General features: G+C 42.4%; 3 protein-coding genes, 2 long non-coding RNA genes, 1 other non-coding gene and 1 pseudogene across 15 annotated transcripts; 6 read left to right on the top strand and 1 right to left on the bottom strand.

Annotated features, from left to right (window-relative positions):
• The first annotated feature begins 10,265 nt into the window (after positions 1-10,265).
• FHDC1 (FH2 domain containing 1) lies at positions 10,266-49,552 on the top strand. 2 transcript variants are annotated; one of them, XM_064489409.1, is made up of 12 exons: positions 10,266-10,329; positions 16,272-16,896; positions 26,330-26,391; positions 27,056-27,158; positions 32,651-32,736; positions 32,824-32,924; positions 35,297-35,367; positions 35,469-35,576; positions 37,369-37,439; positions 39,468-39,585; positions 43,068-43,232; positions 45,291-49,552. In XM_064489409.1, exons 2-12 carry the CDS (start codon positions 16,408-16,410, stop codon positions 47,295-47,297), a joined length of 3,381 nt encoding a protein of 1,126 aa, XP_064345479.1. In that variant the 5' UTR covers positions 10,266-10,329; positions 16,272-16,407; the 3' UTR covers positions 47,298-49,552. The 2 variants fall into 2 exon arrangements, with proteins under 2 accessions (XP_064345479.1, XP_064345444.1); XM_064489374.1 differs by lacking the exon at positions 10,266-10,329 and adding an exon at positions 11,385-11,712.
• A 90,950-nt stretch (positions 49,553-140,502) lies between these two features.
• Positions 140,503-140,680, top strand: LOC116156417 (ATP synthase membrane subunit K, mitochondrial-like; annotated as a pseudogene).
• A 42,368-nt stretch (positions 140,681-183,048) lies between these two features.
• TRIM2 (tripartite motif containing 2) lies at positions 183,049-344,889 on the top strand. 9 transcript variants are annotated; one of them, XM_064489100.1, is made up of 12 exons: positions 183,049-183,144; positions 293,121-293,305; positions 298,252-298,489; positions 309,595-309,746; positions 310,957-311,137; positions 311,955-312,678; positions 324,718-324,821; positions 325,060-325,227; positions 331,658-331,826; positions 332,922-332,992; positions 337,128-337,268; positions 340,365-344,889. In XM_064489100.1, exons 1-12 carry the CDS (start codon positions 183,100-183,102, stop codon positions 340,515-340,517), a joined length of 2,331 nt encoding a protein of 776 aa, XP_064345170.1. In that variant the 5' UTR covers positions 183,049-183,099; the 3' UTR covers positions 340,518-344,889. The 9 variants fall into 9 exon arrangements, with proteins under 9 accessions (XP_064345170.1, XP_031320347.1, XP_064345403.1 ...); XM_031464487.2 differs by lacking the exon at positions 183,049-183,144 and adding an exon at positions 183,969-184,096 and having other exon boundaries at positions 293,124-293,305; XM_064489333.1 differs by lacking the exon at positions 183,049-183,144 and adding an exon at positions 183,994-184,096.
• Positions 208,867-215,020, top strand: LOC135322031 (uncharacterized). Its single transcript, XR_010382283.1, has 2 exons — positions 208,867-209,105; positions 214,127-215,020. It is a non-coding gene; the product is annotated as an uncharacterized LOC135322031 (long non-coding RNA).
• TRNAF-AAA (transfer RNA phenylalanine (anticodon AAA)) lies at positions 274,613-274,685 on the bottom strand. Its single transcript has one exon. It is a non-coding gene; the product is annotated as a tRNA-Phe (tRNA).
• A 10,812-nt stretch (positions 344,890-355,701) lies between the features above and the next one.
• MND1 (meiotic nuclear divisions 1) lies at positions 355,702-415,774 on the top strand. The gene is made up of 8 exons (XM_031464463.2): positions 355,702-355,781; positions 360,199-360,264; positions 363,598-363,655; positions 366,891-367,039; positions 395,803-395,877; positions 398,584-398,698; positions 410,592-410,636; positions 415,525-415,774. Exons 1-8 carry the CDS (start codon positions 355,779-355,781, stop codon positions 415,629-415,631), a joined length of 618 nt encoding a protein of 205 aa, XP_031320323.1. The 5' UTR covers positions 355,702-355,778; the 3' UTR covers positions 415,632-415,774.
• Positions 415,775-418,743: 2,969 nt separating this feature from the next.
• On the top strand, positions 418,744-432,611 carry LOC135322075 (uncharacterized). The gene is made up of 3 exons (XR_010382387.1): positions 418,744-418,763; positions 429,336-429,386; positions 432,352-432,611. It is a non-coding gene; the product is annotated as an uncharacterized LOC135322075 (long non-coding RNA).
• Positions 432,612-445,284: the final 12,673 nt, after the last annotated feature.

The following is a 445,284-nucleotide window of genomic DNA, read 5'->3' as shown; positions in this document are numbered from 1 at the left end:
ATAGCTGTATAAAAATTTTGGGAAACAACTGAGTAATTTGTGTATTTGATACAACTAGGGGCTTCTCGTTAATTTTTTTAGGTGTGATTGTGGTATTGTAGAGGAATAGCCTAGGAGATGCATGCTTAAAAAATATTTAAAAGTGAAGTGGTGTGATGTCTGCAGTTTACTTTTAAATGGTTCAGCAAAAAATATATACATTCATATATTTGCTCACATGTTTGGAGAGAAAGCTGGGGGCAAGAGAAAAGGAAGGAGAGAGGGATCTTCAGGTAAACATGGCCATATGTTAGCAATTCAAATAGGTAGTGGATGCGTGGGGTTTCATTGTGCAAGTCTTTTAACTTTTCCTTTTTTGAAATTTTTCATAATAAAAATGAGAAAGGAAATAACTAGGATATTTGGTCCAGAAATGCAGGTAGGATCCTGCTGTCTTCCCTCTTGCACAGGGTGGCAATCAGGGACTGCTTTTGTTTACGGTGACATCACCTGCTTCAGCCCTGCAGCTATCAGAACCCCTCCACCAGCATGTGAAAGAATCTGCTTTGCACTTGGAAGCACAGAAATTCAAGAAAGTGTAAAGTTGAACAGTTTTCTGTTTGTCAGTGAAGATCACAGAAACAGGACATTTGAAGAAGCAGAAATAACTGGTCTCAGGATATGAGACCAGTTAGAAAAAGTCATGTAGGAAAACATACATCCACTAAGCTAGATTTTTCTTTCTCCTTTTTCTCCTCAACTTTCTAAATGGCTATTTGAAACTATACAGGAAGTTAAAACCCCAAATCAAACTCTAACTTTGTGTTAGCGTACTACCAATTATTCTTGTCTCAATTTTTTCTCCTTTTCATTTAGTCATAAATAAGCATACGTGCTACTCTGTACTACTTCCTAGATTTCTTAAAACTTAGCTGCTTATAGCTTCACTTACTATAACAACTTAGACTGTTTAAAATAAGTTATATTTGTACACTGGTAATTTTTAATAACTTACTTTCAATCTGAAAAGATATTTTAAGAACTGGACAAATTGTCCCTAATTCACACTTGTAAAATTGATAAAATAACTTAACTCTTTAAAGAACTCCCCAAATAAATAATGGATGTTTACATTGTTCTCCAAGTCTCTATTTCCAGTTCCCTCACCCCTACCTTAGGTCAGAACAAGGAAAATCCTGTGGATTAAAATTTTCCAAATAGTTTACATCAGTCATAGAAGCAGGGAAAGAAAAAAAAAAAAAAAAGCCCAGATGATGTTTTGAGAATTGAGTTTTTACCATGGCAACGGTTACTATATAATCACTGGTAATACTAGGTGAGTTGGAAAAAAAACAAATCTGTGTAGGTTTGAAAGGTCATGAGTATTTGCTGAACACACCGGTCAACATGCCTTTCTTCACCTGACTCCACTAACACCCTCAAGAGGGTCAGAGAGTCCCTGAAGTGGCTCCAGCAATTCCTCCTTGGGCTGGTGTTGGCTACCAGAGAAGGCCTGGCCTTTAATTTGTCATTTAAATTTTCCCCATGGTATGTATGGCCTTTTGGAAAAAAAAAAAAAATCTGTCTTCGGATTCTCTAAACTTTGAAACAGCTCACTACATTGTCTTTGTGAAGTTCAGCATTTTCCTCCCATTAAGCCAACCATAAAAGAAGAGAAATCAGTTAGAAATTGCACACCAAGAGCTGTAAGTCTAATGATAAAACTTTTATATATGTATACGGAGGACCTTGCCTAAACTGACAAGGGAAAGTAAGATATTAAAGCTTTACAGCAGGCTGTGGTCCTAACTTGCCTCTTTGTCCTTAAAAAAAAAAAAAGAAGTGACATAATAAGAGTCTGTTGTTCCTCTTCGGGTTTTCAAGCTTTGGAGCCCCCATTTATGCTCAAGGCTAGAGCAGTGAAAACAAGCCTTTTTCCCCGAGACACAGTAGCTTCAGTCCAAGCCACCCCCGACTTCCTTGCCAGTGACCTCGACACTGACCTTGACCTCTTCGAGGAAGAACTCTGCCTGTTTAGTCCGTTTAGCTCAATTTTATGTGAATTTCTGTTCCCAAGTGGTGAGCTGGGCCCGCCCAACTCATTAGGAAAAATTTCCTTCATGAATTGACTTAATTTCTAGTGTGCCGACTTTTCGTTATTATAATATCTTATTTCCTCGCAGTAGCCTCTTTGGAATCTTGTGCACCTCACCTGCGGGAGCAGTTTGCCTGAGCAGACAGTCTCTCCAAGGGTGGGCTTGTCTCTCCTCGTTTGAAATCAGGAATCCCTGTCTCTTTGGTGCAGCCCTAAAGAAGAGGATCCAAGCTGCATACTTCAATTCTCAATCCTCTGTATCAAATTTCAGAAGGAAGAACTCAGTTCCAATCACTCTTCTTCCCAAGCTGTGTCCAAGCTGGAGGTGTTTTCAGTCCAGCGCCAGGTGGCGTGGCTCTGGCTTGGATAGCAGTATGTCTTCTGAAATGTTTCATGTGACTGGCCTGTGCATGCCTGCATTTCTTCAGCATTTATATGTACACTTTTTCTGCCTTTTAATGTTTTTTTAATCATTAAGATTGTCTTAAAATGGGAGGGCAGGGGATAGCTCAGTGGTAGAGTGTGTGCCTAGCATGCATGAGGTCCTGGATTCAATCCCTAATACCTCTATTTAAATAAATGGATAAATAAATAAACAAATAAGTAACCTAATCTCCACCCTAAAATAAAATAAAATAAAATAAAATAAAATAAATTTTTTTATTTTAATTAAAAAAAAATTTTAAACCATAAAATATTTTCTTTGTGTGCTTTTATATCCTACCTCAAAGAGCTTGAGTCTCCTCTGGTGAATTCCCTGCTGGATTATAGATGCCTCTTGAGGACAGAACTGTTCTGAATATTTGTGTAGCCCTCCCTGGGCCTTGCACACCAAAGGCACTCAGTTCTGTCAATGACGATGATTTTAAAAATAACAATAATGGTTGAATTTCCTGGAGCCGTGCAAATCCTGGGAGTGTATGGTGTGGGGAATACATGCTATTAGTGGTTGAACATGGAAGCAGCCAGCCTTCAGCTCCAAATTGGAATGTTTTGTGCAAACGTGTGTGTTGGGTGCAGAAGGGTGATTTTACCCTCCTACCATGGCGGCTCCGTCCATTGAAACAGTTCTATCCACGTGGTCAAATGAAAACTCACATAAATCAAATCTCATAGTATAGTCTTATTTCTTAGTAGGCTTTGAATCTTAACACTTTTCCCCCCAATACCATTCAGTCCAACAGAATGTTTGATTCCTTTTTACCAAGTAGCACTAGAGTATTTGGACAAAGAGACAGAATTTGTCTGTAGCTTCTAGGTTTTGAGGGGAGAATTGTTGGCCCAAATATATGACTTAGTTTCCATCTGGAGGTTAACCTGAGCTCTCCGATTTTTGAGAAGGAAAAGAAACTAACTAGTTGCCTAGCTGCTCACATGTGTGTATTAAACGAGGCATACGAGGACTGGGGTACCTAGAGTTTCAAGGTTCCCCAGGTAAGGCTTAGCATCTGCAAAAATGGCTTTTGGGAATTTGAAGACAATTCTGGTAGAAGTCTTTTACTGTGAGTTCGATGATTGTAGCCTAATGCAGAATCAATCAGCTTACTCTGACAGGGAAGACACATGCAAACAATGTCATTGGTGGTTATCTCCAGAGCTCTGGCCAAAGTAGAGAAACATGTGACTTGTGTTAACAATCTGGATGCTAATAAAAATTAGGGGGTGAGTCATTATCTGCATGGCTCCCCTGCTCCCACTTATGCCCCTGTTCCCCCCAGTTAGCCCCTCTGATTTCTTTATGGTGCCTCAACCCAGCCTGTCACACAGGACAAAGGTCTTTGAACCATCAAGTGACTTCTGTAGACTCTGTACCATGGACCTGGGATCACAAGGGCCCCCTTTTTTATGAGCTCCTGTGCAGTGGAGCTGCCAGGAAAATTCCTTCCTCTGACCTCCCTCTCTGCCCCAGGAGACAAAGTTTAACCTGATTCTGCCCAGCAGGCAAGCAGGGCTCTTGGATATTAGTCTCCTTATTGAGATCAACCATGAAGACGGCACGCTTATAAAGGAAAAAATGCAAAACTAGAAAATACGTTCCAATCTTTGATAATGGGGAGGAGGAAGAGGGAAATGAGCTGTGGGAACATTTAGCATTTTCTGTGCTTTTCTGGCGCAGGGAGAGTATAGCTCAGTGGCAGAGTGCATGCTTAGCGCACAGGAGGTCCCAGGTTCGATCCCCAGTACCTCCATTAAATAAATAATTAAATAAACCTGATTACTTCCCCCTAAAAAGGAAATTACAAGTCTGATGTATCTCTGTGACCTCAAATATTAAAGTAAATAAGAATCCACAGTGAGAGTGTATTCAGTTTCCCTGGGAAGAGAAGTTACCTTTTTGTTGTTGTTGTTGAAGCTATTGACAACAGTAAAAAAAAAAAAAAAAAAAAAAAAAAAATTCCACCGTGCAGTGTAAATTCAAGTCCTGTGTTTAACTGTGTGTTTGCCTCCAGCATCCCCTGCCCCCCTGCCTCATACAAACCAGACACCTGGAGCAACACTCCCCATCAATTATCCCACAGAAAGCACAACACAGTTCAAAAGTCAAAAATTCAGAAATCCGTCCACCTGTGCCTTTAACAGAGGGATGCAGTGGGCGGTGAGTCCAGAGTTTTCTTTAGAAAACCAAACAAGAAAAATGAAAAATAAAGTCATTTGCTCTTTTCCCTAGCCTCATCCTGAGAAATCACCACCAACAGAGAAATACTTTGTGTAGGTCAACTTTGCTCTTATTTTATGAAATGACATACAATTTAACTCACAAAAGTTGATCAGAGGCACAAAAACACTAGATAAAACAAACTTAGAAATGTGAGGGGAAATTTTTTCATCCATTTAAAACTACAAATGACTGAACGTGTAGCACCACACAGATTAAATCGAGGAGCCTCTTGGGTCAGGAGGAAACCAGCAAGCTAGGAGTAAAGTGTTTCAAGGTTCCCAAGGGAAGTCCTAGGTTCCACTCCAATGCACCCTCTTCAGTTTTAGCCTGGTCAGCCCACTGACGATACATATGTGACCTAATGTTGATGCTGAGTGTTTTGATAGGGGTCCTCTTTGTGGCCAAAGTTGGTCAAACCCTGAATCATGGTGTTCCCACCGGAAAGCTCACTCTCTTCACTTTCTCCAAAAATGCTCCTTTTTCATTATTTTTATAAATCTGGCTTGAGGAATATTAAGATACTAATTGCTGTGGACTGGCTTTATTCTTTGCTATCATATCCAGAGTATTTACCTTCTGATTAAAATGGAAGCTTAGTGCAGAGAGATTGTTTATAACTGGTCCACTAGACTTAAGTACAGACTCAGTTTCCAAGGTGAGTAAAAATGGCTTTATAAATTGCTAAGTCACCAGCATGTCCTTTCTCCCACCTTCATATGCCCTACCAAGTCTTGCACCGGACATGCACATAGTATTTCCCCAGGGACACACACACACACACACACACACACACACACACCATCACATCTCAATATTGTTTGTTCGTTGGGTTTCTGTTTGTGGACAGCTTCTACTGTGTGTGTTATGGTTTCAAATTACTGTTTGCCTTTCTAACTTCTTAGAAGGTAAACAACTTGGAAACAGTTGGAACCTGTAGCGGAAGAAATTGGCATCTGACATATACTCTTTAATTCCTTTTAGTGAAACTCACAGACTTGTTTTTGATGATGGATAATGGAAAAAAGTGATACGCTTTCATGTTACATTTTAAAGCTCTTTTTCTCCTCAAAAATTGAATGTCATAACAGCCAGATGTTACGTTTATAATTAATACCAACCAGGTTTCTAACCACTGTACCAACTGTAAGCTAAGAAAAAGCCCAGCTAAAGGTTTTCTGGGTGAAAACTCAGTGGTACAGACACCTTTTCTCTTACTTTAGTCTCCTCTTCCATCCCTGTCTACACACACACACACATACACACCCCTTAAAAAGGAGAAAACGGACCATTTGCTCTAAAAAAAAACAGACAGATGGGGAAAGGGTCATGGGAACCAGGGTCATAATTACCTCAGTCCTATACATTGGGCAAGGATTGTCTGTAATCCCTCCTATCCTCAAACAAACCAGGCATTGTTATTGACAAACTACCTGTATTTATTTCCAGCAAAGGAAATGCCGTAACTGCCTCCACGGATATCAGCACCGCGTGTGGAAACATTTTCTATTTCAAACTTTCAGAAATCACTACTTAGCATCCAGACACAAAGTGTCTACCTCTTAACAATCAGAACCTAGTCATTATTTACTATATTTAAAGGCCACTTGCTATTTAAATTTCTTAGCCTACAAAAATAAAGCATTGTTTTCTCAGCTCAAAGCTGTTTGAAAAATTCTAGTAATGCAGTCAGCATTTGGCCAATAAGATACTGGCTGCAAATTTGCATTCACAGTGACAGTAAAAATTCTACTGATTTTATTTGTTTTACACTTTCCATCCTCTGAAGTAAACAAGGCCTAGCAATTTCTCTTTGAAATGGCTGGTGCTGGAAGTGTTTTTGAGTCTTTGCATTTGTCTGCAAGTCTGTCCAACTACAGAGTTGGTAGCATTTGTTTGTTTCTTTTGCAGTTTCCAGTTTTAAGAGCAAAGACATAGCCTATAATCTACTGAACAGCTGATCTCATCAGATATCTGTTTTAAGAAGAGTAAAAATTAAATAAAGCTCAGTCTGTATCAGAGAGAGAGAGGTTTAAAAATCAGTGTAATGTCTCAACCCTTTGCCCGAGGGGACTCATTTCTTTGTGTCCATTCTGGCCCCATGGCTCCAAGAAGTCAGCTGATGGATTAGACTTACTCCTTGAGCAAACGAGCCTTTTTTAGAGCTGTAAGGTATTCTTTAGAACGGATCCTGACATTTGTTTCATTTTAGTTGGAAGGCTTTGTCTAGTGGCTCCTAATGACAGATTCAAGTCTGATGACAGAGAAAATGAAAACCTCTCAGGGCTGAGGAGGAGAAGATAGAAGAAAGAAAATGAACTGGGTAATGGAAATGGAGCAATCCGGAAGGAACAGCCTGGGAGAGGGAAGGAAAGGCTGCAAACAGAATTCTATAGTAGGGCTTAGAGCTGGCACCTGGGAGGCCACTCTAAGCACCTGCCATGCATCCTGAGAGGTCTGGCCACACTGCCCCCTGCTTAAGAGCCTGGCAGTGGCAGCAATAAACTCCAAGCCACAAATTCCAGGGGCTGCTTGGACTTTGGGCAGCCTGACTCCAGGCATCTTTCCAGCCTTCCTTGCAGATAGAGGGGCAGGCATATTTCTGGGATACAACTGAATGGCAGATCTTAACTCCCGAGCACAAACTTAGCTGAGATGAAGGCGTGGCTAACAATTAATAAATGAAGAATAAATTATCCGCTAGATTGGCAGTCTCAGATCCAATCAATGGGAAATTAACTGTATTTGAGAGTTGCACTCTGCTCTATTCAAGTATTTTTGCCACCTAATATGCACAACACAGAAAATAAGAGTCAAAATGAGTGCATCACATTCCAGGGAAGCACACAATGCTGCTTGAGCAAAATGGGATGCTTCAGATTGTGGAAGCAAGGTGGAGGCAGGGTGCTACCCAAGTGTCAGACTGAAGACTGCCGCCTCTTCCCTGGAGGCAACTATGTGGACCTATATGGAGGTTTGGAACAGGTAAGTAACATGATGCCATCAGATTTTAAAAGCACTGACCTGAAAGCAGAGTCAGGAGAAGAGAAGAGGGGCAGAAGGAATGCTCAGGCAGTGGGAAGGCAGGAGTCCAGTTTAACTTGTCTAAGCTGGAAAAGACAGAAAGTGGGGTTTTTAAGATGGTTGTGAGAAGCAAGTGCGATGCCTGACACATAGCAAAAAAATCTTGGTTCCCCCTTCCTCTGATCGGGGCTAGTGTAGTGGCTGTGGACATAAAGCACAGATGCAAGAGATCTTACTTGAGAAAGAGCAACAATTGGGTGTAATTAGATATAAGGAATTTAAAACAGAAAAAGAACCCAGAGGAAAGCTGGGATTTTGAATTTTAAAAATCAGGTCTTAAGAAAGGGGTGCAGGCAGGAAGAATACTAGTTTTGAGAGACAGCTGAGTTGACTTTTCGACAATTAACTTGGACTTGAGCTTTGACAGGGGCAATATGGATTCAAGAATCTCTGATATAGAGGTAAAATTGGAAATGGGTTTACCTTGGAGCTCAAGTTCTCATGCCCCTCGCTTTTCCCAGACACTTCCAAGGACATATCGCTGGTGTTGTGTTTGTAAGATTTGTTTTGTTTTTGTTTTTGTTTTTTGGGGAGGGGTAATTAGGTTTTATTTAATTTTTTTTTTTAAATTGAGGGACTGGAGATTGAACCCAGGACCTCCTGCATGATAAACACACACTCTACCATTGAGCTATACCCTCCCCTGTGTTTGTAAGTTTTTATTGTTTTTCTTTTAAAATCTCCCTCATGAGTTATACAAGCAAATTCTGGACCCCTCCAGGTTGAAGTCGGAAGGCAGTCCCCATGGGATAATGGGAAAGAAAAAGTTGGAAAGATTCAATCACTGTCCTCAAAGGAAGAAGGGCCAGCAGAGGATGCCGGAGAGGCAGAGAGAGGCTGATGGGCCAGGATGCTGTGGAAAGATCAAAGGGCCCAGGGGCTGAGGATGGGTCACTGGACTTGACCCTTCAAAAAAGTAACTGGTTTGAGAGTGCACACTCACTACCCGATGGGGAGGCCCAGGTTGGAGGGGGGCTGGAAGAGCAGGAAGTGTGCAGGGGGTATCGACTCCTCATCTGGCCAGGGTGACTGAAAATGCGAGGGTGCCATTAGCTCCTCACTTTCCATGTTCTTTGATCTGACCTTTGCCTGCACGGTCACTATTCCTTTGGGGTCAATGTCAACTTCCTGAGCAGAGGGCCTTCTCTTTTATTACCCTTCCCACTTTGTGAGATTTTCTGTGGTCTAACTTGGATCTACTTCCTTCATGTTTTGTTTTAAGGCTGGTTCACGGCTAAGAAATGGGCTACTGATGGGCACGATTTTGTTTTTTGTTTTTTCATTTGTTTGCGGTTTTACCCTAATCGCTTCTCTTTCTTCTATCCCTGTGGAGATTGGGAATTCTAACCTGGGAGTTCAGGGGCTGAGGACCAGGGTGGGGAAAGGGGAAGTCATCAGGCACCAGAAGCTGGCAAAGCCCTGGTCTGTTATCTGGGATCACAGAGCCAAAGGTAGCTATGACTTCATCCCCGCAGAGGGCGCCTCCCCACCCCTGCAGCTGACTTCCGACCAGCCGGTTTGCCTGGGATAGGTTTTCTTTGATTACTCGTTTCTCACTGCCTAGCGTCGCAAGTCACTTTGAAAAAAAAGATGCGATTAAACCATCCCCCCGTTTCCTCCTTTGAGGAGCTTTTCCCAGACAGCGTCTGTTCAAGCGATCAGGCCTGGAGTGGACTTTTTCTTCTCTTCTTTTCTCTTCTTTTCTCTCTCTCTTCTCTCTCTCTTTTGCTTAAATATAACTGAAAGGCTTCTGTTACCATCATCACTGAATCACTGAGGAAATTAAAAAGGAAAAAAAAAAACAGATTTACATTTGGCAGGTACCAGGGAGGAGCTGACCTTTGGGAAGCTCAAGTCCGACTGGGAGTCGGCCACGCGGTTGGGGAGGTGGGGGCAGAGGGTGGCCCGGCCCGCGTTTGTGTATGCGCACTCGGGGTTTGAGCGTGCATGAATGTGCGTGTGCGCACATGTGTGTGCGCGCGCGTGTGCGCAGGGGAGGGTGTCCGGGAGGCTGCCGCAGAGGCTCCTTTGTGGAAGGTACTTGCCGGTGAAGAGCCAGCTTGGCGCCTTCCCTTGCAGGTTCCACGAGGACACCTGGCCTTACTTCGCGGTCCGTATATCTCTGTCCCCTGCCTCCCCTACTTTCCTCAGTGGCGGGCCGTCCCGCCCCGCGCCAGGCTTCGGGTACCGTCAGCCGCTTGCCGGGTGGCGGCTTCCAGGCCCCCGGGGTCCCACGCAGGTGGAGGTGAGAGCCGCAGCGCCGACGTTGGTGCTCGAGGGTGGGAGGGAGGAAGGGCTGAGCAGAAAAGCGCGTGCTGCCCTTTGCAGCTGGCACTAGGAGCAGCCCCGTCTGCAGCATTGTTACCTGAAGCAGCGGCTGCGCCCCGCCCCGCGCCGCCCTGCCCCCTTGTGGTCCCGGGCAGCCCAGGCTGCAGTGACCCGGGAGGAGGTGGCGGCGCTGGGAGACTGCGGGCGGCGGGCAGAGAGGAGCGCGCACGGGGAGCGCCGGCTGCGGGTGAGTGTGAGCCGCGCGGCCCAGGCAGGGTCATCGCCGCTCAGGGGCACCGTGAAACCGAGACGCCTCGGCTCTAGAGGGCCGGGGGCGAGGATCTGCCAGGACCTGGGCTGCGACGCTCAGTCTCGGCTGCCTTTCAGCCTCACTGGGAAGGCTGGGGAGGGTTGGGCTCCTCCAACTTTGGCGGCTGCACTCCCCGGGCCGCAGAGGACAGTGATCGGTCTCTTGAGGCGAAGACGCGCGGATCTGGACGGAGAACGAGCTAGGTCGCGGGCCGCCTCCGTGTTAAACCCGGGCCGGCTGATTTAGCTTTGGCTGCCAGGACTTTTGGATAAACTGAGCCTCTACTTGATCCCCGCCCGTCCAAGAACGCGCTACTGGGGGTGCCGCGCCGGGTCCCTGGCCAGCAGGGAGCCACGACTTGCCCCTCCTGGCAGTGGGTGCGGGGCTGGCCAGGACCGCGTCCGGGTGATGCAGACCGAGGACAAGGTGGCTCTCGCTCGGGCACGCTCGCTCTGGCTATGCGAAGTTCAGGTTAGAAGTTGAGCCCTGCGCTTGTGGAAGTTTAGGGAAGGAAGCAGGTAGGCTGGCGGGTCACCTCCAGCCGCTGCGGTGCCCCAGCTCGGGGACAGCGAGCTCTCGGTTTAATCCTACGACCAAACAGCAGGAGTCTCCCCTCTGTGTTCTCGCTGGCTCTTCCCTTTGGCTGATCCGCACTGCGGCCATGAGGCTGTCTCCCCCGCGCCCTGGACCCCGACCCCGAACCTTGGGAGGTGTCGCCGCGGAGGTTCGAGGAGGAGGAGGAACGCGCAAACCAGGAGACCCCACTTTTGCTTCAAGCACAGTGGCACCTTCCCTAGTGAATCCCCCACTCCGCTTGGGGGAGCCTGGTACGGCCCCACCACCCCCACGGAGGGGGCGGGCCCCGGGGATCGGCGAGTGAGGAGGCGGGGCTCTAAGGCGGGGGCCCTCGGGGCGAGGGGCGGGGCCAGCGACCTCCGCGGGGGCCGGGGTGGGGCGAGCTGGTGCGGCGGACTCACCAGTCGCTTCTGCTCGAAGACGCGCGCACGCTCGGCGCTCCCGGGAGGCGGAGGGTCCGACGGTGCGCCGCCGTGGGCCAGCGTGTCCCCGCGAGGCGGGCTGCGGCCTCTCCCCCGTGCTCGCCCCGGCCCCACCGCAGAGCCTGCGCTGTGCGTGTGGGCGTCTACCTGGGCCGCGCACCGCGGCCGCCGTCCAGATAAGGACGTGCTAAGGCTGGCACGGGCCGCGGGGACCGCCACTCGCGTCCCTCTGCTGCCACCGCATGCGGACCGAGGCTCCCCGGGGATTCGGCGGGCGCGGTGCCCTCAGAACCTTTTGTGCGGCCGAGCCGGTGGCGCTTTGGTAAGTGGCGGTGCGGAACGGGGACCAGGGGTTGGGGGCAGGAGGACGCAGTGGCCCGCTCGCCAGTGCAGAGCCTTAGGAGACTGCTGGGCGTCCAGACTTTGTGAAAGAGATCATGATCCTGGCGTCCCCCACGCCGAATTTCTTCAGGACCTAGGAGTCCGTTTTCAAACGTCTGTTAGCACAGAGACCGCCCCTAGTGTTCCGCCGTCTGTGACCCCCTCCACGGACCCACTGTTGTCTTCCTGGAATGAGAAGCGAGCGCTTCCTTCCCTCTCTCTAGAGCATCCTTTGGCGCTCGTTTGCACCCCCCCTCCCCGGGTTTGGGGATACTGAAAGAAACTGAAAATGCACATTCAGAAACGGGCGTTCTTCCTCTGCTCACAGGGAGTTGCGCTCGCTCAGGGGCATCTGTGAACTGTTTATGTTGTGCTGCAGATTAAACGCGCTGACTGGAAACAGGCTTGGGTTCTTTCACTGCCGGCAGGAGTGCCATGGTGAGGAGTTGGATGTTGTCAGCTCTAGTGCGACTGTGCGGTTGACATTCTGTGTTTGAAAATCAGGAAAGGTTTTGAAAATAGGCGGTGGGGGGGAGGAGCCTGTTCCCAGTGAGTTGGTGGAGAGCAGAAATTCCGTATTTTCGAATCGCCTGTCTTTTCTTTCCCCACCTTCCCTTCTCCCTCAAATAAAATAAGGCCGTGTGATCCTCCTGTCTCTTCTCTTCACACCCGGCTTGCTCTGCCCCCGTTTGTCAGCAAAAGGGTGTGGGCCAGCCGTTCCTGCTCCCACCTCATCGGTGACACACGTCAGGAATCAAGGGGAAAGGTTTTTCTGGCAGGTTTTCCTTTGCGTTTACTTTTGATTATTATTGACCTAGGGGGTGGGTGACCAGCTGAGCAACAAGGCCCCACTAACCTTCTTTCAGGAAAGCTCTCAGCTCTGAATAGCCTTTCAGGAATGTGTTTTCCTCCTAAATACACCGTGAAATGAAGCATGCAGTCTCTTTTCTTCCTTCCCACCCACTCCCTTCAAGAGAATGGAGCTTCAGCAATGTTTCTGACACTAAGAGCAGAGTAATGCTGGCTAATTTAGACAGGAGAGTTTAGGAGGGGCCAGAGGGCTTCTTTGACAACCCTTATAAACATTCTCACTCTAAGATTTTTGCTGGCTGATCAGCTAAACGCTGGGGACGTGGTCACAGCATCCCCTTATTAAAAGTTGTTCACGTAGTTGCCAGATGCTCAGCTGAGCTACAGCCTTCCCTGCCCCCAGGAAGGTCCTTCACTGAGACTCATATCTGATGGGTTATGATTAGCACCTAGAGGACTTGAAGAGGAAGTTCCCATCTTCAACGACTTGTGGCAGCTCTACAATTTACTCCAAGGCCAGGCATTTGTCAACCTTAGCACCCATCCTCCTTGCCGCTGAGGTCCCCAACCTGTAGGTGAGATGTTAAATACTAGCCTGTCTCCTTTTGCCCTGGGGAGACTGATGGGACCCTTGACATTTTGCAGATAGAGCCTAAGGCTAATTCCATTGTCCTTGCCGGCAGCTGCCCACGCGCGGTGAGAAACAGCCATCTCTAGGGCTGCTGCATCACCTGTGTTCTCCCAGCAGACTCGGGGAGTTTGCATCTTTATTGTGGACAGTACCATAGTAAATCAAATGCTCTTTGTGTATCCCCTGTTTTAATATCTCATGAGACTGGAAAGGGTTTAGAAGGTCTGTCTGCACTCTCTTTTTCTTGCCATCTCTTTGACATTGGAAATCCTGGCCCAAGGGGGAAGCCCTGTCAAAGCCCTATTGAGGCTTGTAGTAAAAGCATTAGCATCTTAGCTAATCATTGCTGGAGAACTTATTCATTAGAATCTGTGGGGGGCCTAGGATTCTTGTATGTTGCCCTGGGAAAAAAAATTAGCCAGACAACATACCAGGAACAATGTTGTAAATTTTCTTTTGTTCCTTTAACTTTCTAAAATAACATTCTTTCTCAAGATGGGGCAGTGGTTAGAATCCTACGGATGCACAGCTAACGCGTGTTACTGTTTCCTTTGACAAGCTTTAATCTGGTACTTCCTCTGTGAAACAGACTATACTCAAAAGGACTTATTTGCTTTGGGGCTCTGGTGTTAGAAGGTGGTGGTGTTGCAGGACCTCCAAGGGGATAGACTTTCTCACTCTTTGTTAGCGTCTCTACATTTGTTATGTGAGAGTTAACGGCCCAGCTGTGTCATTAAACTTACACAGCACTGAATGAGTTATTGCCTTCTAAAATGGAGACTTTTTTAGCTTATCACCATTCTTAACAGGGATAATCTATAAACAAGTCAGCATATCTGGAATTGGAGGTGAATTGGAGGATTAGCAATTCTTCTATACATGAGATGTTTTATGTACAGAAATATTTTAAAATATGTAAGGATAAACTGCCAAGACTACCTGTACAGTCTTGAGAAAAGAAGAGTTCAAATATAACTATAAACTGTAATTGACAGTGAGTCATTTGCTTTAGGGGTGCCAACTATGAAAACAGCCTAGTTATGCTCCTAATGATAATTATGAAAACTCCTTTTAAAAGCTGGTTGCATCTAAAGTGAGCTGTAAGTTGGCTTGAGTAAATATTTTCAGTTTTACTTTCTAAAATACTATCCCATGGTGATAACAGCACAACACGGTGAATGTACTTAATGCCACTGATGTACACATAAAAATGGTTAAAATGGTAAAAATAAAACAAGTTATCCAGTTAACAGTAATCATAATACTAGGTATCCAGTTGATTGGAAATGCTGTTTTCTCCCTATATATAATTTTCAGAACTTAAGTATTTATGTTTCATGAAAACGTTTGTTCTTGTAATATAGAGATAATTTAATATACAATGTTAAATATTGAAATAGGACAAAACTCACAAACCTGGTGACTTAGAAAGCAGAGAGTGGAAATATTAAAGGTGTGTTTCTAGTAGCCAGGGGGACTTAGCGTTTTCTCTATAAACCCAATACATATTTTAAAGCAAATGTAGTGTCTGTGAAAAAAAAGAGAAATCATTTTCACATATGATACCAGTTGTTAATGATGGCTAACCACACACCAGGTGTCTTGGTAAGGGCTGTATGTGTACCAGCTCATTTATTCTTATACAAACCGATGAGATGGTATGTCCTTATATTATAGATGCAGATGCTGAGATGAAGGTTAAAAAGCCTACCTCCCCTCAGGTTGCACATCTAGAGAAGTAGCAGAACAGATCTGAGGAAAAGCAGCCTCTTTTTTGGAGTCTCTACTCTCATTCCCAAGGCAATTAGTGATATCAGACCATTTACTCCTGTAGAATCCTGTACTGCTTGATGAATGTAAGTGTGAGCTTTGAACAATAACGCTGTAAAGGGATAATTACCCTCAGAAATCCAGTCTAAAAAACCCCTCCCTGTGACCCTTAATGACCTGGAGGACAAGTCCCCACAGAGTCGGGGTGCTCACTCCACAGCCTGCATGGGTCCTGTCTTCTCTGTCCCTACTTACCTGCCCTCAGATCAGATCTGAAGAAATGCAGTTGTTTTGCCCCTGTTTTCACATCAGGTCCGCAGGAACCCAACTACCAAAACCAAACATTTAAAAGTGAATAAAAACACAAGCCACCAGGATAAGTCAGCGACTGAGTGGGTGAGGGCAGACGTGTGGCAGGGTGATTCGGGCAGCATACCCTCGTGTACCTGTGCCTTCTCCACTAGTAGTGCCACCGAAGAAGCAGAAGAGGCAGTGAGAAGTTCTGATGGTCTCCAGAGAGTGACTTAACTAGAAATCCAAAATGATCGTGTTGGAAGCCATGGTGGAGGTCAGTCCCAACCTCCTAATTTTACAAATGAGAAAGCCGGTCTAGTGAGGTGAAGGGACTTCTCTAAAACCGTGAGCAGTAAAGCTTGATTTAGAGTCGTAACCTTCTGCCTTCATGCCTGCTGTTCTCTTCTCTGTTTGTCGGGAAGTGGCGTGGCATCCTCAAGTGTGGGGGGACCCCAGGTGGCCCTGACCCCAGCAGAGTGGGTTTGGCCATGACTTTATCGTCCCCAAATGCCCTGCCTATTATGTGCAAGGTGGAGGATGCCCTTTGACCCACTGATTTGTAGGGGACATGTCCGAACTGGAGAAAGGCAGAGTCACTAACGCCTTAGCCATTTGGGTAATTTCCCTAGGGGTTGGTGGCAGGGGGCGGTCCACTGCCCAGAGAAAATGAGCCAGTTAGTGAACAAGTAGCTTATTCATTAAGTGAGCAATACTTGCTGAACCTATTGCAGGTTCTCAATAAATATGTGTTTTATTGATGAATGGAAGGTTTCCAAGTTGAATTTATTGCTGCTGCTCTGGCAGCATTTCCAGGTAGTAAAATCTGGTTCACATTTAGAGTATTATCAGTCCCTTTGAAAGCTCTCGTGGATGTGTGGCCCCTCATTGAGTTTAAGCTCCAGCTGCTCTGGGGGGACTGGCACTGGCCTTGGAAGGGAAGAGCTAGGATTGCAATGTTTTCCTGCACTGTTTTTAAAGCTGTTTTCTCTTTGTAGGTTTTGAAGATGACACACCACCCAGTTGCTTTTCCTCTGGCGGCAGACTAGCGGGTGGCAGAGTATGACACAAGTTTGATGTTTGTGTCTGCTTCCCCAAGGTCGAGAAATTATCTCCTTAGAAGGCAACAGTACTATGCATGTTATGAATTGTGTCTCCTTGGTCGGTGATAAAGAAAATGGGACTCTTGCCCCGGCAGCTGGATTCATGATCGGGCAAACACCACCACCACCCCCTCCACCTCCACCCCCTCCGCCTCCACCATGTCCATTCTTGGGGGAAGGGTTTCCTCCCTCTCCTCCTCCTCCCCCTCCCCCTCCACTGCCTGGGGGGCCTCCGGTCCCCCCTCCCCCCCCAGGACTACCCCCCACTAATCACCTGAATGGCTTCAGCCACCTTGGTAAGAAAAAACGGATGAGAAGCTTTTTTTGGAAAACCATCCCAGAGGAACAAGTTCGTGGCAAAACCAACATCTGGACCCTGGCAGCCAGGCAGCAGCATCACTACCAAATCGATACAAAGACCATCGAGGAGTTATTTGGGCAGCAAGAAGATACCACCAAGTCTCCCCTTTCTAAGAGAGGGGGGACTTCAAATGCATCCTTCAGGGAGGCGAGAGAAGAGGTAAGAATGGACTGCAGAGGGATAACCCTCTGGGGGCTGCATGGTTTTGTGTTTGGGGATGTGTCTACGTTTCCAAACCTGCTAGAATCACTAAGAAAGAAGACAGTGCAAGTGAATGTGCTCTGGAAGTGGTAGAAAGGGCTTTCTATGATGAGCTCGAGCTGAGTAGCCAAAAAGTGTAAGGCTGCATCCTCCCAGACATCCCAGAGGATTATGACCTCATGCGGAGAGCATGCTATCTGGGGGCCTTGCTCTCCGGCCTCCCAGCACCGCCCTGCCTCCAGCACATCTGCTGTTCCCCGTGGCGGAGCAGTTCTGCTGAAGTCCAGCATTATCAGTCTCCACTGAAACAAAAAATTGGGTTTCTGAACTCCATTATCTGAGATTAACTAGAGCTTCCAGAGACAAAATGTTCTTTATTAAATAACATCATTAAATCATGCACATCCTTAGAATTTTCTCTTGATTTTTCCCTCCAGTTTTCCTTCCACAAATGTTTGGAGGTGTGGCCTGCATTCCTCAGATCTCTGAATTAAATTTTGGCCTGTGTGGAGCAGAGGTTTCCAGAGGGCCAAAGCATAAAGCTGTTTTCAGATAGACTTTCTAGGAAGCACATCTCCAATTAACGCTAAATGTGTTACTTTGAAGAAAATATAAAGCTTGCGAATTGTAAGCAGTTAGATGAAAGTGTGGCCTCAGAGCGACAGGTCACCATACATGATAGAAACTGAGTCAAAAATTGCATTTTTTAAGTACTCTCTGTTTAGAAACATGCAAGTAAATTAAGAAACCTCTACTTGCTAGAAGAGATCATTGGGAAGCCAGGGGTTAAAAAAAAAGAATTCTGCCCACTTAAAAAAAAAAACATCACTTTTTTAATCTGTTGTAAAGTAGCAGAGAAACTGGGTCAAAGATGGAGCGTTGTAGATAAGAGAGCGGGCAGGGCTCTGGAGTGAAGTAGCAGCCTTCTGCATTATTGAGTTCTGGAGCTGACAGTATTGACCTCTTTTCCCTGTTTGGCTCAGGAACGTGTTAACATCTCTCTGTGAATTCACCTGGGGGCCCTTGGACCTGGCGGTGTGGTCCCCTGTTGAAATAGCCAGGAGTCTATTTATGATGAAGAGCAGAGAACCTCAGACTAGAACCAGGCCTAAGGTGTGTGGTGCTTTGAGAGGCAGTCTTCAGGACATCCTTCGTGCCCTGCTGTGCTGAACAGGGCCTTCCCCGCGCTTTCCTTTATGCAAAGACCTTTTACTTCTTAGCACATCCTTTCAGTATTGGAAGGAGCCAGAAATCACTTCCTGAGTACCCTGGCCTCTGCCCCAGCTTCCAGCAGAGGCTCCCGGCTGTACAGGAGGCCGTTTCTCACCATTGTCGCCCAGCTCTGCTTACTGGCCTTCAAGCACTTTGAAGGGAAGCGTGGATGGGCACGTGGAAGCGGAGCACGTATCTTAGGAAAGCTGCATAACAGACAGAAGGGGGTCTGGCTCCCCCGGCTCCAGGGGGTGCGGGGCGGGGGCAGCTGGCCAGATTAGAGTGGGTAGTGTCCTTTGTCAACTGGGACATTTATTTTGCCAGTGATAGTTAAAGGGGCTATGTGGAGCTTGCTGCTTTGTGCTCGTGACTTCCAGAGAGGTTAAGAGCCACTCAGGGAGGAAGTGGCAGGAAGTGTGGCATCTTTTCCCGACAGAAATGTCCATCTCTATGCCAGATCGAAAATTCAGGAAGGAAGAGCCTTTGTCCCCGCCTCCCTCCACCTCTATGCCCTAGGCACATCTCTGCTTTTCTTTTTTCTTTAACTTAAAAAAAGACCTGAGGTTGAATATTTAAAAAAATTTTTTAATGTATTTATTTTTATTTTGGGGGGAGGAAATTCGGTTTATTTATTCATTTATTTTAATGGAGGCACTGGGTATTGAACCCAGGACCTCTTGCATGCTAAGCACACACTCTACCATTGAGCTATACCCTCCCCACCTTGAATAATTATTTTTTTAAATTGTGGTAAAATGTACGTAACACAACATTTACCCTCTTACCCGTTTTTAAGTATCCAGTTCAGTGCACAAGACCATTCACATTGTTGTACAACCACCATCACCGTCCATCCACAGAAGTCTTTGCATCTTGCAAAACTGAAACTCTGTTCTCATTTTTTTCTTTTTCTTTTCTTAAAATTTTTAAATGTTTTTTTTATTGAGTTATAGTCATTTTACAGTGTTATGTCAAATTCCAGGGTAGAGCACAATTTTTCAGTTATGCATGAACATACACATATTCATTGTCAATGCTTTTTTTTTTTGGTGTGAGCTACCACAAGATCTTGAAACTGTGTTCTCATTAAACAAGCACTCCTCACTCCTCCCCTCCCTCTGGCCCCAGGCAGCCCCCCCTTCTTTCTACCTCTATGAACCTGACTACTCCAGGGACCTCACACAGTATTTGCCTTTTTGTGACTGGACTGTTTCACTTCACATAATATACTCAAGGTTCGTCCGTGTTGTAGCATGTGCCAGAATTTTAAGGCTGAATAATATTCCCTTGAATGTATAGACCACAATTCGTTTATCCGGTCATCTGTTGATGGACACTTAGGTTGCTTCCACCTTTTGGCTCCTGTGGATACAGCTGCTATGAATGTGAGTGTGCAGATATCTTTACTTTTAACACATGTGGGTCCTAATCTGAGAGACAGCATAACTAGAAAGGAAAATTAAACCATCATGACTGTGTAACATAAGATAATCTAGCTCTTCATCTCTTTAGTACTCAGGTAGGGCAAGTATTATAAGCAGAGAGTTATCCAGAATTAGGTTCCATTTTTCATGCCATCTCCAACAGGGCTAGAAGTATTATATATGCTTTTTATCAGTGAAAGAATACAGTCCATGCTGTTTTCTTCCCTTATTAGATTTTCTTCTAAAGAAGTCACAGCCCAGTAGAGTGACAGTCTAACACAGACTGAAATTTACAAGTGGCTGAATTTAGGAAGAACGACACTTAAAATAGTAAATTAGAACATTTAGTAAGGGGAGAAAAGGTTACAAAATACTACTGTCCTTGTATCTTTGCTGGCTTAAAGTTAACTTGAAGAGGCTACAGATGTTACAGTAGTAACTAAACTGTAATAAAGTAATTAGAAATAACAAAGAATATTGCCTGGGATAATAGTAAAGAGATTGAACTCAACCTCCACCTCCTTTTCTGAGTTCACTGCTCTCAGCTCTGAGGAGTTCCCCACCCATCTGTTACCACTGCCCCCCCAGCCTGCAGAGCTCGTTGGCTGGGGCTACACTTTACTCCCTATAGAATCTGAGCCGCTCTTTAGGGGAGGACGGTCTTAGCCGTTTGGTGTCCTCCAAGGAAATTAAAGGTCACTGAGAGGATGGAACTAAACTGAGAGAATGAAGGGACTATCTTACAAGGCATCAACATGATAAATAAAAATTGAAGTCCACAGTGGAAATACAGTAAGATGAATAAGGTCTGAGGATGGAATGTGAAACATGGTGACTGTAGTTGACAACATTGTATTCTATAATTGAAATTTGCCAAGAGAGTAGAACTTCACTGTTCTCACCAAAAAAAAAAAAAAAAAGAAAAAAAAAGTTAAATAAGTGAGGTGATGAGCTAGGTGGGGGGAGTCCTTTCACAATGTATACATAGATCAGATCACCATGCTGTGCACCTTAAATATCTTAATAGTTTCAATTAACTTATAGCCCCATAAAACTAAAATTAAAAAATGAAAAAGAAAACATAAATGTTGAAACACTTGAGGTCATGCACTATGCTGTCTGTAGTAATATTACAATTAACGTTGATTAACTAACCACATAAGAAATAATTAAAATTGTTTATGAGAAAAAGAGAGGAAAGGAAAGAGGAAGGAAAAATGGAAGGAAGACTGGTTTTTCTAAACTTATGGGAAGTAATGTTATTCTCCCATACTGTAATTCAGGTATCAGTCATTCTTTCTCAACTTTTGTAATGACTCCAGGATGTTCAGAATTCTGAGACATGCTCAATCCAGAACTCTAGAACTAGGTAGAGTGTTTGCAATATGTTTGGGGAAAAGAAAAAAAAGCTTCAACTGGGTTTTCATTTTTTATCCCTCAGAGCAGGGGGATGAACATTTCCAAATGCATAGCCAACCAAAAAAAAAAAAAAAAAAAAAAGAATGGAAATCCATCAAAACCCAAAAGCTAGTAAGTCTATATTAGAGGATACAGGATGATTTTTTAAATTTTGCTTTTTAGATTTGACATAGGAATGAAATAACTACTATTTAGTGTTGCTTAAGTAGATAAGGAAGCCTTCTTTGACAAATTGAAACAAAAGTGGTTTAAAAATCTCTTCTGTCACTTGGAGGATATTACGCTACATGAAATAAACCAGTCACAAAAGGACAAATCCTGTAGGATTTCACTTACATGAGGTACCCAGAGTAGTCACATTCACTGGGACTGAAAGTAGAATGGTGGCTGCTCGGGGTGGAGAGGGGACATGGGGAGTTAGTGTTCAACAGGGACAGAGTTGCAGTTTTGCAAGATGAAGGGTTCTGGGGGTGGATGGTGGTGATGGTTACACAACAATGTGAATGTACTTAACATCCCCAAACTGTATATTTAAACGGTTAAGATGCAAAATGTTATTTTACTACAACTAAAATAGAAAAGTTTCTTCTTCCTTAATGAAGATGGCAGACAGACTTTGCAGTGGATTGATGGTAGATGAATTGTAGAAGAAAGTAGGAGAGCTTATTTGGAGGTTTTGGTGGGGGGAGGGGTAGCCATTCACACCCTTCTTCAGGGGGTCAGAACAACCCACCCTGGCAGCCTGGGGGGGACTGTCACTGTAGCAGGTAGGACCTCTCTGGAGGTGCTGAGGGGAGCTCCCTGCCTTCCGTTTTCACTCCCCTGTTCTCCAGGGATGGCATAACCCCTCTGTGGGCCTTTAATGAGAAAGGTCAAGAGCTCTGTACATGCCAAGTGTACTTGCCTCGGCAGGCCTGCCGTCCCGCGCGGTAGATGTGGACTGATTGAACTTATGGGGAGGGCGGGGGCCAGGTCAGCTCATCCCTGTTCTTGGGGCCGTTTGTCTCAGCCTGTGCAGCCAGCGAGTCCCTGCGGAGTCCGTCGCTGGGAGTGACTCAAAGCATCACCAGTCCCACACGCTTGGGTTTCTGAACTGCTGGTCCTGAACCGGCGGCAAGCCTTTGGGAAGTAAGATAAGCTAATTTACACGCGTAGCGATAACCCTCTTTCAAGGACTGTTTTGTAACAGTGCTTTAGAAGGTTCAGGCGGGATGACCTATGAGGAGGAGACGGTCCGCGCACCTGGCAGAGTGGAGGATGCCAGAGAGGAGGGCACTGTCCCCGCTGCCTTATCAGCGGTCTCACTTTCCTGCTGTTCACAGGAGGCGCTGGGATTTGTCCTGCCCTTCAGGTGCTCAGCGATGGCCAGCCTGGGTTCTTCCTTAGGAGTACTGCTGGATTCTCTTAAATTAGTGAGCAGTTTCTGAAGCCTTGCTTCAGGCTGCGGAGACAGCGGCTGCCCCAAGTGTGGCGCCCCCACCCTCCTGGGGCTGAGCGTGGAGGGCTGTCCCTGGTGGCCCAAAGCTGCACGGCTGGTGGCCGTCTGAGCTGGAGGGAACGTGCGTTCTGCCCTTCGTCTCAGAGATACAGCTCTGGGGTCCCCAGGGGACTTGGCCAGGCCCTGCGGATGGCTCCCTACAGATCTGCCCCAGTTCCTGGAGAAATGCCCCAGTGTGAATCCTGGGCTGGGGGATTCACAGCTTGTCTGTGTTCCTATATCCTCAGCGATGTTGGAAGCCACAAGAGCTAGAGTGAACAGGAACCAGAGAGACCCAGGAGACTTTCAGTTCTAGTACTGCTTTGGGGAAGGTATAAAATGACACCTCTGAGGCTCAGTGTCCTTATCTGTCAAATAGGGACAATACAAGTAACTTCTCCATCACTTTTTCGGCAACAATAGCGGTGGGTCTAGGCTGTGTGTACAGAGTCCCAGAGGGTGAGGGGTGAAGAGGGTGAAGGTGGGGCTTGGGGTGTAGGGGCGGGGAGGAGAGTGCTGCCATCAAGGGCTAACTACAGCAGGAAGTGGTAATTTAGTGAAAGCAATATAAAAAAAGTTTCTTTTTTTTTTTCCATTCCAAGTAGAAGGGAGGGCAGAGAAAGCTCTTCGGATGTGTATATAGCCAGGTCAATATACAAGCTCTTACTTGTGGCTTTTAATTTGTGGATTATGATAAGCACATCGTTTTCTGTCTTAAATTTAGATTCCTCTTTTTGGTATGAGCTTTCTTCTTAAAGGATGTTGAGTTTGACAGGTTTTATTCTCACCCTTTCTTTCCCCCCTCCTCTCCCCTCCCTTCACACCGAACTTGAACTGTAATCCAAGAAGGAGCCTGTTCTTTTAGCTTGGGAGTTTATTTTATGGCTGGCAGGTGATTGTGTTAACATGAAATAAACCCCTAGGATAGTAAATAATGTGATTGTTTAAGATTAGTCTTCAAAAGAAGGCAACCATACTCTTGCAAAAATTTAACCTTGTAGCCAGGAAGTCCCATTAACTTTGGTTAACAGTCTTTGCTGCTTCTTATAAACTTAGAAGCAGGCCCAGAGATCAGGAATTTAATCTGAAACCTGATTCTTTTTTGCTCACAATGAATCACATACTTTTGGAAGGGAAGAACATTATGACAACATCCCCATTTTAGCTAGGCTCCCTTTTCCAAAAAACAAATGGGAAAAATTGCAGGCTTTTAAAGTTATCTTTCCTCCATGTATCTTGGATATTTACTTTCAAAGAAATGACTTCTGTATGTAACACCACCCACCTCCCCAAAGAAAGTTTCTGTCTTATTTCTAGTCTGATAAAGCCCTTCCAGGTTATCACAGTGGTTTTCCCTTATCTGTGGGGGGCTACGTTCCAAGACCCCCAGTGGATGCCTAAAACCGTGGATAGTACCAAACCCTGTATCTACAGACTGTCCCGTGATGGTTCGACTTGAGATTTTTCAACTTTACGATGGTGTGAAAGCAGCAGGCATTCAGTAGAAACTGTGCTTGGAATTTTGAGTTTTGATCCTTTCCCAGGCTAACCATAGGCAGTCCAGTCCGCTGTCGTGATGCTGGGCAGGGGCAGCCCGGCAGCTCCCAAGCAGCCACGTGATCATGAGGATAAACAGCCAATTCACTGGCAACCTGTTTTCCACTTTCAGTACAGTATTCAGTCGATTACATGAGCCATTCAACACTTTGTTATACAGTATGCTTTATGTTAGATGGTTCTGCCCAACAGCAGGCTAATGTAAACATTCTGAGTTGGCTGGGCCAAGCTGTGACGTTAGGTGTCTTAAGTCCATTTTCCACATTTTCAATTTATGATGGGTTTATCAGGACATAAATTGAGGAGGATCTGTACTGTGTTCTTTCCTATAGATATGTAACTATGATAAAGCTTAATTTATCACTTGGGCACAGTAGGAGATTAACAACAATAAGGAATAGTAAAATAGAACAGTTATAATGTCGATGACCAGACATTAATCAGTCCATCTAAGAAAGAAATTGAAAATTTTATTCGAGCCAAACTGAGGACTATCACCCGGAAACAGCCTTTCAGAAAGCTCTGAGAACTGTTTTGCCCATTTGAGATGAAAGCACAGTTATATAAATTTTGAGACAGAGGGCTGTGCATTAAATGACATGTTGACAGTTTACAGAATCCAGATCTGCCCATACCAAGCGAGAGTGGGTCATCGGTCATGGTGGCCTCTTACAAGATTAAGAAGAAGGTTATCTCCTAAGAAGTTATCTTGTTGATGACAGGAAAATGTTGCTCTTAATGGCTGAGCAGGTATTTCTGCCGATGGGGAGGTTTGGTTGATGCACAAGGCAGATACATGGTGCTTAGGAAAGGGAAGAGAGGAGGCCAAAGGTCAGAGAATGTTTAAATTTTCCTTGATTTGCCTTAGAATGTGAATTTTTATTTCATCAATAACAATATACTGCAATGAAAGTTAAATGAATGTGGTCTCTCTCTCAAAATACCTTATTGTACAAACTGAATGCCTGTTCCATCTTAACGAAGCACTCATCATGCACGGTGGCTGTAACTTTTGCAGTTTGAGGTTCACCTGCAAAACTAGCATGAATTTCTTTTTCCTTCCTCACAATTTCATGGATAGAGGATTTGTTCTTACTGTAGATCTTGGCAGCCTCAGCATACAATTTTTTTCCTTTCCTAATTAAGTCGAGAACTCCAACCTTTTCACTTAAAGGAAGCGCTTTACAGCCTCTCTTTGGCACATCTGAATTGCCGGCATCACTGTTCTCATGCTTTGTGGCCATTATTAGTAAAATAAGGGTCATTTGAACACAAGCACTGTGATACCACGACAATAGCCCAATAACCAGGATGGCCAATAAGTGACTAAGGGACACCATATGCAGGATACACTCTCATCACGAAACGTGAGCTTTCATCACTCCACTCAAAAGGCACACAATTTAAAAGTTAGGAAGTGTTTATTTCTGGAATTTTCCATTTCATGTTTTTGGACTTCAGCTGACCGGGGTAAATAAACTGTTTCACTCACGTGAAACTGTGGAAACGGTGGAACTACTGTAATTTTAAACAGCCCAAATCTATTGCAGCAAAAACCTGGGTTTAGCGGGTACCTTAGACTAGCCACCATATTTCATTAAATCAAAGATGATGCATGTATTGCAAGACGCATCCTGATTGCAGAGATGTTCACATGCCAAAAAAAAAAAAATGCTTCTTAGACTTGGGGAAATACAGCACAAGAGTTTTCCTTTTTAAATTCTGAGTAAATAAAGTGTAGGGCACTGTCTTACCTCCTCCTAAAAGGGCTGTAGGACATACATATTCTTTTTCAATGAAAATAAAATTTTCCTTTAGAAAAATATCAAGAATGTTATTACATCTTTAAAAGTAACAGTGTTGGTCCTTTTACATTCCTAAATCAGGGTTGGGATTCATTCTGCAACATCTTCAGAGTTCAAATCTCATATGATTCTTGCTATGCTGAGACATCGATTTCCAAATTGGAGTGTTTAATTGTGGGGTGTATAATTCTAAGAGGAAATTGCAAAATTTAGAAAATTTTAATATAATTTATGTAAACTATACAATATTAAATTAGATATGTGTAAGTATTACAGTTAACAAAATATGTCATTGCAGAAAGTTGGGTAGATGATAATATTTTGATGTTCATAAAACTATATTAGGTATATCAGTTAATCTCTAGATATACATAGTGGGAATTATTCTCTTATACATTAAAATCAGTGTTGTATTTTGATAAATTTTAATTCTCTTCTTCCCTCCAACTCTTTTTATTTGTGTTTTAATAATCTTACGTGTCTCTATTTTTTTCCAGATTACCATCTTGGATGCAAAACGGAACATGAACATTGGGATATTTCTTAAGCAGTTTAAGAAGTAAGATTTTTGCACACATTTGAAACTTTTGTCACGTCCTTGCTGTCAGCATCAGAGGCTGTGGGTGTGAGCTGAAATGCAGATTCTAACGAGTGAAAGTCATTCCTCATACCTTCAAGCTGTTTTTAGACGCATGGCTTGATGAGTCCCCAAGTGTGTGGCACTTTCTGCTGTTTACTGTCATAAAAACACAATCTTGTGGCTTGGAGTCCAGGGAGAATTGCCCTGGGGTGTCTACTCAAGTCCAGTATGTCAGGGAATTTATAAATTCATCTGTGGCGTTGTCCCGTGAGTGGAGGCTGGACCGCTGAGTCAAACAGTGGTTAAATTCAGGTGTTCTAAAGCGGAAAAGAGCAGGCCCTGGCTCCAGGGGTTCCACAGAGCTGCTTTTCTTCTCCCAAAGAAGCCTCCAGGGGCGGTTACCACCTGGACCTCTCTAGGAGGCCCAAGGATGGTTTTCTAGGGGAAGGGACCTCTGGTATACCAGGGTTCTCGCTTTCCCTGGCAGTGAGGCTGTTACGATCGCTGACACAAGACCGCCCATCAGACTGGGGAGGAGGCGGGATGGGAAGGAGGGTGGAGGTGATTTGTTTTAATTTCCACTGGCTTGTGTTTCTGGCACTCCAGCACATGTGACCTGGAATCTGATCACTGTCTTTTCAAGGTCTCCTCCGTCCATTGTAGAAGATATTCATCAAGGAAAGAGTGAGCATTATGGATCAGAGACATTGCGGGAGTTTCTGAAGCTTTTGCCAGAGTCAGAGGAGGTAAGGAATTTGGGGCATGAGTTTCAGATGTTAGGAGTGATGATGAAAGTTTAATAGTTTTAGGAATGCCAGAACTCACATGGGAAGGGCACTCTCCTATTCAGAGCCAGAGTTTTCTCTCATAACAGCAAACAGTTACCCAGTAGAAAGAGTATGGGTTATGGAATTAGAGAACCTAGGTTTAAAGTGGAGCTCTTCCCTTACTTGAGAAAGTTGGGCAAGATTCTTAAGTCCTGTGAACTTTAATTTCCTCACCTGTAAAGTGAGGCTAATGATGCTTACCTCATTGGATTGTCGAGGTGATTAAACCCTAGTCATGCATCCAACCTGGTACTTGGCACATGGGAGCTCAATAAATTTTAGTTCCCTTTTCTGTCATCTAAGGATGATCTTTGCCTAGGGTGTACCCAGGCTTGTTTCATAACATGTAAACTTTAAGAAAAGAAAAGAAAAAGCAACCACTTTGGAATAAAGATGCTCTAAAAACTGGAGAGGTAGGTAAACTTTTAATAAATGTTGTCTATATAATTGACTAAAAGGTGGAGAATGCTGTGATAACAATAGAGTACCACAATATAAATAAATAGAGTTATGGATTTTGGTGGGGGGCTGATTTAACTGAGTTTCTGAATGATTAGTAGTATGACAGAATGAAAAATAGAAAAACAGTTCTGTAAAAGCTTCCAGAAATGTGATACTGTCTATTTATGAAGAAGTGACCTGTGGAAAAATTCAGTAAGAAGTTACGTGAACACATAGGCTCGTACATAGGCTTGTAAACATTTGAATAATGCAGAATCTTATAAAGTAAAATGCATAAGTGACCCTTTTACACGTACTGCTGGTTCTTCCCTCCCTGCTCCTCTTCCCAGACATAATTTATGGATCTTGCCTTTAGTGTCATTAATAACAACAAGAGAAATATATTTCTGCTTTTTCTTTCCCATCACTGATAAACGCACAATGTCAGATTGAGGATCTTAGTGGGTAACTGGATATTCCGGGTACATCTAATAACCTGAGCTGCTCTCTCCACCTCGGGTTTTCTGTTTGCAAATTAATTGTAAGTTACCAAAGCCCAGATTAATTAATGGTGTGTATTAATGTCAGTAAAGGGTCTTAAAGAGTTGAGGGAAAGGTACATTAGATCATAATTTACCCTGGATCCTATATACAGAACACTCTTTAATCTTTTATGTGAAGAATGGGTGTTCCAAACATTTTTTCTTAATTGAAGTATAGTTGATTTACAATATTGTGCTTGTTTCAGGTGTACTCAGAGTCTTTTATTAGGATGGGTAGGGTTTAATGAACTGAGTTGCTCTAGAAACCTTATTCCTGCTTGGGTGCTTTCATGCCTCCTCCTGGTACCCAGTCCTAACAGAGCCCTCAATTTCCAATTATAAGTGGAAGTCAGGCATGAGGGAGGCTGCCGGCTTCCTGCCATGAGAGGGAGGAGGCTAAATGTGGTTTCCTTTATATCTTCATTTCTAACTTAAAAATCAGAGGCAATTAGAGAATGCAAAGGCAGTGGAAGGCTCACAGGTCTTTCAGAGAAGCCAGTTAGCTGTCACATTGCTCCTGTTTTAAAGACCCCCATTTTCTGAGTTGTGTGTGGGGTGTAATTCAAAGGGAAGACACGGTTAAGGGAATGATGACTATAACCCACCCCAGCACTGCCCAGGACCCTGGGGCTCTTTCTGCCCCAGACAGTTAGCTGAGCCCGGACACGGTGTCCTACAGAGATGGAACCCTGCCCTGGGACCCTGCACTGCTTTCCTGGCCCCTGGAGCAGTCCATCAGCCTCCTGCTGCAGGGCCATCCTCGTCTGACTGTCTAACCAGCTGGGTCACACTCCTGCTGGTTTACATCACTGACGCCTGGCTCTGGCTCACCACACCCTCCAAACTCCACTGGGAGCTTCCCTCGGCAGAAACACCCTGACAGTCCCCAGGGCCGCTTGGCGCCCCTCCCTACACCACCCTGGGGTGTGTGTGCTGGCAGAGGGAGCCACCTCATGACCACAGCCACTGCCGGCACGGACTGGCTTTGCTGCGAGTGCAGGGCGCCCACTGGCCCCACCCGGAACCAAGGCTGACCCTGCAGTCCTGGGTGGAGAGTAGAGGCTGGAGATGAGGCCAAGGAGGAGGTAGGGCCAAGTGAGAGAGTTTTAGGAATGTGGCAGAAATACGCTGCTAAATGCAGCAATGTCCGTGTAACTGCACGTTGCTACACCTGTAGGGTAACGTTCTGCGCTCATTTTTAGCACACGGAGGGACTGAACATTGCTTGAGTGCCCCGTGTTCCAGACTCTGGACTGAGCTGGAGGCCAGCAAGTGCTTGGCCCAGTGCCTGGCCCACACAAAGTCAATAAATAAGAAACAGAGGCTCATCCAGGTTAGCCAACGCTTGTCTAGTGTCATGTGATTCGAGAGGCCTGGAGGACGGTGGTTTTGAACCCTGGGCTGTCCGACTCCAGAGCTGTTCCTTGGGCTGCAGTCCACTGCTCCCTTCAAGGAAGGAAGGCCAAGGGTTCTCAGAGCCCCGCCCCCGTGGCCTCCCCGCCCCGCATCCCCTCCCACGTGCACAGCGCACTGGCGAGGAGAGTGTCACTCAGGATTGCAGCGTCATCTCATCAGCACGCTGGAATTACGATTGGAAATGGTCCTTTCTCTCCTGCTGGCTCAGCTGGCAGGCTCACCCCATGGGAAATTGTTTTCAGGATTTCTCTGCCCTTCACCACAAAGCTTTTATGTGGTGTCTTTGTTCATCTTGCTTCAAACTCGCAGAGGGAGAAGGTGAACCCAGAAATCAAAGCACCAGGGCCGGAGAGGGGGCTTGACAGGGAGCAGGCGGTCGTGGGAAGGAGCCCTTCCCTCCATTGGCGCTGGTCCACTGTCGCAGGCTCAGTGTCTGTTGGGGACACAGGGCTGGAAGGTGGAACTTCTGTTCTCTGGAAGCAGGTTGCGTTGCCTCCTCTGGCATGTCTCTCACCTCACTCTTCCCTTCCTTGTCTGCCCTGTTCCTGGGAGAGGAGGAAGCCCCAGAGTCTCCTCTTGGCTGGGTCTGTCGGCGGGAATGCCTGCTGTTTCAAGGCCATGTGAGTGGAATTAGACTGCATGACGGAGGCCTGCCCTTTGGAATGTGTGAGTCTTAAGAAGCGTGCCATTTGCTGTTAGGACAGAAACCGGGCACAGCCAGGTTGTAATGAGAGTCGGCTGGCCCAGCCAAGAAAATGATGCCTGACATCGTTTGATAAATGCTTTTTGATGATGATGAGAATGCATAATAATTACAGGGTTTGTCCACCTCTCTTTTTTACCTCCCTCACTGTGAAGGCACAGTAATCCCTCTTAATGAACATAAATCTCATTTTGAAATGGAATTAAGAACCGTATACACGGCATTGAAGTCACAGACTATCTTTAGTATCACCGTCCTCTTGAACTCCATAAACATTTTTCACTCTTTATATAAGTGAAGGCGATTAATCATTGTTCATTTACAGTTCAGCACATGTTTAATAGAAATATCTACCAAGTGTACTTAACATGACCTGTTGTTACGCTTCAGACAGGAAACCGTGCCGCGGTTCTCAGAAGTCCTGCCCGTGCTACATATGTGGTCTTCTGCAAGGCACAGCCCTTCTCTCCCCCTGCCCATATATGGTGAATCGTTCAACTCTGGTTCAGAAAGGATCAGACTTCATTCTGTGGCTTTCTCAGTCCAGCAACTAGGCACTGATTTGGGTTTAGCTAATCCAGAAGTTCCATCTGCCCTTAAATGTAGTAAGGCTGAAACCAGAAAATTCACTTCGGGGCCCTACAGGGAGAGGAAATAGTGCATTTCTATAAATGGCTGTTTTCTGCTGACGTGGGGGGAAATGTCATCGTAAGGCCCAGACTTACTACCAGGCTGTGCGTCTGCACGCTCACATGGCGGTATTTTCAGATAACCGATGCAGATATGTCAGTTTGTGGATCTTTGCAAATACCCCGTCCTCCTTGTTTTTGCACTGTTATCTCCTATTTTTCAAGAGGTTTAAAAATCATGTTATTTGTAAGGGCACCTAACATAATCCAGGGCATGGGAGAGAGAAAGCTTTATTAAAAATAACAGAAAATGTAAGTGTGAGGGTAGGCTGTCAGCTTTACGCGGGTAGTCTGAAGATGCTGCTTACCATACAGGGTTTTTGTTGGAAGACTGTACTACAGTGAACAGGAGATGTGTTTTTGCCATCAGGTTGGTCCCAGCTTCTGTGTGGGGAAGTCACATCTTGCTCTCTGATGCAGTTTGAGAACTTTCTCTTTGCCTCCATCCCTACCTGCTGGCTGTTTGGCTAGATTCCTATGTCAGAACTCTTTTCTTTCCCTTTACTACAGCTGAAAGAATATTTGTGAGTTTAAGAACTTTAGTGTCATTTTTTTACAATAGTAGTACCTATTCACTGGGGAAAATTTGGGAAATAAAAAGGAGCTGCAGAAGCAAATGATCATAACTGTGCTCCAACAGCTTGTGTAGACACCTGGCTCGTCTTGTTCCTGTGTTTGAAGAGTGATTTATTTATTTAGGCTTTTTTTTTTGGTGGGGGAGGGAGGTAATTGGGTTTATTTACTTCTTTATTTTTAGAAGAGGCACTGGGGATTGAATCCAGGACCTCATGCATGCTAAGTATGCGCTCTCCCACTTGAGCTATACCCTCCCCCCTTGTTCCTGGGTTTGCAGAGGGTACGTGGAGGGTCGGGGCATAGCAGACACCTCTTTTCTGAATTTGTAGGTGTGGGAGCCTATTGTACACGGTGTTTTATTCCCTGATTTTTTTCTTAGGGGAAAATCTTGACATTGATCTTTGAATTATTTAAGCGGTTTTCCTTTTTATCTTCCTGCTGGAGAGCCGCTGTGTCCTCACCTCAGCACAAGTGGCCCCTTCCTGTAAAGCTGCTGCATGGGAAGCGGGACTTGACCTCAGAGAATTAAGGTCTCTGTTAGACAGCCCAGCATCCACCCCTGTCTAAGTCTCGTATCCAAAATACTCCAAATAATAAGATTGTTCATTTATGACTCAGACTTTGCTGTAGTGACTGTCCAGTTGCTTCTTTTTCCAAACAGGAATCTCCCTTCCAGATTGTAACTCAGAAAAAATTTCCATCCTTAGAACCGACCCTTTTTCAGCCTGCCGTTAGTGCCTGCCCCGAGGAGTCCAGTGGCTCCAGCTCTCTGGCTTGTTTGCGATTGTTTTATCCCCACATAAGTGACACAGCTCTCCTCTCCCTAACTTGCTTGTTTAGTTTTTTTTTTTTTCTTTTAAAAAACAAAGTAGTGGATGTAATGATTCCCTTTTCCGTCTTTTCTTAGGTCCACTCTCATATCAACTTGAACTTAGCACTGAAATCCTTATTTTCTTAAAGGAATTCGAAGATGAAGTTTAGAGTTCTGTTACATTTTAATTATTTGTCCTTTTTCACTTGACCCTCTTTCCCTCTGTCTTTTAGATCAAGAAACTAAAAGCATTTAGTGGCGACGTCGCCAAGCTGTCCCTGGCAGACTCCTTTCTGCACTGCTTAATTCAGGTGCCAAAGTAAGGATCATTGATTACTGTTCTTTGCAGAATAAGGTTTTTAAATTGGTGACATCAAATTCGACAATTTTACTTTTTATTTTTCAGCTATTCACTTCGAATTGAAGCCATGGTGCTAAAGAAAGAATTTTTACCTTCCTGTTCCACTCTATACACAGATATAACTATTCTTAGAACTGCTATACAAGGTCAGTAAATATATGATGCGTCATGTGATTTGTTTTTATTTTAGGGGCAGTTTATTTTTTTCTTTTTTAAAATTAATTTTTATTTTTTTATTTTTGGGGGAAGTAGTTAGGTTTATTTATTTGTTTGTTTTTCAACGGAGGTACTGGGGATTGAACCCAGGACCTCATGTATGCTAAGCACATGCTCTACCACTGAGCTAGACCCTTCCCGCAAGCAATTTATTTTTTAAAAAATTATTCAGTTGAAAAATTAGATATGGAAAGTTCTGTTTCTGATATAAAGGGAAATGAGATATTACCAGGGATAGCATTTAAGGTTTATATCCGTTTGCTTCCTCCTCCCCTGATTAATTAGTTTAATTAATTGACCAATCAATCAATTAATTAGCATATTATCTTCCCATAAAAGGTTTCTTTCAACTGAAGCTTAGGAGTAAACCTTGCTGGAGCTCGCTCTTGTTCCTCTCCTGGATTAGCTTTCTGTGTGTGTGTCTGGTGTGTGTCTGGTGTGTGATGTGTCTGTAGTTGTGTGTGTGGTGTGTGTGCATGGAGGTGCATGCTCCAGACAGGGCCCCTGGGCCAGCTGCATGTCTCTGCCCCTGCTCTGGCCTCTGTTGGTGGCTGGGACCCTGCTTTAGGGAAAGCCGATCTCATTCCCCCTTGACTTCTCCCCGGGCACCTCAGTGACTCTTCTGCGCGGGGTTCCTGATGTTTCTGTCCAGTGGTGTCTTCTCCCACCGCTGCCCCTCCAGACTCTAATATCTGGTGGACTAGTTAACATTTGAGAGGGGCGAGTCCGCCATTTCCGGTTCTTTGAACAACTGGCCAAATTTCTGCTTGCCCCCTTGGGTGGACTGCTCAGCCTGCCCAGTGTCTCATGGTGTGCGCTGGGACCTTGCGTTCTGGCGTCCGTGGCACTGAGAATGCCCGCCCAGTGCCTTCACCTCCTTCTGTCTCCGAGGCAGAGTCTCTGGCACTCCCTGACCCTCAGATTTTTAGCATTCATCAGTTGGAATCACCGGCCTGATTTCTTCTTTGTCATTTTCTGTCATTGTGGTAGAATGTTTATTCCTATTTGGTTTTCCTGTTGAGTTGCTCTGACCTGTGTTGAAATTAAGTATTTTTTTCTTCAGCTCATCATATTTTCTTTAAGAGACCAAGAATTAAGAAACATTTTCTTCTTTCAGTGTAGAGGCCTTTATAAATTTCTTCCTATACCAAGCCTGAAGCAACAGCTTTGAAAGGACTGTTTCTCCTGTTCAAATAAAGGTGGAAGAATATGTTTTCATACTGAGCAATACAAATTTGTGGGCATGGTGGAAACATTTCTTATCTGGTTACCCTTCAAAACCTGGCCTTCTTAGATAGCACCTATCAGCAGTGATCCAAGTATAATTTTTTTAAAGTAATACCAGACTTAATGGAGAATATTAACTTAAAAATACCATAGGGGACATTTTATTATCTGTATATACTGTAATTTTAATAATTAAAAAAATTTTTTTAGCTTTTCAAATATATTAACAATTTTCAGTATTGTTTATTTGCATAGGAGTATGTACAAAAGATTTTTTGTTTAAAGAACTAGTTTACCAATATATGACAATAATAAGTTCCTTTTTAAACCTTTAGGTCAATCCAAATGAAATGCAGTTTTGAATAAAATGGAAAGAGTCTCTGGGTACCTGCCTCTAAGGGTTGGGGTTTTGCAAGTTATTTACATGTCATCCCAGCCTGTTTTTTGTTTTTTGTTTTTGTGTTTGGTTTTTTTTTGTTTTTTTTGTTTGTTTGTTTTGTTTTGTTTTTGGTGGGGGAGGTAATTAGGCTTACTTACTTATTTATTAGAGGAAGTACTGGGGATTGAACCCAGGACCTCATGCCTGCTAAGAATGCGCTCTACAACTTGAACTATACCCTCCCCCCACCCCCAGCCTGTTAATTTTTTATCTCCTCATAGCTCATTGGCTAAGCAAAATGTCTCTCACTATTCATTTTCATAGTTCATAAATAAAGCCTCAAAGGATATAAAGGAAAAAATTAAAAAATAACTGCTGAGAAATTATTCCTGTTAACACAGTGTGCTGCTTTTCATAAGGCTTTTGTAGTTGCCACTACTTGAAAATTTTCGTTATCAGAGTACTTTGTGATTCTTAAGTGTCACACGTATTTGATTCCCCATTAAACGCTAGGGCATGCCTCAGCCAGTAGCCAGGGGTACGCTAGGTATACTATAGAATATGCTACTTTGTGTCAATCTCTTACACAGTTTAGGGTCAGAGCTAGTGTCAGACACACTAGAATTTGGGTGTGGTCACTGTCTTTTGTGTGTTTAAGCTGAAGGCTTCTCTGAGGTGGTGTGTTCTTTCTGACAGAGCTGCTGTCATGTGAAGAGCTACATTCGATCTTACACTTGGTGCTGCAGGCAGGAAACATCATGAATGCAGTAAGTAAAGTTCAAAGCGTTGAAAAATGTTGAATTTCCAACTCTATTTGTCTGTCTAAAGGTATATGCCTATTTTTTTTCTTCCGATTTGTCTTCTTCAGGGAGGGTACGCTGGCAATGCGGTAGGATTTAAACTGTCTTCTTTGCTCAAATTGGCAGACACAAAAGCAAACAAACCCGGGATGAATCTCCTGCACTTTGTCGCGCAGGTATGTGGAAGGGAGTCGTACAGAGAGAGAACAGATGTGAGATCCCCTGGAGGCAGTGAGGGCTTTCGCAGGGGGAAGGCGGCATCAGACAGAGTCAGGGAAGGGCATCAGTAGGAAGGTTTCTATTCGCAGATTCCTGAGCTGAGCTGCCCCTGGCGTTACAGGCCTGGAGGGGCATGGAGCGGGGGCTCAGGGAAGGGAGGCAGAGTGGTTGGTGAAGCCAGGTTATGAAGGATTCAAATCCTAAAGCTGGGGAATTTGGATTTCATGCTTTAGCAGTGGGGAGCCAACAGAAGTTTGTATATAGCATCGTGGCAGGACCAGGTGGGTTTTTGCTTCTAGGAAAATGAGGCAACGTGGAGGACGGCTAAGAGTGGGGAGAGAACAACAGGGCTACCTCCTGGTGGAAGTTGGTGCAAATTGCTGGGTGAGATTAAGTATTTTTTTCAGAGTAATGGCCACCGGGATGGAGCATAGAGCCCAAAGGTTGACACATCCCTGGTGTTGAACTGGGTAGATTTCTGACCAGTTATATGTAAAGGGTGACGGAGTCAGGGCCAGGAGAGGCTCACTTCCACTCTTGCCTCTGTGAACTGTGGGTTAGGGTGCCCTGCTGTTCACATGGGTTTGGGTTCATCACTTCCACCTTTGACTGGGTCTGCGTGACACCAAAATAACTAGTGACAAAGTGAAAGATCAGCCGAGGACAGTTCTCTCTCTCTTGTTAAATTGTCTCACATAGAGAGTCGTGCTGATTTGTTTTTCCCTTCCCTGAATCTCCTGGCTGTTTTGACAGCGATCACGTAGCCAGAACTTAACCTGGGAAGAAAGTCGTGTTGCCTGCGTGTTTCAGGTGTGAGCTTCAGAATGGATCAGAACAGGGAGATTTTGACTTGTCCTTTACAGGCTGTACTTCCTCAGACACGTTACTTAATCCTTAAGATCCTCAATTTCTCCATCTAATGATGAGGGCTAGTGAGACCTCAAAACTAGGTAATTAAGAGGGCGGAGGGAGATAAATCCATAAAGTGCTCATTAGCTCAGTGTTCAGAATCTAGTAAGCACTCCATAAATAATCCACACTGTTATCACTGGATTCTTCAGAAAACAGAGGGCACATTGAACTCAGTGCAAGTTTAAGAGTTAGTTTTCAGGATGTTAAAACCAGAAAATGTGTTGCTCACTGCGCATGGCCTGCACCACCTCCCAGCTGCCCCTTTAGGTCCCTGCATCACAGTGCTCTGTGTAACTTGGTCTCTGCCTGTGTGGGGAGGTTTCCCAAGTTCGTAATTGCTCCCTTCATACCTGCCTTCCTTGCACCCTCTGAACCAGCGAAGAATTCCAGCACCTCTGTGGCCTGTGTACCTTCTGATTAAACTCACTTTGCAAACTGGTTTAACAGCTGAAGGGATCTTGGTCACAGGAGAGCGTACTCGTAGGTATGGGTGGTGTCTAAGCAGGATATATTGGTTTCTCTTAGGAACCCAGGGCCCTGCTGAGCCCCACCTCCTTCCACTGAGTTTTCTTGCACATGAATAGTATTTCATGTCAGGATCAGTTGCTCAGTGTTTCTTCAGAGTAGAAGAGTTCAGGTAAATCTGGTAAATCTTACTAAGAATATGAGAATAAGAGTCCATGCCTCCAGGAATTGCTTTGAATGTATCAAGCGTAAGCATGGGAACAGTGATTTCATGGTTCCTTTAAGCCCTGAGGAAATTTTATTATCTGTAATAGTGGATGAAATTCCAGTTCTATCCCCACATAGTGAGAGAAAATTCTGTTTTTGTTCCAGGAAGCCCAAAAGAAAGATGCTGTTCTTCTAAACTTTTCTAAAAAATTGTATCACGTTCAGGAGGCTGCTAGGTAAGCAAGAGAATTGTGAAATCAAGGGTTTTGTTTGTTTGTTTTTTAAACTGCCTTCTTCTGAAAACTGATGAATATTTTACAACTTCTGGACTCAAGTTTGAACTTTAAAAAGTGTTGTCTTGTTGAACTCTCAGACCTTCCTTTCAGTTGCTTACAGAGGTGTGTATGCACCTTTGGAGTTTGGGAGTTTTGAAAAATTAATCTTTATTTTTAATCTAAAAAACCCTATTGTAGTCTATTCTAATAAATATCATCCCTGAAAAAAATATATATATGGATTAAGAACTTCAAATACTGCCACACCCAAAGATAGAGCTCAAAGAACACAGCCTGTTACCTTGGGAGTTGGTGTCTATCAGTCAGACTTCAGGGCCATACATCACTGATGCCTTTCAAAGAGAACATGGTTCGTTTATTTTCTATAGCATTAAAAGAAGTTGGAACCATACCAAGGGCTGTGGGAGGATTTTGGTTTAAGTTAGTCACTCAACTTTGCAGAGAAAGCATCTCCCAAACATAAAGCTCTATTTACATCACTTTAATTTGCTTATCCTAATATAAATGTGTATTTTGATGTAGCTATAATCTGTGTATATGTGCTGTTTTGAGTTCTGTGTTCTTAATATCCAGGCATCAGTGGTAAATGTTCAGTAACTAGCTTTTCAAAGCAAAAAGTCCTGATTCACAGCAGCTGTTGATTTCCGTGGCGTAAATACCGTTGCCATGGCTGATCTCAAGCTCCCACGTGACGTGGCATTACTGATGAGGAGCTGGGGAGAGATACCCACACCCACAGCCACCTCCCGTGAGCTGGCTCCAGCGCCCACGTCACGTATCAGCCCAGCTCATGTCATCCACTCGTTATCTGAGGGACTCTATCCAGTAGGGCCAGCTGTGAACCATATGCATAAACACATGGACTGTAGCTTTTCGAGCCAAGCCCCGTCATCAGCCAGTGTCTCAGTGTTACTGACTGTAAACATCTAACCACAGAAAACATGTCTTTCCCAAAGTGAGGTTATCAGTGCAAAGGTATGAACAGTTCATAGTTCATATTTACAGATTACCCGTTCGCCCCCGAAAGAATGAGCCTCTTATAAGATGTAAACCGTGTTGGTTTTGCATTACTAGAAGAAACGTGTGGGAATATATTTTCCTCTTTGTAGGATGGAAATGTTTCTAAGCTATGGACACAGAAATAACACTTTCCATTTCTGATCAGAGTTAGACAGGTCACTTTAGCTAGATTTTGTCTTAGCAAAAAACTTCTTTAGTGAAGTTTATTTGTTTGAAAGGAAAAGAGGTATAAAGAGATCATAGATGGATGCCAGTGACCAGTGAAGGTGGAAGACTTTACTGCATAAAGAAAAGTTAGAATCAACAATGGAAGCGTGAAAGCATCTTGACTTATGAATTTGCTAATTGAATGCCACCTGGACTTAGGTTTCACCTCTTCGCTTTACCAGGCGACAGAAAATCATTCATGCCCTATTAATCTTGGCTTGACGTATGTAACAAAAGCCTGGCCGTCAGTCCTACCGTTTCTCAGAAGAATTGGGAGCTGTGTGTCAGTTCTCTCTAAGACACAGCGCACTGACTCTGGTTGTCTGAGCCATGTCTCCGTGTTGATGTCACGGTTATCAGCACGCGCTGCCTTGCTTTCGTGAGTTAGAGCTTTTGCGTTTGCGTTTAGTGGCCCGAGGAAAGCATCAGCGTCCGAGTGCTGCCGGACTTCAGTGCTGATGGCACACAGGTGTTCAGACCTAGTTTATGACAAGCTTTACAGGTCCCCTGCTTTTAGTTATCTCACCAGCAAGACCAAAATTACAGCCTGCCTTCTATGGACCAGCGTGGGTCTTAAGGAAGGAATCGCCTCTTGAAAAAACATAGGAAGAGGCTCTAAACACAGAAGTGGGTAAACGTCACTGCAGGAGCTCTCTCCTGTTTTTCGGGTCTCCTTTGATGTACTTGCAGGACACATGGCCACCCTGTGCCAGCTGCGCACTCTCCCCTTTCTTCTTGCAGATTATCTCTGGATAACACCGAGGCGGAGCTGCACTCGCTCTTTGTCAGGACGCGATCTCTCAAGGACAACATCCAGCCAGACGGGGAGCTTTGTCAGCAGATGGAAGAATTCCTCCAGGTGTGTGTGTGTGTCAGGGCCATCCCTGTGATCTCCAGCAGCCTGGCCGAGGCTGGTTCTGCTCGCAGGGGTGTGTTCGTGGGAGCAGCAAGCTCCCAGGCGTAGTTTCCCCCTCGGTCAGTAAAAGGAGCTTGATATTTCAGTGCCCATTCTTTGCTGGATCAGTTTTTGGCAGGATGTTGAATATGGTCTATCCCCGAGGCTTTGGTTAGGACCTGGGTCTCTCTTTATCACTGCTCTGTCTGCCTGATGGCGCTGGTAGCGAACTGGTATCACGGATGGTGCATACACTTGGCAGCTTACTCCTGGCCACTCGGGTTTTGGTTCTCAAGCCCAGTTTAGGAGTTCCTGGCTCCCAGTCAAACTTTTGGACACCAGAACGAAGTTCCATCGAAATCCTGAAAGACACCTGAGTACTTGGGTGGTTGTTCCTTCCCCCGTTTTGCTGAAGACACAAGCTACGTTGTGGCATGTTTTAGAGCGAGAGCAGGAGGACACGCGAGAGCTGGGGCCTGTCACCACCCAAAGTGCATCAGCCCCGCAGGGCGTGTCAGGAGCTATTCCCAATAACATCAACAAACCCAGCAGCGTGGACGTGTTTGTGACAGCTCATTATGACTCACTAGTCACAGAGCCTGACATATATCTTTTATCTTCCTTGTTTAAAAAAAAAAAAGTGGCACCTTTTCGTGCTTCCAGTCTTCAGTGAAATGGTGTGCCGTTACCTGCCAGTGCTTTGAGACTGGTGAGCTGGAACTCATGAGGCCAGGCGCCCTCGGTGGCAGGAAGGGACGGTGCTCAGAAGGCCGGTCCAAAACCTAAGCCTGTCCTCGCTGCCTTGTAATGAAGCCTCATCAAATACCGTGAGCTTCAGGTCCCTTCAGCGAACTTTGATTTTGTTTGGCTCTGCTGGGAGTTTATTTTTCTTGTTAAACACGAGTTCTGTATTTTCTTTCAAATATTGCCAGCCTCTCACTTTCCCTTAAAAGTGCACAGATTTTTCTTTTTTTTTCCTCAAAGGGACACAAATCAAATGCCATTACAGAAACACCTAACAGGATCTAGGAAAACACTCAGCAGTAAGTAAGCACCTTGAGACAAATGGAGCAAATCCAGAAAATCAGGAAGGCTCATCCTACGGCAAGAGGCGGATTCTGAGTGTCTCATTTTCCAGTTCTTATATGAAATGTTAGTACCTTACGCTCAACAGTCGTACAGAAAGGCTCATGATGCAAAGCAGCTCTGTCTTAGCCACACCCCTAGACCGCTCTTCACAGACAATCTTGTTTTCACTCTCAGCTCGTCTTGCTGGTAGTCATTTTTGTCATGAAAGTAAAATGCTCCACACAGCTATTTAGTTTTCTCTTTGGAATTCGCTTTCTTTTTAAATAGGGAAGATACAATTTTTTAAGGTAAGTTAGACTTCTTTTTTTTATATTATTTTTTTTTAGTGGAGGTCCTCGGAATTGAACCTAGGGTGCTAGGAGGTACTAGGAACTGACGTCATGCATGCTAAGCACACACGCTACCACTGAGCTCTACCCACCCCCTCCACCTTACCCTACCCCCCCGTAGGGTCAGGCCCTGAAGGGCTGTGAATACCAGGGGGAAGCCTTCGTGCTCCAAGCCGTGGGTAACTGCCGTGGGTTTCCCAGCGGAACAATGACAGGAACACATTTTACAGCCCTGTTTCGGTATTTTGTCCCTTTGGGGAGAAGAACCAAGTGAATTGGTTTGGAACTTCAGTCTGGGGCAGACAGGTGTGAGAGGGAAAGTTGAATCTGCTGCCACAACTAGCGATCTGTGATTCAGGCTTTGCCACTGTAGCTTTGGGCTTCTTCGCCTGTGGCCCTAATCGTGAAAGAAGGGTTCAGAAACTAACTCCGGGCAAATAACTCCGGGTGCAGTGGTCTTTTTCAGACCCTATTCAGAATATTTCCCTTTCCCAAGTCCTCAGGTGACTGCAAAGCGCACATGTGGGCACCGTCTCTGTCCCCACGGCGTCCAGCGATGAGACACAGAGGTGGAGCGAGCTCCCATGAAGATTCTTGTCAAAGTCCTGTTTTTCTGCAGTTGAGCTGTTCTTGGCTGGGATCCACCTTTCCCCCCGAGCAGGAATGACAGGCAGAGATTTATCCTGTAGTTAATGCCCTTCTCTCCATAAAGAAAAACACAGCGTGAACGCAAACGCTGCCTTGGGCCTCTGACTCAGATGGTTACTTTCTTTGGTATTTGATTTCCCAAATAGTTTTGGTTTCCTGCTACCTCTCAAATGTGTTTGGTGTAAGAAAGGGGCTTTTAAGGGGGATAGTGTGTGGAGTGGGTGGGAGGGGACGCGGTTTCTCGGAATTTCTCTGTAGCTCTGTGGTGGGTTCCCGCAGCCGCTCCTCTCGGCCAGGGTGGGCCGCCTGCAGCTTCACTGTGGCCCAGGCACATCCCCCACCCAAAGAGAAGTTTCTCAAATATAAGCCTTTTAAAAATTATCATCATGTGATTTCGTAGGGGCACATACTCCATACATTCTTTCTTCATATAAGCCCGTTATCCAGTGTAAAGAAAGCATCCCGAGACTTCAGTGTGACCCCAAAGACTGTCTCTACAGGGCTGAGACTCCTCCAGCCCGTGGCTTCCTCACTTCAGCTCGACACTCCTGTCACTGAGCTGCCGTCAGGGGCGTGTGCCTGTGCCCCTGGGCCTGGGTACCCCACCCCCAAAGGGTTTGAAAGAGCAGGCCTCTTCCAGCCCCACTGTGTTGCCCCAGTCATTGAGTCTGCAGTGGCCTGGGAAGCTGTGTCATAGAAGAATTAGGAGAAAACCAGGATGTTGAGAGGATGGATTTGTATAAGGCAGGAGTTCCAAACCGTGGGTACCCACCAGAATCTCCCAGGGAGTTTTAATAGAAAAGTGGCGGGTCCACCCCAGACTACTGAAGGGCCTGGGTGGGGGGCAGGCATGGGCTGGAGACTGCACTGACTCGGACAAGAAGCCCTGGCTGGGCATTTGCCCAGCATGAGGGCTTCAGGCCTGTGAGGGAGAGAGGACGACCCGGACAGAGCTCGTTTGGGGTTAAGTTTAGACTCCCTCTCAACGAGGCAGACCTCGGAATCAGACAACTCATCAATCCAAGTGGCTTCCGGGACCCTGAAGTAGGCTCTTGGCCAGTGTAAGACTTGGTTGTGAGAGAAGGAAGAACGGGGCAGACAAGGTTTCCTTACTGAGACCAACTGCACGCCTGTGTCTCGCTTCCAGTGACATTACAGGGGAACGTTAGGTTGGTGGTCTTCTCCAGGTCTCCTGTGGCTCCCAGGCCTCACCCAGGAGTTCACCTCACTTCCTTGAGGTTTTGTTTGGGGTGAATTATTCTCCTTTTAGCCCTGAGGGATCGGATGTGCAGGGAGCCTTCCCTTTTCTGAGACCTGAGATTGACCCCGGGCAGCAGGTGGCCGACCGTTCACACCTGCCGTCTGTGTCCTCTCCCGCAGTTCGCCCTGGAAAAGCTGACAGAGCTGCAGCGCTGGAAGCAGGAGCTCCAGGACGAGGCCCACACCCTCATCGACTTTTTCTGTGAAGACAAGGAGACCATGAAACTGGACGAGTGCCTTCAGATTTTCAGAGACTTCTGTGTCAAATTCAACAAAGCAGTTAAGGTACGGCTGATGGCAGCTCTGCGTCTTCTGTGTTTTGGGGATTTTTCTTTTTCTTCTTCCTGACCCAGCCCCCTGCCCGCGGTGGAAAGGTGGTTCAGCAGCTGCGCGGGGTCAGGGAGTCTGGCCCCGGCGGCACGGCTGGCTGGAGGTCGGGATGGCGGGAAGGCGCTCTGCCAGCTCAGCCCCGAGAGTCCCGTCCCATCAGGGGTCTAGCACTTGGCTGCCTCTGCTACTTTGCCACTCGGTCTGATGTCCTGAAAGCATTCTGTTTGTCGAGTTTATTTATGATGGCAGTCACGACATTAAGACATCTCTTTGAGGATCCTTCCCTGCTCCCAGCAGACAGTTTCCTCCTTTTTTGGGAGGCCTTTTTTGCAGTGGGGTGATCGGAAGGCCCACTCTCACCTGTTTTGAGCACCGTGGCCACTGCCAAGGGTTGGCAGCCTGGGCCCCTTGCTGTCCTCAGCCCATGCAGGCTCGAAATGCCCAAATAGTGAGGGAGCTGCTGCCGTCTGAGCACAGCAGCTACATTTCCTGCCCCTCAGCTTCCAATTCCAATTATTCCTGAGTTCACACAGAAGCCGGAAAACTCTCTGGGTGGCTTGGCTTTGCAAACAAAACTTTCATCTGTCAATTAAAAACAGAACAGCATCCCTTCATTTCAGGTGCTCACAGGGAACCAAATACCTGTGTATCTTAAGTGCTCATTTGTCCATAGCAGACTTTCCTGGAGAGGCTGGTCAAATGCCTCTCCAGCCCTGAGTGAGGAGCCCACAGTCAGTTGAATTCTCAAGCCTCCTTTCTCTGTCCAGTGAAGAGAAGGGGGCCTAGCCCGTGGCCACGTTTCATCTCGCTTGTCCAAGCAGTGAGGTCAGCAGGGGGAGGCGCAGTGGGTGGTAGAGGCCAAATTGGCTCTTTCTGAGGCTTTCACTCCCAGTCAGAGTTCTGTAGGCCCGTGAGGCCACCTGTGTGATGCTCTCAGCCCAGCTGTCCTGAGAGCCAGGAGCTGGCCCCACGCCCTCTGCAGGCAGCCATGAAAGGAGACGACCCAGGGTCCTTGGGGAGGCTGAGGCCAGAGCTGCAGGAGGGGCCCAGAGTTCTCTGCCAGATCCAGAGCCTCACAGAAACTTGGAAGGGAAAGTCCACTGTTTGAGGAAATTGATTTTCAAGCAAAAAGTGCTAATGATAACAGATGTGGGTTGTGCAATCCACACATTTATGTGTCACATGTATATTTATAGTGCAGGCAGCAAAATGTGCTTTGGTGTGTGCATTTTTTCTAGCTGGATTTTGTTGGGGGAGGCTGGGTTCTTGGAGCTGGGTGAAAGTCAGGAGGATTTGTAAAGCAAATCCTCTTCTCCAATTGTGGGAAGTGGATAGGGCACAAGGGACAGAGCCACCGTGGCATTTCTGGTGTTTACCAGGGAGCATTCAAAGAACACAAATTTGAAAGGCATCTCTTAATATCCCGAGTCTTTGCTGGTGCATCCAAATCATTGCTAAGTAGAATGTGCCGCATATGAGTGTGTGTGTGTGTGTGTGTGTGTGTGTGTGTGTGTGTGTGTGTGTGTAGATGTATCCATGCAACACAGATTCAGGCTCCCTCTTTTAACACCCATAGTATTTTTCCCTCTGCTGCTGCCCCAATAGCACTTTCCTGGAAGTCCTTTCTGTCTTGCCCTGCTTAAAAACCAAGTTGGGTTCCTCGGAGTTGAGGTTCCAAGCATGTGTGGAATCACAGCCCACACTGAGGGCACAATGCCTTACTGGACAGCTGGAAGGTGGGCTCAGGGATCTGATGACAACCTTAGGCAGACAGTTGGGGCCAGGCCTAGGGAGCACCACCGGTCATCCCCACCTAGTTTTTGGGAGAATTGCACCCTGCAGAGCTCTGCACCACCCGCATGGATAAACACATATGGTCTCAGTGAAGATCGTGACCCAGGTCTCTCCTCCAGGCATGTATCTCAGTGGGGTCTTAGGGAAGCTGGCTCTGGACCTGCACTTGGGTCCCATGTGTCTCATGCCTTTTCCGGCCTCTCTCTACCCCTCCTTCAGGACAACCAGGAACGCCAGGTGCAGGAGCTGAGGCAGCTGCAGCGTCGGAAGGAGCTGGAGCAGAAGCGGCGTAGCTGGGCAGCTGGGGATCTTGGGTTTGGCCGGAGCAGCAGTGAGAATGATGTGGAGCTGCTGACCAAGAGGGGCGCCGAGGACCTGCCCCCTTTCCTGCACCCGAGGCCCATCAGCCCCTCTTACCGACCCCCCAACACACGCCGCTCCCGCCTCTCCCTGGGCATCTCTGCTGACAGGGAGCTGCTGACTTTCTTGGAGAACTCCACTGGCAGCCCCGAGGAGCTCAAGTTCAACAGCTTGCTCGGGAGCTGCCCCTGGCAGGCCCCGTCCCCAGCAGCCTGGATGGAGCCTGGAGAACTGAGGGACCAGGACTCCAGCCAAGCACACAGACCTCTGGCCTCGGAGGGTGAGGAGGTAGCCCGCGACCCACCTTCGGCTTGGCAGAACCAGATCCTGCCCTCCCGGCCTGAGGCAGCTGCCTTCGCCTTACCACGAGTTCGACACAGCGTCCTCCGAAAGAGGAACAGTGAGCCGGTGGGCCTGGGTCCGAAGCGGTCCCCTCCACTCTCGCCATTGGCTCTAGGGATTAAGGAGCATGAGCTGGTGACGGGGCTGGCCCAGTTCGACCTCCAGGCTCCCAAGGGCCCGGAGGAGACGCCTCGGCTGACAGTGAATGACTTGAGCCCAATGGAGCTGGCACCTCTAAGGTTTGGAAGCCCGCAGTCTCTGGGTGACGGCAATGGCAGCCTGATGCCCGTGGACAGAGGTGCCCAGGAGGGTCCCAGTCCAGCCCTGGAGGTTGGCGGGGCTGCCTCTGATGAGCCCAGCAGTGCGGCTCAGGTGTCTGTGGGCAGCAGCGATCCTGAGAACAAAGATCCTGTGCCTCTGCTCTACATCTCGGACACCACCGACTGCTCCCTGACCCTGGACTGCTCCGAGGGCACTGACTCCAGGCCGGAAGTGGGGGACCCGGGGGAGGGGGCCGACGGGGAGGGTTCTGTGTCCTCTGGGGCTGGGGAGGCGGGCGGCAGCCAGGTCTCCTCTAACCCCACTTGCAGCCCGCCCGGGGTGGCCCCGGCTCCCTGCTCCCTCTCTGGGAAGAGCGAGCCCGGCTGCAAGGGGGGCCTTGCCAGGGACAGGCCCGCCAGAGGGAAGGATGTGATGGCACCGAAGAGGAACTCGCTCAAAGGGGCGTCGGCGTCCCCGTCCTCAGGAGCCTCCAAGGCCGGGGCTGCCCCGCGGGGTGCCGGGGCGATCAAGCCGGTGCGGGTGCTGACGGCCTCGGAGAACGAGAGCATGCGCAAGGTCGTGCCCATCTCGCGGGCCAGCCGCGCCCCCAGCTCTGGGAAGCAAGCCCCTCGCGAGACCCCCGGCGGCCTGGACGCACCTGCGCCCTTGTCGCGGCGCAGCGCCTCCAGGGGCACCTCGGACGCTTCGCCTGGGAGGCCCTCTACGGGGGCCCGGCCTGGGAGGGAGCCCTCCTTGCTGCACAGGAGCTCCCTCAGGAAGCCCAGCGCCAAGCCTCTCCGCAGCGTCCTCCGGCCGAAGCCCGAGGAGGACAAGATCTGCCGCTCGAGCTCGCAGGTCCCCGAGAGCCCCGAAGAAGGGCCCCGGTCCCCGCCTGCCCCCAGGGTGCCCCGCAGCCCGGCCAGGGTCCCCAGCTTCGCCCGGAACACTGTCGCCTCCTCGTCTAGGTGCCTGAGGACTGGTTCCCCCACTGTGGCCAGAGCCCCTGGCCTCACCCGGACGATGTCGCAGCGGCAGCTGAGGGTGAAGAGTGGCCCTGAGGATGCCACCCCCAAGGACAGTAGCACCTTGCGGCGGGCCGGCAGCGCCCGCGGCCCCCGGAAGGGTCCAGAGTCAGACGAGGGCCCCGCGGCCAGCACCGAGGCCCGGCTGAAGGGCCGGGGGGCCGGGGAACGGGCCTCCCTCCGGCTCAAGGACGCCAACCGGGCAGCCCTGGGGAAAGTGCTCCATCCTGCAAGGAAGTGATGGGCATCTGTCCTCCCCTCTTGCTTCCTGGGGTTCAGATGACGAAGACTGAGTTCTGTGAAAGGCCAACACCGAATGTCTGTTCCACATGTCATCCACTGGGACCACCTGCAAATGCTGTGTCACCAAAGGTGCAGCCCTAGAGGCCAGGGCCCAACGCCCGTGGCACTGACTCCTGCTGCACCGACGTTCCCCAAGATGATGGACTGGCATGTCTGCACCCGGCCCACAGGTGGACCCAGAGAGCCCCGTCCCCTAAACAGACCACAGAGACCCATGAACGACTCAGACGAGGAAGATGACATGCCTATGTAACGAGTGAAGATTTTGGGCCAGTTTTTATACATCAAAGACATTTTTTATATTATAAAATCAAATGTTTTGTTTTAGTTGGTTCTTTTTGCGGCGTGAAATGCCTCCCAGGGGAAAAATGATGAAGGTGTTTTTATCTTCTTGTGTTCCCTGGCCTCAGGGTTCCACCTGCCCACACACCGTCCATTGCTGGCAGCTGGACTTCTGCAAGCCCTTGGGTGTTCTGAGGTTGGCTCCATCTTATTGAAGTCTCTCTGCCTTGCTCGCCTCTCCCTGCTGACTTTGGTGAAGGTTTGCGTGTGAACAGGAGGGAGAATGAGACTGGTGGACAGAAATGGGGTGCTCCCGTGTTTTAGAGAGGCTCCCTGGGCAGTGGGACAGGCCTCCTCTGCAGATGAGTGGCAGCCCCTGGGAGAATGCTGGAGCTTCCAGAATTTAGAGGTGCCATGTTTTGATGGAAGATCATCAGACTGTTCAGCTGAGCACATCTTTCCGGTTCTGTGTTTTCTCACTTGAGTGTCTGTTGTGAAACTGAGTGAAGGCTGCTATGACTTGTGTTCACTCTAGTTAAGGGAATAACAAGCCCTTCAATCTCCCAGTCTTTCTCCTTTACTAATGTGACCTGGAGCCTGGAGACAGTCTCTCTCTCTTTCTCAATAATACTGTTTAATGTTGATGCCTGTTCTTTGGTACAGTGGTTTTAAATCCTGAGAAAACCAGATCAAGTTTTCAAAAACAGACAGAGAAGAAAAGAAAAAGAAGTTGCTTTCAGAAGATTTTATATTCTCAGGAAAATTTTGAAAAGCAGTTAGGCTTCATTCAAAAGAAAGGGGAAAACGTGCCATTTCTACCCAGTGCTGATTTCACTATTTCCCTCTGACTAATTGGGAAGTGGGGGAATTCTTGGCACTTTTTTGTTATTAAAAAATTTCTCCTCCCCCACTTTTCTTTTTCCACTTTTGGTCACTTATCAGTGAAACTTTGTTTCAGATCTGATAGTGATAGATGGATTTCGGCAAATATAATGTATTTGTGATGAATCCATACGGTTGATGTTACAGTCTCCCTCCTGTAGAGTGTTTGTTGCCTTCCATCCCAATTAATTGGAAACTCTGAGCTTCCATAAATCTGCTCAAGTGAAAAGATAAACTTTATGGTTGAAGAAGTAAGGCACCTAACCACAAAACCTCTTGTAAAAATAGCCCTGAGAGGTATTTCCAGGGCTTCACAAAGCTGGTTATGAGAATCCTGAGCCATTTTTCATCATCTCAAAAAGCCTAAAATATCGTGTATTTAATCATACAGACAACAACATTAAAAACATAGGGCCTGCAAAAAAAAAAAAAGGTCAAAATGTGTGGATTTGTGGGTAGTGCCAGGGTTGAGACCCCTTGATGGGACCCTAGAAACCAGGGTCCTAGTCCCTGTTCCATCACTGATGCTGTGTGGCTTTGGCAAGTCACTCCCTCTCCTTTAATCCTGTTTCCTAGTCTGCAGAGGTGGGGGCATGGCCCTGATGATGGCCTTCAAGAGTCCTGCTGACTCCAGGAATCCAAGTCATCATAAACACCCGAGGACCCATCTCTGCCTGGGATCAGCTTCCAGAACTAACCTCCAGCATCTCCACGGTAGAGGTCTCACACAAAGGCCTGCTTAGAAGAAAGCACCTTCAGAATGAGTTGTTGCTTTGAAATCTAATAAGCTGAGGTTCCTGAGAAGTGGTGTTTTGCTTAGCCCTGTGGACAACTTGTATGCATCTGTGTGAGCAGGTGATCATTCTATTACCTTTTATTGGTAGTAAGCTTGGAAAAATAATTTAAGTGTATAATGCAGAAATGTAAATAAGTTTCTATATAAATTTAAGATGAACTGAATGTATTTAAAGGTCCATTTATATGTTCTTTTATGTAACGTGTAGTTTAATAAAGTTCCTGTTTATGGGATTGGTGTCTTATCCTCGCTGCTTCTGTTGGGGTGTGCGCGTGATCCTGGCGGGTGAGGATGTCATCTCCTGCACAGCGAGAAGGCGGGATGCAGGAGTTGCCATTGGGTTGGGACAGAGCAGTCCTATCGTCAAAAGGCTCACGAGCCAAAATTAGGCTGTTGATGTGTGTCTTCTTGGTAGCGCAGTACCTGCAGTTAACTGAGGGCCTGGGGAGCTGGCCTCGCGCCAGACCTGCGGGGATGCGGGCATGCACCAGGCACGCAGGCCGCGGATGGAATGTTCAGCACCCGTACTCGCTCACGTTATTCCATGTTGTGGGCCAAGCTTTGCGTAATCTCCGTGGGGCCGGCAAGTCTGGATCTGCTCCTGGGTGTCCTCATGTGTTTTGGCTCAGGACACTGTTGGGAAATCACAGCTCACCTCTGTGGTTGCCTCAGGAATGAGCAGAGAGGGAGGGAGGCAGGCTCTGATTTGAAACCCACTGTTGGTGCTTCTTTGAAAAGAAAGACCTCATATCCTGGGGTTTCTTATCAAGTTTTAGTCCTAGCTGCTCTCTCAATCTGTCTGACAGTAGATTAGAGGAAGATCCTGGGCTCAGGCACCCACGGATGAGAGAGTAGATGGTGTTGTGAGTTGCTGCCCTGGGGACATTTGTAGCCTGGTTTTGCCTGGGTTGTAAGCAGTTTGGGATGCTGGACCCCCTCCCTATGTCGTCAACTCTGTAGTACTAGGGGTTACAGACATAAACCAAAGCAAGGCTTTTTATTTTCACACTGGGTCTCAAGGAGTTTTATTTTTACCCTCTTATTTTATGGCTTTCACAAGGAGCCTGTGTTCTAGTCTTCCTCCTGAAAATACACGTTGGATTTAAAAGGGCCACAGTTTCTTAATTGTTCATTCAAGAGCCTGCAAATTTATGTATTCCAGAAAGAGGCTCCAGAATGGTTCAGTGAAACTATTCATTCAGGCTTCCAAGGTGCACAGGTTCACCAACTTCTGCCTCTACCTCTTCTTATCTGGCAATGATGATATTTTGCAATTTCACAGAATTTTCTATTGAAACTTAAACTTTATTCTTAATTCTTCATTGTACCTTTGCTTCATGCTTCAGTCCTACTAAAAAAAAATGTTTTCAGTATGTGTTCTTGAACACATACAAGCATTAAACATATAAACCAAATTTGAATGAGACATTGCATCTGGTCACTCGCTGAGTACTTCTTAAAATTCTCTGGGCTGTGAGCACAAACAAAATGGGTGACTGTGGGTCTGCAGTCATCCTACTCAGCATCCAAGGAGCAACTGTGCATAGCTTAGACCGAATCCGGGACAGACTTGAAAACATAACCCAGAGCAAGCTCTCCAGGGGGTGTTTTCATCTGCAGATACCTTCCAGTAAAATGTCCTATGGCTCACTGGGTTGCCTCAATGAAGATAAAGGTAACATTACTATGGTTTAAGAAAGTGGCTTTTCTTCTAGGCCAGAGCCCGCAATCAGGTTTTGGCTCCCTGGCTGACAGCTGGGAGAATTGGACCCCACTGCAGTGGGGGTCACTGCCCCAAGCAGCACTCACAATCTCCTTATTCACGATTCCTTGACCGAGAGCCCACCAGGAGTCTGGCACGACCTGACCATCAGCCTATGGACTGAAGGTGGCTCAGCCTGTCGATGGGACGCTGCTTGAGGGACTCTGAAGTGCATTCATACCAGGCCTCTGGAATCAGGGCTTGGGCTTTGTCCACAGCCTCTTTGGAAACATTCAAAGGCTGAGTCATACAGGCAGTCCCTACCTCATAAGCAGGTGATGCGCCCCATGTTTGCTCACAGCTATATTCGAGGAATTCAGAATACACATCCCCAGAGCAGCCATGTCATGCATTGTAGCTAGGTTTCTAGGACAGCCCGTTAGAAACCTCTTTAACCCTTCTATGTGCAGACTGTGGCACTGACATTTCTATAGAAGAGAACCTCACCTGTAGCAGTGCTCCGCAAGGAAAACACCAGGGTGCCAAGAACATGCCTCCCCTACTTCGTGGCATCGAGTAGAAGTTAAGGCACCACCACTGAGGTCAGGGGTCGTGTTCACTCTACACTGCCAGCGAGGAGAAATCCTCTCCACTCTTGGGTCAGACACAGGAGCTCCATCTCCTAGGCCAACACCAGTAAATATGATATGGGCCCTTTCTCTTTGGGAGACGACCTTATCTTCCTGACAGCACACTGGCCCAGAAAGGTGAGAGCCCTGCGCTTTCAAGGCTGGATTCAGCCACACTCCCCTTCATCCTGATAGCCAGTGAAAGGGGGGCGGGGCTAGTGGGGAGGCCAACTGCATGGCCAGGGCCAGGTCTTCTGAGGCAAGGGCAGCCAGCAGTGGGGCCAGTGGGCCACTTCCGTGATAGCCCAGTGTTTGCTGTGGGTGGTGAGCTCTCCATGACAGTGACAGTGTCAGAGCACCAGTGGCACCCACTTTCCATGGGGTTGAGTGCTTCAGTATGCAACAGGACACCCAGGGCTGGTGGGGGATGCTGGGTCCCACCCCAGACCTACAAGTCGGAATCTTTCTGCTGGGACCCCCAGATTTGCATGAAACAACTCCCCAGTGATTCATTTTTCACCCTGCTGTTGAGAACCAGTGGGCTGGAGAGAGGGCAGAGGCTAGGTTCTGATGCAGGGCTCATGAGTTGTCTTCTGGGCTGGCCTCCTCTCCGAGCCTCCACCAGCCAATGCAGGTATTTCTCCCCCAGGCAGATGATGCAGAAGCATTCACTCTGAGCTCAGTGCCTGGCTGGGGGGAGAGCTGCCTCTGGGCCCGAGGAAGTGGTCAAATTTGGATCTTGCTACAGAAGCACCTCCACTGGCATGCTTGGCTCCTCCTTTGAGTCTGGAGCTCTCAGTAACGCAGCACCCAAGCATCTGGAACAGTGGCTCCAGGGGAAAAGAGGCTGTGACACTTCACTCAAGTCTCGCAATGGCTACCTTTCAGGTCAGTGAAGTAATTCGCGAGAAGTGCTGAGCAATGCCACACCCATCTGAGTGCCCGGGGTGATTTTTGTCAGCAAAACTGCTCTTTGGAGCCCTGCTCCCTGGGCCTCTTGGGTTCTGGAGTTTTCCACCGGCTTCACGAGCGTCACTTCAACTCTGTTCTTGGGAGCTTTGCCTAGTGGCCGCCGCGGTTCCCTCTCCCGCTGAGCGCTGGGGCCGGGCGGGCGCGTCTGCGCTGACCTCACCGGTTAGAAAGGGGGTGGGGCAGCTCTCCAGGGTGCTGACTCAGTGCGGGCGGGAGCCGGCGCCCTCACGCGAGGCCTGCAGAGCTCCGGCACTCAGCCCCCTTCATCCTGTTTTAGGATGTAGAAGCCCTCCCTGGAAGGAGCACTGCGCCTGGGGTTCTTTCCAAACCTGTCAGCCCAGAATAATTTACTTTTCACCACTCAGTGATGTAAACAGCTTCCCATCGGACCGGGGAAACTGCTGAGGATCTGGACAGTCTGACCACTTCCAGGGGCACCATTCTGCCAGGTGGAGGAGTGCAGGAGAGGGGACTGAACTATATTTGGATTAAAATGATGGTTCAGCTTTGGAAAGAACAGTGCCTCTATTCAGCTGTGGCTGAGTGGAGACGTCAGCCTCACTGGTCAGCTGTATTTTCTTCTTTCCCAAGGCACCAGCGGTTCCCACCAGCTGATTCATCTCCAGGGAGGAGAGGGAAGAGGTGGGCTGCCTGCAGGGCAGGCTTCTTGCCACTGCTGAGAGACAGCAGAACAGCCTCTCCACCCCCACAGGGCCTCCTACTCCCAGTTAAGGTTTGAATACAATAGAAATAGGAGTCACCAGATAGGCACCTGGATAAGGTGTCTGCAGCTCTCAGCCCTTTCCCGAGCTTTTCATAACCAGATCATAACGGGCTGAACTCTGACTGGTGCTTTTCTCCCAAGAACCTTGCAGCTTTGCAGACAGTTACTCACTACACACCCACTGTCCCAGCGACCCAGTGGGAGAAGAAATTTGTCATTTCCACTCTTTGGTGGAAGAATTCCTTCTGGGAGAGAGGTAGAAGGAGAGCCCATGAGCAGTAGTGCCACACGGCTACCCAAGGCACCATCTTTGGCCACATTCATGGGGTAACAATACGCGACGTGATATCCAGCTGGTTGGTCCACATTTGAACACTGCTGCCAGCCCTGGGACACCTTTCAGGAGGAAACTTGATGAGCTGGAGTATGATGGAGGAGAATGACAGAGACAGCTGAGGTTTTGGGTGCCAGGCTTGAGGATGAGGACATCCAGACTTTAAACTGAAAAAAAGCAACACTAAGAACCTGGTGGTGGAATCAATCTTATTCTGTGTCATTTCAAAGCAAAATGAAGATGAGTCTTCATTCAAGTACAGGAGGAGCTCACACTGAAGCTGCTTGTCCCCCTTCCTGGGCTGGAGGCCCCTCAAGTCCCTTCCACCTGGAAGACTCCAAGCATGTGAAATGGCTTCCCCAGATTCAGTTGCTGAGTTGACCCAGTAACCCCTGAAAGCCACTTTTCCCTCAAAGGTGTCACCTCCTGGGAGGACCAGCTGTACCTTAATAGGTTACAAGAAGAAGCTTCATGACAGTCATCCTTGTCCTTGAACCAAAAACCACTTGTGGAGGGTCTTCTGGGGGTGGGGTCTCCTGGGGATGGGGCCCTCTGTTGCCATGGGCAGCCTCTGCTCTTTCCTCTTGGATTTGTCCGTAGGGCAGCTCTCAGAAATGCAAGGACAGTCACCTTATGACAGATGCTCAGTGAGAGTTCAAGGAAAGCTTGTGATTCTGGAAAGTTCTGAGTCTTGCAGGGATTCTAAAACAGAGCACTCAAGCCTTTGTCGTCCAGTGGCTCCTCAGAAGCCCAGCCACCTCCAAGTCCAGATCACATACTTCTCTCCTCCTCTGATCCTTTTCTTAGGAAATCGATCGTTCCCTCCCCTGAACTCTCAGAGCACTTGGAGCTAGAACACTGATCCCCACCTGCCTTGTAGAACAGTTGGTTGTGTTTGACTCCTGAACTAGGGGTGAGTGCATGTCAAGTGGAGATTAGGGTGAGTCTTCACCCGTGGAGCCCTCCGGGACCTGGCTTGGGCCGGCACTAAGTATGTGCTCAGTGCGCATGCGTGGGTAGATGAACTCGAATGGGTGATGGGAAGACTCATGGTCCCGCGATTAAGGACCACTGCCGGGATCGCTCCCTCACTGGGAAGGTCTTTGCTTTTGCCTGGTAAGGCACCCAGGACCCCCAGCTGAAGGACCCATGGAGGGAGCAAAGGGCTTCTGGGAGAGGAGGGCCATGAGAGGCCAGAGAAGGGACAAGAACAAAGATAAAGACAGTGCTGGGTGCCCCAGGCACTGGGTCTACGCTTCACATTAAGAGCAAGGGAACCTCGTGGCCACCTCACAAACCCTCAGGCCTGTTGGAAGAAGCTGGACACCCCTCAGCCACCGGGCATTTCACATATGACCCTCACATCCTTGATTTGCGCAGGTGCTGGCACATTTCCAGGGATGCTGGGGAGATAGACACAGCTAGGAGCCTGCCCTCCACCAGCAACTAGGCTATTGCCACTGGGTCATTTTATTAGCTGTGTGACTTTGGGCAAATGGCTTAACACCTCTGCTTGGAAATCACAGCCCTATGTAACTTAAGAGCAGTTAAGAGAGTTAAATGACTGAATATGTTGGACCGTATAAGTGTTTACCATCATCACTGTTCTGGGTCAGAGCCCACACCTGGCAGCTTCTCGGGGGCCCAGTGATGGGAGATAGCTCACTTGAAGGCCTAGAGACCTACGGGCCTCAGGCAGGGGGTCCAGCAGGTTCCACGGCTACCTGCTGTCTTGGTGCACTGGGTCCTCCCCTGGACTCTGTCCCTATCTGGCTGTGTGACCTTCGGCAGGTCTATGAACCCAGCTTTGCATCTACTCCTGCTTCCTCCTGCAGCAGAGTAGGCAGGGCAGGGCTCCATGACACATGCTTGCACATAACTAGGCAGGTTCCGTCTAATTTATTGGATCTATAAAATGCATCTGCTTCCAAGACCCATGATCTCATCCTCCAGGCCAAAGTCTTCAGGGGATTCCCTCCAACCCAGGACTCCTGGTGTCCTTCTTCCGGGAAAATGTTCACCCAACATGTATATGGAGGGAAGATGCTCTTGACAGCAGGAGGCTCCTTGTTGCTTCAGGGAGAAGCCAGGGGAACACACTGTGCCTGGAGTCTCCCTCAAGGTCAATGAAACTCAGCAGGAACATGAGGAATGGCAGGCTCTGTCTCCAAGGCCCAGCACACCCCTTCCTTCCTGACTCTGCTGTGGGACCACCTGAGACCCCGTCTGCCTAAGAGGGTGTGTCCTTTGCCCACTGACACCTGCCACCCTGGCTGCAAGGAGAACAGTCAGACAAAGGAGGTCACCCAGTTCTGGGGAAAGAGCAGAGGCCTGGACTTCCTGAGTCCTCCTCGTCCTGCCTTAGGTGACCCAGCTTACACATCCTCTCTATATGTCTGTTTCCTCATTCCTCCAGGGAAGCAGGGGGGTCATGCCCTCCCACTTCCCATCAAGGTTGATGTTCGTTCTATGTTTATAATGGTAGGGTTCTTGGCAAGTGTGTGAGGGATGCTGAGGCCACACTGTAGCCCAGCCCTTCTGCTCCACTCACATCTTGCACTAGGGGCCTCACCCATCCTCCCAGAAGGGGCTCAAAGAGCACACCCATTGCTGGCCTTTCTGGGGACCTGTGACAGTGTGGGTTATGAAGATGAACAGACCTGGTTCAAATCCCAACTCTGCTAACTGATCACCATGGGGAAATCAAGTTACCATCTGGGTCTCAGTTTCTCATCTGTAAAAGGGAGAAATCATGCCCACTTCTTGAGGTTGTTATTAAAATGGGTGATATATTCTGGTGCATAAAAGGGGCTTAAAAAATAGTAATCAGGATTACTAGGGAAGTCTGTTCTGTGAATGTTTTCCTGTTTGCTTAATGACAGTTGGCCTGGGCCCTATTTTCTGATGGGCACTCGTGTGACAAAAACAATGGGTGGTCCCATAGGCTTTTAACCATCTTTCATCACAAACATACAACCACAAGGTAAAAGAACTGCACCTTATCATCTGGCTCCAAAGGAATTTCTAAAAGAGGAATTCTAAGAGTGAATGGAGCATACCAGACCACTGTTTCTCAGGTGTGGCTCCAGAATTCGATTGTTTCCCACAATCCCATTCATCTTTAAGGCTCAGAGGTTTGTCACCACTGGGACCTCTTAGAGGAAAATGCCGGCATCTCATCCCAGGTGCCTCAAACCTGGGTCATCCCAACAGGGCACAGGTGACTCAGCAAAGAGCCGCAGCCCGTTGCATGAGGCCTGTGGATGTCAGATGGTGCGGGACAAGCCGGGAGCCAGCCGGGGCCCTGGACGAGCAGCCGGGTTTCTGCTGACACTCTGTGAGACTCCAAGACAAAGCAATTGCTTAGTTCTCTTGGTGCCTCAGTAGCCCCCAGGCTGGGAATATTGCCTGTCACCCGCCTCTCTCTCTAGAGAACAGTGAGGGTAAACACACTAATATTTTAAAGGGGCTATCTTTAAAAAAAAAAAGGTGGGGGAAGCGGGTATAGCTCAGTGGTAGAGTGGGTTCAATACCCAGTACCTCCTGGAATCAATATCCAGTACCTCCGTTAAAAAAGTAAATATAAATACATAGAATTTTTTAAAAGTAAATAAATAAAAATAAACCTAATTACTCCCCCCCAAAAGACAATGTAAAGTGAAAAAAATAACTTAAAAAATAAAATAAAGGGGTTTAATCAACTAGCACATGGTTTCTTGCCTGCTGACACTTGACCCTGACACTGACGAGGAGGACACGGGCTGCACACTCATCTATGCTGTTAGAAGTCAGCTGAGTGCTGACCCCCTAGGAGGTGGGCGGGGACCCGAAAGGGACACGCCTAGCTTCTGCAGTCTGAGAATGTTCTGAAATTTGATCAGGGTGTTGACCATATGGGTACGTGGAGTTCGTGAATATTCATCCTTACGATATATGCAGTTTTCCTTGTGTATGTATATGGTGCTTTGATCATAAAAAGCCGGGCTACACAGGATTTGGGGGCATTAATGGTATACGCCCACCTCGAAGGCGGCTCCTTGGAGAAGCTCCCCGACAGTCAGCGTTCATCCCCCTCTCTCAGGACAGTTATCATCAGAAACCTCCACCAACCACCCACGTTAATACCCTGTTCAGTTTTCCTGTCAGCAGGTTTACGGGTCTGTGGGTTCCAGCAAATTTGTTAATATCAACACAGTGTACCCATACTGTGTGGGGCTTCTAGCCGTGCCATGGGCAAGGTGAAGGCTGAACGGGCTGTGGGAGAGGCAGGTCCTTTAAAGGCTCGCTCCTCCCGCCTTCAGCACTACGATGATATCATTTCCTCCAAACAGGATTCACTCCTATTAAAACCCTGTCCAGGTTCTGCACTTACCTGCCCAGGTGAGTCGATGAGCTCATCTGCGCTTTGAGACAGTTGTCCTGGAAAGAGGAAAACAACACTAAACAACAAAGATAAAGCAGTACATGAGCCTCCCATCTCCCTAGGAGGTTTTCACCTTGAACTCCACACAGGGAGGCCCATTCACGCCAGGGCATTACTTCAGACTGGGCGCCCCTGTGCTAAGACAAACACAGCCAAGCCCTTTAAACAAACACTCTGGGAGGCTGGGTTGAGCGGTCAGAACATGGAATTGGACAGAGTGGGACACGGGGTGCCAGCCAGGGGCTAGAACCTGCTTCAAATCTTTCTCTTGCCATCTAAGTGCTGTGCAGCTGGGGCAGCTCCAATGCCCTCTCTGGGCCTTGGATCCCTCAACCCTGAAGTGGGAAATTGAATTGGGATTAATTCCTATGGCCCCTGGAAAAAATGAAATGAAATCACCCCGCCCATGTGAAGCATCCTTAGTCAGGGTTTTTACTGGTTGGTTGGTTGGTTTTATACTGACTTGCTCTGTGTTGGACCTCAGGAGCGGAGGATAAAGCTGACCATACTCAGTCTTGGAGCACAATTATCATCAGTCTGCAAAGCCCTTTCATGCTGGATACTATTTTGGCCCCTCAACTGTAATCTCCACTCCCACTCTGTCTTCTCAGTAGCCCACCCCATGATGTATTTGACGTCTGTTCTTAGATGTGTGTGTTTATGTGTGTGTTTATGTGTGTGTGTGTATCTATATGTCTGTCTACACATAGATTCCATGGCTTTGGACATGTATTTTTAATTGACATAAGTGACTTTGAATCTCATCCTGTTTTTACTCTGCTCTCTGTTTTTATTTTCCTTCCACGTTGCCATGTGTACATCTAGGTTGCTAATTCTTACTGATGCACGGAAGTCCCTAGGATGTGGCTGCCTCATTGTTCTGGTCCGGCCCCCTACTGATGGACACCCATGTCACCGCAAGCAGCACCACAGTGAACATTTCCACAAACAGCCCCTTAAAGCCCTAGGAGAGCATTTCTCGGGACTGCCCTGCACAGAGTCGGTGTATAGTCACTGCCGTAGGTCCTGCCAGATTGCTCTGGGGTGGGACAGGAGGCAGCTGCACAGGGCTGGCGGGGGAGGGTGGGGGTGGCCTGGAGAAGGGCCTGTGAACAAGGGCGTCGTTCTGCTGAGTTGTCTGGTGCTGACTCTGGATTCCCGTCTCTGGGGAAGGCGCATCTTTCATTGATTGACTCCGATTTTCAGAGCCACGTGTCCCTTCCCTTCACAGCCCGCACCATGGTTTGTAATTCAATATGATTTGATTTACAGTTTGATTGTCTCCTCTCTTCCTACACTGCAGTTCTCCAAGGGAAGGCACCCGTCGGTCTGGGGTGAGGGGAGAGAGGCGTCTAGGGCACAAAAGTTAAGGAGGCCTCACCCTCTGGTGCTGGCCTGCACGTGTCTGACCTGAGACCGGGTCTTCCTTACCTTATCCTAGACCCTGCCCTGACCATAGTTACTTTTGCCTTAGAAAAGCTTTTGACTTCAAGTTTAGCAACTAACCTGGTCTCTTCCTGGCTCTTCTCCCCACCCCTCCTTTCCTTTCACTGGGTGCCCGACCCTGTGTTAGGACCTGGCTGGGAGAAGCTAGCAAGGTCACTGTCCACCGGGGAGGGGACAGGAAAATAACCATTATGATGCATGGAGGTAAGTTTAAGAAAGCAAGAACAAGTCAGCACCCAGGACGTCAGAGGCAGGGAAGAGTGGCGGGTTAACTCCCACAGGGTGGAGGAGGCGACGGCTGGGCTTGAATTTTGTCGAGAAGGCGGTGGGTAGAGGGGGTCTGAGCATGAGCGCTGGGTCAGAGGCTGGGTCCGAACTACACTTGTGGTCAGGGCTGGTGGGGCTTTGTTCCTGGAGCCTGAGGTCCAAGGCGGGGAGGCGGGTGCCAGGTCTGGGGAGCAGGGAGGCGACACTGGAGGAGGAGGGGGCTATGAGGGAGACTGGAGGGGTAAAAGTGGGGTGCAGCTCAGAGGGCCCGCAGGGACTGTATCTGGGGACAACGATTTATGGAAGGATTGTAAGCAGGGCAGCAGCAGGAACAAATGTGCCCTTTAGAAGATGACACATTTGTGTAAAAGAGTGTAAATTCATGGCCCTGGGTGTCCAGAAGGGAAACAAGGCAGCTGGGGAGCCAGTGGGTAGGGTCTCACCAGGTTAAATAGAAAGGGAACCTCGTAAAGCAAACAACCGTTGGCAAAATGGTTTTCCAGAAGCAAGGCCACTGGGCAAACGGTCAGCCTTGCCCGGAAGATGAAGGCCCTGCCAGCCCCTCAGTCTAGGTCGTGTAGGCCTGGCTGGCTGTCACCACTCTCAGAAGCGAGGGGGCCGGGCTGGGTCCCCAGGGGGGCGTCTCCCCCACCTGGAGGGGACTTCAGTTTCCACTTGAGCTCACAGGCCCCAAGGCTGGGACTGTCCCTTTTCTCTGCTGAGACTGAACCCTAAAAAGTTTAAATGAGGAGGACCCTCTGGCCGAGGCCATTCTGAGGCAGCCTCCCGACTGGAGGGAGAAGTCATGATCTATCTGCCGACTTCACAGGGCGCTTTGCTGAAGAGAAACCCTCTCCACCCCTTTACCAAACTGGACTTTCAGGCTGGGCTGCTCTCCGGGAAAGCGTTTGGGGGTTCCCGAGCCTTCAGGCCTTTCTTCTGCTCCTCCCATTTGCCCCTTCCCTGCCACTGCCACCCGCCCCGGGCCTCGCTCAGTTGGTTTGCTTCCTTTGAATCTCTCCATTGTCCCCTGACCTCAGATCTCTTGCCAGGTGGCCAAGCAGCCTCTGCTGTCCTCCTTTCCCTCAGCCGTCCCAGCTTCCGGAAGTAGCGGCAGGTAGTGCCCTGCCAGGCCCCTCAAAGTCCTGTGCAATCTGCTGTCGGCACAGCCCTGTCCGACCAGGAAAACCCCAGGCTACAGCCAGCGTCCTGGCAGAAGTGAGCTCCCCACGCTTAGAAACGGTGCCAAAAATTGGGCTCTAATGTCTTTTCATCGTTGGTGACACTCGCTTCCTGGCTGCAGCCCTCTGTCCAAGGAGGCGCCAAGCTTTCAGTCTCATCGTGGAAGCAGGATTTGGGGGTATGTTTCAGCCCAGCCCGGTTAGAGTGGCACAGAGCTGCGGGCCTCCCTTTAGGGAGATTCCAAGTCCCCTGGGAGCTTTTTTTTTTTTAATTAAAAAAAATAAATTTAGTTGCAATTTTTTTTTTAAAGATGTATAACCTGTGACAGCTATGCTGTCCCCACTCCTCTCCTCACCTCCTTCTTCCCTTCTCTCACTTCCTACCCTCCCTGGGCTGTAGGTGGACCTCAGGAGTGTCAGCAGAATACAAATCCTTGCAAAATTCCCCCGGGGGATTCCATGCAACCCTAAGTTTGGAAAGTGCTGTTCGCATATTATTAGGAGACTGCACTAGGAGAGGAGGGGTCATTTAGATGCTAAATCCAGATCCGTGTCTCCGTGTCTCCAGGAGTGAAGGTCTGGGAAAGTGGGTAGAGAAAAGGAGGTGGTTGCTGGGGGTCAGAGGGGCAATTTGTGTCCAGGGAACTCAGTGAGGTATTTGGCCCCTTGGTCAATGAAACCTTTGACCTCAGTCATCAGGGGTCTCCACATTTGAAGCCTAGACCTTCTCCTGTATGTCTGAATTTGACTATTTTGCAATGGTTTTGGCCAGGTTTCTGAGTCCCCAGGTCTGCCTACGGCCCGGGTTGGATAGGAAGAGAGGAGGAGGTGAGAAAGTAGGAACACAGCTAAATTCTTAGACAGAATTTATTTCATTTGAATTATTCCTAGTTGTTTATTTCAAACACTTATGCTCTACAAATATACATGCACGAGATGAGGGTCGCCCTCCTGGAACACCGCGCCCCCGCCCATCCTCTCCTCTGGCGCCCCCTGTGGATGCTCCTCGGAATCCGTGCGTCTCTCAGGCTTCCTCCCCTCCACACGCATGCGCACACTGTGCACACGGGGTCCCGCTCCACCGACCTGCTCAACGCCGCCTTGTGCACGTTCAGGGAGAGCTTGCAGCCGGCTCCGAGCTCGCCCGCAGGTGAGTAATCCAGCAGTCCGTCCTGCCTGGCGGTGGGTGAGGTCACCTCTCTGGTGCCAAAGCAGGAGCGAAGAGAGTGACTCACAGCTGTTCTCCTGATTTGTCCAGTTCACCACCAGTCCTGTCCGCTCAGTAAAGGGTCTAGTGAGGACAAGGCGTTCTATTCACCTGAGTCTCTGCTCTGAGGTCTCTTCTTAAATACCTGGTTCACAGGGCTACTGAAGGCAGATCAGAGCTGTGGAAAGGGCTCCGAACCCATCAGTCAGTCAACAGCTATTGACTGAGATCTTGTTACATAACACTGTTTAGACACCAGGGTGTAGTAGGGATGAGAAACCAAGTCTCAAGGATCATGCAGTGCTGGCAGATGTGCAGGTGGAGGAGACAGGAAATACTTATGGGAAGGCATTTAGACGCTGGTCACCATCATCTATACGACGAGCTGATGGACCCTGAAGTGGGGACTGAGAATCAGCCAACTTTGGCGGCTCTGGTCCAGCCAAGAAGCCACTGTGTGACCCAAGATAAGGCATAACTTTCCTCCACTGCACAGTGACCATGATGGCCCAGGTCACCTCAGGTCTCCTTCTGTCCACAGAGAGAGAGCACACAGGAGGTGCCAGCACCTCCTGTTCTGTGACTGGTTCTTCCTGGAGTCTGTTTTCTGTGGTCGCAGCCTCTAGGAAGGGAGATCTTTGTTAACATCCTTTATCCAACAATGGCCAAAGCTCTAGAGAACACAGAACACAGCAAGAGGGACCCAGCCTTGAAACTAATACATCCTTTATGAGTTCAAAGTGGCTGTGTGCCCTCAGGGGAGAGCCCGGGTGGGAGGAAGTGAGAGCACTGGGCAGCTGGGCTCCAGCAGCCGGAATCCTCCAGGGCAGGGCAGGGCAGGGGCCAGACACCTGGGAAGGGAGGCGGGTGGCTCTGAAATGGACGGTGGCAGAAGCTTCAAGGGCCCAGAGCCCTCAGCTGCCCCACACCTGCTGGCTGAGGAGCCTCCCAATCCACTTGTCATATCCCAGCTCTACCGACGAGGCCTCCTTGGCCTGGCTCTGCTGCAAACAGGGCCAGCAGATCGCTGTGCTGAGTGCCCCCAGGCCCAGCCCCAAAGGGGACCGGGGTTCAGGCACCACCAAGAAAATCCTGCTTTGCAGAGAGGACCAGTTTGGCCCTTGAGAACCAGAGGTGGTAAGAAGCAGTGGAGAGGACCTCTCCCTTCTCCTCCCTCTAAGTGCAGTGACTCACGATTTCCCTCTTTTTTAATGTACAAGTTCCTGTGTCACTTAGGAAGGGGGCACAGCGTCCTGGGGTTAGGGACCCTGGGCTCTCTGGACTCCAACGGGCGTAGGACTGCGCACTTCAGTCAGTGCCGGGCTTTCCCATCTCAGCCCGCGGGAATGACACACACCTGAAAGGATGGCAGCGCAGAGCTTTTCCTTCCGGGCGTGGGAATGTCCTCTCCCCTCTGATTCACGCTCACTGAGAACGCAGCGGGCTGCGGAACCGTGAATGACATATGAGTGCAAGAAAGCAAGGCGGCCAAGCAGACTCGTATATCACTGCTCCTGTGACACGCGATTATTCACGCCGCTGGGCTTGTCACTTCCCAGGGAGCCAGGACAGCCAGCAACAGAGGCAGCTTGGGGGTGGGTTGAAATGAAGGAAGAGGTTGAAAGCTCCATGCTGCACCACGTTCGGTCTCTGAAACTTGGACGTGCCCTTGGAGAAATATTCCAGACCAGGTGGGTCTGCATACAAAGAGTGGGGCACCTGCTCAGCAGCCATGGGTGAAACGTCCTGGTTTTGTACTTTTCTAAGGAGTAGCAGGTGGGAAAAGTGGGAAGGGAGGTGGGGGCTGGGGGGCAGAAGGGGCAGTGGTGATGTCCAGACTTCTGAGGTTCTCCTGCCAGACCAGGAATCTTGGGAACTTGCCTGACCTATAAATGGCAGGTTTGACTGCCCAGCCAAACTTGCCCCCACAGAGGCTGGACCACAGTTTTTGCCCCTTGGGTTCTGCCAGATCCTGTCTCCTTCCAATGGCCAGTTCAGTGGTGGTGGCGGTACCAAGAGATGCTCTTGTACTCTGGGAGCTTGATTGTAGTTTCCAGGGACAGGAGAGAGGTGGCCCTCTTGACGCCCCCCTCTGCCTGCCATCCATTCAAACCCTCCCACTTACGGTGGTAAGATGTGTGGTGGGTGATGTTCAGTGACACAGCTCAGCTGCCTGCAGACTTACAAGGATTGGAGGTGATCTCAGAGCGGTGGGTGGTGGGCTCGGGACGCCCAGCACTTCCGTTCTGCCTCCGCTGAGTGCAGAGGCCCTGGCAGAGAGGGAAGAGGTTTACCTGTGATGCAGAGCTGCAGGTTTGATCCTTCCGGATTTCACCCTAAACCTCTGCCCCATGCCTCATCCTTGCAGTCATGCCACTTTGCGACTCTGGCTAAACCCCTTCCTGAAACTGGGGAGGGAGGGACCTGTGCCGGGGCAAAGTGCTGGGGAGGGGGGAGGAGCAGGAAGGCCCCTTCCATTTCCGTCAATAACTGCTCCCCCGTCCCCCAACCCAGGCTCCAGGCAAACCAAGTCGCCCTCCCCGCACCTCCCCACTTCCCCAGCTGCCTGCAGATCTGTCACCTTTTGGGACCCAGTTCAAGAGTCATTTGCTCTGGGAAACCTGACCTCAGACCGAAGGAGAAGTGACCCCGCCCTCTTTTGTGCTCCCCTTCCTGCAGGTGAAAACAGCTCCACATTCGCTGTCACTCAGAGACTAGACCTCTTGTACCCTGTTGGTATCTTGTACGCCTTTGTGTCCCTGCACTCAGCTCAACGGGCATCCAATGTGTACCTGCTGTGTGAGGACAGGGCTCACCTGTGAAAACAAGTCGTGGGGGAAGGAGCCTGGGCTTAGAGAGGGGGTGGGGCGCCGGCATGCAGGGTCACCTTCTGGTTGTGCGACCCTGGGCCAGTCAGTGAACCCCCAGAGCCTCACCTGTCAAGTTGAGAGATGCCCATCTCAGGGTTATGGGGAAAGGTAAGTGACATAATGTTCAGGACACCCTTACTGTGTGCCCACCACATGACCTGCAATGTGCCCAGCCTGAGGAATCAAACAGCAGATTAAATAAAAGACTGGCATGGATGGGCCTCCAGGAACACATTTGCATGGGAAGGCCCCAGGCAGGTGCTTGGTACACAGTACCGTGTTCAGCAAATGCAAGTTAACAGCCTGGGGCCTGGAGGCCAATGCTGACACAGGGCACCAGTGGGGATATATGGCTGGTGAGGGTTCCAGGTGGAAAGTTTTAAGACAATAGCAAGCCAGCAAGAGGCTCTCTCCTTTTTCTCCTCCCAACAGTACAAGGAAGTACTTCCTTGGAATGATAGAAAAAACTAGAGACTTCTCCATTTAATGACCAAAAGAAATAAAACAGTATTAAAGAAATACTTCCCTGGACTTGTAGAAAAGATTGGAGGTGTATTCACTTTGCAGCTAGAAGAGATTAAAAGATATTGTTGGGAAATTTGGGCCAGAGGTCCTGAACCATCTAGCAATGCCCTCAGTCTCTGCTGGTGACACATGTGCTCCAACCTCCCCTAAAAATTCCTACCTCAGCCAAGCACAGATGGATTCACAAAGAGAGAAAAACAGTGCTTGGCTGGGGGCACTAAGGCCTTTACTGTGACTTTCAAAGGCTCACAGGGATTTCTTACGGTCCTCAGGCTTGCTTTACTTTCAAGGGGGACCCGTTCCAGCTGCTTCCAGAGAAAAGCCTGGCTGCACAGCATGGGGCTTCTGAAAAGGTTACAAACAGCTGCCTCTGAAACATGCCACCTTCCCGGCCTGACCCCTCCCTAGGGAGGAGGTACATGAAGTGAAGTGTCGCTGGAGGAATGTTCTGAGACTTCTAGGTCTCCAAATTCAAATGAATTTGCAGAAGCTCCAGAGTGTCTTTTTCCCATTGAAGAGCCAGGCCTTCCCCAGAGGTCCTCAGCAGGGCCTGTGGGGAAGCAGGGATGTGTCAGAACCGCGTGGAGAGTGTTTTAACCCTGGCTGAGCCACCTCTCCCACTCATTCTAATTCTCTAGGCGGAGGGGGAGGGCTGGGGGGGGCAGGGAACATTCTGAAATGGCAGGGCCTGGCTGAACTGGGATTCTCAGGCCTCATTCTCCATCCCCTCCCAGACCCCACACATCCCTTTTTGATTTCTTATTTTTCAGGAAACGGGCTTTCTGGGAGTCTGCCAGACCTGGGTTTCCACCCAGATCCACCACTTGCTTGTGGCTCATTTTTCTCATTTTTTCCCGTTTGCAGTCTGGGTGGGAGGACCCTGTGAGATAACATATGTGTCTGGTATGTAACAGGCCCCAGTGAAACACGCTGCCGGGATCAGCGAGACTGTCTGCCTGAGAAGGAGTCGTGGCCTGGGTTTCCCAGGAGCTCTCTGCAGTGGTGAGGGAGCACTGAGCAAGCCCCCAGAGGGGAATCCAGTGTGACAGCCTCGGACCCCATAGATGCCTAGGGGCACCCACAGAAAAACCACGAAGCTGCTCTAACCCCTAAGGAAGCTTTAGGGTGACCAGGGACTGAGGAGTTTCCTGGGACTTTCAGTGCTCAAAACAAGACAGTCCCAGGCAGTCCGTACAAGCTGGTCACCTAGCAGCTTTCATCTTGCTGGGACAGTGGCTACAGGAGGGTCACCGTCCCATTACCACAGGGAGTGGGTCTGGGAACAGAGCAACTCAACAGTGGGATGAAGCTAAATTTGAAGGAACCTCCTCCATCTAGCCAGCCTCTGTGCTTTGTCTGTCCTGCCTCAGGAAAAGCTATTTTCTCCTCTAGAATCCTGAGAGGGGAGAAGGGAGGATTGCTAATTTAATTGAGCCCCTACCACGTGCCAAGCACTTTACATAAATTATCTCACTGATTCACAAGAATCTAGTTTGATGATATTACCTTTTTTGCACAGAATGAAATTCAATAATTCACCTAAATTCACCCCCTTGAGAAGTAAAACCAGGAGTGAACCCACCCTCTGGTCCTTAAGCCTGCGACTCTCTTTCCATTACACTATGCTGTGTGGTTGCAGGTATAGAGAAGATAAAAGAAGTCAAAGTAGAAGAGGGGAATGAGCTCTTAAAATTAGAAGGAGGTTTGTAAATATGGCTTTGCACTGGGCTTTGGGCTCAAAGCTGGCTTGTGAGATTTTAGAGCAGTTTCCACTGAACATTTTGAATTTCAGCTATCCCTCACAGCGTAATTTATATTTCATGATGGAATTGATTGATGTACACACTTCAGACCTACTTGTAATATCATCAGCCTCTATTATATCTTTGGCTAATGAATTTTTCTGTTTGTTTTTGCTTTTATTTTTCCTCCAGCTGCTTTTCCTAAGTTTCAAGGAAGTATTTGTTCATTCAAGTATTTCAAAATGTCCTCCTTCTCTGAGATGTCCATGAACTCTTCAATTTTGAGCACATTCTCTCTTACACTGTCATCTTCTGAACCAGAGGTTCCCTCCTTCTTGTCTGGCCGAGCTGATTCTCTGGACTCATCTAAATGTCACCCATCAAGTCCCCTTCAATGTGACTTTTTGTGCCAATAATATCTCAAGACAGTCTCCCTGGCATTCTGAGTGAGCCTCTGGTTAATAAAATGCTCATGTCAGCTTTGATGATTTGTTGAAGGCCAGCTGGGCATAGTTTTAATGAAAAGCCTTCTATTCCTCCTCTGTTAATCACAGGATAATCAGAAGAGAGAGCTCTAACAGGGCTGTTCTTCCTTAAAAAGCCTTGATCCTTCTCCAGAGTGTGTGAGGAAGAGGGAAGCCTCTCAGTGAGGCCTGTCCCCTGCTCAGGGATGTCAGCCCCACCAGGCAGTGCCACATTCATGCCCCAGACAAATGACAAATTCCTACCTGTCCCAGAACTTCAGATCTCCTTGAAGACTGGAAACCGTGAACACCCAGGGGCTGCTGAATAACCAAAGAGAATGGATTTTTCTTCCTTCAGTCTGGAGGACAGGTACTGTGGCTTAGCACCTCCTGCCAACAGCCAGCGCTGGGATGAGGAACAAGCAAGTCTGGATGGTTCTGTGTCTCCCCTGGGCTGGGGTGTGGACTGCCCCATCATGGAGCCCTCAGAGACTCCTCTCATCCGAGCTGACCCAGTCGCCCTTGGCAGGAGTTGCAGCCTGATGTGTAGAGTGGGGATCCCAAGGGAGTGGCGGATTCTCCAGTGACACCCAAGTTTGGGGAAGGTTCCAAGGTAGGGGCTGGTCTTTCCCACCTGGGAGTGTGTGTTCTGGTTCCCTGAAGCTATGTTGTCAACCTCTTTCCAGAACCAAGGAGTCTCAACTAGATTTGGGAAATTCTAGGGTTGTGGGTTGAGCTGTCCCCACCTCCAATGTATCTGTTGAAGTTCTAACCCACAGGACCTCAGAATGAGACCTCAGGGAAACAGGGTTGGTGCAGAGGTCGTTCACAGGAGATCATGCTGGAGTAGGGTGGGCCCCTAGTCAGATATAACTGATGCCCTTATAAAAAGGAGGAATCTGGACACAGACACACACAGGGAGACCACCATGTGAAAATGAGGCAGAGATCGGGGTGATGCTTCTGCAGGCCAGGACGGCCAAAGATGGCCAGCAAGCCACCAGGAGCCGGGACAGAGGCCTGGTATGGACTCTCCCCTTAGTCCTGAGAAGGAACCAGCCCTGCTGATGCTTTGATCTCCAATTCTCATCTCCAGAACTGGGAGAAAGTAGATTTCTATTCTTTAAGCCCCGTCCCCCCCAGTTTGTGGTGCTTTGTGACCACTGCCCTAGCAAACCAGTGTACCTGGGCTAGACCATTTTTTCTTGACTTCTGAATATCTCATTCTTTAATATAGATTAAATTTGTGTGCAGTGATTCCCCAGTTTGACCTTAGGACACTTTTTTCTGCTGGGCATCTGGGAAGGACAGTGCTAACAGGCACACGCTCTGGGAAACTCTCTTCAGACCGCTTCTTATGAGTGTGGTCTAGGTTCATCAAACTTACCCACTAGAATGAGAAGATGCTGTTTCAAAACCACCTTATCTCTTGGGTCGTGGCACCCGAATCACTTAACTTCTCTGTGGCTCTGTTTCACACACCGGGCAGCAAGGCTAGGCGGGCTGCTTAGAGCCTGGCCTTGGCAGGTGCTCTGCAGGTATCAGGGGAACATCTCTAGTGCTGTTTTCAGAAAGGGCACCGTAACCGCTGCCTAGTGAGAGGTCTGAGACCTCCCATCAGTTCTGCTGTGGAGCCCGGAACCCAGACACCGGGGTCCATGGTGTGGGAAGAAGCAGCCCTTGCAATCTGGCTTGACTCCAATAACAGCAGCGAGGGCCATGCCTCTTTCTGAGAGGCCCCGGGGTCAGCCTGAGACAGGAGTCTCCAGAAAGTGGATTCCCATGGTCCTGAGGGCTGGCCATCGGAGGTCAGCCTCCATCACCGCCCCTCAGCTTTCCAGCAGCCGGAACTGCTCACTCTTCACCCGGGGCTGTCCACTATCTGTGCTGTCCACGGCTTCCAGACAGAATCCTGGGCCAGGGAGCTCTAGGAAGGGGCCGGGGCAGGCAGCATGGAAAACGGTGGCTGGGAGCTGAAAATAACACACATACACAGCCAGGGAGGGTCACTTCCTAATTCCTACCTCAGGATGGATGTGGCAGATAAGTGGGAGGAGCAGGAGATGTGAGGGCACAAGGGTGAGGGCCACCAATTGTTATGCTGCAAATACCCCGCCTCCAAAAGCACCCAGCTGCTGGCGGGGCCCCTGAGTTCACCTCGCAAGAGTTGTGAAACTGACTTAGAGCAGTTCACATCCAGTGCAGGAGGAGAGAGGGTGGATGGCAGGGTTTGGCAGCAAATATACCCATGAGATAAGTGCAGTGACCTCAGGTTAATCATCTCCTCCCACCCTAAAGCCCCTGACAGGCACCAGGGACAGCAAAGGAAGAAATAGCAGTTTCTGGCTGGGGCCGGGTGTGCGTGAGGAGGCTGAGGAAAATCAAGCTGGAAAGGCAGGCAGAGGCCAGACTGGAAGGGTCTTCAAAGTCCCGATTTGTTTATTTGTAAAGGATTTCAGGATATTCCTAGGGCTATGGGAAGGGAGGTTCTTTGCACAAATGAGTGACATATCAGAGCAAGGCTTCTGATGCTCCAAGGGTCTGAGACTGGACCCTGAGAGTGATCAAACCCCGAGGTGCCTCGCTGAGCAGTGGGTGGGCACCACAGAAATATTATAAAGCCCAGAGCATGAGAGGCTGGCAGGTGGAAGCCAATGATCCTTGGCCCTCCTGGCACCTGCCGGAATAGCTAGACTTCAAAGGGCTGACGATACCAAGCGCTGGTGAGAACATGGAGCCACCAGAACGTTCCATTTCGGCTGGTGAGGGAAGGGGGAAGCCCTCTCCTGTCTGCTTCTATAAGATGCAAATTCAAAACTCTGATCAAGGTCTTTCTAAGAAATTGCCAGACCCTGTGGCTGTAAAACTGCTTTGGAAAGCTATCTGATAATTTCTGATAAAGTTTAATATACTTACCCTATCATTCAGCATTCCTGCTTCTAGGTATGTACAGGAAAAATAAAATATAAAATATATATGTGTGTGTGTGTGTGTGTGTGTGTGTGTGTGTGTGTGTGTGTGTATTCTCAGTAGCCAAAATGTTCACAGTAGCTTTATTCACAATAGTCAAGGTCTCCATCCACAAGAGAAGGAATAAACTGGGTAATTAATTGAGTACAGTCATACAACAAAAACTACTTAGAAATAAAAAGGAACCAGCTACTGACATACAGTACATGGAGGAATGTCACAGATGTGCACAAGGCCGGATGTAAGTGAGGACTTACTGTATGAGCCTATTTATATGAAGTTCAAGAACAGGCAAAATTAATCTAGTGTGATAGAAATCAGAGCAGCGATTGTCTCTGGGAGTAGGGGGTTCATTGGAAAAGGGCAGGAGGGAACTCACTGGCACAACGGAATTCTTCCATATTTTATTTGGGATGGTCATACCAGAGGGCCATAGAGCACTTTTTGTTTTTAATTCAGCAACTGGCAAGAATGGCATCTGTCAGAGCATCCTCTGGGAAACTTTATTCAGACCCCTTCTCCTATGTCTGGTCTAGGTTCATCAAACTTATGTACCAGAAAGAGAAGAGGACGCTGTTTCTAAACCACAGCCCAAGCCTTATGTTATGGATGCTGGAATCCAAGTCATTTAGCTTCTCCCTGACTCAGTTCCCACATCTTTACAGCCAGAATAGGGTCTAGCAAACAGTAACTTTTCTCTATAAAGAGAAGTTAATTCAAAATGTAAGCAAGATTCAACTTCCAGTTTCTGGTCCAGCGTGTAAGAAACTTGGAAGTTGCCATTTCATCCTAACAACAAGTAAAATGCTGAACAAACTGAAAGACTAAATGATACAGAGGAACTGATCAGTGAGCTAGAAGACAGGGTAGTGGAAATCATATTTAAAAAGTTGTATTTACTGAGAGCAGGCACTAAGTATATGATATTCATTTATAATTCTTTTATTTTCCCTATAAGGTAAAATGTATAATTTTTCATTTCAGATAAGAAAATTGACATTCACACATATTCAATGTGTGCTTAATTTTGACTCATTTGTTTATTTGCCCACTTGACAAACTTTGTGTGCAACTTCTTGAATGTTAAGAACAAAATCCTAGACTTTGAAATTAGGCAAAATGTGGATGGTATATTTTTCAGTATATACAGATATAGATATAGGTCACCCAGTATTAATGCATTTTAACTCACTTTATTATAAAATATAGTTAAAAAATCAACTCTTCTTAGATCCAGAAGAGAAGTGAGGTCACAGAGCAAAATGTTGCCCCAAAATTGGAGACCAGCAGGTGGACACAGAGGATCACAACTTGCTAGAGCAGAAACCCACCAGCTGAAACCTCCTTGGGAACCAGAGCCCGGGGTGGGCAAATCTGAACTGTAATTGATGAAGAGCTGGAGGCTCCGTGTGGACAACTCTGAGGGTTCAACACTCCAGGGGGACCCAGTCCTGAGGGTGGAGGCCCCCACACTTTTGTGAGACTTACCTCCTGGAGCTCTACTGGGTTCTGACAGAGACTACTGGGGGAAAAATCTCCCCTTGTGCATCCGTCAAGGGAAGGGGAACAGGAACCATTTGAAATATGCCAAAGAACTCCGTTCTTAACAAGGCCTCCTCTCAGGAGAAGCTAGTTAACGAGAGCCTAACCTGCTGGGGTTTTATCAGAGCTTAACCATCCTGGAGGAAGGGAAACACACACAACTCTAGTCATCTCTAGCCTCCCTGTCTCACCCAAAGAGGGGGACATTGAAAAGCACAGTCCAGAGGCATAGGCTATCTAAGAGACTGAGACTTAACTGCAAGACAACAGACACCTCCAGCCCCGCTCCTCATCACCACATCACTAATGACCTATTTACAGCTGTTCCTTTTACCCAGCGCATTATGCTCAGCTATTAAGAAAAACCAACAATATATACTGAAAAACACAGTTGGAACTATTTGGGGACAGAAAGACTAAGCCCAAGGGAAAGATCTGACCAAGGGCATCCAGCGATGTGTCCCAGCTCAGCCTACGACCTTGTCTTTAGATCCTCAACCTCATACCAGGAAAAGCGCCTCTCTAACATTCTGGTCTTCCCTGTTTAGTCTGTCTACTCATAGACCTTGTCAATGCCATAACATTTTAAGTTATTTATCATTACATAGCAAACAGGCTAAGATCATGCCAATATATGAAGTATTATCTAGACCAGGGGTGGGCAAATACTTTCTATAAAAGGACACCTAGTAAATATTTTTTTGGTTTGTGGGTCACAAGTCTCTGCAGCTCTGTCACTGTAGCATGAAGACGGCCATACAGGTAAGTAAGTGAGTAAGTGTGGCTGCCTTCCAGTAAAATTTTATTTATGGGCACAGACATGTGAATTTCATATGATTTTCCTATGTCACAAAATAGAATTATTCTTTTGATTTTTTTAACCATTAAAAACGAAAAACAGACTCGTTTTTGTCAACTACTAAAAAGTGAAGAACATTGGTTGAAAAAATATTCATTGACTGAAAAACATCCTTACATTTGCAAATCATACAAAAAACATGGTAGGCTGGATCTGGCTCCTGGGCTCCTTGCCAACCCCTGGGCTAGATGGTTCCGGCCTCTCAAGAGTCACCATCTCCCCAGCACAGTGTCTTTCTACAACTGAAACCAGTGTAGAGGTGGTCTCTCTGTCTCACCTCCTCTACATCCCACCTACGTGAGTAAGCCCGTAAGAACCCTTGAATTCCAGAAATCCACATAGGGGTGCCCGGGAGGCTGCAGGTGTACAAGGGAGCTGGCCCACTCTGGGGGCCGTGTGTGCAAGACTGCCAGGGAATCGGGGCTTGCTGAAACCACACCACGGGCTCCCCACGCCCAGGAACACCCCCCACGCCCAGGAACACCCCCCAGCCGCAGCCCCTCACCTGGTAATTATCCTGTCTCGGCTCTCTCTGTACTTAGTTGGGAAGGGGCTTGTCAAGAGAGAGCATTTAGACTCCTTCCTAATCTTCACCATCATGTTATTCTGAGAAGTTATATAACAAAATAAGTGAGTGCATGTGCTCTGGTCTGCCTGGGTTTGAAACCCAGCTCTGGTACTGTAAGTGCCCTTGGTTAGTTAGTGATCCTCTCTGTGCCGACTTCCTCAACTGCATTTTTTTTTCTGGGGGGGGGGGTAATTTGGATAATTAATTAATTTACTTATTTTTTAACAGAGGTACTGGGGATTGAACCCAGGACCTCGTGCATGCTAAGCACGGGCTCTGCCACTGAGCTACACCCTCGCCCCCCCGCCCCCAGCTGTACTGTGACACAGAGTGATTGAGTCAATATGCAGAAAGGATTTATAAACTAACAGCTATTAATATTCCTGTTTTGCTTCTCTCCTGTCTCTCACCTGAATCTGTCCATCTAATGTGTATGAAGTGCCTGACTGTGTGCGGGGAGGGGGATGCAGAGCCAGGGGACACTTCAGTCTATTCAAGATGAGAGTTGTTTCAGCTAGCTATTGCTAGGTAACAAAACACCCCAAAACTTAGCAACTGAGAACAACAAGAAGCATTTATTTGCTTACAAGTCTGCAATTTGAGTGGGGTTCAGTGTTGACAGCTCATCTCTGCTCCACATAGTCTTGGCTGAGTGGCTCTGCTGGGGCTGGAGGTGACAGGATAGCATCACTCACATGTCTGGCACCTCAGCTGTGGTGGCTGGACGAGCCAGGGGCTGGCTGAGCTGAACCCTTTTTCCTCCAGCACCTCTCTCTCTATGTGGCCTCTCTCTAGTCAGATAGTTGGATTTGTTTACAAGGCAGCAGGCTTCCATGAGGACAAAAACCCAAGCGGGAAGACTCTTAAGTCCCCAGATCAGAAATCACACTGGGTGATCTTCACCATATCCTATGGCAAAGCAAGTCCCAGGGCCAGCCCTGATTTAAGGGGCGATGAACCGGTCTCCATGTCTTGATGGGCGCAGCATGCACAGGAGTGAAAGAACTGTGGGCTGTCATCTTTGTAGGCAATCTAGCCCAAGGATGGAGACAGACAGTGTGAACAACTCCAGAGTAGACATCTCCAGGCGGTCACCTTTTATACACCAGAACCGAGAACAATGTTGCCGAAGACCCTCAAGAAATATTTCTTTCTTTGCTGGTTTGGAAGAATCCTCTTAATTTGGAAATTTATTGTCTTTTAAAAGCTTTGTTCATCTTACTAAAAAGAACCCTAAAATACTGCTATCAAAAAATAAAAATTTTTAGGGGGGTGGAGGGTGGGAAGGGATAGACTGGGATTTCAAAATTGTAGAATAGATAAACAAGATTACACTGTATAGCACAGGGAAATATACACAAAATGTTATGATAACTCACAGAGAAAAAAATGTGACAATGAGTGTGTATATGTCCATGAATGACTGAAAAATTGTGCTGAACACTGGAATTTGACACAACATTGTAAAATTATTATAAATCAATAAAAAATGTTAAAAAAAAAGAAATAGAAAAAAAATTTTAATCACTCATTGCATTGCAATTCAAAACATTTTGTATGTCACTTTCTACTTGTATACATTCCATTTTTATAATGATAAAAGTTATATCACATCATAGAAATGAGAGAGAAACCTTTATATAGTCTGTTCACATGTATAATTCCATATTCAGCTATTTTTATTTATCACCATATTTAACATTTTTTCCATGTCCCCTACATGGTCTTTGTAATTAATCTCTTTTAATAGCCACTATAATGTTCCATTGTGTTAATCTGTCACAGCCCATTAAATCTTTCCCCTTATGGCTATCTAGGCTGTTTCTGCTGTGAAACACTTTTTCATATTTTGACACAGCCTTCCTGACTTTTTTAAATAGCTGAATGATATTTCATTGTGTTTATCTATCGTAGTCTAGGAATACATGTTCCCTTCATGATGGCCATTGTGGCCGGGTGTACAGACTGGGTCAGAGCAAAGCTGGTCACAGAGCCACATGCTGGGACCAGGACAGGCTGAAGCCATCACTCAGAGGGAGAGGCAATGGGTGAGTCTGGGGGAACCAGGGCTTCGAGAGGTTCTGTCACAGCAGTCACCTCTACTCCTGTTTATCCATCACTCACGCCTGCCCAACTTTTGTCCTAGGATGTCTCAAAATGCCTCTTGCCTCCTCTCAGCTTCCTATTATTGTTACTTTAAAAAAATTTTTTTTATTGAAGTGTAGTTGATTTACAATGTTAGTTTCAGGTGTGCAGCAAAGTGATTCAGCTATACATATACATACCTACATATTTTTTCTTTTCAGATTCTTTTCTATTTTATGCTATTAAAAGAAACTGAATATAGTTCCCTGTGCTATACAGTAGGTCCTTGTTGTTTATATATTTTATATATAGTAATGTGTGTCTGCTAATCCCCAACCCCTAATTTATTCCTATCCCCCTTCCCCTTTATTGTTACTTTTTCAATGTTACAATAAACCTAGAGTATCTTGGTTCTTTTTTCTTCTTTTGAATGATTTTATTAAGATAACTTCCCAGGAGTGAATTACTAGGTCAAAATGCTTGAATACCTTTTTGGCTGCTGCTAGGAAATGCAAAATTGCTGTCCAAAGTTGGCACTACATCCTGGTGTTACCATTGGATGTTAACATTTAAATTCAGCCTGAATACAAATAGACATCTCCAACAGGTGTCTCTGTGGTTCTCCTCTGTGTGCTCTGATCATAACACTTATCACAGTCTTTGATTGATGGTGCATTTGTCTACCTGCTCCCCTAACTTCCGGATAACTCAAGAAAAGAAAGGAGTCTTGTTCATCTTTAAATCTCCAATCTTAGTGCCATGCCTAGTCCTACAGAGTAGAAGTAAGATAAATACTAACTTAATACGTGAATGAACGATTACCTGCAATGATAATTATTTTCTCAGACTTAGGTTCAAATTCTAACTCCCTAAGCACTGTCCATCCTCCCTTGGCCTCAGTTTACTCATCTCTAAAATGGAGATAATAACATCTACCTTTCAGGTTTGTGTAGGCATTTGAGACAGTCACAACAGGCAACTGTTTTTATTTTGACGGGACGAGCTCGTTCACTGAATTTCCCATTGTGAGGACCATTTATGTATTCCCTCCACTTACATGTTAAGGTCTAGCTATTTTTCTAATAAATTTGAATAAAGTCTTCATATATTTCAGTTTTATAGTCTTGTCACATCCGTTTAAAACATTTCAGTTTTACCATTTTTATCATAGAGGTTTTACAACTGAATATACCTAAAAAATTTTTTGGAGACTTTTTGTATGTTTTTTCAGTTAAGAGTATTATTATCTTCCTACAAATCTGACATATTTTTCATCTGTCTACTGGCTTTTCCACTTTCATTTTCTTTCAAATGTAATTCTTTAATCCCTCAGTGTATATAGTGTAAGATGTGCCTCTAACGTAATACTATCAGTTTGCTGCTGTAACCAAGCACCACAAACTAGGTGGCTTAAAACAACATACATTCATTCTGTCCCAGTTCTGGAAGCCAGAAGTCCCCAATCAAAGTGCTGGCAGGGCCATCTCCCTCTGAAGGCTCCAGGGGAGCATCTGTTCCTTTGCTCTCCCAGCTTCTGGGCCTCCAGGGGTCCCTTGGCTGTGGCCGTATCACTCCGTTCTCTGCCTGTGGCCACACTGCCTCCTCTTCTTTTTCTGTGTCTCTCAGAACTACATTTGTGATGGCTTTTGGGGCCTATGTAGGTAATCCAGGGTAATTTCATTGCAGACTCCTAATTTAATTGCATCTGCAAAGACCCTTTTTCCAAATAAGGTAACATTTCTAAGTTCCAGGGATAAAGACTTGATATCTTTGGGTAGCCACGGTTAAATCTACTACAAGTCCTTAAAAAACAAACAAATAAAACAAACCTCATTCCGTATTCTTCAGGAAAAAGGACCATATGTATCTAAGTGACTTCACTACAAGGGGGTATAGGCAGAGGACAGTTGAGGGTGGGCTCTGTTGTGTGGGTGGGGTGGGGGACAGCCAGCCTCTGAGTGCTGATTTAGACCATCAATGCCACCTGTGGGGAAGTGGCCCCATTTAAAATTCTGTTCCATTAGTGTTGAACAGAAGTTCATGCTCTCAGGGTCTGGAATGGAAGTATGCTTTGCCCTTGATGGAAGAGATGACTAGTTAGCTACCTTAGAGATAATGTCTCCAGCTAAAAGACTCTCCCTCCCTGGCATCTTGCTGTGGCCATGAGACTAAGTTCTGGTCAGAGATCTGCAAGTGGGATTTCTAGAAAATTTCCTTCAAAGTGAGACTCCCACTGCCCCTTTCCCTTTCTCTTCTTCCTGCCTGGAATACAGGTGTAATGGCTGGGGCTCTAGCAGCCATCTGGAGCCATGATGTCACCATAAAGCTAGAAGTCAGGCCTTAGAAATGGTAAAACAGGACAGAAATAGCTAGGCCCCTGAAGAGCTACCTTACTGGCCCAGGGATGCCTATCTCTGGACTTATTTTATGAGAAAGAAATAAACCTCTCACTTGTTAAGCCACTTTAGTTAGTTCTCATTAGTAACAGTTTATCTCAGTTTTTAATAGATACATTTCAAAACTTCACTTCTTATTCTTTCTTTATTGACGTTTGGCATGAGTTTATTTCACTTGTAGCTTTCAGCTCAAATGTCACTTCTTCGGTGCTGCTTTCTCTGACTGATCACCTTACCTAAGTTGCCCCTCACCCCTCACCTTGTCACTATCTACCACGTCACTTCGCTGGATGTTCCTTATTGTGCCTGGCAGACCAGCAATGATCTTATTTACTGATTTCATTACTTGCTTGTTGTCTGTTTTCCTTGATGGAGAAAGTACACTCCATGATCGCAGGGATCATGCCTGTCTTGCTCTCTGCCGTTGCCAGGAGCACGTGGTGGATACTCAGTAAGGATGTGTGGAACGGGTGAGTCTGCGTGGGCATCAAGATGAGACACTGGGAGTAAGTAGGTGGTGCTATTGACAAGTCTTCTTAGGGGAAATCCAAGAAGCTCAAGTAGAAAGCCTGTCGGTGCAAGTGGATAGGATGCCAGGGTACTGAGTGGGAGGGAGATGCTGACTTGCCCTAATCCTTCTCCTTCGGAGCGTAAAACACACCCACCCACCCACTCAGGGCCCCACTGCCTGAGCAGAAGATGAGTTGGCATTCATTGTTGTACCCTCTACCACACAGCCTCTACCTGCTGGTCTGTGCTGCAGAGACTCAAACTCCTAAACGGCATGTCAGGATCCAGCTTGGTCCCACAGGACAATAATCACCTTGAACCATCAGGATGACGGTGGTTAATTGACTGAACCCCCGACATCCTTACTGGTACAGGCCTTTTTCTCCCCAGAAGATTTTCGACAGAAATAGCTCTGGTTTCTCCCTGTGTTACTTGGTTAAGCCCCACTCAGCCTTAGCTGCCTGGCCCAGGTCTCACTCCTCCATGGAGCCTTCCCTGATTGCTCTGGTTCACCTGGGTCCTTCCTGTTCTTATTGCCGTGAGTGTCATTTTGATGTGTCATTCATTTCTCTACTCACTTGTTCATCCACCTAGGAACTCCTCTTTAGGGTCTCCCCCGAGCGGGGTACTATGTCAGCCCCTGGCTTACAATGAGAGTAAAAATAGACATGTCCCTATTGAGCGCATATTAATTATTGAACCAATGTTTCTAGTTTTCAAGGCTTTGATGATAATCAAAGAGGATAAATAAGAGCCCCCAGAGTGAAGGGACAGACACAAAGCAGATGCAAAGCAGTTTCCAGCCACCACTGCAAGTACTCAGCTCGTGACCAGCATCGTGATGGCTGCAAAAACAAAAACCTTTCCTGTAAGGAACACCTGCTTAACCCTCTGAAGTCAGCAGATCTGTACATACACATCTGTGGCCTGCCGCTTTGTAGGGCCTCCTTGGGGGCTGGAGCTAAGAGCCGACCTGCCAGGAGGTTGCCGCGGTACCCTCGGAGGGGGAGCGCAAATGCAGGAAAAAGAGAAACTCTGTTACTTCCCCCTCCCTGATCCCAACCACCCCCCAGGCAGGCGAGACTTAAGGTCTGGGCAACTAAAGAGGCAGAAGGGGTGGAAGTTTGATTCTTTCAGGGAAAGCCCAAGAGTCTGCAGCAGGGTGGTCCAAAGGCCAGTCAAAAAGTCACAGAAGAACCTTAATGGCGCCGTCAGAGGGGCAGAGGGGATGCCCTCACCCTGTGGGTGAGCAGTGGGGTCTGAGTCAGCACCGATCCTGCCTTTCCTTGTTCAGCAAGATCAAATATGCTCTAATCACAACTGGTCAATCAGTGAACTGGTGCCAGGTCCTCGAACACAAATACAATCAGATGCCCATTAGGACTCTGCGTCTTACTCTGGAAGCTAAACAACTGCAAGCTCACATAACCAGATTCTTTTCTATCCTGGACTCGAGTGACCAGGAGGCAGCTTGTCCACCATATCACAGGGCCAGCAAGATGTAGCCAGGCCCCCGCATCCTTCAAAGCACAGCACTATATCCTTGGATCGTTCACAGTCAAAATGACGTCCCTGGGGCACTGCGGTTTCCGAGGGGGTGACTGAATCAGCACGGATGAAGCATGTAGGATAGCATTTTCAAACTGGAACGTGACTTTTTGAAAATGGCACAGCCTCTTTGGCGTTTGGTTAATTAGAAGGTGGAAGCAACTAGGCCAGCCCGTGACTGACCTTGCCGGGCAGTTACTGAATGTACGTGGGCCGCCCATCCTGTGATGATCCGCCTGTTTTTCATCCCAGCCTGGCTTCTTCCTGCCACTTAGAACTCTGCGGGCTGCTCCTGCCCCTGGCGGTGTGCTCGGCAAACAAATACATTTCGAAGATTAAACAAAACGTAATTAAGAGGGCAAATTTTATAGAGGAACGAAAACTATAAACAGGGGCGCCCCCCATCCTGAATTACCGGTCGCTTCACTCGCCTGTGGCTCCGCCCCTCTCGCCGAGCCCAGTGAGCGCCGGGAAGTCGCCGAGGGGGCGCTGCGGCTGCGGGGGCGCCGGCGCGGTGGTTTGTGGGTAGATCTTCCTCCGCGGCCCTTCCCCGGGCTGTGAGCCCTCAGCGCCCGGCGGCGGTGTGCTCGCTGCGGGCGCAGGCTTCACGCACTCTCACCGGGACCGCAGGGTGGTTCTAAAGAGACCCGGAGTAGAGCTGCAGCAGCAGGGCTCAGACCCTCGGGTGTCTGGGGAGGCCCTGTCTTCTGCAGGCGGCCCGGGGAAGGAGTAGGAAGGAGTTCCCGCCCAGAGAGCCCAGTGGAGCAGCCACCGGGATGCCCCGACCCAAAGGTTCCAGAATGGCTCCAGCTGCTTCTTCAGTGTCACTACTGCTCCCCTTCCCCACCGTCTGCTACTGGTTGAACTGTGTCCCCCCAAAAGATATGTTGAAGTCCCAATCCTCAGTACCTTGGCATGTGACCTTATTTGGAAATAGGGTCACAGCAGATGTAATTGGTCATGAGTCATACTAGAGTAGAGTGGGTCCCGAATCTAACAGAACTGCTGTCCTTAGAAGGCCGGGTGAAGACAGAGACGTACAAGAAAAGTGCCACTTGACAACGAAGGCCAACGGCAAACCGAGGACCATCCAGATGGTCAGAAACTAGGGAGGAGCAGCAAGGATTCTCTGACCGGTTTCAGAGACAGCGGGGCCCGCGACACCTAGATTCTAGACTTCCAGCTTCCAGGACTGTGAGACTATACGTTTCTGTGGTTCTAACCCATCCAGTTTCTTAGGGCAGCTCTAGGGCACAAATTCCCAGCCCCTCCTCCTTATGAGGTTGTGCCAGAGGTGAATTTGTTGTGAAACTGACAAAGCATAAGGTTCAGGCCCCTTCCTGGTGTGGGTTCCTTCCAAAGCCTTGTGCCTCGTGGTGTGTTTGTAAATTTAGATTGTTTCTCTTAAAAGAGTGTCCCCCAAGTTGTATAAGAGTCAGACTCCCGGAGCCCTGGCTCTGCGCCGGCTGCTGTCACCCCACCCCACCCCCGTGTCTCTCACCCTCCCTCTGGCTCCGAGGGCAGCATCACCAGCCCAGGAGGCTTTGGAAAGAGAGGCCAATGCCATGTTGCTTTATCCATTTGTCGGGGCAGAAGGCTGAATTAGGGGACTTCTCAGAGCTTCTTCAGGCCTAGCATCTCCTGGATAACAGCAGAGAATCGCTTTCCATCAGGACCCTGGGGAGTAGAAGCTAACGTTTCCAACAGACAGCCTGGGTGTGAGCAGAGCCCAGTAGCCTGATGGACAGTCGAGCCCTGGGAGATGGAGAGCCTTGCGGCGTGGCTTCCCCACCTCCACCCAAACCTGTCTTCATTCTCCACATCCATTGGTAGAGGTGGCTGGAGATGCCCCCTCCAGCCCTACAGACACATGCCCATGGGCAACGTTCCTGATCTCATATGACTTCTTCCTCATCCTGTAGCCCCACTTCCAAGCCAACCCCAGTTCAAACCAATATCACAAATTGTCCATGGCCCTGAGTCTGTGCCAGGCGTGGGGGGAACCCTGGGTGAATGGCACGTGGGCCCTGAGATGGGGGAGACAGAACCCAAAATACGGAGAGATATTGCAGATTCAGTTCCAGATGCAGGCAATAAGGTGACTGGAGTGGCTCTTCCGGGTTTCCCAGTGCATATAAAAGTCTTGTTTACCCGATACTGCAGCCTATTAAATGTGTAATAGCATTATGTCTACAAAAGGATGAACATACCTTAATTTTAAAATACTGCTAATAGGTGCTAACCACCACCTGACAACACAGGATTGCCATACCTTCAATGTATAAAAAATAACAATATCTACAAAGGGCAATAAAACAAGGTATGCCTGTAAATGACCACGCAACACAGAAATAACACTAAGGAATGTGGTGAATGCCCAACAGTGTAAGCCACATGCTATCTGACTTCTCAAGAGGGTAATTAATTTCAATTTGGGTGGAGGGTGCATGGGGGTAGGTTTTATGAAGGAGATGCTGTGAGGTTGTGATTAAAACTATGCAACAGTTGATTCTTATTTTGTGGTTGGCTTTATACCTTTGATAACTATGTATGTATGTATGTAAGTTTAAAAAGCTGAAGCTCTACTCTGTTCTTAGAAACAATGATCAATACATATATATAAACTAAAAATATGTGCAGTACATTGTATGTATGTATTTACATGCAATATAATGCTGTATGTGCAGTCAAACTGTAATCATTCTACCTAATAAAACTGAAAAAGGAAAAAAAAATATGCAACAGTCTGAACTGACGGCACTGACCAGTGGGAGAATTCCTGGAGGGCCAGGTGGGAATCCTAGCAGCTGGGGCCTGGGCAGGGCTGGGACAGCCCGGGTACCACTCACAGCCGTGGCATTCCGAGGCTTCAACAACAGGCTGGGCCGTGCCTGAGTGCGCCAGCTGCTGTCAGCCCTGGGCTGGGTCTATCCAGGCACCAGATCAGCCCCTTCCCTCTGGAAACATATTTCTTTCCATTTCTAGAACAGCCTCTCGCGGCTGGGCCTGCCTCTTCTCACTCGATGTTGCAACCGAACCACCTGCTTCCCGTGAAAGAGGGTATTGTTTCCACCTGGGCCGCCCCCAGCTGGGTGGGGAGAAGAGCGGTACCCACTCGGGGAGCCTGCCCCGTCGGGCATCCTGCCTCTTGCTGGAGCAGGGAGGCGTCCGCCGGGGTGGGGGCTCCTGGACGCCAGAGAACCAAACAGTGGGAGCAGTTCCCATAAAATAAACAGCTTCTGGGCACTGCAGACTCAGACACAGTGCTGCCCGCTTTCCTCAGGATGTAATTATGGTTGGGAAAACGGCTCTCCTGAGAGCTCACCAACCCTGGAGGGTAGAATGTTTACAAGAGGAAAACCCGTAAAGAGATTTTGCTTTGTTTGGTTTTGTTTTGCTTTAGACACTTGAAGCCGCCCACCATCGCAGTTACGTAAAATAAAAAGTTCTCTAACTACAGGCCCCGTGGAAGGAGCAGAGGTGGGCGTCCTGAGTGTGGCAGGGGCAGGCCCAGACCCGCGGGGAGGGACTGAAGGGCTGGAAACCCAGCCTGCTTCCACCAGGGCTGATGCTGCCAGGGGAGTGGCCTCGTCTTAAAAAGGCCTATTAAGATGCGAATTATTTAGCTGAGATCTTCGCACAGGGAGGGGGTGCAGGAGTATTAGTTTTGAAGTGAGGGCAGTGTGTGTGTGTCTAGGTATGTCTGTGTGTGTGCATGTGTGTGTGCGTTTATTGGGGGGAAAGCACTAGCTACGGGCTGGTTCGTGGCGGTGGGCCCTGGGGGCACCGGCCCCCCATCTCGGCCTCAGGCCCACCCTGGCTGCCTCAGCCCCGCCAGACATGTGTGTTCTCAGTCACCTCAATGTTTCCACTCTGGCGGCAGTGAAGGGACGGCAAGCTTTATGCTCGAGGTTGTTTACTTGTGGAAGTTCTAGAAAAGCAAACACTCGGGTGCTGGGCCCATGAAGCATCCTGCCTACGTGGTGGAAACCTCCTCAGGGCCCAGGGCTGCTCCCACACTGACTGACTGTCTGACCGGTGTGGCCCCGGCAGTGCTGGCAGGTGACCTGGCTCCTCCTTCCCTTCCTTTCCTCACAGTCTCCCCTCCCCTCTTTCTCCTTCCTTGTCATTTTTAATCATCTCACTTTCCTCTCCACCTTCTCACCCTGTCTTCCTCAAGAGAGAAGCCAACTGCAGGTCAAAGGGCAGAGCTGGCCACTCACAGGAAGTTTCTGAATTCTACGTATGGTGGGAACAGATTTTACCTCAAAGCCCCTTAAAGGAGCAGCCCCTGGGACAGAACAGGAGGCCGGGGAGGGTAGAGAGCTAGGGGGCACTGTCTGAGCACCCCAGCCTGGCCCTCAGCCACTGCAGGCCAAGAGGAGCCCTTCACGCCACACTGTCCCCTCAAGGCCTGCCCAGCCACTGCCACCGGTCAGTGTCACCTTAGCCAATCAGGCCTCAGCAATCAGGAACCTGTCAATACCGGGAGTATCCCACCAAGTTGGCTGCCGTAGACCAAGAGGACTTCATGCAGTGTTTTTGGAAAACGATCCTGTAGTCCCAGGAACACCCCTTGAGGGACAGCCCAGCCAGAGCCCTGGACGCCATGCAGCTGACCCAGGGATCCTCCAACAACCTGCCAACCCAGGTACTCTTAGCGGTCATAGTCCAAGAGTTCCACTTAGTTCCACTTTCCCATTAAGTCATCAAAGTTTGTCATTTGGTTGTGGTTAAATGTATCTACCCTAGGAAACTGCACAGGGTGTGAGCACACAACAGTCATATGATTGTCACATGAAAACCTTTCCTTCAATGTTCAAGGGCGTGAGAGTAACAGATTTGGAGTCATACACGTCTTGTTTCATGGGTGTGTACCTGTGTATGAAATTTCAGTGGAAAAGCAGCAAGAGAAAGGAAGGAGCAGGGACAGCTGTGTGACCATGCCTTCCTGTCTACAAGACTGCCTCTGGGAACCTGCCAATTGGTCAATATTTTTTATGTGCTTTAGAGGACCCATTATGTGCATAACATGTGTTCCAGATGGTTTGAGATGATAAGTCATGGTCCTTCTCCTCAAGAAGCATATGGTCTTTGGGGAAAAACAGAAAATGTACAGGCATGATTCATTACAGAGCCCACTTCTCCCTGAAGGAAAAAGCTGATGTGTGAGGGGCTCGGACAGGTGTGCTGCAGGGAAGACCGGCGGGGGCTGAGGTCCCTGGGGAAGGCTCTGTGCTGGGTGCTCTCCATCATTTGGGGACTAGCAGGTGCTGGGGCACAGAGAGGCGGGAGGAACAAGCAAGGTGTGTAGGGCGGCCTCAGTGAGGCCCTGTCACTGTCTACCTATTGGTTCAGAAAAGGTCTGGGAAAGACCCAGAGAGGTTCCCAAAGTCCCTGATTGGAGATCATGAGCAGGTCACTTGTTCTCGGAGCCTGCGGTCAAAGCATTTGGCAATGGAGTGGCTTGGGCACCGTCCGGTGAGATCTGACACCAGCAGGATCCCATCTTGGCCCAGCATTCACCTTTCAGGTGCATGAACATAAGGAGGTGGGGGACAGGTGGCAGAGGATACTTGGGGGGGGGGGTCAAGGCAGCAGCTTTCACAGAAGTATTTTATTATTTTAGCAGCTGGTACAACTGTATGGGTGTGTGCCTGCTAAATGCCAGCTCTGGTCATGCTAATACTAGTTTGGCTGACCTTATATGGCTGCTGGGAGGATCACATGTCATCACGTACATGAGAGCGCTCTGTAAACTGGCTGTGCCAGTGCAAACTGATGCTCTCAGTCGTTACGGCATGGGGTGGCGCAGGGCGTGGGGAACAGGAAAGTGAGCCCCTGCAGCACTAAGATAACCAGAAGAAGATTGTATTTTACCATTTATAACTGGTGATAGCTTATTTTATTAAAAAAGTATACAGCTGAATGCAAACAGCTATATGTTAAAAACCTCAAATGGGTCACACTCACAGCAAGATTATAAACTCGAGAGCAAGGATCTATGGTTTACACATTTCATATCCTCTTAAAACAGTGGTTCACAAACTCAGGATCCTTCATGCTCTTAAATTATTGAGATTTCTGTTCCGGAAGATGGGTTAGATAAAGTTTTCCCTGTTCTTCCCACTAAGTATAACTAAAACCCCTAGACATTACATATAAACCAAACATAAGAAAGTTCTGGACTTAGCTTTTGCCTCAAATATCCCAGATTTGAAGCTGAAGAAGACAGCAACCTAGAAAACAGCTGTGGGCACAGACAAGAAAAACTCCAACAAATCTCCTCTCTTTAGATAAAGGACCAGGAAAGGGCCACCTTAACAAGACAAAACACTTTTAGACAATAACCACTCTTCTTCATCCAAAAACCATGGCCTCACTCAAGCCCATGCTGACAAAGACCAAGTGGGGAGCCTTGACTTCTACCCTCACAAGGCTATAATGAGGCACCCCAACACCCCTGCCAGGATGGCATCAGAGAAGGCCAAGAAGGAAGCTGGAATTTTTATCCCTGCCAGCTGATAATGAACACACACACACCATGTCAATGGGGACTAGGCTGGGCACCTGGGTACCTAGCCCCACCTGGCAGGAGCATCCCCTCCTGCCTCATGGGGTGATGTCAGAGGAAGCCTCATGGGAACTCAGGACTTTCACCATTTCCCAGATGGAGGGAGGCCACCTCAGAGGAGACCACATGGGGAGCTGGAACTCGCACTCCTTTCCAGGATTAATGAGGATTCCTGACCTTGGCTGCCACTAGGGGCTGAGTAGGGAACCCAGGCTTCTACTTCCTCTTGGCAGTAATGAGACAGTGCTCCCTCTTCTTTCATGCCAGAGTTGTATCAGGGAAAGCCAGTTTAAATAAAGTCTAGAGTTTCATACCACAATAAAAATGTCCAAGTTTGGTTTTCCTAATTTTTTTTTTTCTAAAACCTTAGCTCCTGTCCTTTTGAGTAGGGGAGGAGAGCTTATAGCTAGGGTAAGGCCCCACAAATCTAAATTTGCATTCATTCCTACATCTATCCACTGGTTTATCTGTTCTTTTGTTTACTTGATAAATATTTTGGGCCAAGCCCTGGACTAAATGCTGAGGAGAAAGAGCTTCAAGCATTATGTGCAGATTTGTGGGGAGGTAGGGGCAAAATGTTTAATGTTAAAACTAAAAATAAAAGGATTTTTAAAATTAGACAATTAAAAAGTCCAAGTTCAATTTAAAAAATCACTTGTCATACTAAGAACCAAGAAGATCTCAAACTGAATGAAAAACAACAATAACAACAGTCAATAGATGCCAACATCAAGAGAACAAAGATGGTAGAATTATCTGACAAAGATTTTATAGCAGCCATGATGAAAATGCTTTGGTAAGCCTTATGATTATGCTTAAAACACAGGGAAAAAATGCCTCAGCATGGAAATACAAGATATAAGGAAGAACCAAATAGAAATTTTAGAATTGAAAAATATAGTAACAGAAATAAAAAGCTCAGTAAATGATCTCAATGGAAGAATGGAGGGGACAGAGGAAAGCATCAATGAACTGGAGGACAGAAAAATAGAAATTACCCAATGTGAACAAAAGAGAGAAAATAGACTGGAAAAAAAAAAAAGGACAGATCCTCAGGGACCAATGAGGCTATAACAAAAGATTCAACATTCATATCATGGAGTTCTGAAAGGAGATAAGAGAGGGTGGCTGAAAAAGAAGCTGAAAAATAATAGCTGAAAAGGTCCCAAATCTGGTAACATACACAAACCTATAAATTTAAGAAGTTGAACAAACTCCAAATATGATAAACCCAAATAAGTCCATGCCAAGACACTCATAATTAAACTCCTGAAGACTAAAGAAAAATAATCTCAAAGTCAGCCAGAGGAAAACAACATCTTACCGACAGGGGAAAAACAATTTGAATAATAGCAGATTTCTCCTCATTAACCATGGAGGCCAGAAGGAAGTGCATAATATTTTTCAGCACTGAAAGAAACTGTCAATCCAGAGTTCTATATCCAGCAAAAGTATCTTTCAGGAATGAAAGGGAAATAGTGACATTGTCATCAACCGACCTACACTCAAAGAATGGCTAAAGGAAGTTCTCTAAAAAATAAATGACAAAACCTTGGAACATCAAGAAGAAAGAACACAGTTAACAAAAATATGGGTAAATACAATAAGCTTTCCTTCTCCCATTAAGCTTTCTAAATAATGTGTAATGATTGAAGCAAAAATCACAACACTTATAATGTGGTTCTATGTATTCAGAGGAAATATTTAAGATAATTATATTTTATAAACAGGAGAGAGTGAAGGGACATTAAAAGACATAGGATTTTTTAATTTTATTAATTTTATGAAAGTTTTTTTTAATGGAGATACTGGGGATTAAATCCAGGACCTTGCATATGCTAAGCATGTGCTCTACCACTGAGCTATACCTACCCTCTAAAGAGACTGGTAAATCACTCAAACTGGTAAGATGAAGACACAGGATTCTGTGATAAGTTTTGTATATATAATGTAATGCCTAGGGCAACCAGTTAAAAAGCTATAGAAAGAGATACAATAAAAAAACACCAGAGGTAAATAAAAATGAAATTCTAGGTGTTCAAGTACACACAGGGAGGCAGGGAAAATAAATGGAAAATACAGAGAATAAACAGGAAATAATGGTAGACTTAATAAGCACTAACATATCAATTAGTACATTAATGTAAACAGTCTAAACAACAATTAAAAGACAAAAATTGTTAGAGTGGTTTAAAAAAACATGACTCAACCATATGATGTCTGCAAGAAACTCATTTCAAATATAACAATATAGGCAGGATGGGAAAATATATGTCATGCAAACATTAGCAACAAAAAAACCCACAATGAGATATTACTATCAGACAGAGTAAACTTCAGAGCAAACAAAATCAGCAAAAATACAGAGGAATATTGTATAACAATAAAAGGATCAATTCATCAAGTAGACGTAGTAGTCCTAAACGTGGGTGCACCAACCACCAGAGCTGCAAAATATGTGAAGAAAAAACAGATATACTTGAAAAGAGAAAGAGACAAATCCCCAATTACAGCTGTAGACTTCAACATCCCTTTCTCAACAACTGGTACCAACTAGACATAAATTCAACAAGGATATAGAAGAACTCAACAATGCTATCAACCCAGAGAACTGAATCAATATTTATAGAACCCTCCACCCAACAACACAGAATACACATGTTTTTCACACACCCACGGAACATAGGCCAAGATAGACCATACCCTGGGCCATAAAAAAAGAGTGTAAGAAATTTAAATCCTATAAAGTGTATTCTCTGACCACAATGGAAACAAACTAGAAATCAATAACAGAAAGATAATATGAAAATCGCCAAACACTTGGAAACTGAACAACAAAATTTTAAAAAATAATCCATGGGTCAAAGAGGTGGTCATAGAAGAAATTGTATAAAATACAGTGAAATGAATGAAAATAAAAATACAGCATATCACAATTTGTGGGATACACATAAAGCAGTGTTGAGAAGGAAATCTGTAGCACTAAATACATATATTAGAAAAGAGGGAACATCTCAAAACAATAATTTAAAGTCTCACTTCAAGAACTTAAATAAACCCGAAGCAAGCAAAAGAAAGAAAGTAATAATGTAAGAGCAAAGATTAATAAAATTGAAACAGAGAAATGCCTGTTTCCAAATAAAGAAAATTAATTTTTAAAAAAAGAGCTGATTCTTTGAAAAGATCATAAAATTGATAAACTTCTAGTAAGACAAAAAGAGAGAAGACACAAATTACCAACATCAGGAATGAACGAAAGGATATCACTAAAGACCCTGCAGACATCAAAAGGATAAGGGAATATTACAAGCAACTGTACATTCATAACTGTGACAGCTTTGATGAAATGGACCACAACTGCCAAAACTCGCCCAAAATGAAATAAATCATTTGAAAAGTACTGTAACTATTAAGGAAATTGAATTCGTAATTTAATAACTCACAAAAAAAAAAATCTCTAGGCTTAATTTCACTGGAGAATTCCACCACTCATTTAAAAAAGAATTAATACGAATTCTAAACAATCTAGTCCAGAAAATAGAAGAGAGAGAACACTTTGCAATTTATTTCATGAAACTAGTGCTACCTTGGTAACCACAACTAACCAAAGAGAGGATAAAAAAAATTCAGACCAATGTCCGTCCTGAGTGTAGGTGCAAAAATTCTTCACAAAATATTTTCAAATAGAACTAAATAATATCTAAAAAAATTGTACACCATGACCAAGTAAGGTTTATTATTTATGCATTATTATTTATTATTATTATTAAGATTCAACATTTGAAAATCAATTAATGTAATCCATCATATTAACAGGCTAAAGAAGTACATGATCATATCAATTAATGCAGCAAAAGCATTTGACAAAATTCAACACTCATTCATGATAAAAAAAACTCTTGAAAAAATAGGCATAGAAGGGAACTTCCTCAACTTGATAAAGAGTACGTACAAAAAACCTACAGCCAATGTTATACTTAATGGTGAAAGACTGAATGTTTTCCTTCTGACATCAGGAACAAGGCAAGAACGTGTACTCTCACCACGCTCATTAAGCATACTGCTGGAAGTTCCAGCTAGTGTGACAAGGAAAGAATAGGAAATACCTGGCATACGGAATGCTCTGAGAAAGACTGCATTGAAAGGATACAACAGACCAGCTACCAAATGGGAGAAAATATTTGCAAACCACATATCCAACAAAGCATGATTATCTAGAACATATAAAGAACTCTCAAAACTCAACACTAAAAGAGCAAACAATCCAATTAGCACATGAGCCAAAGCTACGAAGAGACCTTTCACCAAGAAATATATAAAGATAGCAAACAAGCACACCCACGATTGTTCCACATCATTAACCACCAGGGAAATGCAAACCTAAACCACCATGAGGCATCACTACAAACACAACAATGCCTGAATAAAAAAATGTAACTACAACAAATGCTGGTGGTGCACAGTCAGAGAAGCTGGATCACTCATACATGGCTGGTGGGAATGTATCATGGTGCTGCCACTCTAGAAGACAATCCGGCAGTTTCTTTAAAAACCAAACATACAACTACTATATAACCCAGCAGTTATACTCCTGGGCATCTATCCCAGAGAAACAAAGACTTAAGTTCACAGAAAAACCTGTACCACAATGTGTATGGCAGATTTATTTGTCATAGCCCCAAACTGAAAGCAACCCAGATGCCCTTCAGTGAGTGAATGGCTAAACAAACTATGGTATAGGAATAAACAAAGAATGAACTATTAATACATGCAAAAACCTGGATTAATCTCCAGAGAATTATGCTGAGTGAAAAAAAACCAATTCAAAAGGTTACGTATGCTATGATTCTATTTATTATAACATCCTTGCAATGATAAAATTATAGAAATGGAGAAGAGACTAGTGGTGGCCAACGGTTAAGGAAAGGGCAGAGCATGGAAAAGCGAGGTTGTCCTAGGACAACATGAGGGATCCTAGTGGTGACGGAAACGTTCTGCATCTTAACTGTACCAACGTCAACATCCTGGCTGTGATATCGTCCTAGAGTTTTGCAGGATATTGAGTAAAAGGTACCTGATATCGCTCTGTATTACCTCTTACAACTTTATATGAGTCTCAGTCTAAAAAGTTTAATTTAAAAAGTATTAAAGATAACAAAGAACTTGCTTATATTGGTTATATCTATCGATGTTTACCATATTAAAAATGAAAACAGAGATATTTAAAAATAATTAATTCATTGAAAACAACAATATAACCAAACATGTTAATAGAAATAGCATATTTTAGGAAACATAATTATATTCTTCAAAACAAAGGAAAGTTAGTGAGAAGGTGGTATTGTTTTGCATTCTTCAGATCTCTGTAATGTTTAGCTTATTCAAAACAAAGAGTCTTTTTTTTATTACTAATAAATAATTTTTTTTAGATTTTTTCTCCTTTTTCAGTTTTATTACAAAACAGCTAGATTCTTATATATGCTTCTGCATTCCATCACTTGCAATGTTGTTTTAGTTGAAGTAAATGAAGACAAGCCAGCCCCACTTTGATATGTAGTTACAAAAGAGAAGAATATTTTAATGGCCTTTTCAAATAATGGTAGATATCCTTTTTTGATACTACACAAAAACTTGATGAGTGATAACTTTTAAAAAGTTAGTTGTGGCGGTGGGAGGGTACAGCTCAGTGGTAGAGCGCAGGCTTAGCATGCACGAGGTCTGGGGTTCAACCCCGGTACGTCCATTTTAAAATAAAAATTAGTTGTAATGTGGAATCTGAAACTATATCAATGAACTTTTTTATTCTCTGTTACTTCAAAATCCATTTATCTATCTTACACTTTGAAGGGATCCATGCTTGAATTCTTGGCCTCCTGCAGCCCTGAAAGGTGTCTAGGACCACCAGGGGCTCCTAGACCACACTTTGAGAAACATTGCTCTAGAGTTCTTAGCCTGAGACCTGCTATAAGTGCCCAATAAATGCATTAATTTGATGATGGAATATTGAAACCCTTAGTTCAAAGCCTGCCTGCAGACTGGGCAGCTGAAATGATTAGAGATGGAAGTCTTGTCTGGGAGAAATCAGATAGCAAATACACATATTACAGATCACATGGTCCTTGTCTCTGGCGCTTCCCCAAGGTGGCCCCGTGTCCATCTGTGTGCCTTGACCCGGTAGTGTGTCCTCAGAGAGGAAGGGGTCCTCTACGGTACACCAGTTGGATGGGTGATGTTTCAAGCACTTTTTAAAAGACGTTTTATTCTCTTTTTATAGATGAAGATGCTGAGTGATTGAAATGGCTTGTACAGAGAAGCGGACTGGGGACCAGGTGCCAGAACTCCTGACCCTCTTCCCTGTCCATAGCCCCAGCAGAGCCATGAATGGCCCCTTTCAGCAGCTGTTAACCAGCTTATACTTTTCAAGTAGCATAATAGTTCCCCCATGAATCTAAACCAATGAAACAAGCAGTCCTTTCCCTTTCACAGTGAATAGTAACCCAGGAGAACTCACTGCCACAAGTTATTATTATAGCAAATAACTAAACAAGGATACAAACAAGATCAGACGCTCATCCAAATAGGGAAAACCATGGCAGGCTTTTAAGTCTGCTTTGAAGCAGCCTGTGGTCACCAACTCAAATCTGGGAAGACATCTCAGTGAGAGATGATTAGGTGTGGGTTTTTTGTGTGGTTCTGTTTTTCAAGGGAAAGGTTTGCATCTTATTTTGAAACACTCTGGGAAAGTCTGAGAAGAGATTAGCTATGAAACTCTTATGAAGGCCCTGATGGATTTATAGTTACAACGACAGACAATAGGGACCTCTTTGTACGCTACAGTTTGTCCCTGAGGGACGCGGCAGTGTGTTGCAGGGGACTGTTTCCCTCAGGGAACTCCTGGGAGGGAGGGGCTGTGCCTTACTCACTGTGGCATCCGCACTGCCAGCCCCGGAAGTCGGACAGAGTTAGTGGTCAGTAAGTTGTTGAATTAACAAATCACGTTTAGCCAGCATGACGTCGAGCCCTTGTGAAGCAATTACATACAAGTCAGTCATTCCAGGCTGTTCTAGAATTCTATGGAAAATGTCCTGGGATTCCATACAGAGAAAAATTTAGTTGCATATGATGTTGCTTTTTCTGAATTTTCTAAATTATTTTAGCTAATTTACTTTCATTTATCAAGCAACAGGACTTCTGGGATCCCAATCATGTTTATAAATGCCTCTCCTCTCTCTTCCCTGAGGTCCTGGCTTCAGGCACAAGCCTGATGTGCTGCAGAGTCAGAAATAATTTGGAAGTACAGTTTCTAAAAGCAGAAATTGTCTTCTTGGTGTCATGCCATGCTAGAAGCCAAAGTTTCCAGTCCCTCGAGGCATCTTGGAAATTGCCGCATGTTCTTTGATAGAAAAACAATGACAAGAGATTATTGTCGTCTACATTTTCTTTAAATTCTCATGGGTTTTGTGAGTATATGCATGCTTTTGAAGAGCTCTAAGTTAAATTTAATTACAACACATGTAACAACAACAATAAAAACTCTCTACAATAAAGCATTCCAAGCCCCAGCCAGTGGCCTACTTACAATGGCAATGACACAGTCCTCAGGTTTGTTATAATGAGATTTGATTTATGTCTGGGAATCCCTGAATATATGAATAGAGGATATCACTATGATTTGTGGCTCTTACTGGGAGATAGATAGATAGATAGATAGATAGATAGATAATAGCAACTAATTTTTAGCTCAAGTTGACCTCATTCATTCATTTCACTAATTCGATAGTTAGCTATTATAAAATAGGTTACCAAAATAATTTTTTTCTTTTTTTTAAAGTGCAGTGTTTTATCCTTTTTTTTTTTTTTTTTTTTTGCCGGGGGGTGGGGTGGGAGGGAGGTAATTAGGTTATTTATTTATTTATTTATTTATTTATTTATTTATTTATTTATTATTATTTTAATGGAGGTACCGCGGATTGAACCCAGGATCTCATGCATGCTAAGCACACAATCTACCACTGAGCTATAGCCTCCCCACAAAGCTATAGATTGTGACTATTATTTCTTTTTTTATAATTAAATTTTTTTTGAGGGGAAGTAATTAAGTCTATTTATTAAATTATTTTTTTAAATGGAGGTACTGGGGATTGAACCCAGGACTTCCCGCATGCTAAGCATGCACTCTACCACTTGCCTTATGCCTTATTGTATGCTAGACACTATTCTAGATCCTTTACTATGTTACATCATTTAATTTCTAACAACCTTACACTGTAGATATTTTATGTGTCCCTGCTGAGAGTTTATAGTCTTCTGAGGGAAATAAACACTTAAAACAGATAAGTCTAGAACATGGTAGATGTGGTGATGGAGCCATTCCAGAGGAATTATGGGGACACAAGAGAGAGACATGACTTGATTTCCCCAAAACACCAGAGATGAGTGACAGTAAACAATACTTAAGCTAAGTCATTATTTCTTCTTTCATGTACAATTACTTAAACTTTTATGGTTTGAAAACATTCTTTAATATTTTATAAGAGATAACCATATACACACACACACACACACACTGAACCCTCTGTGTTCAGTATATTTCTAAATATTCAAGCACTAGGCTCTAAAATATATCAATTTTCTTCTAAAAATGTTTTTAGATTTGACATCTGCTATTTTGAGCAATCTGGTGGTAAATCTGTATGGAGAGCCATGAGCTTTACTCCTTGAGAAGTAAGACTATATGATGATTAGGTGAATTATTAAAAAGCAAATCTGGATAACTTAGTGTGGAACACCTTGACCAAATTTTACAAAATGGCACTCATGGTCCAAATTGACTCTCTACATGTTTGCAAAAATTTGAGTCACTGTTGAAACATTCGGGAAATTTCATGTAAAACAGGGTGGATTCCTCATTAAGACTGAGATTTCTGATTTCCCTTTGGAAAAATTGAAATAGCTGGTAACCTGGGCCGATATTTTGGCTTGGACAACAATCTGCTGGCCCTGAGAAGCAGCTGTTTCCTCAGGCTATAATGAGATGATCTTAAAAGGATGAGTAACTGAGGTTGGGAGGCTGGCATGAAAGACAGAGAAAATGGTATCAGAAAAGAGGGTTTGTGTGTGTGTGTGTGTGTGTGTGTGGTGAACTACAAGTGGTTCCCTGAGGCAGGAGTGTAAAATTTAAGTCAAAAGAAGTAAAGATGAGGTTTGAGAGGTTGCAGTGGGCTAGATTTTGGCAGGCTCTGCATGTGATGCTAAGAGCTTGAACTTGATCCCGTAGACAGTAAGCAGATATTTGGGTTTTAAGTAGGTGGGTTACATTCTCAGATTTCCACTCTAACCAGATCATTCTAATGGCAAGTGGAGGGAGAAGTTGAGGGCACCCAGCCTGAAGCCTGGGAGACTAGTTAAGAAGCTATTACAGTGATTCAGAAAGATAAGGAAAGGCTTGAACTCTGGTAGTGAAAGTGGGGATGGGGAAAAATACACAAAATACCTGTGAGATATAAAGGAGCATAGAAAAAGTTCATGGTTTTATACTGTATGGAGCAAAAGGATGAGGAAGGAGATGAGAATACCTGCTAGGATTCTAACCACTGGGTGGGTGGTGGTGCCATTTAGGATGAGAAGAGACCACAGAAGAAGGAGCAGTGCAGAGGGGAAGAGAATGCTTGTTCCCAGGCCTGTGAGTTTCGGCGTGTGGATGGCCAAGCAGAGATGTCCGAGAAGCACTTAGCTATAGGAGCTGTCTTAGTCCATTTGGACAGCTAGAGCAAGGAAGTCCAAGATCAAGGTGCTGGCAGATTCTGTCTGGTGAGGACCCACTTCCTGGTTCATAGAAGGCTGTCTTCTTACTGTGTCCTCACATGGCAGAAGGGGTGAGGGAGCTCTCTGGGGTCTCTTTTATAAAGGGCACTAACCCCATTCATGAGGGCTCCACCCTCATGCCCTAATTACCTCCCCAAGGCCCTACCTCCTAATACCATCGCATTGAGGAGTGGTTTCAACATAGAATTTGGGGGGCATATAAACATTCATTCTGTAGCAAGAGTCTAAGGCTTGATGAAAATGACTTACTTAGAGGTCAAATTTTGGTCACCATTAGCAAATCAGTGGTTGTCAAACCAGGAGGGTGCTTCAATCAAGTCAGGGAGAGTGTACAGCTGGGAAGGGCAGTAGTAGAGGATGAACCCCGGGAACACCATCTTCTAATGCAACAGTGTGCAGACTCTAACAACTACAGGGTGTGTTTTTGCAGCTCAAAGTTTGATTCCTACCTTTTCACCAGAATGGCTTTTTTCTCTCCATCTGTCCTCACATTTATTCCTCCTCTTCTGTTCCTTCCTTGTCTTCTTTGCTATCTCATCTTCTTCCTCCCTTCAATTTTTTATTATAGAATATATCACATATAAAAAGAGGGCATGTAACACATAGGTATGGTTTCAAGACGGGTAATGAAATAAACACAGTACCACCTTAAGAAATAGTACATTCCAGATGTAACCCTCACTGATTGCTTCTCTCCTTCTCCCTCCTCCCAGAAGTAATAACCATTATCCTGAATTCTGTGGTTTTCACATAGTTTTGTCATATAGGGTTATCACTAAACAGTATTTTTCTTTTGAGGGGAGTGTTTATATAAATAAAATAAAACTGTCTTTTTCCGTGATGGCCTGTTATTGGTGTTGTTTCTCAGTATTATGCTTGGGAGGTCCATCTTTGCCCACACGTGTGGCTGTAGTTCGTTCTTTCACTGCTCTTTGGTCCTTTGCATGCAGCAGTTTATCAATTCTCTCCCAAATAGTCATTTGGGGCATTTTCTGGGTTGTGGCTGTAACGAATGGTGTCTTTAGGAACATTCTCAACAATGTGTTTGGTGAACATCTACACCGACGGTTGCACCTAAATTTGGAATTGCTGTATTGAACCCTGTGGGGAACTCAACTCTTTTCTGAAGTGGTTATACCAATTCATAATCCGATCTGAAGTCATCATGCTTTTTTAAAATTAAGAATGTTTATTTTGTTGTAAAGAAACATATGTTCGTGAAATAACTTTTCAAATAGAAAAAATTTGCCCATTGTTCTAATACTCAATGACCAAAAAAACCACTTTTTTTCTAGCATTCTTTCTTCACTTGCATTTTAACTTTTCTGTTCCACCTTCTTTCTCCCTTTGTTTTCCACTTTTCCTTCACAGATTCATTCTGGAGGCGTTACCCTTGGTAGCCCTGTTTTCTTTTTCTGTTCTTTTTACTCACTTCCCCACCCAGAGTCCATGCCCCGAAATTCCCTGTGGATTCACAGGCTGGAGCAAAATCCCCGCCTTTGGAAAAGCAGAAGAGGGCAAGGTGCTGGTGGCCTCTGGAAAATCCCCCCGGGGCTCCCCGTCCGACTGCCTGCAGCCTGTTTTGTTTTTTGGCTTTCTCTTTTTAATATGTGTCATCTGTACAGTTAGCCTTTGGGGACTAGCGGATATCGGGTCTGTTGAACTCCCTGTCTGTTTCCTGAGCGGAAAGGTAAACAGCACTGGGACCTACTCAGTATTTCCCACGGGTTATGAATGCAGCGTGACGCTCTGAAAATAGAAACATCGGCTCAGTGGGGTGTCCCGAGGTGAGCGGGGCTGGGCCTGCTTGCTCCTCGCCAGAAACAGCCACTTACGGCCTCAGCAGATAGGGCAGATCAGAGCCCGGGTCCCCGCCAGGGCAGAGGGACCCTCAGCCACTTCCATTCGTCTGGAAAGTCAGGGAGGAACTGGGGCCCCTTTCCAGAGGGAATGCTCTCGTTGGCTTCCAGCTGCCTGGCATGTGGGCATTGGGGCTCAGGGCTGTGTGATGCGCCCCTGTAATTAGTCCCGGGGAGATTCTCGGAGGTGAGGGGGCTGCTCTTTGAGTATCTGCGCTGCAGGGAGCTAAGAAGCTGGCCCCGGGGGTCGGAGGGCGGGGTCTCACTCAGCTTCACTTCCGGTGCTTCCTCCCCTTGCCCCAAACTGGAATTACTGGGCAGCTTTTAAAAAGACCAATACCTGAGTCCCACCCCCAGAGATTCTGATGGAATGAGGCCGGGGTAAGGTCTGGATGTCAGGAGTTTTCAAAGCCCTCCAGATAATTCTAACATGCAGCCAAAGCTGAGAAACACCACATAAGCTCAAAGCTGAATGGTCCAGGGATACCAAGGAACCAACCGTTGCTTTCAATTTTGCTTTAATAACCACCATTCATTGAAGCCCATTAAGTGCCAGCGAGGTGCTGAGCTCTGAACACACATCAGCTCATAATAATTAGCCCTGGGTCAATGGTAAGGAAACAAAGGCTCAGAGAGGTTAAGGGATTTTCCAGAGTTTACACAGCAAGTTTGGATTTAAATCCTGATCTTTCTGACTGTCTGTGCTCTGACCACTTTCCCATGCTGCCCCAGGTGACCTCTCCTTTGGAGAAATATCAAGGATGGTTTGGAGAATGAGAGAGCCCTTTCATTCAAGGTAGCAAGTTAGCATGATTTAAAACATGAATGAGGGAGAGACAGAAGAATGCAAGGGAGTGAGGAAAGAGGAGGGAGTTGCCTAATTTGAATTTGGGATCAAAATCCTTCTACAATGAAGTCTTTCTTTCAGCAGCTCAGAGGAGCCATAGTCATCCGCTACAATCTGGGGGCCCAGCTTGCGGTGGGGAGAGGCAGGCCTGGGCAAGGCTCTGACTCAGTTTTGATGACAGACAGAGGCGCTCTCTCGCCCGCAGCATCCGTCTGCCAGACCCCTTGGTTTGGGGCCTCGGAGATCAGCACACACATCTCTGGAGACCGGGGCATCCCTGCAGGGCACAGCCAGGTCAGCCAAGGAGCAGGACACAGCTAAGGAATGGCGATGTGTTTTTAATTTTCTTATTATCCAGTTCCTTGTGTACTTTTTTTTTTATGGTGAGTAATCACTGAAAATAGTGACTGTTATATGAGCACTTATTCCACAATCTGTTCTTGAATTTACACTCTCTCCGAAGGTGCTTACTGTAGACTGAAAATCTATTTTAAAGATCAAAACTATAGGGCCTAAGGCTGTATCAGCGATGGCATCAGATGCCTGCAGGCTTTCTCTGCAGCGGCCGCAGGGTGGCCAAGCTGCTATCCCACAACCGGCTCCTTCCGTGGCTTCTGTCCTGCCCCCTTTTTGGCTTGAACCAGAGATTCCCACTTTCCGAATTTCTGAGGCAGGGATTCGCCTGGTTCTTACTTTCCCACAGTTAGGCCTGGAACACTACCTGAGGGCCCCTGCGGGAGCTGCTCCCTTCCTGCCGAGAAGCTGGTTCTTGTCCTGTTGACATCTCCCTGCTCTGACATGGTTACCCCAGACACACCTGCCCACGCGCACCGCCGCGATGCGTTGGTAGGTTTGCGCTGGGAACCAGGACGTCTCAAGGAGCTGACTTGCTGTTTCTCACCAAGTCTGCTGCGCACCTAGCACACCTTTTATGGAAAACCTCCCAAAGTCTAACGACATCACAGAAGATCAAAGACTTACGTAATATCATCCCAAACACTACTTAGTTCACTGTAATGATTCTCGCAAGTACCTCAATCACCCAGGTCATTGAAAAAAGATCTTGAAAAGAGGGCGTCTTACCTTACGGGGTCCGACTAGACAGCCCGCGTGTGAGCGCGCGCGCATGCTCAGGCACACAGAAGAGGGAGGATATTTTATTGACACTGAAGGAATCGGCAGCCATGGTTACGGAGTCTGACCGGGGCTTTTATGGAGTCACCATTGTGCTGACCAGCAAACACGTTTCTCGGGACAGCACTCCTCTCCTCTCCAACAATGGAGTGCACAGACTGGCTGGGCATTCCTGGAAGCATTCAGCGCCGGTGGGTGAAGGCGGATGATCTCATCTCTCTCAGACCTCCAGTTCCACGCTCCTCGGCTAGGAGGGCGGGTAAAGCTGGACGCTCAGTATGTTAAACTTGGAGGTCAAAAACACGAATAGAAATGCCCGGGTCCCTGCCACCGTGGGACTTCCACGTCCATACGGGGCTCCTCACACTCAGACTGTTAACAGACAGACATTAAACCTCTACCTTATTTTAAAACAAACAAACAAACAAAACCCCTGGAGTTGGAAACAGGAAGAAGAGCTTTTTCCTTTGGTTGGTTTTTCCCTGAGAGGCATGACATTGAGCAAGGCAATACCTGGAGAGGATGAAATTGCTTTTATTACGGCAAGTTAAGACTCTCAAGCTTGAAGGTGAGACAGACTTAGCTCTAACCTGGCCCACGTAACAATGTGGCCTTGGCCTGTTTTCACTTCCTTGTGTGGAATTAGATGGGAGTCTTTGTCCCATCCTGCAGAAAGAGGAAGGCATAAGAAAGAGCCTGTGCGGTGGTGTCACTGCAGGAAGACATCTGACTCTCAGAGGGGCAGGGCTCCATGGGAGAGGCTGAGCCCCTGCCCCGCACTGCTCTGACGCACCAGCCACACGATCTGTGTCAACCTACTGGTGTCTGTAACACCACTGCGCTCCACTGTAATCCCTGATCCCAGTGGGGTTTAAAAACTGTGATCCACGGCAGTGTTTGTCAAACTGTAGGCCGTATACACCTAGAAGTCTGCAAGGACATTTAGGAATCCTGACATTCTAGGAGGACTTTGAAAGGATCATCGAATAGCCACTTAGAACAGAAATATTATGAGATTGTAGACCCTGTGTCTGCTTTTCTGTTTACAATCAAAACATCACCGAGCCATCACTTAACGTGACCATGGTTAACTTTTTTTTTAAATCAAAATAACATTCGTACAAAAAAGTACATCCTTTTCTGATTCCATCAGGTGCCCTTTCTGTTCAACCTTCTCTCCCATCTTTCATTTCTAGGTCGGTGGCCTCACCTCAGAGGCAATGACTAAATTTCCGTCCTGGGGAAGCTCCACAGAGGGGGTGGGAGTGAAGCTGGGCGGGGAGGAAAGGGTGGGATTTAGATGGGGAGGGCATAGGGGGCGGGTGAAGGCAGGAATGTGACGCCTTTCAATGCCTGCTCACTTCCAATCCAGGCGGTCTCTAATCCCAGGAGTGGAGCCTTCTCATGGGAGTAGTTTGGCAGTTTATGACTTGTATGTAACTTCAAAAATTATATCAATAACAGTCATGACTTGGACTTACCTTAACCTTAACGCAAAGTGAGGGATGAATTTTCCTACAGATACACCTGTTCAACTGTTAAACGACTTTTGTATTGGAATCTGGTTTTCCATTCATGCCATGGAAGACAAAATAGATCTGCTTTGGATTCACTTAGGAGCTGAGTGATTGATAGCAAGCAACTGGTAAATATTTAGAAATACCATTTAGGTTGACTTGGTGACCACCATAAATCCATATTTTGGTTTTCCCCATGTCACTCCCATAAGCTAAGTTCCACACCAGCACATCCAGAGTTTGGAGAGAGGGTTCGGGGACTACTCCGGAGAGCCACAGGCAGGGGCTCCGTGGTTTCTTAGGCTAAAAGCAGAGAGTTGGGAGGCTGAGAATGTACAATTGGTCCATTTATTTCAAGAAAATGGTCTCGTCCTCCCTCTCCTTTCCCAGCCTTTCTCTGTGATAACAAGGTGCATGTGTGTGTGTTTTCTGGAATTGTAGTATTTGATTCTGCACGATCTCTTCCTTTTATCTTAAGCACAAAAACTTCTCATCAGTCCTGTTTGACGTTTTAAGTGTAATTGGCTAACTTGAGGCAGCATCTGTTGGCAAGTTTCCTCTATGAGCAGGGTCACTTCCCGTCCTTGATACCTTCTCCCCATGTGCCCGCGAGTGCCCTTTGCCCCAGCTTCCCTTTATGTACCAACTGTAGAGACAATCAATTTGAAATCCAACCTTCCAGGACCAAGCCTCTGCCTATTTTCTTTTCTTTCCCTTTTCCTTTTTTTTAAATCAAAGCTCAGGACACAACAACAGAGAAGTTCTAGTGCAGCTCTGCCACTAACTGGCCAGGTGAACCTCCATCGCCAGGACTGTAGACACCTCAAGTACCAGACATGATCCGGCCCTCACCTTCAGACCCAGTTACCTTCCTACTTCAGTGCCAGGATCCTGGACTGGCAACAGTCTCAGAGGTGTCCACACCTCCACGGGGCTGGACGAACTTCTACAGGTGGGGTGTGGTGACAGATCAGACAGGTATAACCAGGAAGTTGTCCTGGTGTTAACTAGTTGTTTTGACCTGGAGTAAATTATGTCACCTCTCTAAGCCTCAGTTTCCTCATATGTAAAACAGGGATAATAATAGTACTAGTTCCCATGTGTAGGACTACTGCAGATTAAATGAGAACTGTATGTAGAACATTTAGCACAGTTAGCTGTTGATGATGACTCCGGTGGTGATGAGAACTCCCAATCCCACTCCACCAGGATATTTTGAGACTTCAGCCAATGGTGGCCAGGGGAGGAGCCCTGTCTTGGCTGTAGACTGAATCCTTTTGCTCTTCCCTCTCTTGGGGAGTTTCGTCCACACTGGTATGTACTCTGTGATCTACCCCGACACCCTGGTTGACATGCTCATTGCCGAGAGCAATAAATCATTTCTCCCACTGATTCACAGAATTCAACACGTTGACTTTTATTTTCTTGCCATTTGTTCCCCTTCTTTCTGTGGCTCAGATGCACCTGCCACTCTTCTGAGGGACCCTCTGAAGAGTCCCTCAGGATGTCCATTGTCAATGCCTCCAGCCTCAGCCTTGGCTTTAGCAGTAGAGAGTAGGGGAGCTTGGATTTTAAAAAGGATAGAGGATCCTGCAAGACTTCCTCCTTGTCCCACACCACCTACCTCCCCATCCAAATTCAAAAACTCTCTTGAAGTCTGGCCATTTCCTTTATTTATTTGTTTATTTGTTTGTTTGTTTGTTTGTTTGTTTGTTTACCTCAACAGATTTCTTTCTGTAGAGGCTCATTTTCCTTTGAAACAAAATGACATGCTAAGCACATACTCTACCACTGAGCTATATCCTCCCCAGATCACATGAATTTTATAATCAACTTGCCAATTCTCCCTCTCTCTGTCTCTGTCACAGACACACACACACATCTATTGGCACTTGATTGATACTTTATTAAACCCATAGATCATTTGGGGATACTGTTGAAATATTGACAATATTGAGACAATGTGTCATACATATGCCTAGGTTTAGAGTAAGATCTAATTTATTTTCTGAATCATTTGTGAGTAAGTTGCAGATACCATGCCCTTTTATCTCAGTCCAGCAGTTTTTAAGAGATCCTTTTTTTCCTTGTAATTTGCTTGATTTCTGCTTCATACATTTTCAAAGTTATATTGTTAGGTTCACATAGGCTTACGATTGTTATATCTTTAAGTGAATTATTTCTTTTTAATTGAAATGTAGTTGATGTATAACATGTCAGTTTCAGGTGTACTACCTAGTGATTTGACATTTGCATACATTATGGAATGCTCACCGTGATAAGCCTAGTGACTATCTATCTCCATACAAAGTTATTACAACATTATTGACCATACTCCTTATGCTATATATGATATCCCTGTGGCTTATTTATTTTATAACTGGAGGTTCATGTCTTTTAATGCTTTTCACCTATTTTTCCCTCTCCCTTCCCCTGCCCCCCTGACTACCACCATTTGTTCTATCTATGAATCTATCTTCATTTTGTTTTGTTTGTTTCTTTGTTTTTCAGATTCCACATATAAGTGAAATCATACAATATTTGTCATTGTCTGACTTATTCATTTAGCATAATACTCTCTAGGTCCATCTATATTCTTGCAAATGGCAAAATTTCATTCTTTTTTATGGCTGAGTAGTATTCCGTTATATATATATATACATATGTCACATCTTCTTTATCCATTCATCTATTGATGGACACTTAGATTACTTCTGTATGTTGGATGCAATGAACACTGAAGTGCATATATTTTCTCAAATTAGTGTTTTTGTTTTCTTTTTGTAAATACCCAGAAGTGAAATTACTGGATCATATGTTAGATTTATTTTTAATTTTTTGATGAACGTCCAAACTGTATTCCATAGTGTCCGTACCAATTTACAATGCCACCAACAGTACGTGAGAATTCCCTTTTCTCCACATTCTTGACAACACTTGTTATTTGTTACCTTTTGATGAGAGCTGTCTGACAGATGTGAAGTGGTATCACTGTGGTTTTGATTTACATTTCCTTAATGATTAGTGATGTTGAGATTTGTTTCTTACTTTCTTTTCTCTTAACTAATATGTAGTGCTCTTCCTTAATCCTACTGATATTTGTTTTCCCAAATTATATATTATCTAATCTTAAAATTACTACATCATCTTTCTTTTGATTAGTAGTTTTGTGCTATAGATTTTCCCCTGCCATTATATTTAAGCTTTTTCTGTCAGTTTGTTTTGAGTGTGACTCTTATGAGCATGAATTTCTTTTTTTGTTGCTTGTTTTGTGTGTGTGTGTGTGTGTGTGTTTCCATCACTTGTCTTTATGTTTTAACTGGTTAGTTTGGTGTTACTGAGATTATGATTAGTGATATCTAATGCCTTATGCCTTCCATATTGCTTAGTGGTTTTTATTTATTTATTTATTTTTCTTATCTGTCTCCTTTTGGATTGATGGTATTTAATTTATTCCTTTTCTTTCTTCCTAAAGGAAATTTTCTTTCAAATTTATATTTTTAATTTTATTTTTAAATAAATAATTATATCTCAGTTTTATTGAGATATAATTGACATACAATACTGTATGGGTTTAAGGTGTACAGCATAAAGATTTGACTTACATCATGAAATGATTGCCACAATAAGTTTAGTGAACATCCATCATCTCCTATAGATATAAAATCAAAGAAATAGAAATTTTTTTTCCTAGTGATGGGAAGTCTTACAATTTATTCTCTTAACAACTTTCATAATATATACAGAAGTGTTAATTATGTTTATCATATTGTACATTTCATCCCTAGCACTTACCCTATAACTAAAATTTTGTACCTATTGACTGCCTTTGTCCAATTTCCCCTCGTCCCACCCTCTCCTTTTTAAATTTTAAAGTCTTATTTAAATTTTCCAACAAGTGTATTAAAATTTATTTCTTCCTTTTTAGTCTTTGCATCCTGTACCTTCTTCTGCTTTTAATTTCTTTCTTGATGATGTGTGTCATTTAGTAGTTCTTTGCTAATCACAGCTAGTAAAGTCTCTAAATCTCTGAATGTCTGAATTTTTTCTCAGCCCTGAACAATACATTAGCTGCTACAAAATTCTAGTTGGAATTTTTTTCCTGTTTTTTGAAGATAAAAATTTTTTGTTCTGTTGAATCTATTATCACTTATGAAAAGCCAACTATCATTCTAATTGTCTTATTTTTTAACATCTGTCTTAACTCTTTAGGAGCTTTTATAATTTTTCTTTGTGTTTGTTCCGAGCTTTAAATACTGTGTCTGCAAGAGGGATTTGTTCTTATTTATCCAAATTATAATATAGCTTTTGTTTGAATTTAAGAATATTATCATTCTTCATTTCTGGAATATTGTCAACTATTTGAATATTATCTCTCTTCCATTCTTTCCCTTGGAACATGTTCAAGCTTTTTATTATAGATGCTTGGTCTCTTAAATTTTCTTTTCTTTTTTAATCTCTCCGTCTCTGTGCTGTATTCTGGGTGATAGAGATTTATCTTCAAAATGATTCTCTCTTTGACTGTACCCAGCCTCCAGTCCCATCTGTACATTGATGTTTGAATTATCAATAATGATGATTTTTAAATGATTAATTTTTAAAGAAATATGTCACTCCTTTTTAGACGCTCACCTTATTACATTCAATATTCTTTCAATATTTTAAACATAATTATTTTAAAGACTTTTTCAGATTTTTTCTTTTTATTATAATTCCTGACTCTTCCCATGGTGGTTTGTTTCCTTGTGTGATTTCTAGCTCTTGATGATCTTAGGAACCTTTAGGAATTTTTATTTTGTAGAAATTCCACAGGCACTGGGTTACAGAAGCATTTTTAGAAGCCGGTCTCTCCTTTGCCTCTCCTGAATAATGGATTCTGGAGCAATTTTTAATGTTAATCTCTTGGTTTGTGCCCCCTACATCACAGCTGGCTAGCACTGATCTGGGATCTAATTTTTGTGAATGATGACCTTTCTACCCACAGGCCCAGGTGGAAAGCGAGTTTTCTTGACATTACCGTAGTCGGTGGAGTTTTTCTCATCTCTTTCATGATAAGTGGCCATTGTTGAATCTTGATTTTATTCAGATACCTCAGTTCCAATTCCCTTTGCACACTGGGTATAGGGCTTGGATTTGCAAGAGTTAAACCTCGGCTTCTTGTGGTTAAGGCTCAAATCCCATTCTGATATCCCTATGAGCTATTTTTGTTTCAGCTCCTGCTTACTGTTCTGGCTTTGAACAAAATCTCATTTCATTTCTGGAAGCCTTGATATATTAGATATGTATTTAATCTGGTAATAGTCCAGAATTTGTCTGTATTTGAAGTAAGCAGATACTTCTCTGCCAAACCAGTACACCATATTGACTAAAAGTGTGTGTGTGTGTCTGTGTGTGTCTGTGTGTGTGTGGAGATGAAACCCCAGAGAGGTAGCAGCAGAACTGAGAATGGTTTTGACATAGAAACCAAGAGCGGAAACAGCATCAAAGAGATGTTGATGACCATTGGTTTCCATCAAGGAAAGCAAAAAAGAAAGAGAAATGACCAGATCTGCACATAGGATCTAGAAGTGAGAGACGCCTGAGGGTGCTATTTTATCAGGTTTCAGGAGAGAATGGTGGTAGGGAAAGGGAAGCAGTGGAATCTACACCTCCTGGCTGGAAGGGTTTGAGAGTGGTAGAGAGAAAAGAATTACAATGATTATGTAAAGGAACATTGTATGAAGATTTGTTTTTCAGAACAGGAAGCCTCAAACTAGCACCAGCAATACACCTGTCTGTCTGGCAGGACTCCTATCCCTTTAATTATCTAAAATTTGTTTGTTTCCGAGATATAAAAATATTTCTTGGGTAGAGGACAGCCTAACTCAGTGGCAGAATATGTGCTTAGCATGCCTGAGGTCCTGGGCTCAGTCCCCAGTACCTCCATTAAATAAACAAACAAACAAACTTAAACCCCCCCAAAATAACATTTCTTTTTTATTTGATACATTTTCCAGCCCAAGCTGGACTTCACAAAACTCTCTTTCAATCTCCTTGAGCCTCTTGGTTTGAATTTGGCCTCATTGACCTGAGAGTTATGGTTCTGGGTCTTGTCTTCTTGGTGAGGTAGATAAGGTACATGATTGATACAGTAAAGGCAAACTCAATCATATCTAAGCCACGCAGGGGCTACAGTGTGACCCATTTCCACAACGAGTAGGAGGAGGGGTGGGAACCGTGTGAGTGACAGAGGGAAGCAAAGAGGAAGAGGGAAGAGATGGAGCGGAGGGAGGGCAGGGGAGAAGAGGACAGGGTATGAGTATCCTGACTGAGTAACTGAGGAAGGCAATTGCAGAACCCATGACACTTGAACCTCAGAGAAGCTACAGATACTGTAATGCCACATGCTTCAGCAGATATGCTCAGTCTAAAGATAGTCTCTGTCTGCTCCAAGCTATTCTTAGTCATTCTCCTTAAGTTTTGATGTATCTAGTCATTGTATCCCTCAAGCAAATCTTCTGAAACTAAATATATCTGGTGACATTCGGAGCCGAATAATGCCTGCAGGGGCCCCTCATCCAGAAGGGTCCCCATCTGTTCTTCCTTGGACTGAGCTGCTCCTGGATTTATGCCTCCTCCTTGACATTGCTCCTTAGTAGGTTTGCTTGGAAGTTTTATCATGTAAACTTCCCCAAGAATCACTGACTCAGTTTCGGATATTTTAGTTGGGTTGCAATGTCCTCCACGTGTGAATTAAGCGGGCAAACAGAATGAATGTTGACATGGCTGCCAGAGGCAATGGCCATCGAAGCTGGGGTGGAGCATGGCCTCTTTGAGCCAAGAACAGTCTTTATGACCAGGCCCTTGAGCAGAAGTGGCATTGAAAGCCCGGTTTGTGGTCAAAAGCCTTAGTTACAGCTGAGCTGCAGAATGTGGAAACCAGCAAACAAGCAGAACCCCTACGCCGTATGTCTCAAAGACAGTCCATTCAGTGTTAAAATAAGAAAGAATCAATCTGAATGCTCTGGAGAACAACCTCAGAGAAACTTTTCACTAATTGAAGTTTGGATGAAAGGGCCAGAATCCCTCTGGAAATTTCCCAAAATTAATTAACTGCTTGGCTGAAACGAAAAAAATAGAAAGCTTAAGAAAGGGGATTCCACTTCCCTGTCTACTTATGGCTGGTAGGGTTCACTCGAGGGTGACTCAAAGGAAAATCTGGGGCCAGAAGAGTTGAGTCAGTAGAGCTGAGCCTGTGGTCGTGGTAAGCCAAATCTCTACTGACTGATGTTAGCCCTCATTCAGGTTGCTCTCTGTTGTAGTCTGCTCTCTGCCAAAGAAGAGATGCCTTGGTTTAACTTGCCACTGGTTCTTTCCTTGCCAGGAATCACTTCCATCAGGAAGCCTTCTTTGCCCACCTCTCCCAGCGCACCCATACCCAGCTTGGGTGACAGCCGTCCTCTGTATTCCTACCCATCCTGTGCCCACCTCTCCCACAGAACAACCCACTCTGGGCTGTGATTGGTGGTGCTGTTGTCAATCTTTGCCATTGGACCACAAGCTTCTATCACATGGTCGAGCATGTGGCTGTGCTCAATGTATTTTGAACTGAATTTTCATTAGAAACCTATTGAGATGTTTACATGGTTCATTTTGTTAAAACTGTAATTGGTTACAAGAAAAGTCCTGAAAGGTACAAATGGGTTGTGCAGGTGGGTGACTGTGTGTATTTTAATGGTGCCTAACACACTGTCCATCACCAGCTCGACACGTATCTGAGTACACTGGGACCGCTCAGCTGGGCAGGTGTTTCCTAACCAGGACGCCAAGCACAGAAATGAGGAGAAAGCTCTTCTTGTCTCGGTCTCCGTGCCTCTGGGCCACAAGTGGTTTGCACTAAGTTAGACTGGAACTATCTACTCCCTAAGGATTTCTCATTTGGGGTTTCCTTTTCCTGAATATCTCCACTCTGAGAATCTAGGGGCTATAAAAATAGAACACCACGGGGGATTTGAATTGCTATTAAGCAAGGAATCCTTGAAGAGCTTCTTGCAAATAATTGCTTTCTTTTAGAAAACCTACTAGGCGAGGGGTCTCGGCAGAGGTGAGGGGTTATGGGCATCTTGGGCTCCGTGGCCCCAGGCTGGGCAGGCCCACCCCACACAAGCAACAGCTGCCACTCTGTTTGGTCACCACCCTTCTTTTTTGATCATTTGAGTCCACTGGGGGAAAAAATAAAGTATGACTCAGAGGAGGTCACTCTGTAAACATACCAGCAGCTAACACGTTATCTTTATCAGTTGGTGCTTGGCTAGGATGAGTTAATAACCTGGAAGATGGCTGCCCAGGGAGGGACAGGGTGACAGGTGGACACTACAGAGAAACCAGAAGTGCCAAAGATACACTGTGCCTGCTTTATGATTTTGTTCAGGGTCTCAACCTTCTAAGCTTTCAGTATATGTGTCCCAGGCTGCCAGCCTCTTACCTTTAGAGCTTATAAGGCAGGTCGGCTTCAATTCCCTGAGGATCCTTTCTCTTTGCAGAGACAAGGAACTGATTATACAAACAAATAAACACACAAACAAACAAAACAAGCCAGGGCAAATACGGTCGGGTTGCCAAATAAAATACAGGATGCCCAGTGAAGTTTGAATTTCAGATAAACAAAAAATTATTTGTATTATTTTAATGTTGACTGGGACATATTTATACTTAAAAATTATTTGTTGTGATGTGAATATGCTAAACACTACTAGACTAAACATTTAAACATGGTTAGGACGGTAAAAAATTAAGATATTATTTGATGTTATCTAGTTTAACTGGGTGTCTTGTGTCTTTTTTATTTGCTAAATCTGGCAATTCTAAAAAGAGGCAAAGAACTTCCCTTCACATTCCCCCTCCACTCCAAGCCAGGGTCATACATGTAGTCAGGAAAATTCTTCCAAACTCAGCCATTCAGCTCCTGAGGTCAGCCACCCCGATGCAGGATGAGGCACAGACGTCAGGGATAGAGGACCAGGTTCGGGATCCACAGCCACACTGCTTCCTGGGAGTCCGCAGTCTCCGGGGAAGGGCCCGTCGGATGCTGCAGAGTGACCCCAGGTGTCACAGGCCCACTGTGGCTGCCCTCTAGGGAGGGAGGAGACCAAGTCCCAGGTAGCAAACCATCCTGCGAGACAGGCCCTGACAGAAGTCAGAAATCAATGGCCCAAATGTGCCTGTCGTCACTTCGCCAGGCTCTGACGGGCACACCCAAGCCTGTAAGCTGCAGAACCATGCCCAGGTGCCCTCCCACTTTAAGCAGACTCAATCCCACATATTAAAATCTGGATTTGCCAAAGATACTGTAGTGAGTGATTATTTTATACTTGTCTACAGGACAGACCACAGGCTTTCTTTAATTAGTAAAACTCCCCTCATTTAAAACCATTTGGGAAAGAAAAAAATTAATCAAAACAGAGGAAAATTAATTGGCACTCCACCCTGAGGAAGGCCAGGGATGGCAAAAAAAAAAAACAAGTTATTCCTGCAGGAGGGACTGGCCCTGGCGGATGTCCTCCGGCAGCTGGACGCCTGGTGAGCACCAGGCAGGTTTAGCGCCGTGTGAAGAGTGTGTGCGCAGCAGCAAGCCGCTTTCCTGGGAGGTTCACAGAGCCAGTGTCATCATTTCATAGGCACCCTGCCAGTGTGTGAGGTCAGGCAGCTGTCTGCTTCCATTTGTGTGGTGCCCCCTGCTGTAGGTGGCAGAAGATGGGAAAGGGTGAAGATGAGGCAGAGAGTGGCAAGGTGCAGGGTGCAAAGTGCGCGGTGCTTGCTGTGGGTGGCGGCGGGGTCAGGAGAGCAGGAGTAACTTGCTCTGGCCAAGGGGTGCTTTGCTCAGATGGAGGGGAGCCCGAGGATGAGGACTGTGCCAGGACTGCTTGGAGAAACTGCCATTCAGCCAGCATCTGGTGATGGTGTGCCCCTTGCATAGCGCCAGGTTAGTGGGCAGTAGAAAAAATGATGAAGACAGTGTTAATGACAATAACAATCGACAAAATCCTATCCTCCAGTGTCATGGGCTGAATTGTGTTCCCGCAGAAAAAGGTATGTTGAAATCCTACCTCCTAGTACCTCAGAATGTGACCTTATTTGGAAACAGGGCTCCTGCAGATGTCATCAAGATACGATGAAGTCAGGTGGAGAGGGGTGGACCCCTACTGCAATATGCCTGGTGTCCTTATACGGAAATGGACATGTGATGACAGAGGCACACAGGAGCACCCATGTGATGGCAAAGACAGAGACTGGAGTGATGGAGCTGCAAGCCAAGGAATGTGGAAACAGTGCTGGGCAGCAAACTGCCAGAAGCTGGGGGAGAGGCCTGGAACAGAGGTTCCCTCTCAGCACTCAGAAGGAACCACCTCTGCTGACACCTTCATTTTTGACTTCTTGCTTCCAGAACTGTAAAAGATTGCATTTCTATTGTTGGTTTATTTTGGGCGGTGGGGGGGTAATTAAGTTTATTTATTTAATTTCTTTTTAATGGTGGAACTGGGGATTGAAACTCCTGCATGCTAAGCACACACTCTACCACTGAACTATACCCTCCCCTCCCCCAGTTTCTATTGTTTTAAGCCACTCAGTTTGTGGTGCTGTGACGGCAGCCCTTGGAAGCTAACACACACTGCGATTACCATTGAATTATTACCATGTGGCAGGCATCCTATGGGTGATTTACACAGTTATATCACTTATTTTTCATGACAGCCCTGTGAAAAAGGACACATCACAACTGAGGAAATGGAAGCCTGGAGAGGCCTGAGGTCAAATGTGGGGGTTTTTTGTTTTGTTTTGGGGGAGGTAATTGGGTTTATTTATTTATTTTAATGGCAGTATTGAGAATTGAGCCCAGGACCTCATGTATGCTAAGCATACACTCTATCCATGAGCTATATCCTCCCCCCTCAAATTACCTTAGGTAGAAACTGAGACAACAGAGAAGTGCTTTGGGGTGAGAAACCTTTAAATCACACCTAAAGCAATAACTTAACTTCATCCAGAGTTTAGGTCAGCCCTACTCAGCACTCAGAGGGAAAGAAGTTTGAACTAGTAAGTCATTGTGTGAGTCAGGATAGGCTAAGTTGTGCTGCAGTAACAAACGAGCCTTGAAATCTAGTCTCATTTTAATGGATGAATGAATCGACCACATTCATTTACTAGGTAAGTAATAAGTAAGTGGAGTGGCAAATCTAGATAGCAACTAAAAGAAGAGGCAATGAGAGCTGCTGCAGTCACTTCAGCTCAGGAAGGATTTAGATTCATGCCTTTTTGAATAGTAAAATTGCTAAGAGAACAAAACTAATCTTCATAATCAGAGAGGAAGTTTCTCAGTGGGAATTGGCTGCAATGTTAGAGGCTAAGCTTTGGCTAAGTTTATCACAGATTAAATGTGGGATAAATAGGATGCCCATTTAATACTTTTGGTTTATATTGTTTATTTCTGAAATATTCAAAAAAATTCAAGTAAATGTTATATCTTGACAAAGTCTTTATCCAACATATAGTAGATGCTTACTTAATGTCTGCTGAATGACTAAATGATATGAACAGTAGGTGTTCTTACTATGAAATAAAATACAGGTTTCTTCTTCACACAAGAAACAGGCCAGAAAAACATGCTCTGGGATGCTTTTCTCCTGAGCAGTCTGGGTTTTCATGGGCCAGTAAAATCGAAAGAAAAAAATGGACAAGTTGGCCAGTAAGGATGTTCACAACAATGATCGCCTACTGGCACCATCAATAAAGTGAATCAAAACATAAGGCTGGACCCTGAATTAGAATAAGAGCAACCTTTAAGTGGGATACATTTAGGTTTTTGAAAAGCTCACTGCATCATCCTTAGGTTTCCTCATTTGCTCAAAGCAAATGCATTCATCGGCACTGAGCTGAACCACCTGCCTTCCCTCCAGAAGTCTCTAGACAGAACCCGGGGCAGTGGGGCCGGGCGGCAGCTGGGAACACTGGCTGTGGGTTTCTGGAGGACAGAGGGTTGGGGACACTCACCAGGACAATGCCCCTCCCGGTTCCCGGCTGTCGCCTGCCTGGCCACGACCCTCCCTCACGGAGCAGGGTTGGGCGGGGAGGAGGAATTAGCCCTCTCGTGGGACAGCACCCAGGGCCCCGGCCCCTGGACTCCTGCCCTCCTGCCCTTGTCTCCCCGAGCAAACGGTTCTCACGGGGATTAGCCGGCAGCCGGTCTGCCGTGGTCTCAGCACCCAGCCTGCGTTTCCTCGCCTCCTCTCTGCGCCACCTGGGAGCGCTGCCTGCCCTGCAGCTGCCTGACTGCCTCCTCGCCCACCTGGCCCTTCCGATCCCTGTGGAACTTTCTGGCAACAGAGGGGTGACAGAAAGCAGAAGCCCAGCGCCCAGGGCTGGGGGTTGGGGGCTGGGCCTGGTCGCTGGGCTCCGCCCCTTCCCTCTCAGTCTGTCCCCGTTCCAGGTCATTGCTGAACCCTCTGCCTCCGGCCTCCCGGGCGGCGGTGGGAAGGGGTGCTTCCTGCCAACCAGACACATAGGCTCCAGGGAAGGAGCCGTCTCCCGGGCTGGGAGATGTGCCCATTAGTACTGATCATAAGAAAGAAATGCAAAGATGAGTCCAATGGAGGTTTGTAAGATTTTTTGCTTTTATTTGAACACAAGAGATGACATTCTAAGGGTCCTGGGAGGCAGCAAGCTCGTACTTTTTAATTGCTTGGATGACATGGCCATTTGGGCAGCCAGGAGGTCAGGTAAATGTAACGATTAATACATCCTTATTGCTCTACAGGGCGGCAAAATAGGGAATGGGATCTAGTGCCGTGGTTTTCTCCTTTTAATTGGGCTCTTGTTTAGGTCCATGTGTGTGTTTTCCCAAGTTTAAACTTTCAGGGTTATGTAACCACTCCCCTTGGCTTCTAGTCAAACTTCCAGATTAGCTGGAGGTGCCCTGAAGCCTGGGGAGCTGGCGTGGGGTGATGCACGTGACCCTGTCGGGCTTCCTGGTCAACCCTCCCCGAGAAAGGTGCCTGCTTGCAGGTCAGGGAAGAAAGTTGCTTGTAGATGGGTCCTAGTGCCCGTTTTTGAGGCTTTCAGGCCAATACTCTGAGCATCTCCAGTTCTTCAAACTGTAACCATTAAGGGTGGAAATCCCACCACACTTTGCGCCTTGAAAACAACGTCGGTCACATTGAAACGTCTACACAAGCAGGAGGCACTTGAGAGGACGTCAACATTTCCAGCGACTGCAGTGCTTATTTCAGTGGTGTCCTCAGCCCTGCATCGGAAACGGTGTGGTTCTTGGAAGCAGTGTCTCGTGGCACCCAAATCCTGTTTCTTTTCTTTGCTTCAGTTACCATCGTAGCTGCTAATTAAAAGGAAAATGATGACTGTTTCTGTAGGATTAGCAAGCGTGGTGGAAAAGAGATCATAGGTAGGACCGAACATTTCAAACTTCCCTTGGTAGAACGCCTTCTCTGTCGTCGGTAGAATGTTGTATCTGCCTTAAAACCCAAAGCTTCCTGGCCCCTTTGGGCCTCCAGAGTTTGCAATGAGGATGAATGGCTGTGAGCTCTTAGATCCCTAGTGAAAGGCCTATAGAAATGCAAATCACCCAGCCATCCCCAAACTCCTCCAAACACAGAAAAAAACAAATTGGGGCTTTCGGGATCCCCAGGCACTGTTTCCTGCTTCAGAGGAGCGGGAGGAGAAGGCACAGCTGCCAGCTGCTGGCAGGAGGCAAGCATCTCAGTACACGGAAAGCACCTTGACCTTTGTGAAGTGCGTGGTGCAGAGAAGGCCTTCTGGGCACAGTGGCGGTGCCCCTCACTGCATGCTGACCCGACAGCCGCTCCTAGCCTTTAGTTATCGATCTGATTTGCTGTTTTAAGGAGAGGTTAGTAGGACAAGTGGGGAACGAACGTGGCAAGCAGCACAAGAATGTGGAAGTGGTGCCTGTGGCTAAAACAGACCAGGCTATGGCCCCTTGACCTTTTATTTTTCAAAAGAGAATAACACTGTTTTTTCCTTCTCATACAAAGAGTGTATTATTCATTGAACAAATTCAAACATTAATAAAAGTATTCAAAAGAAAGCTGAACTCTATTACCTTGAGATAATGACTATTAAAATTTGGTGACCATTTTTCCAGATAGCTCTGTGTGTGTGTGTGTGTGTATGTGTGTGTGTGTATGCACGCACGCATACTAGAAATAAATATCATCAGGGGGATGATGTTATGCTTGGTTCTAGGTAACTGCCTTTTTAACTCATCAACAATAAATATAATCATTTCTCATGACTACTTGGTAGACTTGTCCCTCAATATCCAAGTGGAATTGGTTCCAAGACACCCCCATCCCCAAGATACCAAAATCCCCAGATGCTCAAGACGTTTCCGTAAAATGATGCTGTTTTTGCATTAAGCACATCCTCCCATATACTTTATTTATTTACTTTTTAAGTGAAAGATTTATCCATGGAGAGACTCACTTCACAGACAGAGTGCGGGCCGTCTCAGGGGTGAGAGGCCCCAGGGTATGGGGTGGTCAGTTTTTACAGGCTGAGTAATTTCATGGGCTAACAAGTGGGAAGATTAGTCCAACATTTTTGGGGATGGGGAGATGACTTCCTGGGACTGGGCCACTGCCCACCTGTTGGCCTTTTATGGTCAGCCTCAAAACTGTCATGGCGCCTGTAGGAGTGCCACTTAATATGCTAACATATTACAGTGAGTGTATAATGAGACTCAAGGTCTATTGGAAGTTGAACCTTCTGCCCTCTTGGGCCTAGTAGGTTCCAACCAATTTTTGTTGTATCCTCAATGGCTGTGTCATTCTATTAATGGCTGTCCTCTGCTCCCTTCCCTCCTGTCTCATTCTCCCCTCAGAGATTTCATGCCCATAATCTTATGGGAAGCAGAAGAGTGATGGTCTGTCTTCTGGAGCTGCTTTAGGGCTGAGTAAGGGCATCAACCTGCCTGTCAGGAAATAAAGTCTCTGGATGCCTGATCTAGGGGTCCCAGGGGCAAGACAGCTTCTTGTTTTAAGTCAAGGAGGATATCCTCCTATATACTTTAAATCATCTCTAGATGTCTAATAATACTTGATACAATGTAAATGCTATGTAAATAGTTGCTGGCCTGCAGCAAATTCAAATTTTGCTTTCTGGAACTTTCTGAAGAACTTTTTTTTCCCCGAGTATTTTTGATCCCAGTTTGGTCAAACCCACAAATGTGGAGGCCACCAATACAGAGGGCTGACTGTATTGCTTGTATGTAAGTATCATAATTTATTAGCCAACTACAGTTTTATATACATTTAATTTTTTTCCAGTATTTCACTCTTATAAATTACACTGCAATGGACATCTTTAGAATATTTGGCTGATTATTTACTTAAAGGTAAATTTATAGAAATTAAGCTGCTGGATCAAAGGGAAAGTTTATTTTAAATTTTGATACAGATTATTATTCTGCCCTGCAATTTATCATCTCATCAGAGTGCATTTCCTCATGTGCTTACTAACGCCAGGTTCTCAGATTCTTTTTAAACTTTGCCAACCTGATGAACCCATATACATATATATGTTTTAAGTTGCATTTCTTTGCTAACTTCTGATATTGAACACATTTTTGTGTTTACTGGCCACTTTCTTCCTCTTCCTCCTCCTCCTCCTCTACCTCCTCCTCCTCCTCTTCCACCTCCTCCTCTTCCACCTCCTCCTCCTCCACCTCCTTCTTCCTCTTCTTCTTTTTATGAATTAGCTCCCCATGTCCCTTGTTCATTTTCTAAAAGGGTGTTATTACTTTTCTTTTCCAATTGTAAAAGCTCTTTATGTCTTAGAAATATAATTTCTTTGCTGTCACAATTTTTAGAATATATAATTTGTCTTTTTGTTTTGGTAGTTATAGAAGCTGTTTATTTTTACTGAAGTCAAATTTACTAGTATTTTGGAGGACTGTGATTTAAAATGTTACAACCATGACATGATTAGCGTTATAGTATATGTATGGTTCCTAATAAAAATGTGAATCTTCACTCCACCAGAATTCCTTTTTCTGTGGAAAGCATTTAGTAGGATCTAGCTCCTTGACATCCAGGTAAGTTGCCAGCTGCCTCAGTATCATTTCTGGATAATTCATTTTTCCTCTTTTGATTTGAAATGCCTCCTTGATCACCTGTTAAATTTTCATTTACTACATGGGGCTGTTTTTAGATTTTATTTTCTTCCATTGATTGGATTGTCTATTTCTGTGCCAGTGACCACACTCTTTTAATAGTTTTATAATATATTTTGATATTAAGTAGGTATTCATTTATTATCCATCCTCCCCTGCCCCCAAATCCTTAACTATTCTTATATGTTCAACTTTGACTTCTTTTCAAGGTAATTTTTGTTATTAATTTGATTGGAGCTTGTAGATAAGTACACAAGTCAAAGTATATCACTTGTTGATTCTCAAGCATGAAAACATTCATGTGCTTACTACCCAGATCAGGAAACAGCACCCCCAGAACCCCCAAAACTCCCCTCAGGATTCCCAGTCACTAGTCCCTCACCAAAGGTAACTACTGTACTGATGTCAATCTCCACATTCATTTTACTTTTGTTTATTTAAAAAATTTTAAATACACATAAAATTGACCATATTAGTCCTTTTTAAGTGTACAGGTCACTAATGCTATGTACATTCATGTGATTGTGCAACCAGTCTTCAGAATTCTTTTTATCTTGCAAAATTAAAACTCTATACCTGTTAAAAAAATAACTCTCTGTGTCCTGCCCCCCACAGTCCCTGGCAACCAGCCTTTTTATTTCCTGTCTCTACAAATTTGATTACTCTAGGTACCTCAGATAAGTGGAATCATGCAGTATTAGTATTTTTGTGACTGGCTTATTTCACTTTGCAAAATGTCTTCAAGATTCATCCATGTTGTAGCATATGTCAGCATTTCCTTCCTTTATACTGCTGAATACTATTCCATTCTAGGTACATACCACACTTTGTCTATTCATTCTTCTGTCAATGAACACTTGGGTTGCCTCCACCTTTTGGCTATTGTAAATAATGCTGCTATGAACATGGGTATAGAAATATTTCTTTGGCACCCTGCTTTAAATTATTTGGGGTATATTCCAAGAAGTGGGATTGCTACATCATATAGTAATTCTATTTTTAACTTTTTGAACTTCCATATCATTTTCCATAGTAGCTACATCATTTTTCATTTCTACTCACAGAGCACAAAAGGTCGAAATTTCATCACACCCTCTCCAACATTTTTTTTAATATTGTAGTCACCTTGATAGGTGCGAGGTGATTGCCTTTGTTTTTGAACTTTATATAAATTGAACCATTCAGTATGTGTTACTTTGTGTCTGACTTCTTGTTTTTGTTATTTTTGTGAGTATCATCCATGTTATTGCATACAGCAATATTTAATTTTCAATAGTTTATAACACCCCACTAGGTAACTTTATCGTAATTTATTTATCCACTTTAATGCTGAAGGACTTTGGGTTGTTTCTAATTTTTGATTATTATGACTACTACTACTATGAACATTTTTAATATCTTTCTGTGTACACATGTATGCATGGCTGTGAATATATACCCAGGAGTGGAATTGCTGGGTCATTATGTATTCATATATTCAGCTTTAGTAAGTTCTGCCAGTTTCCAAAGTGGCTGAAGCAATTTGCACACCCACTAACAGTATATCCCTAGTTGATCCACATCCTCACTAACACTAATTTTACTATTAGCCATTCTGGTGGGTAAAGAGTGGCATCTAATTAGGGTTTAAATTTGCATTTCCTTGCTGAGGAATGAGGTTGACCACCTTTTAAGATGCGCCTTAGCCCTTTGGATATTCTCTTGTGATGTGCATGCTAAGTCCTTTGCTCGCTTTTCTGCAGTATTTGTTTTTTCCTGTCCTTTCCTTAGTAACTTAAAGGACCTCTTCATTCATTCTGAATAAGCCCTTTGTTAGAAATATATATTGCATTTCCCTTTTTTCAGTCTGTGGCTTGCCTTTTCACTCCTTCAAATGGTATCTTTTGATGAACAAAAGTTCTTTATTTTCATGTAGACTAATTAATCTATGGCTACTGACTTTCATGTCCTGTTTAAGAAATTTTAGCATATCTAGATAATACAAGAAAAATTCTCCTATGTTATCTTCTCAAAGTATATTTCTTTTACTTTTCACATTTAGATCTACAGTCAAGCTGGGTTTTGTTTTGTTTTGTTTTGTTGTTTTCTTCATCATGTGAGGTAGAGATTAAGATGAGGCTTTCTCCATATGGATTTCCACTGACCCAGAATCACTTACTAAGAAGACTGTCCTTTCCCCCACTGTACTACAATATCATCTTTGTTATAAATCAAGTGTCGGTTTGTTTCTGGTTTCTCTGTTCTATTCCATTGATCTAGTTTTTTTCTCATGCCAATACCACACTGTCTTAATTACTTAGCACTATATCTTGTGATATCTAGTGTATTTCAGCTTTCTTCTTCTTCAAGATTGTCCTGGCTATTCTTGGCCCTTGGCCCTTTGTATTTCCATATATAAAATTCTTTTCCATATATTTAAATTCTTGTCAAGTTCCATGTTTTTAAAAAACTGCCAGGATATTTTTAAGGTTTACATTGAATCTATGAATTTGGGGGAAATTGGTATCTTTACAATATTATATGCTCCAATTCACAAACATGATATATTCCTCCATTTTTCAGACTTTCTTTACTGTCTCTAAATAATGTTTATAGTTTCTGTATAGACATCTTGCACATCTTTTGTTAGAATTATTTCTAATATTTGTTTTTTTTATGCTGTTGTAAATAATACTGAGTTTTGAATTTAATTTTCTAATTATTTATTGTGGATATTTAGAAATACAGTTGATTTTTATGTATTAACCTGTTTCCAGTATACCTGCTGAATTTAATTATTAATTCTAAAAACTTATCCATAGATTGAGCTGCATAGATCCTTAATTTTATAAATCTTCTTTACACTTCAGATATTGTCTTCTAAGCTATTCATTTTAAGACTATATGTTGTCCTCTAAGAGTGACTTTAGCTGCATCCCACATGTTTCAGTATGTAATATTTTTATTATATTCAGTTAAAATATTTTCCAATTCCATTGAGATTGCCTCTTTGAACCATGGGTTATTTAGTAGTACATTACTACTAATATCTTAATATTGTGGAATTGTCTATTTATTTTCTGTTATTGATTTCTTGCTTAATTCCATTTTAGTCAGACATAATCTGTATGATTTCAATCCTTTGAGGTTATTGAATTTGTTGCATCGCCTAGCATTAGGTCAGTTTTGGTAAAAGAGCTATGTGAATATTTTTTAAAAATCTACTCTGCAGCTGTTGGGTGCAGGATTTAGAACATTTAAGTTAGGTCAGAATTGTGAATTGTGGGTTTCAAATTTTCCATATCCTTACTGGTTTGTTTGGTTTTTGTTTGCTTTTGTCTACTTGTCCTATCAGTTTCTGAGAGTTGCATGTTAAAATCTCCCACCTTGATTGTGGATTTGTCTATTCCTTCTTTTAGATATGCCAATTTTTGTGTTATATGTTTTTGGACCTATGTTATTAGCAACATATAAATTTAGAATTGTTATATCTGCCTGGTGGATTGACCCAATTACCAACATAAAACATCCTTTCTTGTCTCTTTCTTCCCCTTCTGGGACTCCAATAATACACCATATCCCATCAGTCTTCTTATATTCTTTCCTATATTTTCCAATCTTTTTGATCTTCTTCCTTTAGTTTCAGTATTTTCTTTTGAACTCTCTTTAAGATCATTAATTCTCTCTTCAGCTGTGTATAATTTGCTTTTCAACTCATCAGCTAAGTTCTTCATTTCAATTATTGCATTTCAGTTCAATCATTTCTACCTGGTGGCTTTTTAAAATTGAGATAATTGATACATTGATTACTTTATTTAAATTTTTTTTCTTCCAGTTTTACTGAAATATAATTGATATATAGCACTGTATACTTTGTGGAGGGGAGGAGGTAGTTAGATTTTATTTACTTTCTAATAGAGGTACTGGGACTGAACCCGGAACCATGTGCTTGCTAGGCACCTGTTCTACCACTGAGCTACACCATCCTCCCCCCGCCCAGTTACTTTTTATGGATTCCAGTCCTTTAATAAAACTTTCCATTTCATCATCTATTTTCTTAATCATATTCATTAGTTATTTTAAAGTCCCTGCCTGATAACGCCAATATTTGGATCACCTTTGGATATGTTTTTATTGCCCATTTTTCACTTTCTTTGTTTCTGAGCATTCCTGAAGGTCACCAAATTATACTAACTGGGTCAGCTATAAGTCCAAGCAGCAAATTTTAGATCTCATTCTAGCTTGGACAGCATTTAAGCCATCTCTTTTTAACTCATATTTTTCATAACTGCTAACTATTTCCTATACTTTCAATGTTCAGTCCCATTCCTGATCATCGTAGCTGACAACCTAGATCTCTGAATGGATTAAGGTTTGAATTTATTGAGGTCTCCACCTAAAGACTTCTTCTTATCTATCTTCTCTTCCTTCACTCCTGACTCAGAAGACAGGTCTCTCCTCTTTTGTCAAAGTATCTCTGACCTTGATCTCATTTCAGTTGACTCCTCCTAAGTATGCCCTATCAATTATTATTCCTCTTTCTTGAGTCTCTTAATCTCCTCTGGTTCCTTATTTTTTTTGTCATTGAACATGTTCATATCTCCGCATCCCAAGACAAACGAACAATTCTTGCTTCAACCCTGTTACCTTCAATGGCTACTAATTCTAAACAGTCACGATGGCAAACTGTTCAAAAAAGTAATCTTTGTCTCAACTTCCTCAGCACCCATTCACTCCTTGCAGTTTAGTTTCTAGCCCCATCATTCTACAGAAACTCTTTTCAATAGCCTCCTTTGACCTCAATCCTAAACCCAGTGGCCTCTCCCCAGTGTTCCTCTTCTTTGGCTTCTTTGTAACGTGGTCGTATGGTTCTCCACTCTCCCTCCCCTGGCCTTCTCTGACATTTTTTCTTAGGTCTCCTACTTCTCTAAGAAATCCTTCTGTCTCCCTTGCTACATTGTCTCCCTTTTTCCGTTCTCTGTAGATGTTCTCCAGGGCTCTGTTCTAAGCTGTCTCCATCTCTCCTTCTCTCCCTGCTCTTTCCCCCTTTCACTGCCACATTCACATTCACCACTTCTCTTACTACCTTTTTGGGGCAGATGACTTCCCCAAAATTTATTTCCAGTTCCATTTTCACTCTTGACTTATAATGTCAGCTGCCTCCTGAACCCCTGAATGTCCTCCCAACCTCTCAAATTCCACACGTCCAAAATGAAACCATTTCTCCCCAAATCTGCTTTGCCTATCCTGTGTCCTCCCTCTGCTAAAGGTACCAACAAACTTCCAGTAACTCAAGCCTGAAATTCTGTAGTCATCACTGGCTCCTCACTTTCTTGCTCCCTCCAACCAATCAGACGCTAGGTTATGTTACTCTCCAAAATGCTCTTCTTCTTGCCATCATTACCACTCTAAGTTATTACTTTTGCAATAACTTAATGTACTTTGGTTCCTGTTTCTATATCTTCTTATCTCACTGGGTTGCTGCCAATAGACCAATGTTGCTTAATAGACACCGAATTAATACATGAACAACTGAAGCACAGTTTTAATTATGCTTCCTGATGGTTACCGCCCTATTGTTGACTAAATGAAATTCAGACATCTTAGCCTGAGTTCCAAGCCCTCCGAATCTGGTTCTAGAATCTATCTCTGTTTTTCCAGCTGTAAATCTTTCATATCCACTGTTTCAGTCAAATACCCCATCATTTGTCAAGCTGTGTCCTGCAATACAACAGTGCCCTTCATGAGCTTAATACTTGTTCCTCGATTTTAAAAAAAAAAAGTTCTTTGATAATTAAATTTACCCGATGTCAAACAGCTTTCCTGCACAATCTCTCAAAGCCTTTATTATTCTAAAATATACTGTGAATTTCCAATTGAGGGGGAAAGTATGTGGTGTTTCTCAATGCTATTATTTGACCATGAACCCTGTTTAGGGGACCATCACTTATCTCACTAGACACTAATGTTCCCAGGAACACATTCTAAAACAGGCTAATACAGATGCTCCTTTATTTCCCAAACATACTCCCTTCCTAACATCATTCTCTTATATTAGAACAGTGGTTCTCACCAAGGTTGATTTTTCCCTCCAGGAGAAATTTAGCAACGTCTAGAGACATTTTGGTTGTCGCAGCTGGGAGGGGTATCCAGTGGGTAGAAGCCAGAGATGCTGCTAAACCTTCTACAATGCACAGGACCTCTCCCCAACCCCCACAGCAAAGACTTATCCAGGTTGAAGATGTGAATAGTTCCAAGGTTGAGAAAGCCTAGAAAACCCTCCCCTTACTTCCCTCTGCCAGGGAAAGCTTTATCCATTTCTTAAAGTCCAGGTCAAATATTTTCTCTTCAATGGATGCTTGATATTACAGCCAAGATCTTCTCCCTCTTAACCATCTACAACCCTCTGTATATTTTGCTCTTATAGCATTAATCTAATTCTTTGCCATATTATACATACGTATGTACATTTAGAACATCTTATACTAGACTTAAGTGTTTAGTTTTCGAGTATAGGTATAATATTGTTGTCAATTTTTTCCTTTCTCCAAAAAGCTAGCACAAAAGAAACAGTATGTTCTTTCTTGAAAAACAAAATGAAGCTTGATTTAACTTCCTTTTCAGTCACCTACTAAGCTTAATTATTCACCCAGTCTTGTCAATTTTTCCTTTACATTTTCCTCATATTTAAAAAAAATTTTTTTAATTCTTTTTTTTTGTGGGGGTGTGGGGGTACTTAGGTTTATTTATAGAGGAGGTACTGGGGATTGAACCCAGGACCTTGTGCATGCTAAGCACGTGCTCTACGACTGAGCTAGACCCTTCCCCCAACCCCACATTGTTTTATACCTTCAGTGCCCAGTGTCACTGCCCTGGTTCAGGCTTTATGGCTTTGTGCTCCTACTGCAACAGGGAGGGGAAAGGGTGTCCAGGAGAAGGCCCCACCCTGAAGTCCGACCCATGGCTCCGCCCCTTCCTACCTGCAGGGCCCCAGGCAGAGTGCTTGCCCCTCCCAGGAACCGCAGCACATCCTGCCAGCATGGAGGTGATTCTCTCTGCCTTACAAGGTTTCTGTGAGGGTCAGAGTTAAGTATATGAAGTACTTGAACCACAACGGGTGCTCAATAAATGGGCTCTGAAAGTCAATTGCTTCTGAAGAGGGCTTCCTAACCCCAGCCTCTGCTCTGAAGCCTTTTCTTTGAATCTCCATCACCCACAAAGCCTCAGCTGCTGGGATTCAGAGCTCTGGAGATTCCTTATCAATTTACTCAAAGAAATTTACCCCAAACTCTCAACTTCCGACAAAGGGGTCCATTCACTGTGCTTCAAACAGGCCTGAGCAGTCCCACCTCCACACTGCGGTTGGTGGGGCTCTCCTTCCTGGAAACCTCTTTCCTCCTGTACACGAATCCCGCCCAGGCTTCCATCTCAGCCCTACCTCTCCATTCCGTAAGGTCTCCTGAACCCTCTCCACCAACAGGGACCCTTACAGTCTTCCAGTAATGAATCAACTAATTTCCATTGCTTGATGGTTCCACATGTGGGGAACTATTAAAATACAAGTTTTACGATGATCTAGCTTTTTGTGTGTTCCCGTGCTTTCTTATGTTAGAGCGTAAGTTGCTTGAGGACAGTGGCGCTACCTTACCAAACTTGCCTCACATTACTAGAGGCTCCAAAAACAGTCAGCCCAAAATATTTGGTCTCCTCTTTGAGCATATCTTAAAAAGACTCTTCTCCTAAACCTCATGTCCACCTTTAGAGGGTTCCTCTGGTGTTGGAAGAAATGGAGAGTAATTTCACATGGATTCAACAGGGGAGCGGGGAGAGAGAGGTCAAGGCGTCCAGGCATTGAGAAAATTCCTATAAACAAGAATAAAGGCAATCAGACACTAATATTTTAATTAATAATTTTAATGGCTTATCCAAAATAATCCTTCTGATTTGGGAGGATTAAATTCCACTTGACAAAACTACCAATCCATGTGGAAAGATGTCTCACGTGCTGCTCTTGGCGTTACAGCAGGGCCTGGTGGGACAGAAGGGGTCATCCGGCAAAGGGCCCAGCTGGTGGGAGCTGCTGTCCCCAGGCCGGAGAGACAGCTTGCACCAGGCGCCAGCCTTCTAAAACCAACAACCATCTGGAATAATTTGAAACCTAAAAAGAAGTTATGAGCGCAGGAAAACTACGTAGTACACTCCCACAGACCGTTTAATTAGATTTACCTTTTTTTTGCCCATTTTATTATTTGTGCTCATTCTCTCTCTTTTTTTTTCCTGAACTATTTGGAGAGTACATGACATCTATTAAGGTCCCTTACTCAAAACTTCTATGTGTATTTCCTAAGAATAGCGCTATTTTCATATGTGACTACAGTAGAGTTATAAACTTTACTAAATCAAACATTGATACAGTTCTTTTACCTAATCTGCCATCTGTTCTCCAGTTTTGTTAACTGGCTCAGTAATGTTGATAGCATTTCCCCATCCCATGTAAGATGCAGTCTAGGATCAAGGAGTGCATTTAGCGCTCATGTTCCTTTAGTCTCCTTTATTCTGAATATGTTCACAGTTTATCTTTTGTAACATCAACAACATTTATAAGGAACACAGTTCCTTTTTTTTTTTTTTTTGGTGGTGGCAGGATGGTTTATTAAGCTGTGTCTTAGCACAGGCACTGGGGATTTCCCATGGTGCTTTTAATGTACAAAGTTCAGATGTTCTGCCAATTTTTCTTGAGCAGTGACACCAGGAAGTTGACAGCTAAATGGATGTTGTACACAAGGTCATCATCTGTCATCTTCACGTGGCCAATAGCCGCTGCCACATACAGCACCATCTTCTTCTGGAACTTGATCATGGACTTCACTCATCAACTTTGGCCACCATGTCCTCATTGTGGGTCAGCAAGGAGGGGAACGAACTTGTCAGCCTTATTCAGACCTAGGCCCAGGATTTCTGGGATCTGCTTGATCAGTACAGTTCATTTTTAAAAAATAAAATGTTTATAGGTTGGAAATCCTTAAGAAATCCCACACACAAAAAAACTTAGAATGAATAGTTGAATTCAGTAAAGTTGCAGGATACAAAATCAACACACAAGAATCAGTTGTGTTTCTGTACACTAACAATGAGTAATGTGAGAAGGAAATTAAGAAGCAATTCCATTTACAATAGCATTAAAAATAATAAAATACTTAGAAATAAACTTAACCAAGGAGGTTTCACTAAGAAGATGAAAGACACTAAAAACTACAAAACATTGTTTAGAGAAATTGAAGACATATGTAAATGGAAAAACATTTAATATTTATGGATTGAAAGACTTAATATTGTTAAAATGTCATACTACCCTAGAGGATCTACAGATTCAATGAAATCCCTATCAAAATCTCAATGGTATTTTTTGCAGAAATAGAAAAACCTATCTTAAAGTTCATATGGAATCTTAAAGGATGCCAAATAGCCAAAATAATCTCAAGGAAAGAAAACGAAGCTGGAGGCCTCACACTTCCCAATTTCAAAGCATATTACAAAGTCACAGTTATCAAAACAGTATGGTGCCGGCACAAAGACAGACGTATAGCCCAGTGAAACAGAATAGAAAGCCCAGAAATAAGCCCTCACATATATGGTCAACTGATCTTAAGGTGCTAAGGTTACACAGTGGAGAAAGGCCAGTCTCTTCGACAAATGATGTTGGGAAAACTGGACATCCACGTGCAAAACAATGAAGTTGGACCCTTGCCTTACACCATATACAAAACTTAATTCAAAACAGATTAAAAACCTATATGTAAGACCTGAAACCAAGAAACTCTTAGAAGAAAACAGGGGGAAAGCTTCATAAGATTGGATTTGGCAATGATTCCTTGAACATGACACTAAAAGTAACAAAAGGTAACAAAAGCAAAAATATACAAATTGTAATATATCAACTTTAAACATTTCTATACAGCAAAGGAAATAATCAACAGATTGAAAATGCAACCTATTGAAAGGGAAAAAATATTTGTATACTGTATACCTGGTAAGGGGTTGACATCCAGAGCATATAAAGAACTCATGCAACTCAACAACAAAAAGCAAACAATCCAATTTAAAACCGGACAAAACGACTTGAACAGACATTTCTACAAAGATATGCAAATGGTCAACAAGCACATGAAAAGATGCTCAACATCAATTAACATCGGGGAAATGCAAATCAAAGCCACAATGAGATAACCCCTCACACTATGAAGATGGCCACTATCAAGAAAGAAAGAAAGAAAGAAAGAAAGAAAGAAAGAAAGAAAGAAAGAAAGAAAGAAAGAAAGAAAGAAAGAAAGAAAGAAAGAAAGAAAGAAAGAAAGAAAGAAAGGAGGAAAGGAGGAAAGGAGGAAAGAAAGAAATGTTGGCAAGGATGTGGAGTAAAGAGAACTCTTTGTGCAGTGGTGCAGCCACTATGGAAAACAGAATGGTGTTTCCTTGAAAAATTAAAAATAGAACTACCATATGATTCAGCAATCCCACTTCTAGGTATATAGCAAAAAAAAAAAAAAAAAGTGAGGTGGGGTGGGTGTAGCTCAGTGGTAGGGCACGTGCTTACCATGCATGAGGTCCTGGGTTCAATGCCAAGTACCTCCATTTAAAAATATGCAGAGGGAATAGAGCAACTAGAAAAGCAAGGTCTTGAAGAAATATTTGCACATCCATGTCCATAGCAGCATTATTCACAATAGCCAAGAGATTGAAGCAACCTAATATCCATCAGCAGATGGATCCAGTGGCCCCACTCATTGCTGATGTGAGTTTTGGTGAAGACATGGTCTTATTTCTCCACTGGATGAATACTCTGCCTCCCCTGTCACTCATGGGCAGTCCGTGAGGAGACACTTTGAGACTAAAAATATCCCATTTCTTACCAAAACGTCCCTTAAAGTTAGCATCCACTGAGCCATTCTTGTCTGCATAAGTCTTCATTATGATGGCTCAAAAGTGATGATTTTTCAGCATGAAAAATTTTCAAACAGCTTCAACCAGGATTTCCTTCACATTTATTGACTGGCACTGGGCATTCCACTATAAGCAAAAGCCCTTCTCACTCATTCACTCATTCACTTATCTGTTTATAATTGGCATGCACTCATAGATTCCTATTTTTTTTAATGGTCTAGAATTCACTACTGTCCTCCATCATTTTCATGCTCAAACTGTTCCAGAAAAGGCCGGTGAGAGCCCCTCCCAGCTGCTCCTCCATCTTCGTGCTCCATCATTGTTTGAGCCACTGTTTACTTTCTGGCACCACAAAATGTTTAGCATCTTTTAAAATCTTGGGTGAAATCAAGAGAGAGGGGGAGGAGAAAAGGAAAGAAGAAAAAGGAAGGAGGATGCCAGGGGAAGAGAGAGAGAGAGAGAGATGAGGAGGCACACTGTGGCAGGGACTCCAACGCACCAGTCCCTCCGAGAGGTGTGGCCGGGCCCCCAGCTCGTCCCAGAGAGCAGAGCCGTGGCCGGGGGAGACCAGGTGGACTCTGGCTGCTGGGCCCTTGGAGGGAACAGGCTTTGTGTGTTGGTCATGACTCTGTCAGATGCAAATAATGGAAACCCAACTCAAAACAGGAGAGAGAGAAAGATTGAGAATGCGTGGGCTTACAAGACTGAAAATGATGATGTTTCAACAAAACCTCATTCCGTTTCTAACAAAGCTGGGTCTGGTTGCTTCAATGGATGCCAGAAATCCATCCACCCACCCACCCACCCACCCATCCATCAGTCAATCTCTCTGTCTCTGTCTCCCCCATCTCCCTCCATCTCTCTGTTCTGCTTGGCTTCAGCCTGTGTTGGCTTTATTCTTGGTCAGCCTCTCCTCCCAAGTCTCAGAGGTGCCCCGGCCAAGGTGCTGTTCATCCTACAGGTTTGGAAGCCCCAGCAGAAACAGAGCACCTGTTTCCTGATGGTAGTGACAACAGTCTCAGGAGTGTCCCTGGCTGGCTGGCGCCTGAACCAGGCACTGTGCTGGGAGTGGCCATCCTCTCATTGGTCAGTCTTGGTCTGTGTGCCCCACCTCAGGGCACAAAGTCTGGGTGAGCTCCCCCAGACCACGTAGGCTGAGAATGGAGGGAGGGGCAGTTCCCCAAAGAGACCTTCGAGGACTTTTACCGAAAAGGAGGAAAGGCTGACACGAGATTCACCGTGTGTGGAACAGGGGGCACTGGTCCCAAATTTTGGCTTTGAGATGCACGGATAAACCACAGCCCAGCCTCTTTATGGTGACAACCTCTCTCCCTCTACACAAGGCCCCTTACAAGAAAGGCAACCTTGTGCTCTCCAGCAGAAACTTGCTGTTTATCTAACTTATATACAGTAGCTAGTATCTGCAAATCTCAAATTCCCAATTTACCCCTTACCACCTGCTTTCCCCTCTGGCAACCATTAGTTTGTTCTTTATGTCTGTGAGTTGGTTTCTGTTTTGTATAAAGAATATGAAAAGGAATGCACGTATGCACGTGGATGAAACTTTATGCTGCACACCAGAAACTGACACAACATTGTAAACTGACTATACTTCAATTTTGTAAAAAAGGATTAAAAAAAAAAAGAAAGAAAGAAAGGCAAACTTGAACTCTTCCCCCTGAAGACCGAGGCCTCTGTCCATCTGACGTGCTCCTGTCCCGGGAAGTGCTGGTGGCCAGCCGCTCCTCACCAGCAGGGACAGGAGCAGGGCACTGACCCCAGGAGCACAGAGGACAGGGAAGCCCTAGCACTCACGGGGTGGCTCTCTCCCTCTGGACAGGTCCGGTTTCATCACTTTCCCTCGGCCCCACGGGCCCCACGGGGAAGTGTCTGTCACCCACGGGTGATGTGTTACGTCACAGCAGGTGGCATTCGGGCGCGCCATGCACATAAGCTGCCAGGAAAGCTCTGGCAACCTGCTTATCTGGACGCCACCCTTGCTGAGTAAAGGGTCATTATCAGAATTATTCACACAGAATTCTAGCAGTGGGAAGTCTGCACAGCAGTCATTACATCACCCTCATTTTAGTCACTCCGTGCAGCTTGAACCTCAAAGGAGCCTGCCCTGCCCCTCCCCCCTCCATCCTCCCCCTGCCCCCTTCCCGCCCTTTTCCTGGCACCACAGAAGCCTCTGCCTTCCCCCACCCACCAGCCCCAAGGGAGAAGCTACATTAGGTCCGCCTTGGTCTCTCCTGCTGCCTGGGGTCTGTTTTCTGAGTTACACACCAGGAGGCCTCTGCCAGGGGAGGGCCTGGGTTGCTTCCCAATTAAACCCGCTCCTAGAATGATCCCTCCACTGAATTTGGTACCAAAATGTCAAAAACAAGCGATGTCATTGACCTGTGAAATTTCAGCTCTGGTTCCCACAGCGGCTGCCTGCTTTAAACCTGTCTTGTGAAGAAAAAAAAGACACAAGGATTCAGAGGGGAAGGCACCCTTCCAGAACCTGTAGACCCACCGAAACGTTTCCCAGCTCGCTCACTCGCAGCCGGCCTCGGTCCCCACCCCGGCCCCACCCACCCCTCCTGCACCTGCAGTCCCGCCCAGCACCCACAGATCCCCGTGCAAAACCCAGCCAGCTCCACCGAGGAGCTGTGGGAAAGAGGCGGGAACGGCGAATGCGGTTAACGAGGTGGGTTCAAAGGCGTGGGCGCCTTCCATAGACTGTCCAATAATGACACCTAACAATCGGGTGCCCTGAACTCCAAGGCTGGGGGCCGGGGGAGATGAAGGTTTACGGGGAAGGGAGAGATCTCTGTAGCCTATGTACTGATTTACTCTTAAAATGGGTTTCAAATAACTAGCTATGTACACACTTTTAAACAACGCTTTCGCTCTGAGGGGCACTCCCCCACCCCCAGCTCTGGGCGCAGCTGCTCCAGAAAACATTGACTTAGGAACGTGACGACTGTGACCTGTTGCCCAAAAGCAGGGTCTTGGTCCAGTAACACTTCTATGTTCCAAGTGGGCCAGATGTTCCCCTGGTTCTTAGGGGCCCAGAGGCCAGGGCTGGAAGGGATTCTGGACTGTGTCCAGCCAACTTCTCATCACCCAGAGGAAGAGAGGGGGCTACCCAAGGACACGGCTGTCCCGAGAGCACCCAGGGCTCGACTCCGTGCAGCCACTTCCTGGGGCTGCAGTAACAAAGCGCCTCAGCCTGGGGGTGCACCCAACAGAAGTGTATTGTCCCCCAATTCTGGAGGCTGGCAGTCCAAGATCAAGGTGTCAGCAGGGTCGGTTCCTTTTGAGGGCCATGAGGACACGTTGCTCCTGGCCTTCTGCTTGGCTTGTAGAGGGACATCTTCACCTTCACCAGGCATTCTCCCCGTGTGGCCTGTGTCCAAATGTCCCCTTTGTACTGGGACGTCAGTCATGTAGGGTTAGGGCCACCCTACTGACTTCATTTTTATTTGATTACCTCTATAAAAGCCCTGTCCCCAAGTAGGGTCGCATTCTGAGGTACAGAGTGGATAAAAAGCCTACATAATTTTTTTTTGGTGGCAGGAGACATTCAACCCACAGCACCCCGGTTCCCCTGACCTTTCATCCGGTTTTGTCTCTGCTCTCCAGGCAGTGCCTTGGCACTGACACCTTATAATTTTTCTGTCAAACCCTTTCAGCTGCCAGATGCTTTTAACAAATTCTCACGTCCATGGCTTATGGGGAAATTCTTAAAATCTGACAAGTCGTGAGATCAGAAACCCCAGCTTTCTTTCCCTCAAAGTCTCAGGGCCATGGGCCGCCCCAGGCTGGAAAGCGTTCGGAGCCGCCGCCTGAACTGGGGGCTGCAGGCTGCAGGCTCTTCCTCCTCCAGTTCCCCTCGGCCCCACTCCGAGCTGCTCGGTGGCCGTGGACTGCATGTCCCTGCGGGAGCTGGAGACCAGCAGGTGGCCGTGAGGCTGTCTGTGCTCGGGGTATTCTAGCTAAAAGGCACAGAGCAACCTTGTGGTGCCCTGTCTGCTACTGTCCTCTTTACCTCCAGTGAGCTGACATCCAGGTGCTCCTGGCCTCTCGAAGCACGTGAACCTGCTGATCATCTGGCCTTTGGTCTTTGCAAATGGGGATGCATCGGGGACCACCTCGAGCTCTCACTAACATCCAAGCAAGTGACTGATGAGAGAGTAGCCCTCATTTCTACCTTTCCTAGTCCCAGACCAGGATGAGCCAGCCAATCTGTGCCTGAGAAAACTTCCCGGCTCAGCTGCAGGTTCAATTCCTCCCTCCGCTCCCCTGGCCTCCCGCCCCCTCCTCCAACTCGTTTCTCCTGATCTCTGAGGTGAACAGCTCCTTCTGAGCTGGGTTCCTGTTTCATCTTCTTCCTGTTAATTAACATGAAGTACCCGTTTCTGAGAAGTGCCCAACTGTTTATTTCAGAGCAGGCAAGTCTGAGCACAGTGCTCCCAACCACAGGGGGAGAAAGATGTGGTAAAGGTGCTTGGCTCATCTGGACCAGAGCCACGAGTGCTGGGGTTCCAGCAGCAGGGAAGAGGGTGTTCATTTTTAGGACACAAAGTTCAGGTCTCAGGGTCCCTCCTGGAGGGCCAGCTCACCCACACGCAAAGCAGGGGTCTTCCAGAGATGGAAAGTGCTTCAAGCAGTGTCCACTGCCCACGGCCACTTTTACAACGTGGAACATTACTCAGAGCAGGGGGGACCTACCCAAAGACACGGTCCCCCCAGAGAATACTCAGGGGTAGACACTGTTGCTTGTTTTCCAGGGCTGCCTTTACAAGGTTAAATAGTAAAATTACACTGTTAGAAATTCTATCCTTTGGCTCATACAGATTTCATGAAGTCTCTTTAAAAATGAAAATACTCGTAGAGTATTTTACCTCAGCAAGCAAGACTCTTCAGAATTGGGGCACAAAGTTCCCACCTTGGTCAGGACAGGCTATTGCAGGGATTTAGGGAGAGATGTGCCCAGAGTGAGGGCAAGGGTCACTGGGAAGGGATTTTTGCTCAGGCAGAGCCTTGCTCTGTGGTTACCCATCAATAAATGTCGAGTTCTGGTCACTTTAGTCCCTGCCATCTACAAAAGAGGGCAAAGGCCAGCTTGTGGTCAGGGAGCCCATGGAAGGAGTGGACTTGGGAGAAGTGAAGTCCACAATGTATTCGTCTTGTAAAAACGGCCTTTTGTCAGTGAAAGAAGTTTTCAATGAGAAGGGGAACCTAATAGACTCTTTTTTTTTCCTATTTTATTGCAGAACATTCATGGAAAAAAAATCAGAGTTTCTCAGGCTTTTTTTTTTCCCCCTCTCAAGAGCCCTCACAACCGACAGGGGAAAGCATCACAACCCAAATGACACTTTCTTTTTCTCACAGTGTGAAAGACTTCAAAGGGGAGTGTCCCCCTGGGCTGCGTGATTAGGGTGTTGTTCTAAAACTTGGGGCCGAGGGCCTTCAATTGGGGAAAAGCTTTTTGTGGAAGTTTGGGCATTCCCAGGCTTCCACAGGTGATCCAGACTGGCTTCCTACAAATCCGAAGACCCAGCTCCGACGTGCAAGGAATCTGCATCCGAGACAAAGCTTTATAGGGAATGGCCACCAGATGGCGTCTTGGTTCTCCTCAAGTTAATACTGCGGCTTCCTTTGTTCTCCTGGCTCTTGAGAGCTGACATTTCACGGGAAGAACAGACTACGCCAGGGAAGATGGTGGGACCATAGGAGCCCCAAGTATGATTTTATTGGTTCAGCCTGACAACACTCCCAGCTCGTACATGGGGGCAGTCCTAGTCAGTGACCCAGAGCGAACATAAGTGCAGTTTCTTCACCCAGTGGATGCAAAGATTAAAGTCATATCAGCTCCCAACATGTATTTGGACCTGACTCAGTGTTAATTGCTCCCACCAAGCATGCTGATACTGGATTCATAGCTGATTTCTCGCTCTTGGGTTGTTTGGGTGACCTGGCTAGAGGGGGAAGTAAACTCTGTTCTTGTGGGACTGCCTTTACAAACCACACTGACTTCCTAAATAAATCATCAGTTTAATTTTTTTAAATTATCTTTTGGGAGACAGAAATGATTTTTTTTCTTTTCCAGTAAGAGGAGGAAACAGGAATCCAAGTGGGAAAACTCAGTTCTAAATGAGCATAAGTGACCTTCATAATTTTTTTTTTCTTTAGCAGATATTTTTACACTTTTCCCAAAAATCTCAGTTAGCCAGGATAACTGGCCTAACTTTTCTGAGTTACTAATCTCCCACAGATGCTTCCAGAATCTGGAGAGGGGATGCACAGTAGGGGGAGGAGTAATCAATTATGACTTTGGGACTTGGGATCCTGTCCCTTCATGAAGACCCTGTTTACCTCCCTGAACTACGTGTTCTCTCCTTGGAAATGTTTGCTATCTGGCTGTCCCTGCCAGTTTTGTCACGTAGCACACGTGCACACCCAGGAACCTTAGGCAGTGCATCAAGAAGGAAGAATCCTTGTCTCCGTCTTTCCCTTTCATTTCCCAGGTCCCTAGGCACCCATGCCCCATGTCTGTTCTCCAGGGTTCATCTCAGAGTGTGGAGACAAAGCAGATGATGGTCAGGCCGGCCAGCTTGCCATTGACTCCACCAGCAAGGAAGGGTCAACCCATCGGGGACGATTCCTGTAACTTACCAGCGCCTGGGGTTGTCAGAGAAGAGCGTGGTCAGACCGTCCACGCTTCTGTCACTTAGAAGATGCTATTTGCGGACTTGCAACCCGTTTCCGTGGGCAGCAAGTTCCCAGCTGGGCTTCTGTCACAAATCATGTCTCCATCTTTCACAGCCAAGTTCAGTCCATTTTATGTTCACACTTACAAATTGGTATCCTGGACAGAGGCTTCACAGGGATTTCAGAGAGTGGGTTTGAGTGTGCTATTCAGCAATTCTCTTTTATTGATTGAGAGCATCCATCTTGGTATGGTAACCGTCTACTTCCTGAGTGCTGATTCTGACATACAGTTCGCAGGAAACATAAAGGTGCCTCAAAAGCAGTAAAAAGAACTGGAGGCTTGAGACCCCCAGTCTCCTGTCTTACCTGTCCTCTAAGAGCAGGGGTGGTGCAGCTGATGGAAATATGCCCAGAGGAGTCAGATCAACTGCTTAAACTCTTGGCTCTGCTACATGGGCGCTGTGTGACTTTGCAGTGATTCCTCCTGGGAACAAGTTTCCACTCCATTCCCACGCCACAGTCAGAGACGGCTCAGGGGGCAAGCAGGTCTTGGCCCCGAAGCCCCGGCAACCAGATCGGATGGTCGGCTGTGCGCCACCTGGTGGTTGCTAGAGGTAAAGCAGCTTCCTCGGGAGAACAGCCTTTGGAGCAAGAGGCAGTTTTTAAATGATTCAATCTTGCCTCTTTACTCTCGCTGGAGGAAATGCAGGCTTAGAGAGGATGACGGGCTTGTCGGAGTTCTCACGGTAGTGGAGTGTGGTGGTTAAGAACAAGCATCCTGGCGTCTCTGTGTCTGAATCCGGCCTTGGCAGTCAGGAACGAGTGTAACCTTGGGCAAGTTCTGTAACTTCTCAGTAATCAGCTTTCTTATCTAAGTGAAGGAAATCAGGCTCACTACCTCCAGGGTTTTTAAGATGACATTAGCCAAGGCATGTGGAAGTGCTCAGCACAGTTCCGGAACACTTTCTCTTACAGCAGTTTGTCTGTGGTCCCTACACTGGATAACACTTATTTGACCTGAAAGTAGGAAAATGAAGAATCTCAAAGACCATGGAAGAAGGCAGCCACAGATATTTGGCTTTCAGACAGAACATTGGACTTCGGTCAATGGGCGTGACCTTTAGCTGCTTCCGTGGGGCAAATTCGTTACCACAGATTAAAGGTCCTGGGTGCTCTATCGATGTTGGTTAGATGAGTGAAGTTCCCTGAGCACAGAGCTTGTGAGCAGGGGTGGTCCTTATCTCAGAAGAGAGACATAGGAAAGTGAACTCAGAGAAAGTTTCATTTTGCAGTGTCCACCGTGGCCCAAAGACCAGCCGCCACCACTTTGGCTTCTCTGTTCCTGGAGCGGTGACATTTACAAAGCCCACTCCCTTACCGCTGCAGACACCATGTTCTTGAAAGAAGTGTAGAAGGCTTCATCCTTTCTGTGGCTGATCTGCCAGTTCTGTTGAAAATAGGACAAATTAGGGGAGCATCTAGCTCAGTGGCAGTGTGTGTGCTTGGTGTGTACAAGGTCTTGGGTTCAATCCCCAGTGCCCCCATTAAGAAAGAAAGAAGAAAGAAAGAAAGAAAGAAAGAAAGAAAGAAAGAAAGAAAGAAAGAAAGAAAGAAAGAAAGAAAGAAAGAAAGAAAGAAAGAAAGAAAGAAAGAGAGAGAAAGAAAGAGAGAAAGAAAGAAAGAAAGAGAGAAAGAAAGAGAGAAAGAAAGAAAGAAAGAGAGAGAGAAAGAAAGAGAGAGAGAAAGAAAGAAAGAAAGAGAGAAAGAAAGAAAGAGAGAGAGAGAGACAAAGAAAGAAAGAAAGAAAGAAAGAAAGAAAGAAAGAAAGAAAGAAAGAAAGAAAGAAAGGAAGGGAGAAAGGAAGAAAGGAAGGAAGGAAGGAAGGAAGAAAGAAAGGAAGAAAGGAAGAAAATAGGACAAGTGAATTCTGCCAGGAGCCAGGCAGACAGAAGGGAGAAAGGAAGGGAGGTGTCTCCACCTCCTTCTCCTCCTCCTCTCTCATCTCCCGATAGTGTCTCCTGCCAACCCGACCCAAGTCGGAGCCTGGAGCAGGGAGCCCAAGGGATGGAGCCCTGAGATGCCAGCCTCCCAGGGCAAGTGGCAACAGCACAGAAAATGGATCTGAGGAAGCAAAGGAGAATACACATGGCCAATGGCTTCTACACACATAAGAAGTTGACATTTTCCTGTCATTTACATATTCAGTGGTACCTCCCTCAATCTGAAGAGGTTCTTTACAACCTCATTTTATGGAACTTTATTTCCACTGGTTCTACCCCCAAAAAACAGGGTTTTTTCCCTCTCCTTTCCCAACCCCTCTCCCTATTCTGCTCCAATTCTTGTTGTGGTTTACGCCTATACCCAGTATGATTGCAGATGCTGAGAACTTAGAAGGAAATGGACAAACAGACAAGTGCACCTTTCTAGAACATTCCTCCCCTCCTCCACCTTCAGTATGTTCTCAAGGGCCTGCCCATGATGCTGGTGCCTATGGAGAGTCAGGGAGGGAAGGTAGAAACAGACAGCCAAGTGAGAGACTGGTTGAGAAGGACACAAGGACAAAGGCTGGGTTTTGCAGTAGACCTCACAGCCATGGTGCCTGCCCTCTGCTTCTGCATGACCATGGAGCTACTCACTGAATCAGGTAGTGTTTATTGAATATATAAATTATGCCCAGCCCAGCCTACAGGGATCTCACAGTCTGGATTCTGCTGGTTCTCATGAGGTACAGAAGCCCCTGGTTATCACACAATGAGATAAACTTTCTAGAAGAGACAAAGAGACATACCGAAGACACAGAGGGAGCCCAGAGAGGGTGCTGAGAAGTGAGGGAGGGCTTCCTAGTTGACTCCTAGGAACTGAGTGTGAGGCCAAGAGATTGACAATGAAGGAAGAGGAGGGGAGACAGGGGGCCACACCTGGCAGGAGAACTCACGCAAAGGCACAGAACAAGACAGATGTGGGGCTAATTCTGGAAGGCTGGGGCAAAGATTGCGTAGGAAGCCCTGGAGAGGAGGCTCAGAGAAGGAGGCAGGTCCCAGGGCAGGGAGGCTCCGAGAGAGGATCTACATTTTATTCTGAAGGCCACAGGAAAGCCGCGAGTTGCTGGGAGCCGGTGACCTGGCAAACACCGTTTTAAAAACAGCTGGTGGGGGTGGCAGTGGTGTGGAGTCTGGACGGAGTCTGAGGAGTTGGAAGGTTCCTACAGTGCACTGGGCAGCCGACGGGAAAAACCTGACCTTACACAGTGGCAGGAAGAGGTGAGAAACAAGGAATGTCACAGTCTATAAAGGGAGGCAGGGGGAGATGGCTTCCAGAAACATCTGCTCCAGCGTCTGCCTCGAGTAACTCGGCTTTTCTGTTTGCATAAAATTGCTCTGTGAATTTTGCTCCCTATTTCAGCTAAATTCAACATGGAGAGGGGAGAAAACTCTTTCTAGATGAGTATCTCTTCCTTCCGGAACATGACGGCCTCAGACACAAGTCTCTACTTGGTAGCAGAGAGATGACACAGGGCCCTGAGGGCTGGTTCTTGGCAACACTGAGTCCCGGGAGACTTTTGCTGAAGGAGACGCAGAAGCAGCACTGAGACCCAGTGCCCCCCGCACCTCAGTCTGCGCTGTGCGGATGCCTCCACCCAGGAGAGCTTAGTGTGGGCGCCCATGCAGATCATTGCCTCGAGTAGGCGAAAGAAATCCTGGTGGTTTTGTTTTAACCATCTTCCATTCTAAAAGATGACTTTCTTTTAAAATTCTCCTGTGCGTCGATGTGGAGCAGCTAAAATTAAAACATGTTCCACAGACCAACTTAGCAAGCTTACCTGGTTTATCACCGACTGACTGGGTGTCTGACCCTGAAGTTTAGCCCTCTGCCTGGGAGGCTGGACGTGGCCCCTGTTTGTAGAAAAGAACTAGTTTGGAATGAGTGTTTCTGCTCACCAGTCTTGGGAGCTTCTTCTAAATATTATGCGATGTCTCACGTGGGCTGTTTTGAGCCATTACAGTCCCAATTCACAGGGGTTTCCCACCTGTAAACTCTGAGACTGAGTTCAGATGAGCCGACCTTTGAAACTGGAAGGTTGATTTTGGAAGCATCGATTTAATTTCTGTTTCAGTTACAAATAGTAACATTAAAGCATATAGCTGAGGATCTGAACAAGACATGTTTTTCAGAAACCTAACTGATGATGAAATAGTTTCGTGCAATAGTACATTTCTTTGCAGGAAGTAGAAAAAAATGTAAAATCATTGAAGAAAAACTTTAAGATCACATATCAATACAGTGTGCATGTGTTCAAGTGTGTTTATTTTAATGCAATTCCAACAAGATTTGGATAAGATAATCATGAGAAAAGACAATTTTGAGATTGGGGCTTTCAAAATGAGAAATTTTGCGTTTTTAAAGGATGAAGTTATTCTCCTAAAGGAGCCTTCAGAGAGAAAGGTGAAGGAACATAAGACCCTTAGCTCACGGTATCCGGCTGCTGAGTTAGAATCTGCAAGTCAAAACTGCCTGCATCTAATTCTCAGAGCAGAGAAGAAAGCCATGAGAGATTGCCTAGAGGAGAAATTTTAAAGATTATTAGACCTTCCAGCTGGGCTAAGGGGTGGCTGCATATGTTGAAGGACACAGGCTGCAGAGTTGGTGTCTTTTGGACGATTGAAATCATGGCAGGTCTGGAAATGGATGCCCAATTCCATTTCACTGGCATCAAAAAAATACATCAACTCTCACACTCTCACAGGGAGAATGAATTGTGTACTGGCCATGTTCGGAGGCATTGCTTTGAGAGTCTTATACTTCAAGATAAGGTCTAAACAAACTCCAGCTGTGAAAGCAACATGAATAGATTCTAAACTGTACCTCATCTGTTCAGTTCCCATCATGTGACACGCAGTTTGTACAATTTTATTTATGCACCTGGAGAGGGGGAAGATTATTAGAAATTTCTCTGAGTACACCAGGAGAAGGGAAAACAAGCAAGGAAATGAAGTGCGACATGTGCAAATATGCAGAGTTGATGTATCTAAGGCAGCTCTGGAAGGCGGACACATGTGATCTCAGCAAGCGCTACGATGGAGACGAAACCCACGTGAGATGCGGCCACTGTCCACTTACCGTGTAGTCGGGACTGTACGACACCACGACACGAGACAAGCGTACACACAAGGGAAGCCACATAATTACCAGCACAGAGCAGCCTGTGCTCTGCATACAACCTTTTCCTCTTTTGGAACCGAAACATCACAATAAGGCATTTCAGGTAACTCGAAGAATTAATGACACAGGCTTTAAAGTTATTTAAAAATAGCTTTTTGTATTTCAGCTTCATTTTCATTTAAGGCAGAACCAGAACATTTCCCCCTACATATATCTTCTCCTTGCTTTGCCTGAGTGGGGAAAATTAAGTTGGCTGACTTAGGTGCAGATGGAGGCAAAGAATCTCCTGTCAGGCAAGGTCACTGTGATGCTTTGGATGCAAACAAGAGTGATTATAATTGTGGAAAGAGGGGTCTGCCAGTTTAGGCTAAAATCCTGAATAGCAGTGGTCTCCTGTAAGGAAGCCCAAAGACAAGCAGTTTATGCCTAGGCAGAGGCTTCAGGGATCCAGACTTCTCACTTGCTCCTCCACCACCCTCAACATGAGGCTTCCACCTCATTGCTTCAAGGTGGCTGCGTGAGCTCCAGCCATTATGTTGGGATTTTCACCAGCCAGAAAGAGGAGAGAGACAAGGGCTCTCCCCAGACTTTAAGATAGCATCTTAAAAGTCTCACACATTTCCACCTACATCCCACTGGCCAGAACGTAGTTGCCTGGCCCCACCTAGTTGGAAGAAAGGTGAGAAAGTGTGATCTTTATTCTGGGCAGCCTTGTGCCCAGCTACAACCAAGGCCTCTGCTGGGAGGCAAGAAGGGGAGAAGAGACTGTAGGGGAGTCTCTGTTGTAAGGAATAAGCCAAAGGGACAGTTCATGAAGGAGCCTGGGCAGCACTATTTCTTGAGTAGCACACTGTCCCCTTCTTGTCCAGGGAAAAGGGTTGAGCTGTGTTAGCTGAGCCCCCATCAGTAAGGACACTGGTTTTCCCCCCATCCCACCCCTGTAGCTTCCTACCTGGACCCCATAGGTGTGTATTCATGCTTTTATTAAGGAAGAACCATGGTCTGACGTTTGTTCTCGCTTTCTTTTCCCAGGATCACATATAAACCTGATTTGCATAACATTTCAGCGCAGGCCGGAACCCACTAGAAATAAACTGCAGCAGCTGGAGCTGCACCCGCTAACCTGTGGGCGCCCAAGCTTCGGCCAGACAGCTGGTCTCCAGGGGGCGTGGCCCATTGACTGGCAGTGGGCGGGGCGACGTTCTGCAGCGCACCAGGCCTGTGCGGACCGCAGAGACAACAGTGCCAGGGGCTGGTGGCTAAATTTCAGTGAACACGGAGCGAAAGTGGCACTGAATGACTCCCTGCCTCCTCTGGGGCAAAGCCACTCACATTATGCCAAGAGCAAGGTCCCCACCTCCACTGGGTCACTGGGTCCTCTCAGCAGCAGGCAGACGCATTCCAGGCCTAGAGACACCCTACTCTGCATGCAGATCTGGCTATGCTGTTCATCAGCTGGGGGACCCAAACAGGTCACATAATCTCCTTGTGCCTCTTTTTCTTCATCTGTAAAATGGGCACATACCAGTTTCCTGTGACTGGTGCAACAAATTTACAATTTGCATAACAACTTGCCACCTACTGGGTGGCTTGCAACAACAGAAGTTTATTCTTCCACAATTCTGGAGACAGGAGTCTGAAATCAGCCCCCCTCTAGAGGCTGTAGATGAGAATCCTTTCATTGCCTCTTCCAGCTTCTGATGGCTGCCAGCATTCCTTGGCTTATGGCTCCATCACCCCAATCCTGGCTCTGTGGTCACGTTGCATCCTCCTCCTCTGTGGTCTTACTCTCCCACTCTCTGTCTCTTACAAGGACACGTGGTGGCATTTGGGGCCTGCCAGGTCACTCACCCACCTCTGGACCGTTACTCAGTCACATCTGCAAAGACTCTTTCTCCGTGTAAGGTGATGTTTACTGATTTCAGAGGTTGGGATTGGATAGCTTTGGGGCTGTTATTCAGGCTATTTCAAGGAGTAAAAAGGGTACCAACTTCAAAGTGTTGTTGTAAGCATCAAATGTTTCAACATCCACAAAGTGCTTAGAGCAGGGACAGGGACACTGAAATTGCTGTGTAGAGGTGGGATTTTCCTATCCCTTTTACACCGGTAAAGGGACAGGTGCAACGGTAAAGTAAGGACGGAGCCAGGGAACTCGAGTCTGAACCCAATTCAAAGACCTCTCGGCTAAGCCCCCAGCCCTTCTGCAAAGCCTATTTCTGAGCTCTGGGTGTCAGTGAAGACCTCAGCACCAGAAGGACGATAAGTACTTCCTGATCGACACCACCTAAAAGCTCGTATCCCTTCAAGATGCTGCCCTTCTGCTGTGCTCTCCTTTCACCTCCAGTTCATCGATTGAAAATATGCACAACCTACAAGTTGAGAGTTATGCTTTGTTTGGCGGACATTTCTGACGGCGTGAGCCTGGGGCAACAGCCTCTCAGATGGCTCTGATGGACTGCTCCAAAAAGATATGGGAGGAGCCAGGATATATAGGAGTTCCTGCAACAAAGACCAGGTAGTCAGAACACTAAAAGATTACTGTTAACTAAAGAAAACCAGATACCCCAAGTTAAGGAATTTGGCACTTTTCTAGATATGGGAAGTTGCAAAAGTCTGTGCTCAATCAGATAATTCCTTTAATATGCACCTGGCTCTCCAGGGCCAGTATCCTGTGCTTTCCCATCCTGAGTTCCCTCCAGGGTCACTGTTTGGGGGTGGTGGCAGAGGCCAGGCTGCCTGCTGGTTTCCATCCTCAGTTCCCTCTGCTTACTGTCAGGGGTGGCGGTAACGGCTGATGACTTGATGGCCACAGCATCCTTTGTTTACTGATATGAAAGGCAATATTGTTCATTCACAAGTCTACTTTCTCCATGTTTTTACCTTGGCGCATCGATACTTCTCTTTCCCCACAAAGACAGCTAGATCTAGTCATTGCAAATAGAGACAGGATTGTGAGAAAGTGATGACGGGACCCCAGAGAGGTACATTTTTTTTTTTTCATTTGGGAAGTGTAGTGTGAGTGGTACATATAGGCATGTGTATTTATTGTTGATACCATCAGCCCTCTGTATCTGTGGGTTCCACACCCACAGATTCCACAGACCTCAGATCAAATGTATTCAGAAAAAAACTTTCCAGAAAGTTCCAGAAAGCAAAACTTGAATTCGCTGCACCAATGACTATTTACCTAGCATTTACATTGTATTAGGTGTTGTAAGTAATCTAGAGATGATTGAAAGCATACGGGAGGCTAGGCACAGGTTATATGCAGATACCACCCATTTTATGTAAGGGACTTGAGCATCTGTGGATTTTGGTATTCAGGGGCAGGGAGGGGGGGCTGGAACTAATCCCCTGAGGAAACCGAGGGATGACTGTGTAATTTTCCGTATAACCAGACTAGGCTAAGCTACGCCTACTTTGAGCTGTAGCCTCACGTGGTGGAGAGCAGAGGGAGGAAGCACGCTCTCTGCTGACCCTTGTGAAGGCACTGATCACTGATCATGAGGACCCCGCCCACATGACCTCATCTAATTCTAACAGCCTTCCAGAGACTCCACCCCCCGAGCTCATCACATGAGGAATAGCGTTTCGACATATGAAACCTGCGGGGCGCAAACATTCAGCCCAGAACACAGGGAGGATTTAAATATTCTCCTTTTCTGTTCTGGAATGGCTTCACTTGGAAAGCAGGGTCTGGGCTGCAGGAAATCAGCAGTGCAGAATCGGAACCACTTTCAGTTCAATGTTTGGGTCCGTTCGCTAAGGATCACAGATCTCAATTGGCTTGCACTGCCTTTTATATTCCCCCTTAACTGCTTTTCTTCCACCTATATTCTGACAGATTTTTTTTTTAAACCAAGAAAACACTTTTTCCCTTTAATTTTTTCCTGAAACAACAGGCAAGGGACCAGTGCTGCAGGCTTTCTCCATATCAAGGCAAAAACATGCGACAGTTAAATTGCCCCCTGCTCCCCTCCATCTGCCGTGCCGCCCCCCCGCCCCGGCCTGCCGGCCGCTCATGAGTGTGTGTTCAGTCAGTCCTGGGCAGAAATCTGACGGCTGGGCTTGCGGTTCTTTCTTTGAGAGAAAGTTTCCCAAAACACTAAACCTGAAACTTGAAAGAAAAAGAGACTTAAGTATGTCTGCCACCTCAAGCTGCTTGCAGATCATGTCCCAATATCCTCCTTTCCCCCAACTTGTACAACGTCCCAGTTAAAGCAGTTCTCATCTGGGCACTGCGGGCTTGGTAACGGGGCTCGCAGAGGCGGTGGAGGGGGCTCTGGTCAGGATCTCATTTGGGCCACGGGGTTGGGGGGAGCCTTGGTGACTCGGGCAGGGTCGGTGCGGGGGTGGGGGGACTTGATTCCACGTGTATCTCAAGCATTGTCTTAGAATAAGTAACAGAACAGCCCTCGTGGGGGGTTCTGCAGGATGTTTGACATTCTGGTTAGAAATGATTGACTTAAGAATGGCAGATTTCAAGATCTGAGAATCTGAAAAAGAAACTAGTCAAGAAAAAAGGGAGCTTCTCAGAAATAAAATTCCACGCAGAGAAGGAACCTATAGTTAGAGAAAGAGACAGTGTCTCTAAAAGCCTGCTGGCCTCCTGCTGGTTCTGCTCCATGGTCCTCCTCTCACACCCAGACCCCCAGGATCTGTTCTCCCAGTTTTTGTTTTTTTTTTTAAATATATTAATTTTTAATTGCAGTATGATCAATTTACAGTGTTGTGTCAGTTTCTGGTGTACAACATATGCTTCAGTCAAACATGAACATATATATATTCATTTTCATACTCTTTGTTCTCCCCTCTTGCTTCCCCGTAGAGACTGTGGTTGTATCTGGGCACAAGGTTGCTCAGATAAAGACCACACTTTCTCACCTTTCTTCCAGCTAGGTGGGGCCAGGCAACTACGTTCTTGCCAGTGGGATGTAGGTGGAAATGTGTGAGACTTTTAAGATGTAACCTTAAAGTGTGGGGCGAGCCCTTCTCTTTCTCCTCTTTCTGGATGGTTAAAATTCTGACATAATGGCTGGAGCCCATGCAGCCACCTTGAAGCAATGAGGTGGAGGCCTCATATTGAGGGTGGTGGAGCATGAGAGAAGTCTGGATCCCTGAAGCCTCCGCCTAGGCATAAACTGCCTGTCTTTGGTCTTCCTTACAGGAGACCAGTGCTATTTAGGATTTTATCCTAAACTGCTGTCAGAAGGCCTGGGATATGGTCAGCTTCCCTTCCTCATCAGCTGCCAAAGCTAGACCCACTATCTCTTTGGTTTCCCCTCTCCCTCACATCACCTGCTGAGTAGATGGTCTTAAAACTCAACTTTTGTCTTGTTGCTCCCACAAATCTGCATTTATTCCCTTGGGGTTGAGGCTTATTATTGGCAAATCACCAAGAAAGCCAGATGAGGGTCAGACATCTGCAATTATGAAGAAATTCCAGGGGCTCCAAACCTTTCAGCCCTGCCATCCTCACAAGGGACACTGAGGCACTGGTCTCTTGCTCCCACCCCTTCTGTCCCCCACCCCCCACAGCCATCCCCTCCTCCAGACACCGGGGGTGCTGATCGGGAGTGATGAGCCCAGATGCTGGAGGCCGAGGTGACGGCACAGGTGCCAGAAACGTGCTGCCCTCTGCTCGTCACAGATAATTCACGTCTCCAGGGAATCTCAGACGCGCTTTAACTTCAGTGAAATATTTTCTCCTCTAACGAGTCACCCTCAGGGGCTTTCTCACAAGGACTCAAAGGGGAGATACACTTTACAGAAGGCACCCAGAACAGAATGGTACTGAGCAGGGAATGGGCCCGCCAGCTGAAGGGGCTCTTGCTAACTCGGCTGCCCAGAGCAAGCCAGGGGATGGAACAGGGCCATCTCAAGCCCAGATGTCACTGAGGAAACTGGGACCTGTCTTCGGGGAGATGTACCCCCACTTCAGGGCCACAGCCTGTTGAGCAGAGCCTGGGTATGTTTCAGTGCCCCTGGTGCCCTGGCCAGGCGCCTCTGCACGGCGGACACCTGTCCCTTGTCCTCTGCGGATGGCACCTGTGTGAGGCAGTCGGGAGGGCTGTGGAGATCACCTGGGCTGTCCTTCTGCCCAGGTCAGTGGCTGCCACACGGGGGTGTGGGCCTAATGTTGCCAGATGGTCCAATTTCTCAACAGAAGCTGAGGATCCTGACTTTAAGGGGAACTCCCCTGATTGAGAAATGCAGGCGACTGTTTCAAATATTTTAAAACACCAAGTGTCCCCAACAAAACAATGAATGGCCTCTGAAGTAGAAGGTCAGGGAGGCAGGTCCAGAATGTGCTCACGCTTGAGAAGATGGCTAAAGGCGACAGCAGTAGGGTTTTAGGGTGAAGGGCGGATCAAGAAGGCAGAGGAGGAGGAACGGGCCTTTCGACTGAGAAGTAAACAGTCAGAATGTGGGAATGCTCTGCTTTTATTTTGGTTTTGTGCCTTCAGGCTAGGAGGAGGGCCAGAGAGGGTGGACGATGAGAGTGAAGGAAGGTGAGCCGACTTCAGCCTGGCAGGTTCATCAGAATAAATAACACAGTGCAGACTGTCTGCTAGGCAGTTCTACAGGTTTGAACTCAGTTAATCCTACCAACAGCCCTGTCCGAGGTGTTGTTATCATCCCCATTTTATAGATGCATAAACTGTGGCACAGGGAGGTTAAATCACTTGCCCAAGGTCACACAGCCAGCAAATGGCGGAGTTGGGATTTGAGTGCAGGCAGTCTGATTCCTGGGTTTTCACCGCTACTTCCCCTCAGCCCAAGAAAAACATGCGGACAGGACTCTAGGCTTCTGAGACCACCTGTGGGAATCGTGGAAAAAAGCAGTGAACCAGAAAACTGGAGAACTGGAGACAGACGTAATGTGTCCTGATTTTTTTACAAAGTTTTTTTTGTTATTAGATTCCACATATCAGTGAGATCACTGAACATATTTTGAAGTTCCTTTACCACGCTGAATTTTTGTTTTGTGGGATGGTGGGGGGAGTAATTAAGCTTTTTATGTATTTATTATTATATTTTTAATAGAGGTCCTGGGGATTGAACCCAGGACCTTGTGCATGCTAAGCACATGCTCCACCACTGAGCTATATCCTCCCCCTATTACAAAGTTTTAAATAAAATATTTTATTTATACAAAAATATAAATAATACTACAATAATATACTTGTGTACCCACCACAGCTTAAGGAATAAAAGTTTATGGGTATGTTTTTGCCTGTGCCCCTCTAAACCCGTTCCTTGTGCCTCCGTACTCCGAGTGTTTATACACTTCTGCCACCCCTGTGTGTATAAACAACTTACCCCATTATCTGGCAAGCTTTTAGACTTTTTGTAAGTGACAGTCTACTTTGTGTAGCCTTCAGCAAGATCTGTCTCTTTAACCCTGTGTTTTAGATCAACCTGTGCAGGTGCGTGTGGTGCACGTTTGTTCCTTTTTGCTGCACCTTTTTATTGAAGCGTAACAGCCATTCGGGAAGATCGACAAGTCTTAAAGATACAGCTCAAGGAATTTTTTACAAAGTGATCGCATTTGTATAACCATCCCTCAGCTTAAAAAAGATAGGCAGAACGTTACCCTAGTAACGTAGATGCCTTCCTTACACGCCCTCTCATGTTCATTCATTTTTCATTGTAGAATAGAATTCCACTGCTTAAGTATACCACGATTCTTAAATCCATTTTCTTATCAAACTCCTGAGTTGTTTGCACTTTTTCTCCTAATAAACAGTGCTGCTGTGAACATTATGGTCCATGTGTCCTTGGGCGGGTGGGCAAGAATTGACCTTGAGTCTACACTGAGGTGCTGTCTTGCCGGGGGCGAGAGGTGAGCCTGCACACCTCCAGCTTAACTAGACATTGCCAGTTGCTCCCCAGAGCCACCCAGTTCCCACCTCCCACAGCATTCAACGTTCCAGGCCTCTGTGTCCTCCCAGCACTTGGAATGGTCAGACTATCAGGAATATTTCCTGATTTAAAGGGTGAGAAATGGGGGGAGGGTAGAGCTCAGTGGTAGAGCGCGTGCTTAGCACGCATGAGTCCTGGGTTCAATCCCCAGGACCTCCGTTAAATAAATTAAATAGATAAACCTAATTACCTCCCCCCACTCCCCCCAAAAAACAACAAAAAAAAAAAAAAAAAAAAAGAATGAGAAATGACTTCTCATCACTATTTTAATTTGTATTTCCTTGCTGGCAAATGAGGTGGAGTATCTTTGGTACCCGAGTTTCCTCTCAGTTACTTATCAGTGCCCTTGGCCAGTGCTCTACTGGGCTGTTTATCTTTTTCTGGCTGTTTTAAAGGAGTTTGGTACACAACCTGGGTCCTACTCCCATGTCAGTGACACACCAGGGCCTGCAGGTTTACTCCAAGCTGCAGGATTCCTTTCAGGAGCCATAGATCCTTGAGTTTGATTTAAAAAAAAAAAAAAATCCTAGCAACATTCTAAAACAGATTATTCAATGGATGACTTGTGAGCATTAGAAGTCGTGATCATTGGGAGGGGCCCACATCACCAAAAACAAGTCCTGCCGGCCTCTCAGCTTTATCTTGGTAGGGTTTCAACCGTCAACCACCACCATGGGTGACACTCATGAATTATGGGCCACAAAGTACTTTCACATACATCCACTCCCAACAGCCTGAGACCAGACTTGCCTCATTTTACAGATTGGCAGGGCGAAGCTCTAAGTCAACCAACAACGGAGAGGTTGAGGAAGAACCATGGCCTGTGGAGTAGCTGAGATTCTTCTGCTGGGAATTCAGCAAGACCCTTGACCTTGGCCTTGTCCAACATAAGAAAAGCAGGCTAAGTCCCCAAAGTTAGGTTTGGTTACTAGGTTCTGTGAGCATCAGGCCTGTGGGGGTTTTCTGGAGTCCTGCACCTGGGCTCTGTCCTGAGCCCATTCAACATGCTCGCCAGTGTCTTTAAAGAGGGCAGAGACTGAATGCAAATCATCTTTGTAAGTAGCTTGAAACTGAATTAGGATAAAACAAATTCTTAACAGATGGGCCAGATTGAACCAAATGCAAATCCCTGGAGACACACAGAAAGCGGTCTGTCCAAATCTTCCCTCCTCCCTCCTTGATCTCAAAGACCCAAGCAGAGAGGAGGCGAGAGGGGTTGTCCCCAGGGGTCGAAGAGAGGTGAGAACATCTTGTTGGGGAGGAATGGAGCAGAAGGAGCCAGAGGCTAAATCTAAACCCAAGAAGAGTTCATTCTGGCAGGAGCAGTGCCAGAAAGGGCATCTGAGGCCAAGGGCCAGGAGGGGATGGGGGCAGCTAGAGAGGAGTGGGAACCAGGCTGGGAGCAGCGAGGGCCCTGGGAGGGTCACTGCCCCATCCCGCAAGCAGCCAGGGTTACCCTCAGAGGAGTGAAGGCAGAGGGTCCTGCCTTCACTCCTTAAAGGTACTCCCTTAAAGGTACCAGATGGAGGGAGCAGGTTTTAGAAGAAAACATAACCAGCTGCACACGTGGAAGCCACTCACCCGGGACATTGTAGAAAAGGTCCGTAGAGCCAGAACTCTCCGGTCATTCAAACTCCAGATCCTCTGATTCGGAGCTGGAGCAATAGCACCGCATCAAGTTCAAGGAGCACCTGACGTGAGGGCGTGAGTTGTGCCGGGAAGCAGTCTCGTATCCATCGTGAGCTGAAGGAAGCTCGGAAATGCCTTTAAATAATCTCCTCAGAGAAAGAAAGAGAAGAAAACACCTGACGCTGCTATTAGAACTAATTTTCTTTCTTTTTTCCCCTCAGCTCACAAAAGTGATAAACATTACAGTGTCATTGTCATTTGGGGAAAATAGAGTAAAGCAGGAAGAAAATTAAGATCCTCACACTCCGCTCCACAAAGGATGCTGTTACTGTTTTTGTGCAGTCTAGTCCCAGACGTGCGCTTGCCGGCAGATAAACTTGCGTTGGTCTGTTTGGCCAAATTGGGATCCTACTGTATGTTTTGTAACCTGATTTTTTACACTTTACTGTTTATTGTATTTTTCCCATATTCTTCAACCACGTATTTTCTAATGGTCGTAGAGCTTTCCATTGTATGCACGTATCATAATTGATGCAACAGACCTCTGATTGTTAGAGATACATTAATATAAGTCTTGAGATACGACCTAGACGGGAATTTAGCCAAAGGAGCCCAAATGCTTCAGCTGTGCCCTTGGGAGATGCTGTTAAAAAGCTATAAAGCCAGCTGCATGCCAGAGCGGTCCCCCAGGACCACCGTCAAGCTGAGCAAGAAGCAGAGCCCCTGCCCCGCAGCCGGCCCCCTCCCCCTGCCCCCAGGACTCCGGGCTGCAGACCTCACCAGCCTGCAGACTGGGTCCCGTGAGAAGTCCGAGCCTTCAGGCAGTTGTCCCTGACTTGTCCCTGCTCCGATCTCCACCTCCCCTGAATGGACCCACCGCCGCCCTCACCGCACCCTGGGCTCTGCTGTGATTGGCAGATTCCACACCTCCAGCCCCTCCCTTCAGGGTCCCCAGCATCCTGCGTTGACTGGAACCAGACTGATCCCCTCCCCTAACACTGCTTCTCTTGAAACCACCACCCCTCCGTGGCCATTTCCAAATTATCTCTCTCTCTCTCTCTCTTTTTTTTCTTTAAAAACTACATCTTATTTGAAGCTTGTGTCATCCAGCTACATCACGGCCCCACTGATCAAGGTCATCGATGGCTTCCGTGTTGTCCAACCCAACTTCATCTGATATAACCATCCTGGCAGGTGCAACAAACATGGCGGCCCACTTCCTCTCCTTGAATCACTCTCATCTCTTGTTTTCCCTGACCCCATAGCCTCCAAATTTTCCTCCTGTCCCACCAGACACTTCTGACCGGTCTCCTTCACCCTCTGCCTGGTCTCTACATGTGCCCTCTCACTCTTCTCTATCCATTTCTTTTTCCCAGGTGTTTTCACCCATGGCTTTGAACACCATCCATTTACCGATGACTTCCAAATCTAGTCCTTCAGTCATTACTTTTTTTTTTCTTTTTGGTTGGGGGGAGATAATTAGGTTTATTTATTTATTTAATTTTGGAGGGGCTTCTCTGGATTGAATCCAGGACCTTGTGTGTGCTAGGCATGTGCTCTACCACTTGAGCTATACCCTCCCTATTCCTTCATTCAAATATCTCTAGTGTCCAGACTCTTACGCTCATCCAAGTACCAGCCTCGTACCTCCCTCAGGTATTTCAGGCGCATCTGCAACTTAACATTTCCTAAATGTTACCCTCTATTCCCACATCCTGCGCCCAACCTATTTCCTCCATCAGGTCCCAGAAAATAGTACCACCACCGTGCTTGTGTAGCTCCAGCCCGACAGCTAGCAGCATCCTTGTGGGAATGCCTCTGGAGATTAAGTCCGAGAACAGGAAATGCTAAGTCAAAGGCTTGTGCCAGTCCTTCCACGCGTAGAGTCTCTGACATGCATTCATCATGAATAACAGATGAGGCTTTGAAGCTCCTGACTTTATCATCTCTGGGACGAGTTAATGGCAATTGTTTTTGAAGTAGGTAGTTTCCTTTACCTGGAAATCTTCCCCTCTCTGAAGCCGTTGGTTGAATCTGCTGGGGATCTTAGATGTGAGCAACGGACACCAACTTCGGCTGATTCAAGTAGAAAAGAAATGTACTGAAAGGATGCTGGGTACCTCGCGGAGAGCCAAGGAGGAATGAAAGCTGTGGGAAGACGGGAGCCCCAAGGCCAAACTCAGCCAGAATCACGCCCTCAAACATGACTGTGAAGAAGGTTCTGCCCACACCACACTCTGGACACAGTCACGGCTCTGCTGCCATCATGGCCATTGCCTGAAGATGGTCCCCTCTTCCCTGACTCTTTGCTTCACTCACTCAAAGTTCAAAGTCTCCAGTAGGTGGATTGGTCTGGCTGAGCCTGGGTCGGGCCTGTGCCCTGGCTTCCCAGTTGCTAAGAAAGGGCATGTGGGTCATTTCAACAGCTTCCCCCAAGACTCATCAACCTCCAAGGTGACCGGGGCCACCAGCCGGGACCACCAGCCGGGGCGGACCGTGTCTGGGACTTTGGAGAGGGAGTGTGGCTTGGAAGGTGGAGGGGCACTGTGTTGCATAAGGCTCAGTTTATGTCATTCTGGAGTTCTGGCCGCCTGCCTGTCCTCCTGTCTGTCTGTCCTGCTGGTGAGCTCTGCATTTGGGGTGCCAGTGGCCATCTTCGTATTCATACTGGGTCTCTCCTACCGTGTAATGATGAACATATTGCCAATATTGTGTCCCTTTTTTTTATCAGAGAGGCTGAGAGCACTTTGCAAACATGCGTAAGTGATAAGACATCAACACGCAGCTGTGAATGAAACAGCAGGAACTTTCTCAGCTCGGCCCTTCCTTGTGCTCTCCCTCCGCCCATCAAAAACGACGGTGGGGAGAAGGGAGCAGACTCCCCTTTCTTTCAAGCATTACCTTACCACCCTCCCGCCACCCTGGCACTTGCAGTGGAAACTTGCCGCTTCCATTTCTAACTAGACATATAATCTACTTTCATTCTGGCAATGGGTCAATATTTTTTTTTTCCGTGAGGCTGGGTGCTGAGCCTTGCCCTGGTTTCTGAGGTCTCATGTTCACCAGCAGTAAGCCAGGCCTCCTTTTTACCTCTGGTGGTTTTTTTTTGCTTTTTTTTTTCTTTTTCCCAAAGAAGAGGAAACCAAAGCAGGTACTTAGCAAAAGTGTCCAGAAGGCTGAAGCTGTTGTTCTGCAGGCCGCCACCCCAGCAATGTCTTGAAATACACATTAAAAATAACCTATCACCAGCTCCCCCCAGCCCCGCCTGCCCCCCCACCCCACCCCTTCAGTGTCTGTGGCAGCAGAGCCGAAGTAACTGCATCTTTGTGAAGGTCCCAGATGACAGCTGTGCGCTCTAATTTGAACACTGCTCCTGGACTAGAGGCAGGAAGTGGGGCAGGGACAGGATTTGAAGTCACAAGCCTCAGTCTGCACACCTCCAGGGTAAGTGATGATAAAACAGTGGGCAGCAAATGAACCCTCTTTGAGGGCATTCCCCCCCCCCCTTTTTTTTGCAAGTATTTGGTAGTCATGTACACTGGGCAAAATCCATGCCAGAAAATATTCAGATAATTGTCAGTTTCAGAATTGCATTAGCCCCACTGGTTTTTCTGTCTTCTAAAATAAGGGCACTGGGCATGTATCAGAAGGAACTCTAATTAGAAAAGACACACACACCCAATGTTCACAGCAGCACTGCTTACAATAGCCAAGACATGGAAGCAACCTAAATGTCCATCGACAGATGACTGGATAAAGAAGCTGTGGTATATTTATACAATGGAATACTACTCAGCCATAAAAAAGAATAAAATAATGCCATTTGCAGTAACATGGATGGACCTAGAAATCATCATTCTGTGAAGTAAGCCAGAAAGAGAAAGATAAATACCATATGATTTCACACGTATGTGGAATCTAAAAAAGAAAAAAAAGAGGACACTAATGAACTCATCTACAAAACAGAAACAGACTCACAAACATAGTAAACAATCTTATGGTTACTGGGAGAAGGAGGCGGGAAAGGATAAATTTAGGAGTTTGAGATTTGCAAATGTTAGCCACTATATATAAAAATAGATTAAAAAAAAATTTCTCCTGCATAGCATAGGAAACTATTATTCAATATCTTGTAATAAATAGCCTATGAAAAAGAATATGAAAATGAATATATGTATGTATATGTATGACTGGGACATTGTGCTGTACACCAGAAATTGACACACTGTAACTGACTCTACTTCAGTAAAAAAATAAAGGGGGGAGGATATAGCTCAGTGGTAAAGCACGTGCTTAGCATGCACGAGGTCCTGGGTTCAAGCCCCAGTACCTCCATTAAAAAGAATAAATGAACAAATAAACCTAATTAACCTCCCCCCCCCCAAATTAAACGCAATATTGTAAACTGACTATACTTCAATTAAAAAAAAGCAAAAATAAAAATAAATAAATAAGGATGCTGAGTAGATGAAGTTGGAGGGTCTTCTAGTACCAATTTCCTAGTTTATCAAATGGATAGATTTAGCCATGACTGCCTCCTAGACACACTTCCAAGAAATTTTCAAACATGCACACACAAAGACACAAAAAATGATGTAACAGATACCCACAGGCCAAACATGAGTACTGAACACATTTTAAAATTCTGCAGTATTTCCTTCGTATATTTTTTGCAAGAAAGAAATCTCTATAAATACGACTGGAATCCTTCCCTGCTTTCTAATTCATCTCCTTCCCTTCCTCCCCAGAGGTAATGACCCTGAAACTGGTGTGTGTCCTTCACCTATGGTTTTATAATTTCAAAATATATATTGTTGTTTAGTGTATCTATTGATACCGCATCCTAGACGGTATTTCTCTTCCTTTTTAGGCACAAGAAGTCTTTTGCACCTTTTTTTGTTTCACGTTAGTATTCCAAATACATCTATGTTAATGCATCTATTTTGTTCATTTTATCTGATACATATTCCAGTGTCTGAGTATTGCCACAATGCACTTACCCACGCCTGCGGATTGAGTTTCCGTTTCCATTCCAGCTGTTTGGATGATAACAATAGCTCCCCCCTGTGGTGGTGCCCTTTACATTCCCACCAGTGCTGGCGGAGGCTTCTGACCGTCCCACGTCCCTGCCAAAGTTTGGTTTTAACTTTTACATTTTTTGCCAATTCAACAGGTATGAAATGCTAGGTTGTCATCACATTCATCTGTGTTTCTCTGATTACCAATGAGGGAGAAATTTTCCCCCTTTTATAATGGCCATCCGTATTTCTTCGGCTGCAAATCGTTAAACCCACATCCGTTGCTCCTTTTCCCATTGGATTGTTTGCCTTATTGAATCGTAGGATTCTTCATTTTCCTGGAGTCAAATGCTTCTTTGGTTAAATGCGTTTTTCCCAGTCTGTGACTTGAAACTTGGAACCTGTTTGTCAGAGAAAAAATGTTCGTCCCTGCCTTGGCCCTGGGATTTCACTGGTCCAGGAAGAGTTTTTATAATAATTTGTTGACTTGTAATTCCCTCATCCTGCAGATGGTGTGAATTTGGACCTCACGTCCACCTTGGACACAAGCTGGGGATTTTGATTTCTCATAAGAGACTTTTTTTTTTAACCTGCTCAAGCCAGACACACACTTCCTTACCATTACCTGGGTTGCTGGGCAGTTTTTCTAATCTTTTTGCAGATAGGGGCTGCCTTCCAGGGCGCCTGTTTAATTCGGGGCTCAGATATCTTGCGCATGCCCAGACACATCTTCTGCCCCCATCTGGGCATTAAGCCCTGCAATCCTGAGCTGACATTCGGGTCCAGCGTCCCCCTGGCCCTTTGGCCCGCTCTTCTATCTCACGCTCACTCACCAATCTGGCTCTGAATTCTCTTTTTGTTTCTATCACCTGTTATAGTTTATATGTTACAGTTTAACTAGCATTTCCGTGAGTTTTAGTTTGGGGGAGGTGGCAGTGGTGTACTGAGGTTGGCCTTGTATTGGTTCATAAAAGCCAATTATTAAATTTTTCGGGGTTTTATGAACCAGTTGCTAAATACAGCCATCATTAAAAATTAAATCATAGAAAGTCATGATTAAGAAAAATAAAGGTAATAAAAACTCGAAACTTGTCACTTGCAAATTACCGTAGTGCATTTTACTGGTCGCTTACGTCTCCCGTATCTGTGCGGTCGGGTTACTGTGTGATGATGTTCTGCTCAGCACTTCTTCCCAGTTCTGCGTTCAGTGACATCACAGTGGTATGAAATGCTAGAATGTTGTTCCTCCATCATGGGAACCTGCTAATACCACAAATCTGGGCTTGATTTCTCATCTGTTGATCATCTAGATCAAGGGTTGACAAGCTTATTCCGAAAAGGGCCAGGTGGTAAATATTTTCAGCTTTGTGATCCACACAGTTGCTGTTGTAACCACTCAGCTCTGGCCTTGCTATGCAAAAGCAGCCACAGACAAATGCAGACAAATGAGTGGGGCTGCTTTCCAATAAAACTGTATGTACAAAACAGGCTTTGGGCCAGATTTGGCCCACTGGTCAGAGTTTGTCCTTCCATGGTCTAGAATTAAGAAGGTGATAAGAAAATGTTAATAATGCAGATTAAACTTAGAAGTATGTCCTATCGAGGGCTGAGGCTGAAAGAGGTTTCAACTTACTGAATAGAATCTGGATAAGCAGGAGAAATAGTTTACCAGTGAGTCACATACCAGATTTTGAAACAATAAATCTATTAGGAAATGAGCTAGCAGATTGCAATGAAATCCCATTTGTCAAACTGTGGTTGGACTGCAAACATAGGTTGTCTACAGATGCAAGTGTTCTGCAAAACCCAACGAAAGCATTCTGGTGGTGATATGAAATTTACTGTAAAGAGTATTACACATTTAATTGTTACTTGAAGTTATATGTTATATACATCCTTTAAATCAAGAAAATGTATGAGAAGCTCATACACACATACAGGATTTTCAGAAGAGCTAGTTGTTAAGCATTTACCAGCACATCCCTGGGGAGGGGGTCATCTCAGCTCGGTCTGTCATGGTGTCAAAATGCTCTCCAGACTCTATTGACTTAAAATTCCACATCAATCCAATTCCTACAACTCAAGTGCAAGTCTTTAACCTTGAAATAGCTAGATGTTTTAATACTGTACTTGATTTCAAAAATCTCTGTCTCGAATCTAGTCTCTTCCTCTTGGGGTGCATACTGTGTGGACTGTGTGAGCTGTGCTTTCCTGAGCCAGAGGTAGAAATGAAAACAGCAGAATGGAGATGGAAACTTCCTGGTCACCATATGGAAGAGAACCAAATGCCAAGAAACACCTCTCATGCTCCTTCAGCACAGGGCCAGCGAAAGGGAGGTCTCAGAAGTGACATTGTATAGATGGGCTTGGTAATACAAGATGCCACTGAAGGATACTTTGTAACTTGAGGCATATATTTTTTTTCATTTTGATTTATTACAGGATATTGAATACAGTTCCCTGTGCTATAAAGTAGGACTTTGCTGTTTATCTATTTTATACGTATTAGTTTCTGTCTGCTAATCCCAAACTCCCAATTTATCCCTCCCCCACCCCCTTTCCCCTTTGATAACCGTAAGTTTGTTTTCTATGTCTGTGAATCTATGTCTGTTTCATAAATAAGTTCATTTGTGTCATCTTTTAGATTCCACATATAAGTGATATCATGTGTTCTCTATCTTTCTCTTCCTGACATTTCACTTAGTATGATCATCTCTAGGTCCATTTATGTAGCTTCAAATGGGATTATTTCATTCTTTTTTACAGATAAGTAGTACTCCATTGTGTATATATACCACAACTTCTTTATCCAGTCATCTGTCGATGGACATTTAGGTTGCTTCCATGTCTGGGCTATTGTAAATAGTGCTGCTGTGAACATTGCATGTATCTTTTTTAAATTAGAGTTTTCTCCAGATATATGTCCAGGTGTGGGATTGCTGGAACATACAGCAACGCTATTTTCAACTTTTTAAAGAAATTCTATACTGTTTTCCATAGTAGCTGCACCAATTTACATTCCCACCAACGGCATAGGAGGGCTCCCTTTTCTGCACACCCTCCCCAGCATTTGCTATTTGTAGACCCTTTAGTGACGGCCATTTTGACTAGTATGAGACTATACACTACAAAACTCAGTGTAGTTTTGATTTGCCACTTAGTGACGCTGAGCATCTTTTCACGTGCTTATCAGCCATCTGTCTGTCTCTATGGAGAAAGAGACATATTGGGCTTTATAAAGCATCACTCTGGATAAATTTCCTTTTCTAGTTTGTAATCTAAAATTCCACAGTACGTTTGCTTATCTTACGATAATTACAAAGGAAACCTTTCTCAATCTCCCCCTGGTTTTCCAAGTTCAGTTTGGAAGTACTGGCCAGAGAAAGGAGGAAAGCGGGGTTTTCTGCCCTGACTTTGGTTTTCCAAGTTTGTGATGGGTAAAAGGTCAGAGTTTACAGCCTGATATGGGGCATTCTTGTATCTCATATTCTGCTAGAGGAGAAACGGCACAGGTTTGAAGTGGCCCAGCATCTCCCCATCCCCAAAGCTTTGACTTCCTGTCAGGTTTAAAGATGAGGTCATGAAAAAGCATGACATTTTGACCTAAGAGTCACTACATTTCCTTGTGGCAATATACCAAGTGAAGGTGGCATTCCTTTATGAAAACAGAAATGAAATCTTGAGCTTCAGGCCATGAATCCACTGAGGATGGGGATTATGTTCCCGGTATCGTCAGCACCCGAGAAATGCTTTTATGGTAAAGGAAGGACTGAACAACAGACACACCCAGAGGACTGAGTCTGGAACCTTCCACATCAAGATCTTTAGTTTGCACCCCAACTCCTGAGGAAGTGAGTCACGCTGCTATCTGATGGTGAATAAGACAAATATGCATTTCTATTAGCAAGTTACACAGAGGAGGAGTGTTCGTCGTTGTGGCATGATGCCTGCTTGGGTAAGTTCAATGTTTAACATGAACACACAGGCTCCTGCCGTCTCGGATGCTGGGCTCTCTGGGCATCAAGGTTTTTTCCGGGACCTTGAATTCCTGGTCTTGGAGGCTCAGGAAGAATTCCAGAGGCTGAAACTTCATCACTGAGCAAACATTTACTGAGTGCCTGCTGTGCACAGTAGGGCAGTGAAAGCCAGGGCCTGGGGCTCCAAGGATGAAAAGCAGAAGAAAAGACACAGAGTTGCAACCCAGAACCGACAACGTCATGGGGCAAGCAGTGGGCACTGGTTCCACAGAGGCCGGGCAAGTGCCCATGGCAGGGGGTCAGGGAACACCTTTCCAGAGGAGGTGACAAGGGAATCAAGAGTTGGAAGAAAACGTTCAGATTTGCTAGGCTTTGAAATGAAAAGTCTCTCCCCTCTTCTTTCAGGTGGGCGTACAGCCTTTGGCAAATGTTGGAATCAGAAGGTGTGATGAGTAATTTTGTGTCCATTTGGCTAGGCCATGGGACCAACAGTGCCCAGTTGCTTTGTCAAACACCAGTCTGGATGTTGCTGTGAAGGTACTTTTTGGTGTGATTAACACTCAGATCAGTGGACTTTGAGAAGAGCAGATTACCTTCTGTCATGTTGGTGGGTCTCATCCAATCAGTTGAAGGTCTCTTTTTTTTAATTGAAGTGTAATTGATTTATAATGTTAGTTTCAGGCGCACAGCAAAGTGATTCAGTTATACATATACATACATACATTTTTTTATTTTCAGATTCTTTTCCATTATATGTTATTATAAGAAATTTAATATAGTTCTCTGTACTATACAATAGGTCCTTGTTGTTTATCTATTTTATATATAGTAGTGTGTATCTGTTAATCCCCAACCCCTAATTTATCCCTCCCCACCCTTTCTCCTTTGGTATCCATAGTTTGTTTTCTATGTCCACGAGTCTATTTTTGATTTGTGAATAGAATTTGAATTTTTTTTTCAGAATCCACATATAAGTGATATCATATGATATTTGTCTTTCTCTGTCTGAATTCACTCTATCTCTTGGTCCACCCATGTTACTGTAAATGGCATTATTTCATTCTTTTTATGGCTGAGTAGTATTCCATTATACACACACACACACACACACACACACACACACACACACACACACACACACACACCACATCTTCTTTATCCAGTCATCTGTTAATGGACATTTAGGTAGTTTCCATGTCTTGACTATTGTAAATAGTGCTGCTATGAACATTGGGGTGCATGTGCATTTTTGAATTATATTTTTCTCTGGATATATGCCCAAGAGTGGGACTGCTGGATTATATGGTAAGTCTATGTTTAGTTTATTAGAGAACCTCCATACTATGCTCCATAGTGGCTACACCAATTTACATTCCCACCAAGAGTGTAGGAGGCGATCAGTTAAAGATTTTAAGAGAGGAAACTAAGGTCTCCTGCAAAGGCTAGAATTCTGCCTCTAGGGGGCAGCATAGAAATTCTGCCTGAGTTTCCAGCCCTCAGACTCAAGACTTCATCATCCACTCCTGTCTGAGTGTCCAGGCTGTCCTCCTGCTCTGCGAATTTTAGACTTGCTGGTGTCCACAGCAGGACAGCCAATTTCCTAAAATAAATCTCTTTCTATATGTGAATATATATATATATATATATATTTCTGTGTGTATATATATACACACATATGTATATGTATACATATACGTATACATCCTGTTGATTCTATTTCTCTGGAGAACCCTGACTAATTCAGAGGGCTTTATACTTAACCCACAGGGCATGTAGACTTGGGTCCTGGCCGTACGCCTTCAGAAAGGAACACAGCACAACAGCCGCCATGAAGGACATCAGCCTGGCTCTGCCTCTCTATCTTTGGTTCTGTTGGCCCATGAAATCTAGGGTAACATGAGACCCCAGGACACCCTGAGAGCTTGTGCGGTGTTTGGTTCAGAGGCCCAGGTTCTCCCAGCCCATGGCCCTCCCCCTCCACTTCACTCCTAACCTCTAATCCCAAAACTGCCACCTGGAGCTCCTGTCAGCCCTGCCCCTAATGTTTGCATAGGTGTATCATATACCCTCACTGCTCCAGGGTCCCTTGGTAGGTAGATCCACAGAGTGGTTTACACGTAAAATTTAAGGCACTAGCCGTTAGTGGCTCTCCAGGTTTCCAAGGACATTGAGCCAAACACTATCCAGCAGGCTCTTGTCAGAACACATTATAATTAACTGTGGTTCCCCCAACAGGCACTCCTGACTGATGGGAATAAACTGGGTCTTAGTCTTATAGTATCTTTAGTGTCTGGCACAGTGTTTTGAATATAATAGGTACCCCAAAAATTCTCATTAAATATCAGTGATAGATGAGGATGGGTACTTAATATGTGTCAGACCCTCTTCTCTACATATGAATATGTGCTAATTTAATCCTCAAAGCCAAATCTTACATAGGGTTCACCACATTATTCCCGTTTCACAGATAAGAAAACCGAGGCACCCCAAGTGAGATAATTTCCCTAAAGTCACATAGAAGAGGCAGAATCAAGATTCACATTCTTGCTCCAGAGGCCACACTCCCAACAATACACTGCTTACACAAACATTCCAGACCCTGAAGCGGTCCGTCTTCGAGGCCCCTGTAAAGTTAGCACCACCTGTAATAGAAAAGAACAAATCTGACTCCATATTACATCTGCTCCTTTGGCTTTAACCCTGTGCTCTCTCTCCCATGCTGAGTCATGCTGATTCTGCACCTTTTGTAAAAGAATGTTGCCCATGGCCTGAAATATACAGGTGAGCCCATTCTCAAGGTTCTGACTTAAGGGTATGATACTTCCCCATTCATAAAAAAAGTTGCCGAGTGGAAAGTAGCATCTGTCTTGTTGCAGGTATACAGGGACACCACGACCTGACCCATGTGGACAGCTGCAAGAATGAAGGATTCCAACACCAAGAAGTCTGCAACAACCAACCGCACGCCTTCCCCTTTTCAGTATAAAATGGGCCTGAATTCTGACTTGGGGGAGATGGTTTTCCAGGAAGGTAGTCTGCCATCTTCTCGGTCCGCCGGCTTTCCAAATGAAGTCATTATTTCTTGCCCCAACACCTCATCTCCTAATTTACTGGCCTGTCGTGAGGCGAGCAGGACGAGTTTGGATTCCGTAACGTGACTTTGATGACATTAGAGGTACTCTCTCTCCTGCCACAGCTTCCCACTATTTCCAGGATTAGAGCGAGAAGGACACGCCCATCCTGAGCGCTATTATGGAAGGAGCTCCCGCCTGAGAGTTGGGGGCCCAGTGCTGGCCTACACCCTCCCCATGTGACTTGGAGACAGATTCCTTATTTATAATGGAGGTCCCTTGGTTGCCTGAACACCAGGGGAGGCTCTGTCAGCCCTTTTGGGCTCTTCTGCCTGTCAAGTCACTGAGTCAATGCAGTTTCCCCGACCTCAGTGCCTTTTCAATTCCTCTGGGGTGATTTCCATAGCCCTTGGGGGCTGTCATCCTCTCTGGGGGTCCATCCTCTGAGAAAAGTACCCATTTTTGTAACCACACATCTCACTCACGCCTTCAGAGCATTCCAGACCCTGAAGCGGTCAGTCCTTGAGGCCCCAGGATAAAACCTCCTATGCGAAAATAAGCCAGAAGTAGCGGGAGCTGAAAACAACACTGACCAACCAGATGTGGATGTGACCTGAGGGAAGGGCGAGCTTTGGCTGAATGGGCCTCGTTCGGGGCTGCAGGTGAGGAAATCGTGCGGGACTGGGGAAGCAAGGATGCAGGGGGCTCTCCTTTGTGCCACTGAGTTCTTCTCCTGGGGACCCTCCTGGGAGGGGACAGCAGGAACACCTGAGCCCTTTATCCAGACAGCACAGGCCCATTTCCTGATCAGTTATCCCGTCTGGGAAAACGACCACTGACATTGACGACTCTCACCTCCTACCCAGACGCACCTGACCTTCTCCAGATGCCTTCCAGTTTGTGCACCGCCAGAGTGGCTGCTTCTTTATAGATGCAAGCACTTTATTTTTAAGAGGAAACTCACTTAATTCAATACCTTAAGGTCCCTGAGGCCAAGAGATAGCCATAGAGATAAAACTCCAAGATGCTCAAAGCTTTTAACATAATTGCTTCTAAAAATATCTTTTGGAAAGGCATGCTGAAGTTCAAGGTAATACTTTCAAACAGACCCCGAGAAAAAGCTGAAGCCGAATCCTTCTCAAACACTGTCATCTTGCGATTGTCTGTCTCTTGTTCCAGGTCTTTACCCCGGATTCTGCAACGCATCACTATAGCTTATGTAAAGGAGCTTATTCTGCTAACCGAGACTTCCTGACTGCTGCTCCCGATAACTCAGCCTGTCAGCTCTTCTGTTCACTTGTCTTTTGTCCCTGGGGGGACAACGACCCCCCTTTCTGGAACAGCCAAACCTGCCTCTTTGTAGATTAAAGCACTCTTATTTGCTGTGGAAAAGAACATGCACAGGAAACCTCAGAAACTAATGTCAACATTAGGAGCTTAAAGACCTGTGAGTAAACAAGGGGGCTGGGTTTCCATTTGTGTGTTTGCTTTGAGTTGCTTGCTCTGAAATATTCCCCTCTTCATGTTTGCTGAGGGATAGTTACGATTTTCTTAAAAACATACCATGAAAGTTGCTCCAAGTTTTTAAAAGCATTAATTATTTGCATAAAGCTATTCGTGTGGATGGGATGTGTTTTCAGTAGCAAACCAGAACAAAGCCAGGGATAACACAGGGATAAACCAGAATAAAGCCAGGGGCTTAATTCAGGGCAGTGCCAGGTGTCCAACCACTATCTTACCAGATAGAGCACCTATATTTTTGTCCCACCAAATGCATGATTCATGTTTAAATCTATTGGTTTTGGATTTAGCAATGTCTGTGTGCATCTCATTCTGGGAAAACACAAGTCAGGCAAAAATTCACTGTTGAATAACTAGGCATTACTAGGATGGACTTCACTACACTAAGCAAACAATAGCTTAAAAAATACCGAACAGGTGCTTTCCAGTTTATTTTTTATAACTCAAAATTCAGCCTGTCTGTGACACGTTGTAGCCAAATTCTGGGCCATTTGTGGAGAATATGGCAGGAAGCATTAAATACTGAGTTTCTCATGTTTGTTTAAAAATGCATCTTTTTGTTCTCAGTCCTCTGGGTGGAATGTGTCTGTTTTGTTCTTAGCTTCGCTGCATCGCTCCTATCAAGGGGCTCCTACGAGTAACCTGGGGAACGAGTGCCCTCTTGTGGACAATCCACTAATTGCAAATTCAGGAAACTGGTCTGGTAATCAAACAGGCCCTGCGTCTGAATTTCCTTGGTAGAGAACACACAAAAAAAATTAATATGTTCTGTGCATTCAAAGGGCCCGCTTTCGGGGATGGCATAGCTCAGTGGTAGAGTGCATGCTTAGCATGCATGAAGACCTGGGTTCAGTCCCCAGTACCTCCATAAAAAAAAAAAAAAAAAACCCATAAGTAAATAAACAAAGGGCCTGCTTTTACTTTAGAAGATAAAGCATCTTGCTTTGGAATTTTCGAAGTGATTTGAAGAGACTTAGAAGACACCTTATTTTAATAGCTTTTCTTTAAAAGGTGTGGCCCTACTTAATAGCCAAAATTTCATTTTAAAAATCTTATGACTTATTTTTTTTTTGCAGTGTAAATTATTTTTTACAGTATATGATTTAAAACTCCTTTCTTTTTAAAGATTAAAAATAGGATGAATAGCAAGGGCATTTTTGTTTGTTTTCAGTAAAGATAGCTGGATATTTAAAGTCATTATAAGAATATAAATTATTTTTTGTAAATCACAAATCAAATTACTGTCTTGTGTATCAATAAGTTATCACAAAGCGCTTAAGACAACTCTACGCCCGTAAAGTGTTCTTCGCCAAAAATGAAGTGTACCTTTCACAAGCTCTCCATAATGAATATCAAAGAGTAAATACCCTGTATTTCTGTTTTTTTTTTTTTTTCACTCAGCAGAGGAGGGGAGAATAGAGTGTGGGGATGGCCTTGCTCGTTCCTTAACTTTACTTGTGAAAATATTCAGTTTGTGATTCGTCAGCAAATTTCATGTCTACCACTCACTAACTTAAGACCTTGTTCAGGTTACTTAACTTTTGTAAACCCTCAGTTTCACCATATGAAAATGGGGATAATAGTGGTGATAATAGTGAGAGAATTAAATTAAATAATCCATTATCTAATTAGTAAATGTGCAATAAATGTTAGCTATGCCACCACCACCACCACCATCACCCCATCACCACCACCACCTCCACCACTATCAGCAGCAGCATCAAAATCTCTCCTTCTGTCTTCCTTTGCTCCCCTCTTTTCTCACTTTTTTATTGTAAAATAAAATACATAAAACACTCCCCAATAAATGCACAGCTTTTATGAGTCATCATAAGGTGAACTCCCTAGTGACCAAAAGTGCTGGCCTCCCAGACGCCTCTCCACTGTCCTGTTCCAACCTCAGTTCTCTCCATTCCTGGAAGAGTAACCACTATGCTGACTATTATCATAATCACTTCCTTATTTCTTAATGGTTTTATCAACCAGATACACAAGCCTAGACACACTGTAGTTCAGTCTGTGCCCCTCCTTCCTTGTTTTTTACATTTTATATCTTTTAAGTTTACTTTAATCTACAGGTTCCCCTCCATCCCTTTCTTTCCAATTGATCTGTTGATGGACATGGGGTTTTTTGACCTACAGAGCTCCCCAGAGTTTGTATTTTGCTGACTGTGGATTCACGGTACGATTCGGCATGCACCCCATCCTCTGCATTTCCCACACACTGGTAGCCAGATCGCACTCATGTTCAGTTCCTCTGTCAGGCCTCTGGGTGGTGGCGTGTCCTTTCATCACGAGACACGTTATCACCAGTTGTCTTTTTGTGAGGTTACCAGCTGATGATACTCAACATCTACCTCCATTCATGCACTAGGGTCTGCAGAGTGGTGATAGTCTCATTTCATCATTTATGTTTCATTTATCATTTAGATACTTTTGTAAAGGGCTGCTTCCCTTCGTGTTGTATTTGCTTTCTCAGTGGCACAGTTCGCAGAGGATAGGTTTAATTGTCTTTGCTTTAATTACCCATTTTCCAGAAAATGATAATGTGATGATATTAAAACATGGCTCCAAATTCTCTGGCATTTCTGCATTTAAGAGGTGGGGTCTGTGTCCCCTCCCACTGAATCTCAGAGGGCATGTGACCACTTCAAACAATAGGGTGCATAGAAGATGATAGTGTTTGACTTTCATGGCAGTGTCACAGAGGTCGGGCAGCTTCTGGCTTGTTTCCAAGAACACACAACCTTGGAGACCTGAGCTGCCTTATAAGAAATGTAGCTACCCTGAGACCACCTTGTTCCAGGCTCTCTGGTCAACGGCCTCAGCTGAGCACAGGCTTGGATTCATTTCAGCCCAGGCCTAGCCCTGCAAGTGAAGTAGCCTCCAGGTAATCCCAGCCCCAGCCATCTGGTCTTCCCAGGTGAGGTCCCAGACTTCATGGAGCCGTTTCCCCCAGGTCTTGCTGAAGGGCTGAAATACAGAATCCATGTGCACAACAAAATTGGTGTGTTACTGCACTAAGTCTTGGAGGGAGTTCATTATACACAGTAGTTAATTGGAATAGTTCCATATCACCCTCTGAAGGTGACCAATGAGATATTTTGATGTCCATATGAACCTGTAGATTTGAAAATATTTCATGATTTCATTTGATGGCATTTGTTATGATTTTTGATTCTCAGATTGTCCCTTATTTGGTCGGTGGGCCTCTTCAGGTTGGTGTTTGAGTCCTTTTGGCGTGACTCTGTGGTCTGTGAGAGTTTACCCATACTTGATCTGACAGGATGACCCAGACTAACAATGTACCAGGACTCAGACACTTCTCCGGGAAGCCTTGGTTTCTTCTAGTGGGAAACCATATTTCAAGCCACAACCTGGGTACTGGAAATGTTCAGTGCAACTGGGTTGGGGGATTATTTCTAGGCCTCTTTTCGAAGGATAGACAAAGAGATATATAGTTTGATAGAAATAAAATATCTCATGAATTCATACTAGTATTTCCAATTCAGTTCAGGACTTGAGTTTTTTTATATCATCTCTTATCTGTTAGAATCGTATTTCCTTCAACCCGACAATCCTGGTTTCAAGGGAATGAGAGAATTAGTATATCCCATAATATTTATTTGCTTTAGCTCACATTACCTATATAACAGTCTCAGAATAACATTACTACCCTCACTAATAAAATTATTGGGAATAGCCTAAAATTTCTGCATGGGCTCTAGTCACCTCTACAATTTTTTGTTATTTGTGCTGTATCTTCATTGCCTGTGCTTTCAGCCATGACTTACCGTACGGTCTCCTCTTTAACCCTCACTTGGTTTTAGTTCTCAGTGCCTAATGTTCCCCACCAGTCCCTATGTCAATGCATCTCTAATCTTCCTGGCTTTCTGAAAGTCTTTCTCTAATTGATTGCTAAGGAAAGAGTCATGGAAACAATTTTTCCTGACATTGATAACAGTTTCTACCTTTTGCCTGAAAGTCAGTTTTGCTGGGTATAAAATCTTTGCGTGCATTTTCTTTCCTTGAGTGTCTTTCGTTTGTTTGTTTGTTTGTTTGTTTGTTTGAAGTACAGTCAGTTACAATGTGCCAGTTTCTGGTGCACAGCATAACGTCCCACTCATGCATATACATACATGTATTTGTTTTCATATTCTTTTTTCCTTGAGTATCTTAAATATATTATTACATTCTCTTCTGATGAGAATATAATTTTCTTTCTCTTATAAGTATCTTACTAGTTTTTCATGGACAAGAAAAGGACATTTTCCTTTTCTTTGTTTCATTTTTTAAGTCAAATAATTTTACTAGAATAGACCTTGGTGTTGGTTGTTCCATCAATATTGGAAATACATGTTATGCTATTTCCAAATAAAGTTTCAAAACTTTTATACTTCAGGAAAATTTTATTGAGTTACAGTTTTTGGTATTTGTTCTTTTCTCACGCTTTGCTATTTTTCTTTAGAAACCCCTGCTATCTTTATGTTGGATCTTCTTTGTTCTGAATATTTGTCACTTTCTCTTGAATCTTTGGTATCTGTTATTTCTAATTGATTAAAAAATTTCTTCCTTTTCACCTTCTATTTACTCTTAAAGCATTCTCTATTGTTTTTATTCAATCTGCTGTTTCTTGTAGTTAATCCTCATTTCTGAAATGATTTTTTCTTTTATTTCTAATTCTTTCTAAATTCTATCACCTCATTTTTGAGTTTGTCTAATTCTGGTTTATATTGTTCTTTGATAATTTTCTTGTCTTAAATAAGTGTTTGTGAGATAAAATTCTCATACTGTACAATTCACTTATTAAAAGTGAACAGTTCATTGGCTTTTAGTATAGTCACATGTGCAAACATCACCACAATTAGAACATTTCATCACTCCAAAAAGAAACTCTGTACCCATTATCAGTCACTCCCCATTTCCCCAACTTCTGAGGCAACCGCTAAACTACTTTCAAAATAGATTTGCCTATTCTGGGCATTTCATATAAATGAAATTCAATATGTGGTCTTTTGTGTCTGACTTTTTCACTTAGCATATGTTCATCCATGTGGTACCATGTGTCAATACTTCATTCCTCTTTATGGCTAAATAATATTCCATTGTATAGAAATACTACAATTTGTTCATCCATTCATCAGCTGATGATTATTTAGGTTTTTTTCCATTTTGGGGCTGTTAACAATGCTGCTGTGAATATTTATGTACAAATTTTTGTGTGGACACATGTTTTCAATTCTCTTGGGTAAATACCTAGAAGTAGAAATGCTGGGTCATATGGTAACTCTATGTTTAACTCTTTGAGGAACTGCCTAACTGTTTTCCAAAGTGACTGCACCATTTCATGATGCCACCAGCAGTGAAAGAAGTTTCCAATTTCTCCAAATCCTTGCCAACACTTGTTATTATCTGTCTTTTTGTTTATAGGCATCCTACTGGGTATGAAGTGATTGAGGTTTTTTTAAAAAAAAAAATTTATTGCTGTGTGGTTGATTTATATTTTCACTGAGGTTTTGATTTGCATTTCTATGATGGCTACTGATGTTGAGCATATTTTCATGTGCTTATTGGCCATTTCTGTGTTTTCTATTCAGGTTGTATCATTTTCTTAATGTCTTTTAGGTCATTTTGAAAGAGAAAATTACAACTGTGATCTTTTCTGTGAATGTTTCTTTTTTTCTGGTGTGCTTTCAATGTCTGTAGTATTGCTATTCTGAATTTGTTCTTTTTTACCCCTTAAGGATTTTATTTGGAATTTGACTATAATTTTTGTTGTTCATGTTTAGGGAAAATTAGTTTTTCTTAACTGTTAGAGGAAAGCAGGGTAGGTTTTCTATCTTCCCAAAGCTCTTTGTTGTTTTTTGATTGTGTGTGTGTGTTGTGTTGTGTGTGTGCTGTGTGTATTGTGTGTGTGTGTGTAACTTGCTTTTTGAGATTTCCTGGCTCTGTTCATCTTTGTTACCTTTATTTGGACTTTCTCTTCTCTTGTCTTTATTGTCCATGTCCTGTTTGATTTTGATCACACGGTTTCTCCTCCATGTGGAGTTCTTTGTCTGAAGGGGCCCTGGCTGGACTGTTTGGGGGTTTCTGGGGAGTAGCCTGAGCTTACCATGGACCTCCTGTATCGTCCACTGTCGGACTGGATGGGCCCCCTGCCCAGTTTCATCTGCTCCTCTCAGACTGTTCCCTCATGCTTTCCAGTGAACCTGAGGTGGGAAACCCCATGAAAAAGACAGCAAGACCCCCAGGCAGTGCCACTACCCTCCTGCCAGCACCATTCAGTTTCCTGGTCCAGTGGAATTATTTTGCTTTTTAAACTCTGCAATGGCTTACTTCTAGAAAAGTGGGACTTACCCCTAAGATTCTATTGGTTCCCTGAGCTAACTCCTGATTGGTCCATTTCTACAAAGTTTGTTCCTAATTAGTCACTTTGTTATACCTTATTTGCATATGATGTTGCAAAATGTTGCAAAGTCTAGACTGGTAGCCTATAAAAGCCTGTGTAAACCTACAGACAGGGTCCAGAGCTTGGAGTGTTAACTCCTCTGGGCCTGCTAGCAAAATAAACCTGAGTTCTCCAACTCTCCGAGTGCTGCTTGGTCTCTCGCCCAGATCCAGGTTGCTTTCACAACTGATCTGTAACACTGAGCTGTAATTCTGAGCTGTAACACACTTTTCTGCAACAAACCCTTAATGGCTACTTTGGGGTTCTCCTGTTCAAAGGTCTTTCTGTGTCTTAACCACTTGTAGTTTGGAGTTTGTGGGGATGGTTTAACTTCCAGTTTCATTTCAAAGGTTGTTCATGGGCTTTTGGTTTTGCTTTTTCATTGCCCTTTCTGTTTTTATAAGGAAATTTGGTGTGATTAAAAACCTATGCTGTCGGGAGAGAGTATAGCTCAGTGGTAGAGCACATGCTTAGCATGCACAAGGTCCTGGGTTCAATCCCTAGTACCTCCTCTAAGAATAAATGAATAAGTAAAACCTAATTACATCCCCCCACCAAAAAAAAAAAAAAAAAATCCTATGCTGTCACCATATCATCTTTCCAAAAATCCCTCTCAGACCATTTCACTGACAATGACAAATGACATTTAATTTGCCTTTCACTTTGCTGTCTGCTTTGAACTTGAGTCATCTGTGCAGTGCAGACTCAGGTCCAGGTAGATAATCACATTGGGGGTCATTAGTTACTTCAGATGGTGTATGTTTGTCCTCACTAGGGCTGATTAGAGCCAATTGCTCTGGGCATCCTGGGCTCTTTCAAATCACACTGGGCAGTTAGCAGTCCTGAAAGCCAGCAAGTCCACCTAAGGCATCTAATCAAGAGCTGAGCCACACCAGATCAGGCTGTGGATCGTCTTTCCTGGTCCCTTTGCATGCCTTCCACGCACTTTGCAGACTCCATCTTACTGAGAACTTACTATGGGCAGGCTTTTTGAAAATTTCAGAACCTCCCCTCTCAGCTTATATACTAAATGTCTAGGATCCATGGACTCTGGACAAACTCACAGCCCCCAGAACAAGAATAACCTCAGTCCAGACCAATCTACTCAGTTTACATTGTGCTTGGAGTCACTCCCTCAACAGGCACATGTGCTCCACCACTGAGCTCCACCCACCTCCCTGATGCACTTTCACATGAGTCATGAACAAAGCTCTTGGCACAGAGGGTGGACACCATAAGGGTTTTCATTCTCTTTCCTTTCTCATGTGCACTAGTGTGGGATTTCAAAGTGTCACCACCATCATGATTTTCAAAATTCGAGGTGGGTGCTGAGTATAACTCAGTGATAGAGTGCATGCTTAGCATGCACAAGGTCCTGGGTTCAATCCCCAGCCCTTTCACTAAAAAAAAAAAAAAAAAAAAAAAAAAAGTCATTTTCAAAAGAGAAAAGAAGTAGAAAAAAACTGACTAGGAAAATGATTGCGGCATAAATCCCAGACAGAATCCTTTTGAAGTAGAGACTAAAGGGAAACGCTAAGCAGGTGTTTCCAGACTCATAATGAAACTTTCAGCAAGCCGCCAGGCAGCAGCCTTGCTGATTGAGGGACACCCAGGGAACGGCCCACCTGCAGGGGGCAGCAGTGGAGCATTCACAGGCCCTTCACCGTCGAAGGGGTGGGGATGGTGGGAATGACAGATGTAACTACCTCTGAAATCCACGGAGGACAAGGAATTCACCAAAGACAAGGCGGCTCCGGGCAGGGAGGAGCATGGGATTTTAACAGGGGTGGAAGTAACGTTGTGTTTTAGAGAAAGTGAGACATTTACACTCGATGCAGACAGAATAAAGGAGTCTGAGCTGTATAAGAAAGGGAGTGACATTCACTTAATCTTGGAAGATTGTCGGCCAGGGCACCAGAAGATACGTCTGCCTCTGGTCATTGTAGCGCCAGCAAACGTGCCGTAGGGTGCCCACTCCCGTTTCCAGCTGGGCTGGGACCCATAATCTGACAGATGAGCAGCACCGAGAGTTGCAGGATGACAAAGCAGGGGATTCCCTCCCTACCCAGCTGGACTACATCTGAAAACCGCAAATGAAAGTCTGGAAGCCTCCTGAGTCCAACACTCTCCAAACTGCTTCTCCTGGCTTCCGTCCCCAGCCCCTCCCTATACTCGGAGGACGAGGAATCGGAGGTGACTCACAGAGTTTTCCGGGAACTGCCAAACAGAACGTGGTGTCAACTTGGCATCAAACCTGCCGGATGACAGCTGAAGAATTGCCGTGTGTCTGAAAAATAATTTTCCTCAATCAAATTCGATTTAATATGTCTTGGGGGAGCTGTATTTTTTTTTTTAATGGAGAAAGAAAGAAGGGAAAGTTTCAAAGGGGTGGTTTCCTCCTATCACTTCATTGAATTTTTTTTTTTTTACTTTATTGAATTTTTAAAGAGGCGTTTCCCATCGCCCCACCCCCACCCCATGAATTGAGTGGCAGAGCGTAGACGGATGCTTGGCAGGTGTTCATCGTCAAAGATCCTTCAGTCTGAGTTATTGGGAAGAAGCACTTCAGGGGTGAGGATGGAAAAACGCTGCGGGGTGGGGAGGACGAGAGCAAGTCACATCGTTAGCAACAGCCAGAGCCTCCTGAGAGAGGAAGCTGCTCCCTAGGTGATGGAGTCCAGCCTTGGATTCCACTACCTGCAGCATCTGCTTTGGAAGAGCCCACCATCCAGTTCCAGCCAAGAATCAGACTGCAGATATCATGCCATCAAGGAATCCCAGGAAACAAAGGCTGGTGTTGGCTTCAAGAGAGAAAGCGCCAAGCAATCTCATTAGCATCACTGCCTTTCACATCACCCTCAGAACTACTTTTCGGGTTTTATTTTATTTCCTGCCACGGTCACATGCAGCCCTTATCTGAACAGGGACTCCGGCCCCAGGCCAATGGGTTCTGGTTAGTTGGTGGCTGGTGGCTTATCTAAAATGACAGAAGGCGTCTATGACTCAGAGGGCTAAGTGCCTGTTATTCTTTACAACAAAAGGCTTTGGTAGCAGAAATGTTAATTTCTCTCTCATTTTCTACAGAGCGCAATACATACACTCCTCACCAAGTTCTAAAGATTACCACATTGTGATCGTTACCTAGACAATGAAACGTCAAATGTGCCACAAAGTATCTTAGGTGAACTGTGTGCATGTGTGTTACACTTAAAATCTGATCAGTAAAGGTCTGAAAGTACAAATGGAAAGAATTATGGTACAACCATCTTCAGCGTGGAATCTTTCTCTTCTCCCTTAAAGAATTGATCAAAAACCCTTTTATAGGTTTTTACAAGGTTCCTTTGTAGTTGTAGGATAAGAAAGTGCTCTGATACTAGGTAGGGCTCTGATCTCAGGCCACCTGAGCTCGTCTGGCTTTGACATTTATACCCGTTGGGATGTGAGGTGAGCTGAGTAATCAATTTGTGCCAAATGTGCACCGTGAGCCTGCTGCACAGAACTGCTGGGCTGACTACATAAGATAGAGCCTGGGGGAAAGATAGCCCCGGGCCCGGTACAGACAAACCCTCGATAAATGTTAGCTGTTACTATCCTGTTTAACCATTGATTTTCTCCCCACTCTTTGGGGAAATATCCGTTAACGCAGAATCATAGCTATAGCGCGTGAGTACTCTGGCCTCTTTCAAGTCAATTTCTGAATTTTACAAACGAGCAAATGCAGGATGAGGCGATAGGCATGCAGATCTTTCTTATGGTTGGTGGACTAAAGGAAAAAACTAGATGCTAGAAACACATAAACTGAAAGGCGGCCTCTGTCTTCCTGGGTGTTGTGTCCGACCACATGGTGGTAGGACACAGGAGACTCTTTGTTTCCAGCTTCTGCAGGGAAAGTGATTTTGTGCACAGTGTGTGCCCCAGAGATGCCCGTGCTGCCGGGATCTCAGTATATGCACTGTGCCTCGTAGGCCAATCACTGCTAAGCCTTGATTTCTGTCGTGTCTAAAACTGCAGACTTTACCGATCGCAGGCAGCAAGGCTTCACCAGGAGAAACAGAGCCACAGCCACAGCTACGTCCGTCCCTCGTGCCCGCCTCTCAGGACTGGCCTGGCCTGCAGGAGTAGGAGGGGGGTTGAGGTGGGAAGGGAACTCTTGGAGGAGGGCACAGTTAAAAGCCCAGGCTCTGGGCTGTTTGGGTGTGACCATAAAGTCACAGAGCCGAACGGAAGTCAGTGAACAGTTTTGATAAGCACTTTGGTAATCATGTTTTTGAAATTGTGATAAAATATACATAACATAAAACTGACCATTTTAGCCATGTTTAAGTGTGCAGTTCCACGGCACTGAGTGCATTCATGCTGTTGTGTGACCATCACAACCACCCATCTCCAGAAAGCCACATTTTTGTTGAGGTTGTTGAAGACAGGGAATGGAAGATGGTTTTTTTTAAATAACTTTTTTTTAATGGAGGCCCTGGGGATTGAACCCAGGACCTCGTGCATGCTAAGCGGGTGCTCTACCACTGAGCTATACCCTGCCTTCTTTCTTTTTCCTATTAAAAAAAATTATTGACTCAATTTATTGGGCCTATGCTATACACTTTTTCAGCTACAATAATGAGAAAAGGCAACATTTTTATAGACAGAATGGGACCTCTACACGATGCGCAAAGAGCAGTGCACACAGTAGGTATGTAGTCTCACAGTAGGTGTGTATTTGCAGTTCTAGGAGACCAGTGGAGAGGAAGTGAAGGGCTCTGTGCTTCTCCATCATTAAAAAGTCTACAAACGATAAATGCTGGAAAGGGCGTGGAGAAAAAGGAACCCTCCTACACTGTTGGTGGGAACGTAAATTGGTGCAGCCACGATGGAGGACAGTATGGAGGTTCCTTAAAAAACTAAAAATAGACTTACCATATGATCCAGCAATCCCAGTCCTGGGCATATATCCGGAGAAAAACATAATTTGAAAAGACACATGCACCCCTATGTTCACAGCAGCACTATTTACCATAGCCAAGACATGGAAACAGCCTAAACGTCCATCAACAGAGGACTGGATAAAGAAGATGTGGTATATATATATATATACAATGGAATACTACTACTCGGCCATAAAAAGAATAAAATAATGCCACTTGCAGCAGCATGGATGGGCCTGGAGATCATTGTTCTAAGTGAAGAAAGCCAGAAAGAGAAAGAAAAATACCATATGATACCGCTCATATGTGGAATCGGAAAAAAAGACACAAATGAACTTATCTACAAGACAGAAGCAGACTCACAGACATAGAGAACAATTTTATAGTTACCAGGGTGGGAAGGGGGTGAGAAGGAATACATTGGGAGTTTGAAAATTGCACCTCTTGGGGAGTGATGGAAATGTTAACTATCCTGATTGTAGTGGTGGTTTCATTGGTGTATACATCTATCAAAACTCATCAAATTGTACACCTGAAATACGTGTAGTTTACTGTACAGGAGTCATACCACAATAAAAGTTTTAAAAAAATAAATTATTAATGTATCACCCAAAATGTTCATTGTTCCTTGGCTTAGGCAATAAATTAGTGCCAGACCAAAAATCCATCTCTCCTGATTAAAGAGGGTTTTTTTGGTAGAATAAAATAATGCCATTTGCAGCAACAAAATAACAACAGAAAAAGATCCGGTCAGTGGGAATTACTGAGTGCCAGGACATTGGGCAACTATCAACTTGGTGTCTGCAGGTTAGAATTCTGAAAGTTTGAAAAACAGTTGTGAAACTTTTGTGAAAGCTCTATGAAAAATCTAGGCAAAATATAACTTATAGGCAACATCTAAGTGAAACTCTAGTTTTAATCTGAGCATCTTTAAACAAAATGTCACATTTTTTTAATGGCAGATGACAGAAAACTGTAATCAGGCTGCCGTATAAGATAAAGGGAGTTTATGGACTCAGTGGTAACTGGAAACCTAGAGGGACTGATTTCAGGTGAGGTTTGGTCCCTCAGCTCAAAAGATGCCACCTAGGGCCAGGTTTCCTCCCTACTCTGTCTTCTATGATGTTGGCTTTATCCTCAAGATCCACAAAGGTGCCCCAAAGGCAGCTCCAAGGCCTCCCTTAATGGAAGACTGGCTGCAGCAGCTCCAAAATTCATATCTAATCTCTACTTCCAGAACTGCTACAAGAAAAAGAAGGTTTATTTTGCCCCAAAGCCCCAGCAAATATCTTCTCCTGGCTCACTGACTCTGATTGGGTTAGTGCCAGTCCAGGTGACTTAGGGGCACAGGTGGGTGTGCTAGGGTGTAAGCCTGTAGGACCTACTCCTGGAACTTGGGGTAGGTTCAATCCCACCCAGGCCAATTTTTCTCTAGATATTTGAGGATCTGTTGCCAGGATGGGCATAGTTGCTGGGTAGCAAATAACCAGTGTGAACAGTATCACAGTTTGAAGAGGAACCACTGAATTCCCACAATTGTGCTTACAGCTTTGTGCAGTAAAAACAAAGGCAAGGAAAATGCCTGTTTCTCCCTTGATTTTTGTCCCTGTTGACAGATCACAGTAATCAGGAAGGAGTTTAGCACTTGGCAGTTTTTCACTTTGGTTCTGTCCTGGAAGGCGGAGGGACAGCAGGTGTGACATTTATAAATAAGTAACCAAAGGCCAAGGTCAAATGAATGGAGGGCCTAATTAGTTCCCTGAACAGAGAAATATGTCTGTTGCCTTCCTGGCTCTGCTCCCCTCTGGGAGAGCTGTTGGCTCCAGCCCAGAGGGCTCTGCATTCTTTGGCTTCTGTTAATGTTAATGAGATCACCTGATCGCCAATGGCATTGCGCTCTGACAAATACTGATAGTTTCTTCGCGTTTAGATGAATCATGTGTACCTTAAAAGGAGCACAGAATTTAAGCCTTGGAGTGAAATAGGGTGCTGAGTCTAGACTGCCGTGACCAAAGAAGGCTGGAAATGGATGGAAACCAGGGGGGTCAGCCAGGGCCACCGAAGATTAAGCACTGGGCCGCTGTATTTCTCCCCTCCCAGCCCACATTGTGATGCTCTGCCCCCTGGGCTTCCGGCCCAGAAAACAGGAGCCGGAATCAGTGGTTTCTGTAACGTCATGGGGCTAAATGAAAGGCTTCTAACTCCAACCTTCAATTATAGTTTAGAAAAGGTTTGAGTAATAGAGTTGAAGGTAATGAGAGATCAGCTGGGGGAAAGATGTATGATCAGATTTTCCAGTGTTCAAAATTGCTGGGGGGGACATGGTGTGCAGGGGGGCTATTCATTTATTCAACAAATGTCTTTGTTATCCAACACATCTTTATCAAAGGCCCACCATGGACAGGTCCTGGGGTACGGCGGTGAACCCAGCCAGGACCCTGACCACATACAGTTTATGATCTAGCCTGGAGCCAATAAACAATAACCAAGTGACCATGCAGTTCCACTGAAAGTAAGGGCTAGGGATTAAATATGCAGGCACAAGAGGAGAGAGCATAGCTCAGTCATAGACTACATGCTTAGCATGCACGGAGGTCCTGGGTTCAATCTCCAGTACCTCTGCTGAAAAAGAAAAAAAGAAAAGAAAAAGAAAAACACGCAGGCACATTTTGACACAGCTAAGAAAGTCTTAGGTGAATCTTGTGGATTAAAAAGGGTAGAGAAACTTCCAATTTAGAACACCTTAAAATTCTGGATAAGATGCAAAAACCATAGTTTTTTTGGTCAGTTTTATTAAGGTATTATTTACATATAATGAAATTCACTGATTTTAATTGTACAATTCAATGAATATTGACAAATGTACAGAGTCACGTAACCACCACCACGACGACGATACAGTACCTTTACATCACCCCTCAAAGTCCCCTGTGCCCCCCTAACAGTCAGTCCTTTTCCCTCCCCTCCAACCCGAGGCAATCACGGATTTATTTCCTATTACTATAGTTTTGCCTATTCCAGAACGTCCTATAAATTAAATCATACAGTATGGAGTTTCTTGCATTTGTTGGAGGAGGTCAGTGAGAAGACATGACCACTGGTTGACCCAAGAGCTGGGCAGCTGGAGGCTCCTCACCAGACTCCTGTTCTTGGCATGTGAGGGAGCTCCTTCCAGCGCTAGAACTGCCTGAGGACGCAGCCTTGGGAGAGTGATGTGCTGTTGAGCCAATCTGGATAGAGTATGGACATGACTAAACCCAGTTAAGGCCTCTCTATAAAAATTTAAGATTCTGACAGGCAGGAGTGAAGATCTACTTTTCCTGCAGGCCCCACTCAAGGCTTGTAAGTTCCCTTAATTACTACATATGCCACCTACCAATCTGAAATGCCTCTTTCTTCAGTCCCTCCCTGCCCTCTGTGGATGGGAGCCAGTTTCAGATTTCAGAATAAAGTGATCAACAGTATATGAATTCTTCCACTTGGCGCCGTATTTGGCGATTTCCCTGTGCTGGTGTGCGTGTCAGGAGTCTGCTCCTTTCTACTGATGAGCAGAGTTCCACTGGATGGATATAGCACAATTTGTTTTATTAATTCACCAGTTGATGGGTATTTGTTGTTCTTCCTGGTTTTCAGCTATAATGAATAAGCGGATATAAATATTCACCTAGAAGTCTTTGGGTAGACATGTATTTTCACTTCTCCTGGGTAAATACTTAGGAATGGAATGGCTGGGTCATATCGTATAGTAAGCAGAATTCTAAGACTCTCAATGACCCTCGCCCTTGCATAATTCCCTCCCCTCTGAGGGTCAGTAGAACACGAGAATATGTTGAGATATCACCCCCATGGTTATGTTACCTTACATGGCAAAGGGAGATGGCGAGCTGGGTAGACCTAATTTAATCACATGAGCCTTTCAAACACTTTTAGACAAAAAAGAAAGTCAGAGAGATGTGATGCAATCACAGGGGTGATTCAGTATGTCTTTACTGGCTTAAAGATGGAGGGCACCCACATGAAGGAATATGGACAGCCTTAAGGAGCTGAGCGAAGCCCCCGCTGACAGCCAGCATGAAATGGGGACCTCAGTCCTGCAGCTACAAGGAATTGCATTCTTCTAACAACCTCACTGAGCTTGGATGAAATCTTGGATTTCATCCTAGAGCCACTAGAAGAGGACTCAGCCCAGCTAACACCTTTACTTCAATCTTGTGATACCACGAGCAGACAACCCAGCCCCACTGCCCCAGTCTCTGACCTTCAGAACTATGAGAGAATAAGCAAATGTAGTTTTAAGCCACTAAATTCACAGTAATTTGTTATAGCAATAGAGAAGTAATACATATACATATATTTAACTTCATAAGAAATTGCTAAATTGATTCCCAAAGTGGCAATACCATTTTACATGCCCACCAGCAGTGTATGGGGGCCCAGTAGCTCCGCATTCTTGGCGATACTTGATATTGTCCGTCTTTCCCATTTTTTAAGTCATTCTTGTGTAGTGGTATTTCACTGGGGCTTTAATTTGCATTTCCCCGATGACTAATGATGTTATGCATCTTTTCACGTTCTCATTTACTACCTATATATCTTCTATTTGTGAAATGTCTGTCTAAATCTTTTGCCCACTTAAAAAAATTGGATCATTTGTCTTACTCTTTCAAAGCACTGTGGGGTTGGCGTAAAGTAAAGGGAAGAGAAGGTAGAACTTTGAAAAAGCTTGATTGTAGCCCTCTACAAAGCAGAACTTTGCTGAGAGGGATGGAGACAGGGGCACCTGACAACCCCCAGAGTCTCAGTTTGAATGAGCCATGTCCAAGGGGCAGGAGATAGAAAGAACTGGGCTTGAGCAGGTTGGGAGGCAAGAACCCTGGAAAGGCAACATAATGGTTTTATAAGAGCACAACTTGCCTGCATAAGGACATGTTACCTACCTGCGCCTTGGCACTGGGGAGAATACTCTGCCCAAAGTATTTCCAGTCTTCTGCTTCCACTCACAAGTGTTTGAACTTGAAATTTACATCTCTTGCATGGACCTGAAAACTTTAAACACAAAATTGATTTTAAAGTGCTCCCACCTCCCCAGCCTATCTACCTGGGTGTTTCACTTTAACACAGGGACTCAGAGGTCCCACTGATAAAGTTCCAAGGCACATGAATTCACAATAAATAAAGATCACTAAATAAACAAGGGAACAACATCATGAGTGAGAGTCACGTGAGACAATAAACTGCTGTGTAAAACCTGCAAAGACTACGATATTGAATGACTGGGGACAGAAGATTAAATAAGTGTGTTTAATATTTTAAGGAGATAAGATAATGGAATAAAAGCATAACAAGGAACAAAACATTCAAAATTGACAGACAACCTAGAAAAACGTGAAAATTACATGACAGCTCACTCCTCAGTAGCAACAATGAAGCCAGGAGACATTTGGAGTATCTTCAAAATGTTGATTGAAAATAACAATGATCCTAAAATTATATGTCACATGAAACCATATTTCAAGAACAAAATCAAAATAAAGGCATTATCAAACCAAAACTGGGAGATTTCAGTAACAAAAAACCCTTACAATGAATATTCGTAGGGATGCCCTTTAAGGAAAAGGAGAATGACCCCAGAAGGAAGTTCTGGGATGCAGAAAGTAACGAAGAAAAATATGGGTAAAAAATGTGGACAAATATAAACAGTATTGCATATACCAAATGATAATGTCTAATTGAAGTGTCAAAAATATCCAATGTAGAATTAAGATCCTGGGAAATAAGAGCCTAAAACCTGGGACAAATGTATTTGCTATAATGAAGATGTTCTTCCATGTGCCACACCCAGTACTGAGTAATTTTCAGTCCTTCTGCCACTTAATCCTCCCAGCCACCTTATGAGGAAGGTGCTATTAGCTGGGTTTTTCAAATGAGAAAGCACATATAGCCAGGAAGGGTCAGTTGGGACTTAAGCCAGCTCTGTCTGACTCCGAGCCTATGCTCTTAAGCAGTCTACCACATTGCTCTCATTGGCAATATTTGTTCTGGAAAACATAGGCAAGTGTAAAGCCAAAAATTCCCCCGCATCATAACTGTCACGTGGACAAGTACATGCACCCATAACTTTGAAAAAAACTGGGATCGTATCTAATGTTTTGACTCTCACTTAAATATTACCAATCTATATAATATTCTAAATATAATCATCTTGCTGTTAATTAGTTTTGGAGCAATATTTTAAAATACTTCATTGCTTAGTATTTTTCAACCTCTTTACCCCTATTCTTCTGTCTTCTACAGTATTCACTGTGAATTTTGGTTTAGAAGTGAAGATAATCTGCTTGATACTTTTTATTTTCTCAAACTTGAAATGTAATAAGAGAGAGAGGTGGGTGTCTATTCTATTGTTGGCTCTACATAGTTTTGTTTTATAGAGCCTCATTTGCAAATGAGCGTCCGTGTAACATGATTCCAAAATTATATGCTTCAAAGCAGATTCAGGATACAAAATATGGATTTTCAAAATATGTAAACTAGATGGCTCTTAGATGAGGTTTTTGCTTCATGACAAAAATTTCCTGTATGTTTTCTTTTACATAAACTGGTTTTATAAAATATAGAACTATCGAAAAATATAGAAATATCACTTCCTTTGTGAAAATTAGAAGCATGTGGAACTTAACAGAAATGCATTTATGAGTTTTAAAGAGATGCATTTGTATACACACATATACAAATATATATTTCATTCTCAGCCCAGAGATTAATTAACATCATCATCATATTATAATGTGTAAAGTAAAATGTCAGCAATTTAAGCATGCTGTTGATTTCAAACTTTTAATAACCCAGATATGAAACATACAATTTATAGCAAGAAGAAACCAATATATGGGGGGGTGTATGCAATTGTATTATGCCTTGCACAAAGCACACTGAGTTGTTTCATTTTACTTTTGAGTACCGATTTGTCGTTTGATGAGTATAAAACGTCCATAGCCGAAAGTATCAAGATGTCATATGAACATTTAAACGTTTAGCAAATATGGACAGTCTCATCCACCCGTCTTCTTTTCCCCACCCGGAATTTCACCTGAAATAGTGAGTTTAATTTTGTTGCCATCATTGTGGACTGATAGTGCAAAGAAATCCCCCGCAGTCACATATTACTCCCACGAGGTCTCCCCCCCCATGGCTTCACACATCTTTACAGGCCTCTCCTCACCTGTACCGGGAGCTAGCTAGTGCTTGGTCTGTGCAAAATAACTTTATAGATAGCACCTTAAGCGGAATGGAGAAAATCAAGTGTGCTGAAGAGAATGAGGTAATTCATTCTAAAACCAAGTGAAAAATCATTTGGGAGTGGGGAGGGGGGAGCCACGCTGTCCCTGGGGTCGGCGATGCCACTAACCCCACCCACGCGCAGGCTCGCGGGGCTCCACCTCCATTCCCAAATATCGCTGCCCTGCTGTTCCTGTCCCACCACCCTCGAGAATCTCTGTGAATCTGTGATTTAAAGCAGGCATCCACTGCCATCCATCCTGAACCGCCGAAAGCTAGTTCGCAGTTCTCCGGGTAACCGAGAAGGAAGGAAGGGAGAAATGGCTCTCCGGAGTTTCCAAGGAAACCACTCCCGGCAGAGGCAGGTGTGGCAGGGGGGGCGGGTGGGACGGAAAAGGGCCCTTGGGGCGGGGCGGGGCTCGGGGAGGCCGTGGGGAGTGGCCGCCAGGCTGCTGGGTACCTTGTGTGGATTGTATATGTACTGTTGTTTTTTTTTTTTTTAAATAAAGCACTACTTTCGGTGGGTATTTCACTTGCAAAATAGAACCACCAGTTCCTTCCGGCTTGATAAAATCAAGTCGCTCTCGAGGAGATATTCGCGCTTTGGAGATGGTCCAGGTCGAGAAGGATCTGCAAAGAAGCCCCCCCAGACAGTAAGGTTCCACTGTCCAGCGTCCTCTGCAGAGGCTGGAGCGTGCGTGTGCGCGACGAAACGTGAGGGAAACCCCATTCGATGATCTTCCTGGGCTTTACAAAGTGCCAGGACATCCCACCAGTTCCCAGAAATCAAGTATTAATAGGATTGAGGTTGGCTGCTTCCCTCTACGTAAGTCCCCTTTACATTCGAGATGCAGGTTAGATTAACTGGAAAGGCACTTCCCTCTTATTTTGTTTCACAGGTACCTTTGGGAAGAGCATGAAATTTATGCTCAGAGTGAATAGAAAAGAACTGAGGCTTTTGGAGAATTCCTAGGTCAAGGCTAGCATTTGAACCTTTTCCTGGTCCGTGCATGCAGTCATTCCAGCTGCGGCGTTGCCGGGGCTGAGGCTTGAACGTGAGATCCTCAGTCCCCAGCCTGTCATCTTTGTGTCTCTTTATGGGGGGAGGGGCTGTCTGACACAGTTATTAAACCTGGCAGCTGCGTTGGCGGCACCGAGGCGCATTTTGAGTGAGCCTGCAGAAAATGAGGGGCTTTTAGCTGGGAGCCTGCTTGTCACTTCTCGCTGCCTGAAAGGCGGCTCTCAGGGCGCTTTCCCTTGCTTCTAATTGCCAGTGGCCGAGGACAGTGTGCGCACTTAATGAAAACAACTGGAAACGTGAGTATCCGTGGCTCGGCGCAGCCTGTGTGTTAGGAGCTGGGCTCATAGGGCTTCCAGCCTGGTTGCGGGGACGCAGAGGCAGCGAGAGGAAAGGCCGGCGCGCGGGGGATCCGGCTACGCGAGGGCCTCGCGACGCGCGTCGCCACGCCTTGTCTGTGGGTGGTGCGCCCTGGCGCGGCGACAGGGGGCTTGAGCGCCCGGCTTCTAGCGCACGCCTCGGGATCTCGTCCTATGGTTTGGAGGCGGACGCACAAAGAAAAGACGCTGGGCCTAGGCAGCCGGTGTAGACAGTCCTGTCCAGTCCCCAAATACTTGGGTCTTTTTTGAGAAAGGGGAAAAACTGCATTTTACGGTTGGCTCAAAGCAATGAGATTAGGCCAGTGTTTTCCCGCCAGGGAGGACCTTTGTGCGCTGGCACTGACCACCGCGATCAGTCCTGCAGGGACCTGGGCGCAGCGGCGCCCCCGGAAGCATCGGGCGCAGCAGGGTCTCGGCTCTCGAAGGCGGCGGGTCCGGATTCCTTTGGGATTTCAGAGCCTTTTGGGCCCCAAACTCTCCTCTCGCCGAGCCCCGAGCTCGCTCCTTCCGTTTGCCTCCCCACACTTTGTGTTCTAACACGGCAGACATTTTATGAAGACCATAAGTAAAGCGAAGAGACCTCAATGCCCTCCTTTCTCCCCGAAGTATGGATGTGAAGGGATGTGGTTTTATTCTCACTATCGATCGCTTAGAGGGAATCTTGAAGGTCAGCTTCAGTTTTATATTTATTTCTGGACAAGGTTTCCAAGTTTACAAAGGTGGCATCCTGCCAGGGCCTCTCCGTGGTTTATATACTTTTAAAAGAACCTTGACTTTCCCCTAGGGGTTCCTAGGGGAGGCTAACAGCGTCAGTTGGCTCTGGAATATCTTGTTCAGTGTTTCTTGTGCATTTCCACGTCGATCTGTTTCGTGCCCGAATGTGTGATACTGAGAAGTAGCATCTAAAGCCTAACACCACACCCCCCTCAACCCCGTTCCCGCCCGCCCTCCGGGCCAGGCTGGATTTCTTGAGGACCTGTAGGGTGTTCAGAGTCAGGGGCTGATGGCCATGGAAGGCTTCACCTTCCCCAGGGACCAACAAAGCCAGGACTCAGGCGATATTGGTGTGTGGGCAGTCAACTATGGGCAAGCTGCTTAAACTTTCCAGGCCTCAGTTTCCTAATCTATAAAATGGGCATGCCAAAGTAATATCTTATAAAGATGTGCTAAAATGTGTGCTGGTTTTCCAATGCCATTGCCCACTAAGCAGCTTTTCTGTTATAACCTGAGAGCTGAGGATTATCTTAACGAAAACAAAAAGGAAAGAAAGGAAAAGTCTGTAAAATGGGGGAAAAAAATAAATAACCCTCAGAAAAGCTGTTGTCAAATTAGCTTGGAAATTCCCTAAAAACAGACTAGCCTATTGGCTATAAATTAGTTAATTTATAGGTAAAGAACTGAAAGTGTTACAGACATGCTTGTGGCCCCTTTAATTTTGCATATCGGGTTATGGCCCTGGAGGAAGATTGATGTCCCTTTAATGAGGAAATGAGGCTTGATATTCATTGCTTTAATTTGCCCCGAAACTTGATTTTCCATCCTGGACTGTGGTTTCTCAGGTTTCTGCAAATGAGTCCCTTGTTAACAAAAACCAGATGATGATTAAGAAAAAAAAAAAAAAAAAAGCATTGTGAAAAGACATTAATGTGATTCTGAGGTGTTAAATATACAAGGAACCGGAAATAAATACCTCGACTGAATTCTACTCTAGTAAAATAATGGTTAGGGTATTGTTTCTAATTTTGTGCATTGTACTTTAAAAAGAATGTGGAAAAACTGGAGGAGGGGTTCAGAATGGAGCAGCCAAAATAACTTAATGGAGCAGAAAGAGAAGCTTAAAAAAGAAAGAAAGAAAGAAAGAAAACCCTGAGGCTGAGTGAGGCACTGAAAAGAATAGAGTATGAGAAAACAAGGTTTTCATAGAACAAAATGAAGTACTTCTAAAATGGTGAAAGAATAAAATGTACCACTGAGGAGCTTCAAAAAGAGAAAAATTTACCACCTGCCCTTCATGGTCTAGCCCCAGCTCTTTGTAAACCTGATTGCATGTTCTTATCACCTGGGGACTTCAAAACTCTTCTGAGGCCCATATTCTAACTTAACAGGTCTGAATGTGAGTGTGGATATTTTGTCTGAGCTCCCTTGGTGAAACATTAGGTAGGGAAACATTGGTCATGCCTAAAAGGGCAGAGTGCATGGCTGCAGGGTCCAGCAGGGAGCAGAGATGCCAAGGAGAGCCAGGGGCTGATGGGGCTCTCGGAGGGAAAGCATTTTGATCCACTTGTGCATGTCAGCCAGCTTTGCCAGATCTTCTGCTTTATCAAAGATTTCTGGAAATCCAGTTATTTATCTGTTAATACAAAATACTCAGATCTCTAAGGTTGCAACTAAGTAAGAGTAAAACATTCAAAAATATATTGTGCCTGCAGGGGATGGGGGTCTAACTCAGTGGTAGAGCGCATGCTTAGCATGCAGGAGGTCCTGAGTTCAATCCCCAGTACCTCCATTAGAATAAATAAATTAATGAACTTAATTCCGCCCCCCCTTAAAAGTATACTATGCTGGCCAAACAAAACATATCTGAAGCTGGAAATGGGATTTTCCATAATGACTGTACCACTTTATATTCCCACCAAAGGTTCCCTTTTCTCCACATCCTCATCAACATTTATTATTTCTTGTCTTTTTGAAGATAGCCATTCTGACAGATGTGAGGTGATATCTCACTGTGGTTTTGATTTGCATTTCTCTGATAATTAATGATGTTGAGCACTTTTCATGTGCCTGTTGGCCATCTGTATGTGTTCTTTGGAAAAATGTCTACTCAAGTCTTCTGCACATTTTTTAATTAGGTTGTTTGTTTTTTCAATATTGAGTTATTAGAGTTCTTCATATATTTTGGATATCAGCCCCTTATCGAAGATAGAGTTTGCAAATATCTTCTCCCATTCAATAGGTTGCCTTTTCATTTGTTGGTGGTTTCCTTTGTTGTGGAAAAGCTTTTTTAGATGATGTAGTCCCATTTTTTAAAACTTTTGTTTCCCTTTTCTGAGGAGATATTCCCCCCCCCCCCAAAATAGTGCTAAGACTAATGTCCAAGGGTGCCCATGTTTTCTTCTTAGAGTTTTATGGTTTCAGGTCTTACATTTAAATCTTTAATCCATTTTGTGTTTCTTTGTGTACACAATGTAAGACAGTGGTCCAGTTTCATCCTTTTGCATGTAGCTGTCTGGTTTTCCCAACACCATTTATTGAAGAAACTGTCTTTTCCCCATTGTAGATTCTTCTTAAGATTGCTTTGGCTATTTGGGGGCTTTTGTGTTTCCCAAATTTGAGGATTATTAGTTCTATTTCTGTGAAAAATGCCACTGGTATTTTCATAAGCATTGCATTGAGTTTGGCGATTGCTTTGGATAGTGTGGACATTTTAACAATATTGATTCTTCCAATCCATGAGCATGGGGTGTCTTTTTATTTATTTGTGTCTTCTTCAATTTCTCTCTTCACTGTCTTGTATTTTCCAGAGTACAGATCTTTCACCTCCTTGGTTAGAATTATTCCTAGGTATTTTGTTCTTTTTGATGTAATTGTAAATGGGGTTTGTTTCATCTCTCTTTCTGATTGTTCATTATTAGTGTATAGAAATGTGACAGATTTCTGTATACTAATTTTGTATCCTGCAACTTTACTGAATTAATTTATTAGTTCTTTATTAGTCTTTGGGGTTTTCTATATATAGTATCATGTCACCTACAAATAGTGACAGTTTTACTTCTTCCTTTACAATTTGGATATCTTTTATTTCTTTTTTCTTGCCTAATTGCTCTGGCTAGGACTTGCAATACCATGTTAAATAGAAGTAGCAAGAGTGAGAGTTGTTGTCTTCTTCCTGATCTTAGAGGAAAAACTTTCAGCTTTTCACCATTGAATATGATGTTAGCTGTGGGTTTGTCACATATGACCTTTATCATGTTGATTATATTTCCTTCAAAACCACTTTGTTGAGAGTTTTTATTATAAATGGATGTTGAATTTTGTCAAAATGCTTTTGTGAATCTGTTGATATGGTCATATGAATTTTATACTTCATTTTACTAACATGGTTTATCACATTGATTGATTTGTGAATGTTAAACCATCCTTGCATCCCTGAAGTGAATCCCACTTGATCATGGTGTATGATCCTTTCAATGTATTGTTGAATTCAGTTTGCTAATATTTTGGTGAAGATTTTTGCATCTGTGTCCATCAGGGATGTTGGCTTGTAATCTTCCTTTTTGTGGTGCTTTTGGTTTTGGTATCAGGGTAATGCTGGCTTCATCAAATGAATTTGAAAGTGTTTCTTCATGTTCAATCTTTTGGAATAATTTGAGAAGGAAAGGTATTAACTCTGCTTTAAATATTTGATAAAATTGACTTGTGAGCCATCAGAACCTGGACTTTTGGGGAGGGTTTTTTTTATTACTGATTTAGTTTTCTTCCTAGTAATCAGTTTGTTCAGATTTTCCATTTCTTCATGATTCAGTCTTGGAAGATTGTAAACTAGGCATTTATTCATTTCTTCTAGGTTGTCTAATTCACTGGTGTATAATTGTTCATAATATTCTCTTGTGATCTTTTGTATTTCTGTGGTGTCATTTGTAATTTCTTCTCTTTCATTCCTGATTTTATTTATTTGGGCTTTCTTTATTTCTTGATGAGTATGGCCAAAGATTTGTAGATTTTGTTTATCTTTTCAAAGAACCAACTCTTAGTTTTATTGACCTTTTTATTGTTTTTTAGTCTCTATTTCATTTATTTTTAACCTGTTCTTTATTGTCCTCCCTTCTACTAACTTTGAGCTTTACTTGTTCTTTTTCTAGTTCCCTTAAATGTAAATCCAGATGGTTTATTTGAGATTTTTTCGTTTTTTGAGGTAAGCCTTTATTGCTATGAAATTCCATCTTAGAATGACTTTTGCTGTATCCCATAGATTTTTGGAAAGTTTTGTTTAAGGCTAATATTTCCTTATTGATTTTCTGTCTGGATAATCTATATATAGAAGTAAGTAGGGTATTAAATGTCTCCTACTATTATTGTATTGCTGTCCATTTTCCCCTTTATTTCTGTTTATATTTGTTTTATATATTTAGGTGCTCCTGTGTTGTGTGCTGGCAACTCTGACCCTGGAGAGGGCTCCGGCAGTTCCTCACCCATTTGGATTTCCTACCTATATAGTCCAGGTGCCCTTTAAACTGGCATTTTTTCACTGTGTCCCAGAATTGCACTTGGGACCCTCAGTAATATCCCTCCCTATTTCAAGTTTTTGGGTCAGGGGTGTAGCACCCATGGATACCATGTCTCTGTCTTTTTTACCCATTTCTGTATGGTTCTTCTATGTGCAGAAGCTGTTCAGTCAGCCCTCAGGTCTTTTTCAAGGGTAATTGATCTATATGTAGGTGTAGGTTCAGTATGTCTGTGGGAGGAGATGAACTCAAGGTCTTCCTATGCTGCCATCTTGCTCAAGTTCTTTTTTTATGCTCTTTTTAACTCAAAGAAACATTTCTTGGCCTCCTTCTCTCTGAAGGATCATGTCTTCCTGGCTGAGTGCCTACTCTTTGACAGATCTCTCTGGATTATTTGAATGAAGCAATATTACCTAGTTCCCTAGCCTTCCCTTGACTGTAAGTAAAGGAGGCTGGCCATGGAGATTGGAATAGCGACTATGACACCCTAAGGTAAGAGGGAGGCAAACCTGCTCCTCCCCAGCATCTACCACTCAGAGCCTTGTGGTTCCCCATGCTGATCGTGGAGATAAGATGAATGGGGATTGGGAAGCTTGATCTTTCTATGGGAGGCCTGGGAACTGTCCTGAAGCTGCCTTCTGTTGTCTCTTGGGTTGGAGGGGAGTGGGTACCATACACTGTCCATGCATATAAGCAGCACTGATGTTGAAACATGATTTCAAAAATTCCAAGTTCGTACATCTCTTAAATTTCCCTGTTGCTGCACAAGCAATGGAAGAAAACTATGTCTCTATTAGAAAAGAGGAGGCATTTAACACCACTTTTTACAGATAAGAACTTTTCCAGAAGTAGAAAAAATTTTAGGAGACCTCAAAGTGTGACTCAGCTGGATTTGCCCTGCCTCTTCCCTCTGGATTAGGGCTGCTGTTATTTTTGTTTGGATGTTGGGGTCAGGTGAAGTAACAGGAAGGCAGAACACCAGCCAATGTCTGGCTGTACCTCGTTGTGTAGTGCTGAGACCAGGGTGGTACCTGCCTTCCCAGTGATGAGGTGGCCTTCCAGGCTGACACAGAGGACTGTGTGTGCAAGGTGGCAGAGACTCAGCACAGAGATGACCACTTCCCCCATGGCAATGAGCAGAAGTCAGATTTGTTCAAAAGAGCTTTGTTAAGTGACATAGCACTGTAAGTAAATGAAATCAGCATTCTTTTTTTTTTTTATTGAAGTATAGTCTGTTATAATGTGTCAATTTCTCTTGTACAGCATAATGTCCCAGTCATGCATATATATATATATATATACATATATTTGTTTTCGTAAAAGATTATAATAAGATATTGAATATAGTTTCCTGTGCTATACAGAAGAAATTTGTTTTTAATCTATTTTTATATATAGTGGTTGACATTTGCAAATCTCAAACTACCAGCTTTATTCCTTCCCACCCCCTTTCCCTGGTAACCATAAAATTATTTATTATGTCTGTGAATCTGTTTCTTTTGTAGATGAGTTTCATCAGTGTTCTCTTTTTTCTTGTTAGATTCCACATATGAGTGATATCATATGGTATTCTTCTTTCTCTTTCTGGCTTATTTCACTTAGAATGACAGTCTCCAGGACGATCCATGTTGCCTCAAATGGCATTATTTTATTCTTCTTTATGGCTGAGTAATATTCCATTATATAAATATACCACAACGTCTTTATCTAGTCATCTGTCAATGAACGTTTATGTTGCTTCCATGTCTTGGTTATTGTAAATAGTGCTGCTATGAACATTGAGGTGCATGTATCTTTTCGAATTAGAGTTTCCTCTGGATATATGCCCATAAGTGGGGAAATCAGCAATTTTTAGCAGCTGCTATTTTTGCTTCCCATAGGCCCTGGGTCGGCAGGCAAAACCAGAGTGGTTGAACAGGTATCAGGCTCCCCTCTATTGGCTATGAAAGGCCTCCCAAAGCCATGGCCATGCTGTCTTTAGTCCTTTTGCTAGCCCCTCCATTCTCCAGTCAAAAAAGCAGCACCTGTGATCAAAGATTTCACTATCAAGAAGGGAAGGAGAGTTTTGAAGTTAGAATGCGGAAAACCGCTTGGAGCAATGGGAACAAAATAGGATCCAGGAGTTTGGTGGAATTCTGGTTGCCAAAACCCAGAAATATGTTTCTTGAAGGAGCAAAAGCCACATCAGCCCCAATTGAGCTGCCGAGTCCTCAGGCTGGCGTGAAGATGCTCTGCCCTGGTATAATCTTCCTCTCTCCTAACAACTGCGTGAAACAAATGATTGATTCTCCCACTGGAATCCTAGATGAACACATTCCACCCCACCAGCCTCTGCCACTAGCTTCGAAGGATCAGGATGTAAGGTGGGGGCGCTGTGGGGTGCCACTGAGGGTCTGACTTCAAACCACCGTGCAGCCTCAGGACTGTGGCCCAGGAATGGGCTGTATACAAGACTGCTCCCACCCCTGCTCCTTTTAGTCCTGGGACCAACTTGCAAAGTGCACATACTTTGGAATCAGCCTTCCTTTATGTCTGTCCTTCCAGCCATTGCCCAGGCTGATTGTTAAGTATACCAATCATCGCCTCCCCTCCAGCGCCTGAAACAGCAAGTTCCGCCCCTTTCTGGCTTGATAATGACAGGTTGCCTGTGGAGCATCCTGGCCCATGTGCTGTCGACCAGGGTTACACAAGCAGCTTGTATTTTTCCTTGAAGTAGATGATCCGGTTTCCTCTCCATTCTAGAACCTTCCTGTTGGCTCTTTTTAGTAAATTCACTCTTAACAGAAGATCTATTTAAGTGCATCCAGGGACAGAGAGAAGGTAAAACTCCTTCAGTCAGTCCACTTTTTTTGAACTTCTTCATGATGGAGGTGGGAAAATTGATTAAGGGGAAATTTCATACTTTTGGCTGAAATGCAGATATATAGGTATGACTGTTCAATTCATCTCTGTCTTGCACAAAGATTCTTATATGAGAGTCATAAGAATATTAGTACAGTTCAATTATGCAGTGCCATAAGCTTTAATTGAATTTAAAGAAAAACAGCAATTCCATTGGAAATTTTATTTTATTTTAAAGTAAATTATTCTCTAAGCCAGAAAGGAAGAAAAATGCCATATGATATCACTTATGGGTGGAATCTAAAGAAAAGGACACAAATGAACTACTTTTATTTATAACTTAGATGATTGATTTCTTAAATATGTGTAAGCACATTTGACTCTCCTTTATGATTGGATTACTGCATTCTGTTGATTCTTATTTTGTGGTTGGCTTTATTTCTTTGATAACTATGCAAGTTTAAAAAGCTAAAGCTCTAAACTGATCTTAGAAACAATGAACAGTACATATATGTGCAGTATATTGTATATATGTATTTACACGCAATATAGTGCATATTAGGTAAAATTGATATAATTTTACCTAATTAAAATGTGTAATTAAAAAATATATTTTTAACTGTTAAATGTATATACGCATAAAAGTGTATAAAATGTGTTGTATACAGCTGAAATATAATAGTAGAAAAATAATAGTAGAATGAAACATGCTTGTATATTCCTCACCAGGTTAAGGCATAAAACATGATCAGACCCTTGAAGCTTGGCAGGTGCCCCTCTCCAGTGAATTCCCTGCATTCCTTCCTCCCACAGATGTCTTCCTTCTGGAATTTTGGTGTTAAACCATTCCTCGATTTTCTTTATATTCTGCCACTTACATGTGAATCAGGCTCTTCGTATTTTATTATAGAGTCTCATGACAGAGGTTACTAGCATCTAGGACCCAACAGCCAAACTTCCTGAGTTCTTATCTCACTTGTCACATGCCAGTTGTGCGACACTGGGAAAGTGATTTATCTTCTCTCTGCCTCGGTTTCCTTATCTGAGAAATCAGAGGCGTTCCCCCTTAAAGGGTTGTTGTGAGAAGTAAATACATTTAGGTTGCAAGACTTTATAACAGGACCTGATATATCATAAAAATTATGATGATGTCATTGTTTACATTAGGCTGACATCGACCTTCCTGTAGATCAGTGCTTCTCAGTTATCTGCGGTAAGGACCTTAAAAAATTTTTTTCCAATCCACTGTGGATAATTTTGTAAAATATAATAACGTGGAATAACTGAAAAATAAAATTTAAAAAACCCCAAACATATAAAATTCAAACTCCAATTTTTTATTTTGAGTCAACAGAAATAAAATTACTATGTCAAACTGCTTAAGTGTTTTTAAATGATTGCTTGCAATTGCTGCACTTACTTGTCATGAACCAGTAGCAGACAGCTGTGGACAGCCACCAGCTCACAGACACAGTCCAAGCTGCTCTGGTCCAGATTTCTGCACACTGGTTTCTGCCTCGTCCTGCAAGAGGCCCATTCCTTTTTCAGGAAGCAAAGTTTGGGAGTCTTTTGTCGGGTGGTCCTCAGAATGTTGTTTATTTTATAGCTGCCCTTCACTTGCTAGAAATAAAAATGACTTTAAAATAAACATACTTAATAAGTGCTGATTATCACCAAAAAAGTAGATTATTCTCATCATTATATAGTGGTAAGCCAAAAAGTAAATTATCTTTCTAATGTATAGTTTTATATATATTGGGCAACCAAAACGCAGAAAATTTTAAATTAAATCTATGAAATAATTACTCCACTAAATGTGAAAAAATAACAAAGCACATGGCAATTTTAAAAACTAGTTCCTACTATCATGTTTAAAAGAAAGGTTTACAAGCACAAAATCAGATAAAAAATATCACAAAGAAAGTGTTAGGTGGAGTGCCAGACTGACTAATCAAATGTGAGAAGTGATACAGTCTGTTCCATGCCAGGGCTGGAGGGGGGACGTTGATGCCTGTGGGTATAATCCGGTGCCCTGTGATGGCTCCAGTGCCTTTAGCAATGGTCTAGAAAGGTAAGCAGAGAAGGTGGAGGTATTTTTCACCTAAAGGCAAACAGCTTAAGCAGTGGCTCAAAAGGCATGGATTTGGCAACTCACTTTTGGCGGGGGTTGGGGGGGTCGGAATTAGGTTTACTTATTTATTTTTATTTTTTTTATTTAATGGAGGTACTGGGGATTGAACCCAGGACCTCATGCACGCTAAGCATGTGCTCTACCACTGAGCTATACCCTCCCCACTGACAACTCACTTTTGATGATTAATGGAGAGGAAGAAAGAGGCTTTTTCTCTGGAGGTAGGTGATTGGGGTTTGTATCCCAAAGGTGTGCAAACTTGAGAATTTGCACAACACCCAGAGTCTCAGTTTCTTCATCTGTGAGTGGGGACAATCATTGCACTATTGTAAGGAATAAAGAGAATTGATGTAAAGGGTCCAGATGGTTCGTGCACCCAGATGGTTAACTCATGCTATGTATTTGCAAGAAAGATGTAATATGTGACTCAATCCAATTTCCATATCAGAATGAAGACTTTGAACTTGTTCCCAAGACAATATGGAGCCACTGTAGAATCTTTAGGAAAAGAAAGCTTTCTTGTACCACATACATAGAAGGCCCACTGAATTTTTACAAATTCCTGTAGGACCATTTGAATCTCTACTTGGATTTTTTTTCCCCTCTTTTTTGTGTTTGTAATTCAAACCCTAATACTTGAACAAGTTAATCAGAGTTTAAATGTACTCCTCTAAATATATGAGAAGTCTCCTCCCAAGATGGCTTGTCAGTAAACTGTGTGATCTATGGTCACCATCGTATTGGCCTCCAGACTTTCTGGAGAAGTAATAGTAGCTTGGAATTTAATGATGTGAAAAGCTGTGACTGCCAGTTACTTCTATAATAAATGAGCCTCATGAAAATTCAATACTTAAACATTTTTACTAGTGGGGAGAGTATAGCTCAAGTGGTAGAGCGCATGCTTAGCATGCACAAGGTCCTGGGTTCAATCCCCAGTGCCTCCCCTAAAAATAAATAAACCTAATTGCTTCCTCCCCACAACATAAAAAAAATTAAAAATAATATAATAATAAATAAAATTTTTTGAAAAATTTTAATTAAATATATAGGATTCCCTAATTTCCACTAGTATTTTATTCTTCTTGGACACTTCCCGACAAGCCTTTATTTTTAGCTCTTTTAAGTAAGTTACAATTTTACTATGCTTTTCGTTGGGCAATAAGGAATATGTTTCAATAGAGTAATATCTCTATTTTACAACTTTCCACAATTGTTTGGTGCAATTTTTAGAATATAAGTCAGTTGCAGTCTTCACACTGGTTTTGAAAGAGGTTTTATAACCCCTCTGAGCAAATGTTTCTTTGAAATTTTTTCCCTACTCCTCTCCTCCCTCCTGTCCTTAATTCTTTTGAGTTCGTCTTTGTTACACATAATCTTGATGCAAAATAAACTGTGTTATCTGACACTTTCCCTTCACCAAGTTACTATGAATAAGCATTTCTGAGCTAATCCAGCAAAAACCACTGATCTCATTAGCTTCCCCAGAGGAAAACAAATCAGTCTTCCGAGGTAGCATTAGGATTTTTAGAAGATGATTATTTTCCAGGCTTTATTTTTAAAGGTGGGAGGGGAGGGCTGGGGGCTAGCTCTCTGCCTCACAAACAATAAAGCCTTCCATTTCCTGTTCTTTCATTCATTTCTGTGTTTCCCCAGGAGGGAGAGGGAGACCAGGCACGGTCATCTTGCCAGTGTGAATTAACTCTTCCCTGGCCAGATTCTTTGGACATCCATTCACCGTCCATTCTGTAGTAACAAAGATTTTGTTGTACTTTGAACTAAAATAGGACCTCTGTTCTAAAAGCTTAATACAAAATTTTGAAATGAGGACTACGATCCTTCCTCTGTACAGAAGCACTGTGCAATCTAATGTTTATAACCAACCCCTACTGCTTTCACAAGCAGAGGGATGGATCAAAGAGACATCAATGCTCCATGTTAAGAAATAGCCTCCTTGGATTATTAGCACATGTGCAACAGAGCAGCCCCGTCCTTGTCCCTGCGCATGCGCGACTGCATTGCATCACAGTATTATTATCCTCGTTTTAGAAGGCCGGAGAAGTTGGATACGTTCTCCAAGGTCATCAGCTACTAAGGAGCAGACACAAGAGTTTGACTCAGACCTGCCTGTCTGACTTTCCAGGACACTACATACACTATGATGCTCAGCAGAATCCGTTGGAATATTCTGTTCTCCAGGTTGGGTTTCATTAGAGCTCTCTAATTAGTGAATGCTTCCCTCTCAAAGACCTCTCACAAAGAAGACCAGCACACTTGCTAGTTTTCTTTGTATCATCTAGTTCTCATAAGCCAACCACTTCAAGGCAGGTCCAACAAGCTTCCTGGATGACTGCATACTGGGCAGTATTCCAAGGTGGCAAACTATGCTTAAGAACCACTCAGAAGTGTAAGTAAAGGTAGCTGCCTGGACTACCAGCAGATAAATGCACTGTGTCCTCTGCAGCTGACTTGTTAGGGTGTGGGGAGTTGCAGCATTTCACTGGAACCTTCCATCTACTGGAAAAAAGAGATAAGGCAAGACTGGAAAAACCAAGTGCTCAAGTAAACTTGGTCAGCCTGATGGAAAAGCCTGATGATGCCTCAAGCTCCTAAATGAAATTCAAGTGCACGTTCTCTTGGCAGCCAACTTTGCCAGCTTACTCTTACTGTAGTTTTAACTCTTTATCCTGCCACTTAGATTATTGCTTGGCACACACTATATGTTAAATAAATACTTGCTTGAATGAGTGTATCCATCGGGGTTCTCCAGAGAACACAACTAATAGGGTATTTATTTGTTTGTTTACTTGTTTGTTGGAATTGGCTCATGTGATTAAGGAGGTTGGTAAATCCAGTCTATAGTGTGGGACAACAAGCAGGAAACCCAAGGAGAACCAGTGTTCCAGTTCAAAAGCCATCAGGCAGGAAGAGTTATTGCAGATGAAGTCGAAAGGCAGTCTGCTGGTGAAATCTCTTTTACTCAGGAGAGGGTCCATCGTTTTGTTCTATTCAGTCCTTCAGCTGATTGGATGAGGCCCACCCATATCATGGAGGGCAGTTAAAATGTTAATCTCATCCAAAAACACCCATTGCAGAAACACTCAGAATAATGTTTGACCAGATGTCTGGGCCCCTGTAGCCCAGTTGAGTTCACACATAAAATTAATCATCACAGTGAGTGAAGGAGTAAATGAGATACAGCAGTTTCTGGAGTGTGGCAGAGCAAGTGGGATGTCGGCCATTAGTCTCTGTCATTGTATGTTTCAGTTAAAATGACATCTTGCTAATAAGAAGGACTCTTTTTCCCATGAGGGAGCTCCAACAGACCACAGAGTTTGAAACCATGATGCCACTCTAGGGGAATCTTCCTTTGGCCGCTCATGCCCAAGTGATTAGTTACCACTGGATCAAGTGAATTAAAACGGTTGACGCATGCACCATGCTCTCCAGAACTGAGGGGTAAGATTGTTTTTGAAGTCAGAATGTCAGAATCCTAAACACATGTAAGAACCCAGCTTTTGCAAGACTTAATGGAAAAACTAAACTTTATGTACTCAAGTATACATAGCCATATTTAAGAATACTTTGTTTAGTTGATTTAATGCAGTTAGGTGATTACTGTAAATTTCTGAAATTTGCAGATTACTGATTCTCTAAAATCACAACTCATGTCATGTACTCTGGGATCAGGTTTCTAGATTTTCATATTAAAAATGTAGCATATATTCATTTTCATGTTCTTTTTCATTAAAGGTTATTATAAGATTGAATATAGTTCCCTGTGCTATACAGAAATTTATTTTTCATCTATTTTTATATATAGTGATAAACATTTACAATTCTCATACTCCCAAACTTATCCCTTCCCACTCCCTTTCCCCTGTTAACCATAAGATTGTTTACTATGTCTGCAGGTCTGTTTCTGTTTTGTAGATGAGGTCATTAGTGCCCTCTTTTTTCTTTTTTTTTTTTCAGATACCACATACAAGTGATATCATATGGTATTTTTCTTTCTCTTTCTGGCTTATTTCACTTAGAATGACAATCTCCAGGATCATCCATGTTGCCTCAAATGGCATTATTTTATTCTTTTTAATGGCTGAGTAGTATTCCATTGTATAAAAATATCATATCTTCTTTATTCAGTCATCTGTCAATGGACATTTAGGTTGCTATTGTATATAGTGCTGCTGTGAACACTGGGGTCCATGTATCTTTTCGAATCAGAGTTCTCTCCAGATGTATGCCTAACACTGGGATCGCTGGATCATATGGTAAGTCTATTTTCAGCTTTCTGAGGAATCGCCATACTGTTTTCCATAATGGCTGCACCAAACTACATTCCCACCAGCAGTGTAGGAGGGCTCCCTTTTCTCCACACTCTCTCCAGCATTTATCATTTGTGGACTTTTTAATGATGATCATTCTGAGTTGTGTGAGGTGGTACCTCACTGTAGTTTTGATTTGCATTTCTCTGATAATTAGCAATACTGAGCATTTTTTTCATGTGCCTATTGGCCATTTGTGTGTCTTCCCTGGAGAATTGCTTGTTTAGGTCTTCTGCCCATTTTTGGATTGGGTTGTGTATTTTTTCTTATTAAGTTGTATGAGCTGTTTATATATTCTGGAAATGAAACCTTTGTCAGTCACATCATTTGCAAATATTTTCTCCCATTCCGAAGGTTGTTATTTTACTTTGCTTATGGTTTCCATTCTTTGTTTCATGTTTCTAAAAATTATCTTCTTGCTGATATTTCTTTTTTTGCCGGGGGCGGGGGCTCTTAGGTTTGTTTATTTCTTTATTTTTAATGGAGGTGCTGGGGATTGAACCCAGGACCTCATGCCCGCTAGGCATGCACTCTATCACTGAGCTGTACTCTTACCCCTCTGTTGTTTCTTTTTAATTATTTCTTTTCTTTATTCAAATAAGTGATACATTAACAGAATTCAAAATTCAAAAGAAAAAAGGGTAAAAACAATGAAAAGTCTCCTTCTCACCTTGGTCCCCAGCCTCCCTAATTCCTTCCCTGGACGCAATCGATGTCCCCAGCCTCATGTATTTTTCCTGGGATTCCCTGCACATACATACATTACTGTTTACTGATCTATTTTATATTGTATCTATTGACTCCTAGTCACAGGAGATGAGAATTTCGCTTTCCCTCCTACACTCTGTGTTCTCCCTTTCCTTCCCTGCGACTTAGTCAGAGTACATGTCTTGATTAAATCATAGTTTACATTAGTAAGACTATATAAATGCTGTCACTGCTGAGCCCCATAGTTTATATACTGCATTATGTTTTACCCAGAGCTAATAAACACTTCATTTTTTCATTAGATTTTCTATGGGCCTATTGTTAACATTTTTTTCAACTGTCCAAACAGATGTGTCACATGGCCTCTGTTCTACTCCAGTTTGGACGGCTTTTTGCTTTTAATTTTGTTTTGCTTTTAATTTTGTTTTGCTTTGTTTTTCCTCCTCTCCCAGTGTGCTATTGTTTGGGGACTTACTTTTATCATTGTCCTGTGTTGAATTCTCTTTTCCTGGACCCCAGCGTCTTTTCCTTTCTTCATTTGATTCTGTTTTTCTGAAATACATCCTCCAGTAGTTTTTTTAAGATAGGGTACGTGCAAGGTGATTTTTGAGTCCCTGTATATCTGAAAATGTCTTTATTCCACCCACACACTCTATAGTTTGGCTGCATATAGAATCCCCAGCTGAAAATAATTTTTCCTAGAATTTTGAAGCCTCCTCCACTGCCTTCTCATCTCTGCCATTCCCTTTCTCTGTCTCCATCAGTGTTTTTTCTCCCTATGTATTCTGATATTTCACAGTGATTTGCCACGATCTGAGTGTCTTTTCATTAATTATTTTGCTTAGTTGGCCCTTTTTAAATATGGAAATTCATGCCTTTTACTTCTGAAAAAAAAATGCACTCTATTTTCACTTTACTAATGTTTCCCCTTTTATTTCCTCCTGTTTTCTCTCCTGGAACTCTGGTTAGCTGAACAATATACCACTTGAATTGATCTTCTAATTTTCTTACCTTTTATGCTATTGAGAACTTTGCTTTTCAAATGTTTAATTTCTAAGGTGTCACTCTGTTTTTCTAGTTTTTAAAAAAATATCTTGTCATTTCATAGACATAATAGGTTCTTTTTGGCTCTGAAGATGCACAGCGGATTTTTTAAAACCATTCTTCTACTTCCTGTATTGTTTCTGTGGCCTCTGAGTTTCTTTTCTTGATGTGTTTGTTTCAGGCTATTCTCTGATCTCTGTCCACACATAGTTAAGAGTGAGGCTGCAAAACACTCAGTTGCTGTCTTTGTGTAATTGAATTGCTGGCTTTGGCAACTGGTAGACCTCCTTTGAAGAATGATCTGGCCATGGGCCTAGCTCCCAGCTTTGGGAGCCCCCACAAGGCTGTGTTGGAAGGATTTTTCTTTAATGGGGACATTTAGTTTCTTTTAAGACTAAGAAGTCCTAAGAATACGTCTGCTTTGGGTAGATATAACTGATTTCCACCCTTCTGGGAGCATGAAAGGGAACAGATCTGGAATGCCGACCATTCAGGGCACAGACTTCACTTTAACCTCCAGCGTTCAGTTTGATGTGCTTTGACCTTCCAGGAATCTGTCTGGTGACCTCAGATTAAATTATCTTCTTGAATAATTACTTAGCTTTTTACATGACCACAAAGCTGGGTGTGTGCAGTGGCATCAGACATTTAGTAATATCAAGAATTTGGACTCTGCCGCCAGAATGTCTGGGTTGAATCTTGCTTCCACCAGTTACTAGCTGCGTGATCTCAGTCGAGTTCCCTAAGCCCTGTAGTTCGTGATTCCCTGCTAAAGGTAAACAGTACAATCCCCTGGGAGGAAAGGAGCACATTTAGATTTTATTTCTCATTAAACTGGGCTATTAATATTGTATTTTTAAAAACGGTTTCTCTTATAACGCACAACCAAGCCAATGAAAGCACAAAAGAACACAATGGCCCACGTGGCCTTTCTGCAAAGATGATACAGGGTTTTCTACTGAAGTAATTCATTGTTCACAGAATTTGGCAAAAAGAAAAGGAAAAAGTCTCAAAACAAATAGGCCGTTGAGAAATACACCATGACACGAGGATGACGCAATGGCAGATTGCAACATGGAAAGAAGTCCTGAATGACAATTTTGTGTTACAAAAGGATGGAAAGCAGTCCAACAAAATGGCAAGGAAACAGTGTTTATTTTGAAATCTTATTAGGGTTTTCATGTTTGGACTTTCTAACAAGTTATTTGTTTCCAGTTCACCACCACACACCCGGACTTCGAATCAGCATGGGATATTTCTCAGCTCCTGAACTCCCTTTGCTTTGGGGGAAGTATGACTGTGGGATGCACAGAGCCTGACACCTCCCACAGTGAGAATGGAAGGTGTGTAAGAACCCGGAGGAAAGCACAGTAGAAGAGAGGTGCAGACAGACTTTGGTCAAACCCTCAAAACACAAGTCAGGGAGAAGGAGCCAGGCCTGGGGGTTCTGTCCTCCAGCAGGCCCTAGGCTTGAGGGGTTTGTTGAAAGTGGTCCTAAGTCCCTTGACCTGGAATTTCTCTTCTGCAGATTTTCCGGTTCAAATCCATAGCAAACTGCAGGGCCACCTGGTACGTGCCGAGGCCCCCAACCTTCCAGCCCTTAGGCTTCTGCCTGTTCCTGATGGGCGTTTGTCTTAGCACAGTTAACGGCCCTGGGAAATGACTAACCTCACTGTAGCTCAGGCTGACTTGTCTCAGCCCAGGTCTCCTCCTTATCGGAGTCGTAAATTCCACTACCTTGTTTGTGTCAGCTCATGTCTCCATCTTATTAGAGCCGTAAATCCACTATCCTCCTATATGCCAAAGCCCCCTACCTTACTCACAGCCAATCAAAACTCTGTTGCCCCATCCCTTTGTGTTCACGGCCCCTTCCCCAGTAAAAGACCCTGCACATTCACATTGGGTGGCTGCACAGGCACCTCTTCCCTGGGTGGCCTGCTAGATCAGCATAACTATTAAACTTTTCCTTTGTTCTTTGCACCGGAGGACACGCAGGCACTTATGTGGCCCACTGTTGCCTGTAGCAGCATGCCTATTAAACTTTCCTTTGTTCTTAAACTTTCCCTTGCTTTCGGTAAATTCTTACCAACCCACGTCACCATCCCTGACAAGTGTCCCCCAACACAAATGACAACATATGTAAGTGTTTGAATAACATAAAATATGAAAATATGTACCTTTTAAGGTTCATTTGCCAATTTGCTTTCATTTACTTAATTCTTGATTTATCCATGATGATTAAAAAAACAGGGAAAATATAACCAGCTACTTATTTTATATATAAAGAAAACATTTTTTAAAGAGTTTTTGTTAGTTTGTTTTTGATAGAGGTATTAAGGATTGAACCCAGGACCTCATGCGTGCTAAGCATGCACTCTACCACTGAGCTATTTCCCTACTCCTTAAAGAAACCATTTTAAATAGAAAAAATATGCAGAGGTGTATGTACAAGGATTTTTTTTTTTGCATTTGTTTATAATATTGTTTTACCCACATTGGAGACTGGTGAAGTAAATTATACTATAGCCATAAAACAGTATTCTGTGCAACCACACATCAAGAAATGGGCTCATAGAACCAAACATTTCCATAAGAGAAGTTGTCCATGATATGTTATTGGGAGGAAGGTAAAAGAAATGATAAACTACTGTTAATTATTTTGTTTTGGTAAGCATTGTTTTACGAATATGTTGGCCTAGAAAACCATCTGACATGATGCTAAATTGTAATCATTTCTGTGTGGTGGGATAATAGATGATAATTGAATTTTTGTAAAGAGTATGTATTGCTTTTGAAACTAGAAAAAAAAAATGTATATAGCTATAACGTGACCAAAGGCAGGCAGTGAAGAGCAGGGAGTTAGAAGAAAATGAACTTAATATGCACATAATGGGTAGTCATGATGGATGAGATCAAAACTATGGAGACTTTCCTGGAAATAACTCAAATGTTAATTTCCCATTTTTCTCAAATGAAACCAATTTAGTAGGTCTAAGGATAAAAACAATCTTTCTTAAATTAGAAAGCACATTAATATACAGTGGTTGATTTAATCACGTTGTTAAGAGATCTTTAAAATACATTCCCAAAATGTGTTCCAATTCTATTCTAGCGCTTACTCAAACTTCTTCCAAGGATTTTCATTTGATATAAATTCTGTCGGGGAGGCACCTGGTTCTCTTCAGAAATCAATCCATACTGAAGAGTGGAGAGTCTGCTGTTCATGACACCGTTGGGGCCAATATTTCAGGCGGATTCTTGGAAGAAGTGTGTCGTTGTAACCGGCGTGTCTCAGAAATGTAGACTCACATCCCCATGCTTTGGTATAGATTTAATGTCTCTAGTTTGCTTTTAAAATTTTTTCCTACACTTGTTATCTGGAAGGCAACAGTTTTAGTTATTGGACTAGTTAAGAGGAACTGTGTAGCAGGATGTGCTATTATGGTCTACTTTGGTGTATGAATTTGGATTTAATTTCACTTGACTATTTGAGGCAGCATTTTTTACTTGCCATTTTTCTGATGTAATTCAAAATTTTAAAGTATATGCAAATGTATGTGTATTGATAGGGCATCTTACTAGAAAATGACAGTCCTAAACCACTGCATCCGTAAAGATGTTAATATTGACGAGGGCTCCCTTTAATCCTCTGGCATAACATGGACAAAAGCACCAACTTAGTGAAATTTCTCTGTAGCCTCCCAGTCTGTACTGGGTTTAAATGGATTTGGATTTGGATTTGGATTTCTGAATAGCTGCATGTGGCATCTGCCCACCTAAATACGGTGAACGTGAACCGCGTACGTTTCCCCCACGGCGCGGTGCTCTGCGTGAGAGAGGCGCGTGTCTCCGCATCGTCGGGCACTTTCTCGCCTCATCTCTGCCTCCGAAACAGACGTGCACTTGTGTGACTGTCCATGGAGGCAGCCATGGCGCCTGCAGCTGGGATGTGGATGGTACGTCTCAATCCACCGCACAGCAAAATACATGCTGAAGTGAATGGCCTGATTGTAGGCGATAACAGAGTCTGCCTTTTAATTAAAGAAGAGGGAGGGGGAGGAGCAGGAGGAGGAGGAGGGGAGGGGAAGGAGACGAAAGAGGAGGCAAAACAAGATAAGGTATAATCAAGCCTAGTGCTGAAGTGACTTTCATTCCAAGTGAAACAAGCAGTTAATCTACATTAATACATAAGTCACCATCCCCATTACCATCATTTAGGAGAAATGAGAACACAATTTTAAAATCAGTGAGTAGGATTTCCAGGTATTCCTTGAGCACTAGGAATGGCATGTTTAGCCTGACCCCAGCCTGGTAAGGTACAGGCTGATGGCTGAGGCCAGAGAGGGCTTCGGGGAGGGAATTGCAAAGCATGGGCTGCATAGATGGATGTTTTCCTTTACCCTGCCGTCCTGCCACGGCAACCTTCAAACACAAGTGGGTCAGCACCAAGCACCTGCTTCTGGAGTGCTGAAGATGTTCACCCACAGGCTAAATTGGAGGCAAGTCCTGGAGCTTTTGTTCCTTTTGGGAAATTTGACGGGCATCAGGGTGGACCTGGGAGACCTGTTCAGAGATCCTCCATATGATGTACAGATTGACAGATGATACAGGAAAAATGAATGTGGGGCAAGAGGATGGCCGTGTTCCAAGTTTTGGCTGAGCCCCTGGGACGTGCCCCGCCAAGCGTGGGTCCTTGGCTTCATGCAGGAAAGAATTCAAGAGGGAGCCACAACTGAGTAAAGGTAGATTTATTTAGAGAGATACATACTGCATAGCGTGTAGGCTGTCTCAGAAGGCGAGTGAAAGGCCACTAGGTGTGGGGTTTGGGGAATCAGGTTAAAGTAAAAGTAGATACACACTCCATGGACAGAGTGTGGGCCGACTCTGAAGAGTCGAGAAGCCTCGAGGCGCGGTGTTGCTACTTTTTCCGGGCTCTGTAGCTTCATATGCCAACGAGAGAACCATTCCAACTACCCTGGGGAAGGGGCTGGGATTTCCAGGAATTGGGTCACTGCCAACTCTTGGAACTTTTATGGTCAACCTTGAACCTGTTATGGCACCTGTGGGAGTGTCATTTGCCATGTTAATATATTACCGTGATCGTATAATGAAGCTCAAGGTCTACTAGAAGTCAAATCTCCCATCATCTTGAGCTTTAAGGTCTACTGGGAGTCAAATCTTCCACCATTTTGGTGTTAATTGCTCTTATTCCTTGAATGGCTGTCCTCTGTCCGCTTCTTTCTTGTCTCACCTACACAAGGGAGCCCATTCCGGGGTAAAACCAGCAGCTGAGCCCCTCACCCTTGTTCAAGGCCATCCCAGCCTGGAGAAAAGGGCACTTCTTTCTAATGGCACAAATCACTGCTGGCGGACTGCTCTAACCAGATGATGATGTTGGCTGCTGTCACTGGCTCTATCAATAGCCTAAGTAGGTACTAGGCTAAGCCTGTTATTATGATCTCAGTTAATACTCATAACCAGCTCATGAAGGGAGTACTACCATTAGCCAATTTTTGTAAATGAGAACACGGAGACCTAGGATAGGTTAAGTGGCTCGTCCAAGATCGCAAGGGGTGTGGCCTGCTGACTCTAGGCAAACATATCCAGCATCTGGGAAGAGTCAGGGTTCCCCACACCCAGGCAGCCAAATAGAAGCCACCCTAGATATTTATCCTGCATGTGCTTTTGGTGGGGAGGAGGTAATTAGGTTTTCATTTCTTTCTTTTTTTTTTTTAAATGGAGGTATTGGGGATTGAACCCAGGACCTTGTGCCTGCTAGGCACACACTCTACCCCTGAGCTATACCTTCCCCGCAACACGTGCTTGATATTTGTGTGGCTCTGTAACCCTCACAGGTCCTCCCTCAATGCTTTTCACACCGCAGGGATTCCATCAATATGTGTTGAATTAACTAATGGAAAAAAGATGACACATCTGAGTTCAAGGATAGGAGATTATGGATTCCGTGACTTTTAAAAGATTTTTCTTTTGGACAATTTCAAAATTACACAAAAGTAGAAAGGAGAGTATAATGAACTTCCACGAGGAATCTAAACCCAGTGTCAACAGTTATCAACATTTTGCCAGCCGCATCCCTTCCCCGCCAACTTTTTGCTATATTTTGTTTTTTGCTGATACATTTTAAAGAAATCCCCAGATCTGTCACTTTACCTATAAATACTCAGGTTGGATGACTAACAGGCAAAGACTTAAAAAACAAGAACAACGTAACTACCATGCGATTATCATACCCAATAACGTTACCATTAGTATTTTAATATCTAGTACCTCATTCATATTCAAATTGGTTGTCTCAAAGGCATTTTTCATACTTAGATTGTAGAATCAGGAAGGAAATTATGTGCACATTGCATTTGATTGTCTCTCGTAGTTTTTTCTCTTATAGTCTCACCCATGCCTTGTTTTTTCTTTTTCCTTTGTAAGGTCTTTGGCCTTTATTAGGTTTTTTTTTTTTGAACACCTTTATTGCGGTATAACGCCACTTTTTTTAATGACTTTTTCTTTACCCCTTCCTTCCCTCCTTCCCTCCCGCTTTCTTTCCTTTCCTTTCCTTTCCTTTCTTTTCTCTTCTTTTCTTTTTTATTCTTTCTAGAAACCAGGGCATTTGTCTGCTATAGTGATTTTTGACTGACTCTGGAAACATTTCCTAGAGGGAGTTGACGATTGCCGATTTTCAGTTCTTCTTCCCAGTGTCCTCTGGAACGGTGTCTGTGTTGATGAGATGCCAGGTTAGATCATAATCGCTCTTTCCGCACACAAATGTGTACTGAGTGCCTGCCATGTGCCCGCCCTGGGTGCAATGTAGGAGATACAGCAGCATCCCCGTGGGGCTAGAACTGGAAGCACACAGAAGGCAGAGCACTGATGTCTCCATTTTTTGGTTCAAAGCCCTACAAAAGCAATGCAGGTGACACGTCTTCCTGGTGGCCTCAGGAAGGACAGAAGCAGAAGTCCCGCCAGGTAGGAGCACCCGCTCCCTCCCCTTGCCACATCCCTTCTCTCTGCCTTCTGTCCTGGAGAAGCTGGCCTGGAGCCCTGTTCCTCTCTGAGCTCACCTGCCATCGGCTATCACAGCATCCCGCCTGGCAGCCGCAGCAGAAACTGTGTTCCTGACAGCTTCCTTCTCAGTGGAAAGGGTCACCCTGACCATGGTTTTCTTTCTCTTTCTCCTCACGTGGCTGGTGATTCTGAACCAAAGGGACTGCAGTTTGAAGACGTGCCAGCCATGATGCAGACAGTGGTCTTTCCTGAAAGTGCGGTCAATGGTCTTTCCTGAAAGTGCGGTCAATGCATTGATTTGACAAAAAAGCTACCCTCCCTCCCCATCCTCTATTCTCTCCAGGTGCCTGGAGACTCCAGGCTCAGGCCTGAGACCCAAGTTCAATGGAGAGACAAGGCACATAAACATCTAGGCCAGTGAGGTTAATTGTGGGGCTTCCCTGGCTTCTCAGCAGATCCCCTAGAGTGTCTGAAGGAAGGGACCTGTCAGCCCACTTCTCAGGCTGGCTTCCCCCCAACACACACCCACAGAGGGTGGCAGCCAGCCGGGCACCACCCTAATTCCTCAATAACAGTTTCCCAGGAGCAGGGCGATCATCTCTGCCTCTTAGTTAATTTCATTGATTAAAAAATCCTATTTCGGCAGGGAGGGTACAGTTCAAGTGGTAAAGCACATACTTAGCATGCCTGAGGTCCTGGGTTCAATTACCAGTACTTCCTCTAAAAACAAATAAATAAATAAACCTAATTACCTCCCCCCCTCAACAAAAAATAAAATTAAAAAAAAAAGAATAAAATAAAAATAAAAAATCCTATTTCTTTCCCTATAAAATGCAAGGAATTAACTGATGCCTCAAGAGTAAGCTCAGTGAAGATGCAGAGGGCTCTGCTGTGCATCAGCACTGGGCCGTCAGCAAGCCTCATTCTTGCTGTAAAGACCTATGCTGGAAATAAACCCTCAGGGAGGAATAAATCATACCTCCTAAGTCACCCTTATCAAATGCATTCATGATATTGATTACTACTACATCTGAGCAAAGTGCAACGGCTGTTTAATGGCTGGTTACATCCAGGAGGCTTAAGTGATCCCGGTTTCCACTTCTTTGTCAAGTGCACGTGCAATTTTTCCCAGTGTATAGAGTCCATTAGGCAATTATGGGAAACAGGGTGCACGACGGGGTGAGCTCCACTCTTGACTGCTGCTTAGGTGAGAATTTCTAACACTGCACTTACCGTGGTCTCACTGTGTCTGGGACGGACTGGGACGGACAGAACTCCTGGAAGCAGGAAGGGGCAGAACGGGGGAAGGGTGTGTGGGGAGATCTAGGGAAACTCGTGGGGTGGAGGTGGGGCACTGCATTCAGGGGCCTAGAATTGACCCTGACAGCAGGAGAATGCCAGGTTTGTCAGTTAGTAAAGAGGTAGAAGTGACAGTAGCTGAACACAAAAACGATGTGATTTCTTTTTAATTTGTATTTTTCTTTTTTCTTTCTTCTTTTTTTTTTTTTTAAAGAAATACACCCTTAAAAATGGTTATCTGAGACTTGACAAATACCTATATGATTCTGATTGGATCCTGGACTGGAAAAGACATTGGGACAATTGGTGAAATTGGACTATGAACGATAGATTAGGTAATAGTATTCAATTGGTGGTGAAATTCCTGAATTTGGTGACTGTGGTTATGTGGGAGCTCTTGTTCTGTTCACATCAGAGTATGCAAGATTAAAGGGGCACAATGTACACAGTTCCTTCTAAATGGGTTAAAAATTGTGTGTAAAGAGAAAGTGAGACAGAGAGGTTAAGAATGATAAAACACAGTGATTCAGTTGTACATACATATATTCTTTTTCAGCTTCTTTTCCACTATAGGTATTACAAGCCATTGAATATAGTTCCCCGTGCTGTACAGTAAGTCCTTGTTGTTTATCTATTTTATATGTAGTAGTTTGTATCTGCTAATCCCAAACACCATAAACTAATACAGCATTGTAAATCAATTATATTTCAATTTTAAAAAAAGAAGGATAAGGCAAACGTGGCAAAATGTTAACAAATTGGTAAATCTGGATGAAGGGTACACCAGAATTCTCGTTGCATGTACTATTCATGCAACTTTTCTGTACGCTTTAAATTATTTCCCAGTAAAAAGATGTTTAGGTGCTATCTATTATATTAGTTAAGGCTTAATTCAGCTGTAACTGCAAACCCACAATAGCTTAATCAAAAGGAAAATGTATTTGCCTCTCGGGTGAAAGGAATCCAGAGGTCATCAAGTTGTCAGGGTCTAGGGGTCCACTGCTTACGTTTTTTGAGTACCCTCAGTAACTGGTCTCCACCTCTTGAACTACAAAGGCTGCTTAAGCACCAGCCATTTCCCTTATTCTCGCCAGCAGGAAAGGAAGGGCTTGAAGAGGAGAATGGGGGGAACAAAAGGGCCCATGTCAGCTGTCCTAAAGTTTCCTGGAAGCTGTCACTCAGTGTTTCCACGTACATCTCATTGGTCGGAACATAATCTTGTGGCCATAGTTCCTGCAAGAGGACCTATTAAACGAAGTATTTATTACAGGTATTCCTGGATCTGCTTAAAAATCAGGGCCTCTAGTATATGGAGCAAAGGGAGAATGGCAGGTGGGCAAATAAATCAGCAGCCTCTACCAAATGAGGTCACTTTACAGACACAGCTTCTGCCCTTGAACTTGTGGCCCAAGGGCCCAGCTAGACGTCAGGCTAGCCCTCCTGACTACGATTCAGGAATGCGGCAGGTGATGTTTGCAAGCTGTAGATGCTACAACTCTCTGCTACTTCACACAGCGCTCCACCACCACCCCAGCACTGCTCAGCCAAACTGGGTTTGCAGGAGACTCACCTACCGATGACCAGTTCCTCTACTTGTTGAAGATTAATCTTTCAAATGGCTTTGGTCTAAGAAGATAGACTATTAAAAAAAAAAATAGCAGAAGAGACTATCTCGAGTCAAAATAAAGACTAACGCCTTCTGGCCACCTCACATGCTTACAGGGAAACAAGTCATTTATTTTGTAATTGATAGAAGGTAAAAAGGCCTGTTTTGTGGGAAAGCTTGCTATGCTAAAAGCAGTTTTTATAGTTCCTTGAGATGTTGGCTTTGAAGCAAGAGGAATACAACATGATCTGGGGTCAAAGTTGAGGATTATGTATACTATAATCTTCTGTTAGAGGTTTGCAAGGAGTAAGGAAGTCTGTTTATTTTTTTTTAACACCTTTATTGTGGTACAGTTCCTGTACAGTAAACTACATATATTTCAAATATGTGCATTTTAGTAGATGTATACACCAATGAAACCACCACCACAATCAAGATGGCTAGTATTTCCATCACTCTCCATGACGTGCAATTTTCAAATTCCCAATTTATCCCTTCCCATCCCCTTTACCCATGGGTAACCATAAGTTTGTTGTCTATGTCTGTGAGTCTGTTTCTGTTTTGTAAAAAAGTTCATTTGTGTCTTTTTCTTAGATTCCACATATAAGTGACATCATATGATATTTTTCTTTCTCTTTCTGACTTGCTTCACTTAGAATGACAATCTCCAGGTCTATCCATGTTGCTGCAAGTGGCATTATTTTATTCTTTTTTATGGCTGAGTAGTATTCCATTGTATATGTATATGCCACAGCTTCTTTATTCAGTCATCTGTTGATGGACATTTAGGTAGTTTCCATGTCTTGGCTGTTGTCAGTAGTGCTGCTATGAACATTGGGGTGCATGTGTCTTTCTGAATTATATTTTTCTGTGGGTATATGCTCAGGACTGGGATTGCTGGATCATACGGTAAGTCTATTTTTACTTTTTTAAGGAACCTACATACTGTACTCCATAATGACTGCACCAGTTTACATTTCCACCAGCAGTGTAGGAGGGTTCCCTCTTCTCCACACCTTCTCCAGCATTTATTGTTTGTGGACTTTTTAATGATGGCCATTCTCACTGGTGAAGGAAGTCTGTTTAATTCGGAGTCCCCAGACTTCTTGTTGCCAACTTTTTTTTTTCCTCCTGTCTCTTATTTGCTTCTCCTCCATGGAGCCTACCTTGGAAAATACTGTGTCAAGAATGCTTTTGAGTCATGAAGCCCTAACTAAGCTGTCTTTAGCTTTGTTCTCATAGAGTGATTCTGGATGCTGCTGGTATATATTACTCAGAAAATGGGGTGTAAGTCATTGCTTAAGCATAATGACAAGATTTTTTCAGATGACTGAATAAGGAAGCAAATGGAAGCTGCAGGCCCTTGGGAAAAGGTGGGTTGACACCTGAGTGTTTTTTAAGGGATGCATAGGAAACCAACATCTTGTTTGTGGCAGTATCACAGCGAGGCTATGGGAGTAAAGTTCAGGCATTGATTGTCAGTAAGCCCACCAGGGACTAGAACGGAGGAAGCCACGGTTGTGTTTAGGATGCCTCTTTATGGGGAAGACCCTTTATTTGTAAGAATTTCACTATGGAAGACAGTGTGGAGTTTCATTAAAAAACTAAAAATAAACTTACCACATGATCTAGCAATCCCACTCCTGGGCATATATCCAGAGAAAAATATAATTCAGAAAGCCACATGTACCCCAATGCTCATAGCAGCACTATTTACAATAGCCAAGACATGGAAACAACCTAAATGTCCCTTGACAGATGAATGAATAAAGAAGTTGTGGAATACTACCCAGCCATAAAAAAGAATAAAATAATGCCATTTGCAGCAACATGGGTGGACCTGGAGATCATCATTCTAAGTGAAGTAAGCTAGAAAGAGAAAAATACCGTATGATAGCACTTGTATGTGGAATCTGAAATAAAGGACACAAACTTATTTACAAAACAGAAGCAGACTCACAGACATAGAAAACAATCTTATGGTTACCAGGGGTTAAAGGGGGTGGGAAGGGATAAATTGGGAGTTTGAAAATTGCACCTCCTGGGGAGTGATGGACATGTGAGCTATCTTGATTGTGGTGGTGATTTCATAGGTGTATACATCTATCAAAATTCATCAAGTTGTACAACTGAAATATGTGTAGTTTACTGTACAGGAATCATATCACAATAAAGGTGTTAAAAAAAACTTTCATCAAGATTTGTAATGGTTAACAGGAAAAGCAACGAAGTCCTGCAGTTCTCTTCCAAACTGTGTCAGATTTTCAGAATACATACAAAATTAAGTTTTATTTAAGCCAGTGAGGAGATGAGGACAGGTATTTTCACTTTGCATTTGAAACCTGCAATGAATAAATGGATTTGCTTTATCTTCAGAGAATTAACTGATAACTCGGTGCCCTTGCCTCTGGGAAGGGAACTAAACAGGAGTAATACTTGGTCTTCAGTAAATGAACAGCCCCATTAACTCAAAGCATTTTTGGTACATGTTAAATAATTTTGTTTTATAGTAATAAATAGAGTAAGGCTTTCTTTTGTGATGCTCGCGGCATATTTCCAGTGCCATATCATTAGCTGTTACCATACCCCCAAGGATTGGGTATTGTTATTCTTAGCAGGGAAACAATGCTCTAGACAGCCTTGAGCCTTGCAGCTAATTGGGACTTGGCTGGGAGGGGAGGCAGGGCTCCCGGTCTCAAGTCTTAGCTGTCCGAGCAGAAAGCTTTTGAAAGGCAAGTTTTCAAGGTTGCAGTCTTGCCCAGAAATTTAAAAAAAAAGTCTCTTAAGAAAAATACTAGCTCCTGGGCATCCTTGAGAGTACTGCATTCATTCATTCATTCAGCAATTACACATCTGGTGCCCACTTATGCCAGGCATTGTCCTAAGCGCTGGGGATGCCCTGCCCTCAGAGATGTGCCTGCCACTTGTCCCAAGTGTCACAAAGGGCCCTCGGTGGGGTAGAAAGTGATAAGGGCTGAGGAAGAGGACCTCAGGAGAATGAACATTTATAGTTGTACGATAATAGTAGCAGGAGCTAACTCTTACATACTGAGCCTCACACTGGTCCCAGTCCTGACTTGTGTGTTCTCATCACAACCCTTGGAAGTGGATCCTGTGACTAAGTCTGTTTTACAGATGAGGACCTAGAGGCCCACAGTGATTCAGTGATGTGCCCAAGTCCTGCAGAAGAGGTGGGACACTGTCCAGGCAGTTCGCACTAACCATTTTGCTGAACTGCCTCTCTAAAAAGCCTTTAAGAAGCAGGCTGGAGAAAGGAGGCCGTTCTGGAGGCCCCATGAGCTCTGATCACAAATGTCAGGCTAAGGGAGCAGGTGTAGCATGCCAGGCAGGGACCACAGGGCCAAGGTTGGGATAGTCACTGGGCAGAGTAAGGGCTCTCCTCGCCCCCAGCTGACACAGCAGGCTGACTTACTCCAAACAAAGACCTACCAGATGGTGAAAGGCTCGTGGCCCTGCACTCTGCCACCTCCCAGTCTGAAGGCGACTCTAGCTCTCAAACCGCCCTCCCCCACCCAGAAAAAGACAAGGCCAGGATGCAAAAAGGGGGTGTGTGGCAGTGACGAGTCCTGGCACCCTTCCCCTCTTGTTTGGACTCCACCCCAGCAACCCCGTAGGTAGCCCTGGGCTGGAGGGGGCACACACAGGGCATCCTGCTTCCTTAGGGCCGTCAGATGTCTGTTGGCTGCCTGCCCCTTTTGTGGTCCAGCTCATGACCCTTCCTCTCCTCAGGTGATGCTGCGGCTCCTGTGTTGAGGAAGGTGCTGCGGAGGTGTTAGAAGACATGGGTTTCTGCTCTCTGAACATCTGCTTCCTATCCTGCGGGCCTGGCACTGGAGCTCTTTGTTTTTAGAAATGGACATGGGCGAGAAAACAGTGTTACTGCGTCCTAATGACCAGCTGTGCTTCATCCAGGCCCCTGACACCTTCTGGTCTTTGAAGGAAAAGCCAGGGAAGGGCTGGGAAGGCTTCCTACCCTCTACAGTCCATTGAGGGCTCACAGCAGCCCATTTCACAGGTGAGGAAACTGAGGCCCTTGGACAGATAAGAAGTGATGGAAGGAGATGAGGAAGGAGTTCTTTGGTTCAGAATCAGAAGTGAAGCCAAAGGGGCACAGGTGCCTGAACCATTGTATTTGCAGACACAGTGTTTTTTGAGATCAGAACTTGGACATGGTGAAGAGACTAGAGTCCAAGACAGGCTTCTTGATGTGACTGCCCTTCTCCAAGGGCCTTAGAGGGAAAAAGACGTGAGAGGTGGTGTGGGGTCATGGCTGAGGGTGGGGAGTTCAAGCCCGCATCTGCCACTTCTCAGCCGCGTGACTATGGGCAACATGTGCCTGTGACTCAGTTTTCTCATCTGTGAATAGGACGCACCTGGTGGGGCTGTTTTGAGGGTTAAGTGAGCTATTCCACGATAGTAAAAGCAGAGAGCATGGCCCTGCCCCACAGCAGGCACCCACGCAGTGTTGGCGTTATGGACAAGAGTTCATTTCTGGTATTCAGGGTGCACACAATATAGAATGGTTTATTTTATAATTTTGTGGATTTCTCCCCAAATCCATGAGGTGTTTCAGAATACTTTTTAATTCTTGAGTGAAATTATAAAAATTGTTACTGTCCTCCAGTCCTGTTGGCCTCTTTGTGTTCCTCATTCCCACAACATAGCTCAGGGCTGCTCTGTCCTCTGCTTCGGGTTTTCTCCTTCACCTCCTCAAGATGCACTTCCTGCCCCTGGATTCTCTATGGCATCACCCTGCTTAGCTGCCCAGAGCCTCCGTCCAAGCCTGTGATCGCCTTAGTGTCTGATTTCCCCAGGGAGCTTGTTCATAGCTGTATTTCCAACAGCCCACGTGGCACCTGGAACAGAATAAAGGTTTGATGAATGAATAGATGAATGAATGAATGCGTGAATGGCTCCAAAGCCTGAGCCCCACCACGTGATGCTGCCTCGGATGCCACCTGCTCCGGAGCCCTTCCGGCCTGTACTGGTGCAGAGCCACCCGCTCTCTGAACACACAGCCCACGTGTCTGCGCCGGCCCCTGGGAGATGTCGCCGGGGCTGCTTCTCATCCCTCAGGCTTGTCCTGATGATTTAACAGTTGCATTATTTCCCACGCCCATGATGAGGCTCCATGGCCCCAGTAGAATGATAAATGTTCCTAGAAGGCATGTATTGTGTGAAGTGGAAGAAAAAGACACCTGCTGAGGGTGTCTGCAAGGGCTGGAGGAGGGCTGCATGGAGAAAGTGACAAAAGTTGGAAAGGCACGGGGACCATGTCCACAGCCCCAGCTCCGCCATCGGTGCAGTGAATCCTGCTAAGGGGTGGGGCAGGATTGTCCAGATGGCTGTAGGGGAAGGGAGCGGGTGATGTGGTATCAGGGCCAGATCAATGCACGAGTTTGCAACCCTGGTAGGAAGCCCAGCCAAGAGAGAGGACTTGGAGTGCGGGGGCTTGGTCTGTGGGTGAGAAAGAGCCTAGGGCGCCCCTGTGAACGAATAAACAAGAAGATGGTCAGAATAGATAAAAAACAAATTTCTTCTGTATAGCACAGGGAACTGTATTCAGTATCTTGTAATAACCTATAATGAAAAAGAATATGAAAACTAATATAAGTATGTATATGTATGACTGAACATTATGCTGTACATCAGAAATTCACACATTGCAACTGACTATACTTCATTAAAAAAAAAAAAAAAAGATGGTCAGAGATTAGCAATGAGAACCCTCCCCCCTTCCCCAAGCAGAGAGGAGCATCCCTTGCAGGTGTGGGTCAGACGGTCATACGGAACTTTCAGCGATGTGTTCTCTCTAGTTCCAGCTGCACCACGTTGGTCAGTCTTATCTTGGGCAAGTTTAACTGTTCTGAGCTTCACATTCTTCATCTGCAAAGGGAGGATGACAATGGCCGACCTCACAGAGCATCAATGGAAGCATCAGGGTAAAGCACGCAGCACTGCTCAATACTGTGAAAGCTGGGCTGCGCGGTGCGAGCTTCCAGGGCGCAGGGGCCTTTTCCCTTGGGCCGGGAGCCCCCCCACAGAGGGCAGGGAGGGTATTAGTCCGCTGGGGCTGCCGAAACAAAGTGCCACGGCCTGGGTGGCTTCAGCAGTGGAAATGTGTTTTCTCACCCTTCTGGAGGCTGGAAGTCTGAGATCAAGGTGCCAGCGTGGCCAGGCTCAGGAGGGAGCTCTGTTGCTGGCTTTCAGAGGGCGCTTTCTTCATGTGCTCTCACGCAGCCTTTCCTCGGGGCGCATGCGCGGAGGGCAGAGAGAGCAGAGCTCTTAGTTGTCTCTTCCTGGGAGGACGCTAATCTGGCCAGATCAGGACCCCACCCTTGTGAACTCTTTAACCTTAACTACTCCCTTAGAGGCTCCGGCTCCAAATACAGCCACACAGGGGTTAGGGCTTCAACGTGTGAATTGCGAGTTGGGAGGGCACAAATATTCAGGCTATAACTGGGAGGATGAGGAGTAGCTCAAGAGACAGGAAGCGGTCTGGGCACTTGGAAGGGAGCCCCGTTCTCCCCAGTGGTGGCCTGGGCGGGCTTTGGAGCCCAGGTGTCAGGAGGGATAGGCTCAGCATTACTCACTTGTGGTCGGTCTCACAATAATATTCCCCTGTGTGCACGGCAAAGAGCTGTCACCTTTTGCATGGTGAGGAATGCCAGGCCTTTGGGGAGTCAAATAGGGCCCTATTCCATTTTCACATACCATTTTCTAGGACGAATGCCCAAGCTGGGCATTCTGACACTCCCTAGGCAGCCTTATTCCACAGTGATTCACCCTTTTTTGATACCTGCATTCTTCCCATGTATTTACTGGGTGAATTGCAAAGATGAATGAGCGAATGAATGAACGAGTCTCTTTCATTTTGACTGCAGTTTCCCGAGAGCAGAGTTTATTCTTTCCACAAAAGCTTTCTGGGGAAAAGAGTACGTGATATAGTTAGTTCCTTATGTGACAGGCTCCTCATCATACAGCTTTCACTTAGTGTCTACATTTGGAAATCTCACGAGTGTTTTCATTTTCCCATGTTGGCCTTTCTACCTCAAGCTCGCTCAGTTCCAGAGGGGAGGGTACAGCTCAGTGGTAGAGCATGTGCTTAGCACGTATGAGGTCCTGGGTTCAACCCCGAGTACCTCCATTAAAATAAACAAATAAACTAAATTACCCACTCCCCACCAAAAAAAAAAAAAAAAAAAAAGGAAGAAAAAGAAAATAAGAAAATCGAGTTTACTCAGTTCCAGCCTCACTTACACAAAGTGAAAACGGACGTGGGTCTTGGAGACTTTCCCTCCCTGTGTCCTGCGGCAGCCTGTGCATTCTCAGGATTGGCTGTGTGGGTCCAGAGCGGCTGAGGGGCTGCGGGTCAGTCATTTTCCGGGCGATACCGCTTTCACCTTTGCCCCGATGCTTCCACGTGTGATCGAGCACTAGAGCCAGGGCCCAGGGAAGAGTGGTTCGCCAGTCACATTGATTCTCCTGCTTGGTCCCTAGCACTGCCTGCGGTGGGGACGGCGTGGGGTGAGTGACACCAATCAAGGAGGATGTAGCTCCGCTCTCAGGAGCTCCGAAAAGGGCTGGGGACACAGGACATAGGAAGTCATCTGAGGAGCATTGCAGAAGCAGAAGAGGCCTTCGTGATTCCTGCGGTCCTGTGAGCACAGACCAGGGCTTCTCTCACTGAGGAGGGAGGTGGATGATAAAGACTGGGTTCAATTAGCACGGACTGGGGGAAGGGAACAAAGGAAGGTGCACTTGTGCAGACAGCCGTGGTCATTAAACCTACCCATCCTGAATCCCTATGCTGTACACCAGAAACTAGCACAACGTTGTAAGTCAACTACAACTAAAAAACAAATCAAAAATTAAAAATAAATTTACCGTATGATCCAGTCGAAATCCCATTCCTGGGCATACACCCAGAGCAAACTCTGATTCAAAAAGATACATGCACCCCAATGTTCACAGCAGCACTATTTACAATAGCCAAGACATGGAAGCAACCTAAATGTCCATCAACAGATGACTGGATAAAGAAGTTGTGGTATATTTATACAATGGAATACTAACTACTCTGCCATAAAAAAGAATAAAATAATGCCATTTGCTGCAACATGGATGGAACTGGAGATCATCATTCTAAGTTAAGTAAGCCAGACAGAGAAAGAAAAATACCATATGCTATCACTCGTATGTGGAATCTAAAAAGAGAAAAAAGAAGACATCAATGAACTTATTTACAAAACAGAAACAGACTCACAGACATAGTAAACAATCTTACAGTTACCGGGGGTGTGGGGGTGGGAAGGGATAAATTGGAAGTTTGAGATTTGCAAATATTAAATAGTATATATAAAATAGATAAACAACAAATTTCTTTCGTATAGCACAGGGAACTATATTCAATATTTTATAGTAACTTATAATGGAAAAATATGAAAACGAATATTTGTATATGTATTTATGACTGAAACATTATGGAAATAATTGACGCATTGTAAACTGACTAAACCTCAATAAAAAGAAATCAAAACAACTGGCCCACCGTGGGCAGGGGACCGAGGAAATTGCTAGACTGGTGATTCTCAACCAGGCTGATTTTTCCCACCCCCACCCCCCTCAGGACATTTGGCAATGTCTAGGGGCAGTTTTGGCTGTCGCAATGGAGGAGACAGAAGAGGTGCTTCTGGCATCTAGAGGGGAGAGGCCAGGGAAGCTGCTAAACATCCTGCAGTGCACAGGACAGCCCCGCAGCATGGAATTCTCCAGCCAGATATCAGGGGTGCAGGGGCTGAGAACCCCCATGCAGCCTGGCAGAGTCTGGAGTCTGGTCTGGGTGCTGGGAACTGGGCCACATCACCTCCCTGGGTCACGGTTTACTTATCTATGACGTGAAGACCTCTTAGGTTACATTTGGCTCTAACAGTCTGTGATTCAATGACACAGACTCAAACTGGAGTCTGAAGATGGGATGGGGATAGCTTCAGAATTTCATTCTTTAAAACAAACAAGCAGAAGAAATGTGGAGAGTTTTTAGAGACTTTCTAGGAAACGGTGCTTAAGCCTCAGGTGAATCTTGAAAACTTTGAACCGTATCATCCTCATCAAACCTAAAAGGAGCTGGAAGAGCCCTTATCTCATGCTTTGCGGCTAAGGAAGGAATTTTTGTTGGGGCTCGAGGGACAGCCCGGGACAGAATCTCCTAGAGTTACACGGGACCTAAGATGCCAGCCGGCTGCACCTGAGGGCAGCTCTCCAAATGCTGTCCTGGCTGCCAAGTCCCTGAAAGGGAAGCGCAGCTCTCCCCAGCCTGGGCCTTTCTTCCCTGAGCTCTGACTGAATTAGAGCCACACCCTGTCTGCCCTCTGTCTCTCTTCTAGATCTTAAGAAATGTCCAGAAGGGAAAGACTGAGAAGACAAGCTTTGCCTACACAGGGAAGCTGGTCTAAAGAAAACACAAATTGCCAGAGTTGCCCAGAGAGGCTGATGGTATTGTGTTTATTGGAACTTTCCAGAAAAAGAGTAGATTCTAATAAAATCCCCTTGCCACAAATTAGTAAAGAAATTTTTTTCTAATATTAAAAATTCAGATCACGCTTGTGAAACGTGCTTGTTTTTAAAGAGAAAATTGTATATGGTGATAACTCTAATTAAGGATCTATTAGGGGGTGGGATAGCTCAGTGGTAGAGCATATGCTTAGCACGCACGAGATCCTGGGTTCAATCCCCAGTGCCTACATTAAAAAAAAATGGATTTATTGCCATATCATAAATATGGTAAATTTGAATTTCTGAATGAGCAGTATTTTCATGGAAGTATCAGAATTTATTTGTAGGTATTTACAGACACAAATCAGTGCTAACACAGAATGCTAAAAAGAAAAAAGAATCTATTACCATGTCATAAATAATGATAAATCTGAAATTCAGAATGTTTGAGCAGTATGTTTATGGAAGTATCAGAATTTATTTGTAGGTGTTTACAGTCACAGATCAATGCTAACACAGAATGCTTTCTGTATGAGTGAACACAGAAAACCCCAAAGGTCAAGAAAAATAGTAGGTGTCGCCTACACTCATGAGCAAAAGCAAGGTAAGTCCCCCACGAAGGACTTACCTAGGGGGTGGCCGGTACTTGTTTCGTGGCCCTAAGCCCATCCCCCACCTTGAGGCTTTCTTTGGCTCTTTGAAGATGATGGTCAGTGTGTGAGCTTCCCTGTCCCCGCCCCACCCATGGGAGAGGGAGGAGGTGCTTCCTCCTCACCTTGAACCACATGACAAAGGGAGATTCCAGAAGACCCTTCAGAGAACTTGATACCCATCCTGAAGAGGGTAAGAGCATAAGGACTGGGGTGAGAACAGAGGGAGAGGAAGAAGGAGGCACTGAGGGTTATTGCTGCCCCCCAGTGGTCGGGGCAAGCCTGAGGGTCCAGTGGGAGCCACTTCAAGAGGCCCTTGTCCAAGAGGGCTGCGTGGAAGAGGGATTGGGACCTGACAAAGGGAGAGTCTGTGGGAGTTCGCCCCTGAATGATGAGGCACTGACTCTCAGTGACAGCCACATCATGGGAATTTTAACTGGACTTCACAACAGAGCAATCTCCAGGGCCCCGCAAATGCCTTTCAGGAGACGAAGTGCCAGTTTCAGGCAGCTGCCAAGTCCCAGGTGTACCAATGTCCTATGACATCTGGACTCAAAGACTGTGACCACCTTTCCTCAGTTCTCCCTCTTCAGTGTAACTCTGGAAGGGCGGAAACCTCACAAGTAGTGGGAGGAGGAAGTAGAATGTAGAAGAAAGAAATCCAGCCTTTCCTCATAGCTCTACTCAGGTTTCCAGGATGAAAAGGAACTGCAGGAGAAGCTCTAAATGAAGTAAGAGCTTGGCGTTGTCATCATTACGCTGGAAAGGGTGTTTTGGTTTTTGTTGTTTTTTTTTAAATTTTTTATTGAAAGGTAGTTGTTTTACAATATTAGTTTCAGGTGTACAGCAAAGTGATTCAGTTATGCATATACATTCACATATATTTTCTTCTCAGATTCTTTTCCATTATATGTTATTACGAGAAACTGAATATAGTTCCCTGTGCTATACAGTAGGTCCTTGTGATTCATCTATTTTGTATATAGTAATATGTGTCTGTTAATCCCCAACCCCTAATTTATCCCTCCCCAGCTTTTCCTCTTTGGTATCCATAGTTTGTTTTCTATGTCTGTGAGTCTGTTTTTGGTTTGTAAATAGAATTTGTATCAATTTTTTTTAGAGTCCACATATAAGTGATATCATATGATATTTGTCTGGAAAGAATGTTTTTAAAATCACCTTTATTAAGAGGTCTAACTTACATCCAATAAACTGCACCCATTTTCGGTGCACAGTTCAGTGAGTTTTGATAAATGGATACCCCTGCATAAGCACCACGCCATCAAGGCACAATATTTCCACCATCTCCAAAAGTTCCCTGTGTCCCTTCCAGCCATTTTCCATCTCCTTCCAGCCCCAGGGAACCACTGGTCTTCTACCTTTTGCCACCGCTGTTCAACTTGCACTTTGTAGAATTTCATTCAAATGGAGTCCTATAGTATGTACTCCCGTGTGTCTGGCTTCATTCACTCAGTGTAATGCTTTTGAGATTCATCCATGTTGTGTGTATCAGTAGTTTGTTCCTTCTTATTGCTGAGTAATGCTTTATTGAATGGATATACCATAGTTTACTTTCCATTCTCCTAATGCTGGACATTTGGGTTTTTCTCCCGGATTTGGACTATTATTAATAAAGAATAATATTCTTTTCACAAGTCTTCATTAGACATGTGTTCACTTCTTCTAGGTAATTACCCAGGGCTGGAAATTGTTTGGTTGTATGATACTTGTGTGTTTACCTGTATAATGAATTGTCAAAGTGTTTTCCTTTAGTGGTTGTTCCATTCTATATTCCCACAAACAATATATGAGAATTAGCAACTGTATCTGACAAAGACCTTGTGTCCAGACTATATGAAGAAACATACAGCTCAATAATCAGAAAACAAAATAACTCATGTTATTTGAATGTATGAGAGTTCCAGTTGCTCCACATCTTTGACAACTTTTGGTAATATCAGATGTTTTCACTTTAGCTATCCTATTGTGGTACAATGGTACCTCATTGCAGTTTCAATGTTCATTTTCTGGATGACTAATGATATTAAGCATCTTATGTGCTTATTAGCCATTCATATTTTTTTTGGTCCATGCCTGTTCACATGTTTTGTCCTTTTTTTTTTAGTGAGTTATTTGTTTTTTGGTTATTGAGCTGTATTCTTCACATAGTCTGGACACGAATTCTTTATCAGATATAGTTGCTAATATTTTCTTCCAGCCTGTGATTTGCCTTTTCATTTTCTTAATAGTGTCTTGTGGAGAACAGATGTTTTTAAACTTTGATAAAGTTCTATTTATCAATTTTTCCCTGTTATCACCCCCATTTTTTGTTTTATAAGATAATCAAATGACTGAAATAAGATCTTCTTGGTATTGAAAATGCTCAGAAGACTTTTATTTTTTATATTTATATTTATATTTTTAATTTTGGGGTAAAAATATATATCTGTATATTTTTTAAAGTTTCATGTGTACAACATTGTATTTCTAATGACAATTCATATAGTTGTGAGGCTGGAGGAAATAATGCTTAGTGCTCTTAGGACTGTGTGACACACAGTAGGGCCTCTATAGATATGGACTATTGTTAGAAGATTTTAATTACCTGAATGTGACTGGAAAAGTTATTGGAGAGGACATGCCAGCGATTCCATCCAAAGGCTAAGAAAGACCAGCTCCCTTTGGGGCTACCTCTGTGTCATGGGCCATCCCAAAGAAGGAGAAATCACTATAAATTGGACAGCCACCATCAAATGAATGTCTAAAACACAATAATGAGGAACATGGGTACCTTTAAACTTGAGCAATTTAAAATCAGAATTGCATAATTATACAACTGATTTAGCGTACCACAGAGATTCAGTGGAACTCAAATAAGCTATGCTTGGAGAAATGTACTGAGATTTTAGGCTATTAGGTAGAATTCTAGGGAGATGTTAGCTAAGCTTCCTACTTTTTGTAGTTTTTTGTTTTGTTTTTTAACAACTGATTGCTTTATGATAATATAGTTCTAGAAACTTTTTTAAAATCTATTTTTATATTAGTGGCTAACATTTGTAAATCTCAAACTCCCAAATTTATCCCTTCCCACCCCTTCCCCCGGTAACTGTTAAAGATTGTTTACTATGTCTGTGAGTCTGTTTCTGTTTTGCAGATGAGTTCATAGTGTCCTTTTTTTTTTTAAGATTCCATATAGTATTCTTCTTTCTCTTTCTGGCTTACTTCACTTAGAATGATGATCTCTAGGTCCATCCATGTTGCTACAAATGGCATTATTTTATTCTTTTTTATGGCTGAGTAGTATTCCATTGTGTATATATATCACATCTTCTTTATCCAGTTCAGCAAATCTCTTCTTGATCTTCACCAACTAACTGAAAGCCTTCATGGTGTTAAAGGTCATCATGCTTTAGCTCAGTGGGCTAAGCGATGGCAAATGGGCCCAAGGCCTTTGCTTGGTCCACCATGTAAGTCAACATACTGGTCTTTTCTGTGGCTATGGCCTAACTTCAGGCATCATTTTGCAAAGTGGGTCATTGGTACTATGGGGACAGAACAAAGACTTTAGGAGGCTTGTAAAAATCTACCAGCATGGTTGGAAAAGGAAAAGTACATTCATGCTGATGTATAGTTAACAGAGTCTTCTTCACCGCTCAACTTCATATGAAACCTGACTTTAAGCCCTACTATTGGTGTCTTTCTCAGAAAAGTACAAAGAAGTCATATAGGATAGTAAATATGGAACATCCACATAATTACTTATAAATAGCCTCTCCTACAAAGAACATATGTATTTGAGGATGATGAAAGTCTAGTGGAACGTGTTTAGAAATTTTCACTTCTTTAACAGGTGGTGGGTAGACCAAAGAACGAATGATTCTGATCCATAATTGACAATGCATTGAGGAACAGCTAAGCAGAACAAAATCAAAAGTCTTGTCAAGTTAAGAGAAGATTGTTTCTCTCATTCCTTCTATCTACAAAGTCCTTCGATGTCACTGATGGTTAAATCTTTGACTTCTTCCCTTTATTAAGCCATGTTGCCTGTGCATAACTTTTATTGCCCTAAAAAAGAAAGTAAAGGATTTGTCCTTAGAAGTGTATAATTTTCAGAATCTTCTGAGAAGACTTAAGGGTCTAACCATTCATCTGTATATTATCCAAAGGGCCTCTATTCTGACTTCACTCAATTCCATTAATCATAGGCTCTCCCAACATGAGAACCTAGTTTTATGTGTGTATCACTTTAAAAAAAATATCAGTAAACAATTTAATATTTTTGCTTCAGTACAGTGTTTTGTGTGCTGGCAAATCAGGGGCTTGATAATTGGATGCTATGGGTTGTTAAACTAAATCAGTTAATTGGGGCTTCAGCTCTGAGGAGGGTTGAGTGAAGCTCTGCTGATGGGTAATTGAAGCTTCAGGTTGCCAAGAGGTGGGTGACTAAGAGGTAGCTGTTTCGGATCAAGAGTAAATTTTTAATTGTGTGATGAGCGTTCTCAAAGGGCATATAGCAATTTTCTGAATTGCATAATCTAATGGTTTGAAATTTAGAAAGTGATGATGTCACCTCCCCGTCTTTGAAAAGAACATACGTCTCCCCCTGTAATTATTTTGTGTATTACGTTTAATAACAGCAACAGGCCAATGCCAAGAGATACTGTGGTCAGGAAAGAGACGGGCCTCTGGGGGGGTGTGGGACAGCGTGGTCGGAGACTTTCAGTCCTGTGTGGTTGTGTTTTCTTGATGAAATTCCTGGCAAAATCTTCTTTCTGTGCTTTCGAAGCCTCCTTCTTCTTGTTCTTAGTTCATTTCCTGTTCCAAGTTTCCAAGAGGCTTACCTGTGCTAAGATGAACTGAGTTCAAATATAGTCCTTCCCAGAGTAAAACTTGTGAATTACTCTCTTCTTCATTGGTGTTTAAGAAACCATGTGAAGAAAGAAACAGTAAACTCTCAAGAGAATGTCACATTGGCTGTAGGTCGTTACACTAAGAGTTTACAGAGAGTAGGAATTATGTCTACTAATACTATGGAGAGGCAGAGAATTTGAGATCTACTCAGGAAAAATTAATCGGAGATCGATTTGTTAATTTTTGATGTATAGCACAGTAGAAAGAACACTGGTCTTGGAGTTAAGAGATGTGAATCTTGCTGCTATTTTGCTATGTAACTCTGGGCATGTCACTCAGTTTTGTGCAAGGCATTGGATTTCCCATCAGAAAAATGAGAGTATCTGGTCAGCTTACTTAGAAAACCACTCCGGGTCTAAAGTTCTATGGCTGTTTTCTGAAAATGAAACTTTTTGAGTAAGCCTTTGATAGCCGGTTTTGTATTTTCCCTGGTTTGTGTCTTTATCCCATTAGAAAGAGAGCCTAGCTGCCTTTTTTCTTTTTTTGACTTCTAAATAATTATACATTTAAGTCATTTATTTATTTTTCCCTCTGCACTGGGGATGGATTCAGTTCTTCACACGCCTCTGTTCGGGGAGCAGCTGGTGGAAGGAAAGAGCCTGCTTCGTTGCCTATGGGCTGGGTGCCTTTGGGAAGGTAGTTAAACTCTCTGAGTCTCAGCTTCTGTCTCAGTAAAATGAGAATAATAATTTCCACCCCCTCAACTTCAAGTGGTGTTTTTTTTTAATTGAAGTATAGTTCATTTACAATGTTGTGTTAGTTTCTGATGTACAGCAAAGTGATTCAGTTATACATTTATATATATTCTTTTTCATTACAGGTTATTACAAGTTATTGAATATAGTTCCCTGTGCTGTACAGCAGGGCCTTGTGGTTATCTATCTTATATATAGTAGTTTGTATCTGCTAATCCCAAACTCCTAATTTATCCCTCCCTTTGCCCTTCCCTTTTGGCAACCATAAGTTTGTTTTCTATGCCTGTGAGTCTCTTTCTGTTTTGTAAATAAGTTCATTTGTATCATTCTTTAGATTTCGCATATAAGTGATACTTGATTTTGAAAAGTAAGTGAGATCAAGACTGGGATGACTTACCAGGTCACAGCCACTTACCAAACATTAATTCTCTCACCCTGCCTGCCATGTTCCTTTCCCCTTTGGATGGTCCTGTTCTTTCTCACCTTTGATAGAGAAGGTGGAAGTGGGTCTCCTGGCGCCCACTGCCCCCTAGTATCTGGCATTTAATAGATGCTGAACAATGCACAAATACTGAATGAATGAGTACATGAATAAATCTTAAAAAAAAATCTTCAGTAAATTCCTGGGATGACCTTTCGAGGAAGGTTCCTGTTGAACCCAGAAGATACTGAAGCTTAATCACACACACACACACACACACACAACTAACCATTTTAAAGTGAACAATTCAGTGACATAAGTACATTCGCAATGTTAGGCAACCACCACCTCTATCTAAGTTCCAAAATAAACCTTGCATCCAATAAGTGGTTTCTCATTCCTGCCACCCTACTCCAGTCCCTGGCAACCACCCGTCTGCCTTCTGTCTCTACGGACTTATTGATTCTGGACATTTCATATAAATGGAATCATGTGATATATGACCTTTTCTGTCTGTCCTCTTTCATTTAGTATAATGTTTTTGAGGGTCATCCACTTTGTAGTCTATATATCAATACCTTATTCCTTTTTGTGGCTGGACACTATTCCGTCGTATGTATATATCACAATTTGTTCATCCATTAATCTGTTCACGGGCATTTAGGATGTCTCTACCCTTTGACTATCATGAAAAATGCTGCTGTGACTATGAGTATGCATGAATTTGTCTGAGTGCCTCTTTTCAGCTCTTTTGGTTACATACCCCCGAGTGGAATTGCTGGCTCAACAGTTCTACGCTTGACTTTTTGAAGAACTGCAGGACTGTTTTCCAGAGCCGCTGAACTGTTTTAAATTCCCACGAGCAATGTACGAAGCTTCCAGTTCTTCCTTATCCTCCTCAACACTTGTTACTTTCTTTTTTTTTTTTTTTAAGCCATCCTAATGGTTGTGAAGTGGTACTTCACTGGGTTTTGATTTGAATTTCACTAGTGACTAATGACGTTGAGCATCTTTTCATGTGCTTGCTGGACATTTGTATATCATTTTTAGGGCAATTTCTATTCAAGCCCTTTGCGCATTTTTAAATTGGGTTATTTGTCTTTTTGCTGTTGAGCTGTAAGAGTTTATTATATATTCTGCATATTAAACCTTTATCAGACATATGATTTATAAATATTTTTTCTGTCCTGTAGGTTACTTTTTCACTTTCTTGATAACGAACTTTGATACAAAAAAGTTTTTAATTTTAATGAAATCTAGTTTACCTATTTTTTCTTTGATTCAGCTTTTGGTGTTCTGAAGCTTTTTTAAAATGACAGGTTCTTTAGGCTTTAGAGGAAAACTAGACATTTTCCAGAAGGTAACCCGTACTTTAAAATCAGATATAACAGCATCTCTGGAATCACTAGAAAAACAGAAGGGCCAGAAGGTGCCTCAAGCACTATTTAGAAGAGCTACCAGAGGAATCTTACTTTAATACAAAGTAAACATCAGTGTCAGAATCATAAATATTTTAAAACTGCTGTAGATTAGAAGGGACAGTGTCTATGGATTATCATTTTTATAATCCAAGTCAGAAGGGCTTGATACAGAGTTTGTGGGAAATGATTATATTTCAACATTTTCCTGTTTCTCTGCTAGTTAATTTTGATAGCCACCGTGCTTCCCTTTATAAACAACGAGTCTACTCCAAATTGTAATGAGTGTACTTTTCTCAACGTTTGTATGCCTGTAATTTACACAATGCCACAAATCATCCAAATAGCTCTTAATTTTATCTTTACCTCAGTGTATTATTTAGAAATCATATAAAGAAAGAAAAAGCCACAGTTCATTTCCTTTATTTCTTGATTCTTGGTTATTATCACGGTATTGAAAACTTAAGCTGACCTCATAGCTTTAAAAGCAGAATTTAGTTTAAGTTCATAAGAGAGAAAAAAAGCCACAGCTGTCCTGCCTTCTCCCAGGTGCACTGAACTAATTTCTGCATAGGTATGATCAGATAAATGAGCATTTAAAAAATGAATGTGAGTCATTTATATTTGGGAAATAAAATAAGCCTGTTTCTTTAGGTTCTGAAGATATACCTATCAAATCAAGCATTTTCCCTCTAGATGTAGTGAGTATTTCTCAATAGATACTATGTCCAACAAAATAAGCGTGCCATAAAAGCATCTTCCTTGGACTTTGTTCTTTGAAAATCTCCTTTCCCCATTGATTCATTACCCCAGTGAATACTACATTTATTAACCGGGAGAGATCAAAGATGGTTAATGCAACACAAATGTTCGTGACTTCTAAAAATCTATATAATTATGGGCAAGGCATACAAGCTCTTCCTGGAAAATGATTTTCTGCAGGCAGCGATTAAACTTTTCAACTTGGACCCATTTCATGCTGCAGGGCTGCCCTTCCTATTCAGTGCTGTTCCCTCTCTGTCTCTCCTCCAGACTGAAACACAATCTCTAAGCTAACAGAGCCCGAGGAGGCTGATCATTGGCTCCCATTGTCCCCCGCTGCAGCCCCGCCCCCTTGGCTCGCGCTGACTAGCTGTTTATATTTTCCTAAGGGCCACCCTTTAACTCGGCAGCCTGCTAACTATAATGGGCTGGATTGTCCGTGGGCTTCAGGGAGCTGAGTCCCCACATCCGAGGAGGCTGGGGCCCGGCTCTGATGCGCGGGAGCGGCCGGTATGGAACACCGGTAAGGGCACTTCCAAGTGTCAGGCGATGCTTTTCCTGGGCTAGCTGGTTAATTAATCCTGGGCGGTGCTTGGGGGAGAAACAAGTTGTGGTTGAGTTGCTGGCTTTTTCCTGGTTTTGATTTTCTGCCTTCTAAAGATGGAAGGAAAAGATGGGTTCTCTGGATTTGCTGACCAAGGGATGCCTGTCGATCCAGGCGGGAAAGGGGCAGGGAAGCAAAAAATCAGGGGAGAGACACTAAGCACCATGGAAGAGGCCAAGTGTATGTACGGCTACCTCGGTGATGTTGTGAGACTCAAAGGCGGTTTTACTTTCTAACTTAGCTGCTCACAGTCAGGAGTTTAGCTCTGCCACCGCCGGGTTTCTGTAAGCCAGCTGTTAGCTGATGTCACTCGGTCAACCCCTCTTGAAAGGGTGTTATATCTGCTCGTGTTTTCAAAGGGCAAACCGTAGTGGTCTTGTATGTCATAAATAGTTCTATTCAAAAATGTGGGAACTGTTGAGAGCTGCAGGCTGTAAAGTTTTACTGCCCCATAAAAGTGCTCAAAGGGCACTGTGGCCCGCTGCACTGGGGCTCAGGAATGAAGGAAAGCCCCAGAGGGCAGAGCACTTGTCCTTGACTACCCAAGGGAGAAGCCCTCGGAGCCAGAGGACAGCGTGTGAGAGATGGGGTGAGCCCTGAAATGGGCTTCCCACCCCCTCCCCCAGGGATTCTGTCTGGTTTCCTGTGAGTGAATGAGCAAGATGGAGAACCCGTGTTTGGTGCCTGATTTTATCATCCCATGTGCCCTCTTTGGCCAAGCAAGACATCTCTCCTAGGGCAGAGGGGCAAGGGAGGAGGTGTGCTCTGTCTGGTTGCTTGGCTGCAAGTAGGGGCTAGGGGATAGACCGTCCAAAGCCCTGAGAATTGCTTTGGGAATTCTCGTCTCCTGCTGAAGAGAAAATCACTTTGATCGGAGGATTTTGCCCTTTCCTTTCTGATGAGCTTCATGGGGTGAAGTCAGCCCACTCAGTCTGTGTTTGATATAGACAAGAGCCTGAAAAACCAAAGAGATGTGACTTCATTTTTAGATAAAGCAAAGAGTGAATCATGGGGCTTTAATACATCAAGTGTTTTATAAATCTCCCAGCCTGGCTTAATCCCCAGACTTTGTATTTATTATCTTGACACAGGATGTTTAAAGCCAACACAGTTTGGGGCTCCTGGAGGAATTAAATCAGATGCAAATGTTATTATTATTTTTTTAATGAGTTTGACCCAAAGGATCATGAATGCTTCAGTGCAGTGTATGAAAACACCAGGTGGTTCCAAGTGAGGCCAAGTTCTCCTTCAGTGATATGAGAGCCTGGGAAAGGGGCATGAGTTGCCTTATGGTGTGATCTTGATCAGGAACAGAACTTTTGGTCCTGCCAGTGCTGCCAGGTGAAGTGGAGGCTCAGCGGGGAGAGTACATCACCTCGCCCTCCGGCTTCAGGCCTTCCAAATGCCAGCTTCCTTCAAGTGACGGCGTTTTTACCTTTCCACCTGACAAGCACCACTGGAAGATGGTGAGATGAGAAAGAACAAAAAGGAGGCCAGTGAGAGCAGATGGGGTCAATTCCAGGAGACTGCACAAGACACAAAGTCAGCTCTTGCCTGGCTGCCTTTATCAGAACGGTGGGCACGCCAGCTCCTGGAAATTCAGGCACTTACAGCATCATTTTCAGACACAGAATTTATACAAACTCATGCTAAAGTAGGAGATTTGCAATAAAAAGTAATATTTCTCTAGAGCTCTTAAATACTGAGGACTGTTCTCATGGGCTTATGAAACCAAAGAAACAAGCATGTATGGATGAAATACTGTGACAATGACAAATACTACTGGGAATGATAGGTATCCTTTATTGAGCACTTACTGTGTGCCAGGCCTTTACATGTATTTTCTCACTCAGTCCTCACTAACCCTTTGAAGAACAGTTATTGTCCTCATTTTACACAAAAGGGAACTGGGGCACAGAGAGGTTAAGTAACTTGTGCAAAGTCACACAGCTAATAAGTGACCTGAAAGGTGAATCATTGGGAAGGTATACAGTCCGTAGCCTTGTATTATGAAGTGAGAATTTTCAGTGGAACATAGTTGACATTCATATTCATAGCTTTTCAAGAATCCATCTAGTCACTGCCACCAAAATGTAACCTCCTGCTGGAAACTAACTGGCAGCTGGGAAGGAGAGCCCAGAACCACTTCCTCTAAATTGGAGAAAGTGTCAAAGAGAAGCATCCTTGTGCAGCGAGCCGGATGCCGGAAAGAGCCAGCTGAGGGGGCACTGGGGGCCTGCACTACATGGTGCTGGGCCCGTAAGGGATGACACACAGAAGAGAGACTGAAGAATATGGGGCTTAAAAGAAAGAGCTTTGAACAGTCCTTTCAAGGCTCACCTTTGCCATTTTCTTGTGTATATTGGGCAAGGTACCTAATCTCTCTAAACCTCAGCTCCTCAGCAAAATGATGGGGAGGTCAGTATCCACTTCACTGGACCACTCTGGGGATTAAGTGTGGTAATGAGTAAACATTCCTCACCCAGGGCTCAGCACACAGCAAATACTCTGTGAATATGAATTCTTTTATTGTGACAGCTCCCAGTGCTCAGTGATAGTCCTAAGCACTGGCCAAGTGTGCTGGATGTCCCTTTGGTTTCCCTGTGACATCTGGAGGAGAGAACGGTGAGCGGATGCAGTGTAGCAGGGAGAGCAGTGCGCGGCCACCAGCAGGCTCACGTTCTAGTGTCGACACCCCCGCCCATGTGGAGCTCTGGACCATGGCTTTCTGATCTGTCCATGTGGCCACCTCTCCGTTTAAGGTCCATTCTACCTCCTAATCTGTGACTCTGAATCTGACAGGAGCTCCTTCACAGGGACTTGATAAGCGTAAGTTAAACAGAGTTGGAAACTACCCTTAAGCTCACTATTGATCATGCTTATCCTTGTTGAAGTTTCATCCAAGAATTAGTAGATGGGCCTGAAATGAAATATTCTTTTTAAAATTAATTTTTAAATAAAATTATTTTGTAAATTTTTTTATAAATAAAATAGAGATTAAAAACAATACAGAAAAATCAATCAAACAACAAAAAAGAAAGAAACAAATATTCTTTTGGAATTTCCTAGTTTCAAAGTGCAGTTTTAAAAATAGACTATTTTCTCAGGCGGTAACACACTCTAAGTCTGTTATTTGCTACAGTAGGAAGATACCCATTTCTTAGATGATCTTTTGGATGTTTGTAGAGAATTGGAAAATGTCCAATTTTGGACTGATATTGTCTGGAGGCAAAAATTCCAAAAGGAATTTATGGGAACAGCCAGAAAGAAGCAGTTCTCAGTAGCCTGGGACCCACTGCTCCGGGGATGGTCCCCAGGTTCTGGTCTCATATTTTCTTTCTTATTCTCTCTGCCCACCACCTGGCTGTTTGAAGACCCACTGCATTCATGCAGTGGAGGCAGCTTTGTGCCAGACACTCACAGGAGAGGCGCTTGGGGCTCCTCACATCCAGAGACCTGCAGGGTTAGGAACCCGGATGGCTTCAAGTTCTTTCCCTTTCCGTCCTTCTCTTTCCTTGCTCAGATATGTACTGATCACTAGATACCCTGTACAAGTCCCTGGGGACACAGAACTCAGAGCCATGATGTTCCTAGAGGAATTCACGGTCTGGTGGAGAATTGCACCAGGGCAGAGTACAATGGATATATGTATGAGATGCCGTGGGAGAGTGGGAGGGAACACCTCTAGCCAAGCTCAGGATATCGGTGAAGGCTTTGTGGAGAGAGGGATGGTTCTAGAAGGGAGTCTGGAAGATGGAGGAGGAGTGAGTCAAATGGACACGGAGGGAAGCATGACTCATGCTGGCAGTTTCTGATGTGGTTGGTCAGTGGTGGGTCCTGTGGATATATGTATACCAGGATTGGAAACCCCTGAGCCCAAGGGATCAACATGTGCAAAGGTCCAGAGGCAGAAAACAATATTCAGAGAACAACTAAACAGCTTGTTTAGTCTGGTTGAAACACAGCATGTGAGTGAATGAGTGATCCTGCATGAAACGAAACTGACAGGAAATGAAGCCAAAGAAAATTGCCCCACAAGGATGAAGCAAAGTGGCAAGATCTTGACAACTGTTTTATCAGGGTGATGGATATTTAGGGATCCATCATCTACTTTTGTGTTTGTTTAAATGGTTCATAATAAATTTTGTGAAAAGCAGAATATTCCATAGAGGCACCAAGACCAGAACATAGCTCAGACAGAGCAGAGATTGAATCCCAGGCCTCCTGGTTTCTAGTGACTACTGGAGACCTTGTCAAGTTACTGAACCTCTCTATTTCTCATTTTCCTCACCTGAAAATGGGAGTAATAATGTCTACCTTACTGCACTGTTATGGGGATTGAAAGGATGGAACATGCCGCCATCCTTGCATAGTATTTGGCTTGGAATCATCCCTTTTCCCTCTCAGATGGACTATCCCATTCATTCTGATTGAGGTCTCTAGATGGTGCTGTAGAGGGTTCCAAGCAGAGAACCTCGAAATGTTCTGTAAGTTACGAAAGCAAGAACCTACAAGGCAAGGTGTAGAGCTGGAAGGAAATCTGGAGCTGGGCGAGTGGCCTGAAAAACATCCACACCACAGACCAACACGTGTGAGTTTAGACAGGTTAGGCCTGTGGATGGCTAAGGAGGAGACAGCTCAGAGACCTTGGCTCCCCCTACAGCAATGGAACCTTAACTGGATTTGCATTTATAATCTCTTGCATTTCACCTATTTGTGTATTTCTGGGCTTTAAGTTGCCTAGAAAATACACATGAGAATGTAATATTTTAAACTGGGGCAGATGAAGTTTCAGTTCACCTCCCCCTCACCATCAGGGGCATTTTAAACCGTCATATTGTAAAACTAAACTCTACCAAGATGTAATAAATGTCCAGGATGGAGGAAAAAAAAACTTTTCAAATGAAACACACTCATACCACTACTCACACTTACTAAGCATGCTGTTTGGTCATCCAGGATGTTAAAGGGACCCATAAAGAAAGATGGAAAGCGAATCAGAAACGGAGATTGGGATTCCATCCCCTGGGGAGCCCCTGGGAGCTCTGAGCATCTCACCTCCAGGCACACCCACTGGCAACATTGCCCCTGTCACACCTGCAGTTCTGTTCAGCCTTTCAAGGAGAGTGTTTCCTGGTATGTAGGTCTTCAACTACCAGGTGTGTTTGCCCACCCTCGGCCTGTACTTTCTAGTACCTGACAGGCTGACACTGAGGGAACAGCACGTTTCACATTTTGCAGCTGTTGTGCAAATAGAACTTCAGTGGAATTCCTCCAACCACTAACTCTACGGAAACCACAAAGAGCCGAAGAGCCAACCTCTGACTTTCCAAACATCAGTCATGCCTCTTGACGCCAGACTCTGGAACTAACTTGGAAAATGCGGTCCATCCTTGATGGGTGTGTAGGAGAAAGACATTTAAGTCTGTATCATCCTCAAAGCCTCAGTATAAACCCGGTCAGGGCAGACTGTGTCCAATATGTGCTCTTTGATGTGTTAGGGAGCTAAACCTACCGTCACTGAGATCCCACCAGGGACCCTCCAGGGACAGAGTTCTCGCTGGGTGGGTGTCCCTGCTCTGACTTCTCCCACTCTTCCCAGAAGGGTAAAACATAGAGTCTACTCTGGACTTAGAAGCTACAACCTGGCCTCAGAACTATGTACCCTACCGAGCACTCACGTGCTTTCCAGGATACTTTCCATATAGCTTCCCAGCTGCAGTGCTGGGTGATTTCATTTTAACTACAGGAGCTTTAAGCTAAATCTTGCTGAGGCTCCTCTGTCTGCAGAACAGAGGCTGGCTCCTTCCATGGCCCTCAAGTGCTCCGTGGGCACTTGGGCCGTCACTGAATTTCCAGGAAGGCCCAGGAGAACCCAATCTCTTTGAAATGTCTCTGACACATGGGTCTTGCACTGGGGACCAAGCGACAAGAACCAGGGCTCTCAGGATATGGGATTCTTGACCTGTGTTCTATGTTGTGTTCTGTGTTCTATGATGATTCTATCATCTTAAGAGCATTTTTAAAGGATAAAACAGCAGCAATCAGTGATTTCTTAGAAATGGGGCCCATTTAAATATATCCCCAGGGAGGATGGCTGTTGTGTGTTCTGGATCCACCCTGTGATCTGGACACACTGAGGGCACTGCATAAATATTAATTCATGTTGATCCATTATGGAAAGAAAATGGAAAGACCCCTATAAGGCAGCAGTGACCCTACAAGACCCAGAAGGCTTGCTGGAACTGTGACAAGGCAAGATTGTGACAAGGCCCGAGAAAAGCAGTTTTTCTTCCCTCACTCAACACAGGCAGTGAACCGAGGCGCGGCACTGTCTGCGCGGTCACTGGAGGGCGGGGAGGGGGCCCTGGCAGCTGCCCGGAAGCCCCCATCGCTGTCCCGGGATGATCAGGGAGTAGCCGCCTCGGTGCCCACGAGGGCTTCACGGCTGCCGGCTGCACACAGAAGTGGGGAGGAGGTTGGCTCAGGCTTGTGTGCCGCCTTGGAGGGGCAGGGTCCTTGGGCTGATAGGCAGGGGACCTGAGCTCAGAGTGGAATAGGGCCGGTGGAAGGAGGGCTTGGTGGCCGCCGATACTTGTCCAGGAATCATGGTTATTGGCTCGGAGAAACGGCTCAACACCTTCCAGGGTTCCGAGGCTGCTTGTAAACCTGCTCCTTTAGAGTGGACCCCGCATCCGCTTGCAACCCTATGATGGCTTTCGGATCCGGATCCGGTGAGGAGTCCCATCAGAGCATCCCAGTTCTTTCTATGGAAGCTGTGGCTGCACATCTCCTCTCCGTAGTGGATGTGAATCTGTCTTCTCCATCCCTGTTCTGTAGCCTCGGGAGAGCCGGGAGTGAGAAAGGGGCGGGGTGGGGAGGGCAGGCAGGGAGAAGAAAAAAGTCGGTGGGTGGGCGGGGCCGAGAGAGTCTGGAGAGGAGGAAAACGTTCCAGTTCCTTCCTCGCCAAGACTTGTTTGCTGCCCTGTTGGGAGTTTTTTGTTTGGAGGCCTTTTTCCCTTTTAATCAAAGCAGTCCGTTCTGGTGCCGCCCCTGCAACAACCCTGTCCAGCTCCTTCGCATGGCAACTGTGCACGTAGCCCCCAGGCCGGGCTTATATTCCTAATTTCTTCTGATGACTCCAAGGGAACTTAGGTTTGATTCCCATCTCCGCTTCCTCCCAGACATGTACTTTCCCAGCCGTTGACTGGGAAGCTTTGTGTCTGTGATGGATCACAGGGCAATCAGACTCCAGCTCTTGAACTTCAGAGGGACTGGGACTAACACTCATTAAGCACCAATTGTATGCCAGAGACTGTTCAAAGTGCTTTATGTATATAAACCAGTTAGCCCTCCAAGGTAGGCATTCTTATTCTCTATTTTCAGGTGAGGAAACTGAGGCTTGCAGAGTTAATTGTCCAAGGCCGCACAGCTGGTTGGGGCAGGCTGGCACTCTGACTGCAAACGCTACACTTTTAACCACCGCACCTCAGCCCCAGGAGGGCATTCTATTCTTCTGTATGGATACCCAAGAGTGTGTGTATTCATTCCCCTAATTCTGGTCATTTAAGTTCTTTCAAAAAATGTTCCTAATGTTAATAATGTAGTGATGAATGCTTTTGTAACAATAGCTAATAATTCTGAACATCTATTGAACTGCCAACTGTGTTTGAAGGTCTTTATGCATCTTAACTAATTTAACCTTTGGGACTACTATTAGTACCATTTAACTGATGAGGAAGCTGTGGCCAGGGCAGCTGGTTAACTGTTTTGTCCCAGGCTGCACAGAGCTATCGCTCTTACGATGCTGTCTGGACATACATCTGTGACCACACCACTGATACTGCTTCAGGAAAGATTGTTATGCTGGAATTACTAGGGCTTACAGCAGAAACATTTTTAAGGATCTAGATACATATCACAAAATTATTTTTCAGGAACACTGGGTGGTTATGCTAATTTATATTCCTATGAATGCTGTGCTGCTGATTAAGGAATCTGAAAGTTAGATGAGCCCCAGGGCAATCTGTCCATAAAACTTTTGGACTTTTGTCAGTTGATCTAGGCACTAACTACCACTAATGATACTATTTTTATGAAAATAATATATATATCTGGCTCAAAATTACACTTTTTATTAAATTTTTTTTTTTGGCAAGGGGAGGTAATTAAGTTTACTTATTTATTTATTTATTTTTGATGGAGGTACTGGGGATTGAGCCCAGGACCTTGTGTATGCTAGGCATGCACCCTACCACTGAGCTATACCTGCCAACTCAAAGCTACATTTTGGAGGAAGCATCTGGGTTGCTGGTTATGTTCCAGTTCTTGATCTGCGTGGTGTTTACTCTGTTGTGGTTCTTTGTGATAATTCATCAAGCTATTGCCTTAGGACTTGTTCACTTTTCTGTTTGTAATTTATACTTATTAAAAGTTTATGTTTTTTTTAAAAAAAACCCTACTATTATAATCTTTTGGATATTAGGGATAGAATACATTGAAATCTGTTGTAAAGAATAAGACAATGACTCAGTTGTCACCATATTTTCACCACATGTTGGAAAAAAGGAGATTTTGAAAGATTTTTCACAATTCCTTTTTTTAAAAATCTCCAGTGTGAGAAGTGAATAGACATTAAACCACAATATTCCTAAGAAATACAGTTCTAAAAAAGTCTTTTATCTGTTTCTATTGCTTTGGTTTTTGTCCAAGAAAGGTTAAGTTTTTCTGTTTGAAACTTGAGAAGTATGACGTATATTTAAAACATGCAGTTATGATGATTGAGTTTTTGGCAAAGACTTGAGAACCATGATTATGATCCCAGAGAGAGTTGTTCTCTTTCCGTATTGACATTCTAATGTGTTCTTCCTTAATACTGGTTTGGAGGTAGTGTGTGGTTCCGTGATATGGCCTGATGGCTGTCCTCAGTAACGTCCCTAGAGATTCAGGTACATCTTTCCATGGCTAATGGATCAGCCCAAGAAGATCAATATATCATCATTTCAAGAAACCATTGTAAGAAAGTATGCTCTTACTCTAATGGAAGCCAGTAGCGATTTCCTTGTCAACTTCCCGATTGTTTTAAAGTATTATTTCAGTGCTTATGTCCCTCTGCTGACTTTATTGTCTATCTAAAAATTAATTGTTTAGCCCTATTCAATTTCTTAGTCGAATTTTTACCAGTTTTTGTTTCTCTGCCACAGAGGACGTAAGTGGCTGCAGACTAAGAGGGCATCTTGTGCCATTTGTAACAAGACAAAAGGAGCCATGTTTCCTAAGTCTTCCTTTAGTTTCTACCCCCAAAAAGGTCTCAGCATGAGATTCTGTGAGTCAGCAATATTCCTTTATTTAGACTGGCTTTCTTCCACTTCTAGCTAACATCTTACCATTACCACTGTGTAAGTCTGCTTAGGCTGCTGTCACAAAACACCGGAGGCTGGGTGGCTTAAACAACAGAAATTTATTTTCTCACAGCTCTGGAGGCCAGAGGTCCAAGATCAAGGTGCCCACGTGGTCGGGTTCTGATGCAGCCCTGGTCTGCAGACAGCAGCCTTCTCACTGTGTGCTCACGTGTCCTTTTCGCTAGGCACATGGAGAGAGAGAAAGCTCTGGGGTCGCTTCCTCCTTTTATAAGGACACTAATCCTGGTGTCCTTATAAAAGCTCCTGATTAAAGCTCCATCTTTTGACCTCATTTAACCTTAATTACTTCCCTAAAGGACCCATCTCCAAATACCCCTGAAATGGGAATAAGGACTTCAACATATGAATTTGTGGGAGGGCACAGCTTAGTCCGTAACATGACCACAGTCCCGACAAATAAAATTAAGCTTCATTGGGGGAGGGTATAGCTCAAGTGGTAGAGCGCATGCTTAGCATGCAGGAGGTTCTGGGTTCAAGCCCCTAATTACCTCCTCCCCCCAAAAAAATAAATAAAAAATATTAAATCAAAGTAAGCTTTGTTTTCCTTTTCAAAGTAGCTTTTGGGGGGGGGAGTGGGGCTAATGCTCTGTTAAATGACATTTAGTTTTTAAATTTGTAAAACATTTTGGGGTTTCTTCTAACTGCATTTTGGGAATCCAGACTAGAGAAGGCATAGACCCTACTCTAGGAGACTCCTCAAGGAGTTTATAAAATAATGAAGGAGATGAGTTGCATGCACAAAGAACTAGAATCTCTGGAAGTTGGAGATACTGTAAATACAAGAGTGTGCTGGGGTGGCGGGACAGCGCAAGTGGTAGAGTGTGTGCTTAGCATGCACGAGGCCCTGCGTTCAATCCCCTGTACCACCGTTAAAACAAATAAATAAGCAGAAAACCTAAGTATCTACCCCCCCCAAAATTTAAAAAACCAAAAGCAAATAAACAAAAATACAATATGCTATGGGATTCAGAGGAAAAGATAATCACCATTCAAGAGCCGCCTTTTTTTTTAATGGAAGTCTCTCTCTTTTTTTAATTGAAGTATAATGAGTCACAATGTGTCAATTTCTGGTGTACAGCATAATGTCCCTGTCATACATATGCACACATATTTGTTTTCATATTCTTTTAAGGGCTGCCATTTGAGCCTCGTAATCATGGACAGGCAGGATCCAGACTGGGGATGATGTAGCCAAGGCCACACCAGGTTGAGCAGGAACAGACACCACAGAGGCAGCAAGGTGCAGTGCAGTGGAAATGAGGGAATTAACCGGGGAACACTGTGGGGGTGAATTTTATGGCCTAAGAGAAGGTTAGGTTCTGAAATCAGCACTTAAAAAGGGTCACTGTGACTAAATGGCCCTTGACAATTTGGATATTTTTTTGTCTCTCAATGATTCTCATATCACCAGTTTTTCCTCCAGTGTTGCAGCAGACCAGTTTCTTTGAGCACCAGATGAAGAGTGTGGTTGGCTGTGCTGTGGCAGAGAGACAGAGAGAGAGAGAGAGAGGGAGAGAGAGAGAGAGAGAAAGAGAGAGAGAGAGAGAAAGGGAGGGGGAGAAGAAGAGAGGGAGGGGGAGAAAGAAAATGAATGAGAATACAGCTTTAAAAAAAAAAACACACTTACCATGACAGGATGCTTACACAAAGATAACCATAAGAGAAACCAGATTGACTGAGAGCATTGCAGAGTCTTTCCAAGTTTTGCAAACAAATATGTATTTCATTTACAGCATTTGATGTAAGTACATGAACTGGCAATGTAAAGGAAACATTCATGGAAATGATCACGTTTAAAATGTTCCACATTACTAGTGAGCAAATACATACACAGTGTAAAAACAATGAGTTACTATTTTCTCCTTATCAGATTAGCAAATATTTTAAAATAATACTGTTGGTGAAGGCGTGTGTCTTAATAGCACACCTTGCTAATGGGAATGTAAACTGGTACAGCCTTTTAAAAAATTAGTTGGCAATATTTTACTCTCTTGAGAGTCCTAGGAAGGTTAATACACCTTGACTTGATAATTCCACTTACAGGAATCTATGCTGATAATACAGAGATGTGGACAAAGATTTGTGTTTAGCAATTTCATTGAAGTTTTACTTATAATAGTTGGAAATTTAGAAGCAATCTACACGAGAATGCTATGAAAATTGGTTGCATAAATGATATATCAATTACTGGAATATTCTTCAGCTTTTAAAAAATATGTTTTCAAATAATTTTACTGATATTAAAATGCATATTCTATGATATGTTTTTAAAAAGTGAGTTCCAAAATTATGTGTATAATAAAAATATGCACAAGGGAAAAATAGAAAGAGACAATAAATGGTAAGGTCATTTATTCATTTTGCAAATTTTTATTAAGCATATCATATGTTTGGCAATGCATTTATCTATATTAGTGGGTCTATGGATGATTTCCATTTTATTCTTTATGCTTTGCTAAGTTTTCCAAATTTTCTAGAGCATTTAATTGCTTTATATCCAAAATATGCATTTTAATAAATTCTTCCCACCTTTTAGGGCCCAAACCCACCCTTCCGTAAAGTCTTCCCTGGTTACACTATTAGGAAGTGATCTCCAGCTTTCCGGTGACTCTTTCCTATCGGTCTTAACACGTGTGGTCTTGAATTGCAGCCACTGTATGTATGATGCTCATCCCAGCTGGGTTGGGAGCTACCGAAGAACAGGGACTATGGTTTAGAGGGCCTGAGTTTCTAAGCAAAAGCCTGGCTCTCTTTCCCACCTTCCAGAAAGGCTTTCCTACTCCTTAAACCAAATGGGTGATTTCTTCTTACTCTGAATCCTCAAGACAGCTTTTTACGCCTCTTTTATTGGAGGTCCGCTCTGCTTTGGATGATGATTAATTGTGTTTGTCTTGACCCCTCATTTGTCACCCAACTCCTGATCATAGGAGACGAATCTTATTCCTCTTTGCACCCTGAGTTGTGTCGTGTGTGAAGTGCATGCTCAGTAGACAGGGGATGGACCTATGACTGAATGAGCACAGGCTCTTTTCTGCCATTTCCGACAGATGCCTTCCCCCTAACCCCTAATCGGAAGAGTTGCAGACCGCTGGACAGGCTCAGGGACAGACAGGATAAGAGACTGTCCACAGAGAATAAGCAGACCCAAAGCACTGAGCAGTGGTCGTCATGAAATGCAACCCACCGGATAAACCTGCCCTTAGAGATGCGATGCCCCAAATACTACTCTTAAGCTTCTCTCTGGGACCTGAGAACTTTATCTGTGAAGCATTCACCTTTTTTCACCATTTCACAAACTCACAGAAATTAATTCCCCCAAAGAATTCCCCTCTTCCAGTCATACACTGAATAGCATAGATTTGCCTTGTTACCCAATTTCATTCCCGAAGCCCCCAAAGGTGGGTCATTAAGAGAAAACTTTAAAATCAAGGATGGCATAGATGTAATTTTAGAATAAAAAATACAATTAAGGAAAGAAGGCCCATCATTCAGTTCCATTTAGCACGTGTTTATTATGCTCCAAGTGTTTGCAAATACTTGTCCTGGGCACTGAGGATGGTCTATAGGTTAAGTAGGACATTGATCTCATTCATAAGCTCTCACTATAGCAGCTCTGGCCCTGTAACAGGAGAGGGAGAAGTGCAGTGGGGGAGAGGGTGGAGAGGGGGTGGGCCCTGCACAGCACTGCAGGACGCTGGCTGGGACTGGATAGACGTGGGAAATGAATGGAAGACGGCTGGTAGTCCTGCTCAATTGTGTTAGTGGTGGCCATTGATACTTTCGGTCGGTAACCAGGAAATGTAACATGTGGGTGTCAAAGGGTTCAGAGCACAAGTTCCAACATTTGTCTGGGCGGTGGGTCCCCCCACATCACCAAGCAGTTCTCTGCGACACCAGCAGGGTGTCCTATGATTCAACTCAATTCTGACACTGATACCTGGAGATAGCATCGGACCCCACAGGTTAAGGGTTTGGTTTCACAAGACTGCACCTCCCCCACTCCTCCACTGTCCTTCCACCTGGTTCTGAGGCCAGTCACAAGTCCCGATGGTCACCTGTGCTTCTGACCAACCGCCTATAGATGGGAGGGTCTGACAACTCCCTCCTTGGGTTCCATTAATTTGCTAGAGAGGCTCACAGAACTCAGAGAAACATCTTACTTACTGGATTATTGGTTTATTATGAAAAGATATCACTCAGAAACAGACAGATGGAAGAGATGCACAGGGCAAGATATGGGAAAAGGGTGCAGAACATCCATGCCATCGGAGTGCACCACTCTCCTCAAATCTCTCCAGCTGTCCACAACCTGGAAGCTCTCCAAATTCCGTCCTTTTGAGTTTGTATGAAGGCTTCATTATATAGGCATGATGGATTAAATCACTGGCCATTAGTGACTGATTCAACCTTCAGCCCCACTCCTCCCCCCAGAGGTCAGGGTGTGGGACTGAATATTCCAACCCTGAAATCACAAGGATGGTTCTCCTGGCAACCAGTGCCTCATCCTTAGGTGTGGCCCAAAAGGTGCCTCATTAACATAACAAAAGATACCCTTATGGCTCTCACCTTAGGAACTTCCAAGGATTTTAGGAACTCTGTGCCAGAAAGGAAATGAAGACCAAATATGTATTTCTTATTATAAATCATGATATCACAGGGCGGGATTCCAATAGAATAGAAAGGCTTTAGGAAAAAACAAACCCAAAACCGAAGTTCTAAGGCAATCTTGGAGAGAAGATGTGATATGAGACAGGTTGTTACAGAAAGAAAAAATAGAATAAGATGGTATTTAACAGAATCCAGTGCACCTGCCAATGTTCTTAGCTACTGACAATGCTATTCTAGTTAGTTTGAGCATAAAAGGAATTTATTAAGGAATATTAAAACACCATCAGGAAAGTGAAAGAACAACCTACAGAATGAGAGAAAATATTCTCAAATCATATTCTGGTAAGGGACTTGTATCCAGAATGCAAAAATTAAACAATAAAAGATACATTTAAAAAGACCATTAAACTGGGCAAAGAATGATGAGTGCACAACAATGTGAATGAATGTACTTAATATCAGTGAATAGTACACATCAAAATGGCTAAAATGGGAAATTTTATGTTATGTGTTTTTCACCACTGTTTTTAAAATTTTTCTTTAGTAGGTAAAGATTTTAATAGATATTTTTCAAAGATACACAAATGGTCAATAAACACATGAAAAGATATTCAACATTATTAGTCACTAGGCACATGCCAATCAAACCCACAGTGAGATACTACTTTTCACCCACGAGGAAATTAGAACCCTAATACTTCGCTAGTGCTAGTGTAAAATGATGTAACTGCTTTGGAAACCAGCCTGGCAGATCCTCAAGTTTTTAAAGATAGAATTACCACATGACCCAGTAATTCTACTCGTAGATATCTAACTGAGAGGAACAAAAATATGTTCATACAAAAACTTGCACACAAATGTTTATAGCAGCATTACTCATACCAGCCAAAAAGTGAAAACCATCCTCGTGTCCAGCTGATGAACAGATAAACAAAATGTAGTTTGGCAATGTTATTTGGCAACAAAAGGAATCATGGACTGACACATGCCACAAAATAGATAAATCTTGAAAAAATTTTGCTCAGTGAAAGAAGCCAGACCCAAAAGGCCACATGGTGTATAATTCCATTTACATGAAATGTCCACAGTGAGGAAATCCACAGAGACACAAAGTAGATAAGTGGTTGCCGGAGGCTGGGATGGGGTGGGAAATGGGGGAGTGACCACTGGTGTGTATGAAGTTTCTTTTCAGGCTGATGAATTTGTTCTGGAATTAGACAGTGGTGATGGTTGCACAACCTTGTAAATATACTGAAAACCAGTGAATTGCACACTTTAAATGGATGAATTTTTATAGTATGTGAATTATCTCAACAAAGCATTGGTTTTTTGTTTTTTCGTTTTTTTCCTATTATTAAAGAATATTACCTGGCTCAGAGAATCTCTAAGAAATCCAGAGAATTAGGCTTGGCTGCTACCCCGCTGAGAACAATGCCTAAATTGTACCACGGAATGGCTCCAGGGTGAGCCGGAGTACAACTCCTCGGGGCACAGGCACCTGGGAACTTTGCTCTGCTGGCCCAGAGCCTCCATATGTTTCCACCAGCCTCTACCACCTCCCAGAAAACACCTTCTCTAGGGTCTGCTTTCCCATTTTGCTTTCATCCAGACTGAAGTCCAGTGTCTGTCCACCTGATTCCAGAGCCTGGGCCATCTTTTCGAGCCCTAAATCTAAAGAAGGCGGAGAAAGCCGGTTAGGCATGGAAGGCAAGTCCCCTCAGTGAGTTTACTGAACAATGATTTTAAAGTTGCAGAATATGGAGTTAAATGGGCCCTTTGAAGTTCATCTATTCTGACCATTTGGTCTAACGACTGTCACACTGCCAAAGGCCATGGCAATTTCTATCTTTATGTGCTTGACTTTGTAAGCATTTGGCAACGTGAATCACTCCACACTTAAACATTTCTCCCCCTTCCATGTTGGTGGGTCTCCTCCCTTTTCCCTTTCTAATCATTTTCCTCTGACTTTTCACCCAGAACTGTTCTCTTTGCCCACTGAAAACTGGGGTTTCCCCTCATCTCCATATTCAATCCTGCCCTTAATAACTTAATTCACACTGTGAATGTGATGGGTTGAATGGTGTCCCCCACAAAATCCATATGTCGAACTTCTAACAGCCAGAACCTCAGAATGTGACTTTATATAAACACAGGGTAATTTCTAAGCAGGAGACAGAAATAAGGGCAGATGTCATTGGTTACAATGCGATCATACTGGAGTGGGGTAAGCCTCTCACCCAGTATCACTGGTGTTCTTATAGAAAGGGAACACCTGGACACAGACGCTCATACCAGGAGAAGACCACGTTGATTGAAGTTATGCTGCCAGAAGCCAAGAAACTTCCAGAAGCTAGGAAAGAGTCCTGGAACAGATCTGAGGGCTCCCCTGGCACCCTCAGAGGGAACATGGCTCTGTGGACACCCTGATCTTGGAGATCCAGCCTCTAGCATTGTGAGCCAGCACATTTCTGTTGTGTAAGCCGCTCAGTTTGTGGTACTTTGTTATGGCAGCCCTAGCAAGTGTTGGGACTTTTCTTTAGTCCTGTATTTACCTTCTCCTTATCAGTGGACAATTGCCTGGTTTATATTTTTAGCTCATAACACTGAAAGTATCTACAGATCCACGTGGCTTGTCTTGCTTGCTGGGACATTTGCATCTGGATATTCCACAGAGACCATAAACTCAACCTGTCTAAACACAACTCATCACTTCTCTGGCTGGTTCTGCTTGCTCCTCCTCCTTCTCTTGTTGCTTCTGGTGAATGTCGCCCTCCATCCCCCGTGTTGCTCATGTCAGAAAAACCTGAGTGATAGCATACAGCTTTGCTTTCCTTTGTTACCAGGCATCAAATCCTCAAGGTTCCACCTCTCTCATATCTTCGGAGTCTTCCTTGTCCAACCCAGCCCCACCTTCACTCCCTTCCTAGGCTGTCTTCCTTCCAGATGCCTTCCACAACAATCTTTCTGAAACACAAACCTAATCAAGTCACTTATCTGCTTAAAATTCTTCAGGGAGACTCCAATCAAATCCCAGAGTCTGGCAGGTAAGATCTTTATGGTCTGCCTGCTTGCCACCCTGGATAACCCCATCTCCCACCTTTGCACTCATCACCTGCTTTCTGCAGCCACCCAGAAGCTCAGATCTCCCTCCTGCCTCTTTTCATTCTATCTCATGCCTGCTCAGTCTTCAAAATGCAAATGCAGCCACCTCTGGGAAGCCTTCCTTGATTTCCAGCATGATTTAAAACCTGCTTCTGTGTTCCTGTAACTCTCTAGACATAAACTTTATCGCAGCAATTTCGCCATGCCTTGAAATTGTCGGTCTCCACACCCTCCTTCCCTCTCCTCACCCTCCCCTTCCCTCCCTCCCTTCACCCCCCCCCCCCCCCCCCCCCCAGTAAGGCACTTGAGAGTAGAGACTTCAGGCCTTTTCCAAACTTCCTTTTCTTAGCCTAGTGCTCGGCACTTAGGAGGCACACAAATGTTTTTAGGTGGAAGGAAAGGGAGGCGGGGAGGAGAGGGGAGACTCCCTACCCCAACTTATTTCACAGGGTGAAAAATAAGACCATGAGAGGCAGCAATTTCTCCTCGTTTTCAGGGCCGATTGTGTCCTCTTTGACTCATTGTCAGAATTTACTTCAACGCAGATTTTTTCCCACTCTCATATTCAGGACTTGTGATTGCTTTTAGTAATGAACTGTTCTGTCCTGGAGGCTGGCTAGCCCCTTGCCGCGCTCTCAGCCGCGTCAAACTGAAGTCATTCCCCTGAAGGGACACAGTCTGTAGTGTGTTTACAGGCCGGGGGGTGGGGTGGGGGGATGCGTTTTCTGAAGCAGCCCTGAGAACCGCGTCCACCCTTTTTCTACGCCACCCCCCCCCCCCCGCCCCGTCACCTCCCCGGGCTGCGATTGGCGGTGCCCCCCCGGGGGGGGGGGCGGCCGCCGGAGCCTGCAGTCCGCGCGCGGGGAAAGCGGTGGGAAACGCGGCGCCAGCTTGCGTGTCGTCTGCCTGCTCTTTGTGCGGGGATTAGTCGCCGCGCCAGGTCCGGGAACGCGGCGGGCGCCGGGCGGCGTGTAATCCAGGATTTGCCGCGGCCGCGCGGTTTATGGAAAACAGATGTCTCAGCCCTGGGCCTGAGCACAGGATGGAAGTGACCGACCCGAGAGCCTTTGGGAAGCGAGGACACCGAGCTGAGGCCCTTCGGGATCCAGCTGGGAGGCGGCTTGCCTTCGGCCCGTGCGTTGTTGCCGCTTCAGCCTAGAGCCCGAAAGCGCCGGGCAGTGCCGCCACTTCACCCGCCGCGGGCCGTGCGCGCCTCTTCTGTCGCCGAGCGGGTCGCCGTTGCGCAGTAAGTCGGTCCTTGCTCGGCTCCGGCCCGGGCTGTGCGTGCGCAGTTGCGGCCGGTGGGCCGGACCCCGGTACTTGGTGCCCTCCCCCCGGGCCAGGCCCGCGTGGACCGAGGTGTGCGGACCGGCGGAGACGCCGCTTCTGGGTCCCCCGGGGGAGGGGGGACAGGCTGCCACCCCAAGTCCGCCCGGTCCCCGGGGGCGGGGACCCTCTGCCAGTCCCGAAATGTGTGCGCAAAGCCTCGGAAGCTTTCACGTCGTTTTGCACTGAGGGAAAAAGAAAAGAAGATATTCTGCAATCTGAAAGCAGTACATTTAATAATTGTTGAAAAGATGGGTCTTGCTCTCTTTATGGTTTGGTCGTTTGTTCCTCTACAGCCCACTACTGAAATCGACGTTCTTTTTAATTAGCTTCCCCTCTGCTTCTCTGCTTAGCTTCAAACTGCGATTCTGGCATCTTAGAGGAGGGAGATGTTGAGTTTTGAGGGTTTTCGGGGCTCTTTTTGATTGCTGTATGTATTCTGAAAATGTATGCCCCATGTTGAAAACTGCATGCTGCGGACAAATTAGGTGAGAGGCTGGGAATGGGGAGGAAGTTTTATCACGTGAAATGCCTGTCAGACCCAAAGCAAAGCGTTCTATGAATCCTAAATCGGTTCCCACCTGTAATCCAACCCCACAAGCAGCTGGTTTCTTCATCACCCCTTCACTCCTCCTAGAATTCACCAGCCTTAATTTATGAAACAGAGACAGCTTTAGATTCAAATGCTTTTTAAGTGGTTAATTTCAAAGCACCTAGAGTCCCAGACATCTATAGAGTAGGTGAGCCCCTAGGGCGGGAGGGGTTCCTGTGACCCTATGCACACCGAAGCCTTTTTTTCATGAGTTTCTAGCCGATTTTCCTCTAAAAATGGAGAGTAACTTTCCCATCAATGATTTGGGAATCTAGTTATGGGCTTGTTGCACGGCTACGTGTATTTCCGGGTTCCTTTACTACGAGGTGGAAGGGAGATTGTGCTTGGTTCACTGCCTCCCTGCTAGACTGACCTCTAGTCTCAGATTTCCACAGGGTTTCACCCTTGGGAGACTTGATACTGGACCTGATACCTGCCTTTCCGTTGAAAGAAACAAAAGAGCAGGAATGACTCAGAGCCCCTTGGCTACCACAACCTTAACCAAAGATGCAAATTGTTTGATTGGATTCTTTATGACGCACATTACTTTGTTTCCTTCCTCTTCAAATTTAGGTACATCTAGCAAAGAAGCATCAGTTTAAAACACCAGCAAAAGCTCTACCTCCCTCCTCCCTTAGAGTAAACACCGATTTGGTTGAGTCCGGCATGGGCACCTACAATAATGAGATGTCTTCGTGGTGAGATCATTCAGTCATATTCTGGACCAGGTACAGGAGGGGTAGCCCCAGGCTTCCTTACTCACTCCTATGTTTGAACATTCTTTTCCCTGTACCCTCCCTTTTCTTTCTACCATTTTCTATACTCTTATTTAGCTCCTTACTATGACTATCTTGGATCATGGAATCTAGGCTGTTATTACCTTTCAGTGTCAAGTTTGTTTAGATGACAGTGTCCCCTTGCCAGTATTCGTTTTTTAAAAAAATGAATTTTTACTTTTTTTAATGAAGGTGCTGGGCATTGAACCCAGGACCTTGTGCATGCTAAGCATGTGCTCTGCCACTGAGCTATTCCCTCTCCCCCTCTTAGCAGTATTCTTAGAACATTTTCCTGAATCTAGCCTTTATTTTCCTGGAAAACTCTTTGTGTATGAAATCCTCCACTGGAAATTCCATTGCATCTTTCAAAAGTAAATGTGGCACCTACATCTTGAATTATTTTTCTGGCATCTTTATTTTAATGTTGACTTGCATGGTTTCCTGATCGTCTGGTCAGCTTGTTTTTTCTACTTCCTTTTGAAACATAAGTGGAAAGAACTGCTCACACTAGACACTGAATATAAATGGGTTATGGAGTCTCCCTGAGAATTAACATACACTCGGATCTTTTCTTTGGTCTGCGCTTGGGTTGACTTCTGGCCTTGGAATTTCTGTCCACTGCTTACTCTAGAAAGAAGCTGGATATTTGTCTTGGGGCTTGGGAATGATCTGTTTATTTGGCCTTTTCTGAGCAGCAGTAACTCACCACCTCTCCAGCTTTTGTGTTGAGAATTTGGCCTGTCAACAGAGATAACCCAATCTGGTAATACAGCAATGCCCTTGAAAAACATCATCTTGAAATCCTGAACTCTGGGAAGATAACATTATCAGGACTTTCTCCTTCTCTCCTTCTTACTCCATGAAAAATGACACTGCTTGGTTTACGCCAAATCTATCTTGTATTATAAATTCCCAGCAAACAATTTTAGCTTGATTTGTTTGTTTTGTCTTTTCTTGGGTGGGGGGATAATTAAGTTTTATTTATTTAATTGGAGGTACTAGGGATTGAACCCAGGACCTCTTGCATGCTAAGCACGTGCTCTACCACCGAGCTATACCCTCCCTCTAGCTTGATTATACAGGATCTAAAGGCTTGTGCTGGCAGGTGCTGGTAAGGTTTTTTTTTCTTTCCCGGTGTCTTAAGTCTTTCACCTCCTTGGTCAGGTTTATTCCTAGATATTTTGAGATGCTTTTGATGCTGCTGCTAATGATGCCGATAAATACAATGATGGTTTTCCTTTTGGGTTTCATGAAAAAATGCATTCCAGGGTATCTTTCTGAGGGGCCCCTCTGAGACTGTTATAAAAACCTTGAGTCAAGGCTGAAGTACTGTCATACTGTGTCACCAGCATTATTTCTTGGGCTCTTATGTGTTAGACCTTAAGACTGACCAGCCAGTTGGCAAGTCTGAAAATGTCCTTGCAAGTTATCTGTGAGTTTAGTTTATTTTCTCTGAACGAGAATGGTAGGTCTTTGATATGACTAGTATTTGCTCTGAGTTAGAAGAATTGGTAGGTGCAAACTTTGAAATAGACAGGTAGAGGAGAAATGAAGGAGAAATAGGTCTAGACACTGAGCCAACTGTTCACTGGTCACTCAGCTTTTTTTTTTTTTGAGAGTTGAGTGGAAATTCAACCTCAGAAACTGAGCCCTTGTTGGCAGATATTTTGTCTTATGAAAACTCATTCCTTCCCATGTAAAACTATTATTTTATTATTTTTACATATCCTGCCTTTGAGTCTCATCTTAATCCTTGAACAGAAATCGCCTCTCCCTAAAATTTCCAATACATTCTTCTTTTTCATAATAACATACTGGATGTGTAGATGAAATTTATTTAGACAGAAAGGCTGGCCAGGAAGATTAGGATGTGTCCTTGAGTCAAACAAAAACACTGTGTCTGTCAACATCTTTATTAATTTATGACAGTTTAGAAAGTTCTCAAATAGAGGCTGTGGGACTGGTTCCCTCCCACCCTAACAGCAGTAAAATGAATCAACATGCAGACTTCTGGAACCAAAGCCATTTGTACAAATATGCTGGAGGCGATTGGAGTTACAGGAGCTGATTAGCCTTTTAAATCACCATCTCCTTATTGTTAATGTTTTTCAGGTTTCAGAATGTCTGCTGTTTGAGGACTGTGTTTTTGCGTGTAAATGTAGCCACCGACTTAATCCAAAATATCAAGAGAGACATGAAGTCTTGCTAACCTGTTTAGCTTCCGTTAGCATCAGGACTCACCTTTTAGGACCCTCATTGCTGACTTTCAGGGATGATGATTTTGAGGATTAAGAGGCAAACAAAATGGGAAGGCTCTCAGATTAACACTCTTGAAAAGAGAGATCTGACATAAGACCAAAAATGTGAAAGATTAGACACCGTTTCATTTTAGATGGTTCTGTCCAATCAGGTAGAAGAAAGGAAAGCTGTTTCAAGCCCAGTCTCCCAGCCAGCAGGATTTATTGAACAGATATTATGTTTCAAGCCCCCTGCTTTATGATCTGAAAAATACAAGAGTATAAAAGGCAGAACATAAGCCCTGAAGGAATTTTCAAGCCTTGGTTGGCATCTTAAGACATTCACAAGCATCCTTCTCCCACCTGTTCACTGATTGCCTCACCTGGGAAGCCAGGTCTAGGGCTGTGGTAGGACCCTCTCCTGTAGTTCAGCTCAGATTCCTGAGGGAGTCAAGATGGCCCCTTGACCTGAGAGTTGATTCTTTTGGCAGTGAAAGGTGTGTTCCTGGCTCTTCAGCACCACCTGGACAAAGTGACACTTGCTACCAACCCCAAAACTCCTTTTCACTGTATGGTTCTATATATACTGAAATCCTATAATTCTCTTTCTTTCTTTCTCTCTTTCTCTCTTTTTTTTTAGTGGGGCTGTAATTGGGTTTACTTATTTGATTTTAGAGGAGGTACTGGGGATTGAACCCAGGACCTTGTGTATGCTAACCATATGCTCTACCACTTGAGCTATAGCCTCCCCCTGAAATCCTATAATATTTCTTCCCCAGCCACCGAGCAGTTCAACAGTGACCAGACTAGCACCAAAATGACCCATCCTGGGGGCATTGCTGGAGGGTAATATCTGTCCTTCACATTCGCCTTAATTAAGAGGACAAGATCAGGTCTCTTTAATCATGAAAATAACCTCTCAGACTAAACAAAGACAGAACTGTCTCTTGCTGACCACATGCAATTTATTTAAATTAGTGTTAGCCATTCGACAGTGGTGTCAAAGCTATATTATAAATCTGCCCTAAAGAATGAGTTTTCTGAGCCTTTGCTTAGAGATAAAAAAGGCATTAGCCACACTGAAGGGGATTTACATCTAGTTAGCTTGCCTGGACTGCCAGGCACAATGGGAGGGTCCACGGCCATCTTTCTAGCTGGGAAGCCTGTCTTAGTTATCATTCTGCTGGGAGTGAAAATAGTGAACTGGAAGCACAAGATGGGGAAGGGAAAGGGCCAGAAACTGCAGGACTCAAAAGAAGTGGGGCTTGGGGTCGGTTCTGTAGTTCAAGGTTAAGGGCGCGGTTTGCTTTAGCCGCAGGCAGTGTTGGCTACAGCTCAGCGTGCAGTCATCTCCACGGTGTTGGTGCTGGTGGAGTGAAACGTCTCATTGTAGGTCTGGGACAGCTGGTTCCCCTGTATTGTTCAGCATATGTCTAGGGCTCCCTCTGCTTCCCTCGTATAATGGATTCTGCTAATAATTGCCAGATGAGCCAAAGAAGGAAATTATAAAAGTTAACCCCTTATGAAACTTAAGCACATGTCCCGGATAGCCCCTTCTTTTAGCGTGAGCAATCAGGAGTCACCCACAGAAAGTGAATAAAAAGGTGCTCGAATGGGCTGAATGTTTGCAGCTTGATCGCTGCAGAAAAGAAATGGCAAAAATTAGGTGTCTTTCTCATCTTAATCTTAGCCAGTAATGAAGCCACTGATCAAAACCAAACTTAAATAGTTACAGAACGTGGTCTCCAGATGTCTGGTACCATTAAGAAGAAGTCTTTTTTCTTTTTTTTTATAACAGAACTTTCCATTTTAGAGAATCAACGCCTGCCAGTACTGTTGTGCCACAGACTCTTTACAACAAATGAGCCTCAGATGACAAATGCATTCTTCTGCCCCAGGTCACACAGAAGTCACACAGTGACTTGTTGTACAATAAAGTGATGTGATGGGGTGCTGTTTGCTTAGAGGAAGGATGGGCAGAGGTTAACTGCAGTCTTCTTGCTGTTTTTCCTTATTTTCAGCCATCAAGTAGCACTTACCCTTTGAGTGTCCTCCATCCCCTTCCTCCCCAAACTCTCAATCCAGAAACCAGAAGTACAAAGTAATTGATGCCTGAAGGCTAAAACCCACTCAAGCTGCCAAACCACCCACCAAAACAACATGAAAAGATCGGGGAGCCTGAAACAGGAAGGGGTGGGGGGAGGTGTTCTGTGCAAAGTCCTCCTTTTTCCTGTGACATTTACTGTAATGTCTCTGCTTCAGCTACAGACCCTGCAGAAGAAGGTATGTTTTATTCATTTTTAAAACAGTATCATGGAAAGAAAAAAAATTGGATTTCCTCTATAAGGCTTTTTTGGGGTGGAGGAGGTAATTAGGTTTATTTATTTTTAGAGGAGGTACTGGAGATTGAATCTAGGACCTCATGCATGCTAAGCATGTGCTCTACCACTTGAGCCACACCACCCCCCCACAAAAGCTGAGTTTTTAATAAACATCTGTTACAGATCGAATTCATACTACTTTCTAATAAAGCCTTTACATATCAAGAATAGGAAATAATTAAGAAGTGGCTTTGAATAGTTAAAAGCAGTTTCTGTAATGGGAGATAGCCAGATTTGGGGAGTTATAAAATTATGAATTCCATCTGCATGGGAGCTGGTTTTCATTTGTAATGCAGTACAAAATATTCTTGGCATGTTTGGGGCTTATTCCACACAGGATGCTCCACACTAGAACTAAATCTAAATAGAACTAAGTAGATTTCTTTTCTTAGATGTTGTCCCCAAATCATTTCCTTTTCATCAAGTTCCTTGGATAAATGCACTCACCGAAGTCTGCCAGGTCTTTCTACAAGTCCTCTAGTCTTCAGTCTGCATTATTCAGCTGTTCAGCGAGGATCTGTTGATGGGTGGTCAGTGGGGACTGGAGTTCACCAGCAGACCAGAGGGTGGGAGTCACACTCAGACCTCCTGCTTGTCTCCTACATCTGTTTTCCAGGCTGTAGAGACCCAAGCCTGCTACCAAGCTTGTAATGCTCGCTGCACGACAGGCCAGTAAATTGAAGGACGAGTTGCTGGGGCAAGAAATAGTGACTTTATTCAGAAAGCCAGAAGACCGAGAAAATGGTAGACTAGTGTCACGAAGCACCACCTTGCCTGAGTTGGAATTCAGGCTTCTTTTATACTAAAAGGGGAGGGAGCAAAGTCAAACATTTCCTGGTTCCAGTCAGCCTCCGCAGGGGGTGTGTTAATTTCTTCCTGCCTACAGTCATTCACAGGTGGGCCTGGTCAGGATGTTTCCTATGAGCTAAACAAAGGTATTTTTGCTTAACGCTCATTAGCTGGGAGGCAGGATTCCCAGAGATGGGCCATTATGTATAATGTAAACTTAGAGGCAACATCCTTTTAGTGATTAACTCATAGCAAAAGCAATACAATGGAAAGGTTAAAGTAAAAGAAACAGACCCAATATGGAGTCACATTTGTTCTTCCCTATTACAGGCCCAGCTTTCTGAATTTTACACATAAAACCTGCTATAATACTTATGTTTTTAACATGAATGCTGCATTTGGCATCCACAACTTAAGGACCATCACTTAATTCATTCAGAATCATTGGCTAGCATTTAAAGTTTGTGAAACAAATTCCAAAGATGAAGTAAAAGAAAAAAGTTAATTTAATTCCTGTAAAGAAGAAACATTTAAATTAAGAAAAACAACAAGTCTAAATTCATATGGCTGGGGAAAGTTTGGTGGTTTCCGGATATGAATACTTACCAAACACATTGACTCTACACCACTAACGCTCATCTTCATTGGAAATTGGAGTGAGAGGTTGGTTCATCTTTGATTCAATAGGCTCATGGGATGAATCATACTGTGAGTCTAAATCAACAGAAGTTGACTTGCTTTTTGTATTTCAGTCATATTTAGCAATTCTTGGTTAGCTTTCAGTCTTAAAACCAGGAGGATTAAATTACCAAATAAATACAACGCAAAACATTCAGCTCTCGGCTTAGGGATAATATATTACCTGGTGGATTTATTGCACCAGAACTGATGCTGTCAGGGACTGTCAGTCATTTCTTCTGAGAGCTGGGGATGCCTGCCTTAAGGTAAATTGAGGTGACTGCATGCTATCTGTCTTTTATTTATGAAGCTGACCCTGTTCACTCACTGGGTGTGCTTTGTGGTTTTCTCCATATTTCTTCCCACTCTATTAGTCGTGAAATTTATTGGCCCCTGTGGCATGAGTCGTGTAGAACCAGCTCACTTGATTCAAGCCCATAATTTCCTGAGCAAGGCAGCTAACTGGGCTCTGAGATGATCATAATGCTCTAACATTGGAGCGAATCTTTACCTTTTAAAAATCACTTTCACATTGAATTATTCCATTTATCTTTATGGTGGTGCTGAGAAGTAACATTTCAGAGGTGAGGAAACAAGTCTAGTGACTTCCAGGAAAGGAAGAGTTAGGACTCACACTTCAGATGTCCTTCTCACTAAGCCGAATGCTCAGTAATATTTGATTGGCTATTATATGATAAAAATAATACAAGAATCACGGGCAGCTCTGGATGAAAGGATTTTTTTTTTTTAATTTTGGGGGGATGGGGTAATTAGATTTATTTATTTATTTATTTATTATTAATTTTTAATGGAGTTCCTGGGGATTGAACCCAGGACCTCATGCATGCTAAAGCACACCTCTACCACTGAGCTGTACCCCCCCTCTGATCCCAAAAAGTATTTTATTGAGGAAATAAATTTAGGAAGGTGCCTGGAAAAGTGGTTTCCAATAGAGACTTAAAATTTAACTCTAGACAGAAGAACATCACTCAAGACACCACTAGAGAAGTATGTGAACAAGATGTGATCGGATGTCAGTTTATATGACACAGACAATAGTACATGACAGTTCAGAGAAGACAGAAAACAATAGGCTGGAAAATCAGGGACAGTATAAATGAGGAAGAGGGGCTGATGTTAGAGCTTAAAGAATGTGCAAGATTAAGATGGAAGTGGGAAGTGGGTAGGGCATGACAGGCTGCTGAGGACCTCCCAAGCAAAGGCAGAGAGCCATATTCCAGATGAGGGGACAGCTCTGATTGTAGGAGGGACTGACTAGGAGGTCTAAGTAGGGAATTCGTGGGAACTAAGGTCAACTAGGGAGGATGGGGCCGAATCAAAGATCTTTAGTGCCAAACAGAGAAACGTGGACTGTTGTTTTGGTGCCGCAAGGTGTGTGGCCGGAGCTGGTTCTTTCTCAGGGTTGTGGTGGCCTCAGGCATTCCTTGGCTTGTAGAGGGTGTTCTTGCGTCTTCACATCGTCTTCCTTCTCTGTGTCCAAATCTTTCTTTTTTTAAAATAAGGATGCCAGTCGTATTGCATGAGGGTCCACCCTGATGATTTTTCACTTGATTACCTCTGTGAAGACCTGTTTCTAAATAAGGTCACATTCTAATGTACTGGGGGACTTCAACACATCTCTTTTTGTTGGGGGGGGGGACACAATTCAACCCATTATAAGAGTTATTGAAGAGTCCTGAGCTGCAGGGTAAGAGAGGGAAATGTTATTTTAATGAAGATAGACAACAGAATGCAGGAGACATGAGGGAACGGGGGAGCTATAGGCTGGGAGAGGAGGATGAAGAAAAAGATAAGGTCTATAGACATTTCAGAGGTGTAGTTGAAAAGATTTCAGTAGTAGTGACAATAATACTTCTTAAGTCTAGAACATGACCATTCACAGAGCATTTCCTCTGTGCTACCTCCTTTGGTCTTGATGACTGTGTCTGGTGTCTCCAGGTTTCTGGCCTGGTAGAAGGACCAGTGTTGAAGTCACCCACACCAGTCAGGGCAGCTGGCCAAGGCAGCTACATGTGCTCCATTTGAGGTGGTGACAGAGCCGAGTGGAGGTGGCCACTGGGTCACTGGAACCCTGAACTGGCTGCCCTCTCTCTAGACAGATTTTGGAGTTAAATGCATCGAAGCAGTCCTTGAATCCAGAGAGTGGGTGAGATCCCCGAGGGAGCGAATATAGGAAGAGAAAGCAGTAGGCTTGGAATCTGGGCAAATTCCCAGAGTCAGAGGATTGCTCATGAGTCAAAGCAGCTTTTAAAGAGGCGGAGGAGAAGCAGTGAAGTTCTGAAGAAAAAGTTTCTAGTAGAAGTTTCAGTGCCAGGAGCTATGGAAGGTGGGAAGGGAACAGGAGGGGAACTGGCAGGGGGTCACCTGGGGGAAGACTTGGGTTTTAGCTATGATGAAGAGCATGGAAGGAGAAAGTGTCAGGGAAAGGAAGACAGGAAAGACGGTGATGACCACAGGGTGGCAGGATGAAGAAAAGGATCGGGGGCTTTTATTTTGAAGTCATGTTTGGTTTTTTTTGGGGGGGGGAGTCATTTTTTTTAAGGTAACAGTTTACAAATAGTAAAAGTCACCCTTTCTAGTGTTCAAGTCTGTGAGTTCTGACAGAGTGTGGTTGGGTAACCACCACCACTACTGAGACAGTGAACAGTTGCATCTCCCCAATATTCTCTCCTGCAGATGAACTTTTTGAGAGGAAACCAGGGTTTCCTTAAAGTCGGAAGGGAAGGAAGCTAAGTTAAAGCAGAAAATGATGGTGCTACAAATGACCTTCTTTACAAAACAGAAACAGATTCACAGACACAGAAAACAAACTTATGGTTACCAGAAGGGTAGGGTATGGAAAGGGATAAGTTGGGAGTTTGAGATTTGCAGATACTGACTACTATATATAAAATAGATAAACAGCAAGGACCTACTGTGTAGCACAGGGAACTGTGTTCAGTATCTTGTAATAACCTATAATGGAAAAGAATATGAAAAGGAATATATATATATATAAAACTGAGTCACTATCTATACACCAGGAATTAACACAACATTGTAAACTGACTATACTTCGATTTTAAAAAGTTATTTAAAAAAAATAAAGGTGCTGAAGAAGAAGAAAGGCTGTCGGGAGAGTATAGCTCAGTGGTAGAGGGCATGCTTAGCGTGCATGAGGTCCTGATTCAATCCCCAGGACTTCCATTAAATCAATCAATCTAATTACCTCCTCCCACCCCCCAACTCCTCCAAAAAAAGAAGGGTTAACTGAGGGAGTGAGACCTGGCGGTGATCAAGAGGCAGACCGGCTACACAGAAGGGGTTAATCTAGTGGAGAAAAAAAAAATCTCCCCTCTTCCTGTGAAGTAGAAGGGAGGAAGAATGCATACATTCAGGGTCTAGGATGTCTGTTGGGAGTGGAATCCTGAAGTCCTGTCAGCAGAACCATTTCCTGCTGAGCGAGATGCTAAAAGTCCTATTCCATAATTTCCGCCTCAGAGGTATTATTTCCTATTGCAATTACTGTTTGCAGGAATCACATCAAAGTGAAGGACGGGCAGAGGGCTGGTTTTCTTTGGGCTGTTTGCCCACATTCTTCTGCCGTGGAATACTGGAGCAGTTTGAGAGCGAACCACTTCACAGGTCTCCAAAGTTAAGGGCATCTGCTTCTTTTCCAGTGGAAAAACCTGGGAGCGAAAAAGGCTTCAATCCCCATCAGTGTATGTGACAGCCAGTGAATGACACACGGCTGACAAGCTTACTTCCACAGACACATCCTCGGGGCATGATTTGGCAGATGAGATTCACTTCTCATCATGTTATACTGTTGGCTTAAAATCACCCTGCAGTGACGTGCCCTCCCGTGGTCTGTGATGTCACTGACATCCCTCCTCCCCTTTGCCGTCTCACTGCAGCCAACCTGATTCAGGTGAGGGAGGTGGGAGGACGTTGAACAGCAATCCTCAAACCATGGGTTTCACAAGCAGGTTGTGAATCCAGTCATGGGCTGCAACCAACCTATTTAAAAAAATGAAATAGAACAGAAGACAGCAGGGAGCTAAGTGTGATCTCACGCGACTTGTGTTTCAGTGAAACATGTGCCTGGACTGGACCACAACATATAATGTGTTTCTGCATGCCTCATGGTCACAAAGGTTTGGGAAGTTCAGGGGTACAAGTATCTGGATCCTTTACTAATAGTGTGGCCCTTGGCAGGTTACTGAATGTCCCTGTGGCTTAGTTGGAGCTGTAGTCTGGAAAATGGGATAATACCGGTATCTATTTCATATGGTTGTTGAAAGGATTAAAGAGGAAATGCCTGAAAAGCATTTTGCACTTTGCCTGGTTCATAGTCAGTGCTTATTATGATTTCTTCTCCCGCCTAGATTTAGAGCCCAGACCTTTCTTCTGCGACTGGAACTGTGAACTCCCCAGTCTGCTTGACATCTCGTGGTTGGTCCACAACCTCTCCAGCTCAGTCTGTCCAGATTCTAACTTAACTCATCACCCCCTTCTCTTCCCAGTCTTCGCCTCTCCTGGTGCGCCATCCCACCCCTCAAGCACACAGACCCCTCTGCTGCTCTGCCAGAATCCACTTCTCTGTGAGAGGTGCTATCACTCACCTCTCACTTGGGCTGTCTGAGCAGCATCGTACTAATTCCTCCAGGAGCCGACTTCTGAGCCTGGGTCACCACCATCACCCACTGGCTTAGTGAGATTCTGCCCGAAGTCATGCTCCGTTCACCACACCTCAGCTTGCCTAGATCCATCCCCTCCAGCCTTTCACGTCTGTGAGTCTTCAATGGCTCTCACGATTTCCAGGTTCAAGTCCACCCCCTTCAGCCTACAAGGCAAGGTCCATCATGGCCTGGCCTCTGACTACCTTCCCCTTGTACTTCGTACTCTGGTGATTCCAAACTGCTTGTTGGTGGACACACATGCCTTCCAGTTTCCACTGCCCTGAATGCTCGTTCCACCGTTCTGTTGTATGTATGGCTAACTCTGACTTGTCCTTCAGGGCTCAACATTGATTTTCGAGTGAGAAAGACTTAGCTTTGAATCCCCTCATCAATAGTCAATAGCTGTGTGAGTCTGAGGAGCAAATTTCTGAAGCACTTGATGTCATTTTGTGCATCTGTGAAATAGGAATAGCAAGATCTACCTCAGAGAGTTGTGAGAATTACATGAATGGCTGTGTGTAAAGACCAGTGCCTGGCAGGTACCAAGGACTTAATGAATAAGTGGCTGTGATTGTTTTATTTATCATCATTATTTTTCATTTAAAAAAAAAAAGGTTCAGTTCATCTCCTTGTGGACCAGAGCTTCTCACAGACCTGAATGAGTCAGGTGGTCAAAGATTAATGAATTTGCACCGGCTGTTCCTTCTGTCCAGTTACCCTTCCCACTCTTCTTCCCTTGACTCACCTCTCCCTCTCCATTAAGATTCATTCAACCGAAGGGTCACCTCCTCAGGGACCTCCCCATCCCCCTGGACCCCCAGGGCACCCTGTGCTCACCTCCATCAGCATTCTTGCTGCCCAAACTGTTATGCCTTCTTTCCCCCAGACTCTTAAGTCTCCTGGGGGCCCTATGCCTTATTCACCGCTGTATCCCAAGCTCCCTCAGTGCATTCAGATGCCTGACAATATAGAACGTGATCGATAAATGTATCCTTGATGAACACATGGATGGGTGGGCGCACTGTTGTAATTCCTTCCTCCCTGTGGTGCCTGCCTTCTCCCTTTCAGGAAATTCTTTCTGTTAATTGCAATCAGATTAGTTCTCTTAGAGTCTGTCACTCACCTGTGCTTCTCACACGGCTCTGGTCGCTGCACTGTGCTAACATCGGCGATTAGGACCTTCCACAAGGTGGCTTCTATTTAGCGTTCCAGACTTCTCTCCTTTTCTCCACCTTATCCTTTATGCCACGGAAAACCACGCTGTTTCACTCCCTGGGTGCTTATCCCCTCTGGCTCTTTCTGCTTCCAAGTACTTAACACCTTACCCACCTACTTTTCAGCCATGCCTCTTTACGTGTCCCCATCCTACAAACCCATGAAGCCCTCTTAAATGCTACTGTGCGACAATTCCAGAACCTTTTCTGATCTATTTTTTAAGCTTTATTTATTTATTTTAAGCTCCTTTATTGTGGTATAATTTCTGTACAGTAAACTGCACATATTTCAGATGTACAATTTGATGAATTTTGATAGATGTATACACCTATGAAACCACCACCATAATCAAGATAGCTAACATTTCCATCACTCCCCGTGAGGTGCAAATTTCGAACTGATTTATCCCTTCCCACCCCCTTTACCCCCTGGTAAACATAAGTCTGTTCTCTATGTTTACGAGTCTGTTTCTGTTTTGTAGGTAAGTTCATTTGTGTCCTTTTTTTTAGATTCCACATATAAGTGATATCATATGGTATTTTTCTTTCTCTTTCTGGCTTACTTCACTTAGAATGATGATCTCCAGGTCCATCCATGTTGCTGCAAATGGCATTATTTTATTCTTTTTCATGGCTGGGTAGTATTCCATTGTATATATATACACACCACAATTTCTTTATCCATTCATCTGTCAATGGACGTTTGTGTTGTTTTCATGTCTTGGCTATTGTAAATAGTGTTGCTGTGAACATTGGGGTGCATGTGTCTTTCTGAATTATATTTTTCTCTGGATATATGCCCAGGAGTGGGATTGCTGGATCATATGATAACTCTATTTTTAGTTTTTTAAGGAACCTCTGTACTGTCCTCCATAGTGGCTGCACTAATTTGTATTCCTACCAACAGTGTAGGAGTGTTCCCTTTTCTCCATACCCTCTCTTCTTTTGAATGATGGCTGTTCTGACTGGTGTGAGGTGATACCTCACTGTAGTTTTGATGTGCATGTCTCTAACAATTACTGATCCATTTTTGAATAAACAAAAGTAAGTTTCTCCCTCTGCACCCTCTACAATCTGCTATGGTCTTCTCTCCTGGAGAAGACTGTCCTCAATCCAGCAACTTATTTACATACTTGTTTTGGTTTTTTTTGTTTTTCATTCTTTTTTATTGGGTTTGCAATCTTGGGAGGTTTTTTAAAAGCAAAAATGAGAAAATTCTTTCTTTACTCTCATCTTACATTTTTTTAGGTGTCCCAGACTACTACTGATTTATAGCAGAAATGGAGTGATCAGTGCTCAGTGACCAGTCTACACACACACACACACACACAAGCACACATACTCCTATCCATTATTATTCTGTTATTCTAAAGAAACACACACTTATTATGAAATATAAATTTCCTATAATCACATAGGCATAACATATTAGTTCCTTTCATTAAAAAAATTAATGTAAAATATATCTCTATATTATATACCTTACTGGAATAATTTAGAAGAATACGAGGGACATTATTAAAATTATATGTCCTATATTATAGTATATAATACATAATGGTATTATCTAGTATATAATATATTCTTATGAATTATTGCAGTAGCAAGGCATATGAAAATATATAATATACATATAGCACATATTATATATTAATGGAGATATACATCTACATTATTAAATGTATTATATATTTATACATGTAATGAAATACATATAATATATAAAAATTACTCCATTTCTAGAATAATTAAAACAATATGAGAAACTTATAAGTTCAAACTTTAGAAACTTTATTATAGTTTTCTGCTTGGTATTAAAAGTAAGCAGATTCAGAAACATTAATTTCATTTCTTACTGTGAAATCAAAGAATCACATAAGTTAATATTATAATGAATGTTAGGCTTTTTAAAAATTGTCAACAGGTTCTTTTTTTTAGTGGTACAATTCCTGTACAGTAAACTACACATATTTCAGATGTACAATTTGATGAATTTTGATTGATGTATACGCCAATGAAACCACCACCACAATCAAGATGGCTAGCATTTCCTTCACTCCCCAAGAGGTGCAATTTTTGAATTCCTAATTTATTCCTTTCCAACCCCTCTACCCCATGGTATATGTATTTGTTTTTGATGGCAAGTTTTTTGAGTCCAAGAATTGTGTCTCAAACTTCTGTGTAAACTTTCCAACATCTAGGACATCATGTTGCTTGTCGTTTCTCATCGGCGTTTGAGAAAACAACCAGAACTGACAATCAGCTAGATCGAGCTCTCCTTTCTGCCTCCTGCTTTATCTCTGGGGGCATGGGGTAGGAGAGATCAGAGTTTAACTCTTGCCCTTTGATTCTTAAATATAATTCATTTAACTTTACATTAGCACCATGTTACAACCACATTGTACCAGGTATTCAATAAGCATGTTTGATGAATTAATGATTGATTAGTGGTGTGGTTTCTTTTAGAATTAATACACTTTCAAGTCTGTTGTTTCTGGTTCTTAGTTATTTAGAAATGTGCATACTAATAAAACAAGAGGCAAAGTATATGGAATGTGTAGATGTGAATCCACACACACATTGGTGGGTGGTGATTGCATATATATATATATATATATATATATATATATATATATATACGTGCATATACTCTACACCATCAAGTAAAAAACAGGAGGATTAGGACAGTCAGTGAATGAGCTTACAAACGTGAAAACGTAACGATAGTTCTTTTTCAAAGCCTAGAATTTATTTAGTAGTTTGTTCTCCAACTCAATCCCTCTGTGATCTACTGCTTCCCCGGTCGTGCAAAGCTTTGGGGTGTGTGATGGGTGATCTGCCGTGGTGGGGGTGGCAGCGTGACCTCCAGAGCTGGTCCTGGGTCCAGCTGGTCTAAAGCTCTGTTTCTTTGAAATTGAACCCCTTTCTCCAAGCAAAAGAGTCAGGCAGCTGAGCCTTCTTATCTGTTTGTCCTTCTGCCTCTCTTTCCATCCCACTCCTGAGTAACCGTGAGCCTTCAGATGGTGGTGGCCCTCGCTTTTGTGTGCCTGAGTCAACCGTCCAAGCAAGACTCATGAACAAGTTGACAAAGCAAGTTTGCCAGTTCTCAACTGTTGATGTGTTTTGGCCAGGTTTAACTTCCAAAATTATTAAGGCATGCTGTGTGGCATAACACAGTTCATAATTTATATCCAAGCAAATTCCATGGAGGTAAAGGTAATGAGTTGGCTATTGTGAAATCTCACATTGGTCCTTACTGATGGGAGACATGTGGAATATACTGGCGATAACCAGAAAATGACTTCTATGTACTTTTGGTGTTGTTCCTGGGAGACCACAAAATCAGAACAATAATAGATGGTTTCTCTAGGCATCAAAACACCAGCAGCATCCGAACAGTGGAATTATTTTCAAAGCACTGTTTTCATCTAGTTTTTAAAATCATGCCAATGTAATCGTTGAAGAGCATTTGCTCTAAGGAACACTGTGAGTGGGGATGCTGTGATCCACCGGCTTCAAAGGATGAGTGGGTGGTGTGGCAACAATAAAATCCACTGAATACTGGGTAAACTGGATTGTGGTGGATTGCTCCTCCAACGTCAAGGCAGCCTCACTGTTCATGCCAAGTTGTGTGGCTCTTGGTCATTTCCATGTTTTGGTAGGTATTAGCTATGCTAAATGTTAAATTTCAGTGATACATATAACACATGTTACTTGCTAAAGCACCATTTTTTCTTTCTGTTGCTATAGTGGATTTTTTTTGTTTGTTTTTATTTTTATTTTTAAAGCACCGTTTTCAGTTACTGCTTTTTCAGAGTTAAGATAACTAAGCTCCAGAAATATTATTAATCCAAAATAGATCCCATAGGTCTCTAAACATTTTGAATAAATATCTTCTCTTATTTCTAATATGATTATTTATAATTTTTTAATTGACATATAGTCGGTTTACAATGTTGTGTCAATTTCTGGTGTACAGCAGAATTCTTAAGTCATACGTGAATATACATATATTCATTTTCATATTCTTAAGACGATTCTTTAATCTCTGTTTTATTCAAACCAATAATTCCTATCTTACGAATTTGTCCTTGAGAATAAAATGGTACATTTAACACAGAATCTGGTACATAGTACAGGCTAAATAAATGTGAGTTCCCTTGCCCTTCATACGCCATGAATCAAAATACGTACAAGGGAAAAGTAACAGTCACAGAGTAAATGACTGATACTTACTGAGCACTTACATAATACTTCTAGACCCTGCTGTATCAGGGATAAAAAGATGGGTAAGGCAGGGCCAGAAGGTCGCTCTCTAGCAGGAGAGGCAGACATTTAAACCCACAGTTGTTGCTGAGAGTGCTAAGTACAGCAACAGAAGTCCATCCAGGGAGGGCGGGTTACGTTGCCTGGGTGAAAGGGCTGTCAGGAGAGTTTTCAGAATAGAGGTGTTGCATCAGCTGACTCTCTAGCAAGAGAAGAAAAGGATTGGATTCCAGGCCGGGGGAAAACGTGTACCAAGGCACCAAAGGCAGAGGGAGGGGAAAGACTCGGGATTCCCTGGAGGCTTGGAATGAGTGCATTTAAAAGTCCTTTCTAGAAGAATAGGAAAACGAATATATGTATGTCTATGCATCACTGGGACGTTGTGTTCTACACCAGAAATTGACAGATTGTAACTGATGGTACTTTAAATAAATAAATAAAAATAAAAATCCTTTCTAGAAGATTCGTTGGAGGGCAAGCCTGTAGCAATTCCAGCCCTAGTTACAAGCATTGGAGCTGCTGGGCTTAAATGTCCCATGGTTGCTCATGGGATTTTCGTGTCTCAGTAACTTGAAGTGGTTTGTATGTTCTCATCACTGCAGGGAGGACCAGGAGATGGGGTCACAGGGGCAGAAGAGGTCCAGACCCTCCTGTATAAACACCTAAGGGCTCCTGTAATGGATTGATTGCTTGATCCCCGCCAGAGTTGAAGCCGTAACCTCCAGCATGATGGTACTCATTAGTAGATGGGGCCTTTGGGAAGTAATTGGGGTAGATGAGGTCATGGAGGGTGGTGATTAGTGCTCAGTCTCCAGGTTAGGAAATAACTCTGGCTTTGTGTTTTATTTTGTTTTGTGTTATTGAAGTATAGTCTGCTACAATGTGTCAGTCGCTGGTGTACAGCATAATGTCCCAGTCATGCATATATACACATGTATTCATTCTCATTTCTTTTTTATTAGAGCTTATTACAAGATACTGAATATAGTTCCCTACGTTATACAGAAGAAATTTATTTTTTCTGTTTTTATACATAGTAGTTAACATTTGCAAGTCTCAAACTTCCAAATTTATTCCTTCCCACCATCTTTCCCCCGGTAGCCATGAGATTATTTACTATGTCTGCAAGTCTGTTTTTGTTTTATAGGTAAGTTCATTAGTGTCTTCTTTTTTCTTTTCTTTTCTTTTCTTTTCTACATTCCACATATAAGTGATATCGTATCTTTCTGGCTTACTTCACTTAGAATGACGATCTCCAGGTCCATCCATGTTGCTGCAAATGGCATTATTTTATTCTTCCTTATGACTGAGTCGTTTTCCCGTAACAAGTACTTCTGAAGGCATTTTACATGAGAACCTGGCCAGTAAGACTGTGTTCTCCTAGGAGTGCTGGTCCAGCCCTGGGAACGTCCAGGCAGACTGATGATCAGTCAGTCTTCATCATGGGCTATTGTAGGCCACGTGCCAAGATTGCATGTGCGCTAGGACATCACTGGGGCAGGATCCTGTCCTTGTGGAGTTTACAGCTTGGTGGGGAAGGCAGCTCTAACCAAGCAAGCAAATAGATACGTCATTACAAACTGTCACAATTGTGGTAAAGGATTCCAACAGGGTAAAGTGCTAAAAAACAAAGAGGGGACACCACTTACAATGGGAGGGAAGAGGAGGTCACGACAAGGAGGCACCATCTGGGCAGAGAGCCAAGGGTGCAGGGGCAGCCTTGCACCTGGGGGTCGGGGGCTGGGAGCAGGGGTGCTGGGAGAGCCCTGACTGTTCAAACAAAAAGAAAAATCGAGATAAAATCTGTTCTTTTCATGAATCGGCTTATGGGCAAGTCTAAATTAAGTCTGGGTTCTTCCATTTTCATTTCTGGGGGCAAACAAACATGTGTTAATAGCTTTTTAAAAATAGAATGGAAATCCTACCAAGGCCCTTCAGGGAAGGGCCGGAACTCACTGGTCATCTGAGGCCAACAACACGCTCTTCGGAGTAAATCTAGCTAAAAAGGCTTCATATGCCATCTGTACAACGGCTAATGATTTAACTTCCACACTTCTGTTTTTATGTTAGTGCCAGATTTTTATTGACAAGGTCAGAATCTGAAGATTCATAACTTCTTAACTATGCAGGGTTGGTAAATACACTCTGTTTGTTATGTCTTGGTTTTTTTTTTCCCCCCCTTTCTATTCCCAGGAGCCTGTCTTCTCTGTGAATCCCCCTCTAACAGGATGTCCTGGTTTATTTTTTCCCTGCCCTTTGCCGAGTGGATGGCCAGGGTTTTAACCTTTTAGTATCCTCACCCTTTGTGGTGGGTTCCTGTTTCTCTGCTATCTTGGGAACTCCTGCTGTTTGACTGCAGGGTTTGCATATTCATAAACTCTAAACCTTTAATTCCTCGGGCAGACCTGCCATGGTATGAGAGCTGTTTGTTATTCCTCAATACAGTTTTCTATTTTCACTTGGTGAGAAATACACCTATGCTTGTATTTCTAGTCGTTTCTGTTGTGGAACAGTCTCCAGAGAACTACGTAGTCATAATGAAACCCGGGCAGCCTGCAAAGACGGCTCCCCAGGTCTGCCTGTGCAAGTGAGGCCTGAGTCTGTACTAGGCTTTGCCACTTGGAGTTGCATGGCCTCGGGGGAGTCACGTCACCTCCGCAGACCCGTTTCTTTGTGTGTACTATGGTGATGGACTGGATGTGGGCACAGAGCTCCAGGTGTTCTGAAGAGATGCATGGGGTGGGGGCAGCCAAGAGAGAGGTGAGCATGTTGGCAAGGCCCTCAGGACCAGGACTGGTTCTTTAAACAAAGTATCTTGTGGCTTTAAAACCATGGGGACTGTATCATTGCTCTGGTCCTTTCCAAATTTAAATACCTCTGGTTCTATGAAAGGATGAGAGTCTTGTGCCTTCTTGCTTCCAGTCACTGGTGGAGAGGCTCCAGGGCAAGAAGAGAAATAGAATAGAATTCAGGCCAGGAGCTGGGGTGGTGAACTGAGCCCCCACTGGGACTAGAACGTGATGGAGTCTAATCCCTTGATACAGGCCCTTTGGTCTGAGCCTGGGGATCCGAAAATCCCTACGATGGAGGGGTGGCTTATATCCCCTTAGAGAGTACCAGTGCCACGCCACGTGGCAGGGGAAAGATGAAAGAAGGTGCCAGGTTCTTTGACTTCAGGCTTGTGCTTCTGGATGGGCACGAATTGAGCACTGGATGCAGTTGGGTGCATCCTGGCCAAGGTTCCCTCCCAGATCCCAGCTCCGTACTTTTTCCTTTCTAGAGAAGCTTTGCTTTCTTTTCCACATTATTTAGCAGTAAAACAAAGAGGCAGTTCTGCAGGGAGCCAGTAGGTTGTCTGTGACTGAAATTATATATACACCTGTGACTGGGCTGTGTTTTTCCCAGAGAAGAGTCCCCACCAAGTTAGAGGCCACTGTTACAACATCTGACCTTGAGGGCTGCTCAACACTTCAGTCGGGCTGGATTATCAGACACTTTATCCAGTAATGACAGCAGGAGGTGGATAACACATAGTTTTGAAAAGATGTACAGGAATAGATTTCTTGGAATGGCTTTATAAGAAAGCCTTTGCATTTCCTCTGGTTCAAGGGAAACAAGTTTAATTATTCATTGCAGTGTATCTAGAATATGGCCTTTTTATAGCATTAGAGAAAGAATGTCTGGCCTGCGAGGAATTTGATATGAACTGGAAAATAAAAACCTTCCTAGATCGCAGTGGAAAGTAAAGCACAGTGTCCTATTCCCATCCACAGATGCCGAGGAAGTTAGGGAAAGAGGCGAGGAGAGGAGGAAATTCGGAATTACGTGGCATTTCTTGGGGGTATCTGAATGTTTTACAATGAAATTATTTGCAGTTTGATTTATCCAGGGCTGGGACTTGGCCTGTTTCTGGCAGGTCCCTCCTGCCCTCCCTCATTTTTCCCAGCCTTCTTCACACTCACCACACTTTCTGTCTTCTCTCATCCCCTGTGTGTAAAATTTAGGGGTGCTGTGACCCCCTGTGATGTTTCCTACAGCTGGGTTTCTCCATACACAGCTCTGAGAAGTGAACTACATGCATTGCAAATTCTTGCATCTGTGGAAGCAACTTGCCTTTGTCTGCAAGACACATGGTGACCATGCGTCTAAAGAACTGATTGTCTTTTCTTGTCTTATCTTGTGCGCAAGTAAATTGTCGGGGTTGTTTACTGACCTATCTTTGCTTGCGCACACTTAAGTTGTAGGTATTGTTTTTCTTTCTTTTTTTTAAACATTTTTTTATTGAGTAATAGTCATTTTACAATGTTGAGTCAAATTCCAGTGTAGAGCACAATTTTTCAGTTATACATGAACATACATATATTCATTGTCACATTTTTTTTCGCTGTGAGCTACCACAAGATCTTGTATATATTTCCCTGTGCTATACAGTATAATCTTGTTTATCTATTCTACATTTTAAAATCCCAGTCTGTAGCTTCCCACCTCCCGCCCCCTTGGCAACCACAAGTTTGTATTCTATGTCTATGAGTCTGTTTCTGTTTTGTATTTGTGTTTGTTTGTTTGTTTGTTTAGATTCCACATATGAGCGATCTCATATGATATTTTTCTTTCTCTTTCTGGCTTACTTTACTTAGAATGACATTCTCCAGTGACATCCATGTTGCTGCAAATGGAGTTATGTTGTCGGTTTTTGTGGCTGAATAGTATTCCATTGTATAAATATACCACTTCTTCTTTATCCAGTCATCTGTTGATGGACTTTTAGGCTGTTTCCATGTCTTGGCTATTGTAAATAGTACTGCTATGAACATTGGGATGCAGGTGTCATCCTGAAGTAGGGTTCCTTCTGGATATATGCCCAGGAGCGGGATTCCTGGGTCATATGGTAAGTCTATTCCTAGTCTTTTGAGGAATCTCCATACTGTTTTCCACAGTGGCTTTCCTTGCTTCCCTCTCCCACTCTTAATGATTTAGATGTCTTCTTTTACAATTTTGTCTTTATTCTTTTTGTAATTCATGGCAGTTATCTCCTTTCCAGTTATGAGTTTCTCATTTTTGTAGCATCTTTCTTCTTTTTATTTAGAGTAGACCTGTGAATATTTCTTTTAGCATGGGTTTAGTATTGCTAAACTCTTTTAGTTTTTGCTTGTCTATGAAGTTCTTTATCTCTCCTTCTATTCTAAAGGATAGCCTTGCTGGATAGAGTATCCTAGGCTGCATCTTTTCTTCATTCAGGACTTTGAATATATCTTGCCACTCCCTTCTGGCCTGTAGTGTTTGTGTAGAGAAATCAGCTGAGAGCCTTATGGGGGTTCCCTTGTAACTCACTCTTTGTTTTTGTCTTGCTGCCTTTAGGATCATTTCTTTATCCTTGACTCTTGCCATCTTGATTAGGATATGTCTTAGTGTGGGTCTGTTTGGGTTCTTCCTGTTTGGGACCCTCTGAGCCTCCTGTACTTGGATATCTGATTCCTTCTTTAGGTCTGGGAAGTTTTCAGTCATGATTTCTTCCAATACCTTTTCAATCCCCTTTGTTCTTTCTTCCCCTTCTGGAACCCCTATTATGCATAGATTGGCACGCTTTATATTATCCCATAGGTCCCTTATATTGTTTTCATTGTTTTTTATTTGTTTTTCTCTCAGCTGTTCTGATTGGGTGCTTTCTGTTGTCCTGTCTTCTAGGTCACTTATTCGTTCCTCTGCATTATCTAGGCTGCTTTGCACAGCCTTTAGGTCAGCTCTCATCTCAGCAAATGAGTTTACTAATTCTACTTGGTTCTTCTTCATAGCTTCTGTTTCATTTTTGACATATTTTATATCTCTAAACACTGTTTCTTTTAGTTCCTTCAGTACTTTGATTACTCCTTTTTTGAAATCTTGATCTAGTAAGCCATCAATGTCTATTTCCTTGATCGTGCTTTCAGGGGATTTCTCTTGATCTCTTAATTGGGAGTGGTTCCTCTGCTTCTTCATATTGCTCATATCTCTCAGTCACTGTGGCCAGTGGGCGGGCAGGTCACTCCCCTTCCCAATGCCACAGTCAGATGCTGCGCTCGGGCAAGGCAGGTGGGTGGATCGCAACCCCTTCCAGCACTGTGGTCAGGTGCTGCGTTCCTGCCAGGAAGGCAGATGGCCACCCGCCCTCTCCCAGCACTGGTCGCTCCGCTGCTCTGTGCAGTTGCCCGCTCTGCCTTGGGTGGGTGCTCCGCAGGTAGGCTCAGGTAAGACCGCGGAACTGCCCCGCCCCTGCTCTGTGCCAAATCTCAGCTCGTTTGTCTTGGCATCATGAGTTCTCTGAGGTGCCAGGGCAGAAAGATCCTATCTGCTTTGGGCTGTAAACAAGTCTCAGTCCTGCCTAGGAGGTTGCAGAGCCCCTGGGTGTGGATTCAGGTCTTGGCCCCGCCCCTGCCCGGCCGCTGCGCACAGAAGGAGATGGTGGCTGTGGCTTCGCGCTGCCTCTCTTCTCACGAGAAGCACCAGTAATGGCGCCACGGGTCTGAGAAGATAAAGGCTACAGTGCCCCTCCCCCCAGGGCACACCAGCAGTGTTGCTTTGCTTTTTTCACAATTTATGGGGGACCAAGGTTGTTCTGCTCCATAGCCCCTCCCAGCCACAGCGCGCAGCCCCCTGCAGTCCCCCGGGGCTTCCTCCGTGCAGCCGCCCCAGTCCTCCGCCTGGCTCCGGCCACCTGGCCCGGCCCCAGCTGCCGGCTCGCGTCTCAGGCTGGGTGTTGCAGGGACCCTCTGTGCCTATTTAACTCAGTTCTGTTGGCCAAGGGGTTCTCGGGGCAGATCTGAGTCTCGGAGGCTCCCCCTCCATCCCGCTGGCCTCTCTGTTGGAGAGGGGAGACCCAGTGAACAAGTGGTATTACTCCTTTGTGCTTCCTCCCTGCAGGACCGCTCCTGCACTGTTTGGTTTTTTCTTCTTTCTTTTTTCCTTTTCTCCTACCAGATTTTTAGCGTCTTTGTCTTTCGAAGAGGGCGATGTTCTGTCGGAGTTTGGCAAGTGCTCTGGTTGGCTGAGTGGGTCCATAGGTGTGAGTTTTGGTGTATTTGTGGGAGAGGGTGAGCTACGAGCATCCTTCTACTCCGCCATCTTGCTTCTCTCCAGTATTGTTTTTCTTTTATGAGATTTCTGCTGTTCTTGGGTCAGTCAGTACCCTTGTTAAAATAAGTCAGGCTTGAATTAGACACTGAGTTAGGGTCTGATGGACTCATGGACTGGATTTCCCTTTGAGGCCAAATCCATGAAAGGAAGTGCAACCATTTCCTTACACTTGATCGGAAGTGGGCAAACCATGGCCTGTGGGCCAAATCTGGCCGCTGCCTGTTTTAGTACAGCCAGGGAGTGAAGAATGGTTTTTATGTTTTTAAATGCTTGGGGGGAAAAAGTCAAAAGAAAAATCAATTTTTGTGCCTATGAAAGTTACATAAAATTTCACCTTCAGGGTTTATAAATGCACTTGTCCTGCAGCACAGCTCCACTGCTTCGTATACCATCCATGGTTGTTTTCACTATACACAAGGGCTGAGCGGTTGTAACAGGAATGTGTGGCCCATGAAGTCTAAGGCATTTACTGTTGGGACCTTTACAGAGAAAGCGTGCTGACCCCCAAGCCTTGAGTAATTAAAACCACCACCAAGGGGCGGGGGCAGGGGTGGGGTTTGGGTGTTGGTGGAAGGATATAGCTCAGTGGTAGAGTGTGTGCTTAGCATGCATGAAGTCCTGGGTTCAATCCCCAGTACCTAATTACACACCACCCCCAAAAAAGAAACAGAAAAAAAAAAAAAAAACCCACCACCACAGTTGATGTCTTTTGAGTCCTACTGCATGCCAGGCATGGCTCAGCATCCTTCAGGCATCAGCTTAGTTCATCCTTGTAACCACCCTACAAGGTGTAACTCTTCTATCGCCTTTTAACAGATGAGGAAAAGGAGAGTCAGGCAGGTGGTATAATTTCCCCAAATCAATCTGCCAGTCAGGGTCGGAGCTGGGATATGGACACACATCTGTCTGATTCCAGAGTCAGGAACACCATCCACCATGGAACAGCATTCCAGGTGGCTGGACTGACACCTCCGAGCATCCTTGCTGGCTGGGTCTGTGGTGGAGGGCACAGATAAAGACTGCTTATTTGATATCACACTTGTTTTCATTTTTATTAATGTAACTGATGTTTCACTGAGACTTTGTCTCTCATGAGAGCACACCAATTCCTTAAAGTTGGCGACTGACTGTGGACCCCAGCACAATGCCTAGTACATGGTAGAGCTAAATTAAAAGCTGTTTGAATGAAGGAAGTGGGTGGGGAGTCAGGAGAAGGCAGGAGAATAGGGGAAGAAGGGAGACAGGAAGAGGAAAGACATTATCAAGGAGGAGTCCGGCTTCCCCTGCACTGGCCCTCAGGACAGCGATGACTCCACCTGGAACCAAGGTGACTCACCCTGTCCTGGCCCAACCTGACCGGCCTGCACACCTCTTCTGCTGTAAGCCTAGCTCCTCCTATTTGCCTGCCCCTGCTCCCCTCACCCCGGGTGTCACTGTGGCTTCCTGGCACCCAGCCCAGACACATTGCCAGCCACTTCAGGAAAAGGCTGGGTGAGTGGGTGTTTGCTTTAGAGCACGTGCATTCAGAGGAGGACATGAAAGCGAGGCCTCCCATCCTCACATCCAGAGATGGTGAGCTCCATCAAAGGGAAAAACCTGGACTCTGCAAAGGTGCCAGAAGGAATCCTTTCTCTTCTTATCTTTCCAAGAAGGCTGCTGACTCCCCAGGCCAGAGCTGGCCCATGAGGACTCGTTCCCACTGGCCGATGACCAGCAGAAAGTACCAGGGCTCTTTCTTTCAGGTGCAGGTGGGCTTGGAGCAGAGACCCCCCTTCCTTTCCGGGACTGACCTGTGATTAGGAGTTGGTGTGAGGACTCACCAAGAGCAACAAAGTAGCACTGCAGTCTCTTTCTCAGCTGTGTCAAAGCCAGCCGGGAGATACCCTGCTAAGTGGGTGACAGGCCAGTGGAGGCGGTGTGCTGCCAGGACGATAAAAGTGAACAGATAGCGCATTTCTGATTTTGCATGATTCTGCCCACTCTTATTTAATGGTTTATTTTAGTTGGTATAAGAAAAGAATTAATAGGGAGTAGTATATTATTTTTTAAATAGTTACTTTATTTTTATTTTTGAAATGGAGGTACTGGGGATTGAACCCAGGACCTTGTGCATTTTAAGCACATGCTCTACCACTGAGCTGTAACCACCCAACCCACCGAGTAGTACATTATTAATCCATTCATTCATCAAAAAAAATGTTTATTGAAGCTGTAGGGGCTAGGTTCTAGGAATCCAAAAGGGAATCATTTTTCCCAAAGGAACTCAAATCTAGTAGTGGCAGGACTGCTAGTACCACTACCCTAGCAATACCTGACTAACTGCTTGCTGCATGTCAGGTACTGGGTGGGGTAGGTTCTCTTCATAGACTAATCTATTTCCTTCTCACAATAACCCATTATTATCCCCATTATACAGATGAGGAAACTGAGGCACAGAGAGGTTAAATTACCTACTCCAAGTCTTAAGTGGCAGAGCCAGAACTCAAATCCACCCTGGCACTAAGGCCCATACTCTCCACCACCGCCCCACACGGCTTCTGGTCACAGTTACTTGAGACTTGCGGTGCACTGAGCATGGTGCCAAGGCACTTACTCCTATAGCATTCAATCATCACCACAGCCTTATGAGGCGATGGTTTACAAATGAGATTACAGAGGCAATGAGCAGCCTGAATGTAGAGCAAATACAGATGTGTCTCCAGAGCCTGTGCCTTAATTACAACTTCTTGCTGAGATTCCTAATATGATTCTAATCCAGGTGACCAGTGTGGTGTGATGCCACATATGGTGCTTAAGAAAATGCTCTCTCCTGATTACAGGTACGGGGGAGGCAGCCTCCTCCGGGTGATGTCAAGTTCCGCCATCCTCAGATTATCTCCCCCGGCCAAGATGCCTGGACTCCGACTTTAGTACCACCCTCTGGGTTAAAAGAACCGAGCCCTAGAAGTCTTCAGGAAACTCAGGCATGTTAACGGGAGAAAGTCCCAGCCTGACTCTGTGGCACCTTGGTCACGTGAGCTCAGACAGGGAAACCTGCCGGGCCGGAAGGCGGGAGACCCGCAGTCCCAGGGGATGGAAAGGGCCGCAGGGGGCGCACCCACATCAGCCGAGGGGGCAGGTCTGGGCGATCCCCCAGCTCACAGCCTTTACTGCTGTCACTGCATAAAAAGGCCTGACTCTCCCTCTGCGCCCCTCCCCGTCCCTGGCGCTGCCATCGCCACCACTTAAATCAGTTATTTTATACAGTGGTCCTGTCTCCCGGTGAGAAATAAGGTCAGAAAAGAAAACTCCCCGGGTAGGGGGAAAAAGATTCAGAATGTGAGCAGAGCCGCGGACATCTCTGTGGAGGACGCTGCCTGGGGGACGAGTCTGTTGCCATGGAAACCACCGCCAGGCGGGCGGTGGGACCGGTGAATGCTCTCGGGGCTCCGGCTGGTCTGGGAAGCCAGGGCTGCGGGAGGTTGGCCCGTGTGTGTGATTGTTACCGTAGACTAGAGTTCTAGAAGCAGAATTATTTTGTCAACAGCATGAACTTTTTGAAGGTTGTCTCTGAACTGCATGTCGGTTAAAAAATAATCCATTTCGTGGGACAGAGAGGAAGGAGTGCGGGGAAGAGGAAGTCCGCGTCCAGTCAGGCATTATTAGCGGCGCACCCACATCGGCCACCTCCCGGCTCCCGGCGCCTGTCGGTCCCGGCTCTGCCCCGCCCAGCTCAGGTCTGGCCTCGGCCTCAGCCTTATCCTTGGCCTCGGCAGGGCCGTCACCGAGGGAAATTTGCTGCCTAGAATCCCTGACTCCAAATTCCAACCTGGCAGTCAGAACCACTGCACTGATTAATTAAACCCCGTGAGCCGCTGAGGCAAGCAGGAACTTGGCACCGCCGTGAATTTAATTGTCCAGATGAAAATTGTGACGGTGAAACTGCTTTAGAGAAAAAACAACACCTGGTACTGATGTGCTCATCCGTGTGGACATCAGTCTAACTGAGGATCCGGAGTTAGGGCTGGGAAGTTACCTTCCGGGTATACTCCGGACAGGCAGTCAGCTTAAAATTAGCCAGGCCAAACACTGGCAAAACAAAAGAGCTGTTTGCTTGCTTGCTTTTGATATTTTTGTCAGAGAGCAAGACAAAGAATAAGGCGAGGGTAGCATGCTGCTCCGGTGTGGTGTATGAGGGATCGCGGAACCTTGTGTTTTGCTTGGGTCTTCTCTGTAAAGGACATCTTCAGGCTGAGAAGGGGCTTCTGAAGCCTCATAAGAAAGAACTCAGACCTGGGCAGGCCAGCACACCTGCGGTCGTGGGTTCAAGCTGCCAGTCAGACTCCCAAGACACCAAGAGGCTTTAATTTAATAATATGGTTAGTAAGCACTGGCAAAGGATACAAAGCAAGAGATACAGCACGTGCATCTCACTGGGAGGCCCAGAAGCTTCTTTTCCCCCTCACCCACTTCGGGTATGTACGAAGGATGAAAGCCAAGGTGTGTGGGACTCACCTTGACACATACAAGTCATAGAGCCTTTTTCCCGCCAATCTTTTATGCCATCCTAATTATGTAAGCACCGGACAGCTCCTCTAATGCACATCATAAACAAGGCAGATGGAGCATTCTCCATTTTTCTCAACTTTGCTTTTGAGAGACCAGTGCTGTAGGAAGGCCAGGTCATTCTCAGGTGGGCCTGGGTCAGCCCAGGCCTCACGTTAGCCTTTTACCCACAGTAGATGTTATGGGTCAAATTATGTCCTTCAAAAAGAGGTGTGAAAGTCCCAAACCCCAGTACCTATGAATGTGACCTTATTTAGAAATAAGATCTTTGCAGATGTAGCTAGTTAAGATGAGCTTATATGCTATAGGGATGGGCCCTCATCCAATGACAGGTGTCCTTATGAGAAGGAAAAACAGAGACAGGGCAGGGAGTGGCTCGTGAAGACAGGTATGTTCAGGGAGAAGGTGGCCATGTAACAGCAGGGGTGGAGATTGGAGTGAGGTACCTACCAGCCAAGGAATGCTGGGGCTATAAGATAACGGAAGAGATAAGGAAGGATCGTCCCCTGGAATCATTGGAGGGAGCTTGACCCTGCCAATACGTTGATTTTTGTACTTCTAGCCCCCCAAAGCATGAGGGAATAAATCTTTTTTGTTATAATTCATCCCAGTCTATGGTACTTTGTTTTAGCACCCCTAGGGAACAAATACAGTAGGTAAAAATAGAAAATTCAGTTGCTCTCCATACATTTTAAGTCCTCTGGCTTCAACAAATGATATTCCAAGTTTTTGAAAGGATGCAGAGCACAGATAGCCACATCCTAGACCTGGATTTTTATGAGATCTTAGGGAAAAGGGGAATTTCTTAAAGACTGGAGATAGGCAAGTATACTTTTTATTTACAAAGCTCACAGCCACAAATTGTAGGCAAAGAAACTCTATCAAACATAATTTTATAGAGGAATATTAATGGGATGGTTTCCAAGCACCTAGAAAAGGAAGCATCCTGGGTTCCTTGAGAATAAATGATACCCGACCAATTGGAATTCCTTTTTTGATGGAGTTGTTAGACATAGATTGTAGTTATATGTTCCCTATGATCCAACATGACAAAAGTGCCAGGAAAGATAGGGTGAACACAGAGGTCATGATAAAAGGATAAGGCCGAGATCAGGGGAAGGGATGGGTCTCACTGTCTTCTGTGCTGGGCAGCCACACCTGGATTATGTCGTGGATATGGGGCAGCACCTTGTAGAAACACACAGGCATCTGGAGGGAATACCAGATGGGGAGTCAGAGTGCTCGATCTGGGTCACCTTTACTGCAAGACTCTGCCTGTCTGGGAAGGACTATCTTGACACATGACACCCAGTCAACATGCCTGTGACTTGGAAGCAGGCAACTCTGTCCCCAGGAGTGATTTTTGAGAGGTTCTACTGATGTCTTATTTATTTTTGTGTCATCAGTGCCTGGTACACCACCTGGCACATAATTATTTGTGAAATGTTTAATATTAAGTGGTAACCCCAAGGCCAGGCCAGTTCTGGTGTGAGTTCTCGGGCTGTAACTTTGTCAGCTGGTGCCCTGGTTAATCTGTTTTTATCCATATAACCCCACTAGGTTAAGGCCAACTTGGACCATCTCTCTTCTTAAGGACACTTGAAGGGCAGGTCATTTCTGTTTCATCACTGTTATTTTCAAACAGTTCTGTTTGGTCTAGGACCTCCCCAAAGCCACTGAAGAATGGCCCTTAACCCCCAATGTTGGGGAGGGGTTTCTCCCCAGGACCTCTGCCAGTGGAGGGGAAGGAACCTCTTGGGGTCCAACCCAAACCACTTACCCAAACTGATCACAATGGGTCTGGACTGGTGGGAAGAGGCTGGTTCTGAGGGGTCACGCCCGGCATGCTGACCAGTGAAATCCAGCATAACAATATCTCTTCTCCAATCACTCAGACCTGAATTGAAGTCTGGAAGTAACTGTTCCTTACCATCTTCTTTCAGAAGACCATTTAGGCACAATTTTCATAGAGGTCTTTGAAAGCAAAGAAAGGGAAAAAAACAAACCTAAATGACGCTTGCATTAGGCAGACTTTATAGGTTCCTGATTTCGGGCTGTCTCTTCCTAGTTGATTATATTCATCTCTCACTGAAATGAGATGAATTCTCATGTCACCTCCCTGATCAACTGGCTTTGTTCCACTGCAGAATTGTCTGGTAGCTGTCGCTGCTCTTGCCCATCCTTGAAGGGCATCGTGGCCCATTGAAAGGGGAACTCTGCCAGTCACAAAGCCTGAAGTCACCTCTACTGCATAGTGGCTGCTCCACTCTGGGCTGGTCCCATAACCTCAGTTTCCACTAAAATAATAATACCATCTGCTCTGTCTCTGGGTTTGCTTTGCTTTGTATTATGAAGGTGCTTTCTACATTCTAAACCACCAAGCAGATGTGAAGAATTGCCTTTCCCTAATGGTGTCTCATCCGGCTCTTCTCCAGTTCTGAGATGCGTGTTTACCCATACATCATGTTATGTCACTCATCCATTTGTAGAAGGCCTTCCATCATTCCTCATCTACTTATTATGTGACAGGCACTGCATAGGGACTGAGGAGTTCGAGGTAAAACATGGAGCTGTCAGTCCTTTTCAGCAAGAATTCTGGAAGCATATGGTGATGACACCCAATCCAGACAGGCGTGGGAGGGTCTGGGATTGGAGGCGTCGCAGAGAATCCTTCCTAGAGTGCCTGGTGTCTTTGCTGAGTTCTGGACGATCTGAAGGAGTTAATCAGGGGAAGGAGTCCGGAGAGGATGAGCATTCCTCTCAGGACAAATAGCATGTGAGCCTAGAGAACAGTGTTTCTCAAAGTGGGTGCTCTTGGCAATATGTGGGGACACGTATTTGCATGAGACTCTCCCATGCATTGGAGGAAGGCTGGCTGGCATCCCTCCCTCCAGGCACTAAGTGTCTCTGCCCACAGCCTGCAAACACACCATCAATGTGACAGCCAGAAATGCCCCTTCTCATTTCCAAATGCATACCCTCCCACTCCATCAAGGGGGTTCGTGCCCTTCCCTGGTTGAGAACCAATGCTCAAAAATGCATGGGGACATGACTGAGGAACCAAAGTGTGAATGGGGAGAACAGAAAGTGGGAAAAAAATGAAGAAGGCAGAGGCCAGATCATAAATGGCCTTATATGATGTCCTAAGGAGTTTATTTTCTAGGAGAAATGCCTGTGATTGGGGATAGATCGGCCGTATATAAAGGGCTTGGAGTGAACCTGGCACATAATACATGGTCAGTAATTTCAGATTTCCCTCTCTCCCAGGATCCTGCCAAACCCACTTTAGTTAGCACATATCCAGTTCTTATGCACATGTCCTTTCTGTATACTTCCCCAGCGTGCATCGTAGTCAAACTGGGTGATGACAGTTAATCCCTCATGTTTATTCTCTGGAAGGGAAACACAGTTAATCCCTCATGTTTATTTTCTGGAAGGGAGGGACAGGACAGCTCCTAGAAGTCAGCTCCAAGATTGTACGGGGAACCAGCCCCAGGGATCTTGGGCTCTTTGCTCTTGTGGCCCCAGTCTGGCTTCATGAGGTTTCAATACAAGCAAACTCCAACTCAGAAAGAAACTGAGCCATTCTATACCAACAGCCACTACCACCAGTCAAGGCACTTACCACTTCTAGTTGCAATTGCCCGCTTACTAATCCCTCTCCCACGCTCGACTGTGATCTTCCTGAGGGCTGAGAAACCATTAGATTCTTCTCTGTGTCCTCAGTGCCTGCACCGTGCCTGGCTCACGCTAGACATTCAGTACGTGTCCATTGGAATGAGTGACTGAGTGAGTAGGTGAACATTCTCCGACTCCAAGCCCGGCAACAAGACTAAGGATCCCTCCCACTTCTCTGCCATCTTCGTAAGAAAAGAGACTCGCTCCAGTTGTATGCCCCAGTTTGAGTTGAGTTGGGGACCAGAAGGAGAGAGATCAGGAGAGAGACGTGCTGGGGAGTGACCAGCTTTCGATGAATTTGGCAATGGGATGGGCTCAGAAACACAAGTGAGAAGAAGTGACTCCTGTCATAGCAAGTCAGTCACCTTTGCGCTGGCCTGTCTTAGGAAGAGGACATTGTAAAGTCGAGTGGGATTTGCCTGACTGTGTTTCTAATTAAATTGTAAATTTCTAAAACAGCGCATGTCCACACAAACAGCATGTACATGAATGTTTATAGCGGCATTATTCAGAATAGCCCAAAAGTGGAAACAACCCAAATGTTCATCAATTGACAGACGGATAAACACAATGTGTTATATCTATACAATGGAATATTTTTCAACCATATAACAGAATGAAGTACTGACACATGCTACAACAGGGATGAACCTTGACAATGTTACACTAAGTGAAATAAGCTAGACACCTGAGATGACGTATTATATGATTCCTTTCACGTAACAGCCCAGAATAGGAAGTCTACAAAGACAGAAAGTAGATTAGTGCTTACTTAGGACTGTGGGGGATAGGAAAGTAGGGGGGATACCTAAAGAATACAGCTTTTTGAGGTGATGACAATGTTCTGAAATGGACTGTGGTGATGGTTGCCCACATCTGTGAATATACTAAAAGCTATTAAACTGTACACTTTAAATGGGTGAATTGTATGGTATGTGAATTCTCTCTCAATAAAGCTGTTAAAAAACAAAGCAAAGCTTCTAAAGCAGAGTGTTAACCTGGGCTTTGGAGAACTGTGTACCACCTGGAATAGCATGTCAGAACTGGCATGTCTGCATTTCCTGGGTCTGTCAATTTCACTTGATTCTCTCGGACCTCCCTCCCCTCGGCAGAGCTGAGTGCTCCTTCACAGGGCTCACTGCAATGACTGTGCAGTAAGAATGTGATTAATATTAATGTAATCAAATATGCAAATTCAGTTTTATTATTTAAATAAAAATGATTAGTGTCTACTTTTTTAAAGGAGTCTTTTTTTTTTTTTTTACTTTTAAAAAAAATTTTTGGTAGTGGGGAGGTAATTAGGTGTATTTATTCATTTATTTAATGGAGGTACTGTGGATTGAACCCCAGGACCTTGTGCATGTTAGGCACACACTCTACCACTGAGCTATACCCTCCCCCCCCATGTCTACTTTTAAACTAGTAACTAGCCAAGGAATAGAATGCAATACGGTTCCCTGCCTCCACTGTAGAAAAGGGGATTATTGTGAATTCTATTCTGATATGTAAGATTTTTTTGTTCTAAGGTATTTTTTGTAATGTGAAGATCTAATTGTTTTTATATGGCTGCTTGCTGATCATTTTTATCATACTAAAACCTTTTTAAAATCAGTTGAATGACTTGATAAGAAATCAAATTATGTAAATATATAAAGTTCGACAAGTTTCTCAACCTTTAACTGAAAACTTTTGCATCATCAGAAAAGCGAAAGGTTCTGTTCATTCCCTGAATCAAATAAACGTTGACTTATAAGCGTTTTCTCTGAATGACTAGAACCACAAAAAGCAGGGAAATGTCATTTGCATTATTTGACTTTGAGGACCTATATTTTATAGGCCCTTTCTGGGTAAATACCAAGAAGGGAAAAAAGGTAGCAGAGGCTTGTTGAACCGGGCTGTTTTGCATTTTTTTAAGTTTGCATTTGTGTTTCAAGCTTGGACAGTCTAAGGAAATAGATCATCGCTCTTTTGGGGGAGGGTAATTAGGCTTATTTATGTATTTATTTTTAATAGAGGTAGTGGGGATTGAACCCAGGAACTCAGAACTGGTTCATGCTAAGCATGCACTCTACCACTCTTCCCTCTCATCATCACTTTTTTTTTTTCCTAACTAAAGGAAGTGCGTGTGCGCTCTCATTCTCCCCCAGAACGCTCCTCTAAATTTGAACTTTTCAGACTGAGGTCCCGTATGCCTAATTTTCTTTCCGGAGTCTTTTCTCACTGCATCATCTTTTAGATGATCAGCACGCCCTCTTTCCGATTTGTAGCTCCTCGCGGGTCCAGGCTGCGTTGCGCGGGGAGGTGGGCTCCGGTTGCCTCTCCCTCCAGTTAACCGTGCAGTCCCCTCCTGGTGGTGGACCTCGCGGCCCAGCACGAGAGCGTGGAAACAGCTGACTGCTGACTCAGAGGGGAGAGCAAGCCACCCACGAATCTCATTGCAGCTCGCTGCTGCATCCCTATCCCATAATCCCTTGCTTGGTTTGCTGCAGTCTTTTCAACAGACGCTGAATGAGAAAAAGATGTCCTGTGAGATAAAGATTGATTGCTTTGAATACCGAATGGGGTCTCCCACTTGTTAATGACCCAGAAACATTCCTGCCGACTTTTCTGAGCCTTCTCTTATTTCCTCCGTTTTTCTCTTCTTCTGTTCTGTTCATGAGCTGGCACATCACTCCATAGAGCAGAAGATATGCTGGGCTTCTGATGATGGCTGCTCTGCATGGTAGGGAATTTTAACCAGTCTCTTTGCATGGTGCTTCCAAACTTGAGATGTTAACAGAAATGCGCATTGTTCTTTGGGGTTGCCGCGGGGCTGCAGCGCCAGGCTGGGGAGGATTTAATTCTTCGCCTCGTTAATTAGTCTGTCTGCAGAAATGGGTAGGTCTTAAATGTTCGAATTGCTTCGTCTTATGCCAGGTGAATAACTAATTTCTCCTGCTCTTTTCTGCCCCCGAACCCCCAACTCGTCTCTCTCTTGGTGATGCTGTATGCTCTAACTATAAGATATAGGGAGACCCATTCTTTGCTTAAACAAAGGCATCAAATTAACTAGACTGGGAAGAAAGTCATGCAAGATTTTTCTCATCCAGTTTCTAATGTGATCTGATGAGATTTTGATTTTTACTAGTCTTTATTTTAATATGTATCTCGGTCTATTTTAAATATAAGATTTTTCCCCCCTGCGTCTCCCTTTTGGGTACGAAGATGGGGATGAAATTTTGCAGGACTCCTCCCTTGGTACCCCAGGGTGGAGAATGTGCGATTCGACCCTTCCCCCACCGTGCCCTCTGTTCGAGAACCCTGGGGTGGAGTGCCACGGTTCCCAGTTACCATTGGAAACCCATTCATTCATAATGCATGACTCGACCCTCAGAATTCTGAATGCCATTGATGATCAGAAAATATGCAGGAGATCATTTGGGGTTTTTTATTTCCGGCATTTTCTCCCTCTGCCTTTGAAGTAGGCTCAAATCTGGGTGGAGTTCAGTGGCAGCATTACACAGAAGGGGGAGAAAAAATACCCAACTTGGGTTGGACCTTAGGTTTGCTTCCTGAAACAGTGGGTATCATTTTTGTGTCGGAGAGCTTTTTCTACAATGATGCCCCACCCTGTCATTATTCCTTATGAAGGGTGGGGGCGGATAGGAGACAAGTAGGAAGGCTATTTAAGCTAAAAATTGAATGTTAATTAGTGGCTTTCTGAACCAAAAGGTAAAATGATATTTCTGTCTTAAGGAAAGATGCTTTCAGTGTCAGAGCTTTAAGGAACACTTCTAGATTCAGAATGAGGCATTTAAAAAATTATTAGTTCGGTTATTTGGCTTAGACCATTTTACAATAGTTTTATTCCTCTTGAGTCAATTATTAGAGGTTTTTTTGTTCTCAGTCTTGTTTTACTTTGAATATGGAAGGAGAGCCGTTTGTTTGCCCAGATTCTTAAGTCGATTTCTCAAGTATCAGGATTCATTTCTGCCTACTGTGAACCTCTTTTCTAGTGCCTTTCACTATTTTCAGGGAGATGCTTTACCAGCTCTGTTCCCTGACCCACTGTGGCGTTAAATAATGCACGCCCCTCCCGAGCAAGCACACAATGAGAAGTTTCCTGTGTGCTGTGGAACAAGAAAGCAGCTTTCTGCTGCAGGGATGTGAATGGTGGCCTTTCCCCAACCTCTACGTATTTCTTTGCAGTTTTCTCCTAGAAAGACACAAGGGATTGGAATTGGAAAGGTTAAAACATGGCTGATTGTGAAAATGTTCTCTAATAGAATGTGCTGTTTCAAGAAATAGGGATGCAGCATAAAACGGACAACGAAGTCTATATACGTTTTTACCACGGTTAATATTATAACCCTGTGATGACTTAATTTTTTTTTATTTACATGGTAACAAGAGCTTAGTGGATTTTGTTGCTTGTGAAATACAGTAAAAAATATTCACTCTTTGTCTTACTGAAAAATAAAAAAGTCCTTCACTTGGATATCTTTAGACATTAATTTCTCCAAACTTATGACTTTTTTTAATCTGTCCTGATTAAGTAGGAAAAAAATCCTAAATATGTAACAATTCTAAAAAATTTAACTAAGCTTAGTTTTTAAGACTCCTTTGTGCCTTTTTTCATTATTTCTCTGATAAAATGAAGACTTTAACCAAACAATTGTATGTATTGTTGAGATGTATAGGAGAGAAATACTTTTAAACTTACCAAAAAAATTGCTACCAAATTATTTACTACCAATTTTTTTCTTTTAAAAAAATGTGACTGAATTACCTCCAACTGTGGCAAAATTCTAATTTGCACACACCTGTAATTGCTTTTTTTTTTGTTTTTTAATCTGATGCCATCTGGGCCCCTTTATTAATTATATAAGGATTTTAGTGTGAATATGCATTATAACGGGCTTGGCTATTAAAGTTCTTTGAATATAATGATTGTGCACATTGTTTGAATTTAACAGATCAGGTGTCCTTCTAGAATTTGGAGATTTAGATTAGACCAAATACTGAGGAAAAAGAAGGCCAGGATGTTCAAACAGCATCACGGAAGGAGACATTCAGGATGCTTTTTGCATGCTTGTCTGTCTGCCCTCTTCCACTTTTCCCTGTTCTATGTTCATATTCTCAGATAGCTTCTGTTCTTCCAGTAAATGCTTCTTCTTTTTTCATTTGTGTAGTTTTGTGGTTTTTTTTGCTGCTGCTTTTTTTTTTTTTTTTTTTTTTTTTGCAGGAGGAGGGAGGTAATCAGGTTTATTTATTTATTTATTTATTTATGTTTGACTTAGTTTGTTTATTCAAATTCAAATAATATAATCCAACCTCACAGTGTACATAGACTAGTTAAGTAGAAAGTGGTGTTTTTTTAAAACTTTTTTTATTGAGTTATAGTCATTTAACAATGTTGTGTCAAATTCCAGCATAGAGCACGATTTTTCAGTTATACATGAACATACATATATTCATTGTCGCATTTTTTTCCACTGTGAGCTACCACAAGATCATCTATATGTTTCCCTGTGCTATACAGCATAACCTTGTTTATCTATTCTACATATGCCTGTCAGTGTCTACAAATTTTGAACTCCCAGTCTGTCCCTTCCCAGCCCCCTCCCCCTTGGCAACCACAAGTTGGTATTCTATGTCTATGAGTCAGTTTCTGTTTTGTATTTATGTTCATTTTTATTTATTTATTTATTTTTAAATGGAGGTACTGGGGATTGAACCTAGGAACTCATGCATGCTAAGCAAAAACATGCTCTACCACTGAGTTATAACCCCCTGCCCCGCCCCTGCTTCTTATTATTCTCAAAAACTTGTTAATTTAAGTAAATATTTATTCGAATCAACAACAGATTTAAATAATATGCTGCTTATCCACCCGGGGTACGAAGGGGTTTACTCTGATGTAGGCCTGTGTCTTTTGCAGTTCTGAGGTAGAATGAATTTTTCCCTCTTCTCACTAACCTTACCCAACTCCCAGAGCTTAGGGCCCCGGCTGCCCTCTGCTTTTTCCTGGAATACGCAGCCTCTCTGTGTAGTCCCCAAGGAAAGAAAGAGAAGAGACTTGGCAAGGTGATGGAGGAGGAGAGAGGAGACCCTGCTCATCCTGACTGTCCTGGGGGATTGTGGGCTGAGTGCCAGTTAGCCTGACCACTTAACACTCCATCACACACACCCTTCTGGCACTTAGAAAACCCAAAGCAAAATTTAAGAACTGACTACCAAAGGTGAGGATTTTTATAAAGAAGGGAATGGCAAACAGTTATTCTACCAAGGAGAGAGGAAGGAGAAGCAGGCATAAATACCATTGACAAGCTGGAGGCTTGGCTTAAAAATCAGTTTCCAAATGGTAAAACCCAGCAATTTAGGGAAGTTGTCATACATTTGACCCTGGAAAGAAGGAGAAACCATGGAAAGCTTGGGCACATCCTTCCCTGGAGACAGAAGTTAAAGTAGATGGTCTCCTGGGGGCTGAGTTACAGCTCAGTGGTAGAACACATGCTCGGCACACACAAGGTCCTGGGTTCAATCCCCAGTACCTGCATTAAAATAAACAAATAAATAAAATAAACCTAATTACCCCCCTACAAAAACAACCCCCCCCCAAAAAAATTTTAAAAAACCTCCTGAGTCCCTCCCATCCCTTCTCCCTCTTCCCATTCACACCTTTTGTACAAAGACATTGCATCTGGCTTTTCTTTCTTTTGTTAAAAAGTATTTTATTTATTATTGTATTTATTGGGGAGGTAACTAGGTTTATTTATTTTTAGAGGAGGTACTGGGGATTGAACCCAGGGCTTCTTACATGCTAAGCATGCGCTCTACCTCTTGAGCTATACCCTCCCCCTACATGTGGCTTTTCTAATTTACAAAATGACCCATCTGGGATAGAGGCTTGATTTAACTAGAAATAGGTCACCCTGTTTTTATTTCACTGCAGATTGCCCTCTTTTCTTTCCTTTAGTTGAGTCCTCAAGAACAATGCAAACTCCATGGCAGGTGAATAATATGCTCATAAATTTGAATAATTAAAAAGACCTTGTTTTGAAAATTCTATTTTAATCTGTGCCTTGAGCTCTAGGGACCACCTGCTTGGGCAGGTAAAAGCTAGCACATTGTGAGTTACAGATAATCCTATGGGTTCAAGATCTCCTTTCTATAAATGTACCAGAAGATTTTTCGCTTCTTGGGAAGCTAATTTTAGCATATCCGCACCATTGTTATTGGCCCCAGAACAATAAAAAAAAGTAACAATATTAATAAATAAATTCAGCTAAGTGGCAACCAAGAGAAGCCCTAACCAGGAAGGCCATAAAATTAAGTCATAGAAATGGAATCTAGTGCCTTTAGGATGATGTATAAACAAAGATGCTTACCCACAAATCACATGTGAAAACTTTATTTTCCGAAGGATTCTTGACCTGTTTCCCAACCATGTTTCCTTAGACGAGCCAGACAAGCTTTCACCAGCTCTCTCCCCTCCTCCAGAATCCTGCTTTCAGTCTGTCTTTTCTCTGCCAGCCTCCCTCCCTGCTCCTCTCCACTCTGGTATTAGCAGTTAAGGGTTTGGATAGTTTTCTGATCTAAATGATATCATGTGGGGCGGGAAGTGTGGTTTCAGCTTTAGAACTGTGGACGCAGGCATTTTCATTTCTTCTCTTCCTATTGAGTTCTTCTTTTCCATTTGGTTGTAATTACCACCAAGTTGTAGGAGATTCGAGAAAGTGGTGCCAGGCAAAATACCAGGGATGACATGGGGAAAGATATGCTGGGACAGGATTTTTCTGTGCCCGAGGATTGTGTGACGTGATTGCTACATTGTTCTTACCCACGCGAGCTGGGTTCAGTTGGCAAGTCCCCACTAATAAGGAATTTATGTGTTATTTCTGTGCGTCTTCAGTAGTTCTCAATTTCTTTTCCTGCATTTGTGAATATGTTGAAATATGTCACTAAATATTTACTGTCTGGCTCAGGGCTGATGTTGCTAAGCTTTAGACTCACACAGGAAGGCAGGTCATGTCTGATGTCGAGTGAAAATGGTCACATGACCGGTAATGCCCATGCTCTTTATCCTGTAATTTGCAAGTGCCGCTCTTCTCTGCTACTGGAACTGAGTCTATTCCCATGATATAGTTCATTTGTTCAGTCCATTCAAAAAAAAGAGTGTCTACTCTGTAGCGGGCACAGGTCTAGGGGCGGGACTGCTGCAGAGCAATCAGACAAAAGTCCCTGCCCTCGTGAATCTGACATCCTAGTGAGGTGGGGGAGCAGACAGTATGCAAAACAAACATGTTGCACCCGATATTGGAAAGAGACCAGTGCTGTGGGGAAAAATAGAGCAGGATCGGAGTAGCCAGTGCTAGGAGGTTGGGGGCAAGTTTCAGTTTTAAACAGAACAGTCAGATTGAGCAGGTGCAGTTAAGCACAGAGCTGGAGAGGGGAGTGAACCCCTCTGTAAGCAAGATTGTTGGTTTTCCACCGACGGGGAACCTGAGCTTCCCCACACAAGAGCTGTTACATTTCAGTGTAATAATGTCAATATTACACTAATGTTGGCTATTTATATAGTTTTAAAATGGCTCTTGCTGACTTCGCTTCTGCTTCCTTTCCTTTCTGTTGGACTTTTGTCAATGTGTCTGGTGCTAGTTCCTTCATCCCAAACCGTTTGGGCTCCTTCAGAGACAGACTCCAGCCCAGGCATGTTTTCACGTGTCTTTCCAGAAATTAGTTCTGTGGATCCCCAGTCGAGAGTAGTTCTGTATTCTGATCTCTATTAGCGTGGACTTACTTCTGCTGGTTATATGAGCGAGAAGGCTCTTTGACACTTCAGAAACCAAGATGGGAAAAGGAGAACATTTGAGAATCTAGATAAGTATTGACTACTTTTCTAATCAAGCAGACCAGAAACTTCTGGTTGTGCCCAAGCGCTCTGATGAAAGGCTGTTGTATATTTTGTGTATACTCCTGGCAGCTTATTCAGATGGATGGAAAGCTTCCCTGGTGCTTATTAGCACATTCTGTGACTCCAGTCTTCTAAGCACATTATCCCTTCAGGAGTCATCAAATTTCTTTCTATTGTGTGTATCCAGTTATATTCAGGGAAAGATCATTATCTTGGCAGAGTCTTGGGTTGGGGATCTTTGGGGGTTGGAATCCTTTTGTGTTGATTCTGGGGGTCCTGAAAATCCAGATGTCTTCAACAGATCTCTTATGACCGATTGTAATATTGTCAAGATTTTAAATTAGTGTTAATGAGTTAACTTAATTTACCATATAAATTATCAGTACTAACAAAGACTTACTTTCACCCACTACAATAATTATCTTAAAATTAGAATGAAACTTAGAGTGAAATATTTTTATTTCTGTTTTGGAGAATAAAAATGTCAGCTTAGGAAATTTTGTTTAGTCAATGTCTATAATTTGATTAAAACAAATGTTTTTTTCCTTGCCAAAAATCCAAAATTTTAAGGTTAAAAAAAAGACTAAAATCCAATATGATATTTTCTCTCTGTTTGTTCAGTGCTCAGCATGACTGATTCTTTCAAAGGGTAATATGAACATTTCAAAACTTATTCAAAATAAAATTTCATTTTAACTGAAAAGTTCAATATGATTTTTTTTTAAATATGACACGCTTCACAAATTTGTGAAGCCAATCTTTTTTTTTTTTAATTAATTGAAGTACAGTCAGTTACAGTGTGTCAATTTCTGGCATACAGTATTATGTCTCAGTCATGCATATATGTACATATATTCATTTTCATATTCTTTTTCATTAAAGGTTATTACGAGATATTGAATATGGTTCCCTGTGCTATACAGAAGAAATTCGGTTTTTATCTATGTTTATATATAGCAGTTAACATTTGCAAAACTCAAACTCTCAATTTATCTCTTCCCCCAAGTCACTCTTCTGTATCATTCCAATGTTAGTGCTGCTGAAGTGAGCCCTCTATAATTTATAAGAATTTTCAAGTCACACACACACACACCAGTTGTATTAAATTTGCTTAAGATTAGGTCTCATCAACTTATCAGATAAAGCAGAAAACTTGAAATCTGAGCTTTCTGAGTCACCGATTTTACCAGATGACCTTGAGCTAGTCATTTAAACCCTCAGCTTTGGTTTCCTTATCTTCAAGCCAGACAAATCCATTCCTTCTCTACTCTGATGTCATAGGGATGTGATTAAAGAAAGCAGAAGACTGTGCCAACATTTGATTTCCTGGGAGAAGAGTTCCATTTAATCCCATCAATGGATATCATTCTCTACAATAGTTCTGTAGAGAGACAGTCTACGAAAGCCTAGCAGATAATGCCGGCTAATTAGATATGTCCCATCTACACTGCTTAACTAACGCAGCGAGTCCTGTTTGAACGTGACCCTCTGGTACAGCAGGTGCTTTCTCTAGCTCAATCTGTTGATCAGTCATGCTCTTCAGAGACCTGACCTAGAAGGTACAGAACTGGAAAATAGGCGCATCATGTTTGTAACTCTCCTCAAATATGTCTAAATAGCATAATTGTCTTGATAAAAGTTGACATACTTTTTGAAAGTTGGTGATTTGATAGGGAGAAAGAAGAACCATCATTTATATTTGGAAAAGAGGGTTTCCTTTAGAAAGCATAGAATTGTCAATTCTGTAAACACAGGTCCCAGGCCAAGTTAAAATGTATAAAAACCCGGCTTCCATACATAGTACAGCCTTCTTAAAACACAAGGTCAAGGGAGGTGCGGCAGCTGAAAAGGTCATAGTTTTACATTCTGGCAAATTTCGTAACTGAGCCTCGGTTTTTAAAAATCTGTAGAATGGGAATAATACTCCTTCCTGACTAGGATCATATTGAACATTAACTACATTTCTTTTTTTGTTTTTTTTTTTTGGAAACAGTGTTTCTGTTGGGAATTGGGGGAGGCTGTGGACACCTTAGAAATATTAAGAAAATTCAGAAGTGAATTTTAGCTCAGCCTTGGTGGGCTTTGGGATAGAAGCCAGAAATTCTTTAAGGTGGTAAACGGGGCTGTGTTATATGTGGTGACGCTTCCCTCCCTTATTCTTTCATAGGCCCTTCGTTTTCTCTTTGTTATCCTCTTCCAAGTCTCCTTTTCTGGCCTGATCTCTCACATTTTGAAACCTCCTCTGAATTAATTCACTTCACCAGACCCTCAGATACCAGTAGAGATTTCTTAAAATAATAAAGACCACCTCTAGACTTTGTCCCTGATCCATGGCAAATATATTTTAGTATGAAGTCTATAGATCTTTAGCTCTGAAGAAAATATTCTGAACCACATACAAAGGTTTTCATTTAAAATTTTAACTATTCCATTCCTGCATATGAACAGTATGTAGGGGAGGGAAAACTTCTCTGATCTTAAGTTCTGTCACCGAAGGCTGTGAATTAAAGTGACAAAAGACATATATCAGAAGAAAAGGTGTACACATTTTATTGATATTTCATTTTTCCAAAAGAAAAAAATACATATTATATTTTATTGAATGTTATTGAGTTAATATTTTAAAATATTTATTTTCATTTTTTTTTCTTGTGTGTTTTTGTTTGTTTGTTTGTTTTACTTTGTTTTTGTTTTTGGCGGGGGGAGGTAATTAGGTTTACTTATTTATTTTAAGGGAGGTACTGGGGATTGAACCCAGGACCTCATGTAGGACCTAAGCATGCGCTCTACCACTTGAGCTATATATCTCCCCTGCCTCATTATTTATTTTTTAATGGAGGTACTGGGGGAAAACTTCCTTTACAAATAGGAAATGTGTGCCCTACTTTTAGGCAGATAGGAGAGGGCAGAGAGCTTTTCCTCATCTGTGGTTTCTCAACTGCCTTCAGCTCAAAATAATCCTTATGTCAAAGTGGCTTATTTTGAGCCCCTTCAAGTATAATACTTGGGAAAACATTTTCTCCTAATAAGACCATTCTATGTGAGGTAGACTATAATGGTCTATATATTATATTATATATAATCTAGGCTGTAGTATTTTAATAAGACTATAAACATAGATTCAAACACAGTCCCGGCTGAAGCCATGAACAGGTACAGCTGTGTAAGTATTCCTCCATTCAGCTGCCCCTGCTTTGAAAGCCAGCAAGCTCCCTCTTTGTACAACATACTTTCTTCTAATTTGTCCTATTTGCGTGGTGAACTTGTGATTATTTTATTGATTTACAAGACAGGCCTCTCACTGTACACCGTCTGTAGTGAGGAGGGTTGATTATGGTCATTCTGAGGTCACTGACATGGAATTCTGCCTGTATTCATAATACAGTGTATAATGAATGAGCCTATGATTGATTTGCATTTATAGATTATCATATGTTTTTCCATCTTGGTTTTTCTGTCTGACAGCAGCAGCGTGCAGGGTCAAAGACAGCCGGCCCCCCATGTCAGTGGTCTAGGATGGCCAGTGAAGCCACCAACATCCCAAGTCCTGTGGTACGGCAGATTGACAAGCAGTTTCTGATTTGCAGTATATGCCTGGAGAGGTACAAGAATCCCAAGGTTCTCCCCTGTCTGCACACTTTCTGCGAGAGGTAAGCCTCCTTTGTGCTGGGGGAGGGAGTTTCGCAGACTGACCTCCTGCAACCTGCCAAAAGGTTCTTTCCAGAATTCTCCAGTTACCTATGGGAGGCAGTAAATCTTTTGTGCTTCTGATAGATATCTAGAAACATAACCACGAGTTGCCAATAATTTAGTTTATTTCAAACAACTCTAAGTAGGAGGAAGTAATCCAGTAGCCACTGATTTATTTCCACGGGAGATGGAGCATTAAGTATTTTAAGATTGAAAAAATTTTAGCACAGGGAACTATATTCAATGTCTTGTGATAACCTCTAATGGGAAATAATCTGATAAAGAATAGACTTATGTACATAAATATAAATGAATCATTTTGCTGTATGCCTGAAACATTCAATTAAAAAAATGAAAAAAAAATTTTATTTCCCTTTGTTCCTTGTGAAACAGTTTTTGCCCACCACACATCTCTCAGAGAGGATCTTTGGTGAGGCCAATTAAAAGTCTACCACTTTCTCCCACATAACGAATCAGGTAAAATACCTGCATATATGAGGAGTTAGTTGAAGAGAGATCTTTCTTCCAAAGATGCTTCAGAAGACACATACTGATGGCACATGTTATGATGTTGCAGATGAAGGAAAAAAACTGTATATATATATGAAATAATTATAAATTACCTGAATATACAGTTTGCTACATATGAAAACACACTTCTTTTTTAATCTTTCTTAAATAGTTTTTTCCATTGAGTTAATCAATTTTCAAAATATATTTTTACCCTCTTGCTCAACTTACACCATCAGCAATTAAGCATTAAAAACATTGTTAGCAATTAGTTTATCTGTGGTCTACTTTATTTCCGTAGTAAGTTTACGTATTTTTCTTTTTTTTATATTACCTTACACATTCACTGTTTTTTGGGTTTTTTTTTCTTTTTCAGTTTTATTAGATAGAATTATTACAGTTTGCACATATACATTATATTGCATGTAAATACATATATACAATATACTGCACTTTTTATTAGTTTACATATGTGTACTGATCATTGTTTCTAAGAACAGATTAGAGCTTTAGCTTTTTAAACTTACATAGTTATCAAAGGAATAAAGCCAGCCACAAAATAAGAATCAACAGAATGTGGTAATCCAATCATAAAGGACAGTCAAATGTACTTACACATATTCAAGAAATCAATCATCTAAGTTATAAATAATAAGTAGTTCATTTGTGTCCTTTTTTTTTTTTTTTTGATGTGGTATACGGATCAAAGTATTTTTTGTTTGTTTGTTTTTTATTTTGGTGATGGGGGAGGTAATTAGGTTTATTTATTTAGTTAGTTAACAGAGATCCTGGGGATTGAACCCAGGACCTTGTGCATGCTAAGTACACGATCTACCAGTGAGCTATACCCTTCTCTCCTGCATATTTTTCTTAAAAGCAAATATGGTAATTATTTTTATAGCATTTTATTAAATATATTTTCCTTTATTACTTAATGCACAAAATTAATTTTTTTTACCTCCTATCATAGAGCAGGAAACTGGTATTTCCAATGACTTCACATCAATGCTAATTACATTTACAATCCAATCTAACATACATTTGTTATCTGATTGAACGTGCTTTGAGTTGATTTACTTTGGAAGGTCTCAGCTGCAATAGAAAAATCACATCCTTGGTGGTGATGGATGGATGGATTCGGTGGATTTGTTACTGGTGGTTGTGGTGTTTTGTTTCTTTGTTTTGGGTTGTTGTGGAGTGTGTGTGTGTGTGTGTGCATGTGTGTCTACTTTTTGTTTGTTTGAAGTGGTGGTATATAAGGGCACTGATACTTTATTCATTTTATATGTTGGCTTAAGCACTTTATAATTCATACTCCAAAATGGCTAAATGGAGAGTGACTTCCCCTTCACTCCATGGATGTAGCTAAAACATGAACCCCAGCTGACTGTCCACGGTTCCCCGGGCTCACGTGGTAAGATGACTGTTTGAAATGCAGCAGTCGACACAGCCTAGAACTCTGTACATGATGCTGAGAGCCACTCAGTTTGAGCTTGGCAGAGCTGCCCCATCCCCTGCTGTTCAATGCCTGGGCAGTCTGTTGTTTGGCTTCTATTTCCTTGCTCTGATAGGTGAGAAGCAACCCTTCTGGGCTGCCCTGGGTCTGCTCCCTGCCCTCTCACTGAGGACTATTTCAGCCCACTTCCAACTCCCATCCAATAGCTAGTGGCAGAAATTTTCAAGATCCTACCATGGCAAGTCCCTATGGAACGCTGTATGTTGACATTGTTTTAGCATTGCTTGCATTGCAATTATGTACTTCCTTAAAATAGGAAAATTTTGTTTACATAGAGACAAAATTTCAAGGCTGGTCTTACTGTCATTGGCGAGTGAGACCCAAGACCACTTACCTCCACCTCCTGCCGGGCACAAACACCAGCCAGTGAAGAGCAGCCCTCTTACTGTCATTTCTTCCAAAATGCCATCAGTGGGGCTTGGAAGACAGAGACTCAGTCCCTGGCCTCATGAAGCTTACAACTAAGTGGAGGAGCCAGTTGTTAACCATCTAATCACTACAGTTAATGTGAAATTAAACCAAAGACAAGTGCTACATACCAGACGCACACAGGCGACCGCATAATAGAGGAATTTGCTCTAGTCAGGGAAGGCTTCCATGCAGAAGCGATGATTAAGTAGAAATCCCAAGGGTGAGTAAAAATTAATTTAGCAAAGGGGAGTGAGCAGAAGGAAAGAATTTCAGGGATGTGCAAATGTGGAGAGTGAGAGGGACCGTGACACTTAGGAAGAACTTAAATAAGCCCAGTGTGGCAGACGTGCAGCAAATGAAGAAGAAAGCAAATGTCTAGGTGTCAGATCATACAGGTGCATAATCCTTATCACCACATACGGACTCCTGTCTTCCTTGTATGAACAGGGGAAGCCACAGAAGGGTTTCACCTTCAAAGTGAGAGGAAGGAGAATGGTGAGCTGTGAGTTTTGAGAAGGTCACTCTGGTTGCAGTATGGAGAAGGGTTAGCGGGGTACAAGGGGGATGACCGGACACGAGGTGCAGAGCGACTGCAGAAACCTGAGAAAGGGTGGTGTGATGCAGACAGAGACCTGGAGAAGCTGGAAAAATATTTAGGGATATCCAGGCTTTGGTGATGGGTTGGATGTGGACAGTGAAGGCCAGTAAGGGAATTACGGTTTGAAGAACGACTCCTACATTCTGGTTTGCTTAGATGACTGGATGGAGGTGTAGTTCATTGAGATTAGAGGGGTGGACACAGTTTGCGGGAAGGTCAAGGGTTTGGTTTTGAACATGTGAGTATTAGGACCTGTGACACATCTAAGAGGGGAGGTCAAGAGATCAGTTGGTGTACAGATGTGGGGCTCAGGGGAGACATCTGTGTGGGAAGAAGCATAAATGTGGGAGTGTTATGCTTACTTTTAGGCACTACAATGTAATGCAATACCCCAGGGAGAAAAGAAGGCTTACAGTAAGCCTTGCTTAACTCCAAAGTGTATTGATTCAGTCGAAAAGAGCAGGCAGAAAGAACCCAGTGAGTGTGATGTCATAAGCCAAGGAAGGATAAAGTTTCCCAAAAAGGAGGGGTAGGGAGATAGTGGTCAAACGTGATGAATACTGTTAAGTCCAGTAAGACAGTATTGAAAAGTAAATGTCTGTTAGATCTAGATGTCACTAGTGACCTTAGAGAAAGCTGTTTCGTCTCTGGTATTGATTCAGTGCCATGCTACCGACGTGTGTGACATTGGGAAGGTCAGCTTACCTCCTCCATGTCAATTTCCTCATCTGCAAAATAAAAGAAATGGAGCGAAACTGGAGGTTTTCACATTCTGTTTGTCGGAGAAACTGGTAAACAGTATACACTGCAGTTATGGAGAGCTTAGATTCTGATCCCAGGTTGCCTGCGTTTACCTGCTGCTCTGCCTCTGACCACCTAAATCCCTCGGGCAAATAGCACCCTCTCTCTGCCTGCGCTTCCGCTTGTGTCTGAGGGTGATCACAGGGTTATTGGAAGGACAATTGACCCTTGAACAACACAGGTTTGGACTGCACAGGTTTACTTATTGCGGATTTTTTTTCAGTGGTGAATACTATGGGATTCCACGATCTGCGTTTGGTTGAATCCTCAGACACAGAACCGCAGGTGCGGAGGAACCGGGTAATCGGAGGGCTGGCTCTAATTACATGTGGATTTTCCACTGCAGGAAGTGTCGGCTCCCCTAAACCCCTAGTTGTTCGTGGTCAACTATACTTTGAACTTAGTGAGCAGTGTTACTCATTATTAGCCATACGTTTTGCTAATTAAATGAATTAAATTTGACACCTTTTAAAGAGAGGTCAGGATGGTGGGACTCCATCCCTCTTTCAAACAAAACATTTCCACTTTGATATGTTTTCAACACCTGAGATCTGCTGATGATTTTGTATGTAAAAAGAGTTTAAATGTTAACAACAACAAAAAGTGACATGTTTCTCCCAATTTGTGTGAAAGTCCACAAATTCGTGAACACCATACTAGATATTCTAGACCAATCTTCACCTTGCATGTGCATATAAATTGCCTTGGAATCTGATTCATTGGGTCTGGAGTGGGACCTGTGGTTCTGCATTTCTTCCAAGCTCTGGGTTGAGGCCGGTGATGCTCACCCATGGACCACACTTTGCTGGTGTGACAGAGCTCTAAGAAACACTACCAAAGCCAGTGAGATTATTCTTTTTTTTTTTTTTTTAGCAGAATCCTTTGCCTGATCAGTTGACGGGTCCAATGTGAGGTTACTTATTAACCTCAGAGATATTCCTTTCCCAGTAAAGGAAACTACCACGGAAGATTATGCCGAGTAGCCCTGTAGTCACTGAGAACGTGTATGGTACCCATTCCAGGAGCCCCGCTGTGCTGACAGCCCTCCTTCTCTTCTGCTTTGGCAACAGGTGCCTGCAGAACTACATTCCCGCCCACAGTTTAACCCTCTCCTGCCCAGTGTGCCGCCAGACCTCCATCCTACCCGAGAAGGGGGTGGCCGCGCTTCAGAACAACTTCTTCATCACGAACCTGATGGATGTGCTGCAGCGAACTCCAGGCAGCAACGCCGAGGAGTCCTCCATCCTGGAGACGGTCACCGCTGTGGCTGCGGGGAAGCCTCTCTCGTGCCCAAACCACGATGGGAATGTAAGTGAGCGGACTGCAGGTACTACTGCGTGGCCGTGCGGCTGCTTGATTTGGGGAGGCTTTGGGCAATCAGAGGTTAGACACTAACACAGAACTCCACCTGGAAACTGAGTGATTCAAAACACATTTTCTCAGTCCTCAGACTATTTTGCCTGCTTCCTTTCTCTGACCGAATTTAAATTATAAAATCAATCTTCATTGTGTCTACGTAGCACAAATTGTTGGTTTCAGCAGGGGAGCTAACCTATAATTCTGCAAGCTGGGCATACTTTGCCCCCCATAAACATCTGTATAATAAATTATAAAGATGTCTAACAGATAAGTTCTGCAAATTGAGAATGATTATTAAAATATTACTGGAAAAAAAAAACAGAGAAGTAACACTGCTTAAGTGTACTAAAAAGCTATGCACTAAAGTACAAGACAGAAAAGAAAAGAAAAAGAAGTTACTGAATTACAGTTCTTTCTTTTTCTTGTAAGGGAAATTTTACTCACACTCCCTTAGACCCTACTTCTTAATCATAAATAGAATTTGAAATTATGTGAACCTCTCATAAGAGATTATAGATTATGGATTCCAAACATATTTCCTGCTACCAGCAAGCACAGTAACCATTATAAACTCAGGAGGACAGTGTGTCCCATCAAATAATGGATTCACAGTAGCTGTGTGCCCGGACAGGCAGCACTGCTTAGCAGCTCACTGTCCGCTTTGGACTCAGATTGTCTGATTCAAATCCTGCTTTTTAATTCAGTCCCTGTGTCAGCTTTGGCAGATTTATTAAACTCTCGGTCTCACTTCTTCATCTGTCAAAAAGAAAGCAATAATAGTTTCCCATACAGGATTATTTGGAGAATTAAATATTTAAGTCAGAGAAAGCATGTGGTAAGCTCTCCATAAATGGTAGCTGTTAAGTTATTTGTAGCTTATGACTTCACCTTTTTCTTTATATAATGGCCACTCCAGAAGTGTTGGAAACTGCTGTAATAAAACTCTAAGACAACAAGAGATCATTAGAGCCAAGTGATAAGTATTAGCCATAATGACTGACTGTTGAGTTACCTCTCATACCACTCCCCGCCCACTGTGCTGCAGCCTCCCTGGCCTCCTAGAACTTTCCATGTGGTCTCCCACCCTGGAGCCCGGCTGTTCTCTGTTCCTGATGACCCGAATGCTCCTGGCTCCCTCTTTACATGGCTGGCTCGTTCTCATCCTCCCTGCCTCAGCACAAACTCCTCCCACACGGAGCAGTCTTCCCAGATGCCCTAGCTAAGGCAGACCACCTCTGACGCCTGGGTACCCGGCATCGCACCGCTGTCTTGACATTCGCCAAGTTCTGCCTGCCTCCATCTCTGTGTCTGCTGACTTATTGACCTCCTGGCCCTGCTTTTAGAAAGTGAGCTCCAAGAGGGAGGGTCCATGTCCATCATTAGACCCCTGGCACTAAGCCCAGTATCTTACACATGAAAGTGCACATACAAACAGAGACCAACCAAACAAAAAAAAAGAGGCTACTGATTCAGCACTTGCTGTAACAAGGGGTCAGCCACCATCCCTCGTGTTTTGTCAGAGACTCAGGGTCAGGCAGAGGAGTGGGAAAGCCCCATAGTGGGAAAACGGGGGCGGCTGCAGATGCGCCCTGACTGGGAGCTGCTGACATTGGGAAGCTGGAGGCAAACGATTTAGTAGTGGGCAAACCTCTGTGATTGCTGAGGGGTGCAAATTTGGCTTTCTCTGGTTGCTCCTAAGTTGGAAGCAGGGACAAAAAGTATTAGTTATCAAGCCCTAGCCATTTGGGGCCAGGTGGTACAGAATTTATTGTTTAGTTTGTTGGATTGTTACCAGAGATAGCAGTTTGACTTTTCCTTACAATTCTGACTTGTAGCAGGCTGGCTTCCTGTGTTGTTTCACGTAGATAAGGGGATGGGTCTCCCAGGCAGGTGGGTCCCAGTTCTATTTTTCTATCTGGTCTGACCATTGTCCATCTTTATATTCAGTCTCTCAGAAGTCAACCAGCACCTATTTGTTGAACAAATGGCCAGACACCATGCTTGGCTTCTTACACACCACTCGGTGTCAAGTAGGTATTGGGTACCTTCATTTTATAGATGAAGAAACTGAGATTTGAACGGTTTAAATCACACACCTCTCACACTGGCTCTTAGTGAAGACTAAGGCTGTCTCCTCCTGGGGCTTACATCCTAAACACTAGTCTGGGAAGGCATTTATATCAGACACATGAGTCCCCGTATCCCTTAAAGTGTAGTCCAGGCATGGAGTTCTCTGAAGACCTGTGTTGATAGGAAAGTAAAGTTCCAGAAACGTTAGGAGACCTATGGTACACACCGGTCCAAATTTGGGGTGTCAAGGACAGACACGTAGAATGAGAAATAATGGCAACTGGAATGATTACATCAATAAGTAAAGGCAAGAGTGTCGTGGAATTCAGGAAACAGCTTGCAGCTCAGCTCAGCTAGAGCCTGGAGATGGGGCGACAGTGGTGGGAACACAGCTGGGTTGCAGGATGCAGGGATGGGTCTGGAAAGAGAGGGGAGGAATTGTGATGAGCTATGAATGTCATTGAGGAAAGGTTTGACCAAAACACCATAAGCAGTGAGGAAGTATATCACTTATTTGTGAGATCTAAAAAAAAATGATACAAATGAACTTATTTACAAAACAGAAACAAACTCACAGACATAGAAAACACATTTATGATTACCAGGGGGTAAGGGGGTGGGAAGGGATAAATTGGGAGTTTGAGATTTGCAGATACTAACTACTATATATAAAATAGATAAACAACAAGTTTCTACTGTGTAGCAAGGGAACTGTATTCAATATCTTGTAATAACCTATAATGAAAAAGAATAGGAAAAGGAATATATGTATGTATATGTATGACTGAAACATGATGCTATACACCAGAAATTGACACATCGTAAACTGACTATATGTTAATAAAAAATTCTTGAAAATAAAAATAAAACCTTTTAAGCAGGAGGTGAGTATTTTAGTGGCATTATGGAGGAATAGAATAGCTGAGACTGGAGGCTGCAACACCAGTTCTGAGTTTAGTATTGAGTTGGCCAAATGAGAGATGGTAAGAGCTAGAATGAAAATTTCATCAATGGACTTGGAGAAGGAAGGATGAATTTTAGAGAGGAGAGTACTGTTTCACTTGAGAATCTGCCCCCCACAAATAAAAAGGCATATACTAAAATCTGTTGAACCAAGCTATGAAGACTTTGAGCAATTCAAGTTGATCATCTAATAGGATTAAAAAAAATTCACTGTATTTTCGCATTGTGTAGACCAAGTTTCTGCACCACAATGCAATAAAGTTATACTAGGACCATATGTTATAGAAGAAACCCCAAATCTTTTTTAAGCTTATAATTATTTAATCAAAGAAAATTAGTAAAATTAAGATTATTTACAAAATAGTGTAAGTGGAAACTTTATTAAATGTGTAAGATAAAGTCAAATCTGTACTCAAGAAATTTTATAGGTTTAAGTATTTTCTGTTATTTAAAAAGAGTGCATTTCTAGAAATGAGGAAAAGGACAATAAAATAAATATATGGAACACAAAAAGAATAAAGACAACTTTGGAGAATTTGAAAATAATGAAACAGTTGAGTTGATGAATAAATCCAAGAGCTGAATTTTTAAAAATTAATTAAATAACCTGACATCTGATAAAGCAACAAAGGGTAAATATATAAGTCAGATTAGGGCTAATAAAGAGATATTAGCACAGATAAAAAGATTTTAAAATTAGTTCTCTGTGCTAAAGGCTAATGAAGGCTGAATGAAGTGAATGATTAAGAAACTACAAATGATCAAGAAAATCCAAGTAGACCTATAATCTTGAGAGAAACTGGTAAAAGTTAATTTAAAACTGAATACCTTCAAGCCTGTATGGAACAGGTATGATTCATGGTATCTACACTTCTGGACCGTAAGTGAAGTTAAGCCCCAAATTCACCTGTGGTACACTCATGACTCGGGCACCAAAATCTAGTGACGACAGAAGAAGAAGAAAACTACGAATCATTCAGTTTATGAAAGTAGCTGTGAAATTCTTATTTAAAATACCCCAGTACATTTTTACTGTATAAGGGTGCTTACTTAGAAATTAAGTATATGAACATCACGAAAGAAAATGAGCATAGAACTTAAAAAATTCACAGGTGGTATAAAAATGGCTGATAATCATATGAGAAAAGATGTTAAGCTTCACAAAGAATTCCTGAAGATGTATTTCCTGAGCATCTCTGGGCACGGAGACCCTTGGATACCATGGGCTTCTAAACAGAACACTCTCAGAGATGCTGATTCCAGCAAAGTTAAAGCCTTTAGGTTAAACCTTTCCCTTGTCTATCAAACATACTGCATTAAATCACATTAAAAATTAACTCTATTTAAAGATTGGATCCTCCTGGAGGTGAATGAAGCTATTTTAAAGTATGTTTTGAGCACTTTCTCTATGCTGGGTCGTTCTGATTCTTTGGAATCATAAAGCTTATAAACCAGGAAGAGGCCTTGGAAAATTAACTGCATGTCTTGCATCATTCAATTGCTTCACCATAGATTGTAGGAATTCACTGCTGCTGCTTTGAAACAGGGGTCCTCATTGCATATTCAAGCCAAATGCATGCAATATTACGGATAAATTGCTGCAGTTAATTGCCATGGGTAAATCTTTAAAAACAATTCAAGCATCAGAAGGTTAATAAAATTGGGTAATTAACAGTAAAGCAGGATGTTGCCGTCATAAACTGCCTGGTGCTGATTAGCACATGTGGAGGAAAGCCTGTCATTTACTTTAAGTGCTGTGACACTATCTGTGTTCTAATTAAACTGCCACGGCTGCATTGTTCAAATACAAAGAAAAATGGGAATAACGGTCAGTGATTTAAGAGGTTCTCTGCACTTAAAGCAGACATTTGAGCTCATGCCTCGTCCCAGAACACAAATGATCATTAAGCCCTGTTGTTGGTTCCTTAGGCTCCTCACTAACAAGGATGTTAAGAGGTGCAAACCTTAAATCCTCATTAAGAATGCCCTGCCACTCACCAGTTCCCACTCCCAGAAGCCTTGGGGTTGGCTGCGAGGCCCTGAGCATCCTTTCTAGCATCTTCTCTCTTAACAAACACAGATGGTGACTACCTGTCAACAAGGATAAGCTCATCCTGGCCTCTGGCCCCCCCACCCCTGGGAGCACCCACATCAGCTCATCGGAGATGGATGAGCTCAGCTGAGCCTCACACCTCACACAATTAAATCTCAGCTGGAGTCAAAGCTGTCAGAACCCAAGCACAAGCATTTGAGAATGACGAGTTGTTGACGCTTCAGAATAGTTCCAGGGCTTTTGCTTCCCAAGAAACACTTGGGATACTGAACCAGGGGCAATTACCCAGGTCGGCTGCTGTCTCTTCAAACGTGCAATCAATTTTTTTTTTTTAATTTTGGGGGGTGTTGGTAATTATGTTTATTTATTTTTTAATGGAGGTACTGGGGATTGAACCCAGGACCTTGTGCATGCTAAGCATGCACTCTACCACTGAGCTATACCCTCCCCCCAATTTTTTAAATTGAAGTAAAACTCACTTCAATTTGTAACAAAACATTTAACATTTTAACCATTTTAAAGTGTACAATTCAGTGGCTTTTAATATATTCAAAAGGTTATGCCAACACCACCACTATCTAATTCCTAAAGTTTTTCATTATCCCGCAAGGAAACTCCATATCCACTAAGCAGCCACTCCTCATCCCCTTCTCCCAGCCCCCACTCTGGCACCCACCAGTCCACTTGGTCTCTATGGATTTGTCCATTGTGGACATTTGATATAAATGGAATCCTACAATATGTCGCCTTCTGAATCTGGCTTCTATCACTCAGCATAGTGTTTGCAGGGTTCATCTACATTGTAGCATATTTCCGAACTTGATTCCTTTTTTATGGCTAAATAATATTCATCATCCAGGTATACCACAATTTGCTTATCCATCCATGAGTTGATGGATATTTAGGTTGTTTCCACTTTTTGGCTATTATGAATAATGATGCTATGAACATTCATGTGCAGTTTTTGTGTGGACATATGTTTTCAGTTCTCTTGGGTTTATAGCTACGGGTGGAATTGCTGGGTCATATGGTAATGTTTACCTTCGAAGAACCACCAACTGATTTGACAGCAGCTACACCACTTTACATTCCCGCCAGCAAAGTATGAGCGTTCCTATTTTTCCACATTCTCATCAGCACTTGTTATTGTCTCATTTTTGAGTCTGGCTATCCTAATTGGTGGGAAGTAGTGTCTCATTGAGGTTTGGATTTGTTTTTTTCCCAGTGACTAATGATGTTGAAAATATTTTCCTTTGCAAATTGGCCATTTATTTATCCTCTTTGGAGAAATGTCTATTCAATTCTTTTGCCAGTTTTTGAATTGGGTTCTTGAGTTGTAGGGGTTCTATATGTTCTGGGTACGACATCATCATCAAATGTATGACTAGGAAATATTTTTCCCATTCTTTTCTCTCTCCTGGTAGTGCTGTTTGATGCTCAAGTTTTTAAATTGGTAAAGTCCAATTTATCTATTTTTTTTCTTTATTTGCTTGTCTTTTTGGTGTCATATCTAGGAATCCATTGCCCAATCTAAGGTCATGTACTTTTACCCCTATAATTTTTTCCTAGGATTTTTATAGTTTTAGCTGTTACATTTAGGTCGTTAAATCTATTTTGAGTTAATTTTTATATATGGAGTGAGGTAAGGTTTCGACTTAACTCGTTTACATTGTAGATATCTGGTGGTCTTGACATCATTTGTTGAAAGGACTCTTTCCCCCGCCCTTGGTATCTTTGTCAAGAATCAGTTGACCATAAATGTATGGTTTTATTTCTGGACTCTCAATTCTATTCCATTGATCTATGTGCCTGTTTTTATCCTGGTAACACAAAATTTTGATTACTCTAGTTTGATCATAAGTTTTGAAATTTGGAAGTGTGAGGCTTCCAATTTTGGTGTTCTTTTTAAAGATTGTTTTAAGACATTATGAACTCATATACAAAACAGAAACAGACTCGCAGAGATAGTAAACAATCTTATGGTTACCTGGGAAACGGGGTGGGAAGGGATAAATTTGGGAGTTTGAGATTTACAAATGTTAGCCACTATATATAAAAATAGACTTTTTTTTAAAAAAAGCTTCTTCTGTGTAAAGATTACTTTAGCTATTCAGGGTCCCAGTGTAATTCTGTATGAATTTTAGGACTAGCTTGTTCATTTCTGTGAAAGAGGGCAGTGGAATTTTGATAGATGTTTCACTGAATCTATAAATCAATTTGAGAAATGTTGCCCTTTTAACATACTAAGTCTTCCAGTTCCTGAGCATGGGGTATCTATCCATTTATTTCCATTATTAGGTGTTCTTTAATTTCTTTCAACAATGGTTTTGTAGTTTTCAGTGTAAAAGTCTTACACCTTCTTGGTTAAATTTATTCTTTAAGTATTTTATATTCTTTTGGATGCTATTGTAAATGGAGTTGTTTTCTTAATTCATTTTTGTATTGTTCGTTGATAGTGTATAGAAATATAACTGATTTTTGTTTGTTAATCCTGTATCCTACAATTCTGCTGATTTTATTGCTTCTAATTGTGTGTGTGTGTTTGTATTTTGGGGGATTTTACATATATTAAATCATGTCATCCCTGAATAGAGTCATTCTTACTTCTTCCTTTCCAATTTGGATGCATTTTATTTCTTTTTCTTGCCTAAATGCTCTGACTAGAACGTCTGGTATATTGTTGAATAGAATTGGCAAGAATGGATGTCCTTGTCTTGTTCATGAGCCTAGTGGGTCATCATTAAGTAAGCTATGGGTTTTGGTAGAAGTTTTTTGAGGAAGTTTCCTTCTATTTCTAATTTGATAAGTGTCTTTAATCATGAAAGGGTGTTGGATATTGTCAAATGCTTTGTCTGCATTCACTGAGATGAGAGTGTGGTTTTCCCCTCTTCATTCTATTAGTGTGGTACACTACATATAATTGATTTTTGTATGTGGACCACTGTCGCATTCCTGGAATAAATCCCACTTGGTCATGGTGTATAGTTCTTTTAATATGCAGCTGGATTCAGCTTATTAGTATTTTGTTAAGGATTTTTGCACCTGTATTCATAAGGGATATTAATCTGGAATTTTCTTTTCTTAGGATGTCTTTGGCTCTGATGTCAGTATATTACTGGCCTAATAGAATGAATTAGGAAATGTTCCCTCCTCTTCTATTTTTTGGAGAGTTTGGAAGGACTGGTGCTAATTTTTCTTTAAATGTTTGATAAAATTCACCAGTGAAGCCATCTCGCTGTGGGCTTTTCTTTGTTGGAAGTTTTTTGAACATTGATTCGTCTCTTTAGTTATTATAGACCTATTCAGATTTTCCATTTCTTCTTTGAGTCAGTTTGAGGTAGTTTGTGTGTTTGTAGGAATTTATACACTTTATCTAGGTTATTTGATTTGTTGGCATACAAGCGTTCATTGAATTCTACTTGTCAATTTTATTGATCTTTACAAAGAACCAACTTTTGGTTTCATTCTCTCTTATTCTGTTTTTCTATTCTCCACTTTATTGATCTCCACTCTAATCTTTATTTCCTTTCTTCTGCATGCTTTGGGTTTAGTTTGTTCTTTTTCTCGTTCCTTAAGGTGGAAGCTTAGGTTATTGATTTGAGATCTTTTTTGATGTGGACATTTACAACTATATATTTTGCTCTGAGCACTGTCTCTTATAAGCTTTGATATGTTGTGTTATTTTTATTCATCTCAAAGTACTTTCCAATTTCCCTTGTAATTTCTACTTTGACTCATTGTTTAAGAGTATGTTATTTAATTCCCATATATTTGTTAATTTTCCAGATCTCCATCTGTTATTGATTTCTAATTTCATTCCATTGTAGCCAGAGGAGATACTTTTTATGACTTCAGTCTTTTTAAATGTATTGAGACTTTTGTGACCTAACATATGGTCTATTCTGGAAAATGTTCCATGTGTCCTTGACAAAAATGTGTTTTCTATTATTGAATGGAGTGTTGTATGTAGGTGTGTTAAGTCCAGTTGGTTTATAATGTTCCAGTTTTCTGTGTCTTTATTGACCTTCTAATACTGCTGTTGTTATTAAAAGTGGAATATTGAAATCTCCAACTGCTATTATTGAACTGTCCATTTCTCCCTTCAATTCTGTCAGTTTTTGCTTCATATATTTTGGGACTTTGTTGTTGGGTTCATATTTGTTAATATTTGTTATATCTTCTTGATGGATTAACCATTTTATCATTATATAAGTTCCTTTTTTATTGAAGTATAGCTGATAATGTCCTTTTTTGTCTTCTATAGCAACTTTTCTCTTAATGTCTGTTTTATCTCATGTTGGAATAGCCACTCCAGCTCTCTTTTGGTTACTATTTGCATGGAGTATCTTTTTCTATCTTTTTACTTTCAGCCTATTTATACTCTAGATAGGTTGTGAGTCTCTTAGAAACACATACAGTTCACTCATTCAGCAGTGTTATTATATACCTACTATGTGCAAGGGGTTACCTAGGCTCTGGATGAGAGAATTTCAGTGCTCAATAATTTGAAATAAATGAGGTATGAATAAAATTGCTTTGGTGGGTGCATTCACTTTGGGAAAATCCATCAATCTGTCTTAAGATTTGTGACATTTTCTGTATGTGTGCTATACTTCAAGAAAAAGATCCCCCTGAAAAAGTACTCTGGGAATTCAATATTGAAAGAATTTATTTCCAGCTGAGAGAGTAAGAGGAATGTCTTCACAAGGAAACCAACTTTCAGGCTTTATGTTATATTATTACTGAGAGTTCATCATATCAAGATAAGGTGGTTTTATTTTCAGGTAAGCAAATATGATCATCATTGTCATCATCATTGCTACTACTTACTAAGAACTTACTCTGTGCCAGTGCCAGGTATCATCTGAGTTCTTTGTGCATATTCATCTACCGAATCCTCGTAGAAGCCCTGTGAAGTAGGTTAGTAGGTTACCTGATTGTTTCCATTCAGCAGAGGGAAAATTGAGACATGCTGAGGTCACGTAAGTGGTGGAACCAGGATGCAGACTGCTCTGACCAGCTCGTCTCTTATCCAAACAGTAGCAATTCTCAAGGTGCAATCTAGGAACTCTCATGGGTCCCCAGACCCTTTCAGAGGGTCCACAAGGTCAAAACTATATTTGTAATAATACTAAAACATTATTTGCCTTTTTTTACCCTCAATCTCTCAGGAGTGTACAGTGGCATTTTCTAGAGACTGTATGTGTGCTGTCAAAACAGATTGAATGCAGAAACAGATAAGAGAATCAGCTGCCTTTTGTTCAGCCAGACACTGAAGAGGCTGACAAATATGGAAAACAATGCCATTCTCCTCACACACTTTTTTTCACTTTGCAAAATATATTTTTCAGAAATTATACTATTCATGTTCACATTTAATTGGCTTATTTTTATTTGTAATTAATAAATATTTTGAATGTTTCTCAGTTTCCATTTTTAATATGATAAATATCTTTTTGTTATATAAACAAAAAGCATTTGGAGTCCTCAATAATTTTTAAAGGGTATTTGAAGTCCAATCTGTCTGTGTTTGAGAACTGACACTTAAAAATTTATCTTTCCTTTTCTTCTGTGAAACTGGATATAATATTGCTTACATCCTGGGGAGGCTGTGAGAATTAAATGAGAGAATGGGGTGGAAGGTATAGCTCAAGGTTGGAGCAAGTGCTTGGCGTGCACAAGGTCCTGGGTTCAGTCTCCAGTGCCTCTGTTAAGGGAAAAAAAAATTTTTTTTTAGCGGGAGGAGGAGGTAATTAAGTTTATTTATTTTTTTAATTAATTTTTTTAATAGAGGTACTGGGACTGAACCCAGGACCTTGTGCATGCTAAGCATGCACTCTACCTCTAAGCTGTACCCTCCCCTTAAAAAAAATTGTTTTTTAATGAGAGAATGTAGGTGAAGCCCTTGTGCATAGTAAGCACTCAGTCAGTGGCACTGAACCTAGAATTGCTCTTGTGTTCCCCACAGGTGATGGACTTTTACTGCCAGTCTTGCGAGACTGCCATGTGTCGGGAGTGCACAGAGGGGGAGCACGCGGAACACCCCACAGTCCCCCTCAAGGACGTGGTGGAGCAGCACAAGGCCTCACTCCAGGTCCAGCTGGATGCTGTCAACAAAAGGTGTGCACACCTCCCCCAGGCTCCCAGCTGGCCGCCCGTGGCCTCAGGGTCTCATGTCCCAGTGAGACAGTAGGTTCATGTCGCCTAAATAAATTCTCCTTTGATCATAGGTCTGTCTTCATAAATTAGTGGGTGATGAAGGTCCTCCCCTGCCCCATGGTAAAATTCTAACCCCCTTTTGTTACGAATGGTGGCTTTGCTTTTAGTACCTTAGTATGATTAAATGATTTTCATTCATTCATTCAAATATACATACAAGGAAAATGCTTTCAAGAGATCTCTGAAATTTGTGCCTGAAACCAGGTGGTCTGAAGGGCCTTCTTAGTTACTGTTCTTGAAATACTTAAAGGCCCATTGTGCTGACTATGACTGGCTCCTCTCTGTTGGAGCCCAGCAAAATGCTCCTGAGTAGCAATCGCTCGGTTTTCCTTCTGCTTCCCTACTTCCAGGCTCTTTATTTGGCATGGAAACGAAGGAACAGAGTAGCTGTGTGATGCATGAGAAAGACCAAAGAGAGGAAATAAACAGCCAGCTGAAAATAAATCTCTTCGCCAATAGCTGAAGTGAGAAAAGTGTGGTTATTCTGCACTCATTAAAAGAACTTGGAAACTTGCAGGAAGTTCCCAAGAAACTCGTTAAGTTTGGATAAGTTTTTCATGTGATTGGGGAAAAAAGATACAGCTATATATTTAGAACAGTGGTTCTCAGCCATGGGTGATTATACACCCCCCAGAGGACATTCGCAATGCCTGGAGACAATTTGGTGTCACAGCTGTTGAGGGGGGAGGAGGGGAAGAGGAAAGGATGCTATTAAAATCATAATGTACAGACAGTCTCCTGCAACAGACTTCTCTGGCCCCAAATATCAATAGTGTCAAGTTAGAGAATGCCTGATTAGAGTGTGAGGCAGAGCTGCAGGGTTCTGAGAGCTTTAAGGCTTTGTGCTATCAATTATTAAAATCAAACAATTGAGGTAGATTGAAGTAGACAAAGACCCTCAAAATCTCTCTTCTCAGAGGCAATAATTATGTCATGTCTTATTCATTCTGTTCTTTAGTGATTACTTCTTTAAGATGCTGAAAGCCACAAAAAATGTTTCTTGACAAAATACTGTGTTTGAATAGTTTGTGTGTGTTTTGTTTTTTGTTTGTTTTTTACTATTTCTGTGTTGATGTTACTATGATAGTGACCTTTGACAACTGTCCTCCAGGCTCCCAGAAATAGATTCTGCTCTTCAGTTCATCTCGGAAATCATTCATCAGTTAACGAACCAGAAGGCCAGCATTGTGGATGACATCCATTCTACCTTTGATGAACTCCAGAAGACATTAAACGTGCGCAAGAGTGTGCTGCTGATGGAGCTGGAAGTCAACTATGGCCTCAAACACAAAGTAAGACCCTAGCCGTTCTTACAGACATCCTGTAAGAGGCACGGTATCTGGGGCCTCCCTGGCGCCAGCTTACTGTGTTCTCCTAGCAGCCAAGGGGACTCAGATGGCTCCTTAAGTGTCACTGTTGTTCAGTAAATAGTAGTTGTCACTCAATGGCATATCCAGCTATTTTTTTCTTTCCTGTTTTCAGCAAAACTATGATTCTGTGGCCTTAAGTACCACTTTATAATGTGACACAATGCAAGGTTGAATATAAAGCAGTGCTTTCAGGATTTAGGGTTAAACTGGATTGTTTTCCTTCCTTAATGATAATATCTAGTAGTCTCTTAATTACTCTGTCACCCACACCAACCTATTAGTCAACTTCAAAGTGAACACTGACTGCAGACTTTACCATGTCCAATCACAAAACCAGGGATGAAAGCTTCTGATAGTCAGGTGTGGAGTTTTCATTTGTCTGGTTTCTGTTCCTTTAATGGTGACAGGGGAGCTTTGGACATTAGGGAAAGATACTGAATAATGCATATTTCAGATGTCAGGCATAGCGATCTGTTTGCCAAGCTCTTGGTGGTAACGTTTCTGCTTGCCCCTATGAAAGACACATGACCCAAGAAATATGTGTGTGGGAGAGACGGGGGTGGGGGAGGAAAAGGGAAAGAGAAAGGACTGGGAAGGCGATTTTGGATTATGCCTTAGGACGGGGTTCACTGTGTTAAACCGAACACCGCTTGCCAGGAGCCATCTGCGCGGGCAGGTGCGGAGCGTGCGCCCTGGGAAGCGCGCACCTAGCCCGGGTTTTCTCCGGTTTTCCCCGCAGGTCCTCCAGTCGCAGCTGGACACTCTGCTCGAGGGGCAGGAGAGCATCAAGAGCTGCAGCAACTTCACGGCGCAGGCCCTCAACCATGGCACGGAGACGGAGGTGCTGCTGGTGAAGAAGCAGATGAGCGAGAAGCTGAACGAGCTGGCGGACCAGGACTTCCCGCTGCACCCGCGAGAAAACGACCAGCTGGACTTCATCGTGGAGACCGAGGGGCTCAAGAAGTCCATCCACAACCTCGGGACGATTTTAACCACCAACGCCGTCGCCTCCGAGACGGTGGCCACGGGCGAGGGGCTGCGGCAGACCATAATCGGGCAGCCCATGTCCGTTACCATAACGACCAAGGACAAAGACGGGGAGCTGTGTAAGACCGGCAACGCCTACCTCACGGCGGAACTGAGCACGCCCGACGGCAGCGTGGCGGATGGCGAGATCCTGGACAACAAGAACGGCACCTACGAGTTCCTGTACACCGTGCAGAAGGAAGGCGACTTCACCCTGTCCCTGCGGCTCTACGACCAGCACATCCGGGGCAGCCCGTTTAAGCTGAAGGTGATCCGGTCGGCCGACGTGTCCCCCACCACCGAGGGCGTGAAGAGGCGCGTGAAGTCCCCGGGCAGCGGCCATGTGAAGCAGAAGGCAGTGAAGAGACCCGCCAGCATGTACAGCACCGGAAAGCGAAAAGAGAATCCCATCGAAGACGACCTGATCTTCCGAGTGGGTAAGGAGCGGGCGGCGCTGCGCCTGAACGCCGAGCTTTGCTCTGGCTAAGGGGTGACGGGACGGTGTTGCAAGTAGCAGCTTTGCAGGTCACCACTTCGGCTTAAGTGTTTTATCGGGTGAGCTCATGCAGTCTCCTTCTCCGCAGATTTTAGGATTTATTTTCCCCTCCTCCTGCCTCCTCTTCTCCCCCTTCCTCCTTCCTCCTCCGGCATCCTCCCCTGCTCTCTCCCCCACTCCTCCCTGTCTACTTCCTCTCCCTCCCTTCTCCCCTCTCTCCTCCTCCTCTCCCATTTTCTCTCCCTCTCCTCCTCCTCCTTAAAACACAAGCTCTGCGTTTTCATTAGTAGATTAGAAACTGAAAATAAGCAAAAAAGAGAAAAATCACAGCAGTCATAATCTGGAAATTTTAAAGGAAATCTTAGCAATCTCCACCCCACCCCACCTCCCCATGGGAATGTTTTTAGAAAACTCCTGCCAAAACCCAAAGGTAGCAAGATCATTATATCAGATAACTTCATGTGTTTCTCTCGAATCTGCCAGCTCGGGCTGTAACTGTGGGCAGAGGGTCTGATGCCTCCCTGTCACCACTTCTGCACTGGGGGTGAGGGACATGGTGCATTGCGGGTTGTGATCATGTCCAATTCTTAGAGCAGCCCTAAGAGGGGAGGGTGTATGAAAACCAAGAGAATGGAATGAGGTTGGGTGGGAGCAAGAAAGCTTGAGATGAGCCAAGAGATTTGGGGATGCAAATAGCCCTTCCCTTGTCAAATGTGTTGGCTCTGATTTTTTTAAGCTGTGTATTTTCTCAATAGAAAGCAAATGAATTTAAGGAACAAATAGTTTGATAGCTCTTAAGAAAAAAGTCTGCATTTTCGTGCCTGTATCCAGCCTGCTTCTCTTTCTGCCTCTTTATCCTACGTTGCAGTATCTCTGAAAGGGTGCTGCAGGGTCTGTTAACGGACATGTGGAGAAACAATTCTGTGATTCAAATAGATTGAGGAAAGCTTAGCTTAATGTGAAGGAAGCAGGGGTTTTTTTGTTTTTGTTTTTCCTACAGTACCTTTGGAAGCTGCTGCTGTGCACTGTAAGTCCCCATGGCAGGGGAGGTGTGATAACAGGCAGCACTTCCCAACTTTTCTGACCATTGAACTTTTTCCATGAAACGTCTTGGGAAAATAAGGCTCCTTGGAACATTCTTGGGCAAAAGCTGCTCTATTTATTGTTTATTATTCTATGTTATTTATTATTCTTTGGGCTGAATCTTGGTAAGGATTGTGATAGGACAAGCTATCGGTTCAGAGTGTGGAGGCCCTGGTCCACTCACTGGCTGCTTGTGCTGGGTGTGAACGCAGAAGCTGTGGAGACATCAGCCCAAGCAGAGTGGGTGGGCGCCCGGAGGGTGCAGGACTGGGAGCCTCCCCAGCCTGCCACTCCGGTTCTGCTGCTTACTGACAACTTGGGCACATCTCTCAGCTTCCCTGCGCTTCAGTTTCCCTGTCTGGAAAAAGAAAATACAGGAGAGAAAGTATAGCTCAGTGGCAGAGCGTGTGCTTAGCATGCATGAGATCCTGGGTTCAATCCCCAGTACCTCCACTAAAAAAAATTAAATAAGTAAACAAACCTAATTACCACCCCCTCCAAAAAAGAAGAAAAAATATATATATATAAGAAAAATATCTGCTTCTCAGAACTGTTTTAAGTTCCCAGCTTAATGCCTGGCCTGTAGGAGAAGCTAAATACTCAAGAAGGATTGTTTTTGCATGTGCAATTAAGGCTCTTAGATGTCCCCTCCTCCTTTTTCTTTCAAAAATAAACGTACCTTGCTGTTCCCCATCCATCTGCATTAAGAACAAACTCAGTCTCAAATTCAGAACCCCCCTCCTCCAGCCAGGTGACCCCAGGCCACATCCCCGGGCAGGCAGCCCGGTGGAGAAAGGCCTGGATCTGGTCTGGTCCTGATTCTCCTCACCAGCCGGCAACTGGCTTGCCCTTTCTTAGCCTGCTTTCCTCCTCTGTAAAATATAGGAAATGAAATAGGACATAATTCTTTTTTTTAAATTGAAGTATAGTCAGTTTACAATGTGTATTACCTAATTCTTAAGGTTGCCGTGGGAGTACATGAGAAAGAGTTCTTATACCACGGCTGGCACTGGCCTGTGTACAGTAAGTGCTCAGTTAACGGTAGCTATTATTTTTCTGTTGTTATTATTATCAGTCATCATCCTTGCACCTGATTTTCTCCTGAGGAGAGAGGTATACCCCTTAGGGACGTTTTTTCCCCAAACTATACTGATTTTGAGGGCTCGGCTCCCACCCTCGGGGGAAGGAGGCCCACTCGTCTCCCCTCTTACCCACTGAGAACTGCAGTCATAGTGATTCACATATCTACACATTTGTAAGGAGCTTAGAACAGCACCTGGCCTACAGCACTGTGTCTGAGTTTATTCATGGAGTAAAGATCAGGTCTTAGTTTTCTAGGGCAGAAGTAACGAAATATCACAGACTGAGTGGCTTAAACAAGGAGGCTGAAAGTCCAAGATCAAGGAGGCAGCAGGGTTGGTTTCCTCTGAGGCCTCTCCTCGGCTTGCAGACAGCTGCCTTCTTGCTGCCTTTTCCTTCCATGGTCGTCCCTCTGTGCACATGCACCTCTGGCGTTTCTTCTTCTTCTTGGAAGGACACGAGTCATATTGGATTAGGGCCTCATCCTAATGGCCCCATTGAAGTTAATCACCTCTTAAAGACCTTAACTCCAAGTACAGTCACATTCTGAGGTGCTGGAGGTTGGGACTGGACTTCAGCTTAGGAATTTCGTGGAGATACAGTTCAGCTTGTCACAGATGCTGAATACCTCAGGTGTGTAAGGGCAGAAAGGGAGATAGATCTTACTGACCCATTCCTCTTTAGCTTTATGTTCTAATCCAGAGTCTAACCAAAAGACACCACCACTGTGCAATAATATAGCTCATAAAACATTTCTAGAGTGCTTACTACAGGACAGGCATTATGCTAAGAGGTGAGGAATACGGAGATGAAAGAAATGAGGTCTCCTCCCTCCAGGGACTTACGGTTTGGAGTGACAGATGTATGATCTACTAACTAATACCATGGGTTGGGAGAAGGAATTGAAACCAGACGTGAATGATGAATACAAGCCATCCAAGTCGACAGGTAGAAATGGCATCCCGGGCAGAGGGACCAATGTGAAAATCAGAGGCCAGGTGAAACGGAGTGAACACGATTGATGTGTCGGGGTGGTGGGGGTACGCATCCCATGAGAAGTTGCAGGGGCAGCAGAGCTCAGAGGGGTGGAAGGTGATGGGGGCGCTGGCTGAAGGGGAGCTGGACAGATCAGTGTCAGAGCCCCTGCTTCTAGAATGCCCTCTGTGCTTTCACACCTTCATCCCTGAATCCTCTCCCCAATTTTATCCTTCCCTCAACTACCCCCTTCTCTTTTAGAATCCACAGTGAATATTATTATTTATGCCTAGGTCTTATTTTCTGATAAGATTATAAATTACTTGAAGTCAAAGATGAAGTCTTTATTCATTTATAATCCCCAATAATACCCATAAGAATTCCTTGCATAAGGACTTTGCCCATTTGAGTAGGATCAAGTCACGACTTACTGCATGATTTAACTTCCTGCTCACCGCTGTCAAGTCCCAGTTTTGAGGCCCAGGGACACACAGACCAGCCAACAAAGCCCCAAGCTCGAAGGCAGTTATCACCTATGTTCCCATGCATGGAACTGTGCTAGGCTAGGCGGTGTCAGACAAACAGTGCTCGCCTTCTGAGAACTTGTGTTTTCAAAAATCTATACTGTGGGCTACAAATGGGTTGAGTTTATATTAGTAATTAAAAGAGTTCAACTGTCTTTTATGGCTACACCTTTGTTTTAGGACTCTAAGCTTCTCTGTACAGTCAGGCTCTTAGGTGCATGATAATAGAACATTCGTGGTTGGAACAGTCCCTCTCTGCATGTGTGGAAACCTATCACGTGTAAGTCAGAATCCATTCAATTTCAAGTACGTGAGCGGGCAACTGTGGTTCTGCTGTTCCCTCAACTGGTTTCACATACTGAGCTTGAGGCCCTGATTTCATGCTTAAAGCTACTGAGTTTTCCTAAAACATGTATTAGGATTCATTCAACAACCCTAAATAATGTATGTTAATTTTGTATATTCCTAAAAGTGAATCATCACTTTCAGGCTGAAAAAAAGGATTTTCTCAGGGTGATTTTGACCCAGATTTTCACCTTCCCCACCTATTATTCGCCCTGTGGTTTAGATGTGACTCTGTTGTTTGAACACCTACTGTGTGCCTTACACTTGGCCAGGTCGTGGTAGGAAGAGAGGGATGAGATTCTGACTCTCACCTAGAGGAGGCTGCAGTCCAGAAAGGGACAGATGTAAAAAACGCCGAACATGCAGTGTGAGTCGAGGCCCGGAAGCTGGGGTGGGTGGGAGGAGGCTGGCAGGCAGCCGGGAGTTAAGGAGGCTTCCCAGAGATGACATCTAAACCTAAGCTGGCTTTGGAAGAGAAGGAGTCTGTCAGATAAGAGGGGGAATGAGGAGGTTTAGATGAAGGGAAAGACCATGAGAAACTGTGGAGTTCGAGGAACTGTAAATGATTCCATTACCTGGAGTGTTCAATGAAGTCAGATAGCAGAGAAAAGATTCTGTTTCCTTGATAAGGAGCAGAGACTTCGTTCTCTACACCTGCGTTTCCCATGAACCACTTGAATTCCTTGGGGTGCTTGATAAAAAAAAATGAAAATTCCTGGATTCCAGACTGCCTTTACAGAATCAGAATCTGGGGGAGGGACCGGGAATCTACATTCTGCAAACTCCATGAGCTGATGCCCACGGAGGTGTGAGAACCGTCGCGGGGTGGATGATGGGGCGGCACTGAACGGTGTGAAGTATTGTGGTGACTTACTAAGATCCTGATTTGCAGAGAGCCTGGGGCGTTGTAGGGAATGTGTTGACCGTGTTTCCGGGGAAGCAGGGAGCCGCTTCTTACTGCAGTAGTCCACGTGAGCTCTTACAAGCGCCAGAACTGAAAGTGATGCCACGGCAGGAGAGAGGAAAGGGCAGGTTATCACACGCTTAGGAGGGAGAGGGCAGGACTTGATGACAGAATGGAACTTCCATCTGTTTGACTTGAATGGTGGAGGGATGTGAGGTAGAGGAGTGAGTGGTTAAGGCTGAAGACTTGGATGTAGCCCCACCCTGGGTTCCGGCCCCAACACTGCCACCTTGCTATCTGTGCAATCTGGGCGAGTTAACTTAATTTCCAGTCATCCCTCCTCCCACCCTCTGCCTCTGGAAATCACAATCTGATGATCTCTTTTTCCATGTTTATTTTTTTTAAGATTCCACATGTAAATGAGGTCATACAGTATTTGTCTTTTTCTGTCTGACTTATTTCACTTAGCATAATTCGTTCAAGATCCATTCATGTTGTCACAAATGGTAGGATTTCATCCCTTTTATGACTGGGTAATCCTGCGCGCGCGCACACACACACACACACACACACATCACAACTTCTTTATCCTTTCACTCATCTATGGGCACTTATTTTGTTTCATGTCTTGGCTGTAGTAAATAGGGCTACTCTGAACATTGGGTTGCAAGCATCTTTTCAAGTTACTGTTTTTTGTTTCCTGCAGAAAAATACCGAGAAGTGGAATAGCTCAATCATATGGTAGCTCTATTTGTAATTTTCAAAGATCCTTTATCCTATTTCCATAGTGGCGGTACCAGTTTACCATCCCACATACAGTGCACAGGAACCAACCGTCCATATCCAAGCCAGCATTTTTTATCTCTGGTCCTTTTGATGACAGCCATTCTAACAGGCATGAGGTGGTATCTTGTGGTTTTAATTTGCCTTTCCCTAATGACTAGTGATGTTGAGCATCTTTCCATGTGGCCTTTTGTGTGTCTTCTTTGGAAAAATGTCTATTTGAGTCCTTTTCCCATCTTTTAGTTGGGTTATTTGGTTTTTTGCTATTGAATTGTATGAGATTATTATGTATTTTGGATATTAACTCCTTATCATATATATGATTTGCAAGTATTTTTTTCCCATTCTGTAGATTGTCTTTTCGCATTGTTGATGGTTTTGTTTACTGACAGAAGTTTTTAGTTTGACAAGTCCCACTTGTTTATTTTTTGTTTTCCTCGCTTGTTCTTTAGGTGTTATATTAAACCAATCATTACCAAGACTCATGTGAGGGAGCTTTATTCCTGTGTTTTATTCTAGTAAGAAATAAGGCCTGGAGTCAAGTCTTATACTTAAGTCTTTAATCCATTTCAAGTTAATTTTTGTCAGTGTGGGAAGACAGGGGTCATTACATTCTTTTACGTGAATATTCAATTATCCCAGCACCATTTGTTGAAGAAGCTGTCTTTTCTCCCTTTCAGTGTTCTTGGCTCTGTTGTCAAAATATTAGTTGACTACACATATTTGGATTTATTTCTAAGCTCTTGGTTCTGTTCCATTGGTCTATTTGTTTGTTTTTATGCCAGTACCGTACTGTTTTGATTACTGTAGCTTTATAGTATAGCCTGAAATCAGGACATGTGATGCCTCCTGCTTTGGTCTTCTTTCTCAGGATTTCTTTGGCTATTCAGGATCTTTGGTGGTTCCATATAAATTTTAGGACTGTTTTTCCAACTTCTGTAAAAAATGCCATCGAAATCTTGATAGGGATTGCATTGAGTCTATAGATGGCTTTGGTAGTATTGACATTTTAACAATATTCATTCTTCCAATCCATGAACACGGAAAACCTTTCCATTTATTGGTGTCTTCAATTTTTTTTAAATCAGTGTCTTGTAGTTTTTAGAGTAGAGATCTTTCAACTCCTTGGTTAAATTTATTCTTTTTTTTTTTCCAGTTTTATTGTGTAGAATTATTACAGTTCGACTGCACATACACATTATATTGCATGTAAATACATATAAACAGTATACTACACTTTTTTTAGTTTTTGTATATGTACTAATTATTGTTTCTAAGAACAGATTAGATCTTTAGCTTTTTAAACTTACATAATTATCAAAGGAATAAAGCCAACTACAAAATTTATTCTTAAGTATTTTATTGTTTTTAATGCTATTATAAATGAGAGCAATTTCTTTATTTTTCAGAAAATTCATTGTTAGTGTACAGAAACACTACTGATTTTTGTATGTTAATTTTGTATCTGCAGCTTCACTGAATTCCTTGAAATCAGCCATGATGGGAACATTTACCCAACAGAAATGGGCAAATGCTACAAATCAGAGCTCTTCCCCTAGCCCTGCAGCCCTGCCCCTCAAGAGCCAAATTCTCAGGACAACATATAATTCTCCTTAGCTTTGAAGGAATGGAGGCTCAGGAGAGCTGGGGTAGTAATCCAGGGCACCTGTGAGTCTAAAACCCCTGCATTTTCAGCTGCGTAACAATCTCTCTTCATCTAAAATATCCTTTAATTAGTATGGTTTCCCGAAGTTGAGATATTTGGTACCTCCCTCACCTGAAGACTTAACAACATGCCCACTGTGAATGAGTTCTTCTCTTACTCTAATATCATATTGGCAAAACAATCCTGAATGGGTTTAGGGAGGCAGCTTAGAGCATCTGTTGACAATTCCTTGAAGCAGGGGATTATTTTTCCCTGCACTGTCAGAGTTTGCTGATGAGAAGCCATGAGCTGATTTTGTCAGCTACTGAAGAAAACCACTGAACAAATAGGAAGTCTGAGGATGTGGGAGGGAGTGAAAGAATTACAGTTGAATTGTTTCCGATTCTGTAATTCATACCCCGTACCTGAATGAGTCCTTGGAATGATGTGTTCAATGAACCACTCATTTGTACTCTAGAGTAGGGTTCTGTCTCGTGATGAAAGATGGATGTGTAAAGGCACTTAACGTGAGTTCAGTGGCTTTCCAGGAAGATGTGATATGATTTTATGCCCCTCTCCCCACCTCACCTCTGCAAATCACCACCCTTCCTCCCTAAATCTCTGAGGAAGGAGATCATGATAATTTGGCATCTGAGGTCATCATAAAGGAACGCTATCCCTACTCCTTGAGAATCTCATCCTTGGGAACTCTCCTTGCATTTCAAGTGTGAAAGGGTGCACTGTTATTTACTGTGTGCCAGGCACTGTGCTGTGTTGTAGGATTCCGCGGTAGACAGGACAGAGGTTGCCCCTGCCTTCGGGGAGCTCTCAGGATAGCGAGGGAGACAGTGAACGAGTTAAAATGGAGTTTTCTAAAAGATTTTACAGAGGAAGCATGATCCATGTGAACCCAAGGGTAATTATCCTCACTTCAAACACCTGGCATTCTAAAGTCCAATTAGAGAGAAGCAATGTGTGTATTAAAAATATATATTATGTAAAGTGTCAGGAGACCCACGTTTTATCCTTTGCTCTGTCTCTTTACTACCTTCATGATGTGTTCAGCTTCAATTTCTCATCTATATAATGGAATGATAGTATTTATCCTGCTAACCCTTGGGGTTGTTACAGGGAGTGCATGAGAGAGAATGTGTACGAAAGTGCTGTAAATATTACTGAACACTTCCTTTTCCCATGATGTAGCTGGGTTGTAATTTACTCAGTTGTTAATAATTCATTCAGGCACTCATTCATTCAGCGACTATTGTTAGGCACCTGCTTGGTTGAAGATCCTGTGTTAGACCCTGTGTTTGGCTCGATTTCATCCTCTTGTATTATCCCGTTCTAGTATCTAGATTTATTTAGCATTAATTTTCTTACTAAGTTGGATTGGAGGGAAGGAAATTTGCAGTTACTGATCTCCTATTTCAGTCCAGGGACTTATTACCTTGCTTCCGTAATCTTCCTGGAGGTGTGGGCGGGAGCACGGACGACAAGCTGATAAACATTCATTTTGTGCTATTTCATAGGCTAGTTTAAAATCTGGGGAAAACAAGTATAATTATCTCATGGAATTGTTGCCAAATGGTTTATAACTACTTTAAAAACTCACATTACTCATTTTAATAGTCAAAATGTCACCATCAAATGAAATCTTTTACATCAAAGTAGACAGGAAGAGATTTGATAATTACTATATATGTTTTATGTGACATTCATATTTGTTATGGAAAAAACTAGTTTTCATTGTGTATTTAGAATACTTTGCAGAGGGCGGGGAACTTTTCTATAGATAAATAGAATTTACTAAAAGTCTTGAAGAGTAAAACATGATCCCAAATTATTTGGCTTCTGGAATTTCAGTTTATTTTATTTTGGTCCCAAGACACCTTATAAATACCTGGACTTTGGGCACTTCAGCATACTGATATGCCAGAGTTCTGCATCATTACTCAACATTAAGAATGGCTATTAAAAAGAGTCAGTATGAGTTGTCCCTCAAAAGTACGCTGGTGGATTTCCTTTCATCCTCAGGAGTAACACTGTGTTCCTGCTATGTTTAACACAAATAGAGTTTTGGGTTTTTTTTTTAATGATCATTAATAACTCTGACAAGACCAAAGATGCACATCAGAATCAAGAGATGTTACCAGTAATGCCAACCCCCAGCTGTTTGGCCACTGAGCCCTGTGGCTTAAAGAGAAAGATTTTTAAAAACAAATATAAAATTTCAATGGCCATGCCTGTTCCACCTAGCACTTTTAAAAGTATATAAGCAACCAGGGACTACCAGATGCACCTCCAACCCTGAGATTTTATTTACATGGGAAGCAGCAGACTCAAGCTCAAGGTAACTTGAGACCAGGAGTAAGAGCTGGGCCAGCGCATCACCCTGGAGCTTGGTGGCGGCTGGAGAACCCGCCCCAGCCGCGTGGTCTTCCGCAGCGCAGGTGCGTTGTATTGACAGACGCTGAGCCTCTCACATTCCTTTCAAACTAGGCATAGAGTCTTCCTTCTCATTCTGAGTGGTACTGACACGCAGTTCAACTAAATGTCTTCCCAAGTTTTAAAATCATACCCCCGAATACAATTCTTTCTCGTTTCTACTCCCCTTTTTTTCTTACTCCCCTCCCCAGTTTCAGTATTTCTTTCTCCTGCCTGTGGTGCATTTCCAGTTTTACATAACGAGGTCTAGAACAGCCTAGGTTTCTTAAAGCCACTTCTTTTTTGTGTGTATCATCCTCTCTGGCAGGACTCTAGTGTTTTTGTTTTTGTTTTTTAGTATGTTTCTTTATATGGTCCTCAGTTTCTTTTTTTTTTTTTCTTAAGAGTTGTTTCTCTTAAAAGTTTTTTGTAATTTATTATTATTGTATTATATTATTTAGGGAGGAAGGTAACTAGGTGTATTTATTTTTAGAGGAAGTGCTGGGGATTGAACCCAGAACCTCGAGCATGCTAAGCATGTGCTCTACCACTTGACCTACACCCTCCCTGCTGGTCCTCAGTTTCTAACCTTGCTAGTAACTTCTGTGCTTCTGTTTATTAAAGCTTCTGATAACTTAAGTTTTTATTTTTGAGAGACCCTGGCCTCGCCTCCAGTATCTTTTAAAAAAGTTTCTATAAACTGAGCACTTCAGAAGAATTGTTTCTTTTCTTGGAACTTCAGTTTTGCCGTACTTGTTGACCAGCTGTTACTCAGACATCAGAAGGAATAGCCAAAAAAAGTTAATACCACGCCAACGCGTACCTCCTTTGAAGGTCAACCACCCCTTTCCCTGCCTCCCACCTACAGATGCCAACACACCATTTTTAGAGCATTAGCTGATCCCACAGACTTGTGTATTTTAGGGAGTCTGTGCAGATCAAGTAGGAAGATCGTCTCCTCTGATACATCCGAAAGGAAATAGAACCGTTTGTCCCACAACGTGGAAGATGTCCTTTTGAGGATCTGGATATCAGATTTTTCTTTCCCATTAGTAAGAGATAGAGGTGGCGAGTCTTACTTGTTAGAGCCCAGGATTTCAATAAAACAACTACGGTCTGGTGAGAACGAGGTAATCTAAGATGGCTTGCGCAACAGTTCTGTTCTTGATTTTATTCTGAGTTTAATTCCATCGCAGTTTTACTTTGTAAACGCAGAAACCAGCTTCAGAAGAGTCTGACTGTTCCTGATCAGAGCCCAAGCACGCGTCTGACGTTAGCCCTCGTCAGCATGTCTTTGTCTACTTTTTCCTTCAGGCGCTGCACTGATGCCTAAAAACAAACATCAAGTTGCTCTTTTGAACATAAATGAATTTAGAAAAGTGAAGCATAGCTTTCTCTAACTATGAAAATGTGACTCTCCTCCCTGGTCATTTCTGAGCAGAGTTCCTTCTGTTTCCATCCATTAGTATTTAAACGATCCTATTAAAATAAATTATAAACACTTCTTCGGAAACAAAAACAAACATCTGTAAACCCTGGCTTTTTTTTTTCCTGCCTCATCTCTTCCATAAAAGTAGCCAGTAAGGATGAGCCTGTTACTTGGATTAATTAATTTTCTTTTGCCTTTCTTATTTATTTAACCTAGAAAGTACTGTCAGGGTATCTTTTACAGGAAAGATAAACAGCTTATGGGATGCCGAGTCTTTGAAAATCATGCATAAATAGATCCAGTACATGGAAATCAGCCTGCTAGCTTTATGACATCTGTGACCTTATAAGGCTTATTAAAAGTGCTAACAGTCAAGCGTCCAGGTTTCTAAGAGCTGCTGAGTGAGGGGGTGGGATTTTGGCAAAACTCTAAAATAAGGCCCTCTCTTATTACATATCCCTGATTGTAATATTAGGCTTTGTAATTGTGTCCTTGTGGAATCTAAATATATTTCAGTCATGTTAATACATAGGTACAATTTAATAAGAGAAGATTAGTATTTGCCCCCAAAAACATGATCTTTCAAAGACTTTTGTTGGTCTGGAAGAGAAGTTCAGTAGAATATGGATTAGGTCATGGTTGGAGGGAGGGGGTCTTTTTTTTAAGTGTAATTTAAAAAACATTGCATCCTCAGGTTACCGTTAGAAGCCTGAATAATTCTGTTGCGGAAACTGAGAAATCGAATTCTCTCTTGCGTAATTTACTGTGGTTTTACAATCTATTTTTAGGCACTAAAGGAAGAAATAAAGGAGAATTTACAAATCTTCAAGGGGTAGCCGCATCTACAAGTGGAAAGATATTAATTGCAGACAGTAACAACCAGTGTGTGCAGGTATGGCCCTTAATGATGTACCTTTAACCACTTACATGGATACGACATATGCAGTTGCCTATTTCCCCACTTAAGATACAGGGAAAGAAAGGGAGGCTTATAATGTATGTGTGGGCTTTTCTTTGAATAGAGTTTGCATGTTCTGACCCGCGGTACTTACGACAAGTGTTCTTGCCTGTTTCTTTCTCACTGATTTCTGTGCTAATTCATATTCCAATGAATGTCATTTGTTTTACAGATTTTTTCCAATGATGGACAGTTCAAAAGTCGTTTTGGCATCCGAGGACGCTCTCCCGGGCAGCTGCAGCGGCCCACGGGAGTCGCTGTGCATCCCAGTGGGGACATAATCATTGCGGATTATGATAATAAATGGGTTAGCATCTTCTCTTCAGATGGGAAGTTTAAGGTAAGTTTAAGTTCAGTGCCACCTGGCCACTGAACAGGAGAAGGAAGGAATAGGAAATACAAGACGAAATTGTCTTTTTTCTTTGGCTCTCTCAGATTCAATAATATATTCAACAATTTTTCATACATAAAGACATCATGACTTTGTTGCATCTAAGTTTAATGAAGCAAGGGTAATAATGCTATTGCCATAAATCTACTCATGTATGTCCTAAATGAGGCTTCATTTTATAAAGCAATTAGGCTGCTCAGTTGCTTTTTTTAAATTGTTAAACAATTTTTGTGGTATAATTTCTGTACAGTAAACTACACATATCTCAGACACACAATTTGATGAATTTTGACACATGTATACACCTATGAAACCACCACCACAATCAAGGTAGCTCACATTTCCATCACCTGGCAAGTCAGTCACTTTTTTTAATACCTTCAGATTTACCTCAATTCAATGAGAAACAACCTTTAGAAAAGGATTATTAAAAGGCAAATTGTATTTCCCCAGTTCACCTACAGGTTGTCATTTATGAAATGACTTCTGCTTTCTCAGGCCTGTGGTAGATGATGTGGGAGAAACAGAATTGTAAGCCCTGGTTCCTACCTTTTAAAAATGGACAAGCCCTGTGAGGGAAAAAGACAAATAAATACACGAGAAATGACAGAGAACAATACATGTCGGCCTTTAAACAACCACAAATTGGTACACCCTAAAACCATAGTGTTACAGTACTTAATACAAGAATTGGAAAAAAAAAAAAAAAGAATTGGAAGGTAAAGCAAGTGGGGCCTGGCTTCCTGGAGAGAACGTGACCTGAGCTGTGCTTGGAGGAATCCTGTCATGTGATGTCCTTACTGTTACTCCCAGCACCATCTGTTCTTTCAGTAGGTCACTGATGAGGAGAGAGCCCTTGGGTGACAAGAGAAATGTCTCCTCTAAAGTGTCATCAAAGAATATTATCACCCAGCCCATTCTCTGCATTTGTTGACCACAAGATCATGAGACACGTTGTCCTGGGTGTTTTGAAGGCCACGTGCACCATGCCGTCCATATCCCACCCCCCCCCCAACCCCTACCCCCCGTCCAAGCTTCTCTTAGACCTGAACTTCAACTCAGACCGATCAGCCCACTGGAATCCCAGCTCTGCGCTGCGTTAACTGTTCCGCCTTGGGCAAATTCTAGGACGTCCTTGAGCCTTGTTAGCCTCATATTTCAAATCTGGGTTTAAAAAATCTGTCTTACAGGATTTGGGTAAGGATTAAATGAGATTTTATTTCTGGATTTTTTATATGCCTTCTAGGAAATAGGCACCCTAAGAAGTGTTCTTTCCCAGCGCCTTTAATCACCCTGTCCAAACTGCAAATTCTGTTTGATGAGCTACAGTTTTGGCTTCATGACCTCCAGCCAGCTCCTGGTGGTCACCCCCTCCTTGTCTAAACGTTCAGAGATGATGCTTTTCAAAATCCATTCTGGAATCCTGGAGCTTACACGACATTTGCTCGTTGCATCTCTTTTTGGAGGAATTTGCGTTTTCCGTTTTAAAGTCGTTGGACCACTACCATCACCTCATCATTTTTATTAAAATGAGTTACTGACATAATTATTACCCCTCAGATCAGAGCCTGTGTTTTGTGTGGAGCAGCATCTTTTCAATGGAGGAGGATAAAAAGCTGTCCTTAATTCCAGCATATTGTACATAATTCTTCAATTGTCCTTGACTTTTTTTTTGTTCCGCTAGAAATTTGATGGCTCCATCTGACGGCCATGTACACAGAAAGTTCTGCTTTTCTGCATCTCTGACTTCCTTCCCTTCCTTTCCATTTTCATAACTGTATTTGTAGTAAGACACGCCCAAATATGACAACTTTAACGTCAATAGAATAAACACTACTCAGTGACCTCTTGAAAATACCCTTCTAGTTTGGAGACAACCCGTTTGTTCTATTTTCACACTCCAGCATGACCTATCTTTTTAAATTCAGAAACTAATACTATAGATATTGAAACAGGAGTCTTATATCTACTATATTGAAATATTTTAGATCTAATAATACATTAAAGCAAATTGAAATAGAAGTTTTATATTTAAGAGAGAAAGGCTTCCTGAATTAAGCATCTTTTCATTCAGTGGGTCAATATTCTGTATGTGATAGACTCTCTTCCTGGAAGAACTGGGTTCTGATGGCTGAGATACTGTTGGCAATAATTGGAATAAACACAAAAGAGCACTCATGCCCCCTAGAGGATTGGAGGAACAGACATGGTACAGTTTCAACATCCGTGCCTTTTTTTCATAGGTATTGATCAAAACCTGCAGGGTAAAAGGATAGCAAGTAAAAACATTTTTGCAGCTTAATGGGATTTCATCCAAGTGTGATGGCCATTATCATAAATAGAAGAAAAAATACCTATTTTCTCCTTCGGTGGGATTCAGTAAAATTAAACAGGTGCTCAGAAAGACAAACCTTTAACACCAATGTGGATTCTCTGTATTTATTCCTAATAGATCCACGGATATAATATCTTATCTCCTTTTCTTTTTTTTTTACGCACCAGCTTCATAGCCCCAGTTTTCATTTCTCTTTGCCTCTAATTTTTTCCTTTCCATCTTCTCCTGGCTTACATCTTCCAGTCCATGTAGGAACCTTTTGTGACCCCAGAACAGGTGCACAGGCACCTGACCACCAGATTCTAAAATACTCATCTCTTCTTTTTCTTCAATTTAAGGACCTATTTGTTGAATTAAATACTTTTATTTAACTTTTTCAGTCAAGTTCTAAAATATCTTTGCTTACCGTTCCGTTTAAGATGGGGGATACATTGTCAGGCCAAATGCAGTAATTCTTATTTCACTTGGTAGAATCTAGTGCAGCTAAACTGGGGGTGATGAATGGACTGGAAGGAAAAGAGGTTTTGGGTCAACATTTAAGTTTTTTCTGTAAGACGTGCACTAGCTCTCACTACCTGATAGAATGGCGGTAATCCTTTATTTTCTGTTTCTGTGCTACATAATTATCATGCACTTAGTGTTATATGACTGAGTCATTCTAAGTAACAGCTAATATTCATAATGTTAGGTAGTAATAATATTCTTGTGCTATTGATCAAATAATCGGTTTCCTCCCTTCCTTTTGATCTCTACTGACATATCTCCCATTCAGATATGAGGAGAATATATATATATTTTTGCAATCTGTTACATTAGCATCTCTGATCTCTGGGCTAGATTGCAGAATCAGAATTAAGTGAGCCAACAGATTTCCTTGCGAGAATGCCAATGTTTCCTTCCTAAGTAAATGTATCTCTTGATTCTAAAGAGATCAGATCTGAATCTCAGTCCTTTATAAGCTTAAAAGAATGAAAGATCTTAAAAAGTCTGAACCTCACCGTGGGAAAGTCCCCATCCTTCTCTGCACGTATCTTCCTGTCACTATTGAGAAAGAAGATAGCCCTGCAGGTCACGTATAATATCAGGTGAACAGGGTGAGAGAAGAAGATTGTGTGTCCGCCACCCGCTGTGATTGGCACTTTCCTTTATCCTTCAGAATCTGCACGACCCGGGAGCTAAATAGCATAGCTGCTGGTTTATAGATGAGAAAACTGAGGTTCAGAGTGGTGAAAGAAAGAATGAATTTTGCTCTGAAATTTGACCCTGAGTGACTGGATGAATTTTGGTGTCATAAAAGGAATTAGGAAATCAGATGCTAGTTGGGGTTTTCTTTTCTTTCTTTCTTTCTTTTTTTTTTTTTAAATGATGGATATAAAGGAGATATGTGGTTTGACACTGGTGGAATTTAACGTGATAATCTGTAAAACAGGCCTTGACTAGAGATATGGTTTTGAGAATCTTATACATCTAGTTGAAAGCTGATGCCATAGCATAAGTGAGATTTTAGAAGAAATGCATAGAGTTATGCTGTCCAATGTGGTAGCCACTGGACACGTGTGGGTACTAAGGTCTTGAAATGGGGCTGGTCTGAATTGAGATGTGCTGTGTGTGGGAAATACACACTGAATTCCAAAGTCTTGATCCCCCAAAAGAGTGTAAAATAGTTCATTAATAATTTTTATATTCCATGTTGAAATGGTAACTTTTGAATACATTGGGTTAAATAAATAATAAAAATTAATTTTCCCTGCTTCTTTTCCCCTTTTTTTTTTTTCATGTGGCTACTAGAAAATTTTAAGTTACATGTGTAGCTCATGTTATGTCTCTCTTAGACAGCACTAAGAGAGGGAAAGTAAGAAGACTAAAACAGAACCTTTGAGAATGTAATTTGGGGGGAATTTAAATTTTTAAGTTAAAAAAGGAATACCATGCAAATAGATTGTTCAAATAAGCCTGCAGACGAATATGAAATGAAAATTAAGGGGTTTTCCTGCCACCACTTTCTAAAATAGAGACATTATTTTGTTTCTCACTTTCTCTTCTGGGAGTATGTGTACATGTATAAACACATTTAGTACTGGTGGGCTCAGACTGCTCACGGTTCTGCACCTTGCTTTGTTCAATGACGTCTCTGAAGGTCTTTCACAGAAGCACAGAGAGATCCACTTCCCCCTGACATTTTTCAGCCTGGAGCTGGGAAGACTGTGGTCCTTACCATCCCCATCACCCACCGTGTCCTCCTTCCACCGGCTCCCTTGTCTACATGACCTGTCTCATTAGGTTATTGTTTCACTTGGCTTCTGACATGGCCTATTGAATTCTCCCAAATACACCAGATAGAACTGTTGATACCAGGCACTTTAAAAAAGGGACAGTAGACAGTGGAACTGAGCTGTCCTGGAGGGTAAACACTGTGTCCTACTCGTCCCTGTCTACCCAGTGCCACAGAGTGGGTGCTCAGTCAGTGTTTGTAAAATTAGTAAGTAAATGGGTGAATGAATAAAGTACTTCTTTATACGTACGCTAGAAAATGGAGCTATAAAAGTAAAGGTATAGCACGTACATCTTGTGGCAAACAGGCATTTTGCCACTATATATATATACACACTATAGTCTACTTAGAAAACTCAGTGAGATTTTAAATACATATGGTATAGGTTTACAAGAAATCTAATGCTTTTCTCCCATTCTAAAATATTGTGAAAACTGGAACCATTTAGTCATAATGAGGGCCCTGTAAAAATGCTAGACTTTGTAAGTTAATAATACTGCACAAATGTTTGTCGAGTCCCTGTTAGGCACCAGGAAGTGTGCTGGGCTCTGAGCACACAGTGCTGGATAAAACAGATGTGATGCCCACCCATGTGGAATTTAATTCTAGTGAAGTTCAGTGGCAGGTGCCTGGCAATTTCAATATCAGTTAAGACATAGAATGATGACAATGACTGCTTCCCTTTAACAGCTGCTTAACATGTGCTCTGCTCTGCATGTGCTTTACCTACTTTATTTTACTTAATACATATTCCAGATACACCATTAGAAGTTACTGAGATTTTTAATATATAAGAAATCTGAAGCTTAAGGAAATAAATCCATCCGTGCTGTTTTGGGTGTGTCCAGAGCAAGTGACAGGGGCAGGATGGTCTTCCTTCTCCTAATCCAGTCATCTTTTGCTACACCATGTTGCCTCTTTACTGTGACCCCGGTTAAGGAGATTCTAGAACTTTTTTGGTGGTGATCCTGATAACATAAAAAATGGGGCAAGAGGATGGCCATGTGCTAGGTCCCTGGCGAGTCCCTGGGACACATCCCATCAAATGAGGGTCCTTGACTTTGCATAGGAAAGAATTCGAGAGTGAGCCACAGCTGAGTAAAAGGAGATTTATTCAGAGAGATTCACAAGAGGCCATGAGGCATGGAGGTGGTTAAAACAAAAGTAGATACACACTCCATACACAGAGTGTGGGCTATCTGAACAGGCAAAAGAAAAGGCCGCAACGTGTGGGATTGTTAGTTTTAAGAGCTCGGTCATTTCTTATGCTGACAAGTGGGAGGATTATTCCAACTACTTTGGGGAAGGGGCTGGGATCCCCAGGAACTGAGCCACCACCCACTTTTTGACCTTTTATGGTCAGCCTCAGAACTGTCATGGCGCCTGTGGGAGTGCCATTCACCATGTTAATGCATTACAATGAGCGTATAATGAAGCTCAAGGTCTACTGGGAGCCAAATCTCCTGCCATCTTGGCCTCAGGGTCTACTTTGAGTTGAATCTTCCACCATCTTTATGCTAATTGCTGTGTCATTCCTTTAATGGCTGTGCCCTGCTCCCTTCCCTCCTGTCTCAAAACTTTAAAAAAGAAAACTTCACATAAATATCAGTAACAGATAATGGACGTGGCCCAGACAGTCACAGAAGAGCATCGTGACTTACGGGTGGCTGTGTGCCTTGGTGTGAACATGCCAGTAAATGTTTGCCAAAGCAGACGTCTGTCTGCATGTCCTGTAGTGCTTTCAACCTCATTTCTGCTCTTGTTTCTAACAGACAAAAATTGGATCAGGAAAGTTGATGGGGCCCAAAGGAGTTTCCGTGGACCGCAACGGACACATCATCGTGGTGGATAACAAGGCGTGCTGCGTGTTTATCTTCCAGCCAAACGGGAAAATAGTCACCAGGTTTGGTAGCCGAGGAAATGGGGACAGGCAGTTTGCAGGTACACTCGATGGTAATATGTAAACCCCCTTCTTTATGCTTCTTCTGCTCACGTTTGCATGGTGTCGGAGCATGTTGAAGGCGCCTTGTCCCCCGTGTGTTTGCCAGCTTTGGCCAAGACACTGGGGATGAAATCTAAGCAAAAGCATGGTTAGATGCTTCTCAATTACCCCACCCGCAGTAAGTTCAACCGCAGGCCATGTGTGGTTTTAATTGGTGGCGGTTTACAACGCCGAAGTCTCACCTTCGAATATGAGCATTAAATAAAATATAAATGTTAAAAGAGAGTATTTTTTAAATAAAAATGTGTGAGGAACAATGGAGAAATGCCTGTGTCCACCTAGCCATAGCTTTGTTTAAAGAGCTTCTGAATGAGAAATTTTTTCACCTTTCTAGGTGATTTTAAGAGAGCAGGAATATTTAGAATATTTGCCGAGTACAGGCAGGGCCGCCTGGGCCGCCTCTTTGCCTTGTCTGGGGTACTGCTGTACAGTCACAAGCTTACTTTGTTTTCTACATCAGCAAGAAGAGGCTGAAAACAGTTTATTCATTTTATTTTGGAAAGGAGGCTTTGGCATTTAACATTAATTTGCATCATCATTCTTTATGCTTTGTCTCCAGTTCTGCCAGGTTCTGAATGTCACCTAAAATTATAAAGTGTGGGTATCTGCTCTACTTTAAAAATACACTAGATATTGGAGTTTTTTTCCCCCAGTGCTGAGAGTTACCACGTCTCTCCTCAGCGGGAGCTGAGGGCCCTAAAGTGACCATCAAGGAAACTGGCAGATGTGACTTTCAGCTGGTGATGCAGAGAATGAATTCTGATGCTTATTGCTCATTGCATTCGTTAGGGCTGCTGGAACTCTTAGCTTGATCTGGGAGAAGGCAGCGTAGACAGTCACAAGTGTAGGATGCTACAGAATCTGCGGTACCTGGAGCCAGAGGTCTGGCTGAGTGACCTTTCAAGGACTGAGTCTACGATCCTTTGTTCTTTCTTAAACAACTAAGTTACTATATTAAGTTTTGTAAGTACTGTGCTGTTGTCATCATTTTTGTTGTTGCAGTTATCACATACTTTTTTCTATCTTTATTGCAGGTCCCCATTTTGCAGCTGTAAATAGCAATAATGAGATTATTGTTACCGATTTCCATAATCATTCTGTCAAGGTACCATGAACACATCAATTGTTGTTAACTGTTAACTGCTTGTATTGAGGAGTCCTTCTGGGAGAAAATAATAGAATACTCACGTATACACACAGAACTGAAGGGAGTCAACCTAAAGGAGTAGTGTTTTGCTTCTCCTTAAAGGTGCAGGGTTTAATTGGGATGTTACAGACTTTGGAGAGTCAGAAAAGTGACCAGAATATGGGGGCAATAAGTTTCTTAATTTAAAACTGGTATAAATGGAGACGACTTGAAAATTAAATTTGAAAAAGCAATTGCTTGAACTTAGAGAGGCAGAACTTTCTGAAGCTTGATGTTTTGTGGCTATTCAGTAGATTAAAACAGATCACGTTTTTCAATTTCCTGCATCATAAGGCCTTTCAAGCAAAATTGGGTGCTAGACATCTGCCGCAGCGACCGCTTTGGGGAGGGAAACAGCCCTGGCATATGTTCATATAGTGTGTTTCATATGCCTTTGAATGCTTTCACACACTTCCGGTTCCTTACAAAGCATCACACACCCCCTCCCCTAGACAGTGTAGTACCAGGCAGAAGGGGAGGAAACATTTGACCACTATTATGAGCAGATCAGAAAATAATAAAGTGGTTCAAAACAAATGTCTCACTTACTGAAACAAGAAGTTGTTCAGTAACATTCTAGACCAAGCTTCTCAAAGTGTGACACACGTTCCACGGCAGGTGTACCAGGCGGTCCCGGGCAGTGCACGGGGAGATATCTCTATTTCAAGAGCTATGTGTTTATTTTTAGGGTTACCTTCTGTTCATATCAAGTGATATTGGTTTACACTTGTAGAAGTGATATAAAGTTTGCCTTGTAAATAAGTTCATTTAAGTTTTTTAAGGTGAGGCATTTTACATGTGAAGGAGGATAAGAAAACAGCATGGGTGGTATGCCAATGACCAAGAGTTTGCACTTGGAGACAACCATTGAGCCACCAACTTAAAAACGATTTGCCAGTGTTGATAACTGGAATAGTTTGATAGGGATAGGATTTTAATACCCAAACGTCCTCTCTCATCACTGCTTCATTTCCCCAGCTCTTCCTGGAAGAAGGTGTCTTTAACCTGAGTAAATAAATGGAAAGACCTTGAGCTCTTGTGATGGGTACCAAGTCCCTTGCAAAGAGGAGAGCCCAGTGGGCCATAGTGATGAGGCAGGATGAGGGGAAAGGATGCTCACCGTTGCTCACCTCTACAGCTGCTTCCTGCCATGTGGTCCAGAGCTGCTACCATAGTGGTCAGGTTCCATTCCCAGTGCCCCCACCTCCTTCCATGCCCATGAGCTGCATTCTCTCTCTCTACCGGGGGTGTCTTGGTAAAAGGAAGAGGACAGAGGGAAAGTCTTTGGAGGAGGAGGGGAACAGAGAGCGAAGACGCAGCAGGGGCGGGGCTTGTGACCGTCCTCCCAGGAGGCTGTAATAGTCCTCTGTGACGAGCGTCACTATCAAAGGATAATACAGGCTGTACTCACACTTCCACCCTTCACTCACGCTGTAGAGGACTCCTTCATTGACCTGTAGTACATCCAACAGGAAGAAAACCCATTTAGATCTTAGCAGTGCAGAGGCCAGCACAGCCTGGCATAGGTGCTGCCCATTGCCACCAGAAAGTGACATTAATCAAGTTGCTCTTTTCTACTAAGCCTACTGTGGCCTCAGAGCCTTTCCCGCCCCAGGGCTCCAGGCACCTCTAGGAATCCGCTAGCCTTGGTATTCAGGGTGATTCCTGTTTACCAGCCCTGCCTGACACTGTAGGAGAAAATAAAACATATGTAGGTAACCGAAATGCAAGGCAGACAGCAATAAATGATTTCTTAAAAACAGGCACATATAAAGTCCTCGAAGTATCCAGAAGACAGACAGTCAGGGGGGACTTCCAAGTGGAGGTGGTATTTGAGGTGAGCAGAATTTTGAAATCAGAAAAGGACTGTCATCAAAGTTATCAAAACTTGTTGTAAAAAATTTGTTATCAAAAGCAAAGCTCTAAGAACAATTTCAGCTCCTGCGTCTACCTCTTAATGTGTTTTCTTCTGGATAACTTATAAGCAATTAAATGACATTTGAGATGGGAAAAACAGAAAATAGGAGAAATGTATAATGACTGATTATGGAAACACTTCAGGTTTTCAGTACCATAGAAATAGTTTATTTAAGCTCAGTTTCTTCAGATTTCAGAAAACTGGTCATTTGTTTCTCTCTTCTGTTTGACAGCTATTGCCATGTAGCTTTGATGGGGTCAGTTGGGCTTCTGTTTCCTATGGACCTCAGGGCAGTTAACAGTTCTGGATTCAGGTCACTGCTCTGTTGGTAAATGTAAGAACCGGACCCAGAGGTCAGGGCTCACAAGTGTTCTAGTTAGTCCTTTAGCTACTTCAGTATATGCTCTCTTTTCATCGCAAAACCATTAAGACTAAATTTGGCATTCTCCGTTAATTCAGAGTGGAGCCAAAGCACATACGTCATTTGACTTATGCCAAGGAAAACATACTGACTCAGAGAGATAAACACAAACAAGAAGATTATTTGTACAGCTTACTAGGGGAAAGATCAGAAAATAATCAGTTATGTGGGGAGGGTACAGCTCAGTGGTAGAGCGCATGCTTAGCGTACACAAGGTCCTGGGTTCATTCCCCAGTATCTCCCCCTACCAAAACAAAACAAAACAAAACAAAAAAGAAAAGAATCGATTATGACCTCACCAGTGTGCAAGCACTCCTTTTGGTCTTTAAAACTAGAATGTTTTGTGTGAAAGGAGTTAAGAAGAGTCAGGGAAGATTTTAAAGATATGACACCTTAGTAAAAGGTGATTCCTGTCTCTGTCTGTCTAAAGAACCAAAGAGGTAGCTTGCTTGCTTGGCAAGTGTAGTTAACTCAGGGAGTGGTCCTGACTCTTTTTTTTTTTTTTTTTTATCTTTAAGACAGTTTAGGCTTTAGAAATGGAAGTGTCTCACTTTCCTAAAATACATAACTAAAAGAAATAGCATTATTTTAATCATTCTTGATCACAGAGATGGTCATAGGAGAATCTCTAAAAGGCCCTGAAGATGATTTTAAAGGTTAAAATCTGTGCTCAGGTAAAGTGAACACTCAGGTCCACGTGTCAGGAGCCCTTACTTACTCTTATGGTGCCTTCTATGTAATACTCTTTGATTTGTTGATGAGTATTTCTACACATGTCAGCAGCATGATAATGGAAGCTTAGAATAATATCCTGAAGGCATTTCAATACCGTTAAGGATCGCCTGAATCATCAAGAAAAAATTATGCTTACTATAGTCTTAGCATTAAACACATTGAAATTTTAATTCTCTCAAAGGTAGTCATCTGCAGTTGATACTCTATGAATACGAATATTGAATTAATCACAACAACCCGCTTCTTGACCATACCAGATGTTAAGGGAATTTGAGAGTTCCTAAAAGTTCTATTTAGCCCCTCCCTTCTATCTGCCTCCCTTTTCTCAGTGGGCTCTGTGCATCAAAGCTTTCGGGGCGTATAAACTCTCTAACTAAAGTAGATCCTGAAAAAAGTATTTTTAAAAGCTTATTCTTATTGTCCTTATTCTTTATCTGCTGCCATCACACACACACACACACACACACACACACGATGGATTTTCCTTGTTATAAGTTCAGTCTACCTTTTCTCGTTATAATGACTTAGTAAAATGGTAGTAAATCTTGAGCCTCTGACCTGACAAAAAGCTCCTACTCTCTGATTCAACTTTGAGTGATCATCCAGCCTGTTAGAAATACAATGTCTGTTCTTGAAATTAGCTATATAGTTAAAGGCAGAAAGAATAACGTTTTTATTACAGCTCTGTGTTACTCATACTACTTTACATCTGTATATATTTTATAATTTATAATGAAAGTATTTTTGACATAGTATTTAGTAATCAAGTATCAGCTAGAAAAAAGAAATGGTTTAACAAATGCTAAATCAGATTTAGACAGTAAATTGGGGAACCACAAGTGATGGAGAGTCCAGTATGTAGGTTTTTCCCCCTTTTCTTTAGAATGTCTTAAGATACCTGCTCAGATATTTTTAAAAGCTGTAATGTTTGCTCAACTCTTTAAATTTAAAATAAAATCATTTTAACATATTTCATGCAGGTGTTTAATCAGGAAGGAGAATTCATATTGAAGTTTGGCTCAAATGGAGAAGGAAATGGGCAATTTAACGCTCCAACGGGTGTAGCGGTGGATTCAAACGGAAACATCATTGTAGCCGACTGGGGAAACAGTAGGATTCAGGTAGATTAAAACGCTGATTTGTTTGTTTAGAGTGATTGGTATTTGTTAAAAGTAAAGAACTGGCTGTCCCCTTAACTGGAATGTTTCCCATTCCTTCATTGGTTAGGTAATAAGGCTGTAAATCTCACCGGAAGTACCAGATTCAGGAAAGCGGAGTAGAAAAAAGTCAACATATTCCCAAACTGAAACCTTCTAACTCAGGGATTCTTAGCATGTATCCCACAGACCCAAAAAAGGTTTGTGGCGAGAATTCAAGAAGTCCATTGTACAAAAATATCACATTATTATTTTTACTAACTCTTTTTTAAAAAAATATTTTATTTATTATTTTATTTTGGCAGGTGGGGGGAGGGGAGGTAATTAGGCTTACTTATTTTTAGAGGAGGTACTGGGGATTGAACCCAGGACCTCATGCATGTTAAGCATGAGCTCTACCACTTGAGCTGTACCCTCCCCCTTATTTTTACTAACTTCTAACTGAAAATTATAATTTGCTTTAATTATGAATATAGGCAACAATTACAGTTTTAGTAAGACCTGTAACTTTGTCACCAAGAGAAATTACAGAAATTTTCATATTACAGTTGCAGATATCTCAAATTATCATTTATATTCATCATGACTTTAAGGTCAGTCATTATGAGACCCATCATTGTTTCTTGTTATTTACTTTGTTAATTTGAAAAGCATACATATTACTATGTCACAATTCCATCACATTTTGATAACCGTCTTTGATTATGATGATTTTCCTTTATAATCCCATGTATTTTGTTTCATGCATTTAAAAATATTATTCTGCTAAATAACTCATGAGTCAAAGAGGAAGTCTCAAGAAAAATTTAAAAATACATTGGACTGAATGAAAACGCAAAATTGCGTATCAAAGTTCGAGAAATGCAGCTAAAGTGTTGCCCAGAGGAAATTTTTTTTCCCTATCTTTATTGAGATATAACTGACATGCATTGTGTAAGTTTAAGGTATACAGCATGTTGATTTGAAACACTTGCATACTGCAGAATGATTACCACTGTAGTTTTAGCTAAACCTTCCATCACGACACATAATTACCTTTTGTGTGTGTGTGTGTGTGTGTGTGTGTGTGTGTGTGTGTGTGTGTTGAGAACATTCAAATCTACTCTCTTAGCAACTTTCAAGTACATAGAACAGTGTTATAACTATAAGAACCACCCAGTGCATTAGATCCCCAGAACTGATTCATCTTCCAACTGCAAGTTTGTACCCTTTGACCAGTTTCTCCCCCATCCTCACTCCTTGGTAACCACCATTCTATCTGTGAGGGAAATTAATAGCACTGAATATTTACAGAAAAGAGGACAAGTCTCAAGAACTCAAGCTCCCACCTCAAGAAACTAGAAGAAGAGCAAAACAAACTGAAAGCAAGCTGAAGGCAGGAAATAGAGAAGATAGTATCAGATATCAGTTCAACTCATACTACTCAGCCATAAAAAAGAATAAAATAATGCCATTTGGAGCAACATGGATGGACCTGGAGATCGTCATTCTAAGTGAAATAAGCCAGAAAGAGAAAGAAAAATACCATATGATAGCACTTATATGTGGAATCTAAAGAAAACGGCTAACAAACTTATTTACAAAACAGAAACAGACTCACAGACATAGAAAACAAACTTATGGTCACCAGAGGGGGAAGAGGTTGGGAAGGGATAAATTGGGAGTCCAAGATTTGCAGATACTAATATATATAAAATAGATAAACAACAATATACTGTATGGCACATGGAACTATATTCAATATCTTGTAGTAACTTATGGTGAAAAAGAATATGAAAACAAATATATGTATGTTCACATATGACTGAAGCACTGTGCTGTACTTCAGAAATTGACACAACATTGTAAACTGACTATACTTCAATTATATATATATATATATATATATATATATATATATACACAAAAAAAAAAGAAATCAGTTAAACTCAAGAAAGAAAAATAGAGGAAATCAATGAAATAGAAAGCTGGTTCTTTGAAAAGATCAATTAAACTGACAAACCTAGCAAGACTGACAGAAAAAAAGACAGACACAAAATACTAGTGTCATGACAGGAATCAACAGGATAATAAAGAATTCTGTGAACAACTCTGCATGCATCCATTTGACCACTTAGATGAAATGGACTAATTTCTCAAAAAGTACAAACCCCTCACCTTACCCAATATAAAGTAAATAATTTGGATAGCCCTAGGGCTATTAAGGAAATTTAGTTTAATAACTGAAAAGCTCCCCGAAAAGAAATCTCCAGACTCAGCTGGTTTCCCTAGAGAATGCTACCAAATGTTTAAAAAACAATTAGCACCAGTTCAGTTTCTTCCAACCAACAGAAGATACAATTCACTTTCCAACTCAGCTTTTGATGCTATGATACCAAAACCAGCCTAAGATGATACAAAAAAAAGAAAACTGCAGACCATGTTCCTCACGAATATAGATGCAAAAACACTTAACAAAATATTAGTAAATAGAATTCAGCAATATGTGAAAATCTTTCCTTGGCCAAGTGGGGTTTATTCCAAGAATGCAAGCCTGATTCCATATTCAGAAATCAGTGTAATCCATCATATTAAAAGGCCAAAGAATAGAAGTCATATGATCATATCAGTTGATGCAGAAAAGCATTGAGTAAGATTCAATACCTATTCATGAATAAAAAGTCTCAGAAAACTGGGAACTTTCTCAATTTGATAAAGAACGCTTATGAAAACCTACTGCTAACACCATACTTAATGGTGAAAGACTGAAGTCTTTTCCTCTAAGATCAGAATAAGGCAAGGATGTCTGCTCTCACCATTCTTATTCAACATAGTGCTGGAAGTTTCAACCAACACAATAGAGAAAGAAAAGGAAATAGCAAGCTTACAAATTAGAAAGAAATAAACTCTCCCTATTTCTAGATAACATGATTATTTACGTTAAAAAAACTCAAGAAACCTACGAAACAGTAGCTAGAATGAATAAGTGAGTTCAGCAAGGTCACAGGGGACAAGGTCAACATACAAAAATCATTGTATTACTCTAACTTTCCCCATCACACTCTGACTCTGTATTTACAGGTTTTCGATGGAAGTGGATCATTTTTGTCCTACATCAACACATCTGCCGACCCACTCTACGGCCCCCAGGGCCTGGCCCTCACTTCAGACGGCCACGTGGTGGTTGCAGACTCTGGAAACCACTGTTTCAAGGTCTATCGGTACTTACAGTAACAGCGGGCAGCTGGACACCTACTTAGAAAGATCTTACAGTATAAACTGGAATGGATATCTCAACGCAGGACCAGAATTATACGAGACTTTTCGTGCTAGAAGGAATCATTGGTGAACTTTCCAAGGTTATTTCTGAATGTAACCATTTCCTTAAAAACTGCATATGTGATTTCTGTAATCCACATTTAGGGTTTAAACAAAGGAAATCTCTTCTACTGAATCTACAGAAACTGCAGAGTTTTACACCTGTGAACTTGGCTTATGGGACAGGGATTTATGTAGTGAAACTAATTTTGCAAATCAAACAAGCATTAAAAAACAACTAGAATATTTAAAGGTATTTGTTCATCCTGTGAGTGGTAGCTTTTGCGCAGAGCTTCCAAAAACAAAACAGAAAGAAAATCTGTTGTAGTTACATACTTTATTTAACCTTGGTCACAAGACCCAGGGGATCTTCAAACCTCACTTTGACAGTGGGTATTACCCTTGTGACATTTTTTTTGGTTATCAACAACTACATGTAAATTACTTTAGGAAAGAAGAAAACTGTCTTGCAAAATCCTCTCAGCTGGGATGAGCAAGCCTCTTGAGTTTAGCACTTAAAAATCAATGCAAATTTCCCATCCTTTCTGGGTTAGATCAGAGCCCTTTTTTGTGTGTTCTTTTCACCTCTCTCCTGCTCACCTTGTATCACACACACAAAAAAAATACAAAGTATATTTTCAGGGAAACCTGAAATTCCTAATACTTTGAAAAGCATATTACAATAGTAATGCTACCTTTTGGTAAACCAACATCCCTGTTAACTCCAGATTAATACACTGGACTGGAAGCAAGAAAAAGTTAGTCACGTTTTATGTGCCACGTTCTCACACGTACCTGTCTATCCTCTTCCACTTCATGGACGCGAAAGCTTTACCTCCTGCAAAATGTCAGCACACGTAGTAGGACACCAGTATCCTAGGACAGAGAGCCATAAGCAGCCCTTTGGAGGACTGATGGTGTCAACCAAAGGCATGTGATTGATTAATGGTTTTCCCCTTAGAAAGCAAGTGTTACCAAAGTTGTGTTATCTTGAAAGCATTACAGGTAAGGGCATGTTATGGTTATTTATCGTTGTCTAATGACTAGTAGAGGCATTAAAGGACTATGTATACGTGATTAGGGTAAGGTAGAATGTATCATATATATATATATATATATAGCTGAATCTTTGGTTACTGAAATAGGCAGCACTCTGAAAGACAGAAGCATCGGCCAGCCTTTCCGCAACACGTTCTTTGCAGCGCAGTTTAAAGCCGTCCCGGTAGAGCAAACCCTAAAGCAGCTGTAATTTTTGCCATTTTCCAGGAATGCTGGTATCGGCTGACTTTCTGTCAGAAAAACGGCCTTCTGTGCTTTCAAAAACAAAACAAAACAAAAAAACAAAAACAGGTGGAAAGAAGAAAGTTGAACTGGAGTTACATTTCATTTAAACTAAGTATAAGTGCATTTTGCGAAATGTTGAGAATAATTTAGTCAATCGTTAATCCGTCACTGATACTGTAAAATAGGAGTGGTCTGTTTCCACTGTTTAATTTTCTACTCAGTTCTACCAAATAGGATGTCAGGTTTGGCATTTTCGATAATGACTTTGGGACCTTTTTCACTGAAAGCACCTTAGAACTATACTACAAGGAAACACTTCCCATACATATAACTCTATGAATGTGATGTTTATTTCTATTAATTTATAATTCAGCCATTCTCTTATATAGGACTTTTAAAAATTTAAAATGGAAATCTAGCTACTTCCAATTATCTATCAAATTTCTTATGCCCAAATCAGCCTCTGAAAAAAATTTTTTTTCAGGAAGATTTATGTTTAGGTTTCGTATTTTTTAGTTAGGTAGAGTTTTCAAAATATTTGAGACTGTCTGTGATAAAGTTATAAAATTAAATAAATTTTTAGAATGTTAAACTAAGACACTGTTTCCTAATGTCAGTGCTAAATAAGTCTTTGCATTTAAACATTCATATTTAATGAGTGCCTATGGGATGCCAGGCACTGTTCTAGGCACTGAGGATAAAGTGATGGATAAAACAGACAGAAATCCCTGCCCCTTTGGAGTTTTCACTCTAGGGAGGGAGTTGCATTTTACCATTTACTAGTGTTCTGCATAAAAGCTAATAAGCTAAACTCTTGATAGCTCCTGGAAAGTTTAAAAGAAAACTTTTTAAATTAGTTAAATTAATTTTAGTTTATTTTTCCCAAGTGAAAACAGCTTCCTATTTAGATTCTGTCACAGGCCATTGATCTTAAGATTAGTTTACTTTAAAGGGGTTTTTTGCACATTTAAGTTATACTTGTGAATTCTGAAATTTACCAGCCATCATACCGTATCAGACTGGATATCTTAGTAGTAGATTGAATACAAAACGAATTTTTTTACACGGCAATATTGGAATGAAACTGGAATGAAAGAAGAAATACTTTGATTCAGACCTGTTCCACTCTCTGTTTCTAAAACATAGGCTACGAGCACTCCAGGAAACACTATATTTTTCCCCAAAATATATGTAATCATATATGTTAAAGTATAGGTAACATTTCAAATTTGGATATATATGTGCATTTACTGTATTTCTTGGTAAACATATTTTAGGGGAAAAGTGCTGCTGATAAGGTACGAATAGACAAGATTTAAATGAAATTGTGTCACATTCTATGGAAAATGGTTTCTGGTAAACTGAGAAGGCTATTAAAATAAGTGACTTTTTTTCTGGGCTACCATTATTGTTTGATTTCTCTTTGTCAAGTGTACAGAACCTGTCATACATTCATGATAAGTAGCACTGAAAATTACCCATTCGAATTTCCCCTGGGCACTTACGGCAAAATATTGCCAGTTAGAATGTAAAGGTCAGTGACAACGCATTCCCTCCCCCAGTTACTAGCTACGGATGCTAGTAACTGCATCTCTGATACAGCCTCCCCTGCTGGACATGGGGAGTTGGGAGGAGAGTCGCTTGACCGTCTAGAAACACATGAATAAAACCTTTATGACTGTTAGCCATTGAAAAACATGGTTCTTAGTATCTTAATCAAAACTTTAGTCTCTAGTAACTAAAGTCCCCAAGTTTTCTTATTTCAGTTTACTCTTTGACTAGATTTGAGGCAAATCAACGCTAACAGGTCCATGCAAATAGAAGACACTTGCTTCTACTACTGGAGATACAGGGTATGTCCTAACGGAGTTAGATGGAATAGTAGTGCAGAAGCAAGTGTCTATGGCTCCTTAATACTGGAGGATTCATGCAAATGCTTTGGTAATGCCTATCGAGTTAATGGGAGGAAATAGCAAATAAACATCAGGTAATCCACAGATTACTTCAGATGGGAAAAGTCTTTATGTACATTTGAACTCTATAATATCCTCCCTACTCACCAGCTTCTGAAAAAGGAGGAATATTTTTAGTTTAATAATTTAAAAATACATTTCCAGGTAGGATAAAACGGAAGCTACTTGCTGCAAACATCATCTAATTTTGCTTAAAATCAAAAGTCGTAATACTGTTGCATTCTGTAAATGTTGCAGGGTTTTAAACTTTACAATTATTTTAATATTTTTGATAACTAGGAATCTAGCATTGCCATAAAGGAAACTAAGTGCCCATTAAAGATTTGTTTGGTATAAATAAATAATTTTTTGTTTTGTTTTAAATGGCAGTAAGCTACAAATCATGATGTTAATCTAACTTTCTGAAGATGAATTGTGTGGCAGTGATTGTGGTCTGTTTGTGGAGAATGTTTGAGAGCTATTAATATTCTGAAATAGATTAATAAATTGGCTATGTTGTTCCAATGAATGTACAGCACTTCCATTAACTTTTGAAAGCAACACAGCCTTAAACTCAACGTCTTTGCTTTATGACATGGGAATGTTCTGTCATCAACAGAGTGTATTCTTAGAATTCTTTGTATCATTCTCAATTCTATAGCCTTTCAATCCTATGTATGAATATGAGGGAGTTTTGCTTCTTTTTTTTTTCTTTTTAAATTTTATACATTCCATCTTAATAGGTCTGTTTCATACGTTCTGTGTGTACAACACTAAGTCTTGTGCTCTCTGACATTGATACTGATACATTCTCATCATTTGTTCCTTTATGAATCAAAATGCTGACTGCCTATTTAAAGAAAAGAATGAACGCTCTGCATCAAAGTGTTTGTACGTTCGTAGCTACATACGTACCACAGTATTTTGGATGCTTTAGTCTACAATAAATCCTTAAATTAATTCTGTCTTGAAGATAGGAGAAACAAGATTCGTGTGTATACCTTTACCATGCACAAAATCTCAAGTCCTTACAATAAAGCTTGTTTTCTCCATTTCCAGAGTGAATGTTTATTTATTTAACCTATTGTTCTCTTTCTTGGTGAAGGAAAATGAAGTTATGTTCGAGAACACGTGGAAGACGTCAGTACCTCAACCAAATTGTTTATACTAGTGAGAAAAGGCTGAGTGAACGGGACTGTGTTCTAAATTTCTCTTTCTGATGGTTTGTTTTTAGTGTTTAGAAAAGCAACAGATGTCTGTATATTAATTTTGTATCCTACAACTTTACTGAATTCAGTTTTAGTTCTAATAGTTTTTTGGTGGCATCTTGAAGATTTTCTATGTATTGTATCATGTCATCTGCAACCAGTGATGGTCTTCATTTCCAGTTTGGATTCCTTTTATTTCTTTTTACTGTCTGATTGCTCTGGCAAGGGCTTCCAAAACTATGCTGAATAAAAGTTATGAGAGTGGACATCATTGTCTTGTTCTTGATCTTAGAGAAAATGCTTTCAGCTTTTCACCATTGAGTATTTTGAGTGTAATGTTAACTGGGGGCTTATTATATATAGCCTTTAATGTGTTGAGGTATGTTCCCTCTATTCCCACTTTGAAAGTTTTTATCATGAATGAATGTTGAATTTTGTCAAAAGCTTTTTCTGCACCTACTAAGATGATCATATGGCTTTTATTCTTCAGTTTGTTAATGTGCTGTATCGCATTGGTTGATTTGTGGATACTGAAAAATCCTTGCATCCCTGGGATAAATCCCACTCGATCATGGTGTGTGATCGTTTTAATGTATTGCTGGATTCAGTTTGCTAATATTTTGTTGAGGATTTTTGCATCTATGTCCCTCAGTGATACTGGCCTATAATTTTTTTTTTTTTTGGTCATATCTTTGTCTGGTTTTGTTATCAGGGTGCTGCTGGCCTCATAGAATGAGTTCAGAAGTGTTCCTTCCTCTGCAGTTTTTTGGAATAGTTTGACAAGGATAGATGTTAACTCTTCTCTAAATGTTTGGTAGAACTCACCTGTAAAGTCATCTGATCCTGGTCTTGCTGTTCTATAAACCTCTCTCTTAGAACTGCTTTTGCTGCATCCCGTGGATTTTGGATTGTTGTGTTTTCATTTTCCTTTGTCTCCAGGTATTTTTTAATTTCTTCTTTGATTTCTTCGGTGACCCACTGGTTGTTTAGTAGCATATCGTTTAGCCTCCACCTGTTTGTGTTTTTGCAGTTTTTTTTCTTATAGTTGATTTCCAGTCTCATAGCATTGTGGTCAAAAAAGATGCTTGATATGATTTCAGTACTCTTAAATTTACCAAGACTTATTTCATGGACTAGCGTGTGATCTGTCCTGGAGAACAGTCCATGTATTTGAAAAGAAGATATATCCTGTTGCTTTTGGATGGTATGTTCCATAAATATCTATTAAGTCCATCAGATCTCATATGTCATTTAAGGCCAGTGTTTCTATATTGATTTTCTGTCTGGATGATCTGTGTATTGATATAAGTGGGATATTAAAAGTCCCCTACTATTATTATGTTACTGTCAGTTTCTCCCTTTATGTCTGTTAATATTTGCTTTTTGTATATAAGTGGTCCTATGCTGGGTGCATATGTATTTACAGTTGTTATATCCTCCTCTTGGATTGATCCCTTAATCATTATGTAATGTCCTTCTTTGTCTCTTGTAATAGTCTTTCTTTTAAAGTCAATTTTCTCTGATATTAGTAATACAACCCTGACTTTTTTTTTCACATTTGCATGGGATACCTTTTTCTATCCCCTCACGTTCAGTCTTTGTGTGTCTTTAGATTTGAAGTGAGTTCCTTGTAGGCAGCATATTTATGGGTCTTGTTTTTGTGTCCGTTCAACCACTCTGTCTTTTGATTAGAGCACTTAATCCGTTTACATTTAAATTATTGACATGTATGTATTTATTGCCATTTTGTTCATTGTGCTATAGTTCTTTTTTGTTCCTCTCTTCCTTTCTTCTCTTCACTTATGATTTGATGACTATAGTTAATGTTTGGATTTCTTTCTCTTTTTTGTGTGTATATCTATAATAGATTTTTAGTTTGTGGTTATCATGAGGTATATACACACACACACACACATGATTATTTTAAGTTGCTGATTCTTAGTTTCAAACACATTTTAACAGCCCTGCGTTTTTGCTCCTCCCTTCGCAATTGCTGTTTTTGACGTATTTTATATCTGTCTGTTTTGTGTGTCCCCTAACTGCTTAATGTGGATATAGATGACTTTACTACTTTCATCTTTTAACCTCCTTACTAGCTTTGAACGTGGTTGATTTACTACCGTTACTGTATATTTGCCTTTTCCAGTGAGCTTTTTCCTTTCATAATCTTCATGTTTCTAGTTGTGGCCTTTTCTCTTTTCCGTAGAGAATTCTAACCTTTCTTGTAAAGCTGGTTTGGTTGTGCTGAACTCTTTTAGCTTTTGCTTGTCTATAAAACTTCTCATCTCTCCATCAAATCTTAATAAAAGCCTTACTGGGTAGAGTATTCTTGGTCGTAGGTTTTTCTGTTTCATCATTTTAAATATATTGTGCCGCTTCCTTCTGGCCTGCAGAGTTTCTGCTGAAAAGTCAGCTTTAGAGGATAGCCTTATGGGAGTTCCTTTGTGTGTAACTTGTTGCTTTACCCATGGTGCTTTTAATATTCTCTCTTTGTCTTTAATTTTTGCCGATTTAATTATAGTGTGTCTTGGTGTGGTCCTCTTTGGGTTGATCCTGTTTGGGGCTCTCTGTGCTTCCTGGATTTGGATGTCTGTTTCCTGTCCCAAGTTAGGGAAGTTATCAGCTATTATACCTTCAGATATATTCTCTGTCCGTGTCTCTCTCTCCTCCTTCTGGGACCCCTATAATGTGAATGTTCGCATGCTTGATGTTGTCCCAGAAGTCTCTTAAACTGTCTTCATTTCTCTCCATCCTTCTTTCTGTTCATCTTCAGTGATTTCCACTACTCTGTCTTCCATCTCACAGATCCATTCTTCTGTATCATTTAGTCTACTGTTGGTGCCTTCTAATACATTTTTATTTTAGTTATTGTACTCTTCATCTCTTGTTTGGTTGTTCTTTATGTTTTCTAACTCTGTTAAAAACTGCTAACTTCTCACTGTGTTCATCCATTCTTCTATAGAGTTCTTTGATCATATTTACTGTCATTAGCTTGAACTCTTTCTAGAGTAGATTGCCTTTCTCCATTTCATTTAGTTCTTCTGGGGTTTCATCTTGTTTCTTCATTTGGAACATGTTTATCTGTCACCTCATCTTGCCTAACTTGCTTTTTTATTTCTGTCTTATCTGGTAGGTTGGTTACGTTTCTGGACCTAGGAGGACTGGTCTTTTTTAGGAGACGTCCTGTGCATCCCAGCAGCACACTCCCCTCTGGTCACCAGAGCTGTATGCTCTAGGAGTGTCTCCGTATGGGCTGCGTGGGTCCTTCTGTTGTGTGGGCTGACTACTATGGGTGGTCCAGTAGGCGTGACTTGCCCCTGGTCTGGTTAGCTGTCAGGCCCTGCCTTATGGGGAGGCCGCTGACCACTGGTTGGTGGGACGGGGTCACAGGGTGGCTGGCTTCAGAAATTCGCGAGGCCTCAGGACTAATTCTTGTAAAGGACTCTTGTCTTTCTTCATTGATTGTAAACAAGTAGTTGACTTACAGTTATGCATACAACATTTTTCCTGATGTATTTATAGGCTTTTTGGTTTTTCATTAAGCCTGTGATTTGTATTTTGTGTAATGAAATGAAAACTAAGTTTATCATAATTAGAGTAGCCTGTTAAAAATGGAGGGACACTCCAAAAATTTTGTTGTTTTGTTTTTTGGAGGGTTGAAACAAATTCATCATAGATTGAAAGTCAGAAAGAGATGACCTAAATTAGTCTTGGAAGGAGAGATGAAACAACAAAAATGAGAAAATGACAAAATGTGGCACTGCTAACTAGTAATTGTGAACATTGATATTATTGACAGCTAATTCCATTCTTCATTTATTTTTTTTTTTCTTTTAACCAAGCAGATACTGTTGCAATCATGGGCTCTTTGGAGGTTTTCAGAGCCAGACTGAGAGTAGGGCATTCCTGATATAAGCCACTTGCCCCAGGTTTTAGCATATCTCAGATTGCTTTTTAGGAACTCGGTTCACGTAAAGCCAGAGGCATCGCTTTCCAGAGCAGACAAAGGGTTCAATTAAAGCTGTAGTTTGTTATCGCCTAGGTTAAGAGGCAGGAAGGACAATCAACATTCTATTGTCAACCCCAGCTCGCTCTTTCTTTTTTGCTGCTATAATCTGAACAAATGTCCGACCACCTATGGTACACCACACTTTGGGCTAGGGGTTAAAAGGCTGTTAGGATGAAAAATAAAGCCTGTAACTTCTGAGAACTCACAGTCTGGTTGGAGAACGAGACCAGGTAATTACAATACTGTGAGCTGCCTTTATAGACCTACATTAGCAAATATTTGCTGAGTCTAGTATGCTTGGGTCCTGTTCTCGCCACTGGGGAACAGCAGTAAATAAAAAAGGCCTGTTCTCATGGAGCTTTATTCTACTTTGGTGAGACTTATGTGAATATATGTAGGGTTGGCTACATAATTTGTGACACCTAGTACAAAATAAAAATACAAAGCTCCTGGTTCAAAAGGAATGAAAGAGACTTTTTCCTTTCTTGTGGTCTCCGTTTCAACCTGTGGTGGTGGGTGTTTATTCGCTACTTAATGTCACGCTCCCTTAGGTAGAAGGATACTCGCTGGGTAAACAAAGACCCTCACATACACCTGAGACCCCACGCCGCGACTCACACTCGCCCCATGCTTGTGCCCAGCCCCTCACCAGGAGTGGAGGGTGGCAAGGGTTGCTGGGTGGAGCCAGGGATGCTGGCAACTGAGAGCACATCCTGGGAGAAGGCAGAGAGGTGGTGTTGGGGGGCCCACCTGTGAGCCAAGGCTTGCTAAAAGAGGGCCAGAACACATGAGTTGTCCAGGGAAGAACAAAATGTTCAATACCGTGAGGCCAGCGGATGGTCAAGAAGAAATGATAAGAGCTGAGGCAAGGTTACAAAAATGACTTAGCTACTACTGGGGGTGTTTTCAAGGAGTTTACATCCCAGATGGAAATATGAAAAGAGCATCAATTATTGTAATACAGAGCAAATTAAGGTAAGAGTAATAAAAGAAGTGTCAATAAGGCATGATGGAAAATCCAAGTTTATCACATAATTGATTGGGATAGTCCTGCTTTATACTTACTGTCCCAGCATAATTATAAAGAGCAGTTTTTCATCCCCAAGAGTGTCCTCATTTGAATGTGAAATTATATTCTCACTCTCTACCAGTTTTCTCAGCCTTTCTCCCCGTTATCATTCCCCCAAGGAGCTTTTATAGACATATTTTTCCTAATTTTTCTTAATCACTCCTCACTCCCACCCCATGACATTTTAATACCAGAGATATACTTTATATTTGTTTCTGTGCTACAGCTCTTTGGAGGTTCACAAACCAAGATTTTTTTGGCCCCCAGGAACCAGTTTTGATCTTTCCACCCTTGAAACTAATGCTCTGCACAAATGACATCAGAGTATTGTCACCTCCAACTCAGGAGACATAGTGTGACTAAGAGGTTGATAATGTTGACTATTTCTTCCTTGAAATTTTCTTCTCTCTTGGTTTTTCATTCTCCTACTTCTGTTCCTACCTCTTCTCTCTGTCTCCTTCAAATGATGTTCCTTTCTCTTCCTAATGAAGAAGCTTTCTTTTTTCTTAATAAAGAAGCTTCTCCTATAGGTTATGCTTTTTTTCCAAGAGAAGATCCCATTGGGTCAGTTTGTCACAGTCCAAGGCCATCCTGGCCACCTCAGAGGCAAGTGGCCTCCTTTATCTTCAGCCTATACATGTAGCTTTTGGTTTGAGCACCCTGGTCTGGTTGTATGGCCCAGCTGGAAGAGAGTTCATCAGGTGGATTTGGCAAGAACCACAACTGTAAGCAGAAAGAATGCTGGGAGTTTCAAGGCTCAGAAAGCAAAGGGCCCGGGAGGCACCTAAAGCTTCAGAGCATCCTGTCCAGTGAGTTCTGTCCTCAGGTGTTGTCTCTCCTATGTTTTCTTGAGACGTCCACAAACTTCCATCCTCTTGGGCAAAAAAGATGGGTTTATAAAGATTTTTAAATGCCCAAACTGAAAAGTGAAAGTCATTTGTGGCTCTTCCTTCCTGGACACCTCAGAGGCAAGTGGCTCAAGTGGAAACTGTTTCATCCTCATTGCTTCCTCACTCCCAGAGCAAGTCATGAATTTTTTGGTTTCCCAGTGCATATACTTAAACTCTACTGTATGTAGCCTATTAAGTGTGCAATAGCATCATGTCTAAAACGACAATGTGTATACCTTAACTTCTAAATACTTCAGTGCTAAAAATAAAAAGCTAACTATCATCTGAGCTTTCAGTGAGTTGTATCTTGATGCTGGTGGAGGGTCTTGCTTCCATGTTGGTGGTTGCTGGCTGATTAGGATGCTGGTTGCTGAAGGCTGGGGTGGCTGTGGCAATTTCTTAAAATAAGACAGGAGAGTCTGCTGCATCGATTAACTCTTCCTTTCATGAACGGTTCCTCTGTAATATGTAATGTTATTTGATAGTATTTTACCCACTGTGGAATGTCTTTCAAAATTGGAGTCAGTCCTCTTAAACCCTACCACTGCTTTATCAACTAAGTTTATGTAATATCTAAACACTTTGTTGTCATTTCAACAGTCTTTACAGCATCTTCACCAGGAGTAGATTCCATCTCAAGAAACCACTTTCTTTGCTCATCCATAAGAATGGATAACTCCTTATCCATTCAAGTGTCATCATGAGATTGTAGCAATTCAGTGTCATCTTCAGGCTCCACTTCTAATTCTAGTTCTCTTGTTGTTTCCACCACATCTGCAGTTCCTTCCTCCACTGAAGGCTTGAACCCCTCAAAGTCATCCATGAGGATAGGAATCAACTTCTTCCAAACTCCTTTTAATGTTCATCCTTGACCTCTTCCCATGAATCACAAACATTCTTAATGGCATCTAGAATGGGGAATCCTTTCCAGAAGGTTTTCAGTTGACTTTGCCCAGATTCATCAGAAAAAAAAAATCACCAACTATAGACTTACAAAACGTATTTCTTAAGAGTTGGAAGTCAAAATTACCCCTTGATCCGTGGGCTACAGAATGGATGTTGTGTTAGTAGGCATAAACATTCATCTCGTTGTCCATCTCCATCAGAGTTCTTGGGTAGCCAGGTGCACAGTCAATGAGCAGGAATATTTTTAAAGGAATCTTTTCCCTGACCTGATTTGATCTCTTTTGAAAAGAGTTGAGGCCTTGCTCTGGGTTAGACTTGGGCTTAAGGAAATGTTGTGACTGTTTTGATCTTTTATCCAGATCACTCAAACTTTCTCCATATCAGTATAAGGCTGTTTCACTTTCTTATCATTTGTGTGTTCACTGGAGTAGCACTTTTCATTTCCTTCTAATTTTTTTCCCCTTTGCATTCACAATGTGGCTGTTTGGTGAAAGAGCCTAGCTTTCAGCTTGCCCCTGCTCTTGACAGGCCTTCCTCATCAAGCTTAGTCTGTTCCAGCTTTTGATTTAAAGCGAGAGACCTGTGACTCTTTCTTTCACTTGAACACTTAGCAGCCATTGTACAGTTATTTACTGGCCTAGTTTCAATACTGTTTTGTCTCAGGGAATAGGGAGGCCCGAGGGAAGGTAGAGAGATGAGGAAATAGCCAGTGGAGTGGTCAGAACACACATAACAAGCTCTCTGTCTTACATGGGCATGGTCTGTGGTGCCCTGAAACAGTTACAATAGTAACATCAAAAATCATTGATCACAGATCATCAGAACAGATATAATAATAATGAAAAAGTTAGAAATACTGCAGGAATTCCCAAAATGTGACACAGAGACACAAAGTGAGCCAATGCTGTTGGAAAAATGGCATTGATAGCCTTGCTGGGTGCGGGGTTGCCACAAACCTTCAATTTGTAAACAACACAGTATCTGCTAAGGGCAATAAGTGAAGCATAAGAAAAAGAGGGGTGCCTGTACCAGCACATCTTTGTCTCAGGCTTTGTTTTTCTGGGTACTCAATCTAAGATAAGCAGGGGATACTGGGTTCCTAGGTTCCTGATCTAGAAGGAAGGTTGTGGGTAATAGATGGGTATGTCCCTTTGACCCTGCAGACCCCTTGGCTATGGGGCAGGATGTGGCTGGGGTGGGGCCAACATGGCCTCTACAGAGCAAGGTCTAGGGTGAGGGCCAGGTGCCCAGATGGAAGGGCAGCAATGGCTGGAGTATAAACTGCTTAAGGGTGTGTGTGGGCTTTCTGGTTCATCCTCACACATTCTGCAGGCAGCAGATACTCAGATTTTAAAAAGTGGAATTGATGTATGCTTAAGGATTTTGTAAAACACAAATGTGTGCAATAAACAAATGCCATTTGGGTAGTGTAACAAATGTAAGATGGTAGATACAAGATCCAAATTCATGAGTATTTCTCAGATGCTACAAATATTTATTTCCTTTTATACTTAACTTATACACCACATCTGCCTGCCCTGTAATCTTGCAAAATTTGGAGTGTCTCAAGACATCTGCATGGTATATCAGATGATTTCAGAATCATACTGGTGAAAATAGTAAATGGGAAAGAACTACTCAATGCAAATAAAGATTTTTAAAAGCAAAATATCCTTCGGGTTTTCACCTGAAAATTGTATCACGATATTTCTAAGTCAAGGACAAGATGGTGCTCTTGGATACCTGGTATATTTATTTAATACACATTTACTGAGTGTTCATCACATGTCAGGCACTGTGCTAGGCTTTGGTGATACAAAACTGGTTGGTTTAGTCTCTGACATTATAGGGAAGCTGTCCAAGTAAATAATTACAAAATGGATCTGGGGTGCTGTGATAAAACTACAGAGATCCTATCTGCTTGTGGGATGGGGGTGAAGAGGCAGAGAGAAAAAGATTCCTGGAGGTGACACAGGAAAAAGAATGTGGGGCGAGAGGATGGCCATGTCCTAGGTCTCGGTTGAGTCTCTGGGACAAATCCCATCAAGTGTGGGTCCTTAGCTTCACACAGGAAAGAATTCAAGAGTGAGCCACAGTTGAGTAAAGGTAGATTTATTCAGAGAGATACATACTCCATAGACAGGATGCAGGCTGTCTCAGAAGGTGAGAGAAAGGCCATGAGGTGTGGGAATTGGGTGCTCAGTTTAAAGTGAATGTTGATATACACTCCATAGACAGACGGTGGTCCATCTCAGAAAAAAGAGTTCCCCCAAGGGGTGGTGTTGCTAGTTTTTACATGCTTGATAACCCCATATGCTAACAAGTGGGAGGACTATTCCAAATACTTTGGGGAGGGGGCTGGGATTCCCAGGAATTGGGCCACTGCCCACTTTTTGACCTTTTATGGTCAGCCTCAGAACTGTCATGGCGTCTGTGGGAAGACTACCATGTTAATATATTACAGTGAGCGTATAATGAAGTTCAAGGTCTACTGGAAGCCAAATCTCCATCTTGGCTCTCAAGGTCTACTGGGAGTTGAATTTTCTGCCATCTTGGTGTTAATGGTTGTGTCATTCCTTGAATGTCGGTGCCCTGTCCCCTTCCTGTGTGACAGGCTCACTTAAGCTATTTAAAGGATGGTTAAGAGTTAGCCAGGTGAAGAAAGGCTGTTCTTCATGGAGCAGATGAGGTGGGGCAGACAGAGCAAAGGCAAGGCTTCCCACAAATGCCACCTTTATGATTTTTGAAAACTCTGTACAGCACTAGTGTAAGTACTTCATAGTTTTCTTAAATGTCACTTTCACTTCTGAGTGACGTACCTACTTCAGCTGTATCTTAATGCATGAGAATTCTAGGGTATGGCGTATAATTACACATTTTCTAGTTCTAATATTAAAACACTTTCTAAATGTCTACCGTTTTACAATTTTTAAATCTTCTCATGTACCATCAATTGAATTGTATTGAACTCAAGGAAAAACTAAATAGAACTCTAAGCAATTATATATATATATTCCCTTACTGTGCTTCCATAAGATGCAACAGGGACAAATTCCTGTATTAGATGCCACTCGTTGTTTCTAGTAAAATTAAACTTTAAAATGGTTCAAAATCCCGTACAATTATTTTCAAAATAACTGAAAGGTCTGAGTTAATGTCACCTTGAGGCAAAGGGACCTGAGCTTTTGATCTGAATCCTTATCTGTTGTCAAGTAACGACGTATTCTATTTTCGACCGTTTTGATTTAAAATTCATTCTCCTTTATTAAAAAAAAAAAACTAAGGGAAAGACAAACATACAAACTGATTTTTAAAAGCTGTAAAAGCTGTGGACAGCGATGGGGAAGATGAGACATGAAATTAGAGAGAAGCCGCCCCAGACCTGGCAAATCCGGATGTTGGGATGCTGTGTTTCCTTCCCCAGCAGCCAAACTGCCTGTTTTTTAAGGCAAACTTAGGCCGCGTTTCCGCTAAGCGAGGAACGACCTAAAAGCGAGGACTCAAGGCTTTCTTTTAAAAAAAAAAAAAAAAAAAAAAAAGAGGCACTTTCGGCGCGGAGAACGGAAGAGGCGGAAGCAGCTGGGAGACCTAGCTCGCCAGCAGCTGGAGTCAACCAAGCGGAGGCCGGCCGGCCAGGCAGGCCCCGCCCCCAGGAAAGGCCCCGCCCCGCCCCGCCCGGCCGCTTGACGGAGACGCCAGGGGACGCTGCACGCCGTTGGGGTGAGGGCCGGCCTCTCTTCCCCGCCTCCTCTCCTCTGCTCCGCCCCCGGGGCGGTGTTGGCGCCAAAATCAAACCCGCTTGCGCGCCCCGCCCCTGCCGCGCGCAGGCCCCGCCGCCGGAAGCCGCGCCGCCCGCGCCATGGTAAGAGCCGGGAGCTCGCCCCGCGGTCCCCCTCCTCCCCAGTCACCGGGCCGCCGAGCCCCTCGGCCGCGTGGGACCCCGGTTCGGTGTTGGCCGCCCTGGCGGGCTGTGGGGCCGCTCCCTCGCCCGGTGGACACCCCCCGGCCACCCCACGCTTTCCGGCTCCCGCGGCCCGAGCCGGGAGGCTGAGGCGCCGCGCTGGGACCCCCGCCCGTCTGCCCCGGCGCCCTCCCGGGCGGGTTAGGTTAAAGACGGGAGCGTTCGAGAACGTGCCCCGAGTATCTCCCAGACCCTGCAGTCTGGCCGGCAGAAAGACCACGAGTCACTCCGGAGCAGCTCCTCGCCGCTAAAGGCGCAGCCGCGGGATGAGAACCGGAGGAGTTGGTGTCGGCGGGCAGGGCCGGGGCCGCCTCGGCTCCCAAGTGGCTCGGTTGGTCTTTGCCGTTTGAGTGCTTTCATGTTGTAATCGGTAGAGCGCATTTCAGGATCGCGCACGATTTCCAGAGTAACCTAACGAATCTTCACTTTATGCCAGTTAGATGATTTCTGTGAAAATGTGTTTTTTTTTTTTTTGTTTTTTGTTTTTAACAAAGGGCAGGAATCGCTGCCGTTTTGTGCTTCAAAAGGACGGCCGGCTGGTAGGGAGAGTCGCTTTGTTAGGGAAGCACCGTACAGACTTAGTTTTCCTTGCATGCCATAATGGTTTAAGTCTTGGTAAGATACCAGATTGTCTCCTTTTATGAATTTAATGTCTTTCTGCTCATCCAGTCATTTTCATAAACCTTCAGTTTCATCCCACCCCTCGCTTCTATTGGTAGAGAATCAACATGTAGTGAAATAGATCTAAGATTTTAATATCTTAATTAAGTGGCCGTTATTTTGCAAGCTGATGGTGGACAGGGACCTGGGTTGTACGGTGTTTATTTGAGGATACTTGTCCAGATGTAATTATAACTGATAACGGCTTCTTTGTGGTTAAACCAACAACCCAGCCACCTGGGCATTAAATGATACAAGAAGCCAAACAGGTTTACGCTTAAATCTGTTACCAGTGCTCTGTGGTATCTATTTCTCCTTATAGAGCCACTGGCCTGATACAACTGAGAACTATGCAGCACACGTGTGTGAAATTTTTTTTGTTTTTGTCTTTTTACTTAAGCTCTCTCTACACCTGAATCATCTAATACTAAAAACTTTTGGTAAGATACATACTTATTGTCACATATTACTAAGAAATAAGTTTCGAATTATGTTGATCAAAGGTAACTTGTTCTCTTCCCTTATTTTGAATTAATAGTTGTTTGTTCCAATTTGGTTGGGCTTGCTGGGTGGAGTTGTTGTAAGTCCAGGCATGTTTTTGGAATTGGAGAACTGCAGGGTGGTCTGCCACTTCTGAGGGCCCCAGGTTTCTCCTTTTAATTTTTCACTATTTTATTGCAGTTGATAACAGGACTGACATTAGGGATTTTCTAACTCCTAATTGGAGAAGATTCCTCCCCCATCCTTAACTGTTTAGTCCTCTTACTTACTAATTTGGTTGGATCTTTAACATACTATCAGGAGATTTTCTTTAATCTTAAATATTAAATGAGCCCTTGCAGATTTTTTTTTTGGAGAAATTTCTAAATATGGATTAATATGGCATCCATTTACATTAGTTACTTTAATTCTGGCCATGGTACTCTCCTGCTGTGGTTAATAATAAAAAAAAAACTACTTCTCACGAAGGAGGCTGATGAATAAATTAGCCTGAAATCCGTGTTAACAGATGATACAGCTCATCCGTATTTCCTGAGTAAGTTTTACAGCTGCTGAGCTGAGAGAAAAGAGCTTTCTTAAAACTGTGAGCTCTCAGGACACTAGATTCTCCTCATTGCCTGCCCTCTGCATGGCAGATTCTTGTGGAGTCTGTGGTCTCTCGAGCAATTTATAATAATACCAAAATGGTAGCCTTTTCTGAGGCTTTGTATCTATTTTCCACTGATGCAGCCACAGACTGGAGTCCTGAAAGGATTTTCACTGCCCTTGACATAACCCAGGTTCTGGGCTGAGAAGAGCTGTGTTCTCAATCCCGGGGCACAATTAAAACACCTCACGATTTTTAAAATATACATGTTCAGGCCATAGCGCCGTCTCAGAGATTCTGATTCATTTCATATGGGATGTGCTTGGGCATCAGTTACTTTTAAATGCTCCTGAGATGATTCTGATCTATGTGGAAGTTTGAGACCAACTGGACCAGAGGAATGAGCTGAATGGACCTTCTAACTGGATGTGAATGGCTTGCTTTATTATGCTGCCAAGGCCGGTGTGAAGGGAGGGTAATCAAGTAGTGTTGTGCTCTAGCTCTGTACCCGAGGTTTAGTGAACTGCTCTTCAGAGTAGATGCTTTCTTGGAACTCGCCTGGCTGAGGCTTTTCTGGTTTATCTCTCCAAACAAAGCAGTAAATGGTTATCACAGAATTCCTTTTATTAATTTACCTTGTGTTGTACTTATGGGACTGCAGTGCACTCGCCAGAACCTGGTGATTGGTTGGATATGGAGTAAGAGAGATGGAGGAAACCAGGGTGACTGCCAGGCCTCTGGCTTGGGTAACAAGGTGGTTGGTATCCAACTGAACTTAAGATCCAGAACAGCAGGTTTGGGCAGTAGACGTGGGAGAGGAACAGGTCATTGTAGACCTCCTGAGTTGGAAGTCTGTTCAGCAGGCAGGTAGATACATGAGATTGAAGCTCAGGTGCACACTAAGTCCAGTGATGTATAGATTTGAGATCTCAGCGTAGGTGTTTGTTAAAACCATGAAAACAGCTGAGATCAGAGAAAAGGTGTGAGGCAATGAGGGGATCAATTGAGAACCCTGGGGAACTGCAGTATTGAGAGTGGACAGAGATAAAAGAGGAAAGTAAAATTTTGAGGCTACGTGCTTTACCTATATGACTCATCAAGAAACACCTGGTAAAATTTATTGCTGTGTAAATGAGTTAGTGGGTTTCTAGGTTCTGCTGGTTAGACTCGTGTACCCTGGTGTGCATTCACAGTGGCAGTTCCAAATTCCTTCCCCATCTAGCGTAGGCTCTCATTTCTGATGGAGTTTATGGTTGGATGGGGCCAGTTTTTAGTTGTTGGTTGACTTCTGCCTGCTTTTTAAGTGCTGTACGGTGTTTTAAAGTTCTAACTAAGCAATTTGTGTTCCCCTATAATCCCATGCAGTTTTTGAGAAAGATGCAGATCACTTTAAAAAAAAAAAAGTGTGGAATCTTCCATGAGAGCACTAGAGATATTGGTTCTCATTCTCTTGTTTTTCTGTGAATTTTTTTAAAGACCTTTTTTATATTTGTTTGGTTTTTTTTGCGGGAGGGTAGGTAATTTGGTTTGTTTGTTTGTTTTTAATGGAGACACTGGGGATTGAACCCAGGACCTCGTGCATGCTAAGCACTCACTCTACCACTGAGCTATACCCTCCCCCACTTGTGAATTTTTGCATTAAGGAAATTTGGCCTTTTTTTAAATTGGACCTTAGGTATATACTCTATATACAATATATAATAAAATTTATCATTAATGTACATTTCAGTTACATATTAACTATCTTAATTTCAGATTGGCCAAAGGGTAGTTACAGAATAATAGTAACCTGAAGAGGCTTTCATTTTCTATTTGGATGTGATTTTCCTTCCTCCCGCTTACCCTCTACAGTACTGCTACAGCTGTCAAACCAAGATGTAACTGATCTTGTCACTCCCTGCTTCAGAAATTGCTCAGTAGCTCCTCATTGCCTGGAAAAAAAGTCTGCTCTCTTTGGCTAGACAGTCAGCCTTGCATAATCTGGCTCAGACAACCTTTCGCATCTCATCTGCCACTCCATCTACATACTCCACGCATATAATAATTGTCCCTGAGTGTTTTGTCTTTCTGGAGCATTCCATGTACTTCCATAACGTTATGCCTATTCAAGACACCTTTCTTACCGTTTCTCAACTTGACAAAATGCTGTTCATCTCTAGCCTTCCTAGCTAACCCTCCTCCCTCTCCAGGGTGGAATTAATTCATTCTGTCCCAGGTAGCAATTTGTGCACGTACCTGTTCATCAGTTATAAGTGGTTATGCCCATTTATTTTCTTCGAGAGATTGTAAGTCTTTTGAAGGTAAATACAGTGACTTATTGGATCATTTAATAAATACTGAATTTCTATAAAATGCCAGCTCTGTGTCAGTCACAATTCTTGTTACCATACTGGCAGCACCTGCCACAAGGCTTGGCAGAGTGTTAAAATCTGTCTTGAGTTACTAAACCTCTTGGTCTCAGACAAGACCATGTATAATTTCTGATAATGTTTTGAACCAAGTTGTTTTAAAATGCAACGTTTATTAAAACAGCAACAACACAGTGTTTACTTTTTAACTTTTGTGCTTTAGTCGAAGAAAAAAGGACTGAGTGCAGAGGAAAAGAGAGCCCGCATGATGGAAATATTTTTTGAGACAGTAAGTCATTTTCCTTAAGATTTTTAGAATTTTGTGTAATCTTCTTAAGTGTGTGTCATCCAGTATCAACTCTACCTTTTTCATTAGCGAACAGTACTAACCAATATCCTGAATAACAGATAAAATTCTACAAGCTTTTGTGGTACCTGTGAGCTATGGAAAGAACCCTACCCCAGTGTTTGTAGAATCTCTTCGTACACGCTGGCACTGCAATTATCTTTCTGAGGCATGTATTTTCTGAGGCATTGTCCCCCTTTGCCTGAAAATGATACTAATAGTTCACATCCGCTGAGTGCTTCCGAGGTGCCAATCACTATTCTAAGCACTTGGTGTAGATTATCAGATTTTGTCCTTTTTGCCCCTATGAGATCAGTACTATTGTTATCATCCTCATTCTGCAGATCTGGACATCTGAACAGCCTAAGGTACCAGCCCTGATCTCAAAAGTGGAAGTGATAGTACTTGGATTAAAAACCCAGGGAGGGGAAGAAAAAAAAACAACCCAGGGAGAATCATCTGATTTTAGAGGGAATGCTAAATACCACCAACATTTATAAGCCTATGTATAATGTAACACGTAGTCCTCCTTAATTTGTGCCTGCCACTAACAGGAAATATGCTTGAAGTTTCCATTTCTAAGTGACTGAGCCAGGATTCAAACCCAGTCACCTGGCTCTAGACCCTGTTTTCTTCACCAAGCCACCATTCAGTGGCTTTTCTTGTTTCCAGGTTAAAATTCAGACTTTGGACCCACAAAAACATTTTAACTTCCTATGTCTTATGTCTTGACAGGACCTTCAAAGTCTTGTCTGGCCCCAGCCTACTGGTTGTTTTCATTATTTACAAATGTGAAGAAGATGGGAAAATGGCAAAATAGAATACGAAATTAATAAGTAATGATAATACTTGACATTTTCGTTTTGATAAAGCATATTCTTAATAAAACAAGCGAAATATTGTAGGGGCTTTTTTTTTTTAATGCTTTGCCATCTAAGTGAAATCTTAGTAATCTTACTAATATATAATGACTTACTAAAAGTCACTGGCAATTCAGAACAGAGTATCATATTAGTAATGATGATATGGTTAGGAAGATAAATTGATAACGTTCGTTGGTGAGGATTATGACTGTTCCGCTGAGTTGAAATATTTTTTCTATGCTCTTAGAGCAGGAGAAGTAGAATTAATTCCCACCAGGCAGTGGAAAGCTGGGGAGAGTGGTGAGGGAAATTATTTTGTCCTTTATGGAATTGTTAATTTTCTCGAATATCAAAGTTGGCTGTTTCTGATTGAAAAATATGCAACTCTTCTCTCGGGAACATTAAGATAGTAGTGACTGTGACACTAATGAGTAGTAGCAGCTTAAAGAAGTTAATAGTGTGTTTTTATGTAAAGCTAGAAATTAATTGTATTAATTGCTTGATTTCAGTTCTTATATTCCTATATATTTATTTGTATGAATACATACTTACCTAGATTTATTTGAAGTTGCTAGTGTAATAGAAAAAGACTTCTTTGCTGTTACACTTAGGATGATCATGGCAGCAGTATCGCTCCATGACAGAGAACTTGCACTTCCAGTCTGCTTGACCTAACAGCTTTGTGACTTTGTGACTTACTTGACCTAAGTCTCCGTTTCCTCATCTATAACTGTACCTAGCTCACAGTGTTAGTATGAGTATTAAATGAGATAATCTGTGTAAAACATTACAATGCCCAGATCACAAGTGTTTAATTAAAAGTTATCTAGTATTATTACTTTGTGTCTTCCATGGTATTTTGTTTTTATAGTTTTGTTTTTGAGGGCTAGAACCATTGTGTTCATCTCTTCTTTGTTATTTCTGTTTGATGTTGGGGAGAACTATTATTTACTGGAGACCATTTTCTCTGTTCATTTAAATGACCCTACTTTAGTCCTGAGGCTGGTTCTTTGCAAGCATATTTATCTACACAGCATCCCCGCTGGGGCAGCCAGTATGTCTGGGGCTCTTCTTTGATGACCACATGTAGGCAGATATCTCAGTGAGTTCATGTTCTTTTTCCAGGGAATCTAAGGTATTTGCAAATAGGTTTGATTAATTGATTTTTTTTAATGCATTAGTGACCTAAAGCCAGTGATTTATTGCATGTTCTCTGACACCCTACAGAATTATTTTTTGAGAGTTTATTCCCAGAGGGACAAAAATTGATTTCACACTTTCTAAGACCAATGATTCAGTATTTTCCTTAATTTACTAAATCTTAAGTGTACTTAGATGAAGTTACTTTTTCCAACATTTTATCATTCAACATGAAAGAATTTCACAGTGAAGGACTATATGCCCAACCTAGATTCTACCATTAATATTTTGTACTCTGCTTACTTTATTAATATATAATATTCATCTGTCCACTCCTTTATCCATCATCAGTTTATCTTTTTGAGGGCAGGGGAGTGTATATCTTCTGTGAATTGTCTTCTCGGCAGTCTTTTCAGTTTCTTAACAGTGCCCTTGAATGGGCAGACATTTTAAATTTTTATGATGTCTAATTTCCATCTTATTGAAGTTGCTTTTTCAAGTTTATTTTGGAAGAAATAAATCCCAGATTTCCATAGCAATAATCACAATAGTTCTGTTCTAATAACTGAATACTTCAGTCTTTTCAAATATTTCACTTCTGTTATCCAAGTTCTTTTTACAACTTCAGCCAAGGCTTATTACAAGAAGAAAGGAATATTCTACATAGATTTTTTTCTTCAACTGTAAGATCAAATATTCTACGTGTATATCGTGCGATAATGTTTTGTTTTGCACATGGTAGACATGCAGTAGGTATAGGTGAACGATTGATAGGCAGCCCTGAATTGTATGATGGTCATATTTAGGTGCAGCTCTTCTGTGAAACCGTAAATGTAAACAGATCTTGACAGCTGTCTGTTTTGCTCTTAGTTAGAGCTGCTAAATCTGTGATGTATGCTATGTGCTAAGCAAAGCATTGCTTGTGTTTTCTTCAAGTCAGAGTGTCAGAGAAGCTGATTATCTCATGTTAACAAATGATTCATGATGACTAGTTTTTATACTTCGCTGGGAAGATGTTCTTTACTTTCTGCCCTCCACTCACTTTAAAGAATTGTATGTTCATGCAAAATCTGTCCATTTTAAGTTCTGTTGAAGGTATTAAACAAGATAATTAATTTCTTTTAGCTCTAAAATTATTAATTCTATAGCACTGTTCATTTCCAGGCATAGGTTTTTAGTACAGTATTTTGTAAACATAATATGGTAAATATAAGTATATAGTAGGAAATAAATACATATTTTTCACCTATTTTTTAATAACTCTTTTAAACAGAAAGATGTATTTCAATTAAAAGACATGGAGAAGATTGCTCCCAAAGAAAAAGGCATTAGTAAGTATCAAAAAAGTTCCAGAATATTTTGGTAAATACCAGTCATCTTTTTTTGCAACAGTCTTTCACTTTATAAATTTCTAGAGATGAAGAATGTTTCTAAAATCCCTTATATAATATCTCTGGGCCACAACCATGATTCTTGTGTTTGGAGTATCTGCTCTAGGAAAACTAAAACGGAATATGCATGCATGCATGTGCACACATACACACATAATATGTACACACAATTGTACACATTTATCTATTTATGGGAATAATTTCCTTCAAAAGAAGTAAAAACTATTCATGTATGTTCTAGTATTTGTTAAATGTGATTTGTATGGTGTTAATTTTCTACGGCTGCTGTAACAAATTACCATAAACTTGGTGGCTTAACACAATAGAAATTTGTTCTCCCATAGTTCAGAAGTCTAAAAATAAGGTGTTGGCAAGGTGGGTTCCTTCTGGAGGCTCTGAGGGAGGATCTGTTTCATGCTCTTCTCCCAGCTTCTGGTGGCTGCCAGCAGTGTGCCTGGCTTATAGACACAGCATTCTAATCTCTGCCTCTGCATGGCCTTCCCATTGGTTTTCTTCCCTTGGTGTCTTATAAGGACACATGTCATTGGATTTGGGAACCCACCCTAAATCCAGGATGATTTCACTGTGAGGTCCTAATTACATCTCTATAGACCATTTTCCAAGACAAAGTCACATTCACAGGTTCTGGGGGCTATCTTTTCAGGGGTCACTGTTAAACCCACTATGTATTTTATGTATATATATAACATTATTTTCTGATTACATAAGCTATATATGTTTGTTTCAACAGATTTGGAAATTATAAAGAATATTATAAAAATAAAAGTTGTTCATAATCCCTCTGAGATCACCCCTGTTAATATTTTGGTGTATTTTGATGTCTTATTCTTAGATTCTGTTTATCTGTGTGTGTATATATCTGTCCCTTTCTCTGAGAGGGAACCATGCTGCATATACAGCTTTGTGTTCATTTAGTTTTTCATATAGCATTATATCATATACATTTTCTTATGTCATTTGCTTTAAAAAAAAGATTTACAACATCTGCATCTGCTAATGTTTTATTCTGTGACCACCCACTGTGCCATAGTTTGCTTAGCCTGTTAGCTATTATTGACCATGCAGATTGTTCCCAAATTTTGCTGCTAGAATTAATATGTAAGTAACATGCCATCCATAGATTCTTCTCCTAAAAGACTTATTTTTTACAGCTTTTTTAATTTCAGGATTTCTCATATACTTCCTCACCTCCATCATCAACATCACTCACCAGCAGGACATTTGTCACAACTGATGACCCTGCACGGACATTTCATACTGACCCAAAGCCCATAATTTATATTAGTATTCACTCTCAGTGTTGCATATTCTGTGGGTCTGGACAAATGTACAGTGACACAGATCCGTTGTTACAGTGTCATTGTGGTATCATAAAGAGTATTTTCACTGCCTTAAAAATCCTCTGTGCTCCACCGATTCATCCCTTCCTCTCCCCCCACTATGAACTTTTTTCTACATCTCATGTTACTTCATTAGGAAGTGTCCCTAGAAACAGAGTAGAAAAAGAGACTTGTGTAGTTTTGGGTTTTTTATATGTATTCTTAAATTGCCTTCAGGAAAGGTTATACCAAATTCTACTCAAATTCATTTCTCAGAACTGTTTTCATTTTTAGAATTCTTTGACAATTCCTTTCGGTTTGTACTTCTTTACAAATGAGGTTGAATGTTTTGTATTTGGTGTCAATTTTATTGCTTTTATTTATTAAATCTTTAAATTTTTAATAGATTTTTATTAAATTTACTCTAGGAAAAATTAAAATGGACATTAAAATATGGATAATTTGTTGGTGTAGTTTTGCCTAATAGAAAGTTTGAATAGTTCATGAATTTCAAACATTTGTGAAATATGATTTTATATTTTTACATGCTATTTTTAAACTTTTCTGATCTTTAATCTTACCCCTAACCATAACCTCCAGTTTCCTTCTTTCTTGTTGAATTTTTCATAGTAGTTCTGTTTTTGTTTCCTTAGCATAATAAATAATGCATATTTATTGTTGGAAAAAAATAAGAAAAATGAGCAAAAAGAAGGAAATACAAATTGCCTCTTAACCTTACATTCAAAATAACAACTGTCACATTAGTGCATACTATCTTTTAACTTGTTTTTCTGTATAATACATTTTGAATGTGTATATATCCAGGCCATTAAATTTTTGTAACGTAAATTTAATGAATGCATAGTATGTCATTGCAGTAAAATACTTTTACGAGTCCAGTAATTGGACTGATTTGTAAGTTTTTACTGTTGAAAACAGTGCTTTAACAAGCATCCTTATGCATATCCATCATTATTTTCTTTAGCTGAATTTATAAAAGTGGAATTTCTGTATAAGAGATATGCACAAATCTCAGGTTTTAGATACATAGTGCTATATTTTCCCACCCATTTCCCTGAATCCTTTATTATAATTTTTGATGTTTTTAACTTGGTAGTCAGGAAATCATATCTCATGCCTTATTTTGCATTTCTTGAATTGTTAGTGGGTTTGAACACTTTTCTTGTTTCTTATTGATCATGCGTATTTTATAGATGCCCATTGATGTATTTTGTTTTTCTATTGGAGTATTTGTCTTTTTAAAATTATTTTTGAAAGCTTCTTGTTTATTAACTTATTAACTCAATCTATAATATTTTTTTGACTTTATTTATTAATATTATTTTTAATTGAAATGCTGTCAGTTGCAATGTGTCAATTTTTGATGTACAGCAGTACAATGTCCCAGTCATGCATATACATACATATAATCGTTTTCATATTTTTTCATTAAAGTTTATTACAAGATATTGAACATAGTTCCCTGTGCTATACAGCAGAAACTTTTTTTAAAATCTATTTTTATGTGTAGTGACTATCATTTATAAGTCTCAAACTCTCAAATTTATCCCTTCCCATCCACTTTCCCCGGTAACCATAAGATTGTTTACTATGTCTGCAAGTCTGTTTCTGTTTGTAGATGAGTTCATAGTGGCCTTTTTTTTTCTTTTCTTTTTAGATTGCATATATGAGTTATATCATATGGTATTTTTCTTTCTCTTTCTGGCTTTACTTAGAATGACGTTTATCTATAATATCTATTGCAAGTGTTTCCCCAGTTATTGGCCTTTTAATTTGTGTCTTAATATGGAATCGTTAAAAATTACCTCTTTCAGCTGCTATGTCAGTAAAAGAAGTTCTTCAGAGCTTAGTCGATGATGGTATGGTTGACTGTGAAAGAATTGGAACATCTAATTATTATTGGGCTTTTCCAAGTAAAGCCCTTCATGCCAGGAAACGTAAGTTGGAGGCTCTGGAATCTCAGGTAGGCCACCACAGTTAAAAATAATAGATTTGCTTTGTAAGAAAGAAATTTGTTTTGCTTAATCCTGTTTTCATTTAGTGGTTTCCGTTAAATTTTTAACATGCATTATTGGACTCAAAGTCTAAAGATAATCAACATCTCTTTTTCTCAGAGCACAAGGACCTTAGGATATTTTAACTTTCATCTTCTTACATGCCATGATGTTGTTTTCTAGTATTTAAGTTCTTTTTAGGTTTGCAGAAAAATTGACCAGAAGATACAGAGAGTTCCAAAATGCCACCCCTCTCTCCCCACCAAACATAAAATTTCCCTTAATATTTACATCTTGTGTTAGTTTGGTACATTTGTTACAACTGATGGGCCAATATTGATATCTTATTATTAACTAAAGTGCATAGTTTACATTAGGGGTTCATTCTTTGTATTGTACATTCTGTGAGTTTTGACAAATGCATAAATGTCATGCATCCAACACTACAGTATCATATAGGATAGTTTCACTGCCCTAAAAATCTCTTGTGTTTCACTTATTTCTTCATCCTTCCCTCTCCCCTAACCCCTAGCAACTGCTGGTATTTTTACAGTCTCTAAAGTTATGTTTTATCCAAAATATCATCTGGTTGGAATCATTATAGTTTACAGCTTTTTCAAAACAAGGAAGGTTGGCTTCTTTCACTTAGCAATATGCGTTTTATATTCCTCCATGTCTTTTGATGGCTCATTTCTTTTGATTGACGAATAATACTCCATTCCATGTGAGTACCACAGCTTGTTTATTCTTTCAACTATAGAAGGAAATCTTGGTTATTTCCAAAAACATAGTCCCAGATCCCATCACACTTAGTGAGCTGTTTTTCATCCTTTTACGGGACTGATGCCGTGAATTATCACGTGGAACTTACACGTAATTACAGTACAGGAGCCCCCCTTATTTGCAAGAGATATATTCCAAGATCCCCTGGTAGATGCCTGAAACTGTGGAACGTACTGAATCCTATTTATGCTATGGTTTTTTACTGTATATATATACCTATGATAAAGTTTAACTTATAAATTAGGCACAGTAAGAGATTAATAACAGTAACTAGGAATAAAATAGAATAGTTAATAACAGTGTGAATATGGTTTCTCTCTCTCAAAATATCTTACTGTACAAATATAATGCCTTTTCCATCTTAACAAAGCACTCATCATGCACTGTGGCTATAACTTTTGCAGTTTGAGGTGCAAAAGCAAAACTGGCATGAATTTCTTTTTCCTTCTTCACAATTTCATGGATAGCAGATTCGTTCTTACCATAGATTTTAGCAACCTCAGTGTATGATTTTTCTTTTTCCTTAGTAAGTTGAGAACTTTCACATTTTCACTTAAAGAAAACACTTTACAGCCTCTCTTTGGCATATCCAAATTGCCAGCCTCACTACTCTTAGGCTTTGGGCCATTATTAAGTAAAATAAGGGTCATTTGAGCACAGGCACTGTGATACCATGACATTAACCCAGTAACCAAGATAGCTAAGAAGTGACTAAGGGGCAGAATATGCTGGACCAAAGGATGACTCATGTCCCGTGTGGACAGAGCGGGATGGTGCAGGATTTCATCACGCTACTGAGAATGGCACACAATTTAAAACTTATGAATTGTTTATTTCTGGAATTTTCCATCTAATATTTTCAGACTGTGGTTGACCACAGGTAACTGAAACCGTGGGAACTGAAACCACAGATAAGAGGAGACTACTATATAGGCAGGAAATGAGACTTTAGGGAAAGGGGCTGTGGACTTGTTTGGGGGTGAAAGGAGGAAGAATCCTGATTGTCTGGAAGATAACAAGAACAGGAAAAGTGAATCAACAGAAGTAAAGTAAATTAATTTCTCTCTGGAAGTTATGTGAGATTGTGTTTCTTCACAGGGAAATCCTCCTGAAACACCACTTTTTTAAATGATGCTCCTGGGTTTAAGAAGGTTCATGTTTATAGGAAGTCTTCTTTCAGTCAGTATTCTTCATTACAAGCAGCACTAACTCTGGCTGATGTTAGCAGAAAAGGAATTTATTGAGAGATATAAGGTGGACTTGCAGAATCACTGGGAAGAGTGGACACCCAGTTCTAAAAGTGGGCAGGAACTGAGGGAAGGTTCACAGACAGACCACAGCCGAACACACGATGAAGCCTGTCTGGTGAGGATACTGTGCCTCAGAGCCCTGAACACCTCACCTAACTGTTGACATTGCTGACCTCAGAAGGTAACTCCACTGGCACTCCTGGCCCTGGCTGAAGAACCAGATACTGCTACCACCAAAATAAACAAAAAGCCACAGAGAAACCTCTTTCCCAGTTCCCAGTCACAATTCTGGGAGGTACATGTGATTGGCCAAACCTGGTCGTGTGCCAGGGGAGCTGGTGAAGTAAATAATTAGGGTTTCTAGTTTTATGGTGGAAAGGGGCTGCCTCCTTTTGGTGCCTGCAATTTCCCAAAATATGAAGGGGGGTTGGGTTCTGAGTAACACTTCCTCTCCTCCCATGGTGGATATATACCCAGAAAATAAATCAAGAGAAAAATCTGGAAAGGAGCACAGAACTTGGAAGTCAAAATAACAACAGATATATTGAATACGTACTTTCCTCTGTGTGCCAGGTACTGTTCTAGGCACTTGGAATTCATTAGTGAACAAAGAATGGAAGCAGGAGACCAGGAAGTTATCAGAAAAATCCAGCTATGAAGTAACAGTGGTTTGAATCAGGTCATAGCAGCCCACCTACCCGCCCTCAGCCTTAGACAACCACTAGTTTATGTTCTGTCTCTATAGATTTCCTTGTACTGGACATGTCATATGAATGCAATCACATAATGTGTGTCTTTCATGACTTGCTTCTTTCATTTAGCAGGTTTTTAAAGTTTGACCATGTTGTAATACATATCAGTACTTCATCCCTTTTTATGGCCAAATAATATTCCATTCTACAGATATACTTCATTTTGTTTATCTACACATCAGTTCCTAGCTATTTGTTTTTTTTCTACCTTTTGACTATTATGAATAATGCTATAAAACTTCACATACAAGTCTTTGGGTGGACATATGTTTTCATTTCTCTTAGGAATTTCTGGGTCATATGATAACATACTTAATTGATTGAAGAACTTCCAGAGTGTTTTCTAAAGTGGTTGTACCATTTTGCATTCTTACCAGTAGTGTATGAGGGTTCCAGTTTCATCACATCCTTACCAAAACTTGCTAACTTTTTGATTCTAGCCATACTAGTGGGTATGAAGTGGTTGTATCTCATTATGGGTATGATTATCATTTCCCTGGTGACTAATCATGAGCGTCTTTTCATGTGTTTACTGGCCACTTGTGTATTTTCTTTGGAGAAATGTCTAATGAGATCATTGGCTCGTGACTCATCTCTTAAACATGATGCTACTTTTTTTTTTCCTGCTAGGAAACATGCATGTTTATCACTCAGCAATGTTTTTTAAACTTAATTATGCAATTAAAAACTTTTTACAGGGTAATTTAGTTTTAGACCTTACTACATTTTCCTGTCTTCATAGATTTTGTTCTTGCTTTTATCCCCTTTGAAAGTTCCCTTGTCTTTCCTTTCTGCTTAGCCAGTTCTTAACATCTCTCCTCAGGAACCTTCTCACGCTCCTATAGCTTACCGTATTCTTGCCGTTCTGTAAACTTGAGTAATATTTTTGGTTTTACCATAAGTAAAATGTGTTCCTTTGGCAGATGTGGCTGGTTGCCTATCTAATAAGCATTGCTACTTCCTTCATTACTAACAAAACATTGTGTTGACGTAGCTGCATGTCCTGCTAAAAAAATGTTAATCTTCCCAGACTCCCTTGCACCCAAGGACAGCTATGGGAAACAGTTCTAATGAATGAGGTGTAAGTGGAAAACTGGCTTTGAGGTTTATGGGAAAGCATTCACTTTCCTGATGAAAGCAAAACCCTTTTGTCTTCTTTTCCATGGTATGGACATGAGATCATATTGTGACACCCACAAGGTAACAAGCATTCGAATGAAGACATTCCCTAAGAATGGCAGGACCTGGATAAAAAAAGGCTTGGGTCTCTGGTGGCACTTGGACACTGCACTAGCCTTGGACTCCCTTACCTCCGGAGTTCATATTACATAAGAAAATTAAGCCCCTGTTTAATCTAGTTTTGGTCAAAAACTCTCTTATTTGTAGCTGAATGTATTCCGAATGGATAAAATTGCTTTGAAGACTTTTTCTATATAAACATGACTTAGATCTTATACTAGGAGTGTATTGCTGTGGAACAAAACTGTCTCTTAAACTTCATGGCTTAAAGAATTGAACATTTATATCTCACAATTTCTTTGGGTTAGGAATCCAGGTACAGTTTAGTTAGACTCCAAGTCTCACATGAGATTGTAGTCAAAACTGTTGGCCAGAGCTGCATTCTCATCAGAAGGCTCCTCTGAGAGAGGATTTTCTTCTGAACTCAATCATAATGGTTATTGGATTTAGTTCCTTGCGGGCGATTGTGCTGAGGTCTTCAGTTCCTTGCAGGCTATTGGAGTGATGGCCATAATTTCTTGATAGCTTTAGCCAGCTGTCTCCCTCGTTCCTTATATCATGACAGCTGCCTTCCCTCAGAGCAAATGCGTGTGGAGAGGCCAAGACAGAAGCCACAAGTTTTTTTGTAACTTAATCTTGGAAATGACATCACATCACCTTTGCCTCATTCTGTTCCCTAGAAACAAATCATTAAATTTAGTCCACACTTGAGAGATTACACATGGGCATAAATACCAAGAGGCAAAGATCATTGGGATCATCTTAGAAGATACTTATCACAAATTTTTCATTCTTTTAACTTTTCACATGTATAAATCTCTTTGATTATTTTTAAAAAGTAGCCTCACTGAGGAATAATTGGGCTACAAAACCCACTCACATTTAAAGTTTATAAACTGACAAGTTTTGACATACGTATACCTCCACGCAACTATCACTGCAATCAAGATAAGGAGCATACCTTTCACCCCTAAAAGTTTCTTCCTTCCTCTTTTTAATCTCTGTCTCCTGCCCACCCCCCACGCACACAGATATGCTGCTTCCCCTGCCCATTTCCCCAGGCAACACTGATTGGCTTTCTGTCATTAAACGTTAGTCTGCATTTCTTAAAATTTTATGTCAGTGGCATCATGCAGTATATACTCTTTTTCCTGGATGCTTTTACTCAGCATAATTAAAGTATATCCATTACTGCCATATATCCTACTCATTCGTTTTTATTGCTGAGTGGTATTTCGCTGCATAGATATACTAGAGTTGTTTGTTGATGGACATTGCAGGGTTTTGTTTATTTTAGTTTGAGGTTACTGGAAGTAAAGCTTTTAAGAATATTTGTATATAAATCTTTGTATGGACATATGTCTTCATTTAAATTGGGTAAATACCTAGGAATAGAATGGCTGGATCATTTGGTAGGTGTATTTTACTTTTCAAGAGACTGCCAGGCTGTTTCTCAAAGTGCTTATGCCATTTTACATTCCCACCAGCCGTGTATAAAAGTTCTGGTCCCTCCACATCCTCATCAGTACTTGGTATGATACCCATTCCAATAAAATACGTAGTGATATCTTGTGATTTTAATTTTCGTTTCCCAAGGGCCTTAGAATGTTGAGCATGTTCGCAAGTGTTTGTCATCCATATATCATCATTGATGAAGTATCTATACAAATCATTTGCCTTTATAAAAATTGATACATTTATTTTTATTATTACGTTTGGGCAGTTTTTTTGCGTATTCTCGATACAAAATCCTTTATCAGATAAGTGCATTCCAAATGTTTTCTCCCTGAGGAGGGGCTTCAAGATGGAAGAATAAAAGGACATGGAGCTCACCCTCTGCCACAAATACATCAAAAATACATCTACATGTGGAACAGTTCTCACAGAATACCTACCAAATGTTCTCCCAGTCTGTGGTTCGCCTTTTCATTTTCTTAACTGTCTTTAAAAGAGCTAAAGTTTTAAGTTTTAGGGAAGTCCAATTTATCAGCTTGTTGCTTTATGGTTGATGTTTCTGGTGGTGTACCCTACCTTCCTCCAGGCATTTATTCATGCCTGAAACTAGGCATAATCGGGTGCTGATTAAGCATTTCTTTGTTGACTTTGTAATCCAGAGATAATCTGGCCAAATGTCACTTTATTTCTTTGCCTCCGGATTTAGCATAATCTTTACTTAGCAAATGGAGGAGTTCGGCAAACCTTAATAGAAGAAAGAGATTCTTGCTAGTACAGTGACTATTTTTAATAAGTGAACTTAATATCATTACTTATTTATTCTGAATGATTGAGGAATAAGATGTTCGTATCAGTTACTGTCAATATACTCCTCTCCCTGCTGGTCTGAGAGTTGTCATCCAATGTATGTTGTGACACACCCCTGTCCCCCAGCCCCATTTACAAGCTGGAGGTCAAAGCTTACTCTCACACACTTACTCAGAAGTTAGAGTTCAAGTTAGAGGCCAACACATAGGCAGTAGGTCCTATACCTTCTGTTCTAAGCACCACAGAAGTAAATGACGAGTTAGATTTTGATATGTCATTTGTAAAAGATAGCCTTGGCATTTGCTATAAATAACTTCTTTAAAAGAAAAGAAAATACTCAGTATCATTTCACTGACATAAACTTACCTTATTTTTCACTGAAATTTGAGAGGGAATGTCAGTATCATACTAAATCCCTCAACCATGGTTCTGAAGATGACTTATTTCAGAGAGGCCATATGGCCTAATGGGAAGAGAAGCAGTTAGAAATTAAACATGGATTGAAATCACAGTTTCACGTTTTACTAGTTGGAGTGGGATGAAGTGAAAAGTGTTCTGTGGCTAACTGCCTGAATGAGTGACAGAGAGAAACATGCTGCAAGAGATGGTGGGTTTTATGTAAAGATAGCAGTCCCTCACTTACTGTTGAATTGAATCAGATTCCAACTCCAGGGTTGCACTGAGGATCAGTTTATTCAACATCTTGCCAAAGTAAAATGTTAACTTCTTCGGAGTTTCTTGTTAATTACTTCCAGATTATACAGAGAGGGAGCTCTTAGTTGTATTTTTTTTTCCCTCTCATTCTGTTACACTTTGGTTCTGCCAGTGATTCCAATTATGTACAGGAATGTATTCGTCTCTTGAGAATAGACATTCTTGTAGTAAGTTTGAAAATTAAATCAGGAAACACATTTTTTTCTCTCATGCCTTTAGGTTATATGTGTTGATCATCATTAAAGACAGTCTAAAATCCTCATGGGTATAATTTCTGTTTCTCTGTAATATTTTATAAGATAGCAGATAAGCCATCAACTGTGTGGGGGTTGCATTAACTGCTTCTACAGATTTTCACTGTGTGCCTCCACTGTACACTGTGCTAAGTTCTTTGAGCAATATAAAAATCAAAATATGTGTTTCATGTCAAGGTAATTTATACTTTACTTGGTAAGGCAAGATAAATACCTGACATAGTAAATTAACTTTTTAGGAAAGAAAATCTGTATAGTTAAGGAAGACTTCTTAGAAATGGTTCTTTTGAGCTGACAGTTGACCAGATCTAGGTGGAGGGAGGCGATTGCCGTGGGAGATGGAGGGCACCGGGATGCTGTTGCTGATAATTGCAGCCACGATCTATCGAGCAGTTTGCCAGGTACAGTTTTAAGAGCTTGTCTTAGTCCATTCAGGGTTCTGTAACAATATCCTAGATTTGCTAGCTTATAAAGAGAAATTTATTTCTCAGGGTTCTGGAGGCTGTTCGGGTAAGAGCCCTTTCCTGGGTCACAGACTCCTTGTTGACTCCTCACATGTGGAAGGGGCTGGGTGTCTCTGCAGCCTTTTATAAGGCTTGAATCCCAGGCTCAAGGGCTCTGCCCTCATGACTTAAGCACCTCACAGAAGCCCCACCTACTGATACCTTGGGGGGTTAGGATTTCAATGTATGAATTCTGGAGGGACACACATATTCAGACCAGAGCAGAGCTTCTGCGTGCTGTGTATTATTTGATTCTTAAAGCTGCATGAGGTAGCTATTGTTATGAACTCCCTTTTACGTGTGAGACAACTGGAGACTCCAAGAGGTTAAATAACTTGCCCAAGGTGACAGTATTAGTGGTAAAGCATGATTCAAATCCAGGCATCCTGACTCTGTAGTCCTTGCTCATAACCACAGATAAACACAACTTAAAAGCAAATTACATTTAGTGGATAGTTGGTCATTGACTTGGAAAGAATATACAATTTTTCATTGTATAGAAATGGAGAAATAAGATTGGACATTAGATTGAGGCCATATTATGGATTATCTTAGTGATTGGTTAGCTCTTATCATGTACACCAAGCAGGGGAAGTTGAAATTTTTCCTTCCAGAATATTATGGGTTTTTTTTCCTGGTCTAATTGCTTAAAAATTAGATTATAAACTTAGAAAATAGTGTTGTTACTTTCTGGTATTAAGCAAAAAAGGTTTTCCCCTCTCTGTATGTGAGTAAGATTTTATCATTAGTGTTGCTGAGAATAATTTAAGGTGTAGTAATTTATTTTTGCGAGGCTGAAATAAATATTTGGGTTGGGTGAAGAAGTAGTTGTTAACTAGCCTCTAAATATCTGTGACACAGATGCATTCCTCAGGTTTTTTCAAGTAAATTAGTAACTTCATTGTATGCAAAGATGATGAGTGTGGTAACATATGTTCAAGTCTGGTGGTCTTCTGAAATATATGTAAATATGTTACGGTATTTGGATGACAGCAGAAGCAGCCATTTTTGGTTCAACGGAAAGTAGAAATGACCAGATCCTTTTCTCATGTCTTTGTTGTGCTTTTGTTATGAATTTTAACGTAACTTAAAATGTAATTATATTGTGGAAACTCCCAAGTGAAATGGCATTTTTCTGTGTCCTGAAGAATGTATAGAACTTTATTAAAGGTCAAGAGATGATTTTTATTTCTTGATAACAGTTTCAAGAATTTTGGCTGAAACTTGCTGATTTTCCCCAGCATGATAATAATTTTAGTGTGTGTATGAGAGAGACAAAGAGTCTGTCTGTCTCTCTGTGGTCCTTATGAGTATTCTTTGTAAGGAAAAGCCACACAAAATGCGTTAAACCATTCTTCCAATCATCCTCTGGTTCTCATCTTCTTTTGCCCCTTCCAAATAGCTTGCCCTTTATAATGAAGGAACAATCTCAACTTCCAAGGAGTGACTCTGTCCATTTTACCTTGGCTGATACTGACGGATGTAGGATGGTGTTCTGCAACGTGTGCAGACCAGGCGAGAGCAGTGTTGTAACTGTGGTGCCTAATTCACATGGAGTCTGGCAGTGTGGGGAATAACTGACCAATACTGATTTGAAATGCACACTTTTTGGTTTTTTCCCCAAAAGAACAGCACTTTCAGTATGCTTTTATTTTTGTATTTGTGCCCTTTCCCTCCTTCCAGGACTCCCCATTCTGACTTGAATGTTTGTTTGCTTCATTGCTGTAGCATCCTGAGTCTAACTCCAGTCTTTCACGTAGTGCTACCGCTGTTACTGAACACGGTCTCTCAGTCAGCCTGTACCCTCGGCACCTGGCACAGCTCTTGGCATATGACTGATATCTGACACGTGAATGAGAATTAGGGGAAACAAAGGATGTGAAGTCAGTCTTTTTTTTTTTTAACATCTTTATTGTGGTATGATTCCTGTACAGTAAACTACACATATTTCAGGTGTATAATTTGATCAAGTTTGATAGATGTATATAAAGTCAGTCTTAATGATAACAATCCATTGATTCAGAGAATTTCATTAGTGCTGCAGCAAGTCTGTGTAGCAGTTTTTAACTTATGTTTTTAAAATTTTGTTAAAGGGTCGGAATGTAGAAATCATACTCTTTCTTTTGTTTTCTTGCTCTGCTGAGATCTTCCATAGTTCTTCATCCAAGTTCTGGTTTGCAGGCCATTCACTACTAAGGGAAGGTAGTTTAGGGGACAGATTTTCTAGGAGTCAGTTTATGATAAGTGTTACATTTTGAAATCTATACTGACTTGAATTTCAGACATGGTGTATGGGTTTTGGGAGACACTAATAGATTCTCTTAGGATAATTCAGTGATTTTTTTTTTTTACCAGTTTTTAAAAATGAGTACAGATCTTCTTCCACTTATAGTGGGGTTACATCCGGTAACCCCATGGTAAGTTGAAAATACTGTAAGTCAGAAATACACTTAATACACCTAAGCCACCGAACGTCATAGTTCAGCGTAGCCTTCCTTATAAGGGCTCTGAACACTTATATTAGCCTATGGTTGGGCAAAGTCATCTGACACAAAGCCTATTTTATAATTGCTCTTGTAATTTATTGACTACTGAAAGTGACAGAGTTGTTGCCTGGGTCCAGAGCGGTTGTGAGTGGATCCATCATTCCCCCTCATGACGGCGTGGCTGCCTGGAGCTACGGCTCACTGCTGCTGCCCAGCGTCAGGACAGAGGATCATACTGCATGTCAGCAGCCCAGAAAAGGTCTGAATTCCAAATTCCAAATACGGTTCTACCGAACAATCTTAATGCATAATCATAAAGTAAAAAAAATCATTAGGTCAAACCATTGTAAGTCGGGAACCATCAGTACATAGAATTCTTTATTGCCAAAACTGGACAAAGAGTAGGTCCGCTTTTGGGCTATGTGGACAACTTGAAATATTTTCTGAATAAAAATAGGCATTACTTCTATTGAAATTCATTTAGTTCGGTAAATGTTTGGTGAATACTTGCAGTGGTAGGCCCTGTGACTCATGAAAGGGATGTAATGTTAATTTAGGTCCTCCAGGACCTCACAGTGAGGAGACCCATGTCAGCAGATCACTGCAGTATGATGTGATTGTGTGCAGTACGGCAGAGGATGGGAGTACAGAAGAGGGCGAGAGTTACTCTGCCGAGGAAGGGCTTTACAGTTAAGGAAGGAGAACTTTACATTGGCTCTGGAAAGATGTATGGGAGTTCATAAGGGAGTCGAGAGTGAAGGGCATTCTGGGTACAGAGACCTGTAAGTACAGAGACCTGTAAGTTAAGGCAGTATGTACAGCACAGTGGTTTAAGAGAGTGCACTCTACACCCAGACTCTAGATTCAAATCCAACTCCTTCCATTTACTCATAACCTCTGTGCCTCTGTTTTCTCTTCTAAAAAATGGTCCTGATGTTTCCTACGTCACAGGGTAGTTGTGACAATCAGCTGCCTCCAGTGATGACTAATCCATAGTATGTGCTTCAGTTCTGTTGCTGTGTGCCGAGACCAGGTCTGTACAGAAGCAGAGAACGTTGGGGGCAGATCTTGAGTTGTTTTGTACTGCTCAGTTGTGTGTGAGGGATGAATGAGCAGGTGGACCCTGATCATGAAGGGCTCTGAGTATGTAAGCTGAAGAGTTTTGAGTAGGGAAGTGAGATGATCAGAGCCTTATTTTAGAAAGTGCTTCTTCTGGAGGATATATAGGAGTGTGCCCTGTGACACTGCCAAACTAGTGGCTGTCCCAGGCCCACTCTGCTCCAGGTAACAGAGGCAAGAGTGCTTCTTTGCATCTCCTCTGCCATGAGGGTGTGGACAATACCTGTGGGGCTGCTGCTTCCCAGGGTTCTAGACAGGAAGTGATAGATTGTCTGTGTTCCTGTATCCTCCAGATTTCCTAGAGGCTCTGTAGTTGCACTCTTGTTTCTATAGTTGTAACCAGTCTCATCATGTACTGGAGAGGGAAGATCAGGGCTCGTATCAGAAACCCTCAACAGTGTTCAGTGTTCTTCCTTTCTTCCCTGCCTCTGTCTTCAAGTTGTCATTTGGAGAAGGCGGTACGGGACTGGTTCTGGCTGGTCCTGTATTTTTCTGACTTGAATCTAGACTTTGATTTTTGAAACAGCAAAAAGAAGAAAATTGTCACGATTCTTCTTTGGCTGTCATTGAAGTTGGTTCATGCTCTATTAGAGCACTTGTCACACTTGTCATTTATACATCTCCCTCTTGTGTTAGGCCTGAGTGTCTCAAACTAAGAGCCGTATCTTCAACTATCTCTCCCCCAAACCTAATATTAATCCTGATAGAAAGTAGGCATTTAACCCTTTAAACAAATGAATGAACACATCAGACCTCTGACCAGCTACTGACCTGTGTTCTGGTCATCCTGAAAGTTTTATAAAATGTTTGGTAAAGATTGCTTTTGTCTACAAATAGTAGAGTATCTGACTAAGAGTGGCTTAAATAAATGGAAATTAATTTTTCTCACAAAGTCTTGAGGTGGGGCTCTATTAATGTTGCTCAATGTCTCGGCATCTTTGTGGTCCTCTTGGTCTTTCCTTCATGGTCATGGGGTGGCTGGCACAGCTCCTCGTGTCATATCCGAAGCAGAATATGGAAGAGGGGAAAGGGAAGTGGTTGGAATGTCTGTCTCTCTTAGCAGGAAAACAAAAGCTTTCCCACAGCTGTCCAACAGACTTTTCCTTAAATCTGTAGGCTGAAACAGTATTTCACCTCTCTGTAGCGGAAGCTGGGAGTGGGAATGGGTAAGGGAGGAAGGAGGTTGGAAATGGCTTAGATGAGTTAGTTAACCAGAAGGGTTGACACAGGCATAGTGTTATAAATAGGACGTTATTTTATGAGAGTGTAAAGTTCTGTAACTGCAGCACAATTGATCAGATAATAGTGTTCGGTGGTAATGTAGTCTGTTCTCTGTGAGTACATGGATTATACAGAAAATACTCTGCTTTACCTCTGATTTTTCCCCCCCGTGGTTGCAGGGGTATTACAGGGCATCAACAAAATAATATTTGTGCTTTGATTTTTCCTTGAAATATGGAAATACTTGGCCAGTTTCTTATTTGTTGTATAATCTTTTTTTTTTTTTTTTTTTGCTATTTTTGCTGTACAGGGACATTTTCACTGGTATGTATTCATACTTCTATCAATATTATCTGCTAAGGTTTTTCTTTAAATGCCAGAGGTTGTTATTTATTTAATAAATTTTAGTTCCTGCATTGAAAGGTTCTTCTTGATGAAAGATACCATTTTACTCTAATACTTTCTTTCAAAGTGGTAATCTTAGCTAAGTATATGCTATATAACTCAAAATGTAGTTTTTTTATTTTCTTGAGGATGCCTCTCTTGAAATTGTTCTGGACATTGTTTGTTAGTATTTAAAATGTTGACAAATTTAATGTATTAATATGATGCCCAAAGGGGCAGAATTCTCAGTGAAAAACAGGCTTTGCTATCCAGATGAGCTGGATTAAACTAGCAACATTGCCAATTACTACCTGGTCAAACTACCTAATCTCTCTGGATCTCAGTCTCTTAATCTGTGAAATGGCAGTGTCAGCTTCCAGTGAGCTCATGTATAGACTGTGTCCTCTGCAGGCCTGGCTCACTTGGAGACTCTGTTCATAGCAGGTGAGTGACTCTTGACAGTGGAGAATACAGGGAGAATGTGTGGCTTGTTCACTTGTAGTTTGTTGCTCGTCACTGTTTTTATATACATAAAGGAAGAAAAAAAATGAAGAAAGTGACAAAAAGTTTTCAGTGACATTACTTGCTTTTTTAGTTAGCATTGTCAAGTTATGTTCAGTTTGTTAAAATGTTAGTTTTGTAGAAGATAGTGCAACTTACTCTCTCTCAAAAAAAAATTATATTACCTCTCCGTTGTCAAAGCCCCATATCCCTTCATTAATGAGAGAGGAATAATTCCATTGTTTTCCTGCAGTAAGCCAGAGGGTCATCACCTCATGACATAATCACATTAGAAACTTCCATAATTACACTTAACTGAAGTTCCAGATGGACTTTTCTTAGGAAATTAACCCTGAGAAGTAATGTTCCAAAATCAAGCCAGTTTTTCCCAGTGGAAATTCTTTCTGTCTTTATTGTATTAGATATAATCTCATCTGATAATTTTCAGTAAGGGTTAAAAGTCACTGCTAGACATTTTAATAATTCCATTCTTGATTTATAATTTTTAATATCTCTTCCAGATAAGAAGGAACTTTTATTTTTGTGGCATTTGATATCTTTAAGTTCACATCTGTATCAAAAAGGTAAATAGTTGGCAGCTTTTCATTTCTCCTCTTTAGTAAGCTCCTTCATATTTTCAGTTCTTAAGTAAAATTCCAAGTTCTTTTAGGAGTTTTAATATTGCATTCTACTTGATGGGAAAGATTGAAAACATTAGGTCTTAGCTCTTCAGACTTTTGCAAGTCTGTGTGTTTTCCATTGGCTTCCTACTTACCAGCTTTCTCTTCCTCTCCTTGATTTTTCCAGTATCTGAATTTGAAATTTCCTCCAATACTCACAGTGCTGAGAAAGCAACACCACACTTTTGGCAGACTCTCATTTTCTGTCTGTCACTGTGTTTCGTCTGTTTATTTTTTGAGATTCTACTGTGGGCCAGGCACTGCTCAGGGGGCTTGGGACATGTGTCAGTGAGCAAAACAGACAGAGATCCTTACCTTTGTGGAGCTCACATTCTAGAAGAGGGAGAAATCTATTTAAATAAAAATAGATTTAAAATAAGAAAGAGTAGACCTTCTTCAGAAAGTGGGATTTGAGAGGAGAAGGGGTAAACCTTGTGAATATCTTGAGAAATATCCCAGAGAGGGACAGAGAAAGCAGCCAACATAAAGGCATTAAAACACCAGCATAGTTTAAGAAACATCAAAGAGGCCAGTGTGGCTAGAGTAAGTATAAATGAAGTGGAGTAAGAGAACTTAGATCAGAGCGATAAAGGGATGTCAGGCCATCCATAATATCACACGGTTTTTATCCTGAGAGAAATGGGGAGCCATTCAGAAAATTCCTGTGCTCTTGCCCTGTGCTGTGGCACCATGCAAGGTGCTGGAAATGGAAAGATTTAAGGCATAGCCATGTCCTCAGTGAATTCGTATTTTAGATCAAAGACTAGACCATAAGTAAACTGTATGACATTAATTAACACGTGTTCAGTAAAAGAGAAATGAGCAGGCACTGTTACGGAATGGAGGAGAGGGAGCGAACTTTCAGTGAGTTTATGATGCCACTGCCTGTTTCTTCTCCCGAATTTCAGTACTTCAGGTGCCCTGCTTACTGCTTTCAGTGCCGTTCTTCTGTCTTGCTCTCTGTTCCTAACCTCTTCCTTCTGCCAGTTTTGATAAGGTTAACTGTGTCTTTGAGCTATTTACTCTTGATAATTAATCTTTCTCTGACCATTCACCTTTCCTTTACTGCTGTTTTCTACTCTCCACTCTCATGTCCTTCAAGGTTCATTCTAAAGAACGTTTTCTTCTCCAAACTTACTTCCTCAGGGAGCAGTTCTAATGGGTATAACCAGTATCTGAGTAGGATCTAGAGCTGTAAAGGGAACTTCATATCCTTTCCAGACACTTAACTGAATATGTCTAAGTATATAGAAAATGGAGATCATCCTGAGGTCTGTCACTTTCACGGTTTTGCCGTCTTCACATTGGAAGATTAACTCTCGTTCTTTCTGTTGTATGTAATGCATCACTAATTATTGTCAGTTGTCCTTAGTTATGTTTCTTAACTTGCCTCATTTTCATTCCTGTAATAACCCTAGTCTGGTGTTTCCCAAACTATTATCTCATCTCTGTTTCAGATTCATGACTCTGTTACTTCATTTCTATTGTACTTGATTTCATTTTATTGACTATACTCCCTAAGCTGTACATTTCATCCTCATGACTCATTTCTTTTGCAACTGGAAGTTTGTACCTCTTCATTTCTCTTACCTATTTCACTCATCCCTCACCCCCACCCCTCTGGCAGTTACCTCTTCTCTGTATCTGTGACTCTGTTTCTGTTTTGTTATGTTTATTTGTTGTTTTGTTTTTTAGATTCCACAGATAAGTGAAATTATATGGTATTTCTCTGTCTGACTTATTTCATTTAGCATAATACCATCTAGGTCCATCCATGTCATCACAAATGGCAAGATTTTATTCTTTTTATGGCCAAGTAATATTCCATTGTATATGTATACCACATCTTCTTTATCCATTCATCTGTTGGTGGGCACTTTGGTTGCTTCCATATCTTGGCAGTTGCGAATAATGCTGCAGTGAACATAGGGGTGCATATATCTTTGAATTCATGATTTTGTTTTCTTTGGAAAAATACCCAGAAGTGAAATTGCTAGATCATATGGTAGGTTTGTTTTTTTGTTTGTTTGTTTTTTGAGGACACTCCATACCATTTTCCATAGTCACTGCACCAATTTATATTCCTATCAGCAGTGCACGACGGTTTTCTTTTCTCCACATCCTTGCCAGCACTTGTTATTTCTTGTCTTTTTGGTGCTAGCCATTCTGACAGGTGTGATACTGTATTTTGATTTGCATTTCTCTGATGATTAGTGATGTTAAGCATCTTTCCACATGTCTATTTGTTATCTGTATGTCTAATTTGAAAAAATGCCTATTCAGATTCTCTGCCCATTTTTTGTTTTTTGATGTTGAATTGTGTGAGTTCTTTTTATATTTTGGACATTAACCCCTTATCACATATATCATTTGCAAATATCTTGTTCCATTCAATAGGTTGCTTTTTCATTTTCTTGATAGTTTCCTTCAATGTGTAAAAGCTTTTTAGTTTGATTTAGCCTCATTTGTTTATTTTTGCTTTTATTTCCCTTGCCTGAGGAGACGTATAAAAAATATCGTGAAGATCAGTGTCAAAGAGCATATTGCCAGTGTTTCTTCTAGGGGTTTTATAGTATCAGATCTTACATCTACATCTAAGTCTTTAATCCGTTTTGAGTTTATTTTTTACATGGTGTGAGAAAGTCCAGTTTGATTCTTTTGCGTGTAGCTATCTGGTTTCCCCAGCACCATTTATTAAAGAGATTGTCTTTTCTCCATTGTATATTCTTGCCTCCTTGGTCATAGATTAATTGACCATAAATGTGTTGGTTTATTTCTGGGCTCTTTATTCTGTTCCATTGATCTAAGTGTCTATTTTTGTGCTAATACCATGCTATTTTGGTAACTGTAGCTTTGTAATATAGTTTGAAATCAGCGGGTGTGATAACCTCTAGCTTTGTTCTTCTTTCTCAAGATTGTATTGTCTGTTCAGAATCTTCAGTGTTTCCATACAAATTTTAGAATTATTTGTTCTAGTTCTGTGAAAATTGCCATTGGTATTTTGATAGTCTTTGGATTAAATCTGTAGATTGCCTTGGGTAGAATGGTCATTTTAACAAAATTAATTCTTCCAATTCTTTCAATCAAGCAGTTATATCTTTACATCATCTTCATTTTCTTTCATCAGTATCTTACAGTTTTCCAAGTACAGGGCTTTACCTCCTTGGTTAGCTTTATTCCTAGGTGTTTTACATTTTTTGATGCAACTGTAAATGGTATTGTTCTCTTAATTTCTCTTTTTGATAGTTCATTGTTTGTGCATAGGAGTGCAACAGATTTCTTTATATTAATTTTGCAATTCTGCTGAATTGTTTTATTAGTCTAGTAGTTTTTTGGTGGAGTCTTTGGGATTTCCTATATATTGTATCATATCGACTTTTAAACTGCGACAGCTTTACTTCTTCCTTTCCAATTTGGATTCCTTTTATTTCTTTTTCTAGTCTAATTGTTGTGGCTAGAGCTTATAGTACTATGTTGAATAAAAGTTGTGAGAGTGGCATTGTTGTCTTCTTCCTGATCTTGGAGGAAATGCTTTCAGCTTTTCACCACTGAGTATAATGTTGGCAGTAGGTTTGTCATATATGGCCTACATTATGTTGAGGTATGTTCCCTTTTTTATTTCTGAATTTATTTGAGTCCTCTCTCTTTTTTTCTTGATGGATCTGAATAAAAGTTTATCATTTTTGTTTATCTTTTCAGTAAACCAGCTCTTAGTTTTATTGATCTTTTCTATTGTTTGTTTGGTTTTTTTTTTTTTTTTGTCTATTTTATTTCTGTCCCCACCCCATTGCATTTTTAATCATTTTTCTCATTTTTTTAACCAGCGATATATTTGACACCAATAAGAGCTTTTCAGAGTTGATGTGAAATAACTAGTGCTAACATACTTAGTTGATACAAATCTAGGCCTTAAAATCTCTTCTAGGCCTTCAATCTCTCTAATTGTAAAGAAAGTTTGGTTTATTCTTTCCATTCAAGTCTCCTTTTTGAAGATTTGCCATTTAGAAGAACTATCACTCATGAGATTTTTAGCTAGCTTTTGCAGCCTCATCTTAATAAATATGTGTTTTCTGTTAAAATGTTTGAAACAGGGAAGGAAAGAACTCAAATCCAGGCAACCACCCTTGCCGTACTAAGGATCTCCAGATGAACTAGGGTCCAAGTCCTTATATCCTCAGCTCATTTCCCTTCTTGCTCTGCACACTCCTCCTGGGAGGCCTCACCTACTCCTGTGGCTTCCATTGCCACCTGTATACTTTTGACTCCCCACTTTTCATCTCCTGCCTGTACCTCTGCCCTGAACTCCACACCTGTGTATTCAGCTACTAACTGGACATCTCTTGAACAGCTAGCAGGCAACTTGCATTCAGTATGTTCAAAATTCTTTACTCAAAACTGCTCCTCTGAGTTGTAGACTCTGAAACTACTATCCACTTAGTCACCCAAACCAAAAACCTGGTAGTTACCTTGGATTTTTTTTCTCTCCCTTTTCTCCCCATCCAGTAGGTTCTAAACTCTGTTGATTCTACGTGCTGATACCTCTCAAATCACTCCCGTCCTGTCCATCCTCACTGCCACTGTCTGGGCTTAGACTCTCATTACCTCTGGCCCAGAATTTTGAATTAGTGTCTTTACTGGTCTCCCTGTCTCCAGCTTTCACTTTCTTTCATCTGCTGTAGTAGTTTTTTTTTTTTTTTTTTTTTAATTCCTTTTGGATGGTTTCCCATTCCTGAATAACAAATCCAGATTCCTCAGCCTGACATTAAGGCTCTCTGTAATCTACCTCCTGCCACTGGCCAGCCTAATAACCTGCTCTTACCCCTTCTCCAACCCTAGCACCCGTTAAACCAAATTGTTTACAGCTTCCTGAATGCGACTTATTTTATATCTTGCATCTTTACATGCTGCACCGGACTGGCTCTTTTTACTTGTTTAACTAACAAACTCCAGCCTGTCCATTAACCAGAGATATTTATTAAGACCCACCTCAGAAATCTTTTCTTCTGGGAAGTTTTTATCCCCTCAGCAAAGCTGAGTACTTCTTTGTGCCTTGACTATCTTACATGTATTTCTTATAGGGTGAAGTCTTTATGTGTCTTATGTCCATGGCCAGCATTCTGAGAGCAGGCATATCTTAACCATGTTTTATCCCCAGCATGGAATGCACTTACTGAGACACACAGAGACATAATAACTGTTAGTGAATGAATACATAGATCAGTACAGCACTGCCTAGTTTTGGTCCTAACTATTGTCTTCTTGGTCTAGGAACCTTCCTCCCTGGCCCGTACCTTTTCTTTTCCTTCTAGTCCACAATATAGAGCAACACAGATGATTTCCATTAAGTATTCATGTTTATAGGAATCTCGATTTTTAAAAATTCAGCCTCAGAAATATCATGTATAGGAATAATTAAGCATGAATTTTCAACTCCATTATTTCTTTTTACCATCACTTGAATTATATTTTGCTGGAGACTAGCTCGGCATTATCCAAAGTAATCCTGTGGAATGGATATATAATAGGTATTACTTGAAGAGGAGTTCTGTAATCAGAGGAATTTGGGGCTTCTGGATTAACAAAGATAAACTACTTTGAGTTCTCAGTTCTCATGCCAGTATGCTTTGTGAATCTTTACTTGATTCTTTTTCTTGAGGGATTAATGTTCTATGGAACATTTGGGAAATGCTTCCCAACTTTATGGATTCTTTTCAGCAGACAAGACTGCTGTCTTAGACTACCTTCTTCTCCCCAAAATTGATATATATTCTTTGTTGAAACCTGAAATAATCTTGCCAGTCAGCAAACCACATCCCTTTCCAGTCACTGCTAGGGAACTTTCTCATCCAATATAGATTCTGCAGGGTAATAGGCATTAAATAAATATAAATATATATATATAAATTAATAAATTGTCCCTGAAAAGAAAAAAAAACCACATCCCAATTTTCAAATATTGACATTTGCATTTTGCTATAACAAATTTAAAACTTACTCACTTTAGAACAAGAGTAGAGAAGAAAGTTAAATTGCTTGTAATTCTATGATTCAAAACTAGTTACTGTTATTTGCAGATAATAGCTACTACATATAAAATAGATAAACAAAAAGACCCTACTGTATGGCACAGGGAACTATATTCATTATCTTGTAATAGCCTATAATGAAAAAGAATATGAAAAGGAATGTGTGTGTATATATATAATATTGTATGTGTATAACTGAATCACTATGCTGTACACCAGAAATTAATGCATTGTAAATCGACTATACTTCAATTAAAAAAACTAATTACTGTTGACATTTTGATATATTTCCTTTCTTTTATTATATTATATTATTTTATTTCCTTTTCTTGTGTGCATGAATCAGGATATCTTTCAGCCACAAATAACAGAAAAGTAGATCCAAATGGGCTTAAATAATAGGGGTTTTTATCCTGTGTAGGAAGTTTGGAGGTGGGCTCTTTCAGAATTCACCACACATTGATATCAGAGGTCTGGGCTGGCTTCTCTTCTTGACTTTCCCTTTTTGGATGCAAGTAGCTACCACAGCTACTATATCTTCCCATGACAATGTCCAAAGCAAGAATAATGATGGACTTTCTTCTTGTATACCTCTCTCTTTTTATCCAGGAGGGGAAATCCCAGAATGCCCCCCTTTCCCAAATAGGTTTCGCTTTATGTACAACCCTCATTGGCCAGGTCTGAGATACATGCTCATGCTGGAAGGTAGGACATCATAGGTTGCCCTCTTGGACTGGGAGGGGCCTATTCTCTCTGAGCACATTGCCCTCCCAGTCTGAACAAAGTTGGAGTTCTGTTTACAAAGAAAGGCTTTAGATCACCTGAAGCTTTAGAGAGGCAATTAACAGGGCCTACAAAATTATATCTATATGCACTTGAAAGTCCAGGTCTTTTAAATTGAATGTTCTTACTACTTTTCTGCATCAGCTTGGATAATCAAGAATTAAATATGTTTGTTCAGGTTGAGTTAGTTAAAAATTGGGGGTGGGTGGTAGATGGAGGAAGTATATAAACAGGATTTTTGTTGGTAAATAATTTTAAATAACAAAAAAATTGTAATAGGTAATATTACAACTTGAAACTTGCAGAAATTTTTACAGTAGAACCAAAGATTTCAATGATTTATTTTTTATATTTGTTTGTTTTGCTTTTGCGGTAGGTAGCTTTGGGCTAGGCTTCTGAACCTTCCCCCAGGAATTATTCTCCTTTGCTATTGGAGCTACTTGCTGGATGAATTTGAAAAGCCTTACTCTAGAGCTTTAGAATTTCCTCTCCCACTCCCAGAACATTCTTCTGTGCTTCATGTGGATTACAGATTTGTGACAGCCATTCTTCATTCACAAGTCTCTTCTCCCCAGATCAACCAACCTGGAAAAGATTTATTCCATCAAAACTGGACCTACAATTTTAATGTCATGCCACCAGGTGGTGGCAATGTCCAGGTCATATATATCCTTAGTTTCCCAGGATAGCCAGCCCTAATTTCATTTGGCTTGTTTTGCCCTCAAGAAGTGTATCAATATTTTATAGATTTTAATATTTCAGTATTCATAATGTCTCTGGCTGTTTTATGTATTTAGAAGTTTCACGAAAACAGCCCTATAAGTTGGGTGCTTTTTTGGGTTTAAAGTATGGTTCTCACTTAACCAAAGGGCATGGCTCAAACTTTCAACCCTGCATTTCATCAGATTCAAATATCGGGTGTTGTTCGGGTTCCGTAGTGTTTATATTTATTTATAACCATAAATTTCCTGGTCTATAACTTCTTTAAAAATTGAGATTGAATGCAAAGAAACTTCAATTTAAATTTTTATTAATTATTATAGCTTTTAAAGTTCAGTACATTTTACCTTTTCAATAATTTCTAACACTTGAACTTGCCACAGATCTTAGTTTGGTTGGCTACTCTCATCCAGATGTGTTATGTTGCTCTCTTTATTCTGCTAAAGCTGTTGAAGCTGTGGAAGAGAAGGCTTTCGTTTGCTTTTTTAATCCTTTGAAATCCAAGTTCTCTTGAATCTATCCACTATAAGAGGCAGAAATACGGGAAAAAGATAAAAGCCTTTATAAGCAGGTACTTTATTCAGTCACTATTTCTGAGCACTGTTGTCTCTTTATGACTTTTTCTTTGGCTTTATATACTTAATGTGGAGTATATTATAACCTGGCCTGGAAAGAAGTGTAAAGCTTTAATTTAAATTAGTTACATTTAAGTTAAATAGATATTTGAGCTTAAGCTCTTTAACTGATGCTCCTTAGCAAGTAATTTGTTATATTTTAGATGGGTGGTTTCTAATGAAATAAATTACTTAAACTGAGTAATTTTCTGGATCAATACATTTTAAATAGTATTTAAGTAACATTTTTATTAGAAATTCAAATAGTGGACAATCTTAATTCTCACAAGAAGTATTCAGATGTGTTAGGACTGAAATGTGAGCATGTCATTTCCCAGTGATCTTGAAAGACAGTGGGAAGATAAATGATTCAGCAGTTGCACTTCTTGAGATCTACCCAAATGGGTGGAAAACATGCATACAAATGTTTATAACAGCTTTATTCATAATTGCCAAAACTTTGGAAACAACCAAGATGTCCTTCAGTAGGTATATGCATAAATAAACTGTGGTACATTTAGACAGTGGAATATTATTCAGTGATTAAAAGAAATAAGGTATCAAGCCATGAAAATACATGGAGGAACCTTAAATGCATTTTACTAAATGAAAGGAGCCAGTCTGAAAAGGTTACATAATGTATGATTCCAGCTATATGACATTTTAGAAAGGCAAAACTACATAGACAGTGGGTGCCAGAGGCTGTGGAGAGGAAGCAGGGATGAATAGGCAGAGCACAGATGTTTAGGGCAGTGAAGATACTCAGTGTGATAGGATAATAATGAAGGCATGTCATTACACATTTGTTCAACCCATTGAATGTACACCACCAAAGGTGAGCCCTAATGTAAACTATAGACTTTGGGTGATAATGATGTGTCAGTGTAGGTTCATCAGTTGTAACAAATGTACCACTCTGGAGGGGATTTTGTTTATGGGAGAGCCTGTGTGTATGTTGGGACAGGGGTTATATGGGAACTCTCTATAACTTCTACTCAATTTTGCTGTGAACCTAAAACTGCTCTAAAAAAATAAAATCTATTTTTAAAAAGTGAAGTAGACTATAGAAAATATATTGACATGAAACATAAAGGATAATCCCCTGTGTGTTTTGACATGTTCTCCACATTGACCTGTACTTGAATATTAAGCAAAAGAATTGGAACAAGAAAGATGCCCACTAGACTTTACAGGGGTCCCCCCCCCCGAGAGGGTAGTGGGGGTGGTGTAGAAGTGGAGAGCGAGGGGGCTTTAGTTTAAATACTTGTGCATTGTTTGAGTCTTTTAAAATAAAAATGTATTCATTTTGGTCTCTTGAAAATATATTCATATATTTCTTATAATGGGAAAAGAATTTTTTCTTCCAGTTTTATTGAGATATAACTGACAGCACTGTATAAATTTAAGGTGTGCAGCATAATAATCTGATTTACATACATCATGAAGTGATTACTACAGTAAGTTTAGTGAACATCCATTATCTCATATAGATACAAAATAAAAGAAATAGAAAAAAAAATTTTTTCTTGTGATGAGAACTCTTAGGATTTACTGTCCTAACAACTTTCATAGATAATATACAGCAGCGTTAATTATATTTATCATGTTGTATATTACATCCCTAGTACTTATTTATCTTATAACTGGAAATTTGTACTTTTTGACTGCCTTCATCCAATACCCCCACCCTACCCCCCTGCTGTGGTCATCTCTGATAACCACAAATTTGATCTTTTTCTGAGTTACTATACGTTGCTAGTTCCTGTTACACAACATAGTGATTCTATGCTTCTGTACATTTCAGACTGATCACCATGGTAAGTCGTCTAGTTACGATATATCACCATACAGAGATACTACATAGCTATTGACTCTATTCCCCACACTGTACATGTCATACCCATGACTCATTTATTTTGCAAATGAAAATTTGTACCTCTTAATCGTCACCTATTTCTTTCCTTTTCTTACCCCCTTCCCCGGGAAAAGCATTTAAAAAATAATAGTTATGTATGCTTTTAATATGGAAAATTTACAAGTATGTTTCACAATACAGAGATAACTATTTTTTAAATTTTGTGCATTTTCTTGCAGTTTTTTGAGGGTTTTGGTCATAGATCAGCTCTCAAATGTATTCACAGTTTTGTTTCCAGCTTTTTAAAACCCCAGTTCTGTATTTGTGTCATTGAAAGTTTTCTAAAATGTTTCCTTTGGTTACATAATTGTGACCTATCTATACCATGAAATAATGATTTACCATTTCTCTATTGTTAAGACAATTGTACAGCTCCCATCTTTATGTAAATACATCTTTATAGTGTTCTTTGTTTCCCTGTGATCTATTCCTAAATGAAATATCACCCTAAAAAATAAATTTTATATGAAAACGAATATATATATGTATGTGCATGGCTGGCACATTGTGCTGTACACCAGACACATTGTAATTGACTGTACTTCAATAAAAAATAATAAATTTTAAAATTGTACTACACTAATATAAACTATACTTTTTAAATGTAAAAAATCTTAAGTTATACTAGCTCTCTTTTTTTTTTCTTTTAAGGGAAAACAAGACATAGAACCTTTTTCACCCTGTAACATATTGTACATGAATTTTGTTCAAGCAGTAGACTGATCTGGTTTCTCTTGCTTTTACCTCTTTTCCCCATTCTTTGTTTCTTGACATTCTTTCGCATCTATGAAAACTTCTGTATTTCCTCCTTACTGCTTTGAAATTTTTTTATTTCTAAAAGGGAGCCAATCAGATTTCCAGTGCAACCAGCTTGAATCAATCTTTCTGTCCCTCTTATGAATAGACAGTTCCTCCAGGCAGTGAATTAGCCCTTTAGAAAACATTGGCATTATGTTTCTGAACGCTGAGTGTCTGTATAGGTGGTCTGGAATGCATTAAAGAGAAGCATTGTGTCAGAAACTCAAGTCTAAAGATGAAGTCCTGTTCTTTCTAATTGTAAGTTATTTTTGTTCTTGCTGGTGCTGTTTTTTCTGAGTTACAGAATTTTAAAAATTATTATTTGCTTTAGGGAAAGTTGGAAATGGATTTCCAGCATATAGGTGGTTCTTGTTTTATGTTATACATATGTGTCAAGAGAGTTTTCTCTTTAAAGGAATCCTATGGTGAATCCTCTTTGATTATAGAGTATCACTGCGTTTTCTACTTTTGTAAGTGTGGACTTTGTATTTCTTTCAGTGACGGAAATATTGAGATGTTTTGTTTCTAGTTCAGGCTACGATATTTAGCAGTACTTCATTTTTGCGGATGAACTAGTAATAGTCTCCCATATATTAATACCTTGTGTGTTTTACTTGGGTTCTCTACTGCAAGAAAACAGGTTTTTGTTTAGGTCACTAGTTCTCAAAAGTGTGATGCCCCCAACCAGGAGCATCAGCATCACATCACCTGGGAGTGTGTTAAAAATGCAAATTATTAGGCTCTACCCCAGACCTCTACTATTCAAAAACTGGGAGGTGGAGCCCAGCAACCTATATTTAACAAGCCCTTCGGGTGATTCTGCCATGTGCTGAAGTTTAGAACTACTGGTTTAGATAATATCTACAGAGTGGCTTAAAATCTCAGCTCTTAGTCATCTGAGTTCTGGATTTGGTTTAATTCCAAGGTGTGTGTTAGGAACTATAGCAATGTTGCTTCTAAGAGATGTGTAGATGAAAAACTGATAGCAGGGGCTGCCTCACAAGAGCTGCTGTCATTGTTCCCAGGAGTTAAGATTTTAAGCACTAAACAGAGCCAAGAATCCTTCACTGTTGAGTTGAACCAAATTGTTTCAGTACCTAGGATGATAGGCAGAAGCTTCTCATTTAATAACATCATTTAGATTGTGCCTCCCTCCATTACCAAGATACTTAAAATGACAAATCATGAAATCACATTTAAATTACATAAGATTATTTTCAGAGTTAAGGAATTCCTAAATTAGCTCTCTTTCAAATGCTTTTAAGTTGTAAATAACTACAAGCAGACATACAATACCTGGGAGATACTTCATTAATATAATTAAGATATATGTTAATTAATTATTGGATTATTTTTATGTAATTCTTCATTCTTAGGGTAACATCTGCCTGTCTGGTTATTTTTAAAACATTTTTAATAGGAAAATGTTACGCTAATAAGTATGTGTATTTTTTCTTTGGAAAATTTTCTACTCCTGAATTTAGATGTTACATACATTTATTAATTATTTCAGGTGGGTTTGTCAGGGTGGAATATTAACCTTTTAAACAAGGTGTTATTTTATAAATGAGAGCCTTTGTTTTAAAGAACTTTATCCCCTTGCTAAATTTAGGGCTTTATAGCTTACTTTGGCTCTTAAATCTACAGCAGATTTTTGTTTTTTCAACTTAGGAAGATAATTACTCTCAAGAAGAGGTATAACTGGTTTGGTGTGGTGTCTTCTTGGCATCACAGATGGGTCTTGTTCGTGCTATAGGTTAGAATCAGGAACTAGAGAATCATTAAAGGAAAACCTACCTTTACGCATATTGAGAAGTGGAAGGTTTTTTAAAGTCAGGGTAAATCTACCAACTTTCTGAAGGTACTGTTTGTGGTTTTTAAGCGAAAACGGGTATCTAAATATTATTCACCCTCTACATATAATAAGGCCATATTCTGAAAGGTTAGTTTCTTAGAATCAGACAAAAGAAATTACTCATCCAATCATTAATTATTTTCTAAATGTTTATAACTCAAGAATGAGGGAGGAGTGGAATATATTTTAAGAAACCCCTTACCCATTCAAGTGAGTCTGAAATTTCTAACAAGTTCGTAGTGAAAGACGTGGTGGAGAATTTAGTATTGGGAATTTCCTGTGATTATTTAGTCTGGGGCCCAAGTAGGATTAATACAATTGAGACAGGAAGCAAAGTTATGAAATTAACAGTCCTTTTTGGTGTGGGCTCAACCACGTACTAATGAATATTCTATTATCTGAGGTCTCCTTTTGCTGGTATTATTTAATCCATTTCCAATACAACTTACTACTTTCTAAGCTTAGTAAAATACTTAAAATGATCACTTTTAAGGTATGTAAAACATGAATAAAATCAACAGCCGGCTAGTAGATTTTTTTCTTTCTGAGAATTTAATATGCAATTCCTTATAAAGTACCTTATTTAAGAATAATCAGTGGTGCATTCATTTTTGACTGTGTTAGTGAAACAGGTCCCAATACCACCAGTCTATAAGAAACAGTCTAGGGTGTTTCAAAGGGACTTAAGTCAGAGGTGAAAAGAAATTTAAAGAGAGAATTTATATAAAACAGGTATTTTTGAATTTTCAAATTAAAAATTTAAATAATACACTTCACATTATTTGTGATGAAGGTGGGAAAACCTGATATATGAAGATTGTAGAAAAGGTTGAAAGCATATTGCTCTTTTTTTTGTATAGGATAGGAGGAAATACTTTTTTTTTTAATTGAAGTAGAGTCAGTTGCAATGTATCAATTTCTGGTGTACAGCACAATGTCCCAGTCATGCATATAATATATATTCTTTCTCATTAAAGATTATTACAAGATACTGAATATAGTTCCCTGTGCTGTACAAAAGAAACTTTTTTAAAATCTATTTTTATATATAGTAGCTAATATTTGCAAACCTCAAACTCCCAAATTTATCCCTTCCCACCCCCTTTCCCTTGTAACCATAAGATTGTTTACCATGTCTGCAAGTCAGTGAGTTCATAGTGTCCTTTTTTTTCTTTCTTTTTTTTTTAGATTCCACATATGATTGATATCATATGGTATTTTTCTTTCTCTTTCTGGCTCCACTTAGAATGATGATCTCTAGTTCCATCCATGTTGCTGCAAATGGCATTATTTTATTTTTTATGGCTGAGTAGTATTCCATTCTATAAATATACCACAACTTCTTTATCCAGTCATCTGTCGATGGACATTTGGGCCACTTCCATGTCTTGGCTATTGTATATAGTGCTGCTGTGAATATTGGGGTGCGTGTATCTTTTTGAAGTAGAGTTCTCTCCAGATGTATGTCCAGGAGTGGGATTGCTGGATCATATGGTAAATCTGGTTTTTGTCTTTTGAGGAATCTCCATATTATTTTCCATAATGGCTGCACCAAGCTACATTCCCATCAGCAGTGTAGGAGGGTTCCCTTTTCTCCACACCCTCTCCAGCATTTATCGTTCATGGACTTTTGAATGATGGCCATTCTGACTCATGTGAAGTGATATTAAACTTTTTTTTTTTCAGTCTGCCCTAATGATTTATGGTAGTTGGTTTTCTCCAATTTAGAGAAATTAGTTCCCAATGTAGTCTTTGACTTTTTTGTTACACGGACTTGGGCTGAAGACGAATCTCATTCTGTCTTCTTGACTCGTAAACTTTATGTTAAGCAAATTTATCTTAGCAAGACATTTTATTTGTTTTAATTCTCTAGTTATCTGAGGGAAACCAAAAGCATGCAAACCTACAGAAAAGCATCGAGAAAGCTAAAATTGGCCGACATGAAACGGTAAGTTTGTATCCTGTAGGTTCTTTAATCATGTCGATTCTAAATAGAAGAGTAAAAGCATAGAGCTTCCTGTGGGGAGGATGCTGCTTCTCCCAGAGGAGAAGTGAAGCTCAGCAAAGTATGTCAACATCTCACCTGGTAGTTCGCTAGTGGTGAATCTAGATTTGTCATTGTTGCTGTGTTGTGTTGTCTGGGCAGTATAGCAAAGAAGCATTAACCCTGGAGCCAGGCTGCCTAGGTTTGAACGTCTCCTAAACTCTCTCTTCTCAGTTTTCTCCATTGTAAAGTGGGGAATAATAAAATCTACATCACTGAGTTACTGTGTGGATTGAACTAGCTAATATTTGGAAAGGACTTAGAAGAGAGCCTGGCACAAAGTCAGCCCTATATAAATGTTTATGTAAAATTTTAAGAGTCTTTTATTTTAAAGTCTTGGCTCAGAACAAATTGAAAACTATCATTATAGTATCCTTGTGTCCTCGTAATGTTTCTAAATTATTTAAATGAATATTGACCTATTTTATTTTAAAAAGTGCAAATGTTCTCTGAAGTATTACATTAGGGGTTTTTGAAAAATCACTTTACTTTCTAGTTTCATCATTATCTAAAGTATGGATTTATGACTTGAAAAAAATGTTGAAGATCAACATGAACCACTAAGCATTTCAACTCAGCCTCTGCTTGTACCACTTGATAGTGAAAGAGACTCAAAAACTTGTCACATTGTAGAAAAGAATACATCACAGGTTTACATGGCTTTATGCTTTTCAAAGTTGTTTTACATGCAGTCTGCGTGAATGGTCAGCACGCTCACAGATAGGAACTAGAGAATGGTGATTGCTGAAGAGGATTTAAGGGAAGGTAAGTTCTGGGCATAACCTTAAACTATGATGTTTCTTCTTCTGTGGACAGCAATTACCACTTCTTTATTTGGCAATAACTTGTAGAAGCACCTTCAACTAATGGTGACATATTCATGCCCAAAAGTAGTTAGTTAGCCAGTCTACTGAAGGTTACCCCATCCACTGTAACCACTGGAATGAGGACAAAAAGACACTGGCACACTTAGTTGGTGCCTGTAGCCATCAGAAGGGTAGAGTAGTTCAGAAAAGCTCCTGAGAGAGACAAACTCTTGTGTTCATCCTGAGTTCACTAGTCAGGAGTTTTCAGAAATATCTAAAAGATTTTTCCATCTGCTAGATATTATTCATGGTGGTGATACTGCTGACGATGGTAATGAAGGAGAAGAAACAGCTAGCTTACATATTCTGCTTACTACGAGCAAGGCAGGACTGTTCCAAACACATTTTCTATATTTATTGAATCCTGCCAACAGTCCAAGGAGGTAGCTCCTATTACTGTCTTCATTTCTACATTTGAGGAACTGAAAGCACAAAGAGGTTAAGTAATTTGGCAAAGATCTTGTTGCTGGTAACAGTCTGAGATGGCTCCCAACTCAGGGTATCTGGAGAGCTGTCATTGCATTCACACGGATGGCCACCCCTCTGCTGCTCCTGTCTCCATTAGCTTCTCTCCACTCATTTGTCATTGTAGAATGTGTATAATTTCAGTGTTGATAGCAAATAATGACCATCTTATATTGTAGTTATTTTTTAATTTCTTCTGTGCTTTGCTAATGTGGTATACTGTAATCATATTTATCTATTTCATTTAAATTAAAATTAAATACAATTAAATTCAGTTTCTCGGTAACAAAAGTCACAGTACATGTACTCAGTAGCCCCATGTAGTTGATGTTTCCTGCCTTTGAGAACACAGATCCAGAACATTTCTGTCACTGCAGAATTCTGTTGGACTCGGCTACCTCAGAGCTGTGTGCATGCATTCTCTTGTATAAATGCCAACAAAAGGAGCTTTCTTCGCTTTGGAACTAAAGAGAACAGAGAAAGGCAAAAGTAGGAAAATACAAGTACAGAAATGTAAGCTAGCAAGGAACCTTAAACAAGTCCGATCAGGCAGCTTGAACTCTGTTTGGTTTTGCCCCAGACTTACCCTATAATTCTGTACCATAACTTTTCCGTTAGTTGATTTTTATTTGGGCTTACGTTTCACACATATGAACTGAATACTGATAGCACTATGACTTCTACCTGTTAGAACTAAGGCTAGAAATTTCAAATGGTGTTTATTGGATCATTTTGTGTTTAAAACCTTTATTCTGGTTTACCTTTAAAGGAACGTGATAAGGAGGTCACAAAGCTACAACTCTTATTTCTGGTATTTTAAAATATTTTTGAGGGTTAATCATCTTTGAAGGTTGGAAAATTATCTAGATGACTTTTAAGGAAAATTTTACAATGATTGATGTTGCCATAAAATATTACTTATATAATAATGGATGCAGTCTTGTGAAACTACCTAAGGAGCAGTATTTTTTTTTCCTAACTTGATGACAATCATCTTTGAGTTCATGCATAATCAGTAACCTCTTATCTATTTACGAGCATTCCATTCTACATAATAATTTCCAGTTAGTCAACATATATATAAGGTGCTTGAGATTGCAGAGAAAAATGAGAATTGAGTTTGTTCTTGCACTGTGAATATATGTATGTATATAATTTTGTCAAAAGCCTAATGCATATCAGTTATGAGAAATAAAATGAAAATGTTTATAAAACATGTAACTTTATAACATATGGCATTTTGTTTATCTTAATTATACATAATATTATTTGAATGCAGGAAGAGCGAACCATGCTAACAAAAGAACTTTCTTCACTTCGAGACCAAAGGGAACAGCTAAAAGCAGAAGTAGAAAAATACAGAGAATGTGACCCGCAAGTTGTGGAAGAAATACGTAAGTTTGTATTACACTTTGAGGGTTTTTAACTTTGCTAATGAAAGATACTTTATACTTCTAGTTCCCTGGTAACCATTCTCCATGTATGTGAGAAAATAAAGCCCTTAATAGTGTTAATATTTCATTAATATTTCCATTAAGGGATCTTAATGTTAAAGCATTGAACAGTAACAACTTTGAAATTATGAGCATTTCAAGAACAAGGAAGGTCAGTGAGGTAGAAGGATAAAGTCATAAAATATAAGCTTAGGAAACTGAGGAGTCAGAGAGGGAACTAAGCTGTTGTCTTGATTCTAGAAAGAAACTCACCATTATCTTCCAAGAAAAGTGATATCAAAAAGGATGAGTTTACAAGTTGCAGAAAATTAGTCTGTGCATTGACTTGCCTTGTGAACACTCCAATGATATTCTTCCTTACTTTTAAACCAGAGTCCCCAGAGCTTCATTTTTAATAATTTTTATATATTCATGTAAATATGGAATTTTGAATATTTGAAGAAATGATACAGTGTGTTATAAAAATACTACATTTAATTGCTTAGGGAAATATGCATAACCTTTTTATATTTTTCTATCTTAGCTTCTCTTTTCATTTAGGAAATTTTACCCAGTGAAACTTTTAGAAAAAAATGACAGTATGTGATTGAAGGCTTTGAGAGAAATTGAAAATATTTGGTATTTTTAAATTAAGTTGAGAATCACATGGTATTCTTCACAATTAAAAAGATTTTAAGCAGTTCAGTTAGTGTTATCTACAGTTAAACTTAGTTTTAGAGACAGGTCCTGCTCTGCACGACTGCAGGAGTCACCGTTCAAGTCCATGCGGTGCACAGCTGAGATAATATGTATCAGTCCTAGTTCAGCTGATTGCCCAGGGCAATTTTCAAAGCAAAATGGAGACAGAACCCCCTGAGCCAGTTTCTGTGAATTAAGTATTTGGGAGACATGTTAACTCTTTTGTGCTGCCTCCAGATTCTTTTCATTTATTATTTTCTTGCAGAAGAAAGTGCTAACCAAGTCTGCTACAGAATTAACCACTTTAATCTATTTTAAAGTTTTAACTAGTATCAAATGACCCTTAGTGAATACAAGCACATCAAAGCAACAGGACACAAGGTATGAATTCACTACTAGGAAGCTAGGCCTGCTCATGATTTACCTTCAAAAGGAAACACGTACTGTGTGTTAAAGAGGACATCGGATGTTATGTGTCTTATCTAGAGCAGATTCTCATGAAAGACTGTTTTAAGAACAATTTTCTTACCCAGATTTAATACCTTCAGATGATTTATTTTCAGGATCAGCATGGCTGTGCCCTGTAGCAGTTCCTCATGAAAATTACGTTTTCACATTAACCAAATATGATCTTTCATTTATTATTTTTACTTGGTTCTACGTTCCTTCCTGATTTTAGTTTTGTGCAATTCTTGGACTTTCTCCTTGAAGTACCAACTCTTGCTTCCCCATCTCATTCTTTTTTCTATCCAGGGACCCATAGGTCTTAGCCATACCTAGTCAAGGCTTCTGCTTTTTCACCCTGTGGTCCTCATTGGGTTGTCACAGCTCTTTCCTTGGGCAGATGACCCTGACTGATATCACCTCAACTGTGACCTCCCATTTTTACAGTCCTTTTCATGATTTTGATTACATCTGTCCACTCAGGAACGACTAAAACTCTTATTTAGGCTTAGAAAACTATTCTGACCTATGCTGATGGTGATCGTAAGCCAGTGGAGCATCTTGAGTTGCTGAAAATCAAGACAGAGAATTAGGCCAGACTGACTCATGAAGTGGGAAAACTTGTTTCAGGCACATAATTTCCAGTGTTGCCATTTCTTGTACCTCTGAATCAAGCAGCAATCTTGGCAAGTGCATCACCTGTTAGAAAGGTAATCAAACTTGAAGAAAGTGGTTTCAGGGTATATTAAAGATGATGGGTTTTCTGGAGAGTAGAATAACATAGTTGAGATGGAAGTTGCAACTATAATTTTATACTGGTTGCCTGAATTCTCTCCATCTTAACCCTTGAATTTAAAAATTGGTAATTTATTTCTCAACCCAAGGAAAACATGCCAATGTGAATGAGTATTATGCGGGGTATGAGGTCTAAGTGAATGAGAAGTTTTCTGATTTTCAGTGAAGAGACTATCTTTCTTCATCAACATCAAACCTAAATTATCTTTTAGTATTTATTTATGCAGCCACATAAGAATGGATCTGTATTTGGGTTATATAGAATTTGCAATTATGAATCTATTACAAATATATTAATTCTTTACATTTTCACATTGTATGTTTCTGATCTTAATGGGAAATGAAAGGATAAGAGTCCTTCCTTCCTAGTTTTGTGCTATTATTTTTTTATTTCATTAAAAAATCTTTTATAGAATACATTAATTATAGAAAATTACAGCATATTTAATAGACATTAGATGTGTAGGATAATTACATTATTCCATAAATAAATTTTAAGAGTCTCATGTTCTACCGACCAAGCCAGTTGGGCCATAAATATATTTTAGATGTGAAGGTAGCACCATATCTTTTTCTGTGGAATGTTACCAAACTACAGTGAAAAGAAAAAAAACTGTCAAAGCCTGTATACCTGTAGAAAGAATTTTTAAGCTAACTTCAGTTCATATTTTTATAGAGAAATGTTTAATTTCTTGGCTTTTAAAATTCAAACAGCTAACAAGTGAAACTTTATATGTGGAGCTTTTACTTTCGGCCAAAATAGAGTAATAATGTACTGAATTTATCCCCCCACATAAAAACAAACAATATATGAAATGACAGTTTTCAAGATACTTGATATCAGACCACAAAGGAAAGTGATTCCTAGAGAAAGGAAACAGACAAAGTAAACCTTACATTGTCCCAGGTTACTCTGTTGAGTTTCCTGGCTGCAGCACAAAGAAGGAGAACCTAGGCAGAGCCCTGCAGACTCCCTGAGTCGAGGAGATGCAACTGAGATTAGGGAGACCAACAGCATTCTAGAGGGGAAAGAGTAACACAAAGAGAACCCTGGATATCTAGAGAGGGTTCCTCTCAAGTAGTTGATGCATGCATATGAGAAATATACCCAAAGCTGAAGAAAGAACAATCTCAAAGGATTGAAGGAACAGTGCCAGGCACTCACACAGGAGCAGGAGTAGTGTCTGCTTTCACCAGCCAGACTAGCAAAATTTATAATCCATAAGGCATTGGGTAGAGTACTCAAGAAGATCTTGCCTCAGTAGAAGGGAGTAGTTAGCCCTCAACTGAGCTTTGCTCTCAACCCACCTAACAAGCCATAAGAACAAGTCTTGAAAGGATCAAAGTATTGTACAATAACCTAAATTCATTCCTAACAGAGCTCAATAATTTTTGTAGGAGTACAAAAATATCCAGCACCCAGCAAGAAAATATTCATGTCTGGCATACAATGAAAGATCACCAAGTATGCAAAGAAGTAGGGAAAACATTATCCTTAATGAGGAGAATAATCAAACCTTCAATGAAAACTGACCCAGAATTAACACAGATAGTAGGATTAGAAGACTATAACATTAACAGTTACTATAAATGTACTTTATATGTTCAAAACGTTAAGTAGAAACATTGAAGATATAAAAAAGATCCAAGTCAAACTTCTGGAGATGAACACTATGGTGTCTGGAAAGAAAAATACACTGGATTGGGTTAACAGCAGATTGAGCTTCTGCAGAAAAGATTAGTGTATTTGAAGACATAGCAATAGAAACTACTCAAAATGAAACTCAGGGAAAAATAATTTAATGAAAATAGCCTCTGTGAGTTATAGGACAACTTCAAGTGACCTAATGTATGTGTAATTACAGTCCCAAAAGGGGTGTATTTTGAGGGTGGGGCCAGGGCAGGGGGTGTTTCAGACCAGAAAAATATCTGAAGAAATAAATATCAGAAGAAATAAAGGTGTAAATTTTTTTTTAATTTGATTAAACCCACAGATTCAAGAAATTTAAATATGTAAGTAGTAAATGGCAGTGATCTCTGTATCACTAAATCTAGAGAACTTTTTTAAGCTTTACCTTGACTTACCCTAAATCCCTTTTCCCAATGAGATTATTGTTTTTAAAATGTACTTTTTGGTAATGAAGGGTTTCATAGGATTTGGCTATCATGTTATTGCAGAACAGATTATACTGGATTAAAGGATTATGAGTTTCACAAATTGATTTTAATAGGATTTGGTTCTTAATAATGTGGCTGTAACACTTTGTATTATAGCAATCAGGCTTATCTCTAAGTCTGTCATGACTTATTTTGAAACTTTTTTCTGCTGATAATAGCTATAGCCCTTATGTTCCTGTAGACATGATTATGTATTATCTCTCATTTCTCAATAATTCTTGCAGGAAATATTTATATTTCATGCCAGTTGAATTACTGATATCATTAAACAAGTATTAGCAAGATTAGTTGCAAATATCCAAGAAATGAGAAGTAAAAGAAATAATTTATTAAAAAAATAAATTTTTATTTTAGCTACTCTGATCATTACTTAAGTGAGAAAATAAGTTGTAGTACAACCTGAATTCTCACATTAAAGGATTTGGAAAGTAAGTCTTACAAGCATTTAAGAAATTTTCTTCGAAATAAATGCCCAGATGACAGTGAAAATGATGGAGTAAGGACCTTTGGAAATTTACCCTTCCATGAAAACTAGCAAAAATTGTTACAACTTTTCCAGAATTCTAGAAACTAACCAAAGATTTGCCCATTCAAGAAAAATGACTGGACCTCTGCAAGAAGAGTGAGCTTTGTGTTGTTTAATTTGCTCTAGTTTTATCGCCTACCCTCCCCTCAACAGTCAGCCCTGCATTCTTGGTATCAGAGGGAGTAGGATAGAACTGGAGCTCTTTTAGTCCCTCATTCCCAAAGAATTGTCGTTATTTGGCATCTTTGGTGGTTCCCTAAAAGCCACTAATAGAAAGAATTGTCTTCTTTTGACCTGGCTTGTAGTATGCTCATCACTAACAGCCTCTTCCTGGGGACCGTTTGTCTAAAACAATTACAGGCAAGACTTTAACTTCACAACTGTCTTAGGTGATGAATAACAGTTAAGGAAAAGAGTAGACTAACTAAAAAGCTTAAAGGGAGAGACCAAAGGAGATGTTCATTGGTGCCTTGAAAAGAAACATATTCCTGGAAATCTAGAATGCCACTTACATGCATAGTGCTGTGTACATTCTCAGGAAAGACCTGAGAAGGTCCTAATCTCCTACCACTAGCTGACCTTGACAATCTGTGCAAGAAGGAAGTGAAGGCTAGAGCAGAGTTGTAAATTGACTAGCTGGGTATTGTTGAAACCTGCCTTAGCACACACAGAAACACACACACACAATCTCTCACCAAAGACTTGGAGATTTAATCCAGGTGTTTAAGGTGCTGTTCAATTATTAGCTGACGAGTAAGCAAACTGACTACAGACTTCAGTAGCCACACATAATAAATATAGACTCTGCAGAATTGGTTCAGTAAATCATTAAATAAACAATAACTACAACAAGTAGCAACAACACTAACCCTGGGAAGAATCTGATTTCCAGAATTGCAACATTATATTATTTTAAATGATCAGTTTTCAATAAAAAACAATTACAAGACATACAAAGAGACAAGAAAATGTGGCTCATGCATGATTTTGGACTTGCTAGACAAAGACTTTAAATCAGCTATTTTAAATATGTTGAAAGTGCTAAGGAAAAACATGTCTAAGAAACTAAAGGAAACTCTGAGAATGATATCTCACCTAATAGAGAATATTAATAAAGAGATAGAAATTATTAAGAAGGAACCAAATAGAAATTCTGAAAACTATGATAGCTTAAGGGAAAAATTCACTGGAGGGATTAACAGCAGTTTGAGCAGGCAAGAGAAAGAATCAGTAACTCAAGGATAGTTCAATTGAGATAATCCAGCCTGAGGAACAGAAATCAAAAAGAGTAAAGAAACATTCACAGTGTCTCAGAGACCTATGGTATGGCATCAACAGTGTCACATACTCATAATGGAAATCACAGAAGTTGAGGAGAGAGAAAGAGGGCAAAAGAATAAGGGCTGAAAACATCCCAAATTTGATGAAAAACTTTACACATTCAAAAAGCTTAACAAATTCCATTTAGGACAGCCTCAAAGAGATCTACACAGAGACACATCATAATCAAACTGTCAAAAGATAAACAGAATATTGAAAGCAGCAAGAAACAACTCATCATATAGAAGGGATCTTCAGTCAGATTAACAACTTGATTTTTATTAGAAGCCTGTAGAGGCCAGAAACATTGGAATGACATATTCAAAGTGCTGAAAGAAAAAAACTGTCAACCAAGAATTCTGTATCTAGAAATACTTTCCTTAAAAACTGAAGGACAAAGTAAGATATTCCCAGATAAATAACTGAAAGGGTTTGTCACTAGTAGACCTACCTTTAAAAAGAAAAAAGGAAGTTCTTCTCATTGAAGTGAAAGGACACTAGGCAGCAACTTGATCAATGTGAAGAAACAAAGCAAACTAGATTCACATAAGGAAATCTAAAGCACAGTGCATGTGCATTTTTGTTCCTATCTTGTGTTCTCTTATCTGGTTTGAAATACAGCTACGTAAAGCAATAATGATAAACATGTTGGGCACACAATGTATATAGTATAATTTGTGACAATAACAGTATAAAACTGAGGAGGAGAATGGAGCTATGTAGGAGGAAAATTTTTGCATACTCTTGAAATTAATTTGGTATTCTAGTTAGATTGTTACAAAATAAGATGTTGGTAGTAGTCCCCAGGGCAACCACTAGAAAATTACCCAAAAATATTTGGTAAAAGAAATTAGAGAATTAAAATGATATGCTAAAAATATTCATTTAACATAAAATAAAGCAATTGTGGAGGAATTAAGAAGCAAAAATGCATATGACATATAGAAAACATATAGCAAATGGCAGATGTAAATCCTACTTTATCAGTAATTACATTAAATGTAAATGGGTTAAAGTCCAATTAGTAGGCAGGGATTGACAGAATAGATTAAAAATACATAAGCTAACTACATACTTTACAGAAGACTCACATTTGACTCAAAGACACAAATATAGTGAAAGTAAAGGCTGGAAAAAGATATTTCATGAAAACAATAACCAAAGGTGAGCTAGAGTGACTAGACCAGTACTAAAGAAAATAGACTAAGAGAAAAATTGTTACTATATAGACAAAGTACAGTTTATAAATATAATGTTAGAGGTCAACTCTTCAGGAAGATATGACAATTATAAACATATATACACTTAACAATAGAGAACCAAAATATGTACAATAAAAACCAAAAGAACTGAAGGGATAGACAGTTCAACAATAATTGTTTAAAATTTCAGTAATCCGTTTTGAATAAACAGTGGAGCAATGAGATGGAACATAAGCAAGGAATTAGAGCACTTACTGCTATAAACCAACTGAATCTAACACACATCTATAGAACACTTCACTCAACAATAGCAGAAGACACATTCTTCTCAAGTGCACATGAAATATTCAAGAATAGACCATATGTTAAGTGTAAGCAAGTCTCAGTAAATTTAAATGGATTGATAATACAAAGTATATTTTCTGATGACAGTGGAATATTATAAGGTAAATAACAGGAGGAAATTTGGGAAATCCACAAATATGTTGAAATTAATCAACACTCCTGAAAAAGGATGGCTCAAAGAAAATCATAATGGAAATTAGGAAATACTGTGAAATAGTGAAGATTAAAACGTATGAAAACTTACTGGATGCATGAAGGCATTGTTCAATGAGAAATTTATTAACATTTTAATGCCTGTGTTAAAAAAATAGAGAAAGCTCTCAAATAAATAACCTAGCCTTCCATCTTAAGAAACTAGAAAGAGAAGAGCAAACTAAACCCAAGGCATGTATTAGGAAGAAACTAAAATGACTAGAACAGAAATAAGAGAAATAGAGAAGAAACAGGAGAAAATCAATGAAACCAAAAGTTGGTTCTTTTTTTTTTTCCAGTTTTCAGTTTTATTAAGTAGAATTGTTATAATTTGACTGCACATATACAATATATTACATGTAAATACATATATACAATATACTGCACATTTTTTTAGTTTGCATATATGTACTGATCATTGTTTCTAAGAACAGTTTAGACCTTTAGCTTTTTAAACTTACATAGTTATCAAAGGAATAAAGCCAATCATAAAATAAGAATCAACAGAATGCAGTAATCCAGTCATAAAGGACAGTCAAATGTGCTTATGCATATCCAAGAAATCAATCATCTAAGTTATAAATAATAGGTAGTTCATTTATTTGTTTGTTTGTTTTTAAGATTCCACATATGAATGATATAATAGGGTGTTTTTCTTTCTCTTTCTGGCTCATTTAGAATGACCAAAAGTTGGTTCTTTAAGCAAATCAAAAAAATTGATCTTTAGCTAGACTGATCAAGAAAAAAGGAAGATTCAGATTACTAAGATCAGGAATGAAAGAGAAGGATCATTATTGACCTAACAGATAGAAAAATGATCATAAAGGAATACTATGAGCAGTTAGTTGTATGTCAATAAATTTGATAAGCTATATGAAATGAATAAATTTCTAGAAAGATACAAACTACCAAAACTATCTCAGGCATAAATGAACTATCTAAATAGATATATAACATGTTAAGAGATTGAGTTAGAAATTTAAAAACTTCTTACAATGAAAAGCCAAGCCTACACTGGTGAATTCTACCCATTTAAAGAAATAACTTTTCAATGAAAAAAGAAAGGAGAGAACACTTCCTAACACATTTTTTGAAGTCAGTATTACCCGGATACCAAAACCAAAGATGGCATAAGAAAAGAAAACTATAGTTAAGTATTGCTTATAAATGCAGATGTAAGAATTCTACAAATTGCTACAAAATACTAGCAGATCAAATCCAGCAGTATATAAAAAGGATTATACACCATGATTAAATGATACTTATCTCAGGGATGCAAACAACATTGTTTCAACATAGACAAAAATCAGTCAATCTAATCAATGGATTTACAGAACAAAGGTGGGAGGAAACCACATGATTGTCTCTAATAGACAAAAATTTTTTGATAAAGTCCAACACCCTTTTATTATAAAAACACTCAACAAACTAGGAATAGAAGTGAACTTTCTCAATCTAACAAAAGAGTATCTGGGGAAAAAAATACACAGCTAACATGATAAAAGGCTGTATGCTTTCGCTAAGGATGTCCACTGTCACCACATCTGTTCAACATTGTACTGGAAGTTCAAGGCAGGGCAGTTAGGCAAGAAAGAAAGAAAAAGAATCCATACTGAAAAGAAAAAAGTAAAACCACCTCTATTTGCATTTGACCTGATCTTAGACACATAGCCCTAAACAATCCACAAAACAACAACAAAGTACAAATATTAGACCTAATAAATGAGGTCAGCAGATTGCAAGATCAATCCATATGCAAAAATCACTTGTACCGTATGTACTATCAATGAACAGTCTGAAAATGAAGGGAAAATATCAAAATGAATAAATACTTGGAATAAAATTAATCAAAGAAGTACAAGATTTGTACTGAAAACTGCAAAACACTGAATGAAATTAAAGACCTATCTAAATAGAAAAGTATCCTGAGTTCACAAATTGAAAGACTTAACTAATGTTAAGGTGGAAATATTCCCCAAATTGATCTATAGATTAAATGTAAAACCTATTGAAATTCTAATTGCTTTTTTGGCAGAAACTGATGCTGATCCTAAAATTCATATGAAATTGCAAGGGACCCATAACAGCCAAAAGAATCTTGGGGGAAAAAAGAGTAGGAAGACTCAAATTACCCAATTTTAAAACTTACTACAAGTTTAGGATAGTCAAGGCAATGTGGTACAGGTATAAGAACAGACATATAGGTTAATGGAATAGACTTGAGAGTCCAGAAGCAAGGTTTTGAACAAAAGTGCCAAGACCATCAATCAGTACTCTTTTTATTTTATTTCTTTAATGGAGGTACTAGGGATGAACCAAGGGCCTCGATCGTATTCAGCATACACTCTACCACTGAGCTACTACTCTCCCCTATTTATTTTTTTTTAATTGTTATTTTCTTTTTCTTTTTTATTTATTTTTAATGGAGATACTGGGGATTGAACCCAGGACGTCATGCATGCTAAGCAAGTGCTCTACCACTGAACTCTACCCCCACTCCTGAGACTATCAATCAGGACAGAATAGTGTTTTCAGCTAATGGTGCCGGGCACAACTGGTTATCCACATGCAAATGAATCAATCTGACCTCCCACCTTATGCTATATATGAAAGTTAACTCAAGAGGATCAAAGACCTAAATGTAAGAGCTAAAACTATAAAACTCTCAGAAGAAAACACAGATGTGTATCTCTGTATCCTTGGTTTAGGCAACAATTTCTTGGATATGACATCAAAAGCTTGAGCAACCAACAAAAAAGTAGATACATTTGACTTCATCAAAATTAACAACTTTGTGTGTCAAAGTACATTGTCAGGAAAGTGAAAAGAACCCACAGAATGAGAGAAAATAGTTGCAAATCCTGTGTATGACAAGTGTCCAATATCCAAACCATATATTTTTTAAAATTCTCATGACTCAACTATTTAAAAAATGTAAGTATAGGCAAAGGATTTGAATAGACATTTTTCCAAGGAAAATAAATAAATGGCCAATAAGCATATGGAAAGATGCTCAACATCATCATTAGGGGAATGTAATTTATTTATTCCCCAAAATGTTGTACATACAGTTAACATTTGAACCAGCAATTCCACTCCTAGGTATATACCCAAAAGAATTGAAAACATGTTCACACAAAAATTATTAAATTGTTCATATTAGTAATAACAGCCCATGTCCGTCAACTGATGAGTGACTAAATGAATTGTGGTATAGCCATTCAATGGAATATTATTTAGCAACAAAAAGGAATGAAGTATTGATACATGCTACAGTTGATAAACCTTGAAAACTTTGTGCTAAGCGAAAAGAAGCCAGACATAAATGATTTAATTTATATGAAATGTCCAGAATAAGGAAATCCATAAAAGCAAAGTAGGTAAGTGGTCTTCAGGGGCTGAGGGAAGGGGGAATGTGGACTGACTCCTAATGGGTGTAGGATTTCCTTTTGGGTGACGAAAATGTTCTGGAATTAGGTAATGGTAATGGTTGTACAAACTTGTAAATATACTAAAACCTACTGAAATTTCACTTCAGTATGGTGATTTCTGTGATATATAAATTTCAATAAATAAATAACTATTATGGTGATAAATAATATTTGTGCCTTGTTGATCATGGCATTATTGTATGCTGTATAGATTAACTTGAAAGACATGATATAGATACATTTAATAGCAGGATGTATAATTAAATTTTTAAATTAAAATAAATATTTCCTTCTACAGGGCTACTGTATGACTGTTAAAATTTTATTGTCAGGTTTATTGTGGTCTAAAATATACATAAACTAAAATGCTTATCATTAAACACATTATTTTACCCTTTCTTGGTGTTGTAAATTGTTTGAGAAACATCTCAGTTAAACATATGTTGTCTTTAAAGGAGCAAGTGCAGTAGTAATGGACATTTAGGAAAGGGAAGTTGTTCACGTTGACTTTCTTTTCATGACGAATATAACTGCAGCTATCTAAAATTTCCCTGGGAAGCTGAGCAGGTTTGTGAGATACAGTATCACTATTTGAGCTTTTTTCCCAAAGCCATTTTGTATGTATAACCTTTGTTTATATATTTTTTAAAAAGAATCTATACATAGATGAACATTATTTTGTGTGTGCATGGATATATATATATATTTTTTTTTTTTTTCAGGTCAAGCAAATATACTGGCTAAAGAAGCTGCTAACAGATGGACTGGTATGTATCACAGGGCACTGGTAAACTGGTCAGACTCTTCCACAGTTACTATGATATGAAGTGCAGAAGCTATTGTGCCTAGTTTTGTTCAAGAAAAGACATTTCTGGAAATGTATGTATTAATCAAGTTTTTATATATTAACTCACTTTAGTAACAAGGTTTTTTTTTTTTTAATCTTATTATGAGTCATTTTGTAAATTATAAGACATTTTTTAAAACCAATGATTTTGTCCAGTTTAAGTTTTGTGTAACTTTTCCCAGATAAATGGCTTAGGCTGATCCCTTAACCTTCGTATATATTAATACAAGATACAAATTTAAGAGTGTATCCTAAAGATTGGTCTTCTTGCTTATAATAAGCCAACATTTGTTGAGGGCTGACTGTAAGCCAGGCATTGTAAAGTGTGTCCATGGTGTGTTCTCATTTTATCCCCACAACAGTCTTGTGAGGTGGATAGGATTATCATCCCTAATTTTAGAGATGAAGCTGAGGCCACTAGGAGCCCACAGTCACACAGGTGCTGGGCAGTGGGACAGGGATTCAATTTCACGGTCCAGGCTCTTGCCCACTGCATGATACGCTCTTCTCCGTGTACCTGCTTTCATGTCAACGCCTCTTTAATCTACTTACCAATAGATATACCCTCTGGTCTATGTCAGGATATTTTAAGAAATGGGAATTAATAAGGCTTTATCTATGTGTCTTAAAGTTTAGAAGAAAGTTAATAAATAATAACTGTAGAGAATTATATACAAGCATGATTATGACTGTTAAAACCTGTCTGGAAGTTACACTGGTGTTTTTCCAGTATTTAATTATAAGATAGTGGTAATTGGACTTTTCCACTTGGTAAGTCTTTAGTGTCTTCACATGTGTTACTCATCTTTGTGTTTCTGTGGGAGAGTGTGGATAAGATTACATCGACAAAGAGAGGCACAAAGGTTGAAGTGGCTGCCTTAAGTCAAAGGTGATTAGTCACTGGAAGAACAGGGATTTGAGCCAGGTTTCCCTGATTCCATGTCCAGGCCTCTGTGTTTCACAGAAAGCTTAAGAATCATTTTTCCTTGTCTGTTTTATAATTAGGTAGACTGATAAAATCAATGTAACTGGCCTTTGGTTCCTATACAGTTACAATCTTATTTATTACAAAGCTATTTCCTACATAATGTAGTGCTTTAGTGATAGGAACAGAGGAGGGTAAAAGCAGCAAACTTAACATTGAACAAAAGAAGATAGTGAAACGTGTGTCCTGTAAAATGTGAGTAAATAATAAATACAGTGATGTATAGGTTTGAGTAATACAAAATTTGAGTGAGAAAAGTGACAAGTGAATTTTTAGGTTAAAAATAAGACAAGAGGAAGTAGTGGGAGTATAGCTCAGTGGTGCTTAGCATGCACGAGGTCCTGGGTTCAATCCCCAGTTCCTCCAGTAAAAAACAAAACAAAAAAAGACGAGAGTCACAAAGTGATTTCCCCCAATGAACAAGGCAGCTAAGCAAACAGTAGGAACCGGCAGCCTGTGTAGATGGTGGGAGGAGCTTGGCTTTGAACAGAATCCATGTTGCGCTCCTTATTTGCTATGTGACTTACTGAACTTCTCTGAGCCTGCTTCCTCATCTGTTCAGTGTGGATAATATCTACCTCATATTTTGGGAGGATTAAATAAGATGGTTTGTAAGCCCTTGAGCACACCATTAGACACAGATAAACAAATATTCCCCTTTTCCCTTTCTCTTCAAAAAAATCCTTTCATGTTTTCCAGTTGGTCATAAACTTCAAAAATTATAATTTAAAAAATGTGAACAACTTTTTTCCCCTTGTGTTATTAGCTGAGAAAGAACCTGAATCTTTTTAAATCATGTAGGAAGGATATTTTTAGGACAGCAGAAACAGCTAAGAACCATCTTTCCATTTGAGGAGGGAGGGTGTAGCTCAAGTGGTAGAGCACGTGCTTAGCGTGCACGAGGTCCTGGGTTCAATCCCCAGTACCTCCTCTAAAAATAAATCAATAAATAAACCTAATTACCTCCCTCCCCCTCAAAAAAAAAACTTAAAAAAATTTTTTTGGGGTTTACAGCTTGCTTGCTCCTTCTAACATAAAAGTGTTATGCAAGAATCATGTAGTTAAAACAAATTACACCTCAGAATGCCTCTTCTTAAAACAACAAAGAGGAAGCATCAATAATACTTAAAACTAAAGATTGTTATGTAATTATTAGTTAAGATTTGGTTTCTTTATACAGAAAAGCTCCCTAAAATATATTCTGAATCGAGCATATTAACTTTAGTAATTCAGTATTTCGGTTTTATAGAATGAGAAATTACCTCAGGGTATAACTAGAAATATCACATCTAAATGTTTTATGACATTAAATACTTTAAATGTGATTTATCAAATTACATAAAACCTTGCCTAATAACTAAGACAGTGGAGTTTTTACGACTGTGTGAGAGGCATCTTAACGAACGAGGAGGGATAGATGTGTGGTCCTGACGTAGACTCATGAGTGTGCTACTGCCCATCCGATTCCTATATGTATATATATATATATGCGTGTGTGTGTATATAGCTTGGGTATGATGTCATATAAATTAAGACAAATTCTACCAGACTTCAGGTTGTTTCTTTAAAAACAAAAAAAGGACCTATTTCTTATCCATTTGCAAACATTTCCACATAATAGAAAAATTAATTGACAGGGATGAACTGTCAAGATTTTGGGCAACATTGTCTTGAAGGCAGACATCCAGTGGCCCAAGGACATATTTAATCAGAGTCTTTTTGAATTGGTCCATTGAGCATTGTGTAGAGAAGCTTTTTATTTGTCTGTTCTTCATCTTTGAAGATTTATAATAAAATGTTTTCATGCCCTCATATAAACCAGGAACTTCTTCCTGCAAAGCCTCTAGCCTTGCTCTGGTGCCTTGTTTTCTTCTCTCCTGATCCGGTTTGAAGTCCATTCCTCCAGGCTTCCTAGAGTGTTGCATGTGTCCTCTTATTTCCTGGAAATCCTTCTGTATTCTTGAGCCTATTCTGGAAGCTGTACACATAACCCTTGATGTTTTCTCTCTAACAGACATATCACTTTGGAATTGTTTAGAAATAAATTGATTTTTCTCTCTACTCTTGTGTCAGCTTGAAGGCATAGGCTCTTTATGTTCTGGAATTCCTGTAACACACTTAATACCTGTCTTATGTAGCAGTGGGCTCTCTATAAGTATTTGCTTCTGATTGTCAAGAATGCACAGGTTGTGCAGACACTAATAAAACTACACAGGTCATTCTACAGTACCTCATGCTATTAGTGTTCTCGCTTAGGGTCTTGTGAAAAGTAAAGATTTAGTTTAGACTGTTACACGGATTTATTTTAGTGTCTGTTATTCCGTAACACATTAATTAAAAGAAATGAGGATCTTTTGTTAACATTATTCTATTTGATATAGTAGTATTCACCTTAGCAGTGAACTTCATTCCTAACATTTAGTTATCATTATCTGATAGTTGGAATTAAACTTTATTTTAGAAAGTTTTTTTAAATGTTTTAAAAAGTGATCAAACTACATATATTAATTTCCTAAGAAATCATAACATTATACTTCAGACTAGGTGGCTCAAACAACAGAAATTAATTTTCTCACAGTTCTGGAGGCTGGAAGTCCAAGATCAAGGTGTGAGCAGGTTTGGTTTCTTCTGAGGCCTCTCTCTCCTTGGCTTGTAGGTGGTCACCGTCTCCTTGGGTCCTGACAGGGTCTTCTCTCTGCCTGCCCCTGGTGTCTCAGGGTGTCCACATTTCCTCTTCTTACAGAGACACCAGTCAGATTGGATTAGGACCCTTCCTAATAGGCTCGTTTTCACTAAATCACCTCTTTGAAGACCCAATTTCCAAATATAGTCACATTCTGAGGTAGTGGGCTTAGGACTGTAACATACGAATCAGGGGAGGTGACGCGATTCAGCCAATAACACTCCAGAAGAACCTGTTTTAACCCTTCATTCATCTCAACTAACACAGTGCTCAGCGTTTTATGGAATACTCTGAACCAGAAAACTGTATACCATTATTTTTCTCTATTTATAATAATATTCATTATGAAGATGGTGAATGTACATTAAAGAGAACGTGTAAAATTAAAGCTCACCATCATTCCCATCCCCTGGGTGCAGCTGCTGTGAGCACGTTGGCACTGCCTCGTGTCCCTCACTGCCTGCGCGTAGTCACCCTTCCAGGGGGTTAGACATTCAGAGTGCTTCTATTTTTCCCTTTTGTTACACTGGGGTGAAGATTTGATCATAAATCTTTGTACACATTCTGTTTTATTTCCTTGGGATAAATCCCTTTAGGTAGATAAAACAGTTTTTTCAGTGGCAAATGCAGTTTAAATTCCCCCCAGGGGACACGGAGGACACATCTTCTCCTTTCTTAGTCTTAAGAGAGGAGAACCCCTTCCCTCTTCCTCACCCCTTTGCTCTCCCACTGGCCTGACTGGGAGCCATTACTCTCTGTGGGGGAGGGAGGGGTCTGGCCAGAATGCGTTCCTTTGGGGACCGGAGCAGCTCTGATCCCTGAGGTAAGAGGCCTGCCTCTGCTGCAGAAATGTGGAGGAGGCGCCACTAACTTCTCCCCGTCTTTGGATTATTCTTTAAGTCAGCTATTCTTTAGCGGCAACTAATTCACTGAATTTTTAAATATGAGATCCATTTATTCAAAACACTCATTAAATATTTTCTTTCTTCTGAAATTAATTGCCATTACTCTTGAAAATACAGAAATCTCCTTATTTTGATACTTCTAGAAGTAAAATTAAAAAAAGCCTGTAGAATATATTTGAAATGTTTTATGATTATGTTTTTGATTCTCAAAAGTGTTTCTCCATTTTCTTTATAGATAACATATTTGCAATAAAATCTTGGGCCAAAAGAAAATTTGGGTTCGAAGAAAATAAAATTGATAAAAATTTTGGAATTCCAGAAGACTTTGACTACATAGACTGAACTGCTCAGTGTCGGTGAAGGATCTATGTACTTGTGAATATGTAACGTTTTTGTTACCCAGCTAAATGTACTGAATTATCATTTACCTGTAACTGTGTTTTTCATTTTATTAATTTTAAATAAAGTATAAAGTGTAGATGTTTTGCAGTCTTTGATCAGTCAAAAACAGGATGAGAGCCTCAGTGCTCATCAGAGTAGGAGAATGCATAGTAAAGCTGTCCACCTGTTAGGCTTACCAGTAATTTTTTTAGAGATCACAGCCATCATGACATGATAACATTTTTTATTTTCATTCAAACATTAAGTATTAAGAACTAAGGGTACCTTTGAAGGCTCTATTATACACATACATGCTTGGAAATAACAAAAAACCCTAATTGCTGCTTTACTATTTCTCAGTATTTAGTGGAAAGTGTGTGTGAGTGATTCTTAATATACTGCATCATATTTACAAATCTTCCACAGAAAAAAATACAGAAAGTTGGTATTCCTCAAACTTAAAGTTAGATAGAATTCCTCAGATGTGAAAACTACTTTCTTTTGAATGTGTGATGCTTTTCTACTGTAAAGAATAAGCACTTTGTCCTGATTTATGTACTTTTTATAAGATGATATAGTGGTGTCAGTATAGCACACATCACCAGCTAGAGTTCAGGGATTTTTATTCAACTGCCGAAAAAAGAGTAGGTTAAAAATAATGTATATCTCGTGTGTCTTTTTTTATTTCAGCCTATGCATTTAGAGTATTTGCAGGCACTCCAAGACAAACGTAAAACAAAAATCAAAACAAATGTGCGTAATGCCCTTTACACACATGCCTTAATTTTTTTTTTTATACTGTCCAGTTTTGATATTCTTTTAAGTAACTTGAATGAAGTACTCCGTATGTCTGAAATGACCCAGATGGCATCCAGGCCATTTGTAAGTGAATCTGGCCTTTGTATTGCATGGGGTTGCTCCGGGCCTACTTAATCACTTCCTGGATATGGGCGGGAACTTACTGGTCCAACTTTGTTCTTGAGGCCAATTTATGTTGCCTTAAGGCAACAGCTCTTCTCACAGGAGAAAGTATTTGGTGTTAAGAGACAAAGGACAAAACATAAAAATAACCCATCATAAGCCTTTCCCTAATACACTAATTGTGGGAATTCCAAAATTTCTCAGACCCAGTGTGCTATTTATTAGAAAAGATGCTTCCTTGAGAGAAGGTATGTGTGTTCTAAAAGGAAGCCATTTCTAATGATCCCTAAAAGATTCTGTTTTATAAATATTCAGGCAGTGTCAAAAAGATTTTTTGAGTATTTTGGAGGCTAGCAAGAGAACGATTAAGTCTGTTCGTGAGTAGGCCAGAGGTTGTGGTACCCTCCTAAGCCAAAAATGTGCTGGTAGGGGTTTAACTAAACTGACTCTTTGGGAAGTGGGGTGGGGCTTGGTTTATAGTATTTGCCTATTTGTGTAGCGTAAATATTCCCAACATGGCCAGTTTCAGATTACCAACGTGGTGACAATGAGGGTTGGGAAAAGATGCTCAGTAGCACAACATTAGACAGTATTTCTCCCATACAGGTGCAGTAGGTGTACATCTCAAGAACAGAGAAAATGGTAAAATAAAAAATAATTACAGAGGGATGAGTTTTTAGTTTTAGTACCATTGTTTTTAATATGATACAGTTTATCGTAGTTTGTGTGATTTAATCTTAGTGATGGCAGTGTTTAACAGCTGGCTCCCTGTTACTTAACAGTTGGCTTGCCTACTCCAACACATCACCGTTCTTAATCTTTAAGAGCTGCTTTTGAGCTTGTTTTTCCCTGAAACTAGAGATGGTTAAGAAGCCCATGGGCATTGGTCCAGCCAAGCTCTAGGTAATCCTTAGTCCTGGGTTCTGAGTACAACTGGGGTAGACATAGAGTCAAATTACTAGTGGTCTGGGATCAAATATGATTCAGTAAATGTTATAATTGATATTCCCAAATATTTAAATGAATTGGAAGTTTAAAGGATATTTGAGAGCTGATTTCCATCTTAACCCATTCTTCACATGTAGTTATTTTTAAAATCTTACTATCTGTCCAATTTTTAAAGGGTTCTGGGAGAGACTTCACAGTCTCCTAGTAGGTTTCACAGTTGTTCAGGGCCAGGTCAGATCACTGAAATGTCCTTTCTGAGGTTGGGCCAGGACCAAAACAATACATAGGAAGAACTGGACATGACTTTTCCTCTGATGTCTGCCACATCTTTAGTCTCACAGGATTACAAAGTTCTTGGCCTGTCTCTGAAATAGATGTTATGATCCTAAATTTTATCAAGCAGTTCTCTCTAAGCGACTAGGAAAGGAAATGAGTAGAGCTGGCAGCCAAGAAGCATGAACCATCCCAATAATTCTTGAGCAGAAAAGTCTAAATTGTAAACACGATAATACTTTTTTTGTGTGAACATGATTGGAGTAAAATATAAAACATTTTCCAGCTAACGTGGCATCATTTGTAAGAGCAGTTACAGTGTGACAGATGGTAGGAAGATGCTTTAAAATTGTACATAAACTCCCTTTCAGGGTGTGCTTCTTGAATACTGTCTATATACCTGGAGGAAAATGCACTGCATGATGAAATGGCCCTTTGTGGTGAATTTATGTTATACTTACACCAGCTTGATTTTTTAAAAATTATTTGTGAGAAGTAGAGGTCAGGTAACGTGGCTGTCTCTGGAAGTACTCATTGAATCTCAAGCCTAAAGATTTCTATTAACCAGGATTGGCAAACTGCCCCCGAGAGCCAAATCCAAGGCGTGTTTTTCACAGCCCTTGAGCTAAAAGTATCTTTTTACACTTTTTTAAAGATAAAAATAGACGAGATTATGCAACAGAGGCTGTATGTGGCCTGCAAAGCCTGAAATATTTACTACCTGACCCTTTACAGAAAAAATTTGCCAGCTTCCAAAAGATCAAAAACTGACAGGCCATGGTCTAGATATGACCTGTGAGGTATTTTATTTTGCTCAGACTTTCATTGTTCATTTGCATTAGTTGCTAGCATGTCCACGTATAAAATGTCACATGCAAATTGAGATTTTCAGCTTCTTTTGGTAACTGGGTGATTTAGCAACCCGCATGGCAAGCAGCAAGCCCACTAGAGGTGAGTAGGACTGGCCCAGCGGTGACTGGTTCCTTTCTGAGAGGGAAGCCTCCCAGCTTTCTTTTTCAAGTCACAATTTTGTTCCAAAGTTGATAAACCAACTTGAGGTCAAACTTTAGTTTCAACTTTTCAAATTCCAGGAAAAAAACCTTGGTGCTATTTTTATTGTTGAGATTGTATTAAATGTATAAATTAACATAGAACTGGTAATCTTGATGATGATGAAACAGTCTATTCAAAAACAAAAGAATGTCTTTCCATTTGCTCAAACATACTTTTGTGTTTTTCCAATAGTTTTATAGTTAACTTCACGTAGAATTTTCAATTTTCTTAAGTTTATTCTTAAGTATTTTATTTTTTTGTTGTTGCCATTGTAAATGGAGTTTTCCATCTTATTTTATTTATTTTATTGAAGTTTGGTCAGTGTACAATGGTGTGTTAATTTCTGGTGTACCATCTTATTTTCTAACCAGTTATTATTTATGTATCTGAAGGCTATTGATTTAACATATTAACTTTACATCCTGCTATCTTCCTAAATTCTTTTTTGATTGAGTTTGTTTTATAATTAATTCTCTTAAGTTTTCTAGGTATCCTATCATGTCATTTTCACATAGAAATAGTTTTAATTCTTCTAACTGTTATGCTTCTAATTGTTTTCTCTTATCTAATTGCATTGGCTAATACCACTCTTAAAACTGTAGTGGAGATAGAGAGCATCTTTGTCTTGTTTCTGACCTTAGTAGGGATACCTTTGTAATTCTGCATTAAGTAGAAAGTTGGCTTTTTATAATATATAATTGGTAATGTTAAGGAAGTATTAATCTAGAAGTATTTTCTCAAGAATTTGTATAAGGAATGCTTCTTGAATTCATCAAAGGATTTTCCTCATCTATGTAGCTAAGCATATGATCTTTCTTTTAAAATCTACTAATGTGAATGACATTAATATACTTCCTAACACTCAATTATCCATACATTCCTGGCATACAACCTACTTGGCCATGGTGAATTATTCTCTTAATATGATGTTAGAGTTCATTAATAGTTTGTTTAGATTTTTTTGCATCAATTTTCATAAGTGAGTCTCATCTGTAATTTTTTCTTTATGTGCTATCTCTATAGATTTGGGTATCAATGTTTTACCTGCTTCTTTAAAAAGATTTGGAAATTTTATTTCATTTCATTTGCTCTGAAACAATTTACGTAACACTGCGACTACCTAGTCTCCAGAGATACTTCATTATAATTTTAAATAAGAATAAAAACAAAAATTGGATCATTCCATATATATGAATCAATGCTATTTTGTTTTCCATTTAAAAATTTGAAGTTTGTTCAGAAAGTTTGTTTTGCTTGCTATGTATTACTTCTTCATAGAGATGGACTAAGATTGATAGACATTTGGTTTGTTTTCAGTTGCATGCTATTTCAGAAAATATTTTTAAAGACCATTTCCAAACATACCTGCTTGCACATTTATGGGTGTTCTGAAGATGAATCCCTTGACAAAAGAAAAGAATCCCTATTCATGAAGAAAGGATCTTGTAAAGAGAATATAAGAAACATAGGACAGAGCTGAATTTTATAGAAAAGAGGTTGAAGGGTAATGGCTTTGAGGGCTTTTTAACTTGCTTTTTCCATGGATTTTCTGAAATGAATTCTAAGTAATTCTTTATTAAAAAGATTTGTGAAAAATGAGCTGGGAGTCTTATTATCAAAAACAGATTTGTAAAAATTGCTGCCTTTTAGCTGGAATGTATTTTTGTTTTTATTATTTATTTATTTATTTTTAAATTGAAGTTTAGTCAGTTACAACGTGTCAATTTCTGGTGTACAGCACAATGTCCCAGTGCTGTAGTTGGAATTTATTAATGAAAAAAAATGTGTAATTAATGCTCAAGTGTCTTTAGGTTAAAGATTAGCTTTTAATAGTTAAATCCCAACTGCTTTCTGAAAAACCTCTGTAAAATGTACCTGACCAATTTGCAGACTGGGTTTGATGCAGAAAAAGGGCGAGTTATTTTGTAAGCCCAAACTTGGAAGGTGTCATGTTTCTCATAACATTTTGAAAAGTAACTATGGGAACTTTTTACAAATTTAAATTGAACAGATGTGTGACTTTTTTCTGTCCAGTTGTGGTTGTTACCGTTGTACTTCCTGCTTACGTGTTTCCTGTGTTATGAGAGCTTTGGAGACCCACACCTGACTGAGTTTAACTTGCTTAGCAAGTTTCCATCCAAGCAGATTTGGTCTGATGCTGATGTCAACTGGAACAAATATTTTGCCTTTAAGGGCCCTAATACAATCAGTTTGTGTTTACAGGGACTGAAATGGTCTGCGTGTTTGTTTGTTTTTAACAGATAAAATATACTTTTAATGACAACAATTTCCTTAGTGGATCCAGAAAGATAACGTCTTTTTTGAAACGGTGTCAACATTTTGACATAGCACACCTTCAGGGAATAAAATATCTGGATATCAATATTATTTTGCATAACCATAACTGAAAGTATCTAAGAAGTTGCTTCACTTTTCTCAAATGTGGACAGAAGATTTAGAAGCAGTGACAGCCATGTTATATTGCAGTGTTAACTATGTTCTAATAAGATCATTTAACGAGTAAGGTGGTAATGTGGGAACTAAATATATTTTGAAGGGTCGGATGACCTTCTCTCTACTAGAAAAAGGCTCCTTGAGGGCATGTTAATTTTTCATCTCTGTAGGCCCCAGAGCACCTCACGAAGTATTTGGCACAAAAGAATTACAGCTTCATAATCTCCTGCCTCAAATAGATTCTCAGCATTGCTTATCAACATTTTTACTTAAAGCTGTAACTGGCCTTATTCCAGAAAGGCTGTAAAGCAGCTGTTACTTTCAGTCAGCTTTTCCTGTCAGTCCCTAAAACTATTTCAAACATTTACCACCCAGGCCTCTGTACTCAGCCCAACTTTTCTCAATTTTCTCTATTAAAAAAAAAAAAATTAAATTTGAGCTCTTCAAGCATAAATCTCAACTCCCTAACCCCCCACCTCTAATTATTTCCACACCCATGCTTCTGTGGAGGCCAGCCTCTCTGCTATGTCCATGACCCAACTCCCTCATGGCTGCTCCAAGACCTTCATCTTCCTCCTCTTCCTCTCCCTCCAGTGTCTTCACTCTTCCTTTCTGCTGTCTGGTCTTTTGTCACACCCCTACAGTGTTTCATCAGACTACATTGCCAGACAGAGCAAAGTAACGTTCCTCCCCTTGTATTCTGACCCCCTAGGGCTCGGCCAGGTTGCTCAGGTTGATTTTTGAACATTTTATTCACATTCACTTTTTCTCCATTTATTAAGACATTTGAACATTCATTTACTAATCTCATATTTGCCAGGCATTATATTAGATGTTGATGATACGAAGATAAATGAGTTCTATGGTTCTTTCCTCAAAGAATTCCAATTAAGTGAAGGAGGCAGACACACAAACGGGATGAGAAAACTGAAGAAGGCCAAGGCGAGGAGCCCACAGGGTGTTAAACGCGAATGTGGAAGAGGCGCACCGCTCACCGACCTAGACCCACACTCCTTAGGGTTTAGATCCATAGACAGAAAACCGACTCCGGGTGAGTCCACCTCTGGAAATCACTCTCCCAATTCTTGATATTTGTTTAATAAATCCCTAGTGGGAAGCACCATTATATTTTAATAAGTAAACAGTCATTTTTAAATTCTAAGAAAAAATATATATATAATTTATTGCTATCCAAAATTTCTACAGACCATATGCTACTTTTTAATAAAGGAGGGAAATAACATATTTATAATTGCTTGTGTTTACTCACACACACAAAAAAACCCTGAAAGGATGCACAGGACACTTATTAGTCATGGTTATTTATGTGAAAGGGAGGGATTTTTCCTGTGCTTTTTATAAATTTTATTTTTGAACTATATTTTGCTTGTACAAAAAGTTGAATTACAACAAAGAAATCCTTAGAGGTCTCGGCACCATCTGGCCCCAGCTTTTCAATCTTATTTTCCACTTCTCTGCAACATGAAACAAATCAAGCTGGTCTTGTCTCTTAATTAAAGAATCGTGAGGATGCAAGTTTTGCTCATCTGAGCCTTTCATCAGGCATGTCCTCTGTCTAAGCCCTGTTTCTACAAGGTGCAGCTCAAATCCAGCATCCCTCATGAGACCCTCTGTGATACTGCTCACAGTGACCTGTAAAGCCATTGCTGTCTGTAACAAGTGAAGGTATGTCCACTCACGTGGCACTGGCCACCGCAGCTCTTAACATTACCTAAATCATGTTCGTGTTTGGACGTCTTGTATCCATGAGATTCCCAGCTCATTTCTCCTTGCATCATCCACATATAAATAAAGCACTTAATATTTCTTGAATCAATTAATCCAGTCCCTTCACTGAGGAGGATAATTACTGTCTTAATTAAAACCACTGAATGAAAATAAACAAGCTGTTGGAAGTGTTCCCTAAGTCCCTGGAAGTCTATGGATTTGGATCAAACAAACTTGAGTTCAAGTGCTGGCTCTCACTGTGGATTTAGCCAAAGTTACTTACTATCCCTTAAGCCTTTCTGCCCTGTTTCTGAAATGCAGATGAAACAACTGGCCTCTAAGATGTTGAGTTTGTTTGGAGAATTAAGTGAAATAATGGAGACATAGCAATGAACACTGTGCTCTGTGCTCAGTAGGAGGTAGTCCTCTCATTCTGAACCTTTATAAAGGAAGTTCTTGCCAGAAGAAAATAACATCCTTAACTGCAAATACAGTGACAGGTTACTTTCACAGGCGCACTGCCTTCCAGGGCTGGACTCCACCTGACCTCACCCTCACCCTGGAGCCCGTGCTGTGGCCCGTGGAGGAACCAACTTTCCATGCATCGCGCCCGCCTCCAAGCAGCCTCTGCGTTCAGGGCATCCTCACGCCTCCCAAGACAAGGGAATCCCAGCTTAGAAATCGGGACACAAGCACTGTCCTACGTGGTGGTCAGGGTCTTCAGTAAAATTGCTGATGGGTTAATGGGCTTCTCTGGCCATATCTGGCGATCTGAGCTACCACATCTCAACTTGTTTCTATGGGAAACTATGTTCCAGCCTAACAACTGACTTAGAAATGAGGTATTGGAATGCAGCTTGTTCGGGGACTGTCTGTAGGTCAACGTTCATAACCTCATTGCCAGTGAAAAAGGAAACGACATTTATCCTGCTCTTACTGAAACATACTACACACATATTTTGACAGCTATTTCTTGAGGACACCACCTAGCTAAACTGTTTAAAATAGCAGCCGCCTAAGCCCATCAGATTGAACGGATTTTCTGGGTCTAATTATATTTGTGCTTCTAACTCCAGCAGCTCTGCTGTGCTTGTTCGGTGTCTTCTAGACATTTTTAGAATGTCACATTTTTAAGGAAGGCAGGGGAGCGTTTCCTTTCGCAGCGCTCCTCTTGTGGTTACATAACACTGTGCTAAGGCGGCCGCTCCCTCCCGCCCTCCCTCCTGGAAGGCTTCCTGCCCTTGTATGGTCACTGCTCCACCGCAGTTCCCGGGAATGAGGCGAGCAAGTCCAACCTTATTAGGATCCAAGCTTAAAAGTTAAACAGCTCAGGGGCTAAGATTAAGCATCTCCTGAAATCTAGTCGATACTATATGAATCAACCCCATGGGGCTGGGGACGAAATTATTAGATAGGAAGATAGGTGATCTATGCGAGGTTGGTGTCCTAACCAAAAAAAAAAAAAAAAAAAAAAAAAAAAAAATTACTTATTCTGTTTTAAATTCATCCTAAGTCCTGAAAAGGCATTTAACTCTCCTCTGTTTCCATTTTGTGTAATTACCACAAAAAGCAGCAGGCACGTCTTTTCCTCCGTTTTCCTTCTCTTTCTTTGGTCCTTGTGTCGGTGGGCAAAAGCCACTTCCATGTCCTCTTTGCTATTTATTCCAGGTTTACACTCAATCCCTGTGTCACCCTTCCTTCTAAACTGGTTTCTCTAAGAGAGAGAAGAAAACTGCAGAATCAGGGAGGCTGTTAATTTTCTTCCGTCCCCTCGACAAAGCCAGTTCTCAAGAAGGGGAGTGCAAGCATTTAATCTATCACAGTAAAGCCTTAGTAAGATCTCCCAAGCCCCACCCAGCCCACTTGCCCTGTTTTAAGGGATACTTGTAACTTTCTGAGAATTCTGGAAATTAAGCAAGCTGAAACTTTTTCTTACAAAAGAACTTGGAACACCAGAGATCTCCAGTCCCCTAGGAAATGGCTCCTTTACACCATTCCCAGAGATGAAGGAGAGGTCTTGCCCTGAAACAGAAGTAGACCTAGGTGGTTACTCATTGCTCGGGGCTGTAATCAAGCTTTTCAGGGGCTGCTGGGGAGTAACTGTTCCGGGACCTTGCAAAAGTCCTCATAGAGAAACAGGTGGTTCCTAGTCTTAGGTATTCTGCAGCAGGGCAGATGAACCCCGGCAAGGATAGAGATTCCCTGAGGTGATGCTCTGGGGATCCTCCCAGGCTCCCTAACTCTTGGGAAGTAAATGTGGGAGTGACAGTTGGTACATTCATTCATTCTTTTTTCAACAATACTGTGCCCTTATTAGGTGCTGGAGGTACAGTGGTAGATGAGTTTTCGTGAAGATGGTGGCCTAGTGTGGAAAACATAGAACAAAAATCTATACATACATCATAGCAACTCTACTAAGTATGATGGTGGAAAACTCAGGGTGTAAGAGAGTTTAACTGAGAGACAATTTGGGCTGGGGAGAGATGGTGTGTGGGGAAGGGGGTGTCAGGGAAGAAAACAGCATTAAAACCAAAACCTACAGCTTTGTGGAGGCAGAGGGAACAAGAGTGTGACAATTTCCTGTGGCAAAAAAACCTGGCTTCAGGGGAGTCAATGGGAAAGAGCCCCACGCCCAGGAAAAGGGAGAGGAGGCTGGGCAATCAGAAGGTGACAGACCCTTCAGGGTTTGTAGGAACTGTCACAGATTGTGGACTCTGCGGACGATGGGAATCCATTGAGTGGCTTCAGCAAAAGATTTAACCCAGTCAGATCTGGATTTTTCAAAATCACTCTGACTGCCGTGTAAAGCTGGGGTCACCAAACTTTTAAAATAGTGTCCCTCTACCAATAAAACATTTAAAACCCACGTGCCAATGCAAGTATATTTGTTCTTACATCTTGTTATGTGTATTACAAAATACAGAAGAGGGAGGGTCTAGCTCAGTGCTGGAGCGCATGCTTAGAATGCATGAGGTCCTGGGTTCAATCCTCAGTACCTGAATTAAAAAAATAAATAGATAAAAAATCTAATTATCCACCCCAAAAGTAAATTAAAGAAACAAATAAATAAAATAACTTCAAAAATAAACAAAATACAGAAGAACAGTCATTTTTAAAGGACAAGTTGAAGTCCTAAGTTTTCATCCCACAGCCCACTGGCTCCTCCTGTGATCTCTGTAGCTGCAGGTCCCACTCGAGGGGCTCCTGGTGTGCGGTGTGGACGGAGAACAAGACTGGCCAAGGGGAGACGGGTTACTATAATAATCCAGGTCAGAGGTGCTGGGGGCTTGAATGAGGGCAGGGAAGGAGAGAAGTCAACAGATATTTAACATATTTTACAGGCTGAACAGAGGAGACTGAATGGCTGGTTGGATGGGATGGAGGGATGGAGGGGGAAGGGGCGGGAGGAAGCATATGATGTTAAAAGTGGTTCCCAGTTTCTGGTTCGAGTAACTTCCCAAATGATGCTGTCAAATGACACTTGAAATACAACTGAATAAGAGAAGTCTGCCATTTACATTTTGGAAGAAAAAGTAAATTGAAGAACGCTTACAGTCATTTTAGCTGTGTGTGTGTGTGTTTATTTTTGTGAGAAGGATTGCCTCTAGCCCTCAACTGTTCTGTTCTCAGCTTTTGTATCTCTAAGGGTAGGAAGTTCCAAGATTTAGAAATCTTAGACCCCACCCTTCTCTCTCTCTCCAGTATTGAATACAGGCTGGATTGTAAACCTTACTGGAATATTTTTATTGTTTGCAATTTCAATTGTGATATATATTTAAATATATATATATATGTGTGTGTGTGTATATATATCACATATTAAATTATGTGTATAAAAATTATAACTCCTCCTTTTTCCCACTGACCCATTTTATGACCCTTTTCTTTCTTTTCTTAAACTGAAGTATAGTCAGTTTACAATGTTGTGTCAATTTCTGGTGTACAGCATCATGTTTCAGTCATACACATACAGGCATCTATTCATTTTCATACTCTTTTCCATTATAGGTTACTACAAGATGTTGAATATAGTTGCCTGTGCTCTACAGTAGAAACTTGTTTATCTACTCATAACTTTTTCGTGGTCCATTTTCAGAACCACTTGAGTATTTCAGTCTGTAGTAAGTACACTGAAAATAAAGCTATTCATGGATTTCCACAAAAATAAGAAGAATGGGAGGAGTTACCGTCGTTCTAATACGTAGCTGGCAGGCCTCTTCCACACATGCCCGGAGAACTAGCTGGGCTCCCCTCGCTCACTCAGCCCCTGGCTCGGCTCGTATCTGTAGCCAAATGTCAGCTGCAGGTACTATTTTAAAAGCCCTTTAAAAAACCACAAGTACTTAGAGTTATTATGAGGCGCCAGAAGATAATGAATCTAGAACATTGGGTAAACTGCAGGTTCACGTACGAATGTACATTAACATCTGTGAAACAAAATTATTTTAAAGTGCTCCTGAAGTAGCAACTTATATGGAAACTGAATAAATCAATGTAAGAAGTGTGAAAAGCTGTCCCAGCCACAGCCCTGTGCCACAATTAAAAGTTTGCTGCACAGAAGGGTAGTAGCTGAGTGGTAGAGCATGTGTTTAGCATGAATGGGGTCCCGGGTTCAATCCCCAGGACCTCCACTAAAAAAAATAAGTCTGCTGAATGACTCCAAGTTTGGGGTATTTAGGATGGAAGCAAGATGATTTTCCTAGATGCATACTGAGTAAAAATAGGTATTCTATACCTTGTTAGATGTCCTTAATTACTTTTGCTTCACTTTTTAGTGAAAATAAATTAGTAAGCAAGCCAGAGCTGTGGGCCTGTTTGGTAGTCCTAAATTATAGGAGTATTATCTATAAACTTAGAAATGTCTTGCTAATTTTCTCCAGGAAAGAGAGTTTGAGTAACTCATGAACTAATTTTAGAGAAATGCAAATTTTTCGTCTATATATGCAAATTTACATAAAGACTAGACAATTACTTAAAGTGAAGGGTGCTCTTTAATCAGTGAGGTAGCCAAAAATCATTTGTAACTATCACATTCAGTGCCGGTGTTCAAAAACTCCTGCCTACTATTTACAATAGCCAAGACATGGAAACAGCCCAAATGTCCATCAACAGATGACTGGATGAAGTAGATGTGGTACATATATACAATGGAATACTACTCAGCCACAAAAAAGAATGAAATAATGCCATTTGCAGCAACATGGATGGACCTGGAGATCGTCATTCTAAGTGAAGTAAGCCAGAAAGAGAAAGAAAAATGCTATATGATATCACTTATCTGTGGAATCTAAAAAAAAGGTCACAAGTGAACTTATTATTTATAACTTAGATGACTGATTTCCTGAATGTGTGTAAGCACATTTGACTGTCCTTTATGACTGGATCACCGCATTCTGTTGATTCTTATTTTGTGGTTGGCTTTACTCCTTTGATAACTATGTAAGTTTAAAAAGCTGAAGCTCTAAACTGTTCTTAGAAACAATGGACAGTACATATATGTAGGTTAAAAACTTTGTGAAGTATATTGTATATACGAATTTACATGCAATGTATTGTATATGTGCAGTCAAACTGTGTCAATTTTACCTAAGAAAACTGAAAAATGAAAAAAAAGTAATAAAGGAAAGTAAAAGCAGGCTTAAAAAAACAACCCCTAAAAGCATGAAGGAAGGGGAGTAGCCAAAATATCTCGGCCAGAAATGAAGGGAAGACGTCCCTGCTATTAGAAGCAAACTCCTCTAAGAGCTGCCTGCCTAGGGGACTTCTTTGCAGCAGGTAATGTCTATGAACAGAGGACCAGCTGTACAAGCCCTTGATAGTTGGTAAGAGCCCAAAACTGTGGCACAATCTTGGGAAACAGGGTGAGGTTAAATTTCCCATCCTTCAGGATGGGATCTGAAATGGAAAAGAAGTTGAGGTAGAAAATAAAAACATATTTCTGCAGAAATGAGTTTGGGGACTGATATTTATAACCACTACAAAGGGCAAACTCTTTTTTGGTATAAGTGCGGCAATAAACTTCAGCTTAGCCTGTCTGAGCACTGGTACACGCCCCAGAACAGCAGGATGGGAAGGGGTGAGGGTTAACCACACCGGCACTCTAAAATGAAAAGATGCAGAAGGGGTTCTGGGGACCAAGTCAGAGTCACTTAAACCGAGTCAAACCGGAGGAGACATAGAAGGTTGTATAGGGTTGGAATTTTTGGCAGGTAGCGAAGGCCCTGATGAGAATTTAGATTTCAGAAGCAACTTACCCACTACAACTCTCTTTTATTTCTATTTTTCCAGAAGACACTATTGCTGTGAAAGAAGACCTATAACTCCAGGAAACAGTGGGAGGTAAGCGCTTCCCTAGGAATCTCTCTGAGTTGCCAGGAAGCACCAGGCAAGCTCACACATACAGAATTTACCTCCCTCGCACCCTAGACGCCTGGTGGCAGGTGATCGCAGCCAGAAGGCAGCCCTGACTCCCTCCCCCACTGCCTGCCGTGTGCAAATGTGCCAGGAAGAACCACTGGGATTGCAAAGGCCAAGGAGGCTCTTGAAAGCAGCGAGTTGTGTTTGCTAGAGGAACGGCCTGCGGATACGTTGGGGGAAATGGAACTCAAGATGTGAAGACAGAGAGATGGGCAGTAGCAGGGTGACAGGGACCAGCCCCTAAGAGGTGTCGAGAGAGAAGCAAAAGGGAAATAACAGGGAACCGAGCAGAGAAAGCATCGCCACCACAGGGGGATTTCTAATGGGAGGGGAAGTGAGAACCACAGAAATAGAAAGAGGAACTCGGGGACCAGAGGGCTTTATTTCCCAGCGTGCTCCCCACCCACGTCCCCCGAAGATGCAACCACATTGGGGGAAAGAGACACAGGAAATGTCCCTCGCACCTTCGACCCTGATTTGGTGCTGGCTAAGCTGCCAGCTCTTTAAAAGGGCATTGCCACGTTGGAATGGAATGAGGGATGTTCCCAGACTGGAATGTGGGTTGTTTGCAGGCAGAGAGGAATGACGTCCCCATCCAACTTTGATGCTCCTACTTAAAAAAGAAAAAAAAAATTACAAACTGACACTTTTTATGTGGTGTTCATGAGGGAGAGAAGGAGAGAAAGAGGGTGGGAAATTAAGAGGAAAGCCTTGTCTTCCAAGAAGTTATTTTATCACGCATTTAATCAACTCTTGCTCGAAGCTAATTATAAAAATAAATCGTGCACCTCTGCCTGCGTCAGGCAGCTTGCAAACTTCAGGTGCAGTTTGAGAGAGTCACTGTCATGTTCCCAGTTGTGATTCAAAAGATATTTATTAAGAGCTAAACCAAATTTTTGAGCATAAACATTCAATCAGATCAGATGACTTTTTAATAAAATGTGAATATAACATTTTTATTCACATATTACGCTTAAGTAATGAATAGACTCCTTAAATACATCACAAGAATTTAACAATCAAACCTTTTTTCCGATCTTATTGAGATATAACTGACATATAACATTGTATAAGTTTAAGGTGTACGACACAATGATTTGATAAATGTATATACTGTGAAATGATTGCCACCATAAATCTAGTTAACATCTGTCACCTCACAGGGTTATACATTTCTTGTCTTGTGATGAGGACTTTAAAGATCTACTCTCTTGGCAACATTCAAATAGACAATTTAAAAAAGGCATTTACTAAGATAAAACAAATTTACAAGTCTTGCCCTATGTTTTGGGAACCAGACATAGATTACATCAGGTTAAAATAGCTAGAAAAAAGAACTGTCACCAGATGAGGGCCTACACTTAAAAAAAAGTTTTACATTGTGGTAAGTTATACATAATGCCAAATTTACCATTTTAACCATTTTTTAAAATTGAATTACAATGTGTCAGTCTCTGGTGTACAGAACAATGTCCCAGTCATGCGTATACACACTTATATTCATTTTCATATTTTTTTCAGTTAAAGGTTATTACAAGATATTGACCATAGTTGCCTTATGTGGAATCTAAAAAAAAAGTAAAGGAGATTTTAACCATTTTTAAGTGTGGCGTTCTGTACCACTCAGTACATTCGCATTCTTGTGTAACCATCACCACTGTCCACTTCCAGAGTTCCTTCATCTTCCCAAACTGAGACTCTCTACCTATTAAACAGTAACAGCCCCGTCCTCCCGTCCCCCAGCCCCTGGCAGCCACAACACTCTGCTCTCTGGGTCTATGAGTTGACTGGTGTAGGCACTTCATGTAAGTGAAATCTGAGAGTGTTCTTTTGTGACTGGCTCACTTGATTTAGCATGATGTACATCCATGTCATAGTGAGTGTTAGAACTGTCTTCCATTTTAAAACAATTTTTTTAAGTTGAAGTACAGTCAGTTACAATGTGTCTATCTCTGGTGTACAGCACAATGTCCCAGTCATGCATATACACACATATATTCATTTTCATATTTTTTCCATTAAAGGTTATAACAAGATATTGAACGTAGTTCCCTGTGCTATACAAAAGAAACTTTTAAAAAATCTTTTTTTATATACAGTGGCTAACATTTGTAAATCTCAAACTCCCAGATTTGTCCCCTCCCTCCCTCTTTCCCCAGTAACCATAGGATTGTTTACTAAGTCTGCAAGTCTGGTTCTGTAAAAACAATTTTTAATTTATTTTTTGGTGTTCCATTTTAAGGCTGAACAGACCTGTATTTTTTAAGAGGGAGATGTGATGCAAAGGGTCTTCTTTTTCTAAAAAAAAAAAAAAAACCAAAGTATATCTTTCCACATCACTTTTTAAAAACAACTATGGCAGCGAATACATCTTCTAGCATTTATTTGGTTGCCAAAGAGGCTGGGGCTGGACTTCAAGGGCCTCGTTCAAGGGCCTCTTAGTTTCTGAGATGGGTTCTTTCTGATCTCACAGACAAGAGACCGAATCCAGACCCTTGTCTCTGTTTGTGGGTGAGACTGAGGCCTGAGTGCACCCTCAGCTCCCCTGACTTCCTCCTCCCCTCCCTCCCTGACCCCTGACTCCCACGGTGGTTTTCTGGGTAGAACGTATGGGGAGTGGAATTCTTGACACAGGAATATCTTTCCTGCATCCAAATTTTGGACACTTTGAGTGTTGAGCTGGGTTCTGGCTTTTAGGTAAAACGAATTAAAGAAATTCCTAACCTTTCTCCTCTCAGCTTTCACCTTAATTTCAAAAGTCTGCCTTTTACTGAATTTTTACTGAAATAAGACTCTCTTTATCAGCTCTAAAATGGCTTTGGGGGCAGCTTTTGACCTTATCGCCCCACCCCCAATGAAAAAATCCTTTTCCTTGAACTCACTGCAGGGCGTCCGCTGTCAGGCAGATGGGAATGCCACCTTATATTCTGAAAGGACCAGCTGGCCCTGACGGTGCACCCCCAAACTCAGTGGGCTCTCAAGTCTCTGGTGTTGAACGCAGCACATCGGCAGCACCAGGACTTGGCAGGAACCCACCGGCCCGTCCAGTCACGCCCAGGACAGGAGCCAAAGGGGATGAGCATTTACAAGAGCAGCGCACAGACCTGACCTGCGTGGAGATAATGCAAAGCGCCGACATAAGGGAAGTGGGAGACATTAGAATTTTTCTACCTTTGAAAGATTTTTAGATATACGCATATATACCTGAAAATCTATTCAGATAGACTTTTAAAGCCTTGGATAAAATTTTCTTTTGAGGGAGTACGTTCATGTCTCTTACAAGTCATCCTGAGCTGTTTTCACCTAAAGTTATTTTCTGGAAGATTAAAACGAGTGAAGCCCTCTCCTTTCAAGCCAGACAAGAAAGTCAGTTGTCGGCCCCGTCAAGTGAGCTGAGGAGAGGAAACTGTAGCCCCTGCAGTTCAGTGTCAAGTTAGACCACTGACTGTTCCACTGAATAAAGGGGAAGGAAGGCCTAAGGTCAGGAGTGGAGGGAACCTCTTCCTGGAAGGGGAAAATTCGGGAATGAAGAAGGCCCGGGAATTCATATCTCTAGACTCAGCTCTCAGGGACATTTCTGCCTGATGTAAAAAATCCTGCCCCACCCACCCATGCTCATGGGTGTGCTGGTCCCTGGCCTTGACTCAGACTCTGCCCAGAGATGGTCAGGGATGTGTCACCAACTACATCCAACCACTCTGCGCCCGTATTCAAGTCAGAAGGCTACATTCTAACAGTCTCCATTGCTCCCTTGAAGTGCTTTTGCAGGAAAACTGAGGCTAGTAAAAGCAACTGAGAAAAATAGATGACTTGGTATATTTTGGGCGCTGTGAAATAATATTCCTAAAAGTGACATTATTTGGGAATTGGAAACATATTAGCTCTCATTTTCTTTCATGGATATTGTGTGTGTGTGTGTGTGTGTGTGTGTGTGTGTGTGTGTGTGTGTGTGTGTGTGTGTGTGTGTGTGTGTGTGCTTTGAATATACATAACATAAAATTGACCATTTTGACCATTTTTCAATGTATAGTTCAGTGGCATTAAGTACATTTTATGCATATTGTAAAAATCCTTTACTGCTCTGACTGCAGAGGCTTCTTCCTAATTTTGTAGAAGCCACGCTCCACAGGAGTACTGACCAACCCTTCATTTCTCAGCCTCACTTTTAGAAAGTTATGAGACTTCCATCACTTCTTTTTATCTTTTATTTTATTTAAAAACAATTTTTTTTAAATTGAAGTAGAGTCAGTTACAATGTATCAATTTCTGGTGTGCAGCCCAGTGTCTCAGTCACGCACATACATACACATATTTGTTTTCATATTCTTTTTCATTAAAGGTTATTACATCACATCTTTTTAAAAATAGAGATTCTAAGATGGAGAGGCTGGAAGATTATGTCTTTTTCCCAGTGGTCCCTTGCCCCTATGTGACCTTTTATCTACTAAAGATCGCTATTAGATTGATCCTAAACTTGCTTTCCCCCAAGCTAGGTGATTTCTGTTTCTTTGTCTATTAATAAACACCTTCGCCCACACGTCAGTCACGGTGGTTCTCACCGGGGTTATTCTCTGAACCCTGCCTAAGTTATTTATACTACTAAAGTTTTGCAGTCTGGCAGTAGTGTCTCTCAACTCCACTGAAAAGAAACAGAACAGAAAGTCAAGAAGAGTTTACCAGGACAGATTCCTGGACTGGCACCACGAATGTGAGAAGCAATGACTGTTCCAGTGGGGCTGTCACGTCTTGTCCTTTCTCTCCCTGTGTCTTGCTCCCTCTCAGACCACCCCCTCCTTTCCTCTGCCCCCTCAGCTCTGGTCTTATCTCAAAATTCCAGTCCAGACTACGAAAAACGCTTCTTTCCTTAGTTCCTTACAGAGGAGACAAGAGGGCAGTGTGGTCCGGGAAGGAAAATGTTAAACTATGCTTTTCCAGGGCAGACTGGACTTCAGATGTGCTGAGCCGTTATATATCCTATGTCAGGTGTTTGACTGACTTTTTTGTTCAGAAAATATTGGGAACATATTAATTTGTTATTATTTGAACACTTAATCAAGGCTTAATGGAGAAAAAGCAGCCAGAGAAGAACAAGGTTGATCAGAAGAGCATCTTGGTGTGATGTGAAGGTGCTAACTGGCGCTCCTGCCCCCTCCCAGCCAGGTCCTGTAAACACGGATCTTTTGTGAAGGTTTGTTGACAGAATAAATGAAAATGGGACTGTGACATTCTAGCCTCTGGTAAGCAGAATAAGCCCAAAGTGGGAGAAGCAGCAAGTATGGCAAGTTAGAGTGAGAGGTGCTTTTGACCTCAGGTGAGGATGTGATTCAAGTGGGAGAGATAAAGTCCTGAATGAGTATGAAATTTAACCATATCATCCTGGCTGTGACAACCCCAAATGATTTACAGATGGCTCTGCAAAGAAGATATAGCATCAGAATCCTAAACCAAGGGGGGAGGGTATAGCTCAAGTGGCAGAGTGCATGCTTGGCATGCATAAGGTCCTGGGTTCAATCCCCAGTGCCTCCTCTAAGAATAAATAAATAAACCTAATTATCTCCCTTCCCCTAAATAAATTTTTTTAAAAAAAGAATTCTAAACGAAAGTTAATTAATTATTCTTTTGAAAAAGAAAGGATTAATTCGTTAATTCTCTTTTGCTTGCTCCCACCTGCATTTTTCTTTCTTTTTTTTTTTTTTTACCACCTGCATTTTTCTTGCCTGTCACTCCTCATGGGCACGAACCTAACTGTTCTGCGCGCCCTGGTCCTACACAGCAATACAGCCACACCCAGAACGCGTCTGTCTTCCTTCCAACTCCACTTGGTTCTGAAATTATCCCCGTGAAATGGGGCTAATTCGGAGTCTATTGGTATTGTAGCTTTGATCATATTTACTTTGTAAATTTCTTTTGATTTTATAATAAATGCATAAGGGTTATATACCCAGTTTTATGTATGTACATTTCAAGATAGCATTCAAATAAAAATTGCTGTTAAGTAAAAAAAAAAAATGCCCTTCAATCTGGGTATATTCAAGTGGTAGAACACATGCACGAGGCCTTGGGTTCAATCCCCAGTGCCTCCATTAAAAATATATGTATGTATGCCCTTCAAGTAAAGGTTCCAATTCCTCAAAATTGGAAAACCATCAGACTCTCTTGTCATATGTAAATGTCAGTCACAGTCACCAAGTACTTAGCTCAGTCCAAGTTTAAAATGACTTGGTTAAAATATTGTACTCTAAGTCAGAAGGACTGACAGGCACACCTGTGTCTCAGAAGAGAGTCTCCTTGAGCTCGGTGAACATAACCGACGGGACAAAGAGGGATCCTTCTGTGCCAGTTCTGGGCAACGTCTTTCTCTCCCCACCATCAGGAAGGGGGCAGCAGCTTGGTGTCCCCATTCCAGCCCTGCTCTCAGCCATAGGCAGCCGCTGGAGGTTCTGTAAGGGAAAGGCACAGTGGAAATGTTTTAGAGGATTGAAAAAAAAAAAAGGGTTTAGAGTCTATTAGAGAAATGAAGCTCATTCTAGATTTGCACGAAGGCTCTAAGAGGCAGCATCATTGCTGCTGACCCTGGCGCTCGCTGCCATTTGGGTTGGGTCCGGTGGAGGACACAGGTAAGTGCTGACTTGGTTTTCCTGAGGACACGGCCACCTGGTTCTGACATGTGTGCATCAAATGTCCCAGGTGCCAGGGATGCAAAGACCAGTAAGATCACAAAAGTGTGACCAAATCTCCTGAAGGGCAGCACAGACAAGAGGGTGAGCAGCTCTGCCTGGGGGAGTCTAGACAAAAGAGGGGCACCAGCTCTCCCTGAAAACTAGGAGAAGGCACCACCAGGTGGGCAGGACTGGGCCTGACAGCACTGACTGCCTTGTGTGGTCATAAAACCCAGTTTCTCAACCGGACTCTCCCACTCTGCTGCTCCTGAGCAAGGCGGGTTGGTGGAGGGGGTGGCGACATCTTTTAGAGTGGCTTCATGCACTACTTGGCATAGGGTGATTGTTGCTATAATCATAGCAAAAGCGTGGAATTGGGAAATTCAGTGAGACTTTTAGGAAATGCAATTAGTTCATTCCTGGAACTTGGGGTGACTAGGGGAGGGGTGGGAGTTAAGAAATTCTTAAGTGTGGCCAGGAGTCAGACAGGAGGGCCTCGCAGGCTCTGCTAAGAATTTAGACTTTATTCCGTAGGTAATAGGAACCCATTCAAAGTTTTCAAGCAGGGAAATAATTAAATCTGTGTTTTAGAGGGATCACTGGCAGCAACCTCAAGATGGGCTGGAGTCAGGGGAGGGTCGAGGTCACACCCATCTGTCCTTTCGTGAGTGGGGACAAACATTTATGAGAAAATTCAGAGTGGAACTCCTAGTATCAAGGGAATAGAAAACAGAAACAGACTCACAGACATAGAAAACAAACTTCTGGTTACCAAAGTGGGAGGGGAAGGGATAAATTCGGAGTTTGGGATTAGCAGATACAAACTACTTTACATAAAATAGATTTAAAAAAATAAGGACTGGGGGAGGGGATAGCTCAATGGTAGAGTGCCTGCCTAGCATGCAAAAGGTCCTGGGTTCAATCCCCAGTACCTCCAGTTAAAAAATAAGTCAATAAAAAATAAGGACCTACTGTACAGCACAGGGAACCATATTCAATAGCTTGTAATAACCTATAATAAAAAAGAATCTGAAAAAGTATATACATATAAATGTATAACTGAATCACTAAGCTATACATGAGAAACTAACACAATGTTGTAAATCAACTATCTTTAATTTGAAAAAAAAAAGGGGGAAACTAGAGTAGAAGGTTTCTAGTTAATTTGACATTGAGCAAGAAATCAAGAGAAGTCATAGAAGAGAAGCAGGTAGGGGAAGAGAGACTCATTCAATTTTGAATTCTTTGAGTCTGAGGAGTCTACACATTTCCCAGGGAGAGTCATGGGTGAGCGCTTAGCAAGACATCGCCCAGAAGAGAAATCGGGCCGGAGTCACGGTTCTGGGTGTGGGAGTTGGAACCGTTCCACTGGATGAAAAGCCCGGAACCTTCACCCAGAGAAAGGAGAGAAACAGTGAGCCCGGGAAACAGAGATTTCTTTCCCCATTTTAAAGTTCACTGCCTTTCTCCCTGTTATAAAAATACCTGAAACCAACAGCAGGACAAGTTAAGTGGAAATGACACCCATATTTTTCCCCAGAAGTCCTTTAACGTCTGGCCCTGGGACAGGTGGGCTGGCACTTTCGAGGTCAGAGGTGCTTCCCTGGGAGCTGAGCGCTGTTGGGGGATTGGGTGACAGGAGCCTTTCCCTGAAGTCAGCTCCTCACCAGCCTCCAAATGCCTGCACTCGCGACCCCAGCGCATCAGGACCCGCGGCTTCCAAAGCCTTTGTGTTGTCCACCGTCCGGAAACATCCAAAGATGTCAGGATGGCGAGCAGTCGCACCCACCAATTCTGGTGGTGACCAAACAAACCTCCCCACCCCCGCAGGATGAACAATTTTTTTTATTATATCAATATTCTGTTTTATTTCCATTATATTTTTCATAAACCAAGGGAATCAAGATGTTTCTTTAAAAAGTTAGATGTTCTCTCTTATTAACTCTGTATCATGATATTTACAGTTGAATAAAAACTGTTTTAACTGAAGAGCAAAATGGTTAACAAAGGCCAATGATGCAGTCCACTTAGAGTTTACAAAGAAATGTATAGCAGATAGACATTTAATAAATAAAACAAGCACTTGGAAAAAGTCCTTTGAAAGCAGGTCTAGGGACATCACCTGCCTCCTTGGCACCACCCCAGCCTGGAACATGACAGTGTTAAAGTCTGTATGTAGCAACTCAGATTGGGGCTGAGCGGATTCTTGGTGTGGAAGATGAGAGAAAGAGTTCGAAGCTGACGAATGGACAGAGGTCAGATTGGTGGTTGCCAGAGGTAGAGGGGAGTGGTGTCAGTGGGTGAAATGAGTGAAGGGGTTCAAATCTACAAACTTCCAGTTATAAGACATACACGTCCTGAGGATGTAATGTGATGTACAGCATGGTGACTATAGTTAACAATACTGTATTAAACGTTTGAAAATTGCGACGAGAATGGCTCTTAGAGGTTCTCATCACAAGAAAAAAAGTTGTAACTATGTGACTTGATGGATATTAACTAACCTTATTGTGGTGATAATTTCCACTGTATACCTATACAAAATCATTAGGCAGTGTATCTAAAAGGAATACATTACATGTGAATTATATCTCAATCAAACTGGAAAAAAAGAAGTTGAAGACAGTAACAACTTAAGCAAAAATAGCTATTGAAGGATCACACTTAACAGTAGTTCCATGAATAATAGTATTTCATTCAAATAAATCATGGCAGATAGCACACTGAAGACAACCATAGTAGAGCTCTGCTGGGGATGTGGTCAGGGTGGGCTTCCTGGAGGATGTGGAGCTTGAACTAACCCTTTAGTGATAAAGAGAGTGGCAGAGAAGGAAGAGGGAAATACGAGTTATTACAGGCAGGGAGAATAGTTTGGGCAAAAGAACAAGCTTGTGGAGGATGGATATAGCTCAGTGGTGGAGCATGCACCCAGGACCTCCATGAAAAATAAATAAATAAATATTATAAATAAGTAAATAAATAACTTTTTTAAAGAACAACCTTATGTAGAAACTGGAGTGATCATCGAAATTATGCAGTTAATGCAGATCATTTAAAAAAAAAAAAACACAAGGAAAAATAGAGATTTGTGGCGGAGTGGGATGTTTCATTTTATCACCAGCTCAGGTGATGGTAACTCCACTCTTCAGGTTGCTTGGAGTCATTCTTGGCTCCTTTTTTTTCATTTTCATCTTTATTTATTTATTTATTTTAATTGAAGTATAGTCAGTTACAATGTGTCGATTTCTGGTGTACAGCACAATGTTCCAGTCATGCATATACATACATATATTTGTTTTCATATTCTTTTTCATTTAAGGTTGTTACAAGATATTAAACATAATTCCTTGTTTGACTCTTTTTTTAATCACAGAAAATATTTATTTTGGAGGATTGCAATTCTATGCATTTTGATAGATAGATAGATAGATAGACAGACTGACCAGACAGCTAGCTAGATAAAGATTTCACGTAACCACAACCACTTTAAGGATACAGAACAGCTTCATCATCCCCCAAAAAACCTCCCTTCCTGGTCACAAAGTCCCTATCAACCACACCCCTACCCCTAACCCTTTGCAACCAGTCGTCTCTTAACTATCACTATAATTGTTTCTTTTTGAGAAAGATTTGACTCTTTTTTTTTTTAAATTCACATCCCACATCCAATCTATGTCAGGAAATCCTGTTGACTCTACTTTTAAAACAGATTTGAAATCTGACTACCTCCACGCCCTCTCCTGCTAACACCGTCTCCACGTCGCTGTAATCTCTAGACTAGATTTTCACATTAGCCCCCACACTGGTTTGTTTCATCCTTGCCTTCGGACAGTCTACTCTCAGGACCAGAGAGGGAGCCCTTGAGATGTATGTCAGATGAGATCTCTCTATTTAAAACCCTTCCTGATGCCCCATGTTTTGCAAAGCAAAAGTACATTTCAAAGCTTTGACAGTGGCCCCTGAGACACCACTCATTCTGCCCTCTGATCTCATCTTCCAAACGCTCCCTCTCTCCCGACTCTGGCCACCTTGGCCTCCTGCAGGGACACTTCTGCCACAGGGCCTGGGCTGTCCTCTGCCCGGAGCGCTCATTCCCCGGGTAGCTGCAAAGTTAAGTCCTGCTCAACTGTCATCTTTATGAAGCCTACCCCCTCCTTCCCCTTGAAAACTGTATCTCTTCCTGTCTGCCACCTCCTCAAGGTCGTACAGAATAAATGTCTCCAGCCCCCTTAAAAAATGTTTTTTAATTGAAGTGTAGTTGATTTACAATGTTAGTTTCAAGTGTATCTCCTGCCCTTTTCCAGGTGGTTCTTATATTCTCATCTCACAACCAACTAGAGCAGACCTCCTTCCTTCCAGAGCGTTCCAAGATTCTCAGTGGGGACCCAGGTCAATGGATCCAAAGAGCTTATAGTCAGCGGCTTTTGCAGCAAAATGCTAACCATGATATCTGCTGTAACAGAATACACAGAAATAAAGATAGGAGAACATTTCTCAAGAGGGACTTTTAACATATAGACTTATGTCTTGATACTTAAGAAGCCACTTTTGCTGCTATAGCATTTAAATCAGTTTTCTAGATGTTGTTTGTCGTTTGGCTTTTCAGGAAATGAAAACATCTATTATAGTTGGACCGACTTGAATTATTCTTTCCTACTACAGCCTTATGTATTGCCTTTCCCAAACAGACATAACCACACCTTTTTAAAATGGTGTAATAAGGTTAGAGTTCCTTTATTTTGAGAATATAGCCTCCTTCTTCAACTTTATTGTTTTCATATCTTAAAGGTTTTAGGTTAGCAAGATCAAACCAACCAGCCTGGAAATGGACAAGAAAATCTTGACTCTCAGAGCAGAAAGGACCCCTAGGGAGGAGCAGCACTGGGTCTGAGCCCGAGGGGAGAGCTTCAGGATGCAACCACAGCCCAACTCCTCCCTCTTGCAGTTAAAGAACCGGAGGCCCTGACAGCACAAGTGGAAGTCACTCAGCTGGTTGACCTGAGCTGGTCCCCAGACCCAGGCCTCCTGCAGGCTAGTGGAGCAATGTCTTCTTTATGCCAGACGAACCTGAAAATAAACTGTGGTGATTATTCAGTTAGCCACATTTTATTTATTAGCACTGGCTGATTCACTTGGGGAAAACCAGGCCATGCCACCATTACACCACCATTCTTCCATGTATGATGAGATTTAATGTGAAAAATACGCGGAACCCTCTTCTATAAAGTTTGAGGAGCCTGTCTGGCAGTTTGCCCTCTGGCATTAATCCACTTGTCAGAAAGTATTTAGTCCCTGCTCCTATGTGTGCGTATGCGGCTCTTTCTTAGGACCTAATGAGAAAGAGTTGGATCAAAGAAGAGTGGGAGGGGCTAATGTTCCAGAGTGATGAAGCAACGGAGACCTTGTCTCGTGAAATTGTTGGGTGGAACCGTATTGCCGTGGTAACCGAGCTGGGGCCCCAGGCTTCCGAGGAGATTCAACCAACCTCCCTGCTTATCCTCAAGATGTTCCCAATGCCAGTCAAGGGACACTTACTGTCTCTTTTCCCAGCTCCCACTCGTCAGTCCTCAAAAGTCACAAAAATAAAGAGAAGTTTTAGTGATAGTTGTTCGCTAATCTATACAATTATTCCGAATAAGGAGTAAATTGACAGCAGCTCAGGTTATCCACATGGAAACGCATGGGACTGAAAATAGATGTTTCTTCTGTACATTGCCATCCGCGCCAGGAGTTCATTTCCAAAGTAATTGCAGAGATTCTGCAACTGTTTATATACCACTTGAAATCCTAGACCTCTCCTCCCAGGAGACCATCACAGTCAGACTGTTTACGTCTCTCATCAGTTGAAAGAGAGGCACTTTATTATCTTAAATGTGCGCTCCCCTCCATCTTGCCCTATTTCCTGTTAAGCACCTTTCGCCAAGAGATTGGAAGTGACATTAACAATTGAAGGGACTGGGGATCTTCAAAATAAAGTCTATTGTCACTAAGGTGTAGAGATTTTGTGGGCTGTTCTATGTTTTCAGAAAAAACCCCCCAACATATTCTAGGAATCAACTGTGTGTAGCAAACTTATTCATGCTTATACCAAATTAAAGGTGGAAGCACAGCTTACTTACTTTACAATTCACTGTCCCAAGGCCTCAGGTATTTGGAATGCAGACTGTGCCCTGTTGGCAGGGATTTGGAATCAATTTACAGTGTGATATGATAACACATGTTCTGGATCAGTGGCAGGGGAATGTTTGGAGCTGTAATTCTGTCCGTCTCCCCATTAGCAGGAAGGCTTGCTAAACTCACAGCTGGAGAATTGCCTGAAAAGAACTAGGCTCTTTGTGCGTGTGCGTGTGCGTGTGTGTGTGTGTTTATAAAGGCAACACAAAATCCAGCGCCAGGGATAAATGCTAAATTACAGCCATCAAAAATGAAATGGCACTTTCATCACAAGGATAAACTGGTATCAAGTCAAGATGACTACCTTAATCTTATGGTTACTGGGGGAAAGGGGCTGGGAAGGGAGAAATTTGGGAGTTTGAGACTTGCAAATTTTAGCCACTATATATAAAAATAGATTTAAAAAATAAATTTCTTCTGTATGGCCCAGGGGAATATATTCAATATCTTGTAATAGCCTTTAATGAAAAAGAATATGAAAACAAAAAGTAATGATTACCTTTCTCAGCTGGAATTGCCACCGTATACCTTCATCCAACTGGGATTAATGATACCAGTGATGTTTAACAACAGTAGAGAAAGAAAATAGCCCTAGACCCCAGTGGTCACAAGGAGAAAATCAAAAGAAAGTTTTCATTTTTATAAGGCACAGGGGGTGGGTGGGTTGGGGGAAGGTGTTTAGATTCAGACATCGAGAGTTGAAACCTGATATCTCTGAGGCATGAGGTAGAAGCTGACTCTTGGCCCTGGTGAGTCAAACATTAAGGGAACGTGTAAGTGCGTGTTAAGTGCACGCAGTGAGCATAATTCAGCGGGCTTGGTGAAGCCAAATTTTAAGCTCAAGCAAGAAAGATCAAATATTGTTCTTTGCAAAAATGTCAGTTATTTATTCACTGAGATCAGCAGAAAGGACAATCTGTATAATGTAGCCCTACTTTCGTATTTCTCTTTTGTTAAAGTCTATAGTGTTCCGTAACTTTCTATTGCCTTACTTTACCCTGCTTATACAGACGCACCGTGCCTCTCCAGGCTGATCTGAATGAATGAATGAATGAATGAATGAGTGTTCGTGTGATTTAAAATATTCAGAATTCAAAAATCATTGAACCAATTATGGTTGATCTGGTGTTTGGGGCTATTTCACTAATTCATGTGATCAGTTTAATTATGGCTAGCTTACAGATCACCAGAAATCCCTTGAAAAGAGTCAATCTGTTTAAATGGCTAAGATACAAGCATATGATTTTATCATTACTTGTTCAGAACTAGAGCTGGAAGAATTTATATATAAAGTCATCTATTGATTTAGGATTAATGTACCTACTGGCTAACTTTGCAGTCTTTTTCATAGACTAAAGCCCTGGTCTTCAGAGCAAGTATTTATAAAGCATTTCTCAGTTGGCAGAGTGTCTACACATATTTAAAAAAAATTTTTTTAATTGAAATGTAGTTGATTTACAGTGTTAGTTTCAGGTGTACACACACGTTATTTCATCTAATTCTCTCAACCTCTTACCTTTTTAAGATACCACCTGGGCTTGTTTTTCAGGGGTGATCTGAACTGTTCGGGCTTAATAATTGAGCCACATTTTCCCAGAGTCTTGTCTTCATTACATCAACTTCCTTTGACAACTAGAAAGACCGTCTTAGCCATTTCCTGTTCAGAGCCCTGCTCCCTCCAAGCCACCAACCCGCATACTGGCCTCCGGCTTCAGAGCTGATTTTGATTATCTGCCCATCAGAGGGGCAGAGAGAAGTCCCAGCCACTGATCCCTTTGCCCACGGAGGTTACTGACTTCACCCCTCACCCACCTTCTCTCCTACAATCTTCCAGTTGTTTATGACTCCTGAGTTTTTCAGGTCTTGGTTTGTGTTGAAATCTACACGCCTCATCTGTGCGGATCCCAGCACTTACACCCTTCCAAGTGGACCTGACCTCCCCTCTTCCTTCATGAACCCCACGTTCTGCCTGAATTAAACACTGTCCCCACCCTTGCCCAATTTTGTTGCCTGGACATCCGTTTCACTCCCACCTCATGTGTATGTACCTTTTCCTCTGTGCAGTATTTTAAAAACCATATACATATATATGTCACTGTACTGAGTAGTTTTTCAGTGAATCTAACCTAATTATCTTTGCCATTTCTGTGTTCCTGGGTTTCTTTGGGGTGTTTCCAGTTTAGAGCTACTACAGATAACATTGCCATAAGTAGCTTGCAAAGTATCTCTCATTTAAAATGATTTTTTTCAAAATAAATTTCCAAGAATATTATTGTGTCAAAAGATCTGGCCATTTCTATGTCTCTAATTCTGTAATCAGGCCACCTTCCAGAAGAAGTACCAACCCGTCCTGTCTGTGGCATTGATAAGAGTGGGCTTCTTGGAATCTTTCCCACCCCTGGGTTTTATTATGATTCGCTTTTTGGCTGTTGTCATTATGTCATCTTAATCATCATGAAATGATACTGCAGAGTTTCCTTAATCTAATTAAGGCTGACCTAAAGCAATAAACATTTTCAGGACTGAAGTGATCTTTAACAGAGAGCAAAAATAATTTCTAAGGGGAGTGGGTAGGGGTAATTTCTTCAGATCTATCCGGTTGACAAAAGAATTTGCCTACACACTGGCGGGGGCGGGGGGGGGGGGCGGTGCGGGAGGGGCATCTCCTGATTGCTGTTTAGCAAAGTTGCTATTACTGCTTTAGTCTAGATTCTTCTCTCCTCACACACAAGTGATTGCCGAAGACTGCTAACCAATTTACGGATCTTCAGCTCTGCCAGTCGTTTACTCGCAGCAGCTCCGGGCTGAAGATGCTCACAGAGGAAACAGGGCCCGGGGAGGAGCCAGGGGCACAGCCAGCTGGGACCGAATCTGTCACCCTAGAGCTAGACGGATTTCTTACCCCACCATGCGCCTCTCCCTACTTTCCGGGAATCCAGACGGCTCCGAAGAGCTACTGGCTGATGCTGGAGGCCTTCCTTGCAGCC

This window comes from Camelus dromedarius, chromosome 1 (genome assembly GCF_036321535.1).
Source record: "Camelus dromedarius isolate mCamDro1 chromosome 1, mCamDro1.pat, whole genome shotgun sequence".
Classification (NCBI taxonomy): domain Eukaryota; kingdom Metazoa; phylum Chordata; class Mammalia; order Artiodactyla; family Camelidae; genus Camelus; species Camelus dromedarius.
This window is presented reverse-complemented; position numbering and strand designations above follow the sequence as displayed.

Bases quoted from the DNA above. Each gene is read 5' to 3' on its own strand.
- MND1 (XM_031464463.2), top strand. The intron at 363,656-366,890 runs GTAAGTATCAAA...TACCTCTTTCAG, and splicing joins TCCCAAAGAAAAAGGCATTA to CTGCTATGTCAGTAAAAGAA. The intron at 395,878-398,583 runs GTAAGTTTGTAT...ATTTGAATGCAG, and splicing joins AAATTGGCCGACATGAAACG to GAAGAGCGAACCATGCTAAC.
- TRIM2 (XM_064489100.1), top strand. From the start codon at position 183,100: ATGGCTCTCCGGAGTTTCCAAGGAAACCACTCCCGGCAGAGGCAG. The intron at 309,747-310,956 runs GTGTGCACACCT...ACTGTCCTCCAG, and splicing joins CTGGATGCTGTCAACAAAAG to GCTCCCAGAAATAGATTCTG. The intron at 312,679-324,717 runs GTAAGGAGCGGG...ATCTATTTTTAG, and splicing joins CGACCTGATCTTCCGAGTGG to GCACTAAAGGAAGAAATAAA.
- FHDC1 (XM_064489409.1), top strand. From the start codon at position 16,408: ATGCATGTTATGAATTGTGTCTCCTTGGTCGGTGATAAAGAAAATGGG. The intron at 35,368-35,468 runs GTAAGTAAAGTT...TGTCTTCTTCAG, and splicing joins CAGGAAACATCATGAATGCA to GGAGGGTACGCTGGCAATGC. The intron at 43,233-45,290 runs GTACGGCTGATG...CCCCTCCTTCAG, and splicing joins AATTCAACAAAGCAGTTAAG to GACAACCAGGAACGCCAGGT.